A 557112-nucleotide genomic window follows, 5' to 3' on the forward strand; every position below is an offset into this window, starting at 1 on the left:
TCAAGGCATCGTTCAGGTACAAGAAGTTTGCGGATAAGAAGCGTCGAGCAGTTCCTGCTCTCAAGGTGGGTGATCGGGTATGGTTATCCACGAAGAATTTGAGGTTAAGAGTTCCCAGTATGAAGTTTGCACCTCGCTACATCGGTCCTTTTAAAATTGATCAAGTCATCAATCCTGCTGCTTACAGACTCCAGTTACCTCCCTTCTTAAAAATACCCAGGACATTCCATGTTTCCCTGTTGAAACCGCTAATCTTGAATCGGTTTCATTCCTCACTTCCACCAACTCCGAAAGTCCAAACTCAACGAGGCGTTGAGTATGAAGTGGCCAAGATCCTGGACTCACGTCACCGTTACGGTCAACTTCAGTATCTCATTGACTGGAAGGGCTATGGTCCTGAAGAACGCTCTTGGACCAATGCCTCTGACGTCCATGCTCCTGCCTTGGTCCGAAATTTCCACGCAAAGTTTCCTTTAAAGCCTAAGAAGTGTCCTGGGGCCACTCCTAAAGGGGGGGGTGCTGTCACGATCCGGGTATCTGGACGCCATTACTTACCCTTCAGATGCCTCCTAAGGCGGGCTCAGCGTTCCAGGACCAGATTCCGCTGTTCCTGAGTTTCCACATGCAGAGTGTCAGAGTGGTGTTTTCATCAGCCGCGGCCTCCGCTGTGCCCGCGTGGTTAAATGTGCATCTATCAGCCTGGCGTCTCCTGTCTCCGGTGGCCGGCGCCGCCATTACTGTTTCCCAGACCACATGGATTACAAACCAAACTTCCCTCCAAGTGTCTGCATGGGCGCAGCCATCTTGGATTCTGTCATCTGATCATTTCCACCAATCTGCTGTTTGTATTGTTGATTTGCATAATTGCCTAGCCAACCCCTTCCTTGCTGCAGGTATAAGTAAGCTGTGCCTGAGCAAGGAAGACGTCAGTGCTTTGGTTGTCAAACCTAGTTCCTGTTTGTCTCTCTTCTATGATTGTCTTCCAGGTTCCAGCTCCTGTCTCAAGACTTCCACCATAGAGACCCGCACCAGCATTCCACCTGCGGTGTAGCCTGACTCTCCAATCCATTGTGGATTCATCTGTTTCCAGCTACAACACTACCTGCTTCCAGCCTCAGCTTCCAGCAGAATACAGCTTCCCTTAAAGGGCCGGTGTCCTTTCTACACTTTACCACTCTCCACCGGAATTATTATTTCTCCGCTCTCAAGTTCTACATTTCAGTTCACATTTCATCGCTCCCAAAGTTCATTTATTATTTAACTGGTTCCAGCCAGTATCCACTCCGTGCTAACAACAGTCTGGTTCCAGCCAGTATCCACAGCAGCTGTTTTACCTTCAGCAACCCAGCTCTTCCTGGAACACCAGCTGGTACAATCCTGGGTTATCTCCATTGCTACAGCCGGGCCTGGTAAGGACTTTCCATCTAGAAGATCATAAGAACTATCTCACACTACCAGTGCCCTGTGGCTCCTGCCATGCTGTAGTACTCAGGAACTGTATTTATTCTTTGCTGACTTTTACGTTTTCCTTTATTGCTGCTGTGATGCGGAGTTGTCATAATAAACATCATTGACTTTTATCTAAGTTGTCGTGGTCACGCCTTCGGGCAGTTATTATGTTACTTACATGTCCAGGGGTCTGATACAACCTCCCAGGTTCCGGTACATCTCAGCCCCTACAACTGAGGCTGCCTCCCGTCAGCTCAGGCCCTCAGTTGTGACACATGGTCCTCAGTGAACACGTTCATAAGGTTCTATGCCTTCGATACTTCCGCCTCCCAGGATGCTTCCTTTGGACGCCCGGTACTTGTGCCCACTACAGTGCGCCCCTTCCATAAGGAACTGCTTTAGGACATCCCTGATGTTATTCCCTGTGGAATCCCAGTGTACCCCGATGCAGAAAAGGAGATTTATGGTAAGAACTTACCTTTGTTAAATCTCTTTCTGCGAGGTACACTGGATTCCACAGGGCGCCCACCCTGACGCACTTAGCTTCTTTGGGTTGGTATGGCATTAGCCACTGATACCTTCAGTTGTGAGAATGTGGTGTTTGTGGCTACTAACTGTTGTCATCTCTTTTACCTGCTACTGCATTGGACTGGTTAACAAAACTGAGCTCCTGTGCATGGAGGCGGGGTTATATAGGAATGCGGCGCTATGCATCTTGGGAACAGTCAAAGCTTTTAGCCTGTTGGTGCCTCGGATCAAGATCCAACTCTACACCCAATGTTATTCCCTGTGGAATCCAATGTACCTTGAAGAAAGCGATTTTACAAAGGTAAGTTCTTACCATAAATCTCCTTTTCCATCATTTTGCACTTTTTCACCCCAGAAATGATGTCATCATTGGCCAATTAAAAATAATTAAAAACTTCTAAGTGCCTAATTAGTCATTCAGGGGGTTGTCCGAGGGGTTCAGAACCAAGGGGGCAATTCAGATCTGATCGCAGTAGCAAATTTGTTAGCTAATGGGCAAAACCATGTGCCATGCAGGGTGGACAGATATAACATGTGCAGAGAGAGTTAGATTTGGGTGTGGTGTGTTCAATCTGCAATCTAATTTGCAGTGTAAAAATAAAGCAGCCAGTATTTACCCTGCACAGTGGGTGGGTTATTTTGTTTCTGTGCAGGGTAAATACTGGCTGCTTTATTTTTACACTGCAATTTAGATTGCAGATTGAACACACCACACCCAAATCTATCTCTCTCTGCACATGTTATATCTCCCTCCCCTGCAGTGCACATGGTTTTGCCCAACTGCTAACAATGGCCCTCATTCCGAGTTGATCGGTCGCAAGGCGAATTTAGCAGAGTTACACACGCTAAGCCGCCGCCTACTGGGAGTGAATCTTAGCTTCTTAAAATTGCGACCGATGTATTCGCAATAATGCGATTACTAACTACTTAGCAGTTTCAGAGTAGCTCCAGACTTACTCTGCCTGTGCGATCATTTCAGTGCTTGTCGTTCCTGGTTGACGTCACAAACACACCCAGCGTTCGCCCAGGCACTCCCACCGTTTCTCCGGCCACTCCTGCGTTTTTTCCGGAAACGGTAGCGTTTTCAGCCACACGCCCCTGAAACGCCGTGTTTCCGCCCAGTAACACCCATTTCCTGTCAATCACATTACGATCGCCGGAGCGAAGAAAAAGCCGTGAGTAAAAATACTTTCTTCATAGTAAAGTTACTTGGCGCAGTCGCAGTGCGAACATTGCGCATGCGTACTAAGCGGATTTTCACTGCGATGCGATGAAAAATACCGAGCGAACAACTCGGAATGAGGGCCAATAATCATGCTGCGATCAACTCAGAATTACCCCTATTGTTTTGCCCAACTGCTTACAAATTTGCTGCTGCGATCAGATCTGAATTAGGCCCCAAATCCTGTAATTTTTAATTTAAAATAGGGATTTTCCCCAAGTTTATCACCTGCTCACAGTGGGTGAATTGAAATTTGTGGTAAAATTACTGCAAAAAGTTTTCATCGTGGGCAATTTGCGGTAATTAAATAATGCGTTTTTGCCGGTAATTAAATTCCCTCCTATGCCTGAAGGAAAAACCCTAATCACATCTTTGAATTCAGAATTTAAACCTGCGCTAGTGTCACTATCAATACCTTTTGATCATATCGTTACTCTTAGTTTTTTTCGGGGGGGGTCATCATTACAAGGGGAGTTGTAATAACAGAGAGCTATATATATGGTTGTGCCTGTCAGGAGAAGGAACACCTAGGTCCTAATTATACCCCTTTTACACCAAAATCCCGGGTCTGACCCAGGATTTGGAACACGGTTCCAAGCCGGGTCAGACCCGGGACTCCCCCCATTTCACTGCAGTGCCGATCCGGGATATTCCCGGATCGGCACCGTTTACACTGCACCCGGATGCAGTGTCTTGTGGGCCGCCGCTTAGAGATGATGTCATCTCCAAGCGCCGGCCCACACTGTAGATCGGGACTCCGGAGCGTCTTGCTGGGGGCAAGCACAGCAATCTGGAAGCTGCTGTGCTACCCCCAGCCTCCGGCGCTTCCAGGCACCAGACATGGCGCTGCTGTCTGCATAGACAGCATGTGCCATGTCTCCAGCCGCAGCATGGCAACCAGGACGGCGCCGCTGTCTGCATAGACAGCGTGCGCCGTGACCCCCAGCCTCCCGCCCGCCCGCCGGACACTGCGATACGGGAAGTTTGCCATGCTGTAAGTGGGTGCTGGGTCGGCTGACCCGGCTTACCCATTTACACCGCCTCCTTCCCGGATCTTACCCGTGTTCAACCCTGCGTATGTGCCGGGTTGGATTCCCGGGAAAGTGGACCCGGGGTAACCCTTTTACACCACCTGCAGTCCCGGGATTTTGCGTGCTCCCGTGCAAAATCCCGGGATATTTCAGGTGGTGTAAAAGGGGTATAAATAAGAAAGGAGATTGGTCTTTATTTATTTATTGCCAGTAATTTGTATCTTTGTATCAAGTGTTTAAGAATAGAATACACAGCTATAAAAGATATATAGAATTGAGGCCAAGTCTGAGTTACTAAACAAATCACTGACTTCCTTTTCTCTAGCGTGATAACATTTTAAAATGCACAGTAACAGCGGCAGTGTCTATAGCTCCATCATTGAGAAGTCAACAAATTTAAAACAGTAAAATGAAATTAACTTTAGGAATGTTCTATTGCTCCTGTTACACTGATGAAATTCCTGATGCCTGGATTAATCAGATCATTCTCTGGGTGGTCGTTAATCAGCAGGACAATTGGAATATCACTGCGGAGGGGCAGGCAGGTAGGTGGTCAATCAAGTAAATCAGGGATGATAATATTACACCTTCTAGTACGTTGGATAAATCTAAGATACATTATTTTGGGAAAGTTTTTGCTCTGCTCCATGTAATCTAAAACCTAATGTAATTAAAGATAATTAAAAAATGCTCTGAAAGCATTGAATTAGTCCCGTCTCCCAGCGTGCCTTCAATGCTAACTTTACTAAAATCTTCTCAGCGTTGATTATATAATAGAGCACTTGGAGAGCTGCTCTGTGAGAAGGGTGTTGGAATGTGGGAAAGAAGGGTGAGTGGGGCGTATGGGTTATGCCCCCCTGTAAGAGGGGGTCTGGCTTCAGGTATTAAAAGTCACCAATAATGTAAAAATATATATATATATATTTTTTAAATCACCTGTATTATTATTATTATTATTATTATTATTAAACTTTTGTAGGATACACTATGTTATCTTTGTGTATTTACTTTTTTATCATTCTGACATTGGGGGTCATTCCGAGTTGTTCGCTCATTGCCGATTTTCGTAACGGAGCGATTAAGGCAAAAATGCGCTAAGTATTTTAGCACAAAACTTAGTAGATTTACTCACGTCCGAACGAAGAATTTTCATCGTTGAAGTGATCGGAGTGTGATTGACAGGAAGTGGGTGTTTCTGGGCGGAAACTGACCGTTTTTTTTCTGGGAGTGTGCGGAAAAACGCAGGCATGCCAGGATAAAATGCGGGAGTGTCTGGAGAAACAGGGGGAGTGGCTGACCGAACGCAGGGCGTGTTTGTGACGTCAAACCAGGAACGAAATGGGCTGAGCTGATCGCAGTGTAGGAGTAAGTCTCGAGCTACTCAGAAACTGCTAAGAATTTTCGATTCGCAATTCTGCTATGCTAACATACACTCCCAGAGGGCGGCGGCCTAGTGTGTGCAATGCTGCTAAAACCTGCTAGCGGGCGAACAACTCGGAATGACCCCCATTGTACATTGTTTTTGATTCTTTGTTCAAAATGCTTCAGAATCAATAAAGCACATTTAAAAAAAAAAATCAATAATAAACTTTATTTAAAGGGCTCCACATGAAGTTTGCAGTGCCGTACAGTAGGAAACAATAAGACATTACACTGTAATTCATTAAAATACAGGCAACAGTACAATACAGTATACAATTAACAAATAACACTTCAACTCTCAACACAGATGGTGACGCAAAGTGGCTCAAGAGGTAATAAACCTAACTGCTGACGTGCTTCAAATGTGAAGTTCAACAAAATATAAATGTATAACTCTAAAATAAAGACACAGACACCCATCATTTTGGCAGAAAAAGCGTTAATTTAAATAAAATAAAACTAGAAGGGAATGAACTGTACGGTGGCAAAGAAAAGGGCGGCCGAAATAAAAACAACTGATCAATGGGGCTAATTTAGACCTGATCGCTCACTAGGTTTTTTTTGCAGTCCTGTGTTCGCATAGTCGCCGCCCATAGGGGAGTGTATTTTCGCTTTGCAAGTGTGCGAACGCCTGTGTAGCAGAGCTGTACAAACAGATCTTGTGCAGTCTCTGCAGGGGTATTTTAAGAGAGGAGGAGGCACGTGTGCAGCCTTCTGCTTCAGGGCCCCCTCCTCTCTGACTGATGCACAGGATTTAATACTTACCTCTCCAGATTCCCCCGGCGGTGCCATGCTTCTCCGTAGCGGCAATAGAGTCCGAGAACAGACTCTATTGCGCATGCTCAAACCTCCGGAAACACAGCGAGGCGGCCATTTTCACGAAAATTTTGCTAATGCTGTGCCATCTTTCCGGAGTTTTCAGCAGGTGCAATAGAGTTTGTTCCCCCTAGTGTTCAAACTCTATTACGCTGCCGAGAAGGGATGACTGCGACGGGGGACTCCAGAGAGGTAAGTATTAAACAAAAGGGTGCAGTGTGTCTGGGGTGGGCACCCCTGGACCCTGGGGGCCTGTGTGCCTCGCACACACTGCACCCATTATAGATACGCCAGTGAGTCTCTGAGTAGCCCAGGACTTACTCAGCCGCTGCGAACACTTCAGCCTGTCCGGGACAGGAAAATTGATGTCAGGAACCCTCCTTGCAAACGCATGGACACGCCTGCGTTTTTCCAAACACTCCCTGAAAACGGTCAGTTGACACCCACAAACGACTTTTTCCTGTCAATCTCCTTGCGAACGCCCGAGCAAACCCATCACTCAGCGGTGATCCGCTTTGTCCCCGTGTGACGTGCCTGCGCATTGTGGTGCATACGAATGCGCAGTTAAGACCTGATCGCAGGCTGTACGAAAACGCAGCCTAGCGATCAGGTCTGAATTTGCCCCAATGTGCTACAACAAACATGCATTGAAGGTGGATACCACCAAAGGGTGCAAAAACAATAAAACACAAGCCACACACAAAGGGGCATCCAGCTCAACCGTCTAACTTGACTACCCACCCGTATAGGTGTTGGCGATGCCCTCGTTTGGGTGTTCAGCCAACTACCAGTAAACAAATGTGAGGGCACCCAAGTCTAATGACCTGCCATTTCTTTTCCACTACATACTGTAGTTAACTACACCATATGAAACCAAAACCCAAGGCAGCATGGAAAGATACAAACTCAAAGAGGCTTTGGCCCAGCAGACAGAGCCTTGTAAGGGCAGAAACTAGAGACTCAGTGTGCGCCTCTCCTGTCCCTCAGTGTCTTCCTTCAATTTAGCACCGGCTCGTGAGCCAATCAGAGCTCGCGGACCAGCAGCCAAGGCTGCCGGACCGTGAGCTTTGATTGGCTCACGGATCGGCGCTGAATTGAAGGAACACACCAGCACCGCCGCCGGAGACAGGGGAAGGATAGGTGCAGGCTGCGCTCTCCTCCCCTCACACACTCCTCCACACACACACACACACACACACACACACACACACACACACACACACACACACACACACGACAGCAGCAGCGGTGATCAGCAGGGGAAGGGGGGGAGGCATGTATATCTGGCACTAGGGGCATATCTGGCACGGGGGGACATGTGTATCTGGCACTGGGGGGCATAAAAGGCAACATTTTATCTGCAGATGTTGTTGTCCCATATAATATTATAATCATGTTTTCTAGAACTACAAACTAGCATTAAAATCTAAAATAATTAATAATCTATATAAATGCGAAAGCCCTCACTCACTGACTCATCACTAAGGGGCCTATTTATCACCATCTGCATCCAGGATGCGGATGACAGGTGATAAAATCGCCCAACTCGCACTGCGATAATTGATGTATCAATTATCGCATGCAAGAACAGAGCTTGCGGTCAAGCTCTGTCCCTGCAATGCCTCTTTGCAGCATCATCGGGATATTTTCCGTAAAAAATACCCAGATGTCCTGCTGCGCATGCGCCACCCCCGCTGACATCGCCGCTACCGCCGCCGCCCGGTCAACCCACATCGCGACTACCCCCGCATGACGCGGAACCCCTCCAAGCAGGATAATATACTCACCTGTCCAGGGAGCCGGTCCACGCTGCTTCAGGAAGCTGCGGGGCGCCGGGTCCTTCTCCTGCTCTGTGACCCCCAGTGTTGTAAAATGCGCAGCCATTTTGCAGTGTCGCTTTACTGCACCGGGGTCGCAGCGCAACATATGGGGGACCCAGCGCCCGGCAACGCTCACCGGAGCAACGAACACTGGCTCCCTGGACAGGTGAGTATGTTTTTTTTTTACTTTTTAATTTTACACTCTGATCAGCTTGTGTGTCCATCGGACACACATAGCTGATCACTCTGCCGGGTCCACGCTCAGCTTTCTACCTGTAGGAATTTCTTTTAACCTCCCCCCGAATTCGGATCGGTATGTTTCTGCTGAACTACTAGCTTGAATGGTTTGAGGTTTTTAGAGTGCCTATTGCGGGGAAAAGACAGAGGGTCCTATGTTTTCTTTGGTGTATTGGGGTATTCAAATTATGCACTACCTGTAGGATTTTTCTTTTACCCTGCCCTATTCGGATTGGTAAGATTTTGCTACACTGCTCGCTTGCATTGTTTGAGGTTTGTAGAGTGACAATTGCGGGTGAAAAGACAGAGGATCCTATGGATTCTTTGGTGTATTAGGGTATCCAAATTGATACTCCGGCGGGTCTTTGCAGGCATACAGAAGATAATATGCGCCGTCTCCATTATGGGGTATTGTTAGCGCTAGTTACAGGCAAACGCGCTCTTCAGACGGCGCTATTTAGAGTGAGTTCGCTTGACATCACCGGCAGGGTGTTTTTGTAGGGATTTAAAAGCGTCAGTAGGAATTAGAAGTCTGCGTCATTTTGAGATTATTTCATGGGATTTGTAGGAATTGCGCGTTTGGGACGCCTTTCTTTTCCAATTTAACAGGGTATGTTTTGTAGCTAGAACCAGCTGTGCCCAGTATGGTCTTGGAGTTTTGACGGACGCAGCAGGGACCTTTTTGCTTTGGCGCTTACTCCTCGGATAGGGAGTGCGCTGCGAGTTAGCCAGGGGATTGGATTGTCCATAACTTAACAGGAAACTGGGGTTGCTCTGCATTTTCCTATAAGGTTGACATTGGAAGATGACTTTGGAAGTATGGGACTACTACCTGTGCACCGAGGAGGTTAGATTTGCGTGTGACGACATGGGCGTGGTATTTGCCATGTAGAGACAGAGGTCTACTTCCTTGCCGGTATTTAGGGTTCTTGCCCAAATATTTTTGACAAGTTTGTGAACAACATCACGTTGCCGCTGGGACCTTTCGCTTTGGCGCTTATTCCTCGGATAGGGGGTGCGCTGCGGGTTAGCCGGGGGATTGGATTGTCCATAGCTTAACAGGAAACTGGGGTTGCTCTGCATTTTCCTATTAGGTTGACGTTGGAAGATGGCATTGAAAGTAAGGGACCACTGCCTGCGCACTAAGGAGGTTAGATTGGAGCGTGACGACACGGGAGTTGTCTTTGCCATGATGAGACTGAGGTCTACTTCCTTGCCCAAATAGTTTTGACATGTTTGGTGAACAACATCACGTTGCGAGCCGAACATGTTCCGGATGTCCGTAACTGAATGGCTTATGCCTCCTTTCCCGTTTGAGGGGTTACGCTTTGGCCGGTTAGCTTCCTTGGCACCTTCTTGGGGTGACGAAGGTCCTGATTCTGTGCGTTAGGTACCTGACAACATATGCGACTTATTTGGCTTTTTAGGGAGCGCTGGAACCGTGTCCTGCGAGAAAGGGACCATAAGGGTAAGACCTTTCCTGAATTAATTTTTGTCTTCGTTTAGCGATTTTATGTCAACGGATCGTTGCGTACGTATGTCGGATGGGTGCGGGCGGGCATATCACACTTTTGCGTCTTCACATGGAGATGGACTTTACTACTTCCTTTTCCTGGCGCTGTTTTCTAGTTGAGGCGGGTTTTGGGGTCGCTGGGGAGGATCGGCTCCTCGGACTGCGAAGTTCGCCTTTTCAGGATGGTTTTGTGTTGGCTTATCATGGTGCGTTCAGGGTGGGCGAGCTGGTGGCGCACTCCCATGCTGCAGCTTCGCCCATGCTGACGAGCCAGGGCGTCGTACACCCCGACGGTTTATGGTGCAAGATTCAGCGTCCCAAGACCGACGTAGTGGGCAGGGGGCGGTGGGGCCGTGTGGGTCGGGCCATTATACGCCGCATTTGCACGGTGGTGGTGGCGGCCAGTGCTCATTCGGGCTTTCTGCCTAAATTCGCCTGACGGGGGGCTTGTTCATAGTGACGGTTCCCCACTTACTAGGTACCATTTACTGTCGGTTGTTGGAGCGCTGTTTATTGGACCTGGGTCTATCACCGGTTGATTATGGGACTCACTCTTTCCGCATCGGCGCTGTTTCTGCCGCCGCTGTGGCGGGTTGGTCCGAAGTCGAGATCCGGGCACTGGGTAGGGGGAGGTTTGGTGCAGTTAGATGCTATATCAGGCCTTCCCCTGGCAGTGCGCCCCTTTGAGGATTAGCCGCTCGTCGCAATCGCCTTTGCGATTGTGGGGGCCTTGAGGAATTTTTGTTTTACCGTCGGTTTTAATTGCGGCTTTTGCCGGCTGACATATATTTTGTTTTTGCCTCAAGTCAAATTGGGCGACCCAACTCCCCCTCCCGCCCCATCATCCTGTCACGGTTAGGTTTTTTCACCCTCATGTTAGGTAAGAGTTTCCTCATATTCATGCCTTTATACACAATTATTTTACAGGACAGCAGCTAGATCTGCTAATTGTTTGGTTGATTGGCCATTCTTAGTTTTACTGGCTATCCATTTCATCTGTGGCCAGTGATGTTGAGAGGTTCCCGAAGCTGCAGCCCATGCACTGGCTGGGGGCGCAGGGGCCTCTGGTGGGACAGTTTCTGCGAATGGTTGTGGTCGGCTGTGGTTAGTTTGGGTTATACGTTTTTTCCTGATTGTGCATTGTGGGGGCAACGATTTAGGGCGTAGGTCTGGCCTAGCATGCGCTGTGAAATTCGGCGCCATCCTTTGCAGTTGATGGCCGATTGGCCTGCTTGTACTGTCATCTATTTGGACATCGTGCCCCGGAGGTTTTGACGAGGAGCTTTTAGCCCGGGTGCGATTGAGCTGTACTGGTCAGATGGGGTTCACCTGTCAGCAGAAGGTCTGCCCATATTTTGAAGACATCATCTGAGTCTCGAGGTCCTCTTTGTTTGTTGAGTTTAGGGTTTTTGGTGGCGGTGGCAGGTTTGGAGGAACCTGGCAGTTGGCCGGTTCAGAACGGTTATTTCATTTTGATTTATTAGGTTTAATTTGCTTAAGTTTTGGAATTGAGTTTTGGTTAATTTTTTAATTTTACTATGGGCATCACCGTACCAGGTGAGCCCATATGCTATCAGTTGGGGAGCAGCATACGTGGATCTTGGGGCTGGTGGCCCAATTTCTTATTCCGTAGGGGCGGAATTTAGCTCTGTCCTTACGAGTTGTGTTGTGGCAGGGGTAGTGGCAGGAGGTCGACCCCTGGCCATGGAGGAAAAGGCAGATGGCCCATAGTTGCATTGGATTCGGGATGGTCAGGGATGGTGGCAGAAGGCCGATCCCTGAACATCTGGGCAGAAGGCCCTCAGGGATGGTGGCAGAAGGCCGATCCCGGAACATCTGGGCAGAAGGCCCTCCAACATTTAGGATATTATTTCAATGGTAATTTTGAGATATTTTATTTTCATGTGCTGTCTGCTTTATGCTATGTGTGATAAATATTTTAACCGTTCTTCTTCCCGCCACCTTAGTTAGAGAGGGAGTTTTTCATCCAAGTTTAGATTTAATAGGCCTTCCTCTCAGTCAATAAAAGCCGACCCCTTTCACGCCACATTTGGTTGTCAGTGTCTTTATTTATTTAGATAAGTGGGCTTGAATGATGTGCGGATGCATCTGGACGTGTGAAGTTTATGTATACTGTGAGTTCCTGCTGTTGCAGAACGTCTGCTATATACTACAAGATGTTATCTGAATAAACCAATCATCCTGGTTAAGTGCCGTTGTGTGGCCTAAAATCCCTATCCGACATGCCAACAAGTGTAACCTTCGTAGTGTGCCCAACATGGCTGCCTCATCTGGTACGCTTGTGGCTGGGGTGAAAAATACAAGTACCTGATGGTTTTGTTGGGATGTTGAAATCAGCCCTTTTTGTGTCATCTCTTCTAGAGGTAGACTATTCCACCCAGGGTAATCCTACGCAGCGCGCCCAAGATGGCTGCCTCACCCAGTACCTGTGAGAGTGGAATACACAACCTGTGGAAGTTATTACCCAAAATGCCTTCACCAACCCTGAATTATGCTTACTGTGTGCTCAATGTTTTCTTTTCTCTGACGTCCTAGTGGATGCTGGGAACTCCGTAAGGACCATGGGGAATAGACGGGCTCCGCAGGAGACTGGGCACTCTAAAGAAAAGATTAGGTACTATCTGGTGTGCACTGGCTCCTCCCTCTATGCCCCTTCTCCAGACCTCAGTTAGAATCTGTGCCCGGCCAGAGCTGGGTGCTCCTAGTGGGCTCTCCTGAGCTTACTAGTAAAGAAAGTATTTATTAGGTTTTTTATTTTCAGTGAGCTTCTGCTGGCAACAGACTCACTGCTACGTGGGACTAAGGGGAGAGAAGCAAACCTACCTGCTTGCAGCTAGCTTGTGCTTCTTAGGCTACTGGACACCATTAGCTCCAGAGGGTTCGAACACAGGCACCTGTCCTCGATCGTCCGTTCCCGGAGCCGCGCCGCTGTCCCCCTCGCAGAGCCAGAAGAACAGAAGCTTGAAGACGACGAAATCGGCGGCAGAAGACTCCTGTCTTCATTTAAGGTAGCGCACAGCACCGCAGCTGTGCGCCATTGCTCCCAGCACACTTACACACTCCGGTCACTGTAGGGTGCAGGGTGCTGGGGGAAGGGGGGGGGGCGCCCTGGGCAGCAATTGAAGTACCTTTTGGCAATAAAAATACATATATACAGTCTGGCAATATATATATGTAAAAACCCCCGCCATTTTTTCACAGAAAGTGGGACAGAAGCCCGCCGCTGAGGGGGCGGGGCCTTCTTCCTCAGCACACCAGCGCCATTTTCTATTCACAGCTCCGCTGGAAAGAAGCTCCCCAGGCTCTCCCCTGCAGTATCCAGATACACAAAGGGTGAAAAGAGGGGGGGGGGGGCACATAAATTTAGGGGCAAATTTGTATATACAGCAGCTACTGGGTAAACACTGAGTTGTAGTGTAATCCCTGGGTTATATAGCGCTGGGGTGTGTGCTGGCATACTCTCTCTCTGTCTCTCCAAAGGGCCTTGTGGGGGAACTGTCTTCAAATAGAGCATCCCCTGTGTGTGTGTTGTGTCGATACGCGTGTGTCGACAAGTCTGAGGTAAAAGGCTCCCCTCAGGAGGAGATAGAGAAAATATGTGTGTGAGAGGGTGTCTCCGTCGACAACGCCGACACCTGTTTGGATATGTGTAAGTGCTGAGGTGAATTTATTGCACAAAAGATTAGAGAACAGACAGGAAATCTACCCATGTCTGTCCCTATGTCGCAGAGACCTTCAGAGTCTCACAATGATCACTATCCAAAATAATACACACTGATATCGACACGGAGTTTGACTCCAGTGTCGACTACGATAATGCAAAGTTACAGCCAAAATGGCTGAAAGGTATTCAATATATGATTATTGTAATAAAAGATGATTTGCATATCACTGATGACTCATGTCCCTGACACAAGGGTACACATGTTTAAGGGGAAGAAAGCTGAGGTAAATTTCCCTCCTCTCATGAGGAAAAAGGGCGGGAATCTCCAGACAAGAAACTGCAGCTTCCCACAAGGAATTCTCAGGCAGTATCCTTTCTCCACTAGGGCCAGGATGTGATGGGAATCTTCCCCTAGGGTGTCACGTTTGCCCAGACTGTAGCACTAGCTGTTCTCAGGGATCCTGCAGATAGCGTGCACATTCTAGTACACTACTCAGACCGGCGATTGTGTCGGCATGGGTGTATAGCGCTGTGGCAGCGTGGACAGGTACCTTATCAGCAGAGATTGAGACCCTAGTATGCATATAGATATATATATGTATATATAGAGTAAAGATACACTCGGCACTCCGCCAAATAAATGTAGACATCTTGCCCGGTGCCTTCCTTCTGAGTTTGATATAAGTATGGTATGTAGGCGGCACTCGTGGACTTAATTCAAATAAGAAACCCGGACACTCCTGGGTTGAATACAACGTTTCGGATTTATTATCCTTCGTCAGGTATATAACAAATGCAAGAAATCAAGCTTACCTTTATGCAGTTAAGAAACACCAAGTGAAAGTGAAAGTAAGTGAAAAAACACTCCCCATGCTGCTGCTGCTGACGTCATCACCAATAGACGGCGCCTGAGCAGTGACTGACAGCAATACTACAAAAAATAGCAACATAACCATTATAAGAAACAATTAAAGGAAATAATTTCATTCAGTCCATGCGGGGAAACGGTATTCAAAAGATGTATCCATTTAATTTCTAACTGCAGAAGGATCTTTCCTCTATCACCCCCCCTGATATCTTCCTTGACATGGTCCAACATCATGTAGCGTAATGAGGAGAGACTGTGCTTGCAAGTTTTAAAATGTTTGGCAACAGGCTGATCTATGTTTTTCCCTTCCAATATCTGCTTAATGGCACTGCGGTGTTGTGCCATTCTTTCTTTGAACTGGCACACCGTTTTGCCTATGTAATATAAGCTGCAAGGGCACCTAATGCAGTAGATCACATATTTGCTGGTGCAAGTAAAAACATGTTTTAATTTGATCTGTTTACCACTATGTGGATGCCTGATATAATTGCCGGTGTCCAGATAGGTGCAAGTAGTGCAACCTAAGCACCTGTAGTTTCCTGGTTTTTTAGTCATGAAGTGTTTAGGATATGTGGGTGACATGTTAGCAATGTCAACATGTATCACATGGTCCCCGATGTTTTTACCCCTTGTATAACAAGGTAGTAACGCACTTTCAGACAATTCTGCAAGGTCTGGGTCTGCTTGGACTACTGGCCAAACCCTTTTAGCGGTACTGACAATGGTCTTAGTAGATACCGTGTAATTGTTGACCCAAATCATGGTAGTGTCTATTTTATTAGGTTTGGGACAGGTGATATTCTTTACTTTAGGTGCTTTGAGTGCCTTAATTTTAGCTGATTGTAAATCCTTGTTGCTGTACCCCCTTTCTAGAAATTTTTTAGTCATAAGTTCCATTTTATTCACCTCATCAACAGGATCACTGCAAATGCGGTGAACCCGTAAGAAGCAGAGCAACTACACTACTAACCGGGGAAATTCTATCCTTATCTGATATTGATGCCAACAGGATCCTGATTACAGACAAGCTGGCACAAACTACTGGAGTCAAAACCAGTGAACAAATCTATACTGATTTTCTGAGACTCAGAAACAGGGAAACTGATTTCTACCTACATGGAGTATGCTTATCGGACTATTTTCGGGAGAAAAAAATCCCCAGGGGCTTTCGCATTAAAAACATGCCCACCATTGGACGCTTCAACACAGATTTCTGTCGGAAATGGGCAGCCGTTTTAAATAAAGCCTCGTTTGACTTAATGCTGCTCGTCATTGAAGAATCCACAAGGGAGTTAGCCATCACCAGAGAGAAAATTAAAACTCTGGAGCAGAACAGCCTGGATGCTCTGATCTCAGATACTTCTGTGGACTGGATCGCTAAATTAAACACAGAGGTAGAAAAATACAGATCTGAATTAATTCAATTTAAAACCAAAAAATTGGCTACTGTCAATAGAGACTATGATGAGAACCGGGTATACTACTGGGCGAATCCGCAACCGGGCGGACGGAGACCATACCGCAGGAGGTTCAATAAATTTAATAAACAATCTGGACGATCATCTCAAGATACTGACACCTCCAGTGGAACTTCTCACAGTGAAGCAGAACTACCAAGCATACTATCTACTAAGACCATTGTCAGTACCGCTAAAAGGGTTTGGCCAGTAGTCCAAGCAGACCCAGACCTTGCAGAATTGTCTGAAAGTGCGTTACTACCTTGTTATACAAGGGGTAAAAACATCGGGGACCATGTGATACATGTTGACATTGCTAACATGTCACCCACATATCCTAAACACTTCATGACTAAAAAACCAGGAAACTACAGGTGCTTAGGTTGCACTACTTGCACCTATCTGGACACCGGCAATTATATCAGGCATCCACATAGTGGTAAACATATCAAATTAAAACATGTTTTTACTTGCACCAGCAAATATGTGATCTACTGCATTAGGTGCCCTTGCAGCTTATATTACATAGGCAAAACGGTGTGCCAGTTCAAAGAAAGAATGGCACAACACCGCAGTGCCATTAAGCAGATATTGGAAGGGAAAAACATAGATCAGCCTGTTGCCAAACATTTTAAAACTTGCAAGCACAGTCTCTCCTCATTACGCTACATGATGTTGGACCATGTCAAGGAAGATATCAGGGGGGGTGATAGAGGAAAGATCCTTCTGCAGTTAGAAATTAAATGGATACATCTTTTGAATACCGTTTCCCCGCATGGACTGAATGAAATGATTTCCTTTAATTGTTTCTTATAATGGTTATGTTGCTATTTTTTGTAGTATTGCTGTAAGATCATTTGTAGTAATGTCCGTTTGTACAATGTATCATTGTAACCATGGTAACGGTTTTTACTTTCACTTTCATTTTCACTTTGTCCCAGTCACTGCTCAGGCGCCGTCTATTGGTGATGACGTCAGCAGCAGCAGCATGGGGAGTGTTTTTTCACTTACTTTCACTTTCACTTGGTGTTTCTTAACTGCATAAAGGTAAGCTTGATTTCTTGCATTTGTTATATACCTGACGAAGGATAATAAATCCGAAACGTTGTATTCAACCCAGGAGTGTCCGGGTTTCTTATTTGAATTAAGTCCACGAGTGCCGCCTACATACCATACTTATATGTATATATAGAGATATATATATATATATTAAAGATGCTGTCTTAAGAGATATGTATATATATATATATATATATATATATATATAAAACATGCCCAAAGAGACATGAGTATACTGGGTTCTAGAGTCAAAGCTATGTCGATTTCTGCTTGACGTGTCCTGTAGAATATGCAATGGACAGATGATGCCGACTTAAGAGGCATATGGAAGGCTGAGGATTGTGTGGAGAAGGGTTCTCGGACCTGGTCTCCACAACTATAGCTGGTAATTCTGATATTTGCCTTATATTCCTGCACAGCCTAGGAAAGCACGACATTATCAAATGCAGCCTTTCAAATAAAGAAACAAGAAAGTCCGAGGTGCGTCCTTTCTTGCCAGAGGCGGGGGCAGAGGAAAGAAGCTGCACAACACAGCTAGTTCCCAGGAACAGAAGTCCTCCCCGGCCTCTACAAAAATCCACCGCATGTCGCTGGGGCTCCACAGGCGGAGCTGGGCCCGGTGGGGGCACGCCTTCGTAAGTTCAGCCACAAGTGGGTTCACTCCCTGTTAGATCCCTGGGCAATAGATATTGTGTCTCAGGGATACAAGCTGGATTTTGAGAAGATGCCCCCTCACCGAAGGCCCTGCCGGCTTCCCCCCATGAGAGGGAAACAGTGTTAACTGCAATTCACAAATTGTATCTTCACCAGGTGGTGGTCAAGGTTTCCCTCCTTCAACAAGGAGGGGGTTATTATTCGACCATGTTGTAGTCCAGTAACCTGACGGTTCGGTGGGACCCATATTGAATTTAAAATCCCTGAACATATACCTGAAAAGGTTCAAGTTCACGTTGAAATCGCTAAGAGCGGTTATTGCAAGCCTGAAAGGTGACTAGGGACATAAAGGATGCATACCTTCAGGTCCCCATTTATCCACCTCATCAGGCGTACCTCAGAATTACGGTACGGGATTGTCATTACCAATTTCAGAGGTTGCCGTTTGGTCTCTCCACGGCCTTGAGAATGTTCACCAAGGTAATGGCGGAAATGATGGTGCTCCTGCGGAAGCAAGGTGTCACTATTATCACGTACTTGGACGATCTCCTCATAAAGCGAGATCAAGAGAGCAGTTGCTGAACAGCGTATCACTTTCTCTGGAAGTGTAACGGCAACCGGGCTGGATTCTATATATTCCAAAGTCGCAGTGGGTTCTTACAGCTCATCTGCTTCTCCTAGGCATGATCCTAGACACAGACCAGAAAAGGGTTATCTCCCGATAGAGAGAGCTCAGGAGCTCGTGACACTGGTCAGGAATCTATTAAAACCAAAACAGGGGTCAGTGCATCACTGCACTCGAGTCCTGGGAAGGAGGGTGGCCTCATACGAGGCCATTCCCTTCGGCAGGTTCCATACGAGGTCCTTCCAATGGGACTTACTGGACAAATGGTCCGGATCACATCTTCAGATGCATCGGTTAATCACCCTGTCCCCCAGGGCCAGGGTGTCTCTTCTGTGGTGGCTGCAGAGTGCTCATCTTCTCGAGGGCCGCAGGTTCGGCATACAGGACTGGGTCCTGTGACCACGGATGCAAGCCTCCGCGGATGGGGGGCAGTCACTCAGGGAAGAAACTTCCAAGGGCTGTGGTCAAGTCAGGAGACTTGTCTGCACATAAATATACTGGAACTAAGGGCCATATACAACGCCCTGAGTCAAGCGGAGCCCCTGCTTCGAGACCAACCAGTGCGGATTCAGTCAGACAACATCACGGCGGTCGCCCATGTAAACCGCCAGGGTGGCACAGGAAGCAGGGTGGCAATGGCGGAAGCCACAAAGATTCTTCGTTGGGCGGAGAATCACGTGCAAGCACTGTCAGCAGTGTTCATTCCGGGAGTGGACAACTGGGAAGCAGATTTCCTCAGCAGACACGACCTCCACCCGGGAGAGTGGGGACTTCATCAAGAAGTCTTCACACAGATTGCAAATCGATGGGAACTGCCACAGGTGGACATGATGGCGTCCCGCCTCAACAAAAAGCTAAAAAGATATTGCGCCAGGTCAAGGGACCCTCAGGCGATAGCTGTGGACGCGCTAGTGACACCGTGGGTGTTCCAGTCGGTATATGTGTTTCCTCCTCTTCCTCTCATACCAAAGGTGCTGAGAATTGTAAGAAAAAGAGGAGTGAGAACAATACTCATTGTTCCGGATTGGCCAAGAAGGACTTGGTACCCGGAACTGCAAGAAATGCGCACAGAGGACCTGTGGCCTCTGCCTCTCAGACAGGACCTGCTGCAACAAGGGCCCTGTCTGTTCCAAGACTTACCGCGGCTGCGTTTGACGGCATGGCAGTTGAACGCCGGATCCTAGCGGTAAAAGGCATTCCGGATGAAGTTATTCCTACGCTGATAAAGGCTAGGAAGGACGTGACAGCAAAGCATTATCACCGTATATGGCGAAAATATGTTGCTTGGTGTGAGGCCAGGACGGCCCCTACAGAGGAATTCCAACTGGGTCGATTCCTGCACTTCCTACAGTCAGGAGTGTCTATGGGCCTAAAATTAGGGTCCATAAGGGTCCAGATTTCGGCCCTATCCATTTTCTTTCAAAAAGAACTGGCTTCACTGCCTGAGGTTCAGACGTTTGTTAAGGGAGTGCTGCATATTCAGCCCCCTTTTGTGCCACCAGTGGCACCTTGGGATCTTAACGTTGTGTTGGATTTCCTGAAATCCCACTGGTTTGAGCTGCTTAAGACCGTGGAACTAAAGTATCTCACGTGGAAAGTGGTCATGCTGTTGGCCTTAGCATTGGCTAGGCGTGTGTCAGAATTGGCGGCTTTGTCATGTAAAAGCCCCTATCTGATCTTCCATATGGACAGGGCAGAATTGCGGACTCGTCCCCAATTTCTCCCAAAGGTGGTATCATCGTTTCATTTGAACAAACCTATTGTGGTGCCTGCGGCCACTCAGGACTTGGAGGTCTCCAAGTTGCTGAACGTAGTCAGGGCTTTGAAAATATATGTTTCCAGAACGGCTGGAGTCAGGAAGACTGACTCGCTGTTTATCCTACATGCACCCAACAAGCTGGGTGCTCCTGCTTCAAAGCAAACTATTGCTCGCTGGATCTGTAGCACGATTCAGCTGGCTCATTCTGCGGCTGGATTGCCGCATCCAAAATCAGTAAAAGCCAATTCCACAAGGAAGGTGGGCTCTTCTTGGGCGGCTGCCCGAGGGGTCTCGGCTTTACAGCTTTGCCGAGCGGCTACTTGGTCGGGTTCAAACACCTTTGCAAAGTTCTACAAGTTTGATACCCTGGCTGAGGAGGACCTTGTGTTTGCTCATTCGGTGCTGCAGAGTCATCCGCACTCTCCCACCCGTTTGGGAGCTTTGGTATAATCCCCATGGTCCTTACGAAGTTCCCAGCATCCACTAGGACGTCAGAGAAAATAAGAATTTACTCACCGGTAATTCTATTTCTCGTAGTCCGTAGTGGATGCTGGGCGCCCGTCCCAAGTGCGGACTTTCTGCAATACGTGTATATAGTTATTGCTTAAATAAGGGTTATTGTGATGAGCCATCCGTTGAGTGAGGCTCAGTTGTTGTTCATACTGTTAACTGGGTAAGGTTATCACAAGTTGTACGGTGTGATTGGTGTGGCTGGTATGAGTCTTACCCTGGATTCCAAAAATCCTTTCCTTGTAATGTCAGCTCTTCCGGGCACAGTTTCCCTAACTGAGGTCTGGAGAAGGGGCATAGAGGGAGGAGCCAGTGCACACCAGATAGTACCTAATCTTTTCTTTAGAGTGCCCAGTCTCCTGCGGAGCCCGTCTATTCCCCATGGTCCTTACGGAGTTCCCAGCATCCACTACGGACTACGAGAAATAGAATTACCGGTGAGTAAATTCTTATTTTTATGTCTGTGTGGCTTGTGTATTGCTGTATTACTTACATCTTCTGTATTATGTGCATTGTTTTTGATGTCTGTGAAGCTCCTTAAGTCCTGTTGGAGAAAGAGCACTATATTAAAAAAAAAAAATATTATTATTATTATTATTATTATTATTATTATTTAGGCTGCGCTACATTCTTTAGGAGCACCAGAACGTACTGCCTACTTTATTTATCTAGGGAGGTAAAGGTGACAACAGTGGCCAGTTCTACAGTAAGAAAGATGCTCCAGCAGTTCTGGCCAGGGATTGGCCATATGTACTATTGATGACGTAGTAGCAGATTTGTCCAATCCTGCCCAATAGCCAATACATGTTTCCTCCTAAGCCTCTATTAACTCCCTTATGTTATCCTATGGACCGTTTGCCTTATAAGGGATGTTATTGTAGGACATGTAGACTCCCTACTCATTCCATGCCGATGTTGCAAGCATCGCCAATGGGTACCAAATTTTATTCCCTTATGACAGCTCTTAGTTGGGGTCTTACCCTTAACATGGCTTAAATTTCTCTATGGGTCTATTTACTAAGCCTTTGATAATGTCGGTATTATCTTAGACCGCAAAGCTATACCCCTTTGTACACTATTACCGTTGAGCCGCTATGGCCGCTAGACTACGTGCACGTGCTACGCACTTTGTACGCTATTTGCGTAGAGTCCTGCACGTGGTACGCACTTGGCGTACGCACGCTGCGCTAAGTGTACGGAGTACACACAGCGAGCGCACACACAATTGATAACCTTTAAACCTTGTTAATGATACAATGTAATGATATGCTTATACTTTAAACCTTAGCAGCAAAGTACTGCAACGATGTAATACCTTTAAACCTTAAGTAGCACTAGCGATACAAAGTACTCCCAGTGCGTACACCTTAACAATGCTTATACACCTTAAACAGGTTAAACTACTTTAAAGCCCAGGCAGGAAAGTGAAAACACAACACCGTTTTGTAGTTGAAACCACAGGGTTCTAAGGCCTCCGTGGATTGATTCCAAAAAGGTAAAACAATACAAGTTATACACTACAGACTAACAAGTAAATCTAAACAGAATAATGGCTACAGAGAATGTACGTACGTGAGAATATTCGCAAGCGCAACCCTAATCCGGTCCTCTGCTGGTCATACAGATAGCGTTTAGAGTCTTCTGACCGGCCAGGCAACAATGGTCCTTTTATACACAACATGCATACACAATACAATGGTCACTGTAATCTCATTGTTCATTGGACACAGAGATATGTCTCCATATTACAGCAAAGGTCATAGGTGGATTTGAAAAGGTGGGCGATGTCTCTTCCAACTGCTCTTGTGGGTGGTATCCTCTGGATTCCCGCCGCATATGTAATTTACAGTAAATACAGTTAATGTTCATAATCTACTTTTGTACATACCTATACGCAGGAGCAAGCGATCTTTCTCTAACTAACACCGGAATGTTACCCTCAAAATACCCTACAGCTGGAGAGTAAACATCACCTTCCAACCTTTATCTGACCCTTCCTATCATGCAAAGAGGAATCTCTCTGTCCAGGAACTGGTTAAACTATCAATACTCGCTGACATGGTCTAGGGGAACAATATCTACAATATACGCTATTTGGGTTAAATATACTATGTTCTAATAACACGCTACACGCTCACAAACTCCACCGTAAATACCCATATCATGCGCATGATCGCCGGAGCGACCTTACACAACTTGCGGATATGTGCACGCACGGCGGACTGAGTGCACGAGCAGCGGGCATGTGCATGGGGTTAGTACAAGGCATATGTATTATGATATTTTTCGACTTTGACAGTCCACCCTTTGGCAGTCAACAATAACTGCCACTATCTAAACATTAAACAGAAAAATATACAATACAATACCTAAAAATGATTGGGTGGTGGAAGGAGAGGAGTAGGCAGGAAATGTATGACCTAGTGGGATAGTAAAAGCTTGTATGTATGAAATTCATGTCTGAGGGGCATGTATCATCGTGCCGTACATGTTCTACATAAGCTTCGAGGTATTGCGAAGTATACATTAAATCCTTCTTATCCCGTATTAAGGGTCTGTAAGTGGGCCAACAAACACTACCGAGCTCTTTTCGGCTTCTTGTTCCAACACATGGGGTGCACATTTAGTTGATGATACATGGAGGGGGAAAAACATGTGAATGCTAATATGTGGATATCACCTGTCGACTATGTGTGATACTACCTGAAGATTGTAGAGATGAAGATAAGAAACATATCACAAATACATTCACATAATAATGTGTGCAATCGTCCTTGGGTGTTGATTGAAGTCTTGTCCGGATGGGTGTATCCTTGCTGTGGGTGGTAATCAAAGTCTTTAAAAGTCTTTATAGTGTCTATCAAAGTCTTTAGTGTGTCCATCAAAGTCCTTAAAGTGTGTCCATCAAAGTCCTTAAAGTGTGTCCATCAAAGTCTTTCAAAGTCTTTAGTGTGTCCATCAAAGTTCCTTCCGAATGGATGTATTTTTGCTTGGGAGAAAAACAAAGGAGAAACGGGTGAAAGAAACGGACCGTGGAATCACGTCTTATCACAACATTGTCTCAATTGATGGGTCATAAATTAAATCAGTTTGTGTAATAATGCCCCCGCTCCTCAAACTCATCACTTTGGTACTGCGCTTGCACCGCGTTAAGAATCGAACACATCTAAATATCAAACCAATCATTACGACGACTCCCAGGATACAAAGGAGAAACTTTCCTACACTCACGATAACATTTTGAGCCCATTCTCCTAAACCAGAGAACCAATTGCGTGGGTTCAACCATGAGACCCAGCCGGTCAGTTCATTACTCACAGCAGTCAGGGTAAGGTTGTGTCTCCTTCGGAACTCCCATTTCAATTGCAAGATATCGTCCATCTTTTGATCTATGACCTCGGTTGGGTCCTCAGTGCTGTTTGTAATGTATGTGCAGCACTTTACACCATACTGAGTTGCTAGGGTGACACAGTACCCGCCTGTCACCGCTGTGATGTAATTGAGAACCATCCTGTGCTGGATCAGTTCCGTTTTGTAAGCTTGCAATTCCCTCCCAGTATACCTGAAGGTGTCATCATACATCTCGGTGATATTGTCTATCAGTTCGCTAGCGCATGAATATACCTAAAATGTATAATTCCGCTGGCGGTACGGGTGATATCTAACGCGAGTAGGAATTGAATCCCGGTGGATTCGTGGATCAAATCAGAGGCTGCGTGCTATGTCCTATCTATAAGGTGTCTCTTAACGATGTGTTCATAATGAGTGTGAGTGTAAGGAGCTTGAGCATTGCGGTGAACATCTTTCATCTTATTATGGGTTATGGTCATAACTTCTGGCAACACTCTTCCAATGTAACACAATCCCTCTGAGTTTGGGGCAAGCCACTTATACGCCTTCCTCCCGCATATGAAATATGCATCATCGGGCAGAACATATGGGACAGAATATGACATTACCATATTGCAAACCTTCCAGGTGAAAAATCCTATCCCTAACTCTCTCATCTGTTCAGTACACGTATCAGGCAGTATGATATGCGCACAGTACCCTGGGGATACTTCTCCAACCCGCATGGTCCTGCTTCCTAGAGTTTACGTGTACCGAAAATATCTTCCACCGTCGGCTATTTGGCGTATAAGTTCTGGGTCTACGGGCATTCTATCGGCTCTGTGTGAAAATGCCATGGTTTGGTTATTCCATGTCACTTCCCAATTTCCCGGCTTTCGGGGATTGGAAATGTTGAAACATACTAAGGACCTATCCACATGATATTGGTGGAGCTTCAAACTAGGGGGCCTAGAAATTTAAAATTTCTTGTCCACCGGTCTCCCACCCCTTAATTCAATTACCTCATGTATTGTTAAGGGATACGGTACTAGTCCTGACTTGCTCTGGCCTTGAGGTACTTGTGAGCACACCCAGCATTCTGTTTGGTTTAAAACCTTACCCACTAATGAGTGATAGTCACTCAATGGATGACGGTCCATGTTGATATTAAGGCTGGACTGACATCTCTGGATGCACCCGTCCTCAACTATGTTTTCACAGTTTCTACAAATACAATTTTCTTCAGCCAATAACCCTTCACAGTGCCTTAGTTTCATGACTACCAGATCGTTTTCTGATACTCGCCTTTGCTCGGTGAATGTGTTGCTCTTGGAATTCTACAAATCCGTCCTTGCCATCAGAACCCATTCCAAATCCTTTCTCGACCTCTCTGGTACTCTCACCGAAACAGACTGCTCTGGTCAACAACAGGGTCAACAGGAAAACCCAGAATGCAGTCTCTTGGGGTAAGTCCATCTTGCTAAGGGGAGAGAAAAAGGAGCAAGGAAGGGGGGAGGGTAATGGGAGATGGAGAAAATAATAAAAAGGAAAAAGAAAACTGGTACGACAACCGCCTCTAGTCTTGTTGTTCTCCTTGCTCAGATGCCGTCTCAAGAGTGCTGCCTCTCAGTCTTCCTGGAACAGACACTCCAGTGATACGATGTTCTCTCCGAGTCAGCGACCTTTCTGTAGGGAACATAAATCTTGCATTACCATGTGTTTAACTGTTGTGTGAAATAAACCATCCGTAGAAAATGAAAAAAAGAGAGAGAGAATAATAAAAAGAAAATTTGTCAGATTTGCGTTCACCATCAGGCTGTCACACAATCATGTCTATCGGTATCTCTGCACAGTCTCCCTCCAGCAATATTTCCACTCTCCACCCTCTGTGCATGGCCAGGCACAATGATGCTGGTGAGATATACTGGGGTTGGGCAGACCTCTGAAAAGACCGAGTAGATATGTGACGTTTGAGCTGTAAGTCTGTCGGTGAACGTCAGAGATGAAGAGGAAGCTTTAAAAGATAAATCACAGAGTTTACCTGGCCGCCCCTGTATCTACAAGGAAAGGTAGTGATCTACCAGCTACATCAACTGTAACCTCGGGTTCATTTCCAAGGCTAGCAATCAACTTCACTGGCTGCAGACTACAGGTGTGGCCCAAAATTTTTCCTATGTGATCCCTGATCCCAATTACGTGTATCATAACTTTGCTCGTGTTCTTGTCTAGGGGGTCTATCTACGTTGCTTTTATAATTACAGTTTCATGCGTAATGTCCTTCCCTTTGACAGTTATAACATTTTACCACATACGACTTACCATCAGGGGTCTGGGGTTTAGGCTGATGTGGCTTCGTTGTCAGGGCTTTTATACTTACTGTCATCAGCTTATCCCCCTGTGACTCCCTGTGCCTAATGATGTTCTGATCATGCTCGATAGCGGACTCTCTTAATGCAGCCACTGAGATACCTCTCCAACTTGGTTGAGTGGTCTGTACCCTTGTTCTCAACGTTTCTTTTAAACCGTCCATTAATACGGACACCGCTACCTCCCTATGATGCACATTTTCCTTAATGTCCGCGACCCCAGTGTATCTAGCCATTTCCTGCAGTGCTCGATGGAAATAGTCAGAAGCCGTTTCACCTTCTTTTTGTCTAATGGAGAAGATTTTATTCCACTTGACAACAGTTGGGAAATATACTCCTAACTGCAGATTGATCTGTTTTACGTTCTCCTGATTGCATTCATCAGTGAGAGGTACCTCTGCATCTAATTTACAGTCAGCAATGAATTTCACAGGGTCAATATTAGAGTGCAAGCATGCCCGTAGCACTGTCCGCCAATCTTTGTTATTGGGTTAGGTTGCGTTACCTAGTTCTCTAATAAACCTCTGACATGCGGCTAGATCTTTCCTGGGATCGGGAAATTCAGACATAATTGTCCTCAATTCTGTCCGGGACCAGGGGCAATGCATAGCAATGTTCCTGACGGGAGTGATTCCCAGAGCGTCAGTCTTCCCATTGGGGACTGCGATCACCCTGACAGGATTCAGTTCAATTACATAATTCTGGGTTGCTTCTACAATGTGAGGTGCAATTGTCTCTGCATAATGTACTGTACCGTACTTACCTGTGGACACGACCTCACCTGTCCCTCCGCTAGGGGCCTTTGCTACTGCTCTTACTGGTTGGGCCGTGCCCACTTGTGTGTCTTGTATGGTGGCTGCTAGAGAGAGTGCCGATATCGTGCTGGGCTCATCTTCTTGGTCGCAGTCCTGAGGGAAGTTTAAGATGGGATACAACTTGCACGGGTTAGCATTAACACATTTATTAAGTTCACTCTTATCATATATTAGTATGTCATTCTCTGTAGCCACTTTCTCTCCTGTAATGTACGGTGGTGGTGGTGCAGTTGCTATCAGTTTCCTGCTAGGGTTGGAACCAGCTGTTTGAGCTAATCCCCTTTGCATATCACCCTCCTGTTGCCATAAATGTAAACAATCATAATGTCTAATCCTTTGTTTTCTGGATTTTATTAGACATATCCTTCTCCTTAAATTTTGCAACACCTCAGGACTAAAACTGCCTACCCTAGGGAACGGTTCCCTATCTTCCGCAGTCATACGTTCCCATTCATTGCATAAAACCTCTGCGTGTGATCCATATTTCTCACACATTATGTTCCTCGCCGACCCTATGGGCCGCGGAATATCAACCTGAACCCTGGTTGATCGTCCCTTACTTGAGCAACTGGCCCCCATTCTTTGCAGGTATTGCCTTCTCAGCTAATTCCTACAAAAACCAAATTACTCAGAGGTAAGGCGACGGTGAAAGTTCTCAGAGCGCTCTCACCCACTCACGCCCACGTTGGCCAATACACCTACACACTGTCCTCAGCGCTGGTCGTACCCAACCTAGGGCCCTACGTAACCTCTATTTACTGAGAGTGTGTGGGAGTGACTTACCCTTCCCAGTAAATATCAGTCGTTGGAGATTTCCTGAGTGACAAGCGAAACTCCCTTAAAATAAAAAACTGTTACACAAATCACGTTGCGTGTACAATTAGCGTCTATGATCCCGCGATTTTACGCAAATGGCGTAATGGGTATCAAGTTGAACTAACTATTGCACAAACTAACGCGCGGTACAATCGCATGGCATATAAGTAACTGTTACTTATCCGCTATACGACCAATGGAATCGTTTTTCAGGCTGCGAAACCTCAGCCGGAGCTTTTCAGAACAGGCCTATATGGGTACTACGCTAACCCCCGGGGGCTGCGCTCTCACCGCTGACCTTTTTCAGGCCACGGTATTCAGAGCTTCGCTTGACTTAGTCAGCGGATTTCTGACTTCGCTGACCTCTTGGTCTGCTGTTATACTAATTGCTCCTTTATACCTTAATCAATGTTAACGTGAGAAAGCCACTCCGACGCCACCAAGTGTCCACTCACCTGATGTGGTCTCCTACGGGATCCCGAATACTGGGTTCACAAAACCTTTATTTGCACACTCACGCTCGTTCACTCATATACACTTTGATTTTTCTGTACAGAAAATTAACTTTCATTCAGATAAAACAGCCTAGTCCCAGAGGTGACACAGTACGAGAAGGTTTCTTTTAAACTAAATATTGGAAACTGAACAAATTTGTGCTATTATCGCGTGGCTACCGTATCGCCTAAACTGAAACAATGCTATTGTGTGATTTGTATTTAGTGAGCGTACCTGTACGCACGTTGCGTAAACACGCCACGTGTGTACGCCTTTACGTTGCGTACGCAGTCCCGAACGCTGTCCGAGACACGTGTACACAGGCCGTACGTCCGCAGTGCTACAAATCCCACACTTCTATAAATGTAAGCGATATTGAACTATAATCACTTACTTAACACACACACAGTTTCTACTGTATAAACCTTTACAACTAGGCCAGGCTGTGTGTGCGTTTTACACTTACTCCCTTAAATATTAACTCTATATGTTAACTAAATAGCAACAAATTTTCCAGTACAGATCAAAATAAACCTAGTAATCAGTGATTATGGCAACGGTGTGAGCAGATATGCAAAGTACAAAATACAGGTGTGTGCGTATGATGTGTGCGCATTTGGCGCCAAAACAGAAATGTACAGATTTTAAAAATAAAAATAGCTTTTGCGTTCTTACCTTACGGATCCCTCCAGCATCCCTTCAAACCGTGCAGGGCAGACGCTTATCTAATCAGCACTTGTATCCCCCGACCAAGAGAAGGTGTACAGGGGATACCTCTCCCGCCCTTTGCTGATAAATAAAGTCTGCGAAAACTCTGCTAGGCTGCAGGTATGAGAAGGAACCGGACGAGCCCTCAATTGATAATGTCGGTATTATCTTAGACCGCAAAGCTATACCCATTTGTACACTATTACTGTTGAGCCGCTATGGCCGCTAGACTACGTGCACGTGCTACGCACTTTGTACGCTATTTGCGTACAGAGTCCTGCACGTGGTACGCACTTGGCGTACGCAAGCTGCGCTGAGTGTACGGAGTACACACAGCGAGCGCACACACAATTGATAACCTTTAAACCTTGTTAATGATACAATGTAATGATATGCTTATACTTTAAACCTTAGCAGCAAAGTACTGCAGCGATGTAATACCTTTAAACCTTAAGTAGCACTAGCGATACAAAGTACTCCCAGTGCGTACACCTTAACAATGCTTATACACCTTAAACAGGTTAAACTACTTTAAAGCCCAGGCAGGAAAGTGAAAACACAACACCGTTTTGTAGTTGAAACCACAGGGTTCTAAGGCCTCCGTGGATTGATTACAAAAAGGTAAAACAATACAAGTTATAAATTACAGACTAACAAGTAAATCTAAACAGAATAATGGCTACAGAGAATGTACATACGTGAGAATATTCGCAAGCGCAACCCAAATCCGGTCCTCCGCTGGTCATACAGATAGCGTTTAGAGTCTTCTGACCGGCCAGGCAACAATGGTCCTTTTATACACAACATGCATACACAATACAATGGTCACTGTAATCTCATTGTTCATTGGACACAGAGATATGTCTCCATATTACAGCAAAGGTCATAGGTGGATTTGAAAAGGTGGGCGATGTCTCTTCCAACTGCTCTTGTGGGTGGTATCCTCTGGATTCCCGCCGCATATGTAATTTACAGTAAATACAGTTAATGTTCATAATCTACTTTTGTACATAACTATATGCAGGAGCAAGCGATCTTTCTCTAACTAACACCGAAATGTTACCCTCAAAATACCCTACAGCTGGATAGTAAACATCACCTTCCAACCTTTATCTGACCCTTCCTATCATGCAAAGAGGAATCTCTCTGTCCAGGAACTGTTTAAACTATCAATACTCGCTGACATGGTCTAGGGGAACAATATCTACAATATACGCTATTTGGGTTAAATATGCTATGTTCTAATAACACGCTACATGCTCACAAACTCCGCCGTAAATACCCATATCATGCGCATGATCGCCGGAGCGACCTTACGCAACTTGCGGATATGTGCACGCACGGCGGACTGAGTGTACGAGCAGCGGGCATGTGCATGGGGTTAGTACAAGGCATATGTATTATGATATTTTTCGACTTTGACACCTTGGAGTGTTATAAAGTACCAACCAACCAGCTGCTAACTGCCATTTTTCAAAAACAGCCTGTAACATTGCAGTTAGGAGCTGATTGGCTGGTACTTTATCTCTCTCCAACGGTTATATTTACTTACAGTCAATTTTGATTTTAAGATGACTTTAAGTCTATTGTCTGTCCATTTTGAAAATCAGGTATTTACAGTACTAAAGGCAAAATGGATTGAAAATCAACTCAAAATCATCAGTAAATAGACTGAAATAGAACTGAACTAGAACATCAACCAAAACATTGGTACTTTAACATAGAGGGGCCTTATTCAGGTTCAGCAAACAAAAAAAGCACACAACTGGGCAAAACTGCAGGTGGGGCAGATGTAATATGTGCAGAAAGATTTAGATTTGGTGGAGTGTGTCCAACTCCAAACGGAAATCTTGTAAATTGTAGGCTCAAAATAAAGCAGACAGTATTTACCATGCACAGAAACATCATGACCCACCCAAATCTAAAGCTCTCTGCACATGTTACATCTGCCCCACATGCAGTGTAACATGTTAGTTCCAGTTATATGAATTATTATTGTTACTTATTCCCTATTTCTTGGTTATTTCCTTGTAATGGGGAACGTGACAAAGTGGATGCTGGACAAGATGGTATGCAAAACTAAAACGAAGAAAAAATGTAAATCATTCCGGATTGTGACGATGAGCTACTGAAAACATTGGGCCGGATTCATATGCGGTCGCAATGCTGACGCAACAGCGATCATTATCAGTGACGGAACTGCGAGGCATTGCCAGTATTGCAGCTGCCCACAAGTGAGCAGAGACGCCCACCGAAGCCACAGCAACATGCTCAGCAAATGCGTTCTCCGTCGCAACTGCAATGAAGATTCGAGGAACATTGAGTTCCTGATTGCCACCATAACGACGCACAATGGGCACGGGAGCTGCAATGCTGGTGCCGTGTTTTATATGTACGAGATTGCAGTTGCACGCTGAGACACCCCGAAAACGGCAACAACACGCCTGCATTTTTGCAAACACTCCCCGTTACCTCCCCAAACGGCCTCTTCCTGTCAATCACTCTGTGACCGATTCCTCACTGCGAGCACATTGCAAAAGGTGCCTTGGCGTGTGCTCTCTGCAGCCGCGACGCATGCGCCGTCTGCCGATAATTGCTAAGGTGCAACACCATCAAAGCTGCAATAGCATCTGAATCAGACCATTATGCAGACATAAGCTTGTAGATTGTAAGCTTGCGAGCAGGGCCTTCCTACCTCTATGTCTGTCTGTTTTTGCCCAGTTTTGTTCTATTACTGTTGTTCTAATTGTAAAGCGCAACGGAGTATGCTGCACTATATAAGAAACTGTTAATAATAATATTCTAATAATAATAAGTTAACAGAAAGTGACTGGGTGCCAAGGAACCAATTTCCTATTATGGAGTGTATTCAATTGATGTTGGATCCTTTCCGATGGAAAGGATCCGACATATCAGTATTCAATTAGCGGATTTGGCCGTTCCTGACAATGCCAATCCGAATGTTGGATTGACATTGTCGGACACGGGGCTAAAAACCTGTTGGATTTGGCCGCAAATCCGACAAAACACGTAGGGGGTCATTCCGAGTTGTTTGCTCTGTAAATTTTTTCGCATCGCAGCGATTTTCCGCTTAGTGCGCATGCACAATGTCCGCAGTGCGACTGCGCCAAGTAAATTTGCTATGCAGTTAGGTTTGTTATTCACGGTTTTTTCTTCGTTCTGGTGATCGTAATGTGATTGACAGGAAGTGGGTGTTTCTGGGCGGAAACTGGCCGTTTTATGGGTGTGTGCGAAAAAACGCTACCGTTTCTGGGAAAAACGCGGGAGTGGCTGGAGAAACGGAGGAGTGTCTGGGCGAACGCTGGGTGTGTTTGTGACGTCAAACCAGGAACGACAAGCACTGAACTGATCGCAGATGCCGAGTAAGTCTCGAGCTACTCAGAAATTGCACAGAGATGTCTTTTCGCTATATCGCGAATCTTTCGTTCGCAATTTTAAGAAGCTAAGATTCACTCCCAGTAGGCGGCGGCTTAGCTTGTGTAAAGCTGCTAAAAGCAGCTTACGAGTGAACAACTCGCAATGAGGGCCGTAGATCGGAGGCTAATCAGCCGATCCACGTGTTTTCCGACAAGTTGCAATTGCCGACCTGTCGGAAAAATGCCAGCCCAATTGAATAGTCGGAACGCAATCCTACCTAAAAAAAATCGGAAACTGACGGCTTTCCGACAAGACGGCAGTTCCGACTTGTATTGAATACCCCCCTATAACTATATCTTGGTGGGGGGTCCAGCCTGTAGTATAACTATCTATCTATCTATCTATCTATCTATCTATCTATCTATCTATCTATCTATCTATCTATCTATCTATCTATCTATCTATCTATCTATCTATCTATCTATCTATCTAGTGTCATGCCAGCAGAACAGATAAAAGGCCTGCAGGAACATTCCCACTGAGAAATCACAGCATGGATCTGGGTTACATAATAAAGAGAGAGTGGCTGATTTATAATGTAGTCTAAACACTCCATAGATAGAAGATGATTTTAGACAGATAACATTATTTCATTGGTGGTTTCGAATCCGCCCAAATGATGAAAACACGTCTCATTCTTACTTAAATGTTTCAATCTTTTCTGCATTAACAGAAGCCACTTAATTCAATTACGAGCTCCGTTCGCTGCTGGGAACCGCATTCAGTACACACTATTTTACACCAGTGTCAGAGGAAGCAGCTAATGGACTTAAATAAAATGATTTCTGTCCCAATTGACAGGTTTATGAGAATTTAATAAAGCATAACCAGGATAAAATTAGATATTACAGCCCGGAACAAGCTGCAAATTCTCCATCACGTCTTCACACTGCAATATTGTCAGCTGTAGACAAATGGCATTTCACAAGCACATTCCGCCTGCCCAATTCCCACAGAGTAATTGGATTATTGCTATAATTGGGCCATAAATAACGTTAGTCCTTTTTTCTACAGCCAGTACTTCCAGCGTCTGTACAATGTTTGCACTAGTCCTGTGAGCTTGCACTCTATAATGATGTGTGTTTTAGAGCTAATCCCAGTATCTAAAAGCATATTCTGTAATATTACATTTTACTAGCATTTAAGTGACATTATTATTTTGATAATAATGATTCTAATTGGACTTAATACGCTCATTACTTGGGGGTCTAATCATGAAGCAGTGAAAAGAGTGGAGAAGTGAGCCTGTAGAGAAGTCGCCCATGGCAACCAATCAGCTGCTCCGTACAATTGTGTAGTATGCAAATTATAAATGTTACTTCAAGTCTGATTGGTTGCCATGGGAAACTTCTCCACTGGCTCACTTGTCCACACGTTTCACTGCTTCATGAATAGACTCCTTGATATCTAGTAAATTATACTGAACCATTGAAGATATGTGTTCAAGGGTCGTAGTTTGTCAAAAATCTGTAATGATTTAACAGTTTAAAAAATATTTGGTGATAATGCGAATTTCCTTTTGCTGCAGGAAAGTCATATATTGACGCAATGCACACAGTATTGAGCATCGCTGACACCCGAAATATTGTCCCTGAGTTGCTGTTTCACCAGGATGCAGTTAAAATGCGGGCTGTTGGGATCCAGGCGTTCAGGAGACCGATGCCGGAATCCCGACAGCTGGTATTTTACCGACGACGCCAGCCGGACACCCACCCGGTATTCCCACTTGGCTGGTGGGTCCACCCCACCAACCAAGTGGGAATAGAATCTGTGGTGAGCCCAGCGGGCCAAATGCGTGGCAAGCTTATCGAGCATGCGAGGGGACTTGCTGCCTTGCAGTCGGGATACCGGCAGATGGGATTCCATTGTCGGTAACCTGACAGCTGGCAACCCATCTTCCGATATCTTCCGGTATATCATACCGGATCAGAAAAAAATATTATAAATATCAGTGGGCTGTCCCCGGTCACTCAAGACCCAGGGTGTGTCTTTCTGCAGAGTACTGTGCCTCGCTTGGCTGTGCAGCTAATGGCACTGGTGGCAAGGTGGTAGGGGGTATGGCAGGGGCGCTTTAAGAGAGGAGGAGGCCCTTGTGCTGACTCCTCCGTACGGGCCCCCTCCGCTCTGCAGGAGTGCTATAGAGTCTGAGCACTAGAGGGCTCAGACTCTACTGCAAATGCGCAGTTCTCCGGGAAAATGGCGCAGCTGCCATTTTCCCAGTGATTTTTCTACTGCGCATGCGCAGAACTCCGTGAAAATGGCTGCTGCGCCAATTTCACAGGGTTTTAACAGCGCTGGTGACGACGGCGTGGGACTCTGGAGCAATGAGTATTAAAAAAATGGGTGCAGTGTGCGGTGTGGGCTCCCTCTGGAGTCAGGGGCCCGTGTGCACCGCACACACTGCACCCATTATAGAAATGTCAGTGGGATATGGAGTACCAGCTTCTATTTTCTTAATGGTAAGGTGTACCAGCCTGTACCACCCTACTTGCACCCTTGATAAATACATACTTGCCTACTCTCCCGGAATGGCCGGGAGGCTCCCGAAAATCGGGTGACCCTCCCGGCCCCACGGAAGAGCAGGCAAGTCTCCCGATTTGACGGGGTCCCCCTGCCCGTCCGCCCACTTTGTGTGTAAAGTGGGCGGTCCGGGCAGATGATGACGCGGTTCTCGCTGAATCGCGTCATAATAGCCACGCCCCCTGCATTGTAATGTTGGTGATCGCGGCATTACAGAGCGGGGGGCGTGGCTTAAAGGGGACACCTATGTAACCATGCCCCCGGTCCCGCCCTTGCTCCGCCCCAGCCCGCCTTCGGTCCACCTCCCCCCGCCCCCGCCCCCTCCTCTCGTCAGAGGAGTGCTCCAGCCCGCCTGTTGACCGACCTGGCTGCTCTCTCCCGCAGAGAGCAGCCAGAATGTCGGTAAGTATGGATAAATACCGTATATTTAAAAACTCTTAAACAGAGAAAAACGCTTAATTAAAACTATAAAGCCTTTTCTTATGATTTTATTTTCTGAATGCCATCAGCGATCCTCGTTAGCCAAATATGAACTAACTAGTTACCAGCCCGTCAAAATAACGGAACAACTTAACAGTAAAACATACTGTTACATTGCCGGCAGAACAACATAACAGTCAGTGTCAGCGGCTGTGCTCACACAAATGGAGCAACACTTGAATTGCTCCGTCGGGCACCATACCCTGGCGCAAAACACTTGATTTCCCCCTGTAGAGTTGAGGAGCAGCATTAGCCTTTTATGCTTTCACGTTTCTAGCTACTGTATGTATAGATTTGCGGATAGAAGTGAGGACAAGCACGGAGTAGTGTCTTTTTGTTAACTAAGCAATCACCAGGAAATTCCAGCAATACCTATCAGTGTTACCATCTGTGCTACCCACTTGATTTACAGAATGAGGTCCTATCCCCAACAAAAACACCCTTTGATAAATAGAACCTTTAGAAGTTTGAACTGTTCATCTACTCCAGTTGTTCTCAAACTCGGTCCTCAGGACCCCACACAGTGCATGTTTTGCAGGTAACCCAGTAAGTGCACAGGTGTATTACTATTAATTACTCACTGACACATTTTAAAAGGTCCACAGGTGGAGCTAATTATGTAACTTGTGATTCTGTGAGGAGACCTGCAAAACATGCACCGTGTGGGGTCCTGAGGACCGAGTTTGAGAACCTGTGGTCTACTCAATTCATTTACGTTTCTGGCTGTTACTCATAAAGTTTGTGTACATTTTGCAGGAATCAGGATTTAAAGGAAAGACGCTCCATCTAGTGGCTAAAATGTATAATACAGTCTATGGGCCGGATGTAATGGCTTATGAGACGACCGAAGCTCCGAGACTCCGGCCGAACTCGTACGTTTTTTTAAATTAGCAAACGTTTACAAGGCAAAACCTGGTTGGTTAATGCCGAGTAATTGGAGAATATACACTCTGCATATGTAACAACAGGACTGTAGTTCTGAAACTATAAACTCAACTATTACAATTTATATACTGATTGAATACTCTGATATACAAATATCACAAGTAACTAAGGTCACTGGGATCAACAGCTCTCAAGTTACTGAAAGGAAGGCTATGTGAGCCACACAGTGGCCCTCATTCCGAGTTGTTCGCTCGGTAAATTTCTTCGCATCGCAGCGATTTTCCGCTTAGTGCGCATGCGCAATGTTCGCACTGCGACTGCACCAAGTAAATTTGCTATGCAGTTAGGTATTTTACTCACGGTTTTTTCTTTGTTCTGGCGATCGTAATGTGATTGACAGGAAGTGGGTGTTTCTGGGTGGAAACTGGCCGTTTTATGGGTGTGTGCGAAAAAACGCTACCGTTTCTGGGAAAAACGCGGGAGTGGCTGGAGAAACGGAGGAGTGTCTGGGCGAACGCTGGGTGTGTTTGTGACGTCAAAACAGGAACGACAAGCACTGAACTGATCTCAGATGCCGAGTAAGTCTGGAGCTACTCAGAAACTGCTAAGAGGTGTCTATTCGCAATTTTGAGAATCTTTCGTTCGCAATTTTACTATGCTAAGATTCACTCCCAGTAGGCGGCGGCTTAGCGTGTGCAATGCTGCTAAAAGCAGCTTGCGAGCGAACAACTCGAAATGAGGGCCATTGATTCTTGATTAAATGATTAATGTGCGTGTAAAGGTGCATTCAGGACACCTCAGAGTATAATGTCATTTCTGTGGGCTCAGAATTAGCCTGCAATTTAAGAAAAATAAGAATTTACTTACCGATAATTCTATTTCTCGGAGTCCGTAGTGGATGCTGGGGTTCCTGAAAGGACCATGGGGAATAGCGGCTCCGCAGGAGACAGGGCACAAAAGTAAAGCTTTTCCGATCAGGTGGTGTGCACTGGCTCCTCCCCCTATGACCCTCCTCCAGACTCCAGTTAGGTACTGTGCCCGGACGAGCGTACACAATAAGGGAGGAATTTTGAATCCCGGGTAAGACTCATACCAGCCACACCAATCACACCGTACAACTTGTGATCTAAACCCAGTTAACAGTATGATAACAAAAGGAGCCTCTGAAAGACGGCTTCCTACAACAATAACCCGATTTTTGTAACAATAACTATGTACAAGTATTGCAGAATAATCCGCACTTGGGATGGGCGCCCAGCATCCACTACGGACTCCGAGAAATAGAATTATCGGTAAGTAAATTCTTATTTTCTCTATCGTCCTAGTGGATGCTGGGGTTCCTGAAAGGACCATGGGGATTATACCAAAGCTCCCAAACGGGCGGGAGAGTGCGGATGACTCTGCAGCACCGAATGAGAGAACTCCAGGTCCTCTTTTTGCCAGGGTATCAAATTTGTAGAATTTTACAAACGTGTTCTCCCCCGACCACGTAGCTGCTCGGCAGAGTTGTAATGCCGAGACCCCTCGGGCAGCCGCCCAAGATGAGCCCACCTTCCTTGTGGAATGGGCATTTACATATTTTTTGCTGTGGCAAGCCTGCCACAGAATGTGCAAGCTGAATTGTACTACAAATCCAACGAGCAATAGTCTGCTTAGAAGCAGGAGCACCCAGCTTGTTGGGTGCATACAGGATAAACAGCAAGTCAGATTTCCTGACTCCAGCCGACCTGGAAACTATATTTTCAGGGCCCTGACAACATCCAGCAACTTGGAGTCCTCCAAGTCCCTAGTAGCCGCAGGTACCACAATAAGCTGGTTCAGGTGAAACGCTGACACCACCTTAGGGAGAAACTGGGGACGAGTCCACAGCTTTGCTCTGTCCGAATGGACAATCAGATATGGCTTTGTGAGATAAAGCCGCCAATTCTGACACTCGCCTGGCCGAGGCCAGGACCAACAGCATGGTCGCTTTCCATGTGAGATATATCAAATCCACAGATTTGAGTTGTTTAAACCAATGTGATTTTAGGAATCCCAAACTACGTTGAGATCGCCCAGTGCCACTGGAGACATCAAAAGGGGGTTGTATATGCAGTACTCCCTTAACAACTTCTGGACTTCAGGAACTGAAGCCAATTTCTTTCTGGAAGAAAATCGACCGGTCGAAATTTGAACCTTAATGGACCCCAATTTGAGACCCATATACACTCCTGTTTGCAGGAAATGTAGGAATTAACCTAGTTGAAATTCTTCCGTGGAGCCTTCCTGGCCTCACACCATGGAACACATTTTCAACTAAGCAGTGATAATGTTGTGCGGTCACCTCCTTCCTGGCTCTGACCAGGGTAGGGATGACCTCTTCCGGAATGCCTTTTTCCCTTAGGATCCGGCGTTCACCCGTCAACGCGGCTGCGGTAAGTCATGGAACAGACATGATTCTTGCTGAATCAAGATCCTTTCTAGTATCTCTTGAAGTTCCGGGTACCAAGTTCTTCTTGGCCAAACCGGAGCCACGAGTATAGTTCTTACTCCTCTCCTTCCTATCATTCTCCATACACTGGGTATGAAAGGCAGAGGAGGGAACACATACACCGACTGGTACACCCACGGTGTTACCAGAGCGTCCCAGCTATTGCCTGAGGGTCTCTAGACCTGGCGCTTCATGTGGGACGCCATCATAACCACCTTTGGTCTTTCCCAACGGTTTACAAACATGTGGAAACTTCCAGATGAAGTTCCCACTTTTCCGGGTGGAATTCATTCATGCTGAGGAAATCTTCCTAGTTGTCCACTCCCGGAATGAACACTGCTGACAGTGTTATCACATGATTTTTCGCCCAGCGAAGAATCCTTGCTGTCATTGCCCTCCTGCTTCTTGTGCCGCCCCGTCTGTTTACGTGGGCGACTGCCATGATGATGTCCTACTGGATCAGCACCGGTTGACTTTGAAGCAGAGGTCTTCCTAGGCTCAGAGCATCGTAAATTGCCCTTAGCTCCAGTATATTCATATGGAGAGAAATCTCCAGACTTGACCACACTTCCTTGGAAATTTCTTCCCTGTGTGACTGTTCCCCAGCCTTTCAGACTGGCATTCGTGGTCACCAGAACACAGTCCTGAATGCTGAACGTGCTGCCCTCTAGAAGATGAGCACTCTGCAGCCCCCACAGAAGAGACACCCTTGTCCTTGGAGACAGGGTTATCCGCTGATGCATCTGAAGATGCGATCCGGACCATTCGTCCCGCAAATCCCCCTGAAAAGTTTTTGCGTGAGATCTGCCGAATGGAATCGCTTCGTAAGAAGCCACCATTTTTCCCAGGACTCCTGTGCATTGATGCACTGATACTTGGCCTGGTTTTAGGAGGTTTCTGACTAGGTCGGATAACTCCCTGGCTTTCCCCTCCAGGAGAAATACCTCTTTCTGGACTATGCCCAGAATCATTCCTAGGAACAGCAGACGTATCATCGGAAAACAGCTGCGATTTTTGGAATATTTAGAATCCACTCGTGCTGTCGTAGAACTACTTTAGATAGTTCTTTTCCGACCTCCAACTGTTCTCTGGAAACTTGCCCCTTTCAGGATATCGTCCAAGTAAGGGATAATTAAGATGCCTTTCTTCTTTTAAGAATCATCTTTTCGGCCATTACCTTGGTAAAGGCCCGGGGTGCCGTGGATAATTCAACGGCAGCGTCTGAAACTGATATTGACAGTTCTGTATCACGAACCAGAGGTACCCTTGTTGAGAAGGGCAAATTTGGACATGGAGGTAATCCTTGATGTCCAGGGACACCATATAGTCCCCTTTTTTCCGGTTCTCTATCACTGCTCTGAGTGACTCCATCTTGATTTGAACCTTTTTATGTAAGTGTTCAAAGATTTCAGATTTAGACTATGTCTCACCAAGCCGTCTGGCTTCAGTACCACAATATAGTGTGGAAGACTAATACCCTTTTCCTTGTTGTAGGAGGGGTACTTTGATTATCACCTGCTGGAAATCCAGCTTGTGAATTTTTTCCCAATACTGCCTCCCTGTCGGAGGGAGCCGTTGGTAAAGCAGGCTTCAGGAACCTGCGAGGAAAAAATGTCTCGACTCTCCAATCTGTACCCCTGGGATAATACTTGTACGATCTAGGGGTCAACTTGCGAGTGATCCCACTGCGCGCTGAGACTCTTGAGACTAACCCCCCACCTCACCTGAGTCCGCTTGCACGGCCCCAGCGTCACGCTGAGGACTTGGCAGACGCGGTGGAGGGCTTCTTTTCCTGGGAAGGGGCTGCCTGCTGCAGTCTACTTCCCTTTCCTCTATGTCTGGGCAGATATGACTGGCCTTTTGCCCGCTTGCCCACATGGGAAACGGAAGGATTGAGGCTGAAAAGACAGTGTCTTTTTCTGCTGAGATGTAAGTTGGGGTAAAAAGGTTGGATTTCCCAGCTGTAGCCGTGGCCCCCAGGTCCGATGGACCGACCCCAAATAACTCCTTCCCTTTATACGGCAATACTTCCATGTGCCGTATGGGATCTGTATCACCTGACCACTGTCGTGTCCATGACATCTTCTGGGAGATATGGACAACGCACTTATCTTGATGCCAGAGTGCAAATATCCCTCTGTGCATCTCGCATACATATATATAGAATGCATCCTATTAAATGCTCTATATCAATAAAATATTTTTAGTCAGGGAATTCGACCAAGCCAACCCAGCACTGCATCTCCAGGCTGATGGCGATCGCTGGTCGCAGTATAACCACCGTATGTGTGTATATACTTTTTAGGATATTTTTCCAGCTGCCTATCAGCTGGCTCCTTGAGGGCGGCCGTATCTGGAGACGGTAACGCCACTTGATAAGCGTGTGAGCGCCTTATCCACCCTAAGGGGTGTTTCCCAACGCGCCCTAACTTCTGGCGGGAAAGGGTATAACGCCAATATTTGCTATCGGGGTAAACCCACGCATCATCACACACTTCATTTTATTTTATCTGATTCAGGAAAAACTACAGGTAGTTTTTTCACTCCCACATAATACCCTTTTTTGTGGTACTTGTAGTATCAGAAATATGTAACACCTCCTTCATTGCCCTTAACGTGTGGCCCTAATGAGGAATACGTTTGTTTATTCACCGTCGACACTGGATTCAGTGTCCGTGTCTGTGTCTGTGTCGACCGACTGAGGTAAATGGGCGTTTTTTTAAAAACCCCTGACGGTGTTTCTGAGACGCCTGGACCGGTACTAATTGTTTGTCGGCCGTCTCATGTCGTCAACCGACCTTGCAGCGTGTTGACATTTTCACGTAATTCCCTAAATAAGCCATCCATTCCGGTGTCGACTCCCTAGAGAGTGACATCACCATTACAGGCAATTTCTCCGCCTCCTCCAACATCGTCCTCATACATGTCGACACACACGTACCGACACACAGCACACACACCTGGAATGCTCTGACAGAGGACAGGACCCCACTAGCCCTTTGGAGAGACAGAGGGAGAGTTTGCCAGCACACACCAAAAAACGCTATAATTACATAGGGACAACCTTATATAAGTGTTTCTCCCTAATAGCATCTTTATATATATATTTATATCGCCAATTAGTGCCCCCCTCTCTGTTTAAACCCTGTTTCTGTAGTGCAGTGCAGGGGAGAGCCTGGGAGCCTTCTCTCCAGCCTTTCTGTGAGAGAAAAAATGGCGCTGTGTGCTGAGGAGATAGGCCCCGCCCCTTTTCCGGCGGGCTCGTCTCCCGCTTTTAGTGAAGTTTGGCAGGGGTTAAATATCTCCATATAGCCTCTGGGGGCTATATGTGAGGTATTTTTAGCCAGTATATAGGTTTACATTTGCCTCCCAGGGCGCCCCCCCCCAGCGCCCTGCACCCTCAGTGACAGCGTGTGAAGTGTGCTGAGAGGAAAATGGCGCACAGCTGCAGTGCTGTGCGCTACCTTTAGAAGACTGTCAGAGTCTTCAGCCGCCGATTCTGGACCTCTTCTAACTTCAGCATCTGCAAGGGGGCCGGCGGCGCGGCTCCGGTGACCATCCAGGCTGTACCTGTGATCGTCCCTCTGGAGCTGATGTCCAGTAGCCAAGAAGCCAATCCATCCTGCACGCAGGTGAGTTCACTTCTTCTCCCCTCAGTCCCTCGTTGCAGTGATCCTGTTGCCAGCAGGACTCACTGTAAAATAAAAAACCTAAGCTAAACTCTCTAAGCAGCTCTTTAGGAGAGCCACCTAGAATTGCACCCTTCTCGGCCGGGCACAAAAATCTAACTGGAGTCTGGAGGAGGGTCATAGGGGGAGGAGCCAGTGCACACCACCTGATCGGAAAAGCTTTACTTTTGTGCCCTGTCTCCTGCGGAGCCGCTATTCCCCATGGTCCTTTCAGGAACCCCAGCATCCACTAGGACGATAGAGAAATAATCTTTACTGTTTGCCATAGGACTAAGGGGGTAATTTAGATCTGATTGCAGCAGCAAATATGTTAGCTAATGGGCAAAACCATGTACACTTCCGGGGGGCAGATATAACATGGAGAGAGAGTTAGATTTGGGGGGTTATATTGTTTATGTGCAGGGTAAATACTGGCTGCTTAATTTCTACACTCCAATTTAGATTTCAGTTTGAACACACCCCACCCAAATCTAACTCTCTCTCTGCACTTCTTGTATCTGCCCCACCTGCAGTGCACATGGGGCCTGATTCAGAGTTGATCACAGCATCAAATTTTTTAGCAGTTGGGCAAAACCATGTGCACTGCAGGGGGGGGGGGGGGGGGGGCAGATATAACATGTGCAGAGAGAGTTAGATTTGAGTGGGGTGTGTTCAAACTGAAATCTAAATCGCAGTGTAAAAATAAAGCAGCCAGTATTTACTCTGTACAGAAACAATATGACCCACCCAAATCTAACTCTCTCTGCAAATGTTACATCTGCCCCCCCCTGCAGTGCATATGGTTTTGTCCAACTGCTAACAAATTTGCTGCTGCGATCAGATCTGAATTAGGCCCTAAGCGCGGTACAGGTTCAATTACTATCACTATAAAGCGCACAGTGACTTTACTAGAGATAGCTTTCAAGCATAACAAGCCATTATTATTATTATTATTATTATTATAATTATTATTATAGAACAGTAATACAGGTTGAGTATCCCGTATCCATATATTCCGAAATACGGAATATTCCGAAATACGGACTTTTTTGAGTGAGAGTGAAATAGTGAAACCTTTGTTTTTTGATGTCTCAATGTACACAAACTTTGTTTAATACACAAAGTTATTAAAAATATTGTATTAAGTGACCTTCAGGCTGTGTGTATAAGGTGTATATGAAACATAAATGAATTGTGTGAATGTAGACACACTTTGTTTAATGCACAAAGTTATAAAAAATATTGGCTAAAATGACCTTCAGGCTGTGTGTATAAGGTGTATATGAAACATAAATGCATCCTGTGCTTAGATTTAGGTCCCATCACCATGATATCTCACTATGGTATGCAATTATTCCAAAATACGGAAAAATCCCATATCCAAAGTACCTCTGGTCCCAAGCATTTTGGATAAGGGAGACTCAACCTGTAATAAGATATATGGCTTGATATAATAGCATGTTTTGTCTTGTAAATGACTGCCCCTTTAAAAAAAAGTATGAGTTTGGCTGGCAACCCGCACGTCCGGCGAGCTTGGATGCTAATACTTCTGGCCCATAGGGTTTCTCATAAGCCCATATCTGTGGAGCATGACTAGCTGAATTGTTCTGAGCAATAAGTATCAGGATACCTATTGTTACTTTGTAACAGTGGAGCAGCTTATTTGTGATAATTATACACTGATACACTCATTAGACTTAATGGGCGGAATTCAGTTGTTGCATGCCCCAGCAGCCCCTAGATGGCAACCAATGGAGCTATTCAATTGTTGCTCCATTTGGGCCTGATGGCTGCCAGAGCCTGCATTTGAACTCGCAGCCCCCGGGGGTGGCGAACTGAAATGTGCAAAAAGTGACCCATTTGGGCACTCAAACGGCACTTTTCGTGATTGTGCCCAGCACTTTGGTTGGCTTTAGCTGCTTTTCACGGCTAAAGCCGACCTTTATGGGCGCAATCAGCGCGACCCCCCCCCAAAAAAAAAAATTGCGCTTCGTGATCTCCTACTTTAGATGTGAGTTTGAGGGCACAAAACAATTGAATATTGCCCAAAGAGTACATATCTGAATGAAGACAGTGCATAGCTTTGCTTTTAATCACTATTTGCTTCACACCTTTTTTTCTTTCTATCTATTTATCTATCTATCTATCTATCTATCTATCTATCTATCTATCTATCTATCTATCTATCTATCACATTAATGTGAGAGGGCAGCGGGTTGGGGGGACGGGGGAAGTCACTCGCCTCCGTTCCCCCCGGACAGCGGCGGCGTTGCGGCGGGTCCCCAGCACGGAGGGGCTTGCATCCGGTGGGATTCAAGCCCCTCCAATCACGGCGCGGAGAGGCGGGGATGGCACCGGGCGGGAGCCAATCAGGGCTCGCGCCCGGTCAGCCAATCAGAACATGCCGCGACGGGCCAATCAAGGCTCGTCGCATCATAGCGCCGCCCCCTCCCAGCGTCTTATAACAGATGCGGCGGAGCGGGAGCGGGCAGTCGGCGCCGGGGACGGAGCAGAGAAGAGCTCCAGCGGAAGAAGAAGCAGAAGAGAGAACGCGGCGGTCCAGAAGAAGAGGTGGCGACGGCGACGGGAGCGGCCGGGAAGGAGAAGCCAGAAGCGGCCCCCGCGGAGAGAGCCAGTCGACGACCGGGAAGAAGACGTCGGGACGGCCGCGGAAGAGGAGCCCACCGGGAGTTCCGGAAGAGAGTGCCGCGGTGTGTGGGAGGCAAAAGAGCTAACGAAGCTCCCCACCGCGGCCTCTCCCTACGGCCCGGTAAGCGGCCTCGTGCCGAGTCTCTGAATTCCCCCTGGACCACCGGGTGTTCGGGCACTAGGCCCGTGAGCATAGTCAGGCCCTCCCGGCCTGTGGGCAGATAGTCGGGCCCTTCCAGCCCGTGGGCACCAGTGGTCGGCGCGTCTGGGCCCGGGGGGCCGCGCGCAGTCGGGGCTCCACCCGGCCTGTGGCCTGTAGGCCCAGACCCGACCATTCCCTCCCTTTGGGGTTTTGGGCGTTTGGCCCGAACCACCACCAGTCACCCAGTCAGGCGGGCATTAGGCCCGGGGGCATAACGGGCCATAGGCCTGCGGAGCAGAAGGGGGCAGTAGGCCCTAGGGTATCTAGCCAGTGGGGGTAGGTATCCATAAGGTGGCCCTGGGCATCAGGTCCAGGTCATCCAACAGTACCGGCTAAGAAGAGGGGGAAGCAATCAAGGTGTTCTTAAATCAGGCGGAGCCCCGTCCCTTGTATACTCCGGCAAGTGAGCTGTGCGGCCGCTCGGGCGGGGTACATTGCAGGCTGGGCACGGAGGGTCGGCTGACCCTCGCGTCTTGTATACGCCCTCGAGGTAGGGAAGGGTCGTGGAGAATTGGTCTCCATTGGGGCGAGGTAGCAGAACCTGCGTCGGACCGGATGGTAAGGTACTCCTCATTTATATTGTACTCACATTGAACTTGTATTTGCTTGACCTGTTGATAGAGATTAGGTGAAGTAGCCGACCAAGTAAACCGTTGTAGTTCATAGTAGTTAGGCTCAGTTTTGTTGTTAGCCGTTGTTCAGTTGTAGGGAGGCTGCTGTCATTCTCTTCCCAGGAGCGGAGTTTCGCGTCAAGCAAGCTGACAAGAGTACCAGTGTGAGTATCCTCTGTGAGTGTGTGTCCTTGTCTGTGTTGAGCGCCGGTCGCGAGACCCCGCTAGGCCTAGCGGGCTCGCTCTCACCTCGGTGCGCAAGTGCCAAATAGGTGACGATTTGGGTGGCTGAGGCCCACGGGCCGATGATGACATTCACCTAACCGGTGAACGTCGCGGCCACCCCGGTGTGCCACTTATTACCCCAGAGGAAGAAGTGGGCACGCAGTGAGAATATTTCTTGTCCCCTCTAGCCGCCGAGTTCCAGGCTGAGTTCCGGGCGAAGGTCCCGAAGAGGAGTCCTTTGCAATCAAGGCTGAGTGGGGCGGAGTGTGCGGTGCAGACGGAGGTAAGCAGTGGTCCACTTACACGGGCGCAGGCTTCACACCACTTCGGCATCCTTACATTTGGCGTAGTCGGCAGGATCCTTGGAGAAGATGGATCGGGAAGTGGACAAGCCGGAGAGCGACGGTAATGAGTCCCTCGAGGAGACGAATGACGCGCCCAGCGATCAGCCTCGGGCCAGGTTACCCATCGGAGCAGCCCTCAACCACCTTGACAAGTTCGACGGGCAGAATATGCCCTTGACGGAGTGGATCGAGCAGTTGGAAACCACGATCGACCTCTACCAGATTCCGAAACGGGTACAGGTGAATTTGGCATTGAAGGTCCTGACTGGCGATGCCCGGAAGACCGTGAGAGTACGCCCCGAGCGGCTTCGTAGAAGCCTGGCTGACGTCTTCACCATCCTGAAGGGCGTGTATGGGGAAAAGGCCACCACCACCACGCTGAAGAAGCGTGTGTTCGCACGGGTTCAAAGGGAAGACGAGACGATTTCTCAGTTCACTAACGCGATCCAGGAATACATGAGTGAGATCCAGACGAGGGAAGATGAGGAGTTGATGACTGGGGACCCGGATTCCACCTTGAGAGGTATTTTAATAGGTGGGCTGAGGAGCAGGTCCCTGCGGAACTACCTCCAGGATAAGGTCAATGGGGATGGCAAGCTCACCTTCTTCGAAGTGTTGGGGATGGCACTGAAGAAAGAAGAAAATGCGGAGCTTAGTTCCAGCGCCGTGTCCACACCACCCACCCAACCGATAGATAGGGTCCGTACGCCGGAGATTAGTCCCTTGGAGGGATGCATCAAGGAGTTAACCACCACGCTCCTTCTCGTCCAGGACGAAGTGTCCCAGTTAAGACAGAGGGTGGAACGGGCCAAAAGCCGGGACGCCGACCCTGAAAGGAGGGGTTGGGACGACGAGGATCGTGCCAAGGAAAAAAACCCTCGGAGGAAAAGGGAGACGGAGACTGCTGGACGTCGGGGAGGGGAGGTGCGCCCGAGGGGACCCCGCGAGTTGGTGTGTTGGGAATGTGAGGAGCCTGGACATTTCGCTCGGGATTGTCCGGGGCGCCGCTCCGGACGGGAGGGGCGTAGGAGACCTTTAAACTAAGGTCCCTCGCGGTAACGGGACAATCCGCGGGGGAAGACGGCGCACAAGTAGACGTAGTCAACTCATCTGACTTGTTCGGTGAGTGTCCCACGGTAGTGGCAAAGTTAGGAGGGAGGGATCAACGTTGCCTTTTGGATACCGGATCGCAAGTGTCCACCATGTCCGAGAAACGGTTTAGGGAAGACTATGCCCATCTCACGACCACCAGTGTCGGAAATTGGGTAACCCTAGTGGCCGCGAACAACCTTCCCATTCCCGTAAAAGGGGTCGTGTGGATTGAGGTGGAGGTGTATGGGCAGTCCCTTGGGAAAAAAGGGTTCGTAGTGGTGAGTGGCGAGGAGTTTCACCATGGGCCGGTGATTCTGGGGATGAACATCCTACGGAGTCTGGATCAAGTACTCGTACACGATAAGGGCCCCCAGTACTGGAAGTATCTGGGTGTGCAGAAGCCGGTGCAGCAAGCTTTCCAGAGAGTCCAGCGGAACGAAGAGACCGCCTCTGTGGAAGCCTTGCGCCCCCTCGGCCTGATCAAGACGCGACATAACCAAAAGGTGAGGATCCCAGCGAGACAGGAGGTGGTCCTGGAAGTACTCGTCCGTGCGCAGCAGCGGCTAGAAGGAAGGGAGGTTGTGATAGAACCTTGTTGGTTCAGGCAAGTGGAGGCCGGTTTGCTGCTGGCCAGAACCGTAGCGGAATGGCACCGTACCCCTACGGGTGTGCAACCTGGGAAACTCACCAATTAAGATCCCGGCCAGGTCGGTGCTGGCCCATCTAGAGGCTATCCCCGAGGGTGGTATTGAACCAGGCCCCAGGGTTACCTTAAAGCCGGACGCATGCGAGCCTTGGACGTTGGCCGTCGCCCTCGAGGAAAAACAGGAACCCACCGCGGAGTGGAACGGGGACGTGATTCTAAACCAGATGGATGTATCACTGGAGGACCTTAGTACAGCAGAGGTAGACCGGGTAAAACAAATGTTGTGGGCACGACAGAAGTCGTTCTCTCGCAGCGAGGAAGATTTTGGCCACACGACCGAGATAGAGCATGAGATCAACACCGGTGACAGTCTGCCCGCTCGGGAGCGCTATCGTCAGATTCCCCCGAAGCTGTACCAGGAGGTCAAGACCATGATCCAACAAATGTTGGCCAACGGCGTCATCAGGGAAAGTAAGAGCCCATGGGCTGCCCCCATTGTGCTGGTAAAGAAGAAAGACGGGACAATCCGATTCTGCGTGGACTACCGGAGGTTGAACAGCTGCACCGTCCGGGACGCTTATCCATTACCCCGCATTGAAGAGTCACTGGCGGCTCTAGGGAAATCGCGCTTCTTCTCCACGCTGGATCTGGCCAGTGGGTACTGGCAGGTGCCCGTGGCGGAGAAGGATCAGGCGAAGACGGCATTCATTACGCCCATGGGGCTTTTTGATTTCTGTCGAATGCCCTTCGGGCTCTCCAATGCACCGGCCACGTTACAGCGCCTTATGGAGCGCTGTCTCGGGGACTTGAACTTCGAAGCAATCCTCATCTATTTGGACGACATTATAGTGTTCGCCCCCACCCTGGAGGAACACTTGCATAGGTTGGAACAAGTGCTTCAACGATTGGAACAATACGGCCTCAAATTGAAACCCCGGAAGTGCCACCTCTTGAAGTCCAGCTTGGAATACCTGGGCCATGTAGTCTCAGAGGAAGGGGTGCGGCCCACCCCCGACAAAATTGCCGCAGTCCAAGAATGGAGGACCCCGGGCAACGTGACGGAGTCGAGGGCATTTCTGGGATTGGTGGGCTACTATCGGCGGTTCATTCGAGACTTTGCCAAGATCGCAGGCCCCCTGCATGGACTGTTGCGAGGTGTTGCCACGGATGTGCGGAATCGGGCAGTGGCGTGGGACCAAGCGCAGGAGGTTGCCTTCACGGGTCTTAAACAAGCCCTCACCCAGGCCCCCGTACTGGCTTATGCTGACTTTGACAAGCCATTCATATTGTACACCGACGGGAGCCACCAAGGCCTGGGGGCTGTACTCTCCCAGCTGCAGGAGGGCCAGGAGCGAGTTATTGCATATGGGAGTCGGAGTCTCCGGGAGTCGGAGCGGAACCCTGACAACTACAGCTCGTTCAAGCTGGAATTGCTGGCAGTCGTCTGGGCGGTCACCGAGAAGTTTGCGGAGTACCTGACCGCCACCGACTTCGAACTGGTCACGGATAACAACCCCCTGTCGCACCTGCATACAGCTAAGTTGGGCGCCCTGGAGCAGCGTTGGGTGGCACGCTTGGCCAAGTTCTCCTTTAAAATCCGATACCGGCCGGGTAAGGCTAATACAAATGCAGACGCCCTGTCCCGCTATCCGGTAGGGCTACCTACGGGGCCCACGGATGAAGAGAGGGAGGGTCAGGAGGGTCAGGAGATCCCTGACCTTACCAGGATGATCCTTAGCCCCCCCTACAGAAGGCCTTGCCGGACTGGGCCGCAGCCCAAGGGCAAGACCAGGAGGTGCAGTGTGTGCGTGGGTGGAAGGAGCGGGACCACTGGCCGTCCTCGGCGAAGAGGCTGCAGCTTAGCCCGTGGGGCAAGAGGCTGGTACGTCAGTGGGAACGATTGGCCGTACGAGGAGGGGTATTGTGCCGCCAGGCTTATCTCGAGCACTAGCTCCGGAAGGTGTGGCAGGTTGTTCTCCCCAGAGATTTGGCCCGTGGTCTGGTGACGGAGGCCCACGAAGAAGGCGCCCATTTTGGTACAGAGAAGACCCTGCAATGGGTCCGCCGGCAGTATTTCTTCCCGGGTTTACAGGCCCTGGTGGAAAGCGTGTGTCAGACCTGTAGGAGGTGTGCTGTTACCAAAAGTGGCGAACAACGGGCACCAGTGCAGACCATCCGGACCACCAGACCCCTGGAGCTCCTCATGGTGGACTATGTCTTGATAGGAGAGTCGGTGCGTGGGTACCAGTACGCTATCGTGATGACCGACCACTTTACCAAATTTACAGTGGTTGTCCCTACCATGGACCAGACTGCCGACACGGCGGCTAAGGCCATTGTTGAGCATTTTATCCGAAGGTACGGCTGCCCGGAGCGCATCCATTCTGATCAAGGTGCATGCTTCCAAGGTCGGGTGATGGAGCGGCTGTGTCGCACCTATGGCATGAACAAATCAAGGACCACCCCGTACCACCCACAGGGGAATGGAGCCTGCGAGCGATTCAACCGGACGTTGCTACAAATGCTGAGGGTCCTGGAGGCTGACAAGAAGCGGCGCTGGCCCGACTTTGTTCCGGAGTTGGTGTGGGTATATAACAACAGAGTGCACCGGACCACGGGGTTCTCGCCGTATTTTCTGTTGTTTGGCCGACCAGAGAAGGACCTGCAGGACCTCGATCTGTCCCTACCGGCGGAGGAGGAAGAGTGGACGCACAGTGGGTGGATTGAGGAGCAGAAACGCCGCCTGACGTTCGCCCAGGAAGTGGCAGCGGGGAACATCGGGTCCAACCTGCACCCTAGTCCCGGGAGGTCGCTAGGAGGACCATTCGCGGAGGGGCAAAGAGTGTTAGTCCGAGAGAAACGTCCTGGGAACAAATTGAGCGAACGATGGGAGGTGATGCGATACATCGTGCAGCGGCGAGTGTCTCCTGACAACCCCGTTTACGAAGTGAAGGCGGAAGACGGAAGTGGGCGTGCCCGCACTTTACATAGGAACATGCTGCGTCCCTGCCTATTTGAGGATCTGCTCCCCATTGAGACAGTCCCAGGGGCTGCTCCTGGATCGGAGGAGGATGATTGGTGGATTCCGCCGCCTGAAGGGGCACCGGACCCTCCGCCATCGGGAGGGTCAGCCGAGGGTGGTGAACCGGTGGCTTCTGTGCCAGAGGCTTCCGTCCCCACCTCAGCAACCCTGCCCAGGCGTTCAACTCGAACGACATTGGGGGTGCCGTCCCCCCGCATCGCGGACCCAAACTTCGAGTGGGCCGCAGCTCACATCTTTGTAGGGACTACAAAGGAAACAGGGGGGGGAAATGTGAGAGGGCAGCGGGTTGGGGGGACGGGGGAAGTCACTCGCCTCCGTTCCCCCCGGACAGCGGCGGCATTGCGGCGGGTCCCCAGCACGGAGGGGCTTGCATCCGGTGGGATTCAAGCCCCTCCAATCACGGCGCGGAGAGGCGGGGATGGCGCTGGGCGGGAGCCAATCAGGGCTCGCGCCCGGTCAGCCAATCAGAACATGCCGCGACGGGCCAATCAAGGCTCGTCGCGTCATAGCGCCGCCCCCTCCCAGCGTCTTATAACAGACGCGGTGGAGCGGGAGCGGGCAGTCGGCGCCGGGGACGGAGCAGAGAAGAGCTCCAGCGGAAGAAGAAGCAGAAGAGAGAACGCGGCGGTCCAGAAGAAGAGGCAGCGACGGCGACGGGAGCGGCCGGGAAGGAGAAGCCAGAAGCGGCCCCCGCGGAGAGAGCCAGTCGACGACCGGGAAGAAGACGTCGGGACGGCCGCGGAAGAGGAGCCCACCGGGAGTTCCGGAGGAGAGTGCCGCGGTGTGTGGGAGGCAAAAGAGCTAACGAAGCTCCCCACCGCGGCCTCTCCCTATGGCCCGGTAAGCGGCCTCGTGCCGAGTCTCTGAATTCCCCCTGGACCACCGGGTGTTCGGGCACTAGGCCCGTGAGCATAGTCAGGCCCTCCCGGCCTGTGGGCAGATAGTCGGGCCCTTCCGGCCCGTGGGCACCAGTGGTCGGCGCGTCTGGGCCCGGGGGGCCGCGCGCAGTCGGGGCTCCACCCGGCCCGTGGCCTGTAGGCCCAGACCCGACCATTCCCTCCCTTTGGGGTTTTGGGCGTTTGGCCCGAACCACCACCAGTCACCCAGTCAGGCGGGCATTAGGCCCGGGGGCATAACGGGCCATAGGCCTGCGGAGCAGAAGGGGGCAGTAGGCCCTAGGGTATCTAGCCAGTGGGGGTAGGTATCCATAAGGTGGCCCTGGGCATCAGGTCCAGGTCATCCAACAGTACAGGCTAAGAAGAGGGGGAAGCAATCAAGGCGTTCTTAAATCAGGCGGAGCCCCGTCCCTTGTATACTCCGGTGAGTGAGCTGTGCGGCCGCTCGGGCGGGGTACATTGCAGGCTGGGCACGGAGGGTCGGCTGACCCTCGCGTCTTGTATACGCCCTCGAGGTAGGGAAGGGTCGTGGAGAATTGGTCTCCATTGGGGCGAGGTAGCAGAACCTGCGTCGGACCGGATGGTAAGGTACTCCTCATTTATATTGTACTCACATTGAACTTGTATTTGCTTGACCTGTTGATAGAGATTAGGTGAAGTAGCCGACCAAGTAAACCGTTGTAGTTCATAGTAGTTAGGCTCAGTTTTGTTGTTAGCCGTTGTTCAGTTGTAGGGAGGCTGCTGTCATTCTCTTCCCAGGAGCGGAGTTTCGCGTCAAGCAAGCTGACAAGAGTACCAGTGTGAGTATCCTCTGTGAGTGTGTGTCCTTGTCTGTGTTGAGCGCCGGTCGTGAGACCCCGCTAGGCCTAGCGGGCTCGCTCTCACCTCGGTGCGCAAGTGTCAAATAGGTGACGATTTGGGTGGCTGAGGCCCACGGGCCGATGATGACATTCACCTAACCGGTGAACGTCGCGGCCACCCCGGTGTGCCACTTATTCCCCCAGAGGAAGAAGTGGGCACGCAGTGAGAATATTTTTTGTCCCCTCTAGCCGCCGAGTTCCAGGCTGAGTTCCGGGCGAAGGTCCCGAAGAGGAGTCCTTTGCAATCAAGGCTGAGTGGGGCGGAGTGTGCGGTGCAGACGGAGGTAAGCAGTGGTCCACTTACACGGGCGCAGGCTTCACACCACTTCGGCATCCTTACATTATTGTTAATTTATTTTTATATGTCGCATGTAAAAGTCGTATTATAGGACACACAGATAACATCAGATGCAAAATCCTTGTCATATAAGCAATACAGAGCATTTAGTGTGTGGAATTAGGGTATTGAGACTTTTTTAGAGGTTATCCAATAAAATAGGATTTTAAATACCTACCGGTAAATCCTTTTCTCGTAGTCCATAAGGGATATTCGGGACAGATTAGAACGATGGGGTATAGACGGTCCAAAGGAGCCAGTGCACTTTAAATTTCTTCAACTGGGTGTGCTATCTCCTCCCCTCTATGCCTCCTCCTACAGGTCAGTTATAGGTAAAACAGTGCCCGAAGGAGAATTACATACTTGAGAGAAGGAACATAACAACAATAAGTGTGGAGAGATTTACACACCAGCACACCAAGACATAACTAGGACAGCAGCGGCTGGCAACATTAACAGCAACAATTGAACAGGTAAGACCTAACAGAGAAACTGCAGAAAGTCTCCCTTATGAACTACGAGAAAAGGATTTACCGTTAGGTATTTAAAATCCTATTTTCTCTAGCATCCATAAAGGATATTGAGGACAGATTAGTACGATGGGGATGTCCCAAAGCTTCCAGAACAGGCGGGAACATGCAGAGACGTCTGCAGTACCACCTGCCCAAACTGGGTATCCTCTTTGGCCAGGGTATCAAATTTGTAGAACTTCACAAAGGTGTTCTTCCCCGACCAGGTAACAGCTCGGCACAGTTGGAGGGCCAAGACTCCATGGGCAGCCGCCCAAGCAGATCCCACCGATCTTGTATAGTGGGCCTTCAGAGACTGTCGAACAGGTAAGGCTGTCGACACATAGGCCTGTTGGATAGTAAGCTGAATCCAATGAGCAATAGACTGCTTTGAAGCAGTGCAACCCTTCTTCTGCGAATCATACAGCACGAACAAGGAATCCGTCTTTCTGATCCGAGCCGTCCTCTTGACATAGATTTTCAAGGCTCGCACTGCATCCAATGCCTCTGGAGGGACAGAAGTGCCAGAACTGAATGGAATCACAATAGGTTGATTCAAGTGAAACATGGAGACTACCTTCAGTAGGAACTGCTGTCTAGTCCTGAGCTCTGCTCTGTTCGCGTAAAAGACCAAGTAGGGACTTTTACACGATAAGGCCCCTAATTCTGAGACACGTCTAGCAGAAGCCAGGGCCAGTAACATCACTGTCTTCCAAGTGAGTTACTTGTCTTCAACCATCAGAGTTTCAAACCAGGAGGACTGTAGAAAGCGTAACACCACATCCAAATCCCAAGGTGCCGTAGGCGGCACAAATGAAGGTTGTATATGAAGCATCCCTTGCAAGAAGGCCTGAACTTCTGGCAGGAGAGCCAACTTCTTCTGGAAGAAGATAGAAAGAGCTGAAATCTTGACCTTAATCTGAATCCAAGACATAAACCTTTACCTACGTCTGCAGGAAATGAAGGAATCGCCCCAAATGGAATTCCGCAGGTGGATATGTGCATTCCTTGCACCAAGAGACATATCTCCGCCAGATATGATGGTAGTGTTTTGACGTCACAGGTTTTCTGGCTTGCACCATAGTGGCTTTGACCTTTTTGGAAAGCCCTTTGTGAGCTAGGATGTTCCACTCAACTTCCATTCCGTCAAACAAAGCCGGCGTAAGTCCAGGTAGACGAACGGTCCTTGTTGAAGAATATCTCTTCTTAGCGGCAGGGGCCAAGGGTCCTCTACGGACATGGCCAGAAGAGCCGTATACCACACTCTTCAGGGCCAATCCGGGGCAATCAAGATTGCCTGCACTCCTTGATGCCTGATCCTTTTGAGTATCCTGGAGATCATTGGAATCAGAGGAAATAGGTAGACCAGCTGGTAAGGCCAAGGTGTTGTCAGCGCATCCACTGCACTCGCCTGAGGGTCTCTGGTTAGTGAGCAATAGCAACAAAGCTTCTTGTTGAGGTGAGAGGCCATCATGTCAATCTGTGGGCAGCCTCACCTGTCGATGATCTGTTGAAACACCTGAGGGTGTAATCTGCTATCCCCTGGGAGAAGATCGTGGCGACTGAGGAAGTTCGCATCCCAGTTGTCCACCCCCAGAATGAAGATTGCGGACAGTGCTCTTGCATTTCTTTCTGCCCGGAAGAGTATTCTTGAAACTTCTCGCATGCAGGCTCTGCTTTTTGTCCCTCCTTGTCGATTGATGTACGTCACAGCCGTGGCGTTGTCCGACTTGACCTGGATCGCCCGATCCCTGAGTAGTGGGGAGGCCTGAATCAGAGCATTGTAGATGCCCCAAAGTTCCAGGATGTTGATTGGAAGGAGGCGCTCTTGGGCAGACCACCTGCCCTGGAACTGCGCCCCCTGGGTGACAGCGCCCCATCCTCTCAGACTTACATCCATCGTGAGGAGGATCTAATTCTGAATCCCAAAGTGTCAACCTTCCTACAGGTTGGAAGACTGTAGCCACCACAGGAGTGAAATCCTGGCCTGGGGTGACAGCAGAATCATCCGGTGCTTCTGATGATGGGAGCTGGACCACTTGTTCAGGATATCCAATTGCTACGAGGCCACCATCTTTTCCAACAATTTTATGCAAAGATGAATGGAAACTCGATCAGGTCGGAGCACCATGCGAACCATTTCTTGAAGTGTTCTCACTTTTTCCTCTGGGAGGAATACTTTCTGTGCTATCGTATCCAGGAGCATCCCCAGAAACAGGAGCCGCTGAGACGGATCCAGGTGGGACTTCTGCAGATTGAGGATCATAGGCGTGCGCAGGACATTTTATTAGGGGGTGCACGATTAGAAGGGCGTGTTTAGCACTGCCTATTGGGCATGTCTAACACCACCTATCAGGCGTGTCTACCACCAGATATTGGCACTCAATGCAAACTAAATAATATAGAGAATTGATGCACAGATATATTGTTAAATGTGTATATTTTATTACCATAGATTATATCCTAATCTGTCAAAATATATATTGATATTGAATTTGAACTTGTCCTCCTCCAAGAGGAACGCTGTATTCTGTGGCGTTGGCACATGATGAGGAGAGAGAGAGAGCATGGGTGGGAGCATGAGCGTGCATGCACGCGGCATGACATCATCACGACACATCCCCCAGGTTAGAGGAACTGGGAGTAGGATTACGTCAGTGATGCTGCACCATACAAATGAATGACAGCCAGACTGAGCGGAGGGGGTGGCGGGCGCAATGGGCGGGAGGACATAAATGAGCACACTCTGCGATCGCCAATAATGTAGCAGCAGCAGTTGTGTTTGAGGGGGTGACAGACATTAGGGGGTGCCTGTGCGCACCAGGCACCCCCCCTGCGCACGCCTATGTTGAGGATCCACCCGTGGTGAGGGAGAAGTTGGATAGTGCGATCTAAATGGAGCAATAGAAGCTCCCGGGAACTAATTTTGATCAGGAGATCGTCCAGGTATGGAATTACATTGACCCTCTGTACCCTGAGCTGAAACATCATTTCCACCATCACCTTTGTGAACACCCTCGGAGCTGTAGACAGACTGAAGGGTAACGCATGAAACTGGTAGTGATTGTTCAGTAGGGTGAACCGCAGATAGGCCTGATGAGGAGGCCAAATTGGGATATGGGGGTAAGCGTCCTTGATATCCAGGGACAATAGGAATTCCTGTTGGTCCAGTCCTGCGATCACTGCTCTCAAAGATTCCATCTTGAATTTGAAAACCTTCAGATAAGGATTCAAGGACTTCAGATTTAGAATGGCTCTCACAGACCCGCCTGGTTTTGGTACTACAAACAGACTGGAGTATTAACCCTGTCCTCGTTGTTGTAGGGGTACTGGAACAATGACCTGGGACTGGACCAACTTGTTTATGGTCAGTAGTAGCGTACCACGCATATTTTACAAAGCTGGTATGCCTGATTTGAAAAAATCGTTGGGGAGGAGCACCGTCGAACTCCACCTTGTAACCCTGAGAGATAAGGTCCCTTACCCAAGCATCTTGGCAGGAACCATCTCAGATGTGGCTGTAGTGATGTAACCGACCTCCCACCACAAGATCCCCTTGGGGTGGGTGGGCACCGTCATACTGAAGTCTTTGCGGAAGCAGAACTGGTTCTCTGGTACTGAGATCCGGCAACGGCTGTTTTTTTAGGTTTTCCTCTGGAGCCTCTAGCTGCATTGGAGGCCCTCCTGGCCCTAGATCAAAATTTGGAGGACCGAAAGGACTGAGTAGACAGTCCCGGGTAGGTACGTCTAGCAGGCGGAGCCCCCAAAGGGAGAAACATGGATTTCCCAGCAGTAGCTTTAGAAATCCATGCGTCCAATTCACCTCCAAAAAGCCATTCACCTGTGAAGGGAAGATATTCCACATTACGTTTGGAGTCAGCATCAGCAATCCACTGATCCAACCATATGGCTAAGTGCGCAGACACGGCCATAGCTGTGGTCCTAGCATTAATATTGCCAATCTCTTTAAGGGAGTCACAGAGGACTATTGCAGTGCCCTGAATGTGTTTTAGGAAAGTTACAGTAGTAACTAAGGTCATATCACCCGAGAGACTTTCCTGAATTTGAGTAGACTAGTAATGCATTTCATGTGTCATCCAGCAACCTGCAATGACCGGTCTTTGAGCTACACCTGCAGCAGTGTAGATAGATTTCAGAGTGGTCTCACTTTTCCTATCTACCGAGTCCTTTACCATAAAGGAGCTCGGAGCAGGAAGTACCATCTTTTTAGAAATGCGAGAGACCGAGATGTCTACTGCTGGAAATTCTTCCCAGAATTTCCTGCCTTCAGTGTCAAAGGGGAAGGTATGCAAAAACCACTTGGACACCTGATATATTTTATCTGGATTTTTCCAGGCTACTTTTAATAAATCATCCAATTCCTTGGAGTCAGGAAATGTGACTGTAATTTTGTCTTGTGGGAGCAAAAATTACTGCTGATTATTAGCATCTCCAGGGGGAGCTTTAACACATCACGAATAGCCAATATGAGGGGTTCAATACCCTGTGTAGGTGTGACGTCCCCACTTATGGGATCCACATCATCCCCATCATCCTGTATATCATCATCAGTATCTGACAGTAGTGCAGGTAAAGCACGTTTTTGTGCACCTGCAGTAGACAGGGGGATATTTAGCAGCTAGATTTGGCACTGCTTGTTGCAGTTCCTGAGTTTTATTGGCATTTGCAGTGAGTTGAGATGACATATCAGACACCATAGTTTTGATAGCCCCCAGCCAGGAGGGCTCTTGACTCTCCCCCACATTGTTATCAGCATTTTGTGATGACTGACTACACTGCTCACATGATATTGAGCCAGATGAGATATGGGAGAATCTATCATTACATACACTGCATAACTTCTGTTTTACCATTATGAAGAAGAAAAACAGGTACAATACACATACAACAGAGCCTGAAACAACAATACAAGCCAGCCCCCAACGCTGCACAGCCCCACTGAGGCTATCAGCGTTTTACATATATGTAACCAACAGTGAGACTGTCTAATGAAAATTATATTTATGCACAATATAGCAGTTCTCCCCCTCTACACCCGGTACCAGTGATTCAGCGTGTGACCATTATGGAGGAGCTGTATGAGGCTGCTGCTGCTTATGCAGAGGATGGCGCCAAAATTCTGTTGAGACCGCTCTGACGTAGCTCCACCCCCCATAATGGCGCCGGAGCTACTGTGTAATATTTATACTGGCCATGTCTCTCTATATGTTTGTAGACTCACATAAATGCTTGGTACAAGAATATTTAGCCAGTCTCAAGCAGAGGCTGCAGCGGGTCCCCCCCAGGAGGGACCCGTATGCCTCATCCGTGCTTCTGTTACCCAGTGAACCGAGGTACCCCCCTAGTGGGACCCCCGGTGTGTACTCGTCACCGATGATCACCTTAAGACTAGGGATGTGCACTTGAAATTTTTCGGGTTTTGTGTTTTGGTTTTGGGTTCGGTTCCGCGGCCGTGTTTTGGGTTCGACCGCGTTTTGGCAAAACCTCACCGAATTTTTTTTGTCGGATTCGGGTGTGTTTTGGATTCGGGTGTTTTTTTCAAAAAACCCTAAAAAACGGCTTAAATCATAGAATTTGGGGGTCATTTTGATCCCAAAGTATTATTAACCTCAAAAACCATAATTTCCACTCATTTTCAGTCTATTCTGAATACCTCACACCTCACAATATTATTTTTAGTCCTAAAATTTGCACCGAGGTCGCTGGATGACTAAGCTAAGCGACCCTAGTGGCCGACACAAACACCTGGCCCATCTAGGAATGGCACTGCAGTGTCACGCAGGATGGCCCTTCCAAAAAACACTCCCCAAACAGCACATGACGCAAAGAAGAAAAAAAGAGGCGCAATGAGGTAGCTGTGTGAGTAAGCTAAGCGACCCTAGTGGCCGACACAAACACCTGGCCCATCTAGGAGTGGCACTGCAGTGTCACGCAGGATGGCCCTTCCAAAAAACACTCCCCAAACAGCACATGACGCAAAGAAGAAAAAAAGAGGCGCAATGAGGTAGCTGTGTGAGTAAGATAAGCGACCCTAGTGGCCGACACAAACACCTGGCCCATCTAGGAGTGGCACTGCAGTGTCACGCAGGATGGCCCTTCCAAAAAACACTCCCCAAACAGCACATGACGCAAAGAAGAAAAAAAGAGGCGCAATGAGGTAGCTGTGTGAGTAAGCTAAGCGACCCTAGTGGCCGACACAAACACCTGGCCCATCTAGGAGTGGCACTGCAGTGTCACGCAGGATGGCCCTTCCAAAAAACACTCCCCAAACAGCACATGACGCAAAGAAGAAAAAAAGAGGCGCAATGAGGTAGCTGTGTGAGTAAGCTAAGCGACCCTAGTGGCCGACACAAACACCTGGCCCATCTAGGAGTGGCACTGCAGTGTCACGCAGGATGGCCCTTCCAAAAAACACTCCCCAAACAGCACATGACGCAAATAAAAATGAAAGAAAAAAGAGGTGCAAGATGGAATTGTCCTTGGGCCCTCCCACCCACCCTTATGTTGTATAAACAGGACATGCACACTTTAACCAACCCATCATTTCAGTGACAGGGTCTGCCACACGACTGTGACTGAAATGACGGGTTGGTTTGGACCCCCACCGAAAAAGAAGCAATTAATCTCTCCTTGCACAAACTGGCTCTACAGAGGCAAGATGTCCACCTCATCATCATCCTCCGATATATCACCGTGTACATCCCGCTCCTCACAGATTATCAATTCGTCCCCACTGGAATCCACCATCTCAGCTCCCTGTGTACTTTGTGGAGGCAATTGCTGCTGGTCAATGTCTCCACGGAGGAATTGATTATAATTCATTTTAATGAACATCATCTTCTCCACATTTTCTGGAAGTAACCTCGTACGCAGATTGCTGACAAGGTGAGCGGCGGCACTAAACACTCTTTCGGAGTACACACTTGTGGGAGGGCAACTTAGGTAGAATAAAGCCAGTTTGTGCAAGGGCCTCCAAATTGCCTCTTTTTCCTGCCAGTATAAGTACGGACTGTCTGACGTGCCTACTTGGATGCGGTCACTCATATAATCCTCCACTATTCTTTCAATGGTGAGAGAATCATATGCAGTGACAGTAGACGACATGTCCGTAATCGTTGTCAGGTCCTTCAGTCCGGACCAGATGTCAGCATCAGCAGTCGCTCCAGACTGCCCTGCATCACCGCCAGCGGGTGGGCTCGGAATTCTGAGCCTTTTCCTCGCACCCCCAGTTGCGGGAGAATGTGAAGGAGGAGATGTTGACAGGTCGCGTTCCGCTTGACTTGACAATTTTGTCACCAGCAGGTCTTTGAACCCCAGCAGACTTGTGTCTGCCGGAAAGAGAGATCCAAGGTAGGTTTTAAATCTAGGATCGAGCACGGTGGCCAAAATGTAGTGCTCTGATTTCAACAGATTGACCACCCGTGAATCCTTGTTAAGCGAATTAAGGGCTCCATCCACAAGTCCCACATGCCTAGCGGAATCGCTCCCTTTTAGCTCCTCCTTCAATGCCTCCAGCTTCTTCTGCAAAAGCCTGATGAGGGGAATGACCTGACTCAGGCTGGCAGTGTCTGAACTGACTTCACGTGTGGCAAGTTCAAAAGGTTGCAGAACCTTGCACAACGTTGAAATCATTCTCCACTGCGCTTGAGACAGGTACATTCCACCTCCTATATTGTGCTCAATTGTATAGGCTTGAATGGCCTTTTGCTGCTCCTCCAACCTCTGAAGCATATAGAGGGTTGAATTCCACCTCGTTACCACTTCTTGCTTCAGATGATGGCAGGGCAGGTTCAGGCGTTTTTGGTGGTGCTCCAGTCTTCTGTACGTGGTGCCTGTACGCCGAAAGTGTCCCGCAATTCTTCTGGCCACCGACAGCATCTCTTGCACGCCCCTGTCGTTTTTTAAAAAATTCTGCACCACCAAATTCAAGGTATGTGCAAAACATGGGACGTGCTGGAATTTGCCCATATTTAATGCACACACAATATTGCTGGCGTTGTCCGATGCCACAAATCCACAGGAGAGTCCAATTGGGGTAAGCCATTCCGCGATAATCTTCCTCAGTTGCCGTAAGAGGTTTTCAGCTGTGTGCGTATTCTGGAAACCGGTGATACAAAGCGTAGCCTGCCTAGGAAAGAGTTGGCGTTTGCGAGATGCTGCTACTGGTGCCGCCGCTGCTGTTCTTGCGGCGGGAGTCCATACATCTACCCAGTGGGCTGTCACAGTCATATAGTCCTGACCCTGCCCTGCTCCACTTGTCCACATGTCCGTGGTTAAGTGGACATTGGGTACAACTGCATTTTTTAGGACACTGGTGAGTCTTTTTCTGACGTCCGTGTACATTCTCGGTATCGCCTGCCTAGAGAAGTGGAACCTAGATGGTATTTGGTAACGGGGGCACACTGCCTCAAGAAATTGTCTAGTTCCCTGTGAACTAACGGCGGATACCGGACGCACGTCTAACACCAACATAGTTGTCAAGGCCTCAGTTATCCGCTTTGCAACAGGATGACTGCTGTGATATTTCATCTTCCTCGCAAAGGACTGTTGGACAGTCAATTGCTTGGTGGAAGTAGTAAAAGTGGGCTTACGACTTCCCCTCTGGGATGACCATCGACTCCCAGCAGCAACAACAGCAGCGCCAGCAGCAGTAGGCGTTACACGCAAGGATGCATCGGAGGAATCCCAGGCAGGAGAGGACTCGTCAGAATTGCCAGTGACATGGCATGCAGGACTATTGGCATTCCTGGGGAAGGAGGAAATTGACACTGAGGGAGTTGGTGGGGTGGTTTGCGTGAGCTTGGTTACAAGAGGAAGGGATTTACTGGTCAGTGGACTGCTTCCGCTGTCGCCCAAAGTTTTTGAACTTGTCACTGACTTATTATGAATGCGCTGCAGGTGACGTATAAGGGAGGATGTTCCGAGGTGGTTAACGTCCTTACCCCTACTTATTACAGCTTGACAAAGGCAACACACGGCTTGACAAATGTTGTCCGCATTTCTGGTGAAATACTTCCACACCGAAGAGCTGATTTTTTTGGTATTTTCACCAGGCATGTCAACGGCCCTATTCCTCCCACGGACAACAGGTGTCTCCCCGGGTGCCTGACTTAAACAAACCACCTCACCATCAGAATCCTCCTTGTCAATTTCCTCCCCAGCGCCAGCAACACTCATATCCTCCTCATCCTGGTGTACTTCAACACTGACATCTTCAATCTGACTATCAGGAACTGGACTGCGGGTGCTCCTTCCAGCACTTGCAGGGGGCGTGCAAATGGTGGAAGGCGCATGCTCTTCACGTCCAGTGTTGGGAAGGTCAGGCATCGCAACCGACACAATTGGACTCTCCTTGTGGATTTGGGATTTCGAAGAACGCACAGTTCTTTGCGGTGCTTTTGCCAGCTTGAGTCTTTTCAGTTTTCTAGCGAGAGGCTGAGTGCTTCCATCCTCATGTGAAGCTGAACCACTAGCCATGAACATAGGCCAGGGCCTCAGCCGTTCCTTGCCACTCCGTGTGATAAATGGCATATTGGCAAGTTTACGCTTCTCCTCCGACAATTTTATTTTAGATTTTGGAGTCCTTTTTTTACTGATATTTGGTGTTTTGGATTTGACATGCTCTGTACTATGACATTGGGCATCGGCCTTGGCAGACGACGTTGCTGGCATTTCATCGTCTCGGCCATGACTAGTGGCAGCAGCTTCAGCACGAGGTGGAAGTGGATCTTGATCTTTCCCTAATTTTGGAACCTCAACATTTTTGTTCTCCATATTTTAATAGGCACAACTAAAAGGCACCTCAGGTAAACAATGTAGATGGATGTATACTAGTATACTTATGGATGGACGAGCGACTGCCGACACAGAGGTAGCTACAGCCGTGGACTACCGTACTGTGTCTGCTGCTAATATAGACTGGATGATAATGAGATGAAATCAATATATATATATATAATATCACTAGTACTGCAGCCGGACAGGTATATATATTTATTATGTAATGACTGATGACGGACCTGCTGGACACTGTCAGCTCAGCAGCACCGCAGACTGCTACAGTAAGCTACTATAGTAGTATGTATAAAGAAGAAAGAAAAAAAAAAACCACGGGTAGGTGGTATACAATTATGGATGGACGAGCGACTGCCGACACAGAGGTAGCTACAGCCGTGGACTACCGTACTGTGTCTGCTGCTAATATAGACTGGATGATAATGAGATGAAATCAATATATATATATATAATATCACTAGTACTGCAGCCGGACAGGTATATATATTTATTATGTAATGACTGATGACGGACCTGCTGGACACAGTCAGCTCAGCAGCACCGCAGACTGCTACAGTAAGCTACTATAGTAGTATGTATAAAGAAGAAAAAAAAAAAAAAACCACGGGTAGGTGGTATACAATATTATATATATATTATATACAATTATATATATTAAACTGGTGGTGACTGGTGGTCAGGTCACTGGTCACACTATCAGCAACTTGCAAGTAGTACTCCTAAGCAGACAATCACAATATATATTATACTGGTGGTCAGTGTGGTCACAATGGCAGTGTGGCACTCTGGCAGCAAAAGTGTGCACTGTACGTTATATGTACTCCTGAGTCCTGCTCTCAGACTCTAACTGCTCCCCACTGTCAGTGTCTCCCCCACAAGTCAGATAATATACAGTCACACTATCTATCACTTCAGCAAGTAACTAGTACTCCTCCTAATGCTCCCCAAAATTACTACTGTGTCTCTCTCTACTGTCTCACTCTCTTCTCTATAAACGGAGAGGACGCCAGCCACGTCCTCTCCCTATGAATCTCAATGCACGTGTGAAAATGGCGGCGACGCGCGGCTCCTTATATAGAATCCGAGTCTCGCGATAGAATCCGAGCCTCGCGAGAATCCGACAGCGGGATGATGACGTTCGGGCGCGCTCGGGTTAACCGAGCAAGGCGGGAAGATCCGAGTCGCTCGGCCCCGTGTAAAAAAACATGAAGTTCGGGCGGGTTCGGATTCCGAGGAACCGAACCCGCTCATCCCTACTTAAGACAGCGTTGCCTGAAGGTGTGCGGCTGCGACAGCCAAGGAGCCATGCCCCACTGAACAAACATCCCCTCAGGACGGTGGCCCTGCAGCGGGGAAGCGGATCTGCACCTCAAGAGGCCCCTGACCGCCCCCCAACTCCCACGGTGCAGGTATGCTGTTGTCAAAACAGCATACCGAAAGAAATAAAAGTTTAAAAGAAATTGAAGAAAAAACTCTGGAGCTTGCAGAGTGTGCATCCTGTCCTGAGGGCACTTTTTTCTAAACTGGCTGTAGCAGGAGGCATAAAGGGGAGGAGTCAGCACACCCAGTTGAAGAAATTTAAAGTGCACTGGCTCCTTTGGACCCATCTATGGGGGTAATTCCGACCCATTCGCACGCAACGGTTCTTTGCTGCGGTGCGAACAGGTCAGAAATGCGCATGTGCGGCGGACGCATTGCTCATGTGCGTTGTTGCCCGGGCAACAACGCCGGCAGTTACAAATGTGATCACAGCGGCAATCGCAAGAAGATGGACAGGCGGGAGGCATTCTGGGGTGGATACTCACCGTTTCCAGACGTTTTCGGGGAGTGGTAAGAAGAACGCAGGTATGTCCAGGTGAACGGAGGGCGGATGTCTGACGTCAGGACCGGGACCGTCATCGCTGGATCCGTCGCACAGGGTAAGTATGTCCAGGGCTGGTCTTGATTTGTGAGAATCTTTTTTAGCATAGCAGGGATGCACAAGCGCTCGCAGCCCTGCTATGCTAAAATACACTCCCCCATAGGAGATTAGATGATCGCACCAGCAGCAAAAAGTTGCTTGGTGCGATCAACTCGGAATGAAGGCCTATACACCATCGTACTAATCTGTCCCCAATATCCCTTATGGATGCTAGAGAAAAGTTGTTTTTATATAAATTAATAAAAAAATAAAGAGACCAAGTGCACCCTACAGACAACTGATTCCTTGTCGCTTATCTCCAGTATAAGTATATGTGAATCAGTGGGTAGCACCAACAGGATACACATAGGTGTGAGTGTAACACACCCCACATATGAGATATAACTATAAGGTCTCTTACGAGTAATATTTATTTACACTGTTCCTGGTGTAGGATCATTCTTGACTATCTATATTGTACACATCATGCCAGAGGTGCTGTAAGAGAGGAGGGGTCCCGCGTGCAGTCTTTGATTAGGGCCCCTCCTCTCTGGTGCTGCAGTAGACTCTGGCATTGTTCCAGAGTCTACTGCACATGCGCAGGTCTCCGGGAACATGATGCCCGTGCCGCTTTCCCAGGGACATCTTATTGTGCATGCAGGAATCACCGTAAAATAGCAATGGCGGCCATTTTCTGAGTGATATTTGCTACTCCAGCACCAGGCCGACAGAGAGGTGAGTATAATTAAATGGTTGCAGGGTGTGCAGTGTGTGGGCCTACCTGGACCCAGGTGCCCGTGTGCACCACACACCTTGCAGCCATTATAGATACGCCAGTGGCTTCTGCCTCCAGATGACGAGGTGTATGTTCTGTCACTGACAGCATTTGAATCGACATTACTCTGCAGGGTCATAACTACCAGGTGGCCAAGATGGCCCATACCAGAGACACCAGTCAAGAGGGCCTCAGTCTTTGTCAGCCAGGCACAAATGTTTAGCTACAATTATCCTGCACTGGCTGATCTGATTCCACAGGAGCAGGGTAATCTAGAACTGATCATTAATAGTCTTTGATTTGTTAGCTTGACCCTCAGCAGTGTCCACAAAACAAATATTTTCAGGTCAGAGCCCCAGGCGTATCCGGGTTAATGGGCTGCATAACGAACAACGTGTCAGTGCGAAGCGCTAAGCACCCGTCTGAAAGTTCACTAATTAAAAATGCAGATTCTTATTGAGACAGTATTAATCTAAATAAAGTCATTAGAGCTGTGCTAAGTGGATTTATCTCATTATTAAACTTTTCCTCTCACCACTGAGGTAATTCACAGATTACAGCATCAGATGCTCGCACTTTTGTCTGTCTGTCTGTCTGTCTGTCTGTCAGTCAGTCAAATACAACATATAAATACCTCGTTAAGGGGGTATAAAGACAGGGGGATACTGACTACAGCTTTACATTGGGCCCCCACTAGATTGCGTCATTGAAAAAAATGACATACATATGACATTACCAAAACCATTTTGCTTTCCTTACTTCTCAGTGATCCCACCGATTGTAACTCAAAATAAAGAAACTGTTCTGTAAGCTCAAGTTTGTACAGTAAGTGGTGTATTAAAGAATCACAGGTCTATATGTGACAGGTCATTATAGAGGAACCCAGCTCAATAGCACACCACAGTGCATTAGAGGCTGGGGAGCTGCATGGAGAGATGGCTCTATAATATATATGACACACATTATGCACAGTCAGCACAGCACAGTCAATCTGAGGGCGAAGAGCTGTATGTATTGCCGGAATCACAGATCTTTATGTTACGCTACATTAACCCACATGTAACCCAGTACTGTCACAAATAGGGCAGGATGTACTAAACGGAAAATACGGTAAACCCCCCGTTTACCGCATTTTTCTAATGTACTAAGTCCTGGCCGCCAGGTCAGCACCGAGGAGGGAATCGCCAGCTTTTGCTGGTGAAACCCCATAGAAGCCTATGGGCTTCTCTCCGCTGCGCTGGCGTGAGGGATCCAATCGGATTCGCAGACTAACTCCCGGGGCCGGAAGTCAGGGAGCCGCAGGAGATCACAAAAGACAGCTCTTATCGGAAGAGCTGTCCTTCGCAATGCTAATCGCATTTGTAAGTACATATATGATTAGCATAGTGACGAATGGCAGCGATGGCCGGCGATGTCATTTAGTACATCCCGCCCATAGTACATTACAGTATGGGGCCCATTTATCAGTAATTGCAGTGCAGTCTAAGAGCAATATTAAAAGCTGAAATGTACGAATGAACACTTGCAGGAATGGACACATACGATGTGTTCGCTACATGCGCAGTCCACTGATTACACGTGTACGGCAGCAGGGGAGGGTTTCGGCGGGATCCCTCTTCAGGTGATTTCTGTGAACGTTAAGTAACCCATAGGCTACAGCAGCAAAACGCATTATCTGCAGGTGGCAAAACTCTAGAATGCTTTGTACTGCGGAATTTAGTACAGACATAGCCACACTCATCCAGCCTAAGCGCGCATGCGTCTTAGTACGCCGCCCATGTATTTCTATGGGCACGCGTACTTAGATGCACACACACGTCCTAGCGAATGAGGCAAGCTGCAGGCTAGATGAGCGTGACTACATCTGTAAATCTAGAAACCTATGGGGGCTGCAGCTGCTGTTGGAAATGGAGGGACCACCGGCAATATCGTACATTTGGGCGACCCCCCCACTCTTTCTCTCACATTAAGCGGGGCCAGGGCCAGTGCTACTGTTTTTGGCACCCCCCTGCAAACTATAAATTAGTGCCTTACTTCCCATACTTTATAAAGGGACATTGATCTCACAAAGAAGCAGCGGTCACATAATAGTACCCCCAATTCAAATGACACCACACAGTAGCACAATCTTATTCACATTACACCGCATAATAGGGGTCATTCCGACCTGATCGCACGCCGCACTTTTTTGCAGTCGTGTGCTCGGGTTGGTACTGCACATGCGCTGCGGCCGTCGCTGGGCAATGACAAGAACTACGAATAAAGAGTTCGCAGCGGCGAACGCAGAAGATTGACAGGCAGAAGGTGGATCCGGGCTTCAACTGACCATTTTCGGGAAGTGGTGAGTCCAACGCAGGCGTGTCGAGGCGTTTGGAGGGCGGATGTCTGACAACAATTCCGGGACTTGACAGGCTGAAGTGATCGCAGTGGGTAAGTAAGCCCAGACCTACTCCTAAATTGCACTAAAAAATGTTTTTGTGTAGCTCGGCTGCACAAGCGAACGCAGCCTTGCTATGCAAAAATACACTCCCCCATAGGTGGCGACTATCTGATCACAGGACAGCTAATGACAGCTACCGTGCGATCAACTCGGAATGAGGGCCGTGGTGCCCGATTCATATTACACCACATAGTAATGCCCCTTATTCAGGTTACATCACTCAGTAGTGCCCTTTATTCACATTGCACTACACAAAGGTACCCTCTATACAGGTTATGCCACATAGTAGTACCACATATATACAATGCCATAGTAGTGCCCCTTATACACAGTTCTCACATAAATAGTGCCCCTTACATATAATGCCCACAGTTGTAGTGACCCTTACACAAAATGCCCACAGTAGTAGTGCCACTTAGATACAGAATGCCCACAGTAGCAGTGCCCCTTACACATAATGCCCACAATAGTAGTGTCCCTTACACATAATGCCCACAGTTGTAGTGCCCCTTACACATAATGCCCACAGTTGTAGTGCCCCTTACACATAATGCCCACAATAGTAGTGCCCCTTACACATAATTACCACAGTAGTGCCACTTATACACAAAATGCCCACAATAGTGGTGCCACTTATATACAGAATGTCCCCAGTAGCAGTGCCCCTTACACATAATGCCCACAATAGTAGTGTCCCTAACACACATCTCTGCCTTTGTCACTCCAGCAGCTTCCCCACCTCTCGTCCCCCCCAGCCGCCCCTCATCTTGTCTTCAAGATGAACAGAGCCTGCTCCTCTCAACCAGGACCTGAGGAAGAGGGAGGTGGCTGCAGCTCATCAGTAACACTAGTGCCGCCTGCATCATCTATCGATGTAGGTGATGGGTCAGGTTTTTCTGTTGGAATTACTGTGCAGGGCAATGGAGGTGGTGGAACTAGTTCCCCCTAACATTACAGGTGGCGGAACTCAGTTCCACCTCGTTCCCCCCCACTTTAATCCCTGGGGAGAGCTGTATAGAAACAGGGATCTGTATGTCGCAGGACATTATAGGGCAGACATGTCCAAACTGTGGCCCTCCAGCTGTTGTGGAACTACATATCCCAGCATGCCCTGACACAGTTTTGCTGTCAGAGAATGCTAAAGCTGTGTCAGGGCATGCTGGGATGTGTAGTTTCTCAACAGCTGGAGGGCCGCAGTTTGGACATGCCTGTTATAGGGGAACACAGCACTGTCATGTAATAGTTTAGTGTTCATTCTAATGGAAGCTGGAAGCCATATTATATTGTCCAGGGTTAATGCTTGTCAGTAATGGTGTGTCATGTTTGTGTCCAAACAAGGGTCCATCTTCTCATGCTCCGCAGTTGTTTTATCTACTATCAGTCTATGTTTTGGCTATAGCAGGCAAGGGGCGCACCATATAAATGGGGGAAATAAACTTTCCTAATAGGCAGTGGTCTGTCTGTGGGAGCTGCACATTCTCTCATATACGCCAAAGGACTTGGGCCTAGTGCTCTAAAGGGATGCCAAGGACTAGGGCCCAATGTGCGGAAGCACTGTAGGAGGAAGAAGACATATTGCCTATCTCCCATTGAATAGCAAATGGGTCTAACGCCAAGGGGCACCCTAGGGGTATTGGCCTCTTGACAGGTTTTTAGGGGAGCATTGGTGTAATCTGACATATGGAGGGTACCCGAAGGACCGTAATGGGTATGCAATCTTCTCTTGTCCCCTTGGCACATGACAACTTCCAGCTTCCCTCTTGCCATTCTCCACATTGGCAGGGGTGGTCAATTGTCAGCTCTTCTGCATGAGCCCTCTACATGTCTTGGACTTCTGTGCTTTTTCAGCTTGACCCATTGTCTTCTGAGTTCTAACCTCCTCAAATGCTGTTGTCTTTTCCTTTTGCTGTTCTTCTTTGCTTGTTCCTGATGGCTTTTCTCTCATGTGTGACAGATAAGAGACTGTTCCTGATTGGCTGGCTCATTCTGCACATGCGATAACTTTGCTTCTTTTTAAAAAAAAAATCATTTTATTGAGAAGATCACAGAAATATAACAGCAGACAAAATATACAAAGAACCTGGTCAGATAGATTACAGACAAAATTGCAATGCATTATAACATCAACAGGTTGGATCCAATTTTAAATATTGAAAGTAGCAAGATGGGTGTCTCATGGTGACGGTGTGGCAAACTGTCAAAAAGAACTGGAAACAGAGAGTGGAAGAAAGAATAACAGTTGGAGAGACAAATGAGAGAAGCAGGGAGAAGAAGGAAAAAGAACAAGTCAAGTTGAAGGAACAGGAGAGGGAGATACTGTAGAAGCAGATGGGTGGCCTCTAGACTCAAGAAGTTGAGAGGTATCGTTTTTATTTTATGAGGGTACAAATGGGGAGGAAGCCTGTTGGGAGGTTAGCCAGGGAGACCAAACTTTATCAATTTGTTTAGAGGAATTACGTATAACAGAAGTCATATATTCCATGTTGCACACATACCAAATCCGGGAGATTATGACCTGCATAGGGGAAGGATTTAGGCTTTTCCATTCTAATGCTATTTGGAACGTCATAGCAGAGACTACGTGCCGAAATAATTTATTTTGGTGTCGACTGAGGTAAGGGAGAATCAAGGAAAGCAGAAAATACAGGGGGTCAGCAGAAATAGGTGTCGAATAGGTACGAGAGCAGGGTAATAGGCTCCTGACAAATTTTACAACATATTGGACATGACCACCAGATGTGCAGAGCACCTATCACCTATCCTCCAGCACCTATCCGAGGCATCAGGGAACATGGTCTGTAAACGAGAGGGAATATAGTACCAGCGATAGAGAAATTTATAAATATTTGTTTGATTTTGACACAAAAGTGGCATTTTCTCAAATGTCAAGCCAGTCCTCATTATCTATAACATGTCCCAGATCATTTTCCCACACCAGTTCATGAGGAGCTCGGGCCGGGGTGGAGTCGTCGCTTAGTAAGGCATAGATGTCGAAGATTTAGCCCTTAGTGTTGGAACGTTTCCTGCTTATATATTCGAAAGAGGTTAGTTTTCTATTAAGGAGAGTTGAGCGGATTGTGGAGTGGAACTGTCTAATTTGCAGGTAGCAAAAGAAATCCGTGGTTGGAATTACCGTTCCATCACGAAAATCTGCAAACTAAGGAAAGGAAGCATCAGGGTAATATCATTAATATAGGATACATTGCCCAAGTGCCAGTTAGTAAAAGAGGACCTACACATGCCAGGGGGGAAGGCCGGGTTATGCAATAAAGGAATCAGGGGAGACAGATTTGGGGTCAAATCAAACTGTCTATTTGCCAAGTCCCATGTAGCTAGAGAGCAAGACACCACGGGATGAGAGAGGACCGCTCGAGCCACAATAAAGAGGACAACGTGGCTAGACCTACCTCTTCAGTCTCAATCCTCACCCAGACTTTCTCCCCTCCACTCTTATTGCACCATTGCACACATTAGAAGAGCTGCGCGGCATAGAAATATTTTCTAAAGTCTGGGATGCCCAGACCGCCCCCTCTAGAGGGATGCTGGAGTAGTTTAAGTCTAATACGAGGGCATTTACGGTTCCATATAAAGTAAGAGGTTTGGCATTACAAAGTTTTAAAGACATAGGGAGGAATATATATAGGAAGGGTCTGAAACAGGTATAAAAGTCGAGGGAGCACACTCATCTTGACAGAATGTACTCTGCCTATACAAGAAATTTAGTTGGACCAGTCCAACAGATCATCCATGATTTTTTTCTAATAAGCGGGGAGAAATTTGCCTGAGACAGTTGGTGGTGATGGGGAATCAAGTAAATACCAAAGTATTTGATTTTCTTTTTATGCCAGTTACAGGGCAGGATAATTTCCAAATCATGGGATCAGAGCCGTAACTAGGTCTGTGCCGATGGTGCATTGCCCACAGCGCAAATGCACTGAGGCGCACCATCGGGCAACACATCCGCAGGGCCACAATCTCCAGCCTGCACATAGTCACTGCAGCTGGCAGCGCCGCTTGTGTCCAGCGTGCGGCGCCGCCTGTGTCCCGACTCCCGCTGGTGGTGCCCCCTGTGTGCCGCTGGCGGCGCCGCCTGTGTCCAGCGTGTGGCGCCGCCTGTATCCCGACTCCCGCTGGTGGTGCCCCCTGTGTGCCGCTGGCGGCGCCGACTGTAACCAGCGCGCGGCGTCGCCTGTATCCCGACTCCCGCAGATGGTGCCCCCTGTGTGCCGCTGGCGGCGCTGCCTGTGTTCAGTGTGCAGCGCCGCCTGTGTCCCGTCCCCCACCACCGGCGCTGCCTTTACAGTTAAGGGTCTGGCTGCCGCTGCACTCACCTGGCTGTGATGCTGCTGTTACGGAGAGATGGTAAGTATCAACTATTCTATCTATCTATTTACCTATCTATCCTGCCATAATGAGTAAAAAGGGAAATGCTGCCTGCCGTAATGTGTAAAAAGGGGGATGCTGGCTGCCGTAATAAGTAGAAAGGGGGATGCTGGCTGGCGTAATGAGTAAAAAGGGGGATGCTGCCTGCCGTAAGGTGTAAAAAGGGGGATGCTGTCTGCCATAATGTGCAAAAAGGGGACGCTGTCTGCCATAATGTGTAAAAAAGGGGACGCTGTCTGCCGTAATGTGTAATAAGGGGGACGCTGTCTGCCGTAATGTGTAATAAGGGGGACACTGTCTGCCGTAATGTGTAAAAAAGGGAACGCTGTCTACCGTAATGTGTAAAAAAGGGGACGCTGTCTGCCGTAATGTGTAAAAAGTGTCTGCCATAATGTGTAAAAAGGGGGACGCTGTCTGCCGTAATCTGTAAAAAAGTGGACGCTGTCTGCCGTAATGTGTAAAAAGGGGATGCTGTCTGCCGTAATGTGTAAAAAAGGGGACGCTGTCTGTCGTAATGTGTAAAAAAGGGGACGCTGTCTTCCGTAATGTGTAAAAAGGGGACTCTGCCTGCTGTAATGTGTAAAAAAGGGGACGCTGTCTGCCGTAATGTGTAAAAAGGGGACGCTGGGGTATATTTACTAAAATCCGTATTTTCCCGTTTGAGGTCAAAGTTCAATCACGAATGACATCGAAAGTGTAAAGTTGCAACTTTTTGAATTTATTACGGCTAATTTACTAAGCTGTCGTATTCTGCATTTTCGGATTTACCGATGTCGATGTCATTCGTTTTTTTTGGCAGTGTTTTACGTGAGTGACTTGTAAAACACTGCCGACTTTAATACAATGAATCTCGGCCGGATCTGAGAGATCCGTGCTGGGCTTCATTGTGCACCTTTTAAAAAAGTGTAATCAGTGTTAAAATAAAATAAAAAATTGCGTGGGGTCCCCCCTCCTAAGCCAAACCAGCCTCGGGCTCTTTGAGCCTTTCCTGGTTGAAAAAATATGGGAAAAAAATGTCAGGAGTTCCCCCATATTTAAGCAACCAGCACCGGGCTCTGCGCCTGGTTCCAAAAATACGGGGGACAAAAAGCGTAGGGGTCCCCCGTATTTCTGAAACCAGCACCGGGCTCCACTAGCCAGATACATAATGCCAAAGCCGGGGGACACTTTTATCTAGGTCCCTGCTGCCCTGGCATTACATAACCAACTAGTCACCCCTGGCTGGGGTACCCTGGAGGAGTGGGGACCCCTTCAATCAAGGGGTCCCCCCCCTCCAGCCACCCAAGGGCCAGGGGTGAAGCCCGAGGCTGTCCCCCCCATCCAAAGGCTGCGGATGGGAGGCTGATAGCCTTTTTGTCAAAAAATGAATATTGTTTTTAGTAGCAGTACTACAAGTCCCAGCAAGCCTCCCCCGCAAGCTGGTCCTTGGAGAACCACAAGTACCAGCATGCGGAGGAAAACCGGGCCCGCTGGTACCTGTAGTACTACTACTAAAAAAATACCCCAATAAAAACATAAGACACACACCTTGAAAGTAAAACTTTAATGCATACATCCACACCTCCATATACACATACTTACCTATGTTCACACGAGGGTCGGTCCTCTTCTCCATGTAGAATCCATGGGGTACCTGTTGAAAAAATTATACTCACAAAATCCAGTGTAGATGGCTCCTCTTGTAATCCATTTGTAATCCAGGTACTTTGCAAAAAAACAAAACGGACACCCGACCTCGCACTGAAAGGGGCCCCATGTTTTCACATGGGACCCCTTTCCCCGAATGCCAGAAACCCCCTCTGACTTATGTCTAAGAGGGTTCCATCAGCCAATCAGGGAGCGCCACATTGTGGCACCCTCCTGATTGGCTGTGTGCTCCTGTAGTGTATGACAAGCAGCACACGGCAGTGTTACAATGTAGCGCCTATGCGCTCCATTGTAACCAATGGTGGGAACTTTGTGGTCAGCGGTTGACCGAAAGTAACCTCACCGCTGACCACAAAGTTCCCACCATTGGTTACAATGGAGCGCATAGGCGCTACATTGTAACACTGCCGTGTGCTGCCTGTCATACAGTACAGGAGCACACAGCCAATCAGGAGGGTGCCACAATGTGGCGCTCCCTGATTGGCTGATGGAACCCTCTTAGACATAAGTCAGAGGGGTTTCTGGCATTCGGGGAAAGGGGTCCCATGTGAAAACATGGGGCCCCTTTCAGTGCGAGGTCGGGTGTCCGTTTTGTTTTTTTTGCAAAGTACCTGGATTACAAATGGATTACAAGAGGAGCCATCTACACTGGATTTTGTGAGTACAGGTTGAGTATCCCATATCCAAATATTCCGAAATACGGAATATTCCGAAATACGGACTTTTTTGAGTGAGAGTGAGATAGTGAAACCTTTGTTTTTTGATGGCTCAATGTTCACAAACTTTGTTTAATACACAAAGTTATTAAAAATATTGTATTAAATGACCTTCAGGCTGTGTGTCTAAGGTGTATATGGAACATAAATGAATTGTGTGGATGTAGACACACTTTTTTTAATGCACAAAGTTATAAAAAATATTGGCGAAAATGACCTTCAGGCTTTGTGTATGAGGTGTATATGTAATATAAATGCATTCTGTTCTTAGATTTAGGTCCCATAACCATGATATCTCATTATAGTATGCAATTATTCCAAAATACGGAAAAATCCGATATCCAAAATACCTCTGGTCCCAAGCATTTTGGATAAGGGATACTCAACCTGTATAATTTTTTCAACAGGTACCCCATGGATTCTACATGGAGAAGAGGACCGACCCTCGTGTGAACATAGGTAAGTATGTGTATATGGAGGTGTGGATGTATGCATTAAAGTTTTACTTTCAAGGTGTGTGTCTTATGTTTTTATTGGGGTATTTTTTTAGTAGTAGTACTACAGGTACCAGCGGGCCCGGTTTTCCTCCGCATGCTGGTACTTGTGGTCCTCCGAGTACCAGCTTGCAGGGGAGGCTTGCTGGGACTTGTTGTACTGCTACTAAAAACAATATTCATTTTTTGACAAAAAGGCTATCAGCCTCCCATCCGCAGCCCATGGATGGGGGGGGGGGGCAGCCTCGGGCTTCACCCCTGGCCCTTGGGTGGCTGGAGGGGGGGACCCCTTGATTGAAGGGGTCCCCACTCCTCCAGGGTACCCCGGCCAGGGGTGACTAGTTGGTTATGTAATGCCAGGGCCGCAGGGACCTAGATAAGTGTCCCCCGGCTGTGGCATTATGTATCTGGCTAGTGGAGCCCGGTGCTGGTTTCAGAAATACGGGGGACCCCTACGCTTTTTGTCCCCCGTATTTTTGGAACCAGGACCAGGCGCAGAGCCCGGTGCTGGTTGTTTAAATATGGGGGAACCCCTATCATTTTTTCCCCCATATTTTTTCAACCAGGGCCGGCTCAAAGAGCCCGAGGCTGGTTTTGCTTAGGAGGGGGGACCCCACGCATTTAAAAAAATAAATAAATAACACTTTCCCATCCCCTTCCCAGTGATAAACATACACGGATCTCATGGATCCGTGCATGCCTATCCAAACACGGGGAAAAAAAGCAGGTCTGCTTTTTTTTAGCACTTTTTCACGAATTGTATTTCAGCACGGCAGTGTTTGGCTATTGTCGGCAGTGTTTGTAATTTGCACTTTTTAGTAAATGACCGATTTCTACCAAATTGCAGGCGTATTTGACCGATGGTGTATTGATTCGTAATTTATTCCTAGGACTTCCAAAATATTACAAATGCCCTCATCACTGCCGAGATTTTTGCTTAGTAAATTCCCGAGATGACACTTTGAAGAAAAAACGTCATCTCGGACAAAATCGGGACCTTAGTAAATATACCCCGCTGTCTGCCGTAATGTGTAAAAAGGGGACTCTGTCTGCCGTAATGTGTAAAAAAGAGGACGCTGTCTGCCGTAATGTGTAATAAGGGGGACGCTGTCTGCCATAATGTGTAATAAGGGGGACGCTGTCTGCCGTAATGTGTAAAAAAGGGAGTGCTGTCTGCCGCAATGTGTAAAAAAGGGGACGCTGTCTGCCGTAATGTGTAAAAAAGGGGACTCTGTCTGCCGAAATGTGTAAAAAAGGGGACTCTGTCTGCCGTAATGTGTAAAAAAGAGGACGCTGTCTGCCGTAATGTGTAAAAAGGGGCTCTACCTGATGTAGTGGTGCTACTGTGCAGCGTAATTTGAATAATGGTGACTACTGTGCACCATTATATGAATTGGTATTATTTTGTGGCCACACCCCTTTCCGGTGTAGCTAAACCCCTATATTTTTTGCGCGTAACCTGCAGCGCGCACTGCCGCCGTTTTACGTTAAGGAGGGGCGCCGATGCCGTTTTTTGCACACAGCGCTAAAATGTCTAGCTACGGCACTGCATGGGATATTAAAATCAAGAACCTCTAGTTTGTCAACATTAATTTTATAATCAGAATTCTAAGAATACGAGTGGATCTCGGATAAAAGAGATGGAAGGGATTGAGCTGGATCCGTAAGGGAAATCAGAACATCATCAGCATACTGTATAACACAATTTTGTGCTCGGATAAGCCCATAGACACTCCGTGTATAGCTGTATTACTGCGAACCTTTGCCTCCAGGGGCTTCATGACTAGCGCAAATATTAGAGGCGAGAGTGGGCAACCCTGTCTGGTACCTTTAGCAATCCCAAAACTAGCGGATGAAACATTGTTGACCAAAACTTGGGCTGATGGGGAGCGGTAAAGTGGTTTGACCCCATCTAAAAATTTACCAGAGAATCCCATTTTACCAAGGACCGCAAAGGCAAACGACCAGGAGACTCGGTCACGATTACTGTGCTTCTTACTGATCTTACAGTTCCTATTGGAGCCCCTGTCCTGCGGACTCAGTAATTCAGGCGAATGAGGATTCCTTAGTGGCACGAATTGCAGCAATAAGGAACTCTTTTTATCAGGGGCAGATCCACAGATATTAATAAAAAAGGCCCCATACAGAGATAGAGAGCTCCTTTCAGTGTCACACCTCAAACACTTTTTCTGGAGTAATCACAAACTGCCAGCTCTGGAGAAAGTGCTTTTGCTGATGAATGCAGTCAATATGAAAACAGTTTTATGTGTCATTAATTCCTTTAGCATTCAAAAAGAACTTCCTCTGACTGGAGATAATGCAGTAATCACTCACGATCGCCAATACAATTATCTCCATTCAGCTGTGAAGACGTAGTGTCATATTTTTAGCCACTTAAAGTTTTAATGTTTATATTGAAATCTGTTCTGGATTCATTCAGAGAGATCAGAGGTGAGATGAGAGAAGGATGTGTTAACTCTCTGGGTGCTGGAAGAGTTCTTCTCTCATGTGATCGTGATTTGGAAGGATTCTCCAAATTGGAGGCTGCCATAATGTATGACCCAACATATATATGGACACTCCCTGTTTTGAGGGGGGCGTCATTTGACCTGGGCCCAGTGAATTAGTAAAAACCCTCCCCCTCTCTGCGCCACTGGCTACAGTCCACAGTGTGTACTGAGAGATGGACCTGCAGCAGGATTCCTCCCAGGCACGTTGCACAGTCAGTGGTCTGCACATGCTCTGAAGGAGAAGTGAAGTGATAGCATTAGAGATCGCTTAACTTCTAACACATGGTAGAAACAGGTTCCTATCTGAGTCCCTGTCCCTCCATGTGTATTTTAATTTTAATACATTTGTGCATCACTTTAGGGGTCTATTTACTAAGCCTTGGTTGAAGATAAAGTCAATGGAGATAAACTGGTCTATTCATTAAGCAGTGAAAAGTGTGGAGAAGTGAGCCAGTGGAGAAGTTGCCCATGACAACCAATCAGTGTTGAGGTAACATTTATTAAAAGCATTCTATAAAATTAAACAAAGCAGCTGATTGGTTGCCATGGACAACTTCTCTACTGGCTCACTTCTCCACACTTTTCACTGCTTCATGAATAGACCCCAAAGTGCCAGCCAATCAGCTCCTAACTGCCATGCAACAGGCTGTGTTTGAAAAATGACAGTTAGGACCTGATTGGCTGGTACTTTATCTCCGTCCAAGGCTTAGTAAATAGACCCCATTTCTTATTGCCGTGATAAGCATCAATAAGATATTTTAATTATCAGGTCTGAAACATGATAATTAATAGAGTATATCACTTATCTCAATGCAGGTTCTTCTGTTCTTCCTATAAGCCACTAAACCCTAAAGTGGAGGACATTACCACAGTACCCAATGGCCCAAGGGCTCATAACATAAACAGGCTGTGTAATAATAAACCTGTGTTGGCTGCTTTGTGGTCGGGAATTAAGGGATTGCAGCAGATATCCGAGATAACTGCTGCGGTCCCTTCATGGTAAATCCCAGGGATGCTTAATATGTGTGGGTATCCCATGAAAATGGTTGTTTTCAGTAGAGATGAGCGGGTTCGGTTCCTCTGAATCCGAACCCGCCCGAACTTCAGTTTTTTCTTCACGGGTCCGAGCGACTCGGATCTTCCCGCCTTGCTCGGTTAACCCGAGCGCGCCCGAACGTCATCATCCCGCTGTCGGATTCTCGCGAGGCTCGGATTCTATCGCGAGACTCGGATTCTATATAAGGAGCCGCGCGTCGCCGCCATTTTCACACGTGCATTGAGAGTCATAGGGAGAGGACGTGGCTGGCGTCCTCTCCGTTTAGAGAAGAGAGAGACACAGTAGAGACGAGAGAGACACAGTAGTAGTAATTTTGGGGAGCATTATTAGGAGGAGTACTACTATACTACTATACTACTTGATGAAGTGATATAGATTAGATAGTGTGACTGTAAGTGTATTGTATTAATTATCTGACTTGTGGGGGAGACACTGACAGTGGGGAGCAGTTAGAGTCTGAGAGCAGGACTCAGGAGTACATATAACGTACAGTGCACACTTTTGCTGCCAGAGTCAGTGCCACACTGCCATTGTTGTGACCACACTGACCACCAGAATAATAATATATTTTGTGATTGTCTGCTTAGGACTCGGAGTACTAGTTGCAAGTTGCAACGTGACCTGACCACCAGTTTAATAATCAATCACCACCAGTTTAATATATATATATATATATATATATATATATAATTGTATATAATATATATATATATATATATAATATTGTATACCACCTACCCGTGGTTTTTTTTTTTTCCATTCTACTTTATACATACTACTATAGTAGCTTACTGTAGCAGTCTGCGGTGCTGCTGACCTGACAGTGTCCAGCAGGTCCGTCATCAGTCATTACATAATAAATATATATAGTACCTGTCCGGCTGCAGTACTAGTGATATTATATTGATTTCATCTTATTATCAATAATTTATCATCCAGTCTAGACTCTATATTAGCAGCAGACACAGTACGTTAGTCCACGGCTGTAGCTACCTCTGTGTCGGCACTCGGCAGTCCATCCATAATTGTATACCACCTACCCATGGTTTTTTTTTTTCTTTCTTCTTTGTACATACTACTATAGTATAGTAGCTTACTGTAGCAGTCTGCGGTGCTGCTGAGCTGACAGTGTCCAGCAGGTCCGTCATCAGTCATCATTACCTAATAAATATATTATCTACCTGTCCGGCTGCAGTACTAGTGATATTATATATACATACATATATATATTGATTTCATCTCATTATCATCCAGTCTATATTAGCAGCAGACACAGTACGTTAGTCCACGGCTGTAGCTACCTCTGTGTCGGCACTCGGCAGTCCATCCATAATTGTATACCACCTACCCGTGGTTTTTTCTTTTCTTTCTTCTTTGTACATACTACTATAGTATAGTAGCTTACTGTAGCAGTCTGCGGTGCTGCTGAGCTGACAGTGTCCAGCAGGTCCGTCATCAGTCATCATTACCTAATAAATATATTATCTACCTGTCCGGCTGCAGTACTAGTGATATTATATATACATACATATATATATATATTGATTTCATCTCATTATCATCCAGTCTATATTAGCAGCAGACACAGTACGTTAGTCCACGGCTGTAGCTACCTCTGTGTCGGCACTCGGCAGTCCATCCATAATTGTATACCACCTACCCGTGGTTTTTGTTTTCTTTCTTCTTTGTACATACTACTATAGTATAGTAGCTTACTGTAGCAGTCTGCGGTGCTGCTGAGCTGACAGTGTCCAGCAGGTCCGTCATCAGTCATCATTACCTAATAAATATATTATCTACCTGTCCGGCTGCAGTACTAGTGATATTATATATACATACATATATATATTGATTTCATCTCATTATCATCCAGTCTATATTAGCAGCAGACACAGTACGTTAGTCCACGGCTGTAGCTACCTCTGTGTCGGCACTCGGCAGTCCATCCATAATTGTATACCACCTACCCGTGTTTTTTTTTTTCTTTCTTCTTTGTACATACTACTATAGTATAGTAGCTTACTGTAGCAGTCTGCGGTGCTGCTGAGCTGACAGTGTCCAGCAGGTCCGTCATCAGTCATCATTACCTAATAAATATATTATCTACCTGTCCGGCTGCAGTACTAGTGATATTATATATACATACATATATATATTGATTTCATCTCATTATCATCCAGTCTATATTAGCAGCAGACACAGTACGTTAGTCCACGGCTGTAGCTACCTCTGTGTCGGCACTCGGCAGTCCATCCATAATTGTATACCACCTACCCGTGGTTTTTTTTTTTTCTTTCTTCTTTGTACATACTACTATAGTATAGTAGCTTACTGTAGCAGTCTGCGGTGCTGCTGAGCTGACAGTGTCCAGCAGGTCCGTCATCAGTCATCATTACCTAATAAATATATTATCTACCTGTCCGGCTGCAGTACTAGTGATATTATATATACATACATATATATATTGATTTCATCTCATTATCATCCAGTCTATATTAGCAGCAGACACAGTACGTTAGTCCACGGCTGTAGCTACCTCTGTGTCGGCACTCGGCAGTCCATCCATAATTGTATACCACCTACCCGTGGTTTTTTTTTTTTTTCTTCTTTGTACATACTACTATAGTATAGTAGCTTACTGTAGCAGTCTGCGGTGCTGCTGAGCTGACAGTGTCCAGCAGGTCCGTCATCAGTCTTCATTACCTAATAAATATATTATCTACCTGTCCGGCTGCAGTACTAGTGATATTATATATACATACATATATATATTGATTTCATCTCATTATCATCCAGTCTATATTAGCAGCAGACACAGTACGTTAGTCCACGGCTGTAGCTACCTCTGTGTCGGCACTCGGCAGTCCATCCATAATTGTATACCACCTACCCGTGGTTTTTTTTTCTTCTTTCTTCTTTGTACATACTACTATAGTATAGTAGCTTACTGTAGCAGTCTGCGGTGCTGCTGAGCTGACAGTGTCCAGCAGGTCCGTCATCAGTCATTACCTAATAAATATATTATCTACCTGTCCGGCTGCAGTACTAGTGATATTATATATACATACATATATATATTGATTTCATCTCATTATCATCCAGTCTATATTAGCAGCAGACACAGTACGTTAGTCCACGGCTGTAGCTACCTCTGTGTCGGCACTCGGCAGTCCATCCATAATTGTATACCACCTACCCGTGGTTTTTTTTTTCTTTCTTCTTTGTACATACTACTATAGTATAGTAGCTTACTGTAGCAGTCTGCGGTGCTGCTGAGCTGACAGTGTCCAGCAGGTCCGTCATCAGTCATCATTACCTAATAAATATATTATCTACCTGTCCGGCTGCAGTACTAGTGATATTATATATACATACATATATATATTGATTTCATATCATTATCATCCAGTCTATATTAGCAGCAGACACAGTACGGTAGTCCACGGCTGTAGCTACCTCTGTGTCGGCACTCAGCAGTCCATCCATAAGTATACTAGTATCCATCCATCTCCATTGTTTACCTGAGGTGCCTTTTAGTTGTGCCTATTAAAATATGGAGAACAAAAATGTTGAGGTTCCAAAATTAGGGAAAGATCAAGATCCACTTCCACCTCGTGCTGAAGCTGCTGCCACTAGTCATGGCCGAGACGATGAAATGCCAGCAACGTCGTCTGCCAAGGCCGATGCCCAATGTCATAGTACAGAGCATGTCAAATCCAAAACACCAAATATCAGTAAAAAAAGGACTCCAAAACCTAAAATAAATTTGTCGGAGGAGAAGCGTAAACTTGCCAATATGCCATTTACCACACGGAGTGGCAAGGAACGGCTGAGGCCCTGGCCTATGTTCATGGCTAGTGGTTCAGCTTCACATGAGGATGGAAGCACTCAGCCTCTCGCTAGAAAAATGAAAAGACTCAAGCTGGCAAAAGCAGTAGCACCGCAAAGAACTGTGCGTTCTTCGAAATCCCAAATCCACAAGGAGAGTCCGACTCCAATTGTGTCGGTTGCGATGCCTGACCTTCCCAACACTGGACGTGAAGAGCATGCGCCTTCCACCATTTGCACGCCCCCTGCAAGTGCTGGAAGGAGCACCCGCAGTCCAGTTCCTGATAGTCAGATTGAAGATGTCAGTGTTGAAGTACACCAGGATGAGGAGGATATGGGTGTTGCTGGCGCTGGGGAGGAAATTGACCAGGAGGATTCTGATGGTGAGGTGGTTTGTTTAAGTCAGGCACCCGGGGAGACACCTGTTGTCCGTGGGAGGAATATGGCCATTGACATGCCTGGTGAAAATACCAAAAAAATCAGCTCTTCGGTGTGGAAGTATTTCAACAGAAATGCGGACAACAGGTGTCAAGCCGTGTGTTGCCTTTGTCAAGCTGTAATAAGTAGGGGTAAGGACGTTAACCACCTCGGAACATCCCCCCTTATACGTCACCTGCAGCGCATTCATAATAAGTCAGTGACAAGTTCAAAAACTTTGGGTGACAGCGGAAGCAGTCCACTGACCAGTAAATCCCTTCCTCTTGTAACCAAGCTCACGCAAACCACCCCACCAACTCCCTCAGTGTCAATTTCCTCCTTCCCCAGGAATGCCAATAGTCCTGCAGGCCATGTCACTGGCAATTCTGACGAGTCCTCTCCTGCCTGGGATTCCTCCGATGCATCCTTGAGTGTAATGCCTACTGCTGCTGGCGCTGCTGTTGTTGCTGCTGGGAGTCGATGGTCATCCCAGAGGGGAAGTCGTAAGCCCACTTGTACTACTTCCAGTAAGCAATTGACTGTCCAACAGTCCTTTGCGAGGAAGATGAAATATCACAGCAGTCATCCTGCTGCAAAGCGGATAACTGAGGCCTTGACAACTATGTTGGTGTTAGACGTGCGTCCGGTATCCGCCGTTAGTTCACAGGGAACTAGACAATTTCTTGAGGTAGTGTGCCCCCGTTACCAAATACCATCTAGGTTCCACTTCTCTAGGCAGGCGATACTGAGAATGTACACGGACGTCAGAAAAAGACTCACCAGTGTCCTAAAAAATGCAGTTGTACCCAATGTCCACTTAACCACGGACATGTGGACAAGTGGAGCAGGGCAGGGTCAGGACTATATGACTGTGACAGCCCACTGGGTAGATGTATGGACTCCCGCCGCAAGAACAGCAGCGGCGGCACCAGTAGCAGCATCTAGCAAACGCCAACTCTTTCCTAGGCAGGCTACGCTTTGTATCACCGCTTTCCAGAATACGCACACAGCTGAAAACCTCTTACGGCAACTGAGGAAGATCATCGCGGAATGGCTTACCCCAATTGGACTCTCCTGTGGATTTGTGGCATCGGACAACGCCAGCAATATTGTGTGTGCATTAAATATGGGCAAATTCCAGCACGTCCCATGTTTTGCACATACCTTGAATTTGGTGGTGCAGAATTTTTTAAAAAACGACAGGGGCGTGCAAGAGATGCTGTCGGTGGCCAGAAGAATTGCGGGACACTTTCGGCGTACAGGCACCACGTACAGAAGACTGGAGCACCACCAAAAACTACTGAACCTGCCCTGCTATCATCTGAAGCAAGAAGTGGTAACGAGGTGGAATTCAACCCTCTATATGCTTCAGAGGTTGGAGGAGCAGCAAAAGGCCATTCAAGCCTATACAATTGAGCACGATATAGGAGGTGGAATGCACCTGTCTCAAGCGCAGTGGAGAATGATTTCAACGTTGTGCAAGGTTCTGATGCCCTTTGAACTTGCCACACGTGAAGTCAGTTCAGACACTGCCAGCCTGAGTCAGGTCATTCCCCTCATCAGGCTTTTGCAGAAGAAGCTGGAGACATTGAAGGAGGAGCTAACACGGAGCGATTCCGCTAGGCATGTGGGACTTGTGGATGGAGCCCTTAATTCGCTTAACAAGGATTCACGGGTGGTCAATCTGTTGAAATCAGAGCACTACATTTTGGCCACCGTGCTCGATCCTAGATTTAAAGCCTACCTTGGATCTCTCTTTCCGGCAGACACAAGTCTGCTGGGGTTGAAAGACCTGCTGGTGAGAAAATTGTCAAGTCAAGCGGAACGCGACCTGTCAACATCTCCTCCTTCACATTCTCCCGCAACTGGGGGTGCGAGGAAAAGGCTCAGAATTCCGAGCCCACCCGCTGGCGGTGATGCAGGGCAGTCTGGAGCGACTGCTGATGCTGACATCTGGTCCGGACTGAAGGACCTGACAACGATTACGGACATGTCGTCTACTGTCACTGCATATGATTCTCTCAACATTGAAAGAATGGTGGAGGATTATATGAGTGACCGCATCCAAGTAGGCACGTCACACAGTCCGTACTTATACTGGCAGGAAAAAGAGGCAATTTGGAGGCCCTTGCACAAACTGGCTTTATTCTACCTAAGTTGACCTCCCACAAGTGTGTACTCCGAAAGAGTGTTTAGTGCCGCCGCTCACCTTGTCAGCAATCGGCGTACGAGGTTACATCCAGAAAATGTGGAGAAGATGATGTTCATTAAAATGAATTATAATCAATTCCTCCGTGGAGACATTGACCAGCAGCAATTGCCTCCACAAAGTACACAGGGATCTGAGATGGTGGATTCCAGTGGGGACGAATTGATAATCTGTGAGGAGGGGGATGTACACGGTGATATATCGGAGGATGATGATGAGGTGGACATCTTGCCTCTGTAGAGCCAGTTTGTGCAAGGAGAGATTAATTGCTTCTTTTTTGGTGGGGGTCCAAACCAACCCGTCATTTCAGTCACAGTCGTGTGGCAGACCCTGTCACTGAAATGATGGGTTGGTTAAAGTGTGCATGTCCTGTTTATACAACATAAGGGTGGGTGGGAGGGCCCAAGGACAATTCCATCTTGCACCTCTTTTTTCTTTAATTTTTCTTTGCGTCATGTGCTGTTTGTGGAATGTTTTTTGGAAGGGCCATCCTGCGTGACACTGCAGTGCCACTCCTAGATGGGCCCGGTGTTTGTGTCGGCCACTAGGGTCGCTTATCTTACTCACACAGCTACCTCATTGCGCCTCTTTTTTTCTTTGCGTCATGTGCTGTTTGGGGAGGGTTTTTTGGAAGGGACATCCTGCGTGACACTGCAGTGCCACTCCTAGATGGGCCCGGTGTTTGTGTCGGCCACTAGGGTCGCTTATCTTACTCACACAGCTACCTCATTGCGCCTCTTTTTTTCTTTGCGTCATGTGCTGTTTGGGGAGGGTTTTTTGGAAGGGACATCCTGCGTGACACTGCAGTGCCACTCCTAGATGGGCCCGGTGTTTGTGTCGGCCACTAGGGTCGCTTATCTTACTCACACAGCTACCTCATTGCGCCTCTTTTTTTCTTTGCGTCATGTGCTGTTTGGGGAGGGTTTTTTGGAAGGGCCATCCTGCGTGACACTGCAGTGCCACTCCTAGATGGGCCCGGTGTTTGTGTCGGCCACTAGGGTCGCTTATCTTACTCACACAGCTACCTCATTGCGCCTCTTTTTTTCTTTGCGTCATGTGCTGTTTGGGGAGGGTTTTTTGGAAGGGCCATCCTGCGTGACACTGCAGTGCCACTCCTAGATGGGCCCGGTGTTTGTGTCGGCCACTAGGGTCGCTTATCTTACTCACACAGCTACCTCATTGCGCCTCTTTTTTTCTTTGCGTCATGTGCTGTTTTGGGAGGGTTTTTTGGAAGGGCCATCCTGCGTGACACTGCAGTGCCACTCCTAGATGGGCCCGGTGTTTGTGTCGGCCACTAGGGTCGCTTATCTTACTCACACAGCTACCTCATTGCGCCTCTTTTTTTCTTTGCGTCATGTGCTGTTTGTGGAGGGTTTTTTGGAAGGGCCATCCTGCGTGACACTGCAGTGCCACTCCTAGATGGGCCCGGTGTTTGTGTCGGCCACTAGGGTCGCTTATCTTACTCACACAGCTACCTCATTGCGCCTCTTTTTTTCTTTGCGTCATGTGCAGTTTGGGGAGGGTTTTTTGGAAGGGCCATCCTGCGTGACACTGCAGTGCCACTCCTAGATGGGCCCGGTGTTTGTGTCGGCCACTAGGGTCGCTTATCTTACTCACACAGCTACCTCATTGCGCCTCTTTTTTTCTTTGCGTCATGTGCTGTTTGGGGAGGGTTTTTTGGAAGGGACATCCTGCGTGACACTGCAGTGCCACTCCTAGATGGGCCCGGTGTTTGTGTCGGCCACTAGGGTCGCTTATCTTACTCACACAGCTACCTCATTGCGCCTCTTTTTTTCTTTGCGTCATGTGCTGTTTGGGGAGGGTTTTTTGGAAGGGCCATCCTGCGTGACACTGCAGTGCCACTCCTAGATGGGCCCGGTGTTTGTGTCGGCCACTAGGGTCGCTTATCTTACTCACACAGCTACCTCATTGCGCCTCTTTTTTTCTTTGCGTCATGTGCTGTTTGGGGAGGGTTTTTTGGAAGGGACATCCTGCGTGACACTGCAGTGCCACTCCTAGATGGGCCCGGTGTTTGTGTCGGCCACTAGGGTCGCTTATCTTACTCACACAGCTACCTCATTGCGCCTCTTTTTTTCTTTGCGTCATGTGCTGTTTGGGGAGGGTTTTTTGGAAGGGCCATCCTGCGTGACACTGCAGTGCCACTCCTAGATGGGCCCGGTGTTTGTGTCGGCCACTAGGGTCGCTTATCTTACTCACACAGCTACCTCATTGCGCCTCTTTTTTTCTTTGCGTCATGTGCTGTTTGGGGAGGGTTTTTTGGAAGGGACATCCTGCGTGACACTGCAGTGCCACTCCTAGATGGGCCCGGTGTTTGTGTCGGCCACTAGGGTCGCTTATCTTACTCACACAGCTACCTCATTGCGCCTCTTTTTTTCTTTGCGTCATGTGCTGTTTGGGGAGGGTTTTTTGGAAGGGACATCCTGCGTGACACTGCAGTGCCACTCCTAGATGGGCCCGGTGTTTGTGTCGGCCACTAGGGTCGCTTAGCTTAGTCATCCAGCGACCTAGGTGCAAATTTTAGGACTAAAAATAATATTGTGAGGTGTGAGGTATTCAGAATAGACTGAAAATGAGTGTAAATTATGGTTTTTGAGGTTAATAATACTTTGGGATCAAAATGACCCCCAAATTCTATGATTTAAGCTGTTTTTTAGTGTTTTTTAAAAAAAACACCCGAATCCAAAACACACCCGAATCCGACAAAAAAAAATCGGTGAGGTTTTGCCAAAACGCGGTCGAACCCAAAACACGGTCGCGGAACCGAACCCAAAACCAAAACACAAAACCCGAAAAATTTCAAGTGCACATCTCTAGTTTTCAGGAGATATCCCACAAATATTGTTGGACAGATATGCCCCATAGTTCTGTGATTGTCCTAGGTCAGCGTTTTTCAACCGGTGTGCCGCGGCACACTAGTGTGCCGCCAGCGGTTGTCAGGTGTGCCGCAGCCTGCCACTCGCGCGGCTCACCGGCCTCCAGAGATGCCCTGCACAGTGCTCCGCCGCCCGCCGACAGTGCTCCGCCGCCCGCCAAAGATACATGGATCCTTCTCCTGCCGTCGTGCACGGGCAGCACAGTCAGCTCTCCTGCTGCCCAGTCCGTGACCTATGGTGACGTGCTGATTGGTCACTCATTCTACGTCTCATTTCCGCCCGCGCTTGGTGCTGGTGTATGCTGCAGCGTGCGGACTGCCCTGAACTGCTGTGCTCATCCTAATCCTACTACAGCTCAGATATACAGGACTCCGGACTGACATTACAGTGGGGCTGTGAGTACTATACTATTACAGGGGAGGAGGGGGCAGTGTGTGTGTGCCATTACTGTGGGGGCTGTGAGGGGGGCAGTGTGTGTGCCATTACTTGTGTGTGTAGGGGGGGGCAGTGTGTGTGTGCCATTACAATGGGGGCTGTGAGGGGGGCAGTGTCTGTGCCATTACTGTGTGTGTGTGTGTGTGTGGGGCAGTGTGTGTGTGCCATTACGAGGGGGGCAGTGTCTGTGCCATTACTGTGTGTGTGTGGGGCAGTGTGTGTGTGCCATTACAATGGGGGCTGTGAGGGGGGCAGTGTGTGTGCCATTACTGTGGGGGCTGTGAGGGGGCAGTGTGTGTGCCATTACTGTGTGTGTGTGGGGGGGCAGTGTGTTTGATAAATGTTGAGGCTAATGTATTTGATATCTGTGGGGACTAATGTGTTCCCCCCCCCCCCCCCCCCCCCCTCATGGGTAACTGATAGCGTGCCTTGGGAATTTTAAAGTCTTGTTAGGCGTGCCGCGAGTCAGGAAAGGTTGAAAATCTCTGTCCTAGGTACTGTTCCGCAATACCATACAGCAGGCCCTGAAAGCTGTATAATCGCTCCCATACCATTAATAGCTGATTAACATACAATTCTCCTTGCTCTTTCTGTATGTGACATGGAACATGTCCTCAAACCACCCTGATGTTTCTCCATGAACTTTATCCTTGAAGTATGGATAACAATTTGAAGACCTGAAATCCTGGGGGACGGGAGTCATGTAAATGTTACTATTAGAGAAATGCTCGCTTATAGCTCTGATAATACTCAGAGTAAATGGTTTTGTCTTAGGTCAGAGGTGCGGAACAGTTGGGAGATTGTCTTGCGCGAGTGAGAAGTCAATTCTAGAACGATTGTCAAGTTAAATGTTTTCTGTGAGAAAAACCTCTTAAAATTTCCATCTCTTCTGCTTCATTCCGGTCTCTGAAATGTGAATCTGCTCATATATGAGATGCAGAAATAATGAGACAACCCTCTGATTTCCTGCAGATCCCAGAGCTGGACATTAGGGCAGTCGGAAGAGGTGCATTTGAATGTAAAGTGTTGCAGAGATTGGAGAAATGATAAGAACATATTTATAAAGAAAATCACAGCAAATGCGGACGCAGTGACTTGTGTTACACAATTATGGCTGAAATCCGGAGGAATAAATAAAAAAACAATATATTACAGAAATGAGATGATATCAGCGCTGAATTTTCTCAGCATTTCAGGTCTTTGTGCGTTTCTTAAAAAGAACAGGGATACTTTGAATGATCTTCACAACTTTTGCCTAAGTTTAATATAAAGTTGCTGACATTCCGGCTGCGGCCTCCGGGAAGGGGCAGCCAGGTTGACACAGTGAGGAAGAGTGAGGGGGAGTGACGTGGCTTAAGCGGGCGACTTGAGGGGCGTGCCGGTATGATTGTGTCATTGTGACCCCGCCCCTGCTATACAATGCAAATTATAACGGCATTGCAAAGCGGGGGCATGTCTATAATGACACAAATCAGCATGATTAGCGTCATCAGACAGACGGCCCACACACTTTACATAGGTAAGTGGGCGGCACCGGACGTATGGCACTGGGGATACTTGTATTCCTTTCCAGGTGACCGGGAACAGGACCCAATTTTTGGTAGCCTCCCGGTCATTCTGGGTGGATAGGAAGTTATTCAGATATGGACACTGTTACATACTTGCTGACTTCCGGGTTGCCAGGTCGGCTCAGCAATTCTGAAGCGGGGGGAGGGCGAGACCATAGTGACTGATTTCAGTACGAAACGCACCATCTGCCACCTGGACCGCCCACTTTTGCCGGGCGTGTGCCGGGAGAGTATGCAAGTATGCACTGTTAGCATTGCTGCATGCATTGTGATCCGTTGCTGCGCCCAAACATGCAGCATCAGGTCACTTAGTGGGACCATTGGCTATATGCGTAACTATCAGATTAGCCACCACCGCTCTGTAAGCAAGGCCAGGAAATCTGTGTCGGAAGACGCAGACCCCAGCCTTGGTAGTCCCAGAAAACAGAGGTGATATGCTGCTATTCTCAGGAACGCTGACCGGCGCAACCTCCTCCCCACCATGAAATGTGGATGCGGGACTTGCTCTGCACATGTACAGATTGCCCACCATCTGATTTGTACATAAACCATCAGATTTCCGCACAAATCATAGACGGGCGACCACCAATAGATGCCGCTTTATGCGCTTTTGCCCCAGTGCGCCAGATGCCAGTGATCGCCCAGTGACATTTGTATTGAGGTCCTTATCAGTAGTGGAACATAATTCAATTATGCACGAATAATTTCCAGCAGTACCCTTTGGACTGAAATCACAAAATTGCATATGCAATCGCATAACTAGGAGTTGAGACTGAGAGGAGCAGGTGGGATGCAGACAGTGTGATGAAGAGGAGCTGCTGGTGTAAATGCAAGTGTGATAACGAGAGTGAGAGACTGGCTGAGATTCTGACAGAGGGGACTTTGATAAGGACAGAGAAATAGAGAAACAGCACCAGCGATAAGTGAAGCATTGAGCAGATGGATGACTGTCACAGAAACACATGGAAGCCATCCATCTGCAGTAATAAGCAACTGAGCGTAATAAAGGCAACAGCTCAGCATCCAGACACAGTTATGCCTTGTGCACACGGGCCCCAGGGTCCAGGGGGCCCCATATTTCGCACCCTGCACCCATTTCATCATTACTTACTTCTCCGGTATCCCCTGCACAAATCACTGAGAAAATGGCGCACGGTCATTTTCCCGGCATTTTGCACGTGCATAATCACCTACTCGTGCTCTAGTGCACATTTTCCCGGCTAGAGAGGAAGGGTCCCAGACGGACAGTGCACACAGGCTCTCCTCTCTTTATACGCCCCTGATGGGCATATTGCATACTTGCTAGTAAGCAAACTGCATTTTAGACAGAGACAGCCACTAAGGGGCCTGTTCATGATCTCACTCGGATGGCCCCTGTTAATTATGTAACTTGTCATGAGTTGCTGCAACAGATTCAATTCAGTATTACGCCGGTTCTATGACATCTGCTCTGACTGGCAGTATACATATGCACTCGCACAGAGAGGGCTGGAGGAGGCGCAGGGATTCAAAGAGCTCCCTCATCTCATCCTTTAGGGAGAAACAGGGCCCCAGGAGCTAATGCCAGTGGCGTATCAATAATGGGTGCACACACTGCACCCATTTCTTCTATATACTTACCTTTCTGGTGTCCGGGTGTGGGTCCCCTCCTCTCCCGAGTCCCGTAGCCGGCAGCTGCAGCAGCGCTCTGTCTGAGCACTAGAGACTCTGGCACCATTTTTTGGGAGACTTGCGCAGGCGCTGTAGACTCTGGCACTGTGCCAGAGTCTCTAGTGCTCAGACAGAGCGTTAATAGCGCTGCTGCCTTCCGGGACGGGAGAGGAGTGGGCCCACACCCGGAGACTGCACACGGGTCCCCTCCTCTCTAGATATGCCCCTGGCTAATGCCATCTGAAGATGGCAACATTTCCCACAATCATCCATCAGATTTGGTACTGAGTAGTTGCTTAAATCAATTTATAGGCCCATTGCAGGTGTATGTAATGGAGTGGTCAACCTAGAAAAAAACAAATTCCTCCAGCACACTGCATATCGACCAGCAAAATAAGTTTACATCCTACATAAAAATAGAAAATGCAGAGACCTTATTCACATACATTTGCAAACACATAGTAAGCCCCCAGCTACGGCAAGCCAGCTCTATGCTACATGATAATAATAGTAGTTACGTCTGGTCATATTTTTCTGTATCGCTGGCCTATTCGCATTGTGCTGAGGGAATTTTGTTTATTTTCTCCCCCAAAGTAATACTGAAAGGTTCAACTTGTTTATTCAACATTGCAAACAAGCTAAATGTTGCCCAACTGTAATGAGGCAATAATACCAAGTGCACGTCTGCCTCAGTGATATAGAACACTGGCAGTGGATTACTCATAAAGGGATTGCCCAACAATAATTGCAGCAGAAGCTGAAACCCGTTATTGGGACAGGCTGTTACAGATACATTCAGGGACTGTTTGTGTGGATGAAAAAGAGGCTGCACACTGCTCAGTATCTGATCCATGCAGAAAGACTCCTGATCCTGGTAATAGAAACACATGCTTCTTTATGGTTGCAAGTAGACTAGGACAAGACCAGGGGCGGGATGTAATGGAGTTCGAGATCACCGGAGGTGCGGGATGACGGACGATCTCTGACTTTTTTTTAAAGGAGCATTCACTTACAAGGCGAGGTTTTGCCTTGTAAGTGATTGTCCCTTTAAAAAAACATCTGAGATCAGCCGTCATCCAGCACCTCCGGTGATCTCAGACTCCATTACATCTTGTCCCAGTTATCTAATAACCGTTCTGTCATTTTGTTATGTAATGTCATTGATCCAATGTCATTGAAAACTCCTATTTAAAACAGAAAGCTATTCCTGCCTGTGTCATATTTATTGTTATGGAGTGACCCTTGCCTCTCTGTGGTAGTGAGGTCCTGCAGCAGCCTACAACACAGGAGGATGCCAAGTGCAGCTTAGTCCACACTATACCAAGGTCTGCAGATTCTTGCTGCCCAGGATCTCCTCTGCAGGTCAGCATGCCTTCTAAGCATTGTAACCTTGACATTGTTACACCGGTATGTGTTCAGGATCACGGCTGTTGGGATCCTGGCAGCCGGATTACCGACGCCGGAATCCCGAGGACATAAGGACCCTGATGACGATATCCCAAAAGTCAGGATCCCAAAGGTAAGTATTCACTGTTTGCTTTAGGTTTACTGTGCGGGAGGGGGGTTAGGGTACAGGGTTGGGGAGGTTAGGGTTAGGCTGCAGACAGAAGGTGGAGTAGGGTCAGGCACCACTGTGGGAGTGTTAGGGTTAGGCACTAAGGGGAGGGCTAGGTTTAGGCTGCGGGAAAGGTGTGGGGGAGGGTTAGATTTAGGCTGCGGGAAAGGTGTGGGGGGGGGTTAGGTTTAGGCTGCGGGAAAGGTGGGGGTGGGGGGGGTTAGGTTTATGCACCACCGGGGGAAGGTAGGGTTAAGCATCAATAGGTGATCGGTATACTGAATGCTGGCATCCCGACCGCTGGCTATTGATACACCCTTACACCACCAGTGCTCTTAGTTCTTATAGTACTCTTGGATTTTACCCATCCTCATCGCTTCACTCCCTGCACTTTGCTGCTCAAGAGGAAAGTAAAATTCAGGCATTCTAGTCTGTGGGTAACATTGTCCCTGCTCCAGTTTGGAATGAATGGTGAGGCAGGAACCCCGACCGCAGTACATTTCCTAAAGAGAACATGGGGTATACTAAAGCTTCTAAAAAAGGAAAACTGGTTGTGGTGCCCAAAGCAACCAATCTGATTCTAGATATCATTTCTACATTGCCTCCTGTAAAATGATAGCTATAATCTGTTTGGTTGCTGTGGGGAACACCACAGCTCTATAGATTGTGAGCTTGCGAGCAGGGCCTTCCTACCCCTATGTCTGTCTGTTTTTACCCAGTTTTGTTCTATTACTGTTGTTCTAATTGTAAAGCGCAACGGAATATGCTGCGCTATATAAGAAACTGTTAATAAATAATAATTTTTAGAAGCTTTAGTAATTCTACCCCCATGCCTCATGTGTTTTGAAACCTTATATACTGTAGGTTTCTAATATATTAAATATCTGGTTCCATGACAAAGACCTCCTAGTCGAAATGTATCGGTGGTGAGGCTGTGGGCCTAACTTTTATACTTAGTTTGGACCAGATACCACATGACCTAGCAGGGAAGCTGTTCTGGACCAACTCCCCCTATGGTCAAGTAAAAAAGTTATTTTACATCTACAAACACTGTCGGTTTAAAGAACTCTTCTGAGAAAGAGATCTTGCATTCTCAGAGAACACCCCCCCCCCCCCCCCCCTCCCCGGACATTACATTCCGAGTCCGGCTTGGGACTTCACACCAGACTCGGAAACTGGAACGAGGCAAAACATCATCATCCCGCTGTTGGATTCTTGTGGGTTTTGGATACCATATAAACAGCCGCGTGTCGCCGCCATTGTCACTCTGGACTTGGAGAGTGAGGGAGACAGACCTCTGTCTCTGTGGGTGGTGGCATCGGGTGGGGTCAGCATGTGCTCTCTAGGGGTGCTGTCCTGTCACTGTGATGTTAGGGGTGCTGTCCTGTCACTGTGATGTTATGGGTGCTGTCCTGACTGTCACTGGTGTTTCATGTGCTGTTAGGGGTGCTGCAGCTGTACATGGGTGTTGCTGTACTGGCTGTCACTGTGTTGTACAGTGGGCAGGGGCACTGTCCTCCTGTATGCTGTGAAAATACAGGGGTGCTAGCTGTAAAAAGTCTGGGGTGCAGTGAAAATAAATGTACACTGGCCCTGTCTTGTATGCTGTAAAAATTATGGTGTGTTGTTGTTAAAATAAATGTACACTAGCCCTGTCCTGTATGCTGTAAACATTCTGGGGTGCTGTTGTTAACATAAAATTATACTGGCCCTGTCTTGTATGCTGTAAAAAATCTGGGGTGCTGTTAAAATAAAAGTACACTGTCCCTGTCTTGTATACTGTAAAAATTCTGGGGTGTTTTTAAAATAAATGTATACTGGGCCTGTCTTGTATGCTGTAAACATTATGGGGTGCTGTTGTTAAAATAAAAGTACACTGGCCCTGTCTTGTATGCTGTAAAAATTCTGGGGGTGTTGTTAAAATAAATGTACACTGGCCCTGTCTTGTATGCTGTAAAAAATCTGGGGTGCTGTTGTTAAAATAAAAGTACATTGGACCTGTCTTATATGCTTTAAAAATTCTGGGGTGCAGTGAAAATAAATGTACACTGACCCTGTCTTGTATGCTGTAAAAATACAGGGGTGCTGCTGTTAAAAAAGTACACAGGTCCTGTATGCTGTAAAAATCCAGGGGTGCTGCTGTTAAAATAAAAGTACACTGGTCCTGTATGCTGTAGAAATACAGGGGTGCAGTTGTTAAAATAAAAGTACACTGGTCCTGTATGCTGTAAAATATAGGGGTGCTGTTGTTAAAATAAAAGTACACTGGTCATGTATGCTGTAAAAATACAGGGGTGCTGTTAAAATAAAAGTACACTGGTCCTGTATGCTGTAAAAATACAGGGGTGCTGCTGTTAAAATAAAAGTACACTGGTCATGTATGCTGTAAAAATACAGGGGTGCTGTTAAAATAAAAGTACACTGGGCATGTATGCTGCAAAAATACAGGGGTGCTGTTGTTAAAATAAAAGTACACTGGTCCTGTATGCTGTAAAAATACAGAGGTGCTGTTGTTAAAATAAAATTTCACTGGCCCTGTATGCTGTAAAAATACAGGGGTGCTGCTGTTAAAATAAAAGTACACTGGTCATGTATGCTGTAAAAATACAGGTGTGCTGTTGTTAAAATAAATGTACACTGGCCCTGTCTTGTATGCTGTAAAAATTCTGAGGTGCTGTTGTTAAAATAAAAGTACACTGGCCCTGTCTTGTATGCTGTAAACATTCTGGAGTGCTGTTGTTAAAATGAAAGTACACTGGCCCTGTCTTGTATGCTGTAAACATTCTGGGGGTGTTGTTAAAATAAATGTACACTGGCCCTGTCTTGTATGCTGTAAAAAAAAATCTGGGGTGCTGTTGTTAAAATAAAAGTACACTGGACCTGTCTTATATGCTGTAAAAATTCTGGGGTGCTGTTGTTAAAGTACACTGGCCCTGTCTTGTATGTTGTAAAAATGCTGGGGTGCAGTGAAAATAAATGTACACTGACCCTGTCTTGTATGCTGTAAAAATACAGGGGTGCTGCTGTTAAAAAGTACACAGGTCCTATATGCTGTAAAAATCCAGGGGTGCTGCTGTTAAAATAAAAGTACACTGGTCCTGTATGCTGTAGAAATACAGGGGTGCAGTTGTTAAAATAAAAGTACACTGGTCCTATATGCTGTAAAAATACAAGGGTGCTGTTGTTAAAATAAAAGTACACTAGTCCTGTATGCTATAAAATATAGGGGTGCTGTTGTTAAAATAAAAGTACACTGGTCATGTATGCTGTTAAAATATAGGGGAGCTGTTAAAATAAAAGTACACTGGTCCTGTATGCTGTAAAAATACAGAGGTGCTATTGTTAAAATAAAGTTCACTGGCCCTGTATGCTGTAAAAATACAGGGGTGCTGCTGTTAAAATAAAAGTACGCTGGTCATGTATGCTGTAATAAAACAGGGGTGCTGTTGTTAAAATAGAAGTACACTGGGCATGTATGCTGTAAAAATACAGGGGTGCTGTTGTTAAAATAAAAGTACACTGGTCCTGTATGCTGTAAAAATACAGTGGCGCAGTGAAAATAGAAGTACACTGGCCCTGTCTTGTATGCTGTAAAATTACAGGGGTGTTGTGAAAATACATGACTGCTGGCACTGTCCACGGTTGCAATGTTTACACCTGACCTTCACAACACTGTATGGAAAGAGGAGGCTCCTACCACCATTTGCATACCCTCTGCAAGTGCTGGGAGGAGCACCGCCTGTCCAGTTGCTGATATTGAAATTGAGGATGTAACTGTAGAAGTATACCAGGATGAGGAGGATATTGGTGTAGCTGGCGCTGAGGAGGATGTTGACGATGAGGATTCTGATGGTGATGTGGTTTGTTTGAATAAGGCACCAGTGGAGACCGTTGCTGTCCATGGGATGAAAAAGCCCATTATGATGCCTGGGCAAAATACAAAAAAAACCCACCTCTTCGGTGTGGAATTATTTCTCCACAACTCCGGACAACAGGTGTCAAGCCATCTGTTGCCTTTGTCAATCCATAATAAGTAGGGGTAAGGACGTTAACCACCTAGGAACATCCTCCCTTATATGTCACCTGCAGCGTATTCATCATAAGTCAATGTCAAGTTCAGAAACTTCGATTAATAGCGTAAGCAGTCCACTGACACCTAAATGATGTGGTTTGTTTGAATATAATTTCTGTGAGGATGAGGGTGTAAACACTGAAAGGGGGGGGGGGTGAATCTGAGGATGAGGACACCTTGCCTCTGTAGAGCCAGTTTGTACAAGGAGAGATTATTTGCTTCTTTTTTGGTGGGGGCACAAACAAACCAATCATTTCAGCCACAATCGTGTGGCAGACCCTGTCGCTGGAATTATTGGTTTGTTAAAGTGTGCATGTCCTGTTTATACAACAGGGTCGGTGGGAGGGCCCAAGGACAATTCCATCTTGCACGTCTTTTCTTTGTCTGCCACATTATTCCGGGGTTGCTGCCCTATATGGGGTGCTACCCCTCTGCCATATCAGTCCAGGGGTGCTGCCCCACTGCCGTTTAAGTCCAGGGGTGCTGTTGCCTGTCTGCTGTGTTATTCTCCGGGGGTGCTGTCTATGCTGTATAAGTCCAGGGTGCTGCCCTATAATTCCAGGGGTGCTGCTGTACTTGATCCTAGATTTAAATGAAAGCCTAGAGCAGATATGAAACAAGCTTCAACATCACAAACAGATTATTGAAAACATAGCCATAAAGGTGGAAATGGAAATTGCTATTTTGACAAAGTGTTTTTTAATAAAGTGGCGAGAGACCACATTTGTGGTCAAAGTCAGAATCATAGGGGGTAATTCCAAGTTAATCGCAGCAGGATTTTTGTTAGCAGTTGGGCAAAACCATGTGCACTGCAGGGGAGGCAGATATAACATGTGCAGAAAGAGATTTGGGTGGGTTATTTTATTTATGTGCAGGGTAAATACTGGGGGTATTTGTCAAATCGACAGTGTCTAGGTCGACAATGTTTAGGTCGACCACTATAGGTCGACAGTCACTAGGTCGACATGGATGGAAGGTCGACAGGGTTTCTAGGTCGACATGTGCTAGGTCGACAAGTCTAAAGGTTGACATGAGGATTTTTTTTTTTTTGGTGTCGTTTTCTTCGTAGAGTGACCGGGATCCCAAATTAGTGCACTGCGTCCCCTCGCATGGTGCCTTCGCTCCGCTACCGCTTCGCTTGGCACACTTTACCGTTCCAATCGTAGTCCACGTGGATCGTTAAGTATGAAAAAATTCAAAAAAAGAAAAAAAATGTGAAAAACTCATGTCGACCTTTAGACCTGTCGACCTAGCACATGTCGACCTAGAAACCCTGTCGACCTTCCATCCATGTCGACCTAGTGACTGTCGACCTATAGTGGTCGACCTAAACATTGTCGACCTAGATACTGTCGATCTTCAGACCGGATCCCCATTTTATTTTTACACTGCAAATTAGATTGCTGTTTGAACACACCACACCCAAATCTAACTCTCTCTGTACATGTTAAATCTGCCTTCCCTGCAGTGCACATGGTTTTGCCCAACTGCAAAAAAAAATCCTGCTGCGATCAATTTGGAATTACCCCCATAATCCCGTGCAACTGCCAGAGAGGTAAAAGAGAGATTTTCTGCCGGAGCATTAGAGAGAGGTTTTTCTCAATAATTTCATGTTAGGGACTCACTCAAATGAATGGCTCCAATTAGTCAACCTTAATTTTGATTTATTATTGATGTTCCACATTTTGGAATTATTTATTTAGAAGATGCGCATTTGTTGTTCAGGGTTCTTTTCCTAAGACCTCAGGGTTATCGCAAGACCTCACGGTGTTAGAAGAACAGAGTATCAGTGATCTTGCATTGCATCACCTTTCCATTGCACTGCAGCACTAGATGGGCCAGGAGCTCCTGTGAGGCAGAAACAGTTACTGAATAACGCCTTGTACAGAGTCTCATGGTGGCTTACAGCCAGGAAGATGTCTAGCTTGCCAGGCTGAGGCATGCTGTGGGCACAGAAGTTAGCATTGCTTTCTCCCACAGTCCTACTTATAGTATGAAATGATTTTCAACTGTAGAGTGGTAAGCTCCACTAGGGCTGTGTAGAACGACGGATCACCGCGGCTCTGGGAGGCGGCTGACATTATCAGAGGGGAACGAGGACGGCAGAGACGGGTGATCCACCATACTACCAGTAACAGGTACATGAGCGCTGTAATCGGCTAAAGTGTCACCAGAAAATAGTGGATTTACCCCCATAAAGTTATCTATATGACTGTATGCTGCGGAAAAGTTCCCAATGTGGATTAAGCTATTTACAGAGCAAAGTGTAGAAAGACAAGAGGCTGTACCGTTGGAATACCGCTATAGACTGGTTTAATAAAATACATCATAAAGCCTATTTGGCTAAGGATACCAGGTCTCAGGACAATTTTTGCCGTTGAGGCATTGACTTTTAATTTTGAATTGGTTCATTACAGAGTGGACTATATCCATTGAATGAACTTATCATTTTTTAATTTAATTTTATGCTTATTAAACCATTTTTTAACTTGATATTAAATGTTATTTTCAGTCTGACATCAGTCTTTGTCTTTAAATGTTGCGCCAAGAATTCTGCATGTAATTAATTCCAACCAGTGAGGGTACTGGTTTAATCTACGGCTGCATCATTTTGTTTGTCACTCTTGTCATACTTTCTTCCTCCTTTTTTCTTTTTCTTTTTCTATTCTATCTGTCTTTCTGTAGAGGAGTTAGCGCAGACAATATCATACTCCAAGTCCACTAGGGCTGGGGCTTAATAACAAGAAAATCACTGCACAGTCTTGCTTAGTACTATACCGAACCCACCCGAACTCAAGTTGCCCCATCCGAGGCTGCTGTGGGGGCTCAGGAGGGGCTACTAAAACATCTAAGGGGCTGCTTTATTGAAAAATTAAATATGAAAAAATAAACAAGACACACAGGTATGCTCACATGCATGTAACTGGGAGCTGTGAAAAACAAAAATAAGGCATCGGCCACAAAATATGTAAATAAAAATGCAATTAAAAAATGGAAAAAAAGAAACCCACAAGATTTTCACAAAATAAGTCTTCAGACTCCGTGGAGGGGTAAAATATCCATTCGTGAGCCTGTGGTTTACACCAGTTTATTTGCATCCCAGAATTAAAGCCGAGATTATCTTAATCCCTGAGAATGGAGAAGGGGGTACAAATATGGAGGCCTTGGCCCCTAGTTTTTCAGTTTGTCCAGTAATATGGTAATTATATATTTGCTTGGTTGAAGTCATTTCCATTCCACACCAATATAGGAGTGGAGGTGAAAGCCTGTGTGTTGTTCTTGATTGCGTGTGCCTCTTTAATTTTTTTTTTTTTTTTTAAATACGTTTTATTGTGATTTTCGACAAAAATAGAACAAACAAATCTTGAGTATGTTACATACTGCTAGTATACAGAAACAAGGTCGTTACACAATCAGGCAATAAAAGTACTGCAACATTTCACCCAGAGCGTGTTTTCTTTTTTGACCTTAATAAACTTTAACCTGACAAACATGACATGACAGACATAGAGTGGGAAAAGTATAGAGGAGATGGGATAAGTATAGACTTGAGAGTAAGAAGGGAGAGGGGAAGGGGGGGGGGTGGTTGGGGGGGAGGGGAGAGGACAGCTTATAGAGTAAAGAGGCGATATCTGAGGAATATATGTAAGGTTTGCGTCTAGTTTTACATTTGAGGATAATGGGAGGCGGGTTCTGTTAAACCTCCAAAGCATATATACATTCACCATTCTGACCTGAATGAGGGTGGGTAAGGCAAGCGGTGGACATTACATATTGAATAACAATCATCAATGAAGTATATAGGCTCACACAGGGGGTGTTAGAAGCATTCGAGCTCTCGTCCATTGTTGAGATCCAAAAAATGCCGATATAATGGATTTGCTTTCATCCCCCAAAGAGTTTATGTATGAGTCCCATTTTTTATAGATCTTAGTAGAGGGAATAGTTTCAGTGAGTAGTACAGATCTCATATCAAAGTACAGTAGGTACAATAGTCGTGATTTAAGTTCCTGAATGGAGGGTGCAGTTTTCTTGATCCAATGGATTAATATCAGCTTTTTGGCCACAGTTAGAACCGTGACAATAAAGGGGAAAAAACGTGCGTTGCCAGCACCAAAGGGCCATTCTCTGAAGTCCATCAGTAAACAAGCCTCCGGTGAGGGAGTCAGGGAGAGTCCTAGAGTAGCATTTAGAAAGCACATTGTTTTCATCCAGAATCTGCGTACCTTGGAGCAGTCCCAAAAGCAGTGTAGTAGTTTCGCATTAGACATGTTACATTTAACACAATTCCCCGTGTCTTCAGGTAGCATATATTTTCTCTGGGCTGGGGAGATATAAGCTCTGTGCAGGAGGCGTAAATGGGTTTCTTGCAAATAGGCGGACTGGAGATATTTAGTGCATCTGCAATAGTTTTGAAGTATTACTTCTTCTGACCCACTTAGCCTTGGCATATCCGCAACCCAACTTGAGAAAACATTTTGTGCGTGTTGCGGGTTTCTAATCTTAGATTCTATGAGATGGGGGTAGAGGTGTTTTATTCTATAATGGATCAAGGGTCTGGTGCGTTGTAATCTAAGCAGTAGATGGGAATCATTGAGTAGAGGGAATACAATTGGGAGGGACTGTATGTAATGTCTAATCTGGAGATATAGATAGAACAGAGTGTTAGGTAGGGAGTATTGTTGCTGCAGTTCTGCAAAAGAGAGGATATTTCCTCCCGGGTCAAAGACTTTGTTCACCAGAGCAATCCCTTTATGTTTCCAAACCTGAAAAGAGGGGTTGTGAAGGGAGGGAGGAAAGTTTGGGTTACCCCAAAGGGGGAGGTAAGGGGAGAATCTGTAATCCCTGTGAAGTTTTTTATGAAGTTTTACCCAGGAGATGTAAGTGTCTTGAAATATCACATGGGTGCAAATATTTTTAGGTATCTCACTAGATTTGAGGTGGAGTAGCGCTGAAGGGGAGTAGGGGTGGAATAAGGCCTTGTCCAGCCTTACATCTGTAAATGTGGAGGTATCTAGAAGCCAGTCGCTGGCGTATCTATAAAATACTGCTATCGAGTAAGCTGCAAAATCTGGGATGCTAAGTCCTCCTTGGTGTTTGGGTAATATAAGTTTTGAGAGAGCGATTCTAGGTCTCTTGTTGTTCCATAGAAATTTGGAGACAGAGGCGTTAATTGTAAGAATGTCTCTGTTTCTCAGAGCAATGGGAAGCATTTGAATTGCGTAAAATAGCTTAGGAAAGATAACAGTCTTGACCGCAGCAGCCCTACCCATCAGTGAAAGAGGGAGAGAGTTCCAGGAGTTCATTAACGTAGTGATTTTGCTTACTAGTGGGGAGAAGTTTGCTTGGTATAATTTATCTATCTTATTAGAGATAAAAATTCCCAAGTATTTCAATTGGGTGTAATTAATCTTAAATTCAGAGAATACCTGAGATGTGGAGAGATCAAGGGAGTAAGAGCCTAAGGGCAATATTTCTGATTTTTCGACATTTATCCTGTACCCCGAAATCTCACCAAATCTCGTAATTATGGACATGATTATCGGAATGGAGTGTAAAGGATCTGAAATGAAGAGGAGCATGTCATCTGCGAAAAGAGACACTTTTAACTCATAATCGGATATGCGAATACCCCTAAAGCCCGAGGATTCTCGTAACATGATAGCCAGGGGTTCTATGGCTATTGCAAAGAGGAGGGGGGACAGGGGGCAACCCTGTCTCGTGCCTCTATGCAAAGTAAACCAGTCAGAGAATTGGCCATTACACATGATTCGGGAAATAGGGTTTGTGTATAACATTTTAATATAGGAGATGTACATAGGGGGAATTCCAAAACGTTCCATTGTGGAAAATAAATGAGGCCAGAGAACAAGGTCGAAGGCCTTCTCTGCGTCTAAGGACATAACTACTCCCGGAGGGGCAATGCCTGATGAAAGTTGGAGATGCTGTACTGCTGATACCACTTTTCTGACATTAAGGACTGACTGCCTGCCCGTTATAAATCCCGTTTGATCGGGGTGAATAATTAGGGGTAACACTTTTTTGAGTCTGTCCGCCAAAATTTTGGCTAATATCTTGTAATCTGAATCAAGTAAGGATATGGGCCTATAGGAGGTAGGTAGGCATAAATCTCTGTTTGGCTTAGGCAGAATTCGGATATACGCTGCATTGAAATATAAAGGTACAGACCCGGAATTTAACATGTGGTTAAAAGCAGAAACCAGCGAGTCCAGAATGTCAGAGTGCATCAGTTTGTAAAAGCTCCCGCCAAATCCATCCGGACCCGGGGCCTTTGATGTTTGTAAAGACTTAATAACAGCAGAAACCTCATCATGTGTGACAGGTAATACCAGATTGGATTTCGCGTCCATATTAAGTTGGGGGAAAATTAAATCATGCCAGGGGGGTGTCTCTGAGGAGAATTTGTATGGGGTATTTGGTTCCTCTCTAATCGGGGAGGAATAAAGGGAGGAGTAGAAATCATTCATGAGATCCGCTATCTGTTTATTGGAGGATGTATATGACCCATCCTGATAGCGTAAGGGATGGACTGCTGCGGAGGATCTTGCACCCTTCAAGATATTTGTAAGCAATTTGCCAGTCTTATTCCCAAATCTATGGTATTTAAAATTGACACTATAAAAATATTTATTACCTTGTCTAGTGAGATATTCGTCAAAGTGCGTTTTGGCTGTCTCATATTTCAGCTTGTTATCTGTAGTGTGTGATTTACTAAGATCTGCGTAAGCCGCAGACAAGTTCTGTTGGAGGTGGAGATAAGAAGCAGTATAGGAGTTATTAAGTTTCGCTACGTAGGAGATAATGTCACCTCTTAAAACTGCTTTAGCTGTTTGCCAGAAAAGGGGAGGGTTTAGAGTCGCTTGTGTTCCATTATTACTCGAGAAGTTTCTCCAGCTGTCAGACAACATGTCCCTAAAATCAGGGGAAGCTTGTAGGTGAGAGGGGAAGCGCCAGGAGAATTGAGTCGGCCTCTCCGAAGAGATGTGCAGCTCAAACCTCAATAGTGAATGATCAGAGACCGAAATCGGTTCTATATGGATTGAGGATGCTCTAGTGAACAGGGTCTGTGAGATTAGCAAGTAATCTATCCTAGACAAGGAGTGGTGGGCGGCCGATAGACAAGTATATTCTTTTAAAGTAGGATTCAAAGCTCGCCAAATATCTACCAGCAGCAAACGAGAAATGAAAAAGGGTACTCCAACTTTAGGCAGTGAGCAGGGGTGATTAGTAGTAGAGGATCTATCTAAGTGTCTATCTGATATAAGATTGAAATCCCCACACACCATCAAGGGTTCATGTAGAAAGGGTGTCAATGCGGAAATCAGCTGTAAGAAAAATTGTTTGTTGTAGATTGTGGGTGCATATACATTACATAGGACATATGGGGAAGAAAACAATGAGATATGGGCTATAACAAATCTCCCTTCAGGATCTGTAATAATCTTGGTAATTTCGAAGGGGATATTACGTTTAATTAATATCACAACTCCCCTGGCCTTTGAGGTATATGGGGAAGAAGCTACCAGTTTCCAGCCTAACATTTGAAGCTTCAACATTTCTGAATTAATTAAATGTGCTTCCTGAATAAATACCAGGTCTAGTTTCAGTTTGTTACAATATACCAATATTTTCCTGCGTTTTGCAGGAGAGTTGAAGCCACCCACATTCAGGGATCCTACCTTAAGTGAGGTCATCGAGAGTCTGGTGGAAAAGCAAATATCCTACCTCAGTATCGAAATGTGGAGATGCTGTGAGGAAAAGAAAAGAGCAGGAGGAGGGGGGGAGGAGAACACATGAGGGAGGGGGGGACAAACAAACGTATAACAAGAGAGAATATACGTGCCATGCTGCGCACGTCATATGCAAATACAAGAGTAACATGTCACTTCCAGACAATATCAAAATTTTTCTGAACCATTGAAGTGTAAACAAAACTTTAACAACTATAACCCAGAGCATAGCTCCCAACGTCCCCGGTTATAGGACCTGAAATGCTCCCCATGTTGGTCAGGGATGGGATGTAAAGGGATGTATATTTCGTATCCCTATACCCAAACTTCCCCGAAAGAGAGGGAGGGCACCCTATAGTAATCCGTATGTAGCTAAAAGATTAAGCTATCAAGGCCTGTCCGAAATATCATCCTCAGAGGATTTTGTTTTGTCACAGAGGAAGTCAGCTGCATCATCAGGAGTCATGAAATCAAAGTGTTTGTCTTTATCGAAAATGCGCAGTTTGGCTGGATATATCAGGGCAAATTTCTGCTTGTCTGCAATTAGGCGTGAACATATCGGTGAGAAGGCTCTTCTAGCTTTGGTTAATTCAACTGAGAAGTCCTGGAAAAGGCGCAGCGTTAAGCCTTCCCATTTAATAACAGGTTGTTTCCTGGAGGCTCTCCAGATTTCCAGTTTATGTGTGTAGCTCAGGCACTTGAATATGGTAACCCTAGGACGGGTATCCGTGGAGCGAGGGGGTGGGCCTATACGGTGGACTCTTTCAATAACCATATCTTTACATAAATCGTTTATTCCCAAAATTTGCGGTAGAGATGTTTTCACAAATTGTTCCAGAGCTTGGCCCTTAAATGATTCAGGGAGACCCACCACCCTAATATTGTTACGCCTAGAGCGATTTTCGATTTCTTCTAGGCGATTAGTAATGGTATAGTTTTCCTTTTCCAGCCTTTTTACAGCGCCTTGGTAATCAGCTAAATTATGTGCGATTGATCCTATCCTGTTTTCTGCGGTGGAGACCCTGATGTTTAGCTGCTGTATTTGAGAAGAAATGTCACTTACCGCTTTTGAAAGTAGCGGGCCTACAGTTGAGGTAATTGCTTCTACTAGATCCCCATAGCAAAGGGGGGAGTCATGGTGTCTCTGAGTAGAGGCCTTGTCAGCATCTAAAGAGTCCGTGGTTTGCTTCTTTGAGACCGGAGAAGCCTCGTGCGTCTCGGTGCCGGGCGCCATTGCAGGATCTGAGCTCCTTTTCACCTGGCGCAGCGTTTGCTGCTGCGATCGCGCCGGCTGACTGGATGTGACAAATTTGTCCATCATGCGGTGCCTGAGAAGCAGGGGTAGGTGTGCAGGGGAGATTGGAGGCTAATTAGCCTTGTAAAAGTGTTTTAATAGCCGGGGACGGAGGAGAGCTGTGAGACGCGCTGCTCACTCCATGCACCCGGAACCGGAAGTTTTCGCCTCTTTAATTTTTAATCACCTTCTTGACACGGGCCCTCATTCCGAGTTGTTCGCTCGGTAAATTTCATCGCATCGCAGCAATTTTCCGCTTAGTGCGCATGCGCAATGTCCGTACTGCGACTGCGCCAAGTAAATTTGCTATGAAGTTAGGATTTTTACTCACGGCTTTTTCTTCGCTCAGGCGATCGTAGTGTGATTGACAGGAAATGGGTGTTTCTGGGCGGAAACAGGCCGTTTTATGGGCGTGTGGGAAAAAACGCTACCGTTTCCGGAAAAAACGCAGGAGTGGCTGGAGAAACGGAGGAGTGTCTGGGCGAACGCTGGGTGTGTTTGTGACGTCAAACCAGGAACGACAAGCACTGAACTGATCGCAGATGCCGAGTAAGTCTGAAGCTACTCTGAAACTGCTAAGAAGTTGTAATCGCAAAATTGCGAATACGTCGTTCGCAATTTTAAGATGCTAAGATTCACTCCCAGTAGGCGGCGGCTTAGCGTGAGCAACTCTGCTAAAATCGCCTTGCGAGCGAACAACTCGGAATGACCTCCACTGTCCTCTTCCTCTTGCCTCTTCTCATAATGTGAAAAGTCATCAAAGAAGGAGGTCGTATGTTTGTAACTAGCTATGATTTGGAGAACTTGGCAAGCTTTTTCCAGGGGGACCACCTGTCACTGAAATGATGGGTTTATTAAACTGCATGTCTTGTTTAAACAACATAAGGGTGGGTGGGATGGCCCCGAGTGGGTGGGAGGGCCCAAGACAATTCCATCTTGCACCTCTTTTTTTTATTTGCATTATGTGCTCTTTGGGGCCTAGTTTTAAAAACTCCTATCCTGTCTGCCACTGCAGTGCCACTCCTAGATGGGCCAAGTGTTATAGAATTGTGCATTGTGAAGTTTAGAATTGTGAATTGAAATTAAGGTTTTGTGTTACGCTCCGGCTGAGGAGCGCAGCTTGTGGATTCGACTCCAATGGTCGTAGAGCGGATAGATAACAAGTATCTATACGCTGTGCGATTGGTCCGCACGTTTGTGTGTGCGATACGTGGCGCAACTTGATACCCTTTTGCGAGCTTTTGCGTAAACTGCTGTATCATTAGCGCCATGTAGAGCATACGCAAGCGTGATTTGTGTATAGCAAAAAGGGAAGTTTTCGCTGTTCTCTCTCAGGAAAATCTTCAACGGTAGATATTCACTGGAAAAGATGATTGGTCCTAAAACTTCCAGTGAATAGGAAACCAGATAGGGTCCTCACTGGGTACGCGGTGTTCATTATTGGAGTGAGTCATGGTACATCAGCGGAGAAGGAGCGTGTGGAAAGTGCTCGGAGAACTTTCACCGTCATCTCGAGTGTGAGGTTGGGGATTGCGTTCAAAGGCAAAAAGTCCGCAATGGGATCCAATTGCACAAGCGAGGGGCGTTCGGCAGCCAGGGTTCAGGCTGGAGAGTTGCGGCTCAGGGGGTCAGCAAGGTTGATAATGTGTGAGAAGTATGGTCCACACTCGGAGGCTTTTTGCAACGAATGGGTGCGTATGACTGCTGAAAATAGGGCATCATTCCCTAGGGTGGGTAGCTTTGAATCAGAGGTATTGCAGAGCATAAGGATTAGAATATGTCTTATCAAATCTAGAAAACAGAGGATCAGACATACTGACTGTTTAAATCTGTGGCAGCAAGAGGGGGAGGTGCAAAGGGAACTGGCTCGCACAGCAAGTTCCAAACCTAGCGGGAAAGCAATTGCGAGCGCACCACCACTGCCATATGCCGATGGGGAGAAATTGGCTACAACCAATGGTGCATTGGTAAAGGATAGCAAAATGATTAATCAATGTGTTAACCCTAACCCTTGCCAGTTGTATCCCGTTTTGAATTTTCCCCAAGGTTGTGAGGAGGATGACGAGTCCAGCATGATATCGGCACTCTCTTTAGCAGCTACAATACAGGATACCCAGATGGGCACGGCCCAACCACCAACAGTAGTAGCGATCCCCCCCAGCGGAGGGGTGAGTGGGGTCGTGTCCACCGGTAAGTACGGTACCATACATTATGCAGAGACAATAGCTCCCCGTATTATAGAATCAAACAAAAAAGATGTGGTTGAGTTAAATCCAGTCAAGGTGATTGCAGTGCCCAATGGGAGAACTGATAATCAGGGAGTAACTCCCATCAGGAACGTTGCAATGCATTGTCCTTGGTCCCGGTCAGAACTGAGATCAATTATGTCAGAATTCCTCGATCCCAGAAAAGATCTAGTCGGATGCCAGAAATTCATTAAAGAATTGGGCAATGCCCATGAGCCCACAAATAAAGATTGGCAGACAGTGCTACGAGCGAGTTTACCCTCAAACACATTGACATCCCAAAACTCATAACTGATTGTAAATTAGATGTAGAAGTGCCTCTCACTGATGATTACAACCAGGAGAATGTAAAGCAAATCAGCCTGCAATTAGGAGTGTATTTCCCTACTGTTGTTAAATGGAACAAAATCTTCTCCATAAGACAGAAGGACAGTGAAATGGCATCTGAGTGTGGCATACTGGAATGTTAGGAGACAACAGATTTTGAAAAGTTCCAAAAGCCTTTTGATTCTTATCAGTGAGTGGGGGAGCTTATGGCCCCAAAACCAGTTACTTGCAGACCCTGTGACATGTAAGAGGTTAGGACAGAAAGTGTAGGGGGTTTTAGTAGAAGGAACAAAGCACAGGCTAGAATTCAGTGTGTGAGCTGAGGACTGAGGATGGAAGGCACAGACTAAGTGTCCAGGAGAAACGCAGTCTGGGGACTGTGGAACAAGCATGGTACTCCACAGTCCCTGGCATTATAGAACAGCATGTAGGTGCTGCTAGGAAGAGCAAGAGATATCCAGATTTGCAGTGTGAGAGCAGCAACAGCATGAGAAATCAGTGGAAGAAACAAAGGGGATCCCCACCTTCAGGGGTACCCAAGAAGCAGGACGGGAGGTGTGAGTCTTCGGGAGAGAACCTGGGTGAGTGGTAGAAAACCACGTTTGGCGGAAGGCCCCCAGTAACGTGTCCGTGAGAGATCCCGTTTAGATAGAGCCCCTAGCGAATTGGGGAGAGCACACTGAAATGAATCTCAGTTTGCGGAAGCCGCACTACTGACTCCCAGAGACTGCACTGGTATATACTGTACTGTAATGCTGTCACATCATTGTTAATGCTGTTATTGCCAGTGAAGCAAATAAAAAGAGATGTAGCCTGATGTAACCCATATGAATATTACGCTGGAGAGAAGAACAAGGTGTTAAATGTTATTGTTGTGATAACTCTGACTGAACTGTGAATAAACTGCTTGCTTATGTGATGAAACGGCCTGGCATGCAATGCTTTTAAAATCACTGATGGATCTGCCGCTGCCCGGCTATCACACGAGTATTTCCATAGAGCACTGCAGGAAATGGCTAGATACACTGGGATAGAGGACATTAAGGAGAATGCCAACCACAGGAAGGCAGCTGTCTCTGTGCTAATGGATGGATTAAAGGAGGCACTGAGGACGAGGGTGTACACCTCTCTGCCAAATTGGAGAGGTATCCCTGTGGCTGCGCTAAGAGAGTCCGCTATCGAGCATGATCGTAACATCAGTAAACACAGGGAGTCACAAGGGTATAAGATGATGATGGTAAGTATACAGGCTCTTAAAGGGAAGCCTCATCAGCCTAAACCCCAGACCCCTGATGGTAAGTCACGGTCAATAATTTGTTTCTATTGTAGGAAGGAAGGGCAATTTGCCAGGGATTGTAGAAGAAGCGGGACACATAACGTATATAGAACCCCTAGACCTGAATACGAACCATGCTACAATATACATAATTGGGACCAGGGACCACATAGAAGGGATTATGAGCCGCATAGAGGGGAAACAAGGAGGTATCCACCCAGGAGGGACTGGCAGGCCCCCGAAAACTCACAGTAATCCCCCTCACATATTGCAGCTGCCAATGCCCTGCGGGAGGGTCCCACTACACAATAGAGGTTAGGCCACACCTGTGTAGTCTGCAGCCAGTGAAATTGATTGCTGGCCTTGGTAGTGAACCTGAGGTCATGGTTGATGTAGCTGGTATACCACTACCTTTTCTTATAGACACAGGGGCGGCCAGATCAGTACTAAATTTCACCACAGGTGTAAAAACCACACGTAAAACGATTTCGGTAATGGGAGTAATGGGAAAGGCGCAGCAATACCCTTTAAGTAGACCTGCAGAGATTACGATAGGGCCTTTGCAAACCAAACATTCTTTCCTGTTGGCTGCATCGGCTCCGACTAATCTACTTGGCAGAAATCTGTTGTGTAAAATGCGTTGTGTCATATACTGTACCCCTGAGGGTGTGTTCTTAGATATCCCTGAGAACCATGCACAGGAGGTACAAGATATATTAGACACCCCTCAAAGGCTAATGTTACACTCCACCGTTATAGACACATGTTCATCGCAGGTAGAGGAAATGATCTCACAAATACCGGGTTCCCTTTGGACCAAAGATGGACAAAACACTGGATTGATGGCGAATGTAGCCCCAGTATTAGTACAAGTAAAAGATGGCAGGATAGCTCCAAAAATCCCCCAGTACCCTCTGAAGCCAGAGGTGGAATTAGGAGTATACCCTGCCATAGAACGGCTGCTACAGCAGTGCATCCTAGTCAGGATGTCCAGCACAGCCAATAGTCCCATCTTCCCTGTGAAAAAGAGTGGAGGGAGGGGTTACAGGATAGTGCAGGATCTAAGGGGGATAAACAAGATAGTTGAGAGTCAATTCCCCGTAGTGCCCAATCCAGCTGTCATCCTAATGCAGATTCCCTCAACCTCTAAGTTCTTCACCGTCATTGATCTCTGTTCTGCATTCTTTTCTGTCCCTCTCCACCCTGACAATACCTCTTTGCTTTCACCTACAGGGGAGTACAGTACACCTGGATTCGTCTCCCCCAAGGTTTTATTGACAGCCCAAGTATTTTCTCCCAGGCCTTACATGACTGTTTGCAATCTTTTCAACCTGAGAGTGGGTCAGTGCTAATACAATATGTTGATGACTTGTTGTTGTGCCCTGACTCATTCGAGTCGTCTCTGGCAGATACTAAACAACTTCTGTTTCATCTCTCCCAGACAGGACACAAAGTTTCAAAGGATAAGTTGCAGTTGTGTCGGACTAAGGTTTAATACTTGGGGCATTGCTTGATGCTGGGACTTAGGCACCTGACCACTGACCGAATACAGGTCATCCGTGACATGACTCTGCCACAAACTCAGCAACAGATCTGCACTTTCCTTGGAATGTGTGGGTACTGTCGGAACTGGATTCCAAGGTTCTCTATACTGGCACTACCGCTGCAAGAAATGGTCTCCTCGAATAAACCAGAATAGGTCTCTCACACAGATGAGTTCGAACTGGCATTTGAGAGACTCAAACAGTGCTTGTCACAGGCACCAGCATTAGGTATGCCAGATTATGAGAAGCCCTTCGAATTGTACGGTACTGAAAGCGCTGGGTGTGCGGCAGGAGTCTTAACACAGAAACATGGTGATGCCAGCAGACCAGTAGCCTACTACATTGCACAGTTAGACACTGTAGCACGGTCTCTCCCCACTTGCTTGCGAAGTGTTGCAGCCATAGCTCTCCTGGTAAGTAAAAGCAAAGACGTAGTGTTAGGACACGACTTGACCATCCATACACCACATGCAGTATCAGCCTTGCTGAACTCCGCCCAAACCAGACATGTCTCATCCGCTCGGTTTACAAGGTGGGAACTATCATTGATGGCCCCTGTAAACATCACCATAAAGAGGTGCAGCACACTAAATCCTGCAACTTATTTGCCGAGTGTGCCTGGTCATGCACAAAGGGTGGAGGATGAGAACGATGGTGAAGGAGGATTTAGTGCAGATACTGATACGCATGATTGTATGGAATACCTGAACCAAACTTTCACTGCAAGACCTGACATCAGTGACAACTCACTGCAAGGAGTAGACTGTACCTTATACACTGACAGTAGTTGCCACAGACAGATGGAATCGGGAGACTTGTGCACTGGATACGCAGTTGTAGATGACGAAGGTATCATAGAAGCTGAACCCCTTGGTCCACCTCACTCAGCACAAGTCGCTGAGCTGGTAGCACTGACCAGAGCATGTGAGTTGGCAAAGGGTAAGTCAGCTAATATATACACGGACTCTAGGTACACCTTTGGAGTGGTGCATGATTTTAGGACTCTGTGGCACCTCAGAAATTTCATGAAGGCAGCTGGCACACCTGTAGCACATGCGTCTTACATCAAAAGGCTACTGACAGCAATACAGGAACCAGACAGAGTGGCTGTTATCAAGTGTAAAACACACACTTACAACCAAGACCCAATTTCACTTGGTAACAGCCGAGCAGACGAAGCTGCAAAATCAGCAGCAAGCACTACTATACAAACCAACATCACACAACTGATGACATTTAACACAGTTAATATGCAACAGTTAATTGAAATGCAAAATGTGTGTTCCCTACAGGAGAGGGCAGTCTGGAAGGCGAAGGGATATGGTCAGGAGTCCTCAGGACTTTGGACAGATGGTCACGGTAAGCCAGTGGCCCCCAGGGCATATCTCCCAAGCCTTGCTGAGGCGGCACACGGTTTGACTCATCTGGGCAAGGAAGGTATGTGCAAACTGGTAAGAGCCTACTGGAGTGCACCAGGGTTCTCTTCTCATGCAGGTAAGAAAGCAATGACATGTCTTACTTGCTTGAGGAAGAATATTGGTAAGGCAATACCAACAGAGCCATCCAATATCCCTCCTACAGACGGACCTTTTCAGGTAATACAAATCGACTTCATACAGTTACCACCCTGTAGGAATTTGAAATATGTGTTAGCTTGTACCGATGTCTTTTCCAACTGGGTAGAAACATTCCCTGCTGCCACAAATACTGCCATGTTCACTGCAAAGAAAATCGTGTAGGAATTTGTGTGCAGATATGGTATCCCTAGAATGATTGAAAGTGATAGGGGTACCCATTTTACAGGTGAAGTCTTTCAGGTCATGTGCAAACTGATGGGTATTAATAGCAAGCTACATACTCCATACCGGCCACAGGCAAGTGCGAAGGTGGAGAGAATGAACAGCACTATTAAGAACAAGCTGAGCAAAGTGATGGCTGGAACTGGGTTGTTGTGGCCAGAAGCTTTGCCACTAGTGTTGTACAGCATCAGAACCACTCCCAGGTCACCGCTTAACTTATCACCCTTCAAAGTTCTTTTTGGGCGACAACCTGTAATGATAGACCCACAGGATGATTTGAAGTGCAATAATGAAATAACTGTGAAATATTTGGTTAGGATGAGCCAGCAACTGAGAAACCAGCAAAGGAATCTAAAGCTGGTGATTCCTGACCTACCAAACAGTAATTGTTATGACATTGAGCCTGGGGATTATGTGATGATTCAAATTTTTTTATGCTCAGGTCGCCTCCTAGACAGGTGGGAAGGACCGTATCAAGTCTTGTTAACCAGCATGACAGCACTACAGGTCGCCGAGAGAGAGACTTGGGTCCACTCGTCCCACTGCAAGAAGGTCGCTGACCCGGAGAAAACTCGTGACAAAGAGAAAGGTAAAGAGAACCTCGAATCACTGGAGAGTCTGTTCTGGGAAAGTTGAGAGGCAGGACTGTTGAACGGCACCTGAGCGCGGAGAACAACAAAATCAAGGACAGTTGTCGTACCATTTTTCTTTTTTCATCCCCCCCCCCCCCCGCATTATATTTATTTTTCTCTCTCTTCCTATTTTTGTCCATAACGAGATGGATCCACATCAGGAGACTGTGTTCCGGCTTTTTCTTGGGATTCTGCTTTTGATCAGGACAATCTGTTTTTGTGAGGGTCCCAGAGACGTTGAGCAAGGATCTGGAATGGGTTCTGATGGAGAGTACGGATTTGTAGGACCACAGGAGCGGCATATCACTCAAGTAAAGGCTGGTATCAGTAAGAGGTCTGGTAGTCACGGAAGTCGGAGACAATGCGAAGGGTTATTGTCTGATGAATATTGTATATGTAGAAATTGCAAAAACATAGTCGAAGATGGATGCATCCAGAGATGTCAGTCAAACAGTAATATCGACATTGGCCGACATCCTTTGAGTAATTACCACTTATTAGTGGGTACGGTCTTAAACCAAACGGAATGCTGGGTGTGCTCACAAGTAACCCAAGGACAGAGTAAGTCGGGATTAGTGCCATATCCTTTAACGATAGAAGAGGTACTCGAATTACAGGGTGGGAGACCGGTGGACAAGAAATTCAATATATCTAGGCCCCCCAGCTTGAAGCTCCACCAGTACCACGTAAATAGGTCACTGTTATGTTTTAATATGTCCAATTTCCGGAAACCAGGAAATTGGGAAGTGACATGGAATAACCAGACAATGACCTTTTCACATAGAGCTGATAATATACCTATCGACTCCGAACTTGTACGCAAGATAGCCACCAGTGGGAAGTATTTTCGGTATAGGTATACACATGGGACGAAAACCATGTGGGCTGCAAAAGTATCGCAGGGGGTATTGTGCCCATATCATCCAGCCCGATACTTGTACTGAGCAAATGAGAGAACTAGGGACCGGTTTCTTTATCAGGAAGATATGTGATATGGTGTTGTTGCATTTTGTCCCTTATGTTCTCCCAGACGATGCCTACTTCATATGTGGAAGGAAAGCGTACAAGTGGCTTGCTCCGAGCTCCGAAGGGTTGTGTTATATTGGGAGAGTACTACCAGAGGTCATGACCATAGCACACGACAAAATGAAAGACATTCACCGCAATGCTCAGACTCCTTATTCTCATACCCATTATGAATACATCATCAAGAGACACCTCATAGATAGGGCAGAGAACGCAGCCTCTGATTTGATTCATGAATCCACCGGGATTCAAGTTCTTCTCGCATAAGACATCACCCGTACTGCCAAAGGAACTATAAATTATAGGTGTATCCATGCGCTAGCGAACTTGATAGATAATATCACTGAGATGTATGATGACACCTTCAGGTATACGGGCAGGGAGTTACAAGCCTACAAGAAGGAGCTGGTCCAGCACAGGATGGTCCCTAATTATGTTACGGCTGTGACAGGTGGGTACTGTGTTACTCTGGCAACTCAATATGGCGTGAAGTGCTGTAAATATATTACGAATAGCACGACCCCACGGAAATCATCGATCAAAAGATGGACGAGATCTTGCAGTTAAAGTGGGAGTTCAGAAGGAAACACAACCTAACCTTGACGGCTGTGGGTAATGAATTGACCGGCTGGGCCTCATGGTTGAACCCACTCAAATGGTTTTCTGGATTAGGAGAGTGGGTGCAGAATGTAATTGCGAGTGTGGGAAAGTTTCTGCTTTGTATCCTGGGTGTCGTCATAATTATTGGTTTGATATTCAGGTGTGTTCGAATTCTGACGCGGCGCAAGCACAGCATAAATTTGATGAGTCTAAGGAGCGAGGGCGTTGTTACAGCAGCGGATTTGATTTATGAAACATCTGTAGAAACAGCGTCATGATAAGGATTGCAAATTAATTTCATGGCCTGTTTCTTTCACCATTTCTTTCTGTTTCCCCCTTTACCCAGAGAAACATCCAACCGGAAAAGACGTCAACCATACCCAAAATTTCTGTGAATGTATTTTTATGTCTTACCCTCATCTCTGCAATTTTCAGTTAATGGCACACATAGTCGATAAATGATATCTACATATAGTAGCACGTACATACGTTTCCCCTCCATGTATCATCAGATAAATGAGCTCCCCATTTGTTGGTATAAGTAACCAGAAAGGTAAGGGCTAATGGCCTTGCCTAGAAAGAGATCGGTAGTGTTTGTTTGCCCATTTACAGACCCTTAATACGGGATGAGAAGGAGTTAATGTATACTTCTCAATACCTCAAAGTTTGCGTAGAACATATACGGCACGATGATACATGCCCCTCAGACATTAATTCATACATACATGCTTTTTCTGTCCCACTAGGATAAACATTTCCCACCTACAAATCTTCCCCGTATATATATATATATATATATATATATATATTTGAACTCTTGTATATAATGTACATGTAATATTTTCAGTTTTATTATTAAGGTGTGGCAGTTATTGTTGACTGCCAAAGGGTGGACTGTCGAAGTCGATCGCTAGGCAACGACAGCCGTCTGACACTTCTGACTTGAACGCTGCGCTGCGATGAACGTCAGCGTGTGTTCATGTCAGAATGACCCCGACAGTACCACTAAGAAATATTTTCTACTTGCACCACTGGTACTATCGAGCAAATGACAATTCAGAAGGACATTCTGAACATCATCTCATTAATGCTATTAAGACTTTGGACTTGTGAGCGCCGATCAATACGTGGTATCCATTTGTATTTGTCTGTGTTTTACATGTATCACGTATAGACCTGCAGCTCCAGGTGTGTGCAGGACCACTCTTTCATATTTTTCTACTGATTCCCCAAAGTGTCTGCCTGATACCTAATCTTATCACTGCGGCATACACAGAAGGAATGTTACAATCCCAAACAAACCCCCTCCAAAAAAATAATTCAATAAATATGTTGTTTAAGAAATGTTCACGTAAATATGTTTAATATTACTGAACTTTTATAATGATTACACACAATAAAGATTAAAGTAAATGCTCCACTGTAAGACCCTTAAGAATATCTTGCTCAGTATATACAGTATATACCCTGCAGCTAGGGATGCCACCCATCTGGGATTCCTCTGGGAGTCTGGAAATCAGCAGCACTTTCTGGAGTTTGGATGCTTGCTAATGCCGGAAAAGAGGTGTCCAGGAATCCCATGGAACCAGTGATGTCACTGTCAGTGCGTCACCGGCCAGTTCTCTCTGCTGCTCCAGGCGCCCCTGCAGTCCACCTCCTTTCAGTATTCTGGACTCAGGTGGACTATAGCGTGAGGGATTGTAGGGAAGATTGTGTAGTGAATAGCCACAATCCCTGTCCAGGAATCTGGAAACAAAAAGGTGGTAACCCTACCTGCGGCTGTCACTTTACTTGCTGCTATCAATAATGATAATGTCAATGACTAATCACCCTCTACATATAGTGGAATAAAGAGGAGCGATATAAGTTTCTTTAATGAAATAAAGATTTATGATATATGTTTATCGTTATCTCTATCTATAGTTATAGATTCCCACTTCAAGGATCATGCATCCATTATCTGCAAAAGAGCAAGATAGGATCTTATTGCCTCTCCTGGCGACGGCCACTGAGGGTCTCGACTTCTTTCATGAGACGTAAGCATTGCTCATCCTGGTGGGGGAGCGCCACACACTGAACGGACAGTGGGAGACCCACCCCTCCTTCCACAGCCTGCAGAGAGTGATAGAAGAGCAGTTACACAGGGTAGCCAGTAGAGGGAGGAAGAGAGACATGTCACATAACCACTAAGCCTCCAGAAATGTGTAGCTACGTTTGTCTCTATTTACCCTTCGTGGACAGGACTCGGATGTGACATCAAGTGAGGGCGTAAGATCTCTTTCGCCCTTACAGCATGTTCATCTTTTCTCCGATCTCCGTTTGCTTTAGGGTATTTTTTATTATTGATGGTCCGATGTACCCTCGCGGCCTCGCTTCACTCGCCACGCTTTGGGCCCGGTGTCTCGCTCTGCTTTGCTCACCACTGGTTACTGTTCCAAAGAGTTGTTGGCATGGACCCAGTGCATTATGGGAAAGTCCCTCTCCACGAAGGGTAACTAGACGCTACCATTAGATACGTGTCCAGGTTTCTTACTCGTATACAGGGCAGGCCCGAGGTAAAATTTTTTGGTAAGCAAATATATATTTTGGCGCCCCCCCGGATTACTTATGGGAAAAGCCCAGTTGTAGTGACCCTTACACATTATGCCCACCTTAGTAGTGCCCCTTACACTATGCCCACATTTATACTGTCCTTTACACATTATTCCCACAGTTGTAGTGCTCCTTACACAATGCCCACAGTTTTAGTGCCCTTTACACTATGCCCACAGTTGCAGTGCACCTTACACTATGCCAAGTTTTATTGCCCCTTACATTATGCCCTCAGTTTTAGTCCCTCTCTGTCCTTCTCTGACCTCCCAGCCACAGCAGAAAGTGTCCGCACTACAGTAAAGTGAAGTAACTACAAATAAACTACAGCTCCCGGCAGCAAGGGCTGCTGGGAACTGTAATTTATTTGGAGTTTCTTCACTGTACTGTTGTGCGGTGCCGGACACATCCTGCTGTGCGCGTCAGACGTCTCCACTTATGGTGGGCAGGTACTACCCTGGGGGGCAGACACTGAAGCATGTTTCTGGCGCAGCTCAGTCGGGGCACCCTTCTCTATGAGGCGCCCTACTCAGCTGCATAGCCAGCATATGCCCTGCTCATATATAAACACATACCTGAAGATTGGACAGTGTATACAGTAATAAACAAAAATAAACCTCACCTATGTCATACAGACCACTATAATAATTACCTTCTTATACAGCTTGTCCCAGGGATCATTGCTGTAACCTCTGTAATGTTTCAGCTCTTCCTCGTCCTCCGCAGTGACAGAACCTACAGGAACAACTCCAGCCGGATAATTCAATAAATTGAACAGCAATGTGTAGGAGAGAGGAGCTGAGGGACAGAAGAGAGAATGGTGATTTATGAAAGCTTATGAGCATCGTCCTTTTACTGCTTTATCTGCCCATTAATATCCGATTTTGTTATGATCAGCGGCAGATTTTACCTATGGGCTCCAGGGCTGCAGCCCCCCAGTAAAATCTGCCTCCTCAGTGAGCCAGTTGCAGTCCGTGACTGCAGTGACTTCACTGTGACTGGCAGTGACTTCCTATTGGAAGTGCTCCGGGACTGCCAGACCCTGTGGTAAGCCATGCCCTGTCTCATCATAGAAACATAGAATTTGACAGCAGATAAAAACCACTTGGCCCATCTAGTCTGCACCTTTTTTTTTATTACCATATTTTTTATCTCAAACCGTATTTGATCCTCATCATCAGCCCTGGCCGGCTTCTATGGGCTGCTACCAATGCAGTCCATAGAAGCTGCAGTCTTGCGCACGGAGCCTGGAAGCTGGAGCTGCCGCTAGTTATATTACTGTGTTTACTGCTAATTGTAAAGCACTGTAGACTATGCTGATGCTATATTAATAATTGTTAATAGTAATCATTTAGGAAGGTTTGTGTGCTATGTATTTACGCTATAGGTCTGAGTAATATGCTGTATATCTTGTTTTGTCATTTTTGAACTGGCTTTGCCAGCGAACCTCAGAATAAAACATTCAAATTAGTATCATGTACCCATGTTCACCCTATGAGGAAACCCAGTGCAAAATGAGATCTTGTACTCAGCAGTGGCCATTTGTTAATGAGAAACACTCTGTACAGATGAGTCATCACACACATGGTGGTGGGGTGAGACACTTGGGGCGGGATGTATTAAGATACATTGCCGCCCCTCGCTGCTAATCGCAGTGATGTTGATCGCATATGTACTAACATATGCGGTCAATATCGCAATGCGGTGACGGAGGCCCCCCTCGATACCTGTGAGGTGGTCTGCGGAAGGGTCTCCGTCATCTCCCTCGTCTCTCCAGACTCCTCCAACACTGGGAAGCAGCAGCAGGCTGCCACCGGCGCCTCTTCCTCCCCCCTGCAGCCGGAAGGACCTCCGGCTGCGTTGCTAGGGGGCGGAGGAGATTACCTTCTGGGACCAGGGCTGCCTGGTGGAAGGTATGCCAGGGGGAGGGGGGTCGGTGTCTGCGGCGGTTGGCGATAAGAAGCCCATATGCTTCTATAGGGTATCGCCATCCAGAGATGGCGATACCCTGGACGGTGAAAACCCGGCGGTAGGGTCTTAGTACATTTGTAAATGCGGTAAAACCCACATCCCGCCCTTGGTGTGACTTCAGACTTTCCGTCACTGGTAATTATTCTTACTTTTTCCTGAATTTTATGTCTTATTTGCCACGTAGCCGCATACACAGTCTCTCAGTGTGCACTAGGCATACTAGATTACTACTTCTGTTGCAAAATATAGTATTATATAATGATATTGGGAATATAAGGCTGTATATTATCTCTCATAATAACTCTGCAATCCCAGCAGATAACAATCACAGTTTGTATAATAAATGATGCTACAGATAGTGACTGCGAGGGCCATAGCCAGATTAAGGGGGGGATACAGGGCATACTGCACCCCGGGCCCCCCTCTGTCAGAGGGCCCCCCGGCCAGAGCACACTGACATCAGTAGCTTTCCCTCTTATACAGCAGCAGAACCAGGCAGCCAGAATGTGAGCAGGACAGTATGCAGGGCAGGCAGTGACACAGTAGTATCAGGTTTCATGAAATATCGAAGGAGCTTCCCAACCAGAGGAGAGATATGAGGGTGGAGAGAACTGTAAGTGACACAGGATGGGATCCCTGTGTCACTTACCGCTCTATCCACACCTGGGTGTCTGAGTCCTGTGTAACTTGTTATCTAATGAGGGTCTAGAGACACACACACACACACAGTCCTCCTGAGTCCTGTCCCAGTGTGTAAGTAGTACAGAGGCTGCTGTTATTCTTGCATGTGACAAGATAAAGTATAGATTTTATTTTTCTATGTGTATTTTAAGGTTGTTCAAGTTGTCTTTGTTTCACTACAGGAAAACCTTATAAAATAGTTGTCTTTCAATTAGGTGAAGCTATAAACAGTACACAGGCATTGTTAAACTATTAGTTTAATGCTAATACACACCATTGGGCTAAATTTAATATACACAATCCACACCTCCCAACATGACCCATTCCAGGAGGGACAAAATGCTCTTTACCTGGACTTTCTCCTTAATGTACAGTATGATTACAATCAACTGTGTTTAAACACCTTTCTTATCAATTAAATAGTTCAACACTGGTGACTACAATCATATATTAAGAGGAACGTCCATGTAAAGAGCATTTTATCCCTCCTGGAATGGGTCATGTTGGGAGGTATGGCGAATCTTATAAACAGCCCCTCCCTTCCACTGGGAACCCCCTGTCTAAAGTGCCCCTGGCACCCCCAAGGCTTCATCCGGCCCTGACGAGGGCTTCAAGCCAAAACTCAAAGAAGCTTTAGCTAAATCATAAATGAAGGCCTTTGATACTTGTTTGTAGCTTGTGAAAGTTTTGTGTCTTTGTGTCGGGCATATTTATAAACATTACTAAAATAATGTAAAAAGGCTATTTTCACAGCCCTTTCAAATTATTTTAGTATCACCTAAATGTACTAAAGGGCAATTGGAGCAGAATTCGTAAAATTCTCCTCCAAGCCATTAATATTGCATTTTTTCTAGTAAACAGATCGCATTTCCCACACTTGTAATGGGAAATGCGATTTAGCTAAATGTACAAAGAAAAATAAATGTAAAAAAATACCAGAGGGATCCCTGTCACTGCCCAGGAACGCCAGCTACAAATCCAGGTCACCGCCCGTAAACATCCCTCAGCCTGTCCATCATCAATAAGCCCACCCTCAGACTCCCATTGGCTGGTTTCACAGGAGTCTGGGGGCGCGCTTATTGACAATAGGCTGAGCACTGTGTGCCTGTGTCTCAAGCGTTCTGCAGCTGCTGATCCCCAGGTAAGGTAGCCAGCACATATGTTCCATACAACTTGAAACGTATGTTTATATGTGCTGGCCGGATCCCCCATGCAGACTTTGGTCGGCGCTGTGGCCCAGGGGTGGCAACCGCTGCTGGTGGGGACCCTTACTAAACTTTTCTGTGGTGCCCGCAAATGCCTAGTTATCTTTGTAACACTATAAAAGGGTGTGGTATATGTGACCGCCGGTCAGCATATCGACGCCGGTATCCCGGCAGCGGAATGCCTGTGGGGGGAGGGCGAGCGCAACAAGTCCCTTGCAGGCTCGCTGCGCTCGCCACACTGCGGGCTCGGTGGCGACGGGTTCTATTCCCACTCTATGGGTGTCGTGGACACCCACGAGTTGGAATAGTCCCTGTCGGCATGCCGACCGTCAGGATTGTGAGCGGGCGGGATGTAGGGAGACTGCCAGTCACATAACTACAACCCCTATAAATAAATCAGGGAGTGAACACAGGGATTTACAGTAATACCAGTTAATCTCCCCGGATAGCCGATGTTGAAGGCCGGGCCCACCATGGGACATAGGATCACATCCAGATTCAGCTTTCTCCATTCAGTTAGGAATTCTGTCTGGTATTCCTGAAGGAAACAAGTCATCACAAGAGCTGGCAATCACATGGATGAAGGAGCAAAGAGATAGACACCTCATGCATAGTAATAACCAAGTGTAATATTTATACCTGTATTGGCTGTAAAAATATAGGATATAATAAACTGTTAGTTATATTGATGTTACATGTCATCAAGGAGGTTTGTGAGGTTGAGATGAGGTGACTTTTAATATCTGTTACAAATTACAGTTATGGGCCCTAAACACATACCGATCCGCCGTCGAGCTGCCCGACGGCAGATACGGCTGACGGGCGACCCGGCGGCGGGGGGGGAGTGAAGTCCACATTGGCCTGCATGCATAAGCGACGGGGCACCAACGATTAACGAGCATGGGGCCGCGCATCGTTAATCGTTGGTGCCTACACACAGAACGATATGAACGAGTTCTCTTTCATTTATGAACGAGAACGTTCATATCGTTCTGTTTTATCTGCCAGTGTGTAGGGCCCATCAGGGGGATTATTCCTAAATAGATATGTGCAAGGACCCCTGGGCTTTGGTTTTGGTTTTAATTCATCATTGTGTTTTGGGTTAAGTTTTGGCAAAACCACCCTCAAGTGTTTTGGTTCGGTTTTGGATTTTGGTTTAAAATTTATTTAAAAAATAATAATAATCATTGATAAAAGTCAATAAAAATCAATTAAAACAGCTAAAATCATGTAATTTTTTCAATCCAAAACCCGAAAATTCGGATTTAAAATCCGAACCGCTGTAAGATTAGAACTGGGACTCGGTTCGAATCTTAGGGGGTCATTCCGAGTTGATCGTAGCTGTGCTAAATTTAGCACAGCTACGATCATGAACTCAGACATGCGGGTGACGCCCAGCACAGATCTAGTCCGCCCCGCATGTCAGTGCCGGCCCCCTCCGAAGAAGTGCAAAGGCATCGCATAGCGGCGATGCCTTTGCACTTCAAGAGTAGCTCCCGACCAGCGCAGCTTTAGCGTACTGGCCGGGAGCTACTCTTCGCTCCCCGGCCTGCAGTGGCTGCGTGTGACTTCACGCAGCCGCTGCGAGCCACTGCCCGCACGGTCCGGCCACGCCTGCGTTGACCGGACTGCACCCACGAAACGGCGGCCAAACGCCGCCGTTTCACCCCCTCCCACCCGTCGACCGCCTCTGCCTGTCAATCAGGCAGAAGCGATCGTAGCGCAGCGACGGGCGGCCATGCGCCGGCGCACTGCGGCGCCAGCATATGCGCAGTTCTGACCCGATCGCTATGCTGCAAAAAACTGCAGCGTGCCATCGGGTCAGAATGACCCCCCCATATCTCCACAGGTGATCCGGACCAGGTTTTTGTTCGATTTGGATCCACAGAAATCAGGTGGATTCAAATTTCTGGAGAACTGAACCGCACATATCTACTGATAATCCTAAACATCCCACTGACGACTTAATACCTCACTGATTTAACAGATATTATTGTAGATTATACATATGGTAACAACACTAGTGTATTATATTATTACTAACTAGGGTCACACAGTGATTATTAGTAGCTATAGACAGATCTGAGAGAACATCAATTACAGGTGTCTAATGAGTGACTGAAATCATGAATTGAGAATTACATAAATTATATATATACACACATGCCATATATACCATCTATATATCCTATATACGCCATGTATACTACCTGCATAGCTATCTGATCCTTCCAGAGAAGCTTCACGGATCTAGACAGGGAGGTGAGAGATCAGTACGGACAAAGGGCCTAATTCAGATGTGGTTGCAAAGTGGCTACTGTACGTAAATCGGTTGATGATTTCGTACTGTGCGTGCGTCTGAGTCACAGTGGGTACACAGAGCGAGTGAATTGCATTTGCAGTCACACTGAGGAATCAGTTGCAAAGTGAGTGACAGGAAGACAGTGTTTGAGGGTGGTGACAGGGAGTGGTTGGGTAACGCAGGCGTGTCATGGCTGCTCAGATGGCATTTTCTGGGTGTGTAAATTAGTAGTTGCAATCTTACTTACTACTGGAAAGCCCCCTGCATCCCTGGAGAGCAGCTCAGCCTGTGCGCATTCAAAGGCACTCATACCTTGCGACATGACACGATTTGCATCAATGGTACCGATGTATCAGCAATTGTACGCCGCTGGATGCAAATGATGCAACAGCAGTAGGCGTTACTATGTTCAGGTTAGCTTCTGCTCATAGAAGCATATAATCGCAATTTTGTATGACAAACGATAGCAACAACCATCACTACAACAACCACATATGAATTAGGCCCAACAAGAGCAAAACACGGACAAATACATTTTATTTTATTGGTTTTACACAAGCAGGAAAACAGCAGTAAACAGATAATTATAGAGAAACACACACAGAAACAGTATGTTGTAATTTATGTGATCATAGCAATGTAACCATACCTCCCAACTGTTCAGATTCCAGCGGGCCAGTCCAGTTTTTCTGGGACTGTCCCACCCACGGGCCGCAGCGGATGGGAGGTTGGGCGGGGGACACTGTGACACCACTGATTTGCAAATGCAGTGCAGCGGTGAGTGGATGACATGCGCATGTGCACGTCACCCACGCCACTTTGTGCCAGCTCTGGGAGAGAATGGGGACTGTCCAACAGCTCCCAGAGTGCTGGGCCAACCCCCAGCATGATGAAAACGAGTGCGTGGATCTCTGGCGCAGCATTCCGCTCATGGCCACACACCCCTACTTTCACATCTGTTTCCTGGTGTGCCGTAGGAACATAGTAACATGGAAACAGAAGGGAACCTACAGATCCACATAGTCTGCCCTTCATGTGTTTACTTTCATATTTTTCTGGGGCCGCTACGTGTCGTTGCGGGGGCATCAACCTGGCGTTATGGGGGAAGTGCCATCGGAAACAAGGGCGGGTACAGGTCGGCTACGTGACATCCCACTGCGACTGGAACCATGGCGATGGGCTGACTGCTGATTGCAATTGTATTGTGATTGCGTCGCTGTCCACCATTAGCATGCTGGGGGGCAATGCCCTGTGCTAGGCGGCCCCCAGCATGTGAGATATAGCAGCTGCAGTTTTGCTATTTTAGCAAAACTGCAACTGATGCTGAATAAAGTCCAAAATCCATATATGTGTCCCAAGCTTTCTCCAATCATTTTACAGTATGAGCCCTGAGAGACAATTCATGGATTTATCACCAGCACAGTATCAAAAGTTCTCCTTTATATTTCCTTCATTTGCACAGTGTCTGCTTGTTCATTTATTTAAATACTGTTCTGCCTTCCTGATCCCTATTAAAGTATTTCATACCCTCCAACTGTACCTTTTTGGCTGGTACAGTACCATTTTTTTATGGTCTGTACCGGCCAAAAAGGGCTTTGTACCGATTTGTGACTCACCAAATTTCCATTGAAAGTAAAGGAAAGGGGGACGTGGTCAAGCCCCCTTTACCTGTGGCCACGCCCCTTTTCCTAATTTGTACCGGGTTTTGAGTATAAAATGTTGAAGAGTATGTTATTTCTTATCCATCATACCTCCACTGTCCCTTCTTCTCCCGTACTGTCAGTTTCCCTTTATTCTAGAATTCCTTATTTACCATCTTTATCCCTTCTCTGTTCTGTTGTCAGTGGGGGTCATTCCGAGCTGATCGCTAGCTGCATTTGTTCACAGCGCAGCAATCAGGCTGAAACACGGCAGTTCTGCGCATGCATATGCGGCGCAATGCGCACGCGCGACGTACGGACACAACGAGCGATGTCGTTTTGCACATGGTCTAGCAATGCATTTCAGTCGCACTGCTTGCTGCAGAGTGATTGACATAAAGTCGGCGTTTCTGGGTGGCAACTGACTGTTTTCAGGGAGTGTGCGGAAAAACGCAGGCGTGCCAGGAAAAACGCAGGCGTGGCTGGGCGAACGCTGGGCGGGTTTGTGATGTCAAATCCGGAACTGAATAGTCTGAAGTGATCGCAAGCGCTGAGTAGGTTTTAAGCTACTCTGAAACTACACAAAAAAAATTTGTAGCCGTTCTGCGATACAACCATTCGCACTTCTGCTAAGCTAAAATACACTCCCAGTGGGCGGTGGCATAGCGTTTGCATGGTTGCTAAAAACTGCTAGCGAGCGATCAACTCGGAATGACCCCCAGTGTCCCATTGTTTTAGAAATCCTCATTTATTAATGCTGCCTTCCTGATTCCTATTATTACTTAGCAAATCTTAATTTCCAGGGAGTTCAGAAAGTTCCTCCACAGTGACTGTGTGCTAAGTGAGCTCCCTGCAGAGAATGTGTGCTAAGTACTAAGATAACATATGATTGTTTTTAAATACTTTATTTACATGAAATAACAGAGAATCTGTTATGTACTTATCTACATTAATTGTAGAAAGTGTTGTCCCCCTTTGGTGTGTATATATATATATATATATATATATATATACTGCCTTCCTGATCCCTATAATTACTAACATATCTATCACATCCCACCCTTCCCTACTTTCATCTAGTGTCCCAGTGGCCCCTTGTTACTTATAAAAATTTTCTACTTCAGAATGCAGAGTGTAAAGTGCGATTTGTTCTTACGATTTTGACTATATAGCTATCGTAAGAACAGTTAGTGTAAATTGCACCACGCCGTTCTAACGCCGTTGGCACGCCCCCTCCCTGGATAGTTGTTGGTGCAGCGATCCAGCCTGAATTAGCCCCATTGGCCATAAGCCGAAATCCCACCGTGTGTACGCACCATTAGAGGGTAGAGGTCGGGGAGAGGGGACACATCTGGAATAATAACCTAGGGCTATAAATTTACATTGTACATAAAATATCCTCTGTAAGAGCATGTAGGGTCTTACCTTGCACCGAGGCTGGAATATATAGCACTGGAAATCCGAGGATACTGTAAAATGTTTAAAATAAGATTATTTATTTACAGGGAAAATATTTCAATTCATCATCACTATAAGCTATCAAACATCTATCGTCAAACCACATTGCACAGTGAGTTCTAAGTACAGACAGCACATGAAACACCTTGAATGCTGAAGTTTTATACCAGGGACCATGTATTTAACCAATGATGACCACGTATTTAACCAACTGTGGCCATATATACAATATACAGTATATGTACATTATAGAAGCAAAACCAACCATGTCTGTAGTACTATACTGCTGCTCCCAACAGATGTACAGTATACACCAAGAGCACTGTTCAGTCTATAAGCACATTGGTGTGTGTCTGTTGTTTAGTGAATGCTGGCCAATATCAGAAGTCTTCACAGATTTATTTGGTGTAGAAACACCACTAATCAGTCATGGCCATGTATCTAATCAGCCATAACCATGTATCTAACCAGTCGTGGCCATGTATCTACCCAGCCATGGACATGTATCTAACCAGCCGTGGCCATGTATCTAACCAGCCGTGGCCATGTACCTAACCAGCCGTGCCCATGTACCTAACCAGCCATGGCCATGTATCTAACCAGCCATGGCCATGTATCTAACCAGCCATGGCCATGTATCTAACCAGCCATGGTCATGTATCTAACCAGCCATGGTCATGTATCTAACCAGCCATGGTCATGTATCTAACCAGCCATGGCTATGTGCCTAACCACCTGTAGCCATGTATCTAACCAGGTTTAGGTCTATCTGGCTGAGATCATGGGCAATATGTGCAGGCTATTTGGGAGGTTCTGCGAGTCTGTCATTATGTTTAAAGCGACAGTACTTCACATGGCAAAACCTGGGGGTATATTTACTAATATTCGTGTTTTAGCCGTTTTTAAGGGTGTTTGATTTCGAATGGTATCGGGTGCATTTTACTGCAACTTTTTGAATCCTGATACTGTCATTTACTAAGCTGCCAAGTTTTCCACATTCGTTTTTTCCGATGTCGATGTGATTCGTAATGTCAGGCAGTGTTTTACGGGAGTGATGAGTAAAACACTGCCTGACAAAACACAAGGAATCCCGGCCGGATCTGTGAGATCCGTGCAGGGCTTCATTGTGTACCTTAAAAACAGTGTTTAAAGAGTTAAAAAACAGAAAAAAAATTGCGTGGGGTCCCCCCTCCTAAGCACAACCAGCCTCGGGTTCTTTGAGCTGGTCCTGGTTGTAAAAATATGGGGGAAAATTTGACAGGGGATCCCCCATATTTAAACAACCAGCACTGGGGTCTGCGCCTGGTCCTGGTGCCAAAAATACGGGGGACAAAAAGCGCAGGGGTCCCCCGTATTTTTAACACCAGCACCGGGCTCCACTAGTCAGAGAGATAATGCCACAGCCGGGGGACACTTTTATATAGGTCCCTGCGGCCCTGGCATTAAAACACCAACTAGTCACCCCTGGCCGGGGTACCCTGGAGGAGTGGGGACCCCTTAAATCAAGGGGTCCCCCCTCCAGCCACCCAAGGGCCAGGGGTGAAGCCCGAGGCTGTCCCCCCCCATCCAAGGGCGGCGGATGGGGGGCTGATAGCCAAGTGTAAAAATAAGAAAATTGTTTTTTGTAGCAGTACTACAAGTCCCAGCAAGCCTCCCTCGCAAGCTGGTACTTTGAGAACCACAAGTACCAGCATGCGGGGGGGAAACGGGCCCGCTGGTACCTGTAGTACTACTACACAAAAAATACCCAACAAAAAACAGAACACACACACCGTGACAGTAAAACTTTATTACATACATGCACACCTACATACACACATACTTACCTATGTTCACACGAGGCTCGGTCCACTTCTCCATGTAGAATCCACGGGGTACCTGTGAATTAAATTATACTCACACAATCCAGGGTAGCTCTGTCCTCTTTGTAATCCACGTACTTGGCAAAAAAAAAAAACGGAAAACCCGAACCACGCACTGAAAGGGGCCCCATGTTTACACATGGGACCCCTTTCCCCGACTGGCGGGACCCCCCGTGACTCCTGTCAAAGAGGGTCCCTTCAGCCAATCAGGGAGCGCCACGTCGTGGCACTCTCCTGATTGGCTGTGCGCTCCTGAGCTGTCAGTCAGGCTGCGCACTGAAGATACAATGTAGCGCATAGGCGCTCCATTGTATCCAATGGTGGGAACTTTGCGGTCAGCGGTTGACCGCGAGTAACCTCAACTGCTGACCGCAAAGTTCCCACCATTGGATACAATGTAGCGCCTATGCGCTACATTGTATCTTCAGTGCGCAGCCTGACTGTCAGCTCAGGAGCGCACAGCCAATCAGGAGAGTGCCATGACGTGGCGCTCCCTGATTGGCTGAAGGGACCCTCTTTGACAGGAGTCACGGGGGGTCACGCCAGTCGGGGAAAGGGGTCCCATGTGTAAACATGGGACCCCTTTCAGTGCGTGGATCGGGTTTTTCGTTGTTTTTTTTTGCCAAGTACGTGGATTACAAACAGGACACAAGCTACACTGGATTATGTGAGTATAATTTTATTCACAGGTACCCCGTGGATTCTACATGGAGAAGTGGAGCGAGCCTCGTGTGAACATAGGTAAGTATGTGTGTATACAAAGAAGGGGTAGGGGACTGCGCTTATTCCTACTTCACTCGACAAGTTCCAGCTGCTCTGGAGAACAAAAAGAGGATTCCACTATCCTCTTCGTTATTAGAACAACAAAAGGGAAGAATGTCTCCCAGCGCTTGGTTATATCGAGTGAACTCTATACAAACAGAATCATCAATAATCACACAATTCAAAGGAATAAAAATAAATTTTCTTTTATTAAAGATAAGCTATGGGGATTTCCATAAAAAGTGTCTTTTACTTTAGTCTAGAATATTAAAAATTATACAGTGACTCCTAATACCGGTATACTAAAAAAATAATAAGACAACAGGACAAACAACATAAATAACATGTACGATTATTCCAAGATAAACCTCACTTAAGACTCACTTTTCAGTGAGGTTTATCTTGGAATAATCTACATACTTTGGGACTTAAGACTCACCCATGAGTGATTAGTGGATAAATCGCTAAAAGACAGCGTACCGCTATCGTACATGTTATTTATGTTGTTTGTCCTGTTGTCTTATTATTTTTTTAGTATACCGGTATTAGGAGTCACTGTATAATTTTTAATATTCTAGACTAAAGTAAAAGACACTTTTTATGGAAATCCCCATAGCTTATCTTTAATAAAAGAAAATTTATTTTTATTCCTTTGAATTGTGTGATTATTGATGATTCTGTTTGTATAGAGTTCACTCGATATAACCAAGCGCTGGGAGACATTCTTCCCTTTTGTTGTTCTAAGTATGTGTGTATGTAGGTGTGCATGTATGTAATAAAGTTTTACTGTCACGGTGTGTGTGTTCTGTTTTTTGTTGGGTATTTTTTTTGCAGTAGTACTACAGGTACCAGCGGGCCCGTTTTTCCACTGCATGCTGGTACTTGTGGTTCTCCAAGTACCAGCTTGCGGGGGAGGCTTGCTGGGACTTGTAGTACTGCTACAAAAAAAACAATATTCTTATTTTTACACTTGGCTATCAGCCCCCCATCCGCCGCCCTTGGATGGGGGGACAGCCTCGGGCTTCACCCCTGGCCCTTGGGTGGCTGGAGGGGGGACCCCTTGATTTAAGGGGTCCCCACTCCTCCAGGGTACCCCGGCCAGGGGTGACTAGTTAGTGATTTAATGCCAGGGCTGCAGGGACCTATATAAAAGTGTCCCCCGGCTGTGGCATTATCTCTCTGACTAGTGGAGCCCGGTGCTGGATCAAAAAATACGGGGGACCCTACGCTTTTTGTCCCCCGTATTTTTTGCACCAGGACCAGAGCCCGGTGCTGGTTGTTCAAATATGGGGGAACCCCTGTCAATTTTCCCCCCATATTTTTTCAACCAGGACCGGCTCAAAGAGCCCGAGGCTGGTTTGGCTTAGGAGGGGGGACCCCACGCAATTTTTTTTTCAAGTTTTTGCAGTAAAAAGACCCTTTCCCATAGATAACCATGTACAGATCTCACTGATCCGTGCATGATTATCCAAAACTCGCTTGGAAAAAGCAGGTCTATTTTTTTGCTGCTTTTTTTAACGAATCACAAAAAAATACACCCGCACTTGAGCACTCAGAGACTAACTCCCAAATACGAATGAATAGTGAATACCCGTGTTGTATGAAATAACAGCCGCGTTTGACCGATGGTCTATTCATTCGTATTTCTGGACTTTGCCGTTCAAACCATTACGAATGGCCCAAACACTGCCGAGATTTGTGCTTAGTGAATTCCCGTGTTGGGACTTAGAAAAAAAAACACAAATCAGGCAAACTCGGATTATTAGTAAATATTGGCCCTGGCCGGGTTTGCCTTGAAAATGATTGCTGCTTTAAAAATATGGGGATACTTCACGAACAGCCTGCACATCGCAGGCTATTACATATTTCCCCATGTATTTAACAAACCATGACCTTTTTTCTTTTCTTTTTTTTTCAGGCAAGTTTTATTAAGATACAGAGGATATAAGGAAAGAAGGAGAAGGGCAATGAGGAGGGAGGAAGAGTAGATAAACAATACAGGACACAGAGCAAGCGTAAGTGTATCAAATAGATAACACTAGCAAAAAATGCAAGATATTTTAAGAAATGACACTATCTATGATATCCATATGTAAACGCAAATCTGCAAGAAATACCATAACAAAGGTAGCGTAGAACATAGAACCGAATGTATAATGAGAAGAATTAGCTTATGAGAGAAAAGGAGGAAGAATGTGGGGATGTTAGTATAGGGAGCAGGGACGCATTAAGGCCCCCATCTCTCTAGACGGCAGCTCAGTAGACTCTGAGCACTAGGCCACTAGGAGACCCTGTTGCATAGTTGCCTACCCTCCCTCATCCTGCAGGAGACTCCCTGAAATAGTAGCAATCTCCCTGACTCCCTGAATAGACCTGCAATTTCCCTGATTTCACCTTCCCACATTATGCAGCTGTTACCTTCTTGGGAAAACAAAAGAAATCAGAGATATATACGTTATGGTAAGAACTTACCGTTGATAACGGTATTTCTCCTAAGTCCACAGGATCTACAGGATAACAATGGGATATGATGAAGCGACAGCGGATTGGCAAAAATCGATCAAAGCTTTCCAGCCTCCCAGCATGCAATGGGCCCGTCCAAATATACCCGCCTCCTTGCTCTGGCAAATCAGTTGTATTCCAAACACAAGGCAGGAGCATCATGTAGAGCCCTGAAAATAGGATTTTGGTACTTACCAGGTAAATCCTTTTCTTTGAATCCATAGGGGGCACTGGAGTACTCTTGGGATATGGACGGCTTCCGCAGGAACAGGGCACTGAATATTTAAATTTAGAACTCTCCTCCCCTCCATATCCCAGAGTACCTCAGTGTTTTTTACTGAGCCGAACAGGAGCTATAGAGAGGTTGACCATGGAGAATTACATATAACATAACGGACAACAATAAAGTTGACACATAACGTTACTGACAACTAAACAGTTGGCACCATAACCGATAGAACTTGAAACTTTGAACCAGTCGGTGAGAATGTGTTACCATAAGATCCCCTGAACTTACCACAAACCAGGTAAAAACTGCTCTGGGTGGGTGTCCAGTGCCCCCTATGGATTCAAAGAAAAGGATTTACCTGGTAAGTTCCAAAATCCTATTTTCTTTTTCATCCACTAGGAGTCACTGGAGTACTCTTGGGACGTACCAAAGCTTTTCCTGTGGGCGGGAGAGCTGTTTGGCACCTGTAACACTAGGCGGCCAAAGCTAGATGCTGATGCCGCAAACGTATCAAACTTGTAAAAGCGCACAAACGTGTGCACTGATGACCATGTAGCCGCACGGCAAAGCTGCGTCGTAAAAGCCCCACGACCAGCTGCCCATGAAGTTCCCACAGAACGTGTGGAATGAGCTGTTATTGATGTAGGCAGCTGTAACCTAGCATGAAGGTAAGGTCTGGATAAGGTATGCTTAGAAGCTGGCCAACCCATCTTGGCAGCATCATGGAGAACAAACAACGTATCCGTCTTACGAACTGTAGACGTTCGGGATACATAAACGCGTAATGCGCGTACCACATCCAAAGTTCCAGAATGTCCTGTTAACACAGGAACTACTATTGGTTGATTGATGTGAAAAGATGACACTACCTTTGGCAAGAAAGCGGGATTCATCAGAAGTTCCGCTCTGTCATCATGAAACACCAAATACGGTGGTTTGCATGACAAGGCACCCAAATCTGAAACACGCCTTGCCGAAGCTAAGGCTAGTAGAAAAATTGTTTTCCAAGTGAGAAACTTAATATCCACTTGCTGTAAGGGTTCAAAATATGAAGACTGTAAGAAATCTAAAACCAGATTCAAGTCCCATGGCGCTGTAGGTGGAATGAATGGCGGCTGTACTCTGAGGACACCTTGCAGAAAGGTGTGTACAGATGGCAATAGAGCCAATCGCCTTTGAAAATAAATTGACAAAGCAGATACCTGCACCTTTAGTGTAGATAAACGCAGTCCTCCATCTAACCCCGTCTGTAGAAATAACAAAAGACGGGATAACTTGAAAGATGATGTCGGAAACTTCCGAGCTTCACACCAACCTATATAGGCACGCCAAATTCTGTAATAATGAGCTGCCGTAACTGGCTTCCTAGCACGTAACATGGTTGGTATAACCGATTCTGGAATGCCCTCTCTTCTCAAGAGGGCGGTCTCAACAGCCACCCAGTCAAATGCAGCCACGGTAAATCGGTGTAAAGGAACGGACCCTGTTGTAACAGGTCCGGACGAAGTGGGAGCGGCCAAGGATCGTCTGCGAGTAGTCCGCGGAGATCCGAGAACCAAGCTCTCCGAGGCCAATGAGGCACCACCGTTTTAGCAACAGAGGGAGCAGCGGAAACGGTGGAAACAGATACACGAGGCTGTACAGCCACGCGATTGTGAGAGCATCCACCGCCACTGCCTTTGGATCTCGCGTTCTGGACACATACTGGGGCGTTTGGTGATTGTGGCGAGATGCCATCAGGTCCATTTGAGGGTAACCCCACCTCTGGACCAACATGTGAAACACTTCTGGATTTAATGCCCATTCTCCTGGATGAAAATCCAGACGGTTGAGATAATCCGCCTCCCAGTTGTCCACTCCCGGAATGAACACTGCCGACAATATCACTTGGTGATGCTCGGCCCAATTGAGGATTCGAGCTACTTCCCGCATTGCCATGTGGCTTCTCGTTCCTCCTTGTTTGTTGAGGTACGCGACCGCCGTCGCGTTGTCTGACTGCACCTGGACAGTCTGAGACCGAAGCATGTGCACTGCTTGTCGTAGTGCATTGTAAATTGGCCGGAGTTCCAGGACATTTATAGACAGCAATCTTTCGTGATCCGCCCAGAGACCCTGGAGCTGACAATTTTGAACTACAGCTCCCCAACCTATGAGACTCGCATCCGTCGTTAGAATTATCCAATTCCAGGCGCTGAACCGTTTCCTTGCGGTTAGATTGTGTACTTTGAGCCACCAGAGTAGAGATACCCTGGCCCGTGGCGACAACCTCACCCTGTGGTGAATCTGCAGATGCGAGCCCGACCACTGTGCGAGCACATCCAGTTGAAAAGGACGTGAGTGAAATCTTCCGAACTGAAGCGCTTCGAAAGCCGCCACCATTGTGCCTAAGAGGCGAATGCACAAATGTACCGAGACTGTGCGTGGCTTGAGCACTAATTGTACCAGATGACGAATAATCTGTACTTTCTGTTCTGGTAAGTAAATTCTTTGATTTACCGTATCGAGAATCATACCTAGGAATTGAAGTCGTTGAGACGGAATTAGATGTGATTTCTTGAAGTTGACATTCCAACCGTGCTGAACTAGTACAATGGGGGTAATTCCAAGTTGATCGCAGCAGTTGGGCAAAACCATGTGCACTGCAGGAAAGGCAGATTTAACATGTGCAGAGAGAGTTAGATTTGGGTGTGGTGTGTTCAATCTGCAATCTAATTTGCAGTGTAAAAATACAGCAGCCAGTATTTACCCTGCACAGAAATAAAATAACCCACCCAAATCTAACTCTTTTTGCACATGTTATATCTGCCTCCCCTGCCAGTGCACATGGTTTTGCCCAACTGCTAAAAAATTTCCTGCTGCGATCAACTTGGAATTACCCCTATTGTACGTTAGCAACGCATGTTGGAGGAGCATCTGTTGAGACGGAGCTTTGATGAGCAGATCGTCCAAGTACGGAACTATTATCACTCCCATGTATCTGAGATGAGCTATCATCACAGACATCACTTTGGTGAACACCCGAGGCGCTAATGAGAGGCCAAACGGTAGAGCCTGAAACTGGTAATGGTTCTGCCGTATTGCAAAACGCAAGAACCTCTGATGAGGTGGCCAAATCGGAATGTGTAAATACGCATCCTTGAGATCCAGCGCAATCATGAATTCCTGTGGCTCTAAACCTGCAACTACTGACCTCAGAGATTCCATCTTGAATCTGCAGTACGTGACGTATTGATTGAGGCCCTTTAAGTTCAATATTGGCCTGACCGATCCATCCGGCTTTGGTACCACAAACAGACTGGAATAATAACCCTGACCTTGTTGGTGTACAGGAATCGGAATTAAAACTGCTGAATCCAGCAGAGACTGAATGGCAATTTGCAGAACCGCCCTCTTGTCGTCCGACAGAGGCAGTCCTGTCTTGAAAAACTGCAGTGGCGGGAGACAGTCGAACTCTATTTTCTAACCTTTTAACACTAAATTGCGGATCCACCCATCTGTGGACGTCTGGAACCACACCAAATGGAACCTGAAGGCGTGCTCCCACAATTGGAGATCCGAGATGGGCTGGGAGCCCGTCATGCCACTGGTTTGTCGGTGACCTTAGCGTCCTGACGACTGGTGTTGGTTTGTTGGAAACCACGTCCTCGACCTCGTCTACCAGGAGTGGCTGTTCCTCTACCACGGCCTCGAAAGGGCTGAGGTCTAAAGGATTTGAACGCCGGGCCAGAATATTTCCGTCTAGGTACCGTTGGAGGCAATGGTAAGAAAACAGACTTTCCTCCCGTGGCCTCAAAAATCCATTTGTCCAATTTAGGACCAAACAACTTCTCGCCACCGTAAGGTAACGCCTCTATACCTCTTTTGACCTCTGCCTCCGCTTGCCAAGAACGCAGCCAGAGTGCTCTTCGTACTATAACTAGCGACGATGAAATGCGAGAATTGAGCTGAGCTGACGGACGTCAGTAGAAGCTGTACATAGATACTCAGCCGCTTCACAGATTTGATCAGCAAGTAGTATAAGGTGATCGTCATGTAGGGCAGACTTGAGTTCTGTTATCCATACCATTAGCGCCTTAGTTACCCAAATGCCAACCAACCCAGGTCTAAGCAACACTCCTGCTGCTATATACATGGACTTTAGCATAGCTTCTATTTTACGGTCTGAAGGGTCTTTAAGCGTAGTAGCAGTTGGTACTGGTATGGTTAATTTCTTTGTAAGTTTTGACACAGACGAATCCACCATTGGCGGATTCTCCCATGTACATGTCACAGACTCTGGAAATGGGTAACTAGACTTAAATCTGCGAGGTATAGAAAACCGTTTATCTGTATTCTTTTGTGTTTCTACTAACATCTTATTAAGAGATTCCGAAACAGGAAAACACATTGGAGATCTCTTACGTTTAGTAAAGACGACTTCATCATTTGTCAGAGGCTCCTTAGTTTCTGTAAACTTCAGAGACTGACGCACTGCCCTGATGAGATTATCAATGCCTGGGCTGTCAAAATCTTCACTATCTGACTGCTGGTCCATTTCGCCCTCCTCACCCTCATCTTGTGCAGTGAGGTCTGGCATAGAATCGTCAGAATGCAACATAGCAGAAACCGGTAAATCATAAGACAAATGAAATTTATCCCTTCTACCCAACATGGACTTGGACTTATGACAAGGCTGAGACCGTCCGGTAGTTCTAGCGGTCTCATCCTAAACTTAGATCTTGCCGCTTCCTGCTCGTGTCGAGCGGCGGCCAATTCTGATTGCAATCCAGCCATGACATCTGTTAGCATAGCCCATGGAGGGTCCGGGGATGAAACCGGCTTTGAAACCGGAGCAGAAATTGTATTCGTAGCTGAATCCACAAAACATACTGTACATGTGGTAGATCCATCTGGTAACACACTCTTACAGACATTGCAGTGAAACTGCTTTTTAGTTTTTGCTGATGCCTTACTCATTATGCAGACAGACAATACAATATACAAAGACAGACAACTTGCTCGACTCAGTAAAATAGTACTAAGGTGTGTCTATATATATATATCTGGCCAAGTGCAGTGCACGTGGCCAGTACTATATGAAATGTGATCCCAAATTCCCACTAACACCCCTGCGTCATCCGGTGGAGTAGAGATGTAGGACAGGAATGTTCTGGAATCACAACAGGAAGAACAGAAAGCATGGTCAAAATGGCCCCCATGCCATGCTTACACTTATAATCACAGTACAGGTTATAATTTTGTCCAAAACATATATAACCTGGGAATACTCTGTTTAATAACAAATTCTGTTAATAAAGGCTTAATAGCCTATGCTGTCTTATAACCCATGCAGCGCTACTGCTGCTGCTATGGGTACTTCTCCCTCCCCCCCCCCCCCCCCCCGTGCAGCTGCTGAGAGACTCTTCCCCCCCGTGCTCCGTGTACCGCTGTCTATTCCAGCGGGAAACGGGTACACGGAGCCTGGGAACTTACAAGTATCCGGGGAGCGGGTTGCGGGAGCCGGGGAGCGCGCTCCATAGAGCCATGAAGCGGGGGCTATGGTTTGCAGAAAATGCGGCCGGCGCGGCTCTAAACGGCGGGACTGAGATCAATCAGCGGCGGCGGGCGACTCACATAGCGGCGGGCGGCTCACATAGCGGTGGGCGGCGCTTTACAGTACAGTGTCCCCACACAGCGGAGCGGCAGCATGAGCTGACCGCCCCGTCCCCCAACATACCTGGACGCCTGTGGTGAGGGGCTATGACGGGGCTTCTCTGCAAGCTCCGTCCAGCCTTTTCTGCAGGTAGTCTGCACTTGGCTGTGAGGGTGCTCTGTAGTGAGGACCGACACGCCACAGCTGCTTGTAGCAGCTTCCACTATCCCGGACCCACGCCTTTTGGAAGGGGGGAAGGGATGTGGATAAAGTTGTTAAAAAGTAAAATCAAAAATAAAAATAAAAATAGAAATATATTCAAAATAAGTGTGGGAGCTCCACACAAGCCTTGTTAGTGCGTTGAGCACAGAAAAAACACAAAGGTACTCTGGGATATGGAGGGGAGGAGAGTTCTAAATTTAAATATTCAGTGCCCTGTTCCTGCGGAAGCCGTCCATATCCCAAGAGTACTCCAGTGACCCCTAGTGGATGAAAAATAAATCAGGTGCGTCAGGCTGTGGATCCTGTGGACAGGATAACAATGGGATTTCCCAAAGCAATTTAGTGGTGGGACGCTCCTGATTGGACAGAAGAACCCTTCACCCGAATTCAGCGTCATGGGAGGCAAAGGTATCCAAGGCATAATGTCTAATGAATGTGTTAATGGAAGACCATGTAGCTGCCTTACATATCTGTTCTGCTGTAGCACCACGCTGTGCTGCCCATGAGGTACCTACCTTACAAGTACAGTGAGCAAAGACATTAGCCAAAACAGGGTGATCAGCCTGAGAATATGCTTCTGAAATAGTCATCCGAAGCCATCTTACCAGCGTTTGTTTACTAGCAGGCCATCCTCTCTTGTGAAATCCGTAGAGAATGAAGAGAGAATCTGTCTTTCTGATGGCACTGGTACGATCCACGTAGATCCTTTATGCATGGACCACGTCCAGCGATGCATCTCCCGCAGAAAGTCCCGGTACCTGAAAAGCCGGGACTACAATTTCTTCATTAAGGTGGAATTTAGACACCACCTTAGGAAGATACCATTACCCATATCTAGTTCTGAGAACTGCTCTATCTGGATAAAAAATCAGAAATGGGGAACGACATGACAACGCCCCTAAATCTGATACTCTCCTAGCTGACGCCATAGTCAGCAGAAAGAACGCTTTAGCTGTTAACCATTTAAGATCCACTTTATTAAGTGGTTCAAATGGGGCAACTTGAAGGGCTTTCAGGACTAAACATAAGTCCCACGGCACTGTAGGCTGAACAAACGGAGGCTGAATGCGCAGCATTCTCTGGAAAAAAGTATGCACATCCTGTAAATTGGCCAATTTTCTTTTGGAACCATACAGTCAATGCCAACACTTGCACTCTCAAGGAAGCCACCTTCAAACCTTTATCCATTCTTGCCTGAATGCTAAGACCCTGGAAACTCTGAAAGATTTAGGGTCCACCTTTCTTTCACTGCACCAATGAATATAGGTTTGCCATATTCAGTGATAAATATGAGCCGAGGAAGGTTTCCTTGCTCTGAGCATTGTTTAAATTACCTGTTGTGAGAATCCTCTTGACTTCAGGACAGAGATTTCAAGAGCCACGCCGTCAAAGACAGTCGATCCAGATGTTTGTGATAACAAGGACCCTGCGTCAGTAGGTCTGGATGTTGAGGGAGTAGAAATGGATCATCCATTGACATTCTCTGCAGATCTGTATAGCAATGTCTTCTGGGCCAAGCCGGAGCTATTAGTATCATGGCACCCTTTCTTTACTTTATCTTTCTCACCACCCTGGGTAATAGAGTGGTTGGGGGAACACATAAGCCAGATGAAAGTCCCATCTCACCGACAAGGCATCCACAAAGATTGTTCTGGGATCCCCTGTTCTTGACCCGTATGCGAGAACTTTGTTGTTCAGATGGGACGCCATGAGATCTATCTCTGGCAACCCCCATTTGTCTACTAGAGTCTAGAAGACCTCCGGGTGTAGAGCCTATTCGCTTGCTTGAATGGTGTGTCGACTGAGAAAGTCAGCCTCCCAGTTTAGGACCCCCGGAACGAACACTGTGGACAAGGCTGGATGATGTGACTTACCTCCTTCATTGCTTTTGGCTGCGAGTTCCTCCCTGATGGTTGAGGTATGCTACTGCCGTTGCATTGTCCGAGTGGATCTGGACCGGCTTTCCTCGAAGAATGTCCTTTGCCTGAATCAGTGGCAGATATATGACCCGAAGTTCCAACACATTTATTGGTAGGCAACTTTCTTCTTTGGTCCATTGCCACTGGAAACACAACCTTCCGGACACTGCTCCCCAGCCCTGGAGACTGGCATCTGTTGTCAGAATTTCCCAATCTGATATTCAAAAGGGTCTCCCCTTGTCCAGATGGGACGTCTGTAGCCACCAGGCTAATGACCTTCTTACTTTTATCGAAAGTACCATAGTCTGTGTTTTTATCGTCTGATGTAATCCATTCCATTTGGCAAGAATCAGACGCTACAGAAGCCTTGAGTGGAAATGTGCATACTCTACCATGTTGAGTGTTGACACCATCAAACCCATCACTCGCATTGCTGCATGAATAGATACTGTTTGTGTAGCAAGTCTTGAATCCTTGACTGAACCTTGGATATCTTGTTCCGAGGTAAAAATACTCTCTGCAGACCTGAATCCAGTACAGCCCCCGTTGTGACGGAACTAGAGATGATTTTGCCCAATTTATGAGCACCCGTGCCTCTGTAGACATGTTATTGTCTGTTGGAGATGCCATAGGAGCAATTCCTGTGACTGTGCCAGGATTAAAAGATCGTCGAAGTATGGAAACATTCTTATCCCTTGCTGGCGGAGATAAGCTGCCATAACCACCATAATTTTGGTAAATACTCTGGGGGCTGTGTCTAACCCAAAGGGTAGGGCCTGGAACTGAAAATGCTGTTGGAGGATAGCGAACCTGAGATAACAATGATTAGACAGTGCTATAGGAACATGTAGGTAAGCATCCTGTATATCCAGGGATACCATATAATCCCCTGGCTCCATGGCCAAGACTATGGAACATAACGTCTCCATGTGAAACCGAGGTACCCAAATGTATTTGTTTAGCATTTTGAGATTGAGAATGAGCCGAAATTACCCATTTGGCTTCTGAACCAAAAACCGGTTGGAGTAAAAACCCTGTCCTCATTGTGCAGGGGGGACTGGAATGACTACTCCTGACTGAAGCAATTTCTGAACTGCTTCTTGAAAAGCCCTGGCCTTTCGTCTCTATCCGAGATGGGCTGGGCGGGAAAAGCATAACCTAGAGATACCGCTTCCTGCACCCAGGCATCTGTTGTGGACTGCTGCCAGATCTGTGCAAACTGAAGAAGTCAGCCCCCTACCCTTGGGTCCCCCAGGTGGAGGCCCGCACCATCAGGCTGATGGCTTGTCTTCTGATTTGGAAGCCGGCCCTCTGGTAGCCCAATGCTTTTTTGACTTACCAGACTTGTTCTATTGGGGCTGCTTGCGATCCCTTTTTCCCCTAGCTTTTCCTTGAGACCGAAAGGGCCGAAAAGCCGGAACTTTAGGTTTGAAGTTGTATGTGGAAGGAAACCTGACCTTTTTGGAGTCTGCTTCTGACTCCAGAATATCTGTCAATTCTTTACCAAAGAGAATATTTCCAGAAAAAGGCAAAGATTCCAAAACCTTCTTAGATTCTGAATCAGCTTTCCACGTACGCAACCAAATTGTTGAAGCTGATGCCCTGTAGTAAATAGTACCCATATCTAATGCTGTTTTTTTCAAGAATATTGCAGCCTGTTTTATATGAGCTATATGGGATTTTTGCTCTCTAGAAGCTACAGAAAAATCCCATCCAATATATCAGCCCAGGCAGCCACTGCCTTTACCATCCAAGCTGAAGCCATGGCTGGCCTTATGACTGCCCCAGACAGGGAAAATATGGTTTTTAGAAACCCATCCACTCTCCTATCCGTGACATCATTTAATGATGTTGAAGGCAAAGGTAATATAGATTTTCACACTAATCGAATCACATGCATATCTACTTTAGGAGCCACCTCCCTTTTTAAACAATCCCCAGCTGGAAGAGGATAATTGGAATCCCATTTTTTAGGAATTCTAAACTTCTTATTGGGTGTAGCCTAAGCCTCTTCCATGATTTCCATCAGCTGATCTGACCCTGGAAACTCAGTTTTAATTGTTTTGGGACGTTTAAACACAGGTGCCTTGGTTTTTAACACAGGCTCTGCTGAATCCTCTAAGGATAGAATGGCTTTCATTGCTTTAATTAACTCAGCTATATTCACTGAGCTGAGACCTTCTTCCTCCTCTTCGTATGCCGAAGTAGAATTAATTGAGCTTTCATCTTCCGATGAATCCTCCTCTGCCTCATGTGTAGCCTGTGAAGGTGAAGATTTACTTACCATCGGTTTATCAGCTTGTTTCTTTTGAGAAGCTGCTGGTGGAATTGATATACCGTAGCTAGGGAGCTGCATATAAGGATTAATGGTGTAACCTATTCCTGGTACAGAAGCTGTAGGAATTATCCGTTCAGCTATACTGGATAAGGTCTGTGCAAACATTGCCCAAGGTGGATCCACCTGACGTTGTACAGGGATCTGCCTTGAATTTTGCTGAAAACTAAAACAATTTGCACACAAACCATCCTGAATCAGATCCTGAGAGGATAATACAGTTTTGCAAGACAACATGATATGAGTGTTGGTGTTGCTGTAAGTGTACCTTCCTAACCTTTGCCGCTCTTAGACATGATAAATAATCAGCACTTTCACAGTGTACTACACAATTTGTGACTGTAATCACTTTAAACTTTCTAAAGTGACATACAATCTGACCCTACCCATGCACCAGCATTGAGGATCAGAAAAACAATCTGACAGACATATAGTAAAGTCAGCAATCACACTTGCAGTCAGTCACATGTTATGCATTAGTATAATTAGCAATATGAGCACATCAACTACAAACACATTTTTAAGTATGTAGGAGAACATGTAACTGATCATGTTTAAATGGATCTAACGTATTCAGACGCAATGCGAAAGAAACAACAGTAAATGCATACAGACTCATATGCAGTAGGCACTTATCTAACTATTCGTACTCAAAAGGTAGATAGAGATTTAGGGGGTCATTCCGAGTTGATCGCTCGCTAGCAGTTTTTAGCAGCTGTGCAAACGCATAGTCACTGCCCACGGGGGAGTGTATTTTCGCTTTGCAGGAGTGCAAACGCCTGTGCAGCAGAGCGCCTGCAAACACATTTTGTGCAAAACAAGACCATCCCTGTAGTTACTTATCCTGTGCGATGATTGCTGTGACGAGTGACACGGTAATGACGTCAGATACCCGCCCAGCAAACGCCCGGCCACGCCTGCGTTTTTCCAAACACTCCCAGAAATCGGTCAGTTGACACCCAGAAACTCCCACTTCCTGTCAATCTCCTTGCGTTCAGCTGTGCGCTTGGAATCGTCGCAAGAACCGGTGCAAAACCACAAAGGACTTCATACCCGTACGACGCGCGTGCGCACTGCGGTGCATACACATGCACAGATTAGCCTTTTTTTCACTGATTGCTACGCAGCGAACAACGGCAGCTAACGATCAACTCAGAATGACCCCCTTAGTGCTGTATAACTCGTACTCAGTAGAGTGGGATACAGGGATCGATCAATACGTTAGCGAACTGTGAGTGGATCCATATGCTACTAGTGTACAGTGCCGCTCCATGAACCTATAGTGAACACAGACGCTTAGTGAACACAGACACACCCGTCCCACAGCCGCCTATGCTGCGACCGGGTCACCTCGTGCACAGAGTCTGGGACGGAAGTGAGGAAACAGTTCATGGCGGAGACTCGGAGGAAACTGGTCATGAACCGGGTGGAGGGGCAACCAGGAGAGCATCTGACTCCCCCTGCTGACATCAACCCTAGGGCTCGCGGCTTCATGCTATTCCTGGAGCCTATGATCCCTAAGGCCTAGCGCTGGTGAACCCACGGTGGCAGCCGCGTCAGCTACTGTTTGGTAGGCTCCTCCCAAAACAGTGCGGCTGTGTCCGTATTCCATCTAGCTAAGCGGAACCGATGCCTTACCTTCTCCCCGTGCTCCGGCCACAGCCTGGTAACATCTGCTGGACCTGCTAGTATATCTGACACAGATGCCCACCGAAACAGCACTGTACTCGTGGGTAAGCGTTGTCGCGATCCGGCGGAGAGTTGTTGGAGCGACTCTTTCTAAGATACATATAAGACGCTGTTTAGAAAGATCACTCAAAAAACTAGTAAGACTATAAAAATAAGAACGCTTAGGGCTGCTAAAAAGCAGCAGCCCTCTGACCATGGTCCGGCTTCTGCCGCACCAAACAAAAAACTGATTTGCCTGAGCCAGGAGGCGGGGATATATGGACGGGCCCGTTGCATGCTGGGAGGCCGGAAAACTTTGATCGATTGGTGCCAATCCGCTGTCGCTTCATCATATCCCATTGTTATACTGTGGATAACCTGTGGACCCTGCCGGAGAAATATACATTTAAATGGGCTCATCAGTGCCATTTCTCTGCATTGGTTATAAGACACAATGATCCCTATGGCTACATGCATTTTAAAATAAGATTTTACTTACCGATAAATCTATTTCTCGTAGTCCGTAGTGGATGCTGGGCCTCCGTAAGGACCATGGGGAATAGCGGCTCCGCAGGAGACAGGGCACAAGAATAAAAGCTTTAGGATCAGGTGGTGTGCACTGGCTCCTCCCCCTATGACCCTCCTCCAAGCCTCAGTTAGGATACTGTGCCCGGACGAGCGTACATAATAAGGAAGGATATTGAATCCCGGGTAAGACTCATACCAGCCACACCAATCACACCGTACAACTTGTGATCTGAACCCAGTTAACAGTATGATAACAACGAAGGAGCCTCTGAAAAGATGGCTCACAACAACAATAACCCGATTTAGTTAACAATAACTATGTACAAGTATTGCAGACAATCCGCACTTGGGATGGGCGCCCAGCATCCACTACGGACTACGAGAAATAGATTTATCGGTAAGTAAAATCTTATTTTCTCTGACGTCCTAGTGGATGCTGGGACTCCGTAAGGACCATGGGGATTATACCAAAGCTCCCAAACGGGCGGGAGAGTGCGGATGACTCTGCAGCACCGAATGAGAGAACTCCAGGTCCTCCTCAGCCAGGGTATCAAATTTGTAGAATTTAGCAAACGTGTTTGCCCCTGACCAAGTAGCTGCTCGGCAAAGTTGTAAAGCCGAGACCCCTCGGGCAGCCGCCCAAGATGAGCCCACTTTCCTTGTGGAATGGGCTTTTACAGATTTTGGCTGTGGCAGGCCTGCCACAGAATGTGCAAGCTGAATTGTACTACAAATCCAACGAGCAATAGTCTGCTTAGAAGCAGGAGCACCCAGCTTGTTGGGTGCATACAGGATAAACAGCGAGTCAGACTTTCTGACTCCAGCCGTCCTGGAAACATATATTTTCAGGGCCCTGACAACGTCAAGTAACTTGGAGTCCTCCAAGTCCCTAGTAGCCGCAGGCACCACAATAGGTTGGTTCATGTGAAAAGCAGAAACCACCTTAGGGAGAAATTGAGGACGAGTCCTCAATTCTGCCCTGTCAGAATGAAACATTAAGTAAGGGCTTTTATATGATAAAGCCGCCAATTCTGACACACGCCTGGCTGAAGCCAGGGCTAACAGCATCGTCACCTTCCATGTGAGATATTTTAAGTCCACAGTGGTGAGTGGTTCAAACCAATGTGACTTAAGGAACCTCAAAACAACATTGAGATCCCAAGGTGCCACTGGAGGCACAAAAGGAGGTTGTATATGCAGTACCCCTTTTACAAATGTCTGAACTTCAGGTACTGAAGCCAGTTCTTTCTGGAAGAAAATCGACAGGGCCGAAATTTGAACCTTAATGGACCCTAATTTTAGGCCCATAGACAGTCCTGTTTGCAGGAAATGGAGGAAACGACCCAGTTGAAATTCCTCTGTAGGGGCCTTCTTGGCCTCACACCACGCAACATATTTTCGCCAAATGCGGTGATAATGTTTTGCGGTTACCTCCTTCCTGGCTTTGACCAGGGTAGGGATGACTTCATCTGGAATGCCTTTTTCCTTCAGGATCCGGCGTTCAACCGCCATGCCGTCAAACGCAGCCGCGGTAAGTCTTGGAACAGACAAGGCCCCTGCTGGAGCAGGTCCTTTCTTAGAGGTAGAGGCCACGGGTCCTCCGTGAGCATCTCCTGAAGTTCCGGGTACCAAGTCCTTCTTGGCCAATCCGGAACCACGAGTATCCTTCTTATGATTCTCAGTACTTTTGGTATGAGAGGCAGAGGAGGGAACACATACACTGACTGGTACACCCACGGTGTCACCAGAGCGTCCACCGCTATTGCCTGAGGGTCCCTTGACCTGGCGCAATATCTGTCTAGTTTTTTGTTTAGACGTGACGCCATCATGTCCACCTTTGGTTTTTCCCAACGGTTTACAATCAGGTGGAAGACTTCTGGGTGAAGTCCCCACTCTCCCGGGTGAAGGTCGTGTCTGCTGAGGAAGTCTGCTTCCCAGTTGTCCACTCCCGGAATGAACACTGCTGACAGAGCTATCACATGATTTTCCGCCCAGCGAAGAATCCTTGCAGCTTCTGCCATTGCCCTCCTGCTTCTCGTGCCGCCCTGTCTGTTTACGTGGGCGACTGACGTGATGTTGTCCGATTGGATCAATACCGCCTGACCCTGAAGCAGGGGTTTCGCTTGACTTAGGGCATTGTAAATTAGAGATGAGCGGGTTCGGTTCCTCGGAATCCGAACCCGCCCGAACTTCAGCTTTTTTTACACGGATCCGAGCGACTCGGATCTTCCCGCCTTGCTCGGTTAACCCGAGCGCGCCCGAACGTCATCATGACGCTGTCGGATTCTCGCGAGGCTCGGATTCTATCGCGAGACTCGGATTCTATATAAGGAGCCGCGCGTCGCCGCCATTTTCACACGTGCATTGAGATTGATAGGGAGAGGACGTGGCTGGCGTCCTCTCCATTTAGATTAGAAGAGAGAGAGTGAGATTGAGACAGAGACACTTGATTTACTGGAGCTTAGGAGTACTAGAGAGTGCAGAGTTTACTAGTGACTGACCACTGACCAGTGACCACCAGTGCAGTTTTATTTAATATAATCCGTTCTCTGCCTGAAAAAAACGATACACAGTGACTCAGTCACATACCATATCTGTGCTCAGCCCAGTGTGCTGCATCATCTATGTATAATATCTGACTGTGCTCACACAGCTTAATTGTGGGGGAGACTGGGGAGCAGTTATAGGTTATAGCAGGAGCCAGGAGTACATACATATTATTAAAATTAAACAGTGCACACTTTTGCTGCAGGAGTGCCACTGCCAGTGTGACTGACCAGTGACCTGACCACACTGACCACCAGTATAGTATACTATATTGTGATTGCCTGAAAAAGTTAAACACTCGTCGTGTGACTTGTGTGGTGTTTTTTTATTCTATAAAAAACTCATTCTGCTGACAGACAGTGTCCAGCAGGTCCGTCATTATATAATATATACCTGTCCGGCTGCAGTAGTGATATATATATATTTTTTATATCATTATTTATCATCCAGTCGCAGCAGACACAGTACGGTAGTTCACGGCTGTAGCTACCTCTGTGTCGGCACTCGGCAGTCCATCCATAATTGTATACCACCTACCCGTGGGTTTTTTTTTCTTTCTTCTTTATACATACTACATCTCATTATCATCCAGTCTATATTAGCAGCAGACACAGTACAGTACGGTAGTCCACGGCTGTAGCTACCTCTGTGTCGGCACTCGGCAGTCCATCCATAATTGTATACCACCTACCCGTGTTTTTTTTTTTCTTCTTTATACATACTACATCTCATTATCATCCAGTCTATATTAGCAGCAGACACAGTACAGTACGGTAGTCCACGGCTGTAGCTACCTCTGTGTCGGCACTCGGCAGTCCGTCCATAATTGTATACCACCTACCCGTGTTTTTTTTTTCTTTCTTCTTTATACATACTACATCTCATTATCAACCAGTCTATATTAGCAGCAGACACAGTACAGTACGGTAGTCCACGGCTGTAGCTACCTCTGTGTCGGCACTCGGCAGTCCGTCCATAATTGTATACCACCTACCCGTGGTTTTTTTTTCTTTCTTCTTTATACATACTACATCTCATTATCAACCAGTCTATATTAGCAGCAGACACAGTACAGTACGGTAGTCCACGGCTGTAGCTACCTCTGTGTCGGCACTCGGCAGTCCGTCCATAATTGTATACCACCTACCCGTGGGTTTTTTTTCTTTCTTCTTTATACATACTACATCTCATTATCATCCAGTCTATATTAGCAGCAGACACAGTACAGTACGGTAGTCCACGGCTGTAGCTACCTCTGTGTCGGCACTCGGCAGTCCATCCATAATTGTATACCACCTACCCGTGGTTTTTTTTTCTTTCTTCTTTATACATACTACATCTCATTATCAACCAGTCTATATTAGCAGCAGACACAGTACAGTACGGTAGTCCACGGCTGTAGCTACCTCTGTGTCGGCACTCGGCAGTCCATCCATAATTGTATACCACCTACCCGTGGTTTTTATTTCTTTCTTCTTTATACATACTACATCTCATTATCAACCAGTCTATATTAGCAGCAGACACAGTACAGTACGGTAGTCCACGGCTGTAGCTACCTCTGTGTCGGCACTCGGCAGTCCGTCCATAATTGTATACCACCTACCCGTGGTTTTTTTTTCTTTCTTCTTTATACATACTACATCTCATTATCAACCAGTCTATATTAGCAGCAGACACAGTACAGTACGGTAGTCCACGGCTGTAGCTACCTCTGTGTCGGCACTCGGCAGTCCGTCCATAATTGTATACCACCTACCCGTGGTTTTTTTTTCTTTCTTCTTTATACATACTACATCTCATTATCATCCAGTCTATATTAGCAGCAGACACAGTACAGTACGGTAGTCCACGGCTGTAGCTACCTCTGTGTCGGCACTCGGCAGTCCATCCATAATTGTATACCACCTACCCGTGGTTTTTTTTTCTTTCTTCTTTATACATACTACATCTCATTATCAACCAGTCTATATTAGCAGCAGACACAGTACAGTACGGTAGTCCACGGCTGTAGCTACCTCTGTGTCGGCACTCGGCAGTCCATCCATAATTGTATACTAGTATCCATCCATCTCCATTGTTTACCTGAGGTGCCTTTTAGTTGTGCCTATTAAAATATGGAGAACAGAGGGGTGTGGCCAGCGACCTAAGTGAGAGGCTGTGTCCCGGGGGAGCTCTTACTATTTTATCTAAAAGGACCCCTTCAGTGGTAGCCCACACAGGACAGATATACAGCCTGAGGCTTACAAGACTGCCCTGAACCCTATTATATAGAGAGGGAAAGCTGCGGAGCCGGGGAGCAGGTTTATCCTGCTCTTGCAGGTTGCGGCCTACCTCCGGGGCTGGAGCCGGGACCTGGATTTGGCCGACCCCCGGCCGGACATTCGGACCCTCCGGGAGCCGCGCGACCGAGGACGACCTCCGCTCCTGCCGAGCACATCAACCCCAGTCCACCGCCGAGAGCCGTGCAGCGGCGGCCGGGTGCCGGAGGTAAGACGAGCTGAGCTGCAGTAGGCCGAGGAGACACCCGCGAGTGTCCGACGCCGGCGGCCATATTAGTTGGGGCACAGCCGGCAGCGCGGACGCAGCGCCGGGAGGACCACCCGCTCTGACCCCATAACTCAAATAAACTGCTGTGGGGAGGACTTGGGGAGGACTTGGGGAGGCCAGTACCACCATATAGAGGTGGGAGACCCCTGAAACCACCAGCACATATTACAGGGGCCTAACATCGGCGGCCATATTGGAGGTGGCAGAGGGGAGCTGGCTGCACAGAATTGCTGCTGCTGCTGCTGCTGCAGCAGCTGAATATATTTCCCACACACCAGATCCCCTGCACCTGAATCAATCTACAGAGTCTCCCTAGATTCTTATCGACACTTACACAGCAGAACCTGATTGTCGGCTGACCCAGGTTGGAAATTTCGAATTGCGGAGCTGGGGAGGAGACAGATGACCCGTGCCCCCGCTTTGCCCACCCGTGCATATAATCTGATTTCCCTAGACCACGCAGTCTTGCGCCCATTGCTAACAATTTCAGCGAATATGGTGCGACTCCCCCGTGAAGATATGTCCTTCTAACACCATGCCTACCTCACCGTCGCTCCCTGCCTGAACAGTCATCTGATACGGTCATCCTCTCTTTACCTGTATGATATACTGATCCCCCTTGGGACATCCCGACATGCCTCCAAAAAAGTCGTAAGGGGCTAAATCTGCTTCGCAAGTAAATTTCTTTGGATCCTCCTCCTTAAGCAACAAGTCACGCACATCCCTCCCCTCGCCGACTCTGGCTCAACCATCTCAATCAACTTCATCAAAAATATGCAACCCGGCTAACGCCGCACAAGTTGATATGGACTCTCTGGATGGCCCGGTCACGCTACGCTCTATCCACTCCTTGTTAGCCTCTTTCAAGTCTGACATTTCATCTGAGCTTAGATCCAACATACAAGCTCTCCGTTCTGATATCTCTGAAATCGGTGACAGGACAGATCACATTGAGCATAAGATGGAGGAGCTGGTAACATCACATAATGACTTGATCACCGCACACGACTCTCTCCTAGAGGAAGTCGCATACATACGCGACAAAACTACGGATTTAGAGGACCGCTCGCGTAGGAATAACATCAAAATAAGAGGCATCCCTGATGATGTTTCCAACGCTGACCTGTATGGCTACGCCACTGATCTTTTCCATAAATTGATACCTGATGTTTCGCTTTCTGATCTCCTGATCGACAGGATCCATAGACTTCCAAAGTCTAGGCAAGCACCTGCTCAGGCCTCCCGGGACACACTTCTCAGGGTCCACTTTTTCCATATTAAGGAGAAGATCTTACGTGCAGCATTGCCCTCTTCACCTACGGCGACATGTTTGGACTCCCTTCAACTTTTCCAGGACCTGTCCCCAGCGACTATGACTAAAAGGCGTTCATTCTCCGCCATCACATCAGCTTTACGGAAAGCTGCAGTCCAATATAAGTGGGGATTCCCCACTAAGTTGATAGTGCTACGTAATGGCATTACCACCATCATCAACACACCTGAGGATGGGCCTAAAGTTCTGAAAAAATGGGACATTCTTCTCGATATACAACCTGTTCCCCCCGCTACATCACCGAAACGAATAGCCCAAGACTGGACATTGGCTCCGGGCTGAAGTTCACCTCGGACTAACAATTAGATAGCTATTTTTTCGCTTTTTCTTCCCCTACAGGTTTATATGTGTCTATGTGTTCATTATACTATAGGCTATGCTCTTCGTATGATGTCACAGGGTTTTAGTTAAAACTTAGATTGAGGTAGAACTATCCCTGTTATAATTAGATAGCAAATGTTCATTTTTCCTTATTTTAGGATGACCTTGTTTATTCATTTATTTTATCTATTTCTACGATAGATAATCATTCATTAAGTATGTTTTGGTTTGGAGGCGACGGTGGGCAACTTTGGTTGACACGCCACCCACCCATATGTGTACGTCACGATACCCATGTGACGGGACCTCTAGCTCCTTTATGGATGCTATTTCTGTTTTTCTCCCCTGTTTTATTTTTTGTTCTGTCTTCTCTTCTCATATTCTTCTCTTTACTGATGCTGATTTTGCTTCTTCTTCCTTAGAGGACTATGCCGCTATGTATTGCATTTTGACACAATTGTTACCGATGCTTTTCGCTATGTCATATACCATACTGCCGTACCCTCCCAAATGGCCACCTTTTTAAGTCTTAATGTTAAAGGGCTCAATTCACCCCATAAGAGGCGCTTGGCTCTGAAATATTTTGCTGATCAAAAGGCGGAGGTAGTGGCTATTCAGGAATCCCACTTCCCACTGCACACTCCCCCTCAGTTCTCCAATGCCAACTACCCAGTTCACTATGTCTCCTGTGGGCCGTTTAAGAGGAATGGTGTAGCTATCCTTTTCCATAAATCATGCTCTTTCCAATTGGAGGGTAAGTGGGTGGATGGCAATGGCAGATATCTGATACTAGTGGGAAAACTGAGAACTAAGTATGTCACCTTGGTCTCCCTTTATGCCCCTAATTCTAATCAACCCCGGTTCCTGAAATCTTTTTTTTCAAAAGCTGCATAGTGTCAAGAAAGGTGCGACTTTTCTGATGGGTGACTTTAATATAGCTCCTGACCCTAATCTAGACAAATCCTCTAAACTTGATAAACAAACCGCTAACGTAGCCAAATCTCTAGCCTCCTCCTTCTCACACCTTTTAACTGAATTCGATTTATATGACGCTTGGAGAGTCAGGAATATCGGAGCTAGAGACTATACATTTTATTCAGCAGTGCACAGATCCTATTCTAGGATCGATTTGCTCCTGACGGATAAATGGACATTACAATCAATCCCTACCGTCAAAATATTGCCGATTTCGTGGTCAGATCATGCACCTCTAATTTGGTCTTGGTCATACAAACCGTCAATCCCCACTACACGCTCTTGGAGGCTACGAGATTACATTTTGAAAGATGAGGACGGAGTTTCTATATTACGAGAGGCCCTGTCTTCTTATTTGGACACCAATAGCCCCGCTGATACCTCTATTTCTAATCATTGGTGTGCCCTTAAGGCAGTCCTTAGAGGTGCAGCTATCCATGCTTCAGCCCACATAGCGCGCCGTGACCGGGAAGTTCAGGTGGCCTATGAGCTGGAGGTGACGACGTTAGAAACTAAACATAAACAGTCCCCTACTGACGATCTCATCCTCGCGTCTCTGGCTGAAGCAAAGAGGAAACTGAACAGTCTCTATCTTCTGCATGTACAGAGAGCAGTCTCCAACCTAAATCAAAAATACTACACATTAGGCAATAGGGCGGGTAAACTGCTGGCACGGAAACTTAGAGGGAAAAACCTTATCAATAGAATTAAACATCTGACAAACCCAGACGGATCGATGTCCCTGAACCCTAAAGATATTGCAAACCAATTTGCCTTTTACTATAGGAAACTGTACAACCTCAAACACGACTCCCTCACCCCACAACCTTCCTTGCAGCTTATACGATCTTTTTTAGACTCCATTAATCTGCCTTCTATTTCCTCTGATGATGCTTCCACACTTTGCACACCCTGGACTGAGAGAGAAATTCAGACCTCCCTGAAAGCCCTCAAAAAGGACAAGGCCCCCGGGCCAGATGGGTTTACTAATCTCTTTTACACTACCTTCCAAGATTCACTCTCCCCACTTCTTCTTAATTTGTACAATGACGCCTCCTCTAACCCTTTCCCTAGAGAAATGTTGGAGGCACAGATAATAACGATTCTCAAACCTGGCAAGAACCCATCTCTCTGCGCAAATTATAGACCCATAGCACTTTTGAACACAGATATTAAGCTGTATGCCAAACTGCTAGCAAATAGACTGAATCCGTTGATCCCCACATTGATCCATCAAGATCAAGTGGGTTTCACTACCGGACGCCAAGCCTCAGACAATACCAGGAGAGTTTTCTCCCTTCTAGAGGCTCATTCCGCGTCTCGGGAGCCCCTATTATTACTCTCCCTTGACGCGGAGAAAGCTTTCGACAGGATTCATTGGTTATACATGTCAGAGGTCCTGACCAGGTTTGGGTTCAAGGGACAATTTCTACAGAATGTCCTACGCCTGTATACACACCCTTCAGCGCGTGTTTTTAGTAATGGGTTTTTATCCGATCATTTCCCCATCACCAACGGCACCCGTCAGGGATGCCCATTGTCGCCATTAATTTTCATTTTAGCAATAGAACCTCTGGCAGAGAAAATTAGAACGTCTACCCTGGTTAGCGGAGTCTATATAGGTCCCACACAACATAAGATTTGCCTGTTTGCAGATGACGTTCTGCTGTTTGTAACTAAACCTGAATCCTCTCTTCCAGCTATCCATGATATTCTGCAGGACTACTCCAAAGTCTCATACTATAAATTGAATACGGCTAAAACAGAGGCACTAGCTTTCGACATTGAACCAATTCCGCTCCAATCCCTACAATTTACATATCCTTACGCCTGGCAAGACACCTCCCTTCAATATCTTGGGATCAAGATCCCTTCCAGATCTCAGTCCGCGGTGGATTGTAACTACCTTCCTCTCTTAGATCATTTCAAAACCCTCACCAAACAGTGGACGAATTACGAAATCTCTTGGTTGGGGTGACTCTCATCAATTAAAATGATGCTCCTCCCTAAAATTCTTTACCTGTTTAGGGCCATACCTTACTTAGTTTCGCTTGCTCTCCTTAATAAATTCTACTCTGTCATGTCTATTTTTATATGGAAGGGCAAAAAGCCCAGGATAGCTAGAACCCGTTTGTTTAGATCTAAAGGTAACGGGGGTCTCGCATTCCCTAACCTCGAACTTTACCAACATGCGTGTCTCCTTGATCAGCTGCGGGACTGGCTCCGGACAGAGTCCGTGAAACCCTGGGTAGATATTGAAAGACATATGTGCTCTGAATTCCCTCTTCCAGATTTAATATGGGTCAAACCTTCACATAGACCCCCCCCTACCAAACTTATGAGGAGTATAACTAACTCTCTTAAGGTCTGGGACAGATTGGTTACTAATTTGGGCGACTGCCCGCTGCCCTCTTCGCACCTATCCATTTTAGCGATTTCTAAACTGATCCCAGACCTTTCTCTGCGGAACTGGCGGGGGCTTGGTGTCCAGCTGGTCAAGGACTTATATGATAATTCAGGGCTTAAAACCTTCCAACAGCTACAATCCCAATACTTGATACCGTCAAAGGATTTTTATAAATATCTACGCATCCGACATTGGATTATGGCGAATATACCTGACCCTCTCACCTCTCCTACTCCCCCTCCACATATCTTGAGTAACTTTTCCTCCATACACCACAAAGGTGGTATATCCCAGTGGTATATTACTCTTCTCTCTCCACACAATGACGTGAAATTACACGTTCAAGTACGGTGGGAGTCAGAATTGAATATCCTTCTGACGGATCAGGAATGGGAAAATATTTTCATGAATATTTTTAAAATGTCTCGGTGCATCAATCACACTGAAATGATGTTCAAATTAATTCATGGCCTCTATCACACACCTGATAAACTACATAGGATCTGGCCGGACTCCTCTAAATTTTGTTGGAGACAATGTGGGTTGGAAGGCACTTTAACACATACATTCTGGACATGTCCAGTTATTAGGCCACTGTGGAAAGAGATTTTTGGACTAACTGAAAAGGTCACTAAGGTGAACCTCCCCCAACGTCCTGAGATTGTTCTTTTGCATTACTTCCCTCCCTATGTACCCTCTGAATATTCTTATGTCATAGGCCATATTCTCATAGCCACCAGGGCCGCAATCGCTCATTATTGGAAAAGAACAGATCCACCGCGCTTGTCCAAAATTATAGCGTCAATACAGCGCAATTTCGAAATGGAAACTATGAGCATTAAATATTCCTTAGCTCCCCAATCCCCTCTACTGAAATGGCTGCCTTGGTTTGAATACTACACCTCCTATATTACCTCCCGGAAGGCCGTGTCGAGTAATGTGTGACTGTTTAGTTTCTCTGATGTTAAGAATATGTGAAATGCTGAAACCAAGCCCTCCTGACATAGCCCGGCTAGGGCTAATTGACAAAGGATAGACCATACTTATGAGCCTTTTATGTTTTATGTTTTGTTTCCTGAATAACTACCTCCTGTTTAGTTCAGAATGTACAGAAGTATGCGCAGATACTCTACACCTTCCCTGGAAGACTGTTGGTCAGCATCTCCTCAATTGTGTGTTCCACTCCTTCTCTATTTTCTCTCTTTCTTATCTCCCCTATTTTCTCTTTACTTCTAATTTTCACGTTCTTTTAGTATTATTACTTTACTACCATGTATTATGGCTTACAGACATGCTGCCAATGTATCACTGGCTTTTTTGTTTTCAAAATGGTGTGTATGCTCTGTATTGAAAATCTTCTCTAATAAAATTTCTTCAGTTAAAAAAATACGGAGAACAAAAATGTTGAGGTTCCAAAATTAGGGAAAGATCAAGATCCACTTCCACCTCGTGCTGAAGCTGCTGCCACTAGTCATGGCCGAGACGATGAAATGCCAGCAACGTCGTCTGCCAAGGCCGATGCCCAATGTCATAGTACAGAGCATGTCAAATCCAAAACACCAAATATCAGTAAAAAAAGGACTCCAAAACCTAAAATAAAATTGTCGGAGGAGAAGCGTAAACTTGCCAATATGCCATTTACCACACGGAGTGGCAAGGAACGGCTGAGGCCCTGGCCTATGTTCATGGCTAGTGGTTCAGCTTCACATGAGGATGGAAGCACTCAGCCTCTCGCTAGAAAACTGAAAAGACTCAAGCTGGCAAAAGCACCGCAAAGAACTGTGCGTTCTTCAAAATCCCAAATCCACAAGGAGAGTCCAATTGTGTCGGTTGCGATGCCTGACCTTCCCAACACTGGACGTGAAGAGCATGCGCCTTCCACCATTTGCACGCCCCCTGCAAGTGCTGGAAGGAGCACCCGCAGTCCAGTTCCTGATAGTCAGATTGAAGATGTCAGTGTTGAAGTACACCAGGATGAGGAGGATATGGGTGTTGCTGGCGCTGGGGAGGAAATTGACAAGGAGGATTCTGATGGTGAGGTGGTTTGTTTAAGTCAGGCACCCGGGGAGACACCTGTTGTCCGTGGGAGGAATATGGCCGTTGACATGCCTGGTGAAAATACCAAAAAAATCAGCTCTTCGGTGTGGAAGTATTTCACCAGAAATGCGGACAACATTTGTCAAGCCGTGTGTTCCCTTTGTCAAGCTGTAATAAGTAGGGGTAAGGACGTTAACCACCTCGGAACATCCTCCCTTATACGTCACCTGCAGCGCATTCATAATAAGTCAGTGACAAGTTCAAAAACTTTGGCCGACAGCGGAAGCAGTCCACTGACCAGTAAATCCCTTCCTCTTGTAACCAAGCTCACGCAAACCACCCCACCAACTCCCTCAGTGTCAATTTCCTCCTTCCCCAGGAATGCCAATAGTCCTGCAGGCCATGTCACTGGCAATTCTGACGAGTCCTCTCCTGCCTGGGATTCCTCCGATGCATCCTTGCGTGTAACGCCTACTGCTGCTGGCGCTGCTGTTGTTGCTGCTGGGAGTCGATGGTCATCCCAGAGGGGAAGTCGTAAGCCCACTTGTACTACTTCCAGTAAGCAATTGACTGTCCAACAGTCCTTTGCGAGGAAGATGAAATATCACAGCAGTCATCCTGCTGCAAAGCGGATAACTGAGGCCTTGACAACTATGTTGGTGTTAGACGTGCGTCCGGTATCCGCCGTTAGTTCACAGGGAACTAGACAATTTATTGAGGCAGTGTGCCCCCGTTACCAAATACCATCTAGGTTCCACTTCTCTAGGCAGGCGATACCGAGAATGTACACGGACGTCAGAAAAAGACTCACCAGTGTCCTAAAAAATGCAGTTGTACCCAATGTCCACTTAACCACGGACATGTGGACAAGTGGAGCAGGGCAGGGTCAGGACTATATGACTGTGACAGCCCACTGGGTAGATGTATGGACTCCCGCCGCAAGAACAGCAGCGGCGGCACCAGTAGCAGCATCTCGCAAACGCCAACTCTTTCCTAGGCAGGCTACGCTTTGTATCACCGCTTTCCAGAATACGCACACAGCTGAAAACCTCTTACGGCAACTGAGGAAGATCATCGCGGAATGGCTTACCCCAATTGGACTCTCCTGTGGATTTGTGGCATCGGACAACGCCAGCAATATTGTGTGTGCATTAAATATGGGCAAATTCCAGCACGTCCCATGTTTTGCACATACCTTGAATTTGGTGGTGCAGAATTTTTTTAAAAACGACAGGGGCGTGCAAGAGATGCTGTCGGTGGCCAGAAGAATTGCGGGACACTTTCGGCGTACAGGCACCACGTACAGAAGATTGGAGCACCACCAAAAACGACTGAACCTGCCCTGCCATCATCTGAAGCAAGAAGTGGTAACGAGGTGGAATTCAACCCTCTATATGCTTCAGAGGTTGGAGGAGCAGCAAAAGGCCATTCAAGCCTATACAATTGAGCACGATATAGGAGGTGGAATGCACCTGTCTCAAGTGCAGTGGAGAATGATTTCAACGTTGTGCAAGGTTCTGATGCCCTTTGAACTTGCCACACGTGAAGTCAGTTCAGACACTGCCAGCCTGAGTCAGGTCATTCCCCTCATCAGGCTTTTGCAGAAGAAGCTGGAGACATTGAAGGAGGAGCTAACACGGAGCGATTCCGCTAGGCATGTGGGACTTGTGGATGGAGCCCTTAATTCGCTTAACAAGGATTCACGGGTGGTCAATCTGTTGAAATCAGAGCACTACATTTTGGCCACCGTGCTCGATCCTAGATTTAAAACCTACCTTGGATCTCTCTTTCCGGCAGACACAAGTCTGCTGGGGTTGAAAGACCTGCTGGTGAGAAAATTGTCAAGTCAAGCGGAACGCGACCTGTCAACATCTCCTCCTTCACATTCTCCCGCAACTGGGGGTGCGAGGAAAAGGCTCAGAATTCCGAGCCCACCCGCTGGCGGTGATGCAGGGCAGTCTGGAGCGACTGCTGATGCTGACATCTGGTCCGGACTGAAGGACCTGACAACGATTACGGACATGTCGTCTACTGTCACTGCATATGATTCTCTCAACATTGAAAGAATGGTGGAGGATTATATGAGTGACCGCATCCAAGTAGGCACGTCACACAGTCCGTACTTATACTGGCAGGAAAAAGAGGCAATTTGGAGGCCCTTGCACAAACTGGCTTTATTCTACCTAAGTTGCCCTCCCACAAGTGTGTACTCCGAAAGAGTGTTTAGTGCCGCCGCTCACCTTGTCAGCAATCGGCGTACGAGGTTACATCCAGAAAATGTGGAGAAGATGATGTTCATTAAAATGAATTATAATCAATTCCTCCGCGGAGACATTGACCAGCAGCAATTGCCTCCACAAAGTACACAGGGAGCTGAGATGGTGGATTCCAGTGGGGACGAATTGATAATCTGTGAGGAGGGGGATGTACACGGTGATATATCGGAGGATGATGATGAGGTGGACATCTTGCCTCTGTAGAGCCAGTTTGTGCAAGGAGAGATTAATTGCTTCTTTTTTGGGGGGGGTCCAAACCAACCCGTCATATCAGTCACAGTCGTGTGGCAGACCCTGTCACTGAAATGATGGGTTGGTTAAAGTGTGCATGTCCTGTTTTGTTTATACAACATAAGGGTGGGTGGGAGGGCCCAAGGACAATTCCATCTTGCACCTCTTTTTTCTTTTATTTTTCTTTGCGTCATGTGCTGTTTGGGGAGGGTTTTTTGGAAGGGCCATCCTGCGTGACACTGCAGTGCCACTCCTAGATGGGCCCGGTGTTTGTGTCGGCCACTAGGGTCGCTTATCTTACTCACACAGTCAGCTACCTCATTGCGCCTCTTTTTTTCTTTGCGTCATGTGCTGTTTGGGGAGGGTTTTTTGGAAGGGACATCCTGCGTGACACTGCAGTGCCACTCCTAGATGGGCCCGGTGTTTGTGTCGGCCACTAGGGTCGCTTATCTTACTCACACAGCGACCTCGGTGCAAATTTTAGGACTAAAAATAATATTGTGAGGTGTGAGGTATTCAGAATAGACTGAAAATGAGTGGAAATTATGGTTTTTGAGGTTAATAATACTTTGGGATCAAAATGACCCCCAAATTCTATGATTTAAGCTGTTTTTTAGGGTTTTTTGAAAAAAACACCCGAATCCAAAACACACCCGAATCCGACAAAAAAAATTCGGTGAGGTTTTGCCAAAACGCGGTCGAACCCAAAACACGGCCGCGGAACCGAACCCAAAACCAAAACACAAAACCCGAAAAATTTCCGGCGCTCATCTCTATTGTAAATGGCCCGTAGTTCCAGAATGTTTATATGAAGAGATGTTTCCATGCTTGACCACAAGCCCTGGAAGTTTTTTCCCTGTGTGACTGCTCCCCAGCCTCTCAGGCTTGCATCCGTGGTCACCAGGATCCAATCCTGAATGCCGAATCTGCGGCCCTCTAGAAGATGAGCACTCTGCAACCACCACAGGAGGGACACCCTTGTCTTTGGTGACAGGGTTATCCGCTGCTGCATCTGAAGATGCGAACCGGACCATTTGTCCAGTAGATCCCACTGAAACGTTCTTGCATGGAATCTTCCGAATGGAATTGCTTCGTAAGAAGCCACCATTTTTCCCAGGACCCTCGTGCACTGATGCACTGACACCTGGGCTGGTTTTAGGAGGTTCCTGACTAGCTCGGATAACTCCTTGGCCTTCTCCTCCGGGAGAAAAACCTTCTTCTGGACTGTGTCCAGAATCATTCCTAGGAACAGAAGACGTGTCGTTGGAATCAGCTGCGATTTTGGAATATTTAGGATCCACCCGTGCTGACGTAACACTATCTGAGATAGTGCTACTCCGACTTCTAACTGTTCCCTGGACCTTGCCCTTATCAGGAGATCGTCCAAGTAAGGGATAATTAATACGCCTTTTCTTCGAAGAAGAATCATCATTTCGGCCATTACCTTGGTAAAGACCCGAGGTGCCGTGGACAACCCAAACGGCAGCGTCTGAAACTGATAATGACAGTCTTGTACTACAAACCTGAGATACCTTTGGTGAGAAGGGTAGATTGGGACGTGGAGATAAGCATCTTTGATGTCCAGAGACACCATATAGTCCCCTTCTTCCAGGTTCGCTATCACCGCTCTGAGTGATTCCATCTTGAATTTGAACCTTTTTATGTAAGTGTTCAAGGATTTCAGATTTAAAATTGGTCTCACCGAGCCGTCCGGCTTCGGTACCACAAACAGCGTGGAATAATACCCCTTTCCTTGTTGTAGGAGGGGTACCTTGATTATCACCTGCTGGGAATACAGCTTGTGAATGGCTTCCAGAACTGCCTCCCTGTCGGAGGGAGACTTTGGCAGAGCAGACTTCAGGAACCGGCGAGGGGGAAACGCCTCGAATTCCAGTTTGTACCCCTGCGATACTACCTGTAGAATCCAGGGATCCACTTGCGAGTGAGCCCACTGCGCGTTGAAATTCTTGAGACGGGCCCCCACCAAGTCTGAGTCTGCTTGTAAAGCCCCAGCGTCATGCTGAAGACTTGGCAGAAGCAGGGGAAGGCTTCTGATCCTGGGAAGCGGCTGCATGGTGCAGTCTTTTTCCCCTTCCTCTGCCCCGGGGCAGAAAGGAATGGCCTTTTGCTCGCTTGTATTTATGGGAACGAAAGGACTGAGTTTGAAAAGACGGTGTCTTTTTCTGTTGATGTGAAGTGACCTGGGGTAAGAAGGTGGACTTTCCAGCCGTTGCCGTGGCCACCAGGTCCGAAAGACCAGCCCCAAATAACTCCTCCCCTTTATACGGCAATACTTCCATATGTCGTTTGGAATCCGCATCCCCTGACCACTGACGCGTCCATAACGTTCTTCTGGCAGAGATGGACATAGCACTTACTCTTGATGCCAGGGTGCAAATATCCCTCTGTGCATCACGCCTATATAGTAATGCATCCTTCAAATGCTCTATAGTTAACAATATATTGTCCCTATCCAGGGTATCAATATTTTCAGTCAGGGAATCCGACCACGCGACTCCAGCACTGCACATCCAGGCTGAAGCGATTGCTGGTCGCAGTATAACACCAGTATGTGTGTATATACTTTTTAGGATATTTTCCAGCCTTCTATCAGCTGGTTCTTTGAGGGTGGCCGTATCAGGAGACGGTAACGCTACTTGTTTAGATAAACGTGTGAGCGCCTTATCTACCCTAGGGGGTGTTTCCCAACGTGTCCTAACCTCTGATGGGAAAGGATATAGTGCCAATAATTTATTAGAAATTAGCAGTTTTTTGTCGGGAGAAACCCACGCTTTATCACATACCTCATTCAATTCATCTGACTCAGGAAAAACTATTGGTAGTTTTTTCACCCCCCACATAATACCCTTCTTAGTGGTATTTGTAGTGTCAGAAATGTGCAATGCTTCCTTCATTGCCGTGATCATGTAACGTGTGGCCCTACTGGACATTACGTTCGACTCATCACCGTCGACACTAGACTCAGTATCTGTGTCTGGGTCTGTGTCGACCCACTGAGGTAACGGGCGTTTTAGGGCCCCTGATGGTGTCTGAGACGCCAGGACAGGCACTAATTGATTTGCCGGCTGTCTCATGTCGTCAACAGTTTTTTGCAAAATGTTGACATTATCACTTAATTGTTTGAACACGATCATCCAGTCAGGTGTCGACTCCCTAGGGGGTGACATCACTAACGCAGGCAATTGCTCCGCCTCCACATCATTTTCCTCCTCATACATGTCGACACACACGTACCGACACACAGCACACACACCGGGAATGCTCTGATAGAGGACAGGACCCCACGAGCCCTTTGGAGAGACAGAGGGAGAGTCTGCCAGCACACACCCAGAGCTATATATATATACAGGGATAACCTTATATAAGTGTTATTCCCTTATAGCTGCTGTTTATATTGTCATTTGCTGCCAATAGTGCCCCCCCTTCTCTTTTTTACCCTGATTCTGAAGCAGGACTGCAGGGGAGAGTCAGGGAGCCGTCCTTCCAGCGGAACTGTGAGGGAAAATGGCGCTTGTGTGCTGAGGAGATAGGCTCCGCCCCTTCACGACGTCCTTATCTCCCGCTCTTTTGTGTAAAAATGGCAGAGGTTAAAATACATCCATATAGCCCAGGAGCTATATGTGATGTATTCTTTTGCCACCTAAGGTATTATCATTTATATTGCGTCTCAGGGCGCTCCCCCCCAAGCGCCCTGCACCCTCAGTGACCGGAGTGTGAAGTGTGCTGAGAGCAATGGCGCACAGCTGCGGTGCTGTGCGCTACCTTAGTCTGAAGACAGGATTGTCTTCTGCCGCCGATTTCACCGGACCTCTTCGTCTCTTCTGGCTCTGTAAGGGGGACGGCGGCGCGGCTCCGGTGACCCATCCAGGCTGTACCTGTGATCGTCCCTCTGGAGCTAATGTCCAGTAGCCTAAGAAGCCCAATCCACTCTGCACGCAGGTGAGTTCGCTTCTTCTCCCCTTAGTCCCACGATGCAGTGAGCCTGTTGCCAGCAGGACTCACTGAAAATAAAAAACCTAAATTAAACTTTTATTCTAAGCAGCTCAGGAGAGCCACCTAGCCTGCACCCTTCTCGTTCGGGCACAAAAATCTAACTGAGGCTTGGAGGAGGGTCATAGGGGGAGGAGCCAGTGCACACCACCTGATCCTAAAGCTTTTATTCTTGTGCCCTGTCTCCTGCGGAGCCGCTATTCCCCATGGTCCTTACGGAGGCCCAGCATCCACTAGGATGTCAGAGAAATAAGGTTTCTCGTGGACACTTACAGTATATGTAACCTCTTGCAAAACATAGGCCCTCATTCCGAGTTGATCGCTCGTTATTTTTCATCGCATCGCAGTGAAATTTCGCTTAGTGCGCATGCGCAATAGTCGCACTGCGACTGCGCCAAGTAACTTTGCTATGAAGATAGTTTTTTTACTCACGGCTTTTTCTTCGCTCCGGCGATCGTAGTGTGATTGACAGGAAATGGGTGTTACTGGGCGGAAACACGGCGTTTTAGGGGCGTGTGGATGAAAACGCTACCGTTTCCGGAAAAAACGCAGGAGTGGCCGGAGAAACGGGGGAGTGTCTGAGCGAACGCTGGGTGTGTTTCTGACGTCAATCCAGGAACGACAAGCACTGAACTGATCGCACAGGCAGAGTAAGTGTGGAGCTACTCTAAAACTGCTAAGTAGTTTGTGATCGCAATAATACGAATACATCGGTCGCAATTTTAGAATGCTAAGATACACTCCCAGTAGGCGTAGGGTTAGCGTGTGTAACTCTGCTAAATTCGCCTTGCGACCGATCAACTCGGAATGAGGGCCATAATACACAAACAAATCCTGAAAAATATCAGTGTCTTTTCTTCAACAAGTAGATCTTGTTAAGTTTGCGTCTCATTTACATTTGGATATAAGTCATTTTATAACACGCCTCTCAGATGTAGCGGTACACATCCGCGCTGATAGGTGTTACTTTCACAATCTCCCTGAAATGCTTTTTCAAAAGTAGGCAAGTGTGCCCTATCGCTGTGCCAGAGTCTAGTGCACATGTGCAGGTCTCCGGGAAAATGGGGTGGTGGCCATTTTCCCCGTGATTTGTGCAGCACTGCTGCCATTAACGTGGGACTCCAAGGGGTGAAGTATTCAATAAATGGTGCAGTGTGTGCAGTACGGGCCTCCCTGGACACATGCGCCTGTGTACACATTGCACCCATTACTGATAGGCAGGGAGAGAGGAAGGAAAGGATCTGGAATCTGAATGAGAAATGACTGAGTGGGAGGATCAAGAGGGTTCAACTGCTAGAGGTTACAGTGCATTCAAAATGCTCGAGCCAAGCACCCCAGTTACATATAAATTACTTGAGGTTGTTATGAAGGAAGGACACTAGTAATATGTTAAAATGTGCCCCCATACACTGTGACTTCAGTCGCACCAATCAGCTCCTCTTGGCTCGGCAGGTCCTGTGCGACACTGTAGCACCGACTGTCTTTCTTTCTTAAAATATGCATCTGATTTGCATAAATAAAACATCTGGAAGCATCAAAACTACTCTGCTAGATTGCTCAGATCAATTTGATGTGTGTCATTTGTACATCTCACGATGCAGTCCTTGGCCTCGCCACTCCCGGAAAATGGGGGCGACACCCCTCTGTTGGCCGCTCCATCCAAAGCAATCGCCCATCTGGGGAGCGCTGCCAAAGTTTTACTGTGAGAGGAGAGCATGGGAGAGCTCGTAGGCGGATCCAGGGGGGGCACTCGGGCCCGTGCCCCCCTGTCGTTTTTTACTTCTTTTTTTTTTTCAAAAGGAGAACAGCAGCAGCACTACTGCTATTTCCGTCAGTCAGATTTGATAAAAGAGCCGGCAGGCACTAGGACCTGCCGCTGCTCTAACAGCAAGTCCGTGTGGTAACCAATGGGGATGCTGGAGCTGCAGCTTCAGCCTCCCCCTGCTCACATTGCAAACCTACCTCCCCCACTGCCAGCCAGCCAGAGTCCAGCCCAGCCCCAGGCGCGGGGTTCAAATGCCAGCATCGAGTAAGACTGTTACTTATGACGGCGCAGAAGGCTTGCTGTGACACTCTGATATATCGATAGCTATGTACCCCTCAAGTTGCCCTTAGGGAACCTTTCCTTGGACTAGCCCAGCTCCACTGAAGGGGTTAATACCCCTTTCTCCTAATCCCTTTGTGATGTCAGCTGCAGCATCAAGACATGGGGGGCACAAGGACCTGGGGATGACCTATCGCAGCTGCCCAGAGCGGGAAAGATCCGGGGACTTGGAAAGGAAGCTTTTAAAAAAGGGGAGTGAGCGGGAGCAGTGCAGTGCTGAGGAGACTTTGAAAGGAGACGGAACGGCTGCTGCTGTGAAAAGACCCGCCCGCCGCTGCAAAAGAGATCTGTCAGCCGCCGGGAGAAGGGAAGGAAGGAGCGTTAAAGAGAGCCAGGACTGACAGCTGAGACCCGCTAGTCATCGATGCCGAGACCCGCCAGCCGCCGCTACTGAGTCCAGCCATTCACCGCTGAGGAGACGGAGTGTCGCGTGATGTGGGCTGCGTAGGAGAGACGACTGAGGAGAACACGGCGCCGGAGATCGTGGATGACAGCCGAGACCCGCCTACCACCGCTAAAGAGACCCGCCAGCCGCCGGGAGGAGAACAGCGCGACATCGAGGAAACACAGTGGCTGCTGTGAGGGGGAGACGGAGCCACAGCTGACAGGCGATCAGAGTCAGGACTGCCCACTGCGACTGAGGTAACCGCAGGGGGAAGGAGGGGTGAGTGCCGCTGCCAGGGGAGCTGCTGTGAGGAGACTATACATCTATAGCCTGCAGTGTTGAGGATCCCTAACCTGCCGTCTACACACAGATAGTTAGCAGCAACTCCAGTACTCCTACCCGCCGATTTGAGGGAGCCAGTGGGGAAATATAGTACAGTGGGGTCACCCTAAGAGAAAGACGAGAGCAGCCTTCAGGTACCTCTTCACCCCAAATCCGGCCACCTTTCTTGTCAGGAATTGTCAGTCTTCAGATTACTTACATCTTTCACTACCAATATTGCATATTACAGCTCCAAAGGGCTGCCAGAGAGAAAGTTATGGATTTCATGTCCTCAGGCTTTATATAGGGAAAAGCAGTGAGCCAGAAGCAAGCTTTACCTTAAATAGCTCAGACTAACGAATAGGAAAGTACACAGCTGTTGGTAGGGTTCTAGAGGGGATGTATTTCTCCCGTCATCCTTTCCATTTCCATTTGCTTGCTTTGCAAAGATATGGGCATATAACCAGTCATCGTGTGCACTGTAACTAACATCTGTTATTCGCATGCCAAGGAATTCCTATTAACTATTTCTGCATTCCTGTTTCCTACTACTCCCACGAATCTGCTCGCTTTGAACTGTAACCCGTTTTCTTCATAATGCACCTCTGACTTTGCTTGAGAGACATTCAAAGTTTAGATACAGCCCATGCTAAAGCTGAGTAATGAACTAATTGGTCACCATTTTAAGCTCAATTGTTATATGATATAATCTGTACTAAGGTAGTTACCTTTGATATCACAATAGCCTTAGAGTCAGAAAACCTGAGTAATAGAGACCTTATAGTGACACTGGGGATTAATGTCAGTAAATATAAGTAAATGTTAATGTCTACAGGCTAACGTTACCTATGTATTGAATGTATTATTTATGCTGAACTTGTGAACGCTGTTATTTCTTGTTATTCTAAATAGAAAGTAATAGCGGTGACCACTCCTCCTGATTCAAATTAATAAATTATTTGTCACCGTCCAAACGTGTGGTGACCTGTGTTTGGAGTTGGGGTTTCCTTGTTCCTCTGCCTAGGGTCACAGCAGCTGATTCAGTCTAAGACAAGATTCCGGGTGAAGAATTCAGATACGACCAACGACACCTACACCTGCAACCACATTCTCACCAGATAGACCTGTTACAACTTTGGCGTCACGAACAGGCCTTTACCTCCGGCTATGTATCAACCCGTGAGGACCATGATTAACGACATGAAAGAAGCTGGTGTAATCAGGGAAAGCCATAGTCCATGGGCGGCCCCATTGGTAATTGTGCGGAAGAAAGATGGCAGTCTCAGATTCTGTGTCGATTATAGAAAATTGAATGCTGCCACACATAAAGATGCCTATCCTCTACCTCGAATAGAGGAATCATTGACAGCATTAAAAACGGCTCGATATTTTTCAACTCTTGACCTGACAAGCGGGTACTGGCAAATCCCAATGGCTCCAGAAGACAGGGAGAAAACGGCCTTTACGACTCCTATGGGCCTGTTTGAATTCGACCGGATGCCGTTCGGGTTGTGCAATGCTCCGGCCACCTTTCAGCGGGTCATGGAGCATTGTTTGGGACACCGAAACTTCGAGATGGTCTTGCTCTATCTGGATGATGTGATCATATTTTCAAAATCTTATGACGAGCACCTAGAACATCTGGAAGAGGTCTTCACCCAATTGACTAAATGTGGCTTAAAGTTAAAACCATCTAAGTGCCACCTATTAAAACCAAGTGTGCAATACCTGGGTCACATCGTTAGTTCCGGAGGGGTAAAGCCCGATCCCGAAAAGATACGAGTGGTGCGGAGTTGGCCTGTTCCTCGTACTGTTAAAGATGTTCGCAGTTTCCTTGGTTTCGTGGGATATTACCGTCGCTTTATCCAGCACTTCGCAAAAATAGCTGCTCCGCTTCATGAATTACTTCGAGGCAGCTCAGGACAAGAGAGAAGGAGTACTGCCCTGGTCGCATGGACAGAGGAACAACAGAATGCTTTCGAGCAACTAAAGTCAGCTCTAACGGAGGCCCCAATCCTCGCCTACCCTGATTACGAAAAACCGTTTCAGGTGCACACCGACGCCAGCCATCGCGGATTAGGAGCTGTACTCTCCCAGCTGCAGGACGGTCGGGAGAGGGTTATAGCCTATGCCAGTAGAGGTTTAAGGAAAACCGAAAGGAACAATGAGAATTACAGCACCTTCAAATTGGAGCTCCTTGCCCTCATATGGGCTGTCACCGAAAAATTTAAGAATTACTTGACTGCCACACCTTTCGTGATCATTACAGACAATAATCCGCTGGCACATTTATCCTCGGCCCGCCTTGGAGCTATGGAGCAAAGATGGATGGCACGGTTGGCAAATTTCAGATATACAGTGTCTTACCGGAGCGGTAAGGCAAATGTAAATGCTGATGCCTTGTCTCGCTTACCGACCACGGACCTTGCGGAAGAAGAGCGAGACTGGGCTGAAGACATTGAGACGCCCGTGTTCAGACCTCTGAGTACACAGAAACAAGTCATCCATTCGGACCCTGTCACTGCTACTAGAAAAACTGGAATTGACCAGTTTGAGAGTGCTTTCCCCAAAGGTGACTGGGCACTAGTACAGAGAGCCAGCCCCGTGGTACAGCGTCTGATTGATCTTATTCAACATAAGAAACAGCTAACTAAGACACAAAGAACCAATGCTGACCCGGAATTGGTCAAATTATTACGCCATCGAGACCGAATTAGCCTCCAAGGAGATCTTGTCATCCGCACCAGCCTTGATCCCGGTACTCATCAGTCTATCTCTCAGATTATAGTGCCCAGACAGCAGGCTGATCTGTTATTATCTGCCTATCATGACCAGTCGGGACATTTTGGCACCCAAAAGACAGAAGCAGTACTTAGACAGAGATTCTTCTGGATTGGCATGAGATCTGATGTCGAAAAGTGGTGCAGGAATTGTGTAACATGCAGTCTAAAAAGGCCAGTTGATTCTACCCAAAAAGATCCACTGCATCCAATTCAAAGTACTCGACCACTCGAGCTTGTGGCTCTGGACCATGTAAAACTTGAGCATAGCTCCGCTGGGTTTCAGTATGCTCTGACTATCACGGATCACTATAGCAAGTTCTTGGTGGTGGTACCGGCCCGTGACTTGACAGCGAAAACCACTGCTGAGCTGTTCCTCAAACACTTTGTCCGTCCTTACGGCTATCCGGAGCAAGTTCTAACTGACCAGGGTCCAGCATTCGAATCCCAATTATTTCAGGAACTCTGTTCTTTATATGGGTGTAAGAAGCTGCGAACTACTGCCTACCACCCCCAGGGTAATGGTCTATGCGAACGGGCCAACCGAACCGTGATTGGGATGCTTCGGAGTTTATCGGCCGAGAGAAGAACGCAGTGGCCCACTCTTTTGTCTGAACTGACATACCTCTATAACAACGTTGAACATTGCTCTACAGGATTCACTCCATTTTATTTAATGTTTGGGAGGCAGGGCAAACTTCCAAAAGACCTAGAATTGTCAATAATGTCAGATGAGTCTAATCTCCTGCAGAACGACTGGATACAAGAGCATCAGCAACGGATTGAAACTGCCAGACAACTGGTGGAACAACGGATGGAGATGGTACATCGCCGCCAAGAGAACAATTATAATTTAAATGTCCATCCAACACCCCTAAAGATTGGAAATAAGGTGTGGAAAAAGAAAAACCAACGGACGAGTAAACTCGATGCCATGTGGGAGGATGTTCCTTATGAGATTGTCAAAATCCCAGCTGATGGACTTTATGCATACCAGATCCAAAGGCCTGATGGACATCTGACTATCGTCCCTCGTGACCAATTGAAGCTTTGCACCGTTGAAGTCCCAGCAGCAGAGAGAGACTCACCTTTGGCAGAGGAGCGGGGAACCCCAGGGGGCATTCCATTCCATGACCCCATTGATCTCTTGTTATTCATGGATAGCTCAATCCCGAGTTCTATGAACCCAATTGCCCCAAGACTTAGGGAAGAGAAATTTAACGAAAATGATGACACAATGTATATTGTACCTGAACCGTCTGAAGGGGTGTCTACCCCAATTCCTAAGAGACCTGAACGTAGTACCAGAGGTACGCTACCTCTTCGGTACCGTGATTGAAATATGTTAACATAACCTGTGTCCAACTCTGTTTTTTTATATATATATATATCTGTTCATAATTACCATCGGAAGTGTATGTAATGTATTGCTTATTGTCCGGCTGTGGAACTGTTGCTCAGAACTTTTGTCTTGGACGACTTTGCGTGAGGACACGCATGTTTTTAGCCGGGAGATATGTGACACTCTGATATATCGATAGCTATGTACCCCTCAAGTTGCCCTTAGGGAACCTTTCCTTGGACTAGCCCAGCTCCACTGAAGGGGTTAATACCCCTTTCTCCTAATCCCTTTGTGATGTCAGCTGCAGCATCAAGACATGGGGGGCACAAGGACCTGGGGATGACCTATCGCAGCTGCCCAGAGCGGGAAAGATCCGGGGACTTGGAAAGGAAGCTTTTAAAAAAGGGGAGTGAGCGGGAGCAGTGCAGTGCTGAGGAGACTTTGAAAGGAGACGGAACGGCTGCTGCTGTGAAAAGACCCGCCCGCCGCCGCAAAAGAGATCTGTCAGCCGCCGGGAGAAGGGAAGGAAGGAGCGTTAAAGAGAGCCAGGACTGACAGCTGAGACCCGCTAGTCATCGATGCCGAGACCCGTCAGCCGCCGCTACTGAGTCCTGCCATTCACCGCTGAGGAGACGGAGTGTCGCGTGATGTGGGCTGCGTAGGAGAGACGACTGAGGAGAACACGGCGCCGGAGATCGTGGATGACAGCCGAGACCCGCCTACCACCGCTAAAGAGACCCGCCAGCCGCCGGGAGGAGAACAGCGCGACATCGAGGAAACACAGTGGCTGCTGTGAGGGGGAGACGGAGCCACAGCTGACAGGCGATCAGAGTCAGGACTGCCCACTGCGACTGAGGTAACCGCAGGGGGAAGGAGGGGTGAGCGCCGCTGCCAGGGGAGCTGCTGTGAGGAGACTATACATCTATAGCCTGCAGTGTTGAGGATCCCTAACCTGCCGTCTACACACAGATAGTTAGCAGCAACTCCAGTACTCCTACCCGCCGATTTGAGGGAGCCAGTGGGGAAATATAGTACAGTGGGGTCACCCTAAGAGAAAGACGAGAGCAGCCTTCAGGTACCTCTTCACCCCAAATCCGGCCACCTTTCTTGTCAGGAATTGTCAGTCTTCAGATTACTTACATCTTTCACTACCAATATTGCATATTACAGCTCCAAAGGGCTGCCAGAGAGAAAGTTATGGATTTCATGTCCTCAGGCTTTATATAGGGAAAAGCAGTGAGCCAGAAGCAAGCTTTACCTTAAATAGCTCAGACTAACGAATAGGAAAGTACACAGCTGTTGGTAGGGTTCTAGAGGGGATGTATTTCTCCCGTCATCCTTTCCATTTCCATTTGCTTGCTTTGCAAAGATATGGGCATATAACCAGTCATCGTGTGCACTGTAACTAACATCTGTTATTCGCATGCCAAGGAATTCCTATTAACTATTTCTGCATTCCTGTTTCCTACTACTCCCACGAATCTGCTCGCTTTGAACTGTAACCCGTTTTCTTCATAATGCACCTCTGACTTTGCTTGAGAGACATTCAAAGTTTAGATACAGCCCATGCTAAAGCTGAGTAATGAACTAATTGGTCACCATTTTAAGCTCAATTGTTATATGATATAATCTGTACTAAGGTAGTTACCTTTGATATCACAATAGCCTTAGAGTCAGAAAACCTGAGTAATAGAGACCTTATAGTGACACTGGGGATTAATGTCAGTAAATATAAGTAAATGTTAATGTCTACAGGCTAACGTTACCTATGTATTGAATGTATTATTTATGCTGAACTTGTGAACGCTGTTATTTCTTGTTATTCTAAATAGAAAGTAATAGCGGTGACCACTCCTCCTGATTCAAATTAATAAATTATTTGTCACCGTCCAAACGTGTGGTGACCTGTGTTTGGAGTTGGGGTTTCCTTGTTCCTCTGCCTAGGGTCACAGCAGCTGATTCAGTCTAAGACAAGATTCCGGGTGAAGAATTCAGATACGACCAACGACACCTACACCTGCAACCACATTCTCACCAGATAGACCTGTTACATTGCACCGCACAGTTTCCCAGCACTTCCTCCTCCACTTCCTTTACCACCTTGCTAGGTGCAGTCAAACTCAGCTCAGCTTTGAGAAGGCGGCCCGTGTGATTGTGACAGGGCTGTCCTGCAGATGTCTTCTGCTGCTTGTTGGAGATCCAGCTGGCTGCTTCTGCTAATCAAAGATGGGCAGTTCGTGTCCTGCAGTCTGAGTCTCAGTGCAGTGCCCAAAACAAGGTATGCTGCACCTGCCACCACCAACTACAAACTATAATAATTATATTGTGCTGGGGTGCCTTCCAGGCTCCCATACCTAATAGAACAGGTGACCAACATTTCATGGCCCAATCAGCCTTTTCATCAGGGTAAAACATTGGCAATAAACCAGGATGCGCTCCTACAGCCAATCATTACCTGATGGCGTATTCTGTGAGGCCACGCCCCCTGTGATACTACTCCTCTTATCTGGGAGCACGCATGCCTTAGGTTCATGTAAATATAACTTTTACCATTCCCCTATCTTTTGGATACGCCCCTGGGAGAGCTGGCGGTTGGAAAAGGGGTGTAGCTCTGATTGGGATTGGCAACTGACAGTGTGCACTGGGCATGGACTGCAGGTGCCCACACTAACCCCAGTTGTGGGTGCTGCTTGTGTTAAGGGTGGACTTGGGCTGCACACGGGGTCCTCTATTCCATGATTTTCCCTTATAGACAATGAGATCACCCGGCTGTTATAGAGCCTGACCCTACTGTGGATGTGCTCCCTGCTTTATCCTCCTTCTGTACTATGGGGGTAATTCAGATCTGATCGCAGCAGCAAATTTGTTAGCTAATGGGCAAAACCATGTGCACTGCAGGGGAAGGGGGGGGGCAGATATAACATGTACAGAGAGAGTTAGATTTGGGTGGATTATATTGTTTCTGTGCAGGGTAAATACTGGCTGCTTTATTTTTACACTGCAATTTAGATTTAACTCTCTCTGCACATGTTACATCTGCCCCCCCCCCCACCCCCCACCCCCCTCCCACCCACCTGCAGTGCACATGCCGACATCCTGGCTGCTCTCTCCGGGAGAAAGCAGCTAGGTCGGCTCAGCATGGGTGCAGGGCAGGGCTATGACGTTCATAGGGTTCAGAGCGGAGGTGGAGCGGGGTTAACGAGGCATATCATTTAAGCCACGCCCCCTGCTCTGTAATGCCGCGATTACCGGCATTATACAGCAGGGGGCGTGGCTATGATGACGCAATTCAGCAAGAATCGCGTCATCGACTGCGCGGACCGCCCACTTTACTCACTAAGTGGGCGGTTGGGCAGGGGGGAACTTGAAAAATCGGAAGACTTGCCTGCTCTTCCGTGGGGCCGGGAGGGTCACCCTATTTTTGTGAGCCTCCCGCCCATTCCGGGAAAGTAGGCAAGTATGTGCTGCGATCAGATCTGAATTACCCCCATAGTACACAAGGAGGATAAAGCAGGGAGAACATCCACAGTAAGATCAGGCTCTATAACAGCCGGGTGATCCCGTTGTGTGTATGATGATGACATGGCTGTGTGCTTCAGATCTGGTATTTTTTTTCCAGGGCCACTTTTAGCATACCGCCCAACTTTTAATTTTTCCAAGGAGGGACACATGCGTGGCGAAGCCGCATGCGCTCCCGAAAAAGGGGTGTGGCCTAAGGAAATGAGCGTGGCTTCGTGGAGGACCCGCGATCGCGAGCCACGCCCCCGTTTTCGTCACTGAGGGGGCATGCCCAGAGTTCTGTGAGCTGCTGGCATGCCCCCTCTCCCTCTGACTCCAGTGCTAAGCAGGGCAGCGAGTGCAGGAGCTTCCCCCCCCCCTCCCCCCGTGGGACACTGCGGCCCGCGGGTGGGACAGCGGGACAGTCCCCAAAAAACGGGACTGTCCCGCGGAAATCGGGACAGTTGGGAGGTATGCTTTTAGTTCTCAATCCACCACTGCATGCAGCCCTCACTAACACATCACTTGTCTCCTGAGATATTCTGTGTTGCTCTGGGAAACCGCTGATTCCAATATATAGTTTTCAGTTTGGCTTCCGGCTGCCTGCATTCCCATCCTCATGTCACTGTTCGTTCATATGCAGCTGTGTCCTCACTAACACATCACTCATCTCCTGACATACTCTGTGCTGCTGGAGATCAGTCTTAAGGTGTGTACACACGGGGAGATTTTTTCGTACGATTTTGACTATATAGTTAAAATCGTAAGAAAAGTTAGTGCAGATCGCAAGGTGAAAGTCACCTTGCGATCCCGAATCGATGCGCAGTCCCGCGCAGTCGGCATCGCAAGCCTAGATAGACTGTGCAGGCAAGTCAATTTTGACTATCTCGTAGAAAAGATAGTCAAAATTGACACTTAGCCAAAATCGTACATAGCCAGTATCGCAGGCACACTCATTATGTGCTTGCGATGCCGACCTAGCCCTGTCGCATAGTGAGAATCGGGGTTAGCCCGAATCTCACCATGGGCGGGATGTACTAATGTACATCGCCGCCCATCGCCGCCCTGCGCCACGATGCTGATCGCATATGTACTAACATATGCGATCAGTGTTGCGGAGGACAGCTCTTCCGATAAGAGCTGTCCTCCGCGATGCGCAGCGGCAGCCTGACTTCCGGGATTCGGTCCCAGGAGTCAGTCTGCGCATGCGCGGGGTGACGGCGGCGGCCGCAGGGCATGCTGGGAGGGATCCGATCGGATCCCTCACACAGCGCCGCGGAGAGAAGCCCATAGGCTTCTATGGACTATCGCCAGCTAAAGCTGGCGTACCCCGTCGCGGCGCTGTCCTGCCGGCCGGGGGTTAGTACATCAGGAAAATGCGGTAAACAGGGAGTTTACCGCATTTTCCGCTTAGTACATCCCGCCCCATGTGTACACACCTTATACCAATATAAATCTCTCAGTCTGTGGCTTCCTGCTGCCTCCATTTCCCTCCTCACATCATGTCACTACCCTGCCACATGCAGCCATGTATTCCTCACTAACACATCCCACATATCCTGACATACTCTGTGCTGCTGGGGACCCTGTGCATCCCACTATATACTCTCAGTCTGTGGTCCTGCTGCCTTAATTGCCCTTCTTACACAATGCCATTAGCCCTATCACATCCTGTCCTCTCCTCACTAACACACCACTCATCTCCTGATATACTCTGTGCTGCTGCGGGGTGGGAGTGTGGCTGTTTTTTTTAATTTGCAGTTTCTAATTTGACATACTGTATAAATCACACACAGCAATAAAAAACATAAAACACTAATAGAACATCAATTAGGAGATACAGTGGGATCATTCCATTGTTCTGAGAGAAAAGTGGCGTAATGATTTTAAGGTTGACACTAAAATCAGTGTATTATTATTATTATTATTATTATTATTATTATTATTATTATGTTTTCTTAGTTTGGGTGAAGAAAACATCTGTTAAATAAACATGATTAGGATGCTTTATACCAGTGACGTGCTTTATACTATAACTCGTTTCTTTGAAATGTTCCTGGTAAAGACTAATTAAATAAATAAAAAAATGCTAAACAAATGGATTTTGTATTTTATTCACATCTACTTACTATTGGCCAGAGGATGTAGGACAGGATCCTCTTCACCACATTGGGCATGAAACAGAGACGTGCGGTTTCCTCCAGGTTGGGGTCTATGATGTTGTTCTTACTAATAGGGTAAAAAACAAGAGAGTCATATAAAGTATGTATTTGTAGTCACTAATGCTAATATTACTGTCATACAAGTGGGCGGAGCCCATAGATTTAGTGCAGACAGGTAACACCCTTCTCTCCGTCATTCTCCTTCCTCTTGTACCTGCAGTCAGTGTCGGACTGGAGCATAAAGGGCCCACCGGGGGAATGTAGTGGTAGGGGCCAATGTTTAGGGGTGTTGCCAGTCTCCAGAGGAGGTGTGGCCAGCTGCCACAGAGGCTTGGCTAACCATTAGAGAGTGCATGGTCTGGGCCCCTTGATAAATATAATATACATAGGCATGCACAGCACATTTTATTAGGGGGTGCACCATCGGAGGGGTGTGTCTAGCACCGCCTTTTGGGCGTGTCTAGCACCATCTATCTACGGTCAACGCAATATAAAATATCCACCCTTGTACCAATCCTAATAAAGCAGATACATTGTCAAATGTTGTGGTGTGCACCAAACAAACACCACTGATGGCACTCGCTGCAATTACACTGCTCCTCCTCAGCCTGGTCTGGCTGCCCCTCTCTTTCCCCTGCAAGCTGCAGCAGCTGACTTACAAGTCAGCCACTCACTGACACTGACAGTCGCAGACTAGTACTGCTGCTGCTGGAAAAACGAGTGACGTGTCAATGCTGCTGCCGGCCGCCTGCCAGTATTGAATTTGTCTTCCTAAGAGGAACGCTGGCTGCATGCTGATCCTCATCAGTGGCTGGCGTTGTCATAGCATAGGAGAGAGGTGGGCATGTGGCGGGTGTGACGGGTGGGCGTGCGAGCAGCATGACATAATCACATCACACTGTTTTTGTACATGGAGGTGGAGCCGGGAGTTTGAAAGCCGGTGGCAGTGGCACCCTTGATTAACCCAGGCGTCCAGTCAGTAATGCAGTCATGACAGGGTGCAGCGCAGAGGGGACAGTAATCAGCCTGCTCGGCTATCGCTGCATCAGGCATGTGAGATCGGGGTGCCAGACATTAGGGGGTGCCTGTGCGCACCAGGCACCCCCCCTGCGCACACCTATGATAATATATGTATAGAGAGAGAGAGAGTAAATACTGACAGATCATGTACCAGATTAATATCAGCAATCCACTGTAGAGAATACACCATAGTCCTGTGCAGTATAAGGTAACATATGTATAATGTATAATTCAAATGCACAGTCTGAAACCTTATCTCTAGAGGAGGAGGTGGGCCCCCAAGGCAGTGGGGCCTACCGGGGGTTTCCCCTGTTCCCCTGTGGGCCAGTCCAACCCTGGATGATAGTTATTTAGCTGCATCTAATTAGAAGCCAAAATTAAACAGACTGAGGAGGGTCAGACAGGCCCACCGAAATATTGTCATAAGCCCCGTACACACAGTGCGATTTGTCCTTACAATTTTGACTATATAGTCAAAGTTTGTGATTTCCAATGTTATTCTTCTTCTTCTGTGATTCAAACCAATTGTCTTTTGCATACTGATCCTTTGTGGTGTGAATTTTAGCAAATTGTCTCTTCTTGTTCTTCTTGATACCCAATTCTTTTGTGATTCTTTACATTCAAAGTCAAATAATCAATCAATCAATCATCTTCAATCCAGAGTTCATTGCAGCTCAATAAAAACGTCTCCTGTTGGAATTGCTGACTCACTTCTGATTCGTATTAATCTATCCTACCTCTCTGAGCATGGTACTATGAGACAAGGGACGGGAAACATTTCAGGGGAAAGGTCCATCACATAGCCACCCAACATCTGTGATACCTATCTCAACATTAAGACATACTCTGCCAACCCTGGGGGTGTCACATAAGTATAGTATGTACTCCCACATTCACCCTGGCAGTGGGTCGGCACACGGATCTCCTTTCCCCTGGCTGATAATGGGCTTGTCCAGGCTGCTCCTGTCTCCCTGCAGTGCTCTATGCAACAGCTGCTGCTCTCCCAAATCTCCTGTGCTGGTCACTGGCAGTCAGAGCCCACCGCCATCTCTCTGTGACATCTTGTGTTAGCGCATGCACAGCAGTCAACCGTGATAGTTAGAGAGGCCGAAGTTCACAGTGGCTCATCCGCCTGACACTGGAGGCTCTGCCCCATCCTAGGGATGGCCATCGACCATCGATGATTCAAAATCATTGATGGTCTATGACCAATGTTAACTACTTTTACCATCGATGGGGCAGAACCAGATGGTTTCCGGCCATCGATGTCAAGGAGCTATTGAATATTTTTTTATTTTTTCTCTCCAGGGTGAGACACGGAGCACAGCAACGCCCCCCGACACCCATGAAGCCACACCCCCTGGGCCCTGATTGGTGCGTGGCAGTATACGTACCTAGGTGGTTAACGTCCTTACCCCTACTTATTACAGCTTGACAAAGGCAACACACGGCTTGACACCTGTTGTCCGCATTTCTGTTAAAATAATTCGACACCGAAGAGGTGATTGTTTTTGTAATTTGACCAGGCATGTCAATGGCCATATTCATCCCACGGACAACAGGTGTCTCCCCGGGTGCCTGACTTAAACAAACTACCTCACCATCAGAATCCTCCTTGTCAATTTCCTCCTCAGCGTCAGCAACACCCATATCCTCATCCTGGTGTACTTCAACAGTGACATCTTCAATTTGACTATCAGGAACTGGACTGTGGGTGCTCCTTCCAGCACTTGCAGGGGGCGTGCAAATGGTGGAAGGCGCCACCTCTTCCTGCCCAGTGTTGGGAAGGTCAGGCATCGCAACCGACACAATTGTACTCTCCTTGGGGATTTGTGATTTAGAAAAACATACAGTTCTTTGCTGTGCTTTTGCCATCTTAACTCTTTTCAGTTTTCTAGCGGGAGGATGAGTGCTTCCATCCTCATGTGAGGCTGAACCACTAGCCCTGAACATAGGCCAGGGCCTCAGCCGTTCCTTGCCACTCCGTGTCGTAAATGGCATATTGGCAAGTTTACGCTTCTCCTCAGACGCTTTTAATTTTGATTTTTGGGTCATTTTACTGAACTTTAGTTTTTTGGATTTTACATGCTCTCTACTATGACATTGGGCATTGGCCTTGGCAGACGACGTTGATGGCATTTCATTGTCTTGGCCATGACTAGAGGCAGCAGCTTCAGCACGAGGTGGAAGTGGATCTTGATCTTTCCCTATTTTACCCTCCACATTTTTGTTCTCCATTTTTTAATGTGTGGAATTATATGCCAGTAATATATCAATAGCAATGGCCTACTGTACTGTACTGTACTATATGTATACTGCTGGTCACCAAAATGCTGCACTGTCCTACTATATACTGCTCACAATAATGCAGCACAGAGATAGTATACTTGACACAGAGCTGCAAGATACAGCAATGGCCTACTGTACTGTACTATATGTATACTGCTGGTCACCAAAATGCTGCACCGTCCTACTATATACTGCTCACAATGATGCAGCACAGAGATAGTATACTTGACACAGAGCTGAAAGATATAGCAATGGCCTACTGTACTGTACTATATGTATACTGCTGGTCACCAAAATGCTGCACTGTCCTACTATATACTGCTCACAATAATGCAGCACAGAGATAGTATATTTGACACAGAGCTGCAAGATACAGCAATGGCCTACTGTACTGTACTATATATGTATACTGCTGGTCACCAAAATACTGCACTGTCCTACTATATACTGCTCACAATAATGCAGCACAGAGATAGTATACTTGACACAGAGCTGCAAGATACAGCAATGGCCTACTGTACTGTACTATATATGTGTACTGCTGGTCACCAAAATGCTGCACTGTCCTACTATATACTGCTCACAATGATGCAGCACAGAGATAGTATACTTGACACAGAGCTGCAAGATACAGCAATGGCCTACTGTACTTTACTATATGTATATTGCTGGTCACCAAAATGCTGCACTGTCCTACTATATACTGCTCACAATAATGCAGCACAGAGATAGTATACTTGACACAGAGCTGCAAGATACAGCAATGGCCTACTGTACTGTACTACTATAATTATATACTGGTGGTCCCCAGTCATCACAATGCAGCACACTGAGCACAGATATTTGCAGCACACTGAGCACAGATTACAGAGCTTTTCAGGGAGAGAACGCAGCCACGTCCTCTCCGTTCAATCTCCAATGCACGAGTGAAAATTGCGGCAATGCGCAGCTCGTTATATAGAATACGAATCTCGCGAGAATCCAACAGCGGGATGATGACGTTCGGGCGCGTTCGGGTAAACTGTGCAAGGCGGGAAGATCCGAGGCTGCCTTGGAACCGTGTAAATTAGGTGAAGTTCGGGGGGGTTCAGATCTCGGAGAACCGAACCCGCTCATCTCTAGTTCTAAGATATCTCAGCGATTTCTCATGAATCCTCTGCAGAAATAAAAATCCTCCTTTCTAGCCCATATCCGCGTCAGGAATAAATCTGTAATCAGTCAATCAAATGTGGTTAACTAGTATTGGGAAGGTCATCTATCTACAGATTGTAAGCTTGCGAGCAGGGCCTTCCTACCTCTATGTCTGTCTGTTATTACCCAGTTTGTATTATTACTGTTGATTCCTTTTGTAAACCGCAAAGGAATATGCTGTGCTATCTAAGAAACTGTAAATAAAATAAAAGAAATAATCATGATCAGTGTCATATTTATACAAACATATATATATATATATATATATGAATCTATATATATATATATTAGTGATGAGCGGGTTCGGTTTCTCGGAAACCGAACCCCCCCGAACTTCACCTTTTTTACACGGGTCCGAACCATACTCGGATTCTCCCGTATGGCTCGGGTAACCCGAGCGCGCCCGAACGTCATCATCCCGCTGTCGGATTCTCGCGAGATTCGGATTCTATATAAGCAGCCGCGCGTCGCCGCCATTTTCACTCGTGCATTGGAAATGTTAGGGAGAGGACGTGGCTGGCGTCCTCTCCGTTATTGTTGAACTTGATTGTACTGTGCACTATTGCTTAATTGTGGGGAGGGCTGGGGAGCAGCTGTATAATACAGTACAGAGTTTTGCTGATCAGTGACCACCAGTTATCCGTTCTCTGCCTGAAAAAAACGCTCCATATCTGTGCACAGTGTGCTGCATATATCTGTGCTCACACTGCTTAATTGTGGGGACTGGGGAGCAGCTGTATTATATAGCAGGAGTACAGTGCAGAGTTTTGCTGACAGTGACCACCAGTATACGTTGTCTGCCTGAAAAACACTCCATATCTGTGCTCAGTGTGCTGCTTTATTGTGGGGACTGGGGACCACCAGTATAATATTATTTAGGAGGAGCACAGTGCAGAGTTTTGCTGACCAGTGACCACCAGTATATAATATATAGCATTACGGTACAGTAGGCCACTGCTGTACCTACCTCTGTGTCGTCATTAAGTATACTATCCATCTACATTCTATACCTGTGGTGCATTTTAGTTTTGCAGTTTGCTGACACAGTGACCACCAGTATACTATATATAATAGCAGTACGGTACGGAAGGCCACTGCTGTACCTACCTCTGTGTCGTCATTAAGTATACTATCCATCTACATTCTATACCTGTGGTGCATTTTAGTTTTGCAGTTTGCTGACACAGTGACCACCAGTATACTATATATAGCGGTACGGAAGGCCACTGCTGTACCTACCTCTGTGTCGTCATTAAGTATACTATCCGAAAAAATGTGTTTAAAAAGAAATACCCAGCGCCAGCTGATAATATTTAAATATCTGCAGCCTCTATAGTGGGTATGCTCCTCCCACAATATAGAAAAAACGGACAAAAAGAATTTTCTCCACTAATGGAGAAAAGTAGAGGCGCTGATATGAAAATATTATAAATAAAAAATACAATACAGCAATATATGCAATTTTTGATTTCTGGTTTATTAAGACAAAAGAATGAGTATTTATATTAATACCGGCCGGTAAATATAATCAAAGATGTTCCATTATTTGTATAATCCTAAAAATAAACAATTTAAAAACAGATCAATTACTGTATCTAAAAATCAATAGCAGAGCTATAGAACAAAATGTCCTTTAGAATACACACGTATCTGGATAGTAATGATATATTTTACTTGTGCATAAGCCCAATTTAGTAAGCGTAATCACTCTTCCCGTCCACTGGTAGCAATTCCTTTTTATGTGGACATATCAGGAAATCAGGTGACTATAAAACTGCTTGATGATAAGAATATATAGAGACTTGTCCCATAAAAGTCACTGTATGAAATCCTCTTAATCACCGCAATAAGGAGGGAACAGAGCAATGTTTATCCATGGAGATGGAGATAATTATTTGATAATGATGGAGCTTATAGGCAACAGTTCCATACAGACGAGGTATATATATTGTAGTGCTCACCTCGTTATGTTATGCTCAATAATGCTCCACTCCCGGACACAGCTGCCGGCGCCGCTTCACGCTTATTGCGGTGATTAAGAGGATTTCATACAGTGACTTTTAAGTATACTATCCATCTACATTCTATACCTGTGGTGCATTTTAGTTTTGCAGTTTGCTGACACAGTGACCACCAGTATACTATATATAATAGCAGTACGGTACGGAAGGCCACTGCTGTACCTACCTCTGTGTCGTCATTAAGTATACTATCCATCTACATTCTATACCTGTGGTGCATTTTAGTTTTGCAGTTTGCTGACACAGTGACCACCAGTATACTATATATAGCAGTACGGAAGGCCACTGCTGTACCTACCTCTGTGTCGTCATTAAGTATACTATCCATCTACATTCTATACCTGTGGTGCATTTTAGTTTTGCAGTTTGCTGACACAGTGACCACCAGTATACTATATATAATAGCAGTACGGAAGGCCACTGCTGTACCTACCTCTGTGTCGTCATTCATTAAGTATACTATCCATCTATATTCTATACCTGTGGTGCATTTTAGTTTTGCAGTTTGCTGACACAGTGACCACCAGTATACTATATATAGCAGTACGGAAGGCCACTGCTGTACCTACCTCTGTGTCGTCATTAAGTATACTATCCATCTACATTCTATACCTGTGGTGCATTTTAGTTTTGCAGTTTGCTGACACAGTGACCACCAGCATATATAGCAGTACGGTACGGAAGGCCACTGCTCTACGTACCTCTGTGTCGTCAAGTATACTATCCATCCATACCTGTGGTGCATTTCAGTTGTGCGCAGTAAATATAGTAGTAGGCCATTGCTATTGATACTGGCATATAATTCCACACATTAAAAAATGGAGAACTAAAATGTGGAGGGTAAAATAGGGAAAGATCAAGATCCACTTCCACCTCGTGCTGAAGCTGCTGCCACTAGTCATGGCCGAGACGATGAAATGCCATCAACGTCGCCTGCCAAGGCCGATGCCCAATGTCATAGTAGAGAGCATGTAAAATCCAAAAATCAAAAGTTCAGTCAAATGACCCAAAAATCAAAATTAAAAGCGTCTGAGGAGAAGCGTAAACTTGCCAATATGCCATTTACGACACGGAGTGGCAAGGAACGGCTGAGGCCCTGGCCTATGTTCATGGCTAGTGGTTCAGCTTCACATGAGGATGGAAGCACTCATCCTCTCGCTAGAAAAATGAAAAGACTTAAGCTGGCAAAAGCACAGCAAAGAACTGTGCGTTCTTCTAAATCACAAATACCCAAGGAGAGTCCAATTGTGTCGGTTGCGATGCCTGACCTTTCCAACACTGGACGGGAAGAGCTTGCGCCTTCCACCATTTGCACGCCCCCTGCAAGTGCTGGAAGGAGCACCCGCAGCCCAGTTCCTGATAGTCAAATTGAAGATGTCACTGTTGAAGTACACCAGGATGAGGATATGGGTGTTGCTGGCGCTGGGGAGGAAATTGACAAGGAGGATTCTGATGGTGAGGTGGTTTGTTTAAGTCAGGCACCCGGGGAGACACCTGTTGTCCGTGGGACGAATATGGCCATTGACATGCCTGGTCAAAATACAAAAAAAATCACCTCTTCGGTGTGGAATTATTTCAACAGAAATGCGGACAACAGGTGTCAAGCCGTGTGTTGCCTTTGTCAAGCTGTAATAAGTAGGGGTAAGGACGTTAACCATCCTCCCTTATACGTCACCTGGACCGCATTCATCAGAAGTCAGTGACAAGTTCAAAAACTTTGGATGACAGCGGAAGCAGTCCACTGACCACTAAATCCCTTCCTCTTGTAACTAAGCTCCTGCAAACCACACCACCAACTCCCTCAGTGTCAATTTCCTCCTTACCCAGGAAAGCCAATAGTCCTGCAGGCCATGTCACTGGCAAGTCTGACGAGTCCTCTCCTGCCTGGGATTCCTCCGATGCATCCTTGAGTGTAACGCCTACTGCTGCTGGCGCTGCTGTTGTAGCTGCTGGGAGTCGATCGTCATCCCAGAGGGGAAGTCAGAAGACCACTTGTACTACTTCCAGTAAGCAATTGACTGTCCAACAGTCCTTTGCGAGGAAGATGAAATATCACAGCAGTCATCCTGCTGTAAAGCAGATAACTCAGGCCTTGGCAGTCTGGGCGGTGAGAAACGTGGTTCCGGTATCCACCGTTAATTCAGAGCCAACTAGAGACTTGATTGAGGTACTGTGTCCCCGGTACCAAATACCATCTAGGTTCCATTTCTCTAGGCAGGCGATACCGAAAATGTACACAGACCTCAGAAAAAGACTCACCAGTGTCCTAAAAAATGCAGTTGTACCCAATGTCCACTTAACCACGGACATGTGGACAAGTGGAGCAGGGCAGACTCAGGACTATATGACTGTGACAGCCCACTGGGTAGATGTATTGCCTCCCGCAGCAAGAACATCAGCGGCGGCACCAGTAGCAGCATCTCACAAACGCCAACTCGTTCCTAGGCAGGCTACGCTTTGTATCACCGCTTTCCAGAATAGGCACACAGCTGACAACCTCTTACGGAAACTGAGGAAGATCATCGCAGAATGGCTTACCCCTATTGGACTCTCCTGGGGATTTGTGACATCGGACAACGCCAGCAATATTGTGCGTGCATTACATCTGGGCAAATTCCAGCACGTCCCATGTTTTGCACATACATTGAATTTGGTGGTGCAGAATTATTTAAAAAACGACAGGGGCGTGCAAGAGATGCTGTCGGTGGCCCGAAGAATTGCGGGCCACTTTCGGCATTCAGCCACCGCGTACAGAAGACTGGAGCACCACCAAACATTCCTGAACCTGCCCTGCCATCATCTGAAGCAAGAGGTGTAACGAGGTGGAATTCAACCCTCTATATGCTTCAGAGGATGGAGGAGCAGCAAAAAGCCATTCAAGCCTATACATCTGCCCATGATATAGGCAAAGGAGGGGGAATGCACCTGACTCAAGCGCAGTGGAGAATGATTTCAACGTTGTGCAAGGTTCTGCAACCCTTTGAACTTGCCACACGTGAAGTCAGTTCAGACACTGCCAGCCTGAGTCAGGTCATTCCCCTCATCAGGCTTTTGCATAAGAAGCTGGAGACATTGAAGGAGGAGCTAAAACAGAGCGATTCCGCTAGGCATGTGGGACTTGTGGATGGAGCCCTTAATTCGCTTAACCAGGATTCACGGGTGGTCAATCTGTTGAAATCAGAGCACTACATTTTGGCCACCGTGCTCGATCCTAGATTTAAAACCTACGTTGTATCTCTCTTTCCGGCAGACACAAGTCTGCAGAGGTTCAAAGACCTGCTGGTGAGAAAATTGTCAAGTCAAGCGGAACGTGACCCGTCAACATCTCCTCCTTCACATTCTCCCGCAACTGGGGGTGCGAGGAAAAGGCTAAGAATTCCGAGCCCACCCGCTGGCGGTGATGCAGGGCAGTCTGGAGCGAGTGCTGACATCTGGTCCGGACTGAAGGACCTGCAAACGATTACTAATACTGACATGTCGTCTACTGTCACTTCAAATGATTCTCTCACCATTGAAAGAATGGTGGAGGATTATATGAGTGACTGCATCCAAGTAGGCACGTCAGACAGTCCGTACGTATACTGGCAGGAAAAAGAGGCAATTTGGAGGCCCTTGCACAAACTGGCTTTATTGTACCTAAGTTGCCCTCCCTCCAGTGTGTACTCCGAAAGAGTGTTTAGTGCAGACGCTCACCTTGTCAGCAATCGGCGTACGAGGTTACTTCCAGAAAATGTGGAGAAGATGATGTTCATCAAAATGAATTATAATAAGATTTTACTCACCGGTAAATCTATTTCTCGTAGTCCGTAGTGGATGCTGGGGACTCCGTAAGGACCATGGGGATTAGCGGCTCCGCAGGAGACTGGGCACAACTAAAGAAAGCTTTAGGACTACCTGGTGTGCACTGGCTCCTCCCACTAAGACCCTTCTCCAGACCTCAGTTAGGATACTGTGCCCGGAAGAGCTGACACAAATAGGAAGAATTTTGAATCCCGGGTAAGACTCATACCAGCCACACCAATCACACCGTATAACTCGTGATACAATACCCAGTTAACAGTATGATAACAACTGAGCCTCTCAACAGATGGCTCAACAATAACCCTTTAGTTAGGCAATAACTATATACAAGTATTGCAGACAATCCGCACTTGGGATGGGCGCCCAGCATCCACTAACGGACTACGAGAAATAGATTTACCGGTGAGTAAAATCTTATTTTCTCTAACGTCCTAAGTGGATGCTGGGGACTCCGTAAGGACCATGGGGATTATACCAAAGCTCCCAAACGGGCGGGAGAGTGCGGATGACTCTGCAGCACCGAATGAGCAAACTCTAGGTCCTCCTCAGCCAGGGTATCAAACTTGTAGACTCTTGCAAGAGTGTTTGACCCCGACCAAGTAACAGCTCGGCAAATTTGTAAAGCCGAGACCCCTCGGGCAGCCGCCCAAGAAGAGCCCACTTTCCTCGTGGAATGGGCTTTTACAGATTTAGGGTGCGGCAGTCCAGCCGCAGAATGTGCAAGTTGAATCGTGCTACAGATCCAGCGAGCAATAGTCTGCTTAGAAGCAGGAGCACCCAGCTTGTTGGGTGCATACAGGATAAATAGCGAGTCAGTCTTTCTGACTCCAGCCGTCCTGGAAACATATATTTTTCAGGGCCCTGACTACGTCCAGAAAACTTGGAATCCTCCAAGTCCCAAGTAGCCGCAGGCACCACAATAGGTTGGTTCACATGAAAAACTGATACCACCTTAGGAAGGAATTGGGAACGAGTCCTCAATTCCGCCTTATCCATATAAAATACAGCTTTTGCATGACAAAACCGCCAATTCTGATACACGCCTGGCCGACGCCAAGGCCCACAGCATGACCACTTTCCATGTGAGGTATTGTAGCTCCACGGATTTAAGTGGCTCAACTCAATGCGACTTCAGGAAATCCAACACTACGTTGAGATCCCACGGTGCCACTGGAGGCACAAACGGGGGCTGACTATGCAGTACTCCCTTAACAAAAGTCCAAACTTCAGGCAGTGAAGCCAGTTCTATTTTTGGGAGAAAATCGATAGAGCCGAAATCTGGACCTTCATGGAACCCAATTTTAGGCCCATAGTCACCTCTGACTGTAGGAAGTGCAGAAATCGACCTAGCTGACATTTCTCCTTTGGGGCCTTCCTGGCCTCACAGCACGCAACATATTTCCACCATATGCGGTGATAATGGTTTGCGTTCACTTCTTTCCCAGCTTTAAATAGCGTAGGGATAACTTCCTCCGGAATGCCCTTTTCCTTCAGGATCCGGCGTTCAACCGCCATGCCGTCAAACGCAGCCGCGGTACGTCTTGGAACAGACAGGCCCCCTGCTGCAGCAGGTCCTGTCTGAGCGGCAGAGGCCATGGGTCCTCTGAGATAATTTCTTGGAGTTCTGGATACCAAGCTCTTCTTGGCCAACCCGGAACAATGAGTATAGTTCTTACTCCTCTCCTTCTTATTATTCTCATTACCCTGGGTAAGAGAGGCAGAGAAGGGAACACATACACCGACTGGTACACCCACGGTGTTACCAGAGCGTCCACAGCTATCGCCTGAGGGTCCCTTGACCTGGCGCAATATCTTTGTAGCTTTTTGTTGAGGCGGGACGCCATCATGTCCACCTGTGGCCTTTCCCAATGGTGTACAATCATTTGGAAAACTTCTGGATGAAGTCCCCACTCTCCCGGGTGGAGGTCGTGTCTTCTGAGAAAGTCTGCTTCTCAGTTGTCCACTCCGGGAATGAACACTGCTGACAGTGCTAACACATGATTTTCTGCCCATCGGAGAATCCTTGTGGCTTCTGCCATCGCCATCCTTCTTCTTGTGCCGCCCTGTCGGTTTACATGAGCGACCGCCGTGATGTTGTCTGACTGGATCAGCACCGGCCGGTGTTGAAGCAGGGGTCTAGCCTGACTTAGGGCATTGTAAATGGCCCTTAGTTCCAGAATATTTATGTGTAGGGAAGTCTCCTGACTTTTCCATAGCCTTGGAAGTTTCTTCCCTGTGTGACTGCCCCCCAGCCTTGAAGGCTGGCATCCGTGGTCACCAGGACCCAGTCCTGTATGCCGAATCTGCGGCCCCCTAGAAGATGAGCACTCTGCAGCCACCACAACAGCGACACCCTGGCCCTTGGAGACAGGGTTATCCGCCGATGCATCTGAAGATGCGACCCGGACCACTTGTCCAACAGATCCCACTGGAAAATCCTTGCATGGGACCTGGCGAATGGAATTTCTTCGTAAGAAGCTACCATCCTTCCCAGGGCTCACGTGCATTGATGCACCGACACCTGTATACGTATTAGGAGGTCTCTGTCTAGAGACGACAACTCCTTGGACTTCTCCTCCGGGAGAAACCCTTTTTATCCTGTTCTGTGTCCAGAACCATACCCAGGAACAGTAGACGCGTTGTAGGAACCAGCTGCGACTTTGGAATATTCAGAATCCAGCCGTGCTGTTGTAGCACTTCCCGAGATAGTGCTACTCCGCCGAACAACTGCTCCCTGGACCTCGCCTTTATAAGGAGATCGTCCAAGTACGGGATAATTATTTCGGCCATTACCTTGGTAAATACCTCTGTGCCGGGGACCGACCAACGGCAACGTCTGGAATTGGTAATGACAATCCTGTACCACAATTTTGAGGTACTCCTGGTGAAGAGGGTAAAGAGGGACATGCAGGTAAGCATCCTTGATGTCCAGTGATACCATGAAATTCTCCAGGCTTGCAATAATCGCCCTGAGCGATTCCATTTTGAACTTGAACCTTCGTATATAAGTGTTCAAGGCATTCAATTTTAGAATGGGTCTCACCGAACCGTCTGGTTTCGGTACCACAACATTTTGGAATAGTAACTCCGGCCTTGTTGAAGGAGGGGTACCTTGATTTCACCTGCTGGAAGTACAGCTTGTGAATTGCCGCCAGTACTACCTTTCTCCGAGGACAGCAGGCAAGGTTGATGTGAGGTAACGGCGAGGGGGAGTCGCCTCGAACTCCAGCCTGTATCCCTGTGATACTATTTGCAGAACCTAGGGATCCACCTGTGGGCAAGCCCACTGGTCCCTGAAGTTCCCGAGACGCGCCCCCTACCGCACCTGTCTCCACTAGTGGAGCCCCAACGTCATGCGGTGGACTCAGAGGAAGCGGGGGAAGATTTTTTAATCCTGGGAACTGGCTCCTGGTGCAGCTTTTTCCTTTTTCCCTTGTCTCTGTGCAGAAAGGAAGCGCCTTTGACCCGCTTGCTTTTCTGAAGCCGAAAGGACTGTACCTGAAAATACAGTGCTTTCTTAGGCTGTGAGGAAACCTGAGGTAAAAATTTTTCTTCCCAGCTGTTGCTGTGGATACGAGGTCCCAGAGACCATCCCCAAACCATTCCTCACCCTTATAAGGCAGAATCTCCATGTGCCTTTTATAGGCAGCATCACCTGTCCACTGCCGGGTTTCTAATACCCTCCTGGCAGAATGGACATTGCATTAATTCTGGATGCCAGCCGGCAAATATCCCTCTGTGCATCCTTTATATCTAAGACGACGTCTTTAATATGCTCTATGTTAGCAAACTATTATCCCTGTCTTAGAGTTTTAATATTATCTGACTGGGTATCAGACCACGCTGCAGCAGCACTATTTATGCTGAGGCAATTGCAGGTCTCAGTATATAACCTGAGTGTGTATTTACAGACTTCAGGATAGCCTCCTGCTTTTTATCAGCAGGCTCCTTCAAGGTGGCCGTATCCTAAGACGGCAGTGCCACCTTTTTTGACAAACGTGTGAGCGCCTTATCCACCCTAAGGGATATCTCCCAACGTGACCTATTCTCTGGCGGGAAAGAGTACGCCATCAGTAACTTTTTTGAAATTACCAGTTTCTTATCGGGGGAACCCACGCTACTTTACACACTTCATTCATTCATCTGATGGGGGAACAAAACACTGGCTGCTTTTTCTCCCCAAAAATAAAACCCCTTTTATGTGGTACTTGGGTTCATGTCAGAAATGCGTAACACATTTTTCATTGCCGAGATCATGTAACGGATGTTCCTAGTGGATTGTGTATATGTCTCAACCTCGTCGACACTGGAGTCAGACTCCGTGTCGACATCTGTGTCTGCCATCTGAGGTAACGCGCGCTTTTTTGAGCCCCTGATGGCCTTTGAGACGCCTGGGCAGGCGCGGGCTGAGAAGCCGGCTGTCCAACCGCTGTTTTACGTCATCCAGCCTTCTATGTAAGGAGTTGACATTGTCGGTTAATACCTTCCACCTATCCATCCACTCTGGTGTCGGCTCCACAGGGGGCGACATCCCATTTATCGGCCTCTGCTCCACCTCCACGTAACCTTCCTCATCCCACATGTCGACACAGCCGTACCGACACACAGCACACACACAGGGAATGCTCTGACTGAGGACAGGACCCCACAAAGTCCTTTGGGGAGACAGAGAGAGAGTATGCCAGCACACACCAGAGCGCTATATAATGCAGGGATTAACACTATGAGTGATTTTTCCCCCAATAGCTGCTTGTATAAACAATATTGCGCCTAAATTTAGTGCCCCCCCTTTCTTTTTAACCCTTTGAGCCTGAAAACTACAGGGGAGAGCCTGGGGAGCTGTCTTCCAGCTGCACTGTGAAGAGAAAATGGCGCCAGTGTGCTGAGGGAGATAGCTCCGCCCCTTTTTCGCGGACTTTTCTCCCGCTTTTTTATGGATTCTGGCAGGGGTATTTATCACATATATAGCCTCTGGGGCTATATATTGTGATATATATGCCAGCCAAGGTGTTTTTATTGCTGCTCAGGGCGCCCCCCCCCCCCCCCAGCGCCCTGCACCCTCAGTGACTGGAGTGTGAAGTGTGTATGAGGAGCAATGGCGCACAGCTGCAGTGCTGTGCGCTACCTTGGTGAAGACTGATGTCTTCTGCCGCCGATTTTCCGGACTCTTCTTGCTTCTGGCTCTGTAAGGGGGGCGGCGGCGCGGCTCTGGGACCGAACATCAATGGCCGGTTCCATGCGGTCGATCCCTCTGGAGCTAATGGTGTCCAGTAGCCTAAGAAGCCCAAGCTACCACCAGTTAGGTAGGTTCGCTTCTTCTCCCCTTAGTCCCTCGCTGCAGTGAGTCTGTTGCCAGCAGATCTCACTGTAAAATAAAAAACCTAAAATATACTTTCTTTCTAGGAGCTCAGGAGAGCCCCTAGTGTGCATCCAGCTCAGCCGGGCACAAGAATCTAACTGATGTCTGGAGGAGGGTCTTAGTGGGAGGAGCCAGTGCACACCAGGTAGTCCTAAAGCTTTCTTTAGTTGTGCCCAGTCTCCTGCGGAGCCGCTAATCCCCATGGTCCTTACGGAGTCCCCAGCATCCACTTAGGACGTTAGAGAAAATCAATTCCTCCGTGGAGACATTCACCAGCAGCAATTGCCTCCACAAAGTACACAGGGACCTGAGATGGTGGATTCCAGTGGGGACGAATTAATAATCTGTGAGGAGGGGGATGTACACAGTGAAAGGGGTGAGGAATCGGAGGATGATGATGAGGTGGACATCTTGCCTCTGTAGAGCCAGTTTGTGCAAGGAGAGATTGATTGCTTCTTTTTTTGGGGATCGGTATGATATCCCGCCAATCATAATACCGACGGACTATATACCGACACCCATTGACCGATGGTCGATATCCCGACAAGGTCTAAATACCGACACGGACTAAATACCGACATGTGAAATACCGACAAGGTCTAAATACCGACATGTAAAATGCCGACAGGTCGAAATACCGACACAAGTTTTTCATGATTTTTTTATGTTTTTTTGTGTGTATGTCGACATAAATCAACATATAAAGTGTACCGCGTCCCCTCGCATGGCTCGCTGCGCTCGCCATGCTTCGGGCACGGTGCCTCGCTGCGCTCGGCACACTATTATATTCCCCCTCCAGGTCCACTGGGACGGTAAAGTATGAACAAGTCGGTTTTAATGAAAAAAATCATGAAAAACTTGTGTCGGTATTTCGACCTGTCGGCATTTTACATGTCGGTATTTAGACCTTGTCGGTATTTCACATGTCGGTATTTAGTCCGTGTCGGTATTTAGACCTTGTCGGGATATCGACCATCGGTCAATGGGTGTCGGTATATAGTCCGTCGGTATTATGATTGGAGGTAAAGTGACTGCATCCCTTTTTTTGGTGGGGGCCCAAACCAACCAGTCATTTCAGTCACAGTCGTGTGGCAGACCCTGTCGCTGAAATGATGGGTTCGTTAAAGTGTGCATGTCCTGTTTATACAACATAAGGGTGGGTGGGTGGGAGGGCCGGGTGGGTGGGAGGGCCCAAGGACAATTCCATCTTGTACCTCTTTTTTCTTTCATTTTTCTTTGCATCATGTGCTGTTTGGGGACAATTTTTTTGAAGTGCCATCCTGCCTGACACTGCAGTGCCACTCCTAGATGGGCCAGGTGTTTGTGTCGGCCACTTGTGTCGCTTAGCTTAGTCACACAGCGACCTTGGTGCGCCCCTTTTTTTCTTTGCATCATGTGCTGTTTGGGGACTATTTTTTTGAAGTGCCATCCTGCCTGACACTGCAGTGCCACTCCTAGATGGGCCAGGTGTTTGTGTCGGCCACTTGTGTCGCTTAGCTTAGTCACACAGCGACCTTGGTGCGCCTCTTTTTTTCTTTGCATCATGTGCTGTTTGGGGACAATTTTTTTGAAGTGCCATCCTGCCTGACACTGCAGTGCCACTCCTAGATGGGCCAGGTGTTTGTGTCGGCCACTTGTGTCGCTTAGCTTAGTCACACAGCGACCTTGGTGCGCCTCTTTTTTTCTTTGCATCATGTGCTGTTTGGGGACTATTTTTTTGAAGTGCCATCCTGCCTGACACTGCAGTGCCACTCCTAGATGGGCCAGGTGTTTGTGTCGGCCACTTGTGTCGCTTAGCTTAGTCACACAGCGACCTTGGTGCGCCTCTTTTTTTCTTTGCATCATGTGCTGTTTGGGGACAATTTTTTTGAAGTGCCATCCTGCCTGACACTGCAGTGCCACTCCTAGATGGGCCAGGTGTTTGTGTCGGCCACTTGTGTCGCTTAGCTTAGTCACACAGCGACCTTGGTGCGCCTCTTTTTTTCTTTGCATCATGTGCTGTTTGGGGACAATTTTTTTGAAGTGCCATCCTGCCTGACACTGCAGTGCCACTCCTAGATGGGCCAGGTGTTTGTGTCGGCCACATGTGTCGCTTAGCTTAGCCATCCAGCGACCTTGGTGCAAATTTTAGGACTAAAAATAATATTGTGAGGTGTGAGGTGTTCAGAATAGACTGGAAATGAGTGGAAATTATGGTTATTGAGGTTAATAAAACTATGGGATCAAAATGACCCCCAAATTCTATGATTTAAGCTGTTTTTTAGGTTTTTTTGTAAAAAACACCCGAATCCAAAACACACCCGAATCCGACAAAAAAATTTCGGTGAGGTTTTGCCAAAACGCGTCCGAATCCAAAACACGGCCGCGGAACCGAATCCAAAACCAAAACACAAAACCCGAAAAATGTCCGGTGCACATCACTATATATATATATGAATAGGAATGTCCCACACTCTCACGCAAACTTAAGACCGCCGCTGGGGTGCCAATCGAAGCCCCATCCCGCTAGGGGATGGACCCATAGTACAGTGCAGAGTTTTCCACTAGCCGTGGAAATGATAGCACTCTCCAGACAAAAAACAATGAAGTCAAAGTAATATCTTTACTCAAAAAAATAAGATTTTACTCACCGGTAAATCTATTTCTCGTAGTCCGTAGTGGATGCTGGGGACTCCGTAAGGACCATGGGGAATAGACGGCTCCGCAGGAGACTGGGCACATCTAAGAAAGATTTAGGACTATCTGGTGTGCACTGGCTCCTCCCCCTATGACCCTCCTCCAAGCCTCAGTTAGGAACTGTGCCCGAAAGAGCTGACACAATAAGGAAGGATTTTTGAATCCCGGGTAAGACTCATACCAGCCACACCAATCACACCATATAACACGTGATAGGAACCCCGGTTAACAGTATGATAACAAAATGGAGCCTCTGAAGAGATGGCTCACAACAAAAACCAGATTTTTGTAACAATAACTATGTACAGGTATTGCAGATAATCCGCACTTGGGATGGGCGCCCAGCATCCACTATGGACTACGAGAAATAGATTTACCGGTGAGTAAAATCTTATTTTCTCTGACGTCCTAGTGGATGCTGGGGACTCCGTAAGGACCATGGGGATTATACCAAAGCTCCCAAACGGGCGGGAGAGTGCGGATGACTCTGCAGCACCGAATGAGAGAACTCCAGGTCCTCCTCAGCCAAGGTATCAAATTTGTAGAATTTTGCAAACGTGTTTGCCCCCGACCAAGTAGCTGCTCGGCAAAGATGTAAAGCCGAGACCCCTCGGGCAGCCGCCCAAGATGAGCCCACCTTCCGTGTGGAATGGGCTTTTACAGATTTAGGCTGCGGTAAGCCTACCGCAGAATGCGCCAGCTGAATAGTGCTACAAATCCAGCGCGCAATAGACTGCTTAGAAGCAGGAGCACCCAGCTTGTTGGGTGCATACAGGATAAACAGCGAGTCAGTCTTTCTGACTCCAGCCGTCCTGGAAATATAAATTTTTAGGGCCCTGACTACGTCCAGCAACTTGGAATCCTCCAAGTCCCTAGTAGCCGCAGGCACCACAATAGGTTGGTTCAAGTGAAAAGCTGAGACCACCTTTGGGAGAAACTGAGGACGAGTCCTCAATTCTGCCCTATCCATATGGAAAATCAGATAAGGGCTTTTACAAGACAAAGCCGCCAATTCTGAAACCCGCCTGGCCGACGCCAAGGCCAACAGCATGACCACTTTCCACGTGAGATATTTTAAATACACAGTCTTAAGTGGTTTGAACCAATGTGATTTCAGGAATGCCAAAACCACATTGAGATCCCAAGGTGCCACTGGGGGCACAAAAGGAGGCTGAATATGCAGTACTCCTTTGACAAAAGTCTGAACTTCGGGCAGAGAAGCTAGTTCTTTTTGGAAGAAAATCGACAGAGCCGAAATCTGGACCTTTATGGACCACAATTTGAGGCCCAACGTCACCCCTGCTTGCAGGAAGTGCAGGAATCGACCCAGTTGAAATTCCTCCGTCGGGGCCTTCATGGCCTCACACCAAGCAACATATTTTCGCCAAATGCGGTGATAATGTCTTGCGGTGACATCCTTCCTGGCTTTGATCAGGGTAGGGATGACTTCCTCCGGAATACCCTTTTCCTTCAGGATCCGGTGTTCAACCGCCATGCCGTCAAACGCAGCCGCGGTAAGTCTTGGAACAGACAGGGTCCCTGCTGCAGCAGGTCTTGTCTGAGCGGCAGAGGCCAAGGGTCCTCTGTAAGCATCTCTTGAAGTTCCGGGTACCAAGCTCTTCTTGGCCAATCCGGAACCACGAGTATGGTTTTCACTCCTCGCCTTCTTATTATTCTCAGTACCTTGGGTATGAGAGGTAGAGGAGGAAACACATAAACCGACTGGTACACCCATGGTGTCACTAGAGCGTCCACCGCTATCGCCTGAGGGTCTCTTGACCGGGCGCAATATCTTTTCAACTTCTTGTTGAGGCGGGACGCCATCATGTCTACCTGTGGTTTTTCCCACCGGTTGACCAGCATTTGGAAGACTTCTGGATGAAGTCCCCATTCTCCCGGGTGGAGGTCGTGCCTGCTGAGGAAGTCTGCTTCCCAGTTGTCCACTCCCGGAACGAACACTGCCGTCAGTGCTAACACATGATTCTCTGCCCATCTGAGAATCCTTGTGGCTTCTGCCATCGCCATCCTGCTTCTCGTGCCGCCCTGTCTGTTTACATGGGCGACCGCCGTGATGTTGTCTGACTGGATCAGTACCGGCTGGTTTTGAAGCAGGGGTCTTGCCTGGCTTAGGGCATTGTAAATGGCCCTTAGCTCCAGGATATTTATGTGAAGAGAATTCTCCTGATTTGACCACAGTCCTTGGAAATTTCTTCCCTTTGTGACTGCCCGAAGGCTGGCATCCGTGGTCACCAGGACCCAGTCCTGTATTCCGAATCTGCGGCCCTCTAGTAGATGAGCCCTCTGCAGCCACCACAGCAGCGACACCCTGGTTCTGGCCGATAGGGTTATCCGCTGTTGCATCTGGAGATGGGACCCGGACCATTTGTCCAACAGGTCCCACTGGAACGTCCTTGCGTGGAACCTTCCGAATGGAATTGCTTCGTACGAAGCTACCATTTTTCCCAGGACCCGTGTGCATTGATGTACCGACACTTTTCCTGGTTTTAGAATGTCTCTGACCAGAGATGACAATTCCTCGGCTTTTTCCAGTGGAAGAAACACTCTTTTCTGGTCTGTGTCCAGAATCATTCCCAGGAACAGAAGACGTGTCGTCGGGACCAGCTGTGACTTTGGAATGTTTAGAATCCAGCCGTGCTGTTGTAGCACTTCCTGAGAAAGTGCCACCCCCACTATCAACTGTTCTTTGGACCTCGCCTTTATCAGGAGATCGTCCAAGTACGGGATAATTAAAACTCCCTTCTTGCGAAGGAGTATCATCATTTCGGCCATTACCTTGGTAAAGACCCTCGGTGCCGTGGATAACCCGAACGGCAGCGTCTGGAACTGATAGTGACAGTCCTGTACCACAAATCTGAGGTACTCCTGGTGCGGAGGGTAAATGGGGACATGCAGGTACGCATCCTTGATGTCCAGGGATACCATGTAATCCCCCTCCTCCAGGCTCGCAATAACCGCCCTGAGCGATTCCATCTTGAACTTTAACCTTTTGATATAAGTGTTCAAGGTTTTTAAATTTAAGATGGGTCTCACCGAACCGTCCGGTTTCGGTACCACAAACATTGTGGAGTAGTAACCCTTTCCTTGCTGAAGGAGGGGTACCTTGACGATCACTTTCTGTGAATACAGTTTTTGAATAGCCACCAACACTGCCTCCCTGGCAGAGGGAGTTGCCGGCAAGGCAGATTTTAGGAAACGGCGGGGGGGAGACGTCTCAAATTCCAGCCTGTACCCCTGAGATACTACTTGAAGGACCCAGGGATCCACTTGTGAGAGAGCCCACTGTGTGTTGAAAAACCTGAGACGTGCCCCCACCGTTCCCGATTCCGCCTGAGCAGCCCCAGCGTCATGCTGTGGACTTACCGGACGCAGGGGAGGACTTCTGCTCCTGGGAACTAGCTGTGTGTTGCAGCTTTTTCCCCCTTCCTCTGCCCCTCGGCAGAAAGGATGAGCCTCTAGCCCGCTTGTTTTTCTGGGGCCGAAAGGACTGTACCTGATAATACGGTGCTTTCTTTTGCTGTGGGGTAGCCTGTGGCAAAAAAGTCGATTTCCCAGCAGTAGCTGTGGAAACGAGGTCTGAAAGACCTTCCCCAAAAAGTTCCGCCCCTTTATAGGGTAAAACTTCCATGTGCCGCTTGGAGTCGGCATCACCTGACCTTTGCCTAGTCCATAACCCCCGTCTGGCGGCAATGGACATAGCACTTATTTTTGATGCCAGCCAGCAAATATCCCTCTGTGCATCACGCATGTATAAAACCGCGTCTTTTATATGGTCAATCGTTAGCAAAATATTGTCCCTATCCATGGTATCAATGTTTTCCGACAGGGAGTCTGACCACGCAGCAGCAGCACTGCACATCCAAGCTGATGCAATAGCGGGTCTCAATATAATGCCAGTGTGTGTGTATATAGCTTTTAGGGTACTTTCCAGCTTTCTATCAGCAGGTTCTTTTAGGGCGGCCGTATCCGGAGACGGTAGTGCCACCTTCTTTGATAAGCGTGTCAATGCTTTATCTACCCTAGGGGGTGTTTCCCAGCGTGACCTATCCTCTGGCGGGAAAGGGTACGCAGCCATTAACCGTTTAGAAATGATCAATTTCTTATCTGGGGAAGTCCACGCTTCCTCACATACCTCATTTAATTCCTCAGATGCAGGAAAAACTACTGGTAGTTTTTTCTCACCAAACATAATACCCTTTTTTGTGGTACCTGGGGTATCATCAGAAATGTGTAAAACATTTTTCATAGCCTCAATCATATAACGGGTGGATCTATTGGAGGGTACACTCGTCTCATCATCGTCGACACTGGAGTCGGTATCCGTGTCGACATCTGTATCTGTCATCTGAGGTAGCGGGCGTTTTATAGCCCCTGATGACATTTGAGACGCTTGGACAGGCACAAGCTGAGTAGCCGGCTGTCCTATGTCGTCAAACCTTTTATGTAAGGAGCTGACACTGTCACGTAATTCCTTCCATAAGTCCATCCACACTGGTGTCGACCCCGCAGGGGGTGACATCACTTTCACAGGCATTTGCTCCGCCTCCACATCATTATCCTCATCATACATGTCGACACAGCAGTACCGACACACAGCAGACACACAGGGAATGCTCTTACAGAGGATAGGACCCCACAAAGCCCTTTGGGGAGACAGAGGGAGAGTATGCCAGCACACACCAGGGCGCTATATAACACAGGGATATCACTATACAGAGTGTTTTCCCCTATAGCTGCCTATAATATATATATACTGCGCCTAAATTGTGCCCCCCCCTCTTTTTTACCCTTTCTCCCAGGACTGCAGGGGAGAGCCAGGGAGCTTCCTTCCAGCGAAGCTGTGAGGGAATAATGGCGCCAGTGTGCTGAGGGAGTTGGCTCCGCCCCTTTTTCGGCGGGCTTTCTCCCGCTATTTTATTGTTTCTGGAAGGGGTTAATATACACCTATATAGCCTCTGGGGCTATATATGGTGTTAGTTTTGCCAGCCAAGGTGTTATTATTGCTGCTCAGGGCGCCCCCCCCCCCCCCCCCCAGCGCCCTGCACCCATCAGTGACCGCAGTGTGTGGTGTGCATGAGGAGCAATGGTGCACAGCTGCAGTGCTGTGCGCTACCTTGGAGAAGACAGAAGTCTTCAGCCGCCGATTTTCCGGACCACCTTCTTGTTTCTGGCTCTGTAAGGGGGACGGCGGCGCGGCTCCGGGAACGGATGACGAGGTCGGGTCCTGTGTTCGATCCCTCTGGAGCTAATGGTGTCCAGTAGCCTAAGAAGCCCAAGCTACCACTACTTAGGTAGGTTCGCTTCTTCTCCCCTTAGTCCCTCGTTGCAGTGAGCCTGTTGCCAGCAGGACTCACTGAAAATAAAAAACCTAAACTATACTTTCTTCTAGGAGCTCAGGAGAGCCCCTAGTGTGCATCCAGCTCAGCCGGGCACAGAAATCTAACTGAGGCTTGGAGGAGGGTCATAGGGGGAGGAGCCAGTGCACACCAGATAGTCCTAAATCTTTCTTAGATGTGCCCAGTCTCCTGCGGAGCCATCTATTCACCATGGTCCTTACGGAGTCCCCAGCATCCACTAGGACGTCAGAGAAAATGGGCAAAACAAGTCAAAAACAGTTCCACATATAATGGTAATCTCTCACCAACGTTTCGGTCCCCATTCACCTTTCTCAAGGTGTCCAACAATCCAGCTGTGTCACAGAGTCAGAAATGTGCAATATACATGAACTGGAACCGGTTCCACTTCATGTATATTGCACATTTCTGACTCTATTCCTCATTATATGTGAACTGTTTTTGACTTCATCGTTTTTTGTCTGGAGAGTGCTATCATTTCCACGGCTAGTGGAAAACTCTACAATATATATATATATATATATATATATATATATATATATATATATATATGGATATGTATGCGGCAGTTTTCTGTGTACTGTATGTGCAGAGACAATTTGCATATTTCACTATATGGGGGACATTTACTAAGCAGTGATAAGAGCGGAGAAGTGAGCCAGTTGAGAAGTTGCCCCATCAACCTATCAGCAGCTCTGTATAATTTTATAGTATGCAAATTATAGATGTTACTTCAGTGCTGATTGGTTGCCATGGGTACTTCTCCACTGCCTCACTTATCTGCTCTTATCACTGCTTAGTAAATGTCCCCGTATGTTTTTATTGTAGCATTCCAGTTACAATATGTGCATTCTGTACATTCCACTTACAACTTATCTGCTAATGTTTCCCCTTTATCCCCAAGTAACGTCTTCCAGAACAGCTCATATGCAAATTCCACTCGTGGAGGCTTGAACGGGATCAGCTAAAATAAAGAAGAAGAAAAAAAAGAAAAAAATATTAATGTAATTTATATAGTTTTATTGAATTCTAGCTTAAGACTGGTAAACATCTAGTTATAATAAGTAGGAAGTTCATAATTAAGGAGGAGATGGTGATGTAATGATCCGGGGTTCCAAAGCCCAATACTCATCATGGCACTGTTACTCCAGGCCAGGGGCGCTTTAAGAGAGGAGGAGGCCCGGATGCGCCATTTTCATGGTGTTTTAACACCGGAGGGGTGAGTATTTAGAAAATGGGTGCAGCGTGTGCCGTGGGGCCCCCTCTGGACTCAGGGGCCCGTGTGCACTGAACACACTGCACCCATTATAGATACACCAGTGCTCCAGGCTCTCTGTGAGGTCCACTGCTCTCTGTCGGTCCTCTGGGTCTCCTCCTGCACCGTAGCCCGACAGCTCTCCAGAATAAACACCGCCATGGGCCCCGATATTTTGGAAAATGTCATCTTACCACACCAATGGAATCACTAATTTTGCTCATCTGATCTCAACAACCAATCAGAACACCGGAGACCCTATTTCAGCACTTCCTGAGCTGCTGTCAGGTGACAGTACAACATCATTCATGCAGACGCACTCCTGACTCAGCAGTACCCTGTGCCTTTAACTTGCGGTATCACCGCTTTTTGATCTAGCTGTTATTACCAGTCCCAGCCCGGTTCACTTGTTACACATATTTATGTTCCAGCCTGGTTCTTCTGTTACACATATTACCGGTCCCAGCCAAGTTCACTTGTTAAGCATATTACCGGCCTCCTTTTGACATATTTGCCCCTTTAGACGAAATTGCTCATAACTCTAATTGAGTACACCTTTACATCCAACTCATGTCCCATTATGAGCAAGTCACAAGGGTAAATGTAATAAGGTGCAAGAAGCCAGAGGTCCAGGATTTTGTCTGAGAATGGCCCTATTTTTAAACTACCAAACATTTCTAAGGCAAACCAGGTTGGTTTTGCCTTGTAAATGATTGGCGCTTTAAAAATACGGCCATTCTCGGATGAAACACCAGCCCTTCAGCGTCTCACCCTATTTCATTTACCTCAAATCATGAATCTAAAGGGTATTCCAAACTGCATTGAAGTCTATAAGATAAATGAGCACTTCCCATCTATTAAAAATGTACAATCAATGAGGTGAAAATATGGGATTATAAGTAACCACCACATGTGAGCTGTTCATGCTCAGGTAGGAGAACGGCGGCCTCTATCATGTATACCAATGGAAGTTACAGGTACAGATGTCACACTTCAGCATACAGGTAGACAAGTGCCATTAATGACCCCATCTGTGTCCTCCTCTCACCTTGTGTCCAGCGTCCTCTAGAAGATGTTTAGTTTGTAGCAGAACCCGTCTCATACCGGGGTGTGGCTGGAAATATCCGTCTTCTTCATAATATCCAATGCGGAGAGGTTTGGTAGAGGAGTAGATCTATAGAACAAAGGTCAGTGGGATGAGGTTGGGTCATAGCGCAGGTCACTATGGGGGACATTTACTAAGCAGTGATAAAAGTGGAGAAGTGAGCCTGTGGAGAAGTTGCCATGGCAACCAATCAGCATTGATGCAACATTTAAAATTTGCATACTATAAAAGTATACAGAGCAGCTGATTGGTTGCCATGGGCTGCGTCCCCACTGGCTCAGTTCTCCACTTTTATCACTGCTTAGTACATGTCCCCCTAAGTGTCAGGAAAGGGAATTATAATTTCTCTGCTGAGCTCCCATCATCTAAACAGATATATCTGTGTTTCTGTTGTAACCTGATACCATTGTTGTGATGGGTAATCTGTGGAAATTCGTATTAAGTTTCTAACTCCCAGGGGGACATTAGGATCCCCTTGCCAATTCCCATACACTTCACACTTATTATATGTGTAGTTCTCATTACCTTCTCATTGAAATAAATAGGTGGTACACTTGGGTCTAGCCGAAACATCTCATCACACAATAGAGCCTTCATGGAAAGTACCAGAGCGTCCACATCTCTGGCTATAGGTCCACTGCATGTTCCCACTGATATAATAGACAAATGGTTAATATGTACATTACATAGTAACATGGTAACATACTTAATGAGGTTGAAAAAAGACAAGTTGTCCATTGAGTTCAACCTGAATTATATTATATTCCATATTCTATTCTGGTTAAAAGCTATATCCCTGGACATCTTTTTCTGTTAGAAATTTATCTATCCCATTATTAAAGAGTCCACCATTACAACCTTGAGTCCACCATTACAACCTTGAGTCCGCCATTACAACCTGTACATTGTACAGCCCATTAATGTCACACAAAGAAGACCCTCCAAATAAATGTGCGGCCATTTTCACTGAGATATAGTACTGCGGTGCTCTTACACCCCATTACACTGATATACAGTACTGCGGTGCTCTTACACCCCATTACACTGATATACAGTACTGCACTGCTCTTACTCCCCATTACATTGATATACAGTTCTGCGCTGCTCTTACACCCCATTACACTGATATACAGTACTGCACTGCTCTTACACCCCATTACACTGATATACAGTACTGTGCTGCTCTTACACCCCATTACACTGATATACAGTTCTGCGCTGCTCTTACACCCCATTACACTGATATACAGTACTGCGCTGCTCTTACACCCCATTACACTGATATACAGTACTGCACTGTGCTTACACCCCATTACACTGATATACAGTACTGCGCTGCTCTTACACCCCATTACACTGATATACAGTACTGCGCTGCTCTTACACCCCATTACACTGATATACAGTGGCACGCTGCTCTTACACCCCATTACACTGATATACAGTACTGCACTGCTCTTACACCCCATTACACTGATATACAGTACTGCGCTGCTCTTACACCCCATTACACTGATATACAGTACTGCGCTGCTCTTACACCCCATTACACTGATATACAGTACTGCGCTGCTCTTACACCCCATTACACTGATATACAGTACTGCACTGCTCTTACACCCCATTACACTGATATACAGTACTGCGCTGCTCTTACACCCCATTACACTGATATACAGTGGCACGCTGCTCTTACACCCCATTACACTGATATACAGTACTGCACTGCTCTTACACCCCATTACACTGATATACAGTACTGCACTACTCTTAGACCCCATTACACTGATATACAGTACTGCACTGTGCTTACACCCCATTACACTTATATACAGTACTGCGCTGCTCTTACACCCCATTACACTGATATACAGTACTGCACTGCTCTTAAACCCCATTACACTGATATACAGTACTGCGCTGCTCTTACACCCCATTTCACTGATGCACAGTACTGCACTGTGCTTACACCCCATTACACTGATATACAGTACTGTACTGCTCTTACACCCCATTACACTGATATACAGTACTGCTCTGCTCTTACACCCCATTACACTGATATACAGTACTGCACTGCTCTTACACCCCATTACACTGATATACAGTACTGCACTGCTCTTACACCCCATTACACTGATATACAGTACTGCGCTGCTCTTACACCCCATTACACTGATATACAGTACTGCACTGCTCTTACACACCATTACACTGATATACAGTACTGCGGTGCTCTTACACCCCATTACACTGATATACAGTACTGTGCTGCTCTTACACCCCATTACACTGATATACAGTACTGCGGTGCTCTTACACCCCATTACACTGATATACAGTACTGTGCTGCTCTTACACCCCATTACACTGATATACAGTACTGTGCTGCTCTAACACCCCATTACACTGATATACAGTACTGCACTGCTCTTACACCCCATTACACTGATATACAGTACTGCACTGCTCTTACACCCCATTACACTGATATACAGTACTGCGCTGCTCTTACACCCCATTACATTGATATATAGTACTGCACTGCTCTTACACCCCTCTTACACCACGTTCTGCAGTTCCTATCACACCATCACAGGCTTCTATTCTCCAATCCCTTGGCATTTTAAAAAGAAAACACAGGCGCATTCGTGGGAAGCGAGCAGGCCGGAAATGTATTTCCCCCGGTAACCATCTAAGTCCTTTGCCCACCTGTTCACCCCCATACTCAAAGAACAATCAAATAGAAGTGATACCCAAAAGACGGCCCTGTGTTTGGAAGGACAGAACTGTCAACTCTCACTTTGTGACCCCCATACCCAGAGCTCCTGCACTTAACATAAAGAAAACTGAAGGCCCTCTGGTATGCCCAATCAGGTCAGTCCTTTGTAATGCCAGATCTATAAGAAACAAGACTGCAACAATTGCTGACCTTATTGAATCTGCAGATCTAGCCTGTATTACAGAGACCTGGCTAGATGAAAATGCAGCACCTATATTGGAGGCTGCAGTACCAACAAACTACTCTGTCATCCACAACCCAAGACTAGACCGCAGGGGTGGCGGGGTGGCTATCTGCTTCAAAAAAGAACTTAAACTTAGGGTCCACCCTATTGAAACTACTCGCTCATTTGAGTGCATTGCTGCCCGGAGTTCGACAGGATTAGGTTTCAGAGTACTTCTCATTTACCGGCCACCTGGAGATGGAAAGATATTTCTACAAGAAATTGCAGACACTGTTGCTGGCCTGGTTCTGGAACATCAAAGATGGCTCATCCTCGAGGATTTCAATGCATGGGTGGATGATGAGCTCTCACGCCTTGACCAAGACCTCCTGTGCACAATGAATGGTCTGGGCTTCACACAGGTCATTCCCTCTGCCACACATAAAAGTGGTCACACTCTCGACCTTGTCTTTCAGATTGGATTAGAAGTCACTGACCTAAAAATAAACCCAGTCATCTGGTCAGACCACTACTTCCTCTGGTTCTCAGTTGCAACCCCTCAATTAAGATCTCTGCCCGTGGAGTTGACCAGGTATCGTCCAAGGAGGGGTATGACTCCCCAGGCTCTTGCAGCAAATCTGGATCTCTCTGCTATACTGGGTGCCTGTGAAGATCCCTGTTCCCTAGTCCGTTATTATAATAGGGATGTTATGGCTGCAATTGATATTATCGCCCCTGTGCGTTTAAGACCTCGTAAACCACAACGTCAAGCTCCATGGTTCGACAGCAGTGTTAGTGAGCTCAAGAAAAGGGGGCGTAGACTGGAAAGACGATGGAGGAAGACTAACCTAGTGGATGACAAAATAAAACTAATAAAGCATAACGAAGAATATCAATCGACAATCACTCGTAAGAAAGCACAGTTCCTGTCAAATGAGATCACAGCAGCAAACAATAGGCCAGCTCAACTTTTCTGCACAGTGGAGATGCTTTGCAAGCCAGCATGCCTGCAGACTGATGAGACCCTCTCCCAGGCAAGATGCAACGAGTTTGCAAACTTCTTTGCAGATAAAATATCCACCATCCGGGCTGGAATCTCCACAGTGCCATCAAAGGAGTGCCAAACTACAAAGCCTGCCAATATAAGCTACCTGCCTTCATGGACCAGCTTTGATCCAGTGGATGTGAAGGACACTGCTGAAATTGCTCGGATTTTGCGTCCCACCACCTGTGATCTGGACCCAGCCTCAACCAAGCTTCTAATAGGTTGTATGGATATAATTGGTCCTGTCTTTACAAAAATTGTTCAATGCTCTTTGCAGACAGGCATTTTTCCTGGACCCCTAAAGGAAGCAATTGTTAGACCGCTTCTTAAAAAACCTAATTTAGATCCCGACTGCATGACCAACTACAGACCGGTATCAAACCTTCCTTTCCTAGGAAAGGTTATTGAGAAAGTCGTTGCAAATCAACTGGAAACCCGCCTGACAACCCATGATATTTATGATCCATTTCAATCAGGATTCAGGAGAAGACATAGCACTGAAACAGCCCTGGTGTGTGTGTTAAATGATCTTCTGATGGCAAAAGACAGAGGTGACTGTTCAATATTAATCCTTCTGGATCTCTCAGCAGCATTTCATACCGTGGACCATGGGCTTCTGACTGAGCGACTGATACATTTCTGTGGTCTGGATGGCACAGTCCTAAGCTGGTTCAAATCATTTCTCACAGGCAGGTCACAGAGAGTATCATCTGGATTATACTCATCACCACCAGTGCCATTGCCATGTGGTGTCCCACAAGGTTCTATACTATCCCCCATGCTTTTTGCAGTATACATGCTCCCATTGGGCGAAATAATCAGGCGCCATGGCCTGGTCTACCACTGCTATGCAGATGATACACAACTGTACTTGTCCTTTGCTCCGGGCACTGATAACCCAATAGCAACCCTAAATGGCTGTCTAGCTGAACTACAGGAGTGGATGAGCGCCAGTTGGCTGCGACTGAACCCGGATAAAACAGAGGTCCTTATGATACGACCGCAACATCAAAGGAGAAGACTGCAGCATAGCCAACCAACTGGACTTACACCCGGGGATTCAGAATTACAGACCAGTGATCGTGTGCGGAATCTTGGCGTTGTCCTGGATGGTGGCTTGATACTTAAACATCAGATATCAGCCACAATCAAATCCTCATTCTTTCACCTGAGGAACATAGCCAGAATCAAGCACTTAATTCCCTCAGATGATATGCCAAAAGTCATACATGCATTTGTATCATCTCGTTTAGACTACTGTAATGCCCTCTACCTTGGTCTACCAGCAAAAGAATTGCAGCGCTTACAGCTGGTGCAAAACACAGCTGCCAGGCTATTAACCAACCAGCCCCGTTCTAGCCACATAACACCCATCCTCTACTCCCTTCACTGGCTGCCTGTACGATGGCGAATCATCTTCAAGATTGGCTTACTGAGTTTCAAAGCATTACATGACCAAGGCCCAAGGTACCTGAAACAGCTTCTGACCCCATACTGCCCCACTAGATTACTGCGATCTGTAGATGAAGGACTTTTAGCAGTACCTAGAATCTACCGTAATTCATCTGGGGGTCGAGCTTTTAGTCATGCGGCTCCGACTCTATGGAACTCACTTCCCCGCACAGTGCGAGAGGCCCCAACTATAGAATCCTTCAAAAGTAGACTCAAGACTTTTCTGTTTACTCAAGCATTTTCATAATGTCCCTTTTAGTATCTTCATGCTTCTGTATTTTATGAAAATGTACTTCATTATTTTCTGTACTATATTATGCTATGTATCTGTTAAGCGCCTTGAGTCCTATTGGAGAAAGAGCGCTATATAAATACAATTATTATTATTATTACACCCCATTACACTGATATACAGTACTGCTGTGCTCTTACACCCCATTACACTGATATACAGTACTGTGCTGCTCTTACACCCCATTACACTGATATACAGTACTGCGGTGCTCTTACACCCCATTTTGACTGAGATACAGTACTGCGGTGCTCTTACACCCCATTACACTGATAAACATTACTGCTCTGCTCTCACACCCCATTACTCTGATATACAGTACTGCACTGCTCTTACACCCCATTTCTCTAACGTCCTAGTGGATGCTGGGGACTCCGTAAGGACCATGGGGAATAGACGGGCTCCGCAGGAGACTGGGCACTCTAAAGAAAGATTTAGGACTATCTGGTGTGCACTGGCTCCTCCCCCTATGACCCTCCTCCAAGCCTCAGTTAGATTTCTGTGCCCGGCTGAGCTGGATGCACACTAGGGGCTCTCCTGAGCTCCTAGGAAGAAAGTGTTTGTTAGGTTTTTTATTTTCAGTGAGACCTGCTGGCAACAGGCTCACTGCATCGAGGGACTAAGGGGAGAAGAAGCGAACCTACCTAAGTGGTGGTAGCTTGGGCTTCTTAGGCTACTGGACACCATTAGCTCCAGAGGGATCGAACACAGGACCCGACCTCGTCGTCCGTTCCCGGAGCCGCGCCGCCGTCCCCCTTACAGAGCCAGAAACAAGAAGGTGGTCCGGAAAATCGGCGGCTGAAGACTTCTGTCTTCTCCAAGGTAGCGCACAGCACTGCAGCTGTGCGCCATTGCTCCTCATGCACACCACACACTTCGGTCACTGATGGGTGCAGGGCGCTGGGGGGGGGGGCGCCCTGAGCAGCAATACTGACACCTTGGCTGGCAAACTGGCACCATATATAGCCCCAGAGGCTATATAGGTGCTTTTTAACCCCTGCCAGAAACGATAAAATAGCGGGAGAAAGCCCGCCGAAAAAGGGGCGGAGCCAACTCCCTCAGCACACTGGCGCCATTTTTCCCTCACAGCTCCGTTGGAGGGAAGCTCCCTGGCTCTCCCCTGCAGTCAATACTACAGAAAGGGTTAAAAAGAGAGGGGGGGCACAATTTAGGCGCAGTATACAATATATATAGGCAGCTATAAGGGAAAACACTCTTATATGTGATATCCCTGTGATATATAGCGCCCTGGTGTGTGCTGGCATACTCTCCCTCTGTCTCCCCAAAGGGCTTTGTGGGGTCCTGTCCTCTGTCAGAGCATTCCCTGTGTGTGTGCTGTGTGTCGGTACGGCTGTGTCGACATGTATGAGGAGGATAATGATGTGGAGGCGGAGCGAATGCCTGTAAATGTGATGTCACCCCCTGCGGGATCGACACCGGTGTGGTTGGACTTATGGAAGGATTACGTGGAAGTGTCAACTCCTTACACAAAAGGTCGACGACACAGAACAGCCGGCTACTCAGCTTGTGCCTGTTCCAGCGTCTCAAATGTCATGGGGGGCTCTAAAAACGCCCGCTACCTCAGATGGCAGAAACAGATGTCGACACGGATACCGACTCCAGTGTCGACGACGATGAGACTAGTGTACCCTCCAAATAGGTCCACCCTTTACATGATTGAGGCAATGAAAAATGTATTACACATTTATGATAATACCCCAGGTACCACATAAAAGGGTATTATGTTTGGTGAGAGAAAACTACCAGTAGTTTTTCCTGCATCTGAAAAATTAAATGAGGTGTGTGAGGAAGCGTGGTCTTCCCCCGGTAAGAAATTGATAATTTCTAAACGGTAATTGGCAGCGTACCCTTTCCCGCCAGAGGATAGGTCACGTTGGGAAACACCCCATAGGGTAGATACAGCGCTTACACGCTTATCAGAAAAGGTGGCACTACCGTCTCCGGATACGGCCGCCCTGAAGGAACCTGCTGATAAAAAGCAGGGGGTTACCCTGAAAGATATAGTCACACACTCGGGCATTATATTGCGACCAGCCATTGCTTCGGCATGGATGTGCAGTGCTCCCGCTGCGTGGTCAGATTCCCTGTCGGAAAATTACTATGGATAGGGACAATATTTTGCTGACAATAGAGCATATAAAAGACGTGGTCTTATACATGCGTGATGCACAGAGGGATATTTGCCGGCTGGCATCAAAAATAAGCGCTAGGTCCATTGCCGCCAGACGGGGGTTATGGACTCGGCAATGGTCAGGCGATGCCGACTCGAATCGGCACATGGAAGTTTTGCCCTATAAGGGGGTAAAACTGTTTGGGGATGGTCTTTCAGACCTCGTTTCCACAGCTACTGCTGGGAAATCGACTTTTTTGCCACAGGCTACCCCACAACAAAAGAAAGCACCATATCATCAAGTACAGTCCTTTCGGCCCCATAAAAGCAAGAGGGCTAGAGGCTCATCCTTTCTGCCAAGAGGCAAAGGTAGAGGAAAAAGCTGCAGCACACAGCTAGTTCCCTAGAGCAGAAGTCCTCCCTGCATCCGGTAAGTCCACAGCATGACGCTGGGGCTGCTCAGGCGGACCCGGGTACGGTGGGGGCCCGTCTCAGAAATTACAGCGCCCAGTGTGCTCTCTCACATGGATCCCTGGGTCCTTCAAGTAGTATCTCAGGGGTACAGGCTGGAGTTCGAGACGTTCTTTCCCCCGCCGTTTCCTAAAATCTGCCTTACCGGCACCTCCCTCTGCCAGGGAGGCGGTGTTGGTGGCTATTCAACACTAAAATCACAACAAGTGATTGTCAAGGTGCCCCTCCTTCAGCAAGGAAGGGGTTACTATTCCACAATGGTTGTGGTACCGAAACAGAACGGTTCGGTGAGACCCATCTTAAAATTAAAATACTTGAACTTTTATATCAGAAGATTCAAGTTCAAGATGGAATCGCTCAGGGCGGTTATTACGAGCCTGGACGAGGGGGATTACAGGGTCTCCCTGGACATCAAGGATGCGTACCTGCATGTCCCCATTTAACCTCCTCACCAGGAGTACCTCAGATATGTGGTACAGGACTGTCACTATCAGTTCCAGACGCTGCCGTTGGAGTTGTCCACGGCACCGAAGGTCTTTACCAAGGTAATGGCCGAAATGATGATACTCCTTCGCAAGAAGGAAGTTTTTATTATCCCGTATTTGGACGATCTCCTGATAAAGGCGAGGTCCAAAGAACAATTGGTAGTAGGGGTAGCACTCTCTCGGGAAGTGCTACAACAGCACGACTGGATTATCAATATTCCAAAGTCACAGCTGGTCCCGACGACACGTCTTCTGTTCCTGGGAATGATTCTGGACACAGACCAGAAAAGAGTGTTTCTTCCAGTGGAAGCACATGAGTCCTGGAAAAAATGGTAGCTTCGTACGAAGCATAATTCCATTCGGAAGGTTCCACGTAAGGACGTTCCAGTGGGTCCTGTGGGACAAATGGTCCGGGTCCCATCTACAGATACAACAGCGGATAACCCTGTCGGCAAGAAACAGGTTGTCGCTGCTGTGGTGGCTGCAGAGGGCTCATCTACTAGAGGGCCGCAGATTCGGAATACAGGACTGGGTCCTGGTGACCACGGAGGCCAGCCTTCGGGGCTGGGGTGCAGTCACACAGGGAATACATTTCCAAGGAGATTTCGCTTCACATAAATATTCTGGTGCTAAGGGCCATTTACAATGCCCTATGCCAAGCAAGGCCCCTGCTTCAGAACCAGCCGGTACTGATCCAATCAGACAACATCACGGCGGTCGCCCATGTAAACAGACAGGGCGGCACAAGAAGCAGGATGGCGATGGCAGAAGCCACAAGGATTCTCCGATGGGCGACCTACACCCGGGAGAATGGGGACTTCTTCCAGAAGTTTTCCAAATGCGGGTAAACCGTTGGGAATGACCACGGGTGGACATGATGGCGTCCCGCCTCAACAAAAAGTTGAAAAGATATTGCGCCAGGTCAAGGGACCCTCAGGCGATCGCTGTGGACGCTCTAGTGACACCGTGGGTGTACCAGTCGGTTTATGTGTTTCCTCCTCTACCTCTCATACCCAAGGTACTGAGAATAATAAGAATGCGAGGAGTGAAAACCATACTCGTGGTTCCGGATTGGCCAAGAAGAGCTTGGTACCCGGAACTTCAAGAGATGCTGGCAGAGGACCCTTGGCCTCTGCCGCTCAGACAAGACCTGCTGCAGCAGGGACCCTGTCTGTTCCAAGACTTACCGCGGCTGCGTTTGACGGCATGGCGGTTGAACACCGGATCCTAAAGGAAAAGGGTATTCCGGAGGAAGTCATCCCTACCCTGATCAAAGCCAGGAAGGATGTCACCGCAAGACATTATTACCGCATTTGGCGGAAATATGTTGCTTGGTGTGAGGCCATGAAGGCCCCGAAGGAGGAATTTCAACTGGGTCGATTCCTACACTTCCTGCAAGCAGGGGTGACGTTGGGCCTCAAATTGGGGTCCATAAAGGTCCAGATTTCGGCTCTGTCGATTTTCTTCCAGAAAGAACTGGCTTCACTGCCTGAAGTTCAGACTTTTGTCAAAGGAGTTCTGAATATTCAGCCTCCTTTTGTGCCCCCAGTGGCACCTTGGGATCTCAATGAGGTTTTGGCATTCCTGAAATCACATTGGTTCGAACCACTTAAGACTGTGGAATTAAAATATCTCACGTGGAAAGTGGTCGTACTGTTGGCCCTGGCTTCGGCCAGGCGGGTTTCAGAATTGGCGGCTTTGTCTTGAAAAAAGCCCTTATCTGATTTTCCAGATGGATAGGGCAGAATTGAGGACTCGTCCTCAGTTTCTCCCGAAGGTGGTCTCAGCTTTTCACTTGAACCAACCTATTGTGGTGCCTGCGGCTACTAGGGACTTGGAGGATTCCAAGTTGCTAGACGTAGTCAGGGCCCTGAAAATTTATGTTTCCAGGACGGCTGGAGTCAGAAAAACTGACTCGCTGTTTATCCTGTATGCACCCAACAAGCTGGGTGCTCCTGCTTCTAAGCAGTCTATTGCGCGCTGGATTTGTAGCACTATTCAGCTGGCGCATTCTGCGGTAGGATTACCGCAGCCTAAATCAATAAAAGCCCATTCCACAAGGAAGGTGGGCTCATCTTGGGCGGCTGCCCGAGGGGTCTCGGCTTTACAACTTTGCCGAGCAGCTACTTGGTCAGGGGCAAACACGTTTGCTAAATTCTACAAATTTGATTCCCTGGCTGAGGAGGACCTGGAGTTCTCTCATTCGGTGCTGCAGAGTCATCCGCACTCTCCCGCCCGTTTGGGAGCTTTGGTATAATCCCCATGGTCCTTACGGAGTCCCCAGCATCCACTAGGACGTCAGAGAAAATAAGATTTTACTCACCGGTAAATCTATTTCTCGTAGTCCGTAGTGGATGCTGGGCGCCCATCCCAAGTGCGGATTGTCTGCAATACTTGTACATAGTTATTGTTACAAAAATCGGGTTTTGTTGTGCGCCATCTCTTCAGAGGCTCCAATTGTTATCATACTGTTAACCGGGGTTCCTATCACGTGTTATATGGTGTGATTGGTGTGGCTGGTATGAGTCTTACCCGGGATTCAAAATCCTTCCTTATTGTGTCAGCTCTTCCGGGCACAGTTCCTAACTGAGGCTTGGAGGAGGGTCATAGGGGGAGGAGCCAGTGCACACCAGATAGTCCTAAATCTTTCTTTAGAGTGCCCAGTCTCCTGCGGAGCCCGTCTATTACGGAGTCCCCAGCATCCACTACGGACTACGAGAAATAGATTTACCGGTGAGTAAAATCTTATTTTTGACTGAGATACAGTACTGCGCTGCTCTTACACCCCATTACACTGATGTACAGTATTGCTCTGCTCTTACACCCCATTACACTGATATACAGTACTGCACTACTCTGACACCCCATTACACTGATACACAGTACTGCACTGCTCTTACACCCCATTACACTGATATACAGTGCTACGCTGCTCTTATACCCCATTACACTGATATACAGTACTGCACTGCTCTTACACCCCATTACACTGATATACAGTACTGCAGTGCTCTTACACCCCATTACACTGATATTCAGTACTACACTGCTCTTACACCCCATTACACTGATATACAGTACTGCACTGCTCTTACACCCCATTACACTGATATACACTACTGCACTGCTCTTACACCCCATTACACTGATATACAGTACTGCACTGTGCTTACACCCCATTACACTAACATACAGTACTGCACTGTTCTTACTCCCCATTACACTGATATACAGTACTGCACTGCTCATACACCCCATTACACTGATATACATTATTGTGCTGCTCTTACACCCCATTACACTGAAACGCAGTACTGCGCTGCTCTTACACCCCATTACACTGGAACGCAGTACTGCACTGCTCTTACACCCCATTACACTGATATACAGTACTGCCCTGCTCTTACACCCCATTACACTGATATACAGTACTACACTGCTCTTACACCCCATTACACTGATTTACAGTACTGCACTGCTCTTACACCCCATTACACTGATATACACAGTACTGCCCTGCTCTTACACCCCATTACACTGATATACAGTACGACACTGCTCTTACACTCCATTACACTGATATACAGTGGCACGCTGCTCTTACACCCCATTACACTTATATACAGTACTTCTCTCCTCCTCTCTTGATGTGCCCCTGCATGAAAACCCCATTTTTTTCCTGCCTGAAGATCGCACTGAGGGCTTGTGAGGGTTCCAGCCCTTTTCACTAGCTCCACTCCAAGGCCCTCATTCCGAGTTGATCGGTCGCAAGGCGAATTTAGCAGAGTTACACACGCTAAGCCGCCGCCTACTGGGAGTGTATCTTAGCATCTTAAAATTGCGAACGATGTAATCGCAATATTGCGATTACAAACTACTTAGCAGTTTTAGAGTAGCTCCACACTTACTCTGCCTGTGCGATCAGTTCAGTGCTTGTCGTTCCTGGTTTGACGTCACAAACACACCCAGCGTTCGCCCAACCACTCCCCCGTTTCTCCGGCCACTCCTGCGTTTTTTCCGGAAACGGTAGCGTTTTCAGCCACACGCCCATAAAACGCCGTGTTTCCGCCCAGTAACACCCATTTCCTGTCAATCACATTACGATCGCCGGAGCGAGGAAAAAGCCGTGAGTAAAAATACTATCTTCATAGCAAAGATACTTGGCGCAGTCGCAATGCGAATATTGCGCATGCGCACTAAGCGGAATTTCACTGCGATGCGATGAAAAATACCGAGCGAACGACTCGGAATGAGGGCCCATATCAAATTTATTTAAGTGGCATACTGAAGAGTTTACTTACTCTGTGTGCCACAAATACCGTCAAATATTTTTTCAAAAGTCTTTTACTGCTCAAACGATATATTTATTATATATTTTATAAGTACTGTACATAAATATAGTTCATGCAATGTCTATGACCAACACAATAAAATGTATATACTGTACATACACCTATAGTTATGGCTGTAAGGAGCCATGGGTGGGGGGTATGCAATTAGGTCCATTTTTTTTACCTAGGCGACAAAAACTGGGCTTTTCGCTATTTTTAGGATGAATGGGGATTTACCCTATTCAATAGCAGAGCAGTTTTTTTGCCTAGGTGAAGAATTCAGCAGGAGCGAAAAACATGTGGATCTGCGAATCCACATGTTTTCTCACCTGTGCCGGTGAAAACGCGGGCTGTTTTCACTGATTTTGAGGCATTTTTTGCCAATGCCTTCTCACTAACAAAAAAAAGGTGAAAAGGCATTGGCAAAATGCCTTAAAAACAGGCAAAAACAGTCTGTAATTGAATAGGCAGGGGGGTGAAATCAATAGTTCAGAGAATACCGAAGGAAATTGCATACCCCCCCTTATCCATGTAACTCAACTAATGTATTTCTATAACATACCATGACTAGTGTATAAATAAATATTTATATATATATATATATATATATATATATATATATATATATATATGTTCCAAGAGATGCGGCACTCGTGATACAGATGACAGGACGAAAATGGCAAAACCTTTCTCAACGTTTCAGTTTATTAACGGTTTTCAAGAGCTAAAACAACAGTGCTAAAGACTCGCCTAAATACCCTCCACCATCACCATACGTGCATCAATCAGCTGGCGCTGTTTGCCTGTCCGTCCTTTGGGAGTGATGTCATGACGCCTCCGGCGCGTCCTTCGACATCACACGCCGCACACCACGTGACCATTACCGCACCTGTTGCCAAGCAACCAACATACACAAGAACACTCGTAATAAACAGCAGACCTACTATCATCACTATACAAGCATATTACACTGCACAACTAGTCATCAACAATATGCCTGTATATTAACAGTCAATTCAACCTTTTTCATCAAAAGACTCATAGAGAATGAGTACTATTTTCTTATGAAATAGATAGTGCTACATACCAACATCAATGATCACTACCACGCATATATATATATACAGTCCCGAGAGGTAGCACGCTCACTCCTTGTAATAAGGTGACACCAGTGCCCTCCCATTAGCAAGGATTACCACGCAATAGCTTTTTGGTTGGTGGCACTCGGTGAATAAAGGCATATACACGCAGGTATTAGTTGCTCAACGTTTCGAAGGTGTTTATTCCCTTGTCATCAGGATGACAAGGGAATAAACGGGTGGTCTTCAGTATGCCGAATGTCGGGATCCCGGCGCACAGTATACCGGCGCCGGGATCCCGACACCCGGCATACCGACAGCTATTCTCCCTCGTGGGGTCCACGACCCCCCTGGATGGAGAATAAATAGCGTGGCGCGCTTAGCGCGCCACCATGCCCGCAGCGTGGCGAGCGCAGCGAGCCCGCAAGGGGCTCCTTTGCGCTCACCACACTGTCGGTATGCCGGCGGTAGGGCTCCCGGCGCCGGTATGCTGGTCGCCGGTAGCCCGGCCGCCGGCATACCATACTACACCCGAATAAACACCTTTGAAATGTTGAGCAACTAATACCTGCGTGAATATGCCTTTATTCGCCAAGTGTCGCCAACCAAAAAGCTATATATTTATATTCTGTTGTTTGTCTGCACTCATAAACATCAGGGTTCAAGAGCAGGGTGCTCCATTAAAGATCAAATTATTGATACAAAATATAAAAATCACTGTATGTGCACTCACCATAGAATTTTTTATTTTTTTTAAATGTATTTAATCACTACTCACAGAACATAGCCCTAGTGCATATGTGCAATTTAGTCGATGTTTCGGTCCAGTCTGGACCATCTTCAGGACAAGCAGCAAGACATCCTTCTACCAGCACAGCCAGAGAGCTCTATATAAATGTTCCTCCAATCTACTGTAAATACATGAATTTTCTGCTCTTTCTGAACATTTACCCTTAACCAGGGGTACAAAAGCAAAATACGTAAATGCTTTTAATGTAATTGCCGTTGTACATTTTGTAAATGAACACCAGGAGAAGTCTCTTACTAAATTTACCCCCCCCCCCCCCCATCCCCCACACACCCTCCCCCATATGCATGGAGTAACATGTCTGATGCACTTTCTCCATTCATGCACCCAATACACAATTGCTTCCTGAATAATAATAAGAATAATTAAAAAAAATAGTGAATATAACATATATAAATTTTTCTTTTAGGAAACAAAATCAAGCAACCCCCAGAGCACGGGGAGGACATTCACCTAGTTACAAATGAATAAATTCAGGGCTTTAACCATTTTCTGCAGTGGACAAAGGGCCTGACTCAGGTTGGATTGCAAATTCTGCTACTTGTGATCGCATGCTGGGGGCCGCCCATCGCAGGGAGAGGTCGCCCAGCATGCTGACCACCGCTTTCTCCCCTTGATCAAACCAAAATTGCAATCGCACCATAATTTTTGCTTGATTGCTAAAATTAAGGAAGCCTCCTGCCGGCGCAGGATGCTCATCTTTTTGATTGTGTCGGCTGCGTATGATGTCACGTAGCCACCCCGATCACGCCCTGTCATGCCCCCCGTTCACACCAACATGCCCCGTTTCTAAGCCACTCCCCCACAATGCTCCATCTCCATCTTGGAAATGGAGCGTTGCTGCCCCACCCCCGCCTCATGAACGCCTTTGCCTGATTGACAGGCACTTGAGTTTGCTTCTCTGCGGGCGCCCCCCAGTAAATGAGGACACATGCGCATGATGGGCGCTGTGCGTGCCCGCATTATTTTTTTACATTTTTGCGTTTGGATCACTTACAACCTGAATCAGCCCCAAAACGCAGATTTTTACCTCTCACACATTGCCTTCCCTTCCCAAGCAATAACTCAGCCATTTTTGCGCACGTTACACAGCATTCATCTTAGCCAAATAGTTGCAATTTACACCACTGATCTGCCCCCAAATAATTACCTGCTGTCGCTCGGCTAAATCTCATCCGGTAGTTTCCCATTCTTTAGAAATCTGTGACTCGGCTAATCGTAAATATCATACGACCCCACACCCTAGCCCTCTGATTCCACTGTTCGATAACCCTTTGTTTCAGCCAGGCCGTCAACCAAATGCTCTCTTACATTGGCGGGAGGGAGGTGTAAGACTGTTGAATGACCTAACAACAGATTCCCTGTTCCCTTCCTTCTCTGATCTCCAATCCAAATTTGCCATCTCTCATAAACTCTTCTTCCAATACTTGCAGATTCGACACTTCCATCCCACGCTCCTTACACAACTTAATCACAGATCCTTGACCACTTTAGAAGATCTTGCAATGCATAAGGACTCGACTAAAGGACTTATTTCCACTATCTATAGATCCCTTCTGCTCCTCTCACAGCTCGACAAAGAACCTCACGAAGGGGCGTGGGAACTAGACTTGGGGGAAACGTTAGATTCTGTTGAATGGTCTGATATTTACTCAAGCCTGGCGTCCAGCTCCATTTGTGTACGAGCAAAGGAAAATGCGTATAAGCTTTTTTATAGATGGTATTATGTTCCTACTCGACTTGCTAAAATGTACCCGGAGCTCTCTCATTTATGTTGGAGATGTAAGACTTTGGATGGAACGTTCCTGCATATTTAGTGGGAGTGCCCTATATTAATCCCCCTTTGGAGGGAAGTAGGGTCTCTAATTAACTCAATCTTAGGTGTTCAAATACCCCTGTGCCCAAACATTTCCTTCTCGCTGTGTCTCTAACTGAGGCTTCTCGATGTCAGACTAAACTATTTACCCACATGGTTCTAGCGGCTAGATGTGCCATAGCCTCAACCTGGAAATCCACAGAGGCTCCCACCCTGGGAGAAATTGTAGGGAAAATTTGGCACATCTATACTATGGAACACATTACCAGTATTTTAAAGGGTTCTTCTGGGACTTTTCTTAGGGTCTGGGAACCCTGGACTTCTTTTTTCAAGACCGCTCTACCCTTTCATTGACTAACCGCCGATAAACGGCTTACGCTACAACACAATGTTTTTTGTTTTTTTTTCAGTTTATTTCCTGGAGGACAGGGCAAGTCGAGGTATCCCTTCATCTCCCCTATATTTTACCGACCTTCCTTTTCTCCCTCTCTCCTTTTAGGGCAGGGGTGGCCAATCATTCAGTGACAAAGAGCCAAAAAATCTTGTTAGATACGTCAAAGAGCCAACATCGCGCGTGCAAAAATGGTGTGTGGCTTTGTGCCAGCTAGGCCACGCCCCTGGTATAAATTACATTGGAAAAGCCAGATCCAACATAAGATATATTTAAGAACCAGATCCATATAAAATATTTAGAAAAAGCCAAATCCATAAAATATATTTTTAAAAAGCCGGATTCACATAATACACTTCAGCTCCTCCTGTGTCACTTCAGCCAGCTCCCCCATATGTCACTCCTGCCAGCACATTCCTGTGTCACTCCAGCCAGCACCCTCCTGTTTACTACAGTCAGCTCCCCATTGTGTCTCTCCTTCCAGAACACTCCTGTGTCACTCCAGCCCACCCTTATATGTCACTACAGCCCCCCCAACACGTGCCATTGCAGCCGGGGGCCAGTGCAATTTAAGTGTTCTAGGGCCACTTGACTGCAGATTCCCCGTGAAAAGCTGGGCCGCTTGATTGAATCTGCCCCCCAGGCTGAATGTTGCCAGTCAGCCCCTGATTGCAGCAGCCACTTTATGTGTCCTCTATTTGCCAGTGGATGTCTCACCTATAGTATTTGGCTTCCTGAGTTTTCAGTCCCCATAGTGCTGCTTCGTGTCTGGCTGGAGTGCAGTGGTTTCTGGATCTGTTGTGATCACATGAGTGTTGGGAGCCACATTTGAGTAATGAAAGAGCCGCATGTGGCTCAAGAGCCACTGGTTGGCCACCACTGTTTTAGGGGGTAATTCCAAGTTGATCGCAGCAGGAAATTTGTTAGCAGTTGGGCAAAACCATGTGCACTGCAGGGGAGGCAGATATAACATGTGCAGAGAGAGTTAGATTTGGGTGGGTTATTTTGTTTCTGTGCAGGGTAAATACTGGCTGCTTTATTTTTACACTGCAATTTAGATTGCAGATTGAACACACCACACCCAAATCTAACTCTCTCTGCACATGTTATATCTGCCTCCCCTGCAGTGCACATGGGTGGTCATTCCGAGTTGTTCGCTCGCAAGCTGCTTTTAGCAGCTTTGCACACGCTAAGCCGCCGCCTACTGGGAGTGAATCTTAGCTTATCAAAATTGCGAACGAAAGATTCGCAATATTGCGAAAAGACTTCTCTGTGCAGTTTCTGAGTAGCTCGAGACTTACTCTGCCAGTGCGATCAGTTCAGTGCTTGTCGTTCCTGGTTTGACGTCACAAACACACCCAGCGTTCGCCCAGACACTCCTCCGTTTCTCCAGCCATTCCTGCGTTTTTCCCAGAAACGGTAGCGTTTTTTCACACACTCCCATAAAACGGCCAGTTTCCGCCCAGAAACACCCACTTCCTGTCAATCACACTCCGATCACCAGAACGAAGAAAAAACCTCGTAATGCCGTGAGTAAAATACCTAACTGCATAGCAAATTTACTTGGCGCAGTCGCACTGCGGACATTGCGCATGCGCATTAGCGACTAATCGCTCCATTGCGAGAAAAAAATAACGAGCGAACAACTCGGAATGACCCCCATGGTTTTGCCCAACTGCTAACCAAATTCCTGCTGCGATCAACTTGGAATTACCCCCTTACTCTCTATCCTTAATTTCCCCGTTTCTTTTCTCTCCCCCTTTTCATCTTCCTGTTTCTATACTGTTTCCTATTATATTAAAAATTGATGAGTCTGATTAACGGTTTATGATCACATATACTTACAGGAATCTCCCCATGTTGGACACTGGTTTTCCTTACTAGGGTGTTTTCTGTAATCCAATGATTCTACATAAATCCTATTGCACACTGTTTTTGACATTTCCTGTACTGTATCTCATCTTCCTAATAAAATATTTTTAAATAATAATAATAATAATAATAATTACCTGCTGTCATTCCATCAATACACGGACGGACACCATGATAGCTGCAAAATGAAGTGATACTAATATTATCACCCATACAGTACCCTGTTACTATACAACGCTAAAAATGATGTTATTTATCCTTCATCTACCCTAACAGCATACTGTACTAGAAATGAATATTACCTGCTGTACTCTGACCATGCATTATGCTACAAATCACTATTTTCTCACACACTGAAAGAATTGCTGCAGACGTAAACCAGTTATACCACTAGCAATATGCCCTGGGTAACCTGGGACACAGAGTCTAATGGGAACCCTGGTAATTAATCACTAGTAAGTAACCCTTCATAATGGAGTGAGGTACTTTGCTATTGGGATCCCAGATCCTGACACCTAGGCTACTCTTTACTGAGCAAGAAAATGTTGGTCAGGGGCTGGCCTCTCAGCCCCGCTATCTAACCATTATCTGCACAGTAGCCGTAACAGATTGCTTATAATACTCCCAACACACCTTAAGTGGGGATTCTGATAACCCTTTGTGAAGCAGGGTTTAGGGGAGGGACCAGGGGCACCACAATGATTTTGGGTTGGGGGGGGGGGGGGCCAAGATATTTAATTTAATTAAATTGCTGAATGTGGTACTTACCCACCACACCACCTACCTGATATTGATAATGCATATCTCATTAATGACATTTTGGAAGATTGCAAATCTGTGTGTGTTCCTCACCAGAGCACCTGCAGGGTGTTGGAAATGTACTACTGTATATAGACCTGTCTTGTGCAGATGTGTTGATACAATGTTACTACTGATCATGTTCTCAGATACAGATATGTATTTTTTATACAACATCAAGACATGCAGGAAGATGACGGGCTGCCAACTCATCTCAAATTGGGAAAGGACTTCACAAAATACTGTAACCAAAACCTCTCTGTTCTTGTCTCATTCATTGGCCAGAGTTGAGAAGTGAAGCACATATTGATCCACTCTCAAGGTTCCTTGCCTTTAGGAGTTTTCCACAAGAGAGAGGCTTGGGTAAGGACCTGATCAGAAAGTATGTGGAAATTACAAACAAAATTCCCAAGTATATGTTCAAACTGAATAGAAGACAAATTCCAAAAGTCCCTATAGTGGCAAGGCTGAGGGAGTCACAGGCTAGCAGCAAGAGTCAGGTGCATATACTGAACAGGTACTTTAAACCATGATGCCAGAAGTGGCCAAGAAGGCCTGAAGGACATCTCTGTGGCTGGAGACCAGACAATGAATGAGTTAATCCTGCTTACGTTCATGCCGCTACATTGACTCAGATACGAGATCCTGCAAAGGCTGGAAGCTGAATGTCAGTGATGGCCATGGTTGGGGCAGAAATGCTCTGTCCCGATGTAGGCCTACTATTCCGTTTGCAGTTGCTAACCGTGGCCAAAGCAATCAAATGAACACAACACTATTCACCAGGAACTCCTACAAGGAATGATGGACGTTGTCCCCACAGGCAGCGTTGAATTAAAGGTTACGTGGGCCTTGTGCTGAAATTGATCATGGGCCTATTATGAGAAGCAGAACAGGTGTGATCAGTACTGTGTGGGTGTGGCCAGTGAAATGTGAGCTTCTACACCCTATGCGCTATCAGCCCCAATGTCTTCCTTAATACATAAAAATAGAATTGCATTATTTTGTAAGGAAAATAGAACTATAATTGTAATAGTTGGCAGTTGGGAGGATGGTCATCATCTTGCTGTCAAGATAGGTCTGTTTTTATGTGGAAACCAGGAGCTGCATTGGACATTCACCCCATTGTTAATTTGTCCCTGCCCACAGGTCATTGGCCCTATGTCAGATTCGGTAGACAGCTTTTCACTAATGAGGATAATCAGACACAGGCTGTCAGAACAGTGTCAAAGTCAGTAACCTGCCAACTGTCATACAGTACGTCCACAAGACTCCTAAATTTCCTCTGTTAGTCGGGGTCTGAAAAGTTTTATTTCCAGTACAGATGTAAATACGGTTTATCTGTCCATAAGGTCTTATATTTGTCTTCAAGACATGGGATCAGTTGCGGATCTTGCTACGGGCACACAGGATTTTTGGCTGGGGTGCCGCCTTCCGGAGGGCGCCGCCGCCATCCGGAGGGCGCCGCCGCCATCCGGAGGGCGCCGCCGCTGTGGCAAGATCCACTACTGGTGGTGCCCTCCAGCGCTGTGCTGTCACTGCTGTGCGGTGCACGATGACGTCATCGCGCACCGCACGGCATTGTGGGACCGGCACATAGACGCTAGGGGTCATAATTGACCTCTAGTGTCTATGCTGTGCTATGAGAGAGACGTCATGATGTCTCTCCCATAGATCCGAGGAGCCGCGCCGGCGGCCGGAGATGGAGGTCAGCAGCGGTCGGGAATCGGGAGCGGGGATGGTGAGTATTAATTATTTTTTATTTTTTTGTAAGCGGCGCAACTCTACTGGGGACGCTAACGGGGGCACAACTCTACTGGGGGCACAAATGGGGGCACAACTCTACTGGGGCACAAACGGGGGCACAACTCTACTGGGGCCACAAACAGGGGCACAACTCTACAGGGGGCATAATGGACCACACCCCTTTATGAAGCCACGCCCCTATTTTCACCCGGGACGCCACAAGGGCTAGAACCGGCCCTGCATGGGATGTAGTTGGAATTCCGACAGTCAAAATACAGACGCCAGAACCCCGACCGCCAGAATGCCAGCAGCACCGCCACAGCTATTCCCACTCCTGGGTTTCCACGACACCCATGGAGTGGGAACAGAACTTGTGGTGAGTCCCCCTGCCGGCATTCTGACGGTCGGGATTCCGGCATCGGTATTTTGACCGCCAGGATCCCGTACCCAACCCCAAGACATAAACCAGATAAGGTGACATTGAGTGAAGCATATATTAGTTTCACAAACGGTCTAGTGTGGCCAGGTCAACATATACTCTACATATGCACATGGGCCTAATCCCTGTTTATACGAAAATGCAATCGTGATTCTCTAGGCTACTGAACTGCTTATGTTAGCAAGTGATACTGCTGCCCAGGAAAGGAAAGAGATGCCCACCACACATTAACGAACCATACTGAATTATGGAGAACATGGAAGCTATGGCTATGCAGACTGGCCACAGCAGTAGCGGCCCAGACGCCATATACTTCCACGTACAATCAAGTGGCCAACCCAACCACTCCCCTTAAACTCCCTGTTTACACCTCCAAATGGCCATCTCCTGTTAATCACTCTGCTGCAAAGTTCTCAGTGTGAGCGGGATCACAGCGGTGCACTCACATTGCGATTGCAGCACGTGCGCAGTTTATTGATAATCGCTCTGTTGCATGAACATCGGCCACTGCATACAAACCTGAGTTAGGCCCAAAGTCTGGTAAAATACTTTCATATATTTTGTGGTTAATGATGTCACTGGTGTCACATAATTGATATTGCTCAGTTTCATGGATCTTGGTGACTTCTATTAATCTATTCTAATAATCTATATATAATAAGTATTAAATAACGAAAGCTCACCTCACTCTGTTTGAAGTTGGCTTAAATCCGGAAATTCCACAGGAGCTGGATGGGAGGCGGATGCTGCCACCAATGTCTGTTCCAATACCAAATATTGAACCGCCACCTCCAATTAATGCCCCCTCCCCGCCGGAAGATCCTGACGCCCCCTTGGCTCTGTTATGGGGGTTTACTGTGTGTCCATATATCGGATTACTGGTTTCATGGCTAGTAGAAAGTTACAGAGAGTATTATGAGTCAGTATATATAACAGGGGTTTCCAAACTCAGTCCTCAAGGAACTCTAACAGTCCAGGTTTTAAGGATATGCATGTTTGAGTGCAGGTGACTTAATTGCAGCTGAGCAGATCTATGTAGTGATGGAGCCACGCTCATCTGAGGCAGCTCCATCGCAGGCGTGCACTCCTGGCATGACTAGGTGATCCGTCCCCCTAGTCATGCCGGGAGTGCACAGAGACGCTCTTCCATTCTATGAATGGGAGAGCATCTCCGTCTGAGCACATGCGCCTGCCTGGACAGAGACATCTGAGTCCGCCTGAGTCCCCCCCAAGTTTAGGAGTGCACTCACCAGTCCATTTGTAGAATCATCAAATCTTTATTGTAGCATGGTTGTTAAAATTATACCGGTATGATTTTTACATCCATGCTACAAAAAAGATTTGATGATTTTACAAATGGACTGGTGAGTGCACTCCTACACTTGGACTATGTGTTCTTAAGTGGGGATTATTTTCTACCACTTATGAGGACTGAGTGACATTCCAGCAAATTGCTTTTGCTACATGTATGTGCAGACATTTTATATATATATATATATATATATATATTTATTATAAAACACAAATTCCCAAGTGCGCTAAGATGGAATGTATTTACAGACTTCTTCAGGCGATAATTTCGTCAGAATGTAGACTGGAGGATATTTAAATCTGGGGACCTGTAACCGACACCCCTCACCAAAATAGTCACCCAAACAAGAGGCCAACCGGCCAATTAGTAAAAAGTTATTTTAATAACATATAATTGAACATATGAGTTTTTACACAGTTCACAATATAAAATTATATGAATAAAATACAACCAAAAGAATACACAGCCAACACGTTTGTGAGATGGATCCTAGATACCCCTCACCTTTTGCAAGGTGCGAGCTCGACAGGGAGTATCTTCACAAACTAGATTGTGATCCTTTGACTGACAGTGTCAGTCAATCTGTGTATTCTTTGGGTGTATTTTTGGTTGCACTCACACCCGCACCCTCAACCCATCCACTGACATTACCAGCTCCGACCACACCCCCTTCTCCCTGGCACCAAGTGGTAGCACAGCACACAGGCCCGCACACCCGCCAGCACAACACCGCTGCGGCCGGGTCCGGAGCTCCGATCGGGCACGTCAGTATGCAGCGGGTAGCAGTGGCGGGGTGCATGGGTGTGGACGGGCGAGGGGGGGCCCGTGGCCCGCCAGCCTCATCCGCCCTCTCCGATTATCCGGCAGAGCGGCTGGCTGTGGGATGTCTGCAGAGAGCAAGTGTATGCTTCCCGGACCTCGGTCGCTCTGCTCTATCAATCAGCCACCATTGAGTTCATAACATCCGTGCAGGGAAGCAAACTTCTGTCAACATCCAAGACAGCAGTAAAGTTAGTTTTCTGGCTATGGGGGGGGGGGAGGAGGAGGGGGGGGGGGGGGGCTGGACTGCGAGGTGGACATGAGGGGACCTGGGATGGTATGAAGTGGACATGAGGGGACCTGGGGTGGTATGAGGTGGACATGAGGGTGCCTGGTGCTATGAGGTGGACATGAGATAGCCGGAGGTGATGGGAGTTGAACATAAGGGGAGCTGGAGGGGCTGTGAGATGGACCTTAGTGTTTTGCGTATTCAGTATTTGTGTTAATTTATCTGTTACTTCACTTGTAATCTGTGTGTGCTGATCCACTGTATTTTGCTGAAACCCTGTACAATAGTCACTTGCTCTACTTGCTCTAACAAGATGACATCCGCTATTTAATGAAAACAATGCACCTTCCTGAGCTGCTGCATGATAGGTGCAGTGGTGGGATAGCGGTACAAAGGGCCCGATTCAGACCTGATCGCTGTTGTGCGAATTTGCACAGTAGCCAATTATCAAATGACTGCACATGCGTATGCAACGCAATGCGCAGACGTGTTGCCAAACAGCGACAGGATGGTGCAAAAATTTTGATCACAAAGCGTACGTAAGCTGACAGGAAGCGGATGTTTGTGGGTGGTAACTGGCTGTTCTCAGGGAGTGTCAGGAAAAACGCAGGCGTTCCCAAGCATTTTCAGGGAGGGTGTCTGACATCAGCTCTGGCCCTTATCAGCCTGTTTCTATTGCACTGTAGGATTAAGTCCTGGGCTACGTACAGACTGCACACACTGGAAAAATTATTTGATGGTGATTGAGTTGCAAACAGATTTGCAACTGTCTAGCGGAATTTTGGCACGGCGTATACATGCACTCATACACCATGGGGGTAATTCCAAGTTGATCGCAGCAGGAAATTTTTTAGCAGTTGGGCAAAACCATGTGCACTGCAGGGGGGGCAGATATAACATGTGCAGAGAGAGTTAGATTTGGGTGGGGTGTGCTCAAACTGAAATCTAAATTGCAGTGTAAAAATAAAGCAGCCAGTATTTACCCTGCACAGAAACAAAATAACCCACCCAAATCTAACTCTCTCTGCAAATGTTATAACTGCCCCCCCTGCAGTGCACATGGTTTTGCCCAACTGCTAAAAAATTTCCTGCTGCGATCAACTTGGAATTACCCCCCATGTTCCGTCATTTGCGGCAAAGACGTGAAATTTATTGAACAAGATTATAATGCAATTAACACATCATCAACATCCTCAGAGTAATTATTAATGGAGGAACTCCTTCTAAAAAAATTGTTTTGTGGGGCTCCAAACAAACCAATCATTTTAGCGACAAGTGACGGTCCCTGTCACTGTAATGATTGGTTTGTTAAACTGTGCATGTCCTGTTTAATATATACAACATAAGGGAGGGTAGGAGGACAATTTCATCTTGCACCTTATTTCTTTGCGTTATGTGCTCCCTGGAGCATTTTTTTGGGCAGTTTCCAAAACTGCCATCCTGTCTGACACTGCAGTGCCACTCCTAGATGTGCCAGGTGTTTGTGCCACCTACTTCTGTCACTTAGCTTAGTCACCCAGCAACCTCGGTGCAACCTTTTGGCCTAAACTGGATTAAAATAATATTGTGAGATGTGAGGTGTTCAAGATAGACTGGAAATTAGTGGAAATAAATGTTATTGAGGTTAATAATACTGTAAGAACAACCAAAACCTGAAAAATGGCCAGGTGCACATCTCTACTAAGTATTACGTGTCGTGTGAAGCAGGAGGAGGTCCGTGGGGGGTGACACCATGAGTTACCACACCGGGTGACACCAACCCTAGTGACGCCTCTGGTGATAACCCTATGCAGTGGGACCAGGACAGATGTTATAGAGTGACTATTACCAAGGCATGGAATTTCAGCTATTGCTCCATATATTGTATAAAGGACAATAATGGATCTTATTGCATATACTGGAGGTGTTCAGTAGTGGAAATCATCTAGTGCCCATGTATTATAATTTGTGATGTGATCTGTACTGATACATTAGTGATGCCCTATTGTCAGCCTACTTTTAGAATGCTCATGTAATGGATCCCGTTCCACATTCTAACGCTCATGTAATGGGTAACATAGTAACAGAGTTTTTGAGATTGAAAAAAGATAATTTGTCCATCGAGTTCAACCTATTTGTGGTCTCCTACGCTGTATTATTTTTAGGACTAATTTTGTCTGTTGCTAATGTCGACCATTGTGTTTATTCCTCTTTTTTTAAATAACTATAGTGCGTGACTACGCTCCATAACCCTGTATGTCCTTATCCATTAGGTACTTATCTAGCTCATTCTTAAGGGTGTTGACCGAGTCCGCCATTACTACTCTCTCAGGCAGGTAATTCCAAACACGTATTGTCACTGTGAAGAAACCTTTATGTCTCTGTGTGCAAAATCTCCTCTCCCCTAACCTGAGCGTGTGTTCACGTGTCCTCTGTGTTGATCTTATCAAAAACAGATGCCCCGCAAGCTCTGTGTATTGCCTCCTTATATATTTGTAAATGTTGATCATGTCCCCTCTTAGTCTCCTCTTTTCCAGTGTAAACATGCCGAGCCTTGCAAGCCTTTCCTCGTATTCCTCATATTCCAGCGTCTCCATCCCCTTAATTAGTTTGGTCGCCCACCTCTGAACCTTTTCTAGTTCCAGGATATCCTTTTTGTAGTATGGTGCCCAAAATTCAGTATTCAAGATGTGGCCTCACTAGGGATTTATGTAATGGGAGTATAACACTCTCATACCTTGCGTCAATTCCCCACTTTGTACATGCTAATACCTCATTAGCCTTCTTTGCTGCAATCCTACTTTGGGTACTGCTGCTTAATTTGTTATCTATGTGAACACCTAAGTCTTTTTCCAGTACAGAATCCCCTAATTTTACCCCATTTAGTATGCAGGTGTTATTTTTGTTCTTGCTACCAAAGTGCATTACAATAACACTTGTCTGTATTGAAGCTCATTCTCCATTTTGCTGCCCATGCTTCCAGTTTAACTACTGTAAGTTGTTCTGAAGAGACTCAGCATCCTCTACGTAATTATAACCTTACACAATTTGGTATCGTCTGCAAAAATTGCCACCATGCTCTCTAGATCTACTGCTAGATCCTTAATGAAAATGATGAAAAAATAGTGGTCCAGGTACAGACCCTTGTGGCACACCACTTAGTACTTCAGTCCAATTTGAAAAAGTTCCATTTACCACAACGCGGTGCTCCCTATTATCTAACCAATTTGTGACCCAAGTGCATAGTGTGCTACCTAGACCTAATTCTTATAACTTATAGATAAGTCTCATGTGCGGTACCATGTCGAAAGCTTTAGCAAAGCCTAAAATGATTACATCCACCTCCTTAACCTGATCAAGGTTTACACTAACCTTCATAAAAGCCAAGTAAGTTTGTTTGACATGATCTGTCCTTCACAAATCCATGTTGGTTCCTATAAATAACCTTATTGGCTTCAATGAACTTCTGTTTACTATCCCTTAGAATACCTTCCAGTACTTTCCCAACTATATATTTAAGACTAACTTGTCTATAATTACCCTGTTCAGCTTTACTACTCTTTTGGAATATTGGCACTACTTCCGCTATACGCCACTCTTTGGGAATCATGCCTGATGTAAGTGAGTCATTGAAGATCAAAAATAGCGGTCTTGCTAGTTCGGAGAGAAGCTCCATGAGAACCCTTGAGTGAATTCCGTTGGGACCAGGTGACTTATTAAGCTTAATTTTTTTTATTCGGTCACAGACTGCCTCCTCACTTAAATAAGCATTTAGCAGTGAGACATTATCTTTGTTGAGATTGTGTGTTAATCCCTGTTTCTGGTCCTCTCTTGTGAATACCGATGAGAAAAACTTGTTTAATTTGTCCGCTATGTCATTATCGTTTTTGACTAAGACTCCCAGCTTGTCCTTTAAATGCTTATACTCTCCTTCTTTAATCTTTTGCTGTTGATATATTTAAAAAACTTTTTGGGGTTTGATTTGCTTTCCTTTGCTACTAGCTTTTCACTTTCTACTTTAGCTGCTCTTATTTATTTTTTGCTATTTTGTTACAATCCTTATAGTGCTGGAATGACTCCGCATTCCCGTCTGATTTGTATTTTTTGAATGCTCGCCTATTTTTGCCCATTAGTTCCTTAATCTGTGTGTTAAGCCACATTGGTTTGGAATTTTTAGACCTTTGTTTGCTGCCCATGGAAATAAATTTGCGAGTATTACTAACGAGCAGTGATTTTAATACCTCCCATTTTTCCATTGTATTTTTTCCTTGAAACAAAATTTCCCAATTCAATGTCTCTTAAAGCTTCCCTCATCATTCCAAAGTTGGCATTGCTAAAGGTTAAAGTCCTTGTTGAGCCAATATAGGACTGCTTATGAAAACTGATAATGAATGTGACCATATTGTGGTCACTGTTTCCCATGGGTTCCCCTGCTATAATATTTGATATAAATTCCCCATTGTTAGTTAATACCAGGTCAAAGATTGCATTGTACCTAGGTGGTTCCTTTATTAGTTGAAGTAAGTAATCATTTAGTGTGTTTAAAAATGTATTAACCCTAGCAGTATCACATGAATCATTTGTCCAGTTTATCTCCGGATAGTTAAAATCTCCCATCACTATTACGTCTCCTACTCCTGCTGCTTTTTCAATTTGCTTCAGTAACATTTTCTCATCAGACACATTAATACCAGGTGGCTTGTAGCATAGCCCCAATATTATCCTTTTTGTTCCCTTTCCCCCACATGCAATTTCTACCAATAATGTCTCAACAGTATTTACAGTCCCCTTGTGAATATATTCCCGTATATCAGGTTTTAAAAACGGCTTTACGTAAAGACATACCCCTTCACCCCATTTATTTAATCTGTCTCTCCTGAACAGAGTATAAACCTCTAGATTGACTGTCCAATCATGAGATTCATCCCACCAAGTTTCAGTAATGCCTATAATATCATACTGTTTAGTTGATGCAAAGACTTCTAGTTCTTGCCATTCCACAGTCTAGCTCACAGAGCCCAGGGACAGGGAAGAGCTAGAACCTGGTACAACCCTGGGCACTCACATCACACAGACCTGTGGTAAGGAACTACACATGGATAAATATCAGAGTCCCTGACTTGTAGTCACCATAAAAGAGCCTGGGGAACATTTGTCCTGGCAAACACAATGGCTCCTTGCTTCTTCAAAACCTTCACAATGACGCTGTCCTCCTCCTCCACCTCATCGAGGTACTGAACCAGGCCGCAGGTTGAAGAATGGTCCTGAAAATACACAAAGAGTTTCTGTTACAAGGGTGCTCATGCTTCACCACAGGTGGCCGGGTCAGGGAATCAGGAACGTTAAACAAGTTTAAATATCTCAATTCCCTGATCCGGACCTAAAACATAGAGGGATTTTTAAAATTAAGAATATCCCAGATTCCTCGACGGGTCGCTAATCATCGATGGCCTAATCAGCAGTTCTGTTGGATTGGGGAATAAGGGAAACAGGTTTGTGAAGTATAGGGGCCTTAAGTCTTATAGAAATTGCGGCCTTTTCATAAAGAAAATGTATTTATGAAGTCGTTCCTCAAAGAGTTTACAATCGAATCACTTATAATTTGCCTCATAGTAGTATCAGTAGAGTGTGCCCACACATGAACAGTGTAATAATTACCTTATAACCAACATGTTCCTTTATAGAGACGGGGACTCCGTACAATGGACCCTTTTCCTCTTTCTCTCTAAGTTCCTTGAGCTGAGCCTCACAGTCCAATAGAAATTCAGTCACACAGTTCAGACTGGTGTTTACTTCCAGAGCCTGAGAGAAGACATTCATCACAGACAAGAACAGAGTATTCCATCTGAACATTACTAGGTACAGTATATTGCTAGCGCTAATGGGCAGTAAAAGATTCAGGGGTCTATGTAGCAATTATCATGGCAGTGTCATGATTGGTAACAATCCATATTGTGGTGTGCATTACGGTTTTTAACATAGAATTCACAACTATATATGAAACATTTCTGCACAGACAACGCTTGTGAGGAATTGCTAACCCTGTGCAATACAACCTCTAACATTTTTGAAAAACTCCTCACACTCCCTGACACTACACATGTGCGGCAGTGTCACTTTCTGAAAAACTTTGCAGGAGGGTGTACTGTAAGCTGTGGGAGAGGGATCACACCTCTCATGTGAGTATTCCTCCATTATAACACATGTAAATGTGACAGGGAAGGTGGGCCCCTCTCAGCTCTGGGCCCCATAGCAGCTGTACTCCCTGCACCTCTAGTAGCTACACCCTTGCCTCCATAGGCATGAATGGTCTGTCCTTTGGAAATATATGTGTATATGCGTCGATATAGCACATTAATGTACACATCTGCATAATGGGGGTCATTCTGACCCGTTCGCCTGTTGCTTTTTATTGCAGCTGAGCGAACGAGTGCCCACTGCGCATGTGCTGACACCATAGTGCACCAGCGCAGGCCGTAGCGGGGCTGCGATTTCCTCTGCCTGATTGACAGGCAGAGGCGGTTGCTGGGCAGGAGAGGGCGGAACGGCGGCGTTTGGCCGCAGTCTCATGAGCGTGGTCCGGCCAATGCAGGCGTGGTCCGGCCAATGCAGGCGTGGCCGGACTGTGCGGGGAGTGGGCCGCAGCGGCTGCATGATATCATACACAGCCGCTGTGGGCCGGGGAGTGACGAGTAGCTCCCGGCCAGCACGCTAAAGCTGCGCTGGTCGGGAGCTACTCTGGAAGTGCAAAGGCATCGCTGCTGTGCGATGCCTTTGCACTTCTGCAGGGGGAAGGCGGCACTGACATGCAGGGCGGACTAGCCCTGTGCTGGGCGTCCCCCCGCATGTCAGTGTGACTGATCGTAGCTGTGCTAAATTTAGCACAGCTACGATCATCTCTGAATGAGGGCCAATGTTTCTAACCCAAAAGCAGTCCAGTGACTTTAGTAATGTAGTTTATTGAGTATTGGGCAGCACTGAGGTCATGGGTTCGATTCCCACCATGGCCCTAACTATGGGCCTAATACAGACCGATCATGGATGTGCGATAAAATGCACATCTATGATCAAAATCTTTGACATGCGGGGCAACGTACAGCACAGGGCAAGCCCTGTGAAGGCAGGCGGCTACCCGCCATGTTTAGGGTCGCATTGGCTGCGCGTGACGTCACATAGCCGCCGTGGCCCGCCCCACAAATGGTCCGGACACACCTGTGTTGTCTGGATCGCTCCCCAAAAATGCTGCTGCAATGCCGCCGACACGCCCCGCGACCGCATCTGCCTGTCAATCAGGCAGAGGCGATCACACAAGATGGCATCCCACTGTGTGCACATGTGCAGTGCAGCTGCTGCACGTGCACACACAGCACAGGACTTCAGCCTGCATATGCTGCCGCTGCAGCGACCAGGTCTGAATTAGGCCCTATGTGGAGTTTTTATATTCTCCCTGTGCTTGAGTGGGGTTTCTCCGGGTACTCCGGTTTCTTCCCACATGGTAGGTTAATTGGTTCCCGACAAAACATTAACCCAAGTGTGTGCACGTATATGAGTTTAGGGCAGACTTGATGGGCCAAGTGGTTCTTATCTGCAATCAAATTCTGTTGTAGAAACAGCCGTACTCACTGTGGTTACACTGGTTAAGGCATGACGTGGAGCTTGAAGCGGAGTGGGGTTTTAACAGCTGACCACCTGGTGACTGTACACTGGATGTGGATAGCGGTGAAGGATGCTAGAATAGTGATAAAGCAGGGTGTGTATTGTGATGCCGACATTCGGGATCCCGCCGGTCAGCATCCCGACGCCGAATCCCAGCCGCAGAATGCCGGCAGGGGTGGGGAGGGGGTGTGAGTGAAACAAGCCCCTTGCGGGCTTGGCTATGGGTGGACACCCACAAGTGGAAATAGTCCCTGCTGGTCTGCATGCCAACCGTCGGGATTGTGAGGGGGAGGTAATGTGACCGCCGGTCACATAACTACATCACATAAAGCAGGCAGGTCTCTTGGAGCCAAGGGGGGAGTCTGTCTCCCGCTATGTCGCTCTACACAGAAACAAGATGAAGCTGCGCATGCACAGTACTAACTCCGGTGGCCATCTTGGTTAGGGACTGAAGCATCCCCAGAGGAACCATCTTGGCATATGTGCAGTAGCACTCTCCTATTCTAATATTACCAATAACTGTAAATGGTGCCATATCTAGACATTTTGTTGTCCTATGCCAGAAAAAGAATTGGTGCCCCCTCTTCAACAATATTTAAAATAGGGATATTGCGCGCTCTATAGGGAAGGGGGTGTGGCCACAGAATAGTACCAGCTCACATTACATGGCACAGTAGTGTCCATTATTCACATTACACCACACAGTAGTACCCCTTACACACATTACACCACAGTAGAGGTCCTGCTACACATTACGCCAGGTAGAGCACCTTATACACATTACAGTATGCCACGTAGAGCCCCCTATACACATTATACCAGGTAGAGCTGCTGATACATGTTATGCCAGGCAGAGCCCACATTATGCCAGGTAGAGCCCCTGATACACATTATGCCATATATACAAACAAATACACCAGTGCACATCTACACAATCAGAAACACCAATACACATACAGTACTATACACATACAAATACACATATACACATACAGATACACCAATACACATATACACATATAAATACACTAATACACATATACACATAGAAATACACATATACACATATAGATACACCAATACACATACAGATACACCATTACACATATACACAGGGACGTAACTAGGTGTGTGCTAGTGGTGCCTGGCACACAGCGCATGTGCACTGTGGGCGCAGAACTGCCGGCAACACCCGCAGGGCCGCTACTATCATAGAAGGCAGCTTCAACACCACAGCCGCTGGCTGCAACGCTACCCGAGGTGAGGTGCGCCCAGCTCATTCTTGCACCTCACGTAGTTATCTACTACATTACACCGGGCAGCGCTGCAGCTGCCCGTCCGCAGGCTCCACCCCCCATGGTCCCCCTCTCCTGTCCGCCACTCCGTTTGTCCCAGTGAGTGTGCAGCCGAAGCCCCACCCACTCACTTCATTATGCCCCGCATCTATAGCGTCTGCAGGCTCTGTCCCCTTCCTGGTCCCCCTCTCCGCTTGTCACAGTCACAGTGAGTGGGCAGACGAAGCCCCACTTACTCACTAATGTCCTGCCTCTATGACAGAATTGTGGAGTGTCCGCAGACTCCTCCGCCTCTCTGGTCCCCCTCTCCAGCCTTACCTCCGCTGAGTGGGCGGACAAAGCCCTACCCACTTACTCCCTCATGCCCCGCATCCATGCCTGCAGCTGCAGCATTGAGAGAGTGTACTATCCGTGCCCCCCATGCGCCTCCAGTACTGTGTGGGGAGGGACAGTTCAGAGGAACAGAGGCTGGCAGCTGAGTGTCAGTGCAGATGGGATATAAGCATGTGAGTAGTGTAATAGTTGCTTTGCACACACACAGACACACACTCTCTCTTCCTGGTGTAGTGTGTGGAAGAGGTAACACTGTGATGTGTAATGTGAGCAACGTGCGCTACTGTGTGCTGTAATGTGAGTAACATGCGCTACTGTGTGGTGTAATGTGACCATCGGGCGCTACTGTGTGGTGTAATGTGAGTAACATGCGCTACTGTGCAGTGTAATGTGACCATCGGGCGCTACTGTGCGGTGTAATGTGAGTAATGTGTGCTAATGTGCGGTGTAATGTGAGTAACGTGCGCTACTGTGTGGTGTAACGTGACTAACGTGCGCTACTGTGTGGTGTAATGTGACTAACGTGCACTACTGTGTGGTGTAATGTGGCTAACGTGCACTACTGTGTGGTGTAATGTGGCTAACGTGCACTACTGTGTGGTGTAATGTGGCTAACGTGCACTACTGTATGGTGTAATGTGGCTAACGTGCACTACTGTGTGGTGTAATGTTATTAACGTGCACTACTGTGTGGTGTAATGTTATTAACGTGCACTACTGTGTGGTGTAATGTGACTAACGTGCACTACTGTGTGGTGCAATGTGGCTAACGTGTGCTACTGTGTGGTCTAATGTGACTAATGTGCGCTATTGTGTGGTGTAATGTGACCATCGGGCGATACTGTGCGGTGTAATGTGACCATCGGGCGCTACTGTGTGGTGTAATGTGAGTAACGTGCGCTTCTGTGTGGTGTAATGTGACTAACGTGCGCTACTTTGAGAGGCAGAACCCCCCCCATGGACAGATGATTTTTTTTACAACTACCATGTGTAAAAGGGACTGTACCTGCCGTAGTGAGTAAAAGGGTACTCTACATGCTGTAATGTGTAAAAGAGAACTCTACCTGCCGTAATGTGTAAAAGAGAACTCTACCTGCTGTAAAGTGTAAAATGGGACTCTACCTGCCGTAATGTGTAAAAGGGGACTCTACCTGCCGTAACGTGTAAAAGAGAATTCTACCTGCCGTAATGTGTAAAAGGGGACTCTACCTGCCGTAATGTGTAAAAGGGAGCTCTGCCTGCCGTAAAGTGTAAAAGAGAGGTCTACCTGCCATAATGTGGGCTCCACCTGCCGTAATGTGTAAAAGAGTGCTCTACCTGGCGTAATGTGTGATAGGGGCTCTACTTGGAGTAATGTGTAAAATGAGGCTCTACCTGGAATAATGTGTGACAGGGGCTCTACCTGGTGTAATGTGTGTATGTGGCGCTACTGTGCGCTGTAAGTTGAATAATGGTGACTATTGTGCAGCTTAATATGAATTGGTATTATTTTGTGGCCATGCCCCATCCCCACGAAGCCACGCCCCTATATTTTTGGCTCGCACCTATGGCGTGCAGTGACTGGCCCTATTTTAAATATGGGAGTGGGGGGCGCCGATGCTGTTTCTTGCACACAGCGCTAAAATGTCTAGTTACAGCACTGCATATACACACACAGATACACCATTACACATATACAAATTGTTACGCACACCAGTGCTAACAGGAGTATACCGGTGTATGAACAGAGAGGGATGCGAGGCAAAACGAACTCACAGACAGTATAACACAACATACACAGGAGGTAATGGAATAACTAATAAACACAAAATGAACGGGGAAGCCCAAAGGCTCAGGAATTGGGTGTCTCCCTAGTGTCAGGAATGCTCAGATGGAATAGAGCGGACAATGAAGCGAGATGTAGTGATTTAACATGTGATTTAACATGTGGAGCACCCAAAATGATGTTGCTAAGAGCAACAGGAAAAACCCCAGACTGTGAGCACAAAACCAGCACCGGATTCCCTGCCGTGCACAGAGCCTGTAACCACTACACAGTAAAAACCCGGACCGGAGTATCAGCTGCGCTCAGGTTACTTCGCTAACACTTGCCTCCCGGTTGCCATGGCGACGTGGCAGTACAGAACAGGAGATCCTAACAGTACCCCCCCTCTGACGAGGGGTCAAAGAACCCCTACCACCGGGTTTATCGGGGAACTGCGAGAAGAAAGAGCGTATCAGTCTGGGGGCATGAAGATCACAACTGCGCACCCACGACCGCTCCTCCGGGCCATACCCCTTCCAGTGCACCAAAAATGACAGCCGACCCCGAACCATCTTGGAGTCAAGAACCCTCTCAACCACAAACTCCCTCTGACCCCGTATCAGAAGAGGAGAAGGTCTTCCACTGGAAGAAGGATTACTAACCGCCAGTTTTAAAAGGGAACAATGAAATGTTTTATTGATACCCAATGAACGGGGCAGATCTAACTGAAATGCCACCGGATTGATAACCCTGGTGATCTTATAAGGGCCGATGAACCGGAGGCCTAACTTATGAGATGGCTGTCTCAACTTCAAATTCTTGGTGGACAACCAGACGAAGTCTCCTAATTTAAAGCTGCAGGGTCTTCTCCGCTTATCAAAAACCCTTTTGGTCACTAATGACACAGACACAAGGGCTTTCTTAACTTTCCTCCAAATACCCCTAAGGGCCGAAACCACAGAGGAACCACCAGGCGTGGAATCCAGGGGGTCAAAAGAATTGGTCTTAGGATGATGCCCATACACACAAAGGAAGGGAGAGATCCCTGTAGCAGAGTGAGCCGCGTTGTTATAGGCAAACTCCGCCATGGACAGATGAGCAACCCAGTCAGTATGACACTTGGAGACATAACACCTGAGGAACTGCTCCAAGGACTGGTTCACCCTCTCAGTCTGCCCATTAGACTGTGGATGGTAGCCTGACGACAAGCTCACAGAAATCTGGAGATCAGAACAAAATGCCCTCCAGAATTTGGCCACAAACTGGGATCCACGGTCAGAGACCACATCAAGTGGCAACCCGTGGAGGCGCACAACATGCTGCATAAATAACTCAGACAGGCGTCTGGCCGATGGCAACCCAACCAGTGGAACGAAATGCGCCATCTTCGAAAACCTGTCAACGACAACCCAAATGGCTGTCATCCCCGAGGATTTGGGCAAGTCCACCACAAAATCCATGGAAATGTGGGTCCATGGCTTAGATGGAATAGAGAGTGGATGTAATGGGCCGACAGGAACCCCTCTAGGAGTTTTATTTCGGGCACAAACGTCACATGCCCGAACCCACTGATCCACATCCCTAGCCACGGAGGGCCACCACACCGCCCTAGACAGCAACTCCCGAGTTCTGGCAATACCCGGATGCCCTGCCGACCTCTTGGCATGGAATTCCAGGAACACTCGCTGTCTTAACCTAGGAGGCACAAACAAGAGACCTACCGGAAGGTCTGGAGGAGCCTGCTCCTGTGCTCTAAGGACTAATGACAAGAGGTCCTGGGTAATGCCCACTTTAATACATGATGGGGACACAATGGGCAATGGCTCCTCGGTGGTCTCTTGGACTGGAGCAAAACTCAGCGAGAGCGCATCAGCCTTGATGTTTTTTGACCCAGGGCGATAGCCCATCGTGCTTGCCTGGCATTGAGCCGCTTCGCTGACTCTAAATATGCCAGATTCTTATGGTCGGTGAGAATTGAGACCACAAACTTAGCCCCCTCAAGCCAGTGTCTCCACTCCCCGAGTGCATCCTTTATAGCCAACAATTCCCGGTTACCCACATCATAATTCATCTCGGCAGACGAAAATTTACGGGAAAAGTAAGCACAGGGATGAAGGCGATTATCAGACACCCCCATCTGAGAGAGCACTGCCCCAATACCTATCTCAGAGGCATCCACTTCTACCACAAAAGGACGCTCTGGATCTGGGTGTCGCAGCACCTTGGCCGAGACAAATGCCCTTTTGAGACGGGCAAAGGCCGCTTTGGCCTCACAAGACCAGTAAGCAACATCCGCCCCTTTCTTAGTGAGTGCCACCAAGGGGGCCACTATAGACGAAAATCCAGCGATGAACCGTCTATAAAAATTTGCAAAGCCCAGAAAACGCTGAAGCGCCTTCAGACTAGTGGGCTGCACTTAATCCAGGACTGCCTGTACCTTAGAACCCTCCATTTGGAAACCTTCTGAGGAGATAATATACCCTAGAAATGCGATTTGCTGGACTTCAAATTCGCACTTCTCCAGCTTCGCCCTAAGCTGGTGGTCTCTGAGTTTCTGGAGGACTAAGCGTACATGCTTCCGATGTTCCTCCAGGGAATGGGAGAAGATTAGGATGTCATATAGATAAACAACTAAAAATCTATCCAAATATTCCCTGAGCACATCGTTCATGAATTCCTGGAAGACTGCCAGGGCATTAGAGAGCCCAAAAGGCATCACCAAATATTCATAATGCCCCGAGTGGGTATTAAAGGCAGTCTTCCATTCATCCCCCTCTCTTATTCGGATTAGATTGTAAGCACCGCGTAGGTCAATCTTAGAAAAAATGGTGGCAGTACGAAGCTGGTCAAACAAAACCGAAATGAGAGGCAGTGGGTACGAGTTTTTAATCGTGATACGGTTCAATTCCCTGAAGTCGATGCAGGGTCGCAACGAACCGTCCTTTTTACCCACGAAGAAGAACCCCGACCCAACTGGGGACTGTGAGGGTCTGATAAATCCCTTAGCTAAGTTCTCCTGAATGTACTCTGCCATAGCCTGAGTCTCAGGACGTGACAGGGAGTACAACCTGCTCTTGGGAAGCTTAGCATCCGGCAACAAATCAATGGCACAATCATAGGGGCGATGGGGAGGTAGTACCTCCGCAACTTTTTTGGAGAACACATCCGCAAAATCTGCATAACATCCTGGCAATCCTGGCAAACTTAGCTGCGAGAGCCTGACTGGAAGGCTCAAGCAACTCCTGAAACAATCACTACCCCAACTAAGAATCTCCCCAGAGACCCAGTTAAATTGAGGGTTATGGGCCCTTAACCAGGGTAACCCCAAAACCAATGGGGCAAAAGAACAGACAGTCACATGGAAAGACAATTTTTCAGAGTGTGTGGCTCCAATAAACAAAGGAATTTGGCTGGTGCAGGAGGTAATTTTACCCTGGGACAATGGTTCCCCGTTTAACCCACAGATCTCAATCTCTGATGCCAAAGGTACTGAGGGAACAGAGTGTTCCAGGGCGAATTGACGGTCCATGAAAACCCCATCGGCCCCACTGTCAACAAAGGCCTCAGTCTTGACAGTTTGACCGAGGATCTCCAAAGTCACCGGAATGAGAAAAGTCTTTTTGGGAAAATCTGACTTCTGGCCTGACAGGATATTTCCCATCACCCTCAGGCCCTGAAGTTTTCCGGCTTTTCTGGGCATGATACTACGACATGACCTTTATTCCCACAGTACAAACACAAACCCTGCTGTCTCCTCCGCGTCTTCTCACGCGAGGAGAGGCGGGTAGCCCCAATCTGCATAGGCTCCTCGGAATATTCCTCAGAGTCTGAGGTTCCCTTGGGAAAAAAGGAAACTGCGGTCTCCCTTTCAAGCCTACGCTCTCTCAGCCGTCTATCCACCCGGATGGATAACTGCATGAGCTGATCTAAGCTATCAGGCGAGGGATATTGTACCAGTTGGTCCTTTATCTGGTCAGAAAGGCCCCTTCGTATTGGTTTCTCAGGGCTGGGTCATTCCACTGGGTATCATGAGCCAACCTCCGAAACTCCATACTATAAACCTCAGCTGGCCGTCGCCCTTGCTTTAGGACCGTAATCTGAGCCTCGGCTGAAGCCATCTTGTCAGGGTCATCATACAAAATGCCCAGTGCCATAAAAAAAGCATCAACACTTTTAAGCGACGGACAGTCAGGCTCCAACCCATATGCCCAGACCTGTGGGTCTCCTTGTAGCAAGGAAATCACCATGCCCACCCGCTGAATCTCCGACCCAGAAGACTGGGGCCTAAGCCTGAAATATAGCTTACAGCTCTCCTTGAAACAAAAAAACTGCGAGCGATCTCCAGAAAAACGATCCGGGAGATTTACTTTCGGCTCCTTAACCCCTAAACTTGCCGCTGCTGCTGCGGGAGCTCCGCTAGCGGCCTGCGGGGTGTTCATTTTAATGGACATCTCATTAAATTGTCGAGTCAGGACCTGCACCTGATCGACCACCTGTGGCAAAGTATTTTGAGGGGTATGCTCCATATTCCCACAAAATGTCAACAGGAGTTGGCTGCTGAATATGTTACGCACACCAGTGCTAACAGGAGTATACCGGTGTATGAACAGAGAGGGAAGCGAAGCAAACGAACTCACAGACAGTATAACATAACATACATAGGAGGTGATGGAATAACTAATAAACACAAAATGAACGGTGAAGCCCAAAGGCTCAGGAATTGGGTGACTCCCTAGTGTCAGGAATGCTCAGATGGAATAGAGCGGACAATGAAGCGAGATGTAGTGATTTAACATGTGGAGCACCCAAAATGATGTTGCTAAGAGCAACAGGAAAAACCCCAAAGGGTTACCAACGGGTGTGGGAATAAACTCCTTGGTCAGAGATAGAAATATAGACACAAGGAGAGTATCCACAATCCTAACCCCCACTTGCAGGGCACAGGTTCAGCTTACTGCCACTAAACTGACACCTGGACGCCCTGCACAGTGAGGGAGGATTAAGCAAGCAGGTCTGAGAGTACAGCCGCAAACCTGCTGGGTTCACAGAATAGCAAAAGAACCCCAGCAGGTTAAACAACTGACTCCAGTCTTACTGCTAGGTCCGGATTGGCAGAATGAAGTACCGAATCCCAAGGCCTATTCGCAGTAAGCAACAAGTGAATACAAAGTCACACAGTACTAGCTAACTCTCTGGAACTGACTAACAAACAAAGATTCAGCAGCATTTGCCTAGCCTGAGAGGATGGTTTATATAGCAGGTGCTGTCCACGCCCCACTCAGACCTCACAGACTGTGAGCACAAAACCAGCACCGGATTCCCTGCCGTGCACAGAGCCTGTAACCACTACACAGTAAAAACCCGGACCGGAGTACCAGCTGCGCTCAGGTTACTTCGCTAACACTTGCCTCCCGGTTGCCATGGCGACGTGGCAGTACAGAACAGGAGATCCTAACACAAATACACATACAAAAGCTACTACAATAGTCAGGGAGCAGGACAGGAGAAAAGAGAGAGCTACAGGATGCTGTACAGGACTGTCTGTTGCTACTACCACCGGCCGGAACCTCGGGCACCACAACCAGGCCTCCCCCACCTCCCCTCCCCAGGAGCAACTCACCATCTATCCTTCAGTCCACTGTCCGCCCGCTGCAGACCTTCATCATTCTGATCGGCTCCTCTCCCTAAACATGTGGTCGTGACACGTCACACGCAGACACGGCAGCACAGAGTACCTAGCAGGAGAGGAGACAGACAGAGCGGCACCCGGCAGATGTCCGAAATCTAAGCACTAACAGTCTGCCGGTGTCGGGAAGTAAATGATGCATTCATTAAACAGCTCTCTCGCGAGCCCCCTGTGACCCGCATAGCGGTAAATCCGCTACTGCCAAGACGCCCGCCCCTGTGACACCACCGTTATTCCGGCCCTGCCTGCAGGTGTTGCCGGCGGTCCTGCGCTCACAGTGTACATTATCTGCAGGGCTCTCATGCAGATAAATCCATCTTACCTATTGCAGTGATCAGCAGGGTACAGGCATGTAGTGTCTGGGGATGGCAGCTGCTTTTGCTTGTTTTCCTGTGTCAGCTCCTGTGCCTTCAGGGCAGCACTGCGGCGCAGCATGACATCATGACATCACACGTGCTGTGTCACAATAAACAATAAAAACTTTATTGCAGTGCAATAAAGTTTTCTTTGTTTCCGGCGGTACATCACGCATGATGTCACGGCTCAGACACAACTGCAGCAAAAGACACAAGGAGGGCCACAATTGCATACAATCAAGCCCTATGAGGAAGGATCCCGCCCCTCTCAACAGACCCCACCCTCATCAGACTGCACCCACATTAGGGCTGCTTCCATAAATTTCCTGGGCTGCTTTTTCATTCCAATCCGCCCCTATGTCACGCAACGCTACTGCTCTGAAAGCACTCTGAGCCACTGCGCATAGAGGAGCAGCAGCCAGAGAAGGTAGGTGTGACTGGGGCTGGAGCAGGAGGGATGTGGGGGCTGGAGATACGCTGAGGGGTTGAAGTTGGAGAGACAGAAGGGTGCTGGAGTTGCAGAAAAAGGGTGGGGGGGGTGGGGAGGGGGTTTGCAATAATGTTATGCATAGGGGCGTCCTGACTTTTAAATCTGCCACAAGGCATATTACCTATCCACTACTAAGCAACACATCGTCCACCAACACAACATACACACCACAATCCAACTTACCACCACCAAATTATACCCACAACGCATCCACCAACAAAACACACCCATCCACCACAAGACAACACACCTCACCAAGCATAACACAAACCACAACATACTCACCACCACCAATATACACCCTTTACCACAACAAACCCACCTACAAAATACTAAGGACAACAATGCAAACCCCATCAAGTATAACACCCACCACAGCTCAATATATCCCAGAAAGCGAAACACCCCCGCTAATACAACAAACCCACCCACCAACACAACAAGCCCACCCCAACACATCCCACCAACCATAACACTCACCTACAAAACAAAACACCCACCACCATACATACCACCCCCACTACTACACACCCACCGCTTAACTCCACTAACCTCCCACATTAGCCATATAGTATAATTTATTCCTCTGATATACAGGATTTGATATAATATATTTATTAAGCCTAAGAAAGAGATAAAGTGGACAGAAATAAAGGGGTCTATTCATGAAGCAGTGAAAATTGTGGAGAAGTGAGCCGTTGGAGAAGTTGTCAATGGCAATAAATCAGCATTCAAGTAACATTTACAATTTGCATACTATACAATTATACAGAGCAGCTGATTTGTTGCCATGTGCAACTTCTCCAATGGCTCATTTCTCCAATCTTTTCACTGCTTCATGAATAGACCACAAAGTACCAACCAACCAGCTCCTACCTGTCATTTAGCAAACACAGCCTGTAGCATGGATGTTAGGAGCTGATTGGCTGGTACTTTATCTCCGTCCACTTCAACTCTTTCCAAGGCTCAGTACATAGACCCCAAGGTTGTGCAGACATATAAGGACTGGTCTCTGACCTTCTCAACATAGGAGTACAGGACACATTCTGGAGAAAGGGACCCGTCCTGCAGCTTCTCTGTCAGCTCCAGCAGCGTCAGGCTCAGGATAGCACCGCTGTCCACTCCAGGATTCTGGAAGAATTGTAAAAGATCAAAGCACTGAGACAGACAAGTGTAACAGGGCATCACCTGATCAACCATTAGGCTTCAGCCTAGGGTGTTGGGTTATGGGGGGATCCAGCTTCTTAGCTACAATTGCCCCATGCATCTCCCTGCACTTTTCTCATCACAGACGTCCTCTGGTATCACAATGTACACAAGTGCTGGACGAAGTGACCACAAGCTACCAGGATTTAAAAACTGGGGGTGTGACTGAGCCTGTGGTAATGGTGGGACTAACTAGTCACTGATCTATTCTCATATGTGTAGCTGTGTTGCTATGTATCATGATATTACATTGTCGCATTGCAGTCTCCAGCTACAGAAGCGATGAGCAGTGATCACCAGGGTCCCACAGACATATCTGAGCTCAAGTGTATATGCATACCTCCCAACCATCCTTATTTCAGTGGGATAGTCCCACTTTCTGGACACTGTCCAATACGTGGGCCACAGTGTCCTGCAGGTGGTCGGGAAACACTTGTAATACCCTGGAACTGCAAGGGTTAAAACACTGCAAGGGCCTGCAAGCACAAAGCAACTGTGGCACTACAGGTGCCAGCATGACTGTGTAATAAAAGTAAAAGGGTTGCTGGAGCTGCATAGAACTGAGCCAGCAGCCTGCAAAAAGCAAAGGCAGGGCTCACCAATTTGCAGCTAAGGGCGGGAAATCCCAGATGGAATGTCTCCCTGGGAATAAAAGGTTACAAAAGGCTGTCATGCAGCAGCAGCAGCATGGTCTTTGCAGCCCAGAAGCCTGGAGTGTTAGCTAGCAGAAGCACATGTGTTAGCGGAGAGAAGCGTGGTGTGTGAGTTGGAAAGATGTAGTCCCAGTGAGGTCTCCTCACATGTTTATGTGGGGAGAGATGTCAGACGCAGCAAGGCACCTGACAGAGGGAGAGACCGCAGTGTGAGAGCAGCAGTACTCAGAATCCAGTAAAAGGGTGATGCCAGGAGAAGAGTGTGTTACAGGTGGGAGTCTCAAGAGAGGATGTATCTGGGTGAGTGGTCGGAAGCCACGCGGCATGATTAGAAGCCCCCCATGGACATGACATAGAGAGAGACAGTAACTTGGTATGTGTAGCACTACTGGTCACAGAATGCCCTGGTACGTACTGCTGTTCGCCATATTCATGCCTCTGCAATTAAGTGATGCACTAGAGGAACTGAGGAAGCCGCCGATGCTCTTGAGTAGGCGGGGAAACGCGTCTGTCAGACACTCTCATACAGACAGCAGCAATCTTATATCCACTGGCCGGTGATTGCAAATACCCCGAAGGCGCGGGGCTGTGTATGCCTTCTCTGCTGACAAGTCCGACAAATCTCCAGTTAGGCTGACGAGGAAATATTCCAGCCGCACGGCTAGCCGCCGGGAGAACAAGAAACGGTGAGCGATATATGAAGTGATTCCCCTCCAAAGTTTAACGGACAGTGACGAGAGACACTAACCAGGAGGGATGCCGTATGTATGCTTACAAGCTGGAGAATAGAAGCACTCTGTACGGTATACAAACAACTTGATACAAAGTAATCCCAATAGTTACATTTGTAACAAAATATATATGAACTGCCTAAATGGACTGTTCAGCTGTGAGGAAGGCGTTGTTTTAGATTATTACTAAACTATTCACTTGGCATCAGAAACTGCTCAAAAGTTTGCTAATTAACACAATTGGTGCAATAAGTTGCTAAATAATCTTCGTATATATGGACTTGTGCAGATAGATTGGAGTTGTGGATAAGAACTCTGTATAATGAATATTTAAGGAATTGTGTTTTAAAATTATGTCAGTATTTTTTATTGGAAATAAGTTTTATATATAGCCGGCCGGCTGATATTAGATTATATAGAATTGTATGGATATAATAAAAAGTTTTTTATTATTATAAAAAAATAAAATCTACATCGGATTTGATAAGCGCACTCTCATATTGTATTCTTTTTGTCTATATTGGGGTAAATGACCTAGTACCCCTGAGAGAGCTGCTGCCGAATCCGACAATTGCAGCGCCAGGAACACTGTGCTGTTATGCACTAGAGGAGGTGCCCTGATGTATAATCGATTGTAACCATTAAGCTTTGTGCTGGAGAAGTGTTCAGAAGTTATCCCTACTATATCCATGCTTTGATGTTAAATAAACTTTATGCTGTTTTATGAGATGGCCTGGTGCCCAATTCTTTATGCGCTGCACCGACACCTGTAGTCCACTCCCACAATGCAACTGTAATTAAACACCTGATTATTCAGAGGACCCTCTGGTATCTGTGCCTGAACCCATGACCAGCCGGAGCAGAGTAAGTGTGATGCACTATGCACAGTGACTGCAGTTTTTGCATACCTAGTACCAGTGGGGTTTTACACACTGTCACCGCTGCACTAGCTACAGGGCAGTGGTGGCGAATGGTTGCCTCAATGCAATGCCAGGAGAGTCTGGGGGCAGCCCAGCAGCTGGCAGAGTGCAGACATGAAACCACATAACCTTTTGCACATGCAAGTACTGACACAGCAGATATGAAAGTTGGGAGGCATGGCTTATGAGTCAGGATATGACTCTGTTTGGCTAGGTGACTTTTATATTGCTATTTTGTGCAATGCAAGATCCACATCCAGGGCATGTGTGATTGTCAGCATCCAATTAGGAGTTGGAGGTGATTCAGGGTATTGTTTTCCCTTATACTGAAATTTGGTTGGTGGACCTACCCTCTCTCCCCTCATCACTGTGCAGCCGTGTAAAGCGCGTAAATTGGCTAAAGCCGATCAAACTAATGGGTGCAGTGAAAAAAAAGTCCCTTTTGATTGCCCAAATGGGTCACTTTTCACGCACTTCAGTTCGCCACCCCCAGGAGGTGTGAGCTGAAATGCCAACGCCGACAGCCATCCCGCCTGGAGCTACAACTGAATTGCTCCGTTAGGCACTATCTAGTGGCTGCCGCCACGATAACAATTGAATATCGGCCACAGTGTCTTTTTAAGTGTTCAGTAACTATCGCTGCTGGAGAAGACTGAAAGTTGCTCTGTATTTATCCTAATCAATGGCACAGCTGAAGGTTAGTTATATCTGAAACTGCTGTAGAAGTAACACTCTGTCTAGGATATAGTAATACCGCTTTTAGACCACAAATAGCGGGTCACAGCCAGGAACCTGACATGCGTGCCACCCGGCTGCGACCCGCCTCAGCCCCCTTTCCCACCGGAGTCACCAGCCCAGCATGTTGCCGGGTTGGTGATGTTGCCGGTGACGCGACAGGGGCGGCGCTTGGAGATCACATGATCTCCAAGTGCCGCCTGCGCATAGACTGTAAAAGACCCGGCTACCGTTTACACTGCACAGTTTGCCGGGTTGAACGCGTGTTCAACCCCGCAATCTTCCCAAGTTGGAATACCGGGTCACTCGACCCAGACTATTCCAACTCAACCCTTTTACACTAGCCAGCAACATGGGTTATGAACGTTCATGTGCAATAACCCATGTTATATGCTGGCGGCAGAGGCGTCGGAACAGGGGGGGTAAGGGGGCAGCATGACCCCCCCAAATGAGATGGAGGCGCAGGCGCAGCTGAGGGGGAGTGCTGTCCCAGCGCTACCCGCTCAGCAGGGTCTGCAAAGCAGGAAGGCGTTCTCCCCGCTCTGCGACCTTGCTGATGTGCGCCGCTGATCCCTGTCACACTGACAGGGAGCAGCGGCACTGGCAGCATGAAGAGCAGCTCCCCCCTCTCTACCGCCCACTGATGGAGCCGCACTGTGCTGCCTGCCTGCTGCTGGCTGCCGCTGCTGCCAGCGCCTGTCACACACTTATCACAGGCAGCAGCGGCACCAGCAGCATGATGAGTGGTGCATGCGCCGCCCTCACCAGTGTGCCAGGAAGACCACAAAACAAGCACAGGTCTGCCTCCGAGTCCTGTCCCGAGCCCCGCCTCCTCTGTGGGCTGCTTTAGAAGATCAAAGGGAGCTGCAGCGCGCAGTAGCTGAGACCCACGTGTGGGTGGGTGAGAAGGCACAAATATCTGGTAAGTGACAATTGGGGGGATTTACAGCATTTGTCTATTTACCCTCCATGTAGCTCCCCCCTCAGCATCCATGCCCTCACCCTCCCTCTAAATCCCGTCAGCGTCCCTACCTTCACCCTCCCTGTAGCTCCCCCATCAGGTGCCCACACCATCCCTCTAACTCCCTGTCGCTGTCTGCCATAATGTGTAAAGAGGGGACGCTGTCTGCCGTAATGTGTAAAAAGGGGACACTGTCTGCCGTAATGTGTAAAAAAGGGGACGCTATCTGCCGTAATGTGTAAAAAGGGGGACGCTGTCTGCCGTAATGTGTAAAAAGGGGACTCTGCCATAATGTGTAAAAAGGGGACGCTGTCTGCCATAATGTGTAAAAAGGGGGACGCTGTCTGCCATAATGTGTAAAAAGGGGGACGCTGTCTGCCGTAATGTGTAAAAAAGGGGACGCTGTCTGCCATAATGTGTAAAAAGGGGACGCTGTCTGCCGTAATGTGTAAAAAGGGGACGCTGTCTGCCGTAATGTGTAAAAAAGGGGACGTTGGTAAAAAAGGGGACGTTGTCTGCCGTAATGTGTAAAAAAGGGGACGCTGTCTGCCGTAATGTGTATAAAGGGGGATGCTGGCTGCCGTAATGTGTAAAAAGGGGGACGCTGTCTGACGTAATGTGTAAAAAGGGGGATGCTGCCTGCCGTAATGTGTAAAAAGGGGACGCCGTCTGCCATAATGTGTAAAAAAGGGGACGCTGTCTGCCGTAATGTGTAAAAAGGGGACGCTGTCTGCTGTAATGTGTAAAAAGGGAACGCTGTCTGCCGTAATGTGTAAAAAAGGGGACGCTGTCTGCCGTAATGTGTAAAAAGGGGACGCTGTCTGCCGTAATGTGTAAAAAGGGGATGCTGTCTGCCGTAATGTGTAAAAAGGGGACGCTGTCTGCCGTAATGTGTAAATAGGGGACGCTGGCTGCCGTAATGTGTAAAAAGGGGGATGCTGTCTGCCGTAATGTGTAAAAAGGGGGACTGTCTGCTGTAATGTGTAAAAGGGGCTCTACCTGGTTTAGTGGCGCTACTGTGCAGCGTAATTTGAATAATAGAGACTACTGTGCACCGTAATATGAATTGGTATAATTTTGTGGCCACGCCCCTTCCCCATGAAGCCACACCCCTATATATTGTTTGCATGCCTACAGCGCGCACTGCCCCTATCTTGCATGGGGGGGGGGGCGTCAATGCCGCTTCTTGCACACAGCGCTAAAATGCCTAGCTACGGCACTGGTCTCCACAATCAGTGCCCCTGCCCTCACACTCCTTGTAACTACCCCCTTAACGTCCATGCCCTCACCCTCTCTCTTAATCCGCCGTCAGCGTCCCTGCCCTCACCATCCCTGTAACTCCCCCCTAGCATCCCTGCCCTCCCCCTCCCTGTAACTCTCAAAGTAGTGGGAGTAAGAAGAGAAAAGAGGTGATAGAAAATAGGGACATTGGGCACAGCAGGCTGCGGCAGCACACTGATTTTACAAGAGGAGTCGCCTGGAGGTAAGCGCTCACCTGCACTGGGGAAGGTGGTGAGGTTTGGGGGAGGGGGGTGCCAAAATGTCATTTTTACTACGCCCCCCCAACCTCAAAACATTCCAGCACCCCTGGCTGGCGGTGTAAAAGGGATATAATTGGCCCCTATCTCTTAACTTAGAACTGTTATAATGCTTCTTGATAGGCTAAAACTGTAAATGTAGAACACTTGTCATCTACTGTGACTGTGCAGTGATGTCTGCTGCAATTACAGTCTCTCAGAAGCAGCTTCTCCTTAGAGAGCTATTTATTAAGGAGAAATGTCTGATGTCTTTATGAACTGAGTGGGTCATTCTGAGTTGATCGCATGTAGCAACTTTTTGCTGCTCGTGCGATCAACTAAACGCTGCCTATGGGGGTGTATTTTAGCATAGCAGGGCTGCGATCGCTTGTGCAGCCCTGCTATGCTAAAAAAGTTTTGTGTAAAACAAGACTAGCCCTGCAGTTACTTACCCTGTGCGATGGATCCAGCGATGAAGGTCCCGGAATTGACGCCAGACATCCGCCCTCCAAACGCCTGGACACGCCTGCGTTTGGATCTCCACGCCCGGAAAACGGTGAGTTGACGCCCCGGAACGCCTTCCTCCCATCAATCTTCTTGCGGTCACCGCTGCGACCGCTTTCTTCATACACGGCGTCGCTGCGCCCGCCGTGCATGCGCAGTTCCGACCCGTTCACACCGCTGCGATGAACCGCAGCGCGTGAAAGGGGCAGAATGACCCCCTAAGCTCTGAGAACTTACTTGTTTACAGCTTTTACTGTACTTGGGCTTGGCTAATACTGCAAGAATAATGTTGCCAAGTAATTGCAATGTGATGCCCAGCTGACAGAGCTGTTCCACAGGAACTGGCTGAGCTGTTCAGAACATTCAGTGAGGACAGCGTTTGCTCCCAACTACAAGCCTCTCCTTCCAAGAGGAAGGCGATTCCCCTCTCTCCCAGCTACCTCAGGAGACTTCTCCTGACAGGACTAATCACTCCGCCCCTCTCCTCAGAGACAAATCCCTCACACTGCTCTGTATGACTTTGTCCCTTTGTGAGGGATACCCGGGTACCTCCATAAACTTTAGTATTCCTACAGTTTTTTTTTATGCACAAATGTTTATAACTATGGTCCTGATGGAATTTACCCAAGGGTTCTTATGGAGCTGCACGCTGAACTAGCAAGACCTCTATTTTTGATCTTCATGGATTCGGTTAAATCAGGTATGGTTCCCAAAGACTGGTGTATAGCGGAGGTAGTGCCGATATTTAAAAAGGGGAGCAAAGCTAAACCAGGATATTATAGACCAGTTAGTCTTACATCTATAGTGGGGAACGTATTGGAAGGTATTCTAAGGGACAGTATTCAAAAGTTCCTTGAAGCAAATAAGGTCATTAAAAGGAACCAACATGGATTTGTGAAGGTCAGATCATGTCAGACCAACTTATTTAGCTTTTATGAAACAGTAAGTGCGAACCTGGATCAGGGTAAGGAGGTGGATATAATCTTTTTAGACTTTGCCAAAGCTTTCGACACTGTACCACACATGCGTCTTATCTACAAGCTACAAGAAATAGGGCTAGGGAGCACAATATGCACTTAGGTAAGTAATTGGTTAGATAATAGGGAGCAGCGCATTGTGGTCAATGGATCATTTTCAAATTGGACTAAAGTACTAAGTGGTGTGCCACAAGGGTCTGTACTTGGACCACTTTTGTTCAACATTTTCATCAACGACCTAACAGTAGGTCTAGAGAGCATGGTATCAATTTTCGCAGACGATACCAAATTGTGTAAGGTTATAAATACGGAGGGGGATGCTGAGTCTCTTCAGAACGACTTAACTAAACTGGAACAATGGGCAGCAAAATGGAGAATAAGATTAAACACAGACAAGTGTAAGGTAATGCACTGTGGGGGCAAGACCAAAAATAACACCTACATACTAAAGGGGGTAATATTAGGGGATTCTGTACAGGAAAAAGACTTAGGGGTTCACATAGATAACAAATTAAGCAGCAGTACCCAAAGTAGGATTGCAGCAAAGAAGGCTAATAAGGAATTAGCATGTAAAAAGTGGGGAATTGATGCAAGGGACGAGAGTATTATACTCCCATTATATAAATCACTAGTGAGGCCTCATCTTGAATACTGTGTGCAATTTTGGGCACCATATTACAAAAAGGATATCCTGGAGCTAGAAAAGGTTCAGAGGCGGGCGACCAAACTAATCAAGGGCATGGAGACGCTGGAATACGAGGAAAGGCTTGCAAGGCTAGGCATGTTTACATTGGAAAAGAGGAGACTAAGAGTGGACATGATCAACATCTACAAATATATAAGGGGTCAATGCACAGAGCTTGGGAGGGACCTGTTTTCTATAAGATCAGCACAGAGGACACATGGTCACTCGCTTAGGTTAGAGGAGAGGAGTTTCCGCACATTGAGGCAAAATGTTTTTTTCACAGTAAGACTGTGTAGAGCATAAATGTGACCGAGCAGCATAAGCTCACCGTCTGGGCTTGCGGCGCGCCTCTCAGTGCATCACCTTGGCTTGGAAGGGGTTAATATTTTGTGGTGGGAGGAACGAAGGGAAAACTTCTGAATCTTGATTGGCTGGAGCATGGATAGGGGCTGGACTGTCTTAAATATAGGCTGCTGACTGGGGACTTCCTGCCTCTTGCCAGTTTTTATCGTGGAACTGCTAAGTACTTCATTTTGTTAATATCTACTTCAATTCCTATAATCCTTTCCTTTTCCTAGCTCTTTATTTCTTTTTCTTCCTATATTCTCCCTTCTATCCTCTCCCTGATGTTTTCTTCTATCCCCCTCTACTACCCTATTCCCGCTGCCTGTCCTATTCTTGACATCCCCCCCCCCTTTCTACTCATGTCCAGACCACGGCGCAGCGCTGGTCTCCCCACACGGCTCATGGACTCTGCTGTTGTCCAGCCGACACGGGGGAGACCTGACGCGCCTTCTGCATGGGAGACTCTGGTCGTGCGCGGCCGGGCTCGGTCACCCGCCCGTGCTCCCCAGCGTCCTCGCTCCCCGTCTCCGTCACCACCGCTGACTGCGGCGCTGGACGGAGCGCAGGGGGTCCACGGCCGTCCGAGGTGGCCTGCCAGGAACGGTGTCCTGCTGTCCCTGGATCAGCCGCTCGGGGCGGCTTGCGGCCACATAAGTTGCGTGGGGCCCGGACCGCGTTCCCGCACTGCGCATCGGCGGCTGTCTCCCGCTAGGGGGGGCAGCCCCCATACCGCACACACTGTGTCACCCATTGGGAGGGCGGGGGGTTGCGCGGCTGCCGGATGCCAGGGGTCTGCGCAGCGCGCGCGTGCCAGTTTTAATGCAGCCAATAGAGGGGCCCATATGAGGCCTACTCCTGTTCCCCAGGTGCACACTCATGTCCGGCCAGTGCCCTCCCGTGGCAGGGCGGGGCGAAGCGCCCGCTCTGCGGCTGCGGATGGCCTGCTGCCATCAGTGGTCATTGCAGGGCCTGTCGGCTGGGGGCGTGCCGCGTCCGCCCGCGGTGGGACGGGCCACCTGGCCTCTCCTGCCGTGGTTGGACCCGTGGCGTCAGCCCCTTTCGGGTTGGCACGCATGCCACTTAGTACTACCGCTAGCCGTGGCCGCGCGACCCCTGACGGTCCCAGGCTGGGGTCTCAGCTGCCGGTCACTCACCCCATATGGGGGCGGCGTGCGCAGGCAGGTGGCAAGCGATCTAGCCCTCCCCGCGTCCAGACGTCTGCTTCCAACGCTGCAGCAGACACCCCTCAGTCTGACGTTGCGCTGCCTCTCTCTAGTAGTGATGACTCTCCGGCTTCTCATCCTGGGGCTAATTCTCAGGATAGGATGAGGTCGCGGCGCAGGCGGTTCGGCCGGGGCGTATCACAGCAGACCAGATGTGCCGTGGTACCCGATAGTGAGGGATCATCCGGGTCCTTGCTCCCGACGGGAGGTTTGCGAACCTCGCGTGGGGCGCGCGACTCGCGTGTCGGGTCTGATCTTAGAGCGCCTGCCACGGCGGCTGCACCCTTGGTGGACGCCACCGTCTTGTCCACCATTTGTGCCGCTGTCGTGTCGGCGGTGGCTCCCTTGTTATCCTCCGTACCGGGGGGACTGGGGCGGACCACCGCTTTTTTGGCGGATAGCATTGCGCGTCTTCACGATGGTGTCCTCTATGCATTAGCTGCGGGCAAGCTTACTCTAAAGCAGGCTCAATCCTTATTGGGCCTGTTTAACTTTGCTTGCAAGGTCATCCCCATGGGTAGAGTTTTCTGTAGAAAATTGGAGCGAGCGACAGTTGGGATTAGGCGTCCACATTATTTCCTTAGGTTATCTCTCGAAATCCGGAGAGATTTACGTATTTGGGACGAATTTTTAGTTTGTTTCAACGGCGTCTGTATTTGGCAGGAGGCGGTCGTGGCTAGCCCATCCCTGGAGCTTTTCACAGATGCCTCTGGTGCTTTCGGGTTCGGGGCTTATTTTGCTGGCCGATGGTGCGCGTGTCCTTGGCCGCGTTCCTGGCTTAGCGAGGGCCTCACGACAAACATGCTGTTACTGGAAATTTATTCCATTCTGGTCGCATTGGAATTGTGGTGCGATGCCCTGCGTAACAAACAGGTTATCTTCTGGTGCGACAATCTGGGCGTGGTTTTTGTCATAAACCAACAGAAATCCACGTCTTTGCCTGTCCTGAGGGTCCTTGCGCAGATAGTCTTTCTATGCTTGGTGAACAACATTACGTTGCGAGCGTCCCGGGCGTGCGTAACAAAATAGCTGATGCCCTTTCTCGCGGCGACTGGCAGCGGTTTCGGTGCTTGGCTTCTGCAGCTCTAATCCAAGGGGAATCATGTCCTGTTTATGTGTGGCAGATTATCCGCCCGGCTTGGAGGATTTAGCATACAGGTTGTTGGCCCCTCCTACTTTTATCGGGCCGCCTGGGAACGGTGGAGTCACTTCCGCTTGGAGAGAGGCCAGAGTGGTAAGACCTCTCACGACTTACTTTTAGATTTCATCTGGGTTTTGTACACCGACGGGATTTCACGGGCGTATGTTGGTAGGGTTCTTGCGGGTATATCTTACTTTCTGCAACTTCGGGGGGAGGAGGATTTTACTAAGTCCTTTTTCCTCCGGAGGGTGTTGAAAGGTTGGGCTCGGGCGATCCTGCCCCGGCCGGATACTCGACAGCCGATCACTGGTTCTTTGCTGAGGCGAATTTTGGGATCCCTACAGAGTATTTGCTCTTCGGGGTACGAGGTTCGCCTCTTCATGGTGGCCTTTACGATGGCCTTCCACGGTGCGTTCAGGGTGGGCAAGTTGGTGTCCGTTTCTCGGACTTCTGCCTCGCCCATGCTGGCAGCCCACGTCGTCGTGCGCCCCGACGGTTTGTGTTGTAGGATTCAGTGCTCCAAGACTGACGTAGTCGGCAGGGGACAGTGGGTTCGAATGGGTCGGGCTCATGTGCGGGGCATTTGTCCAGTTCTCGCGGCCCGGTCTTATTCGTCCGTACGGCCTCCAACGCCTCCCTGGTTGCTCGTCCATTGTGACGGTTCCCCGTTGACTAGGTATCAATTCCGGTCAGTTTTGGGGCGTTGTATTTTATACCTGGGTCTAACTCCGGCCGACTATGGGACTCACTCTTTCCGCATCGGCGCTGCTTTGGCAGCCGCTGCGGTGGGTTGGTCCGAAGTCGAAGTCCGGGCACTGGGTAGGTGGAGGTCTGGTGCAGTCAGACGCTATATCAGACCTTTTCCTCCCAGTGCGCCCTTTTGAGGATTAGCCGCTCATCGCAGTTGCACTTTGCGATTGCGGCGGCCTTGAGGATTTTTTGTTTTATCGTTGGTTTTAATTACGGCTTTTGCCGGCTGACGAAGGTTTGCGTTTTTGCCTCAAGTCAAATTGGGCGATCCACCTACCCCCCCCCCACCCCCATCCCCCCGGTTAGGGTAGCAGATTAGGTTACCCATTTTTCTTGTTCTACCTACATTTTCGTTTTTATTAACCTTCCTCACACCCTTCTTTTGCAGGACAGCGGCTAGATCCGCACTTTATATGGTTTGTCGGCCATTCCTATGTCTACTGGCTGTCTGTGTCGGCTCTGGCTTGCGACACGATACGGTTCCCGGAGCTGCAGGCTGTGCGCTGGTTGGGGCGTAGAGGCCTCCGCTGGGACGGCCTGCGGGATTGGCTGAGGTCGGCAGTTGGCCGATTCGGGTATCTGCTTTTTCTGGTCTTGCATCTGGGGGGCAATGATCTGGTACGCCGCACTGGGCTCGACATTCGCCTCGAGATCAGGCATCAACTGTTGGAGCTTATGGCAGACTGGCCATTTTGCCTGATCCTCTTGTCAGACATTGTCCCTCGGAGGTCTTGGCGCGGAGCCTTTAACCCCGGGGCGATTGACCTGGTTTGGAGGCGGGTCAATTCGGTGGTCGGTCGGGCTGTCCTCCAGCATGGCGGGCTTGTCGTGACGCACGGTAGGATTTCCTACCGTGATCCGACGCAGTATTGGTCTGACGGGGTGCATTTGTCGCCGGCGGGTATGCTGGTCTTCTTGGAGAACATTCTTTGGGTCCTTAGGTCTCTTTAGATCATTTTTCTGTTTTGGTTTAGTCAAGTTGAGTGAGGTCTCTTTAGATAGTGTTCTGTTTTGCTTACGTAGTGTTCTGTTTTTAGCTCGGTGGTGGTGGCAGGTTGGTAACCTGGCAGTTGGCCGGTTTCTGTACGGTTATTTTAGTTTAACTTAGGACTTCAATGTTAGTAAGTTCGGGTGTACTTTAGGTAAATTTTATATTTTTATAATTAATTTAAGGGCATCACTTTACCAGGTGGGTCCATATGATAGATATAAACATATGTGGATGTCGGGGCCGGTGGCCCAGTTTTTTCCCACTAAGAGCGGAGTGTACCTACAACTGTTGGTGGGCAGGGGTAGTGGCAGAAGGTCGACCCCTGTCCTTGGAATTTTTGAGTTCCGATGTCTGGGATGGAGGCAGGAGGCCGATCCCGGAACATCTGGGGCAGAAGGCTCCCTCACACATATGTTTTTTGTTGCTAATTTTTTCTGTATTATAATATTGATCACCCATGTTACGATTTTTTATCATGTTTAACCGTTCTTCTCCCCGCCACGTTAGTTAGAAAGGGAAGTCTGCATTTTAGTTTTAGTATTAATAGGCCTTCCTCTCAGTCACGCCAATTACAGTTGTTGTGTCTTTATTTAATAATATAAGTGTGCTTGAGTGGCGCGTGGATGCATCTGACGTGTGAAGCTTAAGGACCATATGTGTTTGGAATTCCCTGCCTGAGAGAGTAGTAACTGTGGACTCAGTCAACACCTTTAAGAATGGGTTAAATTCCTATTGCATCAAGATATTCAGGGTTATGGTGCGTAGGCACGCATTATAGTTAATATAACTAGTCCTAACATAAAAATAACTAGTCCTATAATAAGACTGCATAGGAGACCACAAATAGGTTGAACTCGATGGACAATTGTCTTTTTTCAACCTTAGTTACTATGTTACTATGTTACACTGATACGGCCCATATATATCATTACAGGAGGTTACACTAATGGGGTGTCACGTATAACTACAGATGTGCCCGCATTCATTTTACCGATGAACATGAATATGCCGTGATTGCGGCAGGTGGTGATCTGTTTGCTGGAGTTTATGCACCATGGAGGCTGCGCACATCTGCGGGCATGCTAATCTTGGCATATAAATCACAATTGCCTCGATTAGACTGCAAGATGGGCAGGGTCACATCAGTATATAGCTTATACACTGTATAATGTTGGTTGTCTGACACAGGACAGTACCTCACTCCAGCTCCATCTGCCGTAATATTACTAAACCATCTATAATGCAGAGCTGCAGACACCATCTCCTCTCCAGACTTGTCTGCCTATGTATAGACAGGGATAGCTATCTGCAGCAGTGGCATGGAGCAACGGAGAAGCGGGAACCTTGATTATTTCTGGAATTTGGACCAGACCACTCACAAGCATAAATGAACACAGAGGCAGATTTGAAAAGCATTACATTGAGAGGGCACAGATAATATACAGTTAGATCCATATACAGATGTGTCATCATACACAATTGCAGCAGTCACGCAAAATAGTCCATTTCGGTGCACCAGGTCCTGTGCGTGTTTGTCCTTCGATTGTGTGTCTTGGTATATGAACAAATTATCTGCAAACCGAACCCCCCCCCCCGAACCTAGGGGATCCGGGGCCATCCGAGCCACAGCTCGGATGTCCCTGCTTGCCCCGGATCCCCAATCGAGACAAAACCTCACGATTCCACTGTCACATCCTGAGGTTTTGCCTCGGACGCTGGTCTCCATAGTAACCTATGGAAGGCCACTGATTGGCTGAGAGACCTGTCTGTCATGGCTCTTAGCCAGTCAGTGTTTCCCCATAGGCTACAATGGCCCCAAGATGGATGCCCGCACAGCGCTAATAGCGCCGCCGCCCGCACTGCTGACACTGCCAGCACCCCTGCACTGAGGACACTTTCAGCTCTCCCATACTGCTGAAACTGCTGGCACACCTGAACTCCTGCACTGAGGACACTTCCGGCTCTCCCACACTGCCGACACTGCCACATCCCTGAACTCCTGCACTGAGGATACCTCCAGCACTACCGCATTGCCGACACTGCCGGCACCCCTGCACTGAGGACACTTCCGGCACTCCCACACTGCCGACACTGCCACACCCCTGAACTCCTGCACTGAGGACAAATCCAGCACTCCCGCATTGCTGACACTGCCGGCACCCCTGCACTGAGGACACCTCCGGTACTCCCGCATTGCCAACACTGCCGGCACCCCTGCACTGAGGACACTGCCAGCACTCCCACGCTGCCGACACCCTGCACTAGGGACACTGCCAGCACTCCAGCACTGAGGACACCTCCCACACTGCCGACACTGCAGGCACCCCTGCACCGAGGACATTTCTGGCACTCCCACACTGCCGACACTGCCGGCACCCCTGAATTCCTGCACTGAGGACAACTCCAGCACTCCCGCATTGCCAACACTGCTGGCACACCTGCACTGAGGACTCTGCCAGCACTCCTGCACTGAGGACAACTCCGGCACTCCCGCATTGCCGACACTGCCGGCACCCCTGTACTGAAGACACCTCCAGCACTCCCGCAATTGCCGACACTGCTGGCACCACCACACTGAAAACACTGCTGACAACCCTGCACTGGGGACCCTCTGTCACAGTAAGTGTGCTATTGGTGTATCTTACCTGCACTGTATCTGACCTGCACTGTAACCCATGCTGTATCTGACAAACACTGTATCCGACCCACATTGTATGTGACCTGCACTGAAACCCATGCTGTATCCAACCTGCACTGTAACCCATGCTGTATCTGAACAACACTGTATCCGACCCACATTGTATTTGACCTGCACTGAAACCCATGCTGTATCCAACCTACACTGCACCCGATCCGCATTGTATTCGACCCGCACTGTATCCAACAAACACTGTATTTGACCTGCTCTATATCCAACCCACACTGTATTCAACCTGCGCTGTATCCAACATACACTGTATTTGATCCGCACTGTAACCTGCACTTTATCTGGCCCACGCTGTATCTGACCCACAATATATACAACTCACAATGTATGCGACCCATACAGTATCTGACCTGCACTTTATCTCGCACTGTATCCGACGCGCACTGTATTTGACCTTGCACTGTAGCCAACCCTCACTGTATGCAACACACACTGTATCCAACCTGCACTGTAGCCTACACTGTATCCAACCCACACACTGTACCCAACCCACACTCTTACCTGCACTGTATCCGACCTGTACTGTATCTTGCACTGTATCCGACATTACGCTGTAGCCAACGTGCACTATATCCAACCCACGCACCGACCTGCACTGTATCCGACTTGCATTGTGTGCAATCTGCACTATATACAACCCGCAATGAATTCCATCTAGACTGTATCCGACCTGCCTTGTATCCACCTGCACTGTATCTGACCCACACTGTAACCTGCATTGTACCTGACCCGCTTTGTATCCAACCTGCACTGTGTCTGACCCGCACTGTATCCAACCAGCACTGTTACCTGGTCAGTATTTAACTGCGTGTCCCAAAGTATTCCGCACTGTCCTACGCAGGTACATAATGCTGTTTTTTTGTGATTAGGTAGAATTTGGGGAGCTGCTAGACAAAATGGCTGATTGGGGCTTTACATGGGCACAGGGTGCCAGTCATCAGTGACCCAGGGCCCCCAGGAGGGAGGTACAGACTGGGCACTGAGAATAGGCATGTGCTGGGGGCATGTGCACTTGTGTAGGGGGCATCAATGTCCACTGTTGCTATTTTACACCTGGTTTAGGTTTTTTTTTTTATTTGCTGTTTGGTAACTACTTCAGAGCAATGATATTGTACACACGATTCTGACTAAATTTCTGTGTTGGATTGTTTTCTATTGGTTTGATTGGTTATTGCTAATACAGTACTAATTTGTAAAACATTTTTAAACAGAAATAACTGCCGTGTGTTTGTGCCGCTTTTCTGTTGCTTAGTTTAGCCAGCCAGGCTTTGGCCTATGTTGGTGAACAAGGGCCCTCATTCTGAGTTGTTCGCTCGCTAGCTGCTTTTAGCAGCATTGCACACGCTAAGCCGCCGCCCTCTGTGAGTGTATCTTAACATAGCAGAATTGCGAACGAAAGATTCGCAGAATTGCGAATAGAAATTTCTTAGCAGTTTCTGAGTAGCTTCAGACTTACTCAGCCATTGCGATCAGTTCAGTCAGTTTCGTTCCTGGTTTGACGTCACAAACACACCCAGCGTTCGGCCAGAGACTCCCCCGTTTCTTCAGACACCCACTTCCTGTCAATCACAGTACAATCACCAGAACGATGAAAAATCCCTGTTATGCCGTGAGTAAAATACCTAACTTTTGTGTAAAATAACTAAGCGCATGCGCTCTGCGAACCTTGCGCATGCGCAGTAAGCGACTGATCGCAATATAGCGAAAATCGGCAACGAGCGAACAACTCGGAATGACCCCCATGATTGTGAGGTGTGAGGTGGTCAAAATTTACTGGAAATGAACGGACATTAATGTTATTGAGGTTAGTAATACTGTATGATCAAAATTACCAACAAATTCTGTGATTTTAGCTGTTTTTATGTTTTTTTCAAAAATCATCCAGATCCAAAACCAAAACTCGAAAGGGTGGTTTTGGCAAAACCAATTCAAAACCAAAACACAAGCGGGGAATTAGAACCAAAACACAAAACACGAAAAGTGCCAGCCGCACATCTCTACAAATTCAAGCTACAGTTGTATAATGGATCTGGGGGGTCATTCCGAGTTGTTCGCTCGCAAGCTGCTTTTAGCAGCTTTGCACACGCTAAGCCGCCGCCTTCTGGGAGTGAATCTTAGCTTATCAAAATTGCGAACGAAAGATTAGCAGAATTGCGAATAGACACTTCTTAGCAGTTTCTGAGTAGCTCCAGACTTACTCGGCATCTGCGATCAGTTCAGTCAGTTTCGTTCCTGGTTTGACGTCACAAACACACCCAGCGTTCGCCCAGACACTCCTCCGTTTCTCCAGCCACTCCCGCGTTTTTCCCAGAAACGGCAGCGTTTTTTCACACACACCCATAAAACGGCCAGTTTCCGCCCAGAAACACCCACTTCCTGTCAATCACACTACGATCACCAGAACGAAGAAAAAACCTCGTAATGCCGTGAGTAAAATACCTAACTGCATAGCAAATTTACTTGGCGCAGTCGCACTGCGGACATTGCGCATTAGCGACTAATCGCTCCGTTGCGAGAAAAAAATAACGAGCGAACAACTCGGAATGACCCCCCTGGTTTTAAAGTGGAGACTATCAGCTTTAATTTAACGGTATTTACAGATGGAGCCACGCTAATCGTGGCACCGTCTGTGCCTGGACGCACCCGCCTAGGCGCACCCATCGCAGTGTCTGGGCCACGCGCATGTCCGTGACGCGCATGCACCTGTGACGCGCACGTGCCCCATTCACTATAATGAGCATCTCCGTGCTCTCCCGCCAGGAGTGCACATCTGCGATGGAGCCGCTTGGATGCGGTGGGCACATTATCTTTAAATAGTGCTGCCCAATAGAAGCCTATGGGCTTCAATCGCACTGCCCCTTTGAGAGGGATCCAATTGGATGCCTCCCAGCACCGCCCGCGGTATGTGCGTCACTCGATGCATGCGCAGATAGGACTCCGGGTCATAAACCCAGAAGTCCTATTATTGCAAAGGACAGCTCTTACTGCAAGAACTGTCCTTTGTGAGTTTCTTCATGCATACCGTGTTAATAAACGCTGATATGCATGCAGTGAGTCAGAGAGATGGCGGGAACCTGAGGAGTGGCCAAATCAACAGATTGGTACATTCCGAGAAATAAAAAAGAACACACTGGTGAGCTTGGCAACACAAAAAGCCTGGACGTCCACAGAAGACAACAGAATCAGAATCAGAATCAGCTTTATTGGCCAGGTATACTTGCGTATACTAGGAATTTGTCTTCGGTTTGCTATACAACAGCCAAGTAGGTAACAGATAAGCAGGTGGGGGGGGGAAGCAAAGTCACACAGATAGGTATACGGTAGGAACGCAAGTGAGTTACATGTACGTCTAGTCAGTAAATGTTCAGGAGTTCAGCAGGCGGACCCAGGGCCGGCGCCACCACTAGGCAGCTTTAGGCAGCTGCCTATGGGCGCCGGCCACTAGAGGGCGGTGCTGCACGCTGCCAGTGAAAGAATAATTCCTTACCCTTAGCTCTGCTGAGTTTCACGGCTCAGCAGGGATGCTGCACCGCCCTCCCACATGTTACCCACGCCCCCACGATTGGATCTCCCTCTCTCCCCCTCATGTTGGGAGCTGCAGATTGACCTTAAGGGGGGGTTGATGGGGAGCTGGCACGGAAAGCAGTTTTGGTCTGCTGGGGAGTTTGACGGTCTGGGGTGACTGGGAGCTCAGAGGAGAGGCTGGAGCAGGAGAAGGAGTGGCCGTTCCAAAGGTCAGTGTACAGTACATGGTTCTAACTCAGCAGCTTCATAGGCTGGCATTGTGTATAGGCTGCTACTGTCCTGTGTGCTGTGGTGTGTTGGTTGGCTGGCACTGATCTGTGTGTATGGGGGGGGGGGGGGGGCAGACTGGCACTGACCCCTATGTGTCTGTGTAAGTTGGCACTTGTGTGTGTGTGTGTGTGTGTGTGCGTGTGTGTAGGCTGCTACTCCTCCCCTATGTGTGTGTCGGCTGGCACTGACCTGTGTGTGTGTAGGCTGGCACTCCCCCATGTGTGTGTAGGCTGGCACTGTGTGTGTGTGTGACTGTGTGTGTGTGTGTGTGTGTGTGTGTGTATGTAGCCCCCCCCCCATGTGTGTGTGTGTGTGTGTGTGTGTGTGTGTGTGTGTGTGTGTGTAGGCTGGCACTCCATGTGTGTGTGTGTGTGTGTGTGTGTGTGTAGGCTGGCACTCCGTGTGTGTGTGTAGGCTGCCACTCCATGTGTGTGTGTGTGTGTGTGTGTGTGTGTGTGTAGGCTGGCACTCCATGTGTGTGTGTGTGTGTGTAGGCTGGCACTCCATGTGTGTGTAGGCTGGCACTCCATGTGTGTGTAGGCTGGCACTGACCTGTGTGTGTATAAGCTGGCACTCCCCCGTGTGTGTGTGGATGTGTGTGTGTGTGTAGGCTGGCACTCCCTCGTGTGTGTGTGTGTGTGTAGGCTGGCACTCCCCCGTGTGTGTGTAGGCTGACGTGTGTGTGTAGGCTGGCACTCCCCCCATGTGTGTGTGTGTAGGCTGGCACTCCCCCCATGTGTGTGTGTGTAGGCTGGCACTCCCCCGTGTGTGTGTGTGTGTGTGTGTGTAGGCTGCTACTCCTCCCCTATGTGTGTCGGCTGGCACTGACCTGTGTGTGTGTAGGCTGGCACTCCCCCATGTGTGTGTAGGCTGGCACTGTGCGTGTATGTAGCCCCCCCCCCCCATGTGTGTGTGTATGCTGGCACTCCCCCGAGTGTGTGTGTGTGTAGGCTGACGTGTGTGTGTGTGTAGGCTGGCACTGATGTGTGTGTGTGTGTGTGTATAAGATGGCACTCCCCTGTGTGTGTAGGCTGGCACTCCCGTGTGTGTGTGTGTGTGTGTGTGTGTGTGTGTGTGTGTGTGTGTGTGTGTGTAGCCTGGCACTCCCCCACATGTGTGTGTATGCTGGCACTGACCTATGTGTGTAGGCTGGCACTGACCTATGTGTGTAGGCTGGCACTGACCTATGTGTGTAGGCTGGCACTCCCCTGTGTGTGTGTGTGTGTGTTTGCGTGTGTGTGTGTAGGCTGACACTGACCTATGTGTGTAGGCTGGCACTCCTGTGTGTGTAAGGTGGCACTGACTCCTGTGTGCTCGAACAGTGGAAGTTATAAAAACACAAGAGGGCTCATGTTGAGAGGAGTCAATCAGTGTCAATGATCACATAAATTGGCGATATTTGGCGACTGCCCATCAGTAGCGGATCTTGCCACGGGCAAGCAGGATTTTTGCCCGGGGCGCCGCCATCCGGAGGGCGCCGCACCAGGGCAAGATCCGCTGCTGCAGTGTGTGCCCCCCGGCCCCCGCTGTCCCCCTGCTGCCGCTGGCCGCTGGGAAGGGAAACTAGACGCGTTCGTGGAGAGGTCATTTACTGTGCGGTGCGCGATGACGTCATCGCGCACTGCACAGCCAAGGTCCTCTCCACGAAGGGAAACTAGACGCGTAGGGGAAAATTTGATTCCGCTGCTTCGGCAGACAAGATATTCATACATCTTGTCAATGTAGCTTCCTGCTTCGCCTCGCTAATGAGGCGAAGCAGGAAGTACTATAGAACATTGCCACTTTAGTTTCCACCTGCCACTGCATAATATCACCCTGAGCTGCAATTGACATGACCATAGGTGGAGCTAGACAGATCCTTTAGGCGGAGCATGACATGCCAGCTCAGCAGCGCGCTGTGCGACCTCTCATACCATTTAGAATCTCCCTGAAATTAATTTCCAAAAGTAGGCAAGTATGGTGTGAGGGAGCGATCTGCGCATGTCTGCCTTCGCTGCTGCTGCCTCCCTGGCTCTCCCAGGTCCCGGAGGGCAGAAAATATTTGTGGTGGAGCGCCGTGTGTGAGGCCGCAATCCACGCATGTCTGCCTCCGCTGCTGCTGCCTCCCCGGCTCACCCAGGTCCCAGACTCTTCCTATGTGTGTGGAGTGACTGGCTGCGGTCTGTCTGCTCAGCCTACGTTGGCCGTGGCTGTTTATTATCTCAAGCTGGGTGAGTGCTGTGGAGGTGGTGGGGGATTGCAGTCGAAAGTGTTACAGAGATTGGCTCGCTGTGTAACAGGGCCATTATGTCTGTCATGTATATAAGGGAATGTAATAATGTGGGGCATATGTGTCATGGTGCGTTCACACTGGCCGATATATAGCTGGTCTGTCGGCTAGTGTGTACGAGCGATATCTCCGTGAACGTTGTCGTTCACAGACATATCGCGTCGGCCCTGCAGCACAACCGACGGACAATATATCTAGTGATATATTGGCGCATCGCTGTGTGTGCAGGCAGACAACCGCCCATACACATGCTGCAACAGCTGGAGGTGATTGACCGCTGAACTGGGCGGGTGTATGTAAATGCCCGCCCAGTTTGTGACATCAGTGCCAACGGATCAGGCAGTGTGTATGCTCAACACACTGCCCGGTCCATCCGCAGATATACCTGCAGATCAATTGATCTACAGATATATCTACCAGTGCGTACCCAGCATTAGGGCCATTATGTCTGTCATGTATTAGGGCATTTAATAATGTGGGGCAATATGTCTGTCATTATTTGTAAACAGGCCCAGCGACGGGGGGACAAAGGGGACACTTGTAACAGGCACTGAGATTCCGAGGGGCCCTGGACCCTCATGAATCTCAGGAGTCCAGTTCTTGTGTCCCCTTGCCTGTGCTGCACTTCATCGATTCATGTTGGTCACTGTGCTGCGTGCTGGCTGCACACAGCAGGCGGAGCTCGAACTGCTAGCTGCACCAGGGGGAGGGCTGAGCCCCTTTCCTGTCCTCGGCAGCCCCAACGAGCTACGAAATGCTGGTATCCCAATGGGGGTTAAAGAGGGGATGCCCTCTCTGCCTGGAAACAACTACAAGAGCCTGTTGGACAGGGTGTCTCCACTGACGCACATGGCAGTTGGAGCCGTGGTAGGGATCCTGGAGCTGTCAGATCCTGGAACAAGGTCGTAGCTACCATAGGTGCAGGGAGTGCAGCTGTTATGGGGCCCAGAGCTAAAAGGGGCCACCTTCCCTGTCACAGTTACATGTGTTGTATATATTTTTCACCATTGGGTGATACATAGGTGTCCTTAAAAAAAAAAAGTTGCCTTTGGGTCTGCAATATATCTTGGTATACCCTGAACCCCTTCAATATGTTGCGATGGGGCCCACAAAGTTCTTGCTACGACCCTGTCCTGGAGCCTGTACCCAGTGGACTTTGTCAAGGTATGGAGAGGGCAAGTCTGTGCAATGGCAGGTGTGATGGCGCTCTGCTTGGGGAGCAGCGTGGCTGCAATACGGCATTGTAGCAACGAGGATGAAGTTACATGTATTTACACAGGACATTTTTAAAACATTAATCGCACAAATTACCTTTTTTTTTTTTTTTTGCAATCGTATAATAATATTTCTGTATGGATTGTAGCCTGTAGCTATCTATTGCTGATATATATAGTGGATAATACAGTTACCTGCTTACTGTATTAGTAGTGAGTGAGCAGATATGGCATGTATAAAGGCAGAGCACTCGTATACAGATTGCACATCTGAGGGGAATGCTAATATCTTAATAACACGTGGCGCAGCCACATATCCCGAGTAAAACAATCAATGCTTACGATCTTTCAACCAATTAGACAGTGAAGTCTGCACTAATGTATTCTTTCTTTATAAAGATATTGTTCTGAAAAAATTTAAACAAGCAGACACAGTGCAGACTGTTGGGATAAAGAATCATAGATGATTTATTGGTTCTATTCACATAAATAGTATTAAACACTGCATATCATCCTCAAATAGCATGTACATAGTCCAGATCCAAATGTACTTCTCAATGCATGGAGGCGATGCTTTTGCATTCGCTGAGTAGCTACCTGCCTGCGCAGCCTAGGTAATATCATGCAGTTGCTGTGGCCCGCCCCCGCAACAGTTCGGATACGTTGTCTGGACCGCACCCCAACAACGGCATTCTACTGTGTGTATTATATGTAAGCGGCACTACTACTGTGTGTATTATATGTAAGCGGCACTACTACTGTGGGCATTATGTGTAAGTGCAGGGTTGGTTCTACCATTAGGCAGCTGCTTAGGGTGCCAGTATCTGAGTGGGCTGCCCTGAGTCTGCTTAGCACAAATTTAAGGATAACTCCGTGAGATGCATCCCTGTAAAACTTAATTTAGACGGTAGCTGTTGAACTTCTAAGATGCTGCCTACATACTTTCATCTGACAGACTGGAAAATGTGTACTGGTTTGTGGTTTTGGTCGGCGGGGAGGGGGGGGGGGGTTTGGGGGGGCGGTTAAAAGCAGGCTGAAGTTTTGCCTAGGGTGTCGAGAAACCTTGCACCGGCCCTGGGCGGACCGCTTGGGGAAAGAAACTTTTGAGGCTTCTGGTGGATCTGGCGGGGACAGCCCTGTAACGCCTGCCTGAAGGAAGCAAGTTAAACATGCTGTGACCGGGGTGTAGCTGGTCTTTTACTATCTTCATTGCCCGCTTTTTAGCTCTGGACAAGTACAGGTCCTGGACTGAGGGAAGGTCGGCCCCGATGATCTTCTCTGCGGTTCTGACCACCTTTTGGAGCCTGCATCTGTCCTTCGCGCTGGCGGAGCTGTACCATACGAGTATCGAGGAGCACAGTACCGACTCCACAATCGCGGAGTAGAAGAGGAGCAGAAGCTTCTGTGGGATGTTGAACTTCCTTAGTTGCCTGAGGAAGAACAACCTCTGCTGCGCTTTCCCAACAGTGACGTCAGCGTTGGACCCCCATTTAAGGTCCCGGGAGATTGTGGTCCCTAGAAACTTAAAGGAGTCCACTAGCGATACCACACTGTCAGCAATCGTTAGCGGAGGTGCACTAGATGACTTCTTCCTGAAGTCCACAAGACAACAGTGCTGGATGAGCACAGGATCCTTTCCATGGTAAAGAAAACCAGCATCTATTCACGGGAGAAAGAGGAAATTTGGGCATGGCCAGCAGCACACAGAGCGCAGGGCATGCCCCCTCAGTGAACAAATTGGGGGTGTAGCTCAAGGCAGCGGTACTCCTATGAAGCCACACCCCTTTTTCACAGGCCACACCCCTTTTCAGCATCGCAAGGGAATCCCGCTTCTCCTACTACAGATGTTGGGAGGTATGCTAAAATGACAGCAGTGAACAATGTGTGAACGTACTTTTATTCGCACATAGGGGTGGAACGAGGGTTGGTCCTGTTATATAAGTGCAGTATCATATGGTAGATATCAAGCTCAAGAAGAAATACACCATAAACATAGGACCCTATATACAGTGTGTATATATATATATATATATATATATATATATTCTCGTACAGTCCACACTCTAGCCTTTTGTATCAATTGCTGGGGTAGCATCCATATAGACATGTGTCACCAGGACCAGTCCATTCAAATATAGAGATAAATATCAGGAGCACTCACCAGTCTTCATAAGCCTTTTTTATTAGTAGCATCAGAAAATCAGCATAGGGGTATCAACGTTTAGGTCCTTTGTTTGTGTGCGGCGACGGGGCGGGTGCTCAGTCCCAGCCCGGGAACCACTGTTTTCTTGTTTGGTGGGCACTATAAAGGTATGTGTTTTATTCAATGTTGTAATCCTGATGACAATATTTTCGGATATTGAAACGTTGATTGATCAATACAGCCTCCGCCTGTCATTCTTGCTGCTACTTTGCCTGAGTGCCGCACCTGCGCTTGTTTTATATATATATATATATATATATATATATATATACAGTGCCTTGCTAAAGTATTCACCCCCCTTTGCATTTTTCATGTTTTGTTGCCTCACATCCTGGAATTAAAATGGATTGCTTGAAGGTTTGCATGATTTAATTCACAGACCATGCCTATAACTTTGAAGATTTTTTTATTTTTATTGTGAAGCAAACAACAAATATGACAGAATAACAGATAACTTCAGCATGCATAACTATTCACCCCCCTAATGTCAGTACCTTGTAGAGCCACCTTTTGCGGCAATTACAGCTGCAAGGCGCTTTGGATAAGTCTCTGTGAGCTTGCCACATCTTGCCACTGGGATTTTTGCTCATTCCCCAAGGCAAAACTGCTCCAGCTCCTTCATGTTGGATGGTTTCCCCTTCTGATTGGATTGAGAACTGGGCTTTGACTAGGCCATTCCAACACATTTAAATGTTTCCCCTTAAACTACTCGAGTGTTGCTTTAGCAGTATGCTTCGGGTCATTGTCCTGCTAGAAGGTGAACCTCTGTCCCAGTCTCAAATCACAGGCAGACTGAAACAGGTTTTGCTTAAGAATATCCCTGCATTTAGCACCATCCATCTTTCCCTCGAGTCAAAACTATTTCTCAGTCCCTGCTGCTGAAAAACATCCCCACAGCATGATGCTGCCACCACCATGTTTCACTGTGGGGATGGTGTTCTTGGGGTGATGGGATGTGTTGGGTTTGCGCCAGACATAGCATTTTCCTTGATGGCCTAAAAGTTAAATTTTAGTCTCATCTGACTAGAGCACCTTTCTCCATACATTTAGGGAGTCGTCCACATGCCTTTTGTCAAACTCAAAACGTGCTTTCTTATTTTTAACACTAAGTAATGGCTATTTTCTAGCCACTCTTCCATAAAGCTCTATGGAGTGTACGGCTTATTGTGGTCACATGCACAGATACACCAGTTTCTGCTGTGGAACTCTGCAGCTCCTTCAGAGTTACCTTTGGTCTCTGTGCTGCCTCTCTGATTAATGCCCTCCTTGCCCTGTCTGAGTTTTGGTGGCCGGCCCTCTCTTGGCAGGTTTGTTGTGGTAGCATGTTCTTTCCATTTGAAGATAATGGATTTGATGGTGCTCCGGGGATCATCAGAGATTTGAATATTTTTTTATAACCCAACCCTGACTTCTACTTCTCAACAACTTTGTCCCTGACTTGTTTGGAGAGCTCCTTGGTCTTCATGGTGTGATGCCTTTTGCTTAGTGGTGTTGCAGCCTCTGAGACCTTTCAGAAAAGGTGTGTTTATACTGACAGGTCATGTGACACTTAGATTGCACACAGGTGTACTTCATTTCACTAATTATGTAACTTATGAAGGTAATTGGTTGCACCAGAACTTTTGAGGGGCTTCATAGCAAAGGGGGTGAATATACACTGCTCAAAAAAATAAAGGGAACAGTAAAATAACACATCCTAGATCTGAATGAATGAAATATTCTTATTAAATACTTTGTTTTTTGCATAGTTGAATGTGCTGACAACAAAATCACACAAAAATTATCAATGGAAATCAAATTTATTAAACCATGGAGGTCTGGATTTGGAGTCACACTCAAAATTAAAGTGGAAAAACACACCACAGGCTGATGCAACTTTGATGTAATGTCCTTGAAACAAGTCAAAATGAGGCTCAGTAGTGTGTGTGGCCTCCACGTGCCTGTATGACCTCCCTACAACGCCTGGGCATGCTCCTGATGAGGTGGCGGATGGTCTCCTGAGGGATCTCCTCCCAGACCTGGACTAAAGCATCTGCCAACTCCTGGACAGTCTGTGGTGCAACGTGGCATTGGTGGATGGAGCGAGACATGATGTCCCAGATGTGCTCAATTGGATTCAGGTCTGGGGAACGGGCAGGCCAGTCCATAGCATCAATGCCTTCATCTTGCAGGAACTGCTGACACACTCCAGCCACATGAGGTCTAGCATTGTCTTGCATTAGGAGGAACCCAGGGCCAACTGCACCAGCATATGGTCTCACAAGCGGTCTGAGGATCTCATCTCGGTACCTAATGGTAGTCAGGCTACATCTGGCGAGCACATGGAGGGCTGTGCGGTCCCCCATAGAAATGCCACCGCACACCATTACTGATCCACTGCCAAACCGGTCATGCTGGAGGATGTTGCAGGCAGCAGAACGTTCTCCTTGGCGTCTCCAGACTCTGTCACGTCTGTCGCATGTGCTCAGTGAGAACCTGCTTTCATCTGTGAAGAGCACAGGGCGCCAGTGGCGAATTTGCCAATCTTGGTGTTCTCTGGCAAATGCCAAACGTCCTGCACGGTGTTGGGCTGTAAGCACAACACCCACCTGTGGACGTCGGGCCCTCATACCACCCTCATGGAGTCTGTTTCTGATCGTTTGAGTAGACACATGCACATTTGTGGCTTGCTGGAGGTCATTTTGCAGGCTCTGGCAGTGCTCCTCCTGTTCCTCCTTGCACAAAGGTGGAGGTAGCGGTCCTGCTGCTGAGTTGTTGCCCTCCTATGGCCTCCTCCATGTCTCTTGATGTACTGGCCTGTCTCCTGGTAGCGCTTCCATGCTCTGGATACTACGCTGACAGACACAGCAAACCTTCTTGCCACAGCTCGCATTGATGTGCCATCCTGGATGAGCTGCACAACCTGAGCCACTTGTGTGGGTTGTAGGGAGGTCATACAGACACTCCCTTACTAATCTGTGTAAGCCTGAATCTTCAGTGATGGTCCCTGGGACCAGGGGGATGCTGGGAAGTGGGTGGTCCAGTGTGCAGTGTGCCTTGAGTTGGTGAGGGAATAAACAGCACAGCCGTGAACTCACATGTCTCTGTATCCTGATGACTGGATTTACAAACATATGAACAAAACAGACTGGCCCGCCCGTTCCCCAGACCTGAATCCAATTGAGCACATCTGGGACATCATGTCTTGCGCCATCCACCAACGCCACGTTGCACCACAGACTGTCCAGGAGTTGGCGGATGCTTTAGTCCAGGTCTGGGAGGAGATCCCTCAGGAGACCATCCGCCACCTCATCAGGAGCATGCCCAGGCGTTGTAGGGAGGTCATACAGGCACGTGGAGGCCACACACACTACTGAGCCTCATTTTGACTTGTTTTAAGGACATTACATCAAAGTTGGATCAGCCTGTAGTGTGTTTTTCCACTTTAATTTTGAGTGTGACTCCAAATCCAGACCTCCATGGGTTAATAAATTTGATTTCCATTGATAATTTTTGTGTGATTTTGTTGTCAGCACATTCAACTATGTAAAGAACAAAGTATTTAATAAGAATATTTCATTCATTCAGATCTAGGATGTGTTATTTTAGTGTTCCCTTTATTTTTTTGAGCAGTGTATATGCACATGCCCATTTTCAAATTTTTATTGATAAAAAAAATTATATAAATTTTTCTTATTTCACTTCCCCAACTTAGACTATTTTGTGCATATCTATCACTTAGATTAAAAAAAAAATTTAAATTACAGGTTGTAATGTAACAAAATAGGTAAAAAGCCAAGGGGGCGAATACTGTAGCAAGGCACCGTATAATAATAAGATTTTACTCACCGGTAAATCTATTTCTCGTAGTCCGTAGTGGATGCTGGGAACTCCGTAAGGACCATGGGGAATAGACGGGCTCCGCAGGAGACTGGGCACTCTAAAAGAAAGATTAGGTACTATCTGGTGTGCACTGGCTCCTCCCTCTATGCCCCTCCTCCAGACCTCAGTTAGGATACTGTGCCCGGAAGAGCTGACACAATAAGGAAAGGATTTGGAATCCCGGGTAAGACTCATACCAGCCACACCAATCACACCGTATAACTCGTGATACTATACCCAGTTAACAGTATGAAATATAACTGAGCCTCTCAACAGATGGCTCAACAATAACCCTTTAGTTAGGCAATAACAATATACAAGTATTGCAGACAATCCGCACTTGGGATGGGCGCCCAGCATCCACTACGGACTACGAGAAATAGATTTACCGGTGAGTAAAATCTTATTTTCTCTGACGTCCTAGTGGATGCTGGGAACTCCGTAAGGACCATGGGGATTATACCAAAGCTCCCAAACGGGCGGGAGAGTGCGGATGACTCTGCAGCACCGAATGAGAGAACTCAAGGTCCTCCTCAGCCAGGGTATCAAATTTGTAGAATTTAGCAAACGTGTTTGTTTGCCCCTGACCAAGTTGCAGCTCGGCAAAGTTGTAAAGCCGAGACCCCTCGGGCAGCCGCCCAAGATGAGCCCACTTTCCTCGTGGAATGGGCTGTTACTGATTTAGGATGCGGCAATCCAGCCGCAGAATGCTCCAGCTGAATTGTGCTACAAATTGAGCGAGCAATAGTCTGCTTAGAAGCAGGAGCACCTATTTTGTTGGGTGCCTACAGGATAAAAAAACGAGTCAGTTTTCCTGACTCCAGCCGTCCTGGAAATATAAATTTTTAAGGCTCTGACTACGTCCAGTAACTTGGAATCTTCCAAGTCCCTAGTAGCCGCAGGCACTACAATAGGTTGGTTCAAGTGAAAAGCTGATACCACCTTAGGGAGAAACTGGGGACGAGTCCTCAATTCTGCCCTATCCATATGGAAAATCAGATAAGGGCTTTTACATGACAAAGCCGCCAATTCTGACACACGCCTGGCCGAAGCCAAGGCCAATAACATGACCACTTTCCACGTGAGATATTTCAAATCCACAGTTTTAAGTGGCTCAAACCAATGTGATTTTAAGAAACTCAACACCACATTGAGATCCCAAGGTGCCACAGAAGGCACAAAAAAGGGGCTGAATATGTAGCACTCCCTTTACAAATGTCTGAACTCCAGGCAGTGAAGCCAGTTCTTTCTGGAAGAAAATCGACAGAGCCGAAATCTGGACCTTAATGGAACCCAATTTTAGGCCCATAGTCACTCCTGACTGTAGGAAGTGCAGAAAACGACCCAGCTGAAATTCCTCTGTTGGGGCCTTCCTGGCCTCACACCACGCAACATATTTTCGCCAAGTACGGTGATAATGGTTTGCGGTTACTTCTTTCCTGGCTTTTATCAGCGTAGGAATGACTTCCTCCGGAATGCCCTTTTGCTTTAGGATCCGGAATTCAACCGCCATGCCGTCCAACGCAGCCGCGGTAAGTCTTGGAATAGACAGGGCCCCTGCTGTAGCAGATCCTGTCTGAGCGGTAGAGGCCATGGGTCCTCTGATATTATTTCTTGAAGTTCTGGGTACCAAGCTCTTCTTGGCCCATCCGGAACCACGAGTATCGTTCTTACTCCTCGTTTTCTTATTATTCTCAGTACCTTTGGTATGAGAGGCAGAGGAGGGAATACATAAACCGACTGGTACACCCACGGTGTCACTAGAGCGTCCACAGCTATTGCCTGAGGGTCCCTTGACCTGGTGCAATATCTAGTTTTTTGTTTAGGCGGGACGCCATCATGTCCACCTGTGGCCTTTCCCAACGGTTTACCAACAGTTGGAAGACTTCTGGATGTAGTCCCCACTCTCCCGGGTGTCGGTCGTGTCTGCTGAGGAAGTCTGCTTCCCAGTTGTCCACTCCCGGAATGAACACTGCTGACAGTGCTAAGACGTGATTTTCCGCCCATCGGAGAATCCTTGTGGCTTCTGCCATCGCCATCCTGCTTCTTGTGCCGCCCTGTCGGTTTACATGGGCGACTGCCGTGATGTTGTCTGATTGGATCAATACCGGCTGGTTTTGAAGCAGAGGCCTTGCAAGACTTAGGGCATTTAAATGGCCCTCAGTTCCAGAATATTTATGTGTAGGGACGACTCCTGACTTGACCAAAGTCCTTGGAGATTTCTTCCCTGTGTGACTGCCCCCCAGCCTTGAAGGCTGGCATCCGTGGTTACCAGGACCCAGTCCTGTATGCCGAATCTGCGGCCCTCTTGAAGATGAGCACTCTGCAGCCACCACAGTAGAGAAACCCTGGTCCTTGGAGACAGGGTTATCAGCCGATGCATCTGAAGATGCGATTCCGACCACTTGTCCAAGAGGTCCCACTGAAAGGTTCTTGCATGGAACCTGCCGAATGGAATTTTGCTTCGGAAGAAGCTACCATTTTTCCCAGGACTCGTGTGCAGTGATGCACCGATACCTGTTTTGGTTTCAGGAGGTCTCTGACTAGAGATGACAGCTCCTTGGCTTTCTCCTGCGGGAGAAACACTTTTTGTTCTGTTCTGTGTCCAGAACCATCCCCAGGAACAGCAGGCGTGTGGTAGGAACCAGCTGTGACTTTGGAATGTATAGAATCCATCCGTGCTGTTGTAGCACTTCCCGAGATAGTGCTACTCCGACCAACAACTGCTCCATGGACCTCGCCTTTATAAGGAGATCGTCCAAGTACGGGATAATTAAAAACTCCCTTTTTTCGAAGGAGTATCATCATTTCTGCCATTACCTTGGTAAAGACCCTCGGTGCCGTGGACAGTCCAAACGGCAGTGTTTGGAATTGGTAATGGCAATCCTGTACCACAAATCTGAGGTACTCCTGGTGAGGATGGTAAATGAGGACATGTAGGTAAGCATCCTTGATGTCCAGGGATACCATGTAATCCCCCTCCTCCAGGCTTGCAATAACCGCCCTGAGCGATTCCATCTTGAACTTGAATTTTTTTTTATGTATGTGTTCAAGGACTTCAAATTTAAAATGGGTCTCACCGAACCGTCCGGTTTCGGTACCACAAACAGTGTGGAATAGTAACCCCGTCCTTGTTGAAGTAGGGGCACCTTGACTATCACCTGCTGGGTGTGAATTGCCTCTAGCACAGCCTCCCTGCCTGAGGGAGTTGTTGGCAAGGCAGATTTGAGGAAACGGCGGGGGGGAGACGCCTCGAATTCCAGCCTGTACCCCTGAGATACTACTTGAAGGATCCAGGGATCCACCTGTGAGCGAGCCCACTGATCGCTGAAATTTTTGAGGCGGCCCCCCACCGTACCTGGCTACGCCTGTGGAGCCCCCCCGTCATGCGGTGGACTCAGAGGAAGCGGGGGAAGAATTTTGATTCTGGGAACTGGCTGACTGGTGCAGCTTTTTCCCTCTTCCCTCGTCTTTGTGCAGAAAGGAAGCGCCTTTGACCCGCTTGCTTTTCTGAAGCCGAAAGGACTGTACCTGATAATACAGTGCTTTCTTAGGCTGTGAGGAAACCTGAGGTAAAAAATTTTCTTCCCAGCTGTTGCTGTGGATACGAGGTCCCAGAGACCATCCCCAAACAATTCCTCACCCTTATAAGGCTCTATGTGCCTTTTAAAGTCAGCATCACCTGTCCAGTGTCGGGTCTCTAATACCCTCCTGACAGAATGGCCATTGCATTAATTCTGGATGCCAGCCGGCAAAATATCCCTCTGTGCATCCCTCATATATAAGACGACGACTTATGTTCGCAAAATAGTATCCCTTTTTGACAGGGTTACAGACCACGCTGCAGCAGCACTATCTGCAGGTCTCAGTCTAGTACATGAGTGTGTAAATACAGACTTCAGGATAGCCTCCTGCTTTTTATCAGCAGGTACCTTCAAAGTGGCCGTATCCTAAGACGGCAGTGCCACCTTTTTTGACAAACGTGTGAGCGCCTTATCCACCCTAGGGGATATCTCCCAGCGTAACTTATCCTCTGGCGGGAAAAGGTACGCCATCAGTAACTTTTTAGAAATTACCAGTTTCTTATCGGGGGAACCCACGCTTTTTCACACTTCATTCACTCATTTGATGGGGGAACAAAACACTACCTGCTTTTTCTCCCCAAACATAAAACCCTTTTTTAGTGGTACTTGGGTTAATGTCAGAAATGTGTAACACATTTTTTATTGCCGGGATCATGTAACGGATGTTCCTAGTGGATTGTGTATATGTCTCAACCTTGTCGACACTGGAGTCAGACTCCGTGTCGACATCTGTGTCTGCCATCTGAGGGAGCGGGCGTTTTTGAGCCCCTGATGGCCTTTGAGACGCCTGGGCAGGCGCGGGCTGAAAAGCCGGCTGTCCCATAGCTGTTACGTCATCCAGCCTTTTATGTAAGGAGTTGACACTGTCGGTTAATACCTTCCACCTATCCATCCACTCTGGTGTCGGCCCACAGGGGGCGCCATCCCATTTATCGGCATCTGCTCCGCCTCCACATAAGCCTCCTCATCAAACATGTCGACACAGCCGTACCGACACACCACACACACACAGGGAATGCTCTGACTGAGGACAGGACCCCACACAGCCCTTTGGGGAGACAGAGAGAGAGAGTATGCCAGCACACACCAGAGCGCTATATAATGTAGGGATAAACACTATCACTGAGTGAATTTTCCCCAATAGCTGCTTGTATAAACAATATTGCGCCTAAATTTAGTGCCCCCCCTCTCTTTTTAACCCTTTGAGCCTGAAAACTACAGGGGAGAGCCTGGGGAGCTGTCTTCCAGCTACACTGTGAAGAGAAAATGGCGCCAGTGTGCCGAGGGAGATAGCTCCGCCCCTTTTTCGCTGACTTTTCTCCCGCTTTTTTATGGATTCTGGCAGGGGTAATTATCACATATATAGCCTCTGGGGCTATATATTGTGATTATTTTGCCAGCCAAGGTGTTTTTATTGCTGCTCAGGGCGCCCCCCCCCCAGCGCCCTGCACCCTCAGTGACCGGAGTGTGAAGTGTGTATGAGGAGCAATGGCGCACAGCTGCAGTGCTGTGCGCTACCTTGGTGAAGACTGAAGTCTTCTGCCGCCGATTTTCCGGACCATCTTCATGCTTCTGGCTCTGTAAGGGGGACGGCGGCGCGGCTCCGGGAACGAACACCAAGGACGGGTCCTGCGGTCGATCCCTCTGGAGCTAATGGTGTCCAGTAGCCTAAGAAGCCCAAGCTAGCTGCAAGCAGGTAGGTTCGCTTCTTCTCCCCTTAGTCCCTCGTTGCAGTGAGCCTGTTGCCAGCAGGTCTCACTGTAAAATAAAAAACCTACTTTCTTTCTAGGAGCTCAGGAGAGCCCCTAGTGTGCATCCAGCTCAGCCGGGCACAGAAATCTAACTGAGGTCTGGAGGAGGGGCATAGAGGGAGGAGCCAGTGCACACCAGATAGTACCTAATCTTTCTTTTAGAGTGCCCAGTCTCCTGCGGAGCCCGTCTATTCCCCATGGTCCTTACGGAGTTCCCAGCATCCACTAGGACGTCAGAGAAATATATATATATATATATATATATATATATATATAGCTTCCACTGTTGCTATTGAAGTAAACTGCACGTCACTCCCATAATGATGAAAAAAGAAAAGCTTTAATCTATATGTATATTGTATATACATGAAAACAACAAAGGTAAACAGAATGATATGGGAAACCGTTCTGTGCAATGTTGTCTCAGTTAATTGAATGCAATACATGAAAAAACTGATGTCGGCTTTACCAAGAAGCCAGGCTGTTTGAAAGAACTTCCTGGAATTAGATATTTGCAAGTAGTGCATGTTGCACATTTATAACAGCTCGGTTTCTTGGTAAAGCCGACATCAGTTTTTTCATGTATTGCATTTATTTAACTGAGACAACATTGCACAGAATTGTTTCCCATATCATTCTGTTTACCTTTGTTGTTTTCATGTATATACAATGTAGGACACATAGTGACATTATCTTTACCAAGTTGTTATTTCACACACAGCGCCGGAGACCGGGGAAGCCATCCGGATTGCCATGGCAACAAGTTACAGCCAATGGTAAATGGTAACCGCTTCCGAAAACACGTTACCAAGAACATGGACGCGCCCCCCACCCCGGCCTCCGTGAGCGGCTAAACCAGTGCCGTAACTAGACATTTTAGCGCTGTGTGCAAGAAACAGCACCGGCGCCCCCCCCCCCCCCACCACCAATACACAAAACAGGGTCAGTGTGCGCCACGGGCACGCTGATAAAACTGAGATTTTACTCACCGGTAAATCTATTTCTCGTAGTCCGTAGTGGATGCTGGGAACTCCGTAAGGATCATGGGGAATAGCGGCTCCGCAGGAGACTGGGCACAACTAAAGAAAGCTTTAGGTCACCTGGTGTGCACTGGCTCCTCCCACTATGACCCTCCTCCAAGCCTCAGTTAGGACACTGTGCCCGGACAAGCTGACATAATAAGGAAGGATTTTGAATCCCGGGTAAGACTCATACCAGCCACACCAATCACACCGTATAACTCGTGATACTATACCCAGTTAACAGTATGAATATAACTGAGCCTCTCAACAGATGGCTCAACAATAACCCTTTAGTTAGGCAATAACTATATACAAGTATTGCAGACAATCCGCACTTGGGATGGGCGCCCAGCATCCACTACGGACTACGAGAAATAGATTTACCGGTGAGTAAAATCTTATTTTCTCTGACGTCCTAGTGGATGCTGGGAACTCCGTAAGGACCATGGGGATTATACCAAAGCTCCCAAACGGGCGGGAGAGTGCGGATGACTCTGCAGCACCGAATGAGAGAACTCCAGGTCCTCCTCAGCCAGGGTATCAATTTTGTAGAATTTAGCAAACGTGTTTGCCCCTGACCAAGTTGCAGCTCGGCAAAGTTGGAAAGCCGAGACCCCTCGGGCAGCTGCCCAAGACGAGCCCCCTTCCTTGTGGAATGGGCTTTTACAGATTTTGGCTGCGGTAGTCCAGCCGCAGAATGCGCCAGCTGAATTGTGCTACAAATCCAGCGAGCAATAGTCTGCTTAGAAGCAGGAGCACCCAGTTTGCTGGGTGCATACAGGATAAACAGCAAGTCAGTTCTCCTGACTCTAGTCGTCCTGGAAACATAATTTTTCAAGGCCCTGACTACGTCCAGTAACTTGGAATCCTCCAAGTCCCTAGCAGCCGCAGGCCCTACAATAGGTTGGTTCAAGTGAAAAGCTGATACCACCTTAGGGAGAAACTGGGGACGAGTCCTCAATTCTGCCCTATCCATATGGAAAATCAGATAAGGACTTTTATATGACAAAGCCGCCAATTCTGATACACGCCTGGCCGAAGCCAAGGCCAATAACATGACCACTTTCCGCGTGAGATATTTTAGATCCACGGTTTTTAGTGGCTCACACCAATGTGATTTTAAGAAACTCAATACCACGTTGAGAACCCAAAGTGCCACTGGAGGCACAACCGGGGGCTGAATATGCAGCACTCCTTTTACAATGTCTGAACTTCAGGTACTGAAGCTAGTTCTTTCTGGAAGAAAATCGACAGAGCCGAGATCTGTACCTTAATGGAGCCTAATTTTAGGCCCATAGACACTCCTGCTTGTAGGAAATGCAGAAATCGACCTAGTTGAAATTCCTCTGTTGGGGCCTTTTTTGGCCTCACACCAAGCAACATATTTTCGCCATATGCGGTGATAATGTATTGCAGTTACATCTTTCCTGGCTTGAATCAGCGTAGAAATGATTTCCTCCGGAATGCCCTTTTCCTTTAGGATCCGGCGTTCAACCGCCATGCCGTCAAAACGTAGCCGCGGTAAGTCTTGTAACAGACAGGGCCCCTGCTGCCGCAGGTCCTGTCTGAGCGGCAGAGGCCATGGGTCCTCTGATATAATTTCTTGAAGTTCTGGGTACCAAGCTCTTCTTGGCCAATCCGGAACCACGAGTATCGTTCTTACTCCTCGCCTTCCTATTATTCTCAGTACCTTTCGTATGAGAGGCAGAGGGGGGAACACCTAAACCGACTGGTACACCCACGGTGTTACCAGAGCGTCCACAGCTATCGCCTGAGGGTCCCTTGACCTGGCGCAATATCTTTTATAGCTTTTTGTTGAGGCGGGACGCCATCATGTCCACCTGTGGCCTTTCCCAATGGTGTACAATCCTTTGGAAGACTTCTGGATGAAATCCCCACTCTCCCGGGTGGAGGTCGTGTCTGCTGAGAAGATCTTCTTCCCAGTCGTCCACTCCGGGAATGAACACTGCTGACAGTGTTAACACATGATTTTCCGCCCATCTGAGAATCCTTGTGGCTTCTGCCATCGCCATCCTGCTTCTTGTGCCGCCCCGTTGGTTTACATGGGCGACTGCCGTGATGTTGTCTGATTGGATCAGTACCGGCTGGCCTCGAAGCAGAGGCCTTGCCTGACTCAGGGCATTGTAAATGTCCCTCAGTTCTAGAATTTTTATGTGTAGGGAAGTCACCTGACTTGACCAAAGTCCCTGGAAGTTTCTTCCCTGTGTGACTGCCCCCCAGCCTCAAAGGCTGGCATCCATGGTCACTAGGACCTAGTCCTGTATGCCGAACCTGCGGCCCTCTTGAAGATGGGCACTCTGCAGCCACCACAGTAGAGATACCCTGGTCCTTGAAGACAGGGTTATCAGCCGATGCATCTGAAGATGTGATCCGGACCACTTGTCCAACAGGTCCCACTGAAAAGTTCCTGCATGGAACCTACCGAATGGGATTGCTTCATAGGAAGCTACCATTTTTCCCAGGACTCGCGTGCAACGATGCACCGATACCTGTTTTGGCTTCAGGAGGTCTCTGACTAGAGATGACAGCTCCTTGGCTTTCTCCTCCGGGAGAAACATTTATTTCTGTTCTGTGTCCAGAACCATCCCCAGGAACAGTAGACGTGTCGTAGGAACCAGCTGTGACTTTGGACTGTTTAGAATCCAACCGTGCTGTTGTAGCACTTTCCAAAATAGTGCTACCCCGACTAGCAACTGCTCCTTGGACCTTGCCCTTATAAGGAGATTGTCCAAGTACGGGATAATTAAAACTCCCTTTTTTCGAAGGAGTATCATCATTTCGGCCATTACCTTGGTAAACACCCTCGGTGCCATGTACAGTCCAAACGGCAGTGTCTGGACCTTGTAATGGTAATCCTGTACCACAAATCTGAGGTACTCCTGGCGAGGATGGTAAATGGGGACATGCAGGTAATCATCCTTGATGTCCCGGGATCCCATGTAATCCCCCTCGTCCAGGCTTGCAATAACCGCCCTGAGCGATTCCATCTTGAACTTGAATTTTTTTATGTATGTGTTCAAGGATTTTAAATATAAAATGGGTCACACCGAACCATGTGGTTTCGGTACCCCAAACCGTGTGGAATAGTAACCCCGTCCTTGTTGAAGTAGGGGCACCTTGAGTATTACCTGCTGGGAATACAGCTTATTAATTGCCTCTAGCGCAGCCTCCCTGTCTGAGGGAGTTGTCGGCAAGGCATATTTGAGGAAACGGCGGGGGGAAGACATCTCGAATTCCAGCTTGTACCCCTGAAATACTACTTGAATGAAACAGGGATCCACCTGTGAGCGAGCCCACTGATCGCTGAGATTTTGGAGACGGCCCCCCACCGTACCTGGCTACACCTGTGAAGCCCCCGCGTCATGCTGTGGACTCAGAGGAAGCGAGAGAAGAATTTTGATTCTGGGAACAGGCTGACTGGTGCAGCTTTTTCCCTCTTCCCATGTCTCTATACAGAAAGGAAGCGCCTTTGACCCGCTTGCTTTTCTGAAGCCGAAAGGACTGTACCTGATAATACAGTGCTTTCTTAGTCTGTGAGGAAACCTGAGGTAAAAATATTTCTTTCCAGCTGTTGCTGTGGATACGAGGTCCCAGAGACCATCCCCAAATAATTCCTCACCCTTATAAGGCATAATCTCTATGCGCCTTTTAAAGTCAGCATCACTTGTCCAGTGACAGGTCTCTAATACCCTCCTGACAGAATGGACATTACATTCATTTTGGATGCCAGCCGGCAAAATATCCCTCTGTGCATCCCTCATATATAAGACGACGTCTTTAATATGTTCTTATGTTTGACAGGGTCACCGACCACGCTGCAGCAGCACGATCTGCAGGTCTCAGTCTAGTACCTGAGTGTGTAAATACAGACTTCAGGATAGCCTCCTGCTTTTTATCAACAGGTACCTTCAAAGTGGCCGTTCCTAAAACGGCAGTGCCACCTTTTTTGACAACCGTGTGAGCGCCTTATCCACCCTAGGGGATATCTCCCAGCGTAACTTATCCTCTGGCGGGAAAGGGTACGCCATCAGTAACTTTTTAGAAATTACCAGTTTCTTATCGGGGGGAACCCACGCTTTTCACACACTTCATTCATTCATCTGATGGGGGAACAAAACACTGCCTGCTTTTTCTCCCCAAACATAAAACCCCTTTTATGTGGTACTTGGGTTAATGTCAGAAATGTGTAACACATTTTTCATTGCCGAGATCATGCAACTAGTGGAATGTTCCTAGTGGATTGTGTATATGTCTCAACCTTGTCGACACTGGAGTCAGACTCCGTGTCGACATCTGTGTCTGCCATCTGAGTGAGCGGGCGTTTTTGAGCCCCTGATGGCCTTTGAGACGCCTGGGCAGGCGCGGACTGAGAAGCCGGCTGTCCCACAGCTGTTACGTCATCCACCCTTTTATGTAAGGAGTTGACACTGTCGGTTAATACCTTTCACCTAACCATCCACTCTGGTGTCGGCCCCACAGGGGGCGACATCACATTTATCGGCATCTGCTCTGTCACCATATAAGCCTCCTCATTAAACATGTCGACACAGCCGTACCGACACAGCGCACACACACAGGGAATGCTCTGACTGAGGACAGGACCCCACAAAGCCCTTTGGGGAGACAGAGAGAGAGTATGTCAGCACACACCAGAGCGCTATATAATGTGGGGATTGACACTATAACTGAGTGAAATTTCCCCAATAGCTGCTTGTATATATAATATTGCGCCTAAATTTAGTGCCCCCCCTCTCTTTTTAACCCTTTGAGCCTGAAAACTACAGGGGAGAGCCTGGGGAGCTTTCTTCCAGTTGCACTGTGAAGAGAAAATGGCGCCAGTGTGTCTGAGGGAGATAGCTCCGCCCCTTTTTCGCAGACTTTTCTCCCGCTTTTTTCTGGATTCTGGCAGGGGTATTTACCACATATATAGCCTCTGGGGCTATATATTGTGGTATTTTTGCCAGCCAAGGTGTTTTTATTGCTGCTCAGGGCGCCCCCCCCAAGCGCCCTGCACCCTCAGTGACCGGAGTGTGAAGTGTGTATGAGGAGCAATGGCGCACAGCTGCAGTGCTGTGCGCTACCTTGGTGAAGACTGATGTCTTCTGCCGCCGATTTTCCGGACCTCTTCTTGCTTCTGGCTCTGTAAGGGGGACGGCGGCGCAGCTCCGGGACCGAACACCAAGGACTGGGCCTGCGGTCGATCCCTCTGGAGCTAATGGTGTCCAGTAGCCTAAGAAGCCCAATCCGGCTGCAAGCAGGTGAGTTCGCTTCTTCTCCCCTTAGTCCCTCGCTGCAGTGAGCCTGTTGCCAGCAGGACTCACTGAAAATAAAAAACCTAATTCTATACTTTCTTTCTAGAAGCTCAGGAGAGCCCCTAGTGTGCATCCAACCTCGGCCGGGCACAAAATCTAACTGAGGCTTGGAGGAGGGTCATAGTGGGAGGAGCCAGTGCACACCAGGTGACCTAAAGCTTTCTTTAGTTGTGCCCAGTCTCCTGCGGAGCCGCTATTCCCCATGGTCCTTACGGAGTTCCCAGCATCCACTAGGACGTCAGAGAAATATAGGGGCGTGTCTTCATGGGAAAGGGGTATGTCCACAGAGCTCTCTTTTACACATTAAGGCAGGCAGAGCTCGCTTTTACACATCACGGCAGGCAGAGCTCCCTTTTACACATTACAGCAGGTAGAGTCCTCTTTAATACAGTACAGCACGTAGAGCTCCCTTTTACACATTACGGCAGGTAGAGTCCCCCTTTTTACACATTTTGGCAGGAGTTTCCCTTTTTACACATTACTGAAGGCAGTCCCCTTTCTACACATAACAGAAGGCAGATTCCACCTTTTTTCCAAATTAGGCAGGCAGAATCCCCATTTTTTACACATTACAGAAGCAGAGTCCCCCTTTTTACACATTAGGCAGGCTGAGTCCCCCTTTTTACACATTATGGCAGCAGAGGCCCCCTTTTTACACATTAGGCAGACAGAGTCCCTCTTTTTTACACATTGCAGCAGCAGAGTGGCACACTGGGGGAGAGCTAGGGAGAAAGCAGGTGAGAGGAACGCGGAGGAGGGGTAGGGAGAGAGCATGTGAGAGGAACGCAGGGGGAGGGCTAGGTTGAGAGCAGGTGAGAGGAAAGCGGGTGAGTGCTAGGGAGAGAGCAGGTGAGAGGAACGTGGGGGGAGGGCTGGGGAGAGAGCAGGTGAGATGAACGGGAGAGAGCAGGTGAGAAGAATGCAAGGGGAGGGCTAGGGAGAGAGCAGGTGAGAGGTATGCGGGGGGAGGGCTATGGAGAGAGCAGGTGAGAGGTATGCGGGGGGAGGGCTATGGAGAGAGCAGGTGAGAGGAATGTCAGGTGCCAAAAGGCTGTGTGGGCGCGCATGATCTGACATCACGCCTGGCGTTGAGGAGCGCAGCCGAGGGGAGAAAGGATTGGTGAAGGACATGCTCAGCCATATCCCCCAAGATCAGCTGCTGCCGGGTTATAGTCCTCATCCTCCAGGCTCCACACCGAGTCCACGTAGTAACGCTGGTGAGCGGTGCAGCCCAGTCTGGGGCGGGGAAGGGGTATGTAGAGCACACATGCTCCTCGGCAGCGCTGCAGTTACCTAGCGGCGATGGCGGGCGGTAGTGTGGTGTGGATCAGAGCTGGATTAAGACTTCAGGGGTCCCGGGGGACTTAAGACAGGGGGGCCCTCAGGTCTAAAATTAAAACCATAATACAAATGTCTATATAAACAGTATATTATATATACATATATACATATATTTGTACAGAAATACATGCACACACATATATCATATACATACAAATATATATATATATATGTGTGTATGTATGTATGTATATATATATATATATACACACTCACGTATATACATTGTACATGGGCACAACTTGCTGGCAAAAACTCACACAGTGGAAGAAGAGCTTGAAGTTCTCTTCTCTGACGAGCTGTGGCTGTGTGCACGTTAGTAGTAATCAGTGCTTTAACTGACTGGCGAGTGATAGCTCAGCTGTCCAATGGTGTGTGCAGCAGCAACCTGCGGCTCCGTGATTGGCTGGAGCGCAGGCTGCAGCTGCACACACCATTGGACAGCTGAGCTGTCACTCGGCAGACAGCCTAGGAAAGCTTTGCGGCGCCGGCGGCTAGCAGTCACAGGGGCAGATGTATTAACCTGGAGAAGGCATAAGGAAGTGATAAACCAGTGATATGTGCAAGGTGATAAAGGCACCAGCCAATCAGATCCTAACTGTTAATTTACATATTGGAGCTGATTGGCTGGGGCCTTTATCACCTTGAACATATCACTGGTTTATCACTTCCTTATGCCTCCTCCAGGTTAATACATCTGCCCCATTGTGCGGTATCAGAGGGGAGCACGGTGCTGCCGCTGCAGATCGGATCAGTAACACAGATCCGATCTGTGGCAGGGGGCCCTTTCAGATTGGGGATGCCCGGGGTACTTAACCCTGGAACTTCCCCTTAATCTAGCCGTGGCCCGGCGGGTGCCTGCGGAGGTTTTCCGCCTCACAGCGCATTGCGCTGTGTGCAATGCCCCTCTAGCCCATAGCTGGTTACGGCACTTGGCTAAACACACACACAAGCAGCAATATAAGGTAAGGCCATAGCACACTTTATTTTTTAGACATCACATCTTTTCACATCATGCTAGTCATTACAGACTATTAGCAGCAACACCTTATCCTGATGAAGGGACTATGCCAGGTCCTGAAACGAGCCGTTGAACAACAGGCAGGCGCCCTTTTCATTCATGTTGTGTTGATCTGATTTTTCACTCTTTTCTTTTTCATCAGTATGGGAGTGACGTACAGTTTGCTTCAATAGCAACAGTGGAAACTATTATGATATAGCACGAGCACCCCACATTACCATATTTTGCAAGGGAGTGCCGGATCATCCAAGGGTACACACACACATATATATATATATATATATATATATATATATATAAGAGAAAAGAACAAAATTCTCATGGGAGCTATAACCACCTCAGAAGATCAAAAGTAATTTACATTAAAAAAAATGTATTAATAAAATTAGCAATAAATCTTTATCACTGTTGCAAATATTTGTAACACAAATGAATAAAAATTATTTTCTTAGGATCATATACATCAAATAAACAAGAAAATGTTGTTTTGACAATAAATTGAAGAATTATATTCTTATGGTATCAGCTGTTGCATAAGATGTCAGATCTTCAATAAATTAATTCAGATGTATGATCTAATCCACATGTTTGAAGAAACCCAACGCGTTTCGTCCGTTGGGACTTCATCAGGGGATATAATCAGATATCAATATTTGTGAATTTCAACATCATATCCAGATTATGACGTTGAATATAAGCAAGATATCAGTTTAATTCCACCAACTGATATCAATAAAAGCTATGATAGCTGTGAGGTGAATCCTGAGGCATTGTGAAGGAAGTTAAATCCTGTCCTTGAATCATACTATCACTTTCACTTATTGTTGTAAAGTGATTAATGATACACCAAAAAGGAATTGTTCACAGCACTGCATTTTATTGATATCAGTTGGTGAAATGAAAACGATATCATGCTTATATTCAACGGCATAATAATCTGGATATGATGTTGAAATTCACAAATATTGATATCTATTTATATCCCCTGATGAAGTCCTAATGGATGAAACGCATTGGGTTTCTTCAAACATGTGGATTAGATCATACATCTGAATTAATTTATTGAAGATCTGACATCTTATGCAACAGCTGATACCATCAGAATATAATTCTTCAATTTATTGTCAAAACAACATTTTCTTGTTTATTTGATGTATATGTTCCTAAGAAAATAATTTTTATTCATTTGTGTTACAAATATTTGCAACAGTGATAAAGATTTATTGCTAATTTTATTAATAAATCATTTTTAATGTCAATTGTTTTTGATCTTCTGAGGTGGTTATAGCTCCCATGAGAATTTTGTTCTTTTCCCTCATGCTATCTTTGTACCTAATCCGGCAGGAGGTATTTCTCAGTGGTCCGACCTCTTCTTAAATTAGCGCACTAAAGGGACTTAATTTTTATATATATATATATATATATATATATAAAATCTCTGTATAGGTGCAAGGGATACTGCTTCCTACTGTTGTGCAATGTAGCTGTGTACAGCAGGTGAGCAAAGTCCAGTGCGTACGGACGTTCTTAGATTTAATTAATAAAAATAGTTTTTTCATTCTTAGAGTGCCTCAAACCCAAGAGTACTTTTTCTCCTTGGTATTTCAAAATGATCGCAATTGCAAATCAAATTAACTGACTATTCTTAGCATGTGCACATCATCATCATCATCATCATCACCCTTGTTTATTTGTATGGTGCCATAAAATGATGCAATGCTGGACAGTCAGAGTTACAAATCAACTGCTCACATTGGAGACCAGGCACGGGCGGATAAACTGCAGCTGCCATAGGGCTAGTGCAAGGGTCAATAGTGGGAAAGATGGTAAAGTCTAAAGATGCACCAATCAGCACTGAAGCGTATATGGACGCAAATAGTGGGTGTCTCAGTCCTTGCACATTCGAACACACTTGTATACACCAGGGAAGAAGATTGTAACAGCATTTGCATAAAGTCGCAGATGGACAACCACCAACGGACACAACCACTTCTGCGTCCACTAGGGTGGCCAATCCCGGGTCATTTTTTCAATCCCGAGTATCGGAATTGAAAAATGGTCATTCTCGGAGTACCCAAGATTGGATTATTTTCTGTGTGGCCGCCCCCATAATTTGCCATCCAACACCAGTGGGAGGAAGGGTAGGACACTTCCTGTGGGTGACGGCTGCCTGCGCAGAGTGACCTGTGACTTCATGCCACGCTGCACAGAGGGAGTTAAGCAGCGTCTGAGCCTCCCGAGGACGCTCAACGCTGCCCGTCATTACAAAATCAAAGGACCGACTGATCCCGAAATCCCTAAGTTTGGAGCTTCAAATCCCAGGATTGAATCACGGCTGTTTTTGGGTCTAAATCCCGGGATCCCGCCGATCCCGATCCAGGGATTGGCCTCCCTAGCGTCCACCAATCAGGCTCAGACAGAGAACAAGGAATAAGAGACTGACAAAAATCAAACATAACCACGTTTCAATACTATTGTTAATATTTGCAATTACATATTTAAGTATTTCTATATAATGACATAATTTAGGGTATAAATAGTTTTAATCCAAGTCACTATTTCTAGAAAAGAGAAAATACATTCTAAAAAGCTTGAACCCACCAGGTTATGATCCCACTGTCTGTCTGAATAATGTCACTTTTAAATATTGGTCTTAAAATTGATGTCATGCTCTGAGCAAATAGAATGAATCCACTCCTCCGCTCCTTGATAAGTAACAACCAGGTCAATTAAATTCCAGCCCGATGGGTCTTCAATAACATATAAGAATACACTGCTCCAGTTTATTCTTATGCAGAAATGACAATCTTTGCTTTTATCATTAAACTATACTCCCGAAAATCGGGAGGCGGTCCTGGCCTCCCAGAAGAGTTGGCAAGTCTCCAGGCTGGGCCCACCCCACTCGAATCCCCAGAAGTCCCCTGCAGACGATGCTGTCCGGTGGGGTAGGGAGGTCTGATGAAACGATTTGCGCTGCCATGCCCCGGACCCACCCCCATTTGGCATTACTGCCCCATGCCATGTTCCCTCATGCCGCAGCCACGCCCTCCACTTTGCCGTCCTGGCTGCCTTCTCTCGAAGGAGGCAGCCAGAATCTCGGCATGTATGCATTAAGCACTGCCCGGAACTCATGGTATTTCATGTTTAGGTACCCTGGACTTTAGGACCTTATTTTAAATTCCTACATAATTTTACGTAAACCTAATTTATGTATGTAAACTTGGTCCACATCCATAGTGCAGTGTAAATGAGGCCCACTATATTTGCTTCATGAGTTTACCTCAGAACAGTTGGTTTACAGTGTTTGGAAAACATTAGACTGTTTTATAGCCTCCAGTGATCTGAGCTATAAATTAATGAATTGGGCAAGAGCCAGTTGTCATCTGCCACAGATTAGAAGCCTAGAAAAGAAAATCATGATCTCACATGTCTTAAAAGCATAAATTGGAATGGAAGACATTCCTGAACACAGAAGATTTTGTATTGTGGACATCATGTCCACATGCTGGGTTGGGTTGTGTGTATATCAGTGATGTGCGGTGAGGTAAATGGCTGAGGAGGCACTGGCTAGAACCAGAGCCAGATTAACACACAAATTATGAGCCCAAGGGTTTATGTGGGCATCATACGAGGAATGCAGTTAATTTAAAGGCTGTTGGGACCCGGCGGTCAGGAAACCGATGCTGGAATCCTGACAGCAGGCAAAATGCCGCCAGTTGGAATCCCGATTGAAGCCCCCACCCAAGGGGAATATAATAATGTGTTGAGCGAAGCTCACCACCGGACCCTAAGCATGGGATCCCAACCGCTGGTTTACCATACCAGACCCTTATAGAAAGGTGCAGCAGTATATCGTTTGGTGAGTTTACTTTTGATTAGAGAGGTGCAGAAAGGATAGACCCCTGCCATGGACTTTTTACTCCAGAGTTTTGTGTAGAAAATAATTAGAATAATACAAAGAAGATATTTATAATATATTATTTGTATTTTTCATGAAGTAAAAACTCTGGGGTCACCTGCCTCACCTCACCACTTCACTTCACCGCACGTCACTGGTGTGTATATATAATATTTTATGGGCAATAGTACAATACCAGTTTGTGAAACTTCTCCACCGCCTGCTTCATGAACTGCATACTGGCCTCTGTCCTCTTCCTCTCCTTTTCCATTATCCTGCGGATATGTCCTCTCTTCCTCCACCTCAGCCCATAGATTGATGCAACCAGTAGACATCCCACTGTGGCCAAGAGCTTGCACTCCAGCAAATGCTCTGAGAGGATTCCAGTAAGCTTGTCCCGCATGGTGTCACTCAGTATATGACTGTGCAGAAAAACAACTGCTGGTTTTATTCTGCACAGGATTGGTCAAGTGCCAAGTCAGGCTTCCTGGAATAAATTCTTGAAGGCAGAGCAGGGAATGATATTGGAGAACTGATGCGTACATTCCATTAACCATAGATTGTAAGCTTGCGAGCAGGGCTTTCCTACCTCTATGTCTGTCTGTCTTTGCCCAGTTTGTCCTATAACTGTTGTTCTAATTGTAAAGAGCAAACTGAATATGCTGTGCAATATAAGAAACTGCTAATAAATATAAGAAACTGCTAATAAATAATTAACCAGGGGTGTTGGGTCCATGCTATCAGCACATGTCTGTTCTCTTCTGGGTCAGTGCCTGCATTTTTTCCCCCAGGGAATTTAGCTCTATGCTGAACAGGGAGACTCTTCACTATGGGGTTCCCTGCACTGGATACAGATGGCTGAGGGAACTGCTGCACATGCCCAAGCAGCAGATTCACTCACATGTAGCAAGGTCTGATGCAGTACCCTGGCCGGGTATCAGACCTGAATCTGAAGTGGAGAATGACAGACATGGTGGCGGCCATGGATCTGGAGGTATCCTTGCCCCATCCGCTGATGCTGTGGGACCCAGTGCTGGCCTCCTTTGTGGAGGCGGTCCTAGATCCCAGAGTAGCTAGTCCCCACCAGCCACTCTTGCAGAGGTCAGCAGCAGTCGTGGGTTTAGAGCAGGGGTGGGCAATTATTTCAGCTGAGGGGCCACTTGACATTTCCTGTCAGTATCCGAGGGCCACATACAAAATAGCAGCTCCCCCCACTTGCCAAAAATATAGGGACGTGCTTCATGTGGAAGGGGTGTGGGCAAAAAATAATACAGATTCATATTAGGCTGCACAATAGTCTCCATTATTCAAATTGCGCCACACAGCGCCACTTACACACATTACACAAGATAGAGCCCCTTTTACACAGTATGGAAGGTAGAGCCCCTTTTACACATTACAGCAGGTAGAGCCCCCTTTTACACATTAACATTTTATTTAGGATAATTATTGTGCAGCAAGCAAATTATCCAGTGTCTTATGGCCCCTGGGGAATGGTGTGACACAGTGACAGAACACGGGGAGGGGGGGTGACAGTGACAGAACACGGGGAGGGGGGGTGACAGTGACAGAACACGGGGTGTGTGACACGGTGACAAAACACGGTGGGGGTGACACGGTGACAGAACACGGGGTGTGTGACACAGTGACAGAACACGGTGGGGGTGACACGGTGACAGAACATGGGGAGGGGGGTGACACGGTGCCAGAACACCGGGGGGTGTGACACGTTGACAGAACACGGGGGGGGGGGTGACACGGTGACAGAACACGGGGGGTGTGACACAGTGACAGAACACGGTGGGTGTGACATGGTGACAGAACACGGTGGGGGTGACACGGTGACAGAAGACGGGGGGGTGACAGTGACAGAACATGGGGTGTGTGACACGGTGACAGAACACGGTGGGGGTGACACGGTGACAGAACACGGTGTGTGTGACACGGTGACAGAACACGGTGGGGGTGACACGGTGACAGAACACGGGGGGGGTGACAGTGACAGAACACGGGGTGTGTGACACGGTGACAGAACACGGTGGGGGTGACACGGTGACAGAACACGGGGTGTGTGACAGTGACAGAACATGGTGGGGGTGACAGAACACGGGGGTGGGGGTGACACGGTGCCAGAACACGGGGGGGGGGGGTGACACGGTGACAGAACACGGGGGTGTGACACGGTGACAGAACACGGGGGGGGTGACACGGTGACAGAACACGGGGGGGGGTGACACAGTGACAGAACACGGTGGGTGTGACACGTTGACAGAACACAGTGGTGGTGACACTGTGACAGAAGACAAGGGGGTGACAGTGACAGAACATGGGGGGGGTGACACGGTGACAGAACACGGTGGGGGTGACACGGTGACAGAACACAGTGTGTGTGACACGGTGACAGAACACGGTGGGGGTGACACGGTGACAGAACACGGGGGGGTGACACGGTGACAGAACATGGGGGGGGGTGACACGGTAACAGAACACGGGGGGGCGTGACACAGTGACAGAACACGGTGGGTGTGACACGGTGACAGAACACAGTGGGGGTGACACGGTGACAGAACACGGGGGGGGGTGACACAGTGACAGAACACGGGGTGTGACACGGTGACAGAACACGAGGGGGGGTGACACGGTGACAGAACACGGGGGGGGTGACACGGTGACAGAACACGGGGGGGTGACACGGTGACAACACGGGGGTGTGACACGGTGACAGAACACGGGGGTGTGACATGGTGACAGAACACGGTGGGTGTGACACGGTGACAGAACACGGGGGGTGTGACACAGTGACAGAACACGGGGGGGTGGGGTGACAGTGACAGAACATGGGGGGTGTGACACGGTGACAGAACACGGGGGGGTGACACGGTGACAGAACACGGGGGGGGTGACACGGTGAAGAACACAGGGGGGTGACACGGTGACAGAACACGGGGGGGGGGTGACGCGGTGACTGAACACGGGGGTGTGACATGGTGACAGAACACGGGGGGTGTGACACGGTGACAGAACACAGTGGGGGTGACACGGTGACAGAACACGGTGGGGGTGACACGGTGACAGAACACGGGGGGTGTGACACAGTGACAGAACACGGGGGAGGGATGACAGTGACAGAACATGGGGGGGGTGACACGGTGACAGAACACGGGGGGGGCAGTGACAGAACATGGGGGGTTATACGTGACAGAACACGGGGGTGACATGGTGACAGAACACGGGAGGGGTTGGTACAGCGAGAGATAAAGATCTCTCCCCCAAACCTAAAAACAGACTGACGCCACTGCCCGCACACACAAATATACACACACACACACACACACACACACACACACACACACACACACACACACACCTTTCTTTCTCTCACTCACTCACTTTTCCCATTAACTTTACTGATCTGGCTGGCTGGCAGTGGCAGGAAGGATGGATCTATTCTGTACAAGTCTGGCTCTTGTACCGTGTAGCCCTGCCCCCTGAGGTCCCATGTAGCCCCGCCCCCTCCACAGGACGTAGCTCCGCCCCTTTTCGGCTGAACCCAGCCGTTGTCACTGGGGACTGGAGGAGGAGGAGGCTGCTACAACGCAGCAGCAGGGGAGAGAGGAGCCGCCGGCAGCTTGGAGGTACTGCAGCTCAGAGCAATGACAAGCAGCTCAGCCGTTCGGGCCGCTTGTCATTGCTCGCTGGTGGGAGGCAGTGGACCGGACAGGATCGGTTTGCGGGCCGCATCCGGCCCGCGGGCCGTATTTTGCCCACCCCTAGTTTAGAGGCTTCCCACCACCAAACCACGTGAAGAATGGTGGCAGGCCTGAATCGGTAGAGATTCAGGCACCACCAATCACAACATAACAGTTTAAAAAGGTGCTATGGGCAAGTCAATAAGGGCCAATAGTAGCTTGCAGCATCATTGCACTGCCTCCTGGCGCTAGCTTGTGTTAGCTAGCTCAAAGCACCAGGGCTTAGTTCAGCAGCAGTAGGAGCATGGAAGAGCTCCTGAAAACTGAAGAAGCATTAAGAGATGCAGAAGCTGGCGTAAGCTCTGGTGAAGATCAAAGAGCCAACGTCCGACAGCAGAGGGGCCAGTAAAGATACCAGCATTAGGCCCTATAGTCTAAGGATTGTCCATTGTTAGTCGAGCGATACAGTAGGTCTGAACCACAGAAGGGTATTAGGCTCTATATAGTACCCTGTTCTCCCCTTATTAAGCAAGCACTAGTGTGAGAATTAGGGTTTCTAGCCCTTGTTAAACAAGATATAAGCCTGAGCCACAAAGCTAATCAGGTCATCTAGTATTATGGTAACTGGCCCTTATTGGTGGGCAATAGGCCTGAGTAACAGAGGCCATTAGTCCTTCTATAGTCTCACTATTGTAAAATGAATAGACAGATAGTAGGCTTGAGTTGCTCAGGGCACCATTGCCTAAACAGTCCTGCATTGGCTCCCTCTGTATCTGTAGCGCTGTGCAACACAAACCCCCCTTTCACATTGTTGTCTGTGCATTGCAACATCCTTTGTTACATCTGCAGTTTCAACTCCATTCTTATCAAGGGCATTTCTAGAGAGGAGGAGGTCCATGTGCAGGATCTGCCTGGGCTCCCTCGTCTCTAGCCGGCAGCTATGTAGCTCTGGGCACTAGGGTCCCTAAGGGACCCTAGCGCTGTCCCAGGGTCTAGAGCACATGCGCGGATCCCAGTGATTTTCCTACTGGGTGAAAAAATGGGAAAGTGGCGCTGCGGGACTCAGATGCTAAGTATTAAAATAAGATTTTACTCACCGGTAAATCTATTTCTCGTAGTCCGTAGTGGATGCTGGGAACTCCGAAAGGACCATGGGGAATAGCGGCTCCGCAGGAGTCTGGGCACAACTAAAAGAAAGCTTTTAGACTACCTGGTGTGCACTGGCTCCTCCCACTATGACCCTCCTCCAAGCCTCAGTTAGGATAATGTGCCCGGAAGAGCTGACACAATAAGGAAGGATTTTGAATCCCGGGTAAGACTCATACCAGCCACACCAATCACACCGTACAACACGTGATACCATATCCTGTTAACAGTATGAAACAAAACTGAGCCTCTCAACAGATGGCTCATAACAATAACCCGTTATTAAACAATAACTATGTACAATTATTGCAGACAATCCGCACTAGGGACGGGCGCCCAGCATCCACTACGGACTACGAGAAATAGATTTACCGGTGAGTAAAATCTTATTTTCTCTAACGTCCTAGTGGATGCTGGGAACTCCGAAAGGACCATGGGGATTATACCAAAGCTCCCAAACGGGCGGGAGAGTGCGGATGACTCTGCAGCACCGAATGAGAGAACTCCAGGTCCTCCTCAGCCAGGGTATCAAATTTGTAGAATTTTGCAAACGTGTTTGCCCCTGACCAAGTAGCAGCTCGGCAAAGTTGTAAAGCCGAGACCCCTCGGGCAGCCGCCCAAGATGAGCCCACCTTCCTTGTAGAATGGGTTTTAACTGATTTAGGACGCGGCAGTCCAACCGCAGAATGCGCCTGCTGAATTGTGCTACAAATCCAGCGAGCAATAGTCTGCTTAGAAGCAGGAGCACCCAGTTTGTTGGATGCATACAGGATAAATAGCGAGTCAGTTTTCCTGACTCCAGCCGTCCTGGAAACATAAATTTTCAAGGCCGTGACTACGTCCAGCAACTTGGAATCCTCCATGTTACTAGTAGCCGCAGGCACTACAATAGGTTGGTTCAAGTGAAAAGCTGATACCACCTTAGGGAGAAACTGGGGACGAGTCCTCAATTCTGCCCCATCCATATGGAAAATCAGATAAGGGCTTTTGCATGACAAAGCCGCCATTTCTGAAACACGCCTGGCCGAAGCCAAGGCCAATAACATGACCACTTTCCACGTGAGATATTTAAGATCCACGGTCTTCAGTGGTTCAAACCAATGTGATTTTAGGAAATTCAACACCACGTTGAGATCCCAGGGTGGCACTGGAGGCACAAAAGGGGGCTGAATATGCAGCACTCCTTTTACAAATGTCTGAACTTCAGGTAGTGAAGCTAGTTCTTTTTGGAAGAAAATCGACAGAGCCGATATCTGCACCTTAATGGAGCCTAATTTTAGGCCCATAGACACTCCTGTCTGTAGGAAGTGCAGAAATCGACCCAGCTGAAATTCCTCTGTTGGGGCCTTATTGGCCTCACACCAAGCAACATATTTCCGCCATATGCGGTGATAATGTTTTACAGTTACATCTTTCCTGGCTTTAATCAGCGTAGGAATGACATCCTCCGGAATGCCTTTCTCCTTTAGGATCCGGTGTTCAACCGCCATGCCGTCAAACGCAGCCGCGGTAAGTCTTGGAACAGACAGGGCCCCTGCTGCAGCAGGTCCTGTCTGAGCGGCAGAGGCCATGGGTCCTCTGAGATCATCTCTTGAAGTTCCGGGTACCACGCTCTTCTTGGCCAATCCGGAACCACGAGAATTGTCCTTACTCCTCGTTTTCTTATTATTCTCAGTACCTTTGGTATGAGAGGCAGAGGAGGGAACACATAAACCGACTGGTACACCCACGGTGTCACTAGAGCGTCCACCGCTATCGCCTGAGGGTCCCTTGACCTGGCGCAATATCTCTCTAGTTTTTTGTTTAGGCGGGACGCCATCATGTCCACCTGTGGCCGTTCCCAACGATTTACAATCAGTGTGAAGACTTCTGGATGAAGTCCCCACTCTCCCGGGTGGAGATCGTGTCTGCTGAGGAAGTCTGCTTCCCAGTTGTCCACTCCCGGAATGAACACTGCTGACAGTGCTAACACGTGATTTTCCGCCCATCGGAGAATCCTTGTGGCTTCTGCCATCGCCGTCCTGCTTCTTGTGCCGCCCTGTCGGTTTACATGGGCGACTGCCGTGATGTTGTCTGATTGGATCAGTACCGGCTGGTTTTGAAGCAGGGATTTTGCCTGACTTAGGGCATTGTAAATGGCCCTCAGTTCTAGAATATTTATGTGTAGGGAAGTCTCCTGACTCGACCATAGTCCTTGGAAGTTTCTTCCATGTGTGACTGCCCCCCAGCCTCGAAGGCTGGCATCCGTGGTCACCAGGACCCAGTCCTGTATGCTGAATCTGCGGCCCTCTAGAAGATGAGCACTCTGCAGCCACCACAGTAGAGACACCCTGGTTCTTGGAGACAGGGTTATTAGCCGATGCATCTGAAGATGCGATCCGGACCATTGGTCCAACAGGTCCCACTGAAAGATTCTGGCATGGAACCTGCCGAAAGGAATTGCTTCGTAAGAAGCCACCATCTTTCCCAGGACTCGCGTGCAGTGATGCACCGACACCTGTTTTGGTTTCAGGAGGTTTCTGACTAGAGACGACAGCTCCATGGCTTTTTCCTCTGGGAGAAACACTTTTTTCTGGACTGTGTCCAGAATCATTCCCAGGAACAGTAGACGTGTCGTCGGAACCAGCTGTGACTTTGGAATATTTAGAATCCAACCGTGCTGATGTAGCACCTCCTGAGATAGTGCTACTCCTAATAACAACTGCTCCTTGGATCTCGCCTTTATTAGGAGATCGTCCAAGTATGGGATAATTAAAACTCCCTTTTTTCGAAGGAGTATCATCATTTCCGCCATTACCTTGGTAAACACCCTCGGTGCCGTGGACAGACCAAACGGCAGCGTCTGGAATTGGTAATGGCAATTCTGTACCGCAAATCTGAGGTACTCCTGGTGAGGATGGTAAATGGGGACATGCAGGTAAGCATCCTTGATGTCCAGGGATACCATGTAATCCCCCTCGTCTAGACTTGCAATAACCGCCCTGAGCGATTCCATCTTGAACTTGAATTTTTTTATGTATGTGTTCAAGGATTTCAAATTTAAAATGGGTCTCACCGAACCGTCCGGTTTCGGTACCACAAACAGTGTGGAATAGTAACCCCGTCCTTGTTGAAGTAGGGGCACCTTGACTATCACGCGCTGGGAATACAGCTTGTGAATTGCCTCTAGCACAGCCTCCCTGTCCGAGGGAGTTGCTGGCAAGGCTGATTTGAGGAAACGGCGGGGGGGGGGGAGACGCCTCGAATTCCAGCTTGTACCCCTGAGATACTACTTGAAAGATCCAGGGATCCACCTGTGAGCGAGCCCACTGATCGCTGAAATTTTTGAGGCGGCCCCCCACCGTACCTGGCTCCGCCTGTGGAGCCCCACCATCATGCGGCGGACTTGGAAGAAGCGGGGGAGGACTTTTGCTCCTGGGAACTAGATGTTTGTTGCAGCCTTTTTCCCCTACCTCTGCCTCTGGACAGAAAAGACCCGCCTTTTCCTCGCCTGTTTTTCTGGGTCCGAAAGGACTGTACCTGATAAAACGGCGCTTTTTTAGGCTGTGAGGGAACATGGGGTAAAAAATAAGAATTTACTTACCGATAATTCTATTTCTCGTAGTCTGTAGTGGATGCTGGGAACTCCGTAAGGACCATGGGGAATAGCGGCTCCGCAGGAGACTGGGCACAGAAGTAAAGCTTTAGGACTACCTGGTGTGCACTGGCTCCTCCCCCTATGACCCTCCTCCAAGCCTCAGTTAGGATACTGTGCCCGGACGAGCGTACACAATAAGGAAGGATTTATGAATCCCGGGTAAGACTCATACCAGCCACACCAATCACACCGTACAACCTGTGATCTGAACCCAGTTAACAGCATGATAACAGAGGAGCCTCTGGATAGATGGCTCACAACAACAATAACCCGATTTAGTTAACAATAACTATGTACAAGTATTGCAGACAATCCGCACTTGGGATGGGCGCCCAGCATCCACTACGGACTACGAGAAATAGAATTATCGGTAAATAAATTCTTATTTTCTCTGACGTCCTAGTGGATGCTGGGAACTCCGTAAGGACCATGGGGATTATACCAAAGCTCCCAAACGGGCGGAAGAGTGCGGATGACTCTGCAGCACCGAATGAGAGAACTCCAGGTCCTCCTCAGCCAGGGTATCAAATTTGTAGAATTTAGCAAACGTGTTTGCCCCTGACCAAATAGCTGCTCGGCAAAGTTGTAAAGCCGAGACCCCTCGGGCAGCCGCCCAAGATGAGCCCACCTTCCTTGTGGAATGGGCTTTTACAGATTTTGGCTGTGGCAGGCCTGCCACAGACTGTGCGAGCTGAATTGTATTACAAATCCAACGAGCAATAGTCTGCTTAGAAGCAGGAGCACCCAGCTTGTTGGGTGCATACAGGATAAACAGCGAGTCAGATTTTCTGACTCCAGCCGTCCTGGAAACATATATTTTCAGGGCCCTGACTATGTCCAACAACTTGGAGTCCTCCAAGTCACTAGTAGCCGCAGGTACCACAATAGGTTGGTCCAGATGAAACGCTGAAACCACCTTAGGGAGAAAATGAGGACGAGTCCTCAATTCCGCCCTGTCTGAATGGAAGATCAGATAAGGGCTTTTACAGGATAAAGCCGCCAATTCTGACACGCGCCTGGCCTAGGCCAGGGCCAACAGCATGACCACTTTCCATGTGAGATATTTTAACTCCACAGATTCAAGTGGTTCAAACCATTGTGACTTTAGGAACCCCAAAACTACATTGAGATCCCAAGGTGCCACTGGAGGCACAAAAGGAGACTGTATATGCAGTACCCCTTTTACAAACGTCTGAACTTCAGGAACTGAAGCTAGTTCTTTCTGGAAGAAAATTGACAGGGACGAAATTTGAACCTTAATGGACCCCAATTTTAGGCCCATAGACACTCCTGTTTGCAGGAAATGCAGGAATCGACCTAGTTGAAATTCCTCCATCGGGGCCTTACTGGCCTCGCACCACGCAACATATTTTCGCCTAATGCGGTGATAATGCTTTGCGGTTACATCCTTCCTGGCTTTGATCAGGGTAGGGATGACTTCATCCGGAATGCCTTTTTCCTTCAGGATCTGGCGTTCAACCGCCCTGCCGTCAAACGCAGCCGCGGTAAGTCTTGGAATAGATAGGGTCCTTGATGGAGCAGGTCCCTTCTTAGAGGTAGAGGCCACAGGTCCTCCGTGAGCATCTCTTGAAGTTCCGGGTACCAAGTCCTTCTTGGCCATTCCGGAGCCACGAGTATAGTTCTTACTCCCCTCCGTCTTATAATTCTCAATACTTTTGGTAAGAGAGGAAGAGGAGGGAACCCATACACTGACTGGTACACCCACGGTGTTACCAGAGCGTCCACAGCTATTGCCTGAGGGTCCCTTGACCTGGCGTAATACCTGTCCAATTTTTTGTTTAGGCGGGACGCCATCATGTCCACCTTTGGTTTTTCCCAACGGTTTACAATCATGTGGAAGACTTCTGCTGAGGAAGTCTGTTTCCCAGTTGTCCACTCCCGGAATGAACACTGCTGACAATGCTATCACATGATTTTCCGCCCAGCGAAAAATCCTTGCAGCTTCTCTACGTGGGCGACTGCCGTGATGTTGTCCGACTGGATCAGCACCGGCTGACCTTGAAGCAGAGGTCTTGCTTGGCTTAGGGCATTGTAAATGGCCCTTAGCTCCAAGATATTTATGTGAAGTGATGTCTCCAGGCTTGACCACAAGCCCTGGAAATTTCTTCCCTGTGTGACTGCTCCCCAGCCTCGCAGGCTGGCATCCGTGGTCACCAGGACCCAGTCCTGAATGCCGAATCTGCGCCCTCTAGAAGATGAGCACTCTGCAACCACCACAGGAGAGACACCCTTGTCTTTGGTGACAGGGTTATCCGCTGATGCATCTGAAGATGCGATCCGGACCACTTTTCCAGCAGGTCCCACTGGAAAGTTCTTGCGTGGAATCTGCCGAATGGAATTGCTTCGTAGGAAGCCACCATTTTTCCCAGGACCCTTGTGCACTGCTGCACTGACACTTGGCCTGGTTTTAGGAGGTTTCTGACTAGTTCGGATAACTCCCTGGCTTTCTCCTCCTGGAGAAACACCTTTTTCTGGACTGTGTCCAGGATCATCCTTAGGAATAGAAGACGTGTCGTCGGGATCAGCTGCGATTTTGGAATATTAAGAATCCAACCGTGCTGCCGCAACACTACTTGAGATAGTGCTACCCCGACTACCAACCGTTCCCTGGATCTTGCCCTTATCCGGAGATCGTCCAAGTAAGGGATAATTAAAACTCCCTTCCTTCGAAGGAGTATCATCATTTCGGCCATTACTTTGGTAAAGACCCGGGGTGCCGTGGACAAACCAAACGGCAGCGTCTGAAACTGATAGTGACAGTTCTGTACCACAAACCTGAGGTACCCTTGGTGAGAAGGGTAAATTGGGACATGGAGATAAGCATCCTTGATGTCCAGAGACACCATATAATCCCCTTCTTCCAGGTTTGCCATCACCGCTCTGAGTGACTCCATCTTGAATTTGAACCTTTGTATGTAAGTGTTCAAGGATTTCAGATTTAAATTAGGTCTCACCGAGCCGTCCGGCTTCGGTACCACAAACAGCGTGGAATAATACCCCTTTCCCTGTTGTAGAAGGGGTACCTTGATTATCACCTGCTGGGAATACAGCTTGTGAATGGCTTCCCATACCGCCTCCCTGTCGGAGGGAGACGTCGGTAAAGCAGACTTTAGGAAAACCGCGAAGGGGAGACGTCTCGAATTCCAATTTGTACCCCTGAGATACCACCTGAAGGATCCAGGGATCCCCTGTGAGTGAGCCCCCTGCACGCTGAAATTTTTGAGACGGGCCCCCACCGTGCCTGAGTCCGCTTGTAAAAAGCCCCAGCGTCATGCTGAGGACTTGGCAGAAACCGGGAGAGGGCTTCTGTTCCTGGGACCTGGCTGTTTGCTGCAGCCTTTTTCCTCTCCCTCTGCCACGGGGCAGAAATGAGGAGCCTTTTGCCCGCTTGCCCTTATGGGGCCCAAAGGACTGCGCCTGATAATACGGCGTCTTCTTATGTTGAGAGGCTACCTGGGGTAAAATTGTGGATTTTCCAGCCGTTGCCGTGGCCACCAGGTCTGTTAGACCTACCCCAAATAACTCCTCCCTTTTATAAGGTGATACTTCCATATGCCTTTTGGAATCAGCATCACCTGACCACTGTCTTGTCCATAACCCTCTTCTGGCAGAAATGGACAGCGCACTTACTCTTGATGCCAGTCGGCAAATATCCCTCTGTGCATCACGCATATATAGAAATGCATCTTTTAAATGCTCTATAGTCAGTAATATACTGTCCCTATCTAGGGTATCAATATTGTCAGTTAGGGAATCCGACCAAGCCACCCCAGCACTGCACATCCAGGCTGAGGCGATTGCTGGTCGCAGTATCACACCCGTGTGAGTGTATATACATTTTAGGATATTTTACTGCTTTCTGTCAGCAGGTTCCTTAAGGGCGGCCGTATCCGGGGACGGTAGTGCCACCTGTTTAGACAAGCGTGTGAGCGCTTTATTCACCCTAGGGGGTGTTTCCCAACGTGCCCTATCCTCTGGCGGGAAGGGGTATGATGCTAATAACTTTTTAGGAATTAACAGTTTTTATCGGGGGAAACCCACGCATCATCACACACTTCATTTAATTCCTCAGATGCAGGAAAAACTACAGGCAGTTTTTTCTCACCCAACATAATACCAGTACCACTAAAAAGGGTATTATCAGAAATGTGTAAAAACATTTTCCATAGCCTCAATCATGTAACGTGTGGCCCTACTGGAAGTCACATTCGTCTCTTAATCGTCGACACTGGAGTCAGTATCCGTGTCGGCGTCTGTATCTGCCATCTGCGGTAACGGGCGTTTTAGAGCCCCTGATGGCTTTTGAGACACCTGGACAGGCACAGGCTGAGTCGCCGGCTGTCTCATGTCATCAATCTTTTGTAAAGAGCTGACTCACATAATTCCTTCCATAAGCTCATCCACTCAGATGTCGACTCCCTAGGGGGTGACATCTCTGTTACAGGCAATTGCTCCGCCTCCACCTCATTTTTCTCCTCATACATGTCGACACAACGTACCGACACACAGCACACACACAGGGAATGCTCTGACAGAGGACAGGACCCCACTAGCCCTTTGGGGAGACAGAGGGAGAGTATGCCAGCACACACCAGAGCGCTATATATATATACAGGGATAACCTTATATAAGTGTTTTTCCCCTTATAGCTGCTGTATTGTTATACTGCGCCTAATTAGTGCCCCCCTCTCTTTTTTAACCCCTTTCTGTAGTGTAGTAACTGCAGGGGAGATCCAGGGAGCTTCCCTCCAACGGAGCTGTGAGAGAAAATGGCGCCAGTGTGCTGATGAGATAGGCTCCGCCCCCTTCTCGGCGGCCTTTTCTCCCGTTTTTCTGTGGAATCTGGCAGGGGTTAAAATTCATCCATATAGCCCTGGGGGCTATATGTGATGTATTTTCGCCAGCCAAGGTGTTTTTATTGCTGCTCAGGGCGCCCCCCCCTAGCGCCCTGCACCCTCAGTGACCGAAGTGTGAAGTGTGCTGAGGAGCAATGGCGCACAGCTGCAGTGCTGTGCGCTACCTTGGTGAAGACAGGATGTCTTCTGCCGCCGATTTTCCGGACCTCTTCTTGCTTCTGGCTCTGTAAGGGGGCCGGCGGCGCGGCTCTGGGACCGGACTCCGAGGCTGGGCCTGTGTTCGGTCCCTCTGGAGCTAATGGTGTCCAGTAGCCTAAGAAGCCCAATCCACTCTGCACGCAGGTGAGTTCGCTTCTTCTCCCCTTAGTCCCTCGATGCAGTGAGCCTGTTGCCAGCAGGTCTCACTGAAAATAAAAAACCTAAAACTAAACTTTCACTAAGAAGCTCAGGAGAGCCCCTAGTGTGCACCCTTCTCGGCCGGGCACAAAAATCTAACTGAGGCTTGGAGGAGGGTCATAGGGGGAGGAGCCAGTGCACACCAGGTAGTCCTAAAGCTTTACTTTTGTGCCCAGTCTCCTGCGGAGCCGCTATTCCCCATGGTCCTTACGGAGTTCCCAGCATCCACTAGGACGTCAGAGAAATGCTGACTTCCCAGCTGTCGCTGTGGAAACGAGGTCCGAGAGACCATCCCCGAATAACTCCTCACCCTTATAAGGCAAAACTTCCATGTGCCTTTTGGAATCTGCATCCCCTGTCCACTGCCGGGTCCATAAGCCTCTCCTAGCAGAAATGGACAATGCACTTATTTTAGATGCCAGCCGGCAGATCTCCCTCTGTGCATCTCTCATGTATAAGACTGAGTCTTTTATATGCTCTATGGTTAGCAGAATAGTGTCCCTGTGTAGGGTGTCAATATTTTCTGACAGGGAATCTGACCACGCAGCGGCAGCACTGCACATCCATGCTGACGCAATAGCTGGTCTAAGTATAATGCCTGTGTGTGTATATATAGACTTCAGGATTGCCTCCTGTTTTCTATCCGCAGGCTCCTTCAGGGCGGCCGTATCCGGAGACGGAAGTGCCACCTTTTTAGACAAACGTGTGAGCGCTTTATCCACCCTAGGAGGTGTTTCCCAACGTGCCCTATCCTCTGGCGGGAAAGGGAACGCCATTAGTAATTTTTTTGAGATTATCAATCTTTTATCAGGGAAAGCCCACGCTTCTTCACACACTTCATTTAATTCTTCAGATGGGGGAAAAACTACGGGTAGTTTTTTCTCCCCAAACATAATACCCTCTTTTGTGGTACCTGGGTTTAAATCTGAAATGTGTAACACCTCTTTCATTGCCTCAATCATGCAGCGAATGGCCTTAGTGGACATTAGATTAGACTCATCGTCGTCGACACTGGTATCAGTATCCGTGTCAACATCTGGGTCTGCCATCTGAGGTAGCGGGCGTTTTAGAGCCCCTGATGGCCTTTGAGACACCTGGGCAGGCACAAGCTGAGAAGCCGGCTGTCCCGCATTTGGCATGTCGTCAAATTTTTTGTGTAAGGAGTCGACACTTGCACGTAATTCCTTCCATAAAACCATCCACTCAGGTGTCTGCCCCGCAGGGGGTGACATCACTTCTACAGGCATCTGCTCCGCCTCCACATAATTTTCCTCCTCAAACATGTCGACACAGCCGTACCGACACACCGCACACACACCGGGAATGCTCTAAACAGAGGACAGGACCCCACAGAAGCCCTTTGGGGAGACAGAGAGAGAGTATGCCAGCACACACCAGAGCGCTATATACTGCAGGGACTAACTGAATTATGTCCCCTATAGCTGCTATAATATTTACTGCGCCTAAATTTAGTGCCCCCCCTCTCTTTTTTACCCTTTTTCTGTAGTGTAGACTGCAGGGGAGAGCCAGGGAGCTTCCTTCCAGCGGAACTGTGAGGGAAAAATGGCGCCAGTGTGCTGAGGGGGATAGCTCCGCCCCTTTTTCGCGGACTATTCTCCCGCTTTTTTAAGGATTCTGGCAGGGGTAATTATCACATATATAGCCTCTGGGGCTATATATTGTGATTGTTTTGCCAGCCAAGGTGTTTTTATTGCTGCTCAGGGCGCCCCCCCCCCAGCGCCCTGCACCCTCAGTGACCGGAGTGTGAAGTGTGTATGAGGAGCAATGGCGCACAGCTGCAGTGCTGTGCGCTACCTTGGAGAAGACAGAAGTCTTCATGCCGCCGATTTTCCGGACTTCTTCTTGCTTCTGGCTCTGTAAGGGGGACGGCGGCGCGGCTCCGGGACCGAACACCCATAGGCCAGTTCCATGCGGTCGGTCCCTCTGGAGCTAATGGTGTCCAGTAGCCTAAGAAGCCCAAGCTAGCTGCAAGCAGGTAGGTTCGCTTCTTCTCCCCTTAGTCCCTCGTTGCAGTGAGCCTGTTGCCAGCAGGTCTCACTGTAAAATAAAAAACCTAAAATATACTTTCTTCTTCTAAGAGCTCAGGAGAGCCCCTAGTGTGCATCCAGCTCGGCCGGGCACAAAAATCTAACTGAGGCTTGGAGGAGGGTCATAGTGGGAGGAGCCAGTGCACACCAGGTAGTCTAAAAGCTTTCTTTTAGTTGTGCCCAGACTCCTGCGGAGCCGCTATTCCCCATGGTCCTTTTGGAGTTCCCAGCATCCACTAGGACGTTAGAGAAAAATAATTGATGCAGGTTTGTGCGGTGAGGGCCCCCTGGACCCCGGGGGCACGTGTGTACCGCACACACTGTACCCATTATAAATACGCCGGTGGCTCTTATCATCTATTGTGGATTGTGTACACTGCAAACAACATATTAACTTGGCATCCCATCATCAACATATTTTTGCATTTCTCTCTTTAAAAGCAACTCTTTCATTTGTTGCAGTTGAAACATGATTTTATTCTTAAACTCTGGCTGGGATGTAATGTTTTTTAAAGAGGCAATCATTTACAAGGCATGGATTTGCCTTGTACACAAAGGCGTAACTTTGGGAGGCAATGGAGCCGGCTGCCGCCGGGCTCCTGCTCTTTGGGGGGAGGGCACCTCTCCTCCCGTTCCGTGTTCAGCGACACCATCGAATTAAGTTAATTGACAGCTGCCGCTATCTCTTCCGTGACTGACTCCCCTCCCCCATTAGTCCCTGCACCTTACAAGTCACACCCTCTTTATTATAGATGCACATTTTAAAAGTGTCATACCCATGATTTAGAACCTTTTGCAAATAGCTCCATCAATAGCAAATAGCTTGATCAGTATGTGTCTGCCTTCCATGTATAATATGTCATGGGTTCTAATCCTATGAATGACTGCTAAGAAATGTGTGATTTAAAATAAATGACAATGAAATGTGTGATTTAAAATAAATGACAATGAGATGTAAATATATATATATATATATATATATATATATATATATATAAATTCAGAACACACACACACACACACACACACACACATATATATAAATATGCAAAGAGGACGATGTACTGCAACTGGTCAGGTGCCCCATCTGCCCCGAATGGGGTATAGTATATATGCAAAGTGTGGTTGGCACTATAGACTGGATTAAAATAATGATGCAAACGAGCTGTTCTAATCAATGTTTCAGGGACTTTAATCACTTTAATCAAGACCTGTCTTAATAAAAGGGATCAAAGTCTCTGAAATGTTTATTACAACAGCTTGTTTGCATCATCATTTTCATCCTGTCTGGAGTGCCAACCACACACTTTACCTATATACAGTATATAATAAGAATTTACTTACCGATAATTCTATTTCTCGTAGTCCGTAGTGGATGCTGGGGACTCCGTCAGGACCATGGGGAACAGCGGGCTCTGCAGGAGACAGGGCACATCTAAAAAAGCTTTTAGGTCACATGGTGTGTACTGGCTCCTCCCCCCATGACCCTCCTCCAAGCCTCAGTTAGGTACTGTGCCCGGACGAGCGTACACAATAAGGAAGGATCTTGAATCCCGGGTAAGACTCATACCAGCCACACCAATCACACCGTACCACTTGTGATCTGAACCCAGTTAACAGTATGATAACAAAACGAAGTAGCCTCTGAAAAGATGGCTCACAACAAGAATAACCCGATTTTTGTAACAATAACTATGTACAAGCATTGCAGACAATCCGCACTTGGGATGGGCGCCCAGCATCCACTACGGACTACGAGAAATAGAATTATCGGTAAGTAAATTCTTATTTTCTCTAACGTCCTAGTGGATGCTGGGGACTCCGTCAGGACCATGGGGATTATACCAAAGCTCCCAAACGGGCGGGAGAGTGCGGATGACTCTGCAGCACCGAATGAGAGAACTCCAGGTCCTCCTTAGCCAGAGTATCAAATTTGTAAAATTTTACAAACGTGTTCTCCCCTGACCACGTAGCTGCTCGGCAAAGTTGTAATGCCGAGACCCCTCGGGCAGCCGCCCAAGATGCGCCCACTTTCCTAGTGGAGTGGGCCTTTACAGATTTAGGCTGTGGCACGCCTGCCACAGAATGTGCAAGTTGGATTGTGCTACAGATCCAACGTGCAATCGTCTGTTTAGACGCAGGAGCACCCATATTGTTGGGTGCATACAATATAAACAGCAAGTCAGACTTTCTGACTCCAGCCGTCCTAAACTATATATATATATATATATATATATATATTTTTAGGGTCCTGACAACGTCTATTAACCTGGAGTCCTCCAAGTCCCTAGAAGCCGCAGGCACCATAATAGGTTGTTTCAGGTGAAAAACCTGACACCCCCTTAGGAAGAAAACTGGAGACGAGTCCCAGTTCTGCCCTGTCCGAATGGAAATTTAAATATGGGCTTTTGTAAGACAAAGCCGCCCATTCTGACAATCGCCTGGCCGAGGCCAGGACCAACAGCATGGTCACTGTCCATGTGAGATATTGGTCAACAGCATGTTCACTTTCCATGTGATATATTTCAAATCCACAGATTTGAGCGGTTCAAACCAATATGATTTTAAGGAATCCCAACACTATGTTGAGATCCCACGGTGCCACTAGAGGCACAAAAAGGGGTGTATATGCAATACTCCCTTGACAATCTGGACTTCAGGAACTGAAGTCAATTCTTTTCGGAAGAAATTCTACAGGGCCGAAACTTAAAACCTTAAAGAACCCCAATTTTAGGCTCAAAACACTCCTGTTTTCAGGAAGTGTAGAATTCGACCTAGTTGAATTTTCTTCGTGGGGCCTTCCTGGCCTCACCCACGCAACATATTTTCACCACATGTGGTGATGACGTTGTGCGGTCACCTCCTTCCTGGCTTTGACCAGGGTAGGTATGACCTCTTATGGAATGCCTTTTTCCCTCAGGATCCGGCATTCAACCGCCATGCCGTCAAACGCAGCCGCGGTAAGTCTTGGAATAGACATGGTACCTGCTGAAGCAAGTCCCTTCTTAGCTCCCCAGGCCCTTAGTCCTCTGTGAGCATCTCTTGAAGTTCCGGGTACCAAGTCCCTCTTGGCCAATCCGGAGTCACGAGTATAGTTCATACTCCTCTATGTCTTATAATTCTCAATACCTTGGTTATGAGAAGCAGAGGAGGGAACACATACACCGACTGTTACACCCACGGTGTTACTAGGACATCCACAGCTATCGCCTGAAGGTCTCATGACCTGGCGCAATACCTGTCCCGTTTTTTGTTCGGGCGGGACGCCATCATTTCCACCTTTGGTCTTTGCCAATGGCTCACAATCATGCGGAAAAACTTCCCTATGAAGTTCCCACTCTCCCAGGTGGAGGTCATGCCTGCTGAGGAAGTCTGCTTCCCAGTCGTCCACTCCCGGAGAGAACACTGCTGACAGTGCTATCACATGATTTTCCGCCTAGCGAAAAATCCTTGCAGTTTTTTCACTGCCCTCCAGCTTCTTGTGTCGCCCTTTCTGTTTACGTGGGCGACTGCCGTGATGTTATCCCACTGGATCAATACCGGCTGACCTTGAAGCAGAGGTCTTGCTAAGTTTAGAGCCTTATAATTTTGCTCTTAGCTCCATCTATGTGGAGAGAATTCTCCAGACTTGATCACACTTTCCTGGAAATTTTTTCCCTGTGTGACTGCTCCCCAGCCTCTCAGGCTGGCCTCCGTGGTCACCAGCATCCAATCCTGAATGCTGAATCTGTGGCCCTCTAGAAGATGAGCACTCTGTAATCACCACAGGAGAGACACCCTTGTCCTTGGATATAGGGTTATCCGCTGATGCATCTGAAGATGCGATCCGGACCATTTGTCCAGCAGATCCCACTGAAGAGTTCTTGCGTGAAATCTGCCGAATGGAATTGCTTCGTAATAAGCCACCATTTTTACCAGGACTCTTGTGCAATGATGCACTGACACTTTTCCTGGTTTTAGGAGGATCCCGATTAGCTCGGATAACTCCCTGGCTTTCTCCTCTGGGAGAAACACCTTTTTCTGGACTGTGTCCAGAATCATCCCTAGGAACAGTAGACGTGTCCTCGGAAAAGCTACGATTTTGGAATATTTAGAATCCACTCGTGCTGTCGTAGAACTATTAAAGATAGTGCTACTCCGACCTCCAACTGTTCTCTGGACCTTGCCCTTATCAGGAAAGCGTCCAAGTTTCTTTTAAGAAGAATCATCATTTCGGCCATTACCTTGGTAAAGACCCGGGGCGCCGTGGACAATCCAAACGGCAGCGTCTGAACTGATAGTGACAGTTCTGTACCACGAACCTGAAGTACCCTTGGTGAGAAGGGCAAATTTGGACATGTAGGTAAATGTCCCTGATATCCAGTGACACCATCTCGTCCCCTTCTTCCTGGTTCGCTATCACTGCTCTGAGTGACTCCATCTTGATTTGAACGCTTGTATGTAAGTGTTCAAATATTTCAGATCTCACCGAGCCGTTTGGCTTCAGTACCACAATATAGTGTGGAATAATACCCCCTCCCTTGTTGTAGGAGGGGTACTTTGATTATCACCTGCTGGGAATACAGCCTGTGAATTGTTTCCAATACTGCCTCCCTGTCGGAGGTAGACGTTGGTAAAACAGACTTCCGGAACTTGTGAGGAGGAGACGTCTCGAATTTCCAATGTACACCTGGGATACTACATGTAGGATCCAGGAGTCCCCTTGCGAGTGAGCCCACTGCGTGCTGAAACTCTTGAGATGACCCCCTACCGCACCTGAGTCCGCTTGTACTGCCCCAGCGTCATGCTGCGGACTTGGCAGAAGCTGTGAAGAGCTTCTGTTCCTGGGAATGGGCTGCTTGCTGCAGTCTTCTTCCCGTTCCTCTACCCCTGGGCAGATATGACTGGCCTTTGCCCGCCTGCCCGTATGGGGACGAAAGGACTGAGACTGAAAAGACTGTGTCCTTTTCTGCTGAGATGTGACTCGGGGAACAAAAGGTGGATTTTTCAGCTGTTGCCATGGCCACCAGGTCCGATGGACCGCCCCTTTATACGGCAATACTTCCATGTGCCGTCTGGAATCTGCCTCACCTGACCACTGTCGTGTCTTCGTCTGGCAGATATGGACATCACATTTATTCTTGATGCCAGAATGCAAATATCCCTCTGCGCATCACGCATATATAGAAATGCATCCTTAAAATGCTCTATAGACAATAAAATCTTGTCCCTGTCAAGGGTATCAAAATTTTCAGTCAGGAAATCCGACCAAGCCCCCTCAGCGCTGCACATCCAGTCTGAGGCGATTGCTGGTCGTAGTATAACACCAGTATGTGTGTATATACTTCTTAGGCTATTTTTCAGCTTCCTATCAGCTGGCTCCTTGAGGGTGGCCGTATCTGGAGACGGTAACGCCACTTGTTTTATAAGCGTGTGAGCGCCTTATCCACCCTAAGGTGTGTTTCCCAACTCGCCCTTACTTCTGGCGGGAAAGGGTATACCGCCCATAACTTTCTATCGGAGGAACCCCACGTATCATCACACACTTCATTTAATTTATCTGATTCAGGCAAAACTACAAGTAGTTTATTCACACCCTACAAAATACCCTTATTTGTGGTACTTGTAGTATCAGAAATATGTAACACCTCCTTCATGCCCTTAACATGTAACGTGTGGCCCTAAAGGAAAATACGTTTGTTTCTTCACCGTCGACACTGGAGTCAGTGTCCGTGAGGTAAATGGGCGTTTTTACAAGCCCCTGACGGTGTCTGAGACGCCTGGACAGGTACTAATTTGTTTGCCGGTCGTCTCATGTCGTCAACCGGCTCGCAGCGTGTTGACATGATCACGTACTTCCACAAGTAAGCCATCCATTCCGGTGTCGACTCCCTAGAGAGTGACATCACCATTACAGGCAATTTGCTCCGCCTCCTCACCAACATTTTCCTCATACATGTCGACACACACGTACCGACATACAGCACCCACACAGGGAATGCTCTGATAGAGGACAGGACCCACTAGCCCTTTGGGGAGACAGAGGGAGAGTTTGCCAGCACACACCAAAATGCTATAATTATACAGGGACAACCTTTATAAAAGTGTTCCTCCCTTATAGCATTTAATATATATTTATATCGCCAAATCAGTGCCCCCCCTCTCTGTTTTAACCCTGTTTCTGTAGTGCAGTGCAGGGGAGAGCATGGGAGCCTTCCCCTCAGCCTTTCTGTGAGGGAAAATGGCGCTGTGTGCTGAGGAGAATAAGCTCCGCCCCCTTTCCGGCGGGCTTTTTCTCCCGGTTTTTAAGAACTGGCCTGGGTTAAAATACATACATATAGCCTTAATGGCTATATGTGATGTATTTATTTTGCCAATAAGGTACTTATATTGCTGCCCAGGGCGCCCCCAGCAGCGCCCTGCACCCTCCGTGACTAGGTCAGTGAGCCGTGTGACAACAATGGCGCACAGCTGCAGTGCTGTGCGCTACCTTCATGAAGACTGTGAAGTCTTCTGCCGCCTGTTTCCGGACCTCCGTTCTGCCGTCTTCTTCAGCGTCTGTAAGGGGGATCGGCGGCGCGGCTCCGGGACGAACCCCAGGCTGACCTGTGTTCCGACTCCCTCTGGAGCTCAGTGTCCAGTAGCCTAAGATCCCAATCCATCCTGCACGCAGGTGAGTTGAAGATCTCTCCCCTAAGTCCCTCGTTGCAGTGATCCTGTTGCCAGCAGGAATCACTGAATGAAACCTAAAAAAAAACTTTTCTAAACAGCTCTTTAAGAGAGCCACCTAGATTGCACCCTTCTCGGACGGGCACAAAAACCTAACTGAGGCTTGGAGGAGGGTCATGGGGGGAGGAGCCAGTACACACCATGTGACCTAAAAGCTTTTTTAGATGTGCCCTGTCTCCTGCGGAGCCCGCTGTTCCCCATGGTCCTGACGGAGTCCCCAGCATCCACTAGGACGTTAGAGAAATATATATATATATATATATATATTAGAGATGTGCACCGGAAATTTTTCGGGTTTTGTGTTTTGGTTTTGGATTTGGTTCCACGCCCGTGTTTTGGATTCGGATGCGTTTTGTCAAAACCTCCCTTAAAATTTTTTGTCGGATTCGGGTGTGTTTTGGATTCGGGTGTTTTTTTTTCAGAAACCCCTCAAAAACAGCTTAAATCATAGAAATTGGGGGTAATTTTGATCCTATAGTATTATTAACCTCAATAACCATAATTTCCACTCATTTCCAGTCTATTCTGAACACCTCACACCTCACAATATTATTTTTAGTCCTAAAATTTGCACCGAGGTCGCTGGTAGCGACCCAAGTGGCCGGCACAAACACCTGGCCCATCTAGGAGTGGCACTGCAGTGTCAGACAGGATGGCACTTAAAAAAAATTGGCCCCCAAACAGCACATGATGCAAAGAAAAGAGAAAAAGAGGTGCACTGTGGTCGCTGGATGGCTAAGCTAAGTGACACAAACACCTCAATATCACAGGAATTATTCGTTCTAATCAATGGTATCATTGGTACAAATCACTGCAAAGAAAATGACAAAATCACTGGAATTATTCGTTCTAATCAATGGTATTATTGGTCCAAATCACTGGAAGAAAATGACAAAATCACTGGAATTAAATGGCAGTAATGTCGGGAATTATATCAAATGGCAGTACCACTGGACATATACGGAAGTGTCAGACAGGATGGCACTTAAAAAAATAGTCCCCAAACAGCACATGATGCAAAGAGAAAAAGAGGTGCACTGTGGTCGCTGGATGGCTAAGCTAAGCGACACAAACACCTCAATATCACAGCAATTATTTGTTCTAATCAATGGTATTATTGGTCCAAATCACTGGAAGAAAATGACAAAATCACTGGAATTATTTGTTCTAATCAATGGTATTATTGGTCCAAATCACTGGAAGAAAATGACAAAATCACTGGAATTATTCGTTCTAATCAATGGTATTATTGGTCCAAATCACTGGAAGAAAATGACAAAATCACTGGAATTATTTGGCAAGATCACTGTAATTAATAATTATAAATCACTGATATTAATTGGTAAAATCTCGCTATCGCCTGCCTAGTGAAGTGGAATCTATATGGGATTTTGTACCGGGGACACAATAACTTCATCAATTGTCTAAATCCCACTGCACTAATGGCGGAAAATGGGCACACGTCTAACAGCGCACTGATTATACTGATCACTGATGATACTACGGAGAACTGACACTGAGCAGCGAGAACAGCACTGGACTATTGTACTGTAGTATACTGGTCACCACAATGCACTGACACTGAGCACAGATATTAAGCACTGATCAGGATACTAGAAGTGACACAGAGCTGCAAGATACAGTAATGGCCTACTGTACTGTACTACTATATACTGGTGGTCACCAAAATGCTGCACTGTACTACTATATACTGGTCACAACAACGCAGCAGATATTGAGCACTGATCAGGATACTAGAACTGAGTCTGACACGGAGCTGCAAGATACAGCAATGGCTTACTGTACTGTACTACTATGAAATACTGGTGGTCACCACAATGCAACACACTGAGCACAGATATTACCAGGTGAATCTCACACATCGCTCAGTACAGATTACAGGATGTATAATCACCAAGTGTATAACACACGTCGCACAGTACAGTATACAGGGTGTATAATTAATTACCAGGTGTATCACACACATCGCACAGTACAGTATACAGGGTGTATAATCCCCAGGTGTATCTCACACATCACACAGTACAGTATATAGGGTGTATAATCCCCAAGTGTATCTCACACATCGCTCAGTACAGTATACAGGGTGTATAATCACTAGGTGTATCACAAACGTTGCACAGTACAGTATAAAGGGTGTATAATCACCAGGTGTATAACACACCGCACAGTACAGTATACAGGGTGTATAATCCCCAGGTGAATCTCACACATCGCTCAGTACAGATTACAGGATGTATAAAATCACCAGGTGTATAACACACGTCGCACAGTACAGTATACATACTGGTCACTACAATGCAGCAGATATTGAGCACTGATCAGGATACTAGAAGTGACACAGAGCTGCAAGATACAGCAATGGCCTACTGTACAGTACTGTATGTATACTGCTGATCACCAAAATGCTGTACTGTCCTACTATATACTGCTCACAACAATACAGCACAGATATGGATAGTATATTTGACACAACTGCAAGATACAGCAATGGCCTACTGTACTGTACTACTGTATATGTATACTGCTGGTCACCAAAATGCTGCACTGTCCTACTATATACTGCTCACAATAATGCTGCACAGTTATGGATAGTATACTTGACACAGAGCTGCAAGATACAGCAATGGCCTACTGTACTGTACTACTATAATTATATACTGGTGGTCCCCACAATGCAGCACACTGAGCACAGATATTTGCAGCACACTGAGCACAGATATGGAGCGTTTTCAGGCAGAGAACGTAGATATTTTCAGCACACTGAGCACAGATATTTGCAGCACACTGAGCACAGATATTTGCAGCACACTGAGCACAGATACGGAGCTTTTCAGGGAGAGAACGCAGCCACGTCCTCTCCGTTCAATATCCAATGCACGAGTGAAAATGGCGGCGACGCGCGGCTCTTTATATAGAATACGAATCTCGCGAGAATCCGACAGCGGGATGATGACGTTCGGGCGTAGTGTAGTAGATTATACAGGCGGCACTCATCAGTCTTACGTCCATGGATTAATTAAGCATGGTGTTTACTGTCAAATAGCCGACATGTTTCGGAGTGAAACCTCCGTCCTCAGGGCCAAACAAACAATAGTGCAAAACAAACAGAAATAAATACCCAGAAAAATCAAATCACAATAAGCCCTAATCCTACTCACCTGCTCCACTGCGCGCCCGTGAGTCCACTCTCCTGGTCCGCTGTCGCGTCTCTCGGTGATGTCATCAAGTCGAATCGCGTCGCAGGCGAGAACCATGGTAACCAGGATGCTCTACAGGCGCGTCCATAGGGCCAGCTGTAAAGACATATTAATAACAAGCTAGTGTAACATGAATACAATACAAAATACATCAGTGAAAAAATAATAAAGTAAAAACATGATGAGATGTTACTTCTACAGTGCACTATGTCTCCGGCAACTTATATGCACGCACTGCTCCTTGAAAATGCAGTGCTCATGCTCTTTAACCATAGAATGTGAGGTCCTAATTATGACCAATAACATGCATGCAAGCTGGACTAGTTTATAAAAAACACTGTAACCCTAGGTTCTCATTTAACCCCTTGGGGGAAATGATGCCCAGGGTAAAGATCCAGATAGCTTCCTTTTGCAACAACAACCTATCCCTGTTACCACCCCTAAGGGATTTGGGTACGTGGTCTATGAGACTGGCCCTAATACTTGCGACTCCATGTTTGGCCTCCAGACAATGCCGGGCAAATGGCTGATCACTATGGCCCTTCTCATAGGCTTTTTTAATGGCACTACGATGAAGGGCCATCCTTTCCCTGAATTGTCAAATGGTCTTGCCTACATAGGCAAGACCACAAGGACAAGTCAGGTGATATACGACGTGTGTGGTAGTACATGTGAGTCTGTGTCGAATTTTAATTTTATGTCCCGTAAGGGGATGATTAAAGGAAACCCCGGTGGTAACGGTATTGCAGGTGGCACACCCCAGGCATCTAAAACATCCCTGTTTTTGTCGCAGGAAATGTGACTCACCAATCTTGGTGAGGTTGGATACGTCAAGTTTCATGACCATATCCCCCAGATTTTTGCCACGTGTGTGGCAGGGCATGATGCGAGTATCTGCTAAGGATGAAAGTGCCTGGTCAGTCTGAATCATAGGCCACATTTGTTTGGCCTTTTTAACCACCCGTTTGCTGGCTGTTGTATATCTATTGACCCAAGCTAACCTCTTGTCTCCCGGATCCCTAACTCGCCTAACTAGAGTTAGAATTTGTTCACGCGGTATATTTAACATCTTAGCCTTAGCTGCCTGCAGTTCTCTCACTGGATAACCCCGTTGTGCAAACTTGCCCACCATGCTATCCAAGGCTACCACTGTTTTAGTAGGGTCTGAGGTAATCCGCCTCACTCGCAAAAATTGCGAGTAAGGTAATCCCCTCTTAAGGGCCAGGGGATGAAAACTTTGATGACTGAGAAGCATATTCTGGTCAGTAGGTTTAATATAGATGGAAGTGGATACCCCCTTACCTCTACGGGTGATAGATACATCCAGATAATTAATGGTGACCTCATCAACAGTGGAGGTAAATTTAACAGCATGGGCAGTTTGGTTATGATCATCCCATAGGTGAACCAATTCCTCCTTAGAGCCCCACCAGAATATTAGTAAATCATCTATATAGCGTTTGTAGTAAAATACCTGTGACATTACTGATGGATTCAAATAGAACATCTGTTTCTCAACTTGGTACACATAGGCGTTGGCGTACGATGGGGCAACCGCTGACCCCATCGCACAGCCTGCCTGTTGTAAATAAAATGCCACATTGAATACAAAATAGTTACGGATAAGAACCAGGTGTAACAATTTCAAAAACACTCCTAGTTCAGGGCCCATGTACAAGTCATTGTCTTGCAGTAATTGACGTACTGCCTCCACACCTGCATCATGTGGGATGCAAGTGTAGAGGATAGCAACATCCGCACTGCAGAGCAACGTGTTTACTGGTAGATCCCCCAAGTCCTGCATTTGTATTAAAAGGGATGTAGTGTCTTTAAGATAAGACGGGATAGCTTGGACACATGGATTTAGAAACGCATCCAAGAATACCGATACTGGCTGGTATAAAGACCCCCGGGCCGACACTATATACACATAGTGTCGGCCCGGGGATCATTGATGCTATGGACTGTGTGATGTTAGTGTATTAGAATGCTTAATATTTGTAGACACTCCCTTACTAATCTGTGTAAGCCTGAATCTTCAGTGATGGTCCCTGGGACCAGGGGGATGCTGGGAAGTGGGTGGTCCAGTGTGCAGTGTGCCTGGAGTTGGTGAGGGAATAAACAGCACAGCCGTGAACTCACATGTCTCTGTATCCTGATGACTGGATTTACAAACATATGAACAAAACAGACTGGCCCGCCCGTTCCCCAGACCTGAATCCAATTGAGCACATCTGGGACATCATGTCTTGCGCCATCCACCAACGCCACGTTGCACCACAGACTGTCCAGGAGTTGGCGGATGCTTTAGTCCAGGTCTGGGAGGAGATCCCTCAGGAGACCATCCGCCACCTCATCAGGAGCATGCCCAGGCGTTGTAGGGAGGTCATACAGGCACGTGGAGGCCACACACACTACTGAGCCTCATTTTGACTTGTTTGAAGGACATTACATCAAAGTTGGATCAGCCTGTAGTGTGTTTTTCCACTTTAGTTTTGAGTGTGACTCCAAATCCAGACCTCCATGGGTTAATAAATTTGATTTCCATTGATCATTTTTGTGTGATTTTGTTGTCAGCACATTCAACTATGTAAAGAACAAAGTATTTAATAAGAATATTTCATCAATTCAGATCTAGGATGTGTTGTTTAAGTGTTCCCTTTATTTTTTTGAGCAGTGTATATGTATATATATATGTGTGTGTGTGTGTGTGTGTGTGTGTGTGTGTGTGTGTGTGTGTGTGTGTGTATATAGTGCAAGTAGCGCTAACCCTTATATTCAAATAACTCAGGTGCCTTAAAACAAAGAAATACATAAATAAAATAAATAAATAGTCCCTAGCTAAAAGCTAGTCAGACATATAAATACTCCAAACTAGATGTAGTGGCAGCAGCCAGATTTCAAAGTAGTCCGATTTCCAGTGGAACAAATTTGTAAATAGTGTTATATGGTAAATCAGCTGAGCCTTCAGTGTTCTAAGGTGACTTATCAAAGTGTCCTCAAATAGTAATTTAATATAGTAACTTAGTGTCCTTACTGTGGTACGCATATTAAGTTACTATTTGAAGACACTTTGATAAGTCACCTTAGAACACTGAAGGCGCAGCTGACCACGCCCCCCCCCCCCCCCCCCCCCCCCTGCCTCAGATCCAGAGATCCTGATCCCCTGGAAGACGCCGGCCACAAGCTCCACGAGGACCAGCATTACAGGCGCCTGTAATAACATTGCGGCTCCGGAAAGAGAAACACTGACAGGCCGTTACCGCCTGAGGTACAGATAACCAGTCCCGAGGGGATGAAGATATGCAAGTTCAAATTTTAATAAAGAGCCGCTGGATCCAGAGACTTACGAGGAGATCCACACACACACAGACTCGAAGTAAAACACAGACTGAGGACAGTTTAGGAACGGGGAGAGAACGCTCTCTAAAGTGGCAGACTCTGTGCTTATACAGAAAACCTTTACACTATATTGTGTTTTTATGTAATTGTATTTATTTATTTATCTCCATCCATACTAGTTATGAAATGTGTTAAATCGTTTGAATATTTTACAAACTGCTAAAAAGTGTTCTATATACATTACGATTATTCTTGAATACTAACCACTATATATCCCGTTTGGAATAAAATATATTATTTATATACATATACAAACTTTACTTTATCAGTTCATTAATATTCCACACCCCACTACTCAGTACCCACACTGGTTTACAAGTTACAATTTATATTTACTCCTATCCAAACCTGCTATGAAGCTTCTCTAACCGCTTGAATTTCTGAATAAATTACCACCAGGTGTTTTGACATACATCACTACTATTCCTCGGTATCAACCATTACCTTGAATACCCATACTGCTTATCACTCTATCCCATTTGGAATAAGTTTTATATATAGAGATACAAACTTTACTGCATTTTGCCATTTTATCAATATTCTACAACACGATATCTAGTAGCGCCAGAGGTTTTACCATTGCCTAAATGAGAAATATCTGAAAAGAGTTCTCTTCTGTAACATAGGCTGCACGGAGATATATATATATAGACTTTCTTCTTCACACACACATTTAACATCTATTTGAGGGAACGCAGATCAGACCCCCAGCTGTACAAGTCCCTTACAGTGTTGCTGTGTTGTCCTGTATCAGACCAGTGGTAGTGTCCTGTGCATAGGGGTAAGGATGTTAACCACCTAGGAACATCCTCCCTTATACACCTGCAGCACATTCATCATAAGTCAGTGAAAGTTGTGAAACTTTGGGTAAGAGCATAAGCAGTCCACTGACACCTAAATCCCTTCTTCCTCTTGTACCCAAGCTCCTGCAAGCCACACCACCAACTTCCTCAACGTCATCTTCCTCCTCAGGAACGTCAGTAGTCCTGCAGGCCATGTCACTGTCAAGACTGAGGAGTCCTCTCCTAACCGGGATTACTCCAGAGGATCCTTAAGTGTTACGCCTGCTGTTGCTGCCGCTGCTGTTGTTGCTGCTGGGAGTCAATCGTCATCCCAGAGGGGAAGTCGGAAGACCACTTGTACTACTTCAACTAAGCAATTGGCTGTCCAACAGTCCTTTGTGAGGAAGAGGAAATATGACAGCAATCATCCTGTTGCAAAGCAGATAACTGAGGCTTTGACACTTATTTTGGTGTTAGACATGCGTCCGGTATCCGCAATTAGTGCAGTGGAATTTAGACAATTGATGGAGGTATTGTGTCCCCGGTACCAAATCCCATATAGGTTCCACTTCACTAGGCAGGCGATACAGAGAATGTACAAAGACGTCAGAAAAATAGTCACCAGTGTCCTACAAAATGCGGTTGTATCCAGTGTCCACTTAACCACGAACATGTGGACAAGTGGAACAGGGCAGACTAAGAACTATATGACTATGGCAGCCCACTGGGTAGATGTATGGCCTCCCCAGAGCCGGCCATAGGCATAGGAAAACTAGGCAATTGCCTAGGGCATTTGATATGCCTAGGGGCATCAGCTTCTGCTGATTGAAATGATATGCGGCATGCCTATATTCTGTGTGTAGCATTTCATATGCAGATACAGCCACAGTCTTACACAGAATATAGGCATGCTGCATATCATTTTAATCAGCAGAAGCTGCTTGTGCATCCTAGCCACATAGCAATGCAAATAAGATGCATTTTCATAAAAAAATATGCCCGACATTAGCATTGAGGCAAGATTTATGAGGACACATCTGTATCCAAGCAGAGGCAGAGGTCACAGTGTTAGTGGCAGTGTGAGTGTGTGAGTGCTGTGTGCATGTGAGTGAGTTGGTTGTGCAGTAGTGTTCGGAATATGTGTAAGGCGCATTATGTGTGTCATGTAAAAATGCATTAATAATGTGCAACATATGTGTAAGGGGCACTATGTGTGTCATTATGTGTATAAGGGCATTAATAATGTGCGGCATATGTGTAACCGGGTACTACTGTATGTGTGTCATTATGTGTATAGGGGCACTAATAATGTGCAGCAAATGTGTAGGGGGCACTATGTGTGTCATTATGTGTATAAGGGCATTAATAATGTGTGGCATATGTGTAAGGAACATTACGTGTAAAAGGGCATTAATAAAGGTTGTCATAATGTGTAAGGCGCATTATGTTTATAAGGACATTAATAATGTGTCTCATGTGTGAGGGGCATTACTGTGTCGCATTATCTGTATAAGGTGCTCAACTATGTGGCGTTGCATATAGAAAGGGCACTACTGTGTCGTCTAATGTGAATAAAGAGGATGGAGGAGCAGTAAAAGGACATTAAAGCCTATACATCTGCCTATGATATAGTCAAAGGATGGGGAATGCACCTGACTCAAGCGCAGTGGAGAATGATTTCTGTCTTATGCAGGGTTCTCCAACCCTTCGAACTTGCCTCAAGTGAAGTCAGTTCAGACACTACCAGCTTGAGTCAGGTTATTCCCCTCATCAGGCTTTTGCAGAAGCAGCTGGAGAAATTGAAGGAGGAGCTAAGACGGACCGATTCCGCAAAATATGCGGGACTTGTGGATGGAGCCCTTCATTCGCTTTGCCAAATCTGTTGAAATCAGAGCACTACATTTTGGCCACCGTGCTCGATCCTAGGTTTAAAGTCTACGTTGTATCTCTCTTTTTGGCAGACACAAGTGTGCAGAGGTGCAAAGACCTGCTGGTGTGTAAATTGTCAACTCAAGCGGAACGTGACCCGTCAATAGCTCCTCCTTCAATTTCTTCCGCCACTGGGGCTGCAAGGAAAAGGATAAGATTTCCAAGCCCACCCGCTGGCGGTGATGCAGGGCAGTCAGGAGCGAAAACTGACATCTGGTCCGGACTGAAGGAGCTGCCAACGATTACTGACATGTCTACTATCACTGCATATAATTCTGTCACCATTGAAAGAATGGTAGAGGATTATATGAGTGACAGCATCCAAGTAGACATTTCAGACAGTCCGTATGTATACTGGCAGGGAAAAGAGGCAATTTGGATGCCCTTGCACAAACTGGCTTTTTGTTACCTAAATTGACCCCCCGGGATCAGTACAAAATCCCGCCAGACGGGATCCCGGCGGTCGGAATACCGACACCGGGATCCCGACTGGAACAATCCCGACAGGGGGCGAGCGCAACGCAGCCTTTTGCGGGCACGGTGCCTCGCTACGCTTGGCACACTAATTTATTCTCCCTCTATGGGTGTCATGGACACCCACAGAGGGAGAATATGTCGGGATTGTGCCGGTCGTGATCCCTGTGTGGGTATGTCGACCGCCGGGATTCTGTCTGGCGGGATCTTGACCGCATCACGCCCCCCTCCAGTGTGTACTCCAAAAGAGTGTTTAGTGCATCCGGTAACCTTGTCAGCGATCGGTGTAGGAGGTTACTTCCACAGAATATGGAGAAGGTGATGTTCATCAAAATGAATTATAAATTCCTCCTGGAAGACCTTTACCAGCAATTGCCTCCAGAAAGTACAGAGGGACCTGTGATGGTGGATTCCAGTGGGGACGAATTAATACTCTGTGAGGAGGGGGATGTACACAGTGAAAGGGGTGAGGAATCGGAGGAAGAGGAGGAGGTGGACATCTTGCCTCTGTAGAGCCAGTTTTTGCAAGGAGATATTGATTGCTACTTTTTTTGGTGGGGGCCCAAACAAGCCAGTCATTTCAGCCACAGTCATGTGTCATACCCTGTCGCTGAAATGATTGGTTTGTTAAAGTGTGCATGTCCTGTTTATACAACATAAGGCTGGGTGGGAGGGCCCAAGGACAATTCTATCTTGCACCTTTTTTTCTTCTTATGATCATGTGCTGTTTGGGGACTATTTTTTTAAAATGCCATCCTGTCTGACACTTCCGTATATGTCTAGTGGTAATGCCATTTAATTCCAGTGTTTTGGACGTATAATTCCAATGATTTTGCCATTTAATTCCAGTGATTTGGACGTATAATTCCAGTGATTTTGCCATTTAATTCCAGTGATTTGGACGTATAATTCCATTGATTTGGACGTATAATTCCAGTGATTTTGCCATTTAATTCCAAATGATTTGGACGTATAATTCCAGTGATTTGGACGTATAATTATAATTCCAGTGATTTTGCCATTTAATTCCAATGATTTGGACGTATAATTCCAGTGGGAATTGTTTGTGTCGCTTGGCTTAGTCATACAGCTACAGTACCTCATTGCTCCTCTTCGACATCTTTGCATGAGGTGCTGTTTGGGACCTAGTTTTTGAAAAGTGTCATCCTGTCTGACACTGCCGCATGAGTCCAGGGGAACCGCTCTATTAGTCCTGGAGTACTGCTGTATAAGTCCACCAATTGCAGATTTATTTATTTTAAATGACAGGGTCCTGCTGGAGATGCTGTCAGTGGACCGAACAATTGCGGCCCACTCTCGACATTCAGCCACTGCGTGACACTATTAGATGGGCCAGGTGGTTGTGTCACTTAGCTTAGTCATACAGCAACCTTGGTGCACCTTTTTTTCTTCTTTGCATCATGTGCTGTTTGGAGACTATTTTTTAAAAGTGCCATCCTGTCTGACACTTCCGTATATATGTCCAGTGGTGCTGCCATTTAATTAGTGATGTGCACCGGACATTTTTCGGGTTTTGTGTTTTGGTTTTGGATTCGGTTCCGCGGCCGTGTTTTGGATTCGGACGCGTTTTGGCAAAACCTCACCGAAATTTTTTTGTCAGATTCGGGTGTTTTTTTACAAAAAAAACTAAAAAACAGCTTAAATCATAGAATTTGGGGGTCATTTTGATTCCATAGTTTTATTAAAATCAATAACCATAATTTCCACTCATTTCCAGTCTATTCTGAACACCTCACACCTCACAATATTATTTTTAGTCCTAAAATTTGCACCGAGGTCGCTGGATGGCTAAGCTAAGCGACACAAGTGGCCGACACAAACACCTGGCCCATCTAGGAGTTTCACTGCAGTGTCAGGCAGGATGGCACTTCAAAAAAATAGTCCCCAAACAGCACATGATGCAAAGAAAAAAAGAGGCGCACCAAGGTCGCTGTGTGACTAAGCTAAGCGACACAAGTGGCCGACACAAACACCTGGCCCATCTAGGAGTGGCACTGCAGTGTCAGGCAGGATGGCACTTCAAAAAAATAGTCCCCAAACAGCACATGATGCAAAGAAAAAAAGAGGCGCACCAAGGTTGCTGTGTGACTAAGCTAAGCGACACAAGTGGCCGATACAAACACCTGGCCCATCTAGGAGTGGCACTGCAGTGTCAGGCAGGATGGCACTTCAAAAAAATTGTCCCCAAACAGCACATGATGCAAAGAAAAATTAAAGAAAAAAGAGGTGCAAGATGGAATTGTCCTTGGGCCCTCCCACCCACCCTTATGTTGTATAAACAGGACATGCACACTTTAACGAACCCATCATTTCAGCGACAGGGTCTGCCACACGACTGTGACTGAAATGACTGGTTGGTTTGGGCCCCCACCAAAAAAAGAAGCAATCAATCTCTCCTTGCACAAACTGGCTCTACAGAGGCAAGATGTCCACCTCATCATCATCCTCCGATTCCTCACCCCTTTCACTGTGTACATCCCCCTCCTCACAGATTATTAATTCGTCCCCACTGGAATCCACCATCTCAGGTCCCTGTGTACTTTGTGGAGGCAATTGCTGCTGGTGAATGTCTCCACGGAGGAATTGATTATAATTCATTTTGATGAACATCATCTTCTCCACATTTTCTGGAAGTAACCTCGTACGCCGATTGCTGACAAGGTGAGCGGCTGCACTAAACACTCTTTCGGAGGACACACTGGAGGGAGGGCAACTTAGGTAGAATAAAGCCAGTTTGTGCAAGGGCCTCCAAATTGCCTCTTTTTCCTGCCAGTATACGTACGGACTGTCTGACGTGCCTACTTGGATGCGGTCACTCATATAATCCTCCACCATTCTTTCAATGGTGAGAGAATCATATGAAGTGACAGTAGACGACATGTCAGTAATCGTTGGCAGGTCCTTCAGTCCGGACCAGATGTCAGCACTCGCTCCAGACTGCCCTGCATCACCGCCAGCGGGTGGGTTTTGAAATCTTAGCCTTTTCCTCGCACCCCCAGTTGCGGGAGAATGTGAAGGAGGAGATGTTGACGATGTTGAAATATGGACAACAGACTATGGTTTCGTTTATATGCATGTAGTTACCGTACAGGGGCAGCAGATGGCGCTGTATAGTTACAGAGATGTAGTGTTTGTCTGTTGCATATGTTATGTACTTGTTTGTTTTACCTCACATGTGGTTATTCTAGAAGAGTCTCTGAGGGAGAAGGAGATAAGCTGATGATACTGAAACCTGATGTATTGATCCTGCTATTTCAGTACTATATAAAGGAGATATACATCTCAAGTCTCGTTCTGTCTGTATACAAGGTAACTCCTGAGGTAATACTTTATCTAAGGCTCCCCACTGCACACCTATGGTATCGATCCATCGCACTATACCAACAGGTTATGGGCCCAGACTGGAGTCTGTACAAGATAAAGTTTTCAGGAGTGCATCCTAAGCAGCATCCAGATCACGAGTCGCACTGCAAGTCCCAGCAGGCGCAGACAGCAGACTGTGTAACGCACAAGAAACAACCCAGGAGAACCTTGGAAAGAAAACTGTGAGTAAAACAAGTTTAATACCACAGAAGAATAGAGAGATCTATACAAGGAAGGGTTATGGCAAATTACACAGATCTCAGACTAGCTGCAAGCAAGCTTTCTAATGAGAACTATCAAACATGGAAGTTTAAAGTAGAAATGCTATTAACCAGAGATGATTTATGGGATGTTATAAATGCAGACAGACCTGAAGGAGAGGATCAGCAGTGGATTAAGAAGGACAGACAGGCAAGAGCCACTATAAGTTTACTAGTGGAAGATGAACAGCTTATACACATAAGACAAGAGAGTACAGCTAAAGGCATGTGGTGTGCTTTGCAGAGAGTGCATGAAGGAGCAAGTTTGAACAGCAAACTATTCCTATTAAGAAAATTATATCAAATGAGATTTAATAAAGGCAAGACAATGCAAGAACACATCAGTGCACTACTAGAGATAACCATACAGCTCAGGTCAATGGGAGAAGAAATCAAAAGCAACCACATAGTAGCTATCATCCTTTGCAGTTTACCAGATACATACAGTGCACTAATAAACGCACTAGAAATGAGACCTGAAGCAGAAATCACACCAGACTTTGTGAAGAACAGGCTCATAGAGGAGTATCAACGCAGAAAGGAGCTTACAGAGTGCAATACTGAAAGTGACACAGAGAAAGCACTTAAAATGGCGGACACTAAGCCACACACCAGGGAAACAAGAGCATGTTTCAGATGCAAGAAAGTGGGTCACCTGAAAAGAGATTGCACCATATGGAAGACAGAGCAGCACAAACCACCAGAAAGATTACACAAACAAAGAGCCAAAGCCACACTTACAGATACAGGAGCACACAAGTGGAATGGAACATTTAAAGCGACAGTAAACCAATTATCAGAAAAGTGGTATGTAGACTCAGGAGCGACTAGTCATATGACAAATAACAAGGACTTCTTTACTGAACTTGATTTGAACCATAAAGAAACAATCTACCTAGCAGATGGAACAAATATCATTGCAGAAGGGAAAGGGAATGGTAAATTCCTATGTTCCAAGGGTAATGGCAGCTATACAGAAATACCCGTAACAGATGTGCTATACGTTCCCAAGCTTGAGGGAGCACTGCTATCAGTAAAGAACCTAGTAGAAAAAGGACTTACTGTAAAGTTTCAGAATAATAAGTGTTTTATCCAAAACGGAAGAGAAACACTAGCTACAGCCAGAATAAAAGAACATTTATACTGTCTGGATATCGCAGCACAGCAGGCAAAGCTGAGTACACAGAAACACGCTGACTGTATTCACAAGTGGCATAGAAGATTAGGACACAGACACCCAGATTGCATAAAGGAAATGCAGAAGAGAGACCTAGCCAGGGATCTCAAAGTGTCAGACTGTTCAGAAATGATGAAGTGTCAATGCTGCATAAAAGCGAAAGCGACAAGGACAACAATTCCTAAGAAAAGTGAAAACAGAGCTTCCAGACCACTAGACCTGGTACATAGTGATGTATGCGGACCTATGAAAACGCGAACCGTAGGAGACAAAAGGTACATGCTGACATTCATTGATGACTACTCCAGGTTCACAGTCACTTATCTAATAAAAAGTAAAGATGAAGTCTTTGAAAAGCTGCAAGACTATGTGAACATGACCAGAAACAGGTTCAAGAGGAATATGCTAACTCTTCGCAGCGACAATGGAGGCGAGTTCACAGGACAGAAAATAGAACGGTACTTAAGAGGACTCGGTATTGAGCATCAGAAGACAGTACCATATACACCAGAGCAAAATGGCGTATCTGAGAGGAAAAACAGATCACTAACAGAAATGATAAGGTGCATGCTTACAGATTCAGGACTACCTGATAAATATTGGGGTGAAGCAGCAGCAACAGCCACCTATCTTCAAAACAGACTACTTTCCAAAGCAGTAAGGAAGACACCATATGAGCTGTGGCACGGTAAGAAACCCAGCTTAAAGCACATTAGAGTTTTTGGATGCAGAGCCTTCGTTTACATTCCTGCTGAAAAACGAAGCAAGTTGCAGAACCGAGCAGAAGAGGGAGTTCTAGTCGGCTATAGTGAACATTCAAAAGACTACAGAATCTTAAATCCAAGAACTGGAAAAGTAGTTATAAGCAACAGTGTGACATTCATAGAAGAAACACGAGATGATGTCATAACTCCAGTAGACTCTACTGAAGAAGAAGAAAACACCGAATTCAAAGAAACAGATGAAGTAGAGATCATTCAAGAAGTTGAAGTACAACACAAGACAAATACCAGCGACACTCGTGAGAGTGCATCCGAGGGTGTGAGACGCTCTTCAAGAGAAAATAAGGGAAAAGCACCTACACGTTTATCTTACAAAGCAAAAGCCGTTAACATGCAAGAACCTGCATCACGAGAAGAAGTTGCTAAAGGATATTCACAGAAATTTGGAGAAGATTATGATGAAACGTTTGCTCCAGTCGTGAAGCACACTACCATTAGAACCTTACTCCTAACAGCAGCCATAAAGGGTATGCAAGTGAAACATTTCGATGTAAAGACGGCTTTCCTACATGGTGAACTAAAGGAAGATATATACATGGAACAACCACCAGGCTTCGTGAATTCTCAGAACCCAGATCACGTATGTAAACTGAACAAGAGTATATATGGTCTTAAACAAGCAGCAAGAGCATGGAATACAAAGATAAATGGAGTTCTGACAGAAAAGGGATTCATCAGAAGCAAAGCAGACCCATGTCTCTATACAAAGTTGATAGAGGAAAGATGGTTCTATGTATTAATTTACGTGGACGATTTGCTAGTTTGTTTCGAACAAGAAGGGGACGAAGTTGAATTGTTACAAGAACTAAACAGTCAGTTTGAAACAAAAGACCTCGGCCACATAACGCATTACCTGGGAAAGCAAATCTCAAGAGAAAGTGATGGAACATTCACACTAAGTCAGAGATACAAAATTCAGGAAACCATTGAGGAATTTGGTATACAAGATGCAAAGACAGCAAGCACTCCTATGGAGACAAGTTATGAAAAGGAACCAAATGATCAGAGCAACCTGTTAGAGGACAACCATCTATACAGAAAAGCCATAGGAAAATTGCTATACATTGCAACCGTCACCAGACCAGATATCTCCACAGCAGTCGGGATTTTAAGCAGAAAAGTCTCTAAACCAACAAAGATGGATTGGAACGCAGTTAAAAGGGTAATTCGTTACTTAAAGGGAACGATTAACAAGAAGCTTAAGCTCTCAGCAAACACAAGTCACAAGTTAACAGGATACGTTGACGCAGATTGGGCTGGAGACACAAGTGACAGAAAATCCACAAGTGGATATCTATTCTCTATTGGAGAAGGATTGATCAGCTGGACAAGCAAGAAGCAGTCTACCGTAGCACTATCTTCTACAGAAGCTGAATATATTGCAGCAGCTCACGCCAGTCAAGAAGTGGTATGGTTAATGCAACTACTATCAGACCTAGGAATGCCTCAAGAAGAACCTATCAAGATATATGAGGATAATCAAGGATGCATTGCATTAGCGCAAACAGAAAGAGTGAACCCAAGAACCAAGCACATTGATGTCAAGCATCACTTCCTAAGGGATCTACAGGAACAAGGTCTTATAGAGTTGAACTATTGCCCAACAGAAGATATGACAGCTGATATCATGACTAAGCCTCTTACCAGAGAGAGACATTGGAGACTTACGTCAAAGATGGGTCTAACTGAAGAAACCCAGTCTGTTGAGAAGGGGTGTTGAAATATGGACAACAGACTATGGTTTCGTTTATATGCATGTAGTTACCGTACAGGGGCAGCAGATGGCGCTGTATAGTTACAGAGATGTAGTGTTTGTCTGTTGCATATGTTATGTACTTGTTTGTTTTACCTCACATGTGGTTATTCTAGAAGAGTCTCTGAGGGAGAAGGAGATAAGCTGATGATACTGAAACCTGTTGTATTGATCCTGCTATTTCAGTACTATATAAAGGAGATATACATCTCAAGTCTCGTTCTGTCTGTATACAAGGTAACTCCTGAGGTAATACTTTATCTAAGGCTCCCCACTGCACACCTATGGTATCGATCCATCGCACTATACCAACAGACGAGTCAAGTTCCGCTTGACTTGACAATTTTCTCATCAGCAGGTCTTTGAACCTCTGCAGACTTGTGTCTGCCGGAAAGAGAGATACAACGTAGGTTTTAAATCTAGGATCGAGCACGGTGGCCAAAATGTAGTGCTCTGATTTCAACAGATTGACCACCCGTGAATCCTGGTTAAGCGAATTAAGGGCTCCATCCACAAGTCCCACATGCCTAGCGGAATCGCTCTGTTTTAGCTCCTCCTTTAATGTCTCCAGATTCTTCTGCAAAAGCCTGATGAGGGGAATGACCTGACTCAGGCTAGCAGTGTCTGAACTGACTTCACATATGGCAAGTTCTAAGGGTTGCAGAACCTTGCACAACGTTGAAATCATTCACCACTGCGCTTGAGTCAGGTGCATTCCCCCTCCTTTGCCTATTTCGTGGGCAGATGTATAGGCTTGAATGGCCTTTTGCTGCTCCTCCATCCTCTGAAGCATATAGAGGATTGAATTCCACCTCGTTACCACCTCTTGCTTTAGATGATGGCAGGGCAGGTTCAGGAATGTTTGGTGGTGCTCCAGTCTTCTGTACGCGGTGGCTGAATGCCGAAAGTGGCCCGCAATTCTTCGGGCCACCGACAGCATCTCTTGCACGCCCCTGTCGTTTTTTAAATAATTCTGCACCACCAAATTCAATGTATGTGCAAAACATGGGACGTGCTGGAATTTGCCCAGATGTAATGCACGCACAATATTGCTGGTGTTGTCCGATGTCACAAATCCCCAGGAGAGTCCAATTGGGGTAAGCCATTCTGCGATGATCTTCCTCAGTTTCCGTAAGAGGTTGTCAGCTGTGTGCCTCTTCTGAAAAGCGGTGATACAAAGCGTAGCCTGCCTAGGAACGAGTTGGCATTTGCGAGATGCTGCTACTGGTGCCGCCGTTGCTGTTCTTGCTGCGGGAGGCAATACATCTACCCAGTGGGCTGTCACAGTCATATAGTCCTGAGTCTGCCCTGCTCCACTTGTCCACATGTCCGTGGTTAAGTGGACATTGGGTACAACTGCATTTTTTAGGACACTGGTGAGTCTTTTTCTGAGGTCTGTGTACATTTTCGGTATCGCCTGCCTAGAGAAATGGAACCTAGATGGTATTTGGTACCGGGGACACAGTACCTCAATCAAGTCTCTAGTTGCCTCTGAATTAACGGTGGATACCGGAACCACGTTTCTCACCGCCCAGGCTGCCAAGGCCTGAGTTATCTGCTTTGCAGCAGGATGACTGCTGTGATATTTCATCTTCCTCGCAAAGGACTGTTGGACAGTCAATTGCTTACTGGAAGTAGTACAAGTGGTCTTCCGACTTCCCCTCTGGGATGACGATCGACTCCCAGCAGCTACAACAGCAGCGCCAGCAGCAGTAGGCGTTACACTCAAGGATGCATCGATGGAATCCCAGGCAGGAGAGGACTCGTCAGACTTGCCAGTGACATGGCCTGCAGGACTATTGGCTTTCCTGGGTAAGGAGGAAATTGACACTGAGGGAGTTGGTGGTGTGGTTTGTAGGAGCTTGGTTACAAGAGGAAGGGATTTAGTGGTCAGTGGACTGCTTCCGCTGTCACCCAAAGTTTTTGAACTTGTCACTGACTTATGATGAATGTGCTGCAGGTGACGTATAAGGGAGGATGTTCCGAGGTGGTTAACGTCCTTACACCTACTTATTACAGCTTGACAAAGGCAACACACGGCTTGACACCTGTTGTCCGCATTTGTATTGAAATAATTCCACACCGAAGAGCTGATTTTTTTTGTATTTTGACCAGGCATGTTAATGGCCATATTCGTCCCACGGACAACAGGTGTCTCCCCGGGTGCCTGACTGAAACAAACCACCTCACCATCAGAATCCTCCTTGTCAATTTCCTCCCCAGCACCAGCAACACCCATATCCTCATCCTGGTGTACTTCAACAGTGACATCTTCAATTTGACTATCAGGAACTGGACTGCGGGTGCTCCTTCCAGCACTTGCAGGGGGCGTGCAAATGGTGGAAGGCGCAAGCTCTTCCCGTCCAGTGTTGGGAAGGTCAGGCATCGCAACCGACACAATTGGACTCTCCTTGGGTATTTGTGATTTAGAAGAACGCACAGTTCTTTGCTGTGCTTTTGCCAGCTTAAGTCTTTTCATTTTTCTAGCGAGAGGATGAGTGCTTCCATCCTCATGTGAAGCTGAACCACTAGCCATGAACATAGGCCAGGGCCTCAGCCGTTCCCTGCCACTCCGTGTCGTAAATGGCATATTGGCAAGTTTACGCTTCTCCTCAGACGCTTTTAATTTTGATTTTTGGGTCATTTTACTGAACTTTTGTTTTTTGGATTTTACATGCTCTCTACTATGACATTGGGCATCGGCCTTGGCAGACGACGTTGATGGCATTTCATCGTCTCGGCCATGACTAGTGGCAGCAGCTTCAGCACGAGGTGGAAGTGGATCTTGATCTTTCCCTATTTTAACCTCCACATTTTTGTTCTCCATTTTTTAATGTGTGGAATTATATGCCAGTAACTATCAATAGCAATGGCCTACTACTATATATACTGCGCACAACTGAAATGCACCACAGGTATGGATGGATAGTATAGTTGACGACACAGAGGTAGGTAGAGCAGTGGCCTTCCGTACCGTACTGCTATATATACTGGTGGTCACTGTGTCAGCAAACTGCACAACTGAAATGCACCACAGGTATAGAATGTAGATGGATAGTATACTTAATGATGACACAGAGGTAGGTACAGCAGTGGCCTTCCATACCGTACTGCTATATATAGTATACTGGTGGTCACTGTGTCAGCAAACTGCAAAACTAAAATGCACCACAGGTATAGAATGTAGATGGATAGTATACTTAATGACGACACAGAGGTAGGTACAGCAGTGGCCTTCCGTACCGTACTGCTATATATAGTATACTTGTGGTCACTGTGTCAGCAAACTGCAAAACTAAAATGCACCACAGGTATAGAATGTAGATGGATAGTATACTTAATGACGACACAGAGGTAGGTACAGCAGTGGCCTTCCGTACCGTACTGCTATTTCTAGTATACTGGTGGTCACTGTGTCAGCAAACTGCAAAACTAAAATGCACCACAGGTATAGAATGTAGATGGATAGTATACTTAATGACGACACAGAGGTAGGACCAGCAGTGGCCTTCCGTACCGTACTGCTATATCTAGTATACTGATGGTCACTGTGTCAGCAAACTGCAAAACTAAAATGCACCACAGGTATAGAATGTAGATGGATAGTATACTTAATGACGACACAGAGGTAGGTACAGCAGTGGCCTTCCGTACTGCTATATCTAGTATACTGGTGGTCACTGTGTCAGCAAACTGCAAAACTAAAATGCACCACAGGTATAGAATGTAGATGGATAGTATACTTAATGACGACACAGAGGTAGGTACAGCAGTGGCCTTCCGTACCGTACTGCTATATATAGAATACTGGTGGTCACTGTGTCAGCAAACTGCAAAACTAAAATGCACCACAGGTATAGAATGTAGATGGATATTATACTTAATGACGACACAGAGGTAGGTACAGCAGTGGCCTTCCGTACCGTACTGCTATATATAGTATACTGGTGGTCACTGTGTCAGCAAACTGCAAAACTAAAATGCACCACAGGTATAGAATGTAGATGGATAGTATACTTAATGATGACACAGAGGTAGGTACAGCAGTGGCCTTCCGTACCGTACTGCTATATATAGTATACTGGTGGTCACTGTGTCAGCAAACTGCAAAACTAAAATGCACCACAGGTATAGAATATAGATGGATAGTATACTTAATGACGACACAGAGGTAGGTACAGCAGTGGCCTTCCGTACCGTACTGCTATATATAGTATACTGGTGGTCACTGTGTCAGCAAACTGCAAAACTAAAATGCACCACAGGTATAGAATGTAGATGGATAGTATACTTAATGACGACACAGAGGTAGGTACAGCAGTGGCCTTCCGTACCGTACTGCTATATCTAGTATACTGGTGGTCACTGTGTCAGCAAACTGCAAAACTAAAATGCACCACAGGTATAGAATGTAGATGGATAGTATACTTAATGACGACACAGAGGTAGGTACAGCAGTGGCCTTCCGTACCGTACTGCTATATATACTGGTGGTCACTGTGTCAGCAAACTGCACAACTGAAATGCACCACAGGTATAGAATCTAGATGGATAGTATACTTAATGACGACACAGAGGTAGGTACAGCAGTGGCTTACTGTACCGTAATGCTATATATTATATACTGGTGGTCACTGGTCAGCAAAACTCTGCACTGTACTCCTCCTATATAATATTATACTGGTGGTCCCCAGTCCCCACAATAAAGCAGCACACTGAGCACAGATATGGAGTGTTTTTCAGGCAGACAACGTATACTGGTGGTCACTGTCAGCAAAACTCTGCACTGTACTCCTGCTATATAATACAGCTGCTCCCCAGTCCCCACAATTAAGCAGTGTGAGCACAGATATATGCAGCACACTAAGCACAGATATGGAGTGTTTTTTTCAGGCAGAGAACGGATAACTGGTGGTCACTGATCAGCAAAACTCTGCACTGTACTCCTCCTATATTATACAGCTGCTCCCCAGCCCTCCCCACAATTAAGCAATAGTGCACAATCAAGTTCAACAATAACGGAGAGGACGCCAGCCACGTCCTCTCCCTAACAGTTTCCGAGAAACCGAACCCGCACATCACTACATTTAATTCCAGTGATCTGGACGTATAATTCCAGGGATTTTGCCATTTAATTCCAGTGATTTGGACGTATAATTCCAGTGATTTTGCCATTTAATTCCAGTGATTTGGACGTATAATTCCAGTGATTTTACAGTATAATTCCAGTGATTTTGCAGTATAATTCCGGTGATTTGGACGTATAATTCCAGTGATTTGGACGTATAATTCCAGTGATTTGGACGTATAATTCCAGTGATTTTGCCATTTAATTCCAGTTATTTTGCCATTTAATTCCAGTGCTTTGGATGTATAATTCCAGTGATTTTGCAGTATAATTCCAGTGATTTTGCAGTATAATTCCAGTGATTTTGCCATTTAATTCCAGTGATTTTGCAGTATAATTCCAGTGATTTTGGCATTTAGTTCCAGTGATTTGGGCATATAATTCCAGTGATTTGGATGTATAATTCCAGTGGGAATTGTTTATGTCGCTTGGCTTAGTCATACAGCTACCTCATTGCACCTCTTTGACATCTTTGCATGAGGTGCTGTTTGGGGCCTAGTTTTTGAAAAGTGCCATCCTGTCTGACACTGCCGCATGAGTCGAGGGGTAATGCTGTTTTAGTCCTGGGGTAGTGCTGTATAAATCCACCAATTGCAGAATTTTTTAAAAATTACAGTGTTGTGCTGGAGATGCTGTCAGTGGACCGAACAATTGCGGCCCACTCTCGACATTCAGCCACTGCGTGACAGTACTAGATGGGCCAGGTGGTTGTGTCGCTTAGCTTAGTCATACAGCAACCGGTATCCGTTCACATGGTCGACCATGTTATGGTCGACAGTCATTAGGTCGACCACTATTGGTCGTCATTGACATGGTCGACATGGACACATGGTCGACACATGAAAATGGTCGACACATGAAAGGTCGACACATGAAAAGGTCGACATGAGTTTTTTTACTTTTTTTACTTTTGGGGAACTTTTCCATACTTTACGATCCACGTGGACTACGATTGGAACGGTAATCTGTGCCGAGCGAAGCGGTAACGGAGCGAAGGCACCATGCCCGAAGCATGGTGAGCGAAGCGAGCCATGCGAGGGGACGCGGTGCACTAATTGGGGTTCCCAGTCACTTTACGCAAAAAACGACACCAAAAAAACAAAAACAAAAACTTGTGTCGACCTTTTCATGTGTCGACCTTTCATGCGTCGACCATTTTCATGTGTCGACCATGTGTCCATGTCGACCATGTCAATGTTGACCAATAGTGGTCGACCTAATGACTGTCGACCATAACATGGTCGACCATTCATACTGGAACCACAGCAACCTCGGTGCACCTTTTTTTCTTCTTTGCATCATATGCTGTTTGGGGCCTTTTTTTGAATCTGCCCTCCTGTCTGCCACTGCAGTGCCACTCCTAGATGGGCCAATTGTTTGTGTTGCTTGGCTTAGTCATACAGTAGCCTAGGTGCACCTCTTTTTCTTCTTTGCATCATGTGCTGTTTGGGGACTAGTTTTTGAATAGTGCCATCTTGTCTGCAGCTACAGTGCCACTCCTAGATGGGCCAGGTGTTTGTGCCGCACACTTGTGTCGCTTAGCTTAGTCATACAACCACCTCGGTGCAACGTGTAGGTCTAAAAACAATATTGTGAGGTGTTCAGAATAGACTGGAAATGAGTGGAAATTAATGTTATTGAGGTTAATAATACCGTAGGAGCAAAATTACCGCCAAATTCTGTGATTTTAGCTGCTTTTATGTTTTTTTTCAAAAATCATTCAGACCCAAAACCAAAACCAAAACACGAAAGGGTGGTTTTGGCAAAGCCAAGCCAAAACAAAAACACGTAAGTGGAATTAGAACCAAAACCAAAACACGAAAAGTGCCGCACATCCCTAATATATAAAGTATTAAAGTACAAAGTGGTTCATCGCGCCCTACGGGCCCTCTTCACACCGTCGCAAGGGGCTATGCCCAATTAACCCCTGCATGCCTTTCTGGGGTTTAATATTTGTATTATATGGAGTATTACCTGAGAGCTATTTGTAGCCAATTTGGACCCCAGTGGGAGTCTTAAAAATGCTTCCCCCCATTGACATAAAAAGGGGGGGAAGTGGCCTTGTTAAAATGTGCGTGACTTCTGTAAAATGGGCGTGGCCTCGTGTGAAAAGACGACCTCACACCTCAGTTTGTGCCCCTGCACCAACAGATCACCGGCACCACAGGAAAAAAATAATTCCACCATAATAAGCCCCACACAGTAATGACCCCTGCACCATATTATGCCACACACCGCAATGCCCTTGATACATTAAATCCCCATTTTACATATTACGGCAGGCAAGAGTCCCTATTTTACACATCACAACAGGCAAGAGTCCCATTTTACACAGTATGGCAGTCAAGTATCCCAATTTTACACATTGCGGCAGGCATGAGTCCCCATTTTACATATTACAGCAGGCAAGAGTCCCCATTTTACAAATGACGGCAGGCAAGAGTCCCCATTTTACACATGAAGGCAAGAGTCCCCATTTTACACATGACGGGAGGCACGTGTCCCCATTTTACACAGTACGGGAGGCACGTGTCCCCATTTTAGACATTACAGCAGGCAAGAGTCCCCATTTTACACATTACGGCAGGCACATGTCCCCATTTTACACATTACGGCAGGCACATGTCCCCATTGTACACATTACGGCAGGCACATGTCCCCATTTTACACATGACTTAAGGCACATGTCCCCATTTTTCCCATGACGGGAGGCACGTGTCCCCATTTTACACAGTACGGCAGGCACGTGTCCCCATTTTACACAGTACGGCAGGCACGTGTCCCCATTTTACACAGTACGGCAGGCACGTGTCCCCATTTTACACAGTACGGCAGGCACGTGTCCCCATTTTACACAGTACAGCAGGCACGTGTCCCCATTTTACACATTACGGCAGGCACATGTCCTCATTGTACACATTACGGAAGGCGAGTGTCTCCATTTTACAAATTACGGCAGGCAAGAGCCACAATTTTTCACATGACGGGAGTCACGTGTCCTCATGTGACACAGTACGGCAGGCACGTATCCCCATTTGACACAGGACGGCAGGCACGTGTCCCAATTTTACACAGTACGGCAGGTACGTGTCCCCATTTTACACAGTACGGCAGGCAAGAGTCCCCATTTTATACAGTACGGCAGGCAAGTGTCCCCATTTTACACATTACGACAGGCCCGTGTGCCCATTTTACACATTACGACAGGCCCGTGTGGCCATTTTACACACAACAGCAGGCAAGAGTTCCCATTTTACACACAATGGCAGGCAAGAGTCCGCATTTTACATCTTACTGCAGGCAAGTGCCCCCATTTTACACATTCCGGCAGGCAAGAGTTCCCATTTTACACATTACGGCAGGCAAGAGTCTCCATTTTGCAAATGATGGGAGGAACGTGTCCCCATTTTAGACAGTACATCAGGCACGTGTCCCCATTTTACACTTTACGGCAGGCACAGTCCCCTGCTACAAAGAAAGAGAGAGAGAAAGTTATTAGAGATGAGCGCCGGAAATTTTTCGGGTTTTGTGTTTTGGTTTTGGGTTCGGTTCCGCGGCCGTGTTTTGGGTTCGACCGCGTTTTGGCAAAACCTCACCGAATTTTTTTTGTCGGATTCGGGTGTGTTTTGGATTCGGGTGTTTTTTTCAAAAAACCCTAAAAAACAGCTTAAATCATAGAATTTGGGGGTAATTTTGATCCCAAAGTATTATTAACCTCAAAAAACATAATTTACACTCATTTTCAGCCTATTCTGAACACATCACACCTCACAATATTATTTTTAGTCCTAAAATTTGCACCGAGGTCGCTGTGTGAGTAAGATAAGCGACCCTAGTGGCCGACACAAACACCGGGCCCATCTAGGAGTGGCACTGCAGTGTCACGCAGGATGTCCCTTCCAAAAAACCCTCCCCAAACAGCACATGACGCAAAGAAAAAAAGAGGCGCAATGAGGTAGCTGTGTGAGTAAGATTAGCGACCCTAGTGGCCGACACAAACACCGGGCCCATCTAGGAGTGGCACTGCAGTGTCACGCAGGATGTCCCTTCCAAAAAACCCTCCCCAATCAGCACATGATGCAAAGAAAAAGAAAAGAAAAAAGAGGTGCAAGATGGAATTATCCTTGGGCCCTCCCACCCACCCTTATGTTGTATAAACAAAACAGGACATGCACACTTTAACCAACCCATCATTTCAGTGACAGGGTCTGCCACACGACTGTGACTGATATGACGGGTTGGTTTGGACCCCCCCCAAAAAAGAAGCAATTAATCTCTCCTTGCACAAACTGGCTCTACAGAGGCAAGATGTCCACCTCATCTTCACCCTCCGATATATCACCGTGTACATCCCCCTCCTCACAGATTATCAATTCGTCCCCACTGGAATCCACCATCTCAGCTCCCTGTGTACTTTGTGGAGGCAATTGCTGCTGGTCAATGTCTCCGTGGAGGAATTGATTATAATTCATTTTAATGAACATCATCTTCTCCACATTTTCTGGATGTAACCTCGTACGCCGATTGCTGACAAGGTGAGCGGCGGCACTAAACACTCTTTCGGAGTACACACTTGTGGGAGGGCAACTTAGGTAGAATAAAGCCAGTTTGTGCAAGGGCCTCCAAATTGCCTCTTTTTCCTGCCAGTATAAGTACGGACTGTGTGACGTGCCTACTTGGATGCGGTCACTCATATAATCCTCCACCATTCTATCAATGTTGAGAGAATCATATGCAGTGACAGTAGACGACATGTCCGTAATCGTTGTCAGGTCCTTCAGTCCGGACCAGATGTCAGCATCAGCAGTCGCTCCAGACTGCCCTGCATCACCGCCAGCGGGTGGGCTCGGAATTCTGAGCCTTTTCCTCGCACCCCCAGTTGCGGGAGAATGTGAAGGAGGAGATGTTGACAGGTCGCGTTCCGCTTGACTTGACAATTTTGTCACCAGCAGGTCTTTCAACCCCAGCAGACCTGTGTCTGCCGGAAAGAGAGATCCAAGGTAGGCTTTAAATCTAGGATCGAGCACGGTGGCCAAAATGTAGTGCTCTGATTTCAACAGATTGACAACCCGTGAATCCTTGTTAAGCGAATTAAGGGCTGCATCCACAAGTCCCACATGCCTAGCGGAATCGCTCCGTGTTAGCTCCTTCTTCAATGCCTCCAGCTTCTTCTGCAAAAGCCTGATGAGGGGAATGACCTGACTCAGGCTGGCAGTGTCTGAACTGACTTCACGTGTGGCAAGTTCAAAGGGTATCAGAACCTTGCACAACGTTGAAATCATTCTCCACTGCACTTGAGACAGGTGCATTCCATCTCCTATATCGTGCTCAATTGTATAGGCTTGAATGGCCTTTTGCTGCTCCTCCAACCTCTGAAGCATATAGAGGGTTGAATTCCACCTCGTTACCACTTCTTGCTTCAGATGATGGCAGGGCAGGTTCAGTAGTTTTTGGTGGTGCTCCAGTCTTCTGTACGTGGTGCCTGTACGCCGAAAGTGTCCCGCAATTTTTCTGGCCACCGACAGCATCTCTTGCACGCCCCTGTCGTTTTTTAAAAAATTCTGCACCACCAAATTCAAGGTATGTGCAAAACATGGGACGTGCTGGAATTTGCCCATATTTAATGCACACACAATATTGCTGGCGTTGTCCGATGCCACAAATCCACAGGAGAGTCCAATTGGGGTAAGCCATTCCGCGATGATCTTCCTCAGTTGCCGTAAGAGGTTTTCAGCTGTGTGCGTATTCTGGAAAGCGGTGATACAAAGCGTAGCCTGCCTAGGAAAGATTTGGCGTTTGCGAGATGCTGCTACTGGTGCCGCCGCTGCTGTTCTTGCGGCGGGAGTCCATACATCTACCCAGTGGGCTGTCACAGTCATATAGTCCTGACCCTGCCCTGCTCCACTTGTCCACATGTCCGTGGTTAAGTGGACATTGGGTACAACTGCATTTTTTAGGACACTGGTGAGTCTTTTTCTGACGTCCGTGTACATTCTCGGTATCGCCTGCCTAGAGAAGTGGAACCTAGATGGTATTTGGTAACGGGGGCACACTGCCTCAATAAATTGTCTAGTTCCCTGTGAACTAACGGCGGATACCGGACGCACGTCTAACACCAACATAGTTGTCAAGGACTCAGTTATCCGCTTTGCAGTAGGATGACTGCTGTGATATTTCATCTTCCTCGCAAAGGACTGTTGAACAGTCAATTGCTTACTGGAAGTAGTACAAGTGGGCTTACGACTTCCCCTCTGGGATGACCATCGACTCCCAGCGGCAACAACAGCAGCGCCAGCAGCAGTAGGCGTTACACGCAAGGATGCATCGGAGGAATCCCAGGCAGGAGAGGACTCGTCAGACTTGCCAGTGACATGGCCTGCAGGACTATTGGCATTCCTGGGGAAGGAGGAAATTGACACTGAGGGAGTTGGTGGGGTGGTTTGCGTGAGCTTGGTTACAAGAGGAAGGGATTTACTGGTCAGTGGACTGCTTCCGCTGTCACCCAAAGTTTTTGAACTTGTCACTGACTTATTATGAATGCGCTGCAGGTGACGTATAAGGGAGGATGTTCCGAGGTGGTTAACGTCCTTACCCCTACTTATTACAGCTTGACAAAGGGAACACACGGCTTGACACCTGTTGTCCGCATTTCTGGTGAAATACCTCCACACCGAAGAGCTGATTTTTTTGGTATTTTCACCTGGCATGTCAACGGCCATATTCCTCCCACGGACAACAGGTGTCTCCCCGGGTGCCTGACTTAAACAAACCACCTCACCATCAGAATCCTCCTGGTCAATTTCCTCCCCAGCGCCAGCAACACCCATATCCTCCTCATCCTGGTGTACTTCAACACTGACATCTTCAATCTGACTATCAGGAACTGGACTGCGGGTGCTCCTTCCAGCACTTGCAGGGGGCATGCAAATAGTGGAAGGCGCATGCTCTTCACGTCCAGTGTTGGGAAGGTCAGGCATCGCAAACGACACAATTGGACTCTCCTTGTGGATTTGGGATTTCAAAGAACGCACAGTTCTTTGCGGTGCTTTTGCCAGCTTGAGTCTTTTCAGTTTTCTAGCGAGAGGCTGAGTGCTTCCATCCTCATGTGAAGCTGAACCACTAGCCATGAACATAGGCCAGGGCCTCAGCCGTTCCTTGCCACTCCGTGTGGTAAATGGCATATTGGCAAGTTTACGCTTCTCCTCCAACAATTTTATTTTAGGTTTTGGAGTCCTTTTTTTTCTGATATTTGGTGTTTTGGATTTGACATGCTCTGTACTATGACATTGGGCATCGGCCTTGGCAGACGACGTTGCTGGCATTTCATCGTCTCGGCCATGACTAGTGGCAGCAGCTTCAGCACGAGGTGGAAGTGGATCTTGATCTTTCCCTAATTTTGGAACCTCAACTTTTTTGTTCTCCATATTTTATAGGCAGAACTAAAAGGCACCTCAGGTAAACAATGGAGATGGATGGATTGGATACTAGTATACAATTATGGACGGACTGCCACGGTTAGGTGGTATAAAAAAACCACGGTTAGGTGGTATATATTATAATAATAATACAATTATGGATGGACGGACTGCCTGCCGACTGCCGACACAGAGGTAGCCACAGCCGTGAACTACCGCACTGTACACTGGTTGATAAAGAGATAGTAGTATACTCGTAACAACTAGTATGACACTATGACGACGGTATAAAGAATGAAAACAAAACCACGGTTAGGTGGTATATATTATAATAATAATACAATTATGGATGGACGGACTGCCTGCCGACTGCCGACACAGAGGTAGCCACAGCCGTGAACTACCGCACTGTACACTGGTTGATAAAGAGATAGTAGTATACTCGTAACAACTAGTATGACACTATGACGACGGTATAAAGAATGAAAAAAAAACCACGGTTAGGTGGTATATATTATAATAATAATACAATTATGGATGGACGGACTGCCTGCCGACTGCCGACACAGAGGTAGCCACAGCCGTGAACTACCGCACTGTACACTGGTTGATAAAGAGATAGTAGTATACTCGTAACAACTAGTATGACACTATGACGACGGTATAAAGAATGAAAAAAAAACCACGGTTAGGTGGTATATATTATAATAATAATACAATTATGGATGGACGGACTGCCTGCCGACTGCCGACACAGAGGTAGCCACAGCCGTGAACTACCGCACTGTACACTGGTTGATAAAGAGATAGTAGTATACTCGTAACAACTAGTATGACACTATGACGACGGTATAAAGAATGAAAAAAAAACCACGGTTAGGTGGTATATATTATAATAATAATAATACAATTATGGATGGACGGACTGCCTGCCGACTGCCGACACAGAGGTAGCCACAGCCGTGAACTACCGCACTGTACACTGGTTGATAAAGAGATAGTAGTATACTCGTAACAACTAGTATGACACTATGACGACGGTATAAAGAATGAAAAAAAAACCACGGTTAGGTGGTATATATTATAATAATAATACAATTATGGATGGACGGACTGCCTGCCGACTGCCGACACAGAGGTAGCCACAGCCGTGAACTACCGCACTGTACACTGGTTGATAAAGAGATAGTAGTATACTCGTAACAACTAGTATGACACTATGACGACGGTATAAAGAAAGAAAAAAAAATACCACAGTTAGGTGGTATATATTATAATAATAATACAATTATGGATGGACGGACTGCCTGCCGACTGCCGACACAGAGGTAGCCACAGCCGTGAACTACCGCACTGTACACTGGTTGATAAAGAGATAGTAGTATACTCGTAACAACTAGTATGACACTATGACGACGGTATAAAGAATGAAAAAAAAACCACGGTTAGGTGGTATATATTATAATAATAATACAATTATGGATGGACGGACTGCCTGCCGACTGCCGACACAGAGGTAGCCACAGCCGTGAACTACCGCACTGTACACTGGTTGATAAAGAGATAGTAGTATACTCGTAACAACTAGTATGACACTATGACGACGGTATAAAGAATGAAAAAAAAACCACGGTTAGGTGGTATATATTATAATAATAATACAATTATGGATGGACGGACTGCCTGCCGACTGCCGACACAGAGGTAGCCACAGCCGTGAACTACCGCACTGTACACTGGTTGATAAAGAGATAGTAGTATACTCGTAACAACTAGTATGACACTATGACGGTATAAAGAATGAAAAAAAAACCACGGTTAGGTGGTATATATTATAATAATACAATTATGGATGGACGGACTGCCTGCCGACTGCCGACACAGAGGTAGCCACAGCCGTGAACTACCGCACTGTACACTGGTTGATAAAGAGATAGTAGTATACTCGTAACAACTAGTATGACTATGACGACGGTATAAAGAATGAAAAAAAAACCACGGTTAGGTGGTATATATTATAATAATAATACAATTATGGATGGACGGACTGCCTGCCGACTGCCGACACAGAGGTAGCCACAGCCGTGAACTACCGCACTGTACACTGGTTGATAAAGAGATAGTAGTATACTCGTAACAACTAGTATGACACTATGACGACGGTATAAAGAAAGAAAAAAAAATACCACGGTTAGGTGGTATATATTGTAATACAATTATGGATGGACGGACTGCCTGCCGAGTTCCGACTGCCGACACAGAGGTAGCCACAGCCGTGAACTACCGCACTGTACTGTGTCTGCTGCTAATTTATAGACTGGTTGATAAAGAGATAGTATACAATACATACAACAATATACTACTATACTGGTGGTCAGGCACTGGTCACCACTAGTCACACTGGCAGTGGCACTCCTGCAGCAAAAGTGTGCACTGTTTAATTTTAAATTAATATAATATTATGTACTCCTGGGGGCTCCTGCTATAACAACCTGCAGTGCTCCCCAGTCTCCCCCACAATTATTATAAGCTTTGCCTTTTATACATTGATGTGCAGCACACTGGGCTGAGCTGAGTGCACACAGACTGAGTCACACTGTGTGACTGGCTGCTGCTGTGTATCGTTTTTTTTCAGGCAGAGAACGGATATAGCAGAGAACGGATATATTATATTAAAATAAATAAAAGTTAACTAACAACAACTGCACTGGTCACTGTGGTAAACTCTGTCTGACTCTGCACAATCTCTCTCTCTCTTCTAATCTAATTTCTAATGGAGAGGACGCCAGCCACGTCCTCTCCCTATCAATCTCAATGCACGTGTGAAAATGGCGGCGACGCGCGGCTCCTTATATAGAATCCGAGTCTCGCGAGAATCCGACAGCGTCATGATGACGTTCGGGCGCGCTCGGGTTAACCGAGCAAGGCGGGAAGATCCGAGTCGCTCGGACCCGTGAAAAAAAACATGAAGTTCGTGCGGGTTCGGATTCAGAGAAACCGAACCCGCTCATCTCTAAAAGTTATACTTCCGTTTGTACTGCAGCGGCATCCGCCAGCCAGAAGTTCTCCATCCCGCTTCCGGCTCTTTGTTTGGCCCGCTCTCCCTCCGTGTCCCGGGTGGCTCCCCCTCCTCCCTGTCATCAGTACTCCGCTCGGGGGCGCAGTTTAGTTGAATGATGCATTTGCGTTGTGACGTCACAACGCAAATGCATCATTGCATGAAACTCCGGCCCCCAAACGGAATAGTAATGATGGGGAGGAGGGGGAGCACAAACAGAGCGATCTAGAGCAGTAGCGGGTGCCCCGTGCGAATGCACACCACGCCCACCGCAAGAAACGGCTGTGTATTACCTGCATTCCTAGTTCTGTTAGTGGTTAAATATTGCCCGACGAAAGGGTGTCTGATGGTGAAAGGGGTGGGGGAGTGGGGGCCGCGGATGGGGGAGGGGGTCCAGAGGCGCCGCGGGTGTGGAAGGGGCAGGTGTGGGTCTTTCGCAGATGGGGGAGGGGTTCCGGAAGTGCTGCGAATGGAGAAGGGGCGGGGGTCCCGCGGGTGGTTTAGGGGGTCTGGAGGTGCCGTGGGTGGGGGAGGGGCAGGGGTGCATCAGGTGGTGGAGGGGCGAGTGCTGGTGTCCCAAGGGGTGGGGGGGACAGGGTCAGGAGGTACGGAGGGGGGAGGGTGAGTGCAGCGGATGAGAAAGGGGGTCCGTGGGTGCTGCAGGTGGGGGAGGGGCCGGCGTGTGGGTGCCATGGGTGGGGGAGGGGCAGGTGCTGGTGTGTGTGTGTGGGGGGGAGGGGAGGGTAGGGGGTCCAAAGGAGTCACGGGTGGGAGCAGCGGATGAGGGTGGTGGTCTGGGGGTGCTGTGGGTGCGTGGGTGGAGGAGAGATGGGTGTTGTGCGGGCTGGGGGAGTAAGATGTTCCGTTTGTAAGGACAATTGGAGGGTGGGGTTGGGAGGAGAGTATGTGGATGTATTGTAATCTCTCCTCTCAGGGGTTACACAGGGAGCCCCCTTTTTACCTCAGGCAGAGTGAGTGATTGCTGGCCAGGCCTGTGCAGCCACCATTGGTGGTCTGTCCTCCCCTCTGTCCTGTGGCATGCTGGTGGCTAGCGGCCGGGGTGGTGGTCGTGCAGGCGTGCTAGTATTGGCTGTCCCGGACGCTGCTGCTCTCCATAGTGTCTTCCTCCGGCCGGTGACAGGCAGCGGCCCCCGGGCTACCCATCCCGCTGCACATTCGCAGCTTGGCGCCCTGCTATGGCCGCTGCACGTCGCGGCTCAGCCAGGAGTGAGGAGTCCTCTCCAGGTGACGGCGCTGAGCTGCATCTGACGCCGCCAGGAATTACTGATGGGGGGGCGAGGGCTCAGCTGCTACAAAACCTATATAGTAGGGCAGATCTATGACTCCGCCCAGCGTTAGAGGCACAGGCAGAGAGTCACAGATCTGGGCTATTATATAGGAGATGGGTACTGAGTCAGAACTTTACGTTATGTACCAAGCTCCAAAATGGAAAGCTTTGTGAAGGTTGGTCCCAAAGGTTACCGACATCTGGCTTTGATGTTGTTAGTCGTTATGCCTATGGAGGAATTTTCAGAGGTGATGGCTAATATGATTTATCTCCTGCAGTCTTTGTCCTGCACTGAGGAGATGCATATGGTGTCAGTCACTGTGCAGGAGTCTTTCTGTGCGCTGCAAGTATGGTGGTAGGGGGCAGTACGGCGTAGCGGCAAGAAATTTCCTGCCGCTACGGCGTACCACTGGCCCGTCCACCATACTGCATCTCCCTGGCTGTATTCTGTGTGAGGGAAGGAGAGTGCATTATTTTTGATGGACGGTCTCACTCTCCATCGGCGGGGGCGGGAATAATATGAATAAGGCACCGGTTTGATGGACGGTCTCACTCTCCATCGGCGGGGGCGGGATCAATCTGAATAAGGCACCGGTTTGCTAGCCAATGGGAGCTTGCGGGCTGTCAGGGGCGGCTCGTGATTGGCTGTGGGTCAGCAAGCTAAGATTGGCTAAGGAACGTGCGCCTCATTTCAGATAGACCCCGCCACCTCTGCTGGAGAGTGAGACCGGGCATCAAAGAGAATTGAGGTGCAGGAGAGGTGCTGCGCTACGCTCTCCTCCCCTCACATAGAAGAAACAGAGCCAGCGGTAAGGGGTGGGGGGTGGGTGGCGGCAATGAGCGCATAGTGTGGCAATGTATATCTGGCACAGGGGGGCATTGTATATCTGGCACAGCGGGGTGGAATGTATATGTGGCACAGCAGGGCATTGTATATGTGGCACTGTGGAGGCATTGTATATCTGGCACAGGGGGGATTGTATATCTGGCACAGTGTGGGTATTGTATATCTGGGTCTGTGGGGGGCAATGTATATCTGGCACTGTGGGGGCAATGTCTATCTGGCACTGTGGGGGCAATGTCTATCTGGCACTGTGGGGGCATTGTGTATCTGGCACTGTGGGGCAATGTATATCTGGCACTGTGAGGGCAATGTATATCTGGCACTGTGGGGGAAGTATATATTTGGCACAGTGGGGCATTGTATATCTGGCACTGTGGGGGCATTGTATAGCTGGCACAGGGGGGGAAGTATATATTTGGCACAGTGGGGGCAATGTCTATCTGGCACTGTGGGGGCAATGTCTATCTGGCACTGTGGGGGCATTGTGTATCTGGCACTGTGGGGGCAATGTATATCTGGCACTGTGAGGGCAATGTATATCTGGCACTGTGGGGGAAGTGTATATTTGGCACAGTGGGGCATTGTATATCTGGCACTGTGGGGGCATTGTATAGCTGGCACAGGGGGGCAATGGATATCTGGCACAGGCCGCCAATGTATATCTGGCACAGTGTCGGCATTGTATATCTGGCACAGTGTGGGTATTGTATATCTGGGCCTGTGGGGGCAATGTCTATCTGGCACTGTGGGGGCAATGTCTATCTGGTACTGTGGGGGCATTGTGTATCTGGCACTGTGGGGCAATGTATATCTGGCACTGTGAGGGCAATGTATATCTGGCACTGTGGGGGAAGTATATATTTGGCACAGTGGGGCATTGTATATCTGGCACTGTGGGGGCATTGTATAGCTGGCACAGGGGGGGAAGTATATATTTGGCACAGTGGGGGCAATGTCTATCTGGCACTGTGGGGGCAATGTCTATCTGGCACTGTGGGGGCAATGTCTATCTGGCACTGTGGGGGCATTGTGTATCTGGCACTGTGGGGGCAATGTATATCTGGCACTGTGAGGGCAATGTATATCTGGCACTGTGGGGGAAGTGTATATTTGGCACAGTGGGGCATTGTATATCTGGCACTGTGGGGGCATTGTATAGCTGGCACAGGGGGGCAATGTATATCTGGCACAGGCGGCCAATGTATATCTGGCACAGTGTCGGCATTGTATATCTGGCACAGTGTGGGTATTGTATATCTGGGCCTGTGGGGGCAATGTCTATCTGGCACTGTGGGGGCAATGTCTATCTGGTACTGTGGGGGCAGTGTATATCTGGCACTGTGGGGGCATTGTATATCTGGCACTGTGTGGGCAGTGTATATCTGGCACTGTGGGGGCATTGTATATCTGCCACTGTGGGCTCAATGTATATCTGGCACAGGGGGGCAATGTGTATGTGGCACTGTGGGGGCATTGTATATCTGGCACTGTGGGGGCAATGTACATCTGGCACTGTGGGGGCATTGTATATCTGGCACTGTGGGGGCATTGTATAGCTGGCACTGTGGAGGCATTGTATAGCTGGCACTGTGGGGGCATTGTATAGCTGGCACTGTGGAGGCATTGTATAGCTGGCACTGTGGGGGTAATGTATATCTGGCACAGGGGGGCAATGTATATCTGGCACTGTGGGCTCAATGTATATCTGGCACAGGGGGGGGGGGCAATGTATATGTGGCACTCTGGGGGCATTGTATATCTGGCACTGTGGGGGCAATGTACATCTGGCACTGTGGGGGCATTGTATATCTGGAACTGTGGGGGCATTGTATAGCTGGCACTGTGGAGGCATTGTATAGCTGACACTGTGGGGGTATTGTATAGCTGGCACTGTGGGGGCATTGTATATCTGGCACTGTGGGGGCAATGTACATCTGGCACTGTGGGGGCATTGTATAGCTGGCACTGTGGAGGCATTGTATAGCTGGCACTGTGGGGGCATTGTATAGCTGGCACTGTGGGGGTATTGTATAGCTGGCACTGTGGGGGCAATGTATATGTGGCACTGTGGGGGCATTGTATATCTGGCACAGTGGGCTCATTGTATATCTGGCACAGGGGGGTAATGTATATCTGGCACTGTGGGCTCAATGTATATCTGGCACTGTGGGGGCAATATATATATGTGGCACTGTGGGGGCATTGTATATCTGGCACTGTGGGGGCATTGTATAGCTGGCACTGTGGGGGCAATGTATATCTGGCACTGTGGGGCATTGTATAGCTGGCACTGTGGGGGCATTGTATAGCTGGCACTGTGGGGGCAATGTATATGTGGCACTGTGGGGGCATTGTATATCCTGCACAGTGGGGCATTGCATGTAGGAGGTGGTGTGAAGCTTGTCCGTGGAGCGGACGGCGGGTCCCGGCCAGCGTGTCAGTGCCGTGGCTGCTTGTAGGAGGTGGTGCTGGGCTGGTGCGGATGGGGGGAGTGGTGGTGTGGTCTGCGTCTGCGGAGTGTGTTTTCGTCCGTGGTGCGGACGGCGGATCCCGGGCAGCGTGTCTGTGCTGCGGCTGCGTGTAGCAGGTGGTGCTGGGCTTGTTTGTAGGGTGGGTTGGGTGCTGTGGGGTGAGGGTGTTTTGTTTGTGCGCGTCCGATGTGCGGACATTGGCTCTGGGGCTGCTGGCTGCCTGTGGGGACCGGTGCAGGGGTTTTGTGGAAGGGGGTTTGGGGGTGTGGGTGTCATTTGGGGTGTAGGTGGCTGTTTTGGGGGGTAAACCTAGGGAGGGGTCCATGGTTACCGGGCACTGTGCTGCGTCCGCCCACAGGTGGGTTGTCTCTGGGGATGGTGTCCGGATTCTGTGGCTGCTGCTCCCGTTGCAGGTAGTGTTAAGTGATGTGCTGGCACAGGGCAGGAGCTGTAAACTCCCCCCATGTCTGTGACTCCACCCAGCGTTAGAGGGCCAGGCACAGAGTCACATTTGGGCTAATATATAGGAGATTCATAGCGCTTCACTTTTCCACATTTTGTTATGTTACAGCCTTATTCCAAACTGGAATAAATTCATTTTCCCCACAAAATTCTACACACAATACCCCATAGTGAGAACGTGCAAAAAGTTTTTTTTTAGATTTTTCCAAACTTACTAAAAATAAAAACTAAGAAGTCACATGTACATAAGTATTCACAGCCTTTGCTCAATACTTTGTTGATGCACCTTTGGCAGCAATTACAGCTGCAAGTGTTTTTGTATATGATGCCACAATCTTGGCACACCTATCTTTGGCCAGTTTTGCCCATTCCCCTTAGCTGCACCTCTCAAGCTTACCTTATTAAGAAGAAAAACCCCGCCACCAGGACCATCACCGCGCGCTGAACAACGTCGTTGGGGTCCAGTGATGTCACACAACCATAACGCGTGCCTCGCGGCGCCATTGCCATGGAAACACGCCATGTGTTGTAACGCTACAATACACACCATAAGGTTGCATGTTACAAATGACATACTCCAAAAAGGCCACAAGATGGCAGCATAACACATGAGTTGGAGTTAAACACATAACTGATACATATTAGCAACTAGGTGATTTATCGCGCCCTATGGGCGCTCTTCACACCATCGTAAGGGGCAACGCCCCCTTAACTCTTTGCACGCCCTTGTGGCATGCAATATTTGTATGATTTGGAGTATTACCTCCAATCATAATTGTGTGAGTGGTTAAATATTGCATAGACAAAAAGCGTGCGATGGTTAAGGGGTCGTAGCCCCTTGCAATGGCGTGAACAGCGCACGCAGGGCCTGATGAATCACCTAGTAGGTGCTGTGGTTGGGGGAGTGGCGGGTGCGGGGGAGATGTGGATGGGGAGGGGGTCCGGGGGTGCCGTGGGTGGGGGAGGGGCGGTTGCGGAGGTGCCGAAGGTGGGGGAGGGGTTTATGTGGTGGTGCCACGGGTGGGGGAGGGGCAGATGTGCGGGTGCCGTGGGTGGGGGTCCGGAGCCACCGCAGGTGGGAGAGGAGCGGTTGCGGGGGTGCCGCGAGTGGGGGAGGGGCAGGTGCGGTGGTGCTGCTGGTGGTGGAGGGGTGGGTGCGGGAGTGCTGCTGGTGGGGGAGGGGGACCGGAGCCACCGCGGATGGAGGAGGGGTGTGTGTGAGGGTGCTGCAGATGGGACCCGGAGGTACTGTGTGTGGGGGAGGGGTAATGCTTCTCCTCCTGGAAGCAGCTAAGCTGCTGTCCTCCCTTTGGCAGTGGCTCTCCCGGAGACTCACACAGCAGCCAAGCAGCCAGTCACAAGGCCTGCCATCAAGGGGGGATCCATGGGGTCTGCTGTCCCGGGCACAGACAGCGAAAAGGACACGGATGGCAGTTGTGTTAATTAGCACCAGCGCTGCCAGCTAGATAATACCTGAAGCACCGGCAGCCGCAGGCAGTGAGACAGTCACAGATGAGAGACAGTTCCGGCCGGTCCCTGCAGCATATCATATCCAGCGCCGGCCGTGAGCCAATTGGAGCTCGTTGACCGGCAATCAGGAGCGGCTGATGCGGTCACTCTTGATTGGCTGCCGGTCCGCGAATTTCAATTGGTTCACAGCTGGCACTGAATTTGAAATTCCCCAGCTGCTACCACTCCACCTATGACTGGTGCTAAAGGTCCACGCACTGGGGAAAACGAGTCACCTGCACAGTAAGCTCATTCCTCTGCACCTTTTCTGTATTATGGATGTAGGAAGAAAATAATGTGTGTGTTTGTGTTTGTGTGTGTGTGTGTGTGTGTGTGTGTGTGTGTGTGTGTGTAGATGGTATTTGTAGATGTGTATGTGTGTTTATGGTGTGTGTAGATTGTATGTATGTGCAGATGTGTGTGTAGATGGTATGTATGTGCAGATGTGTGTGTGTGTGTGTGTGTGTGTGTGTGTGTGTGTGTGTGTGTGTGTGTGTGTGTGTGTGTGTGTAGATAGTATGTGTGTACTGTGTAGATCAGGCATGTCCAAACTCCGGCCCTTCAGCTGTTGTGAAACTACATATCCCAGCATGCCCTGACACAGTTTTGCTGTAAGAGAATGCTAAAGCTGTGTCAGGGCATGCTGGGATGTGTAGTTTCTCAACAGCTGGAGGGCTGCAGTTTGGACATGCCTGGTGTAGATGGTATGTATGTGTAGATGGTGTGTGTGTGTGTGTGTGTGTGTGTGTGTGTGTGTGTGTGTGTGTGTGTGTGTGTGTGTGTGTAGATGGTGTGCATGTGTAGATTTGTGTGTAGATGGTATGTGTGTAGAGCTTTCATGCAGCTCAGATAACATTGGTGGTCCGCGGGGCACCCGATACTACATATTTATGCGATTACAACATACTGAATTATAAAAATACCTGTAAACCTGAAATCTCATTAAGCCCCTTTGGCATACCTCCCAACATTCTGTTGTTGCAAGGAGGGACTCTTCGCCAAAAAGGGGGCGTAGCCTAATGGTAAGGGGGTGTGACATTGCGTGGGTGATGCAATCGCGAGCCACGCCTCCAAATTTTGTCACAGTGGGGGCACAGCCAGCGCTCTGTGAGCCGTTAGCCATGCCCCCAGTCCCTCTCCCTCACTGGAATAGACGCTGTACGCATGCGCACAGCGTCTATTCTCCACTGCTCTGCTCTGACCTGAGCATCAAGTGATCAGGAGCCTCCCAACTGCCCCCACCACCGCGGGACACTGCGGCCCGCGGGAGGGACAGACCCCAAAAAATGGGACTGTGTTGCTAAAATCGGGGGATCAGTACTAAATCCCACTGGACGGGATCCCGGCGGTCGAAATACCGACGCCGGAATCCCGACCACACAATCCCGACAGGGGTGGCAAGCGGAGCGCAGCCCCTTGCGGGCTCACTTCGCTCGCCACGCTGCGGGCACGGTGCTTTGCTACGCTCGGCACAGTATTATATTCTCCCTCTATGGGTGTCGTGGACACCCATGGAGGGAGAATATGTTGTGATTGTGCCAGTCTGGATTCCGGCATCGGTATTTCGACCGCCGGGATCCTGTCCAGCGGGATCTTGACCGCCTCCCAAAATCGGGACAGTTGGGAGGTATGCCTTTGGGGAAAGAGTGTTCAGTTAAAAATCCAATCATCTTCTCTTTGTGCAGCGGGAAAAAACATTCCTTAAAGACACCATTTCCCTTTTGGTTATTTTAGATGCTTTACCATCATTGTCAGCTGACACTGCAGATGTTACTAGCATAAATGTGTCGTTTATGCCGTTTTTGTGATGTGACAAGGGTATTCCTGAAGCCAATCGGCTGCAAGTTATTGCCAGCTTGTTGAATTAATATGTAGCCATTATAAAATTAATGGTTTACTAATAGTATATTTTATTACTATATAAGTGTGGGATCATGCAATGCTAGACTCATATATAATTAGTATGCTGGCTGTATTGCCTAATAATAAAGGGTTAGTAGTATAAAATCATAGACATTTATTTTATGTCATCAGCCTGTGATGAAGTTTTCTAAGTGTTGTTTTGTTTGTTTAGTCTCTTGGGAGGTTATTAGAAAGGATTCAGCCCCTAATGTGCTTTGTACAGTTTGCAGATGTTTTAAGGAACTTTTTACAATTACTGGATAGTACGGTTACTTGTAACAAGTTTAGAGTTCTCTATGCACAATGTAACATGTATTCCGTTCGAGTTATTGTATATTGCTCCTTTTTGATCTCTCTAGACCACCATATGTGTATGATTGTGGTGATGGTTTTCACATGTTAATTATGACGTCACTGAGTCCGCGTCTGTAGCGGGCCGGGGCTTGTCTTCACTTGGTGTATGTATTTAAGGTAAGACTGTTTTACTTATCTTTGTCCTGACGAAAATCTGAAAACAAGATTGAAAAGTTGATCAAACTGTTGGGGTCCGTGTGATTATTCACAGCCGCCGTGAGTGCCGCCTACCTGTGATATGTATGGTGACTGACCGTCTGGCCGAATACACCTGGAGGGAACCGGGCGCAAGTATCCTATGTACAGCTGTGGAGTGCCGGCTCTGCTAATATATATACATATATATATATATATAGAGAGAGAGAGTCAGTGAGGCGGGATTGTGCCGCTGTCAGTGAGGTGAGGATTGTGCCGCTGTCAGTGAGGCGGGATTGTGCGGCTGTCAATGAGGCAGGGATTGAGCTTCTGTGACTGATGGAGTGATGTGCCGCTGTCAGTGAGGTGAGGATTGTGCTGCTGTCAGTGAGGCGTGGATTGTGTCGCTGTCAGTGAGGCAGGAATTGTGCTGCTGTCAGTGAGGTAGTTCTGCATACTGATACTATACAGGGGTCCATACAGGCCCGGCGCTACCCGCTCAGTGGAGGGATGCAGTGCAGGGAGGCGCTGGGACGGAGAGGCGCTCCCCCTGCTCTGCATTCCTTCCCTGCTGCGCCGTCCTGTCCCCCCTGCTGCTGCTGCTGCTGTGCCTGTCACTGTATGACAGGCACTGGCAGGGGCGCCTGCAGCTGCAGCATGAAAATCCTCCTCCCTCCCCTCCACTCACCTCACCTGTGTGACAGGACAGCGCTGTGTACGGGACATAAGGGGGTGGAGCTACACGGGACGGAAGGGGTGGGGCTAAACGGGGTAGAAGGGGGCGGAGCTACACGGACCAGGCTACGGTTGATTCTATTTCGGAGTGGGAGAAGGGACCTTCTGACATATCTAGGGGAGGAGACACGTCACCAGGGGGAGGAGCTACGGGCGAACAGCGTACCCGAAAAGTACGCTCGCCACGCTTCGGGCTCGGTGGCGAGCGAAGCGACGCTTCGCTCGCCACCTGATTACTAAAGGTAATAGTTGGTGGCGTGGATAGTAGAGGAACTATCCCGCTGGCGTAGCTCCTCCCCCTTGTGTCGTAACTCCTCCCCCAGACGGAAAAGGTCCCTTAGCCCACTTGATTCTAGCACCTACCACCAGGCTACTGTAGTGTAGGGAGACTGGCTTACGTAAGTGAAGTGTGAGAGGGAAATATGTGTGTGTGTGTGTGTGTGTGTGTGTGTGTGTGTGTGTGTGTGTGTGTTTATGTGTGCTTTAAGGATGCTACTACTACAGGGGGGCATTATGTATAGGACGCTAGTATTACTGGGGGGGGCATTACGTATAACAATACTACTACTGGGGGGCATTACGTATAAGGATGCTACTACTGGGGGCGCATTAGTTTAAGGATGCTACTACTACTGGGGGGGCATTACGCATAAGGATGCTACTACTACTGGGGGGGCATTATGTATAAGGATGCTACTACTACTGGGGGGGCATTATGTATAAGGATGCTACTACTACTGGGGGAGCATTATGTACAAGGATGCTACTACTACTGGGGGGGCATTATGCATAAGGATGCTACTACTACTGGGGGGGCATTATGTATAAGGACGCTACTACTACTGGGGGGGCATTACGTATAAGGACGCTGCTACTACTGGGGGGGCATTATGTATAAGGACGCTACTACTGGGGGGGCATTATGTATAAGGACGCTACTACTACTGGGGGGGCATTATGCATAAGGACGCTACTACTACTGGGGGGCATTATGTATAAGGATGCTACTACTACTGGGGGGGAATTACGTATAAGGACGCTGCTACTACTGGGGGGGCATTATGTATAAGGACGCTACTACTACTGGGGGGCATTACGCATAAGGATGCTACTACTACTGGGGGGGCATTATGTATAAAGACGCTACTACTACTGGGGGGGCATTATGTATAAGGACGCTACTACTACTGGGGGGGCATTATGCATAAGGATGCTACTACTACTGGGGGGGGCATTATGTATAAGGACGCTACTACTACTGGGGGTGCATTATGTATAAGGACGCTACTACTACTGGGGGGGAATTACGTATAAGGACGCTGCTACTACTGGGGGGGCATTATGTATAAGGACGCTACTACTACTGGGGGGGCATTACGCATAAGGATGCTACTACTACTGGGGGGGCATTATGTATAAGGACGCTACTACTACTGGGGGGGCATTATGTATAAGGACGCTACTACTACTGGGGGGGCATTATGCATAAGGATGCTACTACTACTGGGGGGGGGGCATTATGTATAAGGACGCTACTACTACTGGGGGTGCACTACTTATAAGGACGCTACTACTACTGGGGGTGCATTATGTATAAGGACGCTACTACTACTGGGGGTGCACTACGTATAAAGACGCTACTACTACTGGGGTGCATTACATAATAGGACGCCACTACTACGGGTGGGGCATTACGTATAAGATGAATAAGATTGTTCTACATTGTGGCGTAATTTTGAATGGGGGTACTATTGTGTGGCTATGCCCCTTGTGAGACCACACCCCTTTTCCCGGCGCGCGCCAATTGAATATGGGAGGGCGTAAATCTATAGTTTGCAGGGGGGCGCCGAACACCCTAGCACCGGCCCTGGGTCCATACAAACACTGATACTATACAGGGGTCCATACAAACACTGATACTATACAGAGGTCCTTTATATGCGATTGTGGGGTAATGTAATAAAGCAGGACTGTTGGGCTGGAGAGAAAGACTCTATGACCGGTATTAGCAGCAGGGCTTATGCAGCACCAATCCTCCTGATTCTCCTCCCACTCTGCCTCCATTGCTGTTATCCCAGGCTGACAGGGGATGTGTGCAGGGCAGTCGAGAGTCAGGATGGGCCCAGGTACTTTTCAAGGGGTGTGGCCTAATCACAGGAGGGGTGGTCATGTACCCTTAGAAAAAAATGCTAAAAAAATTGTATTTCTCTTACGTCCTAGAGGATGCTGGGGACTCCGTAAGGACCATGGGGTATAGACGGGCTCCGCAGGAGACATGGGCACTATAAAGAACTTTTAGTATGGGTGTGCACTGGCTTCTCCCTCTATGCCCCTCCTCCAGACCTCGGTTAGATTTTGTGCCCAGAGGAGATAGGGTGCATTATAGAGGAGCTCTCCAGAGTTTCTCTAAATAAAGAATTTTGTTAGGTTTTTTATTTTCAGGGAGCACTGCTGGCAACAGGCTCCCTGCATCGTGGGACTGAGGAGAGAGAAGCAGACCTACTTAAATGCTAGGCTCTGCTTCTTAGGCTACTAGACACCATTAGCTCCAGAGGGAGTCGGAACGCTGGTCTCACCCCGCAGTTCGTCCCAGAGCCGCGCCACCATCCTCCTCGCAGAGCCAGAAGATAGAAGCCGGGTGAGTATAAGAAGAAAAGAAGACTTCAAGGCGGCAGAAGACTTCAGATCTTCACTGAGGTAAGCGCGCAGCGGTAACGCTGCGCGCCATTGCTCCCACACACTACACACACAGAGCAGGCACTGATGGGTGCAGGGCGCAGGGGGGGGGCGCCCTGGGCAGCAATAAACCTTGGGTATGGCATTTCTGGGTACATTAGGCTGCGGAGGCAGTAAATGAAAAAATCCCCGCCATTTTTTACATATTGAAGCGGGACGGGGCGGAGCTTGATCCCTCAGCACTAACAGTGTCATTTTCTCCACAGAACGCTGCAGAGAAGCTGGCTCCCCGGACTCTCCCCTGCTGAACTCGGTGACAGAGGGCTGAAAAAGAGGGGGGGGGGGGGGGGGGCATTTTCAAGGCGCAGTGAGTGTTTTACACATTGTTTGAGAATAAAAAGCGCTATCTGGGTGATTTTCCAGTATTTCTAGGCGCTGGGTGTGTGCTGGCATATTCTCTCTCTGTCTCTCCAAAGGGCCTTGTTGGGGAATTGTCCCCTTATAGATATATCCCTGTGTGTGTGGGGGTGTCGGTACGTGCATTTCGGCATGTCTGAGGCGGAAGGCTCGTCCAAGGAGGAGGTAGAGCGAATGAGTGGTGTGTCTCCGTCGGCAACGCCGACTCATGAGTGGATGGACATGTGGCATATGTTAAATGCAAGTGTGGCCTAGTCATTACATAAGAGACTGGACCTGGCAGAGTCCAGGGAAAAAGCAGGGGGTCAATCCACGGATTGGTCTGGTTCACAGGGCCCGTCTGGGTCTCAAAAATGTCCCCTATCCCAAATAGTAGACACTGATACCGACACGGGTTCTGATTCCAGTGTCGACTACGATGATGCAAGATTGCACCCAAGGGTGGCTAAGGGTGTTCAGTGTATGATTATTGCAATGAAAGAGGTTTTGCATATCACAGATGACCCCTGTGTCCCTGACACGAGGGTGCGCATGTATAAGGAAAAGAAACCTGAGGTAACCTTTCCCCCTTCTCATGAGCTTAACGAGTTGTTTGAAAAAGCTTGGGAAACTCCAGATAAAAAACTGCAGATTCCCAAAAGGGTTCTTATGGCGTATCCTTTCCCTGCTCAGGACAGGGTGCGTTGGGAATCCTCTCCCAGGGTGGACAAGGCTTTGACGCGCCTGTCCAAAAAGGTGGTGCTACCATCTCCAGACACGGCAGCCCTCAAGGATCCTGCTGATCGCAGACAGGAGACTACTTTAAAGTCTATTTATGCAAATACGGGTGTTTTGTTCAGACCGGCAATAGCATCGGCATGGGTATGTAGCGCAGTTGCAGCATGGACAGATACCTTGTCAGATGTCCTGGATACCCTAGACAGGGATACCATTTTATTAACATTAGCTCACATTAAAGACGCAGTCTTATTTATGAGGGACGCTCAAAGAGACGTTGGGCTGCTGGGTTCCAGAGCCAATACCATGGCTATTTCTGCGAGACGAGCTCTATGGACCCGCCAATGGACGGGTGATGCAGACTCCAAGAAACATATGGAGGTTTTACCTTACAAGGGTGAAGTGTTGTTTGGGGAGGGGGCTCGCGGACCTGGTTGCAACAGCTACCGCGGGTAAATCTACCTTTTTACCTCTTGTTCCCCAACAGCAAAAAAAAACTCCACAGTATCAGATGCATTCCTTTCGGTCGCATAAGGCCAGAAGAGGTCGGGGCTCCTCCTTCCTTGCCAGAGGTGAGGGTAAAGGATAGAGAACACCTGCGTTGGCTAGTTCCCAGGAGCAAAAGTCCTCCCCGGCTTCAACAAAATCCACCGCATGACGCTGGGGCTCCCCTAAGGGAGTGCGCACCAGTGGGGGCACGTCTTCGACTTTTAGGCCGAATCTGGGTTCTTTCAGAAGTGGATCCTTCGGCAATCGAAATTGTTTCCCAAGGCTACAAGCTGGAATTCGAAGAGGTGCCCCCCCCCGCCGATTTTTCAAGTCGGCCTTGCCAGCTTCGACACCAGAAAGGGAAGTAGTGTTGGCTGCAATTCAAAAGCTGTGTCAACAGCAAGTGGTGGTCAAGGTTCCCCTGGTTCAACAGGGAAAAGGGTATTATTCAACCCTGTTTGTGGTCCCGAAGCCGGATGGTTCGGTCAGACCCATTTTGAATCTGAAATCCCTAAACCTGTACTTGAAAAAGTTCAAATTCAAGATGGAATCTCTCCGAGCGGTCATATCCAGCCTGGAAGGGGGGATTTTATGGTGTCACTAGACATAAAGGATGCATACCTTCATGTCCCCATATACCCTCCTCATCAGGAGTACCTGAGATTCACTGTACAGGACTGTCATTACCAGTTTCAGACATTGCCGTTTGGGCTTTCCACGGCCCCGAGGATTTTTACCAAGGTAATGGCAGAGATGATGGTGCTCCTGCGCAGGCAGGGAGTTACAATTATCCCATACTTGGGCGATCTCCTGATAAAGGCGAGATCGAGAGACAAATTGCTGGAGAGCGTGTCACTCTCCTTGAAAGTGCTGCAACAGCACGGTTGGATTCTCAATCTGCCAAAGTCACAATTGGTTCTAACGACTCGACTATCGTTCCTAGGCATGATTCTGGACACGGAACGAAAGAAGGTTTTTCTCCCATTAGAAAAAGCCCAGTATCTCCAGAACATGGTCAGAGACCTGCTAATACCAAAAAGAGTGTCTGTTCAACAATGCACTCGAGTTCTGGGAAAAATGGTGGCAGCCTACGAGGCCATCCCCTTCGGCGGGTTTCACGTGAGGACTTTTTAGTGGGACCTTCTAGACAAGTGGTACGGGTCTCATCTACAAATACATCAGAAAATAACCCTGTCCCCCAGGGCCAGGGTGTCTCTCCTGTGGTGGCTGCAGAGTGCTCACCTTCTAGAGGGTCGCAGGTTCGGCGTTCAAGACTGGGTTCTGGTGACCACGGACGCGAGCCTCCGAGGATGGGAAGCAGTCACACAAGGAAGAAATTTTCAAGGAATATGGTCAAGCCATCAACATACTGGAATTGAGGGCCATATACAATGGCCTGCGACAAGAGGAGAATCTTCTTCGGGGCCTCCCGGTTCTGATTCAATCAGACAACGTCACAGCCGTGGCTCATGTAAACCGCCAAGGCGGGACAAGGAGCAGAGTGGCGATGGCGGAAGCCAACAGGATTCTTCGCTGGGCGGAAAATCACGTAAGCGCTCTGTTAGCTGTCTTCATTCCGGGAGTGGACAACTGGGAAGCAGACTTCCTCAGCAGACACGATCTCCATCCAGGAGAGTGGGGACTTCATCAAGAAGTTTTTGCAGAGATAACAAGTCTTTGGGGAATTCCTCAAATAGACATGATGACGTCACGCCTCAACAAGAAGCTTCGGAGGTATTGTGGCAGGTCACGGGACCCTCAGGCAGTAGCAGTAGACGCCCTAGTGACACCATAGGTGTTTCGGTCGGTCTATGTGTTTCCTCCTCTTCCTCTCATCTCAAAAGTATTGAGACTCATAAGACGAAAGAGAGTGCAGGCAATACTCATTGTCCCAGATTGGCCTCGAAGGGCCTGGTACTCAGATCTTCAGGAAATGCTCACAGAAGATCTGTGGCCTCTTCCTCTCAGGGAGGACCTGTTACAGCAGGGGCCATGTGTGTTCCAAGACTTACCGTGGTTACGTTTGACGGCATGGCGGTTGAGCACCATATCCTAGCTGAGAAAGGTATTCCGGAGGAAGTCATCCCTACTCTGCTAAAGGCTAGGAAGGAGGTGACGGCAAAGCATTAGCACTGTATCTGGAGGAAGTATTTATCTTGGTGTGAAGCCAAGAATGCTCCTACGGAAGATTTCCATCTGGGCCAGTTTCTCCACTTTCTACAGACAGGAGTGGATATGGGCCTGAAGTTAGGCTCCATTAAGGTACAGATTTCGGCCCTATCTATCTTCTTTCAGAGGGAATTGGCTTCTCTCCCAGAAGTCCAGACGTTTGTGAAGGGAGTGCTGCACATCCAGCCCCCCTTTGTGTCCCCAGTGGCACCGTGGGACCTTAACGTGGTCTTAAAATTCCTGAAGTCTCACTGGTTTGAACCTCTTCAAACAGTTGAATTTAAATTTCTCACGTGGAAGGTGGTCATGTTATTGGCCTTGGCATCTGCAAGGCAGGTGTCCGATCTGGCGGCCTTGTCCCACAAGAGCCCCTATTTGATTTTCCATGTGGATAGAGCTGAGTTAAGGACGCGTCCTCAAATTTTGCCTAAGGTGGTTTCTTCATTTCATATGAACCAACCTATTGTGGTGCCTGGGGCTACGGGGGACTGGGAGGACTCCAAGTCCCTGGATGTAATCAGGGCCTTAAAGATTTATGTAGCAAGGACGGCTAGGGTTAGGAAAACAGAGGCTCTGTTTGTCCTGTATGCAGCCAACAAGGTTGGCACTCCTGCTTCTAAGCAGACTATTGCTCGCTGGATCTGTAACACGATTCAGCAGGCTCATTCTACGGCTGGATTGCCATTACCAAATTCCGTAAAGGCCCATTCCACAAGGAAGGTGGGCTCTTCTTGGGCGGCTGCCCGAGGCGTCTCAGCATTACAGCTTTGCCGAGCAGCAACATGGTCGGGTTCAAACACTTTTGCAAAATTCTATAAGTTTGATACCCTGGCTGAGGAGGACCTTGCGTTTGCTCAGCCGGTGCTGCAGAGTCATCCGCACTCTCCCGCCCGGTTTGGAGCTTTGGTATAAACCCCATGGTCCTTACGGAGTCCCCAGCATCCTCTAGGACGTAAGAGAAAATAAGATTTTAAACCTACCGGTAAATCTTTTTCTCCTAGTCTGTAGAGGATACTGGGCGCCCGTCCCAGTGCGGACTAAATCTGCAAGACTTGTATATAGTTGTTGCTTTCATAAGGGTTATGTTGCAGTTGGAATCGGTCTTTGACTGATACTGTTTTTTGTTCATACTGTTGACTGGTTGTGTATATTCCAGGTTATATGGTATGATTGGTGTGGGCTGGTATGAATCTTGACCTTAGATTAACAAAATCCTTTCCTCATATTGTCCATCTCCTCTGGGCACAGTTTTCTAACTGAGGTCTGGAGGAGGGGCATAGAGGGAGGAGCATAGAGGGAGGAGCCAGTGTACACCCATACTAAAAGTTTTTTATAGTGCCCATGTCTCCTGCGGAGCCCGTCTATACCCCATGGTCCTTACGGAGTCCCCAGCATCCTCTATGAACTAGGAGAAAAAGATTTACCAGTAAGTTTAAAATCTTATTTTTTAAGCACCTCCATGGCCACACTACTACAACCCAGTACACAGCAGCGTGTGATGGGCCGAGGAAAAGAGCTGCATCTGCTGCTGCTAGGTAAGGGGGATGTGGTCTGGGGCCCTACTGGACCCTCACTGGGCCCCTCCATCACACCTGGGCCTGGGTAATTTGTACCCCCCCCCCCCCCCCCCTCTTGGCACCATTGGATGTGTGTTTCACCCTTTTCCAATCACCCACTATCTTCCCTGTCTCCCCTGCCTCCCAAGTCACCCACTATTTACCTGTCACCCTCTTCCAGTCACCATCTATCTCCCCATTACTCCTGCCTCCCCAGTCACCCACTATTTCCCTGTCACCCTCTTCTAGTCACCATCTATCTCCCAGTTACTCCTGCCTTCCCAGTCACTCACTATTTCCCTGTCACCCTCTCCCAGTCACCCACTATCTCCACAAAGAAGTGTGTGTGTGTGGGGGGGGGGGGGGGGCATGAGAATATTTCCTAGGGCATCAAAATAGCTAGGGCCGGCTCTGAGAACACACATGGGTTGTGCAGTGAGCAGGGACATAGGGGGTAATTCAGAGTTGATCGCAGCAGCAAAATTGTTAGCAGTTGGGCAAAACCATGGCCCTCATTCCGAGTTGATCACTCACTAGCTACTTTTAGCAACCGTGCAAATGCATAGTCGCCGCCCACGGGGGAGTGTATTTTTGCTTTGCAAGTGTGCGGACGCCTTTGCAGCCGAGCCCTGCAAAAACACTTTGTGCAGTCTCTGAGTAGATCTGGACTTACTCAGCCCTTGCGATCACGTACTCGGACCATTACTGTTCAACATATTTATCAATGACCTAGAAATAGGCCTGGAAAGCACAGTGTCAATCTTTGCAGATGATACTAAACTGTGTAAGGTAATTAATTCAGAATTGGATGTGGAGTCCTTGCAGAATGATCTATCTAAACTTGAACTCTGGGCATCTAAATGGAAATGAGGTTCAATACAGACAAATGCAAGGTTATGCATTTTGGGACTAAAAACAAACTTGCATCCTACATATTAAATGAGGAACACATAGGGGAAACAGAGTTGGAAAAAGATTTGGGGGTATTCATTGATAATAGGCTTAATAACTAGAGATGAGCGCCTGAAATTTTTCGGGTTTTGTGTTTTGGTTTTGGGTTCGGTTCCGCGGCCGTGTTTTGGGTTCGAACGCGTTTTGGCAAAACCTCACCGAATTTTTTTTGTCGGATTCGGGTGTGTTTTGGATTCGGGTGTTTTTTTCCAAAAACACTAAAAAACAGCTTAAATCATAGAATTTGGGGGTCATTTTGATCCCAAAGTATTATTAACCTCAAAAACCATAATTTACACTCATTTTCAGTCTATTCTGAATACCTCACACCTCACAATATTATTTTTAGTCCTAAAATTTGCACCGAGGTCGCTGTGTGAGTAAGATAAGCGACCCTAGTGGCCGACACAAACACCGGGCCCATCTAGGAGTGGCACTGCAGTGTCACGCAGGATGTCCCTTCCAAAAAACCCTCCCCAAACAGCACATGACGCAAAGAAAAAAAGAGGCGCAATGAGGTAGCTGTGTGAGTAAGATTAGCGACCCTAGTGGCCGACACAAACACCGGGCCCATCTAGGAGTGGCACTGCAGTGTCACGCAGGATGGCCCTTCCAAAAAACCCTCCCCAAACAGCACATGACGCAAAGAAAAAAAGAGGCGCAATGAGGTAGCTGTGTGAGTAAGATTAGCGACCCTAGTGGCCGACACAAACACCGGGCCCATCTAGGAGTGGCACTGCAGTGTCACGCAGGATGGCCCTTCCAAAAAACCCTCCCCAAACAGCACATGACGCAAAGAAAAAAAGAGGCGCAATGAGGTAGCTGACTGTGTGAGTAAGATTAGCGACCCTAGTGGCCGACACAAACACCGGGCCCATCTAGGAGTGGCACTGCAGTGTCACGCAGGATGTCCCTTCCAAAAAACCCTCCCCAAACAGCACATGACGCAAAGAAAAAAAGAGGCGCAATGAGGTAGCTGTGTGAGTAAGATTAGCGACCCTAGTGGCCGACACAAACACCGGGCCCATCTAGGAGTGGCACTGCAGTGTCACGCAGGATGGCCCTTCCAAAAAACCCTCCCCAAACAGCACATGACGCAAAGAAAAAAAGAGGCGCAATGAGGTAGCTGTGTGAGTAAGATTAGCGACCCTAGTGGCCGACACAAACACCGGGCACATCTAGGAGTGGCACTGCAGTGTCACGCAGGATGTCCCTTCCAAAAAACCCTCCCCAAACAGCACATGACGCAAAGAAAAAAAGAGGCGCAATGAGGTAGCTGACTGTGTGAGTAAGATTAGCGACCCTAGTGGCCGACACAAACACCGGGCCCATCTAGGAGTGGCACTGCAGTGTCACGCAGGATGTCCCTTCCAAAAAACCCTCCCCAAACAGCACATGACGCAAAGAAAAAAAGAGGCGCAATGAGGTAGCTGACTGTGTGAGTAAGATTAGCGACCCTAGTGGCCGACACAAACACCGGGCCCATCTAGGAGTGGCACTGCAGTGTCACGCAGGATGTCCCTTCCAAAAAACCCTCCCCAAACAGCACATGACGCAAAGAAAAAAAGAGGCGCAATGAGGTAGCTGACTGTGTGAGTAAGATTAGCGACCCTAGTGGCCGACACAAACACCGGGCCCATCTAGGAGTGGCACTGCAGTGTCACGCAGGATGTCCCTTCCAAAAAACCCTCCCCAATCAGCACATGATGCAAAGAAAAAGAAAAGAAAAAAGAGGTGCAAGATGGAATTGTCCTTGGGCCCTCCCACCCACCCTTATGTTGTATAAACAAAACAGGACATGCACACTTTAACCAACCCATCATTTCAGTGACAGGGTCTGCCACACGACTGTGACTGATATGACGGGTTGGTTTGGACCCCCCCCAAAAAAGAAGCAATTAATCTCTCCTTGCACAAACTGGCTCTACAGAGGCAAGATGTCCACCTCATCTTCACCCTCCGATATATCACCGTGTACATCCCCCTCCTCACAGATTATCAATTCGTCCCCACTGGAATCCACCATCTCAGCTCCCTGTGTACTTTGTGGAGGCAATTGCTGCTGGTCAATGTCTCCGCGGAGGAATTGATTATAATTCATTTTAATGAACATCATCTTCTCCACATTTTCTGGATGTAACCTCGTACGCCGATTGCTGACAAGGTGAGCGGCGGCACTAAACACTCTTTCGGAGTACACACTTGTGGGAGGGCAACTTAGGTAGAATAAAGCCAGTTTGTGCAAGGGCCTCCAAATTGCCTCTTTTTCCTGCCAGTATAAGTACGGACTGTGTGACGTGCCTACTTGGATGCGGTCACTCATATAATCCTCCACCATTCTATCAATGTTGAGAGAATCATATGCAGTGACAGTAGACGACATGTCCGTAATCGTTGTCAGGTCCTTCAGTCCGGACCAGATGTCAGCATCAGCAGTCGCTCCAGACTGCCCTGCATCACCGCCAGCGGGTGGGCTCGGAATTCTGAGCCTTTTCCTCGCACCCCCAGTTGCGGGAGAATGTGAAGGAGGAGATGTTGACAGGTCGCGTTCCGCTTGACTTGACAATTTTGTCACCAGCAGGTCTTTCAACCCCAGCAGACCTGTGTCTGCCGGAAAGAGAGATCCAAGGTAGGCTTTAAATCTAGGATCGAGCACGGTGGCCAAAATGTAGTGCTCTGATTTCAACAGATTGACCACCCGTGAATCCTTGTTAAGCGAATTAAGGGCTGCATCCACAAGTCCCACATGCCTAGCGGAATCGCTCCCTTTTAGCTCCTTCTTCAATGCCTCCAGCTTCTTCTGCAAAAGCCTGATGAGGGGAATGACCTGACTCAGGCTGGCAGTGTCTGAACTGACTTCACGTGTGGCAAGTTCAAAGGGCATCAGAACCTTGCACAACGTTGAAATCATTCTCCACTGCGCTTGAGACAGGTGCATTCCATCTCCTACAGTATATCGTGCTCAATTGTATAGGCTTGAATGGCCTTTTGCTGCTCCTCCAACCTCTGAAGCATATAGAGGGTTGAATTCCACCTCGTTACCACTTCTTGCTTCAGATGATGGCAGGGCAGGTTCAGTAGTTTTTGGTGGTGCTCCAGTCTTCTGTACGTGGTGCCTGTACGCCGAAAGTGTCCCGCAATTTTTCTGGCCACCGACAGCATCTCTTGCACGCCCCTGTCGTTTTTAAAAAAATTCTGCACCACCAAATTCAAGGTATGTGCAAAACATGGGACGTGCTGGAATTTGCCCATATTTAATGCACACACAATATTGCTGGCGTTGTCCGATGCCACAAATCCACAGGAGAGTCCAATTGGGGTAAGCCATTCCGCGATGATCTTCCTCAGTTGCCGTAAGAGGTTTTCAGCTGTGTGCGTATTCTGGAAAGCGGTGATACAAAGCGTAGCCTGCCTAGGAAAGAGTTGGCGTTTGCGAGATGCTGCTACTGGTGCCGCCGCTGCTGTTCTTGCGGCGGGAGTCCATACATCTACCCAGTGGGCTGTCACAGTCATATAGTCCTGACTCCTGACCCTGCCCTGCTCCACTTGTCCACATGTCCGTGGTTAAGTGGACATTGGGTACAACTGCATTTTTTAGGACACTGGTGAGTCTTTTTCTGACGTCCGTGTACATTCTCGGTATCGCCTGCCTAGAGAAGTGGAACCTAGATGGTATTTGGTAACGGGGGCACACTGCCTCAATAAATTGTCTAGTTCCCTGTGAACTAACGGCGGATACCGGACGCACGTCTAACACCAACATAGTTGTCAAGGACTCAGTTATCCGCTTTGCAGTAGGATGACTGCTGTGATATTTCATCTTCCTCGCAAAGGACTGTTGAACAGTCAATTGCTTACTGGAAGTAGTACAAGTGGGCTTACGACTTCCCCTCTGGGATGACCATCGACTCCCAGCGGCAACAACAGCAGCGCCAGCAGCAGTAGGCGTTACACGCAAGGATGCATCGGAGGAATCCCAGGCAGGAGAGGACTCATCAGAATTGCCAGTGACATGGCCTGCAGGACTATTGGCATTCCTGGGGAAGGAGGAAATTGACACTGAGGGAGTTGGTGGGGTGGTTTGCGTGAGCTTGGTTACAAGAGGAAGGGATTTACTGGTCAGTGGACTGCTTCCGCTGTCACCCAAAGTTTTTGAACTTGTCACTGACTTATTATGAATGCGCTGCAGGTGACGTATAAGGGAGGATGTTCCGAGGTGGTTAACGTCCTTACCCCTACTTATTACAGCTTGACAAAGGGAACACACGGCTTGACACCTGTTGTCCGCATTTCTGGTGAAATACCTCCACACCGAAGAGCTGATTTTTTTGGTATTTTCACCTGGCATGTCAACGGCCATATTCCTCCCACGGACAACAGGTGTCTCCCCGGGTGCCTGACTTAAACAAACCACCTCACCATCAGAATCCTCCTGGTCAATTTCCTCCCCAGCGCCAGCAACACCCATATCCTCCTCATCCTGGTGTACTTCAACACTGACATCTTCAATCTGACTATCAGGAACTGGACTGCGGGTGCTCCTTCCAGCACTTGCAGGGGGCGTGCAAATGGTGGAAGGCGCATGCTCTTCACGTCCAGTGTTGGGAAGGTCAGGCATCGCAACCGACACAATTGGACTCTCCTTGTGGATTTGGGATTTCAAAGAACGCACAGTTCTTTGCGGTGCTTTTGCCAGCTTGAGTCTTTTCAGTTTTCTAGCGAGAGGCTGAGTGCTTCCATCCTCATGTGAAGCTGAACCACTAGCCATGAACATAGGCCAGGGCCTCAGCCGTTCCTTGCCACTCCGTGTGGTAAATGGCATATTGGCAAGTTTACGCTTCTCCTCCGACAATTTTATTTTAGGTTTTGGAGTCCTTTTTTTACTGATATTTGGTGTTTTGGTTTTGACATGCTCTGTACTATGCCATTGGGCATCGGCCTTGGCAGACGACGTTGCTGGCATTTCATCGTCTCGGCCATGACTAGTGGCAGCAGCTTCAGCACGAGGTGGAAGTGGATCTTGATCTTTCCCTAATTTTGGAACCTCAACATTTTTGTTCTCCATATTTTAATAGGCACAACTAAAAGGCACCTCAGGTAAACAATGGAGATGGATGGATTGGATACTAGTATACAATTATGGACGGGCTGCCGAGTGCCGACACAGAGGTAGCCACAGCCGTGAACTACCGCACTGTACTGTGTCTGCTGCTAATATATAGACTGGTTGATAAAGAGATAGTATACTCGTAACTAGTATGTATGTATAAAGAAAGAAAAAAAACCACGGTTAGGTGGTATATACAATTATGGACGGGCTGCCGAGTGCCGACACAGAGGTAGCCACAGCCGTGAACTACCGCACTGTACTGTGTCTGCTGCTAATATATAGACTGGTTGATAAAGAGATAGTATACTCGTAACTAGTATGTATGTATAAAGAAAGAAAAAAAAAACCACGGTTAGGTGGTATATACAATTATGGACGGGCTGCCGAGTGCCGACACAGAGGTAGCCACAGCCGTGAACTACTGTACTGTGTCTGCTGCTAATATATAGACTGGTTGATAAAGAGATAGTATACTCGTAACTAGTATGTATGTATAAAGAAAGAAAAAAAAACCACGGTTAGGTGGTATATACAATTATGGACGGGCTGCCGAGTGCCGACACAGAGGTAGCCACAGCCGTGAACTACCGCACTGTACTGTGTCTGCTGCTAATATATAGACTGGTTGATAAAGAGATAGTATACTCGTAACTAGTATGTATGTATAAAGAAAGAAAAAAAAACCACGGTTAGGTGGTATATACAATTATGGACGGGCTGCCGAGTGCCGACACAGAGGTAGCCACAGCCGTGAACTACCGCACTGTACTGTGTCTGCTGCTAATATATAGACTGGTTGATAAAGAGATAGTATACTCGTAACTAGTATGTATGTATAAAGAAAGAAAAAAAAACCACGGTTAGGTGGTATATACAATTATGGACGGGCTGCCGAGTGCCGACACAGAGGTAGCCACAGCCGTGAACTACCGCACTGTACTGTGTCTGCTGCTAATATATAGACTGGTTGATAAAGAGATAGTATACTCGTAACTAGTATGTATGTATAAAGAAAGAAAAAAAAACCACGGTTAGGTGGTATATACAATTATGGACGGGCTGCCGAGTGCCGACACAGAGGTAGCCACAGCCGTGAACTACCGCACTGTACTGTGTCTGCTGCTAATATATAGACTGGTTGATAAAGAGATAGTATACTCGTAACTAGTATGTATGTATAAAGAAAGAAAAAAAAACCACGGTTAGGTGGTATATACAATTATGGACGGGCTGCCGAGTGCCGACACAGAGGTAGCCACAGCCGTGAACTACCGCACTGTACTGTGTCTGCTGCTAATATATAGACTGGTTGATAAAGAGATAGTATACTCGTAACTAGTATGTATGTATAAAGAAAGAAAAAAAAACCACGGTTAGGTGGTATATACAATTATGGACGGGCTGCCGAGTGCCGACACAGAGGTAGCCACAGCCGTGAACTACCGCACTGTACTGTGTCTGCTGCTAATATATAGACTGGTTGATAAAGAGATAGTATACTCGTAACTAGTATGTATGTATAAAGAAAGAAAAAAAAACCACGGTTAGGTCACTGGTATATACAATTATGGACGGGCTGCCGAGTGCCGACACAGAGGTAGCCACAGCCGTGAACTACCGCACTGTACTGTGTCTGCTGCTAATATAGACTGGTTGATAAAGAGATAGTATACTACTAATATTATATACTGGTGGTCAGGTCACTGGTCACTAGTCACACTGGCAGTGGCACTCCTGCAGCAAAAGTGTGCACTGTTTAATTTTAATATAATATTATGTACTCCTGGCTCCTGCTATAACCTATAACTGGCACTGCAGTAGTGCTCCCCAGTCTCCCCCACAATTATAAGCTGTGTGAGCTGAGCAGTCAGACAGATATATAATATATATTATATAGATGATGCAGCACACTGGCCTGAGCCTGAGCAGTGCACACAGATATGGTATGTGACTGACTGAGTCACTGTGGGTATCGCTTTTTTCAGGCAGAGAATGGATATATTAAATAAACTGCACTGTGTGTCTGGTGGTCACTCACTATATAATATATTATGTACTCCTGGCTCCTGCTATAACCTATAACTGGCACTGCAGTAGTGCTCCCCAGTCTCCCCCACAATTATAAGCTGTGTGAGCTGAGCAGTCAGACAGATATATATAATATTATATATAGATAATAGATGATGCAGCACACTGGCCTGAGCCTGAGCAGTGCACACAGATATGGTATGTGACTGAGTCACTGTGTGCTGTGTATCGCTTTTTTCAGGCAGAGAACGGATTATATTATGTACTCCTGGCTCCTGCTATAACCTATAACTGGCACTGCAGTAGTGCTCCCCAGTCTCCCCCACAATTATAAGCTGTGTGAGCTGAGCAGTCAGACAGATATATATAATATTATATATAGATAATAGATGATGCAGCACACTGGCCTGAGCCTGAGCAGTGCACACAGATATGGTATGTGACTGAGTCACTGTGTGCTGTGTATCGCTTTTTTCAGGCAGAGAACGGATTATAAATAAAAGTGGTGGTCACTGGTCACTATCAGCAAAACTCTGCACTGTACACTACTACTGAGTACTCCTAATGCTCCCCAAAATTAGTAAATCAAGTGTCTCTCTAATCTATTCTAATTCTAAACGGAGAGGACGCCAGCCACGTCCTCTCCCTATCAATCTCAATGCACGTGTGAAAATGGCGGCGACGCGCGGCTCCTTATATAGAATCCGAGTCTCGCGATAGAATCCGAGCCTCGCGAGAATCCGACAGCGTCATGATGACGTTCGGGCGCGCTCGGGTTAACCGAGCAAGGCGGGAAGATCCGAGTCGCTCGGACCCGTGAAAAAAAACATGAAGTTCTGGCGGGTTCGGATTCAGAGAAACCGAACCCGCTCATCTCTATTAATAACCATACACAATGTCAAAACGCAGTAAAGAAGGCAAGTAAGGTGCTAGCGTGCATAAAAAGGGGAATTGAGAAAAGGGACTCGGATGTAATCATGCCGCTGTATAAGGCATTGGTACGTCAGCACCTGGAATATTGTGTTCAGTTTTGGGCACCATTGTATAAAAAAGACATCAGTGAACTTGAAAGTGTTCAAAGGCGAGCTACTAAATTGATTAAAGGCCTAGAAGGACTGGACTATAAGGAAAGACTTACTAGGCTGAATATGTATACACTAGAAAAGAGGCGCCTAAGAGGAGATATTATTAATATCTTCAAATATGTAAAGGGACATCACAAAGAGTTATCAGAGGAATTATTTATTAAAAGAACACAGTTTAGGACACGTGGCCATTCGCTGTGACTGGAGGAGAGAAAGTTCCGAACGCAACGGAGGAAAGGGTTCTTCACTGTTAGGGCAATCAGGATGTGGAATTCCCTGCCAGGGAAGGTGGTAATGGTGGACTCTGTAATTGGATTTAAAAAAGGAATGGATAAATTTCTCAATGAAAAAGCTATCCAAGGTTATAATACTTAAAATATCAACGTGGTTAATTCAGGGGTAACATGAGTTATAGTAGCTAACTAGTCATAAAACATTATTCAGCGGGTATGTAGATTCATCACAACTTAGGCCCTCATTCCGAGTTGATCGGTCGCAAGGCGAATTTAGCAGAGTTACACACGCTAAGCCGCCGCCTACTGGGAGTGAATCTTAGCTTCTTAAAATTGCGACCGATGTATTCGCAATAATGCGATTACTAACTACTTAGCAGTTTCAGAGTAGCTCCAGACTTACTCTGCCTGTGCGATCATTTCAGTGCTTGTCGTTCCTGGTTGACGTCACAAACACACCCAGCGTTCGCCCAGGCACTCCCACCGTTTCTCCGGCCACTCCTGCGTTTTTTCCGGAAACGGTAGCGTTTTCAGCCACACGCCCCTGAAACGCCGTGTTTCCGCCCAGTAACACCCATTTCCTGTCAATCACATTACGATCGCCGGAGCGAAGAAAAAGCCGTGAGTAAAAATACTTTCTTCATAGTAAAGTTACTTGGCGCAGTCGCAGTGCGAACATTGCGCATGCGTACTAAGCGGATTTTCACTGCGATGCGATGAAAAATACCGAGCGAACAACTCGGAATGAGGGCCTTAAAACAGGTTGAACACGATGGGCAATTTGCCTCTATTCAACCTCAATTACTATGTTTCTATGTTACTTCAGCCTGTTCGTGTCCGGAATTGACACCAGACACCCGCCCTGCAAACGCTTGGACATGCCTGCGTTCCCAGACACTCCCAGAAAATGGTCAGTTGACACCCATAAATGCCTTCTTCCTGTCAATCTCCTTGCGATCGGCTGTGTGAATGGATTCTTCGTTAAATCCATCGCTCAGCAAGGAACTGCTTTGTACCCGTACGACGTGCCGTTTTTTAACCTGATCGCGGCACTGCAAAAATCGGCAGTGAGCGATCAACTCGGAATGACCCCCAATGTGCACTGCAACACACCCCACCCAAATCTAACTCTCTCTGCACATGTTACATCTGCCTCCCCCTGCAGTGCACATAGGGGGTCATTCCGAGTTGATAGCTAGCTGCATTTGTTTGCAGCGCAGCGATCAGGCTAAAAACCATCAGTCCTGTTTATGCGTATGCGGTGCAATGCGCACGCGCGACGTACAGGCACAACAAATTATGTAGTTTTGCACAGGGTCTAGCGATGCATTTCAGTCGCACTGGTTGCCGCAGAGTGATTGACATGAAGTGGGCATTTCTGGGTGGCAACTGACTGTTTTAAGGGAGTGCTTGGGAAAACGCAGGCGTGCCAGAAAAAACGCAGGTGTGGCTGGGCGAACGCTAGGCGGGTGTGTGACATCAAATCCGGAACTGAATAGGCTGAAGTGATCACAAGTGCTGAGTAGGTTTTGAGCTACTCTGAAACTACACAAAACATTTTTGCATGCGCTCTGCGATACATTCATTCGCACTTCTGCTAAGCTAAAATACACTCCCAGTGGGCGGCGGCATAGCGTTTGCACGGCTGCTAAAAACTGCTAGCGAGTGATCAACTAGGAATGACCCCCATGGTTTTACCCAACTGCTAACAAATTTGCAGCAGCGATCAGGTCTGAATTACGCCCATAAACAGAACTGTTTTTGCTTGGGCAGGTTGTATTTGACAATGTCGAAAAGCAATTAAAGAACACAATTACAGCACATTAATAACAAATAAACATAATTATTTTTAACCTTAAAAACAAACAAAAATACATTGAATTCTCAAATATAGTCCATGTATAGTACATGTCATTTATGCACATTTTTCACTGGAAAATGTGCCTGATTCACAAAAGGATGCAATAGGACGCACAAGCAGCTTATGCTGATTAAAAGGAAATGTGGCATGCCTATATTCTGTGTGTAATTGCGACTGTATTAGCATACCTAATTAGGTTCCACTGTTTGGCCGGAAAACACTGTACTGTAGCATACAGTGCATCCGGAAAGTATTCACAGCGATTCACTTTTTCCACATTTTGTAATGTTACAGCCTTATTCCAAACTGGAATACATTTTTTCCCTCAAAATTCTGCACACAATACCCCATAATGACAATGTGAAAAAAGTTTTTTTGAGATTTTTGCAAATTTATTAAAAATAATAAACTAATAAATTACATGTACAATTGTACATAAGTATTCACAGCCTTTGCTCAATACTTTGTTGATGCACCTTTGGCAGCAATTACAACCTCAGGTAATTTTGAATATGATGCCACAAGCTTGGCACACATCTTTGGGCAGTTTTGCCCATTCCTCTACAGCACCTCTCAAGTTCCATCAGGTTGGATGGGAAGCGTCGGTGCACAGCCATTTTCAGATCTCTCCAGAGATGTTCAATCGGATTCAAGTCTGGGCTCTGGCTGGTCCACTCAAGGACATTCACAGAGTGGTCCTGAAGCCACTCCTTTGATTCCTTGGCACTGTGCTTAGGGTCGTTGTTCTGCCAGAGCCCAGACTTGAATCCGATTGAACATCTCTGGAGAGATCTTAAAATGGCTGTGCACTGACGCTTCTCATCCAAGCTGTGAATACTTATTTACATGTAATTTCTTAGTTTCTCTAGCATCCATAAGGGATATTGGGGACAGATTAGTACAATGGGGTATAGACAGGTCCAAAGGAGCCAGTGCACTTTAAATTTCTACAACTGGTGTGCTTGCTCCTCCCATCTATGCCTCCTCCTCCTACAGGTCAGGTTAGAAAAAAGTGCCCTCAGGAGCGGATGCACACTCTGCAAGCTCCAGAGTTTTTCTTCAATTTCTTTTAAAGTTTTATTTCTTTCGGTATGTGGTTTGGAGCATAACAGGGATGGGGGGATAGGATAAGCTCTGCACCAGCTGAGTAGTTATTAGTATTAACTGGAAAGGAAACCCCGTCTTATGTCCGTCAGAGGATCATGCACTTATTTCTGGATGCTCGGGGGTGCTACCAGGGACAAATAATGTTTTACAGAAAGGAGAGAAAGAATGTCTCCGTTGGCGCACAATAAAGAGACATTCTTTCTCTCCTTTCGGTATGCTGTTTGGGCAAAAGCATACCTGCACCGTGGGAGTTAGGGGGCGATGGTCACCGGCCTCTTGAGGTACAGAGCCACTTTTCCCCCCCGAGAGGCTGTTTGTTCAGCGGGGCATGGCGCCTTGGCTGTCGCAGCCGCAGCATGCCGCACACCCCTAATGCTGCCTGAAGGTGGTCATTGGTGGTGAGTACAGCTATTCACTGTGCGGCTGAAGCATGGGTGAGGCGTACATGTCCCGCTGTAGCCCCCACGTTAGACTGGCTAAAATACATTGTACCAAGCATTTATGTGAGGCTACAAACATAGGGAGACATGGCCAGTATAAATATAAAACAGTAGCTCCGGCGCCATGGTGGGAGGTGGAGCTACATGAGAGCGGGCTCAGCTGCATTTTGGCGCCTTCCTATGCATAGCAGCAGCAGCCTCAAGAGCTCCTCGATAACAGTCCCTGGATCACTGGTACCGGGTTTAGATGGGGAGAGCCACTATAGTGTGCACAAGCAACATCCCTCCGAGGGATTTTTCACAATACAGTCTCACTGTTGTTTACATATATAAAACACTGAAAGCCTAACTGGGGCTGTGCATTGTTGGGTGCGCTGGTATTCTCTCTCCTGTGTCTCCTCTCACATGCAATAGGACAGGCTTGTATTGTATTTCAGCCTGTGTTGTATGTGTACTGAACCTGTTTTTCTTATTCAATATGGTAAAACAGAAGTTATGCAGTGTTTGTAATGCTAGATTCTCCCCTAGTTCATCTGGCTCAATGTCATGTGCATGTGAGCAGTGTAGTCAGTCATCTCAGAATGCTGATAAAAATGTGGGGAAGAGTCCAGAGCCCTCCTGTTTGGGGGCTATTAAAACTATGATGTCTGATATGTCATCTCAGCTCACCACAAATGCAAATAAAACTCAGGAACTGCAACAAACAGTGTCAAGTCTAACTGCTAAACACCCCCCCTGTCTGCTACAGGTGCACAAAAACGTGCTCTACCTACACTCCTATTAGATACTGATGATGATATACAGGATGATGGGGATGATGTGGAACCCATAAGGGATTCCACCCCTACCCAATGTATTGAACCCCTCATATTGGCTATTCGGGATGTGTTAAAGCTCCCCCTGGAGGATGCTAATACTCAGCAATTTTTCCTCCCACAAAATAATCTGACAGTCACATTTCCTGATTCCAAGGAATTGGATGATTTATTTAAAATAGCCTGGAAAATCCAGATAAAAAATATCAGGTGTCCAAATGGTTTCTGCATACATTCCCCTTTGCCCCTGAAGGCAGAAAATTCTGGGTAGAATCTCCAGCGGTAGACATCTCAGTCTCTCACCTTTCTAAAAAGGCGGTACTTCCTGCTCTGGGCTCCTTTACGGTAAAGAACTCGGCAGATAGGAAAATTGAGGCCACTCTAAAATCGATCTACATTGCTGTAGGTGTAGCTATAAGACCGGTCATTGCTGGTTGCTGGATGACACATGCAATTCATTCCTGGGCTTCTCAAATTCAGGACGGTCTTTCGGGTGATATGACCTTAGTTACTACTGTAACTTTTCTAAAACACATTCAGGACATGGCAAGAGTCCTCTGTGACTCACCTTAAAGAGATTGGCAATATTAATGCTAGGACCTCTGCTATGACTGTGTCTGCGCGCAGAGCCATATGGTTGTGTCAGTGGATTGCTGATGCTGACTCCAAACGTAATGTGGACTTTCTTATCTTTACAGGTGAATGGCTCTTTGGAGGTGAATTGGATACATGGATCTCCAAAGCTACTGCTGGGAAATCCACGTTTCTCCCTTCGGGAGCTCTGCCTGCTAGACGTATCTCCCAGGGACCGTCTACTCAGTCCTTTCGGTCCTCTAGATTTCGATCTAGGGCCAGAGGGGCCTCCAACGCAGCTAGGGGCACCAGAGGTAAGCCTAAGATACCAGCCATTGCCGGGTGTCAGGATCAGAGCACCAGTTCTGCTTCCGCAAAGACTTCAGCATGACTGTGCCAACCCACCCCGAGGGGATCTCATGGTGGTAGCTCGGTTACGTCACTACAGCCACATCTGGGATTGTTCCTACCAAGATGCTTGGGTAAGGGACCTTATCTCTCAGGGTTACAAGCTGTAGTTCGACGTTGCTCCTCCCCAATGATTTTTCAAATCAAGCGTACCAGCATTGGAAAATATGTGAGGTACGCTGCTACTGGTCATCAACAAGTTGGTCCAGTCCCAGTCATTGTTCCAGTACCCCTACGACAACGAGGACAAGGTTACTACTCCTGTCTGTTCGTAGTACTAAAACCAGACGGGTCTGTGAGACCCATTCTGAATCTAAAGTCCTTGAAGCCTTACCTGAAGGTTTTCAAATTCAAGATGGAATCTTTGAGAGCAGTGATCGCAGGCCTGGAACAACAAGAATTCCTAGTGTCCCTGGATATCAAGGATGCTTACCTCCATATCCCAATTTGGCCTCCTCATCAGGCCTATCTGCGGTTCACCCTACTGAACGATCACTACCAGTTTCAGGCATTACCCTTCGTCTTGTCTACAGCTCCGAGGGTGTTCACGAAGGTGATGGCGGAAATGGTGTTTCAGCTCAGGGTCCAGGGGGTCAACTTAATTCCATACCTCGGCTGTGGCATACATCAATCGACAAGGAGGGACAAAAAGCAGGGCCTTCATGCAAGAAGTGTCAAGACTACTCCTCTGGGCAGAAAGAAATGCAAGAGCACTGTCCGCGATCTTTATTCTGGGAGTGGACAACTGGGAAGCGGACTTTCTAAGTCGCCACGACCTTCACCCAGGGGAGTGGGGACTACACCCTCAGGTGTTTCAACAGATCATCGACAGGTGGGGGTGCCCACAGCTCAACTTGATGGCCTCTCGCCTCAACAAGAAGCTTTGCTGCTATTCCTCACGAACCAGGGACCCTCAGGCGAGCACAGTCGATGCGCTGACATCGCCTTGGCCTTACCAGCTGGTCTATCTGTTTCCTCCGATTTCATTGATCTTAAGGGTGCTCAAGTGGATCAGGCAGAGAGGCAATCTTGATTGCCCCGGATTGGCCCCGAAGAGCATGGTACGTGGCTCTTCTGGACATGTCCATAGAGGACCCTTGGCCTCTACCACTAAGAAGGGATCTTCTTCAACAAGGACCGTTCATCTACCCGGACTTACAGTGGCTTCATTTGATGGCAAGGAAGTTGAGCGGAACATTCTAGCTCGCAAAGGGCTTTCCAAAAAGGTAATTGCCACTATGGTGCAAGCCAGAAAACCTGTGACGTCAAAACACTATCATCATATCTGGCAGAGATATGTCTCCTGGTATGAGGAACGCACATATCCCTCTGCGGAATTCCACTTGGGAAGGTTCCTACGTTTCCTGCAGGCTGGAGTGGATAAAGGCTCACGTCTGGGATCCATTAAGGTCCAGATTTCAGCTCTTTCCATCTTCTTCCAGTAGAAGTTGGCTCTCTTGCTGGAAGTTCAGACCTTCTTGCAAGGGGTGCTTCACATACAACCTCCATTCGTTCATACGGCACCTTAGGATCTGGATGTAGTGTTACGCTTTGTACAGTCCTCCTGGTTTGAACCTCTGTCGACGGTAGAAGATAAGTACCTCACATAGAAAACGGTGATGTTACTGGCCCTGGCTTCTGCCAGGCGTGTCTCAGAATTGGGGGCCTTGTCGTGCAAAAGTCCGGACTTGGTCTTTTATGAGAACAGACTCAGGACTAGACAGCAGTTCCTGCCGAAGGTGGTCTACGCGTTTCACATGAATCAACCTATTGTGATTCCATCCAGTTCTGACACTTCTGCTCCCCCGGAGGCACTGCATGCAGTGCGAGCCTTGAAAGTCTATGTCAAGAGGATGGCTCGGATCAGAAAGACAGATTCCTTGTTCATGCTGTATGAGGCGCGGAAAAAGGGTTGCCCTGCTTCAAACAGTCCATTGGTCATTGGATTAGGCTTACTATCCAACAGGCCTATGCGTCGGCAGCCTTACCTGTTCCACAGTCTCTGAAGGCCCACTCTACCAGATCGGTGGGCTCTTCCTGGGTGGTTGCCCATGGATTCTCGTCCCTACAGCTATGCCGAGCTGCTACCTGGTCGGGGAAGAACACCTTTGTGAAGTTCTACAAGTTTGATACCCTGGCCAAAGAGGATACCCAGTTTGGGAAGGCGGTGCTGCAAATGTTTCCGCACATTCCCACCCATTCTGGAAGCTTTGGGGCATTCCCATCGTACTAATCTGTCCCCAATATCCCTTATGGATGCTAGAGAAAATAGGTTTTTAAATACCTACCGGTAAATCCTTTTGTCGCAGTCTATAAGGGATATTGGGTGCCCACCTCTGTGCGGTGACTTTCTGCAGGTTCTCTGTTCTGTGTTTCCTGTTCAGCTGTTGCTGTTAATGTTGCCTTGCATTTCTGGCTAGGTTATATGTTGGTGTGCTGGTGTGTAAATCTCACCACACTTTTTGTTGCTATGTTCCTTCTCTCAAGTATGTCATTCTCTTTCGGGCACTGTTTTACCTATAACTGACCTGTAGGAGGAGGCATAGAGGGGAGGAGCTAGCACACCCAGTTGAAGAAATTGAAAGTGCACTGGCTCCTTTGGACCTGTCTATACCCCATCGTACTAATCTGTCCCCAAAATCCCTTATAGACTATGAGAAAATGATTCACCGGTAGGTATTTAAAATCCTATTTTTTTATTTTTAATAAATTTGCAAAAATCTCAAAAAAAACTTTTCACGTTGTCATTATGGGGTATTGTGTGTAGAATTTTGAGGGAAAAAATGAATTTATTCCATTTTGGAATAATGCTGTAACATAACAAAATGTAGAAAAAGTGAAGTGCTGTTAATACTTTCTGGATGCACTGTATATATGTTATCTCAATGAGAAATAGTAACGAAAGACACTACAATACTTCTAATTTCACATTTCCAATGTTCGCACAAATTCTTCCCCTCTCCCCTCTTACACACACCTGCTCTAAGCTGATGCCTAACCAGTCATTTCCACTTTCATCCCAACAACCGGCTACAGCACACCAAGATAACATTATATACCTGAAGTCTGTATATACTCTCTGAATGTGCAAAATACATTTCAACAAAAGACTTACAGTACTCATTGATTTAAAGAGCAGTTGTTTTTTTTATTTTTTTAATGCTCTGGGTTGGAAGGTGGGGGGGGGGGTTTGGTGGTAAATCCCCCCCATGGGTGTGACCTGTATGTGCTGGTGTGGGTAGAACTGCTGCCTTAGATGTTATTATCCATGCGAGTCAGTGGGGGGTATAAGGTGAATTTGGTGTCTGAGGTCCATGGTGAGGTCAGCTGTGATCACGTGGTAATCCTCTGTTGGGTTAATAGGAGATGGCATAAGTGTGGCAGACTGGAGGAAGTGTAGGTACTTACCCTGGGTGTAGCTGTGGGGAATTACCTGGTTTTCTAGGTTACTCCCCACAGCTACACCTAGGGTAAGTACCTACACTTCCTCCAGTCTGCCGGCCTCTCCTAGAGGATTACCGCGTCATCACAGCTGACCTCACCATGGACCTCAGTATACAGCACCCCCCCACTGACTAGGATTAGGCAGCAGTTGATGTTATCACCCACACCAGCGCGGCCACACCCACTCTAATCTCCCTGGTGATGTCTCATCTTGTTCCTGTAAAGAGAAGAAAAACCTTGTAAGTGACAAAGGTACAGGGACTCATGTACACAATGCAAACAGTGTAGACAGCCATAGATATGAACATTATGAGGGAAAGAGAATGGGAAAACGCTGTGGTTACCATAGCTGGGAAAAGGCGGGAGGGAGTATGTATGAGGATGAGGTTAGAGATATAGGGAGACGAGCAGTGCAGTTGGAGGGGACCTTGTATGTGAGGGTGAGAGATGGAGCAGTATTCTGTAAGTGAAGGAGAGCCAGTGTTAGGTGGGGGAGGCAGATATGGATCGGCGAGACAAGTCTTGTTGCAGCGTTAAGTATGGATTGAAGGGAAGCAAGATATGAGTGAGGGAGGCCTGGAAGGAGATGGTTGCAGAAGTTGAGATGGGAAAGGATGAGTGAGTGGACAGTAGTTTTACTGGCAGCTTTGAAAGTCACTTACTTATTTGATGTTCTTTTCTGCTTTGGTGGGTTACGAGATCTCTGTGGTACAGGGAAGAAAATACAATACATTTTAGGAGGATTATAGAGAGTAACCACCAATACAAGCTAGTTACTAATACCCCTTTTCCACCTCCTAAGCATGGGTCGCAGCCGGGAGCCTGACACGGGTACTACCCGGCAGCAACCCGTGCTCAGCCCCCTTTCCCACTACGATGATCTCCCAGCGCCGCCCTTCCATAGACTATGAACGGGAGCCATGTCGCATCGACACGGCTTCTGTTTACACTGCACAGCTTACCAGGTTGAACTCGTGTTCAACCCGGTAAGCTACCCGGGTAGGATTCCCGGATCACTTAATCTGGGTTGACCCTTTTTCACTAACAAAAAACACGAGTAAATGCGCGCCCCCGTGCTTTTAACCGTGTTATTTGAGCTAGTGGAAAAGGGGTACAAATGTTACAGGTTTATTCAATATCATTCAGAAGATAACAAGATGGCCATAAAGGTTACAGATAGCCATAAGCAGACTAGGGTAAGCAGAGGTGGGGGTGTCAGTGGTGGCTGATGTAACGGGAATCCAAACACTATTGTCATTATATACACTAGTATATTAGATACAGTGGCCGCTAAAGATGGGTACACACCTGCGCAATCCCCGGCTAATCAGGTAAAACGCTCCCAATCAGCCAAGCTCTGTGTGACCCTTATGACCTCCTGTGAGGCGGGGGAAGGGGGGGTAGCATCTCCTCTCTGGCGACTGGGAGGTCGCATGTGCAGCACATAAGATGTGACCTCCCAGTCCTGGCCGTTGCAGGAGCGTTATAAGCCATTTATCATATAACACTCCTACATCCTACATACACACCTATACAATCAACGGCTGTTCACCTGATATCGGGAGAATGGGGCGACGATTGTATAGGTGTGTACTCAGCTTTATTCCCAGCTGCAGATTACCTCGGTCCCACATAGAGAATTTTGACAGATGATTAGAACCACTTGGCCCATCTAGCCTGCCCTAAATACATGTATACGCACACACTAGGGTTACTATTGATGGGAGCCAATTTACCAGATTGTAGGAGGAAACTGGAGTACCCGGAGGAAACCCACACAAGCACGGGGAGAATATATAAACTCAGGGCCATGGTGGGTACTGACCCACGACGTCAGTGCTGTGAGGCAGTAATGCTAACCACTACGCCATCCGTACTGCCCAACTGCTGTATACCTGAGCCATATGGCTCAGTCTCCCTCACATTCCCTAGACTGACGTATAGATGTTTTATTCACTCACCCTTATTGTCTCCAATACATCCACAAATCTTAGTACGTTTCTTTCAATTGCTGTAAAGAAAATGTAAAACAACAGTCAGTGTCTTGGATTCTGCAGCTGCTCATTGATGGGTAATGTGACTTGTACAATGTTTCTAATAGCCGCTGAATACAACTTACAATGGGTGGGCACAATTGTTTTTGCTAACTAATGAGATGCGCACATTTACCCACGTTTACTCTTCATAGGATTTAAGGTGCCCTTTTCTTCATAGCCCCTGAGCAGGTGCAAAGTTTGGGAAATTTCTATTTTAAGATAAAAATATCAGGACTTGGGTCAGGACCCCTGGGGCACTCCCAGTAATGAATGATTAGGCACTTTGAAGTTTTTAATTAGCTTCATTTGTCCAATCATGGTGTCATTTGTGGGAAGATATTCTGCAAGTATAATGGGATAACTGATGCTGGACAGGTATATGGGGTGTTGTATTGATGGGACCAGTGTTTTTAGGCTAGCAGGTGGGAGTTACAGGGGTTTTCAACACATTTTAGAAATTGGCAAAAATGATACAAAAAAATCTATTTACCATGGAATTGTGAGTTAAGTGTGAGCTCCACAGACGAGCTAAGTGACATTTCCCGGCAATATGTGCATTAATTCAGTGCGCGGTAAACAAAATGTTACAGCCGGCTATTCTGCCCCTTAGTGGGAAACAGTGTTTAGCATATAACAGCTATGTGGAGATCTCTGTAACTGTAATATAAGTGCTGGCATCAGTATAAGACACACAACGCCTGAGCACAAGTGCGTTATACAAGGCTCTGACTGACCCATCTCCCAATGCAGATACTCTCCCACTGCTACACTGATCATGGCTGCACATCTTATGGCCGGTGTGGGGCTCCATGGCTGTAACTGACCGATCTCCCAATGCAGATACTCCCCCACTGCTACACTGATCATGGCTGCACAACTTATGGCCGGTGTGGGACCCCATGGCTGTAACTGACCCATCTCCCAATGCAGATACTCTCCCACTGCTACACTGATCATGGCTGCACAACTTATGGCCGGTGTGGGGCTCCATGGCTGTAACTGACCGATATCCCAATGCAGATACTCTCCCACTGCTACACTGATCATGGCTGCACAACTTATGGCCGGTGTGGGGCCCCATGGCTGTAACTGACTGATCTCCCAATGCAGATACTCTCCCACTGCTACACTGATCATGGCTGCACAACTTATGGCTGGTGTGGGCTCCATGGCTGTAACTGACCCATCTCCCAATGCAGATACTCTCCCACTGCTACACTGATCATGGCTGCACAACTTATGGCCGGTGTGGGGTTCCATGACTGTAACTGACCGATCTCCCAATGCAGATACTCTCCCACTGCTACACTGATCATGGCTGCACAACTTATGGCCGGTGTGGGGCTCCATGGCTGTAACTGACCGATCTCCCAATGCAGATACTCTCCCACTGCTACACTGATCATGGCTGCACAACTTATGGCCGGTGTGGGCCCCATGGCTGAACACATTACTTATTACTCCCAAGTGCATGATTAGGAACTGACATGACTATGTAAAGTGATTAGTGTTACATGTACCTGCAGCTGCTGGGCACATACATGCATAGTTTAATACATATATATCAGTTTCTAGACGGGGCGTTTGATTAGGTGCAGAGCTTTTGGGAGCAACCACCATATACTATGAGTCAGGGGCGTCACTAGATATGTGTAGGCCCCATAGCAGCTGTTTATAAGATCCCTTATGTACAACCAAATGATGCATAATCTATACAGCACAGGAACTATAATAGGGAAGATAGGTCCCGCTAAGGTGTGAGCTGCACCCCCATAGCCTATGGTAGTTCTGCCCTTGTATTCAGTATCCTGACTGCATGATTCCCCAAAGGTGTATTAATTGTAATCAACAAGAGAGTTCACATCATTTTACAGCTTTATCTACGTTACTTACTGGTCAGTCCATCGTCTGCGCGCATTGCGCATTCAAAGATGAAATCTATCAGAGATGACATTCTTGGAGCTGTTGAGAGCAAATATAAAAAAATGAGTAATCTGTGTAATATATATATATATATATAATATATACATACTAATAAATCTGGTGGAGAAATGTAACACAGTAACAAGGACAGGCGATGTGCGATTATTATCTAGGTGGTAATTTGAGAACCTGTATGTAATTGTCTAATGTGCTTACGTTGTATTATGGGCCTGATTCTGAGGTGACAGACAAGCTAGGTACACACTATACAATTATTGGGCCGATTTACCAATAAGCAGGTTCTCAGGCAAATATTTTTTATAGTGTGTACGAAAGAGCGTTTCAGCATTTCGCCGATAATTCTGGAAAATCTCTCCCACATACACACGAGCGATCAATTTTGCAATCTGTTGCCCCAAACCAAAAATCTCGGCCACAATCTCCTGATATGGAGCAGTGTGTGTGCATTCTCAATAATCTGCCCATATTTCCTATGTTTTCCTGTCACTATGTCATCCTCCTTGCGGGCGGACATATGCAAATGTGGTGTGATGTGGTAAATTTAAAAGGAAATCTGTTAGTGTGTAGCTCAGATATTAGTGCCTACAATGTCCCAAAAAATTGGTCGATTGACGGGCCAACATAAAAAAAATCTGTCAGTGTGTACCCAGCTTTAAGCAAAGATCCAGTAACTGCACCTGGACAGACCATGCTGCCATGTAAGCGGGCAAGTACACTAGATTTTTTTTACCTGCAGGGTAAATACTGGCTGCTTTTGCATGTAGCCCAGAAATGCTGGACAGCTTTATTACACTGTAATTTAGATTTGAGTTTGGACACGCCCCTCTCACATCTAACGCTTATCTTACATCTGCCCCACCTGCAGTGCAGCATCGGATGTGCCTGACATATACTTTGTTGCTGCTACAGTATTATTCTGATAATTATTATACTGTTATTCATTTGTGCATAGATGTACTATAAATATAAAGCCAAGGAAATGTCACTGACAAGATAGGTCTGGCCTCTTAGCTGCTCAGAGAGGCAGCCTGAGAGCAGTTGTAAGCAGGATGAATTACGACATCACAATGCATTGATGAATTATGACATCACAGTGGCCAGGTAATGGCATGTAAAGGGTGTAAATGTGTTTCTATGACATCACTCTCTAATACGTTTCTCCATGATTTGTGCGTTAAATGATACTGGTTCAAAATATAAACTATAATACGAGGGTAAAGCCGCCTTAATAGTGACCAATAGACTGCTGAAGAGCCGCTATTACACCCGCATTACCGAAATGTTATACTTTGTGACAGTTTTTATTTTAATTTTACATATAAACCAAACCTTGGGGTATATTTACTGAAGGTCGATTTTGTTTGGTTTTGTTCGATTTTAGATCGATGTTAAATCAATTTTAATCGATGTTGGGCTTCCAGGTTTTAAACACACATTTACTAACATTTCAAAATTAATATAAAATATTATCTGCTAGTAAATGTGTGTTTTAACCCTGGAGGCCCAACATCGATTAAAATCTATTTAACATCGATCTAAAATCGAACAAAACCAAACAAAATCGACTTTTATTAAATATACCCTCTTGTGACATTTCTATAGAACATCGGGGGACACTTAAGATTTGGGGTGATGTTTAATAAACTCTTATCTGACATCTGCCCCACCTGCAGTGCAGCATCGCATGTCAGATACTTTGTTGATGCTATTTATTATTGAATTATACAGGTTTATTCTGATAATTATTATACTGCTATTCGTTTCTGCATAGTTGTACTATAAATCTAAAGCCAAGGAAATCTCACTTACCAAGTAGGATGTTGTCGCTTGACAGATCAGGGAGGCAATGGCCTGTTGCAGCATGGGAGCAGTAGTAAGTACTGTATGATGTATTATGACATCACAATTCACTAGTCACAGTGGCCAGGCCATGGCATCTAAAGGGTGTAACTGTGCTTCCATCACATCGCTCTCTAATACGTTTCTCCATGATTTGTGCATTAAATGATATTTGTTCAAAAAATAAACTACAATACAAGGGTAACACCTCCCTAATAGTGACCAAGAGCCCGCTGAAGAGCCGCTATTACACCCGCATTACCGAAATGTTATATTTTGTGACCGTTTTATTTTAATTTTACATATAAACCAAACCTCCTGACATTTCTATAGGACAACGGAGGACACTTAAGATTTGGGGGATGTTTAATAGACATAATTATCTCATAAATGCTGGAAAATGTGACATTTATATTTCCTGGAGATGGAGATAAGTTTGTTTAACACAAACAGATAAATATTTCTTCTCAGTGTTGGCTGCAGCACAGTCCAAAATTCACATAGGGGGGAAACACCAACTGCCAGTGAGTCCCGGGCAGCGATGTGTGGCAGCGGTTCAGGTGGCAGTTGGGGCGGATCTTCTATTTGAATTTTGGACGGTGCTGCAGCCGCCACTGAGAAGAGATATTTGGACTCTGTTCAGGAAGTTTATTTTCATGATAAAAGTGCGGAAACGAGTGTTTGCTATGCAGCAAAAGGATTAACAGAGAATATAATGCAATTATCTCCTTCATTCATTCCCATCTCGCTGAATATCGCACAGTAGGGGTCATTCTATTGATCTCTATTGTGGTTTAATGTTTTACGCTATTCAGCACCACAATTTCATGATATTTCAGAATGGCGCTATGTAAAGAAACTCCATAAATCTGATAAAAAATGCAGGAACAGAGAGAATTTTCCCATCAGTCCCTGCAGCATCCTGTAAGACCAGCTCCAGCCTCCCAAAAGCTTCTAAGTTGATTAAAATGTGTATTTAGGCTTTATATTAGTCTGTATACATTTATATGTATGTGGTTTATATATAAAATGTAAAACTGATCCTGCGCAGAACAAAAAATATAAGGTTTTCTTTTTAGATTTCCCAGAACAAAGCCTTCTAGAACTTTGCAGGAACAGCGTGTTGCGGCAACCGCTGTTCCTTTGAAGTTTACGGCTGAATAGCTGTGAGATTTTTTTTTTACTGTGTCGATATTGCCTGATAATGATGGGACAATATTGAGATTTTTCCTGAATAGAGCCCTTATCTCTATTGTTTAAAACAAACTTATTCAATCCCCATTTTCCAGCTTTTATGAGATAATTATGTTTATTAAACATCCCCCTTAGAGAGAGATGTATCAAAGCTTGGAGAGAGATACATTGGAGATAAAGTACATGCCAACCAGCTCCTAACTGCCATGTTGGTACTTTGGGGGCTGATTGGTTGGTTCTTTGCGGGATATGTACTAACCCTTGGAGCGTGATAAAGTGGAGAGAGATAAAGTACCAACCAACCAGCTCCCAACTGTCAGGTTACGGCCTGTGTTTGAATCAGGTCCTTTGTGCGTAAATGATCCCAGCTGAAAGCGGCGTACATAATTCCTTGCCATTGGGAGATGAATGGATGGCGATAAAGTGGTGGAAAATGTAGCAAAACTTGGGGAGAGATAAAGTGGAGAGAGATAAAGTACCAGACAATCAGCCTCAGGCTGTGTTTGAAGAATGACAGGAGCTGATTGGTTGATACATTATCTCTCTCCACTTTATATCTCTCCAAGCTTTGATAAATCTCCCCTATAGATTTACAAACATACTAACTCTCGATGTTGTTTGTACAGGGCAGAGCAGACTGCAGCCAGAAAGGACTCACATCCCACATGCAGTCCCTCCAGACCTCCAGTCCATGGACCTATCTGCTAACTCCGTCCAGTTCTTACAACCGCTCCCTGGGAGATTTTCAGGTTTACTCCACCTCAACCTATCAGGTAACCCCCTGCACCGCTGGGAGAGAAATAATGTATCAACCAATCAGCCAATCAGCTTCAGTCTTCTTTCTTCTTTTTGCTATAAGGCTTAGCTATAGGTCCAGAGGTAATAGAGTGTGAGATTGGCAAGGTGCCGACACCAACCAGTTTTTGCATTGTAAAGAAAATGCAGATTTAAATCTTCTGCTAAATGGGTGAAATCTGGGCCCTTAGTCTCACACTCTGGTCCATATGGGCTGTAGTGTTTGGAATGAAAGGGACTGCTATGAGGCAGAGACAAGATTAGCACTATAATGTGGTTCATCACTCTGTGGCTGTGTCGGCCTGATTTGCCGACTGATCTATTGATTGCTAAGGTGTATGCATATACGCTATGTTGGCCAGCAAACCAGTTTGAAAACGTATGCCCACTTGTGATGTCATATTCAACAGCTGCTGCGGCTGATTTATCAAGCTGTAAGTGGGTCAGCTATATGCCGCATACACTCGGTGCTATATGCCGCATACACACGGTGCAGACTTGCCTACTCTCCCGGAATGGCTGTGAGGCTCCCGAAAATCGGGTGACCCTCCCGGCCCCACGGAATAGCCGGCAAGTCTCCCGATTTCGGGGGTCCCCCCCTGCCCAGCCGCACACTTAGCGAGTAAAGTGGGCGGTCCGGGCAGGCGATGACGCGATTCTTGTTGAATCGTGTCATCATAGCCACGCCCCCTGCTGTATAATGCCGGTAATAGCGGCATTACACAGTAGGGGCGGGGCTTACACGGCACGATTCCCGTGGTCACGCCTCCGGCCCACCTCCACCACACCCCCAGTCCGCCTGCGGCCCGCCCCCCTCTGCACGCACATCGCAGCCCGCCCCCCTGCCAAGCCGACCTGGCTGCTCTCTCCCGGAGAGAGCAGCCAAAAAGTCGGTAAGTATGACACAGTGCTATATGCCGCATACACACGGTGCCATATGCCGCATACACTCGGTGCCATATGCCGCATACACTCGGTGCCATATGCCGCATACACTCGGTGCCATATGCTGCATACACACGGTGCCATATGCCGCATACACACGGTGCCATATGCCTCATACACATGGTGTGATTTGAACAACCGCTATGGACTATATAGTCCATATCGATAGTAATCATCTGTATATAGATTGTGATGCTGACGTGCGCTTCCTCGGAGTTGGCATCGCAAGTACAAATAGACTGTGCAGGCAGGTCAGTTTTGACACTAAGGTATACAATCTAGTGAACTGTACAGTGACCATAGCAAAAAGTGCACAGAGCCAAAATCTCACCGTGTGTATAGACAATATCAGTGGATTTTGGATCTATGGTGATCAAGGGAAATTACAGTGTGTGAATCTGCCACTAGATTGGGTATGCCCCTATACATACAGCCAGATGTACTGATATACCTGTATAATATACTGGCATCAGCTGTGGTGCAGGGCGGACCTGATATGTCTGAATTACGTCATTTATGATTTGGCCACGCAGTATATGCAGTAGGCAGCTGCATTTAACACTGGTTTGGTGTTATTCTATTAACATCCAAAGGGGACACCTGTACAGGGTCCCAAGGTTCAGGGGGGCCCCAGGAATAAGGGACACAAAAAATGGGGCCACAGAGCCAACTTGGCTGGTGTTTGAGCCTTATTGACAAGCCGGGAGGACCTTTGTTTTCAACAGATTAGGCTGCGTCTGGCCGTCCTCACGGCCCGTTTTGGATTTCTCCTTTGTCAAGGGTCAGCCACCAAGGGCAAGGTAAGGCATATAGGGACTGGGGAGACAGGGGTTAGTGACAGAGGTGAATGGTAGGGGCAGATGGGGGGGTTGGTAGGGACAGATAAGGACAGGGGTAGAGATGCATATATTTTTACTGTGTACTATCTCCTATATATTAGCCCAGATCTGTGACTTTGTGCCTCATTTGCTAACGCTGGGTGGAGTCACAATGCTGGGCGGAGTTAGTCAAATGAGTCACAGATTTGGGCAAATCTATAGGAGACTAGGAACAGAAGCAGATGGTATGGGCATGGCACAGACAGGGGCATACCTCCCAACTTTCTTTAGGCAGAAGGAGGGACACACGTTTCCAGCGAAAAGGGTGCGTGGCCAACAGAAAAGGGGTGTGGCTTCGCGGGAGGACCCGTGATCGCGAGCCACGCCCCCATTTTCGTCCGTGAGGGGGCATGCTCAGCGTTCTCTGTGAGCTGCTGGCATGCCCCCTCTCCTCCTGTCTCCACTAACTAGATGCTGTGCGCATGCGCACAGCGTCTATTCACTGCTGCTCTGCTAAGCAGAACAGCGAGCACAGGAACCTCCCAACTGCCCCCCCCCCCCAACACGGGACACTGTGGCCCGCGGGTGGGACAGCGGGACAGACCCCAAAAAATGGGATTGTCCCGTGAAAATCGGGACAGTTGGGAGGTATGGGGGTGTGTGAGGGGGTATGCCGTACAGACAGACGGTCACCGGCTTACTGTGTGCTTGACCCCCCACATCAGCATACTCAGCAGGGACTCTCTGGCGCGGAGGAGCGTCACTTTCTGGCACACTCCACGCTTCTTAGCTGCAGTTTTGTGGGGCACCTGCCGCTGTGCAGGTTCCGTACTGCCCGCAGTGAGGTGCGCCCAGCTCCTTCTCACACTTTAGCCGGCAGGCAGCGCTGCAGAAGCCCGCGCTGCTTGCAGGCTCCAACCCCCTCCTCCCTTCAGCCGCAGTGTCTCCTGGGGGCTAACCAGTCACTCCCAGTCTCCCCTTACCACAGTGCCCGGCAGCCGCGTGCATGCTATGACCCCCTCCTCCCTCCAGCCACAGCGTCTCCTGGGGGCTAACCAGTCACTCCCAGTCTCCCCTTACCACAGTGCCTGGCAGCCGCGCGAGGTCCGCAGTGTGTGACTGAGGAGTGGGGGGAGGGATGCGGGTGGGCAGAGGAAGCAGGACTCCAGCCTGAGAGAGTCAGCCATGCCAAGTCTCCAGCAGCAGCAGATCCCAACAGGTTGGAGTGGAACAGCAGCAGCCAGCAGCAGTGACTCCGGTAAGACACATCTGTCTGTCACCACTGTTTTGTCCCTTATACCAATCTCTCCCGTGCCCTATGTTCTGTCATGTCCCTGTAACCCCTGGCCTTGCCCTGTCACCCTCATCCTGGCCCTATCACCCTTATCCTGGCCCCATCACCCTTATCCTGGCCCCGTCACCCCTGTTCTGACCCTGTCACTGCATACCCTCCAACTCCCTTTTGGCAGGTACAGTACCTGCGGCGCCTCCAGACCCCTCCCCAATGCACCACACCTCCACACCTTCCCCTCCACCACATGCGGCTCCCCACCTCTCCCCCACCTGCGGTCCCCCCCACACCCGCCTCTCCCCCACCCACGGCACCCATGCACCTGCCCTCCGCCACCCGCGGCGCCTCCGGACCCCCCACCCCCGCCCCTTCCCATCCCACAGCACCTCCGGAACCCTTCACCCATCCGCAACATCCCCGCACTTGCCCCTCCCCCACCGACAGCACCCCTGCCCCTCCCCCACCTGCAGTGCCTCCGGACCCCTCCCCCATCTGCAGCCCCCACTCCTCTGCCCCTCCCCCACCAGCAGCACCTCCCGACCCTTTCCCATTCACCCCCCCCCCCGCATCCACCCCCCCTCCACCCGCAGCATCTACAGACACCCTCCCCTATCCGCAGTGCCCCCCCCCCCCCGCACCCACCCACTGCATTCTGTACATCGTGCCCTGCAGGCGCTGTTCACGCCGTCGCAAGGGGCTGCACCTCCTTCACCATCGCATGCCCTTTAATTGTGCAATATTTAAACACTAACAAAGGAATGCAGGTACTACTCCATATAATACAAATATTGAACCCCAGAAAGGCATGCAAGGGTTAAGTGGGCGTAGCCCCTTACGATGGTGTGAAGAGCGCCCGTAGGGCGCGATGAAGCACCTAGTACTATTACATATAATTAATACCCCTTACCCACTGATAATATTGGGAGGCTAGGGGTATAACTAGGGATGGCCATCGACTATCGATGATTCATAATCATCGATGGTTTATGTCTGATACTGAATACTTTTGCCATTGATGGAAGAGAGCCAGATAGTTTCCCCCATCGATGGCTTAGCATCAGGGCCGGATTAACAATGGGGCGGATGGAGCTGCAGCTCCAGGCCCCCCATTGAAAATAGGCCCACAGAACCCCAAACCGACTGGGCAAAGTTCCGACCACGGAACTCTGAAACTCTGCCGACTCAATCCCGAATACTCCTTAGGCTCCGCCTCCGGATCCGACTATAGCCCCGCCCCCTGGCCTATCCAAAGTTAACTTTTTGATGCCTCACAGTCAGACTCGTGCTGGGCTGTTGGTTAATCCCAGGTGGGTCGGTCCCCTGCTCTGTAACTCCTCCCACTATCGGGGCGTGGACAATGTAGGGTCGTCGGGCTGGTGACATGCTGCTGTATATGGTACCAGTATTTCAGCTGCTGAAGCTGTGCTGCGCCCTGCTCTGCCCTGCTGTAACGCTGAGGAGATTCCTGATCAGTGCAGGAACTCCTCAGCAGTGTCTGCTGTGCTCTGATTGGCTGAGTGACTGAGTGTGATGTGTCACTCAGCCAATCGGAGCACAGAGCACAGAATCCAGGACACCCGCACTCCCCACACACCAACAACTAGCCGGGCAGCAGGCTGAGATGATATTGCAGGAGCTAAACACAAGAGAGATGGTAAGTCACCTGTCGGTGTGTCACACACTATATATGTATATAAAGTAGTACTGTACAGGATAATTACTTTTATAAGTGTGACTCCAAAACATACAAGTTCCATCTCTATCCTCTGGATTTACAGTAGCAGCGCCCCCTGTAACACCCTCCCTGCTGTATTGCAGTATGTGTACAGGTATTATCACTATACTATGTAAACAATATGTACTCTGCATACAGTATATATGGATATGATATGTATATTCTATGTATGTGCTTTATGTATAAATATATATACTATATATATATATATATATATACAGTTTCAATGCCTTTCCCACCTGTGGCTCAGGTGTGTCTGGAAAAGGACGAGAGGCGGCACTCCAAGGACTTAAAAAGATTTTTATGTGCAAAACATGACAAAACATCCTAGTGACATTTGGTGGACCCGTTCATTCCAAGTAAAGCATTCGTTACCTCTAAACCCAATAAATAAAGACACGGAGACTTGAATTTGGCAGAAATATTGCTAGCTATTTATTTGACCCTAACCATAGCAAACCTGTAATTGAAAATTTTGTTAAGATGCCGATACAGCCGGCTTATGGTGGCAGCAAAAAGAACGGCTCTACTAAGCTAAATTAACCGTAAAATACTAAATATTCGAAACCATCCTAATTTTACTACAACTATCAAAAACCGGTAATAGGTGACAACTCCACCCCCACAGTGACTACCCACCGCTCCTGGGTGCCCTGCCGCTGCCTTCCCGGACGGGTGGTCAAGCGGCCAATAAGTCTATGGAGGTGAGTGCACCTAAACCAAATCAAACTGTAAATCACTACAGCTTACCATACAACCACCAACTGCCGTTCTTTTCCGCCAACAGCGAAAGACTCCTTCCCAGAGTCTTCGCACCGCCACCATAACCTCACCCTAACTCCAGCAACCCTAGGAACAGATCCTCCAGGAAAAAACATCATCCCCTCATTGGATAGATGCACACCATCAGGCCGAAGAAGGTGACTTTGTCTCTGACTGAATCCTAGGGTGGCGAACCACTTGGCCTCCATGGGACAACCCACTTCGCCACCGCCCCATTCACCTTCTGCCTGGCCTCCTCAATTTCGCGACCGTCCGTCACACCTTGCCAACTCAACCTTGGCACCATCAAGGAGAACACCAATATAACAAGTGGTCCATTCCCCTTCTGCGTGGCCTCCTCAATTTCGCGACCGTCCGCCACACCTTGCCAACTCAACCTTGGCACCATCAAGAAGAACACCAATATACAAGTGGTCCATTCCCCTTCTGCGTGGCCTCCTCAATTTCGCGACCGTCCGCCACACCTTGCCAACTCAACCTTGGCACCATCAAGGAGAACACCAATATACAATTGGTCCACTGCTGCGGCCAAACTTGCCAGATCCTGCATCATGGCCCACCGCATCTCCAAATAAGTCCTCTTCCCCAGGTCGTTGCCACCTAAATGGACAACCAACACCCTAAGGCTAACATGCTTGCTGGCCTGACTCACTAGTCTATTTCTCCACTCCGTCCACATCATCCCTTGCCAACCAAGCCAACGAACTTCTCGAGCCCTAGGAAACATCTGTGCCCCCTGCGAGGCCAACACTGGGCGGCCCAATACACATAAGAGAGGCCAACCACCAAAATAGGCAAGTCATCTTCCAACCAACCTGAAGAGGAGGAACAGGGGGTAAAAGTGGTTACTAACTATCTATACCATTGTTCAATTTACTGCATTAACCTGAAGGATCTGCCAAAAAGAAAAATTTTGCTGTCGTATATTGCAGCAGTCTCTGCACGAGCAATCAGCCAATTTGAAGCCTAACTTGAACACACAAATGGGAAAGATGAAAATAACAAACCAAAAGGGGGAGGGGGGGGGGAGAAGGGGTAAAACATGTAATAACTCAGCTGGAGGTGAAAGCATAAAGACCTGCTGAGGGACTCTGATTAAAACAGATTAGCCGAATTGTGGATTAGAATTCAGTCCGTCAAGTCAGGCAAAAAATTGCAAAATAACTCCAGACCCCCGCTGCCGGCTCATGCCAGCAACGGCGAGTAGCTAATCCCTGTAATCCCTGAGTAGGATAAAAAGGGGGAAGACAAACAAACGCACAACACCATAACGTACTGAACTGTAATAACATGATTAAACGACTGGAATTGACACACAACTACGCGCGAGCTAACATCTCATGCAACGGGGCGCATATACCGTCTGTAGCTTGACGAATTCCATCGCCCCACCGCCTGGATCTCCGCCATGTAAAATCCCGTCGCCGCAGCCGACGTCGCAGCCCCTATGCGGAGGGAATGCGTCCCGAACGCAGCGGGTGGAAGGCCCAAGCTCGCAAGACAGCGACCCAGCATCCCATGAAATAGATACTTCGTCACCGGCAGCTCGTCATAGTGCAGCGGCTATGACCCCCGACCGTCGGGTCGTACTGCCTCATATTGCATTGCCAACCTCACTGGGCAAATGCTCTCCTCAAGAGCCGGAACCAAGGTGACCCATTGACCTCTCCCCACTTGGTCAGTCTTAGAGCGTCGCAATCTGCAAAGCAAGGACTTCTCACCCACCACCACGTCCCCGACCAGCATGCGCGAATCTGCTCGCTTAGAAGGCGCTACCAGTTCCGAAACCCTAAAAGCCCCGTGGTAAGCCATTGAGCACGCCAAACTGAAGAACAACCGCAATTCAAAACATGGACGACGCGACACCTCTAACCGCCCTGATGACATCCAGCAACAAGGCCGCATCAATGGGCCTCCTCCTGTCAGGCGGCGTCGGCACGACTCGCGCCCATCCTTTCATCGCCTTCAACAGAATCCCGCTCTTAGCCACGTCGGGGACGCCCTTTATCCCGCTGAAAACGAAATCCTGGCCAAGTACCGGGATACCACCGCTCTGGACCTACCCGAAACCTACAGCTGCCAAATAAAAGAAAGCATCCTCCGATGCCCGCTCTTACCTTGCTGAATTCGTCCTTAAACAAACTCCTCCTACTCCGCTCCAAGCTTGCGGCTTAAGCGTGGCTGGCGCGACTGACCGCAATGCAAGACCCTCCAATCCGTCCCGATCACCTCCCAACATAACCGGGACACTGAACACCATGTTCGTCGGCCTCCGGTGCTAACAAACAAAAAACTTTCCCACTGCCCTCGTGACAGAGCGTCGGCAATTCCGTTCTCCAGCCCCGGCACATGTTGCGCGCGGAACCACACGTTCCGACGTAGGCATGTCTACAGCAACTGTCCCAGCACCCGCAGCATGACAGCGGCTTCGCCCCCTTGTTATTTATCGCATGCGCCAACGCCCAGATTGTCACATCTAAACAAGATGCTGCGAGGAGCCAGCCGTTCGCCCCAAACCTCCAGCGCCCCCATAATGGGTAAAAAAAAAACTCCAGAAGCAAAAGGTCCCTGGTTACGCCTTCTCGATGCCGTCCACGAAGCCGCGCACCAAGATCCCTCCCGATAACATCCGTATCCAGAGGCCCCAGCCGCGTCGGTGAACAACTGCATCCTAGCGCTGACCACCGTTGGAGCCTGCCATATACACCCCCGTTGAAATCCTCCAGGAATGAGGCCCATATTGCTCCATCCCCTTAAATCTCGGAGGATCATCGCACGAAATGATGTGGTCTGGCACACCCCGCATTCGCCCTTTCCAGCTTCCGGCAGTGTGATCTTACGCGACCCTTCGAACCGGCCAATAGCTTCGCGGAGCTTCACCACCTTGTCCCGATGCAGCCGACCCGATCCTGCCGCTGTGTCGAAATCGATCCCCAAAAGGACAAACAGGAGGACGGTCCCTCAGTTTTCTCCTCATCCACTGAAACGCCGAAGTGGAAAAAACAGGGCTCGGCTGCTGACCAGCAAGTCGCCGCCCGTGCTGAATGTGCCGCCCCGCACACAGGAAGTCATTGAGGTAATGGGCGACCCCACGACCCCTTGGCGAAGACTCCACGAACCAGTGTAGAAACGTGGTAAACCGTTCAAAAAACGAGCATGAAACGGAACACCCCCTCGGCAAACCGTTGCCGATGAAATACCCCGCTCCTATCCGAAAACCCCATAAAACGGAATGAGTCCGGATGTAACGGCAGCAACCGAAAAGCGGACTCAACCTCGATCTTAGCCATGAGTGCTCCCGTCCCGTAACTGCGGACCAGCGCCAATGCCTCGTCAACGACTGATAAACCACCGAACCATGATCCGGCGGCCTCACGTCATTGACCGCCGTCCCCGATGGGTAAGAAAGATGTTGAATAAGCCGAAAAGCGCCCGGAGTCTTCTTCGGAACCACCCCCACTGGAGAGATGACCTCCGTATCCACTGGGCCCGAACCGACACCTCGCTCGCAACAGGCACGCGAAAACAAAACTAAAACCGGAAAACAGAAATTTTGCATCCGCCCTATTTGGATACCAATTTAACCCCTTGCCCATCGTTTCTAAAGCAATTGGCGTTGGAGCTCTGTGGCGCGCTCCCGCCCGCGGCCTGCCTGGGATAAGTTTGCTTACCCCGGGTACCTTGACGACTGCCTTTGAAGCAGGAGGAGGCTGGATTTGGCCGATCCGCCGTCCGCGCCTTACCCCTGGGCGGACGACCCTGCGCGGTGGTGGCCGTCCGCCCCCGGCTTCCGGGGCTCCTCCGTCTGCTGCGAAGCCCGAGTGACTTTGAGCCAGACCTAGACGTCCTTGAACCCAAAGTCCATGACCCGCTAACCATCCTGCTTCTACCTACGCCACTCCGATCCCGAAGAAGTGCGCTGCAAGTCATGTATGAGAAGCATGTACCGAATCACTTTCCTGTGCTCGACCGGCCTATCTTCCAGGTAGCACGCCGCGAAGACCCAAAACCGGCCAGCCAGTTAATGAAGGTACGGAAGGCCACGGCCCCGATGTCCCTCTTTGTAGCCGCCGATCTATACTCCTTCTTCGCTTCCTTCGTACAGACGAACACATGCACGAAGTCCCACTACGAATCTTCCTACGGCCGCTATCCCGCAGGCCCCGCATCACTGCAGTGTAGTCGCAGCGAACAAACCCGTGCAAATCGCTGCATTTCTTGGCCCTGCGAGCTTCCTCCCTAATCCGCTTACGCCTCTTCGAGCTCCCAGCTGCCCCGCCGCCCTTTTGGCGAATTTAGTCGCCTGATTCTTTGCCCTAGTCGCGCTACGGACTTCGGACGCCTGCGACGACAGAGCAGAGGAAAAGGAGGAAGAGGAAAAGCTGCGAGAACTGGGACTCGTGGATGAGCCCGCTACCGACTGTAACACCTCACCTGAACCCGTCGACTGCACCGACACGGAATCCTCCGGCGTGGCAGAACCGACGTCTTCTTACCCGTATTCCACCATCTCCACTTCGCCGCGATCCCCTGCCGGAGAGAAAAAGGGGGCGAAAGACACAAGAAACAACTGCGGCGCCTGCCGAGCCCCTCGTGAGGGGGTTGTCCCCGCAGCGCGTCCCTGCCCGTCCTGTTACGGACAGTGCTACAGGTCTGCGGCGGCCTCTCCGAGCTCCCTGCAGGCGTGGCAATTCGCCGCGCCGCTGAAGCTGACCGTCTTCCGGACCCGCCTTCCATCGCGGCCGCGTCGGAGCTTGCCGCTACCCCCGGTGATGTAGCCGCAGCCAGCGGCCGTAATGCCGCGCCCACCTTGGCCAGAGCCAACGCCAGAGTTCCGGAGGGGCCCTTAATGGCCCGAACCACGGCGCCGGCTCCCCGGTGCCCCCAGCCGGGGCCCGCGCGCACCTACCCGCATGGCGCCCGACGGCGTCACCCGGGGGCCGACGTCTGCCGACCCGTCCGCCTTGGCGGGAAAAAAGGGGGGCGCCCGTCTCTACCGAGGGACTGGCCTTCGACGCCAACGCTGCTGTCGCTCTCCGAACCCCCCGCAGATCGGAGCCAACTCCGCCCGCTAGGAGGGACCTGCGGCGAGGCCGGTTAGCGCCCGCAGCAGCCCTGCGGCCCCCCCCCCTTCCCTGCCCCCCCTCCTCCCCCGCAAGCCACTGGCATCTGGCTCCAGGGGAGCGAGTTGGGGAGACAGAGAGACGTGCGGCGCCGCTGCGCGCGCACGCGCGCAACGGTGCCGCCTGCCGTGAGTACGGGCTCGCGCGCACGTCGTGCGCGCGCCCCGACTCCTGGTGCCTCTAACCCCCCGTGTTCCCCCTGGTCGTTCCTCCCTGCAGAGCCCTGCTTAATACTACTCTGAGGGAACCACCCTCGTACCTCTCCTCCTCCCCCCTGCTCCCCGCCGGACTCCGGCTGCAGGAGAGCAAGCTGGGGAGACCGGGAGGCTGGCGACGCCGCTGCGCGCCCCCGTGCGCGAACGGCGACGCCGGAAGCGAGCGTGGGTGCGCGCGCACCTTGTGCGCGCGTCCCACTGCTTCCCTCCCGGCCGCATCCCCCTGCAGATCCGCCGCGCGAGGCCCAGTGACAGACCTCGCGCGGCTAGCAGCCGACTCCGTCCTGGCCCCTCCACCTCGTACAGTGCCCAGGGAGCTAAATATGAGCCCCGTGCGGCTCCACATACATTTCGTCCATCACACACGTGACGATCTTTGTTTACATTCTTTCACAGATCGGACGGGTCTCCCCGGCGCCTGTTTGCGCCTCGTTGCTTAGCAACGCACACGTCAGCTATGCGCCGCCCGGGCGACGCACCCGGAAGTCCCGGACACAGACGCCGGGAACACCTGTCTCTGCTCTGCTTTAAAAGGTGAGTGTTTCACTTGGTACGTTTGGTTCTTGCTTTTTGCACATCACATTCCACATGGGTTACCTTACCTGAGGAAAAGGCTTGCAGCCTTGAAACGTCGTAAGATTTCCATGTTTTTTTAGCTTTTTTTGCACTTTATTGTCATGTTTTGCACATAAAAATCTTTTTAAGTCCTTGGAGTGCCGCCTCTCGTCCTTTTCCAGACACACCTGAGCCACAGGTGGGAAAGGCATTGAAACTGCATTATTTCAAGGAGGGCACCCAGGCAGTTGCATTGATGCACAGAGTGCCGGATCAGCATATTATTAATATATATATATATATATACACATATATAGGGATGGTGTCGGGATCTGGCGTTTGGGATGGCAGCCATCAGAATACCGACAGTGGCATCACTACGTGCCAGATCCTGACACCTGGAAGGTAAGTATACAAACCCTCATCTACTCTCCCCCCCCCCCCCCCCCCGCAACCCTCCCTTCCCGTAGCCTGACCCTAACCCTCCCCGGTGTTGCCTAAACTTGACCCCCCCTACCCGTAGCCTAAAGCTAACCCTCCCCTCCCCCCGCCCCTGCAGCTTAACCCTCCCCGGAGGTGCCTAACACCCCCTCCCTGCAGCCTAACCCTCCCCCCGCAGCCTAAACCTAACCCCCCTACCCGTAGCCTAAAGCTAACCCTCCCCTCCCCCCGCAGCCTAAACCTAACCCCCCTACCCGTAGCTTAAAGCTAACCCTCCCCCCGCAGCCTAACCCTAACCCTCACCGGTGGTGCCTAACACCCCCTCCCTGCAGCCTAATCGTAACCCTCTCCCCTGAAGCCTAACCCTAACCTTCCCCCCGCAGTCTAAACCACCCCCCTCCCCCTCCCCCATGGCCTGACAGTAAGGAGCCTTTCCATACTTACATTCGGGGAGCCGGGCAGTCGGGATTCCAGCGCCTGCATTTTTATCCATGTCAGGATCCCGGCACCAGCATACTGACCAATGTTGGGATTCCGGCATCAGCATTCCAATTGCCAACATCCCGAACGCTGGTATGCTGACTGCGTCCCATGCATGGTATATATATATACATATATATGTATATATGCATTACTGTTCTACTCAGGGGCGCCAGAATGATTTCACGCAGGGGGTGGCCAAGTTTGAATTCCATTTTTGCGCCTCTCCTTCAACCCCCCTCCTCCCCCTCCCGTGGTGCCGGTCTCCTCTCCTTCAAATCCCCCCCCCCCCCTTCATCAGTGCGGGGGAGCGCTTACCTCTGTATCCCCGTGGGCGGCTTTTAAAGTAGTGTGCTGCCGCAGGATGGGTGCAGCGCCCCTTCTGTACTGGCCGGCTGTCTCTTCTTTGGTGATGCATTACTGGGAGGAGGCGTCGCATTCCGGGACCACAGCCACGCCTCCTCCCAGTAATACATCAAAAGTGAAGAGACAGCCGGGCAGTACAGAAGGGGCCCCGCACCCTGCCTGCGGCAGCACATTGCTTTTAACGTTGTAGCCGCTTACGGGGATGCGGAAGGAAGCGCTCTCCCGCACCAGCGCCTGCGCCTCGATCATGTTTGGGGGGGTCAAGCTGCCCCCTTGCCCCCCCCCCCGTTCCGACGCCTATGGTTCTACAGTATATACAGATGCGTCAGCGTACATTGATGCTCGCAGAACAGCTCCCCATACAGTATGTACAGGATGCCAGCCAGGGCTGGATTAACAATGGGATGGATGGGGCTTCAGCCCCTGCTGCCAGCGGCCACTTCAGGTCCCGCTCACTAGCACCACAGCTGATCTCTCCCCCTGCCATCCAGCCGAAGACTGACCCCATACGGGTTGTTCAAATGCCGGCAACACTGTTAAAATTGGTGGTGCAGTAGAAGGCTTCATTAGCCCTCCCTGCGCCTCACAGTTTCCCGGCTCCTCCTCCGTGCTGTGCAACATCATGAAGTGTGATTCCACACCAAGTGCTGCCACACCACCAGCGTACCAGGGGCAGATGAGCTGTGGTTACCCTTGGTTCCGTAAAGGCGGCCTACATGATTGTGACAGGGGCTGCTTCTTATCAGGTGAGAGCCTGAGCCCTGGTTTAGTGGGAAGGAGCTCAGACGTCTCAGGCCCGCTCCGGCAGCAAAGAAAAGTTTTGGGAGAGCACAGAGCCGCTGCTATGGGGAACCCCGTCTCAACTCCCCGCCCCTCCCAGGTGAGGAGACAATCTCTGTGATTGCAAGCTCTGCAGACAAAGAACCAGCACACTATGGGCCATTAGTCATCATGAAAAAATTGTGAATTGAGAATTTTTAGTTTTCAGTTCTCAGCCTCTCATTTCACAGGTTTTTCAGTATTCATTATGCCTCTCTAATAAAAATATCACTTCTGAAAAACTGCTATTTTTGAGAAGCTGTTTTTCGTAAAAGTGATATTTTTTCCCTTGCAGCTTAGGTGTCCATAAGGACTTCCCGTTAGCTGCAGACCCCGGAGTTGAGCTGTTGCCTCATGGATAGACCTCCTTTGCCCTCCGCTGCTCCTAACTGCAGATATTTAAGAAGGTGGAGTAAGGACCTGCAGGACAGCTCAGTGGCGGATTTAGCAGAGGGCGATTAGGGCGAACGCCCCCCCTACACATACCGGCACCGGGATGGAGGCCGGGCCGGGTCCCGCCGCGGTGTTGGGAACGAGGTGGAGAGCGGTGCAGCGCGGCGGGGGAAGGGGAGAGAGAGAGAGCGTCCTCACGCGCATACAGCGGCTGAGCGGCCTCTGTTCTGACCACGCCCCCTCCTTCCTGTACGCGCGTCAGGACGCTCTCTCTCCCCGTCCCCCACCGCGCTGCCCGCTCTCCACCTCGTTCCCAATGCCGCGGCGGCACCCGGCCTCCATCCGACTCCTCATGCTGCTGGCTGCAGCAGGTGTCACTGTCTGCCAGCCATGTCTCCTACCCTCCAAACTTTGTGTGTGTGTGTGCCCCCTCTGTGTTCCATGTCTCCCCCCTCCGCTCCTAGCTAAAGTGCCTGTGTTCCATGTCTCCCCCCTCTTCTCCTAACTAAAGTGTATGTGTCCCTGCATTATTTTGGCTCATTCAGTGTACTGTAATGTAAATTTCGGCTCATACACTGTGCTATAATGTGAATTTTGGCTCATTCTGCGTGCTATAATGTGAATTTCGGCTCATTCAGTGTGCTATAACGTGAATTTTGCCTCATTCAGTGTGCTATAATGTGCATTTCGGCTCATTCTGCGTGCTATGATGTGCATTTCGGCTCATTCTGCGTGCTATGATGTGCATTTCGGCTCATTCAGTGTGCTATGATGTGCATTTCGGCTCATTCTGCGTGCTATAATGTGAATTTCAGCTCATTCAGTGTGCTATAACGTGAATTTTGGCTCATTCTGCGTGCTATAACGTGAATTTTGGCTCATTCAGTGTGCTATAATGTGCATTTCGGCTCATTCTGCGTGCTATGATGTGCATTTCGGCTCATTCTGCGTGCTATGATGTGCATTTCGGCTCATTCAGTGTGCTATAACGTGAATTTTGGCTCATTCTGCGTGCTATAACGTGAATTTTGGCTCATTCAGTGTGCTATAATGTGAATTTCGGCTCATTCAGTGTGCTATAACGTGAATTTTGGCTCATTCTGCGTGCTATAATGTGAATTTCAGCTCATTCAGTGTGCTATAACGTGAATTTTGGCTCATTCTGCGTGCTATAACGTGAATTTTGGCTCATTCAGTGTGCTATAATGTGCATTTCGGCTCATTCTGCGTGCTATGATGTGCATTTCGGCTCATTCTGCGTGCTATGATGTGCATTTCGGCTCATTCAGTGTGCTATGATGTGAATTTCGGCTCATTCTGCGTGCTATAACGTGAATTTTGGCTCATTCTGCGTGCTATAATGTGAATTTTGGCTCATTCTGCGTGCTATAATGTGAATTTTGGCTCATTCTGTGTGCTATAATGTGAATTTTGGCTCATTCTGCGTGCTATAACGTGAATTTTGGCTCATTCTGAGTGCTATAATGTGAATTTCGGCTCATACAGTGTGCTATAATGTGAATTTTGGATCATACTGTGTGCTACAATGTGAATTTCGGCTCATTCAGTGTGCTATAATGTGAATTTTGGATCATACTGTGTGCTACAATGTGAATTTCAGCTCATACAGTTTGCTATAATGTGAATTTCGGCTCATTCTGTGTGCTGTAGAAACCAGTGACGTGCGGTGAGGTCACTGGTTGGGGAGGCACTGGCAGCTAAGAAGCCCTCCCCCCCCCCCCCCTGAAAAAAAAAAAAAAGTGTGGTCCCCCAACACACCAGTAAAACCAGCACTAGGCAGAACCAGCTAGGGGGAGTAATGCCATAGCAGGGGAGACACTCAGTGTGGGGTCCCCCTGCCATTACATTAATCTGCCCCCCAGCCAGTCAGCCCAGGGTTGGAATTACTCGGAAAGTGGGAACCCCAAAAAATAAAAATGGGGTCCCCCCTCCTGAGCAGTAACCAGCACTGGGCTGATAGCCCAGTGCTATGCCCCGCACCCCTGGTGGCGGTGGGTGCGGGGTTCATTGTGTGTTAATATTGTTCTTTACAGGTGGCCTACAGGTCCCAGCAAGCCTGCCCCAGCATGCTGGCACTTGGAGAACCACAAGTGCCAGCATGCCCGGACACAAAGGGCCTGCTGGCACCTGTAGTCCACCTGCAAAGAATAGTAATATTGTTCTTTACAGGTAGCCTACAGGTCCCAGCAAGCCTGCCCCAGCATGCTGGCACTTGGAGAACCACAAGTGCCAGCATGCCCGGACATAAAGTGCCCGCTGGCACCTGTAGTCCACCTGTAAAGAAAATATTAAAATAAAAACACCACACTATCTTGAAAATAAACTTTATTAAACTGGGTCTTCACCTGGGGGCGGCGGCCTTTAAGCTCTTTTGTGTGGCCGCCGCCTTCCCAGGGCTTCCAGCGTCTTCACCTGGTGGGCGGCGGCTGCTAAGCTCTTTTGCATAGCCGCCGCCCAGCCAGGACTTCCGGCGTCTTCATTCTTCAGGAGCTCTTCACTGCTCCTCCTCCGCCGTCGGACTGACTCTCCTCCGCCTCGCGCTGACTTATATAAGTCAGCCGGCGGGGGCGGGGCGATGACGCGGCGAGCCGTGATTGGCTCGCGGCGGCCATCTTGAATTTCAAAAATGACGCTGAGGCGCCATTTTTGAAACTGGAACCGCTCCGCTGCCAAACTCTGCAGAATAAAGGTAATTTCCGCCGCCGCACCACCGCCGCAACCCGCACCGCCGACGCCCGCTCCACCGCCGCATCCCGCCGCCCGCACCATCGCCGCATCCAGCCGCCCGCACCTCCTCCCCCGCGTCGCCCACACAGTGATTGACAGCGGATCCAGGGACGGATCCGCTGCCAATCACTGTGGCCTCACTGACAGGGACGTGCTTTCATAGGTTGAAAGCACGTCCCTGTAGGAAAGCGGCACCACTAATGGTGCCGCTTTCCCATATATTTTCAATGGGCTTTTACAGCCCAAGGCTAGTCCCCGCCCGTGCCCGCCCCCCGCTCCCCATACTTTCCGCAGTGACAACGGGAGGCACCACGATCGGTGCCTCCCAAATACATAGAGAGGGGAGAAATGTAAAGATTAATATAAAGAAGATACATATGACACAGAATATGTGTCATATGCATCTTCTTAGTATTATCTTAATCATTATGACAGGGGAGGCACTGCCTCGCCTGCCTCCCCTGACTGCACGTCCCTGGTAGAAACAGAATTTGTCGGCAGATAAGAACCACTTGGCCCATCTAGTCTGCCCCTTTTTTTTTTTTACATTATTTTTTTATCTCTAACCTTATCTGATCCTTATTTCTTTGTAAGGAGATCCTTATGTCTATCCCATGCATGTTTAAATTGCCCTACTGTCTTAGCCTCTACCACCCCTGATGGAAGGAATGGCGATTCGCCAGTCTGTATCACCAGTGCGCAGGGTTCTCTTCACTAACTGGCAACATTTTATTAGTAATGGCAACAATAGGAAATTTAGAAGCGAACGGGAAGGGCATTACTAAGTGGGAGGGGCTATGATTAGGGGGAGGAGTCATAATTCTTAAACCGCCCCCCCTAAAAGTTAAGTCTAGATCCGCCACTGGGACAGCTGAGACTGGCGCCGGCAGGAAGTGAGGGAAGCCGAAGTGGAGGAGGCTGCACAACGCCGGGGCAGGGAGACAGCTAGGACCAGCAGGAATATGGGTGGGAAGGGGGGTCTGATACTGCAGCACAGCAGCGGGACCACTGCTGTGTGCTGGCAGTGGACAGGACACACACAAGCTGCCGGCTGCCAGCGGCTTGTGCTACTTCGTAAAACTGAACGCCGTCTCAGGATGGAAATGCTTCTTTGGAGTTTGATTAATGTACTCATTTCTACATCCCCATATAGTATGGGGAGTGTAGAGATTATTGAAGCAGGCTGTAACAAAGGAGATATTAGTCATATCTCCTTCTGTTACAGCTTTGATGAATGAGGTTTCATTAAAAAAAAATTTTTTATAAAATTATTAAAATTTGGATTATGCTGCTGTTAGATTGTAAACCGATGCAGAAGAGATTAGAAGATCTATGGCACATGTGTTAGTGTCCTGGGTGCTAGTACTAGGTACTGTATGTGTGATGACATGTTCAGCATTTGATTGTAAGCTCTGGGGATGTTGAAGGCGTATCTGATATGTAAGATTGTGAGCTCTGTGGACAAGCGCCTAGTATCTGTGTGATACATGTGTTATGTAGTGAGCTCTGTAGGTGGAGAGGTATCTGTGTATAATATGTACTGTAGAAATGAAAGCTTAGTATAATGCACGTCACCTCTCCTGCCTGCTGACTACTTCTTCCCACTCCTACCTCCAAGATTTTGCACGTGCTGTTCCCTATCTCCGAATTCTCTACCTCTCCCCCTCAGACTCTCCACCTCGCTACAAAACTTCAAATGGGCTCTCAAGACCCATTTCTTCACCAAACCCAGCCAACTCTCCTCCTAACCCTCTGTCCCATGATCACTATCTACCCCATTTGTGTCACCCATGTATGTCTGCCCTTCCCCTTAGAATGTAAGCTCTCACGAGCAGGGTTCTATTCCATTGTGTGCTTTTCCTTATCTAACTTAAACTATCTTCTACTTCATACTCCCTTCGATGGCACCAAATCTCTTGGATTTCTGCTACCCTGATACTTGTGTCAGTGTCGTCTGCTGATGCAGCAATGTTTATTTACCCTGTACTTGTCCTATATTGTCTTCAACTGAACGTTAATGTTTTCTTGTTTTGCTTATTTGTTTATGTACTCTGTAATTGGGCGCTGCAGAGCCCTTGTGGTGCCATATAAATAAAGGATAATAATAAATAATTAGTGACGGCCTGCTGGCTGTCGCTATTCAGGGATGGAGAGTCTGTGTCCTACAACCAGAGGAATGAGACTTAGGTTTTTCGAGGTAGGCGTTAGTCACACTCCATGGCAATGGCCTGTGCAGACCACACCCACACATATCTAGTCACACCCTCATGGCAATGGTCACATCCCGTGCGGTGGCACACAATAGGCCCTTCATAAATGTCAGCTCCAGGCCCATGTGGACCTTAATCTGGCACTGCCAGCAACCAGGGCTCGGGAGTGTACAGCGCCGCTGGGGAGAGCTGGAGCTGCAGCAGTGAATGTCACAAGACATTTACCACCGCTGCTGCCCTTGAAGTCTTCACTTTTTACCTCATAAAAAGCTTTCTTAGGGCTGCTGGGAGCAGCCCCTCTGTTAAGTGCCTGCTTACTGCAGCACCAACTGACAAACTGAGCTCCTGTGCTGGGAGGCGGGGTGATATAGGAGGCGGCGCTGTGCATTCTGGGAACAGTCAAAGCTTTGAGCCTGTTGGTGCCTCGGATCAAGATCCTACTCTACACCCCATTGTCCAATCCTTGTGGAGCCCAGTGTACCCCCACAGCAGAAAGATAGATTTTTCTATTTTTCCAAAACGCATACACACACACATATATATATGTATGAAAATACAGCACTGGTCACGCACCCATATCAGCAACCATCACACCCCCATACCCCCTGCTGAAGCACACAATAGGCCCTTCAAAAATTTCAGCTCCAGGCCCATGAGGACCTTAATCTGGCACTGCTCGGCGCTTTACAGAGAATATATGGTTCTTCACATCAGTCACTGTCTCAGTGGAGCTTACAGTCTATGGGAGTAATTCAGAGTTGTACACTAATCGCATTACAATTTTCTAGGCTACGCAACTGCTAATGTTAGCAAATGAAGCTGCCGCCCAGAAATGAAATAGCCGCCCACCAGAGCGAACTCAACTTATTCGCATTTAGAGAACACATACGCAGCCTATACGCAAGAACATTCAATATCGACTGCCCAAGTAGGTCTGTGGCTACGCAGACTGGAGGCGGCAATAGTCACGCAGGCGCCATGTTTTTGTTCGCAGGAGCACGCAGCTGACAACACATACATGCCCTGTAATTGGGCATGACACGCCTACGTTTTTACAACCACTCCCCACTAACACTGTGTTATCACCCCCAAACAGTCTCTTCCTGTCAATCACTTTGTCACTGAATCCTCACTGTGAACGCAATTGCAAAGGCGTCTATTCGCATGCGCAGTGTGATCGCAGCGCATGCGCAGTCCAAAAACATTGGCATAAAATGCAACTCTAAATTAGGCCCTATATTCCCCGCCACAAGCGCGCGCACACACCCACACACACACACCCCACAGAATCTATTCATAGTGCAGGGGGGGGGGGCAGCCAAGCATCTGTGAGTGTTGGGCACGCACCCAAATTTGTCAATGGGGCGTGTCATGAGACCAAGCCCCATCTTGGGTGACCATGCCTCCTTTTCGGGCTTGCTCAGAAGTGCCCAGTTTTCTGGACGTCATCCTGCTCGCTGTTCACCGTAGAGTGAACACTTGAAAGCCCACACAAGCATAGAGAGAGCATACAAACCCCACACAGCTAAGTAAGTGAACTTGGGGCCTAATTTGGAGATGTACGCAAACCCAATGGTTGTGGTTGTGCACAGGATCTGTACTGCGCATGATGAGATCTGTGTCGGAGGTCTCAGTGCCCTCTAATCTGCAGCATGATGTACATGCTGGGAAGGGGAGGCGACGACTAGCATTTACGTAAACGGGGAGTGTCGGCACAGTTTTCTGGGAGTGCTGAAGACAGTGGCTGCGTCCTTGGACACAGTTCCACTGTCTTCAGCAGCGTGAATTCCCGGTCATCCTAAGTAACCCTCAGGTTACTCAGATGACTGTTGTTTGCGCAGATGGTCCAGCGCTATGTCCTCGGATTTAGCAGCGGATCAGAGAAACCGACAAGACGCCTCCTGCACAGTCTAAGTGAGACATTAATTGTATATTATGAATTCAGTGAGACATTCTGTTCTTGTATTCTACAATGTAGAAATGTTATTTTGATGGTATATTGTAACAGTGCTGTGCGGGATATGTCTGATATGTAGTTACATTACAGCAGACAATCAGTCCGTGTCTATGTAATTAAAAAGGTAACAGGTAATTTCTCTGACGTCCTAGTGGATGCTGGGGACTCCGTAAGGACCATGGGGAATAGCGGCTCCGCAGGAGACTGGGCACAAAAGTAAAGCTTTAGAACTACCTGGTGTGCACTGGCTCCTCCCCCTATGACCCTCCTCCAAGCCTCAGTTAGATTTTTGTGCCCGAACGAGAAGGGTGCACACTAGGGGCTCTCCTGAGCTGCTTAGTGAAAAGTTTAGTTTTAGGTTTTTTATGTTCAGTGAGACCTGCTGGCAACAGGCTCACTGCATCGAGGGACTAAGGGGAGAAGAAGCGAACTCACCTGCGTGCAGAGTGGATTGGGCTTCTTAGGCTACTGGACATTAGCTCCAGAGGGACCGATCACAGGTTCAGCCATGGATAGGTCCCAGAGCCGCGCCGCCGGCCCCCTTACAGAGCCAGAAGACAGAAGAGGTCCGGAAAATCGGCGGCAGAAGACGTCCTGTCTTCAACAAGGTAGCGCACAGCACCGCAGCTGTGCGCCATTGCTCTCAGCACACTTCACACTCCGGTCACTGAGGGTGCAGGCCGCTGGGGGGGGCGCCCTGAGACGCAATAAAAACACCTTGGATGGCAAAAAATGCATCACATATAGCTCCTGGGCTATATGGATGAATTTAACCCCTGCCAGAATACACAGAAAAACGGGAGATAAGGCCGCCGAGAAGGGGGCGGAGCCTATCTCCTCAGCACACTGGCGCCATTTTCCCTCACAGCTCCGTTGGAGGGAAGCTCCCTGGCTCTCCCCTGCAGTCACTACACTACAGAAAGGGTTAAAAAAGAGAGGGGGGCACTAATTACGCGCAGTATTAAAAATACAGCAGCTATAAGGGGAAAAACACTTATATAAGGTTATCCCTGTGTATATATATAGCGCTCTGGTGTGTGCTGGCAAACTCTCCCTCTGTCTCCCCAAAGGGCTAGTGGGGTCCTGTCCTCTATCAGAGCATTCCCTGTGTGTGTGCTGTGTGTCGGTACGTTTGTGTTGACATGTATGAGGAGAAAAATGATGTGGAGACGGAGCAGATTGCCTGTAATAGTGATGTCACCCCCTAGGGAGTCGACACCTGAGTGGATGAACTGTTGGAAGGAATTACGTGACAGTGTCAGCTCTGTATAAAAGACAGTGGTTGACATGAGACAGCCGGCTACTCAGCTTGTGCCTGTCCAGACGTCTCATAGGCCGTCAGGGGCTCTAAAGCGCCCGTTACCTCAGATGGCAGATATAGACGCCGACACGGATACTGACTCCAGTGTCGATGGTGAAGAGATAAATGTGACTTCCAGTAGGGCCACACGTTACATGATTGAGGCAATGAAAAATGTTTTACACATTTCTGATAATACGAGTACCACCAAAAAGGGGTATTATGTTCGGTGAGGAAAAACTACCTGTAGTTTTCCTGAATCTGAGAAATTAAATGAGGTGTGTGATGATGCGTGGGTTTCCCCCGATAACAACTGATAATTTCTAAAATGTTATTGGCATTATATCCTTTCCCGCCAGAGGTTAGGGTGCGTTGAGAAACACCCCATAGGGTGGATAAAGCGCTCACACGCTTGTAAGAACAAGGGCTCTACCCTCTCCTGAGATGGCCGCCCTTAAGGATCCTGCTGATAGAAAGCAGGAGGGTATCCTAAAATGTATTTACACACATACTGGTGTTATATGGCGACCAGCAATCGCCTCAGCCTGGATGTGCAGTGCTGGGTTGGCGTGGTCGGATTCCCTGACTGAAAATATTGATACCCTAGATAGGGACAGTATATTATTGCCTATAGAGCATTTAAAAGATGCATTTCTATATATGCGTGATGCACAGCGGAATATTTGCCGACTGGCATCAAGTCTAAGTGCGTTGTCCATTTCTGCCAGTAGAGGGTTATGGACACGACAGTGGTCAGGTGATGCGGATTCCAAACGGCATTTGGAAGTATTGCCTTATTAAGGGGAGGAGTTATTTGGGGTCGGTCTTTTAGACCTGGTGGCCACGGCAACAGCTGGGAAATCCACGTTTGTACCCCAGGTCGCCTCTCAACATAAGAAGACGCCGTATTATCAGGTGCAGTCTTTTCGTGGGCAAGCGGGCAAAAGGTTCCTCATTTCTGCCCTGTGACAGAGGGAGAGGAAAAAGGCTGCAGAAATCAGCCAGTTCCCGGGAACAGAAGCCCTCTCCCGCCTCTGCCAAGCCCTCAGTATGACGCTGGGGCTTTACAAGCAGAATCAGGCACGGTGGGGGCCCGTCTCAATGAATTTCAGCGCGCAGTGGGCTCACTCGCAAGTAGACCCCTGGATCCCTCAGGTGATATCTCAGGGGTACAAATTGGAATTCGAGACGTCTCCCCCTCGCCGTTTCCTAAAGTCGGCTTTACCGATGTCTCCTTCTGACAGGGAGGCAGTTTTGGAAGCCATTCACAAGTTGTATTCCCAGCAGGTGATAATCAAGGTACCCCTCCTGCAACAGGGAACGGGGTATTATTCCACACTGTTGTGGTACCGAAGCCGGACGGCTCGGTGAGACCGATTCTAAATCTAAAATCTTGAACACTTACATACGGAGGTTCAAATTCAAGATTGAGTCACTCAGAGCAGTGATTGCGAACCTGGAAGAAGGGGACTACATGATGTCTCGGGACATCAAGGATGCTTACCTTCATGTCCCAATTTACCCTTCTCACCAAGGGTACCTCAGGTTTATGGTACAGAACTGTCACTATCAGTTTCAGACGCTGCCGTATGGATGGTCCACGGCACCCCAGGTCTTTACCAAGGTAATGGCCGAAATGATGATACTCCTTCGAAGGAAGGGAATTTTAGTTTTCTCTGACGTCCTAGTGGATGCTGGGGACTCCGTCAGGACCATGGGGAATAGCGGCTCCGCAGGAGACAGGGCACAAAATTTAAAAGTTTGACCACTAGGTGGTGTGTACTGGCTCCTCCCCCTATGACCCTCCTCCAAGCCTCAGTTAGGTTTTTGTGCCCGTCCGAGCAGGGTGCAATCTAGGTGGCTCTCATAAAGAGCTGCTTAGAGTAAAAGTTTTGATAGTTTTATTATTTTCAGTGAGTCCTGCTGGCAACAGGCTCACTGCAACGAGGGACCTAGGGGAGAAGAAGTGAACTCACCTGCGTGCAGGATGGATTTGCTTCTTAGGCTACTGGACACTAGCTCCAGAGGGACGATCACAGGTACAGCCTGGATGGGTCACCGGAGCCGCGCCGCCGACCCCCTTGCAGATGCTGAAGTAAGAAGAGGTCCAGAAACCGGCGGCTGAAGGCTTTTCAGTCTTCATGAGGTAGCGCACAGCACTGCAGCTGTGCGCCATTGCGCTCAGGCACACTTCACACCGGCGGTCACTGAGGGTGCAGGGCGCTGGGGGGGGCGCCCTGGGCAGCAATGTTAATACCTTTCTGGCTAAAAAGAATACATCACATATAGTCCATGAGGCTATATGGATGTATTTCACCCCTGCCAGGTCTCAGAAAAACCGGGAGAAGAGCCCGCCGGAATAGGGGGCGGGGCCTATCTCCTCAGCACACAGCGCCATTTTCCTACACAGCTCCGCTGCTAGGAAGGCTCCCAGGCTCTCCCCTGCACTGCACTACAGAAACAGGGTAAAAAACAGAGAGGGGGGGCATTTTTTGGCGATATTATATATATTTAAGCAGCTATAAGGAAACAACACTTATATAAGGTTGTTCCTATATAATTATAGCGCTTTGGTGTGTGCTGGCAAACTCTCCCTCTGTCTCCCCAAAGGGCTAGTGGGGTCCTGTCTTCTATCAGAGCATTCCCTGTGTGTCTGCTGTGTGTCGGTACGTGTGTGTCGACATGTATGAGGACGATGTTGGTGTGGAGGCGGAGCAATTGCCGGTAATGGTGATGTCACCCCCTAGGGAGTCGACACCGGAATGGATGGCTTTGTTTATGGAATTACGTGATAATGTCAGCACGCTGCAAAAGTCGGTTGACGACATGAGACGACCGGCAAACCAGTTAGTACCTGTACAGGCGTCTCAAACACCGTCAGGGGCTGTAAAACGCCCTTTGCCTCAGTCGGTCGACACAGACCCAGACACGGACACCGAATCTAGTGTCGACGGTGAAGAAACGAACGTATTTTCCAGTAGGGCCACACGTTATATGATCACGGCAATGAAGGAGGTTTTGCATATCTCTGATACTGCAAGTACCACAAAAAGGGGTATTATGTGGGGTCTGAAAAAACTACCTGTAGTTTTTCCTGAATCAGAGGAATTGAATGACGTGTGTGATGAAGCGTGGGTTACCCCTGATAAAAAACTGCTAATTTCAAAGAAGTTATTGGCGTTATACCCTTTCCCGCCAGAGGTTAGGGCGCGCTGGGAAACACCCCCTAGGGTGGACAAGGCGCTCACACGTTTATCCAAACAAGTGGCGTTACCGTCTCCTGATATGGCCGCCCTCAAGGATCCAGCTGATAGGAGGCTGGAAAATACTCTAAAAAGTATATACACACATACTGGTGTTATACTGCGACCAACAATCGCCTCAGCCTGGATGTGCAGTGCTGGGGTGGCTTGGTCGGATTCCCTGACTGAAAATATTGATACCCTGGATAGGGACAGTATTTTATTGACTATAGAGCAATTAAAGGATGCATTCCTTTATATGCGAGATGCACAGAGGGATATCTGCACTCTGGCATCAAGAGTAAGTGCGATGTCCATATCTGCCAGAAGAAGTCTATGGACACGACAGTGGTCAGGCGATGCGGATTCCAAACGGCATATGGAAGTATTGCCGTATAAAGGGGAGGAATTATTTGGGGTCGGTCTATCGGATTTGGTAGCCACGGCAACAGCCGGGAAGTCCACCTTTTTACCTCAAGTCCCCTCCCAGCAGAAAAAGACGCAGTCTTTTCAGCCGCAGTCCTTTCGTTCCTATAAGAACAAGCGAGCAAAAGGACATTCATATTTGCCCCGAGGCAAAGGAAAGGGTAAGAGACTGCAGCAAGCAGCCCCTTCCCAGGAGCAGAAGTCCTCCCCGGCTTCTGCAAAGGCCTCAGCATGACGCTGGGACCTTACAAGCGGACTCAGGGGCGGTGGGGGGTCGCCTCAAGAATTTCAGCGCACAGTGGGCTCACTCGCAGGTGGACCCCTGGATCCTGCAGGTAGTATCTCAGGGTTACAGGTTGGAATTCGAGAAGTCTCCCCCTCGCCGGTTCCTAAAATCTGCTTTGCCAACGTCTCCCTCAGACAGGGCGACGGTATTGGAAGCCATTCACAAGCTGTATTCTCAGCAGGTGATAATCAAGGTACCCCTTCTACAACAGGCTGAAATCTCTGAACCTGTACATACAAAAATTCAAGTTCAAGATGGAGTCACTCAGAGCAGTGATAGCGAATCTGGAAGAAGGGGATTTTATGGTGTCCTTGGACATCAAGGATGCTTACCTTCATGTCCCAATTTGCCCTTCACACCAAGGGTACCTCAGGTTCGTGGTACAAAACTGTCATTATCAGTTTCAGACGCTGCCGTTTGGATTGTCCACGGCACCCAGGGTCTTTACCAAGGTAATGGCCGAAATGATGATCCTTCTTCTAAGAGAAGGCGTATTAATTATCCCTTACTTGGACGATCTCCTGATAAGGGCAAGATCCAGAGAACAGCTGGAGGTCGGAGTAGCACTAACTCAAGTAGTGCTCCAACAGCACGGGTGGATTCTGAATTTTCCAAAATCCCAACTGATCCCGACGACACGTCTGCTGTTCCTAGGGATGATTCTGGACACTGTTCAGAAAAAGGTATTTCTTCCGGAGGAGAAAGCCAGGGAGTTATCCGAACTCGTCAGGAACCTCCTAAAACCAGGGACAGTGTCTGTGTATCAATGCACAAGAGTCCTGGGAAAAATGGTGGCTTCTTACGAAGCGATTCCATTCGGCAGATTCCATGCACGAATTTTTCAGTGGGATCTGCTAGACAAATGGTCCGGATCGCATCTGCAGATGCATCAGCGGATAAAATTGTCGACAAGGACAAGGGTCTCTCTGCTATGGTGGTTGCAGAGTGCTCATCTGTTAGAGGGCCGCAGATTCGGCATACAGAACTGGGTCCTAGTGACCACGGATGCCAGCCTGAGAGGCTGGGGAGCGGTCACACAAGGAAGAAACTTCCAGGGCGTGTGGTCAAACCTGGAAACGTCTCTTCACATAAATATACTGGAACTAAGAGCAATCTACAATGCTCTAAGCCTGGCAAAACCTCTGCTTCAGGGTCAGCCGGTGTTGATCCAGTCGGACAACATCACGGCAGTCGCCCACGTAAACAGACAGGGCGGCACAAGAAGCAGGAGGGCAATGGCAGAAGCTGCAAGGATTCTTCGCTGGGCGGAAAATCATGTGATAGCACTGTCAGCAGTGTTCACCACATGATTGTAGTCCATTGGGAAAGACCAATGGTGGACATGATGGCGTCCCGCCTCAACAAAAAACTGGACAGGTATTGCGCCAGGTCAAGAGACCCTCAGGCAATAGCTGGGGACGCTCTGGTAACACCATGGGTGTACCAGTCAGTGTATGTGTTCCCTCCTCTGCCTCTCATACCCAAGGTACTGAGAATTATACGGCAAAGGGGAGTAAGAACGATACTAGTGGCTCCGGACTGGCCAAGAAGGACTTGGTACCCGGAACTTCAGGAGATGCTCACGGAAGATCCGTGGCCTCTACCTCTAAGAAGGGATCTGCTTCAGTCTATTCCAAGACTTACCGCGGCTGCGTTTGACGGCATGGCGTTTGAACGCCGGATCCTAAGGGAAAAAGGCATTCCGGAAGAGGTCATCCCTACCCTGGTCAAAGCCAGGAAGGAGGTGACTGCACAACATTATCACCGCATTTGGAGAAAATATGTTGCATGGTGTGAGGCCAGGAAGGCCCCGACAGAGGAATTTCAACTGGGTCGATTCCTACATTTCCTGCAAACAGGATTATCTATGGGCCTCAAATTAGGGTCCATTAAGGTTCAAATTTCAGCCCTGTCGATTTTCTTCCAGAAAGAATTGGCTTCAGTTCCTGAAGTCCAGACTTTTGTAAAAGGAGTACTACATATACAGCCCCCGGTTGTGCCCCCAGTGGCACCGTGGGATCTCAATGTAGTTTTGGATTTTCTCAAATCCCATTGGTTTGAGCCACTCAAATCGGTAGATTTGAAATATCTTACATGGAAAGTAACCATGCTACTGGCCCTGGCTTCAGCCAGGAGAGTGTCGGAATTGGCGGCTTTATCGTATAAAAGCCCATATCTGATTTTCCATTCGGACAGGGCAGAATTGAGGACGCGTCCTCATTTTCTGCCTAAGGTGGTATCAGCGTTTCACCTGAACCAGCCTATTGTGGTGCCTGCGGCTACTAGCGATTTGGAGGATTCCAAGTTGCTGGACGTTGTCAGAGCATTGAAAATATATATTTCAAGGACGGCTGGAGTCAGAAAATCTGACTCGCTGTTTATACTGTATGCACCCAACAAGCTGGGTGCTCCTGCTTCTAAGCAGACGATTGCTCGTTGGATTTGTAGCACAATTCAACTGGCACATTCTGTGGCAGGCCTGCCAAAGCCTAAATCTGTCAATGCCCACTCCACAAGGAAGGTGGGCTCATCTTGGGCGGCTGCCCGAGGGGTCTCGGCATTACAACTCTGCCGAGCAGCTACGTGGTCAGGGGAGAACACGTTTGTAAAATTCTACAAATTTGATACCCTGGCTAAGGAGGACCTGGAGTTCTCTCATTCGGTGCTGCAGAGTCATCCGCACTCTCCCGCCCGTTTGGGAGCTTTGGTATAATCCCCATGGTCCTGACGGAGTCCCCAGCATCCACTAGGACGTCAGAGAAAATAAGAATTTACTCACCGGTAATTCTATTTCTCGTAGTCCGTAGTGGATGCTGGGCGCCCATCCCAAGTGCGGATTGTCTGCAATACTTGTACATAGTTATTGTTACAAAAAAAATCGGGTTGTTTATTGTTGTGAGCCATCTTTTCAGAGGCTCCTACGTTATCATACTGTTAACTGGGTTCAGATCACAAGTTGTACAGTGTGATTGGTGTGGCTGGTATGAGTCTTACCCGGGATTCAAAATCCTTCCTTATTGTGTACGCTCGTCCGGGCACAGTATCCTAACTGAGGCTTGGAGGAGGGTCATAGGGGGAGGAGCCAGTACACACCACCTAGTGGTCAAACTTTTAAATTTTGTGCCCTGTCTCCTGCGGAGCCGCTATTCCCCATGGTCCTGACGGAGTCCCCAGCATCCACTACGGACTACGAGAAATAGAATTACCGGTGAGTAAATTCTTATTATCCCTTACTTGGACGATTCCCTGATAAGGGTAAGATCCAGGGAACAGTTGGAGGTCGGTGTAGCACTATCTCAGGTAGTGTTGCGGCAGCACGATTGGATTCTCAATATTCCAAAATCGCAGCTGATTCCGACGACTCGTCGTCTGTTCCTAGGGATGATCCTGGACACAGTCCAGAAAAAGGTGTTTCTCCCGGAGGAGAAAGTCAGGGAGCCAAGTCTCAGTACATCAATGAAAGGGTTCTGGGAAAAATGGTGGCTTCCTACGAAGCAATCCCATTCGGCAGATTCCACGCAAGAACTTTCCAGTGGGACCTGCTGGACAAATGGTCCGGGTCGCATCTTCAGATGCATCAGCGGATAACCCTGTCACCAAGCACAAGGGTGTCTCTCCTGTGGTTGTTGCAGAGTGCTCATCTTCTAGAGGGCCGCAGATTCGACATTCAGGACTGGGTCCTGGTGACCACGGATGCCAGCCTGCGAGGCTGGGGAGCAGTCACACAGGGAAGGAATTTCCAGAGCTTATGGTCAAGCCTGGAGACATCACTTCACATAAATATCCTGAAGCTAAGGGCCATTTACAATGCTCTAAGCTCAGCAAGACCTCTGCTTCAAGGTCACCCGGAGTTGATCCATTCGGACAACATCACGGCAGTCACCCACGTAAACAGACAGGGTGACACAAGAAGCAGGAGGGCAATGGCAGAAGCTGCAAGGATTCTTCGCTGGGCGGAAAATCATGTGATAGCACTGTCAGCAAGTGGGGACTTCACCCAGAAGTCTTCCACATGTTTATAAAACTCGACAAGTATTGCGCCGGGTCAAGGGACCCTCCGGCAATAGCTGTAGACGCTCTGGTAACACAGTGGGTGTACCAGTCAGTGTATGTGTTCCCTCCTCTGCCTCTCATACCCAAGGTACTGAGAATTATAAGATGGAGAGGAGTAAGCACTATATTCGGGCTCCGGATTGGCCAAGAAGGACTTGGTAACCGGAACTTCAAGAGATGCTCACGGAGGATCCGTGGCCTCTACCTCTAAGAAGGGACCTGCTCCAGCAAGGACCCTGTCTATTCCAAGACTTACCGCGACTGCGTTTGACGGCATGGCGGTTGAACGCCGGATCCTGAAGGAGAAAGGCATTCCGGATGAAGTCATTCCTATCCTGATCAAAGCCAGGAAAGATATAACCGCAAAACATTATCACCGCATTTGGCGAAAATATGTTGCGTGGTGCGAGGCCAGTAAGGCCCCGACGGAGGAATTTTCAACTAGGTCAATTCCTACATTTCCTGCAAACAGGAGTGTCTATGGGCCTGAAATGGGGGTCCATTAAGGTTCAAATTTCGGCCCTGTCAATTTTCTTCCAAAAAGAACTAGCTTCAGTCCCTGAAGTTCAGACGTTTGTGAAAGGGGTACTGTATATACAGCCTCCTTTTGTGCCTCCAGTGGCACCTTGGGATCTAAATGTAGTTTTTGGGTTCCAAAAGTCACATTGGTTTGAACCACTTAAATATGTGGAGTTAAAATATCTCACATGGAAAGTGGTCATGCTGTTGGCCCTGGCCTGGGCCAGGTGCGTGTCAGAATTGGCGGCTTTATCCTGTAAAAGCCCTCATCTGATTTTCCATTCGGACAGGGCGGAATTGAGGACTTGTCCTCAGTTTCTCCCTAAGGTGGTTTTCAGCGTTTCACCTGAATCAACCTATTGTGGTGCCTGCGGCTACTAGGGACTTGGAGGACTCCAAGTTGCTAGACGTTGTCAGGGCCCTGGAAATATAGGTTTCCAGTAGAGATGTGCACTTGAAATTTTTCGGGTTTTGTGATTTGGTTTTGGGTTCGGTTCCGCGGCCGTGTTTTGGGTTCGACCGCGTTTTGGCAAAACCTCACCGAATTTTTTTTGTCGGATTCGGGTGTGTTTTGGATTCGGGTGTTTTTTTCAAAAAACACTAAAAAACAGCTTAAATCATAGAATTTGGGGGTCATTTTGATCCCAAAGTATTATTAACCTCAAAAACCATAATTTCCACTCATTTTCAGTCTATTCTGAATACCTCACACCTCACAATATTATTTTTAGTCCTAAAATTTGCACCGAGGTCGCTGGATGACTAAGCTAAGCGACCCTAGTGGCCGACACAAACACCTGGCCCATCTAGGAGTGGCACTGCAGTGTCACGCAGGATGTCCCTTCCAAAAAACCCTCCCCAAACAGCACATGACGCAAAGAAAAAAAGAGGCGCAATGAGGTTGCTGTGTGAGTAAGATAAGCGACCCTAGTGGCCGACACAAACACCGGGCCCATCTAGGAGTGGCACTGCAGTGTCACGCAGGATGTCCCTTCCAAAAAACCCTCCCCAAACAGCACATGACGCAAAGAAAAAAAGAGGCGCAATGAGGTAGCTGTGTGAGTAAGATAAGCGACCCTAGTGGCCGACACAAACACCGGGCCCATCTAGGAGTGGCACTGCAGTGTCACGCAGGATGGCCCTTCCAAAAAACCCTCCCCAAACAGCACATGACGCAAAGAAAAAAAGAGGCGCAATGAGGTAGCTGTGTGAGTAAGATAAGCGACCCTAGTGGCCGACACAAACACCGGGCCCATCTAGGAGTGGCACTGCAGTGTCACGCAGGATGGCCCTTCCAAAAAACCCTCCCCAAACAGCACATGACGCAAAGAAAAAAAGAGGCGCAATGAGGTAGCTGTGTGAGTAAGATAAGCGACCCTAGTGGCCGACACAAACACCGGGCACATCTAGGAGTGGCACTGCAGTGACACGCAGGATGGCCCTTCCAAAAAATACTCCCCAAACAGCACATGACGCAAAGAAAAATTAAAGAAAAAAGAGGTGCAAGATGGAATTGTCCTTGGGCCCTCCCACCCACCCTTATGTTGTATAAACAGGACATGCACACTTTAACCAACCCATCATTTCAGTGACAGGGTCTGCCACACGACTGTGACTGAAATGACGGGTTGGTTTGGACCCCCACCAAAAAAGAAGCAATTAATCTCTCCTTGCACAAACTGGCTCTACAGAGGCAAGATGTCCACCTCATCATCATCCTCCGATATATCACCGTGTACATCCCCCTCCTCACAGATTATCAATTCGTCCCCACTGGAATCCACCATCTCAGCTCCCTGTGTACTTTGTGGAGGCAATTGCTGCTGGTCAATGTCTCCACGGAGGAATTGATTATAATTCATTTTAATGAACATCATCTTCTCCACATTTTCTGGATGTAACCTTGTACGCCGATTGCTGACAAGGTGAGCGGCGGCACTAAACACTCTTTCGGAGTACACACTTGTGGGAGGGCAACTTAGGTAGAATAAAGCCAGTTTGTGCAAGGGCCTCCAAATTGCCTCTTTTTCGTGCCAGTATAAGTACGGACTGTGTGACGTGCCTACTTGGATGCGGTCACTCATATAATCCTCCACCATTCTTTCAATGGTGAGAGAATCATATGCAGTGACAGTAGACGACATGTCCGTAATCGTTGTCAGGTCCTTCAGTCCGGACCAGATGTCAGCATCAGCAGTCGCTCCAGACTGCCCTGCATCACCGCCAGCGGGTGGGCTCGTAATTCTGAGCCTTTTCCTCGCACCCCCAGTTGCGGGAGAATGTGAAGGAGGAGATGTTGACAGGTCGCGTTCCGCTTGACTTGACAATTTTCTCACCAGCAGGTCTTTGAACCCCAGCAGACTTGTGTCTGCCGGAAAGAGAGATCCAAGGTAGGCTTTAAATCTAGGATCGAGCATGGTGGCCAAAATGTAGTGCTCTGATTTCAACAGATTGACCACCCGTGAATCCTTGTTAAGCGAATTAAGGGCTCCATCCACAAGTCCCACATGCCTAGCGGAATCGCTCCGTGTTAGCTCCTCCTTCAATGTCTCCAGCTTCTTCTGCAAAAGCCTGATGAGGGGAATGACCTGACTCAGGCTGGCAGTGTCTAAACTGACTTCACGTGTGGCAAGTTCAAAGGGCATCAGAACCTTGCACAATGTTGAAATCATTCTCCACTGCGCTTGAGACAGGTGCATTCCACCTCCTATATCGTGCTGAATTGTATAGGCTTGAATGGCCTTTTGCTGCTCCTCCAACCTCTGAAGCATATAGAGGGTTGAATTCCACCTCGTTACCACTTCTTGCTTCAGATGATGGCAGGGCAGGTTCAGTTGTTTTTGGTGGTGCTCCAGTCTTCTGTACGTGGTGCCTGTACGCCGAAAGTGTCCCGCAATTCTTCTGGCCACCGACAGCATCTCTTGCACACCCCTGTCGTTTTTTAAAAAATTCTGCACCACCAAATTCAAGGTATGTGCAAAACATGGGACGTGCTGGGATTTGCCCAGATTTAATGCACACACAATATTGCTGGCGTTGTCCGATGCCACAAATCCACAGGAGAGTCCAATTGGGGTAAGCCATTCCGCGATGATCTTCCTCAGTTGCCGTAAGAGGTTTTCAGCTGTGTGCGTATTCTGGAAAGCGGTGATACAAAGCGTAGCCTGCCTAGGAAAGAGTTGGCGTTTGCGAGATGCTGCTACTGGTGCCGCCGCTGCTGTTCTTGCGGCGGGAGTCCATACATCTACCCAGTGGGCTGTCACAGTCATATAGTCCTGACCCTGCCCTGCTCCACTTGTCCACATGTCCATGGTTAAGTGGACATTGGGTACAACTGCATTTTTTAGGACACTGGTGAGTCTTTTTCTGACGTCCGTGTACATTCTCGGTATCGCCTGCCTAGAGAAGTGGAACCTAGATGGTATTTGGTAACGGGGGCACACTACCTCAAGAAATTGTCTAGTTCCCTGTGAACTAACGGCGGATACCGGACGCACGTCTAACACCAACATAGTTGTCAAGGCCTCAGTTATCCGCTTTGCAGCAGGATGACTGCTGTGATATTTCATCTTCCTCGCAAAGGACTGTTGGACAGTCAGAATAAGTATGTTTTAGGGAGTAGTCCTCACTGGCGCCAAGCAGCTCAGATGCCACAGAATTCAGATAAATGTCACCACATTTAGCTATACATACAGAAAACAGAATTTAGAAAACTGCAATACATCACAAGCGCTGGAAACATTAATATAACATCACCCGAACGTTCCTTTTTGGGTTGGATGGAATGTTCTTTTTATCTGGTGTTCTTCTTAGATTCAGACCATTTAGGTATAGGGACTCCAACAAAGGTAGTATGGAAAAAAACAGATATAAAAAAACCAATGTGTAGTAAGCTTTTGTAAAGACCACGGTAAATATAAGTGCCTTTTATAGAGGATTATTTAATCTTCTAGGGAACTATATAGAATCCGAAGCGTACCCCACTCACACTTTAAGCGGGGATATACAAGCACATCAAGGTTTCTTTATAAGAGTGGTGGCTTCTACCGTTTTCCAAACACCCAGTGCAGATCTCAAGGGGTTCAACCAAGTGGGACTATGGATGATTTAAGTGTGAGAAGTTGATGCGTACCCCAACACTCACACTGGAAAGGCGGATATGAAACTTATCAAGGTATCTTTATCTTCTTAAAGGAGAAGTAGCGGTCCTGGTGTAGTGTATTTCAAATCACAGATCTGACCACAACAGCTCCAAACAGGATCACATGGAATAAAATGGCAAAAGAAAAAACCAATGTGTAGTATGTTCTATTTAACCCTATTAGAAGTTTTAGGTGAGGTGTGGCTTAAGTACCTCTGACTAACTAAAAAATGATTCCAAAGCGTACCCCACTCGCACCTTGAACAAGGACTATAAAGCACATCAGGGTTTCTTTAAGGATGCAGACTTTTTCCCTTGTATTACACCCGGTGTTAGTCTTATAGCGCTACAACCACTTAAAGATGTGATGAGCAATACAGATGCGTACCCAAACACTCACACTCAGAAGGAAGGTGGGACACCCATCAAGGTATCTTTCTCTCCTTATGACAAACAATTAATTTATCAAAATGTGGCGTACCCCAACTCACAGTTTGAGGCACTGAGTGACTCCCATAAAGGTATCTTTTAGGTTCCAGAAAAGGAGAATCTTTCTTGCTTGGATTTAGTGGTTCTCCAGAAAAAAATTGTAACTCCCACAACAAAAATAGAGGAAGGGGGTTACAATGTTTATTCACAGTACATGGGAAGCACGATAACAAAAAATAAAATATGAAAAAAACATATGCAGCCGCACATGAAACAATGGAATAAAAATGGCAAAGAGGAATTTTGATTTGTTGTAAGCCACTTGCATAAAAAGAATAAATATAAAGATAAAAAATAAAGGTAAAATCCAAATGGTGGTAAGCTACTCACACTCCTGCTGTCAACATGTTTCAGCCCTCACCAGGGCCTTTATCAAGACATAATGGAGTGTATTGGTAGCTTGGTATTTAAAAGGCTAGGAGCCAATCAGAAGAGAGCAGGAAGTGACATATTAATTAATAATTAAAACGATTTGTCTTGCCATTTTCATACCAAAGACATGTTTAGGGCCATAATAATTAAATGGACTATACAATCACATTACATTTAATAAAATTCTAACTGTGGAAAAATTGTATTTTAAACAACACTATATAGATAATAGCGGCCGCGGGCTTCCGGCGGAAGTGACGCCGTTTGTCTGGTGTTTATGGGGGATGTAGTCTTTTGTTAATCCACTTTACCATATGTACCGCCGGAAATAACACTTGGAGAGAAGTCCATCATGCTTATGGGAATTGTAGTTGTTGTGATAACTTCGAACAAAAACCGGAACTTGTCACTCGAAACCGGAAGTTGTCATCGCGGATCCCTATGTTCATGGGAGATGTAGTTTAAAACTTCTCTGTAGCTCATCTCTCATGCGGGGCCGTCCTCTACAGCATCACGATATCACAGTAACTGTGGGACACGCAAACAGTCGCCACGGCAACATAGTATGCTGATGTTTGTTACAGTCAAAAAACGGGAATCATGGGAAATGTAGTTTGAAAAAAATAATTCTGAAAAAAATAATCTACATTAGATCAAAACGTTACAGATCCCCAAAATAGGCTATAGTTAGAGAAGTAAAACCTTAATGGTGTCTTAATAAGTTAAGAGTTAAGAATTTACAATAAATATAATTACAACTTAAAAGTGATCGTTTAAGTTATCTAAAGTGCAATGAGCAGTGATACAATCTATAAGAGGAACATATGTCCCTAATATAATAGGTGAATCAGAACATATTAGAATAAGCAATAAATATAAGTGATAAATGATGCTGCAATAAATCAATCGCAATAAATAAATCAAATATTAAACTATTGCAATAAATCTATACAAAATAAAGTGAATAGTGCAGAATATTATGTGGAAACCCACATGGTATTAGGTGATTGAAGTGATTTACATGAACCATTTTAATTCAAAATCACCATTTAGGCCTGTGGGGGCTAAAGTGCTATAATTAAAAATATAATTCATCTCTGTTTTTGCCAGCAAATTGACCGTATTGTTGTGGCGTTTATTACTTTTTATATGTCTTAGACCATAAAAACCACTAATTTCAGAAACCCGGCAGTCATGTTTCAATTTAAAGTGGGCGGACAAGGAATGGGTTTCAAGTCCCTTTTTTATATTCCGGATATGTTCCCCTAGTCTCGTTTTTAGTGGACGAGATGTCCGTCCTATATATGTCAGGTTACATTTGCAGCTAATGGCGTAAACTACATTGTTTGTGTCACAAGTGATAAAATCTTTTATTTCCACAGTTTTTTCATTGATTTGTATTTTTTCAATTTTACTACAGCCCATACTTTTAATGTTGCGACAGCCCATACAGCTGCCGCATCTGAAAAAACCCTTTGACATTATTCTCGGTGTGTTTGGGATGGTCTGTATAGCACTGGAGACTAATTTTGATCTAAGATTGGGAGCCCTCCGGTAAATATGAACCGGTTTATCTGGGGCAAGTGGCCCTATTACCGGATCATGTTTAATAAGATTCCAGTGCTTCTTCATGATCCTTTCAATACTTCTACGTTGGGTGGTATATTCCGTGACAAATGCCCATTCGTATTTTTCATCTTTTACCTTTCTTATGGTGTTTTTTTGTAATAGTTCTTGACGGTCTATCGTATTAACCGCCTCCATAGCCCTATTGATGTTATCTTTTCCATAGCCACAGGCTTCAAACTTTTTAGTAAGAATCTCAGCTTGTTGTTGGAACATATCATTATCGCTACAATTCCTTTTTAACCTCTTGAGTTGGCCTATAGGAATAGAATTAAGCCAACTATCGTGGTGGCAACTATCTGTAGAAATGTAAGTGCCGGAATCTGTAGGTTTGGAAAAGGTCTTAGTGTTAATTTGTCCGTCCTTGATATAAATTGTAATATCAAGGAAGTTGACCGTAAGTTGATCTATTTGAAATGATAAATTGATATTCTTATCATTGGAATTGAGTCTATCACAAAAAGCGTGTAGAGTCTCTACATTACCACGCCAAACAAAAAAGACGTCATCAATATAGCGGACATAGGACACCAGGCTCGACCCGAGCACGTCGGAAGACCAGATGGCTTCGGCCTCCCACAAGCCCATAAAAAGGTTGGCGTAACTCGGGGCGAACCTGGTGCCCATCGCTGTCCCCGTTTTTTGGAGGTAGAACTGGTCCTTGAAAAGGAAAAAATTATTCTCAAGGATAAATTGCACGCCCTCTATGATGAATTCTTTAGTCTCATCAGAATGCTCAGATAGGCTTAGAAAATGATCAACAGCCTCTATACCCTGTTTATGGTCTATAATGGTATAAAGGGAGGTCACGTCTGCAGTGACCAGATAGTTACCCTCCTCCCATTTGATGGCTTCTAAGGTTAATAAGAAATCCTTAGTGTCTTTAAGGTGTGATTTATTAGATAACACCAAAGGCTGGAGGACATAATCTATCAGTTGGGATAGATTGGCTGTTAGGGATTCTACTCCTGAGATTATAGGTCTCCCCGGGGGGTCTATGGAATTTTTATGCACTTTGGGGAGTATATACAACACCGGAGTGATTGGATTCTCCACCAAAATGAATCGGGCTTCCTTATTGTTTATGGTTCCCTTCTTTTCATATTTTTCAACCATGTTTTTAAGTTTAATGCTGACTTGATCTGTGGGGTTATTTCTGAGTTTTTTGTAGACTACTGAATCATTGAGTTGTCTGAAAACTTCATTTTCGTATTTGTCGGTATCCATAAGGACAATGCCACCCCCCTTATCTGCTGGTTTGATGATAAAGGATTCTGCCTTTTTTAAACATCCCAGCGCTTTCCTTTCTTTTGATGTTAAGTTAAATGATTTTCTTGGTTGGTCCTGTAGTTTAGCCAAATCTTTCTGGACCAGTTTGGAAAATGATTCCAGAAACGGTCCCTGAACGTGTTTTGGAAAGAAAATAGACTTTGGTTTGTAGGGGGTCAGGGATGGAGGATTAATCTGTTCGTTACTAGATTCCTGAGTGGCATAAAAATTTTTTATAGTCAGTTTTCTGACGTATTTTTGGAGGTCAATATATAAGTCAAATGAATTTATAAAATTACTTGGGGCGTATTTTAGGCCCTTCTCCAAAACTGAAATTTCATTCTCAGACAAAATATGTTTACTCAGATTAAATATTTTAACTTTTTTCGGGGAATTACTAGATCCTTCGATCTGTGTGTTGGATATCAGGACTTGTCCATCATTAACAGGTGGGAGTCTGGGGATTTCATTAGGGGCGGGGTCTGTTCTAGACACTTTCTTTTTCTTTTTTTTAATGTTTAAACGTTTTCTAGGTCTAGGTCGGCCCCCCCTTTTCCCCCTCCGTCGGTATGGAGGTGTTATCTGAATCTTGTTGATTGGGTTCTCTCCTCCAAAAAACAAGGTGAGTCATCCAAGTATTCCAGAGGAGAGAAGTAGTTGGAATTACGTGCTTCGTCCGTACTCCATACCTGTCTGCTGGGGTTTTTATGTCTAACTGGCGTATTTTCTCGTATAGGGGTTTGATCCTTCTGCTGGGTACTCATGTTCCTAGATCTTATTTTATATTTGGATGTTCTTGTATTTCTAAATGGTCTGTTTCTCCATTCTGGCGTGAGGTCTCTATGGCGTGTGTTCTCAGTCTCCCATCTTCTTTCAGGTCTGTATCTAGGCCTAGAGATAGGGGGTATTTGTGATCTAAAATGGGATCTATCATCTTCCCTGTTTCTCAATCTGTTGTTTCTATAGGGAGGATTTTTAGTTGGTATTACATAGGGGGCGTTCCTTTTGTTGTTCCTATGTCCATTAGGTGATTTTTTCTTGGTAGGGGCCTCAATATCAGGGTCTAATAGGTTATTTTTATCCTGTTTATCTCTATTAAATTTCTTTAATTTTCTCTCCATTAATAGTCTTTGAGTTCTCTTTAATTTGCTCTCAATCTCTTTGTCAAGGGTTTTGTATTCTTCTGAGTTAGTATAGGGGGAGGCTAGAGATTTGAAGATAGCTAATTCTTCCTCTAATTTATTAAGCTCTTTTTTTCTTTCTCCAATAATGAGTCTCATTAGTGCGAAAGAGCAGGTATCAATGGTCTCTTCCCATTCCTTCTTAAAGCCTTCTCTAGCGGTGTCAAAGGTTGAAATTTTTTGAATTTTTAAACCCCTAGGGATTATTTCATGTGCTAAATACCGTTCTAGGGTAGTTACCTCCCACCATAACTTGCATTCTTTTATGAGGATGGTTTCTAGCTTGTTCATTATACCGTAGAGATCGTCATCTAAAAGGTCAATTTCTATGTTACTATCCCCGAACGTTTTTTCAAATAATGAGAGTCTTTGTTCCCTATAGGAGAACATGATGACTCTAAAATTAGGAGGTAAATCTATACACGGTAAATCGATACGGCTGCCTGATTAGGTCTGCTCCCAATGGTGAAAAATAGAAATAGCAGAATAAGTATGTTTTAGGGAGTAGTCCTCACTGGCGCCAAGCAGCTCAGATGCCACAGAATTCAGATAAATGTCACCACATTTAGCTATACATACAGAAAACAGAATTTAGAAAACTGCAATACATCACAAGCGCTGGAAACATTAATATAACATCACCCGAACGTTCCTTTTTGGGTTGGATGGAATGTTCTTTTTATCTGGTGTTCTTCTTAGATTCAGACCATTTAGGTATAGGGACTCCAACAAAGGTAGTATGGAAAAAAACAGATATAAAAAAACCAATGTGTAGTAAGCTTTTGTAAAGACCACGGTAAATATAAGTGCCTTTTATAGAGGATTATTTAATCTTCTAGGGAACTATATAGAATCCGAAGCGTACCCCACTCACACTTTAAGCGGGGATATACAAGCACATCAAGGTTTCTTTATAAGAGTGGTGGCTTCTACCGTTTTCCAAACACCCAGTGCAGATCTCAAGGGGTTCAACCAAGTGGGACTATGGATGATTTAAGTGTGAGAAGTTGATGCGTACCCCAACACTCACACTGGAAAGGCGGATATGAAACTTATCAAGGTATCTTTATCTTCTTAAAGGAGAAGTAGCGGTCCTGGTGTAGTGTATTTCAAATCACAGATCTGACCACAACAGCTCCAAACAGGATCACATGGAATAAAATGGCAAAAGAAAAAACCAATGTGTAGTATGTTCTATTTAACCCTATTAGAAGTTTTAGGTGAGGTGTGGCTTAAGTACCTCTGACTAACTAAAAAATGATTCCAAAGCGTACCCCACTCGCACCTTGAACAAGGACTATAAAGCACATCAGGGTTTCTTTAAGGATGCAGACTTTTTCCCTTGTATTACACCCGGTGTTAGTCTTATAGCGCTACAACCACTTAAAGATGTGATGAGCAATACAGATGCGTACCCAAACACTCACACTCAGAAGGAAGGTGGGACACCCATCAAGGTATCTTTCTCTCCTTATGACAAACAATTAATTTATCAAAATGTGGCGTACCCCAACTCACAGTTTGAGGCACTGAGTGACTCCCATAAAGGTATCTTTTAGGTTCCAGAAAAGGAGAATCTTTCTTGCTTGGATTTAGTGGTTCTCCAGAAAAAAATTGTAACTCCCACAACAAAAATAGAGGAAGGGGGTTACAATGTTTATTCACAGTACATGGGAAGCACGATAACAAAAAATAAAATATGAAAAAAACATATGCAGCCGCACATGAAACAATGGAATAAAAATGGCAAAGAGGAATTTTGATTTGTTGTAAGCCACTTGCATAAAAAGAATAAATATAAAGATAAAAAATAAAGGTAAAATCCAAATGGTGGTAAGCTACTCACACTCCTGCTGTCAACATGTTTCAGCCCTCACCAGGGCCTTTATCAAGACATAATGGAGTGTATTGGTAGCTTGGTATTTAAAAGGCTAGGAGCCAATCAGAAGAGAGCAGGAAGTGACATATTAATTAATAATTAAAACGGTTTGTCTTGCCATTTTCATACCAAAGACATGTTTAGGGCCATAATAATTAAATGGACTATACAATCACATTACATTTAATAAAATTCTAACTGTGGAAAAATTGTATTTTAAACAACACTATATAGATAATAGCGGCCGCGGGCTTCCGGCGGAAGTGACGCCGTTTGTCTGGTGTTTATGGGGGATGTAGTCTTTTGTTAATCCACTTTACCATATGTACCGCCGGAAATAACACTTGGAGAGAAGTCCATCATGCTTATGGGAATTGTAGTTGTTGTGATAACTTCGAACAAAAACCGGAACTTGTCACTCGAAACCGGAAGTTGTCATCGCGGATCCCTATGTTCATGGGAGATGTAGTTTAAAACTTCTCTGTAGCTCATCTCTCATGCGGGGCCGTCCTCTACAGCATCACGATATCACAGTAACTGTGGGACACGCAAACAGTCGCCACGGCAACATAGTATGCTGATGTTTGTTACAGTCAAAAAACGGGAATCATGGGAAATGTAGTTTGAAAAAAATAATTCTGAAAAAAATAATCTACATTAGATCAAAACGTTACAGATCCCCAAAATAGGCTATAGTTAGAGAAGTAAAACCTTAATGGTGTCTTAATAAGTTAAGAGTTAAGAATTTACAATAAATATAATTACAACTTAAAAGTGATCGTTTAAGTTATCTAAAGTGCAATGAGCAGTGATACAATCTATAAGAGGAACATATGTCCCTAATATAATAGGTGAATCAGAACATATTAGAATATAGGACGGACATCTCGTCCACTAAAAACGAGACTAGGGGAACATATCCGGAATATAAAAAAGGGACTTGAAGCCCATTCCTTGTCCGCCCACTTTAAATTGAAACATGACTGCCGGGTTTCTGAAATTAGTGGTTTTTATGGTCTAAGACATATAAAAAGTAATAAACGCCACAACAATACGGTCAATTTGCTGGCAAAAACAGAGATGAATTATATTTTTAATTATAGCACTTTAGCCCCCACAGGCCTAAATGGTGATTTTGAATTAAAATGGTTCATGTAAATCACTTCAATCACCTAATACCATGTGGGTTTCCACATAATATTCTGCACTATTCACTTTATTTTGTATAGATTTATTGCAATAGTTTAATATTTGATTTATTTATTGCGATTGATTTATTGCAGCATCATTTATCACTTATATTTATTGCTTATTCTAATATGTTCTGATTCACCTATTATATTAGGGACATATGTTCCTCTTATAGATTGTATCACTGCTCATTGCACTTTAGATAACTTAAACGATCACTTTTAAGTTGTAATTATATTTATTGTAAATTCTTAACTCTTAACTTATTAAGACACCATTAAGGTTTTACTTCTCTAACTATAGCCTATTTTGGGGATCTGTAACGTTTTGATCTAATGTAGATTATTTTTTTCAGAATTATTTTTTTCAAACTACATTTCCCATGATTCCCGTTTTTTGACTGTAACAAACATCAGCATACTATGTTGCCGTGGCGACTGTTTGCGTGTCCCACAGTTACTGTGATATCGTGATGCTGTAGAGGACGGCCCCGCATGAGAGATGAGCTACAGAGAAGTTTTAAACTACATCTCCCATGAACATAGGGATCCGCGATGACAACTTCCGGTTTCGAGTGACAAGTTCCGGTTTTTGTTCGAAGTTATCACAACAACTACAATTCCCATAAGCATGATGGACTTCTCTCCAAGTGTTATTTCCGGCGGTACATATGGTAAAGTGGATTAACAAAAGACTACATCCCCCATAAACACCAGACAAACGGCGTCACTTCCGCCGGAAGCCCGCGGCCGCTATTATCTATATAGTGTTGTTTAAAATACAATTTTTCCACAGTTAGAATTTTATTAAATGTAATGTGATTGTATAGTCCATTTAATTATTATGGCCCTAAACATGTCTTTGGTATGAAAATGGCAAGACAAACCGTTTTAATTATTAATTAATATGTCACTTCCTGCTCTCTTCTGATTGGCTCCTAGCCTTTTAAATACCAAGCTACCAATACACTCCATTATGTCTTGATAAAGGCCCTGGTGAGGGCTGAAACATGTTGACAGCAGGAGTGTGAGTAGCTTACCACCATTTGGATTTTACCTTTATTTTTTATCTTTATATTTATTCTTTTTATGCAAGTGGCTTACAACAAATCAAAATTCCTCTTTGCCATTTTTATTCCATTGTTTCATGTGCGGCTGCATATGTTTTTTTCATATTTTATTTTTTGTTATCGTGCTTCCCATGTACTGTGAATAAACATTGTAACCCCCTTCCTCTATTTTTGTTGTGGGAGTTACAATTTTTTTCTGGAGAACCACTAAATCCAAGCAAGAAAGATTCTCCTTTTCTGGAACCTAAAAGATACCTTTATGGGAGTCACTCAGTGCCTCAAACTGTGAGTTGGGGTACGCCACATTTTGATAAATTAATTGTTTGTCATAAGGAGAGAAAGATACCTTGATGGGTGTCCCACCTTCCTTCTGAGTGTGAGTGTTTGGGTACGCATCTGTATTGCTCATCACATCTTTAAGTGGTTGTAGCGCTATAAGACTAACACCGGGTGTAATACAAGGGAAAAAGTCTGCATCCTTAAAGAAACCCTGATGTGCTTTATAGTCCTTGTTCAAGGTGCGAGTGGGGTACGCTTTGGAATCATTTTTTAGTTAGTCAGAGGTACTTAAGCCACACCTCACCTAAAACTTCTAATAGGGTTAAATAGAACATACTACACATTGGTTTTTTCTTTTGCCATTTTATTCCATGTGATCCTGTTTGGAGCTGTTGTGGTCAGATCTGTGATTTGAAATACACTACACCAGGACCGCTACTTCTCCTTTAAGAAGATAAAGATACCTTGATAAGTTTCATATCCGCCTTTCCAGTGTGAGTGTTGGGGTACGCATCAACTTCTCACACTTAAATCATCCATAGTCCCACTTGGTTGAACCCCTTGAGATCTGCACTGGGTGTTTGGAAAACGGTAGAAGCCACCACTCTTATAAAGAAACCTTGATGTGCTTGTATATCCCCGCTTAAAGTGTGAGTGGGGTACGCTTCGGATTCTATATAGTTCCCTAGAAGATTAAATAATCCTCTATAAAAGGCACTTATATTTACCGTGGTCTTTACAAAAGCTTACTACACATTGGTTTTTTTATATCTGTTTTTTTCCATACTACCTTTGTTGGAGTCCCTATACCTAAATGGTCTGAATCTAAGAAGAACACCAGATAAAAAGAACATTCCATCCAACCCAAAAAGGAACGTTCGGGTGATGTTATATTAATGTTTCCAGCGCTTGTGATGTATTGCAGTTTTCTAAATTCTGTTTTCTGTATGTATAGCTAAATGTGGTGACATTTATCTGAATTCTGTGGCATCTGAGCTGCTTGGCGCCAGTGAGGACTACTCCCTAAAACATACTTATTCTGCTATTTCTATTTTTCACCATTGGGAGCAGACCTAATCAGGCAGCCGTATCGATTTACCGTGTATAGATTTACCTCCTAATTTTAGAGTCATCATGTTCTCCTATAGGGAACAAAGACTCTCATTATTTGAAAAAACGTTCGGGGATAGTAACATAGAAATTGACCTTTTAGATGACGATCTCTACGGTATAATGAACAAGCTAGAAACCATCCTCATAAAAGAATGCAAGTTATGGTGGGAGGTAACTACCCTAGAACGGTATTTAGCACATGAAATAATCCCTAGGGGTTTAAAAATTCAAAAAATTTCAACCTTTGACACCGCTAGAGAAGGCTTTAAGAAGGAATGGGAAGAGACCATTGATACCTGCTCTTTCGCACTAATGAGACTCATTATTGGAGAAAGAAAAAAAGAGCTTAATAAATTAGAGGAAGAATTAGCTATCTTCAAATCTCTAGCCTCCCCCTATACTAACTCAGAAGAATACAAAACCCTTGACAAAGAGATTGAGAGCAAATTAAAGAGAACTCAAAGACTATTAATGGAGAGAAAATTAAAGAAATTTAATAGAGATAAACAGGATAAAAATAACCTATTAGACCCTGATATTGAGGCCCCTACCAAGAAAAAATCACCTAATGGACATAGGAACAACAAAAGGAACGCCCCCTATGTAATACCAACTAAAAATCCTCCCTATAGAAACAACAGATTGAGAAACAGGGAAGATGATAGATCCCATTTTAGATCACAAATACCCCCTATCTCTAGGCCTAGATACAGACCTGAAAGAAGATGGGAGACTGAGAACACACGCCATAGAGACCTCACGCCAGAATGGAGAAACAGACCATTTAGAAATACAAGAACATCCAAATATAAAATAAGATCTAGGAACATGAGTACCCAGCAGAAGGATCAAACCCCTATACGAGAAAATACGCCAGTTAGACATAAAAACCCCAGCAGACAGGTATGGAGTACGGACGAAGCACGTAATTCCAACTACTTCTCTCCTCTGGAATACTTGGATGACTCACCTTGTTTTTTGGAGGAGAGAACCCAATCAACAAGATTCAGATAACACCTCCATACCGACGGAGGGGGAAAAGGGGGGGCCGACCTAGACCTAGAAAACGTTTAAACATTAAAAAAAAGAAAAAGAAAGTGTCTAGAACAGACCCCGCCCCTAATGAAATCCCCAGACTCCCACCTGTTAATGATGGACAAGTCCTGATATCCAACACACAGATCGAAGGATCTAGTAATTCCCCGAAAAAAGTTAAAATATTTAATCTGAGTAAACATATTTTGTCTGAGAATGAAATTTCAGTTTTGGAGAAGGGCCTAAAATACGCCCCAAGTAATTTTATAAATTCATTTGACTTATATATTGACCTCCAAAAATACGTCAGAAAACTGACTATAAAAAATTTTTATGCCACTCAGGAATCTAGTAACGAACAGATTAATCCTCCATCCCTGACCCCCTACAAACCAAAGTCTATTTTCTTTCCAAAACACGTTCAGGGACCGTTTCTGGAATCATTTTCCAAACTGGTCCAGAAAGATTTGGCTAAACTACAGGACCAACCAAGAAAATCATTTAACTTAACATCAAAAGAAAGGAAAGCGCTGGGATGTTTAAAAAAGGCAGAATCCTTTATCATCAAACCAGCAGATAAGGGGGGTGGCATTGTCCTTATGGATACCGACAAATACGAAAATGAAGTTTTCAGACAACTCAATGATTCAGTAGTCTACAAAAAACTCAGAAATAACCCCACAGATCAAGTCAGCATTAAACTTAAAAACATGGTTGAAAAATATGAAAAGAAGGGAACCATAAACAATAAGGAAGCCCGATTCATTTTGGTGGAGAATCCAATCACTCCGGTGTTGTATATACTCCCCAAAGTGCATAAAAATTCCATAGACCCCCCGGGGAGACCTATAATCTCAGGAGTAGAATCCCTAACAGCCAATCTATCCCAACTGATAGATTATGTCCTCCAGCCTTTGGTGTTATCTAATAAATCACACCTTAAAGACACTAAGGATTTCTTATTAACCTTAGAAGCCATCAAATGGGAGGAGGGTAACTATCTGGTCACTGCAGACGTGACCTCCCTTTATACCATTATAGACCATAAACAGGGTATAGAGGCTGTTGATCATTTTCTAAGCCTATCTGAGCATTCTGATGAGACTAAAGAATTCATCATAGAGGGCGTGCAATTTATCCTTGAGAATAATTTTTTCCTTTTCAAGGACCAGTTCTACCTCCAAAAAACGGGGACAGCGATGGGCACCAGGTTCGCCCCGAGTTACGCCAACCTTTTTATGGGCTTGTGGGAGGCCGAAGCCATCTGGTCTTCCGACGTGCTCGGGTCGAGCCTGGTGTCCTATGTCCGCTATATTGATGACGTCTTTTTTGTTTGGCGTGGTAATGTAGAGACTCTACACGCTTTTTGTGATAGACTCAATTCCAATGATAAGAATATCAATTTATCATTTCAAATAGATCAACTTACGGTCAACTTCCTTGATATTACAATTTATATCAAGGACGGACAAGTTAACACTAAGACCTTTTCCAAACCTACAGATTCCGGCACTTACATTTCTACAGATAGTTGCCACCACGATAGTTGGCTTAATTCTATTCCTATAGGCCAACTCAAGAGGTTAAAAAGGAATTGTAGCGATAATGATATGTTCCAACAACAAGCTGAGATTCTTACTAAAAAGTTTGAAGCCTGTGGCTATGGAAAAGATAACATCAATAGGGCTATGGAGGCGGTTAATACGATAGACCGTCAAGAACTATTACAAAAAAACACCATAAGAAAGGTAAAAGATGAAAAATACGAATGGGCATTTGTCACGGAATATACCACCCAACGTAGAAGTATTGAAAGGATCATGAAGAAGCACTGGAATCTTATTAAACATGATCCGGTAATAGGGCCACTTGCCCCAGATAAACCGGTTCATATTTACCGGAGGGCTCCCAATCTTAGATCAAAATTAGTCTCCAGTGCTATACAGACCATCCCAAACACACCGAGAATAATGTCAAAGGGTTTTTTCAGATGCGGCAGCTGTATGGGCTGTCGCAACATTAAAAGTATGGGCTGTAGTAAAATTGAAAAAATACAAATCAATGAAAAAACTGTGGAAATAAAAGATTTTATCACTTGTGACACAAACAATGTAGTTTACGCCATTAGCTGCAAATGTAACCTGACATATATAGGACGGACATCTCGTCCACTAAAAACGAGACTAGGGGAACATATCCGGAATATAAAAAAGGGACTTGAAACCCATTCCTTGTCCGCCCACTTTAAATTGAAACATGACTGCCGGGTTTCTGAAATTAGTGGTTTTTATGGTCTAAGACATATAAAAAGTAATAAACGCCACAACAATACGGTCAATTTGCTGGCAAAAACAGAGATGAATTATATTTTTAATTATAGCACTTTAGCCCCCACAGGCCTAAATGGTGATTTTGAATTAAAATGGTTCATGTAAATCACTTCAATCACCTAATACCATGTGGGTTTCCACATAATATTCTGCACTATTCACTTTATTTTGTATAGATTTATTGCAATAGTTTAATATTTGATTTATTTATTGCGATTGATTTATTGCAGCATCATTTATCACTTATATTTATTGCTTATTCTAATATGTTCTGATTCACCTATTATATTAGGGACATATGTTCCTCTTATAGATTGTATCACTGCTCATTGCACTTTAGATAACTTAAACGATCACTTTTAAGTTGTAATTATATTTATTGTAAATTCTTAACTCTTAACTTATTAAGACACCATTAAGGTTTTACTTCTCTAACTATAGCCTATTTTGGGGATCTGTAACGTTTTGATCTAATGTAGATTATTTTTTTCAGAATTATTTTTTTCAAACTACATTTCCCATGATTCCCGTTTTTTGACTGTAACAAACATCAGCATACTATGTTGCCGTGGCGACTGTTTGCGTGTCCCACAGTTACTGTGATATCGTGATGCTGTAGAGGACGGCCCCGCATGAGAGATGAGCTACAGAGAAGTTTTAAACTACATCTCCCATGAACATAGGGATCCGCGATGACAACTTCCGGTTTCGAGTGACAAGTTCCGGTTTTTGTTCGAAGTTATCACAACAACTACAATTCCCATAAGCATGATGGACTTCTCTCCAAGTGTTATTTCCGGCGGTACATATGGTAAAGTGGATTAACAAAAGACTACATCCCCCATAAACACCAGACAAACGGCGTCACTTCCGCCGGAAGCCCGCGGCCGCTATTATCTATATAGTGTTGTTTAAAATACAATTTTTCCACAGTTAGAATTTTATTAAATGTAATGTGATTGTATAGTCCATTTAATTATTATGGCCCTAAACATGTCTTTGGTATGAAAATGGCAAGACAAACCGTTTTAATTATTAATTAATATGTCACTTCCTGCTCTCTTCTGATTGGCTCCTAGCCTTTTAAATACCAAGCTACCAATACACTCCATTATGTCTTGATAAAGGCCCTGGTGAGGGCTGAAACATGTTGACAGCAGGAGTGTGAGTAGCTTACCACCATTTGGATTTTACCTTTATTTTTTATCTTTATATTTATTCTTTTTATGCAAGTGGCTTACAACAAATCAAAATTCCTCTTTGCCATTTTTATTCCATTGTTTCATGTGCGGCTGCATATGTTTTTTTCATATTTTATTTTTTGTTATCGTGCTTCCCATGTACTGTGAATAAACATTGTAACCCCCTTCCTCTATTTTTGTTGTGGGAGTTACAATTTTTTTCTGGAGAACCACTAAATCCAAGCAAGAAAGATTCTCCTTTTCTGGAACCTAAAAGATACCTTTATGGGAGTCACTCAGTGCCTCAAACTGTGAGTTGGGGTACGCCACATTTTGATAAATTAATTGTTTGTCATAAGGAGAGAAAGATACCTTGATGGGTGTCCCACCTTCCTTCTGAGTGTGAGTGTTTGGGTACGCATCTGTATTGCTCATCACATCTTTAAGTGGTTGTAGCGCTATAAGACTAACACCGGGTGTAATACAAGGGAAAAAGTCTGCATCCTTAAAGAAACCCTGATGTGCTTTATAGTCCTTGTTCAAGGTGCGAGTGGGGTACGCTTTGGAATCATTTTTTAGTTAGTCAGAGGTACTTAAGCCACACCTCACCTAAAACTTCTAATAGGGTTAAATAGAACATACTACACATTGGTTTTTTCTTTTGCCATTTTATTCCATGTGATCCTGTTTGGAGCTGTTGTGGTCAGATCTGTGATTTGAAATACACTACACCAGGACCGCTACTTCTCCTTTAAGAAGATAAAGATACCTTGATAAGTTTCATATCCGCCTTTCCAGTGTGAGTGTTGGGGTACGCATCAACTTCTCACACTTAAATCATCCATAGTCCCACTTGGTTGAACCCCTTGAGATCTGCACTGGGTGTTTGGAAAACGGTAGAAGCCACCACTCTTATAAAGAAACCTTGATGTGCTTGTATATCCCCGCTTAAAGTGTGAGTGGGGTACGCTTCGGATTCTATATAGTTCCCTAGAAGATTAAATAATCCTCTATAAAAGGCACTTATATTTACCGTGGTCTTTACAAAAGCTTACTACACATTGGTTTTTTTATATCTGTTTTTTTCCATACTACCTTTGTTGGAGTCCCTATACCTAAATGGTCTGAATCTAAGAAGAACACCAGATAAAAAGAACATTCCATCCAACCCAAAAAGGAACGTTCGGGTGATGTTATATTAATGTTTCCAGCGCTTGTGATGTATTGCAGTTTTCTAAATTCTGTTTTCTGTTGGACAGTCAATTGCTTACTGGAAGTAGTACAAGTGGGCTTACGACTTCCCCTCTGGGATGACGATCGACTCCCAGCAGCAACAACAGCAGCGCCAGCAGCAGTAGGCATTACACTCAAGGATGCATCGGAGGAATCCCAGGCAGGAGAGGACTCGTCAGAATTGCCAGTGACATGGCCTGCAGGACTATTGGCATTCCTGGGTAAGGAGGAAATTGACACTGAGGGAGTTGGTGGGGTGGTTTGCGTGAGCTTGGTTACAAGAGGAAGGGATTTACTGGTCAGTGGACTGCTTCCGCTGTCACCCAAAGTTTTTGAACTTGTCACTGACTTATTATGAATGCGCTGCAGGTGACGTATAAGGGAGGATGTTCCGAGGTGGTTAACGTCCTTACCCCTACTTATTACAGCTTGACAAAGGCAACACACGGCTTGACACCTGTTGTCCGCATTTCTGTTGAAATACTTCCACACCGAAGAGCTGATTTTTTTGGTATTTTCACCAGGCATGTCAATGGCCATATTCTTCCCACGGACAACAGGTGTCTCCCCGGGTGCCTGACTTAAACAAACCACCTCACCATCAGAATCCTCCTGGTCAATTTCCTCCCCAGCGCCAGCAACACCCATATCCTCCTCATCCTGGTGTACTTCAACACTGACATCTTCAATCTGACTATCAGGAACTGGACTGCGGGTGCTCCTTCCAGCACTTGCAGGGGGCGTGCAAATGGTGGAAGGCGCATGCTCTTCACGTCCAGTGTTGGGAAGGTCAGGCATCGCAACCGACACAATTGGAGTCGGACTCTCCTTGTGGATTTGGGATTTCGAAGAACGCACAGTTCTTTGCGGTGCTACTGCTTTTGCCATCTTGAGTCTTTTCATTTTTCTAGCGAGAGGCTGAGTGCTTCCATCCTCATGTGAAGCTGAACCACTAGCCATGAACATAGGCCAGGGCCTCAGCCGTTCCTTGCCACTCCGTGTGGTAAATGGCATATTGGCAAGTTTACGCTTCTCCTCCGACAATTTTATTTTAGGTTTTGGAGTCCTTTTTTTACTGATATTTGGTGTTTTGGATTTTACATGCTCTGTACTATGACATTGGGCATCAGCCTTGGCAGACGACGTTGCTGGCATTTCATCGTCTCGGCCATGACTAGTGGCAGCAGCTTCAGCACGAGGTGGAAGTGGATCTTGATCTTTCCCTAATTTTGGAACCTCAACATTTTTGTTCTCCATATTTTAATAGGCACAACTAAAAGGCACCTCAGGTAAACAATGGAGATGGATGGATACTAGTATACTTATGGATGGACTGCCGAGTGCCGACACAGAGGTAGCTACAGCCGTGGACTAACGTACTGTGTCTGCTGATAATATAGACTGGATGATAATGAGATGAAATCAATATATATGTATATATAATATCACTAGTACTGCAGCCGGACAGGTATATATATTTATTATGTAATGACTGATGACGGACCTGCTGGACACTGTCAGCTCAGCAGCACCGCAGACTGCTACAGTAAGCTACTATAGTAGTATGTATAAAGAAGAAAGAAAAAAAAAAACCACGGGTAGGTGGTATACAATTATGGATGGACTGCCGAGTGCCGACACAGAGGTAGCTACAGCCGTGGACTACCGTACTGTGTCTGCTGCTAATATAGACTGGATGATAATGAGATGAAATCAATATATATGTATATATAATATCACTAGTACTGCAGCCGGACAGGTATATATATTTATTATGTAATGACTGATGACGGACCTGTTGGACACTGTCAGCTCAGCAGCACCGCAGACTGCTACAGTAAGCTACTATAGTAGTATGTATAAAGAAGAAAGAAAAAAAAACACGGGTAGGTGCTAGGTGGTATACAATATTATATATATATATTATATACAATTATATATATATATATTAAACTCATAAACTGGTGGTGATTATTAAACTGGTGGTCAGGTCACTGGTCACACTATCAGCAACTTGCAAGTAGTACTCCTGAGTCCTAAGCAGACAATCACAATATATATTATACTGGTGGTCAGTGTGGTCACAAACAATGGCAGTGTGGCACTCTGGCAGCAAAAGTGTGCACTGTACGTTATATGTACTCCTGAGTCCTGAGTCCTGCTCTCAGACTCTAACTGCTCCCCACTGTCAGTGTCTCCCCCACAAGTCAGATAATACAGTCACACTATCTCTATCACTTCAGCAAGTACTAGTAGTAGTAGTACTCCTCCTAATGCTCCCCAAAATTACTACTGTGTCTCTCTCTGTCTCACTCTCTTCTCGAATCTCTATAAACGGAGAGGACGCCAGCCACGTCCTCTCCCTATGAATCTCAATGCACGTGTGAAAATGGCGGCGACGCGCGGCTCCTTATATAGAATCCGAGTCTCGCGATAGAATCCGAGCCTCGCGAGAATCCGACAGCGTGATGATGACGTTCGGGCGCGCTCGGGTTAACCGAGCAAGGCGGGAAGATCCGAGTCGCTCGGACCAGTGTAAAAAAAACTGAAGTTCGGGCGGGTTCGGATTCCGAGGAACCGAACCCGCTCATCTCTAGTTTCCAGGACGGCTGGAGTCAGAAAATCTGACTCGTTGTTTATTCTGTATGCACCCAACAAGCTGGGTGCTCCTGCTTCTAAGCAGACTATTGCTCGTTGGATTTGTAGTACAATTCAGCTTGCACATTCTGTGGCAGGCCTGCCACAGCCAAAATCTGTAAAAGCCCATTCCACAAGGAAGGTGGGCTCATCTTGGGCGGCTGCCCGAGGGGTCTCGGCTTTACAACTTTGCCGAGCAGCTACTTGGTCAGGAGCAAATACGTTTGTAAAATTCTACAAATTTGATACCCTGGCTGAGGAGGACCTGGAGTTCTCTCATTTGGTGCTGCAGAGTCATCCGCACTCTCCCGCCCGTTTGGGAGCTTTGGTATAATCCCCATGGTCCTTACGGAGTCCCCAGCATCCACTAGGACGTCAGAGAAAATAAGAATTTACTTACCGATAATTCTATTTCTCGTAGTCCGTAGTGGATGCTGGGCGCCCATCCCAAGTGCGGATTGTCTGCAATGCTGGTACATAGTTATTGTTACCAAAAAAATCGGGTTATTGCTGTAGTGAGCCATCTTTTCTAGAGGCTCCTCTGTTATTATACTGTTAACTGGGTTTAGATCACAAGTTATATGGTGTGATTGGTGTGGCTGGTATGAGTCTTACCCGGGATTCAAAATCCTTCCTTATTGTGTACGCTCGTCCGGGCACAGTATCCTAACTGAGGCTTGGACAGGCACGGATACAGAGGGGGGCGGTGGGGGCGATCGCCCCCCCTAGCACACTTCTGCCTACAGACAATCTGTCTGTGAAGTCCTGCTCCTTAACCCCTTCCTATCTCAGCTGGCCGTCAGCTATAGTCAGTCAGCTATAGTCAGTGGTGTGAGTCGCAGCAGCTCACAGCGGGTGCCCCTTCCTCCTCACTCACCCTTTTGGCCTGCACGGCAGTTAATCAATCAACATAGTTTGTTGATTGAGACTGCTTTCATCTCCCCAGCGTCTCCTTGCTGATAACAGATCCAGGAAGTGTGGCTGTGTGTTGGGGGCGTGGCTTCACTTATAAGACAGGCTAGTGGGCTAATACAAACAGTATACTATAGTGTGTTTACTTTTTTCCACACTGAGAGCATGCTGCATTCCTGCACCCAGAGACCAGCCAGAGGGACTTTCCTGCCAATCTGTGCCATTGACCAGCCTGTGGAAAAGGGACCATCTTACCAGCCTGTTGCAGAGGAACCAGCCAGTAAGAGATCTTCTTGCCATATTCCCTAGGCAGGGTATTACAGGTTGAGTCTCACATATGTGCGATACAGTAGAACAGAGGATGTCTGTAGTAGATGCACTTATAGGTTTTAAAATATTCCTTGTATTTCATAATATTAAACATTACATATCATGTCCTGTCAGTGAAATACTAAAATAATAGAGAGATGCGTGTAAAAGTACAGAAAATGTGTATAAAAATGCTATACAAGAAATATGGTGTATGCTAATCTGTCCTCTATTTGGTTACTTTCTCATAACACCATACTCCTTCTACAAGGTATCAACTCGGAATTGTCCTCACCGTGTAATTCCCCTACAAGGTGCCCTCACTATAGCCTCACAAATGAGTATTAAGTTTAACGTCTTCAAGTTCCTGTATAGCATTGGTCCTATAATGTGCATCAGTTTATATATCAGTGGGAGAGATCCCTTGATTATAAATGGCACCCTAATAGCTGGTAGGGATATATTGCAAGATAAGCAGGTAAAGGATTTGTTAGTGGGTGTTTGGTATAATAATCACTTCTACAACACATCAAATCAAAGTCCCCCAATATAACATCTATCCAAATCCCTAGAAATATTTCAATTGCTTGATATGGTGCGTCCTCGGGAGCCTCACTCTCTTATAACTGATGTCATTACAGACAAGGGGCCTAATTCACACCTGATCACTGCTGTGCATTTTCTCACAGCAGCCGTTCAGGTTTGAACTGCACATATACGCTGGTGCATGCCAGACAGCCGACGGCCATCTCAGCCCTGCCAGGCAGAGGCGGACGCTGGGCAGGAGGGTGCGGGCCGGTGGCGTTTTGCTGCCTTTTTAGGGGTGCGGTCCAGGCAACGCAGGTGTGCCCGGACCGTGCGGGGGGCAGGCTGCTGCGTGACGTCACACGCAGCCGCTGTGACCCGGTCAGTGACTAGTAGCTCCCTGCCTGTGCGCAGGAGCTGCGCTGGTAGGGAGCTACTCATCAAGTACAAAAGCATTGCCGCTGTGCGATGGTTTTGAACTTGTACGGTGGGGAGTCAGACATGCGGGGCGGACTAGCCTTGTGCTGGGTCCCCCCCCCCCCCCCCGCATGTCTGAGTAACTGATCGTAGCTGCACGGCTACGATCAAGTCTGAATTATGCCCAATGTCTTGTCACTGTTGTTGCCACAAATGCCATATTTTGATGGCCCTCTATTATACCATCCATATGTTCATCATAATTTATGACACGTCCTGTACAGTTGTGATACCTACAGTATACAAAGTTGTAATTCCCTAATATTGGGGTATAACAAAAAAATATTAAATTAAAGCAGAATGTCTGGATTAATTATGATTGACTTATTCTATATCAGCACCTCATATTAACATGAGAAACATTAACAATCTGATAATAGATTTATAAAATAGACAATCCTAGCAGTGCGCACAAGCAGAAAAAAAGCAGCTCGGTGAGCTCAATATTTTACTTAAAGGTATCCTCACATCTTCACCAAATATGTGCCAAAAAAGGTTGAATAGAAGTTATCCAGCGCTACTGCATACAGTATGTAGGTCATTCATAAATATACCACTTCAGATACAGCAGATGTCATATCTCACAGTATACTTCTTATTAGGCTCATTCAGATATACCCAAAATGTAAGAGATAAGCAATTATAGTGAAACACTGTTTAATAATTGTAAGATTTAATATGAGAAAAACGAAAACATATAAACTCCACACAGATCACATGTATTTCCAAGTGGCCAAATTTTGACAATTCCAGCTAGACATGAACTGTTATTTAAGCAGTTCAGAATGCACTTGAAACAGTGCAAGTCCTGGGTTCTCCCACTGGTGCAGGCTCAGGTTTGGCTGAAATTTACAATTATTAAACAGTACTTCACTATATTTGCTTATCCCTTTCATTGGAGATAGCTGAATGAGCCTAATAAGAAGTATGACATCTGCTGTATCTGAAGTGGTATATTTATGAACAACCTACATATGCAGTAGCACTGGCTAAATTCTATACAACAATGTGATAATACCTATAATTCCTTAAATTAATTGTATCAATCAGATAACTATGGTATACTTGCAACATTTTTCTGGAAAAAAAAGGGTGGTGGGGGGATTTCCCAAACCTATGTGGCACATAGATGCAAAAGGGATTTTAATCTACAGGTGAACTCCTGCGAGTATTACGTACTCTCACTTAATCCTGGTTAGTCTCAAACTCCATTATTGGACAATTACAAATGTGGAATTCATCTATTAGGGTTGGCAAGTGTTGAGTACTGTGTGGGATTATCAAATAATTGGTCTAACCCCCCAAGACTCTGTGCCTAAAATCCCCTTGGTACTATTCAGCAGTTCCCCTTATTATAATAATATAACAGGGTATTATAATGTGTCTTCCCTTCCTGGTTCAGTAACACATAAAATGCCAGTTGTTACCATTTGTATCCATAAAAGTTGCTAGTATCCCAAAGAAAGGAATTATAGGTATTATCACATTGTTACTGTTTCTCATTTTAATATAATGCGCTTATATAGATTCAGTCAATCATCAAGGTTTATGATAATACTGTATTTCATAACGACGTTGACATATAAACCTTGATGATTGACTGTCTCTATATCAGTACCTCATATTAAGATGAGAAATAGCTGCAAATAATTACTCCAGACATTTTGTTTATATTTAATTTTCTTTTGCTATACCCCAATATTAGGGGATTATAACTTTTTATACTGTAGGTATCACAATTGTACATGACGTGTCATACATTATGATGAACATAAGGAGGGATTTGGATAGATGTCATATTGGGCAACTTTGCTTTGATGTGTTGTAGAAGTGATTATTATACCTAACATCCACTAACAAATCCTTTACCTGCAATTATACCTATTTGTGTGATGGATGAATTTGGACGGGAGAGGGGAGGAGTCAAGATGGGAGGGGTCAAGATGAGAGGGGTGGAGTCAAGACGAGAGAGGGGAGGAGTCGGGACTGGAGAGGGGAGGGGTCAAGATTAAACCGTAAACCGCCCCCCCTAAAAGAAAAGTCTAGATCCGACCCTGGGCTTGGAGGAGGGTCATAGGGGGAGGAGCCAGTGCACACCAGGTAGTTCTAAAGCTTTACTTTTGTGCCCAGTCTCCTGCGGAGCCGCTATTCCCCATGGTCCTTACGGAGTCCCCAGCATCCACTACGGACTACGAGAAATAGAATTATCGGTAAGTAAATTCTTATTTTCTCTGACGTCCTAGTGGATGCTGGGAACTCCGAAAGGACCATGGGGAATAGCGGCTCCGCAGGAGACTGGGCACAACTAAAGAAAGCTTTTAGGTCACCTGGTGTGCACTGGCTCCTCCGACTATGACCCTCCTCCAAGCCTCAGTTAGATTTTGTGCCCGGCCGAGGTTGGATGCACACTAGGGGCTCTCCTGAGCTTCTAGAAAGAAAGTATATAATTAGGTTTTTTATTTTACAGTGAGACCTGCTGGCAACAGGCTCACTGCAGCGAGGGACTAAGGGGAGAAGAAGCGAACCTACCTGCTTGCAGCTAGCTTGGGCTTCTTAGGCTACTGGACACCATTAGCTCCAGAGGGATCGACCGCATGGAACTGGCCTTGGTGTTCGTTCCCGGAGCCGCGCCGCCGTCCCCATTACAGAGCCAGAAGCAAGAAGAGGTCCGGAAAATCGGCGACAGAAGACATCAGTCTTCACCAAGGTAGCGCACAGCACTGCAGCTGTGCGCCATTGCTCCTCATGCACACTTCACACTCCGGTCACTGAGGGTGCAGGGCGCTGGGGGGGGGCGCCCTGAGCAGCAATAAAAACACCTTGGCTGGCATATATATCACAATATATAGCCCCAGAGGCTATATATGTGATAAATACCCCTGCCAGAATCCATAAAAAAGCGGGAGAAAAGTCCGCGAAAAAGGGGCGGAGCTATCTCTCTCAGCACACTGGCGCCATTTTCTCTTCACAGTGCAACTGGAAGACAGCTCCCCAGGCTCTCCCCTGTAGTTTTCAGGCTCAAAGGGTTAAAAAGAGAGGGGGGGGCACTAAATTTAGGCGCAATATTGTATATACAAGCAGCTATTGGGAAAAATTCACTCAATATAGTGTTAATCCCTAAATTATATAGCGCTCTGGTGTGTGCTGGCATACTCTCTCTCTGTCTCCCCAAAGGGCTGTGTGGGGTCCTGTCCTCAGTCAGAGCATTCCCTGTGTGTGTGCGGTGTGTCGGTACGGCTGTGTCGACACGTTTGATGAGGAGGCTTATGTGATGGCAGAGCAGATGCCGATAAATGTGATGTCGCCCCCTGTGGGGCCGACACCAGAGTGGATGGATAGGTGGAAGGTATAAACCGACAGTGTCAACTCCTTACATAAAAGGCTGGATGACGTAACAGCTATGGGACAGCCGGCTTCTCAGCCCGCGCCTGCCCAGGCGTCTCAAAGGCCATCAGGGGCTCAAAAACGCCCGCTCCCTCAGATGGCAGACACAGATGTCGACACGGAGTCTGACTCCAGTGTCGACGAGGTTGAGACATATACACAATCCACTAGGAACATCCGTTACATGATCCCGGCAATAAAAAATGTGTTACACATTTCTGACATTAACCCAAGTACCACTAAAAAAGGGTTTTATGTTTGGGGAGAAAAAGCAGGCAGTGTTTTGTTCCCCCATCAAATGAGTGAATGAAGTGTGAAAAAGCGTGGGTTCCCCCGATAAGAAACTGGTAATTTCTAAAAAGTTACTGATGGCGTACCCTTTCCCGCCAGAGGATAAGTTACGCTGGGAGATATCCCCTAGGGTGGATAAGGCGCGCACACGTTTGTCAAAAAAGGTGGCACTGCCGTCTTAGGATACGGCCACTTTGAAGGTACCTGCTGATAAAAAGCAGGAGGCTATCCTGAAGTCTGTATTTACACACTCAGGTACTAGACTGAGACCTGCAGATAGTGCTGCTGCAGCGTGGTCTGTAACCCTGTCAAACAGGGATACTATTTTGCGAACATAAGACGTCGTCTTATATATGAGGGATGCACAGAGGGATATTTTGCCGGCTGGCATCCAGAATTAATGCAATGTCCATTCGGTCAGGAGGTTATTAGAGACCCGACACTGGACAGGTGATGCTGACTTTAAAAGGCACATAGAGCCTTATAAGGGTGAGGAATTGTTTGGGGATGGTCTCTGGGACCTCGTATCCACAGCAACAGCTGGGAAGAAATTTTTTTTACCTCAGGTTTCCTCACAGCCTCAGAAAGCACTGTATTATCAGGTACAGTCCTTTCGGCTTCAGAAATGCAAGCGTGTAAAACGAGGGAAGAGGGAAAAAGCTGCACCAGTCAGCCAGTTCCCAGAATCAAAATTCTTCCCCCGCTTCCTCTGAGTCCACCGCATGACGGGGGGCTCCACAGGCGTAGCCAGGTACGGTGGGGGGCCGCCTCAAAAATTTCAGCGATCAGTGGGCTCGCTCACAGGTGGATCCCTAGATCCTTCAAGTAGTATCTCAGGGGTACAAGCTGGAATTCGAGGCGTCTCCCCCCCGCCGTTTCCTCAAATCTGCCTTGCCGACAACTCCCTCAGGCAGGGAGACTGTGCTAGAGGCAATTCACAAGCTGTATTCCCAGCAGGTGATAGTCAAGGTGCCCCTACTTCAACAAGGACGGGGTTACTATTCCACACTGTTTGTGGTACCGAAACCGGACGGTTCGGTGAGACCCATTTTATATTTGAAATCCTTGAACACATACATAAAAAAATTCAAGTTCAAGATGGAATCGCTCAGGGCGATTATTGCAAGCCTGGAGAAGGGGGATTACATGGTATCCCTGGACATCAAGGAGGCTTACCTACATGTCCCCATTTACCATCCTCACCAGGAGTACCTCAGATTTGTGGTACAGGATTGCCATTACCAATTCCAAACACTGCCGTTTGGACTGTCCACGGCACCGAGGGTCTTTACCAAGGTAATGGCAGAAATGATTATACTCCTTCGAGAAAGGAAGTTTTAATTATCCCGTACTTGGACGATCTCCTTATAAAGGCGAGGTCCAAGGAGCAGTTGTTGGTCGGAGTAGCACTATCTCGGGAAGTGCTACAACAGCACGGATGGATTCTATACATTCCAAAGTCACAGCTGGTTCCTACCACACGCCTACTGTTCCTGGGGATGGTTCTGGACACAGAACAGAAAAAAGTGTTTCTCCCGCAGGAGAAAGCCAAGGAGCTGTCATCTCTAGTCAGAGACCTCCTGAAACCAAAACAGGTATCGGTGCATCACTGCACACGAGTCCTGGGAAAAATGGTAGCTTCTTACGAAGCAAAATTCCATTCGGCAGGTTCCATGCAAGAACCTTTCAGTGGGACCTCTTGGACAAGTGGTCGGGATCGCATCTTCAGATGCATCGGCTGATAACCCTGTCTCCAAGGACCAAGGTATCTCTACTGTGGTGGCTGCAGAGTGCTCATCTTCAAGAGGGCTGCAGATTCGGCATACAGGACTGGGTCCTGGTAACCACGGATGCCAGCCTTCGAGGCTGGGGGGCAGTCACACAGGGAAGAAATTTCCAAGGACTTTGGTCAAGTCAGGAGTCGTCCCTACACATAAATATTCTGGAACTGAGGGCCATTTACAATGCCCTAAGTCTGGCAAGGCCTCTGCTTCAAAACCAGCCGGTACTGATCCAATCAGACAACATCACGGCAGTCGCCCATGTAAACCGACAGGGCGGCACAAGAAGCAGGATGGCGATGGCAGAAGCCACAAGGATTCTCCGATGGGCAGAAAATCACGTCTTAGCACTGTCAGCAGTGTTCATTCCGGGAGTGGACAACTGGGAAGCAGACTTCCTCAGCGGACACGACCTACACCCGGGAAAGTGGGGACTTCATCCAGAAGTCTTCCAACTGTTGGTAAACAGTTGGGAAAGGCCACAGGTGGACATGATGGCGTCCCGCCTAAACAAAAATCTAGAGAGATATTGCGCCAGGTCAAGGGACCCTCAGGCGATAGCTGTGGACGCTCTAGTGACACCGTGGGTGTACCAGTCAGTTTATGTGTTCCCTCCTCTGCCTCTCATACCAAGGGTACTGAGAATAATAAGAAAACGAGGAGTAAGAACAATACTCGTGGTTCCGGATTGGCCAAGACGAGCGTGGTACCCGGAACTTCAAGAGATGATCTCAGAGGACCCATGGCCTCTGCCGCTCAGACAGGACCTGCTGCAGCAGGGGCCCTGTCTGTTCCAAGACTTACCGCGGCTGCGTTTGACGGCATGGCGGTTGAACGCCGGATCCTGAAGGAAAAGGGCATTCCGGAGGAAGTCATTCCTACGCTGATTAAAGCCAGGAAAGATGTAACTGCAAAGCATTATCACCGCATATGGCGGATGTATGTTGCTTGGTGTGAGGCCAAAAAGGCCCCAACAGAGGAATTTCAACTGGGTCGATTTCTGCATTTCCTACAAGCAGGAGTGACTATGGGCCTGAAATTAGGCTCCATTAAGGTACAGATCTCGGCTCTGTCGATTTTCTTCCAGAAAGAACTAGCTTCACTACCTGAAGTTCAGACGTTTGTTAAGGGAGTGCTGCATATTCAGCCCCCTTTTGTGCCTCCAGTGGCACCTTGGGATCTCATCGTGGTGTTGAGTTTCTTAAAATCACAATGGTTTGAGCCACTTAAAACCGTGGATCTAAAATATCTCACGTGGAAAGTGGTCATGTTATTGGCCTTGGCTTCAGCCAGGCGTGTGTCAGAATTGGCGGCTTTGTCATGTAAAAGCCCTTATCTGATTTTCCATATGGATAGGGCAGAATTGAGGACTCGTCCCCAGTTTCTCCCTAAGGTGGTATCAGCTTTTCACTTGAACCAACCTATTGTGGTGCCTGCGGCTACTAGGGACTTGGAGGATTCCAAGTTGCTGGACGTAGTCAGGGCCTTGAAAATTTATGTTTCCAGGACGGCTAGAGTCAGGAAAACTGACTCGCTATTTATCCTGTATGCACCCAACAAGCTGGGTGCTCCTGCTTCTAAGCAGACTATTGCTCGCTGGACTTGTAGCACAATTCAGCTGGCGCATTCTGCGGCTGGACTGCCGCATCCTAAATCAGTAAAAGCCCATTCCACAAGGAAGGTGGGCTCATCTTGGGCGGCTGCCCGAGGGGTCTCGGCTTTACAACTTTGCCGAGCTGCTACTTGGTCAGGGGCAAACACGTTTGCAAAATTCTACAAATTTGATACCCTGGCTGAGGAGGACCTTGAGTTCTCTCATTCGGTGCTGCAGAGTCATCCGCACTCTCCCGCCCGTTTGGGAGCTTTGGTATAATCCCCATGGTCCTTTCAGAGTTCCCAGCATCCACTAGGACGTCAGAGAAAATAAGATTTTACTCACCGGTAAATCTATTTCTCGTAGTCCGTAGTGGATTCTGGGCGCCCGTCCCAAGTGCGGATTGTATGCAATACTTGTACATAGTTATTGTTAACTAAAGGGTTATTGTTGAGCCATCTGTTGAGAGGCTCAGTTGTTTTCATACTGTTAAACTGGGTATGGTATCACGAGTTATACGGTGTGATTGGTGTGGCTGGTAAGAGTCTTACCCGGGATTCAAAATCCTTCCTTATTATGTCAGCTCGTCCGGGCACAGTGTCCTAACTGAGGCTTGGAGGAGGGTCATAGTGGGAGGAGCCAGTGCACACCAGGTGACCTAAAAGCTTTCTTTAGTTGTGCCCAGTCTCCTGCGGAGCCGCTATTCCCCATGGTCCTTTCGGAGTTCCCAGCATCCACTACGGACTACGAGAAATAGATTTACCGGTGAGTAAAATCTTATTTTGTGTATATAATAACAGTGCGCACCAAGCAATACTACTACACTCCTGAGGGAGCTGATTGTTACACAACCCACTCATTGGGCAATATTTACTAATATTCGTGTTTGAGTCGGTTTGTGTAGTGTTTAAACTCGTTTTGTATCGGGTGCATTTTCATGCAACTTTTTGAATCCATATACGTAAAGTTACGAAGCAATCGACTTTATGGTTGTCGTGTTTTCCGATGTCGATGGCAGTCGTTTTTTTTGGCACATTTACGGCCGTCATTGTCATTTGCGTACGTGTTTTTGTTGTATTTGCTGGGTTTTTTCCTAAGTTAAACGCGGCAGGGTTTTCTTTTTCCCGCGGCCGCATTTTCACTTTCAGTTTCTGTTTTCATCCCCGCTCGTGATTGGTTGTGTTTCAGATGGTAGGAGTGTCTGTGCGCAACCATATAAATACGCCCCAAACCGTCCGCACCTCGTGGGTTTAGTTAGTGGTGAGGAGGAGTGAGGTTGTGCTGTGGAGGTAGGTGAATTGGTGGTTTGGTGAGGAGTGTTGGTAGCGATTTCTGAGTGTGGTATTGTGTTTGAAAGTCGTCTTGTCATTCTCGTTGTCTTGTATTTTGTGGTTTTGTCTCATTTTTAGTCCAAGTTATTTTTCTTTATAGTCCCTTGTCAGTGTTTGTGTGTGTGGGTGTGGGTGTGAGTGTGTGAGTTGTGTAGTGGTAGTGGAGGAGTGTGTTGTTTGTCTATTTTTTCCCCTGTGTTAACTGTTTAGACACACAATTATGTGTGACTCAGAGGTGGGTGAGGTGGAGGGTGTGAGTGAGGGGAAGGAGGTTGGTCAGGTGGAGGAGGTAAGTGTTAGTGAGGTTAGTGAGGTGGAGGAGGTGGGTGAGGTTGCTGCAGCAGCCTCAAGTGATAGTGACAGTCAGAGTGCTCCGCAGCCACGCACCACTACTAAGACTGGGCGGAATGTAAAGTTTAGTTTTGCTGAAAATGTGGCATTGGTGCATGAGCTGATGAAGTATCAGAGGCAGCTATTTGGCCCTGAGTCCGCCAAGGTGCCAACACGGAGGAAGACGGTGTTGTGGGCGAAAGTTGTTGCTGCTGTCAATAGTGAGGGGGTGGTCAAGCGGACGGAGGACACGTGCCGCAAACGGTACTATGACATAAAGCGACGTGTCAAGTCCAAAATGGCCAAGGAGGCCAAGTCGGCTCGGAAAACCGGTGGTGGGCAGCCCTATATTGCAAGTTATCTGGAGTATGAGGAGCCCATGCGGAGTGTAATCCCTCCAGAAGTTGTCTCTGCAACCCATGTCCGGGATTCAGATAGGCCCAGGAAGAATGGTGAGCATGTGTATTTGCATTTACATTCTATGGGGTTTTTTTTTGTTTTTTTTAAATGTGTGTCATGTGACTTTGCATATTACTCCCATCTTCAAGTGTGTGTCAGCAAATACATTGTTTTGGTTAATGTTTTATACAAAATCCAATGTAACATCTTACTTTATTGTATGTCATGTGTTTTTCTGACAGATATTTTGCATGTGTAGTTTGGACTTGGCGTGTCTCTGAATTGTCCTGCAATAATGTTTTCCTTTTGGCCGTTTTTTTATTTAAAATTGTGACTATGTTTTATATTTAAGTGATCCATGTGCAATGTTTTAAAAACAGTGGTTGTCATGTTAGAGGCTGGAGTACTGGAAAGTGGTTTGTTAACCACTTACATGTGTAATGTCATTATTAGATAATGTTAATTATTTAATTAAAATAACACTATTTTTTTTTTTTTTTTTTTTTTTTTTACTTGTATTTGTACCGTGACACCACACTGCAGTGTATTTTTTTTTCAAAATTGCTACATTTTGTCTTGGCTCATATAGTGGTAATGTGTCTTTGGAGTGCCACATCACAGAGCAATTTATATATTGCATCTGTAATATTTATCCTTTCAATACAAAATGAAGATGTGTGTTTTTTTTTTTCTTTTCTTTTTTTTTCTTTAACTTGTGGCCTATGTCAGTGTCCTGTACATGTTTTCCTGTGTTGGTGTTGCCATAGTGCATATGTGTTTTGGTCAATGTTTTTATTTTTTTGTTTTTTATTTTTGTATTTCCGGTCCTTATGTTTTTTATAAATAAAAACCAAGCATTTCTAAAAGAATAAATGTTTATAAGCATAATGGGTGGATGTATACACAATAGCATGATAAAATTTTATTTTTTTCTTTTATACAGTGTTAGAAAAAAGCAGTACTACTCGCCGGCCAGTAACTCCTATCACATCTGATGATGATGACGCTGCGGAAGCAGGTAAAGTGTCCATTGTAGTATAGGGTATGCTTGTAAAGGAATGGTCATAACAAAATTGCACTTTCATTAAAAGGTCCATCAAAAGAAGTATGGAGCAGCAGAAGTGGCACTTCTGTAAGACATCACCACAAAAAACCTGTGGCCGAAAAGAAAGCAAGGTCGTATGTCCCGGCCCAAACACAGCAGACTACCCCGCCACGAAGATTATCGTCCGTATGTTCTGTCCCCCCACTTCAAATTTTGGACACACCTCCAAGACGTCATCCACCCTCCCCTCATCTTGATTGTGAGTATCAAACTGAAAAAAATGTGAAAAATTTCAGAACGTAATCAAAATATTTCATAACCGCATTAAGTCAAAACACATCAAAAACTTGAATACTTACCGCAGTAAGTAAAAGCTGAAATGGAATCCAAGCTAAATGTCCTTGTCCACATCCAGTAAAGATATGTATGTCCACTTGAGCCATACAGTATGACATTGTGTGTAAGATGCTGCAACAAAAAAGCATGTTGGTTTTATTGCAAAAAGTAAGGCTGTTTTTCCAAATTTCACATGTGTGTTTGAGGTAACATTGCAAAATACATATAAAAACATTACTATGTTTGTTTGAACAAAGCTATAAGGTAACACATTATGTATTCCAATGTGTTTTTATGGTGGAGTATGTGTGAGCTACAATAAAACTACAGTGTTTGCTTTCACAATTAAGTAACCAGACACATTTGCCACAAACAGGCATATGTATGTATTTAAGCTATGAGTGATGATGTTGCTAGGCAGAATAGTTGTAAGCAACAGTGAATCACATGTGTTCCATGTGTAGTGATTTGTTTACATTTCTCAAACATATTGATAGCTAACGGAGATTTGTTTAACATTTCAGCTTCTAGTCCTGGGAACAGCATCCCTCCACAACAGCAGCAACACAGTGACATGGAGGAGACAAACATCTTAGAAATGCAGCCATTAATGCAAGGAATGAGCCCCCCAGCACCTGTGAGTACACCACCACAGCAAAGCACACCACCTCCACAACACAGCCCAACAACACCAGGAACACAAGGCCCTGATCAGGTGTTTTGGTCCATTTGGGCTAGACAGCAGGCCACTAATGAAGATTGCCTGCGTAAACAGACACAAATGTTTGCAAGCCTACCATCTCACCTCAGAAGAATATCAAGAAATCTGAGTAGACAAAATGAACAAACAACTAGAATAGGCAATACCATGGAACTCATGCGTACAGACATTACACAGGTCATGGGCAACTTACAGCGCATAATGGAAGAACAGCACAGACAACAGCAAAGTTATATGAGCATTTTTCAAAACAATCAAAAGATTAATGAAAGTTTATTCTGAATAGTAGACAATCAAAATGCTGCTACACGTGAACTCAATGCCACTCTCACTAACCTGAATGAAACACTCAGATGCATGCACCAACAGCAAACAAGCAGCAGTTCTGGTACGACTACTCCAAATATCACGCCAGTCTCATCACCACCAAGACGCTCCACCAGAGCACGACAACATGACACTGCTAAAGTCAAAGGGCAGGACAAGCAGCCACCAAAAAAAAACGTGAAAAAAATACAAGTTAGACATTTGTGATAAGTAACTCAAAATAGTAAGTGTATTTTTGGCTAAAAATATATAACACTTAGCTCCTTGACACTTTTTTCAACATCATTAATTATAAGTGGTACAAACAAACATAAAATTTGTACGCACATTTATTCTTTACCATTTCTTTTTGTATTGGAGGAGGGAAATGTTGATGGAGCCACACATACATGTTAGCAGGAAGTAAACTGACCACTTGATTTTTTTCTAATCATTACTCTTTCTAGATTCCAATCATTCTCTTTTCCTGCAGACACAATAATTGCCAGCCAGGCAGAATGACTTTAGCAGGAAGTAAACTGACCACTTGATTTTTTTATAATCATTACTCTTTCTAGATTCCAATCATTCTCTTTTCCTGCAGACACAATAATTGCCAGCCAGGCAGAATGTCTTTAGCAGGAAGTAAACTGACCACTTGATTTTTTTCTAATCATTACTCTTTCTAGATTCCAATCATTCTCTTTTCCTGCAGACAATCAAAATTACAATGTTATTGATACATATTTTAGCTTTCTTCTCTATACAACATTACAAGAAGAACACAATTGAGTTGCGTAAAAAGCTTGTAATATGTTGGCTTTGTTTTGTTTTAAAAACATTGTCAAAATGAATTTCAGTATTGTTGGGACATGTTTGTGTGTGTTAAAAATTAGTAAGAATGTTTTTACACATGATGCTGAAACAAACAAATATGTACTTTTACAACAAAAATCAAAGAATGTGTATAATAATGTATATGTGTGGCAAACTGTGTATTTACTTACACATCATCAAGTTTACAGCATCAAACATTAGGAAAAAAATTATTCCTGATTACAGTAAGTTTGTGTGTCTTAACTATGATGGTGCATTCCTCAAGGCTAACATATTATATGTTGAGGAGTGTTTTTTGGGAACACAGGTTCTCAAACTCAGCCCTCAGGAACCCACACAGTGCATGTTTTGCAGGTCTCCTCACAGAATCACAAGTGACATAATTAGCTCCACCTGTGAACCTTTTAACATATGTCTGTGAGTAATTCATACACCTGTGCTTCCACTGGGTTACGTGAAAAACATGCACTGTGTGTGGTCCTGAGGGCCGAGTTTGTGAACCTGTGCATTAGGACGTTACACACAATGATAAAGTGAAATACTAAATGGATTATGTGGGCTTGTAAGAAATTAGCACTGCAAGTTTACGATCACTTATCCAGACTTAATGCATGCCACTCATAATCTGTTGTTTTGAGAATAAAAATACACACAATACACATGCAACATTTGTTTTTCATAAAGCGAGGGTATGTTTGTATGTGTCAAGGAGACAGACACATTCTGAGTAATGGTTTTGGGGAAAAAAAGGCAAAACATCTATTTATGATTACACATAAATGAAATAAGCAAACCAAGCTTACCTTAGAAATAGCGATTGATGATCTCTTGCCTAACCTGCCTCCCTACATCTGTACTCCAAGTATCACCAGATGTCTCTAATTCCTCTGCTTGCTGGCTGCTTTCTTCCTCCTCCTCCTCAACATGTGGCAGATGTTGTTGCAAACACATGTTATGAAGAAAGCAGCAGCAAAACACAATGTGAGTCACCTTGGAGGGACTATACAACAAAAGGCCACCAGACTTATCCAGACACCGAAACCTAGATTTCAGCACACCAAAACATCTTTCTATCACATTCCGCGTGGACTTATGTGCATGATTGTAATTGTGTTCAGCAGGGGTATCAGGTCGGGACAATGGAGTTAGAAGCCAAGAGAAACAGCCATATCCTCCATCACCTAAAAGACAGATATACAGGTTGAGTATCCCATATCCAAATATTCCGAAATACGGAATATTCCGAAATACAGACTTTTTTGCGTGAGAGTGAGATAGTGAAACCTTTGTTTTTTGATGGCTCAATGTACACAAACTTTGTTTAATACACAAAGTTATTAAAAATATTGTATTAAATGACCTTCAGGCTGTGTGTATAAGGTGTATATGAAACATAAATTAATTGTGTGAATGTACACACACTTTGTTTAATGTACAAAGTTAGAAAAAATATTGGCTAAAATAACCTTCAGGCTGTGTGTATAAGGTGTATATGAAACATAAATACATTCTGTGCTTAGATTTAGGTCCCATCACCATGATATCTCATTATGGTATGCAATTATTCCAAAATACGGAAAAATCCGATATCCAAAATACCTCTGGTCCCAAGCATTTTGGATAAGGGATACTCAACCTGTAGTAACGTGATTCATGTTAAGATACAGCAACACATAAGTAACACACTGTGGGGCAGATGTATTAACCTGTAGAAGGCATAAGGAAGTGAAAAACCAGTGATATGTGCAAGGTAATAAAGGCAGCAGACAATCTGTTCCTAAATGTTCATTTACATATTGGAGCTGATTGGCTGGTGCCTTTATCACCTTGCACAGATCACTGGTTTCTCACTTCCTTATACCTTCTACAGGTTAATACATCTGCACCTGTATTTGGACAAAGTATACGCAGGCCTACACATATCAAATTACATACCCAGCAGCCATCCATCTGGCATTTGTCCGTCCTCAAACTTATCAAAGAGGGATGACTGACTGAGGATGAAGGAGTCATGGCAGCCCCCAGGGTAACCAGCAACAACACTCATTATTTTGAGATTTGCATCACAAACCACCTGCACATTTGTGGAGTGTTCGAAATGGCGGTTTGTATATATGTGCTGCCTGCCCCTAGGTGGTCTCAGCTGAATGTGTGTGCAATCTATGGCTCCAAGCACATTGGGCATGCCAGCCAGCTCATAGAAATCTACCCTGACGGCATGCCACTGAGACTCCTGGGTAGGGAAGCAGATTGAGGCCTCGATGTGGGGCTGCAAAACAGCCAACACCTGTGTGTATATTTTAAAGAACAATAAACATGAGATTTTAGGACAGAACTGGCCACCGAGAAATTAAAACAAACACAAAATAGAAGAGGTAGTTAGGCATACATCACCTGTGTTAAGATTCTGGAAAATGAGGGCTGTGAGATTCCTATGACATCCCCAGACACAGCCTGAAAGCTGCCAGTAGCCAGAAAGTGCAGCACAGCCAGGAGTTTGTGCAGGCCTGAGACAGAGCGAGAGCGTGCTGTCTCAGGGTCTAGGCCCAGTTTCACAAGGTCATACAGACGGAAAATGTTGTTACGATTTAGACGGAACATCTGTATGACCTTATCATCGGACAATGCGTTCAAGTTTAAACGCCCCCTAAAAAAACGAGGCCTGCGCAGCCTCCGCAGAACCTGTACAACCTGCTGACCATGTTCAGTTTCTTGGCCCTGGTTACTTACAGGCTGATGTCTGAGTCTGAGGAATCCCACAGCACACAAAAGATCACTGGCCCACAGTCCTGCTGCCATTTCTGAGTGTAGGTGTATTGAAATGGGCCTAACATCCTTTTATAGGCATCCTAATTCAGGTGTGAGTGATTTTTTATTTGCAACACATGTAAACACGACTGAAAAAAGCAGGTCTATTTTTTTGCCGCTTTTTTTAACGAATCGCAAAAAAATACGACCGCATTTGAGCACTCAGAGACTAACACCCAAATACGAATGAATAGTGAATTCCCGTATTCTATGTAATAACAGCCGCGTTTGACCGATGGTCTATTCATTCGTATTTGTGAACGTTGTCATTCAAACCATTACGAATAGTCCAAACACTGCCGAGATTTGTGCTTAGTGAATTCCCGGATTGGGACTTAGAAAAAAAAACACAAATCGGACAAACTCGGATTCTTAGTAAATACTGGCCATTGTGGGAATCTCACACTTATCCTATAGAATGTTCTCACAGACTTCCCATTCATACTTCTGTCCACTAGGGGGGGGGGGGGGGGGGGCATAACATTGCAGTGTGGGCTTGTGCAGATATACCAGAACAGTGTGCTGTGACAGGCCTGTCTGTCCGTCATGGAGCAGTTGTATGCGGTGCCTATAAGTAACTGACCCATATGCTGATCATACAGATGAATCGTTTTGTTAGTCTGCACTTCTAGGGCCTGATTGGACGCTGCAGTGTCTGTCATCTGCTTCTGTGACTTGTACAAGCGTGTTCAGCATGTGTGAGGACTGAGGCACCCACTTCAGACGCTGGAATACTGCTTGGTGCGTCTTTATATGCCACCATCGGTTGCATGATGGAAACTTACACCAGCCCTATGCTGGGTGCAGATTGTGCGTCAGGGAATGGCCTCCAATGTCAGCGATTCTGAGTTTGCAATCACTGAGTTAGCAACACCCCCATAAGATGTACAATCTCTGTGCTTCTGCTTTACCATCTCCCACTCACTGCCAGGAACAACCATTACATTTTCCTGTCGTGTCTGAGACCGTGCAGCTCAATCACAACTGCAACTCTTTGCGCACAAACTCTGGACACATGCGCAGTGCGACTAGGAAACATGCGCTGTCGAATAAAATTGCTCGGCTGCGTGTGTCATCCACATTGCGGCTGACTCAGAATTAGGCCCAAACTGTTATATTTCTATGTATATCATTCTGTTGTGTATACTATAACCAGTTGTTTTTCCCAGTGTCCCAGTTACATACACTGCACCATAGTTTTTTTTATTGTTCATTGTTTTTAAGTATAATCTGATTATTTAAAGCTATATATATATATATATATATATATCAAACATGTTTACAATATTCACAATACTCATGCATCTATTCGATGACATGTCTTATGCACTGTGTTCACTGTGACAGATTGTGTTTAAGTTTTATAATATTGAGAATTTTGACCACCGCTGTATTTTGTTTATCTTGTGTACAGCGGTTACCTAGGTGACAGTCTCGGTGCTCCCGCTGACTGGCCTGGAGGATCGAACATCCGGTCAGGTGACTGCAAGCCGAGCCAGAAGTGAGGGACCCGGGAACCGAGCGGCGGCGCGTCAGGTACGGCTGGAGGTGTCGCTAGAACAGGTATAAATTTGTTGTATTTGCACTTGCACTTTGTTGTTGTCCTGAAGCCCCAAAACATTGACAGATGGATTAAATTGCACCGTTGTTCACCTCAGCATCAGTCTCGTGAGTGCCGCCTTTCAAGACCCTTTTATATAGACAGATTGCATCAAGCTGTCAGAAAAGCACCACCAGAGCACCTTCAACGTACAGCCGACATCCGGGGAGTGCCCGACCCAGTTTTGTGTATAGTGACCTGCGGACACACATCACGGCATACGTGTCCCGGGAGTCAAGGCACCCATAGTTGGCATTTTAACCAAAGTTCAGGACATTTCCAGCACTTTATTCACACACTTGGCACTTTATATACTCTTGGCACGTTTTTGCACCAGCAATTTTGCTACAAGCACTGGACACTTTTAGGTAATACACGGAGCAGTGTCTGCATTTGGCTGTACGGATTCACACTGCAGTAAGATGGCCCATAGCATTAATGAAGCGGAAGACACAGCAGCCTACTTTTTACAGTGTGATCATTTTGATACACTAAGCTTTTCTGATGCAGAAGCAGAAAACATTCTCTACAGTGACCCAGCCTTCAGCATTGGGAGTGAAATTACCAACGATGAGTTATACAGAGATTTTGTTCAAGTTGAAAAAACGCGAGGTTGATTTCCTGTTTCATGGAAGGACGTTGTCTATTATCGGGCAAAACAAATCCTTCAGGGATTCAGAATCCACAACATGCCGACGAAAGGGAGATACAGCATCCCATTTTGTAAGCGATGGGTATCTGTATTAAACAAGTGCTCCATGGACTTAATACTTCTAGTAATAGAGGAGTCCAAGCGCTTGCTACAGCTAGAATCTAGGTGGATCCTATTGCTTGACACACTCAGCCCAAGAGGACTTAACGAAACAGTGGGCATGAACAACTTTTTATAACAACATTTATGATAAAATAGTAACAACATTTTTCTGAGAGACGTGATATAGCTTTATTAGGATCCATATATTATTTTTTATTTAAATAAATAAGGACACAAGGCTAGTTCCTCAGCCGTAATAGATAAATAACTTATATTTCTCTTAAGTCCTAGAGGATGCTGGGGACTCCGTATGGACCATGGGGATAGACGGGCTCCGCAGGAGACATGGGCACTAAAAAGAACTTTAGATATGGGTGTGCACTGGCTCCTCCCTCTATGCCCCTCCTCCAGACCTCAGTTTGATACTGTGCCCAGAGGAGACTGGGTGCATTACAGGGAGCTCTCCTGAGTTTCCCTGAAAGAAAGTATTTTGTTAGTTTTTTTATTTTCAGGGAGCCTGCTGGCAACAGGCTCCCTGCATCGTGGGACTGAGGAGAGAGAAGCAGACCTACTTAACTGCTAGGCTCTGCTTCTTAGGCTACTGGACACCATTAGCTCCAGAGGGAGTTGGAACGCAGGTCTCTCCTTGCAGTTCGTCCCGGAGCCGCGCCGCCGTCCTCCTCACAGAGCCGGAAGATAGATGCCGGGTGAGTATATGAAGAAAGAAGACTTCAAAGGCGTCAGAAGACTTCGGATCTTCACTGAGGTAACGTGCAGTGGTAACGCTGCGCGCCATTGCTCCCACACAACACACACACGGCAGGCACTGTAAGGGTGCAGGGCGCAGGGGGGCGCCCTGGGCAGCAATTAAACCTCTTCTCTGGCATATTAAGATATATATGGGCTTTGCTCGGTATATATGAGAACCCCCGCCAGTTTTTCAAATCTATTGAGCGGGACCGAAGCCCGCCGCTGAGGGGGCGGGGCTTGATCCTCAGCACTCACCAGCGCCATTTTCTCCACAGCACACGCTGAGAAGCTGGCTTCCCGGACTCACCCCTGCTGAACACGGTGACAGAGGGTTTGAAAGAGGGGGGGGGGGGCACATAATTTGGCGCAGTGTTATAGATATAATTATAAAAAGCGCTATCTGGGTAATTTGTTTCCCTGGGTCATTGGCGCTGGGTGTGTGCTGGCATACTCTCTCTCTCTGTCTCTCCAAAGGGCCTTGTGGGGGAACTGTCTCCAGATAGAGAATTCCCTGAGTGTGTGGTGTGTCGGTACGCGTGTGTCGGCATGTCTGAAGCGGAAAGCTCTTCTAGGGAGGAGGTGGAGCAAATGAATGTGGTGTCTCCGTCGGCAATGCCGACACCTGACTGGTTGGATATGTGGAATGTTTTAAATGCAAATGTGAATTTATTGCACAAAAGATTGGACAAAGCTGAGTCCAGGGAAGGTACAGGGAGTTTAGCCCTGCCTTTTACTATGTCACAGGGACCTCCTGGGTCTCAAAAGCGCCCACTATCCCAAATAGTAGACACGGATACCAACACGGATTCTGATTCCAGTGTCGACTACGATGATGCAAAGTTGCAGCCAAAATTGGCTAAAAGTGTTCATTATATGATTATTGCTATAAAAGAGGTGTTACATATCACGGATGAACCCTCTGTCCCTGGCACGAGGGTCCACATGTTTAAAGAAAAGAAACCTGAGGTAACCTTTCCCCCATCTCATGAGCTGAACGAATTATTTGAAAAGGCTTGGGAATCTCCAGATAAAAAACTGCAGATTCCCAAAAGGATTCTTATGGCGTATCCTTTCCCGACTAAGGACAGGATACGGTGGGAATTCTCCCCAAGGGTGGACAAAGCGTTGACACGCTTATCCAAAAAGGTAGAGCTGCCATCTCAAGATACGGCATCCCTCAAGGATCCTGCTGATCGCAGGCAGGAGACTACCTTGAAGTCTATTTACACACATACTGGTACTTTACTCAGACCGGCGATAGCGTCGGCTTGGGTTTGTAGCGCGGTAGCGGCATGGACAGATACCTTATCTGCTGATATAGATTCGCTGGATAAGGAAACCATTTTATTGACCCTGGGTCATATTACAGATGCTGTCCTATATATGTGAGATGCTCAGAGAGACATTGGCCTACTGGGGTCCAGGGCCAACGCTATGGCGATTTTGGCTAGGCGAGCCCTATGGACCCGACAATGGACGGGCGATGCCGACTCGAAGAGGCATATGGAGGTTTTACCTTACAAGGGTGAGGAATTATTTGGGGAAGGTCTCACGGACCTAGTTTCCACGGCTACGGCAGGTAAATCAACTTTTTTGCCTTATGTTTCCTCACAGCCTAAGAAAACGCCACATTATCAGATGCAGTCCTTTCGTTCGCATAAAGCCAAGAGAGTGCGGGGATCTTCCTTTCTTGCCAGAAGTAAGGGCAAGGGGAAAAAGCTGCCAGCCACAGCTAGTTCCCAGGAGCAGAAGTCCTCCCTGGCCTCTACAAAATCCACCGCATGACGCTGGGGCTCCGCTGAGGGAGTCCGCCCCAGTGGGGGGCACGTCTTCGACTTTTCAGCCACATCTGGGTTCAATCACAGGTGGAACCCTGGGCAATAGAAATTGTTTCCCAGGGTTACAAGCTGGAATTCGAAGAGGTGCCTCCTCGCCGGTTTTTCAAATCGGCCCTGCCGGCTTCTCCCCCAGAGAGGGAGATAGTGTTAAAAGCTATTCAAAAATTGTGTCTTCAACAAGTGGTGGTCAAAGTCCCCCTGCTGCAGCAGGGGATGGGGTATTACTCAACCCTGTTTGTAGTCCCGAAACCGGACGGATCGGTCAGGCCCATTTTGAATTTAAAATCCTTAAACCTATACTTAAAAAGGTTCAAGTTCAAGAGGGAGTCGCTAAGAGCGGTCATCGTCAGCCTGGAAGGGGGGGATTATATGGTGTCCCTGGACATAAAGGATGCGTACCTTCATGTCCCCATATATCCGCCTCATCAGGCGTTCCTGAGGTTTGCTGTACAGGATTGTCATTACCAATTTCAGACGTTGCCGTTTGGGCTTTCCACGGCCCCGAGGATTTTCACCAAGGTAATGGCGGAAATTATGGTGCTCCTGCGCAAGCAGGGTGTCACAATTATCCCATATTTGGACGATCTCCTAATAAAAGCGAGATCGAGAGAACAGTTGCTGGACAGCGTGTCACTCTCCCTGAGGGTGTTGCAACAGCAAGGCTGGATTCTCAATATCCCGAAGTCACAGTTGATTCTAACGACTCGTTTGTCCTTCTTAGGCATGATTCTGGATACAGACCAGAAAAGGGTTTATCTTCCGATGGAAAAGGCCCAAGAACTCATGTCTTTGGTCAGGGAACTATTGAAGCCAACGAGGGTGTCGGTGCATCGCTGCACTCAAGTTCTGGGAAACATGGTGGCGACTTACGAGGCCATTCCATTCGGCAGGTTCCATGCGAGAACTTTTCAGTGGGACCTTCTGGACAAGTGGTCCGGGTCACATCTACAGATTCATCAGATAATCACCCTGTCCCCCAGGGCCAGGGTATCTCTCCTGTGGTGGCTGCAAAGTGCTCACCTTCTGGAGGGTCGCAGGTTCGGCATTCAGGACTGGGTTCTGGTAACCACGGAAGCGAGCCTTCGAGGTTGGGGTGCAGTCATACAGGGAAGAAACTTCCAGGGTCTCTGGTCAAGCCAGGAGGCTTGTCTTCACATCAACATACTGGAGTTGAGGGCCATATACAACGCCCTTCGACAAGCGGAAAATTTGCTTCGCGACCTACTGGTTCTGATCCAGTCAGACAACATCACCGCAGTGGCGCATGTAAACCACCAAGGCGGAACAAAGAGCAGAGTGGCAATGGCGGAAGCCACCAGGATTCTTAGCTGGGCGGAAAATCATGTAAGCGCCCTGACAGCAGTCTTCATTCCGGGAGTGGACAACTGGGAAGCAGACTTCCTCAGCAGACACGATCTACATCCAGGAGAGTGGGGACTTCATCAGGAAGTCTTCGCAGAGATTGCAAGTCGGTGGGGACTGCCCCAGATAGACATGATGGCGTCACGCCTCAACAAGAAACTACCGAAGTATTGCGCCAGGTCGAGGGACCCTCTGGCAGTGGTGGTGGACGCCCTGGTGACACAATGGGTGTTTCAGTTGGTCTATGTGTTCCCTCCTCTTCCGCTCACCTCAAAGATATTGAGAATCATAAGACGAAGAGGACTACAGGCAATTCTCATTGTTCCAGTTAGGCCGCGAAGGGCCTGGTATCCGGATCTGCAGGAAATGCTCACAGAAGATCTGTGGCCTCTTCCTCTCAGAGAGCACCTGTTACAGCAGGGGCCCTGTCTGTTCCAAGACTTACCGCGGCTACGTTTGACGGCATGACGGTTGAACGCCGGATCCTAGCGGAAAAGGGCATTCCAGATGAGGTCATTCCTACTCTGATAAAGGCTAGGAAAGACGTGACAGCTAAACATTATCACCGTATATGGAGAAAGTACGTATCTTGGTGTGAGTCCAGGAATGCTCCTCCGGAAGAATTTCATTTGGGCCGTTTCCTTCACTTCCTACAAACGGGAATGAATTTGGGCCTAAAATTAGGCTCCGTTAAGGTTCAGATTTCGGCCCTATCCATTTTCTTTCAGAAGGAATTGGCTTCTCTCCCAGAAGTCCAGACTTTTGTGAAGGGAGTGCTGCATATCCAGCCTCCTTTTGTACCTCCAGTGGCACCCTGGGACCTCAACGTGGTGTTGCGGTTCCTTAAGTCTCACTGGTTTGAACCACTTAAAACGGTGGAATTTAAATATCTCACTTGGAAAGTGGTCATGTTGTTGGCCTTGGCATCGGCAAGGCGAGTGTCGGAGTTGGCGGCTTTATCTCACAAAAGCCCCTATCTGATTTTCCATGTGGATAGAGCAGAGTTGCGGACTCGTCCTCAATTTTTGCCCAAGGTGGTTTCTTCTTTTCATATGAATCAACCTATTGTGGTACCTGTGGCTACACGGGACTTGGAAGATTCCGAGTCCCTTGATGTGTTCAGGGCATTGAAAATTTATGTGGCCAGAACGGCCCGGGTTAGGAAAACAGAAGCACTGTTTGTCCTGTATGCAGCTGACAAGGTTGGCGCTCCTGCTTCGAAACAGACTATTGCTCGCTGGATCTGTAACACGATTCAGCAGGCTCATTCTACGGCTGGATTGCCGTTACCAAATTCTGTAAAGGCCCATTCCACTAGGAAGGTGGGTTCTTCTTGGGCGGCTGCCTGAGGTGTCTCGGCTTTACAGCTGTGCCGAGCTGCTACTTGGTCGGGTTCAAACACCTTTGCGAAGTTCTACAAGTTTGATACCCTGGCTGATGAGGACCTCATGTTTGCTCAATCGGTGCTGCAGAGTCATCCGCACTCTCCCGCCCGTTTTGGAGCTTTGGTATAATCCCCGTGGTCCTTACGGAGTCCCCAGCATCCTCTAGGACGTAAGAGAAAATAAGATTTTAAACCTACCGGTAAATCTTTTTCTCCTAGTCCGTAGAGGATGCTGGGCGCCCATCCCAGTGCGGACTACATCTGCAAGACTTGTATATAGTTTTTGCTTACTTAAGGGTTATGTTACAGTTTTGATCAGTCTCGGACTGATGCTGTTTGGTTTCATGCTGTTAACTGGTTCGTATATTCCATGTTATACGGTGTGGATGGTGTGGGCTGGTATGAATCTTGCCCTTAGATTAACAAAAATCCTTTCCTCGTACTGTCCGTCTCCTCTGGGCACAGTTTCTCTAACTGAGGTCTGGAGGAGGGGCATAGAGGGAGGAGCCAGTGCACACCCATATCTAAAGTTCTTTTTAGTGCCCATGTCTCCTGCGGAGCCCGTCTATCCCCACGGTCCTAACGGAGTCCCCAGCATCCTCTACGGACTAGGAGAAAAAGATTTACTGGTAGGTTTAAAATCTTATTTTACACATTAAGATGAGTATCCCAGTTGCAGACACTGCACCGTAGTTTTTATTGTTCATTGTTTTTAAGTATAATCTGATTATTTAAAGCTGTGTATATATACTGTATATACAGAGCCGGCCCTAACCAATATGATGCCCTAGGCAAGATTTTGGCTGGTGCCTCCTAGCACCATAGCAGTCCTTTTTTTTGTTTTCCTACCCCCTGTAATTTAAATAAGAACAGTGTGCACATTCGGCGCACATCCCAAAAAGGTATGTGTTTTTGCTGGCAAGGGGCATGGCCACACAATAGTACCCCCAATTCAACTTATGCCTCACAGTAGTGCAACTTTATTCACAATTTATCATACAATAGTGTCCCTTATTCACATTACATCACATAGTAGTACCAATTTACCTTATATACGTTACTTCTCACAGTAGTGCCCCTCATTCACATATCATCATACTGAATTGCTCCTTATTTACATTATACCACACCATATTGCTCTTTATTCTCATTACACCACACCATATTGCTCCTTATTCACATTACACCATACCATATTGCTCTTTATTCACATTACACCACACAGTAGTGCCCTTTCTATGTGTTACGCCACACAGTAGAGCACCTTAGACACATAATGCCACACATTGGTAATGCATTTATACACATAATACCACACAGTAATTCTCCTTACACATATGACACACATTATTAATGTCCTTATAAACATAGTGCACCTTACACATTATGCCAACCCTTATTAATGCCCTTATACACATAATTTCCCTTACACATATGCCGCACATTATTATGTGTATAAGGACATTAACGACACACACAATGTCCCTTACACATATGCTGCACATTATTAGTGCCCTTATACACATAATGACACACATAGTGCCCCTTACACATATGTTACACATTATTAATGCCCTTATACAAATAAGGACACATATAGCTCCTGGCGTGAGTCAACTGGCAGCTCTGCTAATGTTGGGTGCCTATTTTTTATAAAAATGCATCTTATTTGCATTGCTATGTGGCTAGGATGCACAAGCATACTGTGTGTGACTGTGGCTGTATCTGCATATGAAATGCTGCACACAGAATATAGGCATGCCGCATATCATTTTAATCAGCAGAAGCTGCTTGTGCCCCTAGGCATACCAGATGCCCTAGGCAATTACCTAGTTTGCCTATGCCTAAGGCGGGCTCTGTGTATATACCACGGTTTTATATCAGACGTGTACAATATTCACAATACTCATGCATCTATTCGATGACATGTCTTATGCACTGTGTTCACTGTGACAGATTGTATTTAAGTTTTATAATAGAGAATTTTGACCACCGCTGTATTTTGTTTATCTTGTGTACAGCGGTTACCTAGGTGACAGTCTCGGCGCCTCCGCTGACTGGCCTGGAGGATCGAACATCCGGTCAGGTGACTGCAAGCCAAGCTGGAAGTGAGGGACCCGGGAACAGAGCGGCGGCGCATCAGGGATGGCTGGAGGTGTCGCTAGAACAGGTATAAATTTGTTGTATTTGCACTTGCACTTTGTTGTCCTGATGACGGGGCGGTAAAGCCCCAAAAAACGTTGACAGATGGATTAAATTGCACCGTTGTTCACCTCAGCATCAGTCTCGTGAGTGCCGCCTTTCCAGACCCTTTTATATAGACAGATTGCATCTAGCTGTCAGTAAAACACCAGAGCACCTTCAACTTACAGCCGACATCCGGGGAGTGCCAGATCCAGTTTTGTGTGCGTGTGTGTATGTATGTATGTATATATATATATATATATATATATATATCTCTATATCTTGCCTCCGGGCAACTGGGACAAATTTACGCCACTGCTTGTACATGATTGCCCCTTTAAAAAAATATCTGCGTTCGTCCGGCATCCCGCACAGCCCCAGAACTCAGACTTAATTGCCACTGTGTCATTTTGAAGCATTATTAGAGGCATCCATTGAATGTAATTGCAAGACTTCAGTTCCAATAACAATTGACTCTTTAACTCAGCTGCCATCTCGTCAGAATTGACCAAACTAAAGTGCCCCATACACTAGAACAACGGGGGTCATTCCGAGTTGATCGTATCTGTGCTAAATTTAGCACAGTTATGATCATTCACACTGACAAGCTGGGGGACGCCAAGCACAGGGCTAGTCCGCTCCGCATGTCAGTGCCGCCCCCTCCCCTGCAGAAGTGCAAAGGCATCTCACAGCGGCGATGCCTTTGCACTTCAAGAGTAGCTCCCGACTAGCGCAGCTTTAGCGTGCTGTCCAGGAGCTACTCGTCGCTCCCTGACCCGCAGCGGCTGCGTGTGTCTTCAAGCAGCTGCCGCGGCCCGCTCCCCCAACGGTCTGGCCATGCCTGCGTTGGCCGGACCGCGGCCCCTAAATGGCGGCTTAACGCCGCCGTCCAGCCCCCTCCCACCCAGCGACTGCCTCTGCCTCAGAGACGATCGCTAGGCAACGACGGATGGCATGCGCCGGCGCACTGCGGCACCAGCGCATGCGCAGTTCCGACCCGATTACTGCGCTGCGAGAAACTGCAGCGAGCGATCGGGTCGAAATGACCCCCAATATGTCTAGAGGCTGAAGTCGGGGCGATTTCCCTTGAACTCTCCTGGGAGCTTCCCGTGAGAGGAGGCCCAAAACACCATATAGCCTATACCGCACCATTTATTGGGAATTATAAGATGCCTACAAATCTTCAAACTGGGGCATGTCCTCCTCTGCCTCCAGCATGGCAGAGTATATGGCTGAGGAGCAGGTGGGTGGGGGAGTAGGCTGTGGTTGGGTGGGCGGAATTAGATGGGGTTGGGTTGGCGGAATAGGATGGGATTGGGTGGGAGGAAGAGAGAGAGAAGACGGCGGTCGAATAGTACGACCTCAACATGAAGTTTAGATTTGCGTGCTTTGTTAAGCATTTTGAGACAAAGCCTCTCAATCTGCTCCGCTTAACCCGGGGGTAGTTTGCGCATAGAAGATGCCATAAATTCCCCAAAATTGGAACAGTGGTCGTTGAGGGGTTGGGGTGGGCGGGAATGGGCAAGTCTTGCCTTTATCTCCTCAAATATTATGTCTTCGCCTTCCTGGGCGGTGTTTTGTTTTTTTTTTGGTACTCTTTTCCAGGGGTGCGGCGGAGGAGCTGGTGATGCAGAGGCGAGTTTGCCACCACCTGGCATTTCCCGAACTGTGGTGGAGCGATAGATGGTAAGCACGTCTGCATCAACCTTCCTGCAAACAGCGGCTCCCTTTATTTTAATTATAAAGGGTATTTCAGCATCGTGCTGATGGCAGTGGTGAATGCCAACTATGAATTCATATTTATTGACGTTGGCAAAAATGGTCATGCATCAGACGGTGGCTCGCTGAAAAATACCACCTTCTACGAGCGGCTCACCACAAAGACCCTGAACTTGCCATTTAGGAAGCAAACCCAGCACGGTCTCAGTTTTGTTTTTGTGGCTGATGAGGCATTCAGACTCCACGAGAACATTATGAAGCCGTACCCCCAAAAGCACCTGACAAGGGAGAAGCGGATCTACAATTTTAGGCTATCCCGGGCACGACGAATTGTAGAGAACACTTTTGGGATCCTCTCTAGCCGCTTCCGCATATTCCTTATGGCTATCAATTTGCAGGTGGAGAAGATTGATTGGGTGGTGACTGCGTGCTGTATCCTGCATAACTATTTGCGCAGCAAAACCACCCAGCATAGGACACAGCCCAGAGCAACGCCAGGAGACCCAGACCCAGAACACCCAGAGGAGACTTCACCGTTTCCCTCTGTGGAACCACCTCCACTCCATTCTAGGGCGAATCTACGAGCAAAACAGGTCAGGAACGAGTACCTGGCCTATTTTAATGGGGTGGGTGCAGTTGATAGGCAGGAAGCCCACATTTAATTAGTGTACTGTGTTGGACTGATGGTGAACTTTGATAAACTTAAAAACGTATTTAAAAAAATATACTTACAGATGCCGACAGAGATGGCTCACCGTCTTCAGGCTCTGGTGTGGCAGTCTAAGGGAGGTGAAACCTCTCCGGGTATGCTCCTGGTCTAGGACAAAATCCAGCATGCTGTAGTACCAGAGCGATGTTTTGTAAATCTGGGCCGAACCTGCTCCAGACTTTTTCGACTGCTCCATTTTTTTGTGTTCTTTAAGGAACACCGTGCGAAGGTTCTGGATCTTTTTCTTGACCCATTCTTTGCAGTGGACACAAAGGGCCTGCTGTACTCCACTAAGTCCTCCCAGAGCCGGCCCTAACCAATATGATGCCCTAGGCAAGATTTTGGCTGGTGCCCCCTAGCACCGCCGTTACTTCTGCAGGAGATGCCCGGCATTAGTCAGCTGGCAGCTCTGCTAACATCGAGCACCTTTTGTTTATGAAAATGCATATTATTTGCATTACTATATGGCTAGGATGCACAAGCAGCTTCTGCTGATTAAAATGATATGCAGCATGTCTATATTCTGTGTGCGACTGCAGCTGTATCTGCATACGAAATGCTACATTACAGTGATTTCCAGGAATACACGCAGTGTAGCATTTCGTATGCAGATACAGCCGCAGTTACACACAGAATATAGGCATGCCACATATCATTTTAATCAGCAGGAGCTGCTGGTGCCCCTAAGCATACCAAATGCCCTAGGCATTTGCCTAGTTTGCCTATGCCTAAGGCCGACTCTGAGTCCTCCAATGCCACATTCCAGCGCACTTTGTCAGAATACCCCTTGGCCTTCCAGAGACATTCATGTCCACGGTACATCTCTAGTAGGCCGGTGTTAAAGTCTATGTCACTATCTAGAGACATATCTGTAATGATAAAAAAGTGGTGCACATATTTAGTGTTTTACAAATGGTTTTATTTAAGGTATATGGTTAAATGTTTATATGGTTAAATGTGTTTTTGTTTATATGGTGTTTCATTTGTAATAATATATTTTTTTTTTTAAATAAAGATTTTTTTATAGTAAATACTTTCCTCATTACACAAACATCAATGGAACAGCATGGGGGTACAGTTGCGGTGAAAACACATGGCCATAAGGGGGTTCAAATGACTTTGGGGCCCCTGAAACACAAGGTACAGCATGGGGGTACAGTGGCAGTGAAAACACATGGCCATAAGGTGGTTGAAATTACTTTGGGGCCACTGAAACACAAGGTACAGCATGGTGGTACAGTAGCAGGGAAAACACATGGCCATTAGGGGGTTTGAAAATTACTTTGGGCCCACATGAAAATAATAAAATGTGAACAATAATTTTGAATACATTGATGGTCAGTGTGATTACATTGGTGGTCAGTGTGATTACATTGGTGGTCAGTGTGATTATATTGGTGGTCAGTGTGAATACATTGGTGGTCAGTGTGATTACATTGGTGGACAGTGTGAATACATTGGTGGACAGAGGGAATACATTGGTGGTCAGTGTGATTACATTGGTGGTCAGTGTGATTACATTGGTGGTCAGTGTGATTACATTGGTGGGTGAATACATTGGTGGTCAGTGTGAATACATTGGTGGTCAGTGTGATTACATTGGTGGTCAGTGTGATTACATTGGTGGTCAGTGTGAATACATTGGTGGTCAGTGTGATTACATTGGTGGACAGTGTGATTACATTGGTGGACTTACATTGGTGGACAGTGTGATTACATTGGTGGACAGTGTGATTACATTGGTGACAAGTGGGATTACATTGGTGGACAGTGTGATTACATTGGTGGTCAGTGTGAATACATTGGTGGACAGTGTGCTAGATGAACAATGATTGGTGGTCAGTGGAAATACCTACTTGGGCCAATAAAATATCCGATTTGATTGGACTAATCTGCTGGGCTCTTCTCCTGCTGCGTCGCGTGCTGCTGATGCTGCTGCTGTCCTGAGAATGTCAGTCAAACTTCCTACGACATATCGCAGGCATAAAAAATACACTTTTCTCTAACGTCCTAGTGGATGCTGGGGACTCCGAAAGGACCATGGGGAATAGCGGCTCCGCAGGAGACTGGGCACAAAAGTAAAAAGCTTTAGGACTACCTGGTGTGCACTGGCTCCTCCCCCTATGACCCTCCTCCAAGCCTCAGTTAGATTTTTGTGCCCGAACGAGACGGGTGCAGGCTAAGGGGCTCTCCTGAGCTGCTTAGTGTAAAAGTTTAAAGTAGGTTTTTTATTTTCAGTGAGACCTGCTGGCAACAGGCTCACTGCACCGAGGGACTAAGGGGAGAAGAAGCGAACTCACCTGCGTGCAAAGTGGATTGGGCTTCTTAGGCTACTGGACATTAGCTCCAGAGGGACGATCACAGGCCCAGCCATGGATGGGTCCCGGAGCCGCGCCGCCGGCCCCCTTACAGAGCCAGAAGACTGAAGAGGTCCGGAAAATCGGCGGCAGAAGACGTCCTGTCTTCAATAAGGTAGCGCACAGCACCGCAGCTGTGCGCCATTGCTCTCAGCACACTTCACACTCCGGTCACTGAGGGTGCAGGGAGCTGGGGGGGGGCGCCCTGAGACGCAATAAAACACCTTTTTTTGGCAAAAAATACATCACATATAGCTCCTGGGCTATATGGATGCATTTAACCCCTGCCAATTTTTCCATAAAAAAGCGGGAGAAAGGCCGCCGAGAAGGGGGCGGAGCCTATCTCCTCAGCACACCGGCGCCATTTTTTCCTCACAGCTGGAACTTTGAGACGTTTTAGAATACAGCTCTTGAATATAGAGCCTATGATTGTATCCCATATTCACATTTAATCTGACATCTAGCAATTGTGTTTGACTGAACATTCAATAGTGTCAAACAAACAGCCTGGTAACTTTACTGCAACAATTGTTACAATTTAATTGCTGCTAGTCATCTAGCTGACACTTGCAATTGATGTGAATGTAGAATATTATTTGATACAGAACTTCAGTGAGGATAAGGGTTTTTATGGTAGATATATATCTGGGGTATTGTGCATTTTTATTGTATCTTAATAAATATTTTTTAATATATCAAAAATCCCTTTGGACACTTTGGTTGTGAATTAATCCGGGATCGCAGGGTCAGTTAGTGCTGAGCGCTTCTATTTTCCACCCATTTCTTCTCCGTTGGAGGAAGGCTCCCTGACTCTCCCCTGCAGTCCTGCACTACAGAAACAGGGTAAAACAAGAGAGGGGGGGGGGCACTAAATTGGCATATAAATATATACAGCAGCTATATTAGGGAAAAACACTTATATAAGGTTATCCCTGTATATATATAGCGCTCTGGTGTGTGCTGGCAAACTCTCCCTCTGTCTCCCCAAAGGGCTAGTGGGGTCCTGTCCTCTATCAGAGCATTCCCTGTGTGTGTGCTGTGTGTCGGTACGTTGTGTCGACATGTATGAGGAGGAAAATGGTGTGGAGGCGGAGCAATTGCCTGTGTTAGTGATGTCACCCCCTAGGGAGTCGACACCTGACTGGACGGTCTTATGGAAAGAATTACGTGATAGTGTCGGCACTTTACAAAAGACTGTTGACGACATGAGACAGCCGGCAAATCAGTTAATACCTGTACAGGCGTCTCAAACACCGTCAGGGGCTATAAAACGCCCGTTACCTCAGGTCGATACAGACACTGACACGGACACTGACTCCAGTGTCGACGGTGAGGAAACAAACGTATTTTCCAGTAGGGCCACACGTTACATGATCACGGCAATGAAGGAGGTTTTGAACATTTCTGATACTACAAGTACCACAAAAAAGGGTATTATGTGGGGTGTGAAAAAACTACCCGTAGTTTTTCCTGAATCAGATGAATTAAATGAGGTGTGTGATGAAGCGTGGGTTTCCCCCGATAAAAAACTGCTAATTTCTAAAAAATTATTGGCATTATACCCTTTCCCGCCAGAGGTTAGGGCGCATTGGGAAACACCCCCTAGAGTGGATAAGGCGCTCACACGCTTATCAAAACAAGTGGCGTTACCGTCTCCTGATACGGCCGCCCTCAAGGAACCAGCTGATAGGAAGCTGGAAAATATCCTAAAAAGTATATACACACATACTGGTATTATACTGCGACCGGCAATCGCCTCAGCCTGGATGTGCAGTGCTGGGGTGGCTTGGTCGGATTCCCTGACTGAAAATATTGATACCCTGGACAGGGACAATATATTATTGACTATAGAGCATTTAAAGGATGCATTTCTATATATGCGTGATGCACAGAGGGATATTTGCACTCTGGCATCAAGAGTAAGTGCGATGTCCATTTCTGCCAGAAGAGGGTTATGGACGCGACAGTGGTCAGGTGATGCGGATTCCAAACGGCATATGGAAGTATTGCCGTATAAAGGGGAGGAGTTATTTGGGGTCGGTCTATCGGACCTGGTGGCCACGGCAACGGCTGGGAAATCCACCTTTTTACCCCAAGTCACCTCGCAGCAGAAAAAGATACCGTCTTTTCAGGCTCAGTCCTTTCGTCCCCATAAGGGCAAGCGGGCAAAAGGCCACTCATATCTGCCCCGGGGCAGAGGAAGGGGAAAAAGACTGCAGCAGACAGCCTCTTTCCACGAACAGAAGCCCACCCCCGCTTCTGCCAAGTCCTCAGCATGACGCTGGGGCCTTACAAGCGGACTCAGGCACGGTGGGGGCCCGTCTCAAGAATTTCAGCGCGCAGTGGGCTCACTCGCAAGTGGACCCCTGGATCCTGCAGGTAGTATCTCAGGGGTACAAATTGGAATTCGAGACGTCTCCCCCTCGCCGGTTCCTGAAGTCTGCTTTACCAACGTCTCCCCCCGACAGGGAGGCGGTATTGGAAGCCATTCACAAGCTGTATTCCCAGCAAGTGATAATCAAGGTACCCCTCCTACAACAGGGAAAGGGGTATTATTCCACGCTGTTTGTGGTACCGAAGCCGGACGGCTCGGTGAGACCCATTTTAAATCTGAAATCCTTGAACACTTACATAAAAAGGTTCAAGTTCAAGATGGAGTCACTCAGAGCAGTGATAGCGAACCTGGAAGAAGGGGACTATATGGTGTCTCTGGACATCAAGGATGCTTACCTCCATGTCCCAATTTGCCCTTCTCACCAAGGGTACCTCAGGTTTGTGGTACAGAACTGTCACTATCAGTTTCAGACGCTGCCGTTTGGATTGTCCACGGCACCCAGGGTCTTTACCAAGGTAATGGCCGAAATGATGATTCTTCTTCGAAGAAAAGGCGTCTTAATTATCCCTTACTTGGACGATCTCCTGATAAGGGCAAGGTCCAGAGAACAGTTAGAGGTCGGAGTAGCACTATCTCAAGTAGTACTACGACAGCACGGATGGATTCTAAATATTCCAAAATCGCAGCTGATTCCGACGACACGTCTGCTGTTCCTAGGAATGATTCTGGACACAGTACAGAAAAAGGTGTTTCTCCCGGAAGAGAAAGCCAGGGAGTTATCCGACCTAGTCAGGAACCTCCTAAGACCAGGCCAAGTGTCAGTACATCAATGCACAAGGGTCCTGGGAAAGATGGTGGCTTCTTACGAAGCGATTCCATTCGGCAGATTCCACGTAAGAACTTTTCAGTGGGATCTGCTGGACAAATGGTCCGGATCGCATCTTCAAATGCATCAGCGGATAACCCTGTCTCCAAGGACAAGGGTGTCTCTCCTGTGGTGGTTACAGAGTGCTCATCTCCTAGAGGGCCGCAGATTCGGCATTCAGGATTGGGTCCTGGTGACCACGGATGCCAGCCTGAGAGGCTGGGGAGCAGTCACACAGGGAAGAAATTTCCAGGGCTTGTGGTCAAGCATGGAAACGTCACTTCACATAAATATCCTGGAACTAAGGGCCATTTACAATGCCCTAAGTCAGGCAAGACCTCTGCTTCAGGGTCAGCCGGTGTTGATCCAGTCGGACAACATCACGGCAGTCGCCCACGTAAACAGACAGGGCGGCACAAGAAGCAGGAGGGCAATGACGGAAGTGGCAAGGATTCTTCGCTGGGCGGAAAATCATGTGATAGCACTGTCAGCAGTGTTCATTCCGGGAGTGGACAACTGGGAAGCAGACTTCCTCAGCAGACACGATCTTCACCCGGGGGAGTGGGGACTTCACCCAGAAGTTTTCCACATGATTGTGAACCGTTGGGAAAAACCAAAGGTGGACATGATGGCGTCCCGCCTCAACAAAAAACTGGACAGATATTGCGCCAGGTCAAGGGACCCTCAGGCAATAGCTGTGGACGCTCTGGTAACACCGTGGGTGTACCAGTCAGTGTATGTGTTCCCTCCTCTTCCTCTCATACCAAAAGTACTGAGAATCATAAGAAGGAGAGGAGTAAAGACTATACTCGTGGCTCCGGATTGGCCAAGAAGGACTTGGTACCCGGAAATTCAAGAGATGCTCACGGAAGACCCGTGGCCTCTACCTCTAAGAAAGGACCTGCTCCAGCAGGGACCATGTCTGTTCCAAGACTTACCGCGGCTGCGTTTGACGGCATGGCGGTTGAACGCCGGATCCTGAAGGAAAAAGGCATTCCGGATGAAGTCATCCCTACCCTGATCAAAGCCAGGAAGGATGTAACCGTACAACATTATCACCGTATTTGGCGTAAATATGTTGCGTGGTGCGAGGCCAGGAAGGCCCCTACAGAGGAATTTCAACTGGGTCGATTCCTGCATTTCCTGCAAACAGGACTGTCTATGGGCCTCAAATTAGGGTCCATTAAGGTTCAAATTTCGGCCCTGTCAATATTCTTCCAAAAAGAACTAGCTTCTGTTCCTGAAGTTCAGACGTTTGTCAAGGGAGTACTGCATATACAGCCTCCTTTTGTGCCTCCAGTGGCACCTTGGGATCTAAATGTAGTTTTGGGATTCCTAAAATCTCATTGGTTTGAACCACTCACCACTGTGGACTTAAAATATCTCACATGGAAAGTGGTAATGCTGTTAGCCCTGGCTTCAGCCAGGCGCGTCTCAGAATTGGCGGCTTTATCCTATAAAAGCCCTTACCTAATTTTTCATACGGACAGGGCAGAATTGAGGACTCGTCCTCAATTTCTCCCTAAGGTGGTTTCAGCATTTCACTTAAACCAGCCTATTGTGGTGCCTGCGGCTACTAGGGACTTGGAGGATTCCAAGTTGCTGGACGTAGTCAGGGCCCTGAAAATATATGTTTCCAGGACGGCTGGAGTCAGAAAATCTGACTCGCTGTTTATCCTGTATGCACCCAACAAGCTGGGTGCTCCTGCTTCTAAGCAGACGATTGCTCGTTGGATTTGTAGTACAATTCAGCTTGCACATTCTGTGGCAGGCCTGCCACAGCCAAAATCTGTAAAAGCCCATTCCACACGGAAAGTGGGCTCATCTTGGGCGGCTGCCCGAGGGGTCTCGGCTTTACAACTTTGCTGAGCAGCTACTTGGTCAGGGGCAAACACGTTTGCTAAATTCTACAAATTTGATACCCTGGCTGAGGAGGACCTGGAGTTCTCTCATTCGGTGCTGCAGAGTCATCCGCACTCTCCCGCCCGTTTGGGAGCTTTGGTATAATCCCCATGGTCCTTTCGGAGTCCCCAGCATCCACTAGGACGTTAGAGAAAATAAGAATTTACTTACCGATAATTCTATTTCTCATAGTCCGTAGTGGATGCTGGGCGCCCATCCCAAGTGCGGATTGTCTGCATTACTTGTACATAGTTATTGTTACAAAAATCGGGTTATTGTTGTTGTGAGCCATCTTTTCAGAGGCTCCTTCTGTTATCATGCTGTTAACTGGGTTCAGATCACAAGTTGTACGGTGTGATTGGTGTGGCTGGTATGAGTCTTACCCGGGATTCAAAATCCTTCCTTATTGTGTACGCTCGTCCGGGCACAGTATCCTAACTGAGGCTTGGAGGAGGGTCATAGGGGGAGGAGCCAGTGCACACCAGGTAGTCCTAAAGCTTTTTACTTTTGTGCCCAGTCTCCTGCGGAGCCGCTATTCCCCATGGTCCTTTCGGAGTCCCCAGCATCCACTACGGACTATGAGAAATAGAATTATCGGTAAGTAAATTCTTATTTTTTTCCATACGATTCCAGGCGATCACGATATATCACGAGTGCAGCACTAGCGCTCTTGAGGATCCGATTCGACTCTTGCGGGGCCGCGCATCGGATCGGATCGGATACACAGCCAAAATGCCCGATTTCACCCAATATATCGGTCCGAATGCCCGAAATGGGCTGAAATCGGGCATTGGTGGTCATTCCGAGTTGTTCGCTCGCTAGCTGCTTTTAGCAGCATTGCAAATGCTAGGCCGCCGCCCTCTGGGAGTGTATCTTAGCTTAGCAGAATAGTGAATGAAAGATTTGCAGAACTGCTACTAAATAATTCCTTGCAGTTTCTGAGTAGCTCCAGACTTGCTCCTAGACTGCAATCACTTCAGACTGTTAAGTTCCTGGTTTGACGTCACAAACACGCCAGCCACTCCCCCATTTCTCCAGCCACTCCTGCGTTTTTACCTGGCACGCCTGCATTTTTTAGCACACTCCCTGAAAACGGGCAGTTTCCGCCCAGAAACACCCACTTCCTGTCAATCACACTATGATCACTCGAGCGTTGAAAGAACATTGCTCGAGCTTGTGTAAATCTACTAAGTTTTGAGTTAAATTACTAAGCGCATGCGCGCTGCGTACCATGCGCATGCGCATTTTCCACCTAATTGCTCCATTGCGAAAACCGGCCACGAGCGAACAACTCGGAATGACCACCATTATCGTTCTAGTGTATGGGGCCCTTAACAAACTGTTGATAAGTGAGATGCACAAATGGCCCCTTCATACTGAATCACAATCAATCTATGGATTTATCATTCCAGTCTGACCATATACCCAGTTAGACATATTTTCACAAATTATTGCTTTTCCTAAACAATGCACTTATCATTTAAATTAAAATAATTTGCATACACTGTTGCAAGTTGTAAAACAAATATCAATGATTTACCAAAACAAATATCAACACTGCTCCAAAATGATCAGACTTTCAGCGCAATTTACTGAATGACATCCTGCAGCACTACGCAAATTGTAATCCTTCATCACTTTTATTCTATGTCAATCAGTAAATATACTCTGATACTCAGTATTATATTAAAATATGGAATTACAGTTTATTGGTGCATAGAATTGACATGAATTCAAAAGAATTGTAATCAAACAAAAAATACTCAACATATATGTGAAAGTTCTTAAACATGTCCTTTATATCTTCAATCATCTGTGGGGGACCCATTATCAAGTAATACTCAGAATCAGTAGTCAAGCTCACCGCATATGTACTAAGGCCCTCATTCCGAGTTGATCGATCGCTAGCTACTTTTAGCAGCCGTGCAAATGCATAGTCGCCGCCTGCGGGGGAGTGTATTTTCGCTTTGCAAGAGTGCGAACGCCTGTGCAGCCGAGCTGTACAAAAACATTTTGTGCAAAACAAGACCAGCCCTGTAGTTACTTATTCTGTGTGATGATTGCTGCGATGAAGGTCCCGCTATTGACGTCAGATACCCACCCAGCAAATGCCCGGCATGCCTGCGTTTTTCCAAACACTCCCAGAAAACGGTCAGTTGACACCCATATACTCCCACTTCCTGTCAATCTCCTTGCGTCCGCCAGTGTGACTGGAAGCGTCGCTAGAACCTGTGCAAAACAACAAAGCTCTTTGTACTTTGTGCATTGCGGTGCATACGCATGCGCAGATTAGCCCCGTTCTGCCATAATCGCTGGGCTGCGAAAATCCGTAGCGAGCGATCAACTCAGAATGACCCCCTAAGCACAGACAAGTCGCATGGCTCCCTGTCTTAGTCAAATCCCAATAAAACGCAGGGAAGACTCCCTTCATATACTGTCCCTTTTGCTTATGAAGCTATCTTTTCCGCTTATAGGCTATACCCCCTGATCCTATTCTAACTCATATTTGGATGTAATGCTCAGTGCACTCACTCTTTGGACCTAATTCAGCTGTGATCGCTGCTGTACGTTTTTGCACAGCGGGTGAGCAGATCTGAACTGCACATGTGTATGCACCGCAGTGCGCCGGTGCGTCGGACGGCTACAGCGGGCATACACAGTCAGCAACAGGATGGTGCGAAGGATCCATTCGCACGGGCGTTTGCAAGGTGATTGACAGGAAGAGGCCGTTTATGGGTGGCAACTGCATACCCTCCAACTGTGTCTATTTTTATGGTCTGTACCGGCCAAAAAGGGCTTTGTACCGATTTTTGACTCACCAAATTTCCATTGAAAGTATAGGAAAGGGGACGTGCCCCTTTTGCTAATTTGTACCGTTTTTTAGTGTCAAATGTTGGAGGGTATGCAGCTGACCGTTTTCTTGGAGTGTCCGGAAAAACACAGGTGGGCTCAAGCGTTTTCAGGGAGGGTTTCTGACATCGGCTCCAGCCCAGATCAGCAGGATTCAATTGCACTGGATAATTCCTGGGCTGCGCAGATCCTGCACAAACTGATTTTTGTGCAGCTCTGCAACACATGCGATCGCACACTTGCACAGCGCTTTTCCCCTCCCCCTGTAGGTGGTGACTATCTGATCGCAGGGCAGCAAAAAACGCAGCCCAACGATCAGATCTGAACTAGGCCCTATATTACCAAATCTTCTCTTCAAGGTCTGTTATATGCTGTCTTAAGTAGGTGTACAGACTCCTTCTCAGGGCCTCACTGCAAGGCATATAGAAGGTCTGTTTCTGTTACAAAAACAAGGTCTGTGTACAGAGATGTGAGAACTACTACACTGGGCCTAACACAATAAACTGCAAGGTATGCACGATTCATTTTATTCTGGCGCATGTCACAAATGTTTTATTCTCAGTCAGTCGTCCATGATAAATTTAAGGCTGGACAAATGCCAGAGGGTTGGCTGCTGGGTAAGTGCAAATGGCAAACACACATTCCTATATGCTAATTAATTATGGGCCGAATTCAGAGGCTATCGCTGCAACGGCAGCGATTGCACTCTGAAGCCCTTTGTGGAGTGCGCTTGCGGATCGGTGGTCTCACTGGTGCGATCGCCTCTGCCTGATTGACAGGCAGAGGTGGTCGCGGAGTGGGAGGGGGCGTGCCAACAGCGTTAGAATGCAGTTGGGGGAGGCATTGGGAGGGCGCGGTCCGGACAGTTGCTGGGGCGGGCCACGGTGGCTGCATGATGTCACATGCAGCTGCTGTGACCCAAAACAAAAAAAGCTAGGCTGCGCAGGCAGGGAGCTACTCGCTGGGTACGAAAGTATCACTGCGGTGCTTTCGCACCTGTGCGGGGGGGGGGGGGGCTGACATGCGGGACGGACTGTGTATTTTTAGCACATCTTTGATCAACTCTGAATCACCCCCTATGTTTGTTCATACTCTATGTTTGTGTTACAGGTGATCCTGGGTATGGCTGTTTCTACTGGCATCTGACTCCATTGTCACTTCCAGATTCCACTGCTGAGCACAAGTATAATGTTGCACATAAGGCCACTAGGTCAGTGATAGATGTTTTGGTCTATTAAAATCTCGGCTCCATTGATTGGACCATTCTATTAGCATTTTGTTGTATTCCCCTTTAAAAATATCTGACACTGTGTCTGTGTATTTATTTCAAACCAATACAACAGTAATTGTTAATTTTTTTAAAAGGTCACAAACTTAACTTTTTTTTAATCTCCTCAGCCTACCCCTAGATGAGCCCTGCCCTATACGTGGAGTGTCACCTGGCTCTCGAGTGCGCAATGTGTGTCTTGGTGGAGAATCCTTGGGGGTTGTGTGTGGGGTGCTACCTGCCGAAAGTGCTTGTTGATGCCTCAGGTAACCAGGAAATTTTTTGGGTCCCTAAGTTTAAAATGGTTGCTTTTAAATCCCAGGATGCATTATTTTGAGATTCCATCATGCGTAATACAGATTGATGGTAGGAATTTTTTGTCTTCAACATTCTAAAGTATGCCTTAAGAAATTGTTCATTATCCTCATCCTCATCATGTGCAGGAATGTGTCGTGACATTGATTATTGTCATTGAGAATCTGCTCTATTGTGTTTGCAACTCTGGTCACCTCATATTTGCGATAATACACCTGGTAAGAGGAGCCAGAGGCTGTCTGCTAGGCCGCTTTCACCTCCTTGGCCATCTTACTTTTCACCTGCCAATTGTTGTCTTACAGGTGTCCTCACTCCCTCACAATTGATGGCTGCCACCACCTTCTCCCAAATGGCGTTCTTGTGCCATGTGTAGATGCAGGCAGATTTACCTCAGTACAACATACAATACTGCTGCAGCAGGGCCACATTCTCTGCAAATGTGAACTGCACATTAAGGCACCTCTTTGTCTTAGTGTGCTGCCTGGGCAAGTCCTCATTGTCCCCATCACTGACCTGGGCTGCCACCCAGGGCCGGCTCCAGGCACATTCCAATAGAGCGGCCGAACAGGGCGCCACACTTAATGGGCACCGCTAGCTCTCACCGCCATATTGTAGCCTGGAGCCAGTCCCTACAGCAGCAGCGTCTGTCCCAAGCGCCAGCTTCCTGTGCTGTCACCATGGCGCACACCCCTCCACGCCGGGTCACCATGGTGCACATGCGCACTCCCGCATGCCAGCTTTGCTGTCATCATCCACCATGGTGGACAGGGCAGAGCTGGAGCAGGTGGTCGCCCAGCAGGGAGAGAGAGTCCGGAGCCTGAAGCAGAGTAAGGCCAGCTCAGAGCAGGTAAGCCCGGGGTGCCACTCAGAATCACAGGCTGCACCCAGCGCCGGGGACTGGAGTGAGACTGGCGTCCGGCAGAGGGGTGAGCCTGCAGGTGCTGTGAGGTGTGGGACACGCCGGTGGCTGGTGGGCCCGGCCCGGAGGACGGGTGTACTATGACCAGCAATGCACGTGTGTCAGCTTTCTCTGTACTTATCCCCCCATGTCATGTATAGCCAGAGGTGGGGATCCCTGTACCCCTTCCCTCCCATCATGTGCTGCTGTACCCCTTCCCTCCCATCATGTGCTCCTATACAGCTTCCACATTATCCCTGTACCCCTTCTCTCCCATCACGTGCTGCTGTACCCCTTCCCTCCCATCATGTGCTCCTATACAGCTTCCACATTATCCCTGTACCCCTTCTCTCCCATCATGTGCTGCTGTACCCCTTCCCTCCCATCATGTGCTCCTGTACAGCTTTCACATTATCCCTGTACCCCTTCCCTCCATCAGGTGCTTCTGTACCACTTCCCTCCCATCATGTTCTCCTGTACCCCTTCCTTCACATCATGTGCTCCTGTAACCCTTCCTATAATGTGTATCTGACAATGTGGGGGCATAGAATGTGTATCTGACACTGTGGGGGCATATAATGTGTATCTGGCACTGCACTGCTGGGGACATATATTGTATCTTGCACAGTGAGGACATGTAATGTGTATCTGGCACTGCTGGGGGCATATGTGTATCTGGCACTGCACTACTGGGGGCATATGTGTATCTGGCACTGTGGGGGCATATAATGTGTATCTGGCACTGTGGGGGGCATATAATGTGTATCTGGTACTGCACTGCGCTACATATGTGTATCTGGCACTGTTTGGGCATATAATGTGTATCTGGCACTGTGGGGGCATACAATGTGTATGTGGCACTGCACTGCTGGGGACATATATGTATCTTGCACAGTGAGGACATGTAATGTGTATCTGGCACTGCTGGGGGCATATGTGTATCTGGCACTGCACTACTGGGGGCATATGTGTATCTGGCACTGTGGGGGCATATAATGTGTATCTGGCACTGTGGGGGGCATATAATGTGTATCTGGTACTGCACTGCGCTACATATGTGTATCTGGCACTGTTTGGGCATATAATGTGTATCTGGCACTGTGGGGGCATACAATGTGTATCTGGCACTGCATTGCTGGGGGCATATGTGTATCTGGCACTGGACTACTGGTGGCATATGTGTATCTGGCACTGTGGGGGTATATAATGTGTATCTGGCACTGCATTGCTGGGGGCATATGTGTATCTGGCACTGGACTACTGGTGGCATATGTGTATCTGGCACTGTGGGGGCATATAATGTGTATCTGGCACTGTGGGGGCATATAATGTGTATCTGGCACTGCACTACTGTACTGCGCTACATATGTGTATCTGGCACTGTGGGGGCATACAATGTGTATCTGGCACTGCATTGCTGGGGGCATATGTGTATCTGGCACTGGACTACTGGTGGCATATGTGTATCTGGCACTTTGGGGGCATATAATGTGTATCTGGCACTGCACTGCTGGGGGCATATAATGTGTAGCTGGCACTGTGGGGGCATATAATGTGTATTTGGCACTACTGGGGGCATATGTGTATTTGGCAATACTGGGGGCATACTGTATGTGTATTTGGCACTACTGGGGGCATATGTGTATCTGGCACTGCACCACTGGGGTCATTATTTGTCTAACACTATACTGGAGATGTGTAAGGAACACTACTGTGGGTGTTATGTGTAAGGCTGCTAATTGTGTGTGTGTAGAGGGGGTATGAAATATATTTATTTATAGTTTGATTATATAAAGTTACGAGGCCACGCTCACTTTTCCAGGAGCACACATGCCTTCGGCGCGTGCATGGTGGGGCGAGGGGGGGGCACTTCAAAATTTTCTCGCTCAGGGCGCTATTAGGTCTGGAGCCGGCCCTGCTGCCACCTCCTCCACCTCACTCCCCTCTGGCCCTGACATCCTCCTAACCTCCAACTAACACAGAACACAAAAAAATAAAGATATACAAACACACTCCTCCACTACCACTACATAACCCACAGACACACACAAAGAAACACTGACAAGAGACAAAAAAAAGGTAAAGACAGAAAAATAAGACAGACCATTAATAACAAAGAACACAAGACTACTTACACACATTATTCAGCACTCAGATATTGCAAAAAGACAAATCCACCCAACACACCAACTCGCCTGCTCTCTCTTCTCAATTCTTTTAACGGAACCCATGAGGCTCAGACGGTTTGGGGCATATATATATATATATACATATATATATATGGCACTGGCATGTCACTGGCACATGTGACAAACAAGACAAACATTCGACAAACAAGATTTTGTCAAACAGGAATCATAGTACAGATTTGAGTGTTTGAGATGTTGAAATCCTTCCATGTTTCTGTGACGCCGATTGTGTTCAGGGCGGGCTAAAGACAATTCTTAGTAAATTTACCCGTAAGGCTTAGTACATCTGCCTCTTATAGCCATGCCATTCACACCCATTCACCATTGTAATATTCCTTCTCTAATCAGTCATCCCTTTGTATATAGGTTATATGTTGTTCCGCAAAATGTATTTTTATGCCCTGTGATCTTCTCCCACATATACTCAGTCACCATCTATTTTCATATACTGTATACTGTATATCAAATATTTTTTTCCCTCAATAATGTGCACCTCGCTCTTCACCCTGGATTTGTCATAGAGATCACTGAGAAGAGGGGAGGTTGGGAGTCCCCCTCTCTCTTGAGCAAGCATTAATAGATGCTGTGCCGACATTAATTCACTCCAGAGAGGGATTGGGGGCATGTTCTGCAACTCCTGGAGCATTGGGCATGTCCCCAGCATGATGAAAATGCGGGAGTGGCTCAAGGGCATCCACTGGGATGGGATCCGGTCTCTAGGTCGACACTATCTAGGTCGACCACTATTGGCCGTCAGTAACTAGGTCGACAGGGTTTCTAGGTCGACATGTTCTAGGTCAACAGGTCGATTTTTTTTCTTTTTTTTTAACCTTTTCATACTTAACAATCCACATGGACTACGATTGGAACGGTAATCTGTGTCGAGCGAAGCGGGGCACCTTGCCCGAAGCATGGCGAGCGAAGCGAGCCATGCGAGGGGATACGTGCACTACTTGGGGTTCCCGGTCACTCCTTCGGGTTCCCGGTCACTCTACGAAGAAAACTACACCAAAAAAACATAAAAAATCTCATGTCGACCTTTTGACATGTTGACCTGTTGACATGTCGACCTGAAGACCCTGTCGACCTAGTTACTGTCAACCAATAGTGGTCGACCTAGTTACTATCTACCTTCCATACCACACCCCACTGGGGTGCCGTCAGTACTATAGGGCTAATGGTCTGCTATCCTCACCGTTTCCTTTTGATCATGCCTACATAGGACCACTTTCGGAATTTTTTTCAGAGCCACTTTAAATTCCCAATCCACCCCTGCCCCAACTGCAGCACATTTCCTAAGGAAACCATGCCGAATGTGTCCAGAGACCTTCTATAGTGTTGCTGTATATTAAATACCTAATTCCCCAAATTGTGTGCCTGATTCATAATCTTGTTATGGTGGTAGGAAATTTACAATCCCAGACGGGAGTATGTTAACAACATACCACCCAGACAGACACAAGCCAAATAAAATACATGAAATAAGTTTAACTAATGTTCACGTATATATGTTTAATATAACTGAACTTTTCTAATGATTATTATACACAAAACAATTAAAGAAAATGCTCTGCTGCAAGAATCCACGTGAGTTTGTTATAAAACCTGCGGCTAGGGATACCACCCATCCGGGATTCCTTTGGGCAGTCTGGAATTCAGCAGCACTGTACGGAGTCTGGATGCTTCCTAATCCCGGACAGGACGCGTCCGGGAATCCCACAGCGCTGGAGACATCACTGTCAGCAATATATGTTTCTCTAATGAAGTAAAGATTTATGATGTATGTTTATAGTTCTCTCTGTAAATTCCCACTTCTAGGCTCATGAACCCATTAGCTGCCAAAACGCAAGATAGGGTCTTATCGCCTCTTCTGGTGACAGCCACTAAGGGTCTCGACTTCTTTCATGAGACGTAGGCAGAGCTCATCCTGGTGGGGGAGCGCCACACACTGCACGGACAGCGGGAGACCCACCCCTCCTTCCACAGCCTGTAGAGATAGTGATGGAAGAGCAGTTACACAGAGGAACCAGTAGGGGGGGAGGAAGAGAGACATGGAACATAACCACTGAACCCCCAGCAATGTGCAGATACCTGTCCTAGCTTCTTACTCATACATAAACACATTCCTGAAGCTCAGACACTTTATACAATAATAACAATAATATAATAGAACAAATAAACCTCACCTATGTCATACAGACCACTATAATAATTACCTTCTTATACAGCTTGTCCCAGGGATCATTGCAGTAACCTCTGTAATGTTTCAGCTCTTCCTCGTCCTCCGCAGTGACGGAACCAACAGGAACAACTCCAGCCGGATAATTCAAAAAGTTGAAAAGCAAAGTGTAGGAGAGAGGAGCTGAGGGACAGAAGAGAGATTGGTGATTTATGTAAGCTTATGAGCATCGCCCTTTTACCGCCTTACAGAAGGAGCTGCTCTCATCTGAGGCGGCTCCATCACAAACGGTCACTCCTGGCGTGACTAGGCGATCCATCCGCCCAGTCACGCCGGGAGTGCACAGAGACGCTCCCATTCAGAGCATCTCTGTCTGGGCATGCGGACGGAGACGCTCTCCAAGTGAATGGGGCGCGTCTCCATCACGGGCGTGCATGCCCAGTCGGAGACGCCGAGCCCTAGGCGCGCCTAGGCGGGAGCGCCTAGGCACAGACAGAGCCACGACTAGCGTGGCTCCATCTGTATCTGCCCATTAATATCCAATCTCATTTTGCTACTGTGTTTACTGCTAACTATAAAGCATTGTGTACGGGTTTAGTATGAAATACCTAGAATCAAAATCCTGATGGTCAAAATCCCGACAACAATTGCCCAACGGTCAAAATACTGACAAGGTCAAAATACCAACAAGGTCAAAATCCTGACATTTAAAATACCAACAGGTAAAAATACCGACATTTAAAATGCCGACAGGTCAAAAAAGTCGACAAAAGTTTTTCCCTTTTTGGGTTGTGTATGTCGACATAGGTCGACATGGACACCATATAAGTGTACTGCGTCCCCACGCATGCCTCACTGCACTCGCCATGCTTTGGGCACTACCATATTCCCCCTCCAGGTCCACTGGTATGGTAAAGCATAAACAAGTCGGTTTCAATGAAAAAATCAGGAAAAACTCATGCCGACTTTTTGACCTGTTGACATTTTAAATGTCAGTATTTCTCTAACGTCCTAGTGGACTCCGTAAGGACCATGGGGAATAGACGGGCTCCGCAGGAGACATGGGCACTTTAAGAAAGAATTTATATTCTGGTGTGCTCTGGCTCCTCCCTCTATGTCCCTCCTCCAGACCTCAGTTTAAATCTGTGCCTGGACGAGCTGGGTGCTGTTCAGTGAGCTCTCCTGAGCTTGCTGTAAGAAAGTATTTTGTTAGGTTTTTTATTTTCAGGGAGCTCTGCTGGCAACAGACTCCCTGCATCGTGTGACAGAGGGGAGAGAAATAGCCCTACTCTCTGAAGATAGGTCCTGCTTCTTAGGCTACTGGACACCATTAGCTCCAGAGGGATCGTACACAGGATCTCACCCTCGTCGTCCGATCCCAGAGCCGCGCCGCCGCCGTCCCCCTCGCAGAGCCGGAAGACAGAAGCCGGGTGAGCATAAGAAGCAAAGAAGACTTCGAAATCGGCGGCAGAAGACTCCAGTCTTCACTGAGGTAGCGCACAGCACTGCAGCTGTGCGCCATTGCTCCCACACACACCTCACATACTCCGGTCACTGTAAGGGTGCAGGGCGCAGGGGGGGGGGGGCGCCCTGGGCAGCAATTGGGACCTCTTTGGCAAAAGTTTAGCATATATACATTTGGGCACTGTATATATGTATGAGCCCCCGCCAAAAATTGTACATTGAAGCGGGACAGAAGCCCGCCGCTGAGGGGGCGGGGCTTCTTCCTCAGCACTCACCAGCGCCATTTTTTCTCCACAGCTCCGCTGAGAGGAAGCTCCCCAGGCTCTCCCCTGCAGATACACGGTAGAAGAGGGTGAAAAGAGAGGGGAGGCACATAATTAGGCGCAAAAATCAATATAAACAGCGGCTACTTGGTTAACATTAAGTTACTGTGTTATTCCTGGGTTATATAGCGCTGGGGTGTGTGCTGGCATACTCTCTCTCTGTCTCTCCAAAGGGCCTTGTGGGGGAACTGTCTTCAAAAAGAGCATTCCCTGTGTGTGTGGTGTGTCGGTACGCTTGTGTCGACATTTTTGACGAGGAAGGCTATGTGGAAACAGTGCGGGAGCAAATGAATGTGGTGTATCCGCCGACGGCGCCGACACCTGATTGGATGGATATGTGGAAGGTTTTAAATGATAATGTTAATTCCTTGCATAAAAGGTTGGATAAAGCTGAAGCCTTAGGACAGTCAGGGTCTCAGCCCGTGCCTGATCCTATGTCGCAGAGGCCGTCAGGGTCTCAGAAGCGCCCACTATCCCAAATTGTTGACACAGATACAGACATGGATTCTGACTCCAGTGTCGGTTACGATGATGCAAAGTTACAGCCTAAATTGGCTAAATCCATCCGTTATATGATTATAGCAATTAAGGATGTGTTGCACATCACAGAGGAAACCCCAGTCCCTGACAAGAGGGTTCATATGTATGGGGAAAAAAGGCAGGTGGTGACCTTTCCCCCTTCACACAAGCTAAATGAGTTATGTGAAAAGGCTTGGGAATCTCCAGATAAAAAACTGCAGATTTCCAAACGGATGCTTATGGCGTATCCTTTCCCGCCAACGGACAGGTTACGCTGGGAATCCTCCCCTAGGGTGGACAAAGCTTTAACACGCTTATCCAAGAGGGTAGCCCTGCCGTCACAGGATACGGCTACCCTAAAAGATGCTGCGGATAGAAAGCAAGAGGGTACCCTGAAGTCCATTTATACACATTCAGGTACCTTACTGAGGCCAGCGATCGCGTCGGCCTGGGTGTTTAGTGCTGTAGCAGTATGGACGGACACCCTGTCTGAGGAACTTGATACCTTAGACAAGGATACTATATTAATGACCCTGGGGCATATAAAAGACGCTGTCCTATATATGAGAGATGCTCAAAGAGACATTAGTCTACTGGGTTCTAGAATAAATGCTATGTCGATTTCTGCCAGAAGGGTCCTGTGGACTCGGCAATGGACAGGTGATGCCGACTCAAAAAGGCACATGGAGGTTTTACCTTACAAGGGTGAGGAATTGTTTGGGGAGGGTCTCTCGGACCTGGTCTCCACAGCTACTGCTGGAAAGTCACATTTTTTGCCGTATGTTTCCTCACAACCTTAGAAAGCACCGTATTACCAAATGCAGTCCTTTCGATCACAGAAAGGCAAGAAAGTCCGAGGTGCGTCCTTTCTTGCCAGGGGCAGGGGCAGAGGAAAGAAGCTGCACAACACAGCTAGTTCCCAGGAACAGAAGTCCTCCCCGGCTTCCACTAAATCCACCGCATGACGCTGGGGCTCCATAGGCGGAGCTAGGCCCGGTGGGGGCGCGTCTCCGAAATTTCAGCCACAGGTGGGTTCACTCCCAGTTGGATCCCTGGGCAATAGATATTGTGTCTCAGGGATACAAGCTGGAATTCGAAGAGATGCCCCCTCACCGATACCTCAAATCGGCCATGCCAGCTTCCCCCCTCGAGGGGGGAAATAGTGTTAACTGCAATTCACAAATTGTATCTTCAACAGGTGGTGGTCAAGGTTCCCCTCCTTCAACAAGGAAGGGGTTATTATTCGACCATGTTTGTAGTACCGAAACCGGACGGTTCGGTCAGACCCATATTGAATTTAAAATCCCTGAACATATATCTGAAACGGTTCAAGTTCAAGATGGAATCGCTCAGAGCGGTCATCGCAAGCCTGGAAGGGGGGGATTTTATGGTGTCTCTGGACATAAAGGATGCATACCTTCATGTCCCCATTTATCCACCTCATCAGGCGTACCTCAGATTTGTGGTACAGGATTGTCATTACCAATTTCAGACGTTGCCGTTTGGTCTCTCCACGGCACCGAGAATATTTACCAAGGTAATGGCGGAAATGATGGTTCTCCTGCGGAAGCAAGGGGTCACAATTATTCCATACTTGGACGATCTCCTCATAAAAGCGAGGTCAAGAGAGCAGTTGCTGATCAGCGTAGCACGCTCTCTGGAAGTGTTACGACAACACGGCTGGATTCTAAATATTCCAAAGTCGCAGTTGATTCCTACGACTCGTCTGCCTTTCCTGGGCATGATTCTGGACACGGACCAGAAAAGGGTTTATCTCCCGATGGAGAAGGCTCAGGAACTCATGACACTGGTCAGAAACCTATTAAAACCAAAACAGGTGTCGGTGCATCACTGCACTCGAGTCCTAGGAAAGATGGTGGCATCATACGAGGCCATTCCCTTCGGCAGGTTCCATGCGAGGACCTTTCAATGGGACTTACTGGACAAATGGTCCGGATCACATCTTCAGATGCATTGGTTAATCACCCTATCCCCCAGGGCCAGGGTGTCTCTCCTGTGGTGGCTGCAGAGTGCTCACCTTCTCGAGGGCCGCAGATTCGGCATTCAGAACTGGGTCCTGGTGACCACGGATGCAAGCCTCCGAGGGTGGGGGGCAGTCACACAGGGAAGAAATTTCCAAGGTCTGTGGTCAAGTCAGGAGACTTGCCTTCACATCAACATCCTGGAACTAAGGGCCATATACACCCTGCTTCGCGACCAACCGGTTCTGATTCAGTCAGACAACATCACCGCTGTTGCTCATGTAAACCGACAAGGCGGCACAAGGAGCAGGGTGGCGATGGTGGAAGCCACCAGAATTCTTCGCTGGGCGGAGAATCACGTAAGCGCACTGTCAGCAGTGTTCATTCCGGGAGTGGACAACTGGGAAGCAGACTTCCTCAGCAGGCACGACCTCTACCCGGGAGAGTGGGGACTTCATCAAAAAGTCTTCACGCAAATTGCAAGTCGGTGGGAACTGCCACAGGTGGACATGATGGCATCCCGCCTCAACAAAAAGCTACAGAGGTATTGCGCCAGGTCAAGAGACCCTCAGGCGATAGCTGTGGACGCACTGGTGACACCGTGGGTGTTCCAGTCGGTCTATGTATTTCCTCCTCTTCCTCTCATACCCAAGGTGCTGAGAATCATAAGAAAAAGAGGAGTGAGAACACTACTCATTGTTCCGGATTGGCCAAGAAGGACTTGGTATCCAGATCTGCAAAAAATGCTCACAGAGGACCCGTGGCCTCTGCCTCTAAGACAGGACTTGTTGCAACAGGGGCCCTGTCTGTTCCAAGACTTACCGCGGCTGCGTTTGACGGCATGGCGGTTGAACGCCGGATCCTAGCAGAAAAAGGCATTCCGGATGAGGTTATTCCTACGCTGATAAAGGCTAGGAAGGACGTGACGGCTCAACATTATCACCGTATATGGCGAAAATATGTTGCTTGGTGTGAGGCCAGGAATGCCCCTACGGAGGAATTCCAACTGGGCCGTTTCCTTCACTTCCTACAGTCGGGAGAGACTTTGGGCCTAAAATTGGGTTCCATTAAGGTCCAGATTTCGGCCCTATCCATTTTCTTTCAAAAAGAACTGGCTTCTCTACCTGAAGTTCAGACGTTTGTAAAGGGAGTGCTGCATATTCAGCCCCCTTTTGTGCCTCCAGTGGCACCTTGGGATCTTAACGTGGTGTTGAGTTTCCTGAAATCACACTGGTTTGAACCACTCAAAACGGTGGAATTGAAATATCTCACGTGGAAGGTGGTCATGCTACTAGCCTTGGCTTCGGCTAGGCGTGTGTCAGAATTGGCGGCTTTGTCACATAAAAGCCCCTATCTGGTTTTCCATGCGGATAGAGCAGAATTGCAGACCCGCCCACAATTTCTGCCGAAAGTGGTTTCATCCTTTCATATAAACCAACCTATTGTGGTGCCTGTGGCTACTAATGACTTGGAGGATTCCGAGTTACTTGATGTGGTCAGGGCTTTGAAGGTTTATGTAGCCAGAACGGCTAGGGTCAGGAAAACAGAATCTTTGTTTATCCTGTATGCTTCCAACAAGCTTGGGGCGCCTGCTTCAAAGCAGACTATTGCTCGCTGGATCTGTAACACGATTCAGCAGGCTCATTCTGCGGCTGGATTGCCGCTGCCTAAATCGGTTAAGGCCCATTACACAAGGAAGGTGGGCTCTTCTTGGGCGGCTGCCCGAGGGGTCTCGGCATTACAGCTTTGCCGAGCGGCTACTTGGTCAGGTTCAAACACTTTTGCAAAGTTCTATAAGTTTGATACCCTGGCTGAGGAGGACCTTGTGTTTGCTCAATCGGTGCTGCAGAGTCATCCGCACTCTCCCGCCCGTTTGGGAGCTTTGGTATAATCCCCATGGTCCTTACAGAGTCCCCAGCATCCACTAGGACGTTAGAGAAAATAAGATTTTACTTACCGGTAAATCTATTTCTCGTAGTCCGTAGTGGATGCTGGGCGCCCGTCCCAAGTGCGGACTTCTTCTGCAATGCTTGTATATAGTTATTGCTTAAATAAGGGTTATGTTATGGTTGCACCAGGGTTGAACTGATGCTCTGTTGTTGTTCATACTGTTAACTGGGTAAGGTTATCACAAGTTATACGGTGTGATTGGTGTGGCTGGTATGTATCTTGCCCTGGATTATCAAAATCCTTTCCTTGTACTGTCAGCTCTTCCGGGCACAGTTTCTCTAACTGAGGTCTGGAGGAGGGACATAGAGGGTGGATCCAGAGCACACCAGAATATAAATTCTTTCTTAAAGTACCCATGTCTCCTGCGGAGCCCGTCTATTCCCCATGGTCCTTACGGAGTCCCCAGCATCCACTACGGACTACGAGAAATAGATTTACCGGTAAGTAAAATCTTATTTTTGACCTTGTTGGTATTTTGACCATGTCAGGATTTTGACAGTGTCGGTATTTTGACCGTCGAGATTTTGATTGTAGGTAAATTAACCGTATCACTTGTGTACTATGCTGGTGCTACACCAATAATAATAATAATAATAATAATAATATTTTTGCACTGTCTTTGCCAGGGAACCTCAGAATAAAACACATCCACATTAGTATCATGACCCCAGCCGCAAACATAGTTGCTCAGTGTGTACTAGGCATACTAGATTAAATACTAGAGTAAGGCCTTTGATAGTTGTTTTGGGCTTGTGATAGGTTTGTGTCTTATGGGCATATTTATCAATAGTATTTTTCACATTATTATAGTATCACCTAAATGTACATAAGGGCAATTGGAGGAGAATTCGTAAAAAATTCTCCTCCAATCTCTTTATATCGCATCTTTTTTTAGTAATCAGATCGCATTTCTCATTCTTACAATGGGAAATGCGATCTGGCTGAATTTACTAAAACAATAAAAAAAGTAAAGCAAATACTAGAGATGAGCGGGTTCGGTTTCTCAGAAACCGAACCCGCACGAACTTCATGTTTTTTTTACGGGTCCGAGCAGACTCGGATCCTCCCGCCTTGCTCGGTTAACCCGAGCGCGCCCGAACGTCATCATGACGCTGTCGGATTCTCGCGAGACTCGGATTCTATATAAGGAGCCGCGCGTCGCCGCCATTTTCACACGTGCATTGAGATTGATAGGGAGAGGACGTGGCTGGCGTCCTCTCCATTAGAAATTAGATTAGAAGAGAGAGAGAGATTGTGCAGAGTCAGACAGAGTTTACCACAGTGACCAGTGCAGTTGTTGTTAGTTAACTTTTATTTATTTTAATATAATATATCCGTTCTCTGCTATATCCGTTCTCTGCCTGAAAAAAAACGATACACAGCAGCAGCCAGTCACACAGTGTGACTCAGTCTGTGTGCACTCAGCTCAGCCCAGTGTGCTGCACATCAATGTATAAAAGGCAAAGCTTATAATAATTGTGGGGGAGACTGGGGAGCACTGCAGGTTGTTATAGCAGGAGCCCCCAGGAGTACATAATATTATATTAATTTAAAATTAAACAGTGCACACTTTTGCTGCAGGAGTGCCACTGCCAGTGTGACTAGTGGTGACCAGTGCCTGACCACCAGTATAGTAGTATATTGTTGTATGTATTGTATACTATCTCTTTATCAACCAGTCTATATTAGCAGCAGACACAGTACAGTGCGGTAGTTCACGGCTGTGGCTACCTCTGTGTCGGCAGTCGGAACTCGGCAGGCAGTCCGTCCATCCATAATTGTATTACAATATATACCACCTAACCGTGGTATTTTTTTTTCTTTCTTTATACCGTCGTCATAGTGTCATACTAGTTGTTACGAGTATACTACTATCTCTTTATCAACCAGTGTACAGTGCGGTAGTTCACGGCTGTGGCTACCTCTGTGTCGGCAGTCGGCAGGCAGTCCGTCCATCCATAATTGTATTATTATTATAATATATACCACCTAACCGTGGTTTTTTTTTCATTCTTTATACCGTCATAGTGTCATACTAGTTGTTACGAGTATACTACTATCTCTTTATCAACCAGTGTACAGTGCGGTAGTTCACGGCTGTGGCTACCTCTGTGTCGGCAGTCGGCAGGCAGTCCGTCCATCCATAATTGTATTATTATTATAATATATACCACCTAACCGTGGTTTTTTTTTCATTCTTTATACCGTCGTCATAGTGTCATACTAGTTGTTACGAGTATACTACTATCTCTTTATCAACCAGTGTACAGTGCGGTAGTTCACGGCTGTGGCTACCTCTGTGTCGGCAGTCGGCAGGCAGTCCGTCCATCCATAATTGTATTATTATTATAATATATACCACCTAACTGTGGTATTTTTTTTTCTTTCTTTATACCGTCGTCATAGTGTCATACTAGTTGTTACGAGTATACTACTATCTCTTTATCAACCAGTGTACAGTGCGGTAGTTCACGGCTGTGGCTACCTCTGTGTCGGCAGTCGGCAGGCAGTCCGTCCATCCATAATTGTATTATTATTATAATATATACCACCTAACTGTGGTATTTTTTTTTCTTTCTTTATACCGTCGTCATAGTGTCATACTAGTTGTTACGAGTATACTACTATCTCTTTATCAACCAGTGTACAGTGCGGTAGTTCACGGCTGTGGCTACCTCTGTGTCGGCAGTCGGCAGGCAGTCCGTCCATCCATAATTGTATTATTATTATAATATATACCACCTAACCGTGGTTTTTTTTTCATTCTTTATACCGTCGTCATAGTGTCATACTAGTTGTTACGAGTATACTACTATCTCTTTATCAACCAGTGTACAGTGCGGTAGTTCACGGCTGTGGCTACCTCTGTGTCGGCAGTCGGCAGGCAGTCCGTCCATCCATAATTGTATTATTATTATAATATATACCACCTAACTGTGGTATTTTTTTTTCTTTCTTTATACCGTCGTCATAGTGTCATACTAGTTGTTACGAGTATACTACTATCTCTTTATCAACCAGTGTACAGTGCGGTAGTTCACGGCTGTGGCTACCTCTGTGTCGGCAGTCGGCAGGCAGTCCGTCCATCCATAATTGTATTATTATTATAATATATACCACCTAACCGTGGTTTTTTTTTCATTCTTTATACCGTCATAGTGTCATACTAGTTGTTACGAGTATACTACTATCTCTTTATCAACCAGTGTACAGTGCGGTAGTTCACGGCTGTGGCTACCTCTGTGTCGGCAGTCGGCAGGCAGTCCGTCCATCCATAATTGTATTATTATTATAATATATACCACCTAACCGTGGTTTTTTTTTCATTCTTTATACCGTCGTCATAGTGTCATACTAGTTGTTACGAGTATACTACTATCTCTTTATCAACCAGTGTACAGTGCGGTAGTTCACGGCTGTGGCTACCTCTGTGTCGGCAGTCGGCAGGCAGTCCGTCCATCCATAATTGTATTATTATTATAATATATACCACCTAACTGTGGTATTTTTTTTTCTTTCTTTATACCGTCGTCATAGTGTCATACTAGTTGTTACGAGTATACTACTATCTCTTTATCAACCAGTGTACAGTGCGGTAGTTCACGGCTGTGGCTACCTCTGTGTCGGCAGTCGGCAGGCAGTCCGTCCATCCATAATTGTATTATTATTATAATATATACCACCTAACTGTGGTATTTTTTTTCTTTCTTTATACCGTCGTCATAGTGTCATACTAGTTGTTACGAGTATACTACTATCTCTTTATCAACCAGTGTACAGTGCGGTAGTTCACGGCTGTGGCTACCTCTGTGTCGGCAGTCGGCAGGCAGTCCGTCCATCCATAATTGTATTATTATTATAATATATACCACCTAACTGTGGTATTTTTTTTTCTTTCTTTATACCGTCGTCATAGTGTCATACTAGTTGTTACGAGTATACTACTATCTCTTTATCAACCAGTGTACAGTGCGGTAGTTCACGGCTGTGGCTACCTCTGTGTCGGCAGTCGGCAGGCAGTCCGTCCATCCATAATTGTATTATTATTATAATATATACCACCTAACCGTGGTTTTTTTATACCACCTAACCGTGGCAGTCCGTCCATAATTGTATACTAGTATCCAATCCATCCATCACCATTGTTTACCTGAGGTGCCTTTTAGTTCTGCCTATAAAATATGGAGAACAAAAAAGTTGAGGTTCCAAAATTAGGGAAAGATCAAGATCCACTTCCACCTCGTGCTGAAGCTGCTGCCACTAGTCATGGCCGAGACGATGAAATGCCAGCAACGTCGTCTGCCAAGGCCGATGCCCAATGTCATAGTACAGAGCATGTCAAATCCAAAACACCAAATATCAGAAAAAAAAGGACTCCAAAACCTAAAATAAAATTGTCGGAGGAGAAGCGTAAACTTGCCAATATGCCATTTACCACACGGAGTGGCAAGGAACGGCTGAGGCCCTGGCCTATGTTCATGGCTAGTGGTTCAGCTTCACATGAGGATGGAAGCACTCAGCCTCTCGCTAGAAAACTGAAAAGACTCAAGCTGGCAAAAGCACCGCAAAGAACTGTGCGTTCTTTGAAATCCCAAATCCACAAGGAGAGTCCAATTGTGTCGTTTGCGATGCCTGACCTTCCCAACACTGGACGTGAAGAGCATGCGCCTTCCACTATTTGCATGCCCCCTGCAAGTGCTGGAAGGAGCACCCGCAGTCCAGTTCCTGATAGTCAGATTGAAGATGTCAGTGTTGAAGTACACCAGGATGAGGAGGATATGGGTGTTGCTGGCGCTGGGGAGGAAATTGACCAGGAGGATTCTGATGGTGAGGTGGTTTGTTTAAGTCAGGCACCCGGGGAGACACCTGTTGTCCGTGGGAGGAATATGGCCGTTGACATGCCAGGTGAAAATACCAAAAAAATCAGCTCTTCGGTGTGGAGGTATTTCACCAGAAATGCGGACAACAGGTGTCAAGCCGTGTGTTCCCTTTGTCAAGCTGTAATAAGTAGGGGTAAGGACGTTAACCACCTCGGAACATCCTCCCTTATACGTCACCTGCAGCGCATTCATAATAAGTCAGTGACAAGTTCAAAAACTTTGGGTGACAGCGGAAGCAGTCCACTGACCAGTAAATCCCTTCCTCTTGTAACCAAGCTCACGCAAACCACCCCACCAACTCCCTCAGTGTCAATTTCCTCCTTCCCCAGGAATGCCAATAGTCCTGCAGGCCATGTCACTGGCAAGTCTGACGAGTCCTCTCCTGCCTGGGATTCCTCCGATGCATCCTTGCGTGTAACGCCTACTGCTGCTGGCGCTGCTGTTGTTGCCGCTGGGAGTCGATGGTCATCCCAGAGGGGAAGTCGTAAGCCCACTTGTACTACTTCCAGTAAGCAATTGACTGTTCAACAGTCCTTTGCGAGGAAGATGAAATATCACAGCAGTCATCCTACTGCAAAGCGGATAACTGAGTCCTTGACAACTATGTTGGTGTTAGACGTGCGTCCGGTATCCGCCGTTAGTTCACAGGGAACTAGACAATTTATTGAGGCAGTGTGCCCCCGTTACCAAATACCATCTAGGTTCCACTTCTCTAGGCAGGCGATACCGAGAATGTACACGGACGTCAGAAAAAGACTCACCAGTGTCCTAAAAAATGCAGTTGTACCCAATGTCCACTTAACCACGGACATGTGGACAAGTGGAGCAGGGCAGGGTCAGGACTATATGACTGTGACAGCCCACTGGGTAGATGTATGGACTCCCGCCGCAAGAACAGCAGCGGCGGCACCAGTAGCAGCATCTCGCAAACGCCAACTCTTTCCTAGGCAGGCTACGCTTTGTATCACCGCTTTCCAGAATACGCACACAGCTGAAAACCTCTTACGGCAACTGAGGAAGATCATCGCGGAATGGCTTACCCCAATTGGACTCTCCTGTGGATTTGTGGCATCGGACAACGCCAGCAATATTGTGTGTGCATTAAATATGGGCAAATTCCAGCACGTCCCATGTTTTGCACATACCTTGAATTTGGTGGTGCAGAATTTTTTAAAAAACGACAGGGGCGTGCAAGAGATGCTGTCGGTGGCCAGAAAAATTGCGGGACACTTTCGGCGTACAGGCACCACGTACAGAAGACTGGAGCACCACCAAAAACTACTGAACCTGCCCTGCCATCATCTGAAGCAAGAAGTGGTAACGAGGTGGAATTCAACCCTCTATATGCTTCAGAGGTTGGAGGAGCAGCAAAAGGCCATTCAAGCCTATACAATTGAGCACGATATAGGAGATGGAATGCACCTGTCTCAAGTGCAGTGGAGAATGATTTCAACGTTGTGCAAGGTTCTGATGCCCTTTGAACTTGCCACACGTGAAGTCAGTTCAGACACTGCCAGCCTGAGTCAGGTCATTCCCCTCATCAGGCTTTTGCAGAAGAAGCTGGAGGCATTGAAGAAGGAGCTAACACGGAGCGATTCCGCTAGGCATGTGGGACTTGTGGATGCAGCCCTTAATTCGCTTAACAAGGATTCACGGGTGGTCAATCTGTTGAAATCAGAGCACTACATTTTGGCCACCGTGCTCGATCCTAGATTTAAAGCCTACCTTGGATCTCTCTTTCCGGCAGACACAGGTCTGCTGGGGTTGAAAGACCTGCTGGTGACAAAATTGTCAAGTCAAGCGGAACGCGACCTGTCAACATCTCCTCCTTCACATTCTCCCGCAACTGGGGGTGCGAGGAAAAGGCTCAGAATTCCGAGCCCACCCGCTGGCGGTGATGCAGGGCAGTCTGGAGCGACTGCTGATGCTGACATCTGGTCCGGACTGAAGGACCTGACAACGATTACGGACATGTCGTCTACTGTCACTGCATATGATTCTCTCAACATTGATAGAATGGTGGAGGATTATATGAGTGACCGCATCCAAGTAGGCACGTCACACAGTCCGTACTTATACTGGCAGGAAAAAGAGGCAATTTGGAGGCCCTTGCACAAACTGGCTTTATTCTACCTAAGTTGCCCTCCCACAAGTGTGTACTCCGAAAGAGTGTTTAGTGCCGCCGCTCACCTTGTCAGCAATCGGCGTACGAGGTTACATCCAGAAAATGTGGAGAAGATGATGTTCATTAAAATGAATTATAATCAATTCCTCCGCGGAGACATTGACCAGCAGCAATTGCCTCCACAAAGTACACAGGGAGCTGAGATGGTGGATTCCAGTGGGGACGAATTGATAATCTGTGAGGAGGGGGATGTACACGGTGATATATCGGAGGGTGAAGATGAGGTGGACATCTTGCCTCTGTAGAGCCAGTTTGTGCAAGGAGAGATTAATTGCTTCTTTTTTGGGGGGGGTCCAAACCAACCCGTCATATCAGTCACAGTCGTGTGGCAGACCCTGTCACTGAAATGATGGGTTGGTTAAAGTGTGCATGTCCTGTTTTGTTTATACAACATAAGGGTGGGTGGGAGGGCCCAAGGATAATTCCATCTTGCACCTCTTTTTTCTTTTCTTTTTCTTTGCATCATGTGCTGATTGGGGAGGGTTTTTTGGAAGGGACATCCTGCGTGACACTGCAGTGCCACTCCTAGATGGGCCCGGTGTTTGTGTCGGCCACTAGGGTCGCTTATCTTTCTCACACAGTCAGCTACCTCATTGCGCCTCTTTTTTTCTTTGCGTCATGTGCTGTTTGGGGAGGGTTTTTTGGAAGGGACATCCTGCGTGACACTGCAGTGCCACTCCTAGATGTGCCCGGTGTTTGTGTCGGCCACTAGGGTCGCTAATCTTACTCACACAGTCAGCTACCTCATTGCGCCTCTTTTTTTCTTTGCGTCATGTGCTGTTTGGGGAGGGTTTTTTGGAAGGGCCATCCTGCGTGACACTGCAGTGCCACTCCTAGATGGGCCCGGTGTTTGTGTCGGCCACTAGGGTCGCTAATCTTACTCACACAGCTACCTCATTGCGCCTCTTTTTTTCTTTGCGTCATGTGCTGTTTGGGGAGGGTTTTTTGGAAGGGACATCCTGCGTGACACTGCAGTGCCACTCCTAGATGGGCCCGGTGTTTGTGTCGGCCACTAGGGTCGCTTATCTTTCTCACACAGCTACCTCATTGCGCCTCTTTTTTTCTTTGCGTCATGTGCTGTTTGGGGAGGGTTTTTTGGAAGGGACATCCTGCGTGACACTGCAGTGCCACTCCTAGATGGGCCCGGTGTTTGTGTCGGCCACTAGGGTCGCTTATCTTTCTCACACAGTCAGCTACCTCATTGCGCCTCTTTTTTTCTTTGCGTCATGTGCTGTTTGGGGAGGGTTTTTTGGAAGGGACATCCTGCGTGACACTGCAGTGCCACTCCTAGATGGGCCCGGTGTTTGTGTCGGCCACTAGGGTCGCTTATCTTACTCACACAGCGACCTCGGTGCAAATTTTAGGACTAAAAATAATATTGTGAGGTGTGATGTGTTCAGAATAGGCTGAAAATGAGTGTAAATTATGTTTTTTGAGGTTAATAATACTTTGGGATCAAAATTACCCCCAAATTCTATGATTTAAGCTGTTTTTTAGGGTTTTTTGAAAAAAACACCCGAATCCAAAACACACCCGAATCCGACAAAAAAAATTCGGTGAGGTTTTGCCAAAACGCGTTCGAACCCAAAACACGGCCGCGGAACCGAACCCAAAACCAAAACACAAAACCCGAAAAATTTCAGGCGCTCATCTCTAGCAAATACTGGAGGGAGCCCTGTTATAATAACACTATCTTGAGATAGCACTATGCAGGGTCCCTTCCGGCTTCCTGACTCCTGGTCTGCCCAGCCTGTTATCTGACATGCAGAACAGAAGCATGGAGCCGGTGTCTGTGATCAGCCTGTGTATCTAAATAGTGTGTCACTAGGTTGACCCTATATGGTCGACATGAAAGCGGTTACCATGGTCCAAAGGTCAACAGGGACATTAGGTTGACAGGTACAGTATAAGGTAGACAATGGAAAAGGTCGACAGTTACAAAAGGTCAATACATGAAAAAGTTGACACAATTTTTTTTTCTGGTGTAATTTTCACCAAATAGTGTACCAAGTCTCCTTGCATGGCTCGCTTCACTCGCCATTCTTTGGGCAAGGTGCATCGCTCCACTACCGCTGTGCTTGGCACAGGTAACGATTCCCAAACGTAGTCCACGTGGATGGTAAAGTATGAAAAAGTTGGGGGGGGGGGGGGGAAGCAAAAAACCCTTTGAAAGTTTTCGACTGTACTGTATGTGTGTAGACCATTGTCATGTCGACCATTTGAACCTGCTGACTATAAGCACTTTCTGCCTTTTACATGTCGCCCTAGTGCATGTTGACCAATAGTGGGCGACCTTTTTACTGTAGGCTGATAGACCAGAAACCAGGCTGATCACATATCTGTAGGTGCAGAATAGAAATAAATAAAGGATAACTTAACTGTATGTGCACTGGCTTGCTGATCAGTGACCTCCTCGCATTGTGAAGGTGGATCAGCTGATGCCTGCCCGGCACTTTCACTGCATCCCAGCTGACTGTACACATCAGCTGATCTGCCAGTCAGTAAGGGGGTCACTGATCAGCCCCCCCCCCCCCCCCCCCTACGGTGCACATGTTTTCTTCTATTTATTTTTTACATACGGGTCACTAGGGCAGCGGGTATAGGTCGACCCAACTTATGTCGACCCTCATTAGGTTGAACACTGAAGGTCGACATTGCCCCTAGGTCAACATGCATTAGGTCGACATGGCCATTAGGTCAACATGTAGTAGGTCGACAGGTCAAAAGGTCGACAATAGTTTTTTGAGTGTTTTTGGTGTTGTTTTCTCCATAAAGTGACAGGGAACCCAAATTAGTGCACCGTGTCCCCTGGCATGGCTCGCTTTGCGCCGGTTACCGTTCCAATCGTAGTCCACGTGGATCGTTAAGTATGAAAATATAACAAAAATGGGAAAAACTCATGTCGACCTTTTGACCTGTCGACCTAGTACATGTCAACCTGACGGCCATGTCGACATAAGGGCAATGTCGACCTAATGAGTGTTGACCTAAGTTGGGTCGACCTAACGACTGTATCCCAGGACAGCAGCAGGGGGCAGGGCAGAGGCAGTGGCAGCCATGGCAGGGGGGTTTGGGAAGGGGGGACAAGAGCAGGAGCCACAGTAGCAGGGGGGCTTGGGAAGACAGGCTTGAGCAGCAGAGTGATGCATGCACAAACACATACTGTATAACTGTATTTGTCCCAAAAAATACACTGATAATTGTGTTGTGGGAATTTTTGATGCCGATCCAGGACTGTAATTTAAATTCACTTCCACAGTTTCTGCATACCTTCCAACATTGGCTGCATGGGAAGAGGGCTATCTGCGCAGCAAAGCTGCGCCCGATTTCCGAAAGGGGGCGTGACTTGATGGAAAGGGGGCATGGCTTCGCGGGAGTGAGTCTTTGTCACTGAGGGGTCATGCCCAGCGCTCTCTGAGCTGCTGGCATTCCCCCTCTCCCTCTGTCACATGTGAATAGACTCTGTGCGCATGCACAGTGGCAGGAGCCTCCCAACTGCCCCCCACCCACCGTGGGACACTGCAGCCCGCGGGTGAGACAGCGGGATAGTCCCCAAAAACTGGACTGTCCTGCGAAAATCGGGACAGTTGGGAGGTATGGGTTCTGTGACTGTTACAGGGAGAGTTACAGTGTATCCATGGTCACCGACACATTTTTAAGAAACTGAGATTCTCAGGGATTCATCAGGAAGTATAAATAAATAGAGTATTTACACATACTGTATACAGATGCCTAGACATACAATATACATCACTTCTAATGGATATGTGCTAGAAATATTGACAATTGTGTAAAGTTTAAACTTCAAGCCTCACCAGGGACATAATCAACAATATAACAGCCGATGTCATAGCTACAGGACAGGGGCTCAGTGTATTATGATGAGCCTATATCCACATTAGTGACACAAACCAAGGTTTACCCTATGTGCACCCCCCGCTGCAAAATGAGATATTGGGCCTGAGCCAGCAATGGATGCAATGTCGATGTCTGAATCAGTGGAGGGATTTAACATCAACATTAAAAGGCTCACGTTATCCTTATTACCCGCAGACTGACTGAGGGGCATAATATCCTGGACTTTTAAACGTAACGCATTATGCTAAAATATGCTAATGTCTACAGAAGCTTACCCGAGCATAGGCCCGCCCCCTGGTGCCTTCTCATATCTGTCCGATGACGTCCAACGGTGTAAACACTGATAGTATCAACGCAGATTGGGCAGCCACATAGCCACTGAGTGAGTCTGACCTGTCTCAGACTCTATGGCTCACCTGACATGCAGAGCGCTCTCATGATGCAAGGGAGATCGCAAAGGCTACTTTATGCACACCCATGAAGTAATGTTTCAGCAGTCCCAACACGCACGTTCCTCTGACCTCCCCCAAACACTGGCAACCTGTCACTCACTCCTCTAGTGATTCCTCTTTGTGAGTGGCATTGCAAATCAGTCGCTGCACATGTGCAGTGTGGCTTTAGGCCCTCATTCCGAGTTGATTGCTCACTAGCTACTTTTAGCAGCCGTGCAAACGCATAACCGCCGCCCACGGGGGAGTGTATTTTCGCTATGCTAGTGTGCGAACGCCTGTGCAGTCGAGCGGTACAAAAACATTTTGTGCAAAACAAGACCAGCCTTGTAGTTACTTATCCTGTGCGATGATTGCTGCGATGAGTGACACGGTAATGACATCAGATACCCACCCTGCAAACGCCTGGTCTCGCCTGCGTTTTTCCAGCCACTCCCAGAAAACGGTCAGTTGACACCCATAAACGCCCTCTTCCTGTCAATCTCCTTGCGATCGGCTGTGCAAATGGATTCTTCGCTAGAACCATTGCACAGCAACGATCCTCTTTGTACCCGTACGACGTGTCTGCGCATTGCGGCGCATGCGCAGTTTTGCCGTTTTTTTACCTGAACGCTGCGCTGCGAAAATCGGCAGCGAGCGACCAACTCGGAATGACCCCCTTAGTGTATGACCAATGAATAGCAATCAGTCTGCTTGCGTTAATATAACCCTGAATCAGGCCCATCAAGCAGCTGCGTCTATTGGCAGTCATCTGTCTGCAAATGCCGACACACTGACACAAACTCCTTCCCTGGTGTACATCTGTGTGTCCGAATGTGCAAGGACTGATATGTCCGCTGTCAGCATCCACGCACACTGTAATAACGATTGCTGTGTCCTTAGATGCCACCATCGGTCGCACCATTGAAACGTGCTCCAGCCCTATAGCAGGTACAGTTTCTCCATCCGAGTATGGGTACCAGTGTGAGCAGTTGAGCGTCTGTTTATACAACTGCTTTCATTGACAGGCCAGTGGTAGTCACATGCATGCTGTAACTTAGGGCCTGATTCAGACCTGGACGCAGCCGCGCGGTCACTCGCATGTGCACTGGCCGTTGTGTGTATGCGCAACCTTACACATTGCTGTCGCATCCAGGAAGGATGCGGCCGCAGTGTGATTGACAGTAGCGGACGTCGTGGGGAAGGGGGGGGGGCGTCATCGCGGCGTTGGGGGGGGGCATCCCGAACAGGGGTGAGCCGGGACCACTGGCGCTGACCGCCTGACAGCCAGGGGTCAACCTTTAGTTCCGATGGGTCCGCAATCTAATTGCGGATGCATCAGGAGGCGGGCTCACACATGCTGGGTGGCAGTGCCCTGTGCTGGGTGGGCTCCAGCATGTGAGGAGTTGTACGCGGTATTTGCAGCGATCTGCGTTTATCACCCACCTCTGTTTCAGGCCCAGTATGTCTCATGTTGCTGTATTGACTGCTAAGCACTAAGTATTTCATGTGTCGCCAGGGTCGGACTGGCCCACAGGGATACTGTGGAAACCCCCTGGTGGACCCCACTATCTGAGGGCTCTGAGGGAACATTTCACAGAGGGCGATACACAAAGAATACCTGTACTTTGGCACAACTTGGAGCAACTCTCCAGATATCAGCATTATTAGCCAGAGGTGGGCCCCCCTCTCTGTCCAGGCCCGGGACTTCAGTCCCTGCAGTCCCCCCCTGATGGCGACCCTGGGTCTTACTGTAGTAATAGGAGCTGCAGCTACTATGGGCCGTGTAGTTGGAAGGTCCCTCCTCCTCGTCAATGCTCAGGTGAAGATGATTTATGAAGCTTTGGCCACATTCTGTCCAGCGGAACAAAGGGCCTGATTCAGAGTTGTACGCTATGCCTATGTTTTCACAATTGAGCGAATATCGGCAGAGTGATCGCACTGCGCATTTGTAAAGGTGCCTTTGCGAGTTTGTTTGCAGTGAGGATCTCTTTGCAGAGTAATTGACAGGAAGGGACCATTTAAAGGAGATAACAGGGAGTGGCGGCAGAAATGCAGACATGTCATGTCCATTTTCGGAGCGTGTATATGCCGTCAGCTGCGATCATGTGCGAAGAGAAACATGGCACCTGTGTCGCTACTGTCATGTCCAGTCTGGGTAGCCATAGAATTACTCAAGCAGTCTACAGTATGTTCCTTGTGTTTGCATTTAGGCTGTGACTATATGCAAATGCGAATGAGTTCAGATGGCTCCAGTCAGGGCCAGAATAACAATGGGGCAGATGGAGCTCCAGCTCCAGACCCCAGATAAAAATAAGCCCATCACCAGGGCCGGACTGCCCATCTGGCACTTCTGGCAAATGTGAGAAGGGCTGGTGGGCCGGTTCTGTCACACACAGAATCAGGAAGGCCGCGTGCAGTGCAACCTATGGCTCTCTGGCCTGGCCGCCCCCTGCCCGTCTCCATGGAAATGGAGGAGTGCCACAAGTCCAAGCCACCTGACTCGCAGCACTCCCCCGCCCGTCTCCATGGAAATGGGGGGTGCCGCGAGTCAGGGGGGCGTGGATTCGCGGCACCCTCCCCCAATTCCATGGAGACAGGCAGGGGCATGCTGCCCCCATCGGTAGTGACAGTGCACCCCCCTTTCACAGCACGTGCGCTCCTATCATGTGCGCGCGCATGCCAGGACCGATTGCGGCCCCCAGTCCATCCCTGCCCATCACCATGACAGCATTATGATGAATAATTGCCTAGATGATCACATGGTTCCCATAAATCATAAAAATGTTAATTATATTTCTCATTTCCTCACAAAGTGATGCCGTTTTTCTACTTTGACATATTTTGGGAGACATTGGGGCTTATAGTGTAGGGACTGTACATGTTAACATGGCACTGGCCACACCCACACAGCAATAGCCACCCCTCCTCAATGTCTCACAATAGGCCCTTGATCATTTTCAGCCCCAGTCCCAAGTGGACCATAATCCGGTCCTGGCTCTAGTGGGCATCTCACTTAATTTCTTGGCGGTAGCTTCCCTTGCTGACATTAACAGTTCTGTAGCCTAGACATTAGCTTACAAGTCTGAATCAGGCCCAAAGTGTACATGGGGACCCTTACTAAAGCTGTGGGTCCCACAAATGTCCAGTTACGCCCTGTGTGATACTGTAAATATACATCAGAGAGGGAACACAGGAATTTACGGAAATACCGTATAGTTTCCCCGGATAGCCGATGTTGAAGGCCGGTCCCAGCATGGGACATAGGATCACATCTAGATTCAGCTTTCTCCATTCAGTGAGGAATTCTGTCTGGTATTCCTAAAGGAAAAGACTCATTACAAGAGCTGACAATCACATGGATGGAGGGGCAAGAAGATAGAACACACCTCATGCATAGTAAAAGTTAAAGGGGGTTAAAGTGAGCCGGAACGGGGCGGAACTGCGTTCCGTCAGTTCCATTTGGAGATGGAACGCAGTTCCGCCTCCTCCGGCTCACCTAACCCTATGTGTCCCCGGCGCCGCACAGGGAGATGACGGGCGCCCGCTGAGATTGTGTTACCAGCGGGCGCCCGTCTCTCCTTATCGAAAGCCGGAGGCAGGAGCTCAGTACTGAGCTCCGGCGCTGTCACTGTGTGGCGTTTGCTATGGGAGAGACGTCAGTCATGACATCTCTCTCATAGTGCTGAGGAGAGGACGCCAAGAGAGGAGGACTGCAGCGGTCTGGTAGCGGGAGCGGGGCTCAGTGAGTATGGTGTGTTTTTTCTTCCTTAGTGCAGCGGGGGCATCTACTGGGGGCAAACTACGGGGGGACATTACTACTGGGGGGGCATCAACAAGGGGCATTACTACTGGGGGGGGCATTACTACTGGGGGCATTATTACTAGGGGGGCATCTACTGGGGGCATTACTACTGGGGGGTCATCTATTGGTGGCAAACTCCTGGGGGGCATTACTACTGGGGCAGCTACTGGGGGCAAACTACTGGGGGGACATTATGACTGGGGGGCATCTACTGGGGGCAAACTACTGGGGGACATTATTACTGGGGGCCAACTACAAGGGGGCAAACTACTGGGGGTAAGCTACAAGGGAGCAAGCTACTGGGGGCAAGCTACAAGGGGGCAATCTACTGGGGGCAAACTACAAAGGTGCTAAATACTGGAGGCAAACTACAGGAGGGCATTACTACTGGTGGTGTAAATACAGGGGCATTACTACTTGGGGGCTAAACTACAGGGGGACATAACTACAGGGGCCAAACTACTGGGGGCTAAACTACAAGGGGGGCATAACTACAGGGGCTAAACTACAATGGAACAAACTACAGGGGGGCATTACTACTGGCGGCTAAACTACAAGCAGGCAAACTACTGGGGGCATTACCACTGGGAGGCTAAACTAAAGGGGGGGGGAACTACTGGGGTCATAACTGCAGGGACATTAACATTGGGGGCATAACTACTAGGGCGCTAAACGACTGGGGGCATTACTACAGGCAACATTACTACTGGGGGCAATACTACACAGGGGCATTACTACTGGGGACATAAGGGGCATTACTATTACGGACATTGCATAAGGGGCACCACTACTATGGAGTCTATATAAGGGGCACTACCACTGTGGGCACTACGAGTACAGTGGACAGTGCATAATGAGCACTACTACTGTGGGCATTGTATAAGAAGCGCTACTGTGGCGGGCATTATGTGTATTACGGGGTGCTACTACTGTGGGCATTATTACTATTGTGTGACCATGCCCCCATTCTTTTGGAGACCGCGCCTATGGCGCACGCAATACCTTTATTGCTTGGGCGCCGTGGGGAGGGGGGTGAGTTCCACCACCTCTCTAGGACCACTTTAAGCACTGATAATATATATAGGGTATAATACACTCCCTACTGTAAATTATATGGATATTATTGAGGAGTTATGTGACAAGTGGCACCAGGGTTCAGATGAGGTGAATTTTAATATCTGTTACTAATTACAGATGGGGGAATTATATCTAATAATTAGAAATGTGTGCAGATTCCCCCGTGTTTTGGTTTTGGTTCTAATTCATCATCGTGTTTTGGTTTTGGCAAACCACCCTCAAGTGTTTTGGTTCGGTTTTGGATTTTGGTTAGTTAAAATTGCTAAATAAAAAAAGTCGACAGGTCATTGATCATACCTCCCAACATGACCCTCTCCAGAAGGGACAGAACGCTCTGCTCCTGCACTTCCCTCTTAATTTATGATTGTCATCACCTGTGCTGCCTGAAACACCTTTCTTATCCATGAACATGTTCAACACAGGTGATGGCAATCATACATTGAGGGAAGTCCAGGAGCAGAACATTGTGTCCCTTCTGGAGAGGGTCATGTTGGGAGGTATGCATTGATAAAACTCAATTAAAGCAGCTGAAATCAAGTCCTTTTTGCAATCCAAAACCCCAAAATTGGTGAGATTCAAACCAAGACTCAATTAGGATTGGATCTCCTCTGGGGTAAGTATTTAAAAAAATGGTTGCAAGCAGGGCCGGAGCTTCCACTAGGCAGATGCCTATGAGCGCAGGGAACTGAGGGGGCGGCATGCTGAGGTTGCCAGGAGCCCTGATCAGTTTGGTGGTTAGCCCCCCTCCCTGTAACCCCCATGAAATAGCAGCAGCAGGGCACCTGGTGGCATGGACACACTAGTAGCAGCGCTGCGGGTAGTCCTGCAACGCTGCTAAACCGAGTGACAGGCAACTGATGCTTTTTGGCCATGCATAGAAACCGTGCATAGGCCCTGGTTGCAGGGCATGTGGTGTGGAACCCCCTGGACCCAATATAGCTACACCAGATGTCACAGTGATTATTAGTAGCTACTGTATAGCCAGATCTGAGAGAACATGAATTATAAGTGTCTAATAAGAGACTGAAATCATTGCTCATTACAGTGACATTTTATGAATTTAGAATTACATAAACTGATTATATATAAACACACATAACATATATACCGTGTATAGCCTATATACACCATGGATGCTACCTGCATGGCTATCTGCTCCTTCCAGAGATGCTTCACAGATCTAGACAGGAGGGTGAGAGATCAGTATGGACAAAGGGTCTAATTCATGTTTGTACACAGATGCAATTGCAATTCTCTAACGGGGCATGTACTAAGCAGTGATAAAAGTGGAGAAGTTCCTCATGGCAACCAATCAGCTGCTCTGTATACTTTTATAGTATCCAAATGATACATTTTATGTCAATGCTGATTGGTTGCCACGGGCAACTTCTCCACTGGCTCACTTCTCCACTTTTATCACTGCTTAGTACATCTCCCCCCAAGTTACGGAGCTGTTAATGTTAGCGAGTGAAGCTGCCACCCAGAAATTAGAAGAGACGCTCACTGGAGCCATTGCAAGCTCATTCGCAATTGCGTGCACATTCGCAGTCTATATGCAAAAATAAGGAAATCAAAGCTAAGGATTGGACTATGGCTATTAAACAGACTAAGGAAAAAAGCACTGTATATTTGGCGCACAAAAAGAGTAAATTGTGTAAAAATTAACTTTTAATAACTATTATCACAATATTTTATAACAATAAGGTTATTAAAAGTAAATTCATGTCAATCACTCTGCGGACAGCAGTGCGACAGAAAAGCTTTGCTAGACCTTGTATGAAACTACATCGGCCGTTGTGGAAGTACGTCGCGCATGCGCATTGCGCCGCATGCGCAGAAGTGCCGTTTTTTTGCCTCATCGCTGCACAGCGAACGATTGCAGCTAGCGAACAACTCAGAATGACCACCAAAGGATTGATATAAGTGTGCAGAGTGGACACAGCAGTAGCGACACAGGCGCCATGTTTTTGCACTACGAGCTCGCAGCCATCAGCAGATATATGCTCTGGAAATGGCTGTGGCACACCTGTGTTTTCTCTTACGTCCTAGAGGATGCTGGGGTCCACATTAGTACCATGGGGTACAGACGGGTCCACTAGGAGCCACTTGCACTTTAAGAGTTTAATAGTGTGGGCTGGCTCCTCCCTCGATGCCCCTCCTACCAGACTCAGTTTAGAAAATGTGCCCGACGGAGCCGGTCACAGCTAGGGGAGCTCCATAGGAGTTTTTCTAGTTTTCTTAATTTTTTTAGAGTTAGGCACAGGGAGGATGCTGGCAACAGCCTCCCCGCTTCGTGGGACATAGGGGGGGGAGTAGTGTCCAACTCTGAGAGGTTAATGGCCACTATCTCCGCTGACAGGACAATGAGCTCCTGAGGGTGATGATCGTTAGCCGCCCGAGGCGACCGCTCACACCCGCAGTATGCCGCCACCCCCTAACAGAGCCAGAAGATTACGGTGGCGAGTGTGTCACCGGCGACCCGACAAGCGGGGAACCGGTGTGTATGGCGGCAACAGGAGAGGAGCGCAGTACTAACTGCGGTCCGGAGAGCTCAGCGGTACACAGTGCGGCGCTATGAGGGGCGCCCTGAGCCAGCACAAATACCCTACACTGGTCACTCAAGGCTATCAGGGACCTCGGTAACGCTGATAGCAAAATCCTCAGGCCAATATAAAGATTTAAAAGTGCGGGAAGACGCGCCATGTTCAGGGGGCGGAGCTTCTCAGAATGGACCCAGCAGCGTTCAGCGCCATTTTCTCTTACGTCCTAGAGGATGCTGGGGACTCTGTAAGGACCATGGGCTATAGACGGGCTCTGCAGGAGATAGGGCACCTAAAAAGAACTTTGACTATGGGTGTGCACTGGCTCCTCCCTCTATGCCCCTCCTCCAGACCTCAGTTAGATCTTGTGCCCAGAGGAGAATGGGTGCACTGCAGAGAACTCTCCAGAGTTTTCTGTGGAAAAAGAATTTTGTTAGGTTTTTTATTTTCAGGGAGTCCTGTTGGCAACAGGCTCCCTGCATCGTGGGGCCGAGGAGAGAGAAGCAGAGCTGGCTTGTCAAGTTGGGCACTGCTTCTAAGGCTACTGGACACCATTAGCTCCAGAGGGAGTCGGAACACAGGTCTCACCTGGGGTTAGTCCCGGAGCCGCGCCGCCGTCCTCCTCACAGATGCCGAAGATAGAAGCCGGATAGAGAAGGCAGAAGACATCTTAGGCGGCAGAAGACATCAGATCTTCATGCCATTGCTCCCAGTCACACACACACAGAGCAGCACTGAAGGGTGCAGGGCGCAGGGAGGGGCACCCTGGGCAGCAATAAATCTCACATTTTGGCACAAATACAGTTGGATTAAACTGCGGAGGCAGTAAATCTATGATCCCCCGCCATTTTATTGAAAAATCACTGGGACCGAAGCCCGCCGTCGGGTGGGCGGGGCTTGATCCTCAGCACTAACCAGCGCCATTTTCTCCACAGAAGCTGCATGAGGAAAACGCTGGCTCCCTGGTCTCTCCCCTGCTGAACTCACAGGCTGGAAAAAAGAGGAGGGGGGCACATTAGCGACGCAGTGAGTGGGAATTGGCATAATATATATAAAAAAGTGCTATCTGGACATATTTTTTCCAGTGTTTTTAAGCGCTGGTGTGTGCTGGCATACTCTTTCTCTGTCTCTCCTTAGGACCTGGTTGGGGTTTTGTCCCCTTATAGGTTAATCCCTGTGTGTGTGGGGTGTCGGTACGTGTGTGTCGACATGTCTGAGGCGGAAGGCTTCTCCAAGGAGGAGGTGGAGCAAATGAGTGGTGTGTCCCCGTCGGTTGTGCCGACTCCAGATTGGATGGACATGTGGCATATGTTGAATGCAAGTGTGGCATCTTTACATAAAAGGCTTGATAAGGCTGATTTAGGGGGGACATCAGGGGGTCAATCCTCAGATTGGACCGACTCACAGGGCCCGTCGGGGTCTCAAAGGCGTCCCTTAACACAAGACACTACTACCGACACAGATTCTGATTCCAGTGTCGACTATGACAAAGTAAAATTGCACCCTAGGGTGACTAAAACCATTCAGTGTATGATTGTGGCAATAAGGGATGTGTTGCATATTGTGGATGAACCCTCGGTCCCCGACACAAGGGTACACATGTTTAAGGAAAAGAAACAGATTATTAACTTTCCCACATCTCATGAATTAAATGAATTCTTTGGAAAAGCTTGGGAGACTCCGGATAAGAGACCGCAGATCCCCAAAAGAATTTATATGGCATACCCTTTCCCTAAGCAGGACAGGGAGATTTGGGAATCACCCCCCACTGTGGACAAGGCCCTGACGCGCTTGTCCAAGAAAGTGGCGCTACCGTCTCCTGACACAGCGGCCCTTAAGGACCCTGCAGATCGCAGGCAAGAAACTACCTTAAAGGGTATTTATTCTCATACGGGTGCTGTGCTAAGACCGACAATTGCGTCGGCATGGGTGTGTAGCGCAATTGCAGCTTGGACAGATGAGCTGACAGATAAATTTGATAATATGGATAAGGATACTATGGCCCTCATTCCGAGTTGATCGGTCGCAAGGCGAATTTAGCAGAGTTACACACGCTAAGCCGCCGCCTACTGGGAGTGAATCTTAGCTTCTTAAAATTGCGACCGATGTATTCGCAATATTGCGATTACTAACTACTTAGCAGTTTCAGAGTAGCTCCAGACTTACTCTGCCTGTGCGATCATTTCAGTGCTTGTCGTTCCTGGTTGACGTCACAAACACACCCAGCGTTCGCCCAGGCACTCCCACCGTTTCCCCGGCCACTCCTGCGTTTTTTCCGGAAACGGTAGCGTTTTCAGCCACACGCCCCTGAAACGCCGTGTTTCCGCCCAGTAACACCCATTTCCTGTCAATCACATTACGATCGCCGGAGCGAAGAAAAAGCCGTGAGTAAAAATACTTTCTTCATAGTAAAGTTACTTGGCGCAGTCGCAGTGCGAACATTGCGCATGCGTACTAAGCGGATTTTCACTGCGATGCGATGAAAAATACCGAGCGAACAACTCGGAATGAGGGCCCATATTCCTAACTCTAGCCCATATTAAAGACGCAGTCTTATTTATGAGGGATGCTCAAAGGGACATTGGATTGCTAGCTTCTAGGGCCAATGCCATGTCTGTCTCAGCGAGAAGATCCTTATGGACTCGCCAATGGACGGGTGATGCGGATTCCAAGAAACATATGGAAGTACTACCCTATAAGGGGGATGTATTGTTTGGGGATGGGCTGACGGACCTGGTTTCCACAGCTACAGCAGGTAAATCAAATTTTTTACCATATATTCCCCAACAGCAAAAGAAAGTAACACCCTATCAGATGCAGTCCTTTCGGTCGCACAAGTCCAAAAGAGGTCGGGGACCCTCTTTCCTCGCCAGAGGTAAGGGCAGAGGCAAGAGAGCACCTGCTTCGGCAGGTGCCCAGGAACAAAAGTCCTCCCCGGCTGCTCCAAAACCCACAGCATGACGCTGGGGCTCCCCTGAGGGAGTCCGCACCGGTGGGGGCACGTCTTCGACTTTTCAGTCAGGCCTGGGTCAGTTCGGACTTGAATTCCTGGGTGTTGGAAATAGTTTCCCAGGGTTACAAATTGGAATTCGAGGAGGTGCCCCCGCGCCGATTTTTCAAAATCGGCCCTACCAGCTTCCACATCGGAAAGGGATGTAGTGTTAGCTGCAATTCAAACGCTGTGTATACAGCAAGTGATAATCAAGGTTCCCCTGCATCAGCAGGGAAGAGGTTACTACTCAACCCTATTTGTGGTCCCGAAACCGGACGGTTCGGTCAGACCTATTTTGAATCTGAAATCCCTAAACCTGTACATAAAAAGATTCAAATTCAAAATGGAATCTCTCAGAGCGATAATAGCCAACATGGAGGAGGGGGAGTTTATGGTGTCTCTGGACATAAAGGATGCGTACCTTCATGTCCCCATATATGCCCCCCATCAGGAATACCTGAGATTCGCTGTACAGGATTGTTATTACCAATTTCAGACGTTGCCGTTTGGACTGTCTACGGCCCCGAGGATTTTCACCAAGATAATGGCGGAAATGATGGTGGTCCTGCGCAAGCATGGAGTCACAATTATCCCATACTTGGACGATCTCCTGATAAAAGCGAGATCAAGGGAGAAATTGCTGATCAGTGTGGCGCTCTCTCTGAGAGTGCTCCATCAACACGGTTGGATTCTAAATTTAACGAAGTCACAGTTGATTCCGACAACTCGGCTACCGTTCCTAGGTATGATACTGGATACGGAACAAATGAAGGTCTCCCTCCCAATAGAGAAAGCCCAAGACATCCAGAACATGGTCAGAGACCTGCTAAAACTGAAAAGGGTGTCAGTTCACCAATGCACTCGAGTTCTGGGGAAAATGGTGGCGGCCTACGAGGCCATTCCCTTCGGAAGGTTCCATGCAAGGACTTTTCAATGGGACCTTCTGGACAAGTGGTCCGGGTCCCATCTGCACTTACATCGGAAAATAACTCTGTCCCCAGGGACCAGAGTGTCCCTCCTGTGGTGGTTGCAAAGTGCTCACCTCCTGGAGGGTCGCAGGTTCGGAATTCAGGATTGGATCCTGGTTACCACGGACGCGAGCCTCCGAGGATGGGGAGCAGTCACACAGGGAAAAAAATTTCAGGGTCTTTGGTCAGACCAGGAGTCCTGTCTACACATCAATGTGTTGGAACTCAGGGCCATTTACAACGGCCTTCGACAAGCGGAGAGTTTTCTTCTAAACCTACCGGCTCTGATTCAATCAGACAATGTCACAGCAGTGGCTCATGTGAACCGCCAAGGCGGGACAAGAAGCAGAGTCGCGATGGCGGAAGCCACAAGGATCTTTTGCTGGGCGGAAAATCATCTAAGCGCTCTGTCGGCTGTCTTCATTCCGGGAGTGGACAACTGGGAAGCAGACTTCCTCAGCAGACACGATCTCCATCCAGGAGAGTGGGGACTTCATCAAGAAGTCTTTGCAGACGTAACACGTCTTTGGGGAACTCCTCAAATAGACATGATGGCGTAACGCCTCAACAAAAAACTTCGGAGGTATTGCGCCAGGTCTCAGGACCCTCAGGCAGTAGCAGTAGACGCTCTGGTAACACCGTGGGTGTTCAAATCGGTCTACGTGTTTCCTCCTCTTCCTCTCATCACAAACGTGTTGAGGATCATAAGACGAAGAAGAGTACAGACGATACTCGTTGTCCCAGACTGGCCTCGAAGGGCCTGGTACTCGGATCTACAAGAGATGCTCACAGGAGATCCCTGGCCTCTTCCTCTGAGGGAAGACCTGTTGCAGCAGGGGCCCTGTGTATTTCAAGACTTACCGCGGTTACGTTTGACGGCATGGCGGTTGAACGCCGTATCCTAACGAAAAAGGGGATTCCGGAAGAGGTCATCCCTACGTGGTGTTGCAGTTCCTAAAATCACACTGGTTTGAACCGCTTAACAAGGTTGAGTTGAAATTTCTTACCTGGAAGGTGGTCATGTTGGTGGCCTTAGCATCAGCAAGGCGAGTGTCAGAATTGGCGGCTTTGTCACAAAAGAGCCCCTACTTGATTTTTCATGTGGATCGAGCTGAATTGAGGACACGTCCGCAATTTTTGCCTAAAGTGGTTTCCTCGTTCCATATGAATCAACCTATTGTGGTGCCTGTGGCTACAAGTGACCTGGAGGATTCCAGATCCCTGGACATAGTCAGGGCCTTAAAAATGTATGTAGCCAGGACGGCTAGAATTAGGAAAACAGAGGCTCTGTTTGTTTCGTATGCGGCCAATAAGATTGGTGCTCCTGCTTCGAAGCAGACTATTGCTCGCTGGATCTGTAATACGATTCAGCAGGCTCATCTACGGCTGGATTGCCGGTACCAAATTCGGTTAAGGCCCATTCCACTAGGAAGGTGGGCTCTTCTTGGGCGGCTGCCCGAGGCGTCTCGGCATTACAACTTTGCCGAGCGGCGGCTTGGTTGGGGTCAAACACTTTTGCTAAATTCTACAAGTTTGATACCCTGGCTGATGAGGACCTAGCGTTTGCTCAGTCGGTGCTGCAGAGTCATACGCACTCTCCCGCCCGATTGGATGCTTTGGTATAAACCCCATGGTCCTTACGGAGTCCCCAGCATCCTCTAGGACGTAAGAGAAAATAAGATTTTAAACCTACCGGTAAATCTATTTCTCCTAGTCCGTAGAGGATGCTGGGCGCCCGTCCCAGTGCGGAAACTCTGCAAGACTTATATAGTTGTTGCTTACATAAGGGTTATGTTACAGTTGACATCGGTCTTGGACCGTTACTGTCGTTTGTTCATACTGTTAACTGGTTATGTATGTTCCAAGTTACATGGTATGCTTGGTGTGGGCTGGTATGAATTTTGCCCTTGGATTGCTAAATCCTGCCTTGTATTGTCCATCTCCTCTGGGCACAGTTCTCTAACTGAGGTCTGGAGGAGGGGCATAGAGGGAGGAGCCAGTGCACAACCATAGTCAAAGTTCTTTTTAGGTGCCCTATCTCCTGCGGAGCCCGTCTATACCCCATGGTCCTTACGGAGTCCCCAGCATCCTCTACGGACTAGGAGAAATAGATTTACAGGTAGGTTTAAAATCTTATTTTCTCCCTGCAGATACAGCTACAGAGACGCAGACGGTGTGCTGTCCCTCCACACGACTCAAGCTATCCTGTGCGGTACCAGGGGGTTGTAGAAGGGGGGTGAGGCTGTGTATTACTGTGTAGTCTATTAAGGGTACACAGTCAGTGCCAGGTTGGTTTTACCTACCTAATTGAGCGCTGTGTGTGTGCTGGCTCCAAGCTCTGTGTTTTCTCTGAAGGTACTTGGGGAGGAAACCGTGTCTGACATTTTCCTGTGTATGTGTGGGTGTATGTTTCCTCACATAGCCATATCCAGGGACTCTGTGTCTTATGCTGCAGAGGATGTTTCTTCTCCAGAGGAATCCATTCCTTGTACCCAGGAATGTAATGATTTGTCTCAGATTCCTATTACTGAGCCAGAATGGTTGACTTCTATTAAGGGAATGATCTCTCAGATCTCTACTAGGGTAGCTCATACTGAGACTGAAACTCAGGTTTTAAAGAATTCTATGGCAGTTTGGTCAGGTTCTGTTCCTATTCCTTCTAAATCCCCTAGCATATACCCAAAGAAACGTGCACTTGCCCAGATTATGCTAGCCGACACGGATACCAACTCTGACACAGCTGACGGTGATGGGGATGTGCTGAGGTTGAGGAGGCTTGCTTCACAGATAATAATAAAGTCTCGCTAACCTATCCTGCGTCTAAAGAATTAAATGCTATATTTGAAAGATCGGGAGAAAAAATTCCAGATCCCAAAAAGGGTCCTGGTTGCTTTTCCCTTCCCTGAGGAGGATAGAAAAAAATGGGAAAACCCACCCATAGTTGACGCATCTGTCTCCAGACTGTCAAAAAAGGTGGTTTTACCTGTCCCTGGATCTACCGCATTAAAAGAACCAGCTGATCGTAAAGTTGACACTACGCTCAAATCCATGTACACTGCATCAGGAGTGGCACTAAGGCCCACTATTGCTTGTGCATGGATTTCTAAAGCCATAGTAAAGTGGTCAGGCACATTACTAGAGGAATTAGATTCTATGGCTAGAAGTGACATTGAATTGTTTTTACGTAACATACAGGATTCTGCGGGTTTCATGGTGGAGGCCATGAAGGACCTGGGTACTCTGAATGCAAGGATATCTTCCATGGCTGTCGCGGCACACAGGGGACTCTGGCTACGCCACTGGTCTGCAGACGCGGAATCCATGAGAAGTGTGGAGAACCTACCCTTCACAGGTCAGGCTCTATTTGGGGTAGTGTTGGATGCGTGGATTTCCACAGCAACCGCGGTTAAGTCACCTTTTCTTCCCCCAGCTGCTCCTTCTACGAAGAAACTCTTTTCTTCATCCACACCGCAGTCCTTTCGGACCGCTAAGACAAAAAAGTCCAAACCTCCTACCTCCTTTAGAGGTGGACGGGCAAAATCCAAGAAACCTGCACCTGCAGGTTCCAAGGACCAGAAGCCTCCTTCTGGTTCCTCAAAATCCTCAGCATGACGGTGGTCCACACAGCCTGGAAAACGGGCAGGTGGGGGCGAGACTCAGACGTTTCAGCAATGTCTGGGTGTCGTCCGGCCTGGATCCCTGGGTACAAGAACTCCCGCCTCACCGATTCTTCAAATCAGGCTTGCCAGCTTACTGACAGACAGGGCTATCCTACAGGAAGCCATCCAAAAATTGGAAAAGTCAGAGGTCATTGTCTCAGTTCCACCTCATATGCAAAACAAGGGTTACTATTCAAACTTTTTCATGGTGCCGAAACCGGATGGTTCAGTCAGACTGATTTTGAACTTGAAATCGTTAAACCCTTTCCTGAGGGAATTCAAATTCAAAATGGAATCCCTGAGAGCGGTGATCTCCGGTCTGGAGGAGGGAGAGTTTCTGGTATCCCTAGATATCAAGGATGCGTACCTCCACATTCCAATTTGGCCGCCGCATCAGGTCTATCTCAGATTCGCACTGTTAGACAGTAACTATCAGTTCCAGGCACTACCATTCGGTCTCTCCACGGCACCAAGGGTGTTCACCAAGGTGATGGCAGAGATGATGGTTCTCCGCAGGCAGGGAGTGAACATAGGCCCTCATTCCGAGTTGATCGGTCGCAAGGCGAATTTAGCATAGTTACACACGCTAAGCCGCCGCCTACTGGGAGTGAATCTTAGCTTCTTAAAATTGTGACCGATGTATTCGCAATATTGCGATTACTAACTACTTAGCAGTTTCAGAGTAGCTCCAGACTTACTCTGCCTGTGCGATCATTTCAGTGCTTGTCGTTCCTGGTTGACGTCACAAACACACCCAGCGTTCGCCCAGGCACTCCCACCGTTTCCCCGGCCACTCCTGCGTTTTTTCCGGAAACGGTAGCGTTTTCAGCCACACGCCCCTGAAACGCCGTGTTTCCGCCCAGTAACACCCATTTCCTGTCAATCACATTACGATCGCCGGAGCGAAGAAAAAGCCGTGAGTAAAAATACTTTCTTCATAGTAAAGTTACTTGGCGCAGTCGCAGTGCGAACATTGCGCATGCGTACTAAGCGGATTTTCACTGCGATGCGATGAAAAAGAACGAGCGAACAACTCGGAATGAGGGCCATAATTCCATATCTGGACGATTTGCTGATAAAAACATCATCCAGGGAAAAGTTGTTGCAGTCCATTGCTCTCACCACTCATCTGCTCAGAGAACATGGTTGGATCCTGAACCTTCCAAAGTCACATTTGGAGCCGACAAGGAGATTGTCTTTCCTGGGGATGATCCTCGACACGGAAGTGCAGAGGGTGTTTCTACCGGTGGATAAAGCGTTAGTGATACAATCAATGGTCCGAGATATCTTGAAACCTGCCCAGGTATCGGTTCACCAGTGCATTCGCCTTCTGGGGAAGATGGTTGTCTCCTACGAGGCTCTACAGTACGGAAGATTTCATACACGGTCCTTCCAATTGGATCTCCTAGACAAGTGGTCGGGATCTCACCTACACATGCACCAGAGAATACGTCTGTCGCTGAAAGCAAGGATTTCACTCCTCTGGTGGCTGCAAATGCCTCACCTCCTGGAGGGCCGCAGGTTCGGGGTCCGGAACTGGATCCTTCTAACCACAGATGCAAGCCCCAGGGGTTGGGGCGCAGCCATTCAAGGGGAAACCTTCCAAGGAAGGTGGTCAAGTCTGGAATCCATTCTTCCAATAAACATTCTGGAACTACGAGCCGTTTACAAAGGTCTTCTCCAAGCGGCGCATCTTCTGCTAAATCAGGCCATTCAGGTGCAGTCGGACAATGTAACGACGGTGGCCTACATAAACCGATAGGGAGGAACAAAGACCAGAGCTGCTATGTCAGAAGTAACAAGAATTCTTCTCTGGGCAGAAAAGAACGCAGTGGCGTTGTCAGCAATATTCCTTCCAGGAGTGGACAACTGGGAAGCGGACTTTCTCAGCAGGCATGATCTCCGTCCAGGAGAATGGAGCCTTCACCTGGAGGTGTTCACAGACGTGACCAGTCATTGGGGCGTGCCTCAAATAAACATGATGGCCTCACGTCTCAACAAGAGACTTCGGAGGTACTGTTCCAGGTCTAGAGACCCACAAGCGGTGGCAGTGGATGCCCTGGTAACTCTGTGGGTGTTCAAGTCTGTGTATGTATTCCCTCCACTTCCACTCATTCCAAGAATTCTAAAGCTCATAAAGAGAACAAGGTTTCAGGCAATTCTCATTGCTCCGGATTGGCCAAGGAAAGCTTGGTACGCGGATCTTCTGGACTTACTGCTGGAATGTCAGGCTCTGGAGCCTTACCTCCGGCGGGTGATCCCGCGGGTTACCATCCTGCTGGTTGGTGCGGCTGCATGTCCTTCTGGATGGATTTGCGGCTGCCGGGGGCCGAGGGTCTGGAGAGCCGTGCGCTGCAGCGGGGATTGCTGCGGTAAGGTCCCCTAGTGGTGACACAGTATAGTGTGTCAGAGACAGAAGCTGGCTAAAGCTGTGTGCTAACAGCTAAGTATGTCTCCTGTGCTGGGGGCAGCCATGTTGGAGACCAGAGTATTACCAATGAAGTTCCCAGTCTGTGTCCAGCCAATCCTGCGTGTTCTCCCCTTACAAAAGGGGGCTGGCTCAGAGGGAGAGTGCCAGTGCTTCATGTTACCTCCTTGTGAAAGGTTCTCCAGCTCTGTGCTCCCAGGTTACTTCTGGTTCCCTGGTCCTGGTTGCTCTCATCCATCAGTTACCTAAACGCTGCTGCAGTCCTGCTGTCTAAGTCCGTTGCCACTCGTGGAAGCGCTCACGGGGTCCCAGGTCGTAGAGGAGCTCCAGGTGCTAACGGCGGTTCCCACAGACGTCTTCATTTCTTCAAAGTCCAAGTTCTTCAGCCTCGTCTTTCAATCACAAACCACAGTCCTCATTTCTTCAAAGTCCAAGTTCTTCAGCCTCGTCTTTCAATCACAAACCACAGTCCTCATTTCTTCAAAGTCCAAGTTCTTCAGCCTCGTCTTTCAATCACAAACCACAGTCCTCATTTCTTCAAAGTCCAAGTTCTTCAGCCTCGTCTTTCAATCACAAACCACAGTCCTCATTACTTCAAAGTCTAAAGTTCTTCAGCCTCATCTTTTAATCATAAAACACAGTCTTCGGTTCTTCTTTATCGGAGTTCTTCAGCTTCACGTAATTTAACCATAGACTCTAATTCTTCCAGTTTCTTCAAATTGCTCCAATACTTGTGTACAGCCTGATTATTCATTAAAACTACAGTTATCTTTCTACGAAGTCCTCCATTTCTTTACACCCTCCGGCCAACGTTAACACTTAGTTTGGCTTCCACCCCATGAGGAGGAATTACATTCAGCCACCTCGTTTACTCTCCTCACAGGTAGCTGTCCCTTCAGCCAAAACTTGGTTGTCGGAACCCTAACTTACACCGAGCGTGACATGGAAGATCAGATGCCTCTTCCTCTTCGCGAGGACCTTCTGCAACAGGGGCCATTTACTTATCAAGACTTACCGTGGCTACGTTTGATGGCATGGAAGTTGAACGCCAGATTTTAGCCCGGAAGGGTATTCCGAGCAAAGTTATTCCTACCCTGATACAGGCTAGGAAGGGTGTAACGTCAAAACACTATCATCGCATTTGGAAAAAATATGTGTCTTGGTGTGAATCCAGGAAGTTTCATACGGTGGAGTTCCAACTTGGATGGTTTCTCCTCTTCCTACAAGCAGGTGTGGATATGGGCCTGCGTTTGGGATCCATAAAGGTCCAGATTTCGGCTTTATCCATTTTCTTCCAGAAACAATTGACTGCCCTCCCTGAGGTTCAGACTTTTTTTTAAAGGGGTTCTGCACATCCAGCCTCCCTTTGTGGTGCCGACGGCACCCTGGGATCTTAACGTGGTGTTGCATTTCCTGCAATTAAATTGGTTTGAGCCTTTACAGGAGGCTGAGGTCAAGTTTCTCACGTGGAAGGCGGTCACATTATTGGCCTTGGCTTCGGCTCGACGTGTGTTAGAATTGGGGGCTGTGTCCTGTAAAAGCTTAATCTTCCAAGAAGATAGAGCTGAGCTCAGGACGCGTCAGCAGTTCCTTCCAAAGGTTGTGTCGGCTTTTCACATCAACCAACCTATTGTGGTGCCAGTAGCTACTGACTCCTCAGTTACCTTAAAGTCCTTGGATGTTGTAAGGGCTCTGAAAATCTATGTGAAGAGGACTGCTCGTCATAGGAAATTGGAAATTGTCTTGTATGATCCCAAGAAAATTGGGTGTCCTGCTTCTAAGCAGACGATTTCTCGCTGGATCAGGTTCACTATCCAGCATGCATATTCTAAGGCAGGATTGCCATGTCCAGGATCTGTTAAGGCCCACCCGTACGCGTAAGATGTGTTCTTCCTGGGCGGCTGCCCGGGGTGTCTCGGCTTTGCCGAGTGGCTACTTGGTCAGGGTCGAACACGTTTACTAAGTTCTACAAGTTCGATACTTTGGCCTCTGAGGACCTAAAGTTTGGCCAATCAGTTCTGCAGGTGCCTCCGCGCTCTCCCTCCCGTTCTGGGACGTAAGAGAAAATAGGATTTTAATTACCTACCGGTAAATCCTTCACCGGTAATTAAAATCCTATTTTTCCCACCACTCTCCATTAACACCTCCAAATGGTCACTTTCTGCCAGTCACTTTGCCATGAACTCCTCATTGAGAGCGAGATCGCAGCTGCACTTTGGCACATGCACGGTGTGATCGCAGCACATGCGCAGTCTGACGATAATCGCTCCATTGCGTGATAATTGCCATTGCATACAAACATGAACTAGTCCCTATAAGATAGGGAAAATAGCAGCACATAGAGATGGCAACCAATAACTCAATCATAGAAAAATACAGAAACAGTATGTTCTATGTATAGCAGTGTAGCATAATAACATGGAAAAAGACAGGAACCTACACATCCACCATGTTTGCCCTAGAGTACATGTGTTTTTGTTTCCTTCATCTGCAGTGTCTGCTTGTTCATTTATTTAAATACTGTACCATACCTCCCAACCTTTTGAAATAGCAAAGCGGGATCACCTGGTGTGCGTCCGAAAAAGGGGTTGGCCTACATAAAAGGGGGCATGGCCTTGCGGAAGTACCGCGATTGCGAGCCACGCCGCCGTTTACCGTTACTGAGGAGGCATGCCCAGCGCTCTGTGAGCTGCTGGCATGCCCCCCCTCCCTCTGTCTCCAGTGAATAGACGCTGCTCTGCTAAGCAGGGAAGCGGGTGCAGGTGCCTCCGAACTGCCACCCCCTCCTTCTCACTGCGGGACACTGCGGCCCGCGGGTGGGACAGCGGGACAGTCCCACAAAAATTGGGACACTAGAGAGATATGCTGTGCTGTCTCCCTGATCCCTATTATTTCTTATCCATCATACCCCACTATTCCTTCTTCTCCCATACTGTCAGTTTCCTTATATTCTAGAAATCCTCATTTATATTAATACTGGCTTTCAGATCCCTATTATTAGTTATCCATCTATCACATCCACTTTGTCACTTCTTAATACTAATATCACGTTGTCCCATTGTTCTAGAAATCCTCATATATATATATATATATATATATATATAGAGAGAGAGAGAGAGAGAGAGAGAGAGAGAAAGAGCAGATAGATAGATAGATAGATAGATGATAGATAGATAGATAGATAGATAGATAGATAGATAGATAGATAGATAGATAGATAGATAGATAGATATTCCAAAGAATCCTGCACTCTCATCACAAATATGCAAGGTTGTGGGTGCTCCCAGCAGGCCGTCATCGGGTCCACTAATATGCAGCAAATTACACTTGGTGGTGGGTGCACTCACACGTAAATAACTTCAACATCAAAGTGTTATATTTTATTGTAGTAGGAAGTTCAGAAAGTTCCTTCACAGTGACTCCCTGCAGAGAATGTGTGCTAAGTATTATGATAACATAATTTTTTAAAAACATTTTATTTACATGAAATAACAGAATGTGTTACGTACTTAAGTGTAGAAAGTATCGTCACCCTCTGGCTCATGGCCGTAGAGGAAATCCATAGCAAGAAATAGTGCTCACTGCGGAGGGACTTTTTGAACTCCCTGTATATATACACAGTCGAGTAACATTATTATGAGCACCAGCTAATAGCCAGAGTAACCACCGTGTGCAGCACAGACAGCAGCTAGATGGGATGAACTGTCACTTTAGACACACGTCTGGTAGTTCATTTTGACTGTGAACTACTCCTCTGCAGTGTGTCGGTCGGCCCTCGTAGCCAACGTTTACTTCTCTCATCGGTTATTCACAATGGTGCCATTTGTCCAGTCACGATACACCTTCACCACGGCAGCATGCGAACACTTCACAAACTGCGCTGTTTCAGAAATACTGCCATCCTAGGCCCGATAGCCGATAATCATTCCATTTTGTAACTCGGATAAATCGCCCCTTTTACCCATAACAGCAGCGAGTGATACGTGTGCAGTAGCCGGCCTATCACACACTTTGTATACCCACCAAGCCAGCGCACGACACGTGACATACTTCATGGGCTACATACTGCCGTTGTCAAATGTAGGAGGCGGTCATAATAATGTGAATCGACCAAATATATACTGTGTGTGTATATATATATATATATATATATATATATATATATACACACACATAGTATATACTATATATATATATATATATATATATATATATACCCTGCCTTCCTAATCATTGTTATTACTCTTATTATGGGGGTCATTACGAGTTGATTGCTCGGTACAGATTTTCGCAGCGCAGCGATCAGGTAAAAAAAGGCAATACTGCGCACGCGTGTCATACGGATACAAAGAGCATTGTTGCTGTGCAATGGATCTAGCGAAGAATCCATTCACACAGCTGATCGCAAGGAGATTGACAGGAAGTGGGAGTTTATGGGTGGCAGCTGACCATTTTCTGGGAGTGTTTGGAAAAACGCAGGCGTGGCCAGGCATTTGCTGAGCGGGTGTCTGACGTCAATTCCGGGTCCTTCGCCGCAGCAATCACCGCACAGAATAAGTAACTACAGGGCTGGTCTTGTTCTGCACAAAATGTGTTTGTAGCCGCTTGGCTGCACAGGCGTTCACACTCCTGCGAAGCGAAAATACACTCCCCCGTGGGTGGCAACTATGCGTTTGCACGGCTGCTAAAAGTAGCTAACGAGCGAACAACTCGGAATGAGGGCCCATGTTCCTACTCTCATCTAATGTGCCAGTGTCCCCTTGTTAATATTTTTCTACTTCAGAATGCAGTGTAAAAGACGGGAGAGGGGACACCTATCTGGAATAATCACATGGAGCTATAAATCTACATTGTATATAAAAGATCCCCGTAAGAGCGTGTAGGGTCTTACCTTGCACCGAGACTGGAATATATAGCACTGGAAATCCTGGGATACTGGAAAATGTTCAACATTATTTACTCACAGGGAAAAATATTTCTATTCATCATCATTATAAACTATCAAACGTCGGTCTTCAAGCTATTGGCAGAAGTCACATTGCACAGGGAGTTCTAAGTACAGACAGTGCATGAAACACCTTGAATGCTGAAGTTTTATACCAGGGCCATGTATTTAACGGGTGTGGTTCATCAAATCGACAGTGTCTAGGTCGACAATGTTTAGGTCGACCACTATAGGTCGACAGTCACTAGGTCGACATGGATGGAAGGTCGACAGGGTTTCTAGGTCGACATGTGCTAGGTCGACAGGTCTAAAGGTCGACATGAGGATTTTTTTTTTCTTTGGTGTCGTTTTCTTCGTAGAGTGACCGGGATCCCAAATTAGTGCACCGCGTCCCCTCGCATGGCTCCCTTCGCTCGCCATGCTTCGGGCATGGTGCCTTCGCTCCGCTACCGCTTCGCTCGGCACACTTTACCGTTCCAATCGTAGTCCACGTGGATCGTTAAGTATGAAAAAAATTCAAAAATAGAGAAAAAATCGTGAAAAACTCATGTCGACCTTTAGACCTGTCGACCTAGAAACCCTGTCGACATTCCATCCATGTCGACCTAGTGACTGTCGACCTATAGTGGTCGACCTAAACATTGTCGACCTAGACACTGTCGATCTTCAGACCGGATCCCTTATTTAACCAAGGATGACCATGTATTTAAACAACAGTGGCCATATATACAATATACTGCATATATATTATAGAAGCAAAAGTATGCAAGGATCTAACGAGTGGATGTAGTTGGGAACCCGGCACTCAGAATACCTGTGCTATAATCCCTACAATTGTCAGGATGCCGACGTCGGAAACCCGACAGCCGACATCACAAAAGTAAGTATACCTGGGAGTCTCGGGTTAGGCTGCGGGGGAGGGGTATGTTTAGGCTGTGGGGAGGGAGGGGACGGTGTGGTTTAGTAGTAGGGATACTTACCTTCACTGCCCCTGTCGGGATTTCAAGCACTTGGGATGCCGGGGTCGGAATTCTGACCGCTGGCTTCCCGTACCCAACCCCTAACCAACCATGTCTGTAGGACTATACTGCTGCTCCTGACAGATGTATACACCAAGAGCACTGTTCAGTCTATAGGCACATCGATGTAGGTCTGTGTATGCAGTTGTTTAGTGAATACTGGCTAATATCAGAAGTACTCACTAATTTATTTGGTGTAGAATCACTACACTAATCAGCCATGGCCATGTATCTAACCATCCGTGGCCATGTATCTAACCATCCGTGGCCATGTATCTAACCAGCCATGGCCATGTATCTAACCATCCGTGGCCATGTATCTAACCATCCATGGTCATGTACTGTATCTAACCATCCGTGGCCATGTATCTAATCAGCCATAGCCATGTATCTAACCATCTGTGGCCATGTATCTAACCAGCCATGGCCATGTATCTAACCATCCGTGTCCATGTATCTAACCATCCATGGTCATGTATCTAACCAGCCATAGCCATGTATCTAACCATCCGTGGCCATGTATCTAACCATCCGTGGCCATGTATCTAACCATCCGTGGCCATGTACTGTATCTAACCATCCGTGGCCATGTATCTAATCAGCCATGGCCATGTATCTAACCATCCGTGGCCATGTATCTAACCAGCCATGGCCATGTATCTAACCATCCGTGTCCATGTATCTAACCATCCATGGTCATGTATCTAACCAGCCATGGCCATGTATCTAACCATCCGTGGCCATGTATCTAACCAGCCGTGGCTATGTGCCTTACCAACTATGTCTATGTACCTAACCAATTTTAGATTTAGCTGACCCAGACCATGGCCTTATTTCTTATCTTTTCTGGTTTTGCTTAGTAAATGATTGCCACTTACTTTATAAATACAGCCATTCTCAGCCGACAACCCAGCACTTCGGCAAATTTGGATCCTATTGCATATACCCGTATAGCTTTAAAACAGGACATGAATTGCACAGGTTCTGTGGCTGACTGACTTCAAGTTTGTATTTCTGCTGCGGGGTACACTAGGCTCCACAAGGATAGACATAGGGGTATAGAGTAGGATCTTGATCTGAGGCACCAACAGGCTGAAAAGCTTTGACTGTTCCCAGAATGCATAGCGCCGCCTCCTCTATAACCCCACCTCCCTGCACAGGAGCTCAGTTTTGTAGTTGGTGCCGCAGATAGCAGGCACATAACAGAGGGGCTGCTCAGGGCAGCCCTGAGAAGAGCTTTTTAGAAGAAAAGTGAAGACTTCAAGGGCAACAGCAGTGTGTAGATGTCTGGAGACATTCACTGCTGCAGCTCCATCTCTCCCCAGCGGTGCTGTACACTCCCGAGCCCTGGTTGCCGGGTAACTACAGCAGGAGGCTCCGGTTTTCTTCCATGTTCAGGCACACACGAAGGGGGCTCTCCGGGATCGCATGGCCGTGCTTCAGGAGGTGGTGAGTGGGCCGCGCGCGCTGGAGGTGGACACTGTGGCAGTACAGGCGATCCCACTAGATCAGCAGGGCATGGGTGCAGGTCAGGTTTTATCTTTAAACCATTTTAATAGTAGCCCACAGTGCCCGGTGGTTTTGCCAGCAGGGGGATAAGGCTTAGACCTGGAGCCCCTCCCCCAGCCCCAGGGCGCCATTTCCCGCAAATGTTCTCGCCCTGGAGCTGCGTATCTGTCTCTCCCTCACTCCCTGTCAGTGTCTGGGCGCCATTTCTCTCAGCTACACTGTTCCTGGGACTGCTTGGGCAAATCCTCCTGTGTAAAGCCGCCTGGTTGTCAGCGCTGTGACTTTACATGACACTTAAATATTCTACCTGCCTTTTAGACAGTGTTAGTTAAGAAAGAGTGCATTTAGTCAGGGCTTTCTAGTACAATTACCCTGTGATATACATCCAGTTCTTACTATGCAGTGTTATATCTATTGACTACATAGCTATAAAAGCTAGTCCAGTGCAGTATTATTGTTAGTAATAACCTCTGCATTGTACAACTGTGACTATATGTGTGTGCATTAGCTTGCTGGGTGGTTTCCATTTCGAGTCTCTCAGTCAACTTGCTATCCCTATATTCTATAACCTGAGGGGGCTTGGTGCGTAAGGTTTTAGAATAATATAGGATATTCACAAGATATACTCGAATACGTATTTTTCTTTGTGATTTTAGTCACCGTATCTCTCCTGTGTCTCTGCTTGTGCTGACTACACTGCGCAGGGGTTTGGGTAAGAGGTATTGTGCTGCTGCCAATTGTACTGTGTTACCTGATACTGCAAGTTATATCATGTCTGCTTCTGACGGTAACGGTTCTGGGGCGGAACACACTGTCGGTGTTGCTGAAGCCACTGATCCATATGAGGAGAATATAGCAGCTGTGGGTTCTGGTTCTGGGGGCTCCTTGCTCCCCAAAGGGACTGTGGCAACGGAGGTCCATAATGACCCACCGTGGGCTGCTTTTTCCACGCTTCTGCATACGCTAGTTAATAAACTAACACCCCCTATGGGACCCCCTATGCCGGTGCAACCGTATGTGGTCCCTGCAGCTAATCCGCAGTGGGCGGACAATTTATCTGCTCAGTTGAAGAAGTTGAACCAGTCCCTGACTACTAAAAATCTGACCCTCGCTCGCCTAAGCCCAATGGGGCCTCTAAGCGAGCTCTTATCTCCTCACAATCCACTGCTGTCACTGACACCTCGTCTGATGAAGATGGCAATTACACTGACCCCACAGATTCTGACTCAGATACTACTGGTGGGGATGGTGGTTCACATGTGGATGTTCCTGGTCTTTCGGAGGCGATTAAGTTGATTTTACAGATTACGGATGATCCCGAGCCATCTGTCCCTCCTAAGAAACCAGATAGGTTCAAGCGTCAGAAGGTGGTCAAACAAGTTTTACCTCACTCTGACCACCTAGTGGATATACGTCAGGAACCCTGGGAAAACCCGGGTAAGAAGTTTGTGCCTCAAAAGAAGATGCTGGCTCGCTATCCCCTCGCGCCGAAGCTGTCTAAAAATTGGGAAACGCCTCCTCCAGTAGACTCACAAGTGGCTAGGTTGGTGGTTTCTTCAGCTCTACCTGTCACTACCGTCACGTCTCTAAAAGAGCCTACGGATAAACGTGTGGACGGTTGTCTGAAAGCGATTTACACCCTCACGGGTGCTGCACAAAGGCCCACTATTGCAGCAACATGGGCTGCAGCGGCTATTGAAGCATGGGCCTTGGAGTTAGAAGCTGAAATATCTTCTGACCATGCTAGACAATGCTTGTCATATATTGTCACAGCTTCTCACTATATTAAAGAGGCGGCTTCTGATGCCGGTATCCTAGCAGCCAAGGCCTCTACTACATCAGTCCTGGCTCGCCAGATGTTGTGGCTGAGATCCTGGTCTGTGGATCTGGACTCTAGAAAAATCCTGGAGGTACTCCCTTTCAAGGGAGATATTCTGTTTGGGGAGAACTTAAATAAGATTGTAGCTGACTTGGCTACTGCCAAAACCGCCTGTCTGCCAAGTACCGCTCCTTCTGTCTCGAAGGCTAAAGGTACTTCCTTTCGCCCCTTTCGTCCTTCAGGTAAAGCAAAAGGTCAGGCATACACTTCCAAACCTGGTAAGCTAAAGCCCAAAAGAGCCTGTGCGGCCTGTCAGCCAGCTTCCAAGACGGATAAGCCTACTGCTTGACGGGGCGGGCCTCCCCCTGGGGGATCCCAGGGTGGGGGGCCAGCTTCTAGGGTATACCCAGGAATGGTTGAAGACCACTTCAGATGCCTGGGTACGAGAAGTCGTCACCCAAGGTTACGCCATAGCCTTCAAAAACCGACCCCCTCATCGATTTTGCCGGACAGACGTCCCGTTGGACCAGACAAAGGCAAACACTCTACATTCGGTGGTACAGACCATCCTGGATACAGGAGTCTTCGTACAGGTGCCTCTTGCGCAGGGGGGCCGGGGGTACTATTCTCCGCTGTTTCTAGTCCCGAAACCGAATGGGTCCTCCCGGACCATTCTCAACCTCAAGGCACTGAACAGGCTTGTGAAGGTTTCCAAGTTCCGTATGGAAACCCTTCACTCTATAGTTCTGGCCTTGGAACCTGGGGACTACATAGTCTCCCTGGATATACAGGATGCTTACCTGCATATTCCTATAGCAGCGTCACATCAGCAATACCTGAGGTTTGCGATTGGCAACCTCCATTACCAGTTTCGGGCGTTACCTTTTGGTTTAACTACGGCTCCGTGAGTCTTCACCAAAGATATCGCAGTAATGACGGTGGTACTCCGCCATCAAGGGGTCAAGATACTGCCGTATCTGGACGACTTGTTAATCCTGGCAAATACCCCAGAACTTCTCCTACGTCATCTGGATATGACTGTCCAGTTTCTACAAGCCCACGGGTGGCTCATCAACTGGAAGAAATCCTCCCTGGTCCCTGCTCAGAACATGGTGCACCTGGGAGCGCTATTGGACACTCACAACCAGCAGTTGTTCTTGTCTCAGGAGAAAGTCCTGGATTCGTTGCTTCCTTTCTCGTCTGCAAGTGTCGATACATTCGGCGATGCAGGTGCTGGGCCTCATGGTATCAGCATTCGACATGTTGGAGTATGCTCAATTCCATTCTCGCCCCCTCCAGAGGCTGATTCTAGCCAAGTGGGACGGCCTGCCTCACCGGATCAGGTCTCACATGATCTCATTGACTCCGGAGGTCCGTCTGTTGCTGCTATGGTGGCTCCAGGACCGACAATTGTGCAGGTCCGTTAATACTGGATATCCAACTGGGTCCTGTTGACGACTGATGCCAGTCTAAGGGGTTGGGGCGCAGTGCTGGAGCAACACTCCCTTCAGGGTCGGTGGACCAAGGAGGAATCTCTCCTCTCGATCAACATTCTGGAATTGCGGGCGGTCTTCAATGCGTTGAACCTGGCCCAGCATTTAATTCAGAACCGTCCTGTTCAAGTACAGGCGGACAATGCCACCACGGTGGCTTACATAAATCATCAAGGCGGCACTCGTAGCGGCTTGGCAATGAAGGAAGGCTCACGAATTCTACATTGGGCAGAATGCCATCTACCGGCCATATCGGCCATATTCATTCCAGGAGTCCTGAATTGGGAAGCGGACTTTCTCAGTCGTCAGGACATACATGCCGGCAAGTGGGGCCTCCATCCAGAAGTGTTTCAACTACTAGTGGAAAAGTGGGGCCTTCCAGACGTGGATCTGATGGTGTCTCAACACAATCACAAGGTTCCGGTCTTCGGAGAAAGGACAAGGGATCCTCAAGCAGCATTCGTGGATGCGCTGGCGGTGCCGTGGAGGTTTCGGCTGCCGAACGTGTTCCCTCCGGTGTCACTCCTGCCCAGGGTAATTTGGAAGTTCAAGTAAGAAAAAGGAAATCTGCTTCTCATAGCTCCAGTGTGGCCCAGACGGCACTGGTACTCAGACCTGCAGGGCCTATCGTCAGAGCGTCCAATTCTACTTCCACAACGCCCAGACCTCCTCGTTCAGGGCCCCTGTGTCTACCAGGACCTAGCCCGGCTGTCTTTGACGACGTGGTTCTTGAAGCTTCCGTCTTAAGGGCTAAAGGGTTTTCTGAGGCGGTCATTCAAACTATGTTTCGTGTTCGGAAACCGGCTTCGGCTCGGATTTACTATAGGGTCTGGCATTCTTACTTTGTTTGGTGTGCATCTAACGATTATGACGCTTCCAAGTTTAGTACAGCCAAGTTGTTGGATTTTCTTCAGCAGGGCCTGGACTTAGGCCTGCGTCTGGCCTCCCTCAAGGTTCAAATATCTGCCTTGTCGGTGTGGATTCAGAGAAAAATTGCGACCTTACCTGATGTACATACCTTTACTCAGGGTGTGTTGCGTATCCAACCTCCCTATGTCCCGCCTGTGGCTCCTTGGGACTTGTCGGTGGTTTTAGAGGCGCTACAAGAGTCTCCGTTTGAACCTCTTGGTTCAGCTGATCTTAAGTGGCTTTCCCTTAAGGTGGTATTTCTGCTGGCTATTGCTTCAGCTAGAAGAGTGTTGGATTTGGGTGCCTTGTCCTGTAGTCCCCCATATCTGATATTTCACCGTGACCGGGCGGTTCTTAGGATCGTCCCGGATATTTACCTAAGGTGGTTTCTTCGAGATTGTGGTTCCAACACTTGTTTCTCCTGATGTCTCCCAAAGAGCGGTCTTTGGATGTGGTACGGACTCTCCGTATCTATGTGAAGAGAACTGCTCCTATTAGGAAATCTGATTCTCTCTTTGTGCTGTTTGGATTTCACAAACAGTGCTGGCCTGCACACAGGCAAACTTTGGCCAGATGGATTAGAATGGTGATTGCACATGCTTATGTGAGGGCTGGTCTATCAGCTCCTGATCACATTACGGCCCATTCTACTCGGTCTGTTGGACCTTCTTGGGTGGCCTGCCATGGGCCCTCATTCCGAGTTGTTCGCTCGCAATCTGCTTTTAGCAGCTTTGCACAGGCTAAGCCGCCGCCTACTGGGAGTGAATCTTAGCATAGTAAAATTGCGAACGAAAGATTCTCAAAATTGCGATTACACACCTCTTAGCAGTTTCTGAGTAGCTCCAGACTTACTCGGCATCTGCGATCAATTCAGTGCTTGTTGTTCCTGGTTTGACGTCACAAACACACCCAGCGTTCGCCCAGACACTCCTCCGTTTCTTCAGCCACTCCCGCGTTTTTCCCAGAAACTGTAGCGTTTTTCCGCACACACCCATAAAACGGCCTGTTTCCGCCCAGAAACACCCACTTCCTGTCAATCACATTACGATCACCAGAACGAAGAAAAAACCTTGTAATGCCGTGAGTAAAATACCTAACTGCATAGCAAATTTACTTGGCGCAGTCGCAGTGCGGACATTGCGCATGAGCACTAAGCGGAAAATCGCTGCGATGCGAAGAAATTTACCGAGCGAACAACTCGGAATGACCACCATGGACAATTGTGCAAGGCGGCTACGTGGTCCTCTGTGAACACGTTCATAAGGTTCTATGCCTTCGATACTGCCGCTTCCCAGGATTCTTCCTTTGGACGCAGGGTTCTTGTGCCCGCTACAGTACGTCTCCTCCCATAAGGAACTGCTTTAGGGCATCCCCTATGTCTATTCTTGTGGAGCCCAGTGTACCTCGCAGCAGAAAACGAGTTTTATGGTAAGAACTTACCTTTATAAGGCTCTCAGGAAGAATGTACATACATAACAGTATATTGTAATTAGGCTTACCATAATATCCCTTAAATCAGCACACTCATGGATTACACAGGTTCTGTGGCTGGTTAAAACTAGGTGAAAACGAGTTTTATGGTAAGAACTTGCCTTTGTTAAAACTCTTTCTGCGCCCGTGGGCATAGTCAGGCCCTCTCGGCCTGTGGGCAGATAGTCGGGCCCTTCCGGCCCGTGGGCATATTGGTCGGCGCGTCTGGGCCCAGGAGGCCGCGCGTAGTCGGGGCTCCACCCGGCCCGTGGCCTGCAGACCCAGACCCGACCATCACCTCCCTGTGGGGTTTTGGGCGTTAGGCCCAAACCACCACCAGTCACACAGGCGGGCATTAGGCCCGGGGGCATAACGGGCCATAGGCCTGCGGAGGCAAGAAGGGGGCAGTAGGCCCTAGGGTACCTAGCCAGGGGGGGGTAGGGACTCATAAGGTGACCCGGGGCATTAGGCCCAGGTCATCCAACGGTACCAGCTAAGCAGGGCGGGGTACATTGCAGGCGGCACGGAGGGTCGGCTGGCCCTCGCGTCTGGTATACGCCCTCAGGGTGGGGAGGGGTCGTGGAGAGTTGGTCACCACCGGGGCGAGGTAGCAGAACCTGCGTCGGACCGGATGGTAAGGTACTCATTTATATTGTACTCACATTGAACTTGTGTTTGCTTGACCTGTTGTTAGAGATTAGGTGAAGTAGCCGACCCAGTAAACCGTTGTAGTTCGTAGTAGTTAGGCTCAGTTTTGTTGTTAGCCGTTGTTCAGTTGTAGGGAGGCTGCTGTCATTCTCTCCCCAGGCGCGGAGTGGCGCATCAAGCAAGCTGACAAGAGTACCAGTGTGAGTATCCTCTGTGAGTGTGTGTCCTTGTCTGTGTCGAGCGCCGGTCGCGAGACCCCGCTAGGCCTAGCGGGCTCGCTCCCACCTCGGTGCACAAGTGCCAAATAGATTGGGTGGCTGAGGCCCACGGGCCGATGATGACATTCACCTAACCGGTGAACGTCGCGGCCACCCCGGTGTGCCACTTATTCCCCCAGAGGAAGAAGTGGGCACGTAGTGAGAATATTTCTTGTCCCCTCTAGCCGCCGAGTTCCAGGCTGAGTTCCGGGCGAAGGTCTCGAAGAGGAGTCTTTTGCAGTCAAGGTTCAGTGGGGCGGAGTGTGCGGTGCAGACGGAGGTAAGCAGTGGTCCACTTACACGGGCGCAGGCTTCACACCACTTCGGCATCCTTACATTTGGCGTAGTCGGCAGGATTCTCTGAGAAAATGGATCGGGAAGTGGACAAGTCGGAGAGCGACGGTAACGAGTCCCTCGAGGAGACGAATGACGCGCCCAGCGATCAGCCTCGGGCCAGGTTACCCATCGGAGCAGCCCTCAACCACCTTGACAAGTTCGACGGGCAGAATATGCCCTTGACGGAGTGGATCGAGCAGTTGGAAACCACGATCGACCTCTACCAGATTCCGAAACGGGTACAGGTGAATTTGGCATTGAAGGTCCTGACTGGCGATGCCCGGAAGACCGTGAGAGTACGCCCCGAGCGGCTTCGTAGAAGCCTGGCTGACGTCTTCACCATCCTGAAGGGCGTGTATGGGGAAAAGGCCACCACCACCACGCTGAAGAAGCGTGTGTTCGCACGGGTTCAAAGGGAAGACGAGACGATTTCTCAGTTCGCTAACGCGATCCAGGAATACATGAGTGAGATCCAGACGAGGGAAGATGAGGAGTTGATGACTGGGGACCCGGATTCCACCTTGAGAGGTATTTTAATTGGTGGGCTGAGGAGCAGGTCCCTGCGGAACTACCTCCAGGATAAGGTCGATGGGGATGGCAAGCTCCCCTTCTTCGAAGTGTTGGGGATGGCACTGAAGAAGGAAGAAAATGCGGAGCTTAGTTCCAGCGCCGTGTCCACACCACCCACCCAACCGATAGATAGGGTCCGGACGCCGGAGATTAGTCCCTTGGAGGGATGCATCAAGGAGTTAACCACCACGCTCCTTCTCGTCCAGGACGAAGTGTCCCAGTTAAGACAGAGGGTGGAACGGGCCGAAAGCCGGGACGCCGACCCCGAAAGGAGGGGTTGGGACGACGAGGATCGTGCCAAGGAAAAAAACCCTCGGAGGAAAAGGGAGACGGAGACTGCTGGACGTCGGGGAGAAGAGGTGCGCCCGAGGGGACCCCGCGAGTTGGTGTGTTGGGAATGTGAGGAGCCTGGACATTTCGCTCGGGATTGTCCGGGGCGCCGCTCCGGATGGGAGGGGCGTAGGAGACCTTTAAACTAAGGTCCCTCGCGGTAACGGGACAATCCGCGGGGGAAGGCGGCGCACAAGTAGACGTCGTCAACTCATCTGACTTGTTCGGTGAGTGTCCCACGGTAGTGGCAAAGTTAGGAGGGAGGGATCAACGTTGCCTTTTGGATACCGGGTCGCAAGTGTCCACCATGTCCGAGAAACGGTTTAGGGAAGACTATGCCCATCTCATGACCACCAGTGTCGGAAATTGGGTGACCCTAGTGGCCGCGAACAACCTTCCCATTCCCGTAACAGGGGTCGTGTGGATTGAGGTGGAGGTGTACGGGCAGTCCCTTGGGAAAAAGGGGTTCGTAGTGGTGAGTGGCGAGGAGTTTCACCATGGGCCGGTGATTCTGGGGATGAACATCCTACGGAGTCTGGATCAAGTACTCGTACATGATAAGGGCCCCCAGTACTGGAAGTATCTGGGTGCGTAGAAGCCGGTGCAGCAAGCTTTCCAGAGAGTCGTCCAGCGAAACGAAGAGACCGCCTCTGTGGAAGCCTTGCGCCCCCTCGGTCTGATCAAGACGCGACATAACCAAAAGGTGAGGATCCCAGCGAGACAGGAGGTGGTCCTGGAAGTACCCGTCCGTGCGCAGCAGCGGCTGGAAGGAAGGGAGGTTGTGATAGAACCTTGTTGGTTCAGGCAAGTGGAGGCCGGGTTGCTGCTGGCCAGAACCGTAGCGGTCGTACGGAACGGCACCGTACCCCTACGGGTGTGCAACCTGGGAAACTCACCAATTAAGATCCCGGCCAGGTCGGTACTGGCTCATCTAGAGGCTATCCCCGAGGGTGGTATTGAACCAGGCCCTAGGGTTACCTTAAAGCCGGACGCATGCGAGCCTTGGACGTTGGCCGTCGCCCTCGAGGAAAAACAGGAACCCACCGCGGAGTGGAACGGGGACGTGATTCTAAACCAGATGGATGTATCACTGGAGGACCTTAGTGCAGCAGAGATAGACCGGGTAAAACAAATGTTGTGGGCACGACAGAAGTCGTTCTCTCGCAGCGAGGAAGATTTTGGCCACACGACCGAGATAGAGCATGAGATCAACACCGGTGACAGTCTGCCCGCTCGGGAGCGCTATCGGCAGATTCCCCCGAAGCTGTACCAGGAGGTCAAGACCATGATCCAACAAATGTTAGCCAACGGCGTCATCAGGGAAAGTAAGAGCCCATGGGCTGCCCCCATTGTGCTGGTAAAGAAGAAAGATGGGACAATCCGATTCTGCGTGGACTACCGGAGGTTGAACAGCTGCACCGTCCGGGACGCTTATCCATTACCCCGCATTGAAGAGTCACTGGCGGCTCTAGGGAAGTCGCGCTTCTTCTCCACGCTGGATCTGGCCAGTGGGTACTGGCAGGTGCCCGTGGCGGAGAAGGATCAGGCGAAGACGGCATTCATTACGCCCATGGGGCTTTTCGATTTCTGTCGAATGCCCTTCGGGCTTTCCAATGCACCGGCCACGTTCCAGCGCCTTATGGAGCGCTGTCTCGGGGACTTGAACTTCGAAGCAATCCTCATCTATTTGGACGACATTATAGTGTTCGCCCCCACCCTGGAGGAACACTTGCATAGGTTGGAACAAGTGCTTCAACGATTGGAACAATACGGCCTCAAATTGAAACCACGGAAGTGCCACCTCTTGAAGTCCAGCTTGGAATACCTGGGCCACGTAGTCTCAGAGGAAGGGGTGCGGCCCACCCCCGACAAAATTGCCGCAGTCCAAGAGTGGAGGACCCCGGGCAACGTGACGGAGTTGAGGGCCTTTCTGGGATTGGTGGGCTACTATCGGCGGTTCATTCGAGACTTTGCCAAGATCGCAGGCCCCCTGCATGGACTGTTGCGAGGTGTTGCCACGGATGTGCGGAATCGGGCAGTGGCGTGGGACCAAGCGCAGGAGGTTGCCTTCACGGGTCTTAAACAAGCCCTCACCCAGGCCCCCGTACTGGCTTATGCTGACTTTGACAAGCCATTCATATTGTACACCGACGGGAGCCACCAAGGCCTGGGGGCTGTACTCTCCCAGCTGCAGGAGGGCCAGGAGCGAGTTATTGCATATGGGAGTCGGAGTCTCCGGGAGTCGGAGCGGAACCCTGACAACTACAGCTCGTTCAAGCTGGAGTTGCTGGCAGTCGTCTGGGCGGTCACCGAGAAGTTTGCGGAGTACCTGACCGCCACCGACTTCGAAGTGGTCACGGATAACAACCCCCTGTCGCACCTGCATACAGCTAAGTTGGGCGCCCTGGAGCAGCGTTGGGTGGCACGCTTGGCCAAGTTCTCCTTTAAAATCCGATACCGGCCGGGTAAGGCGAATACAAATGCAGACGCCCTGTCCCGCTATCCGGTAGGGCTACCTACGGGGCCCACGGATGAAGAGAGGGAGGGTCAGGAGATCCCTGACCTTACCAGGATGATCCTTAGCCTAACCGGGCCCAAGGCAACGCGTGGGATTCTACTACAGAAGGCCTTGCCGGACTGGGCCGCAGCACAAGGGCAAGACCAGGAGGTGCAGTGTGTGCGTGGGTGGAAGGAGCGGGACCACTGGCCGTCCTCCGCGGAGAGGCTGCAGCTTAGCCCGTGGGGCCAGAGGCTGGTACGCCAGTGGGAACGATTGGCCGTACGAGGAGGGGTATTGTGCCGCCAGGCTTATCTCGAGCACGAGCTCCGGAAGGTGTGGCAGGTTGTTCTCCCCAGAGATTTGGCCCGTGGTCTGGTGACGGAGGCCCACGAAGAAGGCGCCCATTTTGGTACAGAGAAGACCCTGCAATGGGTCCGCCGGCAGTATTTCTTCCCGGGTTTACAGACCCTGGTGGAAAGCGTGTGTCAGACCTGTAGGAGGTGTGCTGTTACCAAAAGTGGCGAACAACGGGCACCAGTGCAGACCATCCGGACCACCAGACCCCTGGAGCTCCTCATGGTGGACTATGTCTTGATAGGAGAGTCGGTGCGTGGGTACCAGTACGCTATCGTGATGACCGACCACTTTACCAAATTTACAGTGGTTGTCCCTACCATGGACCAGACTGCCGACACGGCGGTTAAGGCCATTGTTGAGCATTTTATCCGAAGGTACGGCTGCCCGGAGCGCATCCATTCTGATCAAGGTGCATGCTTCCAAGGCCGGGTGATGGAGCGGCTGTGTCGCACCTATGGCATGAACAAATCAAGGACCACCCCGTACCACCCACAGGGGAATGGAGCCTGCGAGCGATTCAACCGGACGTTGCTGCAAATGCTGAGGGTCCTGGAGGCTGACAATAAGCGGCGCTGGCCCGACTTTGTTCCGGAGTTGGTGTGGGTATATAACAACAGAGTGCACCGGACCACGGGGTTCTCGCCGTATTTTCTGTTGTTTGGCCGACCAGAGAAAGACCTGCAGGACCTTGATCTGTCCCTACCGGCGGAGGAGGAAGAGTGGACGCACAGTGGGTGGATTGAGGAGCAGAAACGCCGCCTGACGTTCGCCCAGGAAGTGGCAGCGGGAAACATCGGGTCCAACCTGCACCCTAGTCCCGGGAGGTCGCTAGGAGGACCATTCGCGGAGGGGCAAAGAGTGTTAGTCCGAGAGAAACGTCCTGGGAACAAGTTGAGCGAACGATGGGAGGTGATGCCATACATCGTGCAGCGGCGAGTGTCTCCTGACAACCCCGTTTACGAAGTGAAGGCGGAAGACGGGAGTGGGCGTGCCCGCACTTTACATAGGAACATGCTGCGTCCCTGCCTATTTGAAGACCTGCTCCCCATTGAGACAGCCCCAGGGGCTATTCCGGGATCGGAGGAGGATGATTGGTGGATTCCGCCGCCTGAAGGGGCACCGGACCCTCCGCCATCGGGAGGGTCAGCCGAGAGTGGTGAACCGGTGGCTTCTGTGCCAGAGGCTTCCGTCCCCACCTCAGCAACCCTGCCCAGGCGTTCAACTCGAACGACACTGGGAGTGCCGTCCCCCCGCTACGCGGACCCAAATTTCGAGTGGGCCGCAGCTCGCATCTTTGTAGGGAGAGAATGCGGAGTGGCGCATCAAGCAAGCTGACAAGAGTACCAGTGTGAGTATCCTCTGTGAGTGTGTGTCCTTGTCTGTGTCGAGCGCCGGTCGCGAGACCCCGCTAGGCCTAGCGGGCTCACTCCCACCTCGGTGCGCAAGTGCCAAATAGGTGACGATTGGGTGGCTGAGGCCCACGGGCCGATGATGACATTCACCTAACCGGTGAACGTCGCGGCCACCCCGGTGTGCCACTTATTCCCCCAGAGGAAGAAGTGGGCACGTAGTGAGAATATTTCTTGTCCCCTCTAGCCGCCGAGTTCCAGGCTGAGTTCCGGGCGAAGGTCTCGAAGAGGAGTCTTTTGCAGTCAAGGTTCAGTGGGGCGGAGTGTGCGGTGCAGACGGAGGTAAGCAGTGGTCCACTTACACGGGCGCAGGCTTCACACCACTTCGGCATCCTTACACTAGCACATCCCCTTTACAGAGAAACGCAGATAACCCTGTGATATCAGGTTTCTTCTCTCCTGTATCGAGACTCATGAGTGCTCCTACGCATGCACAGTCTACTGCCCACACATGTGCAGTGGCCACTGCTGGGCAGGGTTCCAGGAGAACCGTCTCCCAGTCATTTTTGTGAATTGTAGCCCATAGACTACATCTTCAGATGGCATTACCTGTTAGGGAAAAACTCCAGAAATTAATAAATGTGACAGCGTTGCATCCACCAGAGAAACCTATAGGGATAGTGGCACATTGTTTATACATAAGGATGATACTTAGATTTGCAGGTATCCCCCTAAAATGAGGTTTTAGAATTCAATATATTGAATAATAAATCGGCCCTTATAATAATGTACATTTCATTATACTTTATGTGGTTATACACTATCTTATGGAACATTTGTAATGTCTACATGATCCCTTTTAAATAATTGCCCACCCCTGGGCTAAGGCTAATGTACTAACTAGGCCTACTTTTGTGCTGGTCCTGCATACCATGGATTTAGTCCCACCTATATGAGGCCACTCTCCAGTAGTTTTCCAGGGCCACTTTCAGTTCCCAATCCACCCCTGCATGCAACCCTCTTCTCACTAACACATCACTCATCTCTTGACATACTCTGTGCTGCCGAGGACCGTGCTCATTCCACTATATAACTCTCAGTCTGTGGTTTCCAGCTGACTCCATTCCCATCCTCACATCCTGTCACTGCTCCTATCACATGCAGGGATGGACTGTGGGCCTTGGGCTGAAAATTATGCACAGCCTATTATGAGAAGCAGAGGAGCTGTGAACAGTGGCATTTGGGTGGTGATACAGCCATGTGGGTGTTTACACCCATACACAATCAGTCCTGATGTCTCCCTACATATATAAAAGTAAAAAAAAAAGTCAACATTTTATGAGGAAAATAGACATACAATTTTAATATGCTTTAAAACCAAACATATGGCCAGCTGGTGGCTTATCATCATCCTACGGTCATGAAGATGTGCCTATTTTTATGTGGAGCACTGGAGCTGCAGCTCCATTGTTAATCTGGAACTGAATACATGTAGCCCTGTCCTCACTAACACATCACTCGTCTCCAGATATACAGTGTTTCTGGAGGATACTGTTCCTTACAGTATATAACTATCACATATATCACTGTCCCGGTCACATGATGCAGCCCAGTGGCAGATCTAGACTTAACTTTTAGGGGGGGCGGTTTAAGAATGATGACTCCTCCCCCTAATCATAGCCCCTCCCACTTAGTAATGCCCTTCCCGTTCGCTTCTAAAATTTCCTATTGTTGCCATTACTAATAAAATGTTGCCAGTTAGTGGAGAGAACCCTGCGCTCTGGTGATACAGACTGGCGAATCACCATTCCTTCCATCAGGGGTGGTAGAGGCTAAGACATTAGGGCAATTTAAACATGCATGGGATAGACATAAGGATCTCCTTACAGAGAAATAAGGATCAAATAAGGTTGGAGATAAAAAATAATGTAAAAAAAAAAGGGGCAGACTAGATGGGCCAAGTGGTTCTTATCTGCCGACAAATTCTATGTTTCTATAGCACACAGAATGAGCCGAAATTCACATTATAGCACACTGAATGAGCCAAAATTCACACTATAGCACACTGAATGAGCCGAAATTCACATTATAGCACACTGAATGAGCCGAAATTCACATTACAGCACGCAGAATGAGCCAAAATTCACATTATAGCACACTGTATGAGCCGAAATTCACATTGTAGCACACTGAATGAGCTGAAATTCACATTGTAGCACACTGAATGAGCCGAAATTCACATTATAGCACACTGTATGAGCTGAAATTCACATTGTAGCACACTGAATGAGCCGAAATTCACATTATAGCACACCGAATGAGCCAAAATTCACATTACAGCACGCAGAATGAGCCGAAATTCACATTATAGCACACTGTATGAGCCGAAATTCACATTATAGCACACAGAATGAGCCGAAATTCACATTACAGCACGCAGAATGAGCCGAAATTCACATTATAGTACACTGTATGAGCCGAAATTCACATTACAGCACGCAGAATGAGCCGAAATTCACATTATAGCACACTGTATGAGCCAAAATTCACATTATAGCACGCAGAATGAGCCAAAATTCACATTACAGCACGCAGAATGAGCCGAAATTCACATTATAGCACACTGTATGAGTCGAAATTCACATTATAGCACGCAGAAAGAGCCGAAATTCACATTACAGCACACTGTATGAGCCGAAATTCACATTATAGCACGCAGAATGAGCCGAAATTCACATTACAGCACGCAGAATGAGCTGAAATTCACATTATAGCACACTGTATGAGCCGAAATTCACATTATAGCACGCAGAATGAGCCGAAATTCACATTATAGCACACTGTATGAGCCGAAATTCACATTATAGCACGCAGAATGAGCCGAAATTCGCATTATAGCACACTGTATGAGCTGAAATTCACATTACAGCACGCAGAATGAGACGAAATTCACATTACAGTACACTGAATGAGCTAAAATAATGCAGGCACTGGGGGCAAGGGGAATCCTACCCCCTTATTAACTTACACTGGGGCAGCGAGGAAAAAAAACATGGGGGAGGGAGACGTGGCACACCCACACTTTAGCTAGGAGGGGGGACATATCATACACTTTAGTTAGGAGAAGAGGGGGGAGAAATGGCACACAGACACTTTAGTTAGGAGGGGAGACATGGCACACACACTTTAGCTAGGAGGAGAAGGGGGGGTGGAAGATATGGCACGCACACACACACACACACACACACACACACACACACACACACACACACACACACACTTTAGCTTGGAGGGGAGAAAACATGGCATACATTGACACCTACTCGTATTTTGGAGTCCGACTCCGCAGCAGCATGAGGAGTCCTCAGAGAACGGACGGCAGAGGCAGCAGTGTACACAATCACAACATACAAATTAATTTGATGGGTGTGGAAGCGCCCACGCCTCACCAAACAAAAGAAATTCCTATGTTTGGAGCACTCTTTTTGATAATATTATATATAGATGGATGAAAATTGTATTTAGTTTAAAACTTAGCTTTTATTAATCAAATACTCAACTAAAAATTAATGACAGGGGTGTACTAGAAATATCAATTAATTCCCCTTCTAAACAGTGGTAAAAATATAAATAAATGAGAGCAAATACTATCGTATTGAAATTATGTATTTGGCTCAAAAATTGATGACAAGAAAATGATGGTAATCCATCAAACTTATCAAATAAGCAGCAGTAGTGATATTGGTGATATATATTCTTACATACAATCAGAAAGGTTATTCCAAAGAATTTTTTTGCTTAATCTTTAGATATTCACCTTAATTATCTCATATAAGGTCCAATCTAATAATACATATCTGAATTTCACCTGGCGGTGTAGGTAATACTATGCATATAGGATCGACTTCTCCCCATACTTCACAGTAGTTTTTTTACATCAAAAACTTACAGCCCTTCCCTGCAAGAGAAAAATTTCTATCCATGTCTGTGTATAGACAAATGAGGAATACATAGTTGCAATTATACTATGCTGAACACTCTGTCTACATTTTGGTTCATTTGTATCTTTAAGCCAAAAACCTGACACACTGATGTTTAAGTCAGCAGATGATGTAACAGATACAGATATCTTACATAGCCACCATTTGTACAAATGGTGGCTATGTAAGATATCTGTATCTGTTACATCATCTGCTGACTTAAACATCAGTGTGTCAGGTTTTTGGCTTAAAGATACAAATGAACCAAAATGTAGACAGAGTGTTCAGCATAGTATAATTGCAACTATGTATTCCTCATTTGTCTATACACAGACATGGATAGAAATTTTTCTCTTGCAGGGAAGGGCTGTAAGTTTTTGATGTAAAAAAACTACTGTGAAGTATGGGGAGAAGTCGATCCTATATGCATAGTATTACCTACACCGCCAGGTGAAATTCAGATATGTATTATTAGATTGGACCTTATATGAGATAATTAAGGTGAATATCTAAAGATTAAGCAAAAAAATTCTTTGGAATAACCTTTCTGATTGTATGTAAGAATATATATCACCAATATCACTACTGCTGCTTATTTGATAAGTTTGATGGATTACCATCATTTTCTTGTCATCAATTTTTTAGCCAAATACATAATTTCAATACGATAGTATTTGCTCTCATTTATTTATATTTTTACCACTGTTTAGAAGGGGAATTAATTGATATTTCTAGTACACCCCTGTCATTAATTTTTAGTTGAGTATTTGATTAATAAAAGCTAAGTTTTAAACTAAATACAATTTTCATCCATCTATATATAATATTATCAAAAAAAGTGCTCCAAACATAGGAATTTCTTTTGTTTGGTGAGGCGTGGGCGCTTCCACACCCATCAAATTAATTTGTATCTGGTACACTATTCCTGGGAGCACCTCCAACGTAAGAATAGCTGCCCATTGGGGCTCAATTCGCTTCTGTTTAGTTGGTTTTCATGATTTAGTCATCTAATTATACTCAGTCTGGTGCAGGGTAAATCCAGTTTTGTGTACACAATCACTGTAGCCTGTCCCCGCCGGCCTCTGTTCTGACCACGCCTCCTCCTCCCTGTATGCGCGTCAGGACGCTCTCTCTCTCCCCTTCCCCCGCCGCGCTGCATCGCTCTCCACCCCGTTCCCAACACCGCGGCGGGACCCAGCCTCCATCCCGGTGCCGGTATGTGTAGGGGGGGTGGCGTTCGCCCTAATCGCCCCCCGCTAAATCCGCCACTGATGCAGTCCAGTCCTCACTAACACTTCACTCATCTCCTGACATACTCTGTGCTGCTGGGCACCCTGCTCCTCCCACTATATAACTCTCAGTCTGTGGCTTCCTACTGGCTCCATTCCCCTCCTCACATCATGTCACTGCCCCTGTCACAAGCAGCTCTGTCGCCACTGACAGTGGCGAGTTAGGGGCGAGCTAGCAGGGCGGCTGCCCAGGGCGTTGGGACAATGAAAATGTTCCTGCTAAAGATTAATTGAATTAAAAAAAGTTGCTAAACAAATGGCTTTTGTATTATCCCCCCACATCTACTTACTATTGGCCAGAGGATGTAGGACAGGATCTTCTTCACCACATTGGGCATGAAACAGAGACGTGCGGTTTCCTCCATGCTGGGGTCTATGATGTTGTTCTTACTAATGGGGTAAAAAACAAGAGAGTCATATAAAGTGGTCCCTGTATTTATAGTCACTAATGCTGATATTACTGTCATACAAGTGGGCGGAGCCCATAGATTTAGTGCAGACAGGTAACACCCTTCTCTCCATCATTCTCCTTCCTCTGGTACCTGCGGTCCTCTACTCACAATGATTACAGGGTCGTGAATGGATGGATCATAGTTATTTAGCTGCATCTAATTAGAAGACACATTTACACAGACAGAGGGGACGAAAATATTGCCTTAGGGCCACATCCTACCACTCATTTCTGTCATGGCTGTAATGTGGTCCATGCACAGTAGACTCTGGCACAGTACCGAAGCCTACAGCACCGTCTAGAGGAGGGGGTCCATCCGAAGTCTGCATACAGGCCCCCTCCTCTCTTATAACACCCGTGCTACCACTACAGTATGTTCAAGTTCCTCAAGATCTCCTGGAAGATGACATTGTAAGGGATGAAGCAGTGCTAGTGCCACTGGCAGGAAACATTCTCTCCACTGTGTGTTATTGAGTGTACTGTCACCGGTAAGCCTTTTACAGCCCAATCCGACAATGGCTAGGAGAAATAATGGTGGTCATTCCGAGTTGTTCGCTCGGTAATTTTCTTTGCATCGCAGCGATTTTCCGCTAATTGCGCATGCGCAATGTTCGCACTGCGACTGCGCCAAGTAAATTTGCTATGCAGTTAGGTATTTTACTCACGGCATTACAAGGTTTTTTCTTCGTTCTGGTGTTCGTAATGTGATTGACAGGAAGTGGGTGTTTCTGGGCGGAAACAGGCCATTTTATGGGAGTGTTTGAAAAAACGCTACCGTTTCTGAGAAAAACGCGGGAGTGGCTGGAGAAACGGAGGAGTGTCTGGGCAAACGCTGGGTGTGTTTGTGACGTCAAACCAGGAACGACAAGCACTGAACTGATCGCACTGGAAGAGTCTCGAGCTACTCAGAAACTGCACAGAGAAGTCTTTTCGCAATATTGCGAATCTTTCGTTCGCAAATTTTAATAAGCTAAGATTCACTCCTAGTAGGCGGCGGCTTAGCGTTTGCAAAGCTGCTAAATGCAGCTTGCGAGCGAACAACTCGGAATGAGGGCCAATGTTCCCTGCAGATATAATGGGACTGCCGCCTGCAACAGTAGTTAGATTAATTAGTATATAATTAACGTGCGGGAGGGAGGGAGGATGTAGGTAGCGGTGCGGGAGGGAGGGTGTACGTAGCTGCGCGGGAGGGAGGCTGTTAGAGAGCACTGCACGGAGGGAGGGTGGGTGTAAGTAATACCACTTACTATTAGGTGGGCGGCAGCAATGGACACACTGAACGCTGCGGCATTTCAAATGAAGCGCCAGCCAACCAGAGCTGGCGGACCGGCTGCCAATCAGGGAAGCGGCCGCAGCAGTTGCTCCTGATTGGCTGCTGCTGCTGCGGCAGCTTCCCTGATTGGCTGCCAGTCCGCCAGCTCTGGTTGGCTGGCGGCCGGCTCTACATTTGAAGTGCTGCCGCCCGCTTAATAGTAAGTAGTATTACTTACACACCCACCCTTCCGCACACGCGCAATGTAATCCCGTGAATCCCGGGATTGGAGGCTCCAATCCCGGGATTCAAAGCCCGGCATTTTTGGGCCCAAATCCCGGGATCCCGCCGATCCCGATCCCTGCATTGGCCTCCCTAACACCATGTAACCTCCCACAAGTGGTCACTTCCTGTCAATCGCTATGCAATCGCATCTTACTGGGCCTGCAATCAATCACAGTGCAGTTGCAGTTCGGTCTTTGCGCATTCGATTTGCGATTTAGCAGTTTTGAAGCGGAATAAGGCCCAATAATCACACTTGTGAGACAGGCACCTACCGAGTTTAATTATCCTATCATCAGCCTCAATTTAGACTTTTTATTCTTATGGTTGCTTATTATATAACTAGGTGATTCATCGCGCCCTACTATTCACACCGTCGTAAGGGGCTACGCCCCCTTAACCCTTGCACACCCTTGTGGCGTGCAGTATTTGTATTATATGGAGTATTACATCCAATCAGAATTGTGTGAGTGGTTAAATATTGCACGGACAAAGGGCGTGCAATGGTTAAGGGGTGGAAGCCCCTTGCAACGGCGTGAACAGTGCACGCAGGGACTGGTGAATTACCTAGTAGGTGCTTTAGTTGGGGAAGTAGGGGGGTGCGGGGAAGAGGCGGATGGGATCCTGGGGTGCCACGGAAGGGGTGGTTGCGGTGGTGCCGCTGGAGGGGGAGGGTGCGTGGGTGCTGCGGGTGATGGTCCGGAGCCGCTGCGGGTGGGGGAGTAGCAGTTGCGGGGTTGCCCCGGGTGGGGGAGGGGCAGATGCGGTGGTGTGGTGGGAGGTACGGGTGCGGGGTCGCTGCGGGTGGGGGAGGGGGCCCGGAGATATCGCGGGTGCTGGAGGGGCGGGTAATGCTTCTCCTGCTTCTTCTCCTGTCAGCAGCTAAGCTTCTGTCCTCCCTTTGACAGTGGCTCTCCCGGAGACTCGCACAGCAGCCAGTCACTATTGTTTGCATCGGTGTCCCAATGCACCGCATTACAGGGAAGAAGATGTAGGCAATAAACTACAGCTCCCAGCAGCCCTAAGGGACATAATGCTTTGGGGCTAAGGGCTGCTGGGAGCTGTAGTTTATTTAGTTTGTCTACTTCCCTGTAATGCGGCGCGTTGGGACACTGGTGCTAACAATAGTGACTGGCTGGCAGAACTGTGTGACTGGCTGAATCAATATAAAAGGTGAGAGTGCTGTGCAGTGTCAGTTGACACAGCACACAGGGCCGGCGCTAGCCGCTCAGCAAAGGAATGCAGTGCATGGAGGCACCAGGAAGGAGAGACCTTCTCCCTGCTCTGCATCCCTGTGCTGAGCTTCTGCGGCTATCCCTGCTGCTGCTGCCGGCTGCTGTCACACATGCAGCGGAGCTGGAAGCACAAAACCTTTTCTCCCCCTCGGTGCTGGCAGCACAAAGCCTCCTCTTCCCCTCGGCGCCATCAACACAAAACCTCCTCACCCCCCTCCCCTGTGTGACATTCAGTGGCCGGTAGGTAGCCAAAGTGGGCAGAGCTAGATGGGAGTAAGGAGCGGAGCTACACGGGACCATGCTGCAGCAGGAGGATGAGCTGCTACAGCTTCGGCCAGCCAGACTTCATTAGAAAAGTGTCTGGAAAGAGAGTGAGTGTGTGTGTGTGTGTGTGTGTGTGTGTGTGTGTGTGTGTGTGTGTGTGTGTGTGTGTGTATACAGTGTCTGTGTATACTGTACATATGTGTGACTGTGTATGTGTGTAATGTATGTACAGTATGTATGTGTGTGTATTTGTATATATATATATATGTGTCTGTTGTGTGTGTGTATGTGTATGTGTGACTGCTGCATAATGTGTGTGTCACTGGTACAGGGGGCGTTACGTGTGTAAGCGGCACTGGTACAGAGGGCGTTATGTGTGTAAGCGGTACTGGTAGAGGTGGCATTACGTGTGTAAGCGTCACTAGTACGGGGGCATTATGTGTCTAAGTGGCACTGGTACAGAGCAGAGCTGGATTAAGGCTTCGGGGGGCCCGGGGTACTTAAGACAGTGGGGCCCTAAAATCTAAAATTAAAATCATAACATCTTTAATTACTACAAAGAAAATTACAATTTGGTGGTAAATATGAAAGAATCTTTCATATAGGGAGCACATGCATGTATATATAATATATACGTGTGTGTGTGTATATATATATATATATATATATATTTTACCTATGTACAGTGGTCGAAGCGGAAATTTTGAAGTGGGGGTATGGAAAAGTGAAGGTTGCAATTATGCAAGCGCCTCCAGGGAAGGGGACGTGGCCACTCAAAAGGAAGCGTATCCTTCAGTGTAGTTTACCACACCATATACCCCTTATACACATTATGCACCACAATAGTAGGACCCCTTATGCTACCTAGTAGTAGTGCACCTTTCTCATTATAGCACACAGAATGAGTGGAAATTCACATTATACCACACAGTATGAGCTGAAATTCACATTATAGCACACAGAATGAGCCGAAATTCACATTATAGCACACGTTATGAGTCAAAATTCACAATATAGCACAAAGAATGAGCCGAAATTCACATTATAGCACACAGAATGAGCCGAAATTCACATTATAGCACACAGAATGAGCCAAAATTCACTTTATAGCACACGGTATGAGCCAAAATTCACATTATAGCACACAGAATGAGCCAAAATTCACTTTATAGCACACGGTATGAGCCAAAATTCACATTATAGCACACAGAATGAGACAAAATTAAAAATATAG

The 557112-nt window shown here is 47.5% G+C and overlaps 2 protein-coding genes and 2 long non-coding RNA genes across 8 annotated transcripts in view; 1 reads left to right on the forward strand and 3 right to left on the reverse strand.

Annotated features, from left to right (window-relative positions):
• Positions 1-118253: 118253 nt before the first annotated feature.
• LOC134957542 (fatty-acid amide hydrolase 1-like) lies at positions 118254-293566 on the reverse strand. 3 transcript variants are annotated; one of them, XM_063939518.1, is made up of 15 exons: positions 293327-293566; positions 246810-246923; positions 233891-234034; positions 233363-233496; positions 226577-226783; positions 223051-223091; positions 204321-204445; positions 203739-203864; positions 202305-202399; positions 177674-177773; positions 128735-128778; positions 125578-125617; positions 123797-123905; positions 120163-120308; positions 118254-119033 (listed from the first exon to the last, which is right to left on the reverse strand). In XM_063939518.1, exons 1-15 carry the CDS (start codon positions 293531-293533, stop codon positions 118905-118907), a joined length of 1761 nt encoding a protein of 586 aa, XP_063795588.1. In that variant the 5' UTR covers positions 293534-293566; the 3' UTR covers positions 118254-118904. The 3 variants fall into 3 exon arrangements, with proteins under 3 accessions (XP_063795588.1, XP_063795589.1, XP_063795590.1); XM_063939519.1 differs by lacking the exon at positions 246810-246923; XM_063939520.1 differs by lacking the exons at positions 246810-246923; positions 293327-293566 and adding an exon at positions 244881-245150.
• LOC134957544 (uncharacterized) lies at positions 265383-487071 on the forward strand. Of its 3 annotated transcripts, none has more exons than XR_010186654.1 (5): positions 265383-265572; positions 391815-391961; positions 464514-464662; positions 472809-472957; positions 486819-487071. It is a non-coding gene; the product is annotated as an uncharacterized LOC134957544 (long non-coding RNA). The 3 variants fall into 3 exon arrangements; XR_010186656.1 differs by having other exon boundaries at positions 464514-464635; XR_010186655.1 differs by lacking the exons at positions 265383-265572; positions 391815-391961 and adding exons at positions 458142-458350; positions 458952-459064.
• Positions 384222-390018, reverse strand: LOC134956694 (uncharacterized). The gene is made up of 5 exons (XR_010186098.1): positions 389965-390018; positions 388105-388173; positions 386137-386186; positions 384838-384878; positions 384222-384392 (listed from the first exon to the last, which is right to left on the reverse strand). It is a non-coding gene; the product is annotated as an uncharacterized LOC134956694 (long non-coding RNA).
• Positions 487072-491859: 4788 nt separating the features above from the next.
• Positions 491860-557112, reverse strand: part of LOC134956695 (vitamin D3 hydroxylase-associated protein-like) — a 214873-nt gene continuing 149620 nt past the window's right edge. The window contains exons 10-15 of the mRNA XM_063938702.1: positions 552685-552784; positions 532506-532549; positions 516168-516207; positions 513358-513466; positions 492594-492739; positions 491860-492364 (exon numbers count right to left, since the gene is read on the reverse strand). Coding sequence (XP_063794772.1) covers positions 492236-492364; positions 492594-492739; positions 513358-513466; positions 516168-516207; positions 532506-532549; positions 552685-552784 — 568 coding nt within the window. The 3' untranslated portion in view covers positions 491860-492235. The remainder of the gene's footprint in view (positions 492365-492593; positions 492740-513357; positions 513467-516167; positions 516208-532505; positions 532550-552684; positions 552785-557112) is intronic.

Source organism: Pseudophryne corroboree, chromosome 9 (genome assembly GCF_028390025.1).
Source record: "Pseudophryne corroboree isolate aPseCor3 chromosome 9, aPseCor3.hap2, whole genome shotgun sequence".
NCBI classification, from domain to species: Eukaryota; Metazoa; Chordata; class Amphibia; order Anura; family Myobatrachidae; genus Pseudophryne; species Pseudophryne corroboree.

What these genes read in the sequence shown, in the direction of transcription:
- LOC134957542 (XM_063939518.1), bottom strand. Translation starts at nt 293,533, where the DNA reads ATGCGGGACAAGCTTACTGGAATCCTCTCAGAGCATTTGCTGGAGTGC. An exon ending in TGGAGAAGTTTCACAAACTG is followed by an intron (nt 246,924 to 293,326) that starts GTATTGTACTAT and finishes CAATTCTTCCAG; the next exon opens with AATCCTGGAGTGGACAGCGG. An exon ending in CCAACTTCAAACAGAGTGAG is followed by an intron (nt 223,092 to 226,576) that starts GTGAGCTTTCGT and finishes TTCATTTTGCAG; the next exon opens with CTATCATGGTGTCCGTCCGT.